Here is a 576,716-nt window from a genome sequence, read left to right on the forward strand (position 1 = left end):
ACATAGCGACTGAGAGCCTGGCCTGGAACCAAAGCTGTCGACTTTCCATCTACCTGCACCATGGATTCACCTGTAAGGTTTTGGCTGTGTGTCTCTTCCTCATCTCTTAAATGAGCTGGAAACGATGCATGCCTTGGCCTTGATATCCCTAAAGACATTTTCTGCTTCGCTTTCTGCAAATATTTCTCATCTTTCCATATGTAAACAGTACCAGAAGATCCACAAGAACCCACCATTACTCCAAAATCTCTGAAAACCAAAACTTCTTCCGAGTTTTACTTACAGGTTCTGCCAACATGTATGATACGGATCAGCTGTGTTGATAACTAAGATGCTTGCAGCTTTCCTTTTTCTTTTTCTTTATTGAAAAAAAATCTTTTCATTTTACATACCAACCCCAGTTACCCCTCCCTCCCCTTTTCCCACTGCTACCCCATATCTCCCCTTCCCATCCCCTATCTACTCCTCAGAGGGGGTAAGGCCTTCCTTAGGAAGTCAACATGACCGGGCTTACCAACGTGAGCCAGGACCAAGACCCTTCCCTCTGTATCAAAACTAAGCAAGGTGTCCCACCATAGGAAATGGGCTCCAAAATGCCAGTCACGTACCTGGGATAGTTCTTGGTACCACTGTTAGCCCCCACCCACAAAATAGGACATGCCACATAACTGTCATCCACATGTACAGGGTGTAGCTCTGTCCTATGCAGGTTCCCCAGCTGTCAGTCCACAGTCTGTGAGCTCCCACTAACTTGTGTCAGCTGTCTCTGTGGTCTTCCCCATCATGCTCTTTACCCCCCACTTTGGTCATATGATCCCTCCTTCCTTTCCTTAGTTGAATTCCAGGAGTTCAGCCCAGTGCTTGGCTCTGGGTCACTGCTTCTGCTTCCATCAGTTTCTGGATGTAGCTTCTGTGATGACAATTAGTGTAGTCACTAATCTGATTAAAGGGGAGGGCCCTTTCAGACACCCTCTCCACTATTGCTAGGAATCTTAGCTGGGGTCATCCTTGTGGATTCCTGAGAGTTTCTCTAACACCAGGTTTCTCCCTAACCCCATAATGACTTCCTCAATTGAGATATCTCTTTCATTGCTCTCCTTCTCCATTCCTCCCTCATCTCGGTCTTGTTAATCCATCATTCTCATCCGCTACCCACTCCCTCCCAGTTTATCCAGGAGATCTTAACTATTTTCCTTCCTGCGGCTCTCCATGTGGGTGCCTCTTAGGTCCCCTTTTTACCTATTTTCTCTGGGATTGTGGATTGTAGCTTGGTTATCCTTTGCTTTACATCTAACATCCACTAATGAGTGAGTACACACTGTGTTAGTCTTTCTGGGTCTGGGTTACCTCACTCAGGACGTTTTCTTCTACTTTCCTTCATTTGCCTGCAAATTTCAAGATGTCATTGTTTTTTATACTGCTGAGTAATACTCCATTGTACAAATGTACATTTTCTTTATCCATTCTTCAGTTGAGGGGCATCTAGGTTGTTTTCATGCTCTGGCTATTATGAATAATATTGCTATGAGCACAGTTGAACAAATGTCCTTGTGGTATGATTGCTGGGTCTTGAGGTAGTTTGATTCCTTATTTTCTGAGAAACCACCATACTGATTTCTAAAGTGGCTATATGAGTTTGCACTCCCATGAGCAATGGAGGCATGTTCCCCTTACTCCATATCCTCTATATCATAAGCTGTCATTGGCATTTTTGATCCTAACCATTCTCATAGGTGTAAGATGGCATCTCATTGTCATTTTGATTTCATTTCCCTGATTGCTAAGGATGTTGATCAATTTAATGTCTTTCAGCCATTTGAGTTTCTTCTGTTGAGAATTCTCTTTTTAAGTTTGTGCACCATTTTTAAATTGCATTATTTGGCATTTTAGTGTCTAGTTTCTTCAGTTCTTTATATATGTTACAGATCAGCCCTTTGTCAGATGTGGGGTTGGTTAAGATCTTTTCTCATTCTATAGGCCGATGTTTTGTTTTATTGACTGTATCCTTTGCCTTAGCTTGCAGCCTTCAAAGGTCTAAAAGATTGGAAGATTCATGAGTAAAAATTGATCTATTTAATTAACCAAAATTCTATGTCAATATACTTAAGAAAGTGATTGGTCCAGAAAGTTTTAGCATTTTCTTTCCCCCTCTCCCAAAAACATGGTGACATGGTTGTACAATAACAGTAAGTACTCCAAGGGCAGAGAGGGAAAGTGCTTTCCAATGAGTCCTCCAATGAGAGAGAAGGATGATGTGGTTTCACTCCCAGCCTGTGCAATGAAACAGGACTGGAAAGTTAGGCTCATAAGAGTGGTATTGCGCAGGAATAAAACATAGAAGAGGTACATAAATTTTCAATCAAACCAAAACACTTGCACGTCGAGCATGCTAACTCTTCCCCTAACTCTAACCTAATCTTACAGACCTACTGAGAATACAGAGGAAACATCTCAGACACCCAGAGGAGCAGAGCAAAGGGCAGCCAGCCATGTCATGGCTCTGGCTAACCAACTTCCTGTTAACGATCAAGTAGAAAGAATCCACAGAGTGTATGTCCTCTGTGATTTTTCATGTCCCAGAATGACGCATTGGCTGGGTGACTTAAAGGTCCATTAATGATCACTGAAGGTAAAACCTCTAAGGGTGACAGCTCCCGACTTTTTCTTGAGAAATTATTTGTCTCCTTTGGGATCACCTAATAAAGCTTTTGATAAAAATATTAAAATTCTATTTAGATGTATAATGTTTTAATGCAAATTTTTAACCATAAAACCAAACGCTCCATTCAGTTAAATTAATAGAATTACAAAAAGATGTAATGATAGCAATTAAGTCTTGAAAATGCAAATTTTATAGTCAAGGACAATTACCTCATTTATAGTATATTGGAATGGTGCCAGATGAAGGTAATTTAGAGCCCCAGCTCAGTTACACCATGATAGATACTGCCATTTCATTAGTACAACAAAGATGGGCAAGAAGTTAGACAATACATAAAAAAGAACTGGAGAGTATTTGACCTTTCTAGTGTAACTAGAACCAGAATTTATTCACTAATTTATCAAGCAGTTAATGAGTACCAATTATCTAAAATATTAGTGGTATATTTTATTCCGCCTTAGCAGGAAAAGAGAGGAAAAGAAGGTGTCTTTATTTTCATCACCTGCAAAACACTGGTTCATAAAGAGATCCGACGGCTTGTAAGTCAGATGGGGTTCTGGCTGCCTGGGAGTATATTTACGCAAGATGCAGGTGACCTAATTGATTTTTTTTTGAGTAATACCACGTTTTTCTGCAATACCAAGTTTTCACTAATTATTATCTCTCTGTCTTTGGAGTGTGTTTAAAGAATTGTTGGTTTAATCAAAATGTCCTGTGGATACTGTGATACAGCAGTAATTGTGTTTGCTGCTGTTATTATATTCTACTCTCTGCTAAGTAATGTTCCATATTTGAAAGGCAGCTCCTATCTACCATTCATTGATGAAGGATGCAGAAATTTGCCCTTTCCAACCAACACTAAACCAAAACCTTCTTTAAGAACACAGAGAAATGTATCACTAAGTGCGGACTTTGCAAACATATGTGTTTTTCTGAATGCAATCTTTTCTGTGTTTACTCACTTAAAATATTGACAGTGTTCGCCAGCTCTTCTTTTCCCCTCCAGAGGGCACTAGATCACACTCCTGCTGATGAACAAGCATGGAAACTAAGGTCTACTTGGTGCTATTAAAATCTTCCCTTCAGTCATTAAGGAGAAAAACAAGGCCTGTCGGAGGATGGAGTCAATTACTATAAGGAGAGGGCAAATGGTTTCTTGCTGGGTTTTCCCAGACAGAAGGAAAACTGAGCACTCTGGCGGCCTGGGAAACTGCCTGATCTAGTACAAATAGGTATCTTGCTCTTCCTAGAAATGTCCTAAAGAATCATTTAAAGTGTCCGACCCCCATTTCCTCATCTATAATATGGGTACAGTAGCAATATGGAGGGTATTCGCGGTAGTGAGATTAAAATACTTTCTACACATAAAATAAGTTAGAACAAAGAATGTCTACAGCGGATCTGCAAGGAATATCAGTTACTGTTATTATTGTCTTTCATTTTTTGATATACAATCCCAAAGAAAGCTTATGTACCCCTGCCCCTAGGATCTGTTTCTTAATTCCAATGATTCAGATAAGCAAGGCTTTAGTGAACTCTCAGAGAAATGTGCAACTCCCTGGTAAGGACAGAAGCCGACTCAATACACTTTCAAAGAGGCTGATGCCTTCATGTCATAGTCGTCAGAGTAGAAAGTTCACTCCTTCCTAAGTCTGTGACATGACTTTGTATTTTTGCTTCCTTAAGAAATGATTCCTTAAGCCGGGCGGTGGTGGCACACGCCTTTAATCCCAGCACTCGGGAGGCAGAGGCAGGCAGATCTCTGGGAGTTCGAGGCCAGCCTGGTCTACAAGAGCTAGTTCTAGGACAGGCACCAAAGCTGCAGAAAAACCCTGTCTCCAAAAACCAAAAAAAAAAAAAAAAAAAAAAAAAAAATTGATTCATTTAGTCCAAACATCTAGAGGTGATTGCTACAAAAGGCCATACAACCATAACACATACACACAAAGACACACATACACACATAGACACACATACACACATAGACACACATACACACATAGACACAGAGACACACCTCCATCACATACACCACATGCACACACACACACAAGACAACTCAGTGCTTCCAATATGCGCATACTGTAGGTGCATGTCTCTTCTCTATTTGGGTGTTGTATGAAGTAATGTGGTGTGTGTGTATGTCTAGAAAGAGATAAGATATGCCTAGTGGCTTATTATATATGGTAGCATACTGATGGAGATTTCTATCTCTGTGACAAACATCCAGTTACATATTTATTTGAACTCCTTATTTGAAATAGTCATCTGAATAGCAGTAGGAATTTACCAGTGAATCAGCTGATAGCCTGCACCATCACGTCTAATAGATGCCACTTTTTTTGTGGAAGCCCACTCAGGGTGACGCCAATGGTCAACCCTCTGCTAGGTTTCGACTTCTAAAATGGTCAGGTGCTCAAGCACCTTTTAAAAATGTTCAACCTATTTAAACAGAAGTACAGGATGCTTTGATCAATATTAACGTGCACGTAGACTCATAGCATGTTAGATAATTTGATGATTCAGCCTAATGACCCAATCACCTCTATGTGAGTATAGTGTCTCACAGCATTGCAACGGGTTGTGCCATGGATGGCCTGGCCTATACCCTATACAACTGCATTTGTAATGTACATGCAAGACAGCAGTTGATTTATCTGTTTCCTCTTTGTAATTGTGAGTCTCCGTGAATTAATGATTTTATTCTCCTAGTCTAATGATACAATTAGAAGGTAAGGCTATATTTCATATTCAAAAGACAAATAATCAGATATTCTTATTTGAAATGGCTTATTATGCAAATCTATCTAATTTCTCCAGAAAACAAACAAACAAACAAACAAAAAACCCCAAAGGGTCATCTGATACCCTCACTGCTTTGTCTTTCTTATAAAATTCCCATCTGTGATCATAATGGGATATTGATTAGTTTGGATACCATACAAAACTGAATTGCATTTCTTGGCGGAGCACTAAAGGTCACAGCTTGATTACTCAATAACTTTTCAAGTACAAGAAATGCTATTTAAAAGTATGCTTGAATGACTGGGCTGCTCCGTAAGAGGGAAATGATGCCATCTCATAAATAGAGATTCTAAATCATCACACTGTCTTTCATTTATATTTAACATTCTGTATTGTTTTCTACGCTAGAATGAAAACCATGAAATTAAATTGTAAATATAATATTTACCGTTCATGTGATAGCTGATCTAGGAGACACATAATTCACTTGGTTTTGTAGGCATTAGCAAAGTGTGTCGCTGGAATATTCTAATACTTATTAGCATATATTTAGTGTGATCTTAGGTCTAAGGGGGTTTGTTTTACATTATAGGCCATACATAAAACAAATTTTATAAAGAAAGTAACTTCTATAATTCTGTTAACATGGTTAAATTCCGTTCATTTCTCTTTTTGTTCACAAAATCAATATAAATTTTTGTTACAATAAGTGGGTGGGATACAGTATATAAAGGCAAATAAGAAATAAATATAATTTATGACTGTTTGTGTGTATGTATGAAAGAAAGAGAGAGAGGACAAAATCCATTACTTTGCATTATAATGAAAATATAAATTAAAAAAGTAAGCATAAGTAAATAATTGGTGAGTTGGGTTTTGTTTTGTTTTTTTGATATTACAAATCTCTAATTATTTGTTGGAGGTACATAGTCATTCAGGTCAGCCTTGTGAAATTTACTTAATGTAATTCTCTTACTGGAGAAAGTTTTCACCTTTGTCCTTCTCAATGTTTATACCACCAAAAATTTACGTGAGTGATTTATAAGAAAACATCTATGACACCTATGGCACAACCTTTTTCTTAATGTAACTTTTGGCTTTAGTCTCAAGGAAAGGCACAATTTCTAAGACACAACAAGGAAGATGCAACATGCTCCTGCCTGTGCTCACTTGCGTGTGCAGTGTGGAAAGGTCCAGCTAGGGCTGCCCACGAAGTACACAGAGCTAGGGACCTAATGGAATACAGAGGATGGGAGTAATGTTTATGGTGTCAAAACAGCTCATTGAATGAAACTGAAGTGAAATTTACGCCCTGGCAATGCTGAATGAGGCATGCATGGTTAGCCCAAACATGGCAGTTCTGTTGAACTTGTCCAGACTGGGTTTCGTGCTCTAAATTGATGATGACATCTGATCAGGTCTCTTCCTCAAAAAAGCACCAGATCTCATTACAGATGACTGTGAGCCACCATGTGGTTGCTGGGAGTTGAACTCAGAAGCTTCCGAAGTGCAGGCAGTGCTCTTAACTGCTGAGCCATCTCTCCAGGCTGGAAATATTTCATAGGTGTTAACAGCATGGCCAAGAACCAGCTGAGTGAAAACTGGTGAAGAGCCATGTGTTGTGGTGGGAAGAGCGTGCTAAAGAGAGGACAAGCTATAAAGAGCGTGAGGACTCCTGTGAATGGTTAAACCGCTAAATCTTACATTCAATGTACACAGCAGCAAGAAGTCAGTCATAGCAGTCGCAGAAAAGGATGACCATGACATTCTGTCTGAAAAGCTAAAGCTACACCAATGTACTAATAGCTATTAGTACAGCTATTGCTACACTATTGCATCAACAAGGAAGAAAGAGTTGATGTTAACACCAGCAGTTATTTTGTAAGGATCAAGAAATACAAATTAAAGTGGACTAAGAATAAATACAAAGACAGATGAGCTAGCTGGCTACTGCATAGTTTTAAGAAAGAATATAAATTCTTTAACTCGATTGTATATGGTCTTCTGATAATAAGGGAAATCTGTATAGAAGGAATAACTGGAGCTCTCGGTTTATCCTGGTTGAGGGTAGGGTAGTAAGGAACTGGCTGGAGGAAATGTCTTGTTTTAAAATGGTCTGAAAAAAGGAGGGAAGACTTGCGTGAACAATGGACAGAGTGATAGGAGACTGCCTGTTCCCTGGGAAACCAAGAGTATTTTCCTAAGGAGAATTAACCACAGCAAGGGATGGAGATGCAGATCTAATGAGATGAGCTACAGGTTGCTTGCTCAGTCTCAGAGCTCCCTCGTCACAGACTCTCAGATTGCAGTGAGCAGGACAAACACTACTGTGTTTACTGAAGGACAGGATGCAAAGGGTAAAGGGACTTAAGTACAGAATTCCTCTTTTATTGTCATTTGAGAGTTTAGATAAAAAAGAGAATGGAGAAAGAACATTGTCAGAGACGAGTACAAGGCCACAGGGACGGTGACATTTTTGTTGCTGGTTGGCTCACTTAGCATGGGTCCTGTTCCAACCTGAACATACACGTTAAAAAAGCGAGACAGCCGAGCAAGAGATTTGAAGGTAACTTCGCTAAGATAAATAACTCAACTCAGAATTCTAGAGAAGTGTTGTCTCTCTACGCTTGGTGGAAGAGGTAGTGCTGCAACTATTTATAGGAGAATATACCCGTTCCTCTAAAATTGGCATTTTAGCTAGATTGGACAATTAAGTATAAAATAAACTAAGGGGTCAGAAACATAGAAGGTGATGTTGGACTTATCACAGGCCTTTTCCAAACTGCTAAGTTCCACACTCTAATGTTAACTTACTCAAAGATTTGCATAGCAAAAGTAGGTTGGTGTGTGTGTGTGTGTATACATGCATGTACCCATAAAGCACTTCTCTTTGCCCTTGAATTTGCATCTTATCTGAAACTGACTCACAAATTTAAGAGTTTAATCTCATTACTATATATGTTATTAACTTTAAATCTTTAGAAAAAATGTACATGAAAATTGCCTTAGTGCTCTATTGCTGTCGTGAATAGACTCCATTGCCAAGGCATCTTAGAAAGGAAAACATTTAATTGGGACTTCCTTACAGATACAGAGTGTTGTTAGTTCATGACCTTCATGACAGGAATCATGGCAGCAAGCACACAGGCATGGTGCTGGAGGCTGGAGCAGCAGCTGAGTGCTCACATGTGATTCAGAAGTTTCAGGCAGAGAGAGAGAGAGAGAGAGAGAGAGAGAGAGAGAGAGAGAGAATGGGCCAGGCATGGGCTTTTGAAATCTCCATGTCCACCCCAGTGACCATTTCCTCCAACAAGGCCACACCTCCTAATCCTTCCTGAACAGTTCATCAACTAGGAAGCAAGCATTCAAATACGTGAGCCTGTGGGGACCATTGCCACTCAAACCACCAGGGGGGGAAAGTGGGTTTTCTTTGTTGTTGTCCTTGTTTTGTTTTGCTTTGTTTTGTTGTTGTTATTTATTTATTTATTTATTTATTTATTTTTGAGACAAGACTTCTCTATGTAGCTTTGGAGCCTGTCCTGTAACTCACTGGCCTCAAACTCACAGAGATCTGCCTGCTTCTGCCTCCCAAGTGCTAAGATTAAAGGCGTGTGCCACCATGGCCAGCCCCCCCCCCCCAAAGATAAAAGATACATTTTAAAAATGTTAACTTATTTAAAATAAAACATTTAAAAGACTCTAAATGTGATTTTTGTTTTGTTGTTCTCTGTGAGAAGACAGTGTCTAATATACACCTTGCCTCTAGGGTGCTCTATTCTCCCTGGATTACCACCAACTTGGAGTAAGATATCCTCTCCTAAGCTGACTCTACATTTGAACCTTGCTGTTGGAATGTGATGCTGTCCTAGTCACAACTAAGTAGATATATTTTCCAAATTCATAATTGATAAGGAACATCTTCTTGGAATAATCAACAATAATAAAATAATAATATCAGACTTTATTGTTATAATGTAATTTCATCTTGGGAACATACTGTCTTCTTTAGTTTAATTATTTTTGAAATGTTCTTGATTGAGGCATCATCTTTTCCTGAACAGCTGTACCGTTCACACATCCTTCTGTTGTAGAATTACCTTACGACAGCACAGAGTGGATCAAGAGAACCTTCATTCAGCAACTGATGGAAGCAGATGCAGAGATCCACAGCAGAGCACTGGACTGAGCTCCCCAGATCCAATTGAAGAGTGGGAGCAGTGAGAATACAAGCAAAGAACTCAAGACCATGATGGGGGTGTCTACTGAAACAACTTACCTGAGCTAATGGGAGCTTACTAACTCTGACCTGACAGCAAGAAACCAGAATAGGACCAAACTAGACCCTCTGAATGTGGGTGACAGTTGTATGGCTGGGACAAACTGTGGGGCCACTGGCAGTGAGACAAGGATTTATCCCTACTGCTTTTATTAGCTTTTTGGAACCCATTCTCTTTGGAGCGATATGTTGCCCAGCCTATATATAGTGGGGAGGGCCTTGGTTCTGCCTCAAAGCAATGTGCTAGACTTTGTTGACGCCCCATGGGAAGCCTAACCTTCTCTGAGGAGTGGATGGTGTTCTAATAAATCTGATAGCCTGCCCTTTCACCTGAGTACCCTGTCCCTCTAAGAGACAAGCTCTGCCCACTCCCAATCTTCTCCTTCCCCCACTGAGGCAAGCAGATTTCCCACCTCCTCTCCAGCCACCTCTCTCTGTGGGTCCCTTTTGTGAAAAGGCCTCTTCTGCCTCCCCCTTTCGCTCTTCCTTTCTCCCCCTCTCCACAAAGCCTTACTCTTATGCCATTCCTAATACCCACTAAATAAACTCTATACCCAAGCTCTCTCTGCATGATGTATCTGTCTGTCTTCCCCAACCCCTGCCCAGGGGATCCTCCATCTGAGGTCACCAGGGTCAGGAATGATAACAAATGGGGAGTGAAATGGGAGGGAAAGGCGAAGGGAGCGGGGGGGGGAGGGAGTGGGAACTGGGAATAGTATATAAAATGAGAAAAAAATAGTTCTTTTAAAAATAAATAAAAGAAAGAATTACCATACTACTTAATAAACAGCATTTATGCATTTATCTTCTCAGTTGGACCAAAAACTCATTGGGAATAGAGGTTGCATTTTTCTTGCTCTTGGTGATTCTTCAATAAATCAGAAGAAAAGACACAAACAGTTCTTTTCCTCACTCTTAGAATCCCATCTCAGGGAATTCTGAAGAGTTTACATAATGGGGTGCATCTACATGCAGAAGTAGGGCTATCTCCTGCGAATGCCAAAAGCGGAGAACAGACAAGGCTATGCAATAAACAGGAAGCACAGAGAGAAATTGAACCAGACCACATCTATCAACTCTGTTCAAGGATAAATCCAGTTAAATCCAGAGAAATAAATCATGTTTGTCCACTGCAAAGAGGGCATATGAAACCAGGAAGAAGAAGCCCCAAGTCAAGTAACTTTGACAGCAAGAAAATGGTGGCACACGGAGGTCAGGCTGAAGGAGAGAGTCAAGGAAACCAAACACCTACAGTTGGGGCATTGGTAGTTTATTTGGAAAAAACTGTTTATACAGAATATATGAAGAGAATCATAGGTAAATGGACATGTGCGTGCATGGACACACACACACAAATGTTGATAAGGAAGAAACTATGATTCTCTAAACATTATAAAGTACATCAGACTCATTGACATAATTTATGGGACCTTAGTTGTGATTCTTTGTCTGTCAAAAATCCAGAAAATGTCCATAATATTAATAGTGATGTCCAAATCAGATCTTCAGGAAGGATAGCTTACAGTCTGTGATGAGCTCAGCTGCACAGATGTTCCAAAGACTTGCTGGAGAAAAGCACGGGGAATTCCAGAATGGCCTGAATAATGGATGGGAGAATTTTCAACATGGGGATGCTATCTGATACACAGCAGGACAGTGGGCAGAAAAAAGTAGAAACAGGTGTTGTAAGGAGGCTGCTTGTTCGTTTTCTAGTTGCTGAGTAGCTCAGACATGAAATAAGCACAAAGATACTGTATTAACTAAATCACCGCTTGGCCCATTAGCTCTAGCTTCTTATTGGCTAACTCTTACATCTGAATTTAACCCATTTCTATTAATCTGTATATAGCCACATAGTGGTAAAGTTCTGTCTAGCTCTGGCGAGGCTACATGGCTTCTCCCTCACTCCACCTTCTTTCTTCCAGCATTCAGTTTAGTTCCCCCCAGCTCCCCACCCCCACCTGGCTCTGCTCTACCCTACCAGGTCAAGCCAGTTTCTTTATTAACCAACAGTATTCAAATGGGCTATGGATCTTGCCTAAGGAGATGAAGACTATGGAGAATAGGCTGTACCATATACTGTTGAAACTCTATATATTTTGATAAGCCAAGAAAAAACAGTATCTCAGGTCACTGACTGCAGATGTTTGTGATTGAAAGACCCTACAGACCCCCTCCTCAGAACCCGCAGCTAGCAGGCTCCCCGGGAGAACGTCCTGTTTGCTTGAAAGATTCTCAGGATCAGCAGCTAGCCTGCTCTCGTGAGAGGAAAACAGGATATCTATAAGATAAGACATCTACAAAGCAGGATGACTTCAAAGTAGGATACCTATAAGATAAGAGCAGGATGTCTGCTGCCGGACATCCAAGCTGGGAGAGGAAAACCATTCATGCCCCCCCCCCCCCGCCTCATTCTGATAACCACGCTTCTGCTTCTGTAAATTGCTTTTTGCTGCCCTCTTTCCTATAAAAAGTCCTCCTCCCAGTCTGCAGGCGCGCAAGTCCTCCGAAAGACTTTGCCGCCCGCAGGTACCTGTGTCTACCTAATAAACCTCTTGCAGTTTGCATCCGACTCGTGGTCTCGGCCTGGTCTGTGGGTCCGGGGTCTCCACCTGAGGGAAGGTCCCTACCGGGGGTCTTTCAGTGATTAGTGTCCTTGGTTCTCATTGTCTTGGATTCAGCTCTCCTCTGAAAACTGCACTTTATACTTCTTCCCACCACGCCAGCACTTACATTGACTGGCTTACTCAGCTACACGGATAGGTGTTCCTTCTAGATCTTGTAGCATCTGGGCCTTTTGCCCGGCATAGGCATTTGATGTTTCTTAACTAGGTAATGGGATTACTGTGGTTTGAAATGGCCCCTCTGGGGACACCCTGTACACAGTTTCCTGTTTCCTGTCAGTACAGTTTAACCTCTGCTGTGATGAGAAGGGGTGCAGCAGGTTTGGGTATTTAAACACAAACCTTGTTTTGTTGCATTAAAGTGGCTGCTATCGCTATCGAAAATGTAGCAGCCAGGCTGTTTTCTTCTGCAAAGCTTTCTTCTGTCAATGACGTCTATCATTTTCAAATGACTGCTGGCCACACGTAGCGTATGATGAGGGCTCTGAACTCGGCTTCCCTACCTCCTCTTGTCTGCTGGGCTTTGTTTTTCCTCTTCTTGCAGTGCTTTAACGAGCAGGGAATTATCCTCAATTAATGATAGCCAATCACTACAGTGGGGAATATACACTTAGAGAATTATGACAAATCGCCACATACCGTGTGATCAGAGTATACAAATTACACCAGAAGCACAAAGTAGTTATGCTTGATTGGAGCAATTAAATGTTTTCTTTAAAAAAAAAAAAAAGAAAGAAAGAAAAAGAGAAAAGAAAAAAACCTCCAGTGAGAATATTTTAGAAAATGGCTTTTTAATCATCTGTAGAAATGCAAAAATTACTGTCTCATGACAGTTTTAAAGAGCACCATGTTTAGAATTAACTATAATCCCTTTACATGGCCATGAGACTCTTCACCCCACCCCCACAAACCTGTTTACTTTAAACTTATATTTAATTACCGACTTCAACTCATTATCATTTTGAATGAAATGATGATAAATTTCTTAAGGAAATAAAATAAGGTGTTTGTCATCTATAGATGAGCAAGTAGTGTTCACTCTGCACAGCCACACCCTAAACAAATATGTTCTCTCTAGGTAGTGGGACAGATCCCACTAGATAAAAATGAACCAAGTATCTGGAATGAAGTTTTAAGGAGTTCCTATCCAGGGTCTAGATTATTTACAGGTATATTATACAAAGCCTAGGCAGTCACTAATCTTATCAGAGAATGGACTGTTGAATTTAGGAACTCTGTGAGGAGAGGAAGAAATAATATTGAAATGTCTTACTTTTACTGTGTGTTCTAGTCACTGTTCTATGGTTGTGAAGAGACAATGGCCAATGGCAATTCTTATTTTTAATAAAAGTCTTTAACTTGGGGATTGCTTATAGTTTCAGAGGCTTGGTTCATTATCATCATCACAGGAGCCTGGAAGCATGCAGGCAGGCACTGCAGCAGTAGCTGAGGGCTTTACATTCTGAATTCCAGGCAGCAGACAGAGAGAAAAGGAGACACTGACCTAATATGGGCTTTTGAAACCTCAAAGCCCACCTTCAGTGACACACTTCCTCCAACAAGGTCGAATGTATCCTAACAAGACCACACCTCCTAATCCTTCTAATCTTCTCAAACAGTTTCTTTCCCTAATGACTAAGCATTCAACTGTGTGAGCCTCTGGGGGCCATTCTTATTCAAACTACTACACTGTGCTTGAGAAGATGCAGAGAGAAGAAAATGAAAGCAAAAGATTTAATAAAATAAGAACAATAGAGCATCTGTCCCACCAGGAACAAAGTCCTGTTTTATTGGGCCAATGCCTTCTTTTCTGCTTAGCTTTGCTCTTTAAGAAAGGTTGAGTATCTCAGTTGAGTTCCTTTTGCTATAACAAAATACTTGGAATTGAGCATTTTATAAAGAATAATGACATATTTTGGCTTATGGTTTTAAAGGCTAGAGAGTTCAAGAGCAAGGTTCTGCCACTGGTTCAATTTTGGCTCAAATTTTGATCACAGTCTAATTTTTAAAAAAACAGAAGGGGAGTGATGTATGCAGAGACATGGGCAAAGGACCTCTTCAACAGCCCACTGCTCCATGAGGAAAACATGAATTCACTCATGAGGTCCTTGTTGCCCATCACCAGTTACCTTTTAAAGGCCCATCACATCTCAATCTGTCTCAGGAAAATGGAACCAAAGTGGTGCCTAGTTAAATACTGACAAATATGCTTTGCTTGACAAATTAAGAGCAATTAAATCAATTCCATACACTGAGCAAGGAGCCCAGAGTTTGCAAGCAGGGAACACAAACTGGAAGTTATATAAGTCACTGCATGGTAGGAAAAACGACAAGGCTTGGGGAAAAGTGCATGCAAGCCCAGGAAATTGCCAAGTCGCTGTACGATACCTCTGCTGTGGTGGGGTTTTGGCATAAAACCACTTAGTAGGTGAAGTCAAGCCAGGAAGGCAGAGGTGGGGTATGTTCTGGGCTATGGACCTTTTAGGCCTGTTAGGCCAGTCTATCTGGTAGGTGTGGAGTTGGGGTTCATGTTGGCACCCAGATGAAGACAGATTCTGTAAAGTAAATCAAACACTAGCTCAGAATTGAGTATACTAAATGTTTATTTATTTAGGAGTAGATTCATAGACCACAGTCCTTTGCATGAATAGGGAATAGGAACTGAATCCAGCAGCTGAGAGAGAGAGTGTGTGTGTGTGTGTGTGTGCAAGCTTTATGGCTGCATTTTTAATAAAAGAGACCATGCCCAAGTGGAACGGTATCTTAAAAGGTATTGACTGAAGGAGTTTCCATAGCATTATGGGGTTAAATTTAATGCAGGCTTGCCTTCTAGCTCGCTAAGACAAGGTCTTTGCCTGACAAGTAGAAGTGTTATTTTTGGTCATTCTGTTTCCTTCTCCCTCAGTACTCTCACAACCTGCAGGTTTCCATTTGAGTCCAGGTTCCCATTAAGACAGTAAGACTTCCATATGATCATATTCAAGTGGGTTTATTACTCATAGAAGAACTAGAGAAATTTCCAAAGCTAATAACTTCTACCATTCCAAATAAAGATACTTGATCAAATTAAATCACTCTGATCTCTTTATTTACCAACATCCAGTAATCAAATCAGGATTGGTCCTGAGATTAGGAAATCAGACCTCAGACAGAATTTACAAAATGAAAAGTGACTAAATCATATGTAAACCCTCAGCTCCATCTTCCATTTCTCATTTGCATATTTAATTGTTTCCAATAAGAATGCTTTGTAGCAGAAATAGAAAGACGGCATGTGTGTGAGCGTCCTGATGTGTGTTATCATCTGAAATCCACACAGGGTCTGCATCTACCTGCTGTGCTTAATTTCAGTATACATTTCTATGATTAATTCTGTTTTTCTCCAGTACATCAAACTGTTCTTAGTCATTTATGTTTTGCATATTGTGCTCTGGATTAAAGGAGACTTAGGAGTCCTAGCAACTCAGCTATTCTTTAATTTGAATTCTAGAGACATTCCAACTAACAGCCGGATTCTTTACCCGAGATTCGCAGTCCAACACATGGACACATTTAGATGCCCTCAAGACAATGTAAGGAAAAGTGAACCTGACTGGGAAAAATTGCTCCAATATTTTTGTTTTTATTGTGCAGATGATTTTTACCATTTCCTTTGTAATACATCAAAAAGGCTATGGCAAGATGAACAGTAATTACAAATTTGTGAACAGCAGTAATTGTAAGTATTTTCATAACATTGCATTTCAGGTTTCTTGGAAAATGCTTTCTGCTCATCATTTTTTTTCAACAAATACTATCACATTTATTTATTTGATTATTTTGGCAGTCCTGTGGATTGAACTAAATGCTGAGTCGACTGGGCAAATGCCCTATTACAGAACTACATAGACAGCCCTTCTTATATGTTTGCTCTTGAGACAAGGTCACATGAAGTTGACCAAGTTGGTCTTGAATCTTTCTAAAGCCTAGGCAGAACTTGTGATTCTCCTGCCTCAGCCTCCCAAGTAGCTTAGAGCACATGCCTTAGCCATTAGGCCCTGCCAACATAAAAATACCTACAATATCTACCTCTTGATTTTGCTGTTTAATAATTGACAAATGCTTACATTTTGACCACTTCAATACAACCAATATCCTGAATACTCTTTTGTATCTTATTTTGTATCTTAAACAAACAAACCAGATATTCTGATGGTAAATACTTGGGCTTCACCAGATTGTTATCAAAATTCATGACTCAAAATTAGTCAGCAGACTTCTTCCAGGTTACATAGAAATTTACATCAGTGGGGTGTTCTAGTCTCACAATGTAAAAAAAATTATTCTAGATTCTACATAACTTTGAATATATTGGGATTTTGTTGAAGCTTGTACATTACCTATAGTTTTCCAGAAATATGTTCATGTTTCTATAAAATATATAAATGCTTCCTTTATGAGCCCTTATTGAGCACTTAATTTGCTTTTGTTTCTGAGTAAGGTATTGAGAAATACAAATGCGAAGTAACTCCTGGTCCCTGCTCTCAAACAAGCTGAATCAACTAAGCTCCATTTTAACAAAACAACTAGGGAATTAAAGCTGTTCTAAATACTCAGGTGCTAACAATAGGTGCCAAAGATGAGTTTAGAAAAATAAAAAGACAAACATATGGAGCCCAGATGTTGAGGAGGCTGGTGTGGCATGGGGAGGCAGGGTTAGAGAGTTCCAGTAAACAAAGTAGAGGCAGTCATCATTGCTAGACAGACAGAAGACACACAAGTTGAACAGAAGCAGTCACGCTCCTTGCCCCCATCCTGGTTTATTTTTATCAGAGAACCCACAGCAGCTTACCATGCTCCTATTAGCCCAATTCAAATATGTCTCAAATAAAAATAGAATACATGAAATGTTTCTTCCCTCTAGGACGCATCTATAGAAGGAATAGATAGCCTCTTCTACACAGTGGCTGCTGGAAGCACTTGTTGAAAGAAGAAAAACAGGGAGAAATAAGAGAAGGAAAAATGGAGGAAGAAAGGATGAAAATGGGGGGGAGGGAGGCAGAGGAGGATCCATGGTAACAGAGAGACCCAACCACCAGATTGGAGAAAAATGTAGAGAGAAAAGGTAGAACCCACGTACAAAGAGCGGCTGGAGTTAGTCATGTTTCTAAGGGCATGCGTTCTCACAAATAGTACTGTGAGGCTTTGAACAGGGTGATGTGGTAACAAAGAAATTTCTCATTGAAGTACTCAACACAGGTCTGAGAACGTAGCAGGGACTCAAGAAATCTTAGCCTTATTTTTCATCTTTAAATGTTGTAACGGCTTAAACCTCATTTAATCACAAGAGCTGCTTCATTCGAGGTATAAAAAATTCGATTTAAAAAATGTAAATAAAGGACGTTTCCTTAGAAGATCTTTATCCCATGGAGTCTTCATGTCTAGCTTGTGTGATGTGTGCTGCATACTAGTTTTTAGCTCCCAAATTCTTGTAAGTGGTTCATTCAACACTTATTAGGAAATAGGAATGACGGTTAGCAGTTTTTAAGGTCCCACTTGGATAAATTCAGCTTAATAAAATGTTGGGTTGTAGAATGTTTGACATTTGTCTAATAAGTTACTTCCCTGATTCTCAAACCTGCCTGTTCTGCTGGATTCTCTGTTACCTTGATTCTTCTTACTACCTTGAAAGAAGTGTCAAAGGTGCCTCCTCACGATGTCTGTGCTATTCTCTAGGTGTCAGAACCTGGATTCTATATTACAAGTATTGAATTAACATGTTTAAAAGCAAGAAAGGTAAAAATGAATATATGGATGAATTACCTGGACTGAAGGAACTCTCTATAAGATTTTGTCATCTAAGTGCTCAGAATCATGAGATAATTTGGAATCATAATGATAACTCCAAAATGTATCTTCACATTAGTGACTAGGAAGAGAGTTGTACTTTCTATTTTAAGCGGCTAAAGATGAACATTTATACATATCTGTAATGAAAGATTTTTAGCAGTATGACTTAAGATGTAGAGATAGCAATGGTTAACAGCTCGGTATAGGAAAATGTCGTAAGTTCAGAATTTAAAGGATCTAAACGTATGCACTGGTCCTATTAACCTTATCTCTTTCACACCGCTGGTTATCATAGGCAAGGGGTAGCACTAATATAGTCACAATAAGCAATGAGTGATTTTTTTTGAGACTCAAATGAGATAAAGTTTCAGCCAGGTGAAGAGAAAAAGTTGTTTTTCAAATTTTCTAAGCCCCCCGATAATGAGTCTGGGTTATGTGCAAAGCTTAACCTTGTCTGTGACAAAGCTGTATAAATAATTGTCATATAGTAGTCTCTGGAACATGAACCTGTTATTAATTACTTGTCTTGCCCTATAATAAAACTTAAAATCTCACACAAGTCACCTTTCTGGTCTTTTAAGTATATTGTACACCTTTTTGTTTGTTTAAAAGTGTACAGTGTTATTATACTATATACCAAGCAAAAGAAGAAAGAGTTTAGAATTTGCTCTGAGACTTGAAAACTCAAACTGAAGCCAAATTCATAAGTGTGAGGACAGTCTGTCTTCCAAAGAAAATATGTGTGTTTCATTGTCGCTAACTGGTTATCTACAATTCTGATTGTGCAGGACTGGGAACTGTAAAGTCAGTGAGAGAAGGTGTATGGATAGGGCTTGTCTGTGGACACCAGCATTCTAAAGAGAATTTTAAAAAGCCACTGTGTCCCCTTTCTCTTTGTACATTTCATTATGGAAAGTGATTAGTGATTAATGTGTGGAGGGGTTGGGGATAGGGCTCAGTGGGGAAACTTCTTGCTGACCAAGAATGAGATCCTGAGTTTGAATCTTGAACACCCTCATAAAAGCCTAGCATAGCAGCACACGCTTATAACTTCCATGCTGTGCTTGGACAGACACAAGCAGATCCTGAGGGCTCACTGGTCAGCCAGTGAGTTACAGGAGAAGCAAATGTCTTAATAAAAAAAAAAAAAAGTGGAAAGCAATATAGAAGGACAATGGAAGTTTACCTGTGGCCTTCACAAGAGTATACTACAGGCAAGAATGTTGTCCCATATACCCATGCATGATCAGGTACACGCACACACTCACACACCTAGAACATGGGTTGTTATAATCGTTAGGCTAGAATATACATCTCTCAAATGGAGTGCCTTAGCAAATAAAGTAATGAAGGCACCACAACGTGCTATCATTTCTAGATCTTCAGAGAGTGGATTATCATGTAACCTAAGAAAGAGGCAACATGAGTTCAACAAATATTTAAATCAGACAGATTTGCATTTCTCAGCCTGTCTTCCTTAACTAGTACAGACATAGTTGTGAATGCCCTTCCAGTGCATGTATACATACACACACACACACACACACACACACACATGAGCATGTGTGAATGTGGACCAGGCATTGGAAAAATTTACAGCTTCCCATCCTCTGATGAATGACGGTGTTAGAACAGCAGATGGAGACCCATAGGGCTCGAAAGTGAAAAGCTAAAGACTCAAGGAAACATAACCAGCAGGGGGAGAGCCATCAAGGTGCCTGGCTTGTGAATGGTTCAGAGTCATTAACGCACTTTGATAGCTGCCTTTAAAAAAGAAAACAGTCATGTTTGCCAGTGTTTTCCCAGAAAGTGTCACTGAATACCTCCAGCAGCTAATGGGGGGTGGGGGGGGGTGTCAGTCTTCATCAATGGCCCTGAAAAGGAGAGAGAGGTATCAGGTGCAGTGGGGGCCACAACCCAGAACACCTGGAATCTCCAGCCTGACACTCCTGCCTTTCTCTGCTTTAGTGCTAAATGTCATAGGACTCATCCGCTCTCTGAGCCGTTAGTCCTTGGTCCCAATCCCTTCCTTTGCATTGGTAGATGTCACAATTAATCTGTTGTACAACATAGAAAAACAGAATTCCCATACTTGCCCCTCAAAGATGCGTCTTATGAATATTACACCAAAACCCCAAATGGAGAAACAGTGTTGTGCCAGGGAAGAAACAAAGATGCTGTGTTCACGGTGTCTCCACACAGCATTCCTACAGAAGGGGTAGTCACTTCCACTCAAGGATCCATGAATTTTGTTTTTTTTTTTTTTGTTTGTTTGTTTGTTTTAGTCTTTCAAGCTACACCCTCAATTAAGGGCAGCTTATTTATAAATTAGCAGTATTGATCATTGGGGGAATTAGATAAAAATGCAAATGACAATCTATCATTATTTGGGGGTATGTTACTCAAATGCATACTGCTATGAATAAATAGGCCATTCAGATAAAAAAAAGTAGCATCTATGAATGCTTCTATAATCATCTGACCTACATGAGGGGAAGAATCATTTAAATGAGGTAGTTCTGTTGAGATTTCAATAAATTTGAATGAAACAACACCATCAATAGGTAATTTAACCACCGTTTTCTTCCAGGATACGGATAATGCAAACGGATTATTTCTTATGCAGGTAAAGATTTTAAGAGAAACAAAAGCATTTTTCCCAATATTTCTTGAAATGCACATGTTAAAATTCAAAACTATATAACTTTAATGCTTCACCCTGAAGGTCTGTTTCTAAGCTATTAATTTATTATCATGTTTTGGGGGAACTTGTCAAGTTCAAATTTTTTTTCTTTCTTCTATATCTGGAAAGGGTGCACACATTTGAATTATGACTTTCCTACAGGAACTAACAGCTGTATGTGCAAATCATGCATATAAATCAATTACCAAGGCCTATGTACTATAAATGCACCCATTAATTAAGGAATGTCAGATGCCACGAACCATGAAGTTCATTACATCTTTAGCATTCAAAACTAAGGATTATTTGAAGAAGAAACACTAAGTTTACCTAATAGTTAATGAAATTAGGGCGGGTTGTTGCCAACATTCTTATTTTATGCCTAATTCGGTGTTTAAATGTTTATGAATAAAACACTAACTGCTGAAAGCAGCTACGTTGAAATGTAATTACTGATAAGTTATAACGCACTTGAGGACTCATTATGCCAGACTTGGGTGTTTCAAGATCACCAGTATATAACACACTATCCAAAAACACCGAGGTTTTATGGGCGAAAAGCTGGAAAGACATAAGTGCTGTTGAATTTGTCCTGACTGAGTGGAAATTTTGATGATCGCCGTGCTATGATTTATGAGTGTAACGTTTTCCAGTCATTACGTGGTTGCATTTCAGCATTGTGACATGATTTGCATATGTGAATATCCCAGCAAATTAGCTTCTGATGACTGCTGCATCTGCCTGGATAAAGAAGGTCTTATCTTTAACGCAGAGTGGCGGCGGCTACAAAGAGACCTGGGTGCAGCAGAATTGTTCAGTCCCGTTTCCCTTTGAAATCAATAGGCAGGGACTTGACACACATGGGTTCAATTTCGAGGATAAATACTTGCTTGAAATGAGTAGGTTTACACATCTGTAGACATTTTAATATCCCTTAAGTTGTCTGCCTCACAAAGACTTCCTGGATGGTTCAGAGAAGCCTGACACCTTTTCCCACACCCCTTCGTCTGGGCTTAGAAATCCCATGGCTCTCTCCCTGTCTGCCCCCAGTAAATTGCCTCTCACAGCCTCCTACATCGAAACCATACTCACTTGTGACTTAGGGAATAGGAACTCATATTAGTATATACATGTGTGTTCGCTATACGCCTGCACACATGCTACCAATATCCCAAGGTTAACTCTCATTAACTCTACCAGTTCTGTTTAACTCTAAGAGTTAAATCAAATACTGCGGTTTCCCAATCCTTAAAAATGGATATCTTTTATTTCATAAATGCACTTGAATTTTTTGAAGTCTTGCATTACACAAATACAATTAAGAATTTTAGTATATTTTAATTAATCCCTTGAGAATTTCATACAATGTAGTTTGATCATATTTGCCTTCCTGCTCCTCCCCTTAATTCCTCCCAGATCCACCACCTACAACATGCCCTTATTCTTGTGAAAAGGGTAGAGGTGTCCACAACCTATCAGAGGTTATCCCTTTAAAGAAAGCTGGCTCTCTCTCCTGTAAGCCATCAAATGTCAGTAGCTATTCAGCTAAGGCTGGGGGGCTTAGAAGCCCTTCTCCCTCCATGACTGGCTTCATCTTGTGCTGGTTTTGTGTAGGTAACAACAGCTGCTGTGTGGTCATGAGCACAGTAGTCTCATTATGTATCCCTATATGTCCTCAAACTCGCAATCCTCCTGCCTCCTTCTCAAAAGCTTTGAGATCACCACACAGCAAGTTTGTATGCCTAATGAGTTACTGTTTCATTTCTGACTTATATTTGTTTCATTTCGATGCTTTCCAGATATAAGCCCTGCCCCTTTCTTCCCCATCTTATTTTATGCTACTTCCAGGAATAGATTTTTTAAAAGTAGTAAGAAGAAAATAGAATGACTGCTAAAATATGCAGGGCAGGTGTGGTGGTACACATCTGTAATAGCAACCCTCTGGAAGCTGAAGCAGGAGGCTTGAAAATTTGGGTGTGTAGTAACATAGTGAGTTCAAGCTCAGCCTGGGATGTAAGATGGAATTCTGTCTGGAAGCAACATTTATTTTAAAAATCCCAGCCGGACGGTGATGGCGCACGCCTTTAATCCCAGCACTCGGGAGGCAGAGGCAGGCGGATCTCTGTGAGTTTGAGACCAGCCTGGTCTACAAGAGCTAGTTCCAGGACAGACTCCAAAACCACAGAGAAACCCTGTCTCGAAAAACCAATAAATAAATAAATAAATAAATAAATAAATAAATATCCCAGGTAGTTGTAAGATTAGACAATTTTACATATTAAGTGTCAAATTTTATTTAAAGAGCGTCGTGGGTTGATTGGACTTAAGGGGTTGTGTGGGCTCTTCTCCGTGAACAAGGAAAGACTGCTTCTGATAGGGTGCGTGGACCATATTATTACCCTACCGCCTGTCTTAGCGATTATTCCAGCCACAGAAGAGATAGCCAGTTCTAGGAAGGCAACCATCTGTTACAAGGAGGTGCAAAAAGCAAAGCCTCACCATCAACTGACATAGTGTGTCTTCATTCTGTTCTTGTATCTTTTTTGTGCCATACGGTCATCCATGGCAACCACCGAGGCTTCCATGCATGTGTGACCTACAGGCATAGAGAGGTGTTTGTTTGTTTATCTGTTTTCCCATTTGAGTACTAACCAGGTCCAACCCTGCTTAGCTTCGAAGACCAGATGGGATTAGGTGTGTTTCGAGTAGTATGGCTGTCGATAAAAGTTGTTTTCTGAAAACGGCACTTGAATTCAGCAGACATAAGAATCTGTGTGTGACGGGTCCTTAATTCAATTCCCAGTACTCACTTTCCCAAATAAAAAGCCTTCTGTGCTGTGCTTGTAGTTCAACATGTAGCCACTTAACTAGCATACATAAGGGCTTGTGTCTGATGCCAAGTACTGCCTGTAATCCTAGCATTTGGGAAGGAGAGGCAGAAGATTACTAGTTTTGGACCAGTCAGGCAGAGGGATAAAACCAGAAAGTAATGGTGAATTGCATCTGACAACCTCTCAAGTTTTGGAAAAAACACTTTTAATTTCTCAGATTTTTAATCTCTAGATTAAAGATCCTATTTATAGGAATCACTAAACATGACATTAAAGCATGAATATTTGTAGAGCATAATTTTTCTATATTGTGATGCCTAGTAACATGAAAACGAAAGGTCAAAACCACCCTATGAACATGCTGAGAGTTTCATGACAACTTCCATGTCAATAGACATTTACAGAAAATACAAACACATACCCAAAGTACCAAAACAACTGAAATTATTATTCATAGGGAGCTTGGAAATGATGATGGATATCTGGACTTAACTTTGGTGATCAGCTTTAAAGATGGCCTATCACAAATAATTCACAAAAAGTAGATTTCAACAATTAACAGACACATATAGGATTTTAAACTAGTTGAGGGTATTGTATTTTGCTTTGCCTTCTTTAAAAAACAAACAAAACATCTCCTGTTCACCCTTGGGAAGACAATCACAAAAACAGAACAAAACAAGCAAATAAACAAAAAACATGGCTGGTTATCATTGAGGTAAACGTCCCTGCTCAGTCCACGTGGCCTATATCAGTGCAAGTTTCTGTTGTGGGGCCCAAAGTCAAGAGTACAACCATGAGCTGGGCGGTGGTGGCGCACGCCTTTAATCCCAGCACTCAGGAGGCAGAGGCAGGCGGATCTCTGTGAGTTCGAGTCCAGCCTGGTCTACAAGAGCTAGTTCCAGGACAGGAACCAAAAAGCTACGGAGAAACCCTGTCTCGAAAATCCAAAAAAAAAAAAAAAAAAAAAAAAGAGTACAGCCATGAAAATGTGAAAGACTTCACTAGATTTTGGGAGCGTTCTCTATACAGAAATGGAGGGGATTTTAGTATTTTTAAAATAATGCAAACTATTTTAATTGCAAGGTCACTAACATGTGACTTTTAACGGCCATCTCATAAATTATTTTCAGAAATATGGAAGAAATTCTTACAGTGCCACGAGTGGGACATTTTGCTTTTTTGTTCACGTAGAAGGAATTATGTTCAACAATTGCCTGAGTCCAACATTTGGCAAGAATCACAGCAGGCTCTAAGTGGATCTGATGGCAAAACATTTGAGATGTTTAATCAGGTGACTTAGTTGAGGGAGAATTACTAAGATCCCCACTGCCAGTCAAGCACTGCTGACTGTCATGGTTGAATGACTGGTGAGGTTATTATAAATCTGAGAAAATTAGTCATCACCGTCACCTGGAGCCCAATTCCAGAACCTTCCTGACTAAAGTCAGACCAAGGAGAATTATGACCCAAGTCTCCCCCATTAATATTTCTAACAGCCTAGGTTGGAATTTTCAGAAGTTTGAGATTTATGAGGAAATTTATAGTACGTTTTGTGTTTCATCACGATATGGTTCTCTTCCATTTGGAGCACATCAAGTTAACATTATTATTATTATTATTATTATTATTATTATTTACAAAAAACAAAAATTGGGAATGGAGGATAGCTATTCATGTACTATGGTTTGTAACTTCAATGTCCTCCACAGGCTCATGTTTTGGATGCTTGTTCCAAAACTGGTTTTGATGTTTTAGAAAGTTGTGGACACTTTAAGAGACAGGGCTCATGTCTGTCAGAAACATCACACTAGGGGTGGGCCTTTGAAGGCCATACCCAGCCCCTGGTTCCTATTTCAGTCTCTGTCTCATGGTCTTTTATTATGAGGTCAGCCTTTCCCACACACTGGAACTCTGCTCGAGCCCGTCTTCTCTGCCATGATGGATTAGGAAACCTTCTGAAACAGTTAGGATGCACAAATCTATCCTCTGAGGTGTTTCTGTTGGGCACTGTGATCTACAGTGATGAGAAGCTTTTTGACTCACAATATTTGCCCTCAATGCCAAATGTATATTTATGTATTTATTTATTTTGTACTCAATTGATCTTATCTAATAGTTCAGGGAAATTATCCACTATTATATCACTTGGGGTATAATTTTAGACTGAAGGAGATAGAAAAGTTTAACATGAAATTCCAAAATGAAATTTTTATATGAAATCATACCATGTAGACCAAAACTAGAACTAAATATTACATTTCATAGTATAGTGGTTTCTCCCTCTAATTCCAGCCAAGGCTGAGCAGGGGATTATGAATTTGATATTCACCTGGGCTACATAGCAAGGTCAAGGCTAGCACAAATCCTTTATAACAAAAATTAGTAACATAAAAAGAAATTTTATGTTTCGTACTTATATGCATAAAATCTCTATAGGTTCCCTGGAAGAATTTCATTATGAACCCAGAAAAGGCCTTTCAGAAAGTGATATAGTCCTTCCTATGCATGGAGGTAAAAGCCTGTGGAACAGACCGGACTAGGAGCTATGAGGCTGGACTTAGGGCTCAGCAGATAGCAGCTAGAGAGAGGTCCAGTATTACTGGCATTGTGCAGTCATGATTATCTGGGCTTGCTTTGCAAAGCTGCCATAACTAAAAGTTACAGAGTAGATAAAAGGGCAGAAATTATCCCATAGGTTTGGAGGCAGAAGGCAAAAACCAAGGTGGTAGCAATGTTGGTTCCCTCCACGGGCCACTGGAGAGTGTCTGCTCCACTTCTCTCCTTCAACTCCTGCTAGTTTGCCAGTGATGTTTGGCATCCCTTGGCATGTCTGTCTCAGCTCCATATTCAGATGGCACTCCCCACGTTTATCTCCACGTTTCTTGTTCTATATTGTCACCAGGTCCTATTAGACTAGAGACATACTATGCATCAACATAACTCATTTTAACTAAGAGCATATTCATTGATTTTTCAGAGGAAATCACATTCTAAAGTAGAACCCTACTTGCCTTTTAAATGAGCACTTCAGTGTAATGATGTTATTTGGAGAAACTTCAACTTTCCATACTGTTTCATTCTTCTGTAAACATGGGAAGTTTTCTTCATCAGAGTCTTAGGTTCCCCATTAGATGTCTTACATAACTTACACCATATCACTGGAGTATATAGGGATTTAAATGGGACACACTCATATATATAGTTAACTAAGTACATTTTGGTAATCAACAATGGTTGAGCATACTAATCTTGTCTATAAATCAATTTCCATATGGTTGTAAATTTTGCATATGCTTAACTTCTTACCTATGGAGGAAAATGTATAATAACTTTTGTAAGAAAGAACCTGACATGGAAAATGGAAAATAAAAATTAAATACAATTGTTAATAATTATCATCCGCTTATAAAGCATTCGAGATAAATCACTAGATACTTCATATTAACCTGCAAACTCAGTGGTAAGTATAATTTATGATCTACACAGAAAACTCATTATTGCTTAAAGACTATCTAGAAAAATATTTATAATATTCCCATTGCATATTTTGTAGAAAAATACACTGCACGTAGCTAACAGTAATAGTCACGAAAATGAGATCAAATAGAGCTTGGAGCTCACTTTGCCAAAGAAGGAAATACTTTGTATGGATTTTAAAACATGTTGACTATTTCATGATTAAAAAAATATAGCAAGAAGACTATATTTTAAATAACAGAAAAAGTTAGTCTAGCCTCAATGAGAAGCCTCATTAGTTTTTCTTGATAATTAGCTGTTGCTGCATCAAAAATTATTAGCTAGAATAAAGCAAAACAAAGGCTCTCTGGAAAGTGAACCCTTATGAATACTTACTGTGAGCAAATTAAACTGAAAAACCCTTGATTAAGCAGTGTACACCTAATTTCACACAAAAATGCTGATTTCTCCCTGAAGAACCACTATAGACACCATTAAAATAGGAGAATATCACGTGAATATCAATTAATCAAAAAATGCTTTAATATGAGGCCTTTGACAAGATTAAAAGGCAAATGTCACCTTGTGTATCTAAAAATGAGATGAATTAACATCAGTGTTATGCCTCAGACAGCAACCTAGTGGACAAACCTTAGGTCAACAAATTCATTCTGTGAATTAATGTTCTCTGACAGTCTCAGGTACACCCCTTCATTATATGAGCCTGTAGGTAGATACATACATTCTAAGGTGGATGAGCAGTATCAACACTTTATAATACACTTTTTGCCTTGTGTATATGTGTGCAGGTACACATGTGCGGGCATGTGTAGACTTCTTGATCTTTCTCCACTGTATTTACTAAAGTAGCATCTCTTATTGAACCTAGAGCTAATTTTCACTGTGGACTAGCTAGCTAGTTAGCCCCATGGATTCCTGTGTCTGCTTCCTAAGCACAGTAATGACAGGCAGGCTGCCATGCCCTCACAGCTTTTATCTGAGTGTCAGGGATAGTCAGCTCTCTAGCCCATCATAATATCTAAAAAAAAAATAATTTTAGCTGAGAAGTATGAAATGTACAAAAAGGAAAGAAAGGATAAAAAAGAAAAAAAAAAAAAAGAAATTGTGGTCCAAAGTCGTCATAACTGGAGAGCAAGCTTCCCAGTGTATGTATCGATGGGATGCAGAAACTCCTGCCTAGTTTACTTTCTGGATACATGGCACATGCGCTTCATTGACAGCATCCTTAGCAGGGTGGATTTTGGGGACGTTTCAGATAGAGCTCAGAACTGATTTGTAGTATACATTCACAGAATTCCCCTTATGATAATAAGAGGCTGATGGAGGAGTTAATTGGTATGGATTATAAGGTCAATTTTGTTATATGTATATGTATTTCTGATCTTGATTAAGGTATTGTGATTGTGTAGTTCATTTAAAAATGTAATGTATAATTAGGAAATATAGGTTGCTAATAGATAATCATAAATAATAGTCAAGCTTGTAGTCATGTTAGTTAGATTTTCTAGATATATAGAGATATATTTCAATTAGATAGACATTCTTCATATCTTTCAAAGACTATAGAACATGGCATTTAAAATATTTTAATAACTTAGGGCTTTTCATGACAATGAGACACGTCTGCTCCTGGCAGTACCAATCTACTTCAAGAGGAAGATGGGCATCGAAGAGGCTCCTTATGGAGTTTGATAGCCATTTGGGCAAGAAACTGCTCTTGCCTGGACTGTTGCATAAACTGGACACAGAGAACCCGCAGAAAAAGGACTGCTGAACTTGCCTAAAGGTGAGATGGATTTTCGGGGTTCCTGACTCATGAAAGAGTCTGCAAGACATTCTGCAGGACACAACAAAAAGTGACTGAACTGTCTTTGGAATTTCCTGCTTGATGAAAATGTCTGCTGGATACTATGGACCTGTAGGCTAAAGATGGATGCCCCAACGGTACAAAAGAACTTTGGGTGACTGTCCAGGCAGTGAGATGTCTCTGTCATTTCCAGAGTTTTGTATCTCTTGTTTACTTAGGTAATATTATATCCTTCTTGAGTCTTTGATGGAGTTGAAGAATGAATAGATAGTTATAGTTTTCCTTAGTTATGATAAGAGATAAAATAAATATAAATATTGTAGCTGTAATTCTTGCTTAATAACCATTTTGTTATATGTAATTTTACCACGTTAAAGTTAAAGCCTTTCTTTTTTGTTTAAACAAAAAAAGGGGAAATGATGGAGGAGTTACTTTCATTTAATAAAAAAACTGCCTTGGCCCATTTATAGGCCAGCCCTTAGGTGGGTGGAGTAAACAGACAAAATGCTGGGAAAAAAAAGCCGAGTCAGGAGTCGCCATGATTCTCCCACTCCAAACAGACGCAGGTTAAGATCTTTCCTGGTAAGCCAGCTTGTGGTACTACACAGAATATTAAAAATGGGTTAGATCAATATGTAAAAGCTAGCCAATAAAAGGCTGGAGCTAATGGGCCAGACAGTGATTAAAAAAATACAGTTTCCGTGTAATTATTTCGGGGCATAAGCTAACCATGCGGGCGGCCAGGTGCTGGGGATGCAGCCCTGCTGCTCATATTACAACAAGAGGCAAACAATCAGGCAGATTTGTGCAATTTACATACTTGACGGCTCATCCCTGCCTACATCCCTAAGCCAAGAACTTTAGTCTCAGTGCTCCTGGCTGTGCAGTGATCCTCTGCCCAAGTGCCATGCTCTTTCCCCTCCTCTCTCTAAAACTGCAGGATTCATCTCTCATTCTCTTTACAAGCTAAACATTATAACTCCTCAGGATGCCGTCATTTTTAGTAGAAATCTGATTGGTTGAAGTCATGGCTACCAATAGCCAACACTGAAAAAAATGATTAAGTAAATATTAGTCTACTTAAAATTGGCCTGAACTTGATCATGGTGTGACATGGGGGAAAAAAAAAACAGAAAAAGAAAGGAAGGGAAGTTAATACTATTTGATAGATCTTGATATTTTCACTAGTACTAAATATGTTGGGCAATTTTACTACAAAGTTTCTTATTTTATATCGGCCCACAAAAAATGTTCCCATTTATGCCTCACCAATCAAATAATAACCATTAGAAGTTAGCTTCTGTAATTTACAAATTCTTCTCTGTATTATATTTTTGAACAACCAGATCCTTAGAACATTAAAAATTACTTAAAAAGGAGACATACTTTTTTAAATTAACTTTTATATTTTTAGCATTCAAAGTAATTGGTTTTATGGAGGCATTTTGTTGACTTGCCTCCCCACTCACTCCTCCCTACCTCCTGGCTCCTGCACAGTTTGAAGATAACTGGTCCCAGCAGTCACACACTAATGGGTTGGGAAGGATTATTTCCCCATGTGGGTGGCATCATTTCCTGGGCTGGGGATCCTGGACTGTATGGAAAGGGGAAGCGAGGTGAGGACAGGCATTCAGGGCTCTCTTTCTCCTGACTGCAGATGCAGTGTGACCAACTGCTCGAAGCTCTTGCTGCCTGGACATCACGATGGACTGGACCCTTGAACTGTGAGATGAAACATTTTCTTGAATTGTTTTTATTAGGGTTTTGTATCACAATAGTCAATAAAACAACTAAGGCTGTCCTGTTTCTAGCTTCCTGATCACTACCCACATTAAAAAAAAAAATCCTATCTGACACGAATGTGCAATCCTGCAGCACAATATTTGGACCGTTTATAAATGTAAATGGTTAAAAAAATAACCATAGCCAAGGTGTTCATGCCTCTTTAGAAATTCCTAACAAACTTAAACCAGAACTGTTAAGTGAAATTTATATAATACAAATTAAACCTTTTCGATATCTCTAGTCAATATTCAATTGGAGTGTGTTTGAAACAAGCCTTCTATTCAAGAACAATTTTCTTTGGGGATATAAAGATTGCATATAAAACACCAATAGATGACAATGGACAATGAGAGGACTGGGTGATAATACTTTTATTTGAATTTTTATTAAAATAAAACATGTTTTCTAACACAGATAGTGGCTCATGCCCACACCTAATTCTTGAGAGCCTGAGGTAGGAATAGTGACTTTGAGACAAGCCTGGGTTACAGAGTAAAAGTCCCCATATATATGCAAATTTAATAGAATTATGCTTCTGCTAAATATTTTTGTATTAATTATGTTACTACATTCAACCAAAGGGCTCCCACAAGTACTAATGGCAGTGGAGGGGCTCTCTGTGCCCTCAAGGGGTTAGCCTGATCTCCATGGTATCCAAAGAGCTGATATTTAGTCTTCTCCTCTGGTCACCATAAGTCAAGGATCATGATGTCAGCAGCTCTCTTACTTGTCTAATTGTCCTTAATATCCTCGAGAACGTTGTGGTGTAACAGTTGCAGGTGATAGCAAGAGGGATGTACAACTTCCAGGAGTACAGAGAGACACAATTTTGATCTACACTAGCTTTTGTCTTTGGCTGGATTTCACTTGCTACAGCCTATCAGGGAGCCCATTTTCATTCTTTACCATCATGCTCTGGGTAGCTGGCAGAGTTGAGAAGAAATTCTGAAAAGTGAAAGAACAGTGAACTACTCAAGTGCAGAGACCAGAGACAGGCATCCCATAAGGCACAGTCATGGCCTCCTTTTCCTCTGCCTCATGAACTAAGACAATGAGAGGCATAGTGTCAGTCCAGGTGGAAGGCATGATGTACTGGAGTCCAGGGAAGATAGACGCAGAAGCCCCAATGAAACAGGAGGAACTCAGAGGACCAAGTATGGGAAGCGTTGCTGGAAATGGTAAGGATTAAGCTAAAGATCAGGATTGAGGATGCCTGGAAGTCTTTGTACGAGGAAATAAGCTCGTAGTGTAAATGAGTGGAGAACTATTGAATGGTGTCCACTAAAGGTCTAGTGACAAGAGGCTGAGAGAATTTGTTTATGTTAGTGTCTCATCATGCTGGAAGCAAGTTGGAAGCTGCAGTGAACGGGGTAAGGAAGAAGACAGAGGCAGAAGGAAAAAACCTGGGTTTGGTAGTTACCAAAGAAGATGTTAGTGGGTTGAACTAAGGAAGTGGCATAAGGAACAAAAGAAATCATTTGGTCATTTGAAAACTTCCCCGATCCTTGATGGTTCAGAGAAAGATAGATGCAACAGATGATACTGGAATGAAGCCAAGGACTTCAAATAATTAGGTGAAGGAGTCCATCAAATGAAGTTTCCTGATATTTAGATTTAACACCCAATTGAGAAGGAAAAGAATACGGTGGGAAGTAGAGCGCAGAGAGGGAAAAACCACAAGTACTTGGAGATTAAGATATTTAGAAATCTCAAAATATCGCATGTGGTCTTCTGTTTTGATTGATCTGAAGGGATTAGGTAGTAGAAGAAAAATATGGCCATTAGATTTACTAACAGGACATTGGTGGTGAATATGCAAGCTGTATGTAATGAGCAGCTTTCAAAAAAGTCTTGAGGACTGGGAAGACGAATCAGTATATACAAGCGTGAGAATTCCCACCATTCATATAAAAAGCAGGTGTAACTATTTAAATCTTTCACCTCAATGATGGGAGAGACATGGCTAATTTGAGGGCTTGCTGGGCAGCCATCTTAAAGGAAATTACAAGTGACCAGAAAAGTGAGAGACTCTGACTCAAAATGCAGTGGAGAAGGGATTGAAGAGGAAATTGCAGGTCAACCTCTGGTTCACACATGAGTGCTCTCCTCCTTCTTCGCCACATACAAGAAAAACAAAGGAAAGGACACAAAAGGAAAGGAAATATAAGGTAAGGAGAAGCAAAAAAAAAAAAAAAAAAAAAAAAAAAAAAAACAGTTATTTTATGTCCTGAAAGAAAACTATAGATGATTTTGTCTCCAAAAATGTAATTGATATTGAAAGAGATTAAAGTCATGCAATGAATCTCACCAAGTTACACAGTCACTTAATATCAGAATTTAGGCTGGGAGCCTCTCCCACAGCTGATTTTGTTTATTTATTTGTTTGTTTTTGGTTGTTTGGTTTTTTGATTGTTTTTTGTTGTTTGTTTGTTTTTGTTTGTTTGTATTGGTCAATGGTTTCTGATGTTTTGTTATCCTAGGCTAACAATCTTGATTTCTAAATAAGAAAGACAACTGACCATTCAAAGTAATAATGTTTTGCCCCAGTTTTTCAGGATGATCTGTGACCATTCTCCTAACACGAGTTGGTGGGTGTTATCAAGTAGATACTTATGAGAACTTCAGAAATGCTTTGCATCCAAAGTTCCACCAAAGATGAGAACTTTCCAGTCCAACAACCACAGTAAAAGACACCGCCTTTGGTCATTTTTTAAAATTAATGGTGCCTGTGCCAAAATTACCTATAAGCAACTGTAAAACGTCATGTCAAAGCAAACAAGACAAACATTCCTCCACACACCTTCTCAATGCAGCACACCATAAGTGTCTGAAAGTACTTACTCGCCATTACTAGTCACCTTGGTAAGAAGAAAACAACAACATATTTTTCTTTTCTTTGTCACCTTTTAACAATGTACTCTCTCTGGCCAAGACTTTGCATTCCAAGTTGAAGCCTAGGGCGACATTTTTATAGCTGAATTATAAATCCCTGAAAGTAGAGATTTATAATGGAAATTCTGGAAACATATACTTAATAGATCCACACTTCCTATAGTCTGTCTAATGAAAAGGGCTCTGTACCTTCCTTCACATATCTTCGCTAATAACATTAAATGATAAAAACATGTACAGATAAAATATTTAAGATACAACACTCCTTTTCTGTTTGATGCAGTAAGCCTCACATTGTTGTAAAGGAAAAAAGCAAAGGGTCTGCTCTGACAGAAGAGGGCAAAACATGAACAAAATCTTTTGGAGATGATGGGTTATTAATGTATAGCCTGTAATGTCATAGTCAAAATCTATAAAACTTTTACAACCTAGTCCTATTTTCACAGAGATTACATGTCCAAGTCTCAGGGCCAAAGACACATGTTAATAAGCTTACAACTTTTAATTAAGCAATATCTAAAAGTGGAGTCCCATTAAGCTGTGATTTGTGGGTTAGTTCATTACAGTGGGTCCCAACCAAGAGACACATACACAGTATAAATCAAGCATTCTGCATTCCCTGGCTTAATGTGAACCTGTGGCTGATGCTTTATTGCCAGTTCCAAAGAGCAGTTCACAGAAAATCCTTTTCCCTAAAAGATGAGGACAGAGATCAAAACCTAACGACCCTGTGGTGTTTCTCTAATGAAATGACTCTTCTGCATTGTTTATTTGCATAACACAGTCATTACTCATAAGGTTAATTATCATACATCTGATTATCTGACCTGAGGGGTTAAAGTTATTATTGACATAAACCCATAGAGGGCAGCCTGGCAGTTGGTCTGGTAGTTAGGGGTAAGACTAAAAGTCCTTTCCTTTCACTTTGGTAAGGGAGGTATTAAGTAGCTAATGGTCTGGGAAGAATTGGGCACATGAAAACAAGGCTGCCTCTTTTCCAGAGACTAAATTCTCTAGGAGATAAAGTATTAATTGTAAAATACAAAATGGAAAATGAGGGACGAATATGAATCTATGGCTGAGTATTTTGTATAAAGAGAAGATGAGATCAGAAGAAAATTGATATACTTGACCTAGTAGATAATAAAAGGCCTCTAAGCAAAGCATAAACACCCTACCTTTAAAGTTTTAGATGACATATGTCACAGAAAAAAATATTTGAATTAATCAATGTAAAATCAATATCTAAATTTACCCATTGAATATTCAATAATAATATGTTAGGAATTTTTATATTTGTAATACTGCATGTATTCATAATATGTATGTTACTATTTATGTCTATATTTTGGACAATATATCTCAAAAAATCTGTCTTGATTGTTCAGATTTTTCCATCTTTCTGTCTGTATCTCTGTCTCTGTGTCTCTCTCTGTCTCTCTGTGTATTTGTGTGTGCTCTAGCCCGTCGTTTGCCCCATGATGATGTGTTATCTTCACCAGACCCAAGGATACCAAACCACCCAAGACAATGGCTTAAAATAAACCTTTTAACTTTGCAAAAGAGTGGACCAAGGTCTTTACAATTTACAGTAAAATTGAAGTAACAAATACATTTATCCAAAAAAAAAAAACCCTTTTCTGAAAGTTATTTAATTTGCCCTGTATGTATTTTTTAGGCCTCCTATTCCATTTGACTGATTTGTTTGCTCGTGTTTGTGACCACAAACTAGCATGATAATTCAAAGTTTCTATGCATTCCAAATTTTGTTTGTCCAGGTTTTCTTCATTCCTCTCTCTCTGTGTTAGGTATTGTACGTTAAGTGTAAGAACCTTAAAAATTGTAGAACTCACTGAAAACACCAACAAATTACCAGGATTAACAATGTGCTGGTGTACTTCCATTATCACCGCACAAAAATATACATATTATTTGCATATGTAAAGAAACAGACCCTCATGGCATTGCCTGTTTATAGAGCTTATCTGCTTGTCAGTTTCTACTTCTAGTTCATGGAAATTTTTTTCTCTCAAATGGTCTAGAACAACACTTTGAGTATCCCACTTGGACAGATAGTCTTCAAAAGTCCAATACAACTTTTATTTTACAGAAGCTAGTACATGGGAATTCTCTCATATTTTTTCAGTGGCTTTCATGCATGCAACATTTGTTTCAGTGGTTATTTTAAAAGCATCATGACTCCTCTCCCTCTGCTCCGCACCCATCAATGCCTAAGGCAGGTGGAAGAGTTGTCCCTGAGGTCAGAGGCCAAGAGAGCTGCTCCTGCCCACCACCAGCTGCAGCGATCAGGAGAGCAGTCCCTGTTCCCTGCCTAGGCAGCACAATAGAGCCAACCCCTTTGGAGGGGTGTGTGGGCGAGCCAGTCCTGATACTGTGAGCATGGAAGAACTGTCTCCATTACTCAACTCACCTGTCATGTGGCAGCCTGGGCAGGAGAGAGATGTCCCCCAATCTCGCCCACCACCAATGCCTGAGGCATGTAGGAGAATTGATTTTGAGGTCATAAGAGTGGGAGAGCTAGCCCTATCCCTCATTGGCTGCAGCACTCTGGAGAGCGACCCCTATACCACATCTCAGCCTCACAGTAGAACTGGCCCTGATGGTGTGGGTGTGAGAGATCAGACCCTGAAGACAGGAAAGCAGGAGAACTGGCCTGGCCCCTTGCTCTTCAAAGCAAGGGGTGAACTTGCACAGGCAATGCAGGAGAGCTCACCCTGGTGGTGAGGATTATGGAGAGCTGGCAAGCTGCCCAACCCTGCTACTAACCAGGCCCAGATCCAGGGGGTATGTTCACCCATCTGTGATCTGCTGGAACATGTAAAGAGACCCATCTTACAGACCCAAAGCTGTAGGATTTCCTAAATACAGGGCAAGAGAAGTTCCAATGAGGGCCTAGGCCTCAAACCAGACCAATGACTCTTTGCAAGGAACACTTGGAAGTAAAGACATACGGACAAAAGGGATTATTGTTTGACTCACCATGTCACACTACAGCTTGCATGATGAGATTTCCCCCACTTTTTTCTTTTTGTCTTTTGCTTTTTGCTTTTCTTTCTTAAATTTTATTGGGGAGAGGCTGCAGATACACAGGGATGGAAATGAATGGGATCGAGATGCATGATGTGAAAGACAAAAATAACAAATAAAAAGAAAGTTTAAAAAAGCTTCATGAGCTAATCTTGAAGAATATAGAAAATGAGAGATAGTATTTGGAAGAGATAAAATTTAAAAGTATATCATGTCAATACCTAGTGGCCAGTCATGTTTATGTGCAATTTTTTTGGATTCTTTCTATAGAAAATACACTGTCTTATAACAGGAATCATAGTACGCATGTCCCATACGTTCTTTTCATACTATATATCAAATAGTTTCTCACATTACTATTTAAGAACTGAATATATGACTTTAATGACTGTTAATTGCATTTTTCTTGTGTCATGTGTCCTTTCCAGTGACTGCTTAATTGATTGGTGTTATGTGATAATTTTATCATATTCTGTCAATAAAACTTGCTTGGAGTCAGAGGACAGAGCTAGTCATTAGCTAACCGAAAGTGACCATCGAAGTTTTGGAGGACTGAGGACAGATAGGAGACAGGAAGAAGTAAGGTGGGACAGAGAAAAGATCTCGGGCTTTTTGGATGGAGGAATGGAAGAGATAGGAGGTCATAGCCGGGCGGTGGTGGCGCACGCCTTTAATCCCAGCACTCGGGAGGCAGAGGAAGGCGGATCTCAGTGAGTTCGAGGCCAGCCTGGTCTACAAGCGCTAGTTCCAGGCCAGGAACCAAAAGCTATGGAGAAACCCTGTCTCAAAAAAAAAAAAAAAAGATAGGAGGTCATTGGTGGCTTCTCTGCTGCTTCTCGGATCATTCACATTTTTCACCAAATATCTGACTCCCAATTTTTTGTCGATAAAGAATAATTAAATAAACACTTCAGATTAGCCTGAAAGTTATAAAGATACTAAAAAGTAGGAGTGTGCAATGACCCTTTAGATGCATAACTAGGTCCAATATTCATCTTCCTGCTGTACTCAATCCTGTCTTCATCCTTTCCCCAATGTCACCAGAAAATTATTCTTAGTGGTATTCATTTAATGATCAGATATCCCTGATTTATCAGTGAGCTGCATGAACTGAAGGAATCGGGCACAAGCATGAACATAATCAAACTATCATGAGAAGTATGCCATTTGCTAAGGGGGTAAAGAGACAGTTGAAATGTGCTTGTTGTATAATAAAAACAGTATTTAAAAATAGCAGGAGAAATGAATACCAATTTAAGATGTCATGTTAAGATAACATAGATAAGCTCTACAACCATCTATTAAAGTTAAACAATTGATAATCTTGATATAATTTGGCAAGATAGAATATGGTCAAAGGTTTTACTGATCAATGAACAAAGATTTATTTTCATAAAGCAAAACAAAAGACAAATAGGCTAACTGTGACTTTATTATGTAAGATCAAGGGCATTTGTAACAAGATAATTTTCACCTTTTTAATAAAGTATTCTGCTCGCTGTATGTCAGTAGCCAATATCACCTTCTTCAGCACTGTGTGCACCTGTCCCCTATGCCGGCTCCATGTTCGTCACAGAAAGGGAAATTACTGTGAACTGTACTATCTCAAAGGTGAAGAATTTAGATTAAGCAAACAAAAAATGAGCCTGCTTCATGTCACTTAGTTAGTAGCTACTGAGTTATGGTCTCCCCATTGCCACAGATCTCCACTGTGGCATCGGCTGTTCTCACAAGACATGCCTGATGTCATTTCAGACCATCGGAAAGAATTTGTAAAAGTTCTCATTGGAACATCCTATCTCCAAAAGTATTTAAAGTTAAGTAAGCCAATTGGCTGGAAGCCATGTCATAGAATGGACCATGCTTCACAGAAGCGTCTACAGCAGAGAACATCCAAGTAGGAGAACCCTTATTGTCTCTTATAGGAAATGACATTTGGAAGGCATCTTGAACAGACACTCATGAAACAGTGTAGTAATATTTTGTTTATAATCTATCAAATAAAGTTTGCCTGAAATTCAGAGAAGCAGAACAGCCTGCCACTAGCTCTTACCTCTACCTCAAACCGAATGGGAGATGCTGTCTCTACAAATCCTCAGAATGAATACTCAGACTGCATCCTCAGACTGCATCTCTCTCTCCTGTCTCCTCCTGCCTATATTCCTCTTTCTGCCCAGCCATATTCCTTCCTGTCTCTACCTCTCTAGTTCTGGGATTAAAGGCATGTGACTCCCAAGTGCTGGGATTAAAGGTGTGTACCACCACTGCCTGGCCTCTACGGCTATCTAGTGGCTTAGCTCTGCACTCTGATCTTCAGGCAAGCTTTATTTGTTCTAACATAAGGGAAGTATCACTACAAAACAGAAATGCTGCAGAGGCATCAAAGTCATTCCTTCTTTATATCCAGAACTATCACTTGACTGATTTAATAAAACTGAGGATCAAGAAAGAGTGGAAACACAGATTCCGATAGCAAGTGTTCACACTGTGATCACTGAAGTGGGAAGTGAGTTGATTTTAATGCTGTGTGTTCTACTTAACTCCGTATTTAACTGAAGGAAGAAAATCACTCATTTTTCATCCTCTTCCTAAAAGGACAGTTTGTGCAATCTATCTATCATTATTGAATTCAATACAAAGGGCATATAAAAATTTTCACTTTTAAATTTACAGCTAGCACTAAAATTTTAACTCCTTCTGAATTATATTTTCATTCCTTTTCAGAACTAGGGTCGAAATAGTCTACTCAAGCATCAAGAACATATCGGCCTAGTAAAAGTGAGCCAATAAAAGAATTCTCTCATTTACAGTCTCTAATTGTTTTATGATGAGAAATGTGACAAAAAGATCAAACTAAATAACATGTCAACTAGCATGTGGCTCTAAGAGAGAGAGATTCTAATGAAACCACAGAAAATATATGCATAGCTTATAGATACAATTTTACTAACACTAGAAAAATTAATTATTAGCATCATAAATTATCCTCAGTGGGCTAAAGGAAAAAAAAACCTTGATGACTCAATTTACAGATATATAGTCCCCTAGAAACCTACCTTTAATTTTGAAATAGTCCTTTGAACTGTATATAAACATGTACTCTTTCCTAGGGGCACTGTGCCTGCCACGATAGAGCTCCGCTCTGCAATACATCTGCAAATAGAGAATATTAAGTATAAAGGATCGCAAACGTTGGAGGCATTTGGAGATAGTGCCTCTTCCCTGCCCCTGCCCTCTTTTCCTTGAGAATGAGGCCAATCATGAACATCCCTGAAAAGTAAAAACTAAATTGATTCTTTAAAAACCCATGTAAATACAGTACACAGCACGGACAGAGGAAGTATCAGACTCTCCCTTTACTGCTGTAGTGGATAACACACTACACATGAGCGTCAGCAAGGTTCTTTTTAACAAAAAGATGAATCTTTGCCTGCCACACACCTACGTAAGCTCAGCATCAACAACACTTTAAACAATCAAACAAATAAAACAAATGCTGAACCTTTTGTCTAATCCTGACTGTAACATGCATGTAAGTAAGGGAAGCAAATATAGAGAAACAACAGAAGTAAACGCTCTACAAACTACCACATAAAAATCACAAAAGTCACGCCTTGTAATGATGTATTCAGAGATGCATCAGAGTAAGAAATAGTGAGTCCCTGGGTGCCACTCAGGAGACCAAAAGTGTGCTCTAATTATATGCCTCCTTCCACTTGGGCCAATGATCTCCTGAAAGAAACAAGAAAAGGAAAAATAATTATCGATAGTTTGCTTGACATCTTCTATTCATTCACATCAGTGTCTCATAGATCATGAAGAAAAAGCAATCAGTTTGCTTTTTCTTCCATCAAGACGCATTGCTAATAACCCAATGTAAAAACAAATAGAGCAGAGAATGGTTCCTGCCCTCACTGGGTTTAAGGTTTGGTAAGACCAGGCAAGCAGAGTGTCAGGTCAGCAGCCTATTAACGCACTTACTTCGGTGGGTGCTCAGTGTAAAGATGCCAGGGCATCTTTTGAGCTGAACTTGATCATCACTTTGACCTGATAATTAAATGAAATACAGCTGGAGTGGTAAATATGCATCTACTTGCACATAAATGTTTTTCTGCTCATATTATTTTGTTCAGATGCACATTTATCGTGTAATTTGTTTTAATATACCAAGGTTATTTAGGGGTTTGTCTCACCTTCTGCACACACAGTAAAGACCTGGCTCTAACTTCACCATACTCTCTCCCTCACACCTCTTTCAAATAGCCAATCTCTATTGAGTCTCTGTATTTCACCCTCACCCTGTTCAAATCTCTGCTAATAGACAGAAACATTTAAAAAAGTTCTCCGTCTGGGATAGCTCATGGGCTAATGGAAAAAGCAAAAGTTTGTGGCCTGTATACACAGCTGTGACAGTGGGCATGGACATCTGGTAGTCAGAGCCACCAGAAGATAGAGCAGCAATAGCAAAGGAGAATGAGAAAGTCAGTGGCAGGGACATTTAAGGACCTGCGAGAAGACTCCACTTACTTATGGAGAATGGATACAACCATTTAAACTGTTTCTAAATGTGCATTTATCCTGTGCAGTTTTAAAAATAATTACTAGTTACTATATAGTTGAGATATATTGACAGAGGTATGAACGTATGTTAGCTGGTCAGATAATAAACCCCAGTACAAACCTGCAATTGAAATAGAAGGCCAGAAAGGGACAAAGTAGGAAGAAAATAAATTGTACAAGGGATAAAAAAAAAAAAAGCAAAAATGCTGTCTGATCGATTTTGAGAGTTGAAGTAAATATAAAAGTCTCAAATCCAAGTCACCCAGCAACATAGTTGCTGTTATCCTAGAAGACAAAATATAAACTCTTCAAATCTACTCATGTTGATATTTAAGTTTTCCTCTCCCCACTTAAAGTTCCTTTCACAGAAAAAGAGCGTGTGAAAAATTTCAGATAATAAAAGGAAGAGGAAATTTTTAGGCTCACTTAATCATCATCCTGTAGACACTTCTCTTATTTCCTCTGTATGAAAAACAAACAAGTGGAAACAAGAAAAATAAAACCCGTTTTCCAAGTATGCTGTCAGGGCCATCCCATCTCTCCGCAAAGTCCAAAGCCCAACACCTTGGTCTATGTCAGCAACCAACATCCATGGCCTCCTCTTACATAAGGTACTGGATTGGAAGAGAAAGCTGAACTTTATCCTCTTGTTGGGAAATTGGGGAGATAAGAAGAACTTGGTATTTGGGGTTCCTTCTGGGTGAGTGTAATCACAGATAGTGTTGATCCAATGCTCAAACAACAGAGAAAAATACCTTTGATTTCCATGGAGCCATCTCATTTCTTTTGAACAGTAACCAAGGTTTCTCTCTGCACGGTGTCCATTTGCCTTATGTCATCCTCAATAGCCATGATTACTTTGCTGGGGACAAACTTCAAAGCACTGACGTCACCAAACACCTATAGAGTGGTGATACTATGAGCAAATATTTCAATAAAATGTTCAAATGGTGCTATCTTTTTCTTCAATTATCCCATAGAGGAAGGGAAACTGTAATTTATACAACCTTGCTTGGACACTATTGTCCTAACCAGAAGCTTATGATTTAGGTTTCCTAGTTCAGTCATTTCTACCTTTCCTACACCTTATAATGACCCTACAAAGAATACAGAGAAAAATGAAGCAGGCAAAATACATATAGAGAGTGAATTTTCTAATCTTCTGACACCATAACTATACACATTAAAAACAAGTTTTGAGATCCAGAGAATTAGCTCAATGGTTAAGGACACTTGATCTTTCAGCGAACCCAGGTTCAGTTCCCAGCACCCACATATATTGGCAGGGTAGCTTACAACTGTGACTACCAATCCAAGAGATCTGATGACTTCTTCTGGCATCCATGGGTACTGCATGCACATGGTGCACACACATGCATGCACACACATAAAACCAAGATCAAGCTCCCATTTTGGCCTTTTCTAAACACGGGTCTTATGGCATATGCCTGTAGTCAGGTGTTCAAGACCAGGAAAATGGGAGCTGGAGGAGAACCTTGGCTATACAGTGAGAACAGGCATCAGAGAAGCTAAATCAGAGATAATTTTAAAAATCAGCAGTTGCTTGGTGAAATGTAGAGAAGACAAAATCTGTCTAGGGAACAGAATTTAATGCAACTGTTGGAAAAAAGTTTCGTGCCTGGAGCTCACACAGACACAGACCGACTGATACTGCAGCAGAACTCCTATTTATGCGATTTGGGTTTATTCCTGGACTATCGTAATCACCAATGTCACTGACTTCATTCACACCTTATACTTTGAATGTATCTTGTACTTTCAAGAATTATGCCGAAGGTTTGTATTTCTCCACAGAAGCAAGGAATGGAGTCACTTCTACAGACAAAATTGGCAAATTAATTAACTTCTCTGGATAGCAAAGAGGGCACCCACTTATCAGACAAGCTCTTCTTTGGTAGCAGGAACCATTTTCTTTCTCGGGAATAACTTCTTCCATCCTCTAATAAGCTCATAAATCATGCAGCAAGCCAGTCATAACGCCACTTTCCAGGGTAGGTAAAAGGGGTGGTGGTGTTGAAACACTAGGAAGAGAAACCTGACTTACAAGAAAGTGAGCGTTAGGAAGGAGAAAGGATGGGATGACCTACTACATGTAGAAAACCTTTTCAGACAGAACAGTTTAAAAAAAGGGGGGGATTTGATTTCAGCATCTAAATTCAGCCGTTTTATCAAAAAGCCATGCCAGCTCCACTTTTATTGAGTTAATAAATACTCCTCATGATTTAGGACATATAGATTGGATACTTGGCCCATTCCATAATTTTCCTATTCCAGGTAATCTCTTTTGCCCTGCTCACTAAGAGTCTAAGTTTCCTATAGCCACCTGAAATTAAACTCTTTGCTTTCACTTTCTCTCTGTATTCTTAGCCTGTGGCATAAAATCCAACTCTCACTTCAAATAGAGTAAAGGACAGTTAACTTTAATTTACATGTACATATCCTTGAGGTGTATGCATGTAGGTGGGCACATATGTGTGGAGGCTAGAGTTGATGTCAGATGTCTTCTCTGGTCTCCTTTCTTATATATTGAAGCAGGGTCTCTCACTTAAGCCTGGAGTTTGCTAAGTTGGCTAGTTTAGCTAGTCAGTTGGCTTCAGGGAGCCCCTGTCTTTGTATCCCAGGTGCTGGGACTACAGGCAGATTGCCATTTATGTGGGTGTTGAGAACCCAAACTCTGGTCTTTGTTCTTGTGCAGCAACTCTTTCGTCCACAGCTCTACCCTCCCCAGTGAAGACAGATTATTCTTAAGCAAATATGAGTGAGGACTGTGAGTAACACTGGTATGGACCAAAGATCATGTCCTGACAAGAAAACAGTTTTGTGAAGTTTCTATAGGAGAGAGAGAGAGAGAGAGAGAGAGAGAGAGAGAGAGAGAGAGAGAGAGAGAGAAAATGAGAAATAAAGGCTTTTTCCAAACACATTGGTGGGAAGGTCAGATAGGCAGGCTACAACAAATCAGAGAATCTGTGCTTTAGGTCTCAGATGCTATCTAATGACAGCCTTAGCTTTGGGTTTGGTGGAAGCTAAGGGCCGCCTAAGTGAATAAATTTCAGTTTTTCCTTATAGTTGAAAGGATACTAGGCCAGACACAGAGAAGACTGTGAGTGCTGACTTTAACAGGACTAAAGCTAGCCGAAGAGAATTTGGTTCTCGATCTGCAATATTTCAATTCTCCACAATCCTGGCTTTTGATGCAGTCTATCAGCCTTGCAGAATTTTTAGCAGAAGTGTGGAGCATAGTGTCCTAGGAACCTTGTTTGCCAGTCTCTTGCGTTTATTGTCTTTTATATGCATTCCTGTCTTTGCAAATGATATTTCAACATTAAATTGTGCTGGAAAACATTGTAGATACCACAGCAGTTGTGGAGATGCTTCTCTTTTTGTTTTCATTTAATCTGGACCGTCTAAAAGTATAAACCACAATTATACTTCTGGAGCTTTCCCCACATGCCTCAAAAATATTTCTAAGTGAGCTATCTGCTAATTCTGCTAGGAAGTTTTTTTTTTTTTTCATTCATGACAAACATTGAAGTGAATGGCAGTCAGTCATCACCAGACTTATGAGCTCCTAAATGACAGGGTGACTTCTTCCTAAGTCTCCTGTCATTTGCAATCCCTATTCGCTATTGAGATTTAGAGTTAAAACAGTAACATCAACCATTGATTTATAATCTAGGAAAGAAAGAGTTGAGATGGCTGCTTAAAAAGTCTATATGATTCATTAGAGAGACACAGATGCTTGGGTTAGGAAGACATGGTGGTGGGGGTATTGTTTGCTGAGGTTTAAGAACCTTAGCTCCTATCAGGACAATTCCTACTTAGGGTCATCAACCAACAACTGTAGACTTCTGAGTTGTTCACATCTTCCTAATTGGCTCCCACAGTTACAAACACTCTGATTGCCCTTGTTACAGTTGCCAAAAAAGTATCAGATATACTTATTTAAAGTGCTGTAGATGCGCATGTGAAATACATCTAATTAATGCACATAATTTTAGCTGCCAGGTTTAAGGAAGAGGGAATAAAAATGTAACTACCTAAAGAAACACTTTGTCATCATTGCAGAACTAACTCAGTCTGACAAGGCTTTGCTTCCATTAGCTGCAATGTGATCACGGAGAGATCTTGGGCTATTTTTAACTCGTATCAATCTCTATAGTTATTTATTTGAAATGATTGACCTGGCTAAAAAAAAAAAATAGCTACCAATGCTGTAGTTATATGCATTCTTTTCTGAATTCTGTAGACAAATAGGAAGAAAGGTCTCTAGAAAACAAACATATTAAAGATATTACTTTCAAAAAATAGGAGGAAAAAAAGCTGTATCAAATCAGGTATCATCTTTCAAAGGCAAAGGAGGTTGGGTGATGGACCGTTATACCATGATGCTTTGTGTTTCAAACAGTGCAATCTGATTGAGTTACAGAAAGTATAGTTTCTGCAGTTGTGAAAGAAAAAAAAAAAGATCAAAGTGCTGGGTGGCCATTTCCTTCACTGCAACTGTGGTTATTTGTGTGCTCATATTTCTGGAGGGTAGGCATGTATATAGGTGGATACACATCACACAATACACATGTATGCATTTTATTTTCATATTCGTTGATCTAGTAAATCTATTTCCAGGATTTACCTTTTATAAGTAATATGGGTTGCTAGTGATAATAACAGAAACTTGAACCCTAAATTCTACTCATCCATAAAAGTAACAAACACAAAATAATTGCACAATTTGTCAGAATCAACTTTTTAAGAGGAAACCCCATTCCGACCTACGATGTGACAGAGGCTAAGGCCTCAGGGACCCTGACTTGGGGTCTCCAGTCTCGAGTTAATATTTATGATTGGGAACTAATCAAATCCAATCAGAGATACCTGCTTATCACCATCAGACAGTGTCTGGGGAAGAGGCAGAGCCCTTGGGGACATGCAGAATTGTTCAATGGGGACATGATAACAGTCCATTCTACCCAATCTTCCTTCTGTTGTGTGCTCAAAACAGGACTGGTCCCCATTGGTGTAAAGAACTGTCTGTGCATCTTAAGGCATTGCTGACTGTGCCGACCCATGGAGTGACTTAGTTAATTGCTTGCTAGAGTAGAAGATGTATCCTCAAGTTTGAAATAGAAAAACAAAGTTGATGTTACTTATGACAGAGTACTTAGGATGAACTACATTCAACTGCCAAAATAAATGATACTGGTAAAACTTCAGAGATCATTATACTCATAGGCTTGACGGAAGACTCGAGAAATAAAAAGGTATTCTGAACACAAATTTCAAGTTCCTTATCCCAGTGAATACAGGACTCATGTTTTTACAAACTCAGTTCACTGTGTGTAGAAAGACAACAATGTCTGAAGGCCCAGATAAAGCAATAATGGTTCTGAAAAATGGAGTTCAGCAGCTATGTTCAGCACAGTAATTCACAGAGAGGGCAAGGAACGTATTCATCTTAGGTGAAATCATCAACCTCAGGAACAGAAGTGGGAATGATGTGGCACTTTTGAAGTTATAGGTCATTACAGCATCATTTTAGAATAAGGTTTGCATTCCGGCAGAGTAAGTCACTCGTGTGACATTTCCTCATGTGATTAAGCAAAGGGTCCACGCTTGCTACTCACATTCTGGGGTTAGCCGTGGTTGCCAGTGGTAGCGATGCTTCTGCCAAGCAGCACAGCTGCGGAAACTAAAAGCCAAGGTACGCAGTCCTTTCACTTTTGTAAAAGTACAATCTCCTTGGATGGAAAATATTCAGGGTTCTTAAGATTAAATATGTGAATATTGCTTCTGAACGAGCGGCTGTCGCTTTAAATCTAAAGGCTAGTTTGTTTACTGGCTGTATTTAAATCCTTTAGAAAATGACACAAAATGGCAATAAAATCACTGTAAGTATTCTACAGGGGAATATAAATGCCCCTTGGTTCCACTGTACATATCTTTCTACATAATTCTAGTTTATTTTCCTGGTGATTATGTTAAATATGTAAAAAGCCTTTTCTCATAAAGGTAAAACTGCTGGATGTTCCCGTGTTGTAATTCAGCGTTAGTGTCAAGATTGCTTCAGAAAACCAGCCACAGTTACTATGTCATTCCTTTTCAGTGTCACTTGGCATAGCGTCTGTGATTTTGCACATAAAATAAACTTATATGATTTTATATCAGTGTTTGGGAACCATAAGTAATACTAAATATAATTCAGAGGGTATGTTCGTAAAACTAACTGAGGCAAAGGAACTGTGATTTTATTTTTTAAAGAAGGCTTTTTATGTTTTATATTGTCTTTAAATAGTTATTTCAGACAATTAGGGAAGAATCTGTCGGTGAAGATCAAGAAACTAATATGTATTAATCTTTAAAGAGAAGTGGTATGTGTGTAGCTGGTTCTTAGTCTAATATCGACACAAATGTAAAGTGCACCTAAATCTTGAATTTCGTCTCTGCATGCACATATAAGAAGGTATAATTATGTTTGTGATGACGGTCTTTTTTGCCTTTCTTCATGAGTGAATCTTTGGATGTTTTATGAAATTAGTATCAGGCAACCTTGTCAAGTGAAGTAAGATAAAACCACACATTCTGAAAATACTCATTTCAAACAGCGACTTTTTTACTTATGCATTTCAAATTTACTTACAATATTAAATCACAAAGATTTCTCTAGTGCTACAATAAATTATAATTATTAAATTAAGAGAAGTGCACACTATTTTTCTTTTTGTTAGCCTTAATATCTTTTCTGAGATGCAGTTCAAGGTAGGAAAAATACATAGAATTTTAAAAAGATGTGCTTTAATCAACTTAAAACATTTAATATTTTCAAATTATGTACAACAGATTTAACTCCCCATTTGTACAATGTTCATATTAAACATCTAATCACATATTTTAATTCACATATTAATGTTAATGTTTGAGCTGTTTCAAAAACAGTTTTAATTTACCTTTTAAACGATTCTTATGATCAAGAATCCAGATAAGTTTTCTCATCCAATAAAATAAGCATACATCATATTAGTTGACATGAATATAATGGTAGAATAATTATCTTCTATAGCTTTTGTAAGTTCTGATGATGTGGAAATGCAAAAAAAATCCCATTGTGCTTATAATGGGTGCAAAATATTTTTAGAAAGTTTCACCTATTTTATTCATATTTATAAATTAAAAATATAGAGTTTACAACTTAGAGGAATTACTGATGACTGATTGCCCCAAAATATGAAAACCAACAAAGCAGAGACACTGAATACAGGATTGTGAGCTATATTCTAGAATCTGTATAATGCTATCCATGAAAAATCTGTAGGATTTTAAAGATCATTCCGACCATCACAAGTCCACATGCAGCAAATGGGATCAAAATAATTCTCAGACTTTTTTCAGGAGAGCATAGCTGTTGTAAAGACAGTCTGGCCATAAGAGTATTTTTACATTACAAGTAGAGTATTTTTTTTTTAATAAATAAATGATTGCATTCCCTAAAAGGTGTCTAGAGGGTAATTGGTTCCTTTAAAACTTGCTCAAAAATAAACCTGCATAGTACTTTCGGTGCCACCAACACACATTAAAAAAATACACATGAAAAGCTCAACAGAGCACAAGTCAGAGCTATCTTGCCTGGTCTTGTGAAAGACTAACCATTTCACAGGAAGTTGTGCTGGCCTAATTATTGGGGAAAAATAAAAACACTATTTTGATAGGTATATACAGGTATCATTTGTTCCCCAGGCACTCTTTGAGGAGAGTTAAATTAATAGCTAGCTAACTAATTAGTAAGTACATCTGCCTGAGTCTTTTCATTCAGGTCCGTCAGGACATCTTGTGAGAAGGATATTCTAATATTTACCTGACACTTGCATTCTACTTTGTTTTTATAGGCTATCCCTTAAGAGAAAGTTTATAATGGTGTTTAAGTTTTAGATAGACCAGAATGAAAACCCTTCACAGTTTCTTTAAAGTAGGTATCTGTCTTAATGAAAGGAAGATGCAAAATACTTTCCGGATCTTATTTTTAAAAATCAATAGAAATTTCAGTCTCTAAGTTTGATTCTGAAAGCCAGAAATACAAGACATTAGTATAGATGACATTTGTAGCAACAGCTCACACAAAACCACTACCGTCTGCTGCCAAGTGTTTCTTTTAGCGTGTATTGTGGGTAGTGTCACATATGTAAGCATGCACTCAAGGGACAGGCTGTGTCTTCTGGACAGGTATTGCACACAAAAGGTCAAAGGCTTTAAATTTGAGCAACGGAAAAATGCTTCCTTTTTATACTTTTGTGTGAGTTTATTGTAATACGGTAATCTTCGGGGCCACCTAAAACTATGTAGAATAGGAAACACAAGAGCAGCCTTTTTTTTTTCTCCTCCCCTTGCAATGTCTTTCAACAAAAGGAGAAGCTAATGAGGTAATTTTCCTGAAAATGCAAAATACCAACATCTCATTATTACCATTCTCTCTCTCTCTCTCTCTCTCTCTCTCTCTCTCTCTCTCTCTCTCTCTCTCTCTCTCTCTCTCACACACACACACACACACATAGAGCAAATTGATAAAGAATATAGACATGAAAAATGCCAATTGATCTGGATTATTGTATCTGGAAGAAATTTAAATCGTACATTTTAGACTGGAAAAACTGCCGATGATTTGGATGAAATTTCACTCTGCAGTTCACTGGGTTCACAGAGACGGATCCACTCTACTCTAAGCTTCCAACACCTTCAGTGCAGGCTACCCCCCTGCCCTCTGCTTGGGCCCTCTCTGTTCATGGCCCTTTGCACTGTGGGTCTTGGGTTTCCTGCTGGTCAAAACACCCAAAACTGAGTAAAAATCCATCTTAAAATAAAATTGATTTTGGGTTTTTCCTCTCCTCCTTCCTTCTCCTGCTGTTTTCTATCAGCAGAACGCTAATACTAATTGGTTAATCTGTTATTTAGGCAAGTATTAATATTCTCATTTTGCAGGCAAGGAATCGGGCTTCCTGCTGCGTATCCCTTGGCCCTGGGTAAGGAGCTCTTCAGATGGGAGATTCAAAGTAGGTGAGGTTGGCCTCCTGAGACCTATGCTGCTTGCCGGAAGCCTCCAGGAGGGCTGAGCTGGGCCTCCTTAGATCGCCGAGTTCCTGGCTCCCCAGTTCTCGACTCAGACCACCAGGCGACACCGCCTCTAATGACAAAAATCCATTTTCCCATTCCACCCCAACAAATGCTCCAAGGACTTTCTTAATTGCGACTGCTACCCTGGGAACAGGAAGCTTATTTGTAACTTGATGAATCTCCACCAGGCTTGCCTGGGTTTCTAGGTTTTGCAGTACTAAAAACTTTACAGTAACTTTGTGCGAACACTATCTGAAGATCACACTACCTACAGAACAAAGAGATAAAACATTTTCTCAGTAGAAACCCAGTAAAATTCACGAATCCAGACAGGTTGGTAAAAATTGCGTAGAGAGAAGAGCGTTGCTTGGAGGACCTGGCCACTGCTCTGGCCTGGAGGACATACAAAACAAAACACACAGGCCAGCCAAAGAACTGTGTGAAAAACGCTACACACAGGAGAATGTCCATTTCATACTCATGAATTCTGACCTCGTTTGTAAAAAATTGTTCTTTTCAAAAAGCATACCTTACCACATAAAAAGAGACTTGAAGATAATAATTTCTAGGCCAAAAGGCCAAGGTTTAATTGGAATATTTTAATGGGAAAAGATTAATATCTGGCCTGTACATTTTACCAGACTTAGCAAGATTTAAAAGTTCTACTAATACTCAAATCCACCATAAAACCATTAAGGGTAAAGTTCAAGTTGCCGGGTGGGATCCAAATTCATCTCTTTTCATTTTGAATTAAACATCATAATCTGTTTCGTAAATTAATTAGTCTCAGGCTCTGTGGAATGTTTCAGAAATATCTGACCAGAGTGTGGTCTGAGTCTAACCTCATCTGCAAGTAGGTCTATAATCTGTGTAGGCTCAGGATCCCCTAAAGGCTGTAATGATAAGGACCCCATGCTATACAAAATGCCCATCAGTAGCATAGCTTAGAATCCAGGAATTCAGACTTGACAGAATTCCTAGAGTACCAATTCAGTGTCTAAAACAGAGACTCCAAGTCAAGACATGTCTCTGGAAGTTTAGGAACCACCACTTTAAAAAACTCAAGACACGGACTGGAGAGATGGCTCAGTGGTTACAAGCACTGACTGATCTCCCAGAATGAACAAGGTTCAATTCCCACCACCCACATGGCAGCACACAACTGCTATAATTCAGGTTCCAGGCGACCTGATATCCGGGGGGGGGGGGGGGGGGGGCGGGGACCCAAGACACATAGTAAGTTCAAAAGACCTTTCTCTAAGCCTGAAATGTAATCTACCTGTCTACGTGTTTGTTGATGTTTAAAATTTCTTTCTATTGTAAAAAGACATGAATTAAGTTTCTCATTAAGAATTCAGAAGAGCAGGTTCAAATCTCTTCCAGTTTCAGGCTTTATAGCCCCCAAGATCAATAGCAAACCGAGCAGGGCTGGACCTGTAGGCTAGCATATTTCTAGCAGGATTTGATCCCCAGCTTGGAAGGCATAGAGGAAGTCAGGGCATGTAAGACAGGCAGGAATGGAGAAAGAGAGGAGTCAGGGAAGGAAAGAAAGAGAGAGGAGGGAGATAGAATGAAGGAGGAGGAGGGAGAGAAGGAAAGGAAGGAGGGAGGGAGGGAAGGAAGGGTTCTAAATAGACTTGACAGTGCCCCATGAGGCCAAAGAGAGGTAAAGGGGTTGAGAAGGTGGTGAATGTGGGGCAGGTGCTGCAAACAAACGTGCTTACTCCTCAATTTGCTCCAGGATTCTATTACCTAACTTATCCCAGGAGGAAGTATGAAGACAATAAAGAAGAAAATCCAACATTCATTGTAAGCATTAGAAAAAGTAATACAAGGAGGACATTTCTTTGTGGAATCAAAGTCTTTGGGACTCAGAGGAAGTAAAGTCTGCATGGGTAGATCACATACACACCTAAGAGAGGCCAAGACCCACTGCATATTCTATGACCCAAATAAACAATATGTTTGTGTGTGTTGGGGATATTGCTGGGATTTAATTTGAGCAAAAGAACCAGCAATTGCCCAGTTGCCTGTCCATCACTCCCTGCTGTAATAGGCAGATAATAAAAATAAACAGGAAGAGGCAGGCAACTCTAGCATCTCCCTCCAAAACACTCAGTCCTTCCTGAAGCTTGTTCAGGCTATTTTTAGTGGAAAATTATCAATGTTTGTAAGAATGTTTATAGGTTGAATGCATTTCATTGTACAAGATCCATAACGCTTTCCAATCCTTATTGTACCTCTTGAAAAAGAACTAAAAGTGCTTTGCAGATGGTATCTCATTAATCTACCCCAAATCCCCATGAGCCAGGTAGCATAAGTATGCATAACCCAGTTTTCCAGATCAGGAAATAGGCAGAGAGTAGTGAGAAATGACTCAGCCAAGGTTATGGAGCAGAAGCACGAGAGAGGAAACAGAAGAACTCTGGTGGTGGCTGTACTCAGGAGGCCAGGACATCTCCCTCCTGACTTTCCACCCAGGCATCAGGAGAAATATAACATGTTAGAGAAGAAAGACTGCCTTAGCATCCTCGCAGCTCATGCTATTTCGGAGCACGTAGCAAGAGCATAATTACAGATACATTGACAAATTTAAAAAGTAAAGACGTATCAGTTTATTCTATTAAAAAACAAAGACTTCTATGGTAAAGGCCTCAGAAGTCACAAAGGATCGTGCAAAAACAACGGGGACCGGACTCTTTAAAATCCCATTGGGACAGTAGACACCAGCTCGGGGACAGAGAGCACCAGCTCTCCGTTTCACCTACTGTCTCCCTGACACACACGCACTCCCTTCTCTTAAGTCATGGTGAGGAAGGGAGGAGGGCTGGTTGGTTGGAGAGCTTTGCTGTATGCCTCTCAGAAATGTGCCTGTGAAATTCGAATTATACTGGCTCCTATCTGCGAGACTGGACTCTGAACACCTCGAAATTTCTTCTAAGATGGAGTGAAAGGTTTTTCTTTTTTTTTGTTTGATTGATTATTTTTTCATCAGTTTCACAACAAAAACAGTGTCAGCCAGATTCGAAGGTGGTGGGACAGAGAGATTTGTCAATTTTAGCCAGCCACTTCTGTAGCACGGTTCCATGACACACAGGGTGTGTCGCTACAGGCGTTTTCCTTCTTAGCCTTCATTTTCGTCCTGACACCCCCTCAGGCTCCCCAATGAAAAGCAATGTAGCCCCAGAATTCAACCCACTGTTAAGTTTGGATCCTATGACTCTGATACAACATGAGTTTATAAATTCAAAATCAACCTTCTGAAAAACACATTTTCAGGAGAAAGCGTTACTTTAAGATCTTTTCCAGACAATGTTTTCAAAATATTCTTAAAGATTTAGTGATGGGGTGCGTCTCTGGATTTTTATAATCTTTCTTTAGAGAGAAATGAAACATTAGCATCTCTTTGACTGAACCTACTAATGTTTGTAAGTACTACCTAACTAAAACAGTTGCAGGTAGAATTCTGAATTATTCTGTTGACTTTATCCTGCTCTATCTCCCCCAATACAAACAGAAACTTTCATTTCCTTTATATCCTATGTAGGCAAAAACTAAAATACAGTTTCAAAACAGTTACATGCAGTATTGCAGATACTAGCTACCACCTACGTTCCCAGTGATGCCAACGTGTTTGGCATCAAGTGTAAATCACACACATTTAAGCATGCATGCATATAACAACAACAAACTACAGCATACAGAACATTTACCTTCAAACTTTTGCATTCCATACATACCTCAATGATGGCGCCATCTGGGAGCCTGAGAAAATGGCGATACAACTCTTGAAACCCACTGGGATAAACAGTGTATACGGAAATGTGGGAAGTAACCCCTCCTGGACCAATTGCAGATGCAGAAATTTCATCCTGAGGGTGGGGGTCACAGCTGAAGACACTGGAGCTGGGGCCATGGCCTTTGCACATGTAATCGTGCACTGCCACCTAGTGAGACCCAGAGAGCCCCCCAGGTCCCCCATGCCCAGAAAAAAAAAAAAAAGAAAAGAGTAGTTAACATTTAGCGAGAGCTTAGCCAGTTTGAAATGATTTTACAATTCATCTGAAAGTCTGCTGTCTGCAGTGCTTGCACTCCGCTCCATGCTCCACGCGCACTTTTATGGCGTTTATCTAAATAGTGAAGACAGGCAAATCCCCGGTGTGTGCTCCCCAAAGTTAATTCTACACAGATGAAGCTGTAATTGACTTCCATATTAACCCAAAGCAGGAAGATCAAGCAGCCTGTGACAAAGGCAGTGCAGATTAAAAAACAAACATGTTTACAGATGGCTTTGCGAATGGCTGTGCTTCCTCTCTCACCCAAGAGAAAGGTTTTCTCTTTCCAGTCACCTGTGCTGCGAGGTGTGTGTGCCAGGCTTCACCTGTCCCTGAACCAATGGGCCAAATACATCCCATAGACGTTTCCTGGATTTTGTACACTGTCTGCACTGACCACCAAGTTTGTTCCTGGCAATCCTGAACTTGGTTCTTACCGGAATAAGAAGTCTTATTTTTAGCCAAATTTCTCAGGTGATAAATTCATTGTCTAATGCGACACACCCTGTGTATTACATCAGCATTAAATTAAATTACATTAAATTAATTAACTTACAGTGCAGCTGAAAAGGCACACCTGCATTGATTGTTTAATATATTGCAAATGAAGATTTGACTACACCTCCTTAAAACTTGTGTGCTGCTAATAAAACTTCGGGGTTCCTTTTTGTTCCCCCTTTGGTCTTTTTCTTCAGTTCCTGAGCTATATTGGTGCTCTATGCAATTCTGCATTTCTTATTCCAAGCTGCCTATAGTTTTAGAACTTGACAAAGTTTTTAATGGATTCTCTCTTTATTAGCTCTTTTGTTGAGACAGAGAATATTTATTTAGTGATTCAGAGGCCCACTTCAAACATAAACCAAATGTTAATGCCTCTTCAACATTACCTTACAAATACTGCAAATATTCAAGGATTTGGAAAGATTTCATAATACAAAAGAAAATCCTGCCCAATGACTAGCTAATACAAGTCTGAAACTGGCAATACACTCTTAAAATCTTAGCCAATGAAAACTTTTTTCCTTGGAAAAAAAGAGGGTACAATTAAAATCTAGATGGGCAGAAGAAAAAAAAATCACAAATTTCTTTAAAATAGTTGAAGAACCAAAAAGCCAGGGGTCTAATAAGATTAAAAACAGAGGTTTTTGTATCAATGTAAGCATGCTTAAGAAACTCACTGCTTTGCAGGAATTTACAGGAACATAGGCTAATGCTAACTTTAAATAAGTCTGATTGTGACAAGTACAGATAGGAGACTTTTTTTCCCAAATAAAGTCCAAATTCAGTGAGTTTTTTGTTTGTTGTTTTTGATTGTTTTTTAAGCAGTGTAACTGTATGTTGATCAGGTGAAGAAAATGTGGATTACAGACTTCATGAAATGCTATCCAGCTATAAGATGATAAAAAAAAACCCTGACATTTTTCATCAATATGGATTGTGGCGGATATTCAACAAGCCAGCACAGAAAAGGAAAATTCTACATTGTCCCACTCATCCATGGCAACTACCAAAGGCTGACATCTTAACTATAGAGAGGAGACGCCTGGTTGCCAGTTGAGCTAACAGGGAATAACCGATCAACAGGTTAGATAGCAGGAATAACGTAGATAGCAGGAATAAGTGCCAGTGAGACACTAATACACAATAGGTTTGAGGTAGTTTGAATTTACATAATGAATATCCCAAACTATGAAGAAATGATAAGCATGTGAGATGGCTGATGGACCATTACACAGTATCTAGATATTTTGAAAAAAAATACATAGCACTCCTCAACATGTGTGGTCACTATGCTTCCATTACAGGTGACAACTAAACAGCCTTGGCGGGACTGTCACAGACATGGACACTGTGCAGGTGATTTCAGCACAGGCCTGGTCCTGATAAAGACACTGAGAGGCAAAGTGTATAGCGAAGGGTCCCGTGACACCATTATAAGAAAATATGAGGTCAGAAGGGCATTTGGTGTGGTGGAGACTCCAGATTCTAGCTTAAGACAGCTTGGATGTAAGCCACAACCAGGGTACAAGTTGCAGAAGTGAAGTCAAGTGCAACAGACTCTCCGCTTGGAAGATGTAATGCTAGCGCATTGAGCCAGGAGTAAAAGAGGGAATGTCTTTGCCACAGCAGGTAAGATTGATATCCCTCTTCAACAAAAGAAGCAGAAAAAAATTGTGACCTGGAAAGCACATGCATACATACATGCACACATACATATAGACATACATACAAGCATACACATTCATATAGAAAACCACATTCCTGAGCATTCCCAGTTTAAGGACACCACTTAAGAAAGAAAGATAGTAGACACATTTATGGGCATGTTTAGCTCAGGGTCATGGCCCTGAGCCATAACTTGTATCTCATTACAGGCATTGATCATCAGTGTGCCCATCTAACCTGGTAATACCAAAAGTTATGGTTCATAAAGGTGAATTAACTGACTGACCGACTCGTGGTAGGATCACAGGCAGACAGGCAGCACAGAGAGCAACTAGAAGAGAGATTGTGTCTATCTCACCTGAAGTGGACCTGTGACACTGCCTTGGGAGAGACAGAGAGAAAAGACACAGCTATTTATTCCTGAGAGTCGGGAGAGGTGGGATGCTAATGAGACACTGGAAGGAGGTTTCCAGCAAGCAGGCAGATATGGGGAAGGGCAATAATCATATCAGCATTACATGTGTCTAAAGGAGAAATTTGCTAAACTGTATCAGAACTGTGGCCACAGTGAGGGTAACAAACACCATAGCATACAGTTGATGCTGAATCTGCTGCTAGCCTGGTGATGACATCACCCAACCACATGTTTCCTGTTAGGTAACTTTACTTGTGGAGTCTGGAATGGAGGCTACATCAGAACTAAGTGATGAAGGATTTCCTGCTGTATGCTGTGATTACCATTAATGAATAAAGAACTACTCTGGGCCTATAGCAGAGCTATAGGGGAATAGAGATAGGCAGGGAAAACTAAACAGAATGCTGGGAGGAAGAAGGAGTCAGCAACTGAGGAATGTTAAGTAGTTTGCTCAAAGACACACTTGTGACGGTGTTACTGAGGCATTGTCCTCATTCATGCATCCCAGACCTCCTTGTTCTTCTGGTCTTGGTCTTCAAGCTTTGCTTACTGCTTTTCTGGTGAATCTGATTGAGTGTTGAGATCAGACTGTTCCCTACTCTACTTGCTCCATATCATATAAAACAGGCTCTGGGGGCTGTGCTTTGCCCTAGGAGACTATATTTGATAAAAAGCTTTTGGCTTTGCTCTGAGGGAGAAGGCTGACTCTTGTCTCTAAACAACCCTGTCTGCCGGTCACCAACCACACAATGCAGATGGATAAGTGACTGTTCCCAGGTGGAGAAGGAGCCATGCTATAAATTTTAGAGGGTGAATTGAGACCCTAAGAGCACATGGATGTACTTAAATCAGATAAGGGAATCCACTCCCAAGAACGTATCAAACACAACAGGCCAGCTGAGGAATGAATGTCACTCCCTCACCTGGACCACATAAAGTGATGGTCACCTAACACCATGATGGAACGGCTTCTCTATTGATACCTGGTGTGTGTGTGTGTGTGTGTGTGTACCAAGGACAAGTAGAGGATTTCTCAGCTGTAGTTCACTCTCTTCCCCACTGTTGACACAACCTGCTCAACCTCCTTCTTGTTCAACAGTTCCCCCATCGAGATCCGGAGACCTGGACTTGAACTCACAATCCCTGTTCTCACACAGCTCAGCATTTCACCTTATACCTGGGCTCTACAGCTCTGCTCTCGAACCCTGACTCCAGAAGCTCCATCCCAGCACCGTCCTGATTCCTTATCTCATCAATACAAACTCAGGCCACTTCTGCATCTTTCTGGACTCTACTGCAGCCTCTGTAGCTTGTATTCTTTCTGCAAACCCTGTAGATGCATATAGATATAAACATATGTTTACTGTGTGCTGGGTGATATGGGAGCTAAGATTAGAAACAACAACTGAGACATAGGACCCTGCATTCGCCCTGGCCAACTTAACAGGTGTATGGGATTATATGACAAACTGTTGCCACTGCCAAAAGCGGCTTAACCATGAGAATTTATTATTGCTCAATAGTTCTGGCATTGTGAAAAGAGGAAAAAGTGTATCTCTTTTTTTTTTCTCACATGGCATGATTTTGACACTCGGTGAAGCAGAAGAGTGTCCCTTGCTTCTTCTCTCCTATGTTTTGGAGCAAGCCTGTCCCCTAGAACCCAGTTTCCTCCACTTGTCTATGTCTAGTTTAGCAAGACCACCCCTGTAACCTGGGCTCCTGATGTCCATGGCAATTCTCCCTTTTATAAGTAACAAAATTGTGCCCATCTAGCTCTCTGTAATGAGGCAGGGACTTTTATTCCCTTTTGCGTCACTTCCTGTGGTTGCATTTTAACTTTCTCAAACAGTTCCAATGGGATATAACATACAAGCTCTCTGAGACTCCAACCATAAGCATTCACTGATATTTGAGTTCAGGAATGTCTGAATCTAAAGTCATGAGCTCATGGTTGTCCTGTGATTCAGCATTCAGCCATAAACATACTACTTTGTTTTTTCTTTAATATGCAGGCACAGGATGGGAACTTGTTTACACATGATTCTAGGGGCTGGATTTTTCCTTTCAGACCAATGCTCATATGGAACATTCTGAGTTTTCCATGCGGGGTCTTGGTGGAAACGCTCAAAATTAAATATAATATCCAATGTCTAATGTCCATCCTTTCCCCTAACATCCCATTGGAGTGCTCAAGATTCTTTGGAGATTAACTAGCAAAGACACTGGACCACATTTTTCTCTGTGTTTGGGCCATAGAGGTTTTCCAAAGCAGCCATACTCTTTTCTGAGTTTCCAATTGGCAAGTCTTGGGATCTTTGGGATACTAGAGGTACAAAGAGGAAAAGATCTCGAGATGGAGTCATCTTACCTTCTGAAAGGGAGACAGAGACAAAGGGGAAAAAATCCAATACAGCTTCCAGAAATAGTCAAAGGAACCCAGACAGACATTCCCCTCTGAAGAGAGTATTTTAAGTTACCTGCTGAGGTATTAAGCTTTTTCACAGGGGCTGTGGAAACACCCTACCCTGCAGGTAATTGCTGCATCTTCTAACTTACAACTTTCTTCTAAAGAACAGCCTCCAGCTTGCCTTTAAGACTGTAAAATCTCCCCAGGGTTAGGAAAGTAGGGCAAGGGAGGGAAAAAAAAAATGTTTTATAACAGACAGAACCGGAAGAGCAGCTGATCAGAGGCGGATACAGAGGAGGAGAGAGATGAAGAAATCACCCTTCTCCCCTAGATCATGTAGTTCTTTCTGAGCAGTCGGTTTACGTGAACACAATTTCCCTGTAACTCTGCTTTCTTGCCTTTTAAATCTGAGCCCTTAAGTCTAGCTGCTGAGAAACAAACTGTGTGGCAAAGTGACCCATGTGATATTTGCTCTCCAAACTAAAAGCCCGTATTGTAATATTTCCCATTAAATTTTATTTCAGGCCACAGAGGCAATCCAAGTAGAGGGCGGGAAGACCTGCTAAAGCAAATGCCACACCACCTAGACAGTTATCCCTAGGGTAAGTGAGAGAGAAAAGGAGATGTAAAGAAGGAAGCGGGACATGATTTTCTCTAAACTGCATTTGCTCCTCATTTTGTAACGAGTAAGGACTTAGCTACTTGGCAAGATAAGTAACTTCCATGACAAACTGGAGTCCCCTCTCCATCTGTAAATGCATGGTCAGAATATAGCCACAGCATTCTGATTTACTACATAATCTGAGGTTGGCTGCATAAGTCTTTCTCCTGTCATCTAAAATCCCTTCGTCAAACTGCCGAACATGTCTAGCATTGCTAGGGAAGCCTAGAGTGAGTTTACAAATCTGTTGAGACAAGTGGATCGAGAGACTATGCATATAGGACACCTCTGAGGAGTGAAGCTGGCCTCCATCTGGAAGCATAAAAATGTAAAGGGAATTCCCGAAATGCCAGGTCCACATATAATAATTCTTAAGTGCAATTCTTCCTTCAGGAGGAAGACAAGTTAAGGGCTGTGATTCAATAGTAGACGAAACAGGCCGGAACAGGTTCAAATACTGCATATTTCACAACGGAGTTTAATTGCCACAGGACCAGGAGGCTGTTAATTGCATTATAATAGTTCGGCATGAAATTAGGTCTGATGTGAATGTCCTTATAGTGGAATTGCTTATGTTATTATAATTATGCAGTGGTACATAGATGTAGTACGGAGATGTATTTTTCTAATAGCTTTTGAATTGATTTCCTCTCCTTTCTTGCTCGTATTTACACTCAGTTTCTAAGGGTGGAAAACCAATCAGAGGGAGCCGGGGTCAGGAAATTAGGTCACGCTGGATGATACAGTGGGTCTCCTGTGGATTTGATGCTAGAGCTCCAAATGAGTTGTGCCTGATGATGGTGATTTTATTCACCATTTGTTTAGGGCCAGACTATTTGGTTAAAAAAAAAAATTGGTCTCAGTAAAAGGTTTACCTTTTACAGAAATGCCTGCTTTGTTTTATCTTCAAAAGCAATGTGCTCCTCAGTTTACTGCAGCTGTAACGGAATACCAGAGACTGGATAACTTAATAGTGAATAGAAATTCATTTGGCTCACAGTTTGAGCAACTGGGAAGATGGAAAGAGGGAGGGCTTTTGTGGTACAGGCACCAATAGCAGAGGGCATAAGAATAACTAACAGAAGGAACCAAGGGAAGGGCTGAGATTTCTGACCAATGACCTCCTCCAACAGCTAGCCCATTCTTGCAGCAGCAATTCGAGAGAGCAGAGCCTTCTTTGACCCATTCACTGAGTATTAGGCAATGTTGACTAAGTTGGGTACTTGAATCTTTTTTAGGGGGGCACTCAAATCACAGCATTCTTTTTAGAATTAAAAGAAATGTAGAATTCAGTGCAGCACACAATGCCTGTCTGCGTTCTATACCCTACCATCCAGTTCCCGAGCTTCGGGCACGGGGCTGGAGGTTGAAACACACAAACATACACAGACAGAAAGACAGAGACACGGACCTCTAGTCACTGGTAAGAAGCCCTTTATTCAATAGCACCATGGAGGATTATATACCCAACAGTCAAGTGGGCCAACAGGTGAAAACCTTATCCTCTGATCCTCAAGGCCAAGGCAACATGTGCAGAGCTGGTAAACAACTTTGACACAGCTTTTAGTAACTCAAATCAGAAGGAAAGTAAAGATCTCTAGCAGGGAAGAGCAGCTGGAGGCCAGGACTCCAAATGGTCCCAACAATTAAGGTTGTATATGTCACCCTTAAAAATCAATATTTTAATATAGACAAAAATCTCGAAACTGTAATGATTGTGTCTTATTTAAAATGTCAACAGCAGTTCATAGAACACATAAGATGTGGCAGCCGAGTAGGTTTATTTTTTTAAAAAAAAAACTTATTTTATTTTTATTATTTTATGTTTATTGGTGTGAGGGTCAGATGTCCTGGAACTGGAGTTACAGACAGTTGTGAGCTGCCATGTGGGTGCTGGGAATTGAACTCAGGTCCTCTGGAAGAGCAGCCAGTGCTCTTAACTGCTGAGCCATCTCTGCAGCCCCCCAAGTAGGTTTTTTTTACAAGGTAATGTCGGATGGCCTTTCTTGACTCATCCAAAATTTACACTTTGGAATTCAAAATCAGAGTTGACTCCTTTGAGAACTCAGCCAATGGCCTTCCCTAACCACATGCAACCTGGAGCACACACAGCATCTTGGAAGAACATTTACATTTGATGGTTTTGCTTGTTATCTTGCTATTTTTGACTTCTGGGTAGTCTATGTTTCTCAGGATTTTGCAACATTTTTCAATGTATTTTGTGCATTTCTTCAGAATGAAAGACCATGAAGTTGACAGAAGATTGCCCAGGTGAGTTAGGGGAGCTAAAATAGTTAACTGTCAAGGTTTCCTTCTTTAACATCGCCATCAGGGGTAGAAAAGCTCCGAAGAAAATGGGTAGGAACATAGAGCAAAGTAATAAACTGTGGAGTGGCCAGCAACCCAAATTTTTATTCAAAATTTTCTCTGCTCAGTTGAGATAGGGATGAATTATGTCACTGGAAGAAAGTTGACACACCTCCTTGTGCTTTTGTGGATACACTGTACCTAATGATTTGCTATTGGACATCTCCAATTTTCATAACCACCAATTTCACATGTATCTGCTAATGGGAGCCATTTCACACACGGCTGTACAAGGAAATCATTAAGAATTTCACTTTTGGTTATAGCATTACTCAAAACTCTGAGAAACAGAAATAAATATGAGAACAAAAGTTGGGGGGCTGTTTTATGAAAGGATAAAAATCACAGGTCTTGGCAGCATTCCCATGGTTTTTGCCTCTGGATATGCATGCAAATGTTCATAATGGTGGCGGTGTGGCCATATTTAAACATCCTACAGATTAATCTCCAAGCCAGCCTTAGCTTAGAACACCCCCCACCCCGCCCTTCTGCCAGTCTTTTGTTTACACCAGCTAAAACTGAACAGTGCTTTAAAGAGAGACAGCAGGGGTCCTGGAATCTAAGGAGAAGAGAGGAGTGGGGATCCACGGACTTGGGATTGAAGATACACAGAAAAATCAAAAAGGGGAGGCAAGAAAAAAGATGAATTTACTCCAGCTGCCTACTATGACTATAGATAAATCATACAGATGACGAATGCATTGTTTAAATGCAAATCAGTCCTAATGATGTGGCCGGCTCTGTTTTTCACACCTACACTGCACTCTCTATCTCTAGACTTAAAGAAGAAAAACTTCAAAGTCAGAGTGCCAAAATCATATATTGTTTTTAAAAATGAGACAAAATACCCAGACCTTCAAGTTTAGAGTCGGTTTTTCTTCCCCTGAAAGCTAGAAGTAAAAGGAAAGGAGAGTTGAAGGTTGAACCTATTAAATCTAATCTTTTACTTTCTACGGTGACAGAACTAAGGGACAGCAATGAAATAGCTTAGACACCCAATTGTGGAAGCCAAGTGATCTGAAGGAAGCAAATTTGACCAATCTATTATTTTTCCTTTTGGTGTTAAACTTGAAATCTGGCTCCATGGACCTGGTCCAAGTGTGACTCAAACCTATAAATATGTCCCTATGTCACTGGTAGGAAGAGCTTGCACTATCAGCTGATACGAAGAACTCTGGCCCTTTAAACTTCAAAGTATATTCCAAGCAGATGTGATGACACAAATCTATAATCTCAGGTACTCGGAAGCTGAGCTAGGAAGATCTCATGAGTCCAAGAATTGGAAGCCAGCTGGGCAACATGAAACCCAGATTCAAGAAAGACTTGAAGCTGCCACCTTCCCTACTGCTTTGTAATCTATGACACTGTAAAAGGAAATCCTTTCTATCTGGGAAACTTTTATCTCCAAAGATGGCCTGTTGTCAATGCTCACAACTAATACTGGATTCTTAGCACATTCTTTTTTTTTATTTTTATTTTTTAAATTTAGTTATTTATTTATTAAAGATTTCTGCCCGCTCCCCACCACCACCTCCCATTTCCCTCCCCCTCCCCCAATCAAGTCCCCCTCCCTCGTCAGCCCTAAGAGCAATCAGGGTTCCCTGCCCTGTGGGAAGTCCAAGGACCACCCACCGCCATCCTGGTCTAGTAAGGTGAGCATCCAAACTGACTAGGCTCCCACAAAGCCAGTATGTGCAGTAGGATCAAAATTCCATTGCCATTGTTCTTGAGTTCTCAGTAGTCCTCATTGTCCGCTATGTTCAGCAAGCCCGGGTTTTATCCCATGCTTTTTCAGACCCCGGCCAGCAGGCCTTGGTGAGTTCCCAATAGAATATCCCCATTGTCTCAGTGTGTGGATGCCCCCCTCGTGGTCCTGAGTTTCTTGCTCGTGCTCTCTCTCCTTCTGCTCCTGATTTGGACCTTGAGATTTCAGTCCGGTGCTCCAATGAATTGACTTCTGTGCAATGGTAGAACATTGTCAAAATAACCCAAGTGAAGAGATTGTGGGTCTATGTGTGTGTATTTTATTCATCTTCCAAGATTAAAGCACACCCAAATTAGTTCCAGAATAATCTGAAATGAACAAAACCACATGAATGAAGAATAGAGCGTTTATACTGTGCCACTGTGCCTTATTGTGAATCCCAGTCAAGTGGTATAAATTGACTGCATATCTAGAGAGAACTGGTGATCACAGTGGGCTCATATCACACACTGAGCATACTCCAACACGAGCTTTGTAATAGGTGTTGGTGAGCATTCCCCAGACATGTGCATGGCTTGTATCCCTCCCTCTATCAGGATTGCTACAAATGTCACCTATTAGTGAGGTCCACCACCCGAGGCAAAAGCTCCAGCCCATCAGACATTTGCTCTACCTTGTGTTTGGAATCACACATACCTAGATAAATTAACACCAAACACCCTAAGCATTTTTTGTTCGCTTTGTTCTTCTCTGTCCTTCTGTACATAGACATAAGCTTCACAAGGCAAAGGGAGAGACACTAAGTGAGCATTTATTAAAGGAGTAAATAAATGAATTTAGCAAATTAAAAGGATTGAATATTAAAGGACACCTGGGTTTTTGTTTCGTATTATTTGGTTTTTATCATGCCTATCATTGGTGCTTCAGAAATCCGTGTTACTATTTGCCAACTATAAATTGCTTTTATATACATATTATACATATATGAATATATGTATATATATATCCATATGCATATGAATATATGTACGTATCTCTATACAAATAATAGGTGTTTCCCATTTCCCCCGACAGTGTCAGTGAAGTGAATTCTCTGCCGACACCCGACAGTCAAGTCTGAACTCCTCGTTTCCTAATCCAGGGAGTTCTTCTCAGTCACTCTTTCATCGCCTCACCCCACCCACATCACCCACAAGTCAGAGACTGCCGTGGCATGACTCTCCTAGAATAACAGCCCTTCACACGCACATAAAACTTCTGAAACCACAGTGCGTTCTGAGACAATCGACTGTCATTAAATAGCCCTACAACTAAAACAAACAAACAAAAATCCTGATTTTAAATGTGTGTATGTGTGTGTGTGTATGAGTGTCTTGCCTGTATGTATGTACACGCACCATGACAAGCCTGGTATCTACAGGGGCCAGAAAACGGTGTTAGATCATCTGGAACTGGAGTTACAGAGAGGTGCCCAACAGTGAAGCCAAAATGTGACCATCAGACTCTCTCACCCCTAGCACTCAGGCTTCTAAATATTCTTTACCATCCTTTTAAAATACATTTAAAACCAACCTGGTTGTGATAGAACAATATTCCTGAAGTCCTCATTCAAACAGAACAACGGGACTTACTTATTTACTTTTGAATCATATATCTTTCCCTTGTGTTGAAAAGGTTGGGCTATGGAAAGGAAGCATTTGGGGCAACATGGTGGTAAAGAACGAAATTTTGACTGTGTGTTACTAGGAAAAATAATGTCCTGGGAAACAGAATGTCTGTATTATAACCTGTATCTGTCACTAGCAAATTCTGGGTCTCTGTTTCATCGTCACTACAATGAAGAACTTTAGTTAAATAGTTTCTTTGACATCCTCCTGGCCTAAAAGATATGTTAGTGTGTTATTAAATATAAATATGTATGGTATATACCTATATATCACCTACATATGTGTGTATTACAGACACACACACACACGCACACACACACACACATATCAACAAGATGATACCAATTGACCTCCTTAGAAATCTTTTGGCAGTTCAGCCCAAGTAACATCTACCACTAATGCCTGATCTGTGTGCAACCTCCTGTCAGAACTAAGGAGGATTTAGAAATTTCTCAAGAGCAATGCTTTGCCTATCAAGAAACTTCAGAAGAATGAAAAAAATAAAACCTCTACAGAGCATAATCTTTTGGGTCCTTTATTGTTTTAATATTCTTTTTCATTATTTATAGTTTTAAACTTTCATTTTTGACAGAAATTTATTTAGCTTTATTGAAACATAATTGACAAATTAAAACTTGTGTGTGTACATGATACATAACACAATGTGCATATACTAAATGTGAAATGGTTACAATCAAGCTGGATCATAAAATGTTTAGGTGCTTGATTCCCTTCGAGTTGATGTTTGTTTGTTTTTGAACACACTATCAGACTAAGGTCTAACTTCATTTTTCTAAATGCGTGTTTCCAATTTCCAACACTAGTTGTTGAAGAGACTCATTTCTCCGCGATATATGTTCTTCCCTTTTTGCTAAGGACTACAAACGTGCCCATCTATTTCTATGTCCTCCGTTCATTCCATTGCTCTGTGTGTCAGTTTATTTGCCAGCATTGATCACTGTGGCTTTGCTGTATAGGTTGAAATCTGGCAATTTTGCTGTTTTACTTTCGTGTTTGATCATAGGGGAGCATTTGAGGATTTATATAAATTTTATCTTTTCCATTTTTTTGCACAAATGTCCACTGAAATTTTGATGGAGATTGCATTGAATCTGTAGATTGCCTAGGGTAGTCTGTTTATCATAGCTATCTTTCAAACTACTATTATTACTTTCTTCTACTTCTTTCACCATTATTTAGTACTTTTAGCCAACATATCTTTCACTTCCTTGGTTAAACTTATTCCTAATTATTTTTTATAAATGCTGTGGCAAATGAGTTTGCTTTTATGATTTCCTTCCAGGATACTTCATAAATAAAACTACTCTTGGTTTTTTTTTATGTTGATAATTTATCCCATTATGTTCCTTAATAATTTACTAGCTGTAATAATCTTGGATAGAGTCTTTAGAACTTTCTATATATAATTCTGTCTTATGTATAGTGATAATTTCCCTCTTTTGCGATTTCATTACCTAAAGCAAGTAGAAAGTATGATGCATGCAAAAAATTATTAAAAGCTAAAACAGGAAAATGTGGCATCAAGAAAAAATTCAACTTATAAAAGTCAGTCGATGATGCATGCACTAAAGCCAGAGAACAGAAGTTATACAGGGGCTGGTGAGATGTCTCAGAAGCTAAAATCACTTGAAGTACAAGCTGTTTTGTCTTAAACTCTTGACAAGTTGAAGAACAGTACTAACTTGATGGCATTGTTCTCTGACCTCCACATATACGAATGAAAACTTCCATTCATCACCATATGCCACATGAACACACATACCCTAAATAAGTAAATAATAAATAAATAAATAAATAAATAAATAAATAGATAGATAAATAAATAGAAATTTAAAAAAAGAATAAATTTCCCTGGGTGCTTAAATGGAATTCTGTGTTTAAAGATTTTATTATCCTTATTAGGCTTAAGTTTAAAGAAGTGCAACCAAATGACTGATATATGTCCCTCATGTGGAGAATTATGACAGACATTGTCAGGAAGCAAATACTACAAAGATATCCAGACAGAAGTGTTCCTACAAATAAAAATTACAGTAACATAAAAAGCAATTTCATTGGGCTAAAAAAACAAACTGTAGATATTGGAAGAAAGAAACAACAGATAAAAATAAATAAAAATTAATTATCTAATCTGAAGAAGAGAGAAAAATAAGGAAAGCAAATGGAGAAATGGTCTATGTAATGACTCAATGGATAAAAGTGTCTGGTGCCAAGCTTGACTAATTGAGTTTGATGGAGAGAATGGACTCTTTATTCCCATTGGTGTGCTGAGTCCACATTTATATCGTGCCCCCTTTTAAAAATAAATGTAACATAAAAAATGTCCAATCTGAAGAACAGAGAAAAAGGAAAATGCCAACTAGAGTAATGCCACATCTAATGTATCTGAGTCTTCATCAGAAACAAAGTCAAAACCAAAAATCAAAGGCTACATGACAATAGAACAGATCAACTCAGAATCTGAGCTGACTGTGGTAGTCACAGTATAATCATCGATGTTTAGCTATACATGGTAACAAAGTTTCTAAAGACACATTACACCAACAGTTCTTACATTACTAAAACTGTTCGCATAATAACATACATTTCCAGTTCACCATACTTCTGTAACTCTAAACTCAGTCTTATTCAGCAAATAGAGTTCTAGGTCTATATTTTAAAAGGATTTTTTTTAATATTTTTAATCATGTATATGCATGTGTTTTTGCATATGTGCATGTAAGTGCAGTCTTTGTGGAGGCCAGTAGAGGGTGTCAGATCCTCTGGAGCTGGAGTTTCAGGTTTGTAAACTGCAGGACAGGGATGCTGGGAACTGAACTTTAGTCCTTTGGAAATACAGGAAGTGTTCTTAATCACTGAACCATCTCTCTGGCTGCCTTAGGTAGATTTTTAACATTCCAAGAACAGGCATAAATGAAATATCTGACTCCAGGATTTCTAAGAATTTTCCTGTTTTCAAATGTGCACTAGTAACAAACTATAGAAGTGATCCCTGAAAGTATAGTCTCCATCTACCCCGTCATACCACACATACACACACACTCAAGTTCCTATATTGTTCAATAATTTAATGTTTAATCTGAACTTCAAACAACATCAAATGAAAGACTCTGAAAGCAGCTACATCTTTTCAGCAATAAATTGCTGCCATTGTTGTTAAACTTATAGCTTCATTTTTTTTTCAGCAGCCCCGTGAGTATCTTGGCCCATACACACACAACAGTTTATCGTGGTGTAGAAGTTCCTTCTGTTTATGTGTTGCTTTCATTGGTTAATCAATAAAGAAACTGCTTGGCCTGATTGGGCAGAACTTAGGTAGGTGGAGAAGACATAACTGAATCCTGGAAGAAAGAAAGCAGAGTCAGAGAGCCACCATAGAGCCGCCAGAAACAGACGTGCTGACTCTTTCCCGGTAGGCTACTGCCATGTGGTGATACAGATTAATAGAAATGGGTTAAATCAAGATGTGAGAGTTAGCCAATATGAGGCTAGAGATAATGAGCCAAGCAGTAATTTAATGAATACAGTTTCTGTGTGATTATTTTGAGTGTAAGCTAGCTGGGTGGCCGGGACAACAAGCAGCCCTCCTGTTACATTATTGTCTACTTTTCAGATTTTCTATCAATTCCATTTTATCTTAAATATCAACTAGAACTCTCTAATTCCTTGGCAAAAGCAGAGACAGAGAGGAAATTTCTACTCCAGTGTTCACTGTAACACATACAATTTTGAGATAGAATCAAAAGCTCATAAATAAAATGAAAACTATAAAATGCACCAAGTAGCCTTGGATTGATTGATGGAAAGATTAGAGCCTTGAAAGGCATAATTTCATTATTAAAAATTGATCTCAAAACTAATTAGTTAAAAAGAGTGAAACTGCTGTGTTTAAATCTAAAAGGTATTGTGTTTATATCTAAAAGGTATTGTCATTCATTTAACTTTGGCTAAACTAACTCAACAGAAAGATAGTTGCATGTTTCTAAAATATGTACATACTGAAAACATCCAGTTCAGTTGGCTAATGTTCTTGATAACAATATATTGGCCAATGGTTTCTTGAGCTATGACAGGAACTTAGTTGACGGAAGAAATGACCAGTAGAGAAGAGTAAGCTGGAAAGTGACTGGGGAACTGAAAACTCAGGAAGACAAGCAACTGGGGGATCAGTTCATGTCCTGGAGATACTTCAAGCAAACAGCTGAGAAGTCTGTATGGGGCATGGGAGACACCATAACCTGCAGCTATCTCAAAATGTCTGTCACTTTGACAGCTGCAATTATACTTTTTTCATTCCTTGTCTTCCGTTCACCTTTTAGTTCCAGGGTTATCTAATTTCCACTGACAAATAAGTGACTGTCTGTGTACAGGAAATGATAGAAAATTCTGGATTTGAGGTTACAAATTATTATCATCTCCAAGTTTACTTATTTAAGGTAACTTATCAGGCTGTTACAAGAGTTTATATGGACTATGTATCCCTACATTCCCCCCCCCCCACACACACACACATCAAAAAAACAGTTTCCCCCAAACCCTTGGTGTTGACTAAGGTGTGTGCGGGATGATCTGAAGAATGCTTGAAGGAGAAATGCTTGTACTAAGTACTAAGAATCTACCATAAGGAGCATAATTTAGTGTTATTATTATCACAAATAGTAACCAGGAAAGCAAGAAATTAACTCTTTTCATAGGTAACCATAAAAATAACAAGGGAAAGGTGAATTATTCTAAAAAATTTAACCAGGTGTCTCAAAAGGCCAGAATTCTAAAAAGAATCAAATTATATACCCTCAAACATGATATATATATATATATATATATACATCATATTAATAATTACATAGTAATGCGTGGTCTTTGAGATCAGGTAATGGCCAGGGAACAATGGGCATGCTTCTTGAAATGAACAAAAGAAACAAGGCATATCACAGAGGCGGTTCGAAGTTTGGGGACCAGTTGATCACCCACAGGGACTTCTCAAAGATTAAACACCAGAAAGTTGCAGAGAGCACACAAGCCCGAGAATAAATGAACCTTTAGAGCGAGAGGAGATGTGTCGAGCACAGGGAAGGCTGTCATAAAACACGCGCTGCATAATAGATGATGAATCAGTTCTATTATTTAACTTTCCCAAAGATGGAACAATATGGAGATATGCTAACCATCACAGTCAGCGTTAATTTACAGTGGGGGAAATAATTAGAATCTCACTTTTTCTGAAGAATGGGGTGAAAATGTAAACAGCGCTTCCCTCCAGGCAAGTACTTTATCAAGTTGACAGGTGCATTTGAATTACCATGGGTGGGGGATCTAATAGGTTATTTATGTGTCATTTTAATAGAAAGACCCAACCTCAAGATGGACAGCAGACTTTATCAGGACTGCTGTTTGCAACTAATCCTCCAATTTAGCACCCCATGAAAATACCTGCAACAAAATCTAGCCATTTTTCTTTTACACTCCATTATGGAAAAATCAATATGGGTGCTATTCATCGCAAATCTCCAGCTTCGCGGGTGCCTGAGCCACAGAATAAAAAAAAAAATCCAACAGAAAAAAAAAAAAAAAAAAACCTGACAGTTCAGCACTCTGTATTGCAGAGCCCTTCGCTTAGGGTTTTATTCCACCATGTCCTGCCACCCAGAATGGCTCAGCTGGCCTTGCCTTTATTCCAGGATCTAATATATATTGCCCAGTGACCATAAATCTGATTACTTGAAGGTCAATTCATGTGGAGTTCGTTTTAGAGCTCAGAATAGAAGTCACTTGACTTCTACACTTGATAGACTTAATTTTTATCTGCCTTTTAACATTCAAGAAAGGAGCAACAATGAATAACCCTGTAAACACTAATTCAGTCAAGCCACACATAAACTATTTAAGGACTAGACACGCCACTGTTCTAAGGGTGTTCTGAGACGTTCCCTGACAACCTGTTTCCAGGGAAATAGTCTTTGTCCTCCATTCTGAAATATCCCTTCTAGTTTCCATATCCCAAATTATATCTGTTCAGTGAGAAGCAGTTATTCTATGTATCAAAGAAAATCCACAAGTTTAGTGGATTGTGGGTCATTTATATCCACCCACCACAGAGTCACTGAAGCTAATAAACAAAAGGTTCAAAACTTATCCCCTCTTGTACACAACTGCCTCAAAACAAGAACTGTATCAGATTTCTCTTTTTTCCTCCAAATTATCAAAGTTATGTGTTTGTCTAGCATTTGCTAACTCGACACACATTTTACAAAACAAGAATCCATACGTTCATTTTTGCTACTGGATATGTCAGCCACCTCCCGCCCCCGCCCCACCCCCCCAATAGAAAGTGGTAGAAATCATAAATGCTTTCTTGCCATCAATTTTTTAATAAACTTAAACTTACCCAGCTGGCTCTATTTTCTGGAGCTGGGTGATTGATTTGCAGATGGGCTCCCTGAGCTCGAGCTCCACACACCACCATCCTGCCAGGAAGGCAGACAGATAAAACCTGAAGCTACAATTTCCGATCAGCTCTCAAGCATGAGTCTCAGTTACAGAGGCTCCTTCAACTCACTGTTGATTTCTCTCCTGCATAGGCCATAACCTAACCAGTAAGAAGAACAAGTACACCTCTGGGGGTTTAGTAATTAAATGATAAGCTACTATAGATTTCTATGCCATTTTGATGTAAAGTTTGGGGTTCTACAAATTTTAAGCTCACAATGTTAATATTTCTTTATTGCCAACTTTCCATTCTCTAGCATCCTTCTAAAACTCAAGTTGCTGTGTTTTATCTACCCTTGTTTCTATTACATTACGATATGCCTCCCTTTGAAAACAATATTGGAAATAACCGGAAGTTATTTATTTTATATCATTGTCTAAATGAAATGCTATTTATTGAACACTCTATTATACTCCAGACATATTCATAAACCATGTTGCATGCGTAAGAGCAAATTCATGAAAATTCATATTATTGTATGTCTAGCAGCACAACCTGTAATCTCTGCTACTTCAGAGTCTGAGGCAAGAGCTTCCAGAGGTCTATCAGTCTTAACTACAGAGTCAATTCAAGGTCAGCCCAAGTAATTCTGAAATTGTACTTTAGTACTAGAATTTTGAGCTTGTTTCCAAATATGGAGAAAGAAAAAGACAGAGACAGAGAGAGAGAGGGAGGGAGAAGGAAAGAGAGAGAGAGAGAGAGAGAGAGAGAGAGAGAGAGAGAGAGAGAGGATGTTGTCTAGATGTCTGGTATTATGTAAAGCGGTCATCTCCTCATATCCAGGCTGTGCATATTCCAGTGCAGAAGAAACCAACGCTGAGCACAGTCTTATGAGACCCACTGATCACATATGATATCAGCAATGACTGTGGCAAAGGGCAAGAAAAATTTATCAGTGCACTCTTTATTGGGCCAAATTCTAAGGACCGTTTGCTTCCAACAGTTCCTAGGGTGACAGTAAAACTGATTCCTTTGGAAGTAAATACATTCTGTGATATAAAGAAAGTCCTGAAAAGTGAGATCACCTCCAAACTTTTTGATATGTAGAAGTGTCCCATTTCACATGGGCATACATATTTCCTTGAGAATTTTATTTATACTTTTGAACCATAGGAAAAAATTGCAGTTAATTTTAAATGTTATCCTTTGCTTGGTGATTGCTTTATGTGTTTAATTTTTGTCTTAACTCCTGGCTAGTGAGCTCCTTTACTGCATGTTTTATATGTCTCTCTATCCTCCAAGGTATTTACTGCAGAGGCAGACAGAACACTGTTTCCATTAGCCGGGTTCGCTCTCTAGGATTTTTGGTACTTCCAATGATTTTTCAAAAGTCAAGCAGGTTCACAATTCTGTGCTGTCTTGTTAGTGGTATTGTAGGTTCATTGGCCTTTCTCTGTGACCTACAGAAGCATCTTCATTAGTGAGCCAAAATTGCACATTCCAAACACAGCTTCCAGCAAGATCAACTGTGTGATCAATGCAACCTTGAAGAAGTCACAGTAACTGCAATGACATCGGGGAGAAAGACAGGAGTAGAAACTCTATTGATTGCTAAAGATCGCACCTGGATTTCTGTCCACTTATGATGAGGAAGAGCATTGCTCAGACACCGCTGTTCCCTGGGATACCTGAGCCTGAATTTCTTCAACAATCCTTCTTTTGGCTTTCTTTGTCATGTGGATAATAAACATTGCCTGAACCTGGAAGATAGGATTATTTGTGTTTTATTTTAATGGCCACTACAAAGTGTGTGTTCCTGAGGGGGAGAAAATGAGTTTCAACTTTTTGAATGGCATTTTCTTTATCTAGTGCAGCTGAACAATAAAACCTGATTTCAGAGCTCTGGGTGAAGACTTGAGTGGCAGGGCTAGAGAGATAGTTCAACAGTTACAAGCTCTTATTTTTCTTACAGCGAATTTCAGTTCCATTTCCAGCAGCTATACAGGGAGGCTCACAGCCACCTAAAACTCTAGCTCCAGGAGGCCCCATGCCTGTGACTTTGAGAAGATCCTGCACTCATGCGCACACACATAACCTCAGATGTGTACATACATATAATTAAAAATGAGAATAAACCTTAAAGCAAGGTATGTTTCCACATTAAGCTATTATTTATTTTCTTTCCGTTTTTAATCTATGCTTATCTTGAATTTTAGGATTATGCTAGCTTTTTTAATAATGACAGCTTTATGCATGTTTATAATGCCTTCTGGTTACTGTCTCCCCACTCAATTTGATCTCCCTCTTACCCTCACTAGCTCTTACTTTTACTAACCACCACCTTTCCTTCTTTTACCTTTCTCAAGTTCATGACTTTGGGTTGCCTTTTATGACCCATTGTACGTAATCAGGGCCATGTGTATGGCCATATGATTAGGTGGGGTTTGACTGCCCTATCTCGTCTGACCTCGGAAGCTAAGATTAGGTGAGGGTCACAAGAAGAGACACAACTGAAGGCAATGATCTCCCTTCCCTAAATCTATCTCTAGGAATTAGTTCAGCACGAATAGAAGGGCCCTTTGAATCTCTCCTCCATCCTTCTCCAGCTGGAGATGGGCCCATCGTTGTGCAGACCTGGTGTAGTGATCCATAGCTGTTCAGAGTTCAGATTTTAATAATTGCTAGAAGGCTAGTGACAACTAGAAATATGCTTGTAATAAACATTACAGGAAAATAAATGAAATATTGCTGTAGTAATATACTTTGAGAAAAAGAAAGTCACTTATATTAGAAAAAATGGCCATTAACCAAAGCCAATAATTGGGAGGACATGCAAATAGGTACTATATGTGTGGTGTAAATTCAAATCCATCGTCAATCAAAGAATCACAGAATATGAACACCTGTCTAAAATCATCAAATCCTTTTACAAAAGGCTCCTCAGTGTAGGAAATGAGGAGGCTGGAAATGGGCTCCCTATTCCTCAGTGGCAATGCCAACCCCAGCATTTCTACAGTGTTGTGAGGTAGGGGGTCTTCTAAGAGGCTGCGTGTTAGCTGTATGTGGTGGCCTATGCTTGTCATCCTCACATTTGAGAGTCTGAAGCAAGGAGATTGCTGCCAGTTGAAAGTCAGCCCAGTCTACATCACAAGAAAGACCCCATCTCAAAAATAAACAAATAAATATTGTATGTTTTGACTTGGTGATTGAATTTCTAGAAAATGAATACAAGAAAATCATCATATATGTGGACCAAGATTTATGTGAAAAATTGCCCATTGTAGGATTTATACTGCAACTTAATGGTAAAGAGCTTACGGCATGTGGGAAACCCTGAGTTGAAATGCATGCACACACAGAAAGAAAGGAAGGAATGAAAGAGAGCAGGAAGGAAAGAAGAAAGGAGGGAGGGAGAGAGGGAGGGAAGAAGGGAGGGAGGCAAATTGTGTAATTGGCCTAAGTATTTGAGTACCAGTTATAGTCTATAAATAATATTTCCATGTAGTGAATTTGAACACAAATATGAACATAGTGTCATAGACTTCTAAAAGTTATCCTATAAAATATTCTAAGCACATTGAAATATATATGAATGCATTTATTATTCTCTATATTGTTTCTCTATAGACTTACATTCATATCTATATACTATCTGAATTTTAATGAGCTTTGGGTTGTTTTGACGGTTTTCCCTTTTGTGAGTTTCTTCAGATTTTCCTAGAGTAGGATGTATTACATCTAGAAATTTGATATACCCTTGAAAATTAATATATCAAGAAACAAAGGTCTCCCGTTGAGGCCTCTAGTCCATTTTTACTAACTTAGGAAGGGAGGCCTGTTCCTTTAAATTCAAGTTCTGTGTCAGAGCCATCAGAGGGAGGGGTTGCTGAGTCCCCTTGGCCTCCCATTAAGTAGCTTCCTGAGGGGACACCACCTGATCAAGCACTCATTGCACCATTCCTTCAGATTTTTAATTTCAAAACATTTCACTTGGCAGAGGCCGGCCAGGGAGCCCTGTCGGTGGCTGCTGGTACTTGGCAAGAACAGTGGAAATGCAGGAAGTCACTGAGCGCCAGGACAAGCCAGAGCATTTTAATCATCTCCAAAGCCGTGGCAGAGCCAAGATTTACAGGGCTTCCCACCCCTAGGTGTAGGCAGAGCGACACACTCCAGTGTATCTGGGAGCTTTTATGGTTGTGTTATCACTCGGAAAACAGGCATAAAGGCAGAGGGGTGGGCGAGAAAGAGCATCATGGTTTCACACTAAGCTTAATTTCAATATTGTTTCAGGCTCCTGGGGTCTCCTTATGAATGACTGTAAAATTCTATCATTTTAGAAATCAGCAGATCCCAAGGAAAATCGGGTTTTAGAGACTCTGTTGCTATCAACTGGAATATTAGGAGTTTGTCCTCCAAACACAGCATGCTAAGTAGGCCTGGGTGCAGGGAGAAGAGCTACAGAGCTACAGAAAACGAAAAGGAATAGAGGCCAACTTTTTCATTATTTCTTGCATCTGGCAAAAAAAAAAAAATTCAAAAAAAAAAGAAGAAAGAAAACATGCAATTGTGAGACTATTCCATAGTTGAAAAGTGACTGGGGGCCTCTAACCTGTGTGATGACTTTGTGCCCCATGGGGTAGGGTGAGCCACATTCAAACAGCGTCTGAATATAGTATTTCTCCAGTTCTTTCCATTTCTACATAAGATGCTGTCTGTTACATACTGTATCTACAGCTGTGTTATGTTCAGTGGCTATAAAAACCATCCATCTATGTAATCTCGAGGCACGAAAAAAAGAAAGAAAGAAAGAAAGAAAGAAAGAAAGAAAGAAAGAAAGAAAGAAAGAAAGAAAGAAAAGGAAAATTCCGTACAAAGAGAAGAAGTGGGTCCGTGAGAAATGATCTGTCTTCATTCATGCCGTTAGCATCCTTCTCGCTGTTCTGGCCTGGTGAAGTGGATATCTTCTCGTGACAACCACAGAGAGCCAGCTGCCTCTTCCAAGTCCAACAAACATCATACAGACAATTACATTTGGCATCTGTCATCCCGCATAACACAGCCTCATCTTCTCTACCTTTTCTCCTTTTACGTATCCAAGATACAAATACATAGACGACAAAACAACAGGAACCCATACTTTCACACACACATGAGAGCCATTGCTTTCCAGTGTTCAGTGTGGGAGTCTTAAACCAAGGTTCTAGTTCTGATGGAAAAACAAAACAGTCTGTATGAGAATGCTTTTCTGTCTTATTTCCTCTGTTCTTTCAATTTTGTGCTTTCTTGGGCTTTTCTATTTTTCTTTTTGTGTGTGTGTGTAATTTCCTTTTAAAATACATAACATTTTATCAGCTTTTTGAGAATTTAAAACATGCGTACTACATAGTTTGGTTAGATTTGCCCCCCCCACTTACCTCCCTAACCCTTGAAGATTTGCTCTTACCCAAATTCTCTCATTTTCATGACCTCTTCCAGTTTTGATTTGTTTCCTTTAAAATAACCCGATGAATGAAGACTGGGTTGTTGACATACTCATGGATGTGGGGCCATCCACTAAAGCACAGCCAACCTGGCAGAGGCCTCACTATTTCTTCTTAAATGCCAGAAATCCTGTCTGTGTCACCCATTTTCTCAATCTGGTGGATGCCTATCTGAGCAGATTCTCTGTGCTGTCGCCTGATGGTGATAAATACCATAAACATCCTAAATTCTTCCCACAGGAAAGCTTCTGGTTGCAGCAGGCGGTCCCTCTATCTGTCCTTTGCCTTTAGAAGACCTCTCGGGATTTTCTGACACTCTCAACTCTCAGTCTTCCCTGGAGGTTCTCTTCTTGAATTTAAACACAGCTCTGTTGAAATGACTGCAACTTAAGTCATTTCCCCAGAATTTCTTCCTTCAGCTGCAGACATGGTGTTTAACTCTCTCCTGGACATCTCTCAAAGCGACCCATCTAAGTTGGTTTACATTTAAATTTGCTGTAATCGCTTCACTGGTTTCCTTTGAAGAGAAAGTCCCTTGGACCTCCTCTTTTGCCACAATACATGGCTCCTATCCTCCATTAGTGCTGAAACCTTCAATCTGGGGACCACTTCTTTTTCCTTCTTTCCTTCATGTTCTCTTCATCCAGACCAGCAAAGCTAGTTCACAGAAACCTACCTGGAGCTGGACGGTCCTCCATTTCTCCATTCCATATCTTTTTAGTATGTATATGTACATATACATACTAAAAAGTGGGCTGTAGGAAAGAGTACAGTCTAGCCGACACCATTGAGATATGGCAAATGGATCTTGGTTCCTGTTGGCTTCTTCCCACTGCCCTCTGAGTGAGTGCCCTCTCTCTCACGATCTGAGTTACTCCAGATTGTGCCCCTACCACTTTAGATATTTCTAGAACATAGGTATCAATCATTCCTTTTATTTTTGTGTTTGAAGGTAATTAACACAAGGCATTTTGCCCCATCTTTTACAGGTGGTTCCTGCAATAGATCAATTTGAAGACAATAATGCAAGGCGTCTCGAACTACTCAAAAACAGCTCACAGATTTGAATCTTTATCATAGTCCACTTCCCAGCAATGTTACTGGGCTCTTTACTTCTGTCCCATACAGGCACAACTTGGTGGCAGGCTGAGTCTTGCCAATTCACACATAGTTTCTTCTCTGCCTGACATACACATGTTCTTCATCAGGGAGGCTCTCATATCTAAAATGACAGCTATTTTTCTCAGGGTTTTAGAAGCCTCTTTGAGATAATTTAAGCATAATGGCTCGATATGTGTTAAGTTAATATTTTATTACCATGTAACAAAGTGCTAGGAACTTAGTGATGAAAGCGGTACTTAATTTGACTTCATAGTTTCTTGAGTACTCAGGTCCAATTATTTGGGATCGCTGTACTCTGCCTTAGCAAAATTCAATTCTGGGGTCAACCATACTGGACTCTTATTATCAACCTGACTAAGGAGGAGGTCAACTTCCAGATTCATTTAGAGTTTCAGCAGTTAAGCCAGGTCCATCCACAACAATCCCCAATTTTTAACCTAATGACTAACATAATTATACTTGCAGAATCTTCTTATCCTTTCCATACAGTCTAACTTATTGACCGGAGTGACTGTCTCTGTGTTCACCACTTTCTTCCAATCTCAAGGAGAGAGATTACCTAGGGTCTGCACATTAGGGCATATAGTATGAACAGTCATGTTATAATCCATTTTTCCCCTAGTAATACATTTTGTGTTTGGCTTCTTTCACTTAGCATATTTTTGTTGTTATTGTCTCCTACTTGATATTATAATTTATTTTCTTTTACTGGTGAATAACATTCCATTAAATGAATTATTTGACCATTCCCCAGTAAAACATTTGAATTTTTTATAGATGCTAACTGTATTGATGTAGACATTTACATATATGCTTTTTTTGTTTAGTTATCTATGGATTGAACATATGGGTTTCAGGATAAATCCAAGACACATACCTTAGCTTAAGTATATTCCTGGACTCAAGTGTCTTGAGTTCAGCTTCCAACTCCATGCTTGCATACTGCGACATCTTAAGAAAATTTCCAAACCATTGCATGCTTTAAATTCCTTACTTGCAATGGTCCTTACCTCACACATTTACTGATAAAGATTAATAACAATCCAAATGAGGCACCTTGGTGTGGCATTACATGAAATAAAGATTCTTTTACCTGGCACTAGTTTTTCTCTGAAAACGTAGATGGTATCCAGTAAAGATCCACTGATTGGTGAATGGGTTAGTGTCTTTTTTTATTCCAAATAATCTACAGGGCATATTAGATTTTGACTTGTAATTTACAGATTGAAAACAGAACATGCACCAAAGACTTATGTTTTAAATATGCCATCATATGGTGGCACTCTTTGGGAATATCATGAAAAGTTTAGGAGGAGGGATGTAACTGAAAAAGAAGAGGGTCACTAGGCATGGACCACCGAGAGCATACCATCCCTGACTATGGACTGTCACCATGAGTGTTTCTTGGCCTGCCATGGTAGGAATGAGGCAAAAAAAAACCTTCCACCTTCGTGGGTTCCTTTATAAATCCCATCTTAGTTCTGTAGAGCTCCCAAAAAAGTAAGCAGAAAGAATGAGCATTCCTGTCTTCCCTTTTGGAGAATTCTTTCACACGTGTGAGTTGATGCCCTTATAATCTGATTTCCACATGTGACTTTCAATATTCTGACCTGTAGCCTCAAATAAACCCTAGGGTTCTCGGTTGGGAAGAAGAGTTTATAACTGCAGGCTGGTGGTCTGTCTGGCATCCATTTTATGTTAGGGAAAAATAAAACTTTATTTGCTGCCTGCAGAACAAATTCTTTTACAGAAGCAAGTTTATTGAAGCTGTAAGCAACATGGTGACTCTTGGTATGGGGGTTGGACTTGGACTGAAGCAGTCCCACTCCCATCTCTGCTCTCCACATCCTTTGAGAAATTTGATGGCTACACATATGCAAGCACATTTCTTATCCTTAGCAAAATGCCTTTGGATTTTAAGTATTCTAATAGGTTCAAGATGTCATATTAAGATATAAAATATTTCATCATTTTGGGCCAATTAAGTTCTTATCATTTTTGCCAAATTATTCCCTTCTATAATCCAAAAAGATGCTAACCTCCCCTCTTTTTCTGTTTCCTGGAAAGACAAATGTAAAATTCTTACAGAGTAAATGTCATATTTGCTTATGTTGTACAGCTCCTTACATCGAGTTCAATGTAGGATAATTATGCTGTCTGAAAGAAAGACCCCCATTCCTTCCAAAGTCAGATTATGCACCCCATCGGCTGCCATAGTTTTGTGAACAACCTGGGGGAAAATGTGTCTCTCAGACCAGAAAATGGACTCCATAAAGATCCTCATTTGCCACCGTCAAGTACCCCGGGAGATCATTTTCAATCCCACGGGTTGTAAAGAGTTTCCTTTGCTTAGAAGCAACTGAGAGTTAAAAAGCAAGGAAGTAGGAAGTCCCTAAAAATTTATACGGGCTCTTAGAAGAGGAGGTGTGGCGGCTGTGTCTGCAAAGTGCTGTTTAATAGGGCAGGGATTTGCAACTGACTCAATTAGCCATGGAGGGACCATAAACATCTTTGTGAGCTCGGAGTCTTCGTGTTTTCATCGTTTCCTTCTTGCTCTAAATATTGGACAAAGTCTTTTGTAGGTTCAGTTCTACATAGTTCTTTTAAAGTCTCTGAGAACCAAGCACTCTCTCCACTGCTGTATGAATGAACATTTAAACACGGAATGCAAGTGTTTTGAAACCAGCAGTTGCAGTGTGGATTTGTTAGAAAACTCCTAAAAGAGGAGACATAGAGAACGCTTCACAGGTCCCAGGTCAGTTTAGTTTCTCCGTCTGGAGATGACCACTTCAGTGGTCAAGTCTTACTGGATTTTTGTATACTCTCAAACAATCCCTTTTCCCTAAGAGCTCCTAAATATTCAACTCCTCACAGCTCACTGCCACGGGTTCTTTTCTGGCTGGTGGTGGTTATAATTTTGTCTCTTCTGATCAATCTGCATGTTCTTCCAAAGGAAGAGTGCGACTTTTCTGTCCTCTGGAAGGGATTACATAACAATCTGTGTCTCACTCACACATGCACACACATACATATTTTCAACATATTTAGAAGGTAGGTAATAATCTAGCTTTCAGTATTTGTAAAATTATATCTATCTGTATGTATATGTATGATTTATATATATGATTTATATATATGATCTATATCTGTATCATCTATGTTGTGTGTGTGTGTGTGTGTGTGTGTGTGTGTGTACAGAAGACAACTTGTGAAAGTTTTCTCCTTCCACCATGTAGGCCCTGGAGATTGATGTCAGATCATCAGGCTTTGGGTACAAGAATATAAGTATCTTTATCTACTGAGTCATCTTTTCATCCCCATAACCTTGATTTAAAAAAAAATACTTCTTAAAAAGAGTTAATAGGTTCAATAGTTCATCCTATCAGATGCAAAACTTACTGATTTCTGTCCTCAATTCTTCTGTGAAATACACCTAACCATTATACTCTGTGTTATTGCCCAATTCAGATAGCTGTGGGGAAATAAGCACCGAGGTGGACCATGTGTGTTGAATTCAAGAGGGATAAACTTTAGTATGGGCTTACCCCCCTAGCACCTTTTTGCCATCTTGGTACCTCCTCTAAGTCCCTTTAATTGCTAAATAGGACAATGAAGTCTTTCACTTGCCATTGGGGTGATTCATTGAAACCATAGATAGGCATGGGCTTTATTGAATTATTTACTAGTAATCAAAGGAGGGAAAAAAACCCATGTTGCTAATTACATCCAGCTCTAGGAAAGCACTTTTGGAAGTTTAGCTAGGGGAGCTATTTTTTTTTAAACAGGAAGATATGAAAGCATTCCAAGTTAAACACTGCAGTTCATAAAACTAAGTAACTTACTATGTCTTATATGTGTCTAAAGAAGTTCACTACAATATTAGTCATCTGCAACAAATGACCAAAGAAGGCACCCATGTGAGGGTCTCTAAGATTTGCCTGAAGTAGAAGAGAAAAACTAGGGTAAGAGAAGACGGAAAGACCAAGTCAAATAGTTTCGTTGTTTATTTCAGAGAGCATTGCCATCCTTTAAAGGAAACCACATCAGCAATTTATTGAAGCTAATAAACAAGACATCTAAGTATAGAGGTTAAAAGAAAAACAAAACCATAATCAAAAGCTAGCCTTATGTTTGTTCTTCCCATGGGCTCATTCTACCGGACAGATGGTGACAGGGCAGTAGCTCAGCGTTTAGGAATGGTTATCCTGTGTCTAGTAACACTTCCTGCCATAAGCAATGGCTCCATTTGGAAAGCAGGTAGCTCTGATCAACCTGACTGCTTTCCTTCCAACAGTCAAATGTGCTTTACAAGGTCATCAGCCAAACGCAGAAGCAATCGCTCTTTTGCTCAACCCATGTGTGGCTTCTAGCACTGTTGCTTACCAAACAGTAATGAAAATAACAAGTCTATAAACCTGAGCTTATTGGCAACATATTAAACCCCCGCGTCCTCCAACCTGGAGCTTATACAGTGATTTATACCCAGTGGATACAAGGACACAGGAAAAGAAGAGGAGAAAAAAAGGAATAATAATCCCTAGTTTCTGTATCTCCCCACCTCTGGCATATGCATGCATGCATTTCCATTATATGATAAGATGTCATGGGAAAAAAAAGAGCAGGAGACAACTGAAAGACTGAGAAAGCTGGATACAATGCATGTCTGGAATCCCATCATTTAAGAGGTTGGGGAAGGATTGAAAGCCTGAGGCTAACCTGGGCTACATAGTGATACCCTGCCTCAAAGAAACACAATACAAAAACAAAAAAGAAAGAAAAGGAAAGAGAGAGCTGATGGTGGCGACAAAGAGGGAGAAGAGTGAACTGAGGAAAAGCTCGAAGCATTCTGACCAGATGCAGGCTGGGTTTGGGGCATCCGCTGCCTGTAGTGCCTGCAAATGCACTGATCTCCCTCCCATGTGGGGCAGAGAGGAGGCTATAGCAGTAGCAACTCCAGAAGCTTATTATGCACAGGAAAGAGTTAAGGCAGTGACCCCACATGCTGTGCTGGTGGAGGTGGGTCAAGGGTCAAGGCGCTTGCTTCAATTCTGTAGTCAGTTGTTTTCTATGGTGTGTTTATCACAGGTATCTGAAGATGGGGATTCTCAGAGAGGCCACAAGACTTTCCAGCGTCCTTTAATGGAAATGCTTAGTTAAAGGATCTTCTAGATTTAAAGATTTTAAAGGGCTGGAAACAAATTTACTGAGTGAGTGCCTACACTTCAATGACCACTGTTTTTCCCCCTCAGGCCTTGAAAGGGGTAACCCAGTGTTAGCTTTTCACACTGTGTTCTGTCCATCAATACCAAGGTACAAGAGTGCAATGAGATTAAAAGCAAAGGGGGAAATCATGTATGACTCTACCACCCAGACTGACAGGTCCTTTTTGTGAGGTGTCTTCATTTTCATTGGAGACTGGCTTTGTCTGAATAACAAGAGAGAAACCAAATAATTGCTTCAATAGATTTTTTTTTAGAACTAATGATAGTCTTGGTGCTCAGTCTCAGTCTTGTTTGCTCTTTATGAACAAAGCATGTTTTTCTGACTCTATGAACTTCCTGCATTGGGAGGATAATTTCAGAAGGTGCCTACTGTGTGGACTAGTACATAAGACCTTGAAACTTTCTGCGTAGCAGTTACGGGATTCAGGGGCAACATTCTACTCTAATCTTATATGTGGTCTTTCACAGTCTGGAGGTGCTAGTCTGATTGTGGACCTCATCAAAATCTTCTAAGCACTTTGACAATAGGTATTACCAGATCATAAAGTTCTACACAATCATGACATTTTATTGGGACAATATTGCATTTCCAAACTTAAATTTAAAACATCTAAAAAATGTTCACTCCCTGTTACTTGGCTAATGTTGTCTGAGATTTCTGGGTTGTCCATATTACACTGGGCACCTTTATTTTAAATGTTCAGGTTTTGTGGTTTTGTTACATGTATGTATGGTGTGTGTATGTGTGTGTGTGTACATATCTCTGAGCACATGTGAAGACTAATGGAGCATCTCAAGTTCCCTGCTCTATTATTCTTTGAGATGGGATCTCTTCCTGGAGTGAGCCTGGTGGCTTAGAAGTCCCAGAAAATCTTCCTGTCTCTGCCTCTCACAGTGGTGAGGTTGCAGGCACATGAAGCAATGTCCTGCTTGTTTTCTGGGTGCTGAAGATCAAAGAGCTGGTTCTTGTGGTTGCATGTCAAGTACTGCCACCCACTGAGACCTCCAATAGAGCATCAGTATCATTTCTCATTTCTCTAGATTTCCTGTTTCATACAAAGTGCAATGGAAAGTATTTAAATATTATTCACTAAAATCCATGAAAGTAAAAGAAAGGGCTCTTATTTAGGAAATTTTCATCTTTTCTCTAGGCATTATTATATATATATGGCATATATATATGACAGTCATGACCATCAAGAGTTGAGACTTGACATTTATAAAGAAGGGGAAGTGACTTCTCAAAGACCAATTTCCTAACTTGCGAAATTTCCTAACCTCTTACCTTAATGTTCCTTTAAGAAGAAAAAAAATTCAACATGACAATGTGTTGGAGACTCCACTGTGTGACACTGTTGACACGTACTGCTAAGCCTTTCATAGTTTTTGGTGAAAATGTCCAATTTGGCTCTCTGTGTCCATAGTCTGTCAAAGGCATCAGATGATGGAAATGTGATCATTTTTAATTAAGCTAAAAAGAGAGGCAGAGCAAGGCCTCATTCCACAGCGAAAGCTCATTCCCATCACCTTCGGCACTGGTGTCTTCAATGGTATGACCTCTAACTAGATAGACTTTTCCCATAGTGAAAATTGGTACTTCACTTGAACTCTACATGTGGGTAAAAGTTATCTCCCACTAGGGCACAACTCTTTGAGTGTGGCAACCCTCTGGGAAGCACCATACATTTTATTAGATTGGGACAGCTTACACCAGGAACAGCAGAATTACACAATGAATTTTTGTTAGGTTCGTCTTGTAATTTTATATTTATTTTTATGCTTATGGGTGTTTGCCTCATGTATGTATGTTTTGGGCATGCATAGTTTTGGCAAGCAAAAATATATTTGTGCTGGCTAGTTTTATGTTAGCTTGACACAAACTATAGCCATCTAAGAGGAGGGAACTTCAATTGGGAAAAATACTTCCATAAGACCAGATTGCAGGCAAGACTGTAGAGCAGTGGTTCTCAGTCTTCCTAATCTGCAACCTTTAAACACAGTTCCTCACTTTGTGGTGACCCCCAACTATAAAAATTATTTTTGTTTCTATTTTATAACTGTAATTTTGCTAGTATATATGTGGTGCCTTTCTCAATCACTTCTCTATCTGACTTGTTCCTAACTTATTTGAAATGGTGTCCCTATTTTCTAAACATTTATTTTATCTTTATTTGTGTGTTTGTGTGTACATAGGCCACATGCTCAGATAAGAATGCCAGATCACCTGGAACCATTACAATCCATCCAAAGTAGGTTCTGGGAGGTGCAGTTGGGCCCTCTGGAAAAGGAGCATGTGCTTTTAACTACTGAGCCATCTTTCTAGCTTTTAGACAAGGTCACTTGCTGAGTTGAAAGCTTGCCAATTAGCTAAGCTAACCACTGAATTCATAGGATACCTGTGCCCCCACTTCTTTCCAGCATTGGAGTTACAGATGCTAGCCTTGTCCAGCTCTTATGTAGGTGCTGGGGACCAGACCTCAGGTACTCCTGTTTGTGTGGCAGACACTTTACCTACTGAGGTATCGTTTCTCCAGTCTTACCTCTGCATTCCTGATTAGTATATGGAATAATTTATACATATTATAAATTATGTATAATACTGTACACAATTTGAAATCTGTAAGTGGATCAACATTACTCAGTTACCTGTGCATAAATTCTCTTCAATTATACTTTGGGTTTTGAAATACACAAAAACCTAAAAATATTAAAGATGTTTAAGAGTTTAGAAAACTGCTTTTTTTGGTTAAACAATGACAACTTATTGGCATAGCTTATTCCATTATTATGACAAATAATAAAATTTGTAACTCACAGATCCAAATTTTATGTGTAATTGAGACAAGTAGAAGAGACTCTAAACAGAAACGGCAGGGTAAAGAGTAAAATCAAATGGGTGAGGTCATTCCTTTAGATCAAGCAGAATTTATATTATAAATCATAAAATGTTTCTCTAAAGTCCTCATAAAACATATTTTTTCATATCAAGAAATCAACAATGAGCACATATCAAAACCCAGGGTACAGGGGAGTCATGGGAGTAGACCTTTCCCAGAAGATTGCCAGAGAATGTGCCAAAAGCAGAGATGGAATATTTGTCCCTGGGAGCCCAGCACGGTGACCGTACCTGCTAAGGTAGAGCAGAGCCAAACACAGCACTTGAGCAGTGCTTCGGGACTAGTCAAAGCACAAACCACAGCCAGCGCTATTCGAAGGGACAAAAGGAGCCAAGTGCACTGCTAATTGGAAGGAGGACAACAAAGGCAAAGAGAACAGCCAAGCACGTCACATCTTGAAACAGTCTGACCGGGTTCTATCACCAAATTAAGCAAGACTTTTGTGTCATCAAACCTCGTATGATAACCATCAACACGGATAAGAGAACCCGCTACAAACATGTTGGCCAACCCTTCTTACAACACAGGGGCTTTGCATTACTTTTCTCCCTCCCTGCTGAAGACAGATGACAAGCCAGTCTGCAGCAGATTGTCATGGCTCAACTACTTGTGAGAACGGCTTTGTGAAGATCTAGTTCTGTCTGACTCAGTTTCCTATGCAGAATGGATATTCCCAAATGAAAGTAGCCATATTGGACCCCAAATTGTGACTCATCTTTCTTTCTTTCAAAAAAGTTATTTTATAGGTCTTTCTTCCCAAATTATGAAAATAACATTTATCATAAAAGATATGATAAACATATCTTGTAGAAAAACAGAAGATGATAACAAAAAGTCCTGTGCTTCTGCATCAGAGAAAGTCATGACTACATAACAAAATAATGGATGGTTGTAATGAGACAAAATATTTCTTTCTTTAGAGTGTTCGATATTTATTTGAATTTCCTGAATTTTTCCTTTGTGTAGAGTCACTGAAGTTCAATTCCTAGATCAAGTAATAAGATTATTCCTAAAACAATCATTCTGAAACTTTTTCCAAAAAGGTTTACTGCCTTACATTCTACTGCAGAGAATGTGTATATGCCATGACAGGAGAGTGAATTTCATTTGCCTTAATCAAGTTATTATTAAAGTACTCTTGAACTCAATAAAATCAGTTTATTATTGATGCACCTTTCATGTATTGTATCCTCTCTTGTCTTCTGTCAAAGCCAATTTTAAAAATTGAAAATTGTCAAAGAATATGTAGGTGTGTTTTATATTTTATAAGTAGCATTGGCAACTTTGTGGTTAATAACACTGAATTTTTAATTTTGAGTCCTTGCTGAGTGAGTTCGATATTTAAAACTTGGTGTTTTTGTTTTGTTTTCTTTTTTGTGGTGAGTTATTATTTGGAAACAGTAACATTCCTCAATTTTGGATACATCAAAAAACCATTTAACTTGTTTACATGCAGTTATTGGGCTAAGTCTATAGTTATATTTCCTCCAAATCACTAGAGGAATCATCCCACTATCTATAAACTTAGAGGCCATGATAAGGTACTCAGAAGTCAACCTGAGTTTTACACTTCTGCCAACTTGACTACTGCATACATTTTAGCATTAAAATCCTTAATCAGTAAATTTTTAATACTAGCAAAATGATTGTGAACCTAATATGTAATGATACTGATAAATTGTATCTTTGACACTGTAGTACCGTGTTCTAAAAATGGTGTTTAGAGAATTTTAAAACAATATGGACATGTTACTAATTAAAGGTTATGTGGGATTACAAAATTAAATTTATAATGTCTTAAAATTCTATGTTAGGTCACAGAATCAATGTAATTTTGCAGTCTAATAATTAATGTAAGCAAGCAAAAGTTAGTTGTTAGAAGTTTTCACTGATTGTTTGGTACTTAATGATTTTAACATATCAACTCAAGTTAGGTATTCAAGCAGTCTTCTTATGTTCACTTTTTTCCAGCTTCTGGGATGAATTTGCAATCTTTCTTGGCCCATCTGCCTTGCCTTTCTCCACTTTACAGTATGTCAGGGAACATTTTTGTACATTTTCACCTGTTGTACTGTTTGTTTGAGAATGGACTCAGAAAATAAGATGCTCACAAGGAAGTGAGAACAGATAGTTCTAAACATATATTAAAGCTGCTCTGCACACCCAAGGAACTGTGGACAGAATCTGAGTATACAATGTGTACATGAGCAATTTTGTGGGTATGGGAAAGACAGCAGGCAAATCATTAATTTTTCCAACTTTGCTCAGTTCTGCTATTTTTAAGGCTCAAGAATGATTGGTATAGGGGATTTTGTTTCTGTATATAGTGGGAATTAAGTTATATCTGGAAACTCATTACCTGGTTTATTTAGCAGCTAGTTTATCATTCATTCATTTCTTACTAGTCACTCTTTGTGCATCTTTGATGTGGGAGTCCACTCTGTGTGTTGTGATTACCATTAATAAATAAAAAATTTCCTTGTACTATTGATAAAGCAGGACTTAGGTAGGCAGAGAAGACTGAACTGAATGCTGGGAGAAAAGGGGCAGAGTAAGAGAGATGCCATGGAGCTGCGAGAGTTAGACATGCCAAATCTTTGCCAGTAAGCCACTGCCATGTGGCAATATACAGATTAATAGAAATGGGTTAAATTAATATGAGTTAATCAATAAGAAAATGGAGCTAATGGGCCAAGTAGTGATTTAATTAATACAGTTTTTGTGTGATTATTTAGGTTCTTGGTGGCCGGGACAAACAAGTGGTTCCTTGCAACACATATTATTTTTATAATTATTTCAGGGAAACGTTGATGTCAGTATTGTTACTATATCATGGTTTGAAGTCTTGGGTTTATTTTTCCAAGAACTGAAATAGGAATACAAACTATCTCACAAGCCAAAGCATTACAAAATGTATAGACAGACAAAACCATTTATTTCTCCAGTTAATTCTGAGACCAAGCCATCGAATAAGGAAGTGGGTAGTACAAAGGGAAATACTTAGGATGTGAGTGATAGACCTGGGGCTACTTTTGACTATTAAAAAATGGAGTTGAGGTTGATTAAAGAGATCTGACTATTAGTAAATTAAACTAACCTCACGGGTGACCAATTTTACCTATCTTATGACAGAACAACAGCCATGTCATGTAGTCCAGCTAAGTGCACACACTTTGCTTATCTGCACTTCTGACCTTCCTATCCTGACTTAGGCCTATATTGGCTACAGCAGGTAAGTTCAGTCATTACAAATCTTTTCTGTTCTCAAAAATACTGTATTTAATTGATACCCTTCCTATTGGTATCAATTTGCCCTAGGAATAGTTAGGTTTTAATGTTTCCTCCTAATCATCTCACATTGACACCTTAAAAAAAGTTAATCATGTTTTTGTTCATGCTATCAACAAACCACTCAGTTCCTGCTGTATTATTGTGACTTCATCATCTGTTTTGTATCCCCATTAGAAAAGGAGGTTTTTTGTCTTGCACTCACATATAACAAAATTGCTTACTTTATTAAAAGATAATCAATAAACACACGGGGGAATAAATGAATGCATAGTTGAAAGAAAAACATTAATGTCTGTGAGTCTCAGGTTTTCATCTGTAAAGTGAGTAATATCAGTCACATATACTTGCTTTAATAATTAAATGAATTGACTTGTAAACATCCTACGAAAAGCTTCTAGAGTTCTTGTATGGTAGTCATAGAGATTTATGATTCGGTTTCCTTCATCTCTAAAAATAATAAGACTCACATTTCAAGTTGACCTGCCTGTCAATAAGAAAATATCAGTTAAAACAATATCTCTCAGCAGGTACTAATATTGTGATGATATTTTCCAATGTGGAATTACAAGTTTTATTATTGTTCAAAAAATTGCTCAGAGTATCCAACAGTAGTAAGTAGATAAGTTAATGTGAATTTAGGTCATAGGAGAGACAATATATTGGTGAAGTTGCACTTCAACCTCTAAAATCTACCACACCTTCAACCTATGTAAAGGCCTGTGTTTGTTTAGTGTCAGTAAGACATGAAAAGGTGATTTTTGACCCTTCCTGTTAAAGAGCACTGTACCCTAAAAGAAAATAAAATACAGGAACATATCTCTGAGCTTTATAGAAAACTTCATTTGCCACTACATAATAATTAAAAGTTAAGTAGCTCCTGTATTATTAATGAGAATAAATAAGGAGATGACAATTAAATAATTATTATTAATAACTTGTTCATTAATATGTTAGTAGTTATCTGTTTGATCACAGAAAAGAATTAATGTAAGAGAGGAAATTTCAGTAAATAATAAAATACGACAGAATCTTGTGTCTCGGGTAATTAGCAAGATATCTCATTCTAGGGACTGCTAAAGAAAAATTTGCATAGTGAATCAAGAAGTAGTTCAAAGCTAATAGGTGCTGTCTACCCAAACACGGTGTCTCTTTGAGTTCAAGTTTGTTTACTCTTAGAAAAACTTGATTTCCTGTGTCTGAGGAACATAAGCTTATAAAAAAAGATGAAAAGACTGCTATACATGACTCCAGTACAGGGATGTTAACAAACTAAGTGTTAATGAATCAAAAACATATGGATTGGACTTCACTTCAAATAGAAATAATTTTAGAATTAAAGGAGAAAGTACTTAACGGAATGCAATAGATCTTTGTCGATTTTAAAACCCAAACATTTGAGGTGTCTTCAGAAAGTTCTACTGGTTCCCTTCTTTGGTTGTTATTTATCATTTCCATTTTATAGAAGAGATCAATCTCTCTACGGCTAAATAGCCTTTCAAAAGCTTAACAATGTATTGGTTAGCTTATAAACAAACATCCTGGACTTTTAGAGATAAAAGAAAGGTGTTTCAATTACCAAGACCACCCAACCAAGAGAGAGGAGACTCCCCTTTGCTGTTTCTTTGCTATGACTTTGAAAATGTAAAAGTTAGATTCTCATTTCTATATGTTCTTCTGTATTTTCTAAAACGTTGATAAAACTTAGTATTTCCAATTAGTTGGGTTACTGTCAACCTCTTTGTTGCATAAGAACTTAAGTTAATACAATTTTTGTAGTTCTAATCATAGTCTACATTCAAAAATATTTAAGAATCATAATGATGATGATATAGAATTGGGAAGAATGAAAAACAGAGAATATACATAGAATCCAGAATAAAAATTTAATTATTCAATAGAAATTATTTTGGCTAAAATCATGTACGAATATCCTTAAGATGTGTTCACTAAAATGTGTTCTTTACATACGAATAACCCAGTGACTGGTGGAAATCTAAAGAACGTATCTACAAGACAATCCTGAATGCATTCCATTGTAACTCCCATTAGAGGGCTAGCATTATAACTTGTAAGGTTACATCTATGATTCTACTACCATGCGTTGTTTGACAACCTTACCTCTTATGACTTTTAGTTCTAATTGAGATAGATTTCTGAATCGCATTTCCTCTAGTCCCAACAACCTATTTATGTGTCAACCAGTAAGAGTCAGGATTCTTTATTTTTAAACATCTTTGTATTTTGGAGTCGAGGGTTATGTGCTCATGTGAGTGGAGATGTCCTCAGATCCCGGAACAGGACATTGGTGTCTCTGGATCTGACGTCATGGGCAGTTGTGAGTTGTTCTACATAGGTTGTAAAAACTAACCTCAGGTACTTTGGAAGAGAAGGGAATGCTCTTAACTACCGAGTTATCTCCTCAATCCTTCTGAATTTTTACTATATAAATCTGTATGGAACCACCATATAGAATTGCCATATGAGGTAGCTACACCACTCCTGGATATATACAAACAAACTCTACATCCTACTATAGAGAACCTGGTATCTTTATGGTTGGGAATCATTAGTAACAATAGGCAAGTTATGGGTTAAAACTAAGTGTCCACCAACAGAAGAATAGATGATGAAAATGTGTTCCATATAAACATATGCACAAACACATATATGGAGTTTTCAGCCACAAGAAAGAAACAAAATTGTCATTGAAAATGAATGCAACTGGAGATCAGATATTCAAGTTAAATATTCCAGAACAGAGACATATCAAATTTTATCTATTTATGTTTCTAGATATTGTGTGTGTGGAACCATATACACAGATGGGACGTGGAAGTTTCTAGATATTGTGTGTGTGGAACCATATACACAGATGGGACGTGGAAGTTTCTAGATATTGTGTGTGTGGAACCATATACACAGATGGGACGTGGAAGTAGAAGTAGAAAGTAGATTATCTGTGGACTGAACTTGAGTTACAGGTGGGGAAAGGAGGGGGAAAAAAGGAGATGAATTCAGAGATGAACATGGCTAAAGGCTGGCGACACTTGTGCAAAACTTTCTTTTGAAACCATGCTTGCATAGATGGATATGCTCCAATAGAAAGTTTGTATTAAAATGTCAGTCTCCTGTATTTTGCATGCATTACTCCCCTAGCTACCTACTCTCAAATTCAGTCTGATGCTGGGTTTTCATTTCCATGTTCGGCCTGATTCAAATCTCCCTGTTTTCATTTTGACTTTCTACTTCTCTTTGCTTACTTCCAAGACCCCATCAAGCTAATGAAGTGCTCAAGGGTCCATTCATCTGCTTCAGGTCTCCATGAGGGATACTTAGTGATGTGCAAAACAACTCAAATAGTGATTGTGAGATCCGATGAACTGGGTAGTTAGAAAATATCATGAGTAATTTAGATATTCCAATAGATAAAGCATTAAGGGTGAAACACTGAACAGAGAACAATAAACTATTTGATTCCAATGATGTGAAAATAATAAGTATTAAGTTAGCAATATAGAATTCAGTGGAAAGATAGCCCAGAGCCCTAGATACATGAGATAGATTTTCTTATTAATGTTGTCAATGGCTTCTTTCAGTCTGTGAGAAAAATAAAGTTCCCACAATTAGGCAATATTAAGTTCTCAGTCTGATATTTTACACCTTTCTGTCTGTCTTAGATAGGTCTTCCATTGCTGCGAAAGACACCGTGACCATGGCAACTCTTATAAGGAAAGCATTTAATTGGGATGGCTTGCTTATAGGTTCGGAGATTCGTTTTATTATCATCATGGCAGGGAGCATGGTGGCATGCATGCAGACATGGCTCTGGCTGCACCTTCATCAGAAGGCAACAGGAAACTGACTGAAACACTGGGTGTTAACCTGAGCATAGGAAACCTCCGAGTTCACAGTGACACACTTCCTCCAACAAGGCCATACCCACTCCCCCAAAGCCACACTTCCTAATAGTGCCACTCCATACGAGATTACGGGGACCAAACTACTGCACTACCCATTGTTGCAGCTGGGGGACAAAAGTGTCTAAATCTGTCGTCCTGTTGTTATTCCTCCATTCCATTTGTTCCCTCCTTCTGTACAGAAAAGCCTTAGTGTTCCCACTCCTGATACTGAGCAACCTCACCACCTTCGCTGCCATCTTATCTAGTGCTGCTGACCATCGCATCCTAAACCAAAGCATTCTGCCCACTTTGACTTCAAACTCCACTAGAGATGAGCTCTGCCTCTATGCAAGCACCCTAAGTCTGATTACACACATGGGCAGTTTACTTGTGAACAGTAACGATCGGCTTCTCTATATGCTTCATTACTAAATGAGGACAAGGTCTATTTCTTACCTCTTTTTATTAAAACATCATTAATTGTACATAACTTTGTTAGTGACTTTCTTAAAGAATGAACTAAGGATGCCAACCAACTGTGTTTGCTGCCCCAATTCACAAAAGTAGTAGTTCAGTAACAGCTATTGAATGGGTGGATGAGGGACCTAGGTTTGTTGCTATGTGTGCCTGTTTCCCTGTAGTCATTCACCAGAAGGTGATTCTTTGATCAATGGCAGAAACCTGCAACACCGAAAAAAAAAAAAAAAAAATCACCTTCATCTAATGCCTTCATCTAATGCCTGTGGCTGTGTGTGACTGATACAGATGTTGAGAAAAGGACATTTTAGAACAGATGTTTTCCAATCTTGCTCTTGGGTGGATCTCTAAATTCTCACACTATTGTCCCACAACGTACAGCTGCCTCGCACCTTCCTTTCCACATAACACCCTGTTTTTTTTTTTTTTTAATGAGCTTCAGCAGCCTGTGTTAAAGTGGTATTTTCTTTAAGAAAATAATTACAGTGTAAATGAGTCTTCAACAAATAGTAAGGAACACTTTGGAATTGAATGGCTAGGTATCAGAGCTTTGCTTCCTGATACATTTAAGATCATTACCTAAGTTTAACCATAGCTATTCAATCTACGAACCTAGAAATATCATTCTTTCTGATGCTAATGAAGGTCCTACGGCACAAATTTATTAAAGGTATACGTTTGCATGGGATAATAATTGGGTCGATAATATTAAATTCATAGGCTCATTATTTAATTGCAAGGGCAGATTATGAATACAGCTTCTAAAATGTATTTTAATGAAAAACACTACATCCTGACCTAATCATATCAACCTTATGCTATCTAATTAAGGATGCAAAAAAGTCATTAGAGTTGCTAAATATTAGTTCCAGCTCCATCAGGCTGCAAGCTGCCCCTTCATGAATATATATACTTTTTATTCCATGATAAATAGTTAATGAGGTAAAAATGACAAAATTTGCATGTAGGCAAATTAGTTTAATAGAATGATGTCTTTTCTGATGACTGAAAGTGACCTTTCCTTATCAAAAAAAAAAAAGATGGCTAAAACACTTTGAAATTATCATCTTGGCCGTCACTGCACAAATGAAAAATTATATGGATGAAACTGCGAAAATTATAAAAATTCAACAATGTTAAGTTCTCATCATAGTGTCAATGTGCCCTATGTTTTTGCACCTATCAATTTAATAAAAGGAAATTAAGCATATTATAAAGTATCCGTTTATGGTGTAATTTTTCCAGCGCGTAAAAAGGGGACTTGTAATCTTAATGGCACATGACAAAGCTGCAGATCAAATTGGAGAGCACAAGAATTCTGGGCAGCAGTGAGATGGCTCTGTGTGTACAGGCACTAGCCTTAAAACCCTGAGTCCCCTCACGGCCCACACGGTGGACTGAGAGAATTAACTCCAGTTATTCTCTGACCTCTACGTGCAGGCTGTGGGGCACATAGGCAAGCACACACTATATAAGTAAGTAAATAAATAAATGCCAAAAGGAATCCTAATTTACACATTTGAAATAGTTTATATGAAAATACCTCCTCAACACTTAATTTGGTATTTCAGACTACAGATAATTGTTCTGAACTAAACGGGCATTTTATCTTGAGATTAGCATGTCAGGTGTTTCACAGGGCAGGCTTGCTTCCTTGCTGAAACAGACTAAATAAGCAAATGTAAGACAATGCAAGATGGATAACATGAAAAGTGAATTGTAAGGTTTCACAAGACAAGTATCCAGGGACCAAGAGAGATAACAAATAGGTCAAAAGTAAGTGTGTGGATTTATTTTAAAATGATCTAGAATTTATTTTGTTATTTTCAACCATGTGTTTGTGTATGCCTCTGTGGGTATGTGATGTGAGCACAGGTGCCTTCAGTAGCAGAGCTGTCAGATGCCCCTGGAGTTGGAGTTACAAGAAGTTGTGAGCCACTTGACATGGGTGTGGAGAATCACACTTGGGACCTCAGGAAGAACATCACATCTCGCTGATCCATCTCTCCTGGCCTACATTTTGTTAATCTCTAAAAACTACATTTTATTCACGTGTATGAATGCACATATGCGTGCATGTGTGTACACACGTGTGCCACAGCATGCATGTGTAGGGCAGAGAACAGCTTGTGGGAGTCGGGTCTCTGCTTTCACCATACGGGTACGAGAGATCAAACACAGGTCATTAGACTTGCCAGCAAGCACCTTTATTCACTGAGCCATCTCTTCAGAATGTCTGTGTATTCTTAATAAACATAATGTTCTCAACATAGAGTAAAAGGTATTGTGTGGGATTTCAAACGATTTATGAAATATGTTCACAATTCTTACCTTTGATGGAGGGTGAGTCAGTCAATATGTGGTATAGATATTTATTTAGCCATATGGCCCAACTGCATCTAAGTCAAAATCTACTCTACCATCATTTTGGTTAAATTGTTTACTTTAATTACATTTAATCTACTTGGGTTTTTTTCTCTGCTCTATTTGAATGTGAACACGAAAATTACTGACACTCAAAGTTTAATGTCTTCTGCTAAGTTCAACTTTCCCCAACATGGATCTGTTAAGTTATTATACAGGAGACAACATAAATATTAATAATTTCACAACCTCCTTCAATACTACTTCTAGAGTTGAAGCATCAGTCCTATCTTCCCCTTTGCTAAACAGAGCCAATAAATATCCCAATAATTATGTTCTCTTCTGCCTTTTTTTTTTTTTAACTTACTGCTGTTCTTTTTGGAACATCGTGGTACTCAACTTTGGATAGCTTCCAAGTTTCTAAACTTCCATGTTGTGAAACTTAATAATGAAATAAAGTACTCTTTATATATACTCTAGGCACTATGAAATTATCGCAGAGAGGAAATGTTCTTGCATAATTAGTTTCAGCTCTGCTGGACCTTTACACGTGTTTTATAAGTCCATGAGAACCCAGGATGAATACACAGGAGAATTCAATTTGTTTTTCTTCAGCTCAACGACAGCAACCTGGGAAAAGTCAGCTCCACTACCAGTTTAACCACAAAGCAGAAGGACACACCGAGTGAAGTAAAATCACCTGCCATTTCTTAAGCGAATGTTTAAATGTTAAGGAGGCAGCAGGAGAAAGTTTATTATATATGCCCATTCCATGCCACGGGCAAACTAAGTATGTCCAACTCTCCGACAACGGCAAGATGAATGAAAACTGCCTACCATAGAATCATGAGTTTGAACACTCGGGCCCCAGTTCGTGGTGCTGTTTGGGGTGGTTATGGAATCTGTAGGAGGTGGAGGCCTGCTGGAGGAAGTGTGTCACTAGGTGTGGTCATTGAGGGCTTCCCAACTTTCTGTTCACTCTCAGCTTTCTGTGTGTGACTGGGATGTGATCACTCAGATTACTGTTCCTGCCCCAGTGTCTGTTCAATGTCACTTAGCCTTCTGGAACCATAAACCAAAATAAACACTTGCATTGCCTTTGTCCATGATATTTATCACATCAAAAAAAAAAAAAAAAAAGCAAAAAACCCTGTAACATGCCAATGGTTCCTGCATATATCAAAGTTTATCTGGTAAAAATGTAGCAAAAGACGCAAGTGATATAAAAAGAGGGAGAAACCACTCTAATTCTACATGGAGAGCTTAGTTTCAAAGAAAGAGGAACCGTGAGCATCCTCAGGTTGTCAGAAACACTGGAGAGACAGCTAAGACAGGAAGTCTTGGCTAAAAGGAAACAGTTCTGTCTGGATCAAATCTGCAGAGAAGACCCTTGGATTAAGCTTTGTAAAAGCAGAGAACTATCCCTGCCCATTGCTCATTGCTGCAAGGGGTGAAACAGCTGGGGTAATGGAGAGCTCACCCTGGCGGTGAAGACAGAGGGGAGCTAGTGAGCTGACTAACCCTACACCTACCCAGGTCCAGAACCAGGGTTATGAGTTGGCCCACCCCAACATTCACCTCATCTATGATCTTCTGGAGCATGTGCAGGAACCAGCCCTGCAGATCCAGAGATGCAAGATCTCTATGACACAAGGTAACAACAGGATATCCAACGTGAGTCCCAATGAGGGCCCAGTATCAATAATTTAGCTGAATCCAGAGGCCTCGAACCAGAACAATGACTCTTTGCAATGTACCCTTGCACATAAAGATATTTTGAGTGAGGTAACCCAGACACAGAAAGACAATTATCACATGTACTCACTCATAGGTGGTTTTTAAACACAAAGCAAAGAAAACCAGCCTATAAACCACAATTCCAGAGAACTTAGACAACAGTGAAGACACAAAGAGAGACATACATAGATCTAATCAACATGGGAAGTAGAAAAAGATAGATCTCCTGAGTACATTGGGAGCATGGGGACCTTGGGAGAAGGTTGAAGGGGAGGGGAGAGGCAGGGAGGGGAACAAAGAAAAATGTAGAGCTCAATAAAAACCAATTAAAACAAAAGTTAAAAATGATATATGAATAAAAGGATTTACTGCATGACTACCTGTGTTGTACTAGAGCTTCCATGATGAAAATGTTCTTTTTTTTTTCTTAAAATTCATTTTATGGGGGGAGGGCAAGGAAGGTTGCAGGTTCAGAGGGCAGATACAAAGGGACGAGAAATGAATGACATTGAGATGCATGAAGTAAAATAGCAAAGAATAGATAAAAAGAAAGTTTAATTAAAAAAAAAGACTCGGAGAAAAACTCATCATATCCCTTAAACAGGAGTGTACCTGACCTTGAACACGCATAGAAGGTTTATAAAAGTATTTATATTTTTATGAATTAATCATGTTGCTTAAAAAAATGTGTGCTTCTTGGGAAGGGGCGAGAGGCACGAAACTGCAGGAGATGTGACTCAAAAAGTAGGTGAGAAGCAGCCAATGGAAAGAAAGGCAGGATGACATTTAGATGTTAGAAAAGTCATCGTAACCAGAGCAGAGTAGGGATTCACAGGGTGAAAATGGGGCAACAGCAGGGTGAAATTACAAATAGACATCGCAGTTCTCCAGGTCCTACAGCTCTATCACAGTGGGCACTACGGTCCTGTGTCTCTGTTGCAAAGGAAAATAGATTAAAGAGGAAAATCTCAGCAAGTTCAATAGGATTTGATCAGATAAAAGTCAACAAGGTAAAAGCAGATTTGGGAAAACTCTGGTCCTTTGCAGTTCAGGATAGATGAAAATATTACATACAAACACCACAGGAGTATAATTCCTTTGGGGTCCCAACGCAGGTGGAGTGCACTTTAAATTAAACATGTCTGAAATTGAGTCGGGTTGAACCACGGGAGTTAATTTATCTTTGGGCTGTCCATCTGAAAAGATCAAAATAAACTACTGGGCTATATATCTGGGGGCTCAAATGGGAGGTGTAGCCAAATGTGTATATTTGAGAGCCTTAATAGGGCAGGCAAGACTTTGAAAGTAGTTCATCAAAGGACTGTGTAGAGTAAGAAGCAAGAAAAGCAGGTAGACAAACTCTGATAACATCGAGATAGATGAGGCCAATGAAACAAATGTCCAGTGCTGCTAACAGATTAAAAAAAAATACTGTCTGTAGAGACAAGAAGAGACTCTAGGGACCCACTCTCAAAGGCATCAAAGACTACAGGAGGACGCATCATTTCCTTCCTCTTGCCTTCTCAAAGCTCTACTGATGCCAGTCCCTCATGAACAAATGCCCTATCCCCATCTTCCTTTGTGCACCTCACGGTTGTTTTATAGATTTTCCACACACACACACACACACACATCTACCTGTAGTGTGTCTGTATGTATGTGTAGTGTGTACGTATGTGTGTGTCTGTATGTAGAAAGAATAACTTCTAAACTAAGAACCACCTCACTTTGACAAACAGAAAAAAATATAAAATCAAATACACGAAATCCAGAATGTGGTGTCAAACAAGATAGTGAGCCACTTCCAGACCAGCAGGAGGAAAGGCAGAGCTTTCTGATGTGGAGACAGCGGGGTTCTTTAGCATAATGGGCTCCACTTCACACCAACTCACCTTCCTTCTCTCTCCATTGAGCCCTCTCCACTGCTCAGACTTTTTCACGATGTGGCTCAGCTCCTGATTGGAAATTTCCAAATCGTATGGTATAAAAAACTTGGCTTCCTCACTGTGGCTTCTCTGAAATGCATCTAATATCCAAGAGTCATTGTGCAACCTAAAAAAAAAGAGGATTTCCTGTCTGGGTTCACATTTTTAAATATTTTTTTCTTCCAAAGAATTGAACAAGTAGTGTTTTTCTAATCATCACCTATTTATTCAGCCCATTTGTTGCATTTTTCAGAAATTATTTGATGATTACATTTCCAGGAATTATTTTGAAAAAAAATCTCTTCAGCTACACATTCTAACTCAAAACAATGCAATCTTGGTATTTTTGCTATTACTTCCTATAAACCTACCGATTGACACGTGATGCAGAAAATTTAAAAAAAATAGCCATTTATTGTGATTGAACATCCAAATTAGGGAAATATTAGGAATTTCCCTAAAGAAAATTGAATTTGGATTCACCCTTCTTCCATCATATTTTAGAATACCGCTTCCACTCCATTCCACCCCCACTCTCCTCATGTCCGATAAATTCCTTGACACTGGTAGGTAACATCTACAGTTTGGGACATTATTTGGGACATTAACTAAGTCACTGTTGTAGAACATCTTCCATTAAATATCCCCAATAACAGAGAAAAGTAAATGCGTACACTAGCCTTAATCTACTTGCATTTATTTTATGTTTTATTTTTCAGAACTCAGAGTAAAATTGAAGCTCTGAACGAATAGCCTGTCTGTTCTTTGCCTTTGTGTAGTTTGGGCTCTGCTCACATACCCAGAACTGGTTTCAACAGAGGTGTGTTAGTAACCCCTAGGCTATACCAGGCTCCCTCCTGGATCAGTGTCAATATACTAGCCCAGGAGAAGTTTGGAAAATAACTGTAGTCTATATTGGATATTCAAGCTATTTGGCCAGCTGTCCTCTGCATTTGGACCACCTGTAGATTTTTGAGATGGTCTCCATCTGCTACAAAAATGAGCTTCTGACTGTAGGGTGCATAACGGATGCATCTATACCCTGGTGCTTAAGGCTCAGGGAACATTATGGAAGAAGGGGACATAAAGATTGGAAGAGCCAGAGAACGTAGGTGTCTGCTACAATATAGTGTCTTCTATATATGTCAGGGAAGCTAAACCCATGATATCGCATCAATATGGCTGCCTGACTAAGACCAGCACAATAACAACAGCAGTTGAGATACCAGTGTGGGTAGCGGATGTCTCATAAGGTTCTTCTCCTAAATGAAGAGTTACAGGTCATTAAGGGTTGATGAGAGAGAGACAATTGGTCTCTTTCAGGGATGAGACCCTTAGTTCATCCAACCCCAAGTAATCAATATTAAACACATGTACATATGAGCATCTCTCTCTCTCTCCCTAGAGGGTGATAAAATGTGTGTGTGTGTGTGTGTGTGTGTGTGTATAGTGTGTATAAATGCATGAACACACATGTATGGAGTAATTATAATGAAGAGGCAATGAATTTGAGGGTGTGCTCAGAAAGAATTGGAGGGGGAGGAAAGGGGTAAAATGATATAAATATAATACTCATGTATGAAATTATCAAGAGTAATATATGTAGCCATAGTACAGAAATGCCTTTTGAACATCCAATTGGAGAATTAGAAGCATTTTACTTCAGTGGTCAGATAAAGAAATAAATACATAAATAAAGGTCAAAAATATTAGTTTATGCATATGAAATATTTCTATCTTAATTTGGCAGTTTGGATTATAGATAATTGTTCTCAATTAAGTATCTCGAGATTAGCATGTCATTTATTCAACAGGGCAGACTTACTTCCTTGTTGAAATAGACTAAACAAGCAAAAACAAAAAAAAATAGAATTCAAAAGAATTAGTTAAGTGCCAAGTTTCTTTTATTCCATCATGTTGACTCATGATATAGCAAATATTTTCTTTAATCCCAGCATCCAGGAGGCAGAAGCAGGCAGATCTCTGTAGATTCAAGGTCAGCCTAGTTTACAAAACAAGTTTAAGGGAAGCTAGACTACACAGTGAGACCCCATTCAAACAAACAAACAAACAAACAAACAAACACATGCAACTCACAATGTTGCTTAACAATCTCTAACTTGATTCTTTCTAATATAGTAGCTTTGATTTTTTAACTTTAATTTCTTAATAAAATCTATGACTCTGTTGTATTTTTCAGTGACCTTGAATTCATCACAGGCTGGTTATGGAGCCTGTGAGACCATATATCTACATCCTCTGAGAATCGAACCCAAGATTTTGCATATGCATCATAGACTACATCTCCAGCCAGCCTGACTCCATCTTGGAATGCTTCCACTGTTGTGCTCTGCTTTGAGATTCTGGTCCAGCCGTCTGAATGATTTGCTGGTTGGCTTATTAAACGAGAACTACTCTTCACCATTCTCTTCTGCTTGTCCAATGTAAGGTACATCTTTCTGTTTCCATGGCGATTTAATGCAGTTAAATTATTGTCAACTCGCTGTTGTAAACAGTTGCTATATGAAGATTTGTAAGTGCAGGATTATCAACAATGCAATTAGCTTTGAATTAATTAGGAATCACAGTCCTGTTTCTGCTGGCTTCTGTTCCCTTTGCCCAGAAAATGTCTGTCTTCTTTTTATTTCTCTTTTATTCTGTGTGAAAGAGTAATTATGTAAACATCAAAGCTTGGATCTGCAGGACAGTTAACAAATGTTTTGACAGAGAACAAAATGGCACATTGGAATATGGAAAGCTGTGCAAAGATTAATTGCATTTTAGTTGTATTTAATTTTTTTCTTGCCATTTTGGGTGGCATTTCCAATGTAAAGTTCCATGATGTGTTGTTAATGAGTCAATTTACAAACCTTTATTAGTTTTCAGCACATTTACAGCTCTATAAAGCCAGTTTACAGAAACAGGAAAAGACACTTTGTGATTGTATATGTAAATAAAAATAAATAAATAGAAAACTCATGGTTATATAATTTTTGGTGATATAATTAGTTGTGCAATACAGCACATATATAAACATGACTTTATTCTTTGGCATACAGAATTATTTTTTCCTTTGTTTTGTGTTTCTGAGTCTCCGATTTTCAGGTTCTCCTCAGAAAGCTAATGATCCTGACAGTAAGTGAGGTGAATTTCCGAAAGAAAGAAAAACTATGTAAAATAATTCTAATGTTATTTTAAAATTGACATTGGTTAACAAAATGAAAAAACCTATTCTGTATTATCCATTTTAGATGTGCGTATTGACAGCCAAGTTGAATGATGTCAAATGAAAGATACTGGCTCCCATTGGGCAAGAAATAGGGAGAGCAAACACAACTATGGAAACACTACCTAAAGAACCCCAAAAAGGATGTATATATAAAATTTTTGTAGTGTTTTTGGGATATGAGGCTTTTAAGAGGGAGCTAATACTTCCTAACATTAAAAATATTACAGCATTGTATGATGATCATTGCCAACATGGATTTTCTTTAACAATCCGACTTCTCAATATGCCTGATTTTTTTTTTTTGTATTTTAAGTTATTTTCTTCAAAATGTAATTAAAAAGTGAACTCCAGTCCACCTGTCTGCAATGCCTGAGGCATTATTGTTTGGAGAAATAGGTCACGGATGGCCAAGGAAACCAAGTAATTTGCCAAGTCCTCTACCCTATGCCCTACATATGCAGCAATTCATGCCTGCTGAGTGGCAGAAACTACTGTGTTTGTTCACATTGGAATGTGGGTCATTTCCAGGAACCTAATATGTGGCATTTCTTTCAAAGCTAAAAAGGACAAGTGTGGACAGCTACTAGACTATTTTAATGGTTATGAGAAGAGATGGAGCCTGTGACTTTAATGCACATGAATATCTTACTCCAAAAAGTGCCGTTATTTTACATGCAAAGCAGTCAATTCACGTGTGGTTGAGTGCTTCCTGATGCCATTACATTAGAACACAATGCAGGGAGGGCTCTGAACAGATAGCATACAGCCAGTTGACTGAAATCCATTCTTATTTTTGCTATATGCTGAAATGCATGTGATCTTCAGTAGGGTTGTCAAATACCTTACATGAGGAACACAACAGCCAAGAATTGATATATACAAAAAGATATGTTCAGCTCGGTCTCTAGAAACCATTGAGGACTCACAACTGTGCTTAATAATGAATGGAATTCATTTGGATCTGGTTTGGAATCATAAATAGAAGAAAACAAAAATGCTCAGAAAGAATAAAGAAAAAACAAAAAGGGAAGCCGAATTTCAGAGAAAGAAACAAATTCAGAAAATAAAAAGGTACCCACACTGGAAAGAATTCAAAATGCCCCTCTCCTTTCCAGGGCATTTCAAGAGAGACAGCCGTCTAGGTATCTAAACACTGGGTCAACATTTTCACACCTGTGTGATCTCACACTGTCAGAGAACAATCATCCTCATCACTCACTCTACAGCTCTTTTTACTTAATTAACATGTGTGGTTTTTATGTTTCGTTCCGAGAGTTATGGTGGATAGATGCATCCTCAACAGGGATGGTGCAAGGTCAGAATTCCAGACTTGGAGCAGGCACAGGGCCAGAGAGCCCTGAAATTGTCACAGCATGATGTAGGCAAGACAGAGACTGGCTGAGAGAGTACATATTCTAAAATGGAGAGGAATAACATTTGAGGGTTTGCATATTTCACATTTACTCCATCTGCTCAACTACTAGTGGACATTTGGGCTTCTTGTAACTCTCTGGCTAATGGTGCATAATGCAACCAGAATGTGAGCATGCATTTCTTAGCTATCCAGCTTCCATTTTTAAGATATATGATTTATATATCTATCTATCTATCTATCTATCTATCTATCTATCTATCTATATGCAGAAATAGGATGATAGGCCATATGGAAATTTGCTGTGGGAAAATGCCCTTGCATACTGGAAAGATTTGTTACTTGTATTGATTTAATAAAACACCGATTGACCAGTAGTCAGGCAGGAAGTATAGGTGGGGTGACCAGACTTGAAGAATTCTGGGAAGAGGAAAAGCAGAGACACAATCGCAAGTCAGACATAGAGAAAGCAAGATAAGAATGCCTCACTGAGAAAGTTACCAAGACATGTGGCTAAACATAGATAAGAATTATGGGTTAATTGAAGTTGTAAGAGCTAGTTATAAGCCTGAGTAATAGGCTAAACAGTTTATAATTAATGTAAGCTTCTATGGGTTTATTTGGGACTAAACTGCTGTGGGACCTGGTAGGACAGAAACTTATATGTAGACAGAAATTTGTTTCAATTATTTTAGGACTCTGCATCCACACTTTTATATAAGAACAGCATTGTTTTGTGTTCCTGCCTATAATGCACCAATAATTCTAACTTCACACATTTTTAATACTTTTTCTTTCTATGCTTTTGTTAGTAACAGTTCTTTCATGTATGACATCATTACTCATAGAGTTTTGAAGTTCATTTTCCTATTAATTAGTGATTCTATGCATTAGCTCTTGCTTATTGGCCATTTTCATGTATTCTTTGACAAAGGTCTCTTCAAGTCTTTTAAGGAATTTGTGTAGTGTTACTTATCTTTTTGTTATGTCATTTCATATATTTCTTATGTAACCAGGATAATTATGTAAAAAGACTTTTGTTATTTTTTCCTATTCTCCATTTTTACACTCTATTGTTCCCTAAGATAAAGAGAAATGTCCAAGTTTTATAGTACAATTTGCTCTCTTTATATTTTAATAGCTGTGCTTCTGTTGTCATACATGAGAGTTCTCTGCCAAGAACAATGTCCTGCAGTGTGAGAGCCATGTCATCTCCATAAGCCAACTCAAAGGCAATGTGATCTTTTAAAAATCTGTACTAGGGAATTCGGAGAATGTTATGAGAGCTGGCAATGTATTGGTTAGATTTAGGATTCTGTTCTTTCTAAGGGCCAGTCTGGAAGGATCAGTTCTGTTAGTATTAGCCCACACTGACAGACACTCCTCTGAGGACACTGATGTGTCCCATAATGTAGGCAGACCTGATTTAAGATCTGTTCCAGGGCAACTCACTCTGTAAAAGCAACCTGAACAGTGGCAGTACTTTCTCTAATTCAACCCACTTTTGAAACTTCACCCACCAGGAGAGCATAGTGCTGGTGTCATGGCCAATGAGAAGGACAAAGAAGACTGCTGAAGCTCAAGTGTCAGACCCACGCAATGTAGCACAGTTCCCTAGCAAGTGTGACCAGCATCAACATCACCAGGAAGTTATCTGAAGTGTTTAGCGTGTGAGCATGGCTCATATTAACCCACTTAACAGATCATTAGTGGGAAAACAGCGCTTGGGCAGGGAGGCAGAGCAGAGGGCTCAGATAGTCGAATTGAGACTTACAAATACCAAGTGAGAGAGCTGTCAAGGGGGGAGTTAGGGAATGTTCTGCCTCTCGGTTAGTTACCGTTTGCCTTGTTAGAGAGTTGTCAAGCAGGGATTTAGTGAACATTCTGCCTCGTGGTTAGCTACTGTTTGCCTTCATTGTTTGCATTTTTTAACATGTATTAACTAAATCACCTTTGCATTGCCCCTGCTGTAAACATATTGTGCTGTATTTTCTTTTAAATTGACAGTGATGTTTAGTGTGAAAGGAAAGATGTATCTTCATCCTATAAGAAAATATGCTCATTTATTTATGAATTTTTAATTTCAACAGATTTTTTTTATTCCAGACACTTGTGTTTCAGCACAGAGTAGAGAAGAATCCAACACCTTTCCTTTCCTCCTCAGTTCACAGATCTCATGTCATTTTGTTTGTCACATTTTACCTTGACTAGTGGCGGGACATTAAAGTACACGGCACAGTGAATTCAACACACTACTTTTTTTTTTAATGCACAACGAACTGTACTCGGTTCTTGCCAGGAAATGGGGATACTACTTCTGTTTAGCTCTTCATTTGGTTGCTGAAATTTTTCAGGAAGAGTTTTTAAGAGAAGAACACGGAGGAGAAGGAGGAGGTGGTGGAAGAGGAGGAAGAGGAAGAAGAGGAGGAGGAGAAAGAGGAGGAGGAAGAGGAGAAGAAGAAATCCCAAAACAGAAGCAAGATGAGGCCCTGCTGCTTGGCACTGATGCTATCAGAAGCAAATGCTTCTTGAGAGTTTTTCAGGAAGCTCCTTAAGTTAATGAACCCAAACCCGCTCAAGCCAGAGAGCAGACTACATCAGTCTTCATCAGTCTTCATCCTGATAGACGCATCTTCCTGATACCAATCAGCCAAATTCATATGCACTGCATCCTCTATGCATGGTATGAAGGGGCAAATACCAGTCACTTATTTTAGTTTCTTCTCTCCCAAGGGGCATTAGAAGCGGGTTAATTTATCAGAAGTCTCTTCAGCAAGAGGCAAATTTACTAATTAGCCATTTAATCTTAACCGACTTTTAGACTTCAGCTGTTCTAGTGATGATGTTGATGAAAGTTTTATTTGTTCTTGTTATTTCCTCCTTTGTTTTTTAAGTAGTACCCTACTATGAAGCACTGACTTTGAATTTGCAGCCTAACCTCACCCAAACTTGTAGTGAGGTCCCTCCTTTAACCTCCCAAACTCTTAGGCTACAATATACACCCAGCTCTGACAGTGTTGTAAGAAAAAAAAAAGACGCCAGATGGAGGGATATTCAGTTGATAACTCTCCAGTTTCATGTATCTATCCATGAGAATGGGAGAAAAGACTCCTGCTGATGATAAGACAGAAAAGCAGCCAGCACCTAGATGGACATGTTACCCACACCAGGAGTCTAAGGGGTCTAACAAGCGGAGACAGAAGTATATGTTCCCACAGCAATGGGCAATTCTGATGACATTCAGAATTGAATGTGGTGCTTCTCTACCTTCCTGACGTTGTGACCCTTTAACATGGTTCCTCATGTTGCAGTGACCCCCAACCATAAACCTATTTTGTTATTACTTCATCACTGTAGTTTTACTACTGCTATGAGTCATAATGTAAAGAATTGATATGCAGGAGTCGGGTATGCAAACCCCAAATGGTTGTGACCCACAAGTTGAGAACCGCTGACTTAGACGAGCACTATAGAACCTAAATATCAGAGATGTGTTTATTCCTATGCAAGCATGTTCTCCCATACACAGTCTTGGTAAATCAGGGTAGGAAATGATTAAGAGCCAGGCAATATTTTTAGGATTATATTACCTACAGAAACATTAAAATTTTTTCATAAAGGTAATAAATAATAGTTTTGCTTTATAAAAGAACACTATAAGAAAGATTGATTTATAAGGGAAGAAAAAAATGTTTGTTTATCTCATATATCTACTCCAGACAGTGAATAGGTTCATGAGATTTTCATCAAAATTGGCCCTTCAATTATTTTGATCTAAATTAATTTTCCTAAGCAACAGCTAAAACTTATCAGGCTGTTTGGACCCATTAAATCAACAATGAAGAAGATGTAAACTCACTCCCAAATTAATTAACTTGATTACCAGTGTTTTAAATTTGCGTACAGCTTCCAGGAATCTAAACGCTTAAATGAATCTAACTTACATTTAAATCATGAGAGCTCATTCTCTGTATAATATTAACGAACATGTAAGTGGCCTGCAGATCTTTGATATTATTCATAGAAAGGTTTTACAATTAAACTACGCAAACAATGTCTGCTGAGATCTTGCTTGCTGCAAGGCTCAATACTATGAGATAAGGACTGACTCCAAAAGTTTAATAAAAAGATAAATTCTATAAAAGACGCCGCAGAAAGGGGAAGCTCCTTCTGTAGTACACTAAAAACAGAAAAGTATGGATTTAAATTACTTTACAAATCCAACAGGGTAGAATGGCAAAATAACTAATATTTTAATATTGCATAAAATTAATAGGCCAGGAAAATAAAAAGATACTCTGTTTAGCACCAACACTATCCACACAAAATGAAGTGTGCATGGTTTACATTAGGAATTTAATTAAAAATATCAAACTGCATAGGAGAGAACAAAAGAGTTGTAAATTTTTATATGAGTTATTATTTTTAATTTTTGAGTTCCTTAAGTAAGTCATAAAATGTGTGATAAAGATGTTTTGCTGGTGGTGAACTTTAAAATATCTTACTATTTTGTTTTACTTTATTCTTTTTAGACAGTGTCTTGCTTTTTCTTTCAGGCTGACCCAGTTCTGTATAACTGAAGCTGACTTTGAACCTTTGAACTAACAGAAATAACTCTTGCCCCATTCTCTTGAGTTCTGGACTAAGAGGCACGCACCATCACTCTCTGCTAAATATTTTTTTTTCTGCTAAATATTTTTATTTTAAAAGTCACATACAAATTATAAGGCAATTAGTAAGTAAAGCATTTATCTGTTGAAACTATAACCAAAGGTTATCACTGTTACTATATGTGGGACTCATAACTGAGTGAGCAAAAGTAGTTGAATGACACACGGAGAAAGGCAAGTGGGACTTTAAAAAAGTGCAATTCACAGAAAATATAAGAAAAAGGTGAATGGGTAATAAGCATATCAAAATTGTTCAGTAAGTAAAGGAAGGAACATTTAGAAAAACAACAGGATTCTGGTAGGCCTATTAAAGCTATGAGCACATGCAACGATTGGCTTTCCTGCATTTCTTTCCTGGCTACAATATCATACACCCATGAAAATTCCCCAGTTGACAATTGCACCATAGTTATTAAATGTCTTCGGTACATCCTATCTCATCAACCAGTGTGTATGGGTTTCCTGGATCTTACTCAAAGAATAACTAAATTGTGGGTAAGACGCCATGCTGTCAGAGGTCATCAGAATTATTTATAAGATGCAGAAAAATTGTGAAGCAATCAACTTGCCAACAGTAAAATATATTTAAATACTTTATACTTCTTATACAGCATGCTGTATAAAATTGTATAGGCATTAGATGTTTGAGAATAATTTAAACAATGTAAAAATGTTCATCATACTTTGAGGTGGAAATCAGCATCTGAACTGTCCTCATGGTACACAATTACATGTTTACAAAATTCAACACATAGGACGTAAAAAATGGAAGTAAATATTCCAAAATTTAACAATGTTTTCTTCATTTATCAAATTATTATGGTCTTTTAATTTACCTTCTTATTCTTTTTAAGGCTTTCTAGTTTTGTCTATATAATAGTATTCCCTTAATAAATAAGGAAATAACATTAAAAACACAAATGCTTGTTTTATTTAAAAAAATCAAGCCCCGATAATTATGCTTATTCTTAAGGGTCTTGCATAGAATCCAAATGTTCAGACAACACTCTCCTCATAACCACAGGGAGTGGAAATTCTTTTGCTACCGAAACCCTTCAGTGCCAAATAACTCAGCCTCCTGGAGCAGTGGGAGTCAGACACCAGGTCTCATCAGGATCCAGTCGCCACGGTAAAGTGCTTCCAAGGCCCAGAGCTAATCGAATTCTCGGTCAGCAGCTGGTATCGGTGACTCTGTCTCCTCTGCGTTCCTACAGTTCTGCATGCAATCAGTACTATGTTGAGAGCCCTACACCAAGAGCCCAGAAAGACAAGTTGATTGCCTGTGTATATTAACTAGATGCCAACCCTATCAGTCAACCTGCACAAATCTTCTTTGGCACTTTTCACTAAGATAAGAACTTACGATTTTTCCTTTCTTTACTAAATTTATGTCAGAAGCAAAACAACAACCAAACCTTCCAATTTACTCATCACTTGTATCTTCTGTAGGCAGTGCTTCCTTCCGAAAACTGGTTTACTCAGCGCCATGCCATGGCAGAGAAAGATATTTTGAAGTGGTGGGAGGAGAGATTGTTCAGCTGATGGATTGGATTGACTTATTTACTCCAAAACATTGGCTTTTGAAATATAAGTAAAGTCCTATTTGGAATTTCTGATCATATTCAGGTCTAACACACTAGGTTAGCCATAGAGACCAATAGAGAGTAGGGTTAAGAAAATGCACCAAGGACCATTAAAATGTGTTCTTTCAGGTTCATTATCAGTGAGGTGTATGTATTCCATCCAACTGGTCCTTTCCCCTTATCAGTTTCGATCTCTCATTGAGCTTCCCTCTCAGTATTTGTGCTTTATATAACAAAGCAAATTCTACTTATTTGTTTGTACAAATTCTGGGCTGACTTTTTATACTTCATGAGTCATCTAGATAATTAAAGTGTTGATGTCAGAGGAAGAGTGCAGCTGCAAACATTTTAACTGAGAAGAGAGTCACTGATACAGGAAGAAATGATATGTAATATTATCTTGTAAGTTTTAAAATCACAGACAGAAAAATTGCATGACCTACTCTTTTATTTCCTTAACTTTTTGGAAACTGTCCTCATTTTAAAAAAAAGCAGTGATTATTCATGTGGCTCCTCTTATAAAATCATGCTAGTGGGTTATGTTTTACCTTGTTATATGTGAAGAACCCGCATTATCTAGCAAGTGAACAACATTGCTTGGGGCCACATTACAAGTGGGTGCTCAAATGCAAACTGAATGGTTAGGAAAGACTTCTTCCTTTTCCCGGGAAAGTACGTGCCGTAAAAAGATGACATACAGCACTTATGACATCTCAACATACAAACCAGCCTTGGGTCAAAACAACTCAATTCTCCCTGAAGAATTAGGCTTTCTACTTGAGCTACGTTAGGGCCACATCTGAGGATGATTGGTCCACTGGAAGGAAACCTAAGTAGTGACTTTATCCTCAAGCAATGACTATCATATGAGACCCCTCTGTACCATCTTCCAACCCCCCCAAGCATCAACAGTTCACCAGTACCTCACCCTCCCTCCACATCATGAACCAATGCCTGTCTTCAAAGTGCAAAGAAGTCAACAACCGTGCCACACCTCTGCCTTCAGATACTTCAGACATCTGGTTTGCTTGGGTGTCCACAAAAATGCTCTTTCCCGTGCAGCTTTGATTTCTACATAGAAATGGACTCAGACTTCACCCAGATACACAGGATCTCCTGTCTAACTATGTTTTATTTGTGTACAGCTTTGTAAGAAAACAAAAAGGTAGGCAAAGATTGACCATTTGTTTTCATTCTGTGTTGAGTGCATCTCCTGCAATGTAATGTACTTCCTTCCGTGTACTGAAACTCAAGGCAAATTTATAGTCAGGATTGATTTCATTGTCTTTTACCCTCATGAGTTCCTGTAGGATATGTTCCCTTGAGAAGAACAAAATATCTCAAGGTTGGTGTTGGAGAGATGATGTAACCATTGCTGCTCTTTCAGAGAGTTCAGTTCCCAGCACCCACATTGGGCGTCTTACAATGGCCTGTAACTCCAACTCCATGGGGATCAGACATATTTCTTTGGCAGCACCTACACACACACACACGGAACAAAAAATATTTTAAAACATATATATTAAAGTCAATCTAAATTGATTTTCAGCTCATCTGTTAGCTCCATTAAGCATTTTATGTTTATTAATAATCTATCGCTTGTGTATCACTACAGCCATCCCCCATCTGCTTGTTTAAAAAACTGAAGTTAAGTGAAACAGCACAAGCCTTCTCATCGTCTTTCAACTCAAATTCTGTTCTGAACCTTGCCTATCTCTTAAGTGCACCTCTGCTTTCTCTTCTACAGTCATTCACTTTGGTTAAGGTTTAGACATTCCTTGTTCAGATAATTGCAGACTTTATAATGAGTTTTTCTTCCCTCCCATCTGACTCCTAATTAATCCAACCCTCTTTCCACAAGTGGAATCGTCTTCTGAAAATGAAACTCCTTCACTTCCTTCATTTTTCCATAGAGGGATCCAAACTTTGTAGCGTGGACAAAAAGAAAAGAAAGAAAAAGCCTCTAACCACATTATCTGTGACATTCCCAACCTAGCTCATCCAATTCTGGCCATGTTGCAATATTTTGACTCTACAAACACATTTTATAATTCCTCAAAACTGTGTGATCTTTAACTCTTTTTTTTTAACTCTTTTTTTTTTTTTTTTTTTTTTTTGCCTGAAATTATACAGGCCTTTGTTGTTCTTCTGGTCCAATCACATTAAAGTATCAAAGATTACACCAGACTTCCACTGGGCCATTACCATTAAATAGAGGATTCACTGATAACTACATAGTGGTTAGCTGATCTGCATAATATCTGATGCAAATACATCAGGTATACTTTGGCCTCTTTATTACATAGTGGAATGACTCAACAGCAAAGCAGGGAAAAGTACCTACAGTTTACACCATGCACAAATGTCCATGAAAAATAGATATTTTTACAACCAAATCTATAAAAATTGAAAATTCATAGAGGTAACATCATAACATTGATCTTGGCAATAAATTCATAAATTTGAATTGATGTCAGAAGCCAAATAGACATTTCATATGGCATTGAAAGAAGCTTTGAAGCAGATTGTCCAACTGACAAGCATCTTCACAGCATGGGAAACAGTCATCAGATAAAACTTTTTCCTAGCATATTTTTCTCCCTTGAATTTATTGACTTTATGTTGTTTTCACAAGCACCCATGCAATGCTTACACACACACACACACACACACACACGCGTGCGTGCGTTTTGCTTCCTTAATTGACAGCCTAGCAAATCCAGATCATCTGAAAACTCAGGACTAAAACTGGGTGATTATCCGTCTCTTGGGGATGTTTGAGAAGATGGAAAGAAAACTGGAAGGGGATAAAGAATTGTCAATGACACTCCAAGGAAATTTCCTAGAATGTCTTTGTAAGTCAAAAAATTACTCTTGGCTTCTGTTAGCCCATTATCTGGGAAAACAAGAACAATGATCCACAGAGAAATCAGACCTTTGCTTCCAAAGTCAAGTCATGATTTTTGTTGTTTTGCATGAAAAAAAAAATGGCTATAACCAGGGGAACATCTGACTTGTTAGATGGTTCTATTTGTTTCTCCTTCCTTCCTTCCTTCCTTCCTTCCTTCCTTCCTTCCTTCCTTCCTTCCTTCCTTCCTCCCTCCCTCCCTCCCTCCCTCCCTCCCTCCCTCCCTCCCTCTCTCCCTCTCTCTCTCCCTCCCTCTCTCCCTTCCTCCCGACTTCCTTCCCACATCAACTTCAGGACCAAAGCTAAAGAGCATTGCAGTGGAAGTACCTTACCTTAGACAATACAAGTACAGAATCAAGGAAGAAATGACAAAGAGCAGAGTGTAAAGCACCCCTGTGATGATGACACCCAGGATGGCGGGGTGCTTGATTCTCACAAACATCCAGTAGAGTTTAGCTGCATCTGCGATGGGAGTCTCTTCATTATGTGCAAGTCGCTGCGAAAAGGAAGCACAAATTGAAATAACAATGGAGACATCATTGTGTCAGATTAATTTAAAGACACGAAACTCTACAGTATCATAATTTGTTTCTAAATTAAATCTTGTAAGAACTGAGAATCGCACAAAGGAAAGAGAAAGGAGGCTAGGTTTTGCGTGCTTGGTTTACCAGGTTTTTTTCTCATTTTCCCTTCTAAGACTTAAACGTGCATGCACTTGATGTGCGATTCATGAAGCAAAAGGCATGTTTTATTTATGTGCTATTAACTCGCGAATTTAATGAGCACAAGATATAAAGAAATTAAATGTGATGGTGGAAAGATTCTTTTATTTCTGAAAGAGATTTGATAGGAATTTAATTTGTGACATGCATAAAAAGGGATGGCTTGTTTTAGAAACTTATAAAAAAGTTATCACGCTATTTAATGCGAGTTTGAAAACTAAAGTTTACATTAGGTTAATTTAAAAACACACCCTGATTTGAGAGGCGGAAACACATATTCTGTACAGGGTCATAAATAAATGCGAAGTAATGAGGTCTTTAAAGAAAAATCTGTATCGCAAAGCATCTATAGTGTCATTATGGGACATCATTGACCTCTGAATCGCACAGAGCATGAATGTGCCTTAGCTGAGATTCCCATGATATCCAGTGGAAGTGATGATCCCTCTATAGTAAGGAGCTTTCCTCAAGCTGAGAGAGAGAACCATTTCTTTAGGGTTTAAACTGGCAGTTACAGAAGCATGATGCTAAAAGGCACTTCTTAAAGTAGCTAATCCCAATCACATGTGTGAGAAGGGAACAAAGGAGTCGGCAGGCTAATTTGTATTTTGCCTGCACAAAAATACCTTTTGGTGACTGAGCAATGACTAGAATTCAGAAAGCCCAGCTTACCACGGCAAATCTTCTGTTTTTTACTGCTTGTTAATCGTTCCACCTGGGAAAGGGCGGCCTCACTACTAGCCCTGGCAGAGCAGATGGGTAAGGGCCGTTAAAGCCTAACTCCTCTTTTTCCAGTTCTCCATCTACTTACTTCATGACAAAGAAATAGGTAAAATATACATTGATGAAACAACAATAAAATATGATATACTTTTGAATACAATAAAAGATAATCTAAACAGTAGATGCCAATCATTCTTAGACTCTCACCTACTAAATACCTACTAGTGGCCCTTCTGCTCAAATAAGAGAAAAGAATATTAAGCAAAGACACTAGCCCCCTGGGCTTCTCTTTTTAAGTGTGTGAGAGCAAGAGTAAGCATGGGCATGTTGCTAAAAAGCATTGGCAAGGTTGTGCTGCAGGTCTGCCTCCCAGCTACTCAGGAGACCAAGGCATGGCAAGTTCAAAGCCTGACCACATTACAAAATAAACTCAAGGTCCATCTGGACCACTTCATAATACCCCCATCTCCAAACTAAAAAGGCACAAGGCAACCAAGATGTAGCTCAACAAGGCTTGTTCAAGATACAGCTCAATTCTCAGCACTGCAGAAAAAAATAGAAAATTTCCGAAAAGCTTAAGTAACATACAGAGAGGAAATATCGCAGTACGTGTATATCATCAGAGATGCCATAGCCTGCTGTCACTTTTACAAAGTACCCATGATAGGCACCTTTAAGGCAGGAAGTCCCATTCTGGCTCACGATTTCAGAACATATAGCCACAGTCAGCAGACTCTACTGCTTTGAGGCCTGAGATGAAAGAGTACGTCAAGTTAAGCCAATGGCCGAGCAAACTTGCTCCCTCTGGTTCCATCACCTTCTGATGGCACCTCGGACTGGAAAACATGCTTCCAAAATGCGGGCCTATGGACCACTCAAGATCTGAACTGCAGCAGGAGAGTCGGGTGTGGTTTTTAATATCACTGTCAAAGGTGCCACCTGAGCCACGACCTGAATGATGTGAAAGAAAAAGCCATGGACCTACAATGGTATCTTTCATGCAACATGTGTGCTATGATTGCTGTGGGTGTACTTGATTCCTGATATGAACTGTGAGTTTCTGTCTGAATCAGGAGCTTCTTACATTGTATGTTGTGCACACAGCATAGTATCATGACCTCATCACGCCCTTCTATCACTATTAATTTGTGAAATATGTAAATTCTTTAAGTGTCATTCACACTTAGTGTCTTATTTGTTTCACCTGACAGTAGTATGAAATGAACGAGGTATGTGTTACTACTTTTACATAATGCTCATGCATAAACTGAAGGCTGGAGTCCTTAACTAGGTTATTTGGTGTTGTGTAGAACATAACAACAGACTAGGGATAAGAGAACAGCTCCCCATGATGTCAACTCTGTGATTTTTCTCCACTACTCCATATATATCTAATCTGATCAGGTCTCCAAAAACTATGTGTTGGGAATATAATCCCCAGTGAAACTGTGTTGGAATGTAGGGTCTACTGGAGAAGGTATTTACATCACGAGGAAAAAGCAGCAGGACTAGCTGAAAAGTAGTGAAAGCTGAGAAAGACTAATTAGAGAGTTGATTTGTGGAGACATAAATGTTTTTCTTTGCATCTGGAAAAAAACACAGACCCCAGATTCATCCCCTATCATACACATCAGCTTCTTTGGGGTAAGGCCTCCCTGAGATGGACACACAGGAGCCTGCCTTTCTATATAGCTCATCAGGGGCATCAGCGTCAATTCCATACACTCACTTCATCAGCTGCCTTGTATACAGTGGGCTGGTTGGCTTTTCATTTGCCTAAGGGTCCTGACTAGAATAAGGAAGGCCTTCCCCCAAGGGCTGCAGACAGTCTTTCTGAGAAGGTCTCAGAAGATCGTTAAGGCCAGCTGCTTATACTTCCTCAGTTGACTTGCCTTTGGCATTGCAGCAAGCTCAGCATGAGGACCATGCCTGCTGCAGAGGTCAATCCGGTCTTTGGGAGGACTCATGAGATAGCTCAGAATAAGGTCTTCCCCATGATGCAGATGGTGTCTTTACATCTCCTGCCCAACCAGCCTTGACAGTACAGTCTCTTCCTCGGCTGCTTAGAAACTCATAAGCAAGAAGGTGAACAGGATCCAGCTGGATCTAACTCAGTCCATGCAGCATCGAATTGAGGAGAGCCACCATGGTGAAAAAAAAACAGTGACAAGGTCGAAAGCACACTGCTGGCCCCAGTGGCTCCCTCCTTCACAATGTCACCCATGTGGCTAACGATCCCAAGCTTTCAGAAAGCAGTCACATGTGGCACGCCAATCACACATGGTTCTAGTTCATAACAGCAAGATGGCCAGAACACAGGGGCGAATGTGAAGTTTGGAGCTAATTTTAATAATGCTAAATGATTGACATGGTAATTTTCCATGATTGCTTTTGTCCAGTTCTAAGCCTTATTAGCAGAGGTCATTTAAGTATCAAAATTCTCATATAAATTATACCAGTGGACTCAAAGCCTCAAGGATCCTAGTTTGGCCAAGAGGAGCCTAGCAGCCTAAAGGTTCAAACTAGAAAGCAGCAGTGGTAGGGAAGGTTCACTTGACATTGTGTCTAGTATTATTTTGCTCAGGCAAGGTCAAGGGAAATGGCACCACTAATATCACCTAAGACCATAGGGAATACGGAATCTTGGGCCCTTCTTGATGAGCCATGGTGAATATTAGGTGAGAACCCTGGATACTCACAAATATTCTGAGAAGCAGTACTGTGGCATAGGATAGCCCAGGAGAAGTAGAAAAGGGAGATCAGGCTGTGCTGCCTGCTCTAGCACCCAAGGTGTACAATGTCCCCAAAAGTTCATCACAGATGATACTTGAACTTTAGTTTTAATAGTATGTGATTGAGATAAATCATTTCTTACATAATTAACAGTATAGTCTGTCAATACACTCAGATCTGCTTAGTGTAGTGATAAAGACCAACTCCATACATACCAAATATGAAACGTCCCTTTTCATGTCCTCATGGTAGGGGGAACATCAATCATATAATGTTATGAATGAGTATTTGATCACATAGAATTAATTTAGAATAGCCACCTGCCTGCCCCCTGCTCAATGTTTTATATTATCGCCAGGTCTAGATATAAAAAGTTTAATTTAGATTTCCCCCTTTTTCACTTTGAAATTGCTTATAATTATATTGCCTTCAGATTAAAGTGTGTTCTGGTTTGAATGATCACATTTTGAGCCACCATCTTCAATTGTGTTTTGATAATCTAACATAAAACTTTGGAAAAGTTGAGTGAAACTTTGATAAAGATGCTAAACTTTATCTTTGATTGGAATCATAGCTAATGGATGGAAAAATGAAGGGTGTACCATTGATTGACCTGTATGCTGGACTTTTGTCTTCCAAGTGATGTTAGTGTTCCTGGGTCCTCCAGTATGCTCTTCAGAGCCTCTTGTATGGCTATGACTTCAGTTTTTTAATTGTGGTCCCTGACTAACAGAGTCTGCATTGAGTAGTAGGAATTTGGTGGAAGCACAAGTCAGTGTTCCCTCACCCCATATCCATTGATGAAGAAACTTTGGGGCACAGTCCATACCCTTTGTTTTACCAAGACTTGGAATAGGTTCTGATACAAAATAAAAACTAAGAATTACCTGTTTCAGACACTGATGATGTAATTCAGAGTGGGGTGCTTGCCTACAGGGCACATAGCTTTGGGTTTGATGCCAGTGCTTGAAAAGCATAAGTCAAGAAATTGCATACTTTACAAGCTCTAAGCAGCCAGAGACATAGATGTGTCAAACAAATTCACAAGAATAACCGTATCAACTTTGTATATGTATTATAGTCATATCCATCAGCAAATTAAATAATTTGTTGAAATTGAATAATTATCATTAGATAGCACACACTTAATTTCACAGAACAATATATGAACTCACAGCTTCAAGGAGAGATTTTGATACAATGGGAGAATTAGCAGTCTCAGAATTCAGATACTAGTTGTAACTAGTAGAATTCTATGTAACTGTTTTGTCTCACGGAAAAATGGAGATGCTGCTTACTCCACAGCTCAGTTCATACATCCATACATAACAAAGAAACTGCACAACAGTAACCAGAAGCACGGAGTCATTGCCTTGTCCTGGAATCCTGTCCTCCCATGAAGCATCACACACTCTTGCACGTCCCTAACAATCATTCAGGATGCTAAGACTGCGTTTTTAAGGTGCAATGTGCTTGTCACTTTGAAATCATCACAAATGTTGGAAGAAATGCCTGAGGGGTGACTTTTGAAAAGTTATGACTTCAAAATATTACAGCAGCTCTTATTTCTTGCCTTTCTATTTGTTACATAAGGCTGTCCCAGCAGAAAGCAGGTAGGCAGCCAGTCACGCTGAATGAACTACTGTAAAAGTTCTTTTCTGCAAATTTTGTCTATGAAACTCTTTCATTTTGAAAAAGTTTTTATTTTTATGTAAAAAATAGAAATTTTGGAATCATTTTTAAAATGTGAGTTTGCTTTTTATTTTCTAGGCCATTCCCTAATTATTTTTAAAGTTTGCAATAGTTAAAATCACACTTGAATCAATTTTATGAGATCATCCTTGATTTTTTTTATGAGGAAAAGCTTAATAACTTCAATTCAGGATGGATACTGAATGACATCATTATTGAAACATCCCATGTCAACTGAGTTGTGCACTGTACTGAACTGTGTGTCGGGGATTCATATCTTGGTTATTTTACTTGACTTACCCCCAGGAAAGCATCCACTATAAACACTGCCAATGGGTCTAGAACTGTCCATATTCCCATCGTGATTATTAGCTTTGACAAGGCATCCGGGCGGGAGGAGAACAGGAGCTGACAGCCCCATCTGATCAGAAGCAAGGGGAATGTTATTGTGTTCAGAGCTAATGGCCCCAGCGCAATCACAGCCAGCTCTTCGCCAACGTGAAGTGAAGAAGTCGGGTAGCAGAGCTCAACAGTGTAGGAATAAAACTGGAATCTGTTGTGGGGGTAAAGCACAGGTACCAAGCAAGAATTAGGCAAAGACCAGTATGCAAAGAAATCAATGGATCCCTGTGCTTTGCTTTCTTTATTAAAAATACAAAATACTTCACCCAAAATGGCACCTGAAATTGAGTGTTAGAAGCCTTCAAACTTTCTTGACCACCAGGATAGTTTCCAACCAAAGACATGCAAGCTATCTTGTCCTTTATTCTTACATAAAAAACAAAAGCGGCTAGCAGACCGAGCATGTCATTTGAGCCGCTCAGTAGAGCCATGTGTAAATCAGGAACTTCTTTGTAGTATACAGGATATATTAGTGGCCAATTTTAAACACAAAATATGTTTTAAACACAATTTTAAACACAAAATGAACTTTCTAATGAGTCAACGTCTTGTAAAAATGAGAGATAGATGTAAATCTAATGATACTTCAGAATTTGGCTGAAGGTTGTGGATTTTGCTTATGGCTTATCTGGCATGACTCCAACTTCCAACATCAAAAGTGTAATCATCACTAACAACTGAAATTTCATAGCAAAGGGCTAACGGCACAAGCCAAAGCTCAGTGGGTTAAATCCAGTTCAAGCCAGTAACAGGCGCTGCCTGTAGTGTGGCTTTGACATCATCTTTCCCTACAATGTGAGAATTGTGTTCATGCAAAAATCTCTCTCTAATTAGGCTGGTGTAAAACTGTGAATCAAAAGTCTTCCATTGGAGAGGAGTCTTCACTTTATCCATTCCTTGAGTACTTCTTCAGAGGAGATTCGTTCTTGTGTCCTTATGGATATGAAATAGAACAATGTAGATTTCTTAGTATAGGCCCCGCCACAGTGAGGGTAAGCATTCATTGTCAGTGTTGTCATAGCTGAAATATGGCCTGGAGCAACAGTGTGAGTCAGGACTGTGGATTTAGACAATAAGCCCCCCAAATGTCATACTAGTAGTCCAAGTTTTCTGTTTAAGAAATGGACCAACATGTGCTGTCACAATATTTCTTGCTGTCTTGTTGGATTAACAACTAATAGAGGTAAGGCTTCCTCTTCTGATGAAGAGTAAAGGTGTGACCAATAAAGTCAGTCAGCTCAGGCTAGAACATTTGTATTTTCTGCTTTGGAAGCTAAGAAAATACATACATAAATGATAGATAGATAGATAGATAGATAGATAGATAGATAGATAGATAGATAGATACATACATACATACATACATACATGATAGATAGATACATACACAATAGATAGATAGATAGATAGATAGATAGATAGATAGATAGATAGATAGATGGGAGAGACAGACAGACAGAAAATATGCATGCAAGAATGCCTTCATGAAAATGTAGTTATTTGACATATACAAATTTTCATATCTACAATATATTCACATCTTTGTTACTTTATTTCATAAGAGAATCAAAAACTCTGTGTGTGTATATATACACATATGCATTTCTTTTTAGAAGGTCTTAAAATTCTTCATAATCATCTTAATGGAAACTCCACACATGTGTCTGCTTCTATCTGTACCATCTACACATTGGAGAAAATGAAATTTTCCTTGTGTTGTTATCTATCTGTCTATCTAGAGTGCCTACACAATCATGTTTACAGGCAGACAACCTTTAAAACATAATTTTTCCCCTACAGGATAATGGCCCAGAAAGCTGCCTGGGCTTGAGTTTGGTAATTGTTTGAATTCAATCATTTTGTAGAAGAAGCAAGCTTTTCTTTCCTGAGTATGGTATTAAATCAGACTAACACTACTTCTGAAATACCTTCAGCCTTTGTCATGCTTATAAAATCAAAATAGAACAGAAACACCATTGCCAAATTCCTTCTTGAGTCCTGCTCAGATATCAGGACATATTTGAATGTGCTGAATTTTAAATAAATATTGATGCACAAGTTAAGTGTTTGTATATGCAGAGCCAATCACAGCCTGAGACGGTAACTATAATAAAAGTCCCTGATCTCAGTAAAGACTTCTTTTGTCTCTTCAAATCAGGGCTCCATTTGAGGTCTTCCAATAAGTGAGCAGGGAAAGGAATTTTGTACTCTGATTGGCCCTAGCAAGATGAAAATGCATCTCCTTGATTTGCAGGGGAAAGCACTTACTTTGTAACTGGAGTTGAAAGGGCCCAGAGGAAAAGCCACTGGCCCAGATAATGCAGGTAGAGCCTCAGGAACCAGAGAGAAGCCATCAGCAGCAGGAGGTACCAGAATCCCTGGCTCTGCCATTGAGCTAATTCAAGTTCTGAAAACAAGGACACCGATGTAAAGTGGAGGTGTTTGGCTACCTCCCCAGATCCACAGCCATCTACAATAGGAGAGCAGCTGCAAACAAAGAAACCACAAGTCAACGCTGGACCTACCATATGCCCTGAAGGGAAGTGCTCCAGTGCTGAACAGAACTGAATGAAATTAGTTCTAAACATTTGGAAGTCAAGCACATTTATTCTCCCTTTTGTTGAAATGGATGATTGAAGACAACATGGGTAAATGTGAGTTAGGCTAATGTAAATGAAAGCCATGAGACACAAATCCATCCTCCTTACAAGGCCTATTAAAAGCAACAAGAACAACAAAACAACAGAAAGTCCCAAGCATTGGTATTAGAATTCTTGAGTATTACCTTGGGAAACAGTATGGTGTATTTAACACCAATACAAAAAAATGTAGCTATCATATGGCCCACCTATTCAAATCATAATCCATATCCAGAGGAATTGAAAGCAGAGCAGGGAAGTGATAACCACACCCCTGCTCATGGCAGCAACATCTTCAGCAGCTGAGACATGGAAGCAACAGAAATGCCCACTGAGGAGTGGTTGAAGGGAACATATCTGATAATACGCAATAAAGTATTGTCTAGCATAAAATAAATGAAGGAATTCTGACACATGCTACAATGTGAATGAGCCTTGAGGACAGTTAACGTGAAATAACCTAGTCACAAAAGGACAAAACTACAGGATTCTGCGACCTGACCTTTCTGTTGCAGTTAAAGTCAGGGGAAGCAAATGTTCAATGGTGCCTGGAAGGACAATCTTTTCCTGCCGTGGAATGAGTCATGGTGTAGACTTTATAGGAAGAAACATTCCTAAGATCAGATGTCCAACAATGTAAATCTACCCATCACTGAGCTACATGCTTATGGCATAAAACGTGGGAAGGAATTATTAGAAGAAGTAAGTTTAATTTTCCTGGAAAAAATTGTAAATCTACAGTATATCCCCTCTTATGTCACCTGCTCACAATAGCAGATATTCTTCATAGCATGTCAGTGTGTTTATTGGAGCCAGTGAGATGGCACAGCGGGTAAGGGAGTTTGTTAGCAAGCCTGACATCCTGAGTTTAGTAGAAGAATCAACTCCCAAAAGTTGTCCTTTGACTACTACTTTCCATACATGTGTGCATGCCTGTACCTACACACACACACATACACACACACACACTCACACACACACACACACAAATCCTCCAACACCAACAACAACAACTATTGGGAGGAGGGGACTGCTCATTGGTCCCAGCCTCCCAGCCACAAAATAATCACAGAGAAACTATATTAATTAAATTACTGCATGGCCCATCAGCTCTAACTTCTTATTGGCTAACTCTTGCATCTTAGTTTAACCCATTTCTAGTAATCTGTATATCACCAAGAGGTCGTGGCCTACCGGCAAAGTTTCAGTGCATCTGTCTCTGGTGGCCGATCCATGGCATCCCCCTGCCTCTGCCCTTCTTTCTCCCAGCATTCAGTCCATTCCTCACTGCCTACCTAAGTTCTTCCTTATCAACAGGCCAAGGCAGTTTTTTTTTAATTCATTAATGGTAATCACAGCACACAGAGGGGAATCCAACAAACAACAAATGAAGTGTGATAAGACATTGGTTTATCTGTTGTTAAAAATGAATTATTTGAAACTTAAGTGAGTTACTCATATAGCACTAAGATACCCCAACAAGAATTCAAAATAAAGGACTTATTGTTTACCAGAAAAGTGTAAAACCCATGGATACACTCAACAGACTTTACTTAATAAAGCTCACGGCTGTCTGAAGACTGTCAAGTACAATGACGAGCATGCCATAGGAAGTGTAGGGAAGCCATGGAAACATAAATCTGACAACAGAGTATCAACACGAAAGGGGACATAGCTATGACCTTTTGGTCTTCGTAGGCTAACAGGGCACTAAAGCTGAAACTGACAGTTCCCTGGTGTTTTGCCATGGAGGAATGAACCATCACCCACTTTTGTACTGAGCATACCTTTTAATCACCCTAGAGAATAACAAAGAAATAAGAAGCAGAGCATGTGTGCATGTGCACACACATATGTGGAACATGAAAGGAGAGTTTAGATCAGAGGTGGGTACAGTGACCCATCACACACTCCCTCCACGCATGTGCACAGCTCTGCACTCCAGCCCTGTGAGGTGTGTTTAGGGTGAAAGGCAAGGACAGGGTTACCTCTTTCTTAAAGCTTCAACCATTTGGATGAGGGGTTCCAGGAACTTTGGGTCTGCACACCACACATTATGCCTGGCTAACTTCAGAACACTTGAAACCAAATAGTGTTTTGAAATTCCAAGTAATGGCTTATGATTTGAATGCCATAAATGGCATATATTTTGTATGCATTGCTCAGAGGGTTTGACAAATCTAACCCCCTATATTCCCACCCTACAAATCAAACATTTCTATATTGCTATTAAAAAAAAAAACAGTCTTGGATCTTTTGCAGTCAAAGTCCTTGCAACCCATACAAACATGCACACACAGGCACATGCACACACACACACACACACACACACACACCCTGCAAGGAGCCTTGGTGGCAGACAGAGATACTGTCAGGGTTGAGGTCTCCTCTGAGAGAACCCCAGACTAGCCCTTCTATCATGTGAAATGAAACCCAAACTTTTCTACACCACTCAAGCAAAGATTCTACATGTGATCCGTTAATTCCTGCATCACTGTTCCACCTCTTTAGAGAAAGGAGAAATCAGATGCAGGCTCCACATTGTATTGTTTTCAGGGAGCTAGAAAACCTCAACATGTGCAAAATGGAAAAGATGGAAGCTTATTTGATGAGTGGAAATTTCCATTGTTCTTTTTACATCCATTGGTATAAGTGACTGAGCAGTTTGAGTCCCTATGTAGAGAAACTGCCCCACAGCCACATTCCCAGTTAGTTTCACGGATTAAGTATTGCCACTCACACCTAGAAGCAAATCTTTGCTTGTCATACATTTGATTTGGAAAAAAAATAACACCAAGGTTAAATTAGATGCATTCACATGTCATTCAAAATACTCAATCATTTGTTATGGATTAATTCAAATGTATATTAGTCTTTATTCATTCAGTGATGGTAACCATGCATGTAGATTCAAAGAATTCAGGAAAAGTTAATCATCTGGTGCTTAAAATTTTACCAGCCTTGAAATTTGGTATTAGCAAAAGAATTGGTGATGCTAGGTGCATCTCAGTAAAATTAGAAATTGCATTTTATTAGTTAAAGGAGCTAGTGAGGTATCATGTTATAACTGATGTCCCTATTACAATATACAGAAGTTCTTGCCTTATAATAATTTAGAGTTTGTACCTGAATCTCAGTGCACAGATATATAGTATTACACCCACAACTGTCTCCATAGATAACATACAAACTGTATTTCCTTCAACAGATACCGGCTTCCATGTTTGATTATTGCCTTGCCAGAGCTCCTTTGTTGGACTTGTGAGCATGCAATGCAGGTTACAAGATGCCCTGTCCTTGTGGAATATTCCCATCCGCATTTCCACCAGTCTGCCCTTCTGTAATCTTTCTTGGTTATGTACAAGGAATCTGACCATGAGAAGGATAATGAATGGCATCTACCACTGGGGTGTGTAATACGGGGAGTGGGGATTGATTTGTTGGTTATGAAGGAAGCCATGGAGCACACAGATCATTGGAAAATCACATTGAGGCCAGCAGCATGCCCTCGATTCATGAAGACAGCACTTCTATTGCTCAGGGGTGAGCCACCAGAGCTGGGCAGGGGGGTGACAGGGGGACAGGGAAGCCATCCAGTCTTCAGCTATTAAATGAAACCTATTTCTCTGAACTTCAGTCACCTTTCATATGACACCCATATATCCCCCTTGCATGCCCAATCTTTATAGAGACCTGAAATCAAACAAGATTTCTACAATTCATCAGTGTAATAATAATAACATAAAAAAATTTCTTTGGAGAAGAAGGGCACAAAATGCATTCTTAAGTGGTCTTTTGTGGTCAATACAGACCCTCAGGAAGCTGAATACTGGACAGGCTCATTAGCAAGCTGTAGTAACCCTTATTTCAAAATCAGTACCAATAGATGGCACTAAAATTTCCATACTCCTTCCTGACATTACCAAATATAATCCCCACCTAACATTTTAAAAATCTAATGATTCCAGATAAATATTTATTGTATTAGGTCTTTTTTATTTTTCACTGTATTCTATTCATCAGGATAATGCTTTGTGTGAGTGTGTGTGTGTGTGTGTGTGTGTGTGTGTGTGTGATGTCTCTGGTGTTTGTGTGTGAGAAAGGGGGATTATGGGGGTCACAGGACCATCCTGGGTGTCAGTTCTCACATCCCACCTTGTTTGAGACAGGGTCTCCTGGTTTTCATCACTGTGCACACCAGTCTATCTGGCCTGTGAGCTTCCAGGTTCTCCTGTTTTCATCTCCCATATCATAGGCATGCTGAGATTACAGAGGTATGCAACCGAATCTGGCTTTAGACTTGGGACTCCGGTCCTCAGACTCAGGAAGCAAATCCTTTACCCACTGAGCTATCTCTCTAGCCCTACTGTCATTTAAACAAACAAACAAACAAAAAACCCACGAATGTGCTCAATAATTCTGAGGCTTCCTAAGACTTATTATTCAGTATTTCAGAGAGCTGTTAAAATAAAGATATAAAGTAGTTAAAATGAAGACGTAAAGGAATATGCAGAGGTCACCGCCAAGTCTCTCCAGTGATCACAGAGTCAGAACTAAAGCCAAGTCAGTTCCATGATTTGCTCAAGGAAACATGGTTGGTAACCAGGAATGTTCTCTGCATGTTCCTGTCTTTCCATCAGGACTTTTCTCCATCACCTCTTGATGGAACTTATCACAAAACCTCCAGATCAAGAGATACCAGGAGACTGACAACTCCTTGCCCTGAAACCTGAAAGGAATGTCACTTCCTTTGCAGAATTCTGGTCACTCCTAGATCATCACTCCATGTGTCTGATATGCCAGGCCCTGTGATAGTGTTATTGGGAGAATAGTACCCCTGAAAATATCACCCACAAAACCCTGGAATTTGCGATTATGTAAAATTAAATAGCAGTGGTGAATTAAGCAGCAGAAAAAAATTTGGTTGCAGCTAAAAGTAAGATTATTTTAATTTATTTGAGATGAGCCCAATGCAGTTACAAGTGTCTCCAAAGATTGGGAGATGATGGCAGGCAAAGAGACAGAGCAGACTAGAAGGGCAGCTGGGAGGAGGGCACTGCAGACAACCTTGGCCTGAATTTGTAGCCTATGCAGACACAGATGACTGAGGAAGAAGAACCAACTGTAGAACTGAACAGGTCAAGGAAACGTTGTCCCTTGGTGCCTCTAAACAAACCAGCCCTTTTCATCCTTCATTTCTACCAGACCCCCTTTACAGACTTCTGATCTCCAAAAGTGCAAAGTCAGAACTCCTCATTGTCCTAAGTCCTCAGTGTGCATAATCTGTCCCAGAAGCAGCGGAATATGAGGGTAGAAAAGATGAACAAGGGTGAGAGGCCTTAGAAAGCTCTCCCCATAGAAATTCTGGTCTATTGATAGACACAGGGAAGTGCAAATGCATGGGGCTGAGACCCAGTGCATAACGTCTTTAATGACATATAGATGGTATGAGGAAACAGGGAGCACGTTCCTATCTCAAACTAGACCAAAGGGAACTTCTCCTCTGAGTTCTCCAAAATGAAGAGAAATTACGAAAATGGGACTTGAGGTTGAACAAGAAGGAGGCACAGCACATAGAATCACATCCACAGTTCTCAGATGAAAGTCTAATTTCTTTAACTGAAAATATGTTTAACATACCTCGTTTAATTTTAATGCGTTATTATTTCGTGTGTGTGTGTATGCCACATATGAATAGGGATCCTTTAACAACTTTATGAAACAGATTCTCTCTTCCCAGCTTTACATGAGCTCTAGAAATTGGACGCAGGTCAACAGGCTTACATGAAAAGTACCTTTGCCCACTGAGCCACTTCACCGGCCTATCATCTTATTTTTGGATACAAGAACCTCTCACTGAACCTGGAGCACATCTATTTGTCTATGCTGGATGGTCAATGAGCCTGTGGGATCCAACTGTGTTTGCACTGCCTAGATCTGGAGTTATAGGAGCCCTTCACCTCTGTTTTACCTCCCACTCGGTAGGTGTTTGAGACCCACATCCTCATACTAACATATCAAACACTTTACACATTGAGTCATCTCCCTAGTCCAAAGAAAGTATTTTTCCAAAATTGTATTTGATGGGGGTGAGAGGTACAGATCTCTGTGGATATAAAGCTAAATATTTAGTATACAGTTAGGAATTATATTTGCTTAGGAAAACGACAGAAGTATGTTGTGTGATATTTTCATTGTCCATGACAAATAAAGCTTGACTTGAGCCTGAAGGCAGAACTCGCCACTCGCTGACTGTGAGGTTTGGAGGGCTAAGGTCAGATAGCATATAGGAAGTAGGAAGGTGGGCTTAGAGAAGACCTTGGCCCTTTTGTACTAGAGGGACAGAAGAGGTAGGAAGCAACTGGCAGCTGCTCTCCTGCTTCTTTGATCTTTCAGATTCTGACTCTGATAGCTGACTCCCAATTTTTAATCGATAAGGATTAATTAGATTAACACTTTAATAGTAGGTTCTGTTCTAGCGCCTATGACCCATGATCAGAAATTCTTGGGTAGTTCACGTTTGCTAGGTTTATAGTACCAGACATGACTTTTTGTGCAGCAAGCCTTAAGTCCAATTAGACAACTGTTGGTTACCCCCAAGATAAAAGTGCCTGTTTCACCACTGGGGATAACTTGCCACATCTGTAATTGTTGTGGTTTATGGGCTTTAACAGCTGGGTGGGACTACCAATTGCTCCTCCCTCTCTCCCTCTCTGCAGCTTCTAATACTTCCAATATTATGCGAGCTAGAGTTCAGGGATGAGGCTTCAAAATCATTTCCAGTTTAATTTTTCCAAGGTCTGTGTCCAAGTCCTCCAGGACTTGGAGGAATAAAATTGAACTAACCTGGAATCCTCCTCTATCAGGACTAGCTTTCCTAGTGCTGGAAGGTGCTGTGTGCTAGCGAGAGGAAGGAGGAGTTGGTGTAAATAAGGATGAGGTCATGTGTTCATCGGTAAATTTGAGAGAGGGTTGTAGAGGTGACCCAGAAGGAGATGGAATGGAGAGAAGAGGGCTGGAAATCATGTGAATACAATACTCATGTATGGAATTCTCAAAAAGTAAAACCCTTTTAAGACTTGCATTTGAGCTGGGCGGTGGTGGCACACACCTTTAATCCCATCATTCCTGAGGCAGAGGCAGGCAGATCTCTGTGAGTTCGAGGCCAGCTTGGTCTGCAAGAGCTAGTTCCAGGGCATGCCCCAAAGCTACAGAGAAACCCTGTCTCAAAAAAACAAAAACATAAATAAATAAAAAAATAAACAAAATGCCGGGCGGTGGTGGCGCACGCCTTTAATCCCAGCACTTGGGAGGCAGAGGCGGGCGGATCTCTGTGAGTTCGAGACCAGCCTGGTCTACAAGAGCTAGTTCCAGGACAGGCTCCAAAACCACAGAGAAACTCTGTCTCGAAAAACCAATAAATAAATAAATAAATAAATAAATAAATAAATAAATAAATAAACAAACAAAATAAGACTTACATTTGTCCTGAGCTTGTGCCGCCGTTTTCTTTGCCACTAGTCCCTAAGCAGCGTGATTGAAAATTATTGACACAGATTTACATAGCATCAGATGTCCTGAGTGATCTGGAGATGGTGTAAGCATGCAAAGGGAGTGAGGATGTGGGTAAGCTCTATGCACTCAGCAGGATATAGTCTATTAGGGACCTGAGCACTTGAGGGCTTTAGTATCTCTGGGAGGTTTGAACCCAAGCTCCCTGGGATGTCCAAGAGCTTTTATATTCTTAAAGCTCTGAAGCTTTTTAAAACCTGACATGAAAGAGCAAGTGAGTCCATCTGTTCTCACAAGATTCTAGGCCGCCCTTCCCCCACCCTCATCACCTGAGCAGAGTTTTAAAATCAAATTGTTTTCCACGTGTTTTCAGGCCACATAAAGCTCTGCCTCCATGAGCTGGCCTATCATTGACTGTACCCTTTGCAATATTCAAATAGCCTAGGCCCTCATCTTTGCCGAGTGCCTAAGACATTTGAAAACTACCTTGAGAATTTTCTAAAGGTCAGTTACAGAAAGCCTGGTGAACTCATGCAGCGTGTCATTAACCATTTTGACTTGTTGGCATTCCCTGGGCCAGGTCACAGTGTTCACGTGTTTAGAGATGAGGGAAAATATGTGATGTTAAGAAGGTTCATCTTTGGAAAAAGGAGGTATCTGTTCAAAAATTAATTATGAAATTACAATTATGTACTAAGCATTGTGTTAATGCTAATATATTAATCACCTCTGGCTTCAGCTTTATCTTTAAGTTTTGTAATGTTTGTATCCTCCCTGCTTTGTCCTACTTATTTCAAGCCTTTGTATGAAATATGCATGTTTTATTCAAAGGTGTCTGTCAATACGAACACATCCATCTAAATATCCTGAGATAAAATCCTGACCTACTCTTTCAACTTTCAGCAAACTGATGAAAGGAACACATTCCTGCTCATCGCAATGCGCACATTCGAAAAAACTGGAACGTTCTCCTTAAAAATGTGTCTCCTTGGCCAATTTGGATATTATGCATTTAATATAACACATTGCACTTTTAACAGGTTTAATTCAATTTACAACAAATGCTTCTAATTAAGTTAAAAGATCTTTGAAAATTGCTAAATCTTAGGGGTAATATTACCACCACTGACATTGAAATAATTGATCTTTCCCACTGAGGCACAGAAGTATGAATGTTCTAATGAGAAAACAGGAATTGAAGTCTATCGAAGCAGTCCAAGGAGACTTCCAAACTCTTTAGGCTGTTCTTTCCAATGACAGCTTCTGAATGTGAGCGGGAAGCTTTGGAGCCGGACAGGGACAGTGACAGGAAAAGAAAATTGAGAGCCAACCTCCAAACAATAGCAGCACTTACAACCAAGGTGACTTAAACCTGCATTACATTCCTGCAAACAATCTATCTATTCCTCGGTACACCGTGACGTACACCGTGACGTACACCGTGACTCGGCTTTAGAAGGTTAGGACCTTGGTCTTCCTGTAGGGCAGGGAATTTGGACTGCTCTTCAGTATCGAGAGGGAGGGGGAATGGACTGGGGGGAGGAGAAGAGGAGTGGGGATGGGGGAGGGGAGTGGAGGGAGGGGGCAATGTGTGGGAGGAGGGGGAGGGAAATGGGAAACGGGGAGCAGTTGGAAATTTTAATTAAAAAAGAAAAAAAAAGAAGGTTAGCGTTGGCATCTACGAGTAACACTTTATTTAGCACTCTGTGATCATTAATACTCATACAATAGCAAGATTTATGTATTTCTCCGTGAATTTTCCCATGGAGATGGGTGGATCCAGGGCTTCACAGCATCTAAGATGTCTGGGAACTATGGTCAGTGTTTGCTCCTGACTCAACAGTGACACTTGAGCTGGAGGCTGAGAGCTGCGGGTTTCGCAGCTCCTCCTGTAACTCACTTCCTAGTCCTCCTCATTCACTTAGCGTTTTGCCATCTGTGAGTAGGAAAAGGAGCATTTACCTTCCTGTGCTTTTCCTGGCCTAATTAGTTACAGTGTTTACAAAGTACTTCATAAGAAAAACTGGCTAAATACTTCATGCATAATGGAAATTTTATTAATAATTTGAGCAATAATATAAAAGCCGTTAGCTTTGAAAACAATTATGTTGATGAGCAGCATGATAATGCATTAGCAAAACAGTACAGGAAAAGCGAAGCCGAGCAAAGCCCCCATATGCAGACACAGAACACAGCAGGGGCTTCCCAGGATGTGGAGACTCCTAAGCTAAGGATGGAGATGAATCCCTCTGGGCTAAGAGCGAAGGGTCCCTTCTGAGCCCTGGATCTTCTCAGTACTCTCATTCAAAAGAGTTTTGAACTGGTTTGTGAGCTCTCTAGTCTGTGCATCCCACATGCTTCGCATGATAGGCAATTACGCGGCTCCTCTCTTTGAAATTACAAGGACTGAGGAAGAAAGGGAGTTAGGGTGGTAGAAAGCGATTGCCATTTGGAAAGAAGGATCACTCCTGATATAAACACAGGGGAGCTCCCACTAGATGTGGATATAATTCCAAGCTCCGGAATCAGATTTGAGTTCTCTATCTAGGCATCTCAGGTGTGGCAGAAATGCTGAGACATCTACAATCACAAGCAATCAGTAGAATGATGTATTCTTCTCTTTTCTACCTTTCCTAGAAGCAAAGTTTGGGTCACCTTTGTTAGATGAACACGTATTATACTTTTAAAAATCCAGAAATGTATCTCCAAATCACAGGAATATATTGAAAGTGGGAGAAGGGACGGGGTCAACTATACACACACTGGGTATATGACTTTAAATAAAGATTGGAAAACGATTTTCACATGTGTGTATGTGTACCCTGTGTGCACATAGGCATTGATGTTGAGCTCAGAGGACAACCTATGGGAGTCAGATCTCTTCTCCCACAAATGCAAGACCTGGGCATCAAACTCAGATTCTCAGGCTTAGACACACATGCCTACTGATCCATGTCACCAGGCTTTAAGCATGCAGAGTATACTGTAATAGTCAAATCTGGAGGGTCAAGTTTAATTATCTAGCAAAATGTAGGCACATGTGAAATACACCTCGCGTCCTCCCAGCTCAACAGAGATGTCTAACACAGATAGAGCTCATCGTAGATGAAAAAGTTCAGCTACAACAAATCTTAACTCAGTGTTGAGAGTCTTCTTTCGAGGTAACTCAGAGATATACTCAGAAAGGCAGAGATAGAGCAATGAACCCCGACGATGTGGCTTAAAAATGCATCAGGAATGAGCTTTCCTTACATATACAGAGAATACACGCAGCTATATTTGATATATAAACACAGCACCAGAAGAAAAATCTCTTTTATAATTTTAAAAGTTTGAATTTTTGAACCAGATGGCATTTTCTCCATCTTCAACTCCACCCTAGACTAATTCTATACACCTGAGTGATCTGTTCAACATCCGAAAAAGGTCTGTAAGACAAGTACTTGTTTCTGTGGACCATGGAGAGACTGAAAACAAGACACATGTCAGGTTGTTAGTAGTGATTATCTGTGTTAGATTCTCAACTCATATTAGCCAGTAGAATTATTTTAGCAGTTTTTTGTGAATAACAGTGATAATATATTCTCTTCAAATAATAGTGCAAGTGGCTCAAATTGTGCTCTTGACGCTCCTTATAGACAAGTGTCCTTCTGTTGAAATAATATTTAAATCCTTCCTATTATGTCAAGAGAAATTTTAATAACTATTCATTTGTGTCTCCTTTTAAAATTCCTGAGTAAGGACCTAAACTAGAGGAAAATAAACCTTCATTATTCAATGCAACAAACACAGAATACAAAATATTAATTCTTTGTCTTTCTAATATAATCCTGAGTTTTTTTATTTAGTCACCTATTATAAAAAGTAATTTGTGTTGATGGCTCTGAGGAAATCTAGAAATTAAAGAGCTAATTAAATTTGCTCTGAGTAATTTTTGAGTCTCCATGTCAATAAATACCTACAGAGGCACACAATCAAACAGCCGTGTTCTTCGAGATGTGCCAGGCCAATCACTTCCCAGGACTCGAACCAGTCCTTTGGCCTGGGTCAACAAGCCTAACCTTTAAGCCACACTTCCAAAGGAACCACAGATCCTGCTTCTGCTGGACTTAAAATAGAATGCCAGCAATGATAAGAAAGAGGGCAAAGCTAGGTGATGAGAAATACCTCTCCTGAAAAATCTTCCTCTGGGGGTTTTTAAGAAGCTTTTACTTTCTTCAATCAAAATAAATAGATAAATGAATAGGTAGGGAGGGAGGTAGGGAAGGAGGGAGGGAGGGAGGGAGGGAGGGAGGGAGGGAGGGAGGGAGATAGTAGGTAGGTAGATAGATAGATGATAGATAGATAGATAGATAGATAGATAGATAGATAGATAGATAGATAGATCCCTTTAAAACATTCACATACAAGTAGTTCGGCATATTCGAAGTATTGTGTTCTTACAAAGGTCTTTCCTAAATATTTTTATGAAAGGTTTATAGGGCTGGGGATGTAGTTCAGTGGCCAGTTATGTACCATGTATACTCTGGCTTTGAACTCAAGCACTGAAAACACTGAAATCACAACTGTGGAAGTGTTGTAAAAGTAAGTGTTGGCCCAGAAGCCTGATGTGACCTTACAGTGGGTGTGTCTCAGAACTCAGTGCCCTGAGTCTGGGGTCCTCAGAGGAAGATTATTTTTCTTCTGGAAACAGGGGCCTCCAGAATTACACAGATTTGCGATCATATAATTACAAATCTAGTTTTTGCCCAAGGAAACCCAAATGGGTCACTAGGAGACTATGTACAGGGGATGCCCATCCCTTGTCCTCTTGTGGCTGCTTTCTTACGTGTTCCCCATCGTTCTAGGCCACATTTGAAGCTGACACTTCAGCTGCCTTACTAAGAGGTCCTTTGGTCAGTGTCTTGGACCAGAAGCTTTGTGGGATAGAAAATGGTCAGATTGGGTAGGTTTCCTGTCTACAGCTGTATCTCCTTTCTGGCCCCATAAGCCCCTTCTTCTTTCTGAGGCCATGGTGCAGTTTGTGAGTTAATGCATCAAACACTATAAATTTTCAGATAGTGATCCTGACTGTTGCCATATTGGTTTTACATACAAAGCTGGATCTGGAATATGTGTTCATCTTAGTCAAGCTGAACTGCTTGCTGTTCTTTCCAAGGTCTGGGAGCTCTAGGGTAGTGAAGCAAGCCCCTGGCTGGTCTTGAGGTGTGATGCTTAATCTGGGGCCGTGGTTATCTGCGTTAATCTGGGGTAGTGGCTAAGACATTTGGCAGCAGTAGATCATGTGGATGTTAATGAATGGCACCCTGTATTGTTGAACCTGGGTAGAAAGCCCACCTGTGCCCATGTATCTGTTTGGTATTTGGATCTAGGGAGTTAGTATTAATGACAGAGAGTGGATTTCTATTAAATAGTAATTTTGTCAGTTTTGCCTCTCTCAGGGTGGTTGCCTTGCACCATTTCTTGTTTTCAGGCAACATAGCAGCTTTTGTTAAACCCATGATCTTTCATTATGGTTTCATTGACTCACAGTCTGTCACGGGAAAAAAAATAAGTAAATAAATAAACGAATGAATGGGAAATTCTAGAAGCAAACCATCCGTAAGTTTTAAATTGTGAATAACAGTGAGAAGCATGAAACTATCCTTCATGGTGCTGCTCACAGGGGTGACAATCACGCCTGCATCCAGTGTGTCCAGACTGGCTAAGTCACTGCTGCTAGTCATTCAGAAGCTGTCCCAGTTACCAGACCCTAACATTGTCTCCCAAATTTCGTATACAGCATCTTTTCCCTTTTGGGCTCCTTTGGCGGTAGCCAGGATTTTGTATCTACCATGAGCCCCCAGGTTTACTGGCTACCTTCTACTTTCAGTGGAAATGCAATGCCTAGTGGTATCCAGAGAAAGTCAGTCCATGAAGTGTTTCCCGTTGGGCACCAGCTACTAGGGCCTTTGTCCATTTGTCTTCCATCAGCTGGTCAAAAAGGTCCTCCTCCCTGGTGCTGACATGAATATAAGCCCAGAGAGAAATGCAAGACCATCCAAGCTAAATAACAGAGATGCTCATTTTTCTCTTCATGCAACTCTCTTAAAAAATGAAGACCATCTAAAAAAAAGATATGGTTCCCTAGTATTTATCCTGGGTATATGCACGTGTCCAGCCCATCAGATGATATGTATATAATAATAATGATAATAAAATTGGATTATATGTATCTAACTGATGAGCTGGACATCTGCACATTTTGCTTGTAAACCATGTTTTGCTTCATTTTTGTAAATCTTTACATGAAATAAGATGACGTCAGGAAACTAAGTGCTATGAGAAATGTATGAGGCACATGGGGGCTGCCATGTGAGTAGGCAAGTCTTCCCAGCCTGAAGAGATCTGAACAAGATAGAACCAGCTCCATTTCCATGTGACATAAAGAGAACAGAGACAGTGTCCGACATGGTCCTCAGCTGTATAGCCACAGATGTACTCACTGTGCTCGAGTGATGAGTAGTAAACCCCTGGTCATACAGAAAGTCCTGTGCAAACTCAGTAGGCTAAAAATATAATGCAAAAAGACCTAAGTTTAGGAATGGGATTTGTGGATGTGAGTAACAAGCAGGGAGGGAGATAAGAGAAGGTAGGAGTAACATTAATGAGAGTATGCCACATACACACACACACACACACACACACACACACACGTGAAATTACCTAAAGAACAAAAAGAGATAGAATGTGTAAATGGCATTTTTCAGCGGGGTGTGGCAGAGATGTCTGTGATCTCAGCACTTAGAATGGCAGAGGTGAAAGAACAATTGAAATACAGGTTTATTTAAATGTTAGGGTTGGTGCTGTATATTTTGTAGGTGGCAAGATGATTATTAAGTAGACTGTGCACACACCATAAACAGTAAGTACTATTTAGAGAGAAGGCTGGGAGATTTCCCAACAAAATCCTCTTCTCAACAAAACTGAGGTAGGCTTGTATACGCACACATGTTGCTTATATATACATGTGGATGCATGTCTATCCATGCTCATAAATAAGCCACAGTACCATGGCTATAGTGGCTGGAAGGTGATTACAGACAGTGCACTTAGAATCACAGTAAGGAAATGTGCTATATGGAATGTTCATTTCGTGTTCTGCTCCTTAAAATATTAGTAACCAGAATCAACATGATAAAAAATAATACAAAAGAAAATTTACACACACAAATCACTCAGTGGGTAACTTAGTAGCACAGTGTATTAAGCAGACACAAAAGTAAAGAGTACGAACAAGTGGATGACATATGGATGACATATAAAGCTCAGAAGGAAAACACACGGCACTCAATTAGAAAATGAAAAATTTCTGAATTAAGCTTTCCACATGATGGAACACTGAAATAATTATTGTACAAAGTAATCCACAATCAAACATCCTTATGATTAAAATTCACCCTGGACATTTGAGCCTAAATGTCTTACAAAACCAAAATAGCAACATTTCATTCCCCTGTTAGTGGGGGTTCTTAGAACAATAGGGCCTGAGATATCTAAACCTCATCATCTAGAATCTTTGGGTACATCTGAAATCAACCCTTAAAGTCTTATTTTTATAGTCATTTTTTATTTTTTAAAGATCCGCTATATTTTTAATTGATTGTGTGTGTATGTCTGTGTGTGTGTGCTGTTTTGTCCATGAAAGTACATGGACCTACAGAGGCCAGAAGGGGATGTTGGATCCCTGAAATTGAAGAGGTTATGAGTCACCCAATATGGATATTTGGGAACTTAACTCTGGTCCTCTTCCAAAGTAGTATATGTCTTAAGTGTTGTGCCATCTCTCCAGTTCCTGATCACACATTGTTTTTAAAATAATTCATAATCTAGATGGGCGGCGTGCTTTATTACTAACACTTGAGAAGTGGAGGCAAGAGGAGCCGAAGTTCAAGGTCACCCTTAGCTACATAGGGAGTTCAAGACCAGGCTGGGCTGCATGGGATTCTGTTTCAAAAGGGGAGGTGATGGGGAGATGGCTGAAGTGTCGTATTGCAAACCTCATGAGCTCAAATCCACAGAACACATGTATAAGTGAGACACAGTAGTGTGCATGTGTGTAATTACAGGATGACAGGAGATAGACAAAGGGGAGTCTCCAGAAACTCATGGACCAGTTGAACCTGGTGTATGCAGTTGCGAACAAGAGATCCTATCTAAAACAAGAGGAAGGTAAATAGAGAAATGAAGCTGTCCTCTGACCTCTACTTGAGCAGTGTGGCCTGTATACACCCATAGTCATGAATGCGTACATGTGAAATAAATAACTAAATAATGTATTTCAATAATTGTAAAAATAACAAAGCAATAACTAAAACAGTTCATATTCTGGAATCATAACAATTCCTATTTTAGGCACAAGCAAGGCCTATAAAACATAAAAAACATTTCTCACTTCGAAATTGTTGCCACCGTGTTTTAATTTATTTGTCAGAAAGAATCAGAGAACAAGAAAAGGCAGATTGCCAAGTTTGAGACAAGGGATGTCCTTGAAGACAGCCTCAACCAAAATAAACACAAAAACAAACATGTCTACAATTAAAAGACAGTAACAGTGCGCTATAATTACTCCACTCAGGAAGTGAAGATGTTTTCAGTTAACTGAATGGGTGACAATTGGATTATTGTCATACTTAAAATGTCAGTGTTCAATGATTGCTTTAAGCACATAATAATAAATTCTGCATTCTTAAGTAGCAAATACAAGAAAACTAAATATAGACAATTCTTTTCCTGGAAGCAAAATTAGACATTCACAAAACCTGCACCACTCCTTCTGAAGCACACATACGAAAGGGCGATGGCCTTGGATAAGCAAGCATGGATCTGGTGGGTACCACTTTGATTAGAACAAGGGATAGGTCAAAACTAAGAGAGAAAAATCTGCTCAGGGGTATGCCCACCCTTTAAGAAGTAAATACATAAGGAAAGATGACTACAGAGAATTCTCTAGAACCTTAAAGACCTCTTACTGGAAATCTGGGTTAATTATAGCGTTTATGAAAATAGCATTGGTTAATTTCACACCTGCGATTAAATCCGACATGATTTCCTGGGATATGTTATGATCACATTGGAGTCCTGAAAACTGTATTTTCCTCTTCATCAGTGTTAATTGTACAGGATTAACAGACAAGTATTGTTTGCTTATATTGCCACTGCCGGTTAACGTCTCTTCTTGTAAAGTTCTTTCTCTATAATTCCCAAGTCCCCAAGAAGGAGCCTCACCTCCCAAGACTTAGCTGTAGCAGCTATTCCATCCTGGAAGCCATGGCATTTGGAATTTAGCACCTCCAGGGAGGATGTTATGTCTAATTACCAAATGGTGAGAAGGGACCATTCCTCCCTTTTTAAGTCAGAATTTGATTGGACGAACTGAGTATTCTTTTTTTCCTTATGTATAATTCAACCAACACTTATAAACATGGAAGGTAGTAAGGGAAAGGTAGACGACTAGGGCTCTACATGTCCGTGGATTTGATCCACTGAGGCTGAAAAATATTTGATATGAAAACTCTGTGTGTTTACTGAGCATGTGTAAGCTCTTCTGTCATTGTTCTCCAAACAATATAGTACCATTACTGGTCCCACAGCATTTAAACCCTGCCACGTGCTATAAGCCACCTGAAGATGGCGAAAAGGATCTGAGAGGAAGGGCCTGGGCCAAAAAAAAGGGGGGGGGGGCTTCTCTACTGCTCTACTGTGAGATAGTGTCTCCTAACTTCACCCATGAAACCCCAACAATGTGGCTGCCCAAGCAAGACCTGAACAATGATAATTCCCATTGATATACTAACTAGGAAGGGTGACATTTTTCAAGGCCCTACCACCAACCAAAGAAAGGAACTGAAAACTACGGAGAGAGGCAGAATTGATCTTTCTCAAACATGATCCCCTTAATGGAGAATCCAACACAATGTGGTCAGCCCTGAAATGATATATACCCAAACAACCCAAATAGACTCAGTAAGTTTGCTTAAATATTGATACATTTATGTATCTTTCACAATAGTAATCAAAGAAAAGGGGGCTGCCCATTTGAGAGGGAGTGAAGTAGCGATATGAGAGGGGCTGGAAGGAGAAAGGGAAGGGGGAAGTGATAAAATTTGATTTTTATAAAAAAAATTTTACAATAGTCAAAGGAGATGCTTCTGCATGGTAGAATTTGGACTGGTAAAAGAGTAACCATCTTACTATTAAAAGAGGAGAAAAGAGCCGGGCGGTGGTGACACATGCCTTTAATCCCAGCACTCGGGAGGCAGAGGCAGGCGGATCTCTGTAAGTTCAAGGCCAGCCTGGTCTACAAGAGCTAGATCCAGGACAGGAACCAAAAGAGCTACAGAGAAACCCTGTCTCGGGAAATAAATAAATAAATAAATAAATAAATAAATAAATAAATAAATAACAAGAGGAGAAAAGAAACCCCAAAGATGGAAGTGGTTTTTGCGGTGGCCAACGTGCAGCAGGTACATGACCCAGGATGGTTAGGAGGGTGGCCCAGCGAATTTGCAGATGACAATCTGAAGTCTTTATGTGGAAAAGTCAGAAAAAGTCAGAGAGCCTGGGCTAAAGCAAGAAGAAACACCCAGCAGCCATCCATTTTTGTTTTTTTTTTTTTTTTGCATAGTCAGAATAAATAGCGTCTTATCCAAAGAGGTTTAAAGCATTAGGTAAGTTTTTCAAAGACCTATTAGGCCTGGCTGTTAATATCCCAAACTGCATACTTCTCAAAGGAGAGGGGCTTGGTTTAAACTATCTATTTTAAAATATCATATTGGAACTTCTTTATCTTCAGGACTCTTCGTGCTACATAAGAGCTCTGGTTTTTTTTCTTCTCTCTTTTCCTCTTAAACTTTTATCATAAATCTAAGATATATATGTCTCTCTAAAACTTAAAAATAATCACATTGGGTTTACATTGGATCAAATTCTCCTGGTACTTCTCTCTCGGAATTTAGGCAGCCAGGAAGCTAACTGTTTAGGGATTCCAAACTTGAAAATCCATCTTCTTTTCAAGTAGTAAAATTTTTAAGTTTGATTTAATAATAAAAAATAAAAATAACCAAAAAAATCCCAGCAGGCACCCTGAACAATGAAACCAGAAAGTATTACGTACATTTAATCATCATCCAGGCCACACAGAAATGAGCAAATGGTGCCATGTGGTGCTGCCATACACAGCATTTGGCTAACCTGAAATAATGACTCCCACATTGTGGTGGCGTGTAAATATGAAATGTGCCACCCGCTGTGTGGGTGCCATTTAATGTGACCACAACTTGTTTGTGCTAGGTTTTGAAATAGGGAGAAAATGGAAACCATAAATCAGATGGCCCTTTCCCAAGGCTTCTCCACTTCTCCAGCTGAGCTGTTGAAAAAGTGTGAACTTCAGCCATAGTCAGGACAAGGTTTCAACACAGGTCACCACTGAGCAGTTGCGTGTCGGGGACAGACTGCTCTATCTAGCCGGCAACGTCATCGACTGCTAAAACAGGAAGTCAGGCATCACAGGGCTTCTTGAGAAGCAAAATGTGGGAGGAAGTGATCTTAGCTGTCTCAAAGATACATCGTAGCAGAAGTGGAAACGCAATTACTACTTGTGCATTCGGTAATCTGGACTGTCTACAGCCGTGATTCTCAACCTGTGGCTCTAGAGCTCTTCAGGGAGTGTAAAAAAACCCTTTCAAAGAGGTCGCATATCAGATATCCTGCATCTCAGATATTTACATCACAGTGCACAACGTAGCAAAATTACAATTATAAAGTAGCAACAAAAATTGTTTTATGGTTAGGGTTACCACAACATATGGAACTGTGTTAAAGCACAGTCTACTGTCTACGGTGTATGAGGGAACCAGGGGACCAGGTAAACTCACAGATGACATCTTAGTGAGGAAGGAACGGGGATGTGACTTGCATTGGGATTGAAGAGGTGGGGGCACTCCAGAATATGCCTGCTCACTGGTCATTTGCACAATTTCTCAATTATTTTCTAACCTTGAAAAACTTGACAAGGTATCTACCAAATGAGGGGCAGAAACATCGGTTGCTGTTGAGACCATCTCAAAAGCGCCTCAAGCTATCCCACCAGAAGCATGTATGAAAAAGTATGCTACTCTTAATTATTGAAAAGAAAATACAGAGAACTCAACACAAACCAGCATGGCTTTCCCATGACTGCAGTGAATATCAACACTGAAGGACAGAATTAATAATGCCTTTCTTTACCTGTGAGGCTTGAATGTCTTAAATGTTTTTGGATAGCAAAAAAGTTCAGCTAGTTATTCAGACAACTGAACTATCCTGAGACGCTACTTCTGCTCCATTCAAGACAGCACCTAAAAATTTATATAATGATTTATCTGACAACCACTCTCCTGGGCACTAGGTGAAGGTCATTAAAACGCATACAAATGTACCTTGGCAGTGTGTGCTGAAGAATTGCTTTTAAAGTATCTTAAGGCTCTTTAAGCATTTCAAGAAATTACATGATTGTATACTTTTTCCAAAAATTTCACAACTTCAAAAATGTCTTAAGTATTTTTCTGAAAGCCTCAAAAGTCTCGCATCAATATCATAAATATCAGAGCGGTGTGTTCTATGGGAAGAAGAGGTCTGGGGTCTATTTGAATTTGTTATTTAAAAAAAAAAAAAAAGAAGACCCAGAATCATTTTCGTCTCTCATCTTCTCCCATTTTGTGAAGCACAGGAAGCCTAGAAACATGAGGTACTAACGGTGTGGTGACATCCGGGTCATCAGACTGCTAAGGAAAGTGCTTCAGATCGGCAGCTGGCATCCAGGACGTCACACTGCAACAACACTGTGCTGCCACACATGGAGGGGTGGATAAATCAGCTGGAACGATGCACTAAAAGTGTCCAATTTCCAATACAGTGCTTCTAACAACAATTCAAATAAAAAACACTGTTGGGACACAACTCTGGAGCACAGTCATGTCGGGAGTACATCGAAGCAAGATTCAAAATCAAAGCAGGAATGAGGATGCATATGGGGGTTGAGCACAGGCTGGTTCATTCTAAAGGCAGGTAGTGGACATGTCAGATCCCAAATCAGTTCCAATGGTTTGAGACTTTAAAGAAAAAGAAAAACACCTCTATCTTGGGGGCACTCCAAATGAAAATGTCAAATTGCAGTGTGGCGGCGTAAATGAATGTAGACAGATTATATAGATATATACAGCTTTAATAAGGAAATAGACTTACAGGACCACAGGTTCCCGCGGAGAACAGGAAAAGCGGAGCAAAAGAAAGGGCTGCTGGGATCACGCCTGGCAGATTTATCCATAAACATTAGCCCGAGGCGAACACGCCCCCAATGGGTGGGGCTATATCCCTACATTGCAGTTTCAATTCAAGGTTCTATGACAATGATCAAGTTGTCAGCCAGAATCAACACCTTACAGAGGAACTGGGTGGGAATCCATTGCAGCAAGAAAAATTTTCAAATATTTACTTGTGTCCTGGCCCCTGTGCTATGGAAGAACTGAGAAGACAGTCAAGGTACAATGCGCATTACTAGCAGGGCTCGAAAAGCTTGGGCCCACCTCTCTGAGAACGCCCATGTTGTCTGCACTGGGTGTCAGCATGAGAAAGCGATGTTATCCATCTCAGAATCTCCTTCTCTGTACAGTTTCCGAATAGATTCACCCAAAAGCAGAGCCACTTTATCTATTAAAAGGTTGGCGCCCACAGTATTATTTGCTGGGATCAGAATAAAGAGAGTGTGGGGTGTTTTGTTCAAATGTCAAGACAAAAAAAAAAATCCCTTAAGAATACTAAACTGTAAAAAATATTTTTATTGCAGCTATTCTATCTCGACATGTTGTGATATTTACTGTTTGGTGTCTCACTTCTATGGACACATGGACTCCCATGCAGACACACTTAGGTTCCTAGAAGTGCCACTCCATAATTCAGTCTCTATCACACCTACCATCTGTTAGCAGAGTCGCCTTTCTGCCAGATGCTGAACCAATACACTATGCTCCAGCTAGGTTTGGAAAAGATATTCACTTAGTTCATTTTTCATTGCTATAACAAAAGTAACCAAGTCAGGCTACTTTAGAAAGAGATCTTCATTTCTGTCATGGTTCTAGAGGGTCAAAAGTATGGTATGATATATGGTGGGTGACAGCTTGTTTTTAGGAGAATGTACAAGTAAAGATGATCATGTTTCTAGGAAACTGGTTAGTGATCTGTCCTCAAATACTCCTGTGGCCCTCCACTTCTTACACGTGTGTGCACATGTGCCATAGCATGCTATGTGACTCTGCAGGTAAAATCTAGACACATATAAAATTCCCTCCCTCCTTTCTAAGATATCTACACCTTAGCCATGTGACTTGACTGGAAACCTGCTTTAGAGGATGTGATTAAAACCATGTATGACCCAACCTACACGTCTTGCTACTGACTCTGTGATAAAGCCGGGGCAAGATTTCTTCACGTCCCCTAGAGTTCATGTGTTGGAGGCTTGGTCTCCAGTATGACCGCGCGGAGTGCTGAAGGGACTTTAATAGTTGAGTTCTAGTGGGGGTGGGGAGCTGGGTCATTGGTAGAGCTGCTCTCAGAAGGGATGGACAGAGCCCTTGTGAGACCTGTAAGATCTCAATGAACAAGCTGTTGTGAGAGTAGGGCTAACCTGTAATCTGTCCACTAACTATCACAGTGCAGTCGTCTGCCTCCCTGGGCTTCTACTGCACACCATCACACCAGAAACCAAATGAACAGCAGGGACTGATCTTGGACCTTTCCTGTTAAAGCTGTGAGGAAATAAAACCCTTTCTTAAAAAAAAATAAAGTTAGTCTTACGTATCCTATTACAGCAGGGGAAAAAAATGGACAAAGGCCCCGTGGCAGCACTGGATGCAAAGCAGGAGATCCTGGCTGTTAACATGATGTCATGGCACTGAATACAGAGACAAGGCTCACTCATTCTGTGATGCCCCCATAATCATCCTGAACCCCATGAATTAGTCCCTTCTCTATAGTCAGCTAATAATCTTGAACTAATTTACAAAAACACCAAGTAAAGGTTTTCTGGATACGGATAGGATTCTAAGAATATAAAGTCTTGGAATTTAGGTTCCATATTTTGAAAACGGTAGTAAAATTATAAACTCGCTTGTCTTTCCAAAAATGAAAAGGATCACTTGAACACAAATCTACGTTAAATCGTTTATATATTTATAATTCACTCCTATATAACATATATGAAATATGGATTGAAAATAGCAGATTAAGCAAACAAATAACAGAGTTGGCAGCTGTCCTGTTTGCAGCATAAGGTCAAAATGTCTTCTATTAATTGAAGAAGACTTCAAAGATGAGGGTAATGTAGGGACAGACTAGTAAACAACACATAACAAATTACATCAGTAACTAGTTAAAAGCCCTGTAAAAATAACTTACCCTCTGCCATTACGTAATGGGATTAATTAAGAACGTCCAAGATGTTGAAATGTTGATTCACAAAAGACTTTTCTTCAAAAAAAGAACCAAATAATCTTCTCAGTACCCCTACCCCCGAATTAACTTCCTGTTTAAATTGGAGCTTGAAAACATGATGTGATGCTCTTGATGAGTTCAAATGAAGGTCAGAACCCCTGGACCACAATAGCTCATGACATTGGAGTGAGGGATTCCTTTCTAAATAGTTCTATCTTTTTATTCCCAGGAAAAAAATTATCTTCCATTGGGTGTCAAGTCCTTGGCCTTTTGTAAAAAAGAACAAACCAAATGATTGTGCAAATTCTGCCTTTAGTTACCTTTTTTGTGTAAGTAGGTTCTCACTGGGAAGGAATGAGAACCTTGTGACTGGAGATTAAACTTAGCAAATTATATAATACTTTAATGGTTGTGACTAAATTGTTCTCCATCTAAAAATAATTTTGTGTAAATGCTTGACTTTATTTTTCTTCCTCTTCTACTTGGACAGAGGGAAAGAACATTAGCTAGTTAATGAAAATCTGCAAGAATAAATGTAATTCCATCAACTTATGGGGCCTAGCATGTGGTCCAATATATATGAGTGGCTGAGAGTAGGGGTAAGAGAAAAAGGGGGGACGAGAGTGGATCTGTAAAGGAATTAGCTATGGCCATTACCCTTTACTAATTCTCAGATGAAAACATTGTTAATTAATTTTTTACTGACAAATTCAATAATATATAGAGAAGATGAATTTTTTTTCCTAATGTAAGTTACTTCAGCTACTAACTGCTTACAAAGACTGTATTGTCATTCCAATGTTGTTTGGAGTGTAATAATAATAATAATAACAACAAATTTGCCTTAAGGATGTCACACCTCAAGATGATTTTGAATATATCTCTAGTTCCAATCATACCTGACTCATACATCCCAGTCAGTTTTTGCTACTTGTATTAACTAGCAGGGGAAATAGCTACTGCATTTTTCAATATGTAGAATTTTTTAATAAGAAAACAAGACAGAGAATGACATTACCTTGTATCATGAAAGAAAACTTGCAAAGACTGGGGAGACCTTTCAAAAAACATTTATCCAAAGAGAAGGGACACATATATTATAAATGAAAGTGCAGGAGAGAAAGGACTTTTCTAGAAACCTAAAAATAATATTTAATATTATCTGTGGTACTCAGACATGTGTTACTCTTTTCTCAGAGATTATATGAATCACAGGAGTTCTATAATCTATTGCAGTGTCTTCTTGAGCTCAAGAAGGAAATCCAAACAACTCGAGAAACTAGTATTGTATATGTCTACCAAAACCAAATTTGGTAGAGAGATGTGTATCCATTCACCATAATTGATGAATTTCATGTGAATCCCTGGAGCTTTCAATGAAGCATTTTTCTTACTTTGAGATCTGTTATGTGTGATACCGAGACCGAACTCTCACCTCCAGGGATCAAGAGACTGATTATAGCATGCACAGCTGAACCGTGAGCTACTCCCTCTCCCTACTACAAAGACCAACCATCTCACGCAGCTCAACACCCATCAGGACTGTCCATGATCTTCTTACATTACTCCAACCAAACAGAGATCCACACACCTCGAAATCCATTCTCTCCCATGGACCAGCCTCGACTACGCTGAGGCACATTAGGCTGAGCAGTAATGCATGGGAAGAGCCACAGAGTCTTTCCTCTTGCTCCTAATTATAAACCTGCTTGAGAACAGCAATCATCAGGCCAGAATTGATCCCAGGAGATATTTGCCTCTAAGCTCCTATGGATACTTAGTATTCCCGGTTGACTGAATTCTAGAATTAGTTTACAAATGGATGGAACATAGTCCTACCATGGACTTGGAGCCACTTAAGTTTGAGAGTGAAGAGGTGAAAACAGGATGCTGAGTTGTGTTACAAATTCCAGTTGGGATATTGACAAGAAACAGTTCCCTGACTGGACATTTTAAACCATTCTGAAGTAATGCAATCCACAACTGTATAATTGCCACATTAGAAAAACTTTGCATGTCTTGAAAGCACTGGTTTTTAACTTTTTAATTTTTGTTATTACTTTTTGTAACTAGGGAAAATTTCACAAAGCAATTGGGTTAATCTATAAGGATCAGGCATTACTTTGTGCCAGACACCTCTCCATGTGCACTGTTTACAGAAATTCATTTAATTGTTACCATATCCCTATGAGAGGTACTGTCATTGTGCCTCAGGAAACCGAGACAAAGAGTGGTCAAATTTGCTCAAGAACACTATTAAATGATAAAACCAAGATATGAACCCAAGTAGTAAGTCGCATAACTTGTAGTCCTCACCAATAAAGCAAAGTCATATTTCTGGATTAAAACATCTTTAAGCAACATCCCAGAAAAGTACAGAAGAGTAAAACCACCTCAAACAAATGGCAATTGTCAGTTAAACCTTATGTTTTTCATAATTATAGTTGGTCTACGTGAAGTATAATGTATTTTGTTCAATGTGTGGTTTCAAATGTTTGGTTTAAGTATCATTTTCAACTCTGAGGTTTGATGATGGCTTTAGTTCTTGAAAGGAAATAGTGCGTGTTGATGTGATAACAGTATTTATTCTATTAAATCTGTATCCAAGTACTCTGAGGAAGTCATTCAAAAATATACTTAGGCAAAATTAACTAGATGAAGGATTAAAAGCATATAGTTTGCTCAATGCTTTTTAAATCTAGCTTTCTAAACTTAGGACTTATACTTTCTTACAAGTTCTTTGGCTGGGGGGTCCTTGAACAACCCAACAACTAATTCTGTTCTAGGAGTGAGAGGATTGAAATAGCATGAAACAGCAACAAAGATGAGACCACTCTTAGTACAAACAGTATTCTGAACTTTATTCTCTATTCTACCTTCTGTAAGTATTTTATTGTTTTATTAGCATGTATTAATTATGCATTATATTGGGGATCAATGGGGCAATTTTACACAAGCACACAATGTTTTTCTCTTTTAATATATTTTTATTTATGCTTTGAGAATTTCACACACATACTATTCACTCCTCTAAATCTTCCGGGATCTATCCCTCACCCCCTCCCAACTTCATATCTTCTTTACATGTACAAAGCTCATTGAGTCTAATTAGTGATTATCATGTACACATGGGTATAATCATATACACCCACTGGAGCATGGTCAAACTGCCAGGAACCATGGCCCTACAGAAAAGTGATTCTTTCCCAGCAACCATTAGCCATTGGGAGTTTCTCACCTACACATAAGGACTTTGAATGCCCTTCTCCCGTAGAAGTTGGATTGTCAATGTACCTATTTTGTGCATGTCTGCATAGGCAACTACAGACTTTCTGAATTGATGGTGGTCCTGTCATGTTCCAAAAGATACTGTTTCATATGGCCAGAAATAGAGTATCATATTGTATCCCCTTCCTGGAAGGCTTAAGACTGTTTATTTTAAAAAAAATTTAGGTCTATTTATTTTATTTTGGAGCTTGTGAGTTTTGCCTGGGTGCATGTAAGTGTACCACTTGTATGTCTTGTATCTGCAGAGGTTAGAAGAGGGTGTGGGATCCCCTGGAACTGTTGTTACTGGTGACTGTGAGTCACTGTGCAGGTGCTGGCAATTGAACCTGAGTCTGCCGCAAGAGTCACAAGGAATCTTAACTGCTGAGCCATCTCTCAGGCTCTTTAGCACTATTTCTTACTACGCTAAATCCTTTTAATTTAATTTTATTTTTTTGCTGCCTCATGGAATCAGTAACCCTTCTTAGTTCTGTACACAGAGAGTAGATGTTATTACCCACTCCTCTAGCTTCTTTATGTTTCAGTTGTATAGACCCACAACCTTTTGCTGAGAGCACACGATAGAAGGCGTGGAACATGTTCCTAAATTTTGCAGTTATTAGGTGAGCAACCCCCTCTAACTGCTAGTTTTCACAATTCCAGTCTGGCCGTACCTATAAGTAATGAACATCGAAGCCTGGAGTAAACTGGCACGGGATTTCTCTGAAGCATTTTGTATCAGCATCTAGATGATCTCAGTGTCCTTAAAGAGGTGTGTGCTAAATTCACACATGAAAAAATGACCTTCTTTTTTGCAACAACCAGTTCCAGACTTTCTTAGTCAGACAAATCTCGTTAGTCCCCAATTGCTCCTTATCCTCTGACATCTAAGTCTGAATCAACATTTCTCCAAGCTCTTGGAGCTGGATTCCATCATTACACAAAGTCATATGGACTTGATCGGATGCTTTTGTTTGCTTGATTCTTTTTCCATGCACTGCTCCCAACTAGCAACTCAATCAAAGCTCAAGGCATCATCATGAAAATTAAACGCCGTTTTCATAGACAGCTTTGTTCTTTCCCATTAGATAGTCGCACATCACTCTAAGGCAGTCTTCCCGACAAATGCCGATGGTTGGCTCAAGTACACGAGCAAACTCACTCCGAGATGGCTTGATAGTTTCCCTACTGGAGCCACATTGCATTATGAGCTGGCGCAAAGTTAGGTCAGACATGGCCAACACCTGGTAAACTTACAGAGGCATCCAAATACTGTCATCCATGGCAGAAAACCAACATTAGGAGCTGAATTTCCTCCATACTGCTCATTCCAACAATGCACAGTTGGATAAGGAGACAGCAGCTCTCATTAAGTTTGTGAGCAGATCATCAGCAAGCTTGTTGCTCAGGACATGGCAAGGATACAGCATCAAGACAGACATGAAAATCCACATCTCCAAAGCCGTTATGTCCACACAATTACCTTAATGTGTCCCAGATTCAAACCCTGCATTGCCGTTCCTGTTAGTTACTGGACCCAATCCATGAGAGCCGCTAAAAGACCCTTGCTCCAAGTGAAATGATGGTGTCGAATCTCTAACAGTGAGCCTTGGACCATACCCAGTCCTCAGATGTTGAGGCCAATCTAATCAAATGGCAGAACACTGGGAAAGAGGCCTGTCAGCTGAACGGATGAAAAGGCAATTCCACAACTTTTGATGGTGAACTACAGAGGGGAAAAGGACACAGAGTGAGAGAATCGGACCCTGAAACTCCAGCACTTACTCAGGGAACAACTGCAACTGTTGTCCTTGTCCCCGGTGATGCTGTGCTCAAAGCCACGAAAGTGCACATCCTCAGCCTGCAAGGAAATCAACATGCAAGTGGGGACTGATATGGGAGAAGGGAAATACCACTTGGAAATTCTGAGGCATGGAAACTTCCCTGACAAGCCCAGCTCTCTTACTTGTTATCATCTTCAAGCAAATGGTTTATACTTCTCCAATTTCTTCATTTCTTAATAGATAAAAGGCATTTTTAGGGGATAGAAAATGGTAAATTGGCTTTCTGTGTGGGTAACTCACAAAGTTAAGATAGATTAAGTGAACTCTAATTGGATATATAGAATAAAAGACATCATAAGCCAGAAAAAAAGAAAATAAAACAAAACAGGGTATCATTATGTGGAGGGTGCAGAAACTATTTTAACATAACTCAAAAAAAAAACACAAACCATAGGTGATACAACAAGTAATTTAGTAACATAATTAAAGATTTCAACTTAATACGGTTTACACAGAAAAAAAAAAACCCTAGAAGACAGGTGGCTGAGAAAAGGTATTGAGTGTCCAGATAATACATCAGAAAAACATGCCAAAATCTAACACAAGGTAAAGAAAAAAGTATGTAAGATATATACATATACACACATTAACAAACAAATGCCCCAAATTCCATATACAATAACAAAGATAAGTAGGCAAGGTCCTCAGAGATGTAGATTAAAACACAAAAGTCAGTGTTCGAACTTGTCATTGCTACAGACTAAAGCAAAAATAGAAAGGATGGGCATGGTGGTACACACCTTTAATCCCAGCACTCTGATGCAGAGATAGGAAAATCTCTGTGAATTTGAGGCCAACCTGGTCTACATAATGAGTAGGACCACAAAGAGAGACCCTGTCTCAAAAACACCAAAAACTAAAAAGAAAGAGGAAGGAAGGAAGGAAAAAAAGAAGGAAGGAGGGAGGGAGGGAGGGAGGGAGGGAGGGAGGAAGGAAGGAAGGAAGGAAGGAAGGAAGGAAGGAAGGAAGGAAGGAAGGAAGGAAGGAACCAATAATGGATCACATTAGAAGACCCGGACACTGGAGCACAGAGAATCTGTTGAGAGCAGAGTCTTCTTGCATTCCTCAGTCAAATACCAGTTGTAAGGCCAGGCATGTGGGAAATGTCTATACTCCCAGAACTTGGGAAGTAGAAGCCAGGGGATCAGCAGTTCAAGGTCATCCTCCATTACACATTGGGTTTAAGGTCATCTTGAGTAATGTGAAATCTTGTGTCAAACAAACAAAACACATTTATCCATTAGTGTGCAGCAACCCCTTGTATTAGTATATATTTCAGAGACCTTCTCAGAAAGTGCCATGGATATGTGTGTCCTCTTTGATACTGTTTCTGGTAGTCCAACTAGAAATAGTCTACTCCCCACCAAGAGTGAAAACTAGCATTGAGCTATCTATTGGCTTACAACATTATTTATACTATTAGTTATAAAATCTTATACATAAACAAGATAAACTTAAAGCCAATAGCACTGAGTTGAAGGCACAAGGAACAGAATGTCTATATCTTCACATTTTTTATGACTTCCTTTATGAAATAAAGAGCATTATGTATAGTGATACATAATTTAAAACACATTGCAAAGACAAATAACCATTTTATACATCTTTCTAGCTCTGGAACCCAACACGCTTATAGGTAACTAACAAATGCATCTTGAAATAAATCAATAACTACATATGAAAAAGAGAGAGAATATTGCAAAATTATCCCCAATCTTTAAGTGAGTGGCATAGCAGAGACTGTGTGTGAAGATGCTGTGGCTGTCAGATTAGTGGAAAGCTTTGGGTACCGAGGCAGGTTGGTAAATTTAGGATCTGTATCATTTGATTTTGAAGTTCTGGAAGTTGAGCTAAGCCGGGAACTCGGGAGATGTTTAGATATGAGTCTCTGCTGCTAGATGATATTTTACCTAAAGGAAGGGAAATAAAGAGGCAGAGATACAATGTAGCCCACGTGAGATAATTAATTACATTATAACACTGTCATATGGATAATTGTACAAGACAGAGGAAGATGGCATGTGCCTGAAAAGAAATAAGTAGATAGAGAATGGTTATTGATTAACATCCAAGGAGGGGAGGGTAAGATGAGATGCAATGAAGGGGAGGGGCAACAATAGACTGTCGATCTATGTCTCAAGGCAGGACACCAAAATAAGCGAACTGTGGTTCCAAACTCCTCAAACTGATACTTGCTTAGAGTTAAATTAAAGCTAACAGATTTGGTGGGGGTAGAGCTAAGTTGAGAGATGAGAAATCAAATTTAACATAAGAATAAAAATCTCCTTCCCCAAAATCCATAAACTGAATTATCTAGAGGAGGCTGCTGAAGCCTGAAAAATCCCTGAGTGATTTTAATTTAAGATATCCCAAGATTCACTATTTTCCAGTTATTCCCCTAGCTCCAATCTATCAGTCAGGATCAAAAAGGGACCCTAGATAAGAATAAATGTAAAATTTACTCTTATTGAGCCCAGTTCCCCTGTTTTAGGTCCACGGGGAACAACGAATGATTCTTCAAGAAGCAAAAGGAAAAAAAAGAAGACAAAAAAAGGATAAGGAAACTCTTGCCTATGCTCCAGTGAAGGCATCCCATTTCTGAGGTCTTCCCACAATTCATACCTTTGCTTCCTGTAAGTTTGTATTACATGGCTCACAGAGCCTGTCTGCAAACTACGCCCCCTGGATGCTTACAATTAATGCCTGTTACATAGGCTAAACACTCGTTTTCTGCATTTAAAAGTCATAAAGTAGTCATCATAATTATGTGCCCACAGGAAGAGCACTGTCTGGTAGCGACATTACGAGGACACCACATAGGATGCTGAGAACCTAGTTTGACTTGGAGACCCACTGCTATCTCCAAGGTAAGCAGTGTGGAGGGGAATGTTCCTTCAAAGACAGATGTACCACAGGCACATGGGAGGGCATAAGAACTTTCCTTGAGATTTCTGAAGTGGGTTGATAACAGAATGTCTTCTCATTGCAGACAGATGCACAGAGGGTTGCACCTGCATTCGAGTGCATTGAATGCTGGAAACAATCATTGCAGGCAGGAAACTATGAACCATTAGTATCAGTTCTTATTGACATGAGGGAAGTGGAACAAGTCTTTTTTGTGTTTATATTTTCACAGATTTTTATTAAGTTCTCATAAATGTATATATGTTGGGCATATTCCCATCAAATCATCCTACCCTACTTTTTCTTCCCCAACCACATCCCACTAATCCCCATTTGTATCCGGTTTTACATCTACTTTTATATCCTGTGCACATGCATGATTTTATGCATCTATGAAGAACCTAGGAACCAGAAATGAGAAAAATGCAACATTTGCCTTCCTAAGATTGACTAGGTCCCTTCATAGGACTACATCCAGTTGTATCAGTTTTCCTGCAAACAACATGACTGCATTCTTCCATTAAAATGCCACTCTACATATTTAACAAGTTTTCCTCATCCACTCCTCTGGTGTTGACTTCTGGGTTGGCTATACAGCTGTGTTTGAAATAATGTCAGGCTTACCAAGGATTCAGAAGGTGATTTCTTCCAGTACCAAATTTCAGTAAAGTCTGAACCAGACTGTGAGAAAGATATCCTAGCCAAGAAAGCCCCTGAGTACCACGCGGTGATGAGAGGCTATAACTTTACATCTGGGTTTTGACAGTTATAAAATGGACATCAGTGCGCAACTGGCCTCTTAATGATTTATCTTCCTCAAGCATGGAGAGACATAGGACCTAAGTTGAGACAAGGAAGAAAAGGCACATGTGGGCCATCATATTGTCATGCCAAAGACGACAAATTGTGACTATGTTTGTGTTACATAATTTTATGTCACCTTGACACTGGCTAAAGTCATCTGAGTGGAGGAAACCTCAATTGAGAAAATGCCTCCATAAGATGAGGCTCTAGGCAAGCCAAGAGGGCATTTTCTATTTAGCAATTGATAAGGGAGGGCCCAGGCCATTGTAGGTGGGGCCACCTCTGAGCTGGAGGTGTTGGGTTCTATAAGAAAGCAGGTTGAGCAATCCATTAAGAACAAGTCAGTAAACAGCACCCCTCCATGAACTCTGCATCAGCTCCTGCCTCCAGGTTCCTTCCCTGTTTGAGTTCCTGTCATGACTTCCTTTGATGATGAACAGTGATATGGAAGTGTAAGCCAAAAAATTCTTGGTCGTGGTATTTCATCACAACAATAGAAACCCTGTTTAAGGCAATTCCCAATCCTGTAAGTTCCCCTCATACACCTTGTCACAATATTATGATCAAGGAGAGACCACATAGCTGAAAACTCCAGTTAATGAAGGCATCATTATTGTAATGTTGTGAAGCAATACATTGCTGTTTGCAACACTTCTATGTGATGCTGTGTAACACTAATGTTAAATATCTAGTTACTAATGTGTGGATCAAGACTATGATGAGGAATATTAAAATTCTGATTAAATAGTAAGGTAACTAATGGACCTAAATGGTGTTTAAAATGTTATATCCTAGCCGGGCGGTGGTGGCGCACGCCTTTAATCCCAGCACTCGGGAGGCAGAGGCAGGCGGATCTCTGTGAGTTCAAGACCAGCCTGGTCTACAAGAGCTAGTTCCAGGACAGGCTCCAAAACCACAGAGAAACCCTGTCTCGAAAAAACAAAAAAAAAACAAAACAAAAAAAAAAAGTTATATCCTGAGATGGGGTAGATGCACAGTTTAAAATATACATACACAGAATTAATGGTAGAGCAACAGCTTGTTTTCACTTAACTTTCAGTTTTAGTGAGCAAAACTGATAACTAACCATTTAAAAACTAAAATCAAAGATCAAAATTTCTCAAGATAAATTGCATGATCCTAAAAATTAATAAGTGAGACAAGTTCAAGAGTGTTCAAATTGATATAGTATACAATATACAGAATACAAAATACAGACAACTGTTTACATGGATGCTGTTGGAGGAGGCCGCTAGCTAATTCCCAGCTGCTGAGCCCTAAAATAACCACACAGAAGCTGTATTAATTAAATCACTGCTTGACCCATTAGCTCTAGCTTCTTATTGGCTAACTCTTACATCTGAATTTAAACCCATTTCTATTAATCTGTGTATCACCATGAGGTTGTGGCCTACCAGTAAAGTTTCAGCACGTCTACCTTCAGTCATGGATCCATGGCGTCCCCTGACTCCGCCCTTCTTTCTCCCAGCATTCAGTCCAGCCATCCCTGCCTACCTAAGTTCTGCCCTATCAACAGGGCAAGGCAGTTTCTTTATTCATTAATGGTAACCACAGCACACAGAGGGGACTCCCACATCATGACGCAGACTGTGACAGCTGTGCCGAGGCTGTCAATGGCTCTCACGTGAAGATTACAGCAGAAGGGAAGGAGAGGAGACCAAGTAAAATACTGTACAATACTTCTAGTACACCCTTGGAAATTTCCTCTAAACTTCATGCCAAAAACCGTTTAGAATAAGAAGTTCCAAAAATATAAATAACTTCAGCTTTATTGTTTGTCCCATGTTATATAAGATTTCAGTTATTAAACTATAGATAAACTCAAGGTAGCTGGACATTTGTCTCCCTAAAGAGAACATGAAGCTTTGTTGATTTTCTGTGCACTTAGAACTCCTCACCATGACTCAGTAGGTAAGAGTACCACCTATGCATACTTTAGATGTGTTTATGTGTCCTTGTTGCTCTTAAAACCCTTAGGTTTGTGCTTGTTTTGGAGAGATGAGGGAGTAACTTCCATGTGCTGAAAACACCCATTGAATTAATGATTCTGAAATCATATAAGCTATTGCCATATTACAATTTGAGTAAGACAAAATCCGAAGCTGTTTAGGTAACATAAAATACTGAATAATCATGAAAGTTAGTGGATTGTGAAATGAATGACCACCTACCGTCACCGATGAAGCTGGCCCAAGACTCTCCAGTTTATTAAAGAAGGCATAAAGTATATGAGAGTGAAAGAATTTACAATGCTTGAAGCTCCAAATACACCCACTCAATTGTTTTCTTGATGCTGTTTACAAACTATTACAACAGTACATTATCTGTTTTACTGGTCATTTGAGTTTTTGCATCAAATAAATCCCTACATTGCGTTGTGCCCAGCTTTGCCCTTTCATCATTTAAATCACGCAGCTTGAGTTTGGACGGACCCAAGCTGAAGTTCCAGGATATTTAAATCTTATCACTGATGCCATGTTAGGTTTCCAGACAGTTGACTAAATTAATTCTGTTCACCTCATTCTCCATCTTCCCAACTGAATCGGTGTGGTGTCTATAGAGAAGAGTGTCCTAAAACACACTATGCTCATTTTTCAAGACAGACTGAAAAACAACTATTGACAAACTATGTTTTAGTGAGTCCTGAACAAAATTACAATTATTGCTATATTATGCATCTAGAAGATAAGAGACAACTCAAAACTGCCAAATACTGAATGAAAGAACAAGCCTTGTATGTAAGCACACACTACACCAGGAACACATTTATACAGGCTCATTGCCCCAACAACACACTTTCCAGCTACTAGCAACTAAATGCTTATCTGAGAATTTTAAACAACCATTCTTTTCATTATCTCATGTATTAGGACTTCTAAGCAAGTGAAAGGAGTTTAGAAATACAAACTCAATATGACAGGGTGGACCACTGGGTTGACCACTCTCCTGTTTTTATCCTTGTCTAATACACGATGCCCACAGCAGCTTCCAGTATCATAACCTATCACAATGATCTGACTGAGGAGAAATGAGAAGGGTCAAAGGAGCATGCTTCTTCCTTAACAGGGAAGAAACACAAGCGGGTACTTTCCCACATCTCAGTGGTTAGGATCAAGTCCCTGACCACTTATATTGAATGTTAAACTTTTATCCACCACATTCACTGAAGACAGCATCAGGGATAAGAAATATGAAAAAGAGGCCAATGTGATGGCTCACTAAGCCTGAATACCCGAGCTCATTCCTGAGCCCAAATGGTGGAAAGAGAGAGCTGACTCAGTGGCTTGTTCTCTGACTTTCACATACATGTCATCCCAATCTCATACACATGCCATTCCATTCTTACACACAAGCCATCCCATTCTTATCCATATAAGTGCATGCATACATACATACATATACACATACATACATACAAAGTTTAGAATCTATAAAATAAACAAACAAATAAATATAGAAATAATATGAATACTGAGGACCAACCTAGAGTGCATAACTGTTACTTTTACACATGAAGGAAATCAAAGAGATAAAAGCTTTGAATGTTAGTAGCAACTAAATTTCATGTTCTTATACTATTTATAAGGAAGCAGATAAGGGCAAAAGTACTGTGATTTCTCTTATCAATCCTATTTTCTAGTACACTATGGGGTCTAAGAAGTGAGACCATTTATCAGAGCCATCATAGCTTTGAATAAGTACAAATATATATTGATCCGAGGCAGGTTGTGTTAGGGAATATCTTTTCAGTAAGTTCCTTAAAATTTAGTGGTATGGCAGAAAATAGGCAAGCAACCTAGCTTCAGAAAAGGAGGGAAGCGATGCTCATAAAAGTAGAATCAAAGTGTTCCAGGAAAAGAGAGTAGATATGGGTAGATGAAGGATAGAGAGACTATGCTCATATAATCAAGGCACCAAGAAAGAGGGGGGAAGCTGAAAGGCATTCTAGGAGGAAGGAGGAGTGCATGGACTACACACTTGGATCATCAGAGACCAACAAGGGAATTTCAGCCTCAGGTCTGCGCATAGGACAAAAAGGCAGACTGGACAGCAATCTTCCATGTAAAATGGTCAATTCTAGAACCTAGAGAAACAGTCACCTCCAACAGCAAAAGCTGACTTCCCAGGGTGGAACAGAGAGATCCCATGAGATGCTAAGAGAAGGCCCCGGGACTCTTGGCTCCCACAATGTGTGCTTTGTGTGGTTCCCTCCCCTGAAATAAGGTTGGGGCCTATTATGGACTTCTGGTCAGTGAAAAATGGAAAAGATGGAGGAGGCAATTTATAGAAATAATTAGGCTATAGTTCACCCTAATTCCTTTGTAACTTGATACTGCACGCAGGTACTACCAATTTCCTTTTTACCTTCTCTTTTACTCCATTCACTGTTTCCTTTACAAGAGATAACTCATTTTGGTTCTTGGTGTGTGTGGGTGTTGTTGTTGTTGTTGGGCTTGGGATATTTGTTTTGAGAAAGAAAAAGAAGGATTCACCTTCCTGACTTAGTATTTGAGAGAACTGACCCACCTGAGGTGAGGCTCCCTCCTGCAGCGCAGAGAATAATTGATTGGACAGATGAAGCCCATATTGTGTAGAACAGCAGTTGGCCTGATAGAAGCTGCAGGCAGCATCCCAACCACAGCTAGAAAAATGCTGAGGCTCCTTGCCACACAGCTGCAGATAATAAAATTCACTCATAATCTGAATGAGGGTGAGGGGGATTCCTCCTCTCTTAATCCTCCAAATGAAAGCACAGTCAACACCTCAGGCACACCTTCCAGAGACCCTGGCAGAGACCAGCTGAGCTGCGTGGAGCAACTTCACCCATAGAATTGAGGAGCTTAAAACTATGTGTCTGTCATGTCCCTGAATGAGCCAACAAAAAAAGAATACAGTATTCATAGCCCCCTGTCTTCCATCATGGACATCCTATGTGCCAATGGAAAAGTTTTTGGTTACTGGCAAAATATTTTGCTTATTTTTTTTTTAAAAAACACTGTTTCAATGCTATAAATATAGGCAAGAAAACAGATTATAGAAAACAGAGGCAAAAGGAATTCTGACTAGTAATATTAGCTGCCACTTGTAGTGTTTACTGAGCACTTACTAAGTACTTATATACATTATCATTGTCTTCACTCTGAGATGCCGAAGATAGAACCCAGGTCCTTATGCATGGGAGGCAGTTCTTGTACTCCTGAGATGTCCCTCCAAGCCCACTGTTCCCTACTTAATATACATATTTGAATTTACTAAAAGAAATTAGATGCTTGCTACTATCTTCATTTTACTAATAAATTGGGGCAAAACAAGTTGGAGAAACTTCACGGTTTTGCATACTCCCGATTTTATCAAGTTGAATCCATAAAGCAGATTAATCTGACTTACTGGTTATGTTTACAGAACCTGTACTGTTAGGCAACAAGATTGATACCTCTAGACACAGTCAATCACGCTTCACCCACATCTTATAAGATAAAAAAAAAATCAATACATACATACCAACTTGCCTGTGGCTCATGGGTCAACGACTTCCAGGAACATGTGTCCATACTTAGTTTTGTTGTTGTTTTGTTTTGTTTTCCCACTCTGTTGCTGGGGACTCAACCTAGGCCCTACTGTATGCAAGGTAAATGCTCCACCACTGCGCTTGCTCACCAGGGTTATAGTTTTTTTCTTTTTTCTTTGAGACAGGGTTTCACGAAGTTAGTCTGGCTGGTTTTTTAATGAGCTCTGTAAACTGAGCTTCAGATTTCCCTGCCTCAGCCTCCCAAGTAGTTCCACCAATAGCTCTATGCCCCCAAGCCCAGCTCTGTACGGGTATTTAGTTCTGCTGAAACCATTCTAAACCTGGTAGAGGTAAGCATCTCTTCTCCGTGGCCTCTCCTCCTCATTCCTCACATGCTCCCTGGGGTATGTGAACAGAGGTTAGTTCAGAAATATACAGAACCTAAAGCCTGCAAGTGTCGCTGGGGCTAGGAAGGGAGGTGACAAAGTACAGTGGGAAAAATATCAGACAGCGGCACACCCATATCAGGTAAATGTTGAGAGATACACGGCCTAATCTCTTGGGATGTATTATTTACTCTGATACACAGCAAGGAAACACAATCTCAGCTTCATGGGAATCTGGGGCAAGAGACAGCAAGTTCAAGGCCAGCCTGAGCAATTTTGTTAAACCTAGTCTCAAAAATGGAAAGTAAAAAGTGAACTGGAGATGGAATTCAGGGTTAAAATATTTTCCTCACCTGCATCGGTCCATGAGTTCAATTCCAAGTTAAAACCAATCACAAGACAGTTATGAGCATACATGGGGGAGGGGGAGTGAAAAAGATTTACAATGTGTAGCACTCTGCCTGAGTCGTTGTGATTCGTCTATTACCACAGGTGTGAAGCTCTAAGCGTTCCTTTCAGTGAACTGCACAGCAAAATTTTGAATTGGAGCACTGGACTGAAGTCTCACGATCCAAAGGAGGAGCAGAAGGAGAGTGAGCACGAGCAAGGAACTCAGGACGGCGAGGGGTGCACCCACACACTGAGGCAATGGGGATGATCTATCGGGAACTCACCAAGGCCAGCTGGCCGGGGACTGAAAAAGCATGGGACAAAACCGGTCTCGCTGAACATAATTGACAATGAGGACTACTGAGAACTGAAGAACAATGGCAATGGGTTCTTGATCCTATTGCATGTAATGGCTTTGTGGGAGCCCAGGTAGTTTGGATGCTCACCTTAATAGACTTGGATGCAGGTGGGTGGTCCTTGGACCTCCCACAGGGCAGAGAAACCTGCTTGCTCTTTGGGCTGAGGAGGAAGGAAGACTTGATTGGGGGAGGGGGAGGGAACGGGAGGTGGTGGTGGGGAAGAGGCAGAAATCTTTAATAATTAAATTAATTAATTAATAAAAAAAATAAATAAAATTGAAAAAAAAAAAAAAAACAAAAAAAAAAAAAAAAAAAAAAAAAAAAAAAAAAAAAAAAAAAAAAAAGAAAGGAGGGGCGGGGGAGGAGGGCTCCTTCGCACAAGAATCATATATTTCAAATGCATTTAAAAAATAAGGAAACAATACTACTTTCTGCCCACCTCAGATTGCATTATTCTGGTTACAGTATAGACACGGCTCGAACCATCTAGAGGGTTGGTTCCTTGGGGACAGCACTGTCAGTTTTTGACCTGATAGGTCTCGTGATACATTTAACCGCCAAAATGAAAACTTTTATTTCGAGGTGGTCTTAAGGACCCGGACAATTCTGTTCGGTGAGATTACAGGTGTGGCTCTGTTTAGACCATTGGAGGGATGATGGGCGTATCATGAGAGACTTTTCCAAAAGGCGACATTAATTTTCAAGTGTTTAGATTGCAGAGACAAGGATTTCTCTCCAACGTACAATTCATCAGCCTCCTTACTCACTGTAAAATCAATCTGCTCTGCTTGTATGACATAAACAAGTCATTTCTCAGGAACGAGACAGACCATATGTGAAGGTGTTTTACAGAAGCACAATGGGGAATACGCCAATCAAAGCCGCATCTGCATCCTATTTCAATGTCAAATCACATGTGTGTTATAAAAAGGGAAGTGTAGCGCATGCATTAACAATAGCATTCCTGCAGAGTTCACCACACCTTCCTTAAGCAACGCTCGCAGGGCAGTCATGGAAGCTCTTAAAGAGACACATAGGTCTCAGTGTGCACGGGTTGGCGACCTGTTCCTTTTGCAAGCATCTGGGCGTTTGTCCCTCATTTCCATGACAGAAAGAGACTTGCGTTGATCCATTAGATGGACTTTCTCAAAAATCAGCACTTTCTTATCAATGCATTGATAACTATCAGAGCCTTATGCAACGGAGAGAAAACAGGAACTCGAAAAAGAGCGGCATTGTTCTTCAGAGAGCTTGTTCTGTACAATTGAGATGGATTGACAGGGAAAGGAAGTGGGATCCAGCTCACTTCCAGCATTAAGCAGCTCTGTGACCTCAGGCAAGTCACTGTACTCCAAGGGGTCCCGGATTTGTGCAACTTGCATGAACTGACAGGGCTGAACTAAGTCACTCCCCAGATTCCTTCCTGCCCTGAATGTGTATGAGTCTCCTGTTGCTTAGCCACCCGTTGCATTTGAACAGTAATGGGATCCTTTTAAGGTCACCTCTTGACTGGAACCTTCTCCCCAGTTGGAAGTCAGATACCTTGGGAAACTATGTTAGCTTCCCTGGAGTGGGATCAGCTGCTTTATAACACTGGCTAGAGCAGTATCCAGAGGTACTTAACACACACCCTGGTATCCCTGTTCAGAGAAGTCCCTACACAAAGATTAAGGTGCTTCATTAGGAAGCCCCGAACCCAATTTGCTCTGCAGGCAATGGGAGTCCATGGCTTGTGTTTAAATGGCCAAATGAGTGGTTATTTATGTAATTAACCGAATGGACACTATAAGCATTCTCCCCGAAGTCCTTGCTTTCACAAGAAAAAAAATACTTAAACGAAAGTTTCCCAGTGGACAATGTCTTTTTCAACCTAAAATACAACAGGACTCTTTCTTTGCTTAAGAGGATATGCTTTAAGACAATCCTCACCAGTGGATGTCTGAAGCCACAGATTAGACCAAATTCTGTCCACTATGATTTCCTGTGCATATTTACCCATGGCTAAGCTAAATTTATACGTTAAAAACAGTAAGGTATTAAAAACTGTCCAATAACAAAGGGGAACAATTATAACTATAATAAAGATAATACGGAGAAAGCCTCCTTCTCCAAATATTTTATTGAACTGTAATCTCATCCTATCAGATAGCACAATGCCTGCTTGATGAGATGAACAGAGATGAGTGACAGGTACCGTACATACTCCTAGGCTACTGTACAACGTATGCCCTGTGGTCCTGAACAGTCAGTATGGTTACTGAGATGGCCAAGTAATTATGAATTTCATCATGGAACACAACAGTCCAAGTGATGACTCATAGCTTGGGCTGGACATGCCGAGATGGTGCAAGCTTATGTCACGCTAATTTGCACACAATGAAAAGCACATGCATTGTTTATTTCTAGAAACCTACATGTAATGTTCTTTGGACCATAGCTTTCTGCATGTAACTGCAACCATGGAAGGCAACACAGAAGAATGAGGTTACTACATGTTTTTTTCTGTGTATTCATATCACTTCATCCATGTTAGCCTGTGTCTATTCTCTAGTTTCTGTCACTCACCTTTATCCTTATATTATGTATGTCACCTGGTCTTAAGCATAGCAGCAGATGAAATACTTACATCTTTTAGTTTCAAGACTTTTATAGTGGTAACTATGAACAAGAAGAAACATGGGGCCAGTGGAAAGGTTGCCAGCTCAAGACCTCAAGAAGGAATTTCTAAGTAACAAAACCCCCAGGTCAAAGTGTGGGAGCCTTATTCAGGTGGCTCGCCAATCCCTGTGGTCACATATCATTGCATATGTCAACCAGCCCTTGGTTATATAGGAATGGGGATGGTAAAACAAGTCTGTTATCAGAAGATGGGGACATTTCTGGACAGAAAGATGGATAATAAGAAGAAATAGAATCTGCACTTGTCAACCCTTTGATAAACATTAACTCTAGAAGAGACCCTAATCCACAAGGCCTTCAAGTTTCTACAGAAATTTCTTCTGGAATTACCAGTATTTTTAGCATATTCTTCATATAGCAATTCCACAGATATTCATTAAATGGTTGCAATTTACAAAATCATGGAAGGGTGATCTTTTGGAGATCTTAGAGTATCTATCTAATCTACAAGTAGTGTTGACCAAGGTAGCATACAAGAATATGCACAAAGGAATGCAATGCTAAAATAATATTATGCAGGTCTTGTGTACTGGAAGACAGTAAGATGCAGATTCTTCTGGGACTGTCCCGAAGGATTGGCACCTGTGATTCCAGGACTCTCAGGGTCATCTGAGGGGTCAGCCACCTCGTTCTTTCCCACAGTCACAGGCAAATGAGTTGACTAGCTTGCTGGCAGAGAAAAAGAAGCCCAATAGTCTTGAAAACTGCATGAAAATGACTGAGAGCTACAAATGAAATTTGCATTTGACTAGCTAAAGTGCCCGTATGTGGAAAGGAGGAGAAGGAAGGGGAGGGAGAGGGGGGTATGGTTTACTGAGGTTTTCAGAAATCTACCAAATTTTCCAAAATCAGTGGTCTCCAAAGAGACCACTGGTGCTATCAGAGTAAATCAGAGGGTAAGGCAGAACACTCAAGACACACACATACAGAAAATATCATTCTAACTTCCTGGCATGGGACACAGACACACGCTACCCGCTTGACATCATATTCAGCTTTGAAATCAGGTAGTACAATGTTCTATGTTAAATGTATGTCAGGAAGCTTTGGAGAGGATTTAGGCAAAAGCTACACCAGCAAATGATTTACTAGCTCTAATAAAGAAAAACACCAAGGAAATTGTGCAGATTGTATCTCAGACTCAGATTGTGAAAACAGAATTTTATAGAGGTGTCAGCAGCCCCCATAATGTCAGGTCTGGTTAAAAATAAAATCTGCAGAGTAGCTAATGCTTCTAAAAGTGGCATCACTTTCTAGAAAAGAAAATGATTGGAAGCAAACTAATTGCCGTGATAGCCAACAGGGTGAGAGGTTGAGGAAAAATGGTCACTTGTCTATTATTCTATTTCTCAACAAACATGTACTGATCAGATTAAACTATAGAGTTAGTACTGAGCCTGAAGACCCAGCCAAAAGCAGCTGGGAGGGACTTCTACCTGATGCTTTGCTACAAGGTGAGCGAGGAGAAAAGAACAAACAAACAGAAAATACAGTTTTAAATTGTGGTAAATCTGTAAAGGAAACAGAATGGTAAGAAAAAAATAACTAGACTAGAGGAAGACTCTACTTTTATGTATTATCAACAGGCATTGGCTCTCATGGAAAATAAAACCGATGGTGAGACCTGTCAAACATACTAACCATAGATAGCACTGGGAAGTGGGGAACCATTGAAGTACAAAAGCCCTGGTGTCATTCAGTGCTTAGCATATCTGGCAAACAAAGACGGAAGACAGCTGTGGAAAATGACAAAGCATCTTGAATAACCTACGCCCTTGTATTAGTCAGTGTTTGGTCACAGTGACAAACCACCTGAGATAACAATCTTAATAGAGGAGAGGGTTGTCTGGGCTTATGGCTTCAAAGCTTACACTTCACGGTTCTGTGGGGCTCTTGTTTCGGGACTGTTGTCAGTGCAGGATTTCATGACAGAGGGCAGATCATGTGGCTCCTGACCTCATGACAGCTAGAATCCAAAAAGGGACAAGAAAGAGACTTGATCCCAACCTCACCTTCTAGGGCATGCATCTAGAGACCTAATTCCCTTCCACTGGTCCTACCTTCTAAGGTTCTACCACCCCACCTCTAGACACCCACAAACTAGGGACCAAGTTTTAGCTTAACAGTCCTCTAATTTAACTTTCAGATGGGGTCTTTCTGTGAAATGCTCCTGACAATACTTTCCTGTGTTAAGAATCTATGTCTTGAGCCGGGCGGTGGTGGCGCACGCCTTTTAATCCCAGCACTCGGGAGGCAGAGGCAGGTGGCTCTCTGTGAGTTCGAGACCAGCCTGGTCTACAGAGGTAGTTCCAGGACAGGCTCAAAAGCCACAGAGAAACCCTGTCTCGAAAAAAAAAGAATCTATGTCTTCCAATCTTCATGTAGATTATCATTCAACTCTCACAGTAACCAAAGGCCTGTAGACGCAAGTTATCAGATGTGCTCAATGAAGAGAAAACAGTTACCGAAGGGCGAAACACACTGTCTAAGCATCCACAGTGGGGCAAAACTGGATTTCACACCCAGGCTGATCTATCTGCAGAGCTCATCTAGAAACAACTACTGACTCCAGTGACAGGGGCTTCCCATCTAGGAATCAGTAAAACTGAATGCATTAGATCAAGTCTCCACGCTGCACAGTGTCTTCCTTGCCAGCCTGCTTTCTTGCAAAGACCCCTTTCCAATTCTTGCATTAGGAGGTATAGTCCTTACCCCTTCTGACTGCTCCTGTAACTTATTTTGGACAGTGAGATAGTATTTTTAATTACGTGCCCATATCTCAATGATCATGGTGCATGAAGCGAGACGAACCGTCCTTCCTATCTCTTCCATCAGATATTTTGTCACAGCAAAAGGAAGGAATCAGATGCTGAAAACTGGTGCCAAGAGGTGGGACTCCTGCAGGGGCACATCTGATCCTGTCCTCTGTAGGCGTTCGGAAACAGTATGGAAGACACATGTGGAAGAGTTGAGATCCCCTGGCTAGGGAAGCACTGGAGCTTAACGCACTCTTCTGGTAAAAGTGTGGAAGTCTAGAATGCTGAGAGAAGCAGACAGTAAAGAGTGGACTTACAGGGCTTCAGATGCGAACAAGGACTCTACCAGAAATGCGATTTCAAGCAATTCACGTTACAGTCTGGCAAAGAGTCTAGCTATATGCCTTGCCCTTGTTCTGGACATTTGAGTGAGGCTGAATTAAAAGATAATAGAGCAATATATAGGCCAGAGGAAATTTCAAGACAGCCTACCACTAAGGGTATGGCAGGGTCACTGCTTTCTGCTTTCAGTCAAATTTACAGTGAGCTCAAAGTAGCTGAGAAACATGTGAGTAGTTCTGAGTAGTTCAGATAAGAAAGGAATAAAAAGGAAATTAAAGTTAGATAAAAAGCAAATGTAAGCTTTGCCTCTGTAATTCTTAGAAACTAGCATCGTCATCAGAAGCTGAGTTTTACCACGAGAATAGAGCAAAGGTAATTTGAGGCTAAAACCATGCTCATCCAAATCTCCAGTGTGTAAAAATGGAAACACACTTAAAAGATTTTTTTTTGCAAACAAAGTAAGAGAAGAGGGAGAGCTGCAGGGGTATGCTATTCAAATGGAACTACTTAAGAAAGCCTTTCCCTGTCAGGCATTAGTGAGGCACACCTTTAATACCAGGACTCTCAGGCAGAGACAGGCAAATCTTTGTGAGTTTGAGGCCAGCCTGGTCTACAAGAGCTAGTATCAGGACAACCAGGGTGGTTACACGGAGAAACTGTCTTAAAAAACAAACAAGAAAGAAAGGAGGAGGGAGAGAAGGAGGAAGAAAAGAAGAAAGAAAGAAAGAAAGAAAGAAAGAAATCAAGAAAGAAAGAAAGAAATCAAGAAAGAAAGAAAGAAATCAAGAAAGAAATCAAGAAGGAAAGAAAAGAAAGAAAAAAGAAAGGAAGGACTGCCGGGCGGTGGTGGCGCACACCTTTAATCCCAGCACTCGGGAGGCAGAGGTAGGCGGATCTCTGTGAGTTCGAGACCAGCCTGGTCTACAAGAGCTAGTTCCAGGACAGGCTCCAAAACCACAGAGAAACCCTGTCTCGAAAAACCAAAAAAAAAAAAAAGAGAGAGAGAGGGAGGAAGGAAGGAAGGAAGGAAGGAAGGAAGGAAGGAAGGAAGGAAGGAAGGAAGGAAGGAAGGAGAGAGAGAGAAAGAGAAAGAGAGTTTCTCCAAGTTCAACTTTCCAGCTACATCTTGGTCTGTCAGCAGAGCTTGGTGCTAAATTTTTCAGACATGCTGACTATAAGTTATATGGTGACTAGCGCTTGTACAAAGGTTTCAGGAAGGAAAAATAAGAGTGTGAATCTACAGAGGTGAAGACCCACACTCATTCCAACAGCACAGACTCTACAATGGGAATTAGTGCCTCCATACAGAAAGCAATGTACTCTTAAGCCTGGAGACATAGTCTTGCTGTTTTTAGGAAGCATGGGTAAATGTGGTTAGGTCTCTAAAGTCAAACGTAGGACAATAAGAATTACTAGATAATGAGATTTGAGTTAATGTTGTGACCTCAAGCCTGTAGCTCTGGGTGGAAGAGGGAGGATGAACTTTGATAAGTAAACCATAGAGCAGACAAACTGCCTGATGGAAAAGCTGTTCCCGGAAAGGATCTTGGGATGAGTAGAGAAGCAGTGATGGGAACAAACAACCTTGACTGTCCTCCTATCTCTTTTCCCAAGTTTACTGTCTCTGTCACACTGTCGTCATGGTTCTTAGATGAGGACATCACTAGGAAACCCTGTGTCTACTCCCTCTAGAGCCTCCACTCCTAAGACCGCCCCACCTTGTTTCATGTGGTACACGTGTTTATACACAAACAGCCACAAAGCATGAGCCAAGTTAGAGGTAACAGCAATAGTTACGGCCTCCTGAGGCTTCCAGGGTATGCATCCAGCCACATCCAAGTTCAGTCCTCCATTCCTGCTGCCACCATATTGCTGTCATTTCCCTATTGCAGGCTCCTCTTTAAGGCTTAACTCCAACTTTCTCAGGAATCTGTTTTCATCTCTTCAATGTGCTATTTGTGAATTTTATTTAAAAAGTCATAAATCATAACATACTAATGTACACATTCATATCTATGATTGGACTGTGAACATCTCTAGGCCAGGGTAGATATGTTATAGTCTACAATGAATACATAACCGATTTTGTTGGCTGAATAAATAACAAGAATAAGGCAGAGAGATTTGTTGGAATCAATGAATTAAATAAAAAAAAATTTAAAAAAAGGCAGAATAAGTCACTCACCAAACTGAAAGTCGGTGTTTCTCCAATTCCTCCAGGTAAGATATATACCCTGAGAAATCTTCAGGCTCTCTGGGTCTCCACACAGTAGATCTTTCCTTCACAGAATGGTCACCCTTATTAGCAGAATCAATCGAGAGAGAGAGAGAGAGAGAGAGAGAGAGAGAGAGAGAGAGAGAGAGAGAGAGAGATTTATTAATAGTTGATGGCATGTTTACCTAGATTCAGAGATTCAGGAATGTCTTCTCCAGGAAGACCTGTGGAATCACCAAATAACCAAACAAGTCAGTGATCCTTCCTGCTTTGTCGCATTATTCTCTTACCAAACTCTTCACTGCCCAAAGGCAAGAGCATGGAGTGTTCACCATGTTAAAGCACACTGAATGGTACCTGTAATTTTTGTTACAACTGACAACCACAAGGCAAACTAACCATGATCATGCTATTTCACGCCATCAGAATTTTGGCTCTAAGTTAATGCAGGAGTGTGCCTTGTATCAGGTCTTCACGAAAGGAGTTTAAAAGGAGATTTGTGTGAGCAGTCTATAGACAAGAAAGGGAGGTAGCTAGTTTCCTAAAACAGGACAGGAGGACTTGATGATTTCTTAAGATTCTGCCCACTTCTGCTCTATCTTATCAGACCATTACATACTAGTTTTGCCTCCATTAACCTGTGTGCTAAAACCTATGACTCTCGTAACCTTACAGTACAATGTCTGTGAAGAAAATTTATTAGAATTTGGAAGAATCATACAACATGATGTTGGGTCTAAGAGACCTGTCATTCAATCTGGGTGTCCTGTGGTGGTAGAAGTGTGGTAAGGAACAGCTAACCCAGCAGGGGCCTCTCTTCCTTTTCCACAGAATCACCTCAAGTTTTATCTGTTTTGTGTACGGGAATCTCCTGGAAGATTTTAGTACAAATGTTAGTCACAAAAGGTAGTGTGAAGAACATGAGCCTAGAACAGGAGAACACTGGGTGTCACATTCCTAACAGTGGCCTTAAAACCCTTTGTCTTCCTCTACAGGCTTTCAGTTGTCATTTGTTAGAGACCGGTTTCTTGAAATTCCTTGATCTCAGCTGATGTGTCAGCATAACTCAAGAGTTTATTTTGCAATTGCAGAGTTCGACTTGGGGTTGGCAGGTTGCAGAGAGCAGGAAAACCGTGGAAACCCAGGTGGAGTCAATGTGTCATCAAATCCCTAGTGAACCCAACAGGGCTTATTCCTTTTATATGGAACTGATTGGTTTGATTAGTTTAAGAACAAAATCCAGTTATGACAGCCATGAATGTGAAATACTTTTTATTGTGGTCCTTTTTATCTTCCTTAGCCTTTAGAGCTCTTAAAACAACAAAAATATTTCTGATCAGATTATTCACACTGGTGTTCTTAATTACCCCATTCCTGAGGAAATTGAAGAGTGTCAAAATTCTTGAGAAAACTATGAGACTTTTGAATTGTCCCATATGTCTTTGTAGCCATTTAAATTATAAGTTGATCCCACTTCTTTATGAGTTTCTTGTTTTATTATATCTTCCCAGATAGAAAGTTGAAAGGAGAGATGACGCAGTGGTTAAGAGCACTGACTGTTCTTCCAGAGGACCTGGATTTGTTTCCCAGCACCCACATGACAACTCACAAGCATCCATGACCCTAGTTCTAAGGTATCCCAGGGTCACAGGCATGCACATAGAGCAAAGACATGCATGCAGGAGAGACTCTGATATATAAAATTAATAACTAAAAATAAAAGAAAGCTAAATGGATGGCAAGATCTAGTCTCTTCATTCGGCTTACACACTCACCTGTTTTATCTACAAAATAATGCAAGAGTTTTATGCTAGGGACCATTGCTTTAATTTCTACTTGGTTAACCCATGGATATCTGTCTTTTTTTTTCAACTAATCTTCTGATAAATATAGGATTCAGTGTATCCCATTGGCTCTTTCACAGAACCTAGCCCAGCAATAAGAGCACACTAGATGCTCAAGAAAGAGTGATTAGGTCATTTCACTCACATTACATCCAGCAACACAAACAAGCCTCCTGCTTTTAAGTCAGAAAGAAAGATATGAATACATTCCAAAACTCAAAAACTTCCCAAGTCCTTTATAGTTTCTTTTAAAAATAAATATTTAAATCTATACACTAAAAATACTTCACACTGATTTTTGAAAAATACAAAATCATGGAAACTCATTCATGACCAAAGCAATAAGTGCCTCCCGCCACCACAAACAACAGCCCAAAGAGTTTTATTCTTAAAAAATGTAAACACATGTAGAGGAAGCCCAGTTGAGAACCTGGGTCTGTACACCAGCACCGTGACATCTAATACTCTCAGGCGTCCTCGAAGCATGAATTTTGATGTTAACTCTATGGATGATAAGGCTTCAACTACAGTAACTCTTAAGTCAACTCTTAAGACACAGTGGAGGCCCTCCGGTCCATTCCAGATTTAAGTCCTGTCTGGCCTGTGAAGGAGGAACATTGTCCTTACAGACTGGAAACCTGGGGTGGGTTTTCCTAAAGTAGTCCCTTAGAAGCATGACTAGCTGTACTTCAGAAAAGAAACCAGTACGCAATCTGTTCCAGAACGCCACAGTATAGATATCTTATGTGTGGCTGTTCATATCCTGACACACTACAGAAATTAAAAGCAAATATTTGAAGATAGATTTATAAAACTCCGATTCTGATTTCACATCAATAGACTAAATATTTGGTTGATGAGCCTTGCTCTTAAGAGCCAGCCTTGGTTAGGAAGGGCTGAGAGACCACTCTCTCATCTGTAGTATAAAGTGAGGGACAGACGTCTTGAGAGGTTTTGGAAAGCTAAATGCATAATACTAATGCTACAGTAAGAATCAAAGCAGACTAGAGAAGATACACATACATGTCCACTCGATGCTTACTGAGTACAAAGGGGCAAGGCCTATGAAGAGAAGGCTTTTAGTAGAGATACTATTTATTTGACACAGATCAGATCCGGTTTAATTAAAGGCAACTCAGACTTATGCATAATTATATGTATATGACTTTCTTTGCAAGCATAAATCATAGAGGTAAGTATGCATGCATAAAATAATAAATATATTTTAAATATTATATATCACACTGTATATTTATATCTTAGGTGCTGTATCATATATTTTATTATGTAAAATATATGTATAATTTTTATTTACGTAATTCTTCTTAGAAATAAGGCAGTAGTCCTCAAATGTCTTCCTTTTTTATTTCATTTCATTTTTAATTATGTCTAAATGTGTGTGTCTGCGTGTGAGCATGTGAAAACTTGAGTGCAGGTGTCCACGGAGAAGAAGTTTGCTGGATCCCTGGAGCTGGAATCACAGGCAGTTGTAAACCACCTGATACAGGTGCTAGGAATGGAACTTGGATCTTTTGCAAGAGCAGTATGCACTTTTTACCCTGGAGTCATCTCTTCAGACGCCCCCCCCCCCGTGTTTTAGAATATTAATGTAAACAGAATCTGCACGTATGATATGTGGCGTAAGTGATCAGGTGGGTGTTTAGCCCCTTTCTGGTGAATTTATCGTAGGAGTTCAAGAAGTTAGAAGTCAGGCAGGATCTACGCTCCAAGGCCATCTAAGCTCATGACCTCTGTATCTATTTGTTAAGTCCATAAAAAACGAAATGCAAAGTTCCTGTATTCCTGTATTCTTGTTCAGATGTTTTTGCCCCTTGATCATAGTTCCTTCTCTAAACCCCTTGGCTTAAAGACAAGGATGAGCTCATAGGGATTCCACTGGAGAGAGAGCTGGCATTTGAAAGGCCAGGGACAGGGTAGGGGAGAGAAGCCTTACTATGTCGGCCCAGTGAAGCTCCACTGTGCCACAGTCCAGCTTTCCTGACCCCTTGCAGGGACTTCGAGCATGGTCTGTCAGGAAGAGTGCTCACCTGCTCACCTGCCAGATGAGGAGCACAGGAATAATTCTCATCAAAGGAGATGGCCTCTGAAAGTGGAAATGGGGTCTGAAGGCTGAATCCTGAGGATTACTATACTTTTGAACTGCCCTGGGAGGATCAGAAGAGAGCTGGGGAAACTTCAGCACCAGCCAGAGCAGTTTTTTGTTTTTTTTTTTTTTGTTGTTGTTGTTGTTTGTTTGTTTGTTTTTAAGACAGCAGGAGAGGAAGATTTGACACTAAGCGGCCTGAGTTAATAAGATCATAGAATTGCAAGCCATGGATAACAACAAATGCCAGTTGCATACAGGAATCAAAGCAAATTAACATGACATGCCGTTGTTTGTCTTTGTTGCTATTACCACCACCAAAAAAAAAAAAAATAAGTAAAAAATTATAGTAAACGTAGATTCAAATTCTCAGTCTAAGTCTTAAAACCATGCAGCTTCTCCTTTTCAAATCCATACCCATGTGTCAGTCAAAGATATTACCTGAGAGATAAGGGATCTCAGGTTGTATAGTTCAGGGTTAAACTTGACAGACCTCCTCCAGTCCATTGGGTTTCTCTTTCTGCCTCCTGTAGGGTAGCCAGCACCCCTGACTTTTCAGAACCATAAATTCAGATGGTTCTCTGGTCTTTGCTATTTGAAGAACCAATACTTGCCCTCCCAAGGTGAGCCTTATCTGCTACAGTCACTCAGTGAGTACCAATTGTAGTTCCAGATACTATATGAAGATGCAGGCCGCAGGCCTATGTAGGAGTTTGGTGTGTCCAACTAACAGTTCATTGTGAAGAGGGTATGTTGTGTCTCTGCCTAGGAATTGGGATATCTGTCCTTGCTTCTAATACTCAGCAGCTTGCCGCTTGGGCATGTTTCAAAATCTGCCTTCATACAGCTCTGTGATGGCTGAGAGTATTCCCATCATGCCCTAGGTCTAATTCAGTGTTTAGCCAAATGTATGTGACCCCCAGGAAAGAACTTACTGTCCCAAACAACTGACAGACAGTTCTTGAAATATAGTATCGAAAGTAAAATGATGATAGACATAGTACCACAATGGTATAATCACAACTGCTTGAGAGGTTGAGGCAGGAGGATTGTAAATTTGAAGGCTGTCTTGGTAACTTAGGGAGGACTTGTTCAGAAACAAAGTATGAGAAAGGATTGGAGGTAGAGCCGAGCAGCACAGAGCTGAGCAGCACAATGCTGATCTGCTGGGAGCGAGGTCCTAGCCTTGCTTCCTGCTGCCGAAGGAACAAGGAGGGAGGGAGAGACGGGAAAGAGAAAAGAGAAAAGGAAAGGAAGGAAGAAAAAAGAAAGAAGGGAAGAAGGGAGGAGGGAGAGAAGGAAGGGAGGGGGGAGGAGAGATGAAGGGAGGGAGGAAGCAAAGAAGGAAGAAAGGAAGGAAGGAAGGAAGGAAGGAAGGAAGGAAGGAAGGAAGGAAGGAAGGAAGGAAGAAAGAAAGAAAAAAAGAAAGAAATAGGGAAACTGCTTAATTAAATATACAAACTCAGAAAACACAGAAATATTGTGGAGTTTTTATAGTGAATTATTTTGCGTCCATCTTTCCTACTTTCTCCCAATTGTAAAGTTTATTGTTAGCACTAAGTATGAGAACCTTAGAAAAGGTGTTAGAAGGTTCATGTCAGACACATGGTGTCCCAGCAGGTCAGAGACATTCCCTCCCCTCCCGACAATTGTCCCTCATTAAAATCAATCAAAGCTGGGGAGCAGAAAATACGTATCTAATTAAAAAGAGAAAGGGATACACATCGTTTTCCCTAAGCATCGTCGGATCAATACTGAATCAATACAAACAGGTTCTAGAGCCAGGCAGTCTGGCTTCAGAGCCCAGTGTCAGTCAGTCTTGCTGCGTTCATGTCATTCTGGCTAATTCCCTTCCGTGATGTTTCATTTTCTCACCTGTAGAGCAGGAATCATGATGAGGATGGATCTCCAGGTTTGTCATTATGTGCGTGAGAACTGAAAACCTTTACTGGTGTCTAGCAATAGCAGCAGATTACTTGCGTCTTTGACCCCTCAGCCACCCATCCCTGACAACACATGCCGCAGCAGAAAAACTACGACAATTTTAAATATTGAAATTGGCCATATGGATATTAAAATCTGTCACCTATATGACTAAATGGTGACCTGCTATTTATAAATAAAAGAAATCAAATGTGACATTCAAACTAGTCTTTAGAACAGGCCGCAAAATTGTTTCAATAGAACTATCAACCTTATCTTTTAAACATTTTTTTTTTGTTTAGTATTACTGTGTTTGTGTGTGTGGTTGGTGGGAAAACGTGTGCTGTGGTGTGTATGTGGAAGTCTGAGCACATCTTTGTGAAGTCAGCTCTTTCTTTCTAACTTTATGTGGGCTCTGGAGATTAGATCTAGGACACCAGGCTTACATGGCCAGGAGTTTGGGCCACTGGACCACCTCACTGGCCCCTCCATCATGCTGCTATTAATGGGGTGAACATATTCAAAGATAGGCATCTGCAGGCAATTTCAACATTGTGTGAACTATATCTGTGCTGTCCTTCCTCCAACTAAGATGGCTACGTAATCGGCAATAATCAGCTCTTACAGTGTGACCATTAAACATTTGGCCCACTGTGGATGGGAAGCCCCCGTCATGAACAGATTTAATTAGATACAATCAAGGTAATTAAGATAATTCAGAACAGTTTTAGACAAATGACAAGACCAGGAAGGAATCTTTTTATTTGAATTTCCTCCTGCCCTCCCCTCACCTCATTCCTCCCCTCACCGTCTCTCTCTACTTTTCTGCCATATTCTCCACAGGCTGACTTTAAACTAGTGATCTTCCCAACTATGCCTCCTGAGTCCTGAGATTATAGGCATAGGTCAACATGTCCAGCGACTTTAACTTTCTCATCAACTTTCTCATCTGACTATGGCCAAAACCACACAGCCTATGTAAAAATAAATTTTTGAAATGTTAGTCAAAAGACTAGATTCATAACACCAGCAAAGATATTTGGGTCAATATTTTGGAAACCCAGGGTACCTAGTTTAAATTAGTTTATTGAGTTGTTGGGCTTTTTATTTTGTTGTTGTTTAGGTCTGAGAGGATAGCACAATGATAGGTTAGCATGTATTTGATCCCGTGTTCCATATGGCTCTGGCGCTGTATACAATAAACAAATTAATAAAATATGAGCTAGCTTTATACACACACTTCCCGGCAGCACATGCCAAGTAAGTCCCTGAAACACAACACAAACAACACATTTCCTAATTGTCTTCTCAAGACGGAATGTCACCCAGACAGAATAACTTAAACTAGACTTTCCAATATTTAGAGAAGTCTGAATCGGATGTAATAAAAATTTATTGGCTCTGTAGATTCATCAGACTTTAGCCACGTTAGCATGCCCTGCACTTCAAAACCTTCTTTGAAGAAACAAATTACTTTCGACCTGGAAATACATTTTGAGGAATCAGAGCTAATAATCAGTGGTTGCTGTTTTCATGGTCTCTGCTAACACACATCTTCTTACCTTAGCATGTAAGTCATGGATTTCTTTGAAGAGGCTGAGATCGCAGTCCCTAGGGCAGGGATCAGTTTTATTAGAAATGTCCCCTACAGTTAAAAACAAAAAAGTGGGGAAAATATATTATAGAGATTTTCACTTCAGAGGTGATGTAATTTAACACCACCAGTATACAAGAGCTTATATAAAGTCTGCCAAGTTGGAGCTAAAAGAAACCTTTCAAAGGAGGCGCCATGCAGATCCATGTCCCTGGCTTCAAGTCAGTTGCTGTATGAACTTAAAGTAGGGCTGACTCATAAGTCACACAATGTGAGTTTACCTTACAAGGGCAGGTGTCTCTGAGCGGCTTCCCTACCTTCATCAGGGGAGGATTCTCCATCCTCAGGTTCATCTCTGGGATCGCATTTCTAAATCATTTTTCCTACCCTCTTCTCGATGGTCTACCAGGAAATGCTGCACTCAGTGCATCTTCCCTGATGCACTTTTCTCACATCCTAAATGGCTCACTCAGTGTGATGGGTTCTGAGCCTCCATAGTGTTGATATATTGGGCTGGATAAACTATCTCAAAGGAAAACTTGTGTGCTAATCAGCTTCAGCGATGGTTCTCAACCTGTGGGTTGTGACTCCTTTGCAGTGGGGGGGGATGACCTTCACAGGGGTCACATATCAGATCTCCTACATAGCATATATTTATATTATAACTTATAACAGTAGCAAAATTATAGTTATGAAATGGCAACAATTTTTTTCCTTTTGCAGTTCTACTTATTCATTCATTCATTTATTCATTTATTTATTTTACCCCCCAGCCACAGTTTCTCCTCCCTTTTCTCTTCCAAGTCTTCCCCCGACACTTCTTTTTTCCCACATCCCAAATCCATTCCTCATCATTTTCTGTTCAGGAAAGGACAGATTTCTCATGGATTTCAACAAAACACAATATATCAAGTTGCAGTAAGGCTGAGAACTTCCTCATGTATTAAGGTAGGGCAAGGTGACCCAGTATGAGCAATATGTTCCCAAATGCCAGAAAAAGAGTTGGAGACAGTCCTTGTTGCCAATGTTAGGAGACCCACAAGAGGACCAAGCTATACAACTGTAACATATAGAAGGGTCTGGAGTGAACACTGGGATATACAAGTCCTATGATGTCACAATACCTAGTTAGACACTCCACAGGCCCCAGCAGGGCTTTGTTGGTGACTGATATTAATGTGTCTAATAACAGTGACTGCGCCACATTGGGCTTTCATTTGTTGGAGATCAGCTTCGACACAAATACCAGTTAACAGAGTAGGGGCATAGGGATCAGAAAAATAGTAAAGAGAACGAAGATGCAAGTGAAAATAATAAAACAGAAGCATAGGATAGCATCAGGAGGGAGTTTCAGTGAATACTGAAATTGCCTGAGTTTAATTTTCCATACACATTAATACCCCAATACATTAGTGGGAGAAAAGGCAAACAAAAGACTTATTTAACATGCTACAAAGGACAACTCCAAACAGTTAATTGTTTCAACACTTTGATCCATCAAGCCATGAATCCATTCATTAGCATTCTATTTATTAGGCAGTGACCCACTCTAGACCACGTATTCTGAAAGCAGCCACTCGCAAGGTCAAACCTCCTAATTCAAAAGAAGGAGCAGGCGTATGCTTGCAATCTTGACCATTTATCAGAGTGAAGTGCATCTACCTGTATAGGCCATCTTAATGTCAAAAGAACCAAGCAACCACATCCTGGGTCAGGATGTGTATAGCCCTGGTTGCTGTTAACAATTTTGAGCAACCTCAAAGTTTCCGACCTTCAGATAAGGTGGAAATAGGCTCACATTTTTGAGCCTCCACACTCTTAGAGTGGGAGGTTTCCACAGACCATTTTCAAATGGTCTGCCAAATTAGTTATCCCTCTCCAAACTTCACCCTCTTCCCTCTTCTTCCATCTTCCACCACAATTTAGCTCTGCCTGTTCCGTTAACCCCGTTAGTCCTTTAAACTACTGTGTTCAGATACCTCTCCCTGTAAACCCCTCCAACTATGTCTCTTACCTAACTACTGTCCTTTTTGGGTATTCCAGGAGAAATACACATATCACAAAATTCAAATATAATGTTCATAAACAGAGAAAACACCCATCCTTTGCCTTACACTGTGGATTACCACACACAGAATTCTGGTTTCCAGCTCCATCAATTTACGTGCAAATTTCATAAATTTGCTTTGCTTAGACAGCACCATGTTTTTGTTAGACATTCTTTGCTAGATGAACTTCTAGGCTACTTTCAGGTCCTAGGAATTGTGCATAGAGTGGCAGTGAGCATGAATGGTCCTCTGTATATACGCACGATTGCTCATCCATGTCATTGCCTATAATTCCAAGACTGCTTCTTTCCACAGCACACTCCCTAATCAGACCTCTGTTAGAAGGCTCCATGGCTTCTCACTAATGAAGTTTTGTTCTACCTGTAAAGAAGGGGATAATTGAATAACGCAGGGACACAGGAGGAAGCTATGGCCTCGGTTGCTATTTTCGTCAGATCACAATGATGTGGTTCATCTCAGGTAAATAACAACAATGTTATGGTTGGGGGGGGGTCATCACGGCATGAGGAACTGTATTAAAGGGTTGCCACATTGGGAAGGTTGAGAACCACTGGTCTATAGGCATGTTTAAAACAATCTAGGGCTGATATGGAGTAATCTTTCCAGGAGGAGGCCTTTATTCATAACATGAAATCTTTGGGTGCCTTGCCTTGAAATGACTATTCATAATGATTTATTAGCATAACTTCCGCTGTACTTGACCTCCCCCTGTTACTGCCTAGTATTTCTGCTGTTCTATTTCAGGTCCACGATAGCTGCAGGGAGCGGCGGGTCAGCAACACAGAAGTCTAAGTTAGTCTGAGTCTGACTGTGTCCTGTTCAACTCCCCTCCCCAGGCAGGGAAGGCCTTCATATCGGCACCTCCCTGCTACCAGCTCTGATCTGTAGGCCCCCAGTTTTGTCAGCTGCTCAGAAAAACAAGCTCTGTGTCTCAGCTCAGGGGAGCACCACTCCTGTAATGGCACATCAGTGTTTCACAGCTGGAATGCCCTGTCTGCTTAGAGGGACACAGTTCACCTGTGAGGACTCAAACACAATGCCTCTGCTCACAGGAGTCAAGGTCATGTTTCTTATCTTGATCCTAGCACCCCCGGCAGTAGCTTCAGTTTTTCTCTCTAGTTTGATGGTGAATTTTATTAGAAGACCTAGTACAGTTCCAGCTACTGGGTGATAATTAAAACCAGAAATGGAAAAATTGTTTAATATCTTAATTAAAAGATTGAAATGAATACATGTCCTTGTCTGAGCTACCTATGGTCCATTTTATGTGTTAATAATACAAATTTAGGTTAATTATTTTGCAAGTCCCCTTTCTTTTATGGAACAGCATTCAACTTAATGATCCCACCCTCTTATGTTGAGAAGATAAAATGTTTACAAGTAACATTAACCCGCAGATGCCTTTAGAGTATGTCAGCTGGTGTCACCCAGACAAAATAAATGGAACAGTCATATTTTTAATAATACATGAGGAACACAAGGAAAACACTTGTCAAAATTGTATAATATCACAGTACCCTCTCTGTATATAAATGCATATGTTTATGAAAGTGCATTTTCTCCCTGTATGCTAATCTTTTTACTTGGCATGTTTTTTAATGGTTTTTCCAAATGACCTTTGCAAAATTAATCAAGGATCTGACACTGTCCTTTGGAGAAATACAAAGAAAGAATGCCGCTCATAATAACCATTGCATGAAAAACAGCCAGCGAATGACAAAGCAGAGAAAACATTAATACTGGAGAAAATAAATAAATATATAAAAAGAAACCTTGAGAGGAAAGCCCACTGAAAAATGCTCGCTCCTTGTCAGAAACATTTTTATGGGTCTCTGAAATTCCATTTCCCCTTTATTTTCTACCCTATTGTTTTTATTGCTTGAAATCCGACAGATTTTTCAAAACAATTCACTAAGTAAAGCCCACCACGTTTTCTCAAGCTCTCTAACGCCGAGAAGCATCTCAAATTAAAGATTAATAAAACGTACAGAAAGTGTGTGTAAAATATAAATACAAAGGGGAAAATGCCTGCGATTAGACAAGATGGAGATCTAAGCAGAAATTAAATTCGGTTGTATTACATTTCCTATTCTTTTCTTAGAGAAAATTACAGCTGAAGTGAGGCGTTTTTCCCCCTGTAATTTAAATGTGAAGCTGCCAGATGTGTGTCCCATGCTTCAAGAGGGAGGCTTTGCATTATTTAGCATATTAAGAATCACAGAATTTTAAAAAGGGCTCCTTTATTGCCTGGAGGTTCCAATTAAGTAAACCTTAGCCTGGTACATTTAAAACTTGCAGTACATGAGGTCTGCCGCCGTTTCCTTCCACAGTCAGGTCCCATCTAGATAATAAATAAGGGAAATCTTTAAGATGACATAATTTTTCTTTAGCTTGAGGAATTAAACCTATCTATTATTTTAAGAAGTTTTTAATAGAGGCCAGCAATCTAGAAGACAACTGAAGGCTCAAAATACTTTTTTAACCATAGCAACTTGAGCCTCGTATTTATGCCAAGGGATGTGTGCTTGTTTCCTAAAGACCAATCTGCCCCATCGATCCTATTTCTTCTTCCCCACTCATTCTGGGTCCTTTGTGCCCCCGCCCCAGTTCTACTCTTGTGAGATGAGGCAATCATAAGAAGCAATAAGGTCACTGTTTTGCATCATTACTAAGATTTGGGGTTTGTATAAATGTCTGTCTGTCCATCTGTCATGAACTGTGTGATCCAGCAGCACGAATTAGTTGCCCCTCCAGCAGTTCATGAAAGGAGTTTGGGCGGTGAGGCTAAAATCCAGAATGAGATGGAGGTTCTGGAAGCACACAACATTCATAAATCATAACCTTAAATACAGCCATTTTTGCCATTTTCGAAAATGTCAAAGGTGTCAACTCTGCCCAAATATACCGCTTAACAGTGACTATTTTAGTAAATTGACTTGAAATGCATTCAGCTAACTGACAGTCGGAAGCACATAATCTAGTTCACAGGACAAATGAACAGTTTAAAGGCCAGAAATAAACAACAAACTACAAATTCTTAGCAGCCTGTTACAATGACCATGGCAGCCAGGCACAGGCCAAAATCCTGGTACTAACGTGTTTACTGGCTTCAAACATAGTGGCTCCAAATTTTAGAAATGTGCTGGTCAAGTCAACAAATGGCTTAACTGAATTCAAAACTTCCGTCAAACATCTACCTGAAAATTTGCACAGCAAATAAATTAGGATTTCTGTAAATACAAGGAAGAGTTGGCAGCACTCTGTGCGAGTAGCGTGATTTGACCCAATAAATGGTAGCTGCAAGAAGGCTTCCAATATGGCAGCAGGTGGCACAGTGTTAAGAAACAAACAACTTTCTTGTCTTTCAGGAGGAAAATGGGTTTAAGAGTTGGAGCGGGACAGGTGGCTCAGCAGTTAAGGAACTGCTGCTCTTGCAGAGAACCCAAGTTCCCAGTGTGCAACCAACTGTAATTCCAGCTCCAAGTGATCTAATGCCCTCTTCTGATCTCTGCTAATAGCCACACACTTGGGTGGGCACACCCTCCTGCAACACACACCAACACACATACACACACACAAGCACACACTAAATCTTTAAAACTTAAATTAAATTAAAAAGTTATAAGGACTGAGTGTTTAAACCTATGTTAGTCTCCCTAACACCCAAAGTGATTAGTAACTGATAGGCTGTATCTAATGTGAAAAGGTCTAATGATTTAATATTCAAAAAATACTTTAATGTAACCGGAAGAAAGAATACAATGAAGCCATCTTAAATCCAATCTGTCTCAATCAACAAGCTCACATTTTCCCACATAGATGGGCACACAAACCACACTTGAGTGACATTTATGAACATCTGCAGCTAGTCAGGTAAGAAGAACATATATCTATAAAATAGATTTCAGTTTGTAAAGATATTTGCACATTTTATTTATTTAATACAAGTTGCTCATGAACTTTATGGCCAGCAGTAAAAGTCTACAACACATTACAAATATTTCAGTCATTTTCATTCTTAAAATTATAAAATATTCATGCACACACACGTTATACTATCATAATAAAGAAATGTATATACTTTGTTATTCTTTTAAAAAATAACCTTCGAACATTTCCCAATGTTGCCATACATAAGAAGATTCTACCCTTTTATGAAAATTATCTTTTTGTCTCCCCTTTATTCTTAAAAATATTAAGCTCTCCATTTTACATACAACAAAAGAATTCAAAAATATTAATATACGTTTGTGAGCTTTTCCTGGTTATTATCATTAATACTTCCCATGGAATTAGAACATTCAAAACATTTTGGAATAGAATTATTTTACCTCCTTAAGTTACTGGTGATACTGGAAAACTAGAAATATTAAACGATAAAGTTATAGACCGATACCCCAGTTTAACAAGGTGTTTACCTAGCATTACAGAAGTCTACCTGAATAACAACGGGGTAGATTTGTAACACCTGCCAACACTCAACCTCATGTGACCAATAGATGAACTTGTATGAGCACAACAAATTTGAATTAGAAATCAAAACAAAAAGAAGAAAAAGTGCTGGGCAATCATCAGTTAAACGACACTCTTAGAAATAATCTGTAGACCAAAGAGAAAGTCTTCAAGGGTACTTGCCTGCTTCTTTACTCAAGAGAAGTTGCTCTGAGTCCTGGGCAAGGATGACCCAGAATTGAAGATGGAAATCACAAAATAATTCCACACCAGTTCAGAATTTTGAATTATAAAAGGGTTATTTATTTAAGGGAAAAACTTACAGATCACGGTCCTAGATAACAGTCCTCTGCACAAACAGAAACAGAGTCTAGCAGCCGGAAGGAAGAGAGCAGGCACACACTTCACAACTGCTTTTAGAGTATCAGAGATCATGCACAAGTGGGCTGGTATCTTAATGGCTATTGGCTAGAGCAGCAGAATGTGTTCCCACAGCACAGAATCCTGACTGACACTTTCTTTCCTGCTTCCTGAGGCATTTCTCTCACTGAAAGATGACACATTTCCAAGTGGCACCAACGTAAAGGACCCCACTACAAGTGTCTGACAGGTAGTTCTTAGCGTGAGACCAGAGAAAAGTTCTACAACCATACACACCAGGTAGCTCACCTATAGAAGCTCTTCATTCTCTTTGCCATCCTCAGAAATTCCCCAGTAGGACACCAAGAAGCACCAACTGAATCACGAAGATTGCAATAATTCAGTATCTTTCAAATTCTAATTGCAATTTTCTCAGCCACAAAATCTTATGTGATAATGGAGAAAAAACACTCAAATCAATGGAAAATGAAAGGGGAAAATGTCACTAAAATATCTACCTTTGACATTAAAACATAAAGAGAATGGAGGTGAAAGTGAAGGAACCATGAAGTATCTGGAAGGAATAAAGAAAAATGGAAGAGCCTCAAACATAAGCATATGTAGAATGCACTAGAGTTTCTCTTATGGGCTTCAGAAACCATATCTGATGATCAGAACAAGATTTATAATACCACATGTTACTCAAGAAAATGATATTTTAAAGAAATGAAGACTAAAAGGCCTGGAATGGAAGCAAGACATGTCCAACTGATTCAACGTGGTAAAACACAGATATTCAAAACTGATATAACACGTGTACACTACATGTAGATGCTGGTGACAGTAAATGACCTATTGGATGATTTTGTCATTGTATAATCATCATAAAATGTACTTGTATAAATTAAGTTGACATTGCATATATTAAGGAGAACAATTTTGTGGGACCACTGCCCAACAATCATCCTACTATTGCTAAACATAGTGTTACACAAAATATGATTGGATCTCTATCTCAGCAACCACTGGGAAAACTATACAAAGAGACACATACTAAAACTATAAGTGAATCAAGGTGGGATTCTAGCTCATATTCAATAATCTGTATAGAGAGGGCCAGTAGAAGAGAACAACAGCTGAAGAAGTAACAAGGAAACATTTTAACATGGCAGACATATTCTGTCATATCAATAATTATCTTAGATGCATGATCTAACTATTTCAATTAAAGATAGATATTAGCAAAACAAGTTTTTTTAAAAAAGGCTCTAATTATGTAATAATTATTAGTACATAATAACTATAAAATGAAATAATTAAACTAAAAAATGAAAAGACTAAATCATTTACTCAGTAGCATTAAGAAGTCAGGAGTCACTATATTGATGTAAGATAAAAAGAGAATTCAAAGCAAAAAAGATCATTACGTGTAAAGAATATTATATAACAGTTAAATTATCAATGTACCAATAAAATGTTAAAATATCAAGAATTTATGGACAAATAGTGGAATGTCAACAATTACAAAACATAAGTAGGGCTGAAGAGGAACAAATTATCAATTATAGTTAAAGAATTAAACTCTCCCTTCCCCCAACCGATAAAATTAAATGATGATCAAACTACAACAAAGATATAGTTGATCTGACAAACACAACCAATTAATAGAATCTACCCACATTCACACACACAAGTATATCAGTCTCCACCAAGTGCTCATGGGTAGTTTACAAGTACATTCTGGACCATGAGCAAGCCTCATGAAATTTAGAGGAGCTGAAATCATACAGAACATGTCCCGAGATTATAATGAGGCTGAACAAGCAATCAGAAACAAAAGGCAAGAAGGAAAATTGTGAACATTTAGCAACTCAACATTACAAGTGTAAACAACCTGGGTTTAAAGATAAAGTATTAATGAAAATCAAAAAAAATCACATTAATGAGATGAAATGAAGCCATGCTGAGAAGAAATCTTAGAGAGGAAATCTTGGGAGGAAGAAAATTAGGCATCTAAGGTTCAACCAGAAAAACATCAAAAAATCCAAAGCAAGTAGAAGGCAGGAAATGATCATACTATGAATATAATCATTGAGTGCAGAGTCAAGAGAAAGGAAGAAACAACCGAACAAAAGCTGGGTCTTTAAAAGCAGTAAAGTTGATAAACTAGAAAGACTCACAAAGGGGATGAAGACAATTCAAGACATGAGTGTGTAGACAGCAGAGTCTTCACCACATGTAGAGGGGAAGCAGAGAAAAGATCAGATCAGGAATCACCTCCAAAGGCTTGAGGCACACCTTCAACTAAGTAATACCTCCATCTACGACCAAGTTCCTAAGTTTCTACCACCTCCCAAAAGTGTCACCACCTGGGGACTGAACAGTCATCACGTGAGTTGGAGAGGGACCGTCCATTATTAACCTACACAATATGTTCTAGAAAATAGAAGGACACATGTTTACTAAGTTGTTTTGTGTAGTTACTACAACTTTGACGCCAAAACCAGATGAAGAAAAGACAAAATAAAAGACAGCCGATCGGTATCTCTAAATAAGTCTAGCTGGAAAAAAATCTTCTACAGACTGAATCTTAGCAAACTGAAATCAACATCATATGAAAAAAGTGGACAAGGAAACTCTATAATTTCTTTTAGGCATATAACATGGATTCAAATGTGTAAATCCCCTACCCTGGTAGTCTTATTTACATAAGCCATTTAATTGTATTTATCAATAAAACAAAATTCTGTGGAATTATGAAACCATTTGTGGTAGCAGGAAGAGGAGAACCCTTGCAGCTCACTAGCAAACCAACCTAGCTGAAATAGCAAGTTTCCATTCCAATGAGAGACCCTGCCTCAAAAAACATGGTGAGGAACAATTGAGGAAGACAAAAAGATGCCCAACTTTGTTCTCTGACCTCCTTATGCACGAGCACACGTAAATACATGTGTATATACATGCATAAACTACAAAACACACATATGTACACATATACGACAAAGACCCATTTTCTCACTGCTGCTGTTAGCGTACTGTAGGTAATTTTGGCAATAATGAGTATTCTACAGTGACTTAAGGGTACAGGCATATGTGTGTACCAGAAAAATTGAAAATGACTATATTAGAAGATGACATTATATTCAATGTAAAATTTCAAGCAACAGAGCTGGAGAAATGGTTCAGCAGGTAAGAAAGCTTGAAGCTCTTGCAGAAGACCTGAGTACAGTTGCCATCACCCAAATTATGCAATTTACAGCCAACCCCCTGTTCACCTCTATTAACTCCAGCTCCAGGGGATTAGACACCTTTTTCTGGAACCCAAGAGCATCTGCACTCTTGTAAAATGGTATTTACACATTAGCATAATTTAAAAATTAGTTTTCAATAAATATTTACAAAAAGTTTTATGGAAAAAACACATAAAACCACATTTCTGTATGAGGTTTCTAAAACCAAAATTAAAACCAAGAACCATTTACAATTATTAAACACAAAATAAAATAGTTAGGTAGAAGCTTCAGAAAACATGTACAAAATTTTTGGACTCAAATTTACGAAATGTTGATTTATTATTTAAACACATAATAAATAGTATGAGAAAGAAGTCAGAGAAACATCACACTTTACAATAGCCACAAATATAAAATATCTTAGGATAGCTCTAACCAAACAAGTGAAAGAACTGAATGACAAGAACGTTAAGCCTTTGAAGATATAAATTGAATAAGATATCTGTAAATGGAAAGATCTTCCATGTTCTTGTACAGGTAGACTCAACATAACAAAAATGGCACTTTTACTAAAACTAATCTACAGATTCAATGCAATCCCCATCAAAATCCCATCACAATTCTTCACAGACCTTTAAAGAATAATACTAAACTTGATATGGAAAAACAAAAATTCAGAATAGTTAAAACAATCCTATGTAAAGGAACTTCTGGAGGCATCACCATCTCTGACTTCAAACTCTACTATTGAGCTTGGTAATAAAAACAGCTTGGTGTTGGCATAAAAACAGACAGGAGGACCGATGGAATTAAATCTAAGATCCTCACATTAATCCACACACCTATGAACACCTGATTTTTGACAAAGAAACCAAAATGGTACCTTGGTAGACGTAAGACTTTTCTAGTGGCTTGGCTGTTTGCTTTTCTGACCTTCAGCTTGAACCCCAATATCTGTCTCTGGGTTTTTATTGTTCATGCTACACTGTGGAGTTAGCAGAGTGAGAGGCTAACTTCATGAGGTCATTAGGTCATGAAACTAATGGCAAAAATAGGAGTACGTCTGCAGAACTGTGCCCAGTTGCTAATTTTCAAGACAGGTACAGAACCAACTTGATGAGGGAAAGATAGTTTGAACTCATGGCATCAGAACAATCTGATATTTTCATGGGGAGAGAACTGAGCTAAGCCTCATATATAAAGCCAGATATATAAAACGTTAAAAATATACATGCATTTAAAAGATAGAAAATTATCTTAAAAGACAGAAAGATATCTAACATGGTATTTGACTTAACATCCAAAATAGAAACCATAATAAAAGAAACTGATAAAATGGACATTTTAAAATCCTATGGTGAAACAGAAGGCTAACCTGAAGCTGAAGGGCCAGCTGGCCTGTCATTCACAGCAGGAAGCAAGAATCCTGACTCACATAAGGCAGAAGGAAAGGGCAACACCCGAGGCGGTTCTCTGGCCTCTATAGGTCAGCTGCGCCGTGCACATGCCCACATTTGTACACAGAGACACAAGACAGACAAGTAGATAAATAAAAAGTTAATGATCCCTTTCCTCGTGTCTCCCAGTCCCCTCCATCTTTCATTCATCCCCTTTGGAAGAACAGAACTGGCGAAAGGAGATGCTACCTTCTGTGGGCTACAACAAGAGCCTGAACTAAGAGCCCGTGAGACAAATCATAGCCACTGCAAGGTCCATCTGATTGGCAGCCACTTTGTCATGTCTCAGAGGCAGATCCTCATCAGCCAGTCTTGGTTTCGCTCATCATGACTCATAGGTCAGCAAAAGTAGACTGAAAGTATATTTTATCCCTACAGCTCCTTATTTCAACTTCTGTCTGTGTTCAGCTATCAGCACTCCTGGGAACCTCAGATTAAATAGTGGACAGAGATGAGTGAGTCCCATCAAAGCCCCACGATAACTCTCCCTGCCTAAACCGCTGCTCCCGAGGCTATTTCAAAGTGCTCTCATTTTCTTATACTGATAGGTCCATCTCAGTGGCTCGTGTTCAGCCAAGAACCACAGCCAAGTGATCTATTGCCTTTATCTACTTGTATGTTACTACTTTAGACATTCGTGTAATTCTGAAGCACAGACTAAATGAGAGAAATTGACAGAAGACAAATGAGAGTATGTCTTTATGAATGATTATTGAATATATATTAATGTATATGTATATATACACCATGCTTGTACAGGGAGCACACTCATCTGAAAAGATTAAGGTGTATATATATATATATATACATATATATATATACATATATATATATACCATACATATCCATAAGACAGAATCAGAGAGTGGAACAGGAAAAGTAAAATATTGTCCCTTAATTAAAGAGTGCTCTTAGACAAATACATATCCTGGAAAATGTTTCCAAATATTTAAAAATGTACCACGTAACAAACCTTTGGTAAGTGACTGGCACTAAAAGCAATACACTCTCTCACACTGCCCAGATGTGTCGGGGGCTCAACCACCTTGGTCCATGCAAACACACTCTACCATTCCCACAATGACAAAATTGTCTAGCAATCCATCTCTCAGAACATAATCCTGTTGTTAAATGATGCATGCCCGTGCTTTTAAAACTGAGTTCCTCCATCATTCCTGAAACACAGATGATCTGGAGTTTGGGGATGGACTATGGCCATACACGAAAAAGGAATTTCAAAGTAGTGTGGTTGACAATCTAGCCCTCAGCCCTGATGTTCCTTTGCCAGACTGTTTGATCAACAGGGAGGATGCATGAGGCCACACAAAACACTGAGAATAGAAACAGGTCTGAAATCTCAAGCTGTGTTATGCGGTGGCTCTAACCCCCACTCTGTAATTGAAAACACACACCCCATGTCTTAAAGTAGGGGAACAGACGTCTATCTGCATCTCTTCCTCCGACCTTGGTTTTCATAATTTGCATGTGACACATCTGTTTTTATTGCCACTTCTACTTTTCAGATGAAACACGGGGAGGATGGAGGGGTCCTAAGGTAGCTCCCCTACAAAGTTTTGACTACTTGAACAGCCACAGGTCTGTGGGCATTGCTCACAGGAAAGAATACAGCGCAGTCTAACCTGCTGGAAACGTTTTAAGACCTTCCCATCTCTCTGTCCCTCACATCTTTTTGACACGCCCTCTTCCCTCTGCTCTTGGCATTAACTGCTTCTCCACTTCCTTTACATCAGTGGGAACACTTCCTGTCTGGGTGTCAGGATCTCTAGAAGGGTCAGGGGCTGCCCTGCAGAGGAAATGACACACTGGGAAATGTGAAAGAGCAATTCCTTCCACATGTTCCCTGCTTCCAGGAGCAGTGAGGGGCTGTCAGCTAGCATCACTGTGGGCCCAGGCAGGGCTCAGCACCACAGTCCTGTCAAAACCAATCTACGGACCTGCGGGCCTGCGTGTCTGCTTCAAGCTTTCTCAGCACCAGCAGGTTTCAGACATGGCTTTGGGAGTGAAGTGGATCAAACGTGAAAGGCTGTGAGGGATGGTGAGAAAATAAGCTCAAGATGAAAACAAATTACAATGATTTTTTTTCATTTTTGTTTTTTACGCAATCCACTAATGGTAGGAGAGCTACCTCAGCTCCAACTGAGAAGAATTTGCTCGACTAAGTTTGTTTAGAGAGTTTAGCATTACAACTACCACCAGAAGGCTTATTCTGTTTGCAAAGAAACCTAAACAGTGCCAACATCAATGCTTAAAGGAAAGGAAGAAGAGGGGAATGAAATAGGCAAAAGGGTGTGGGGATAGGAAGAAGAATTATCAATTACTGCTTTAAAAAAGGGGATCTAAATTAAAGAATTTTGAAGCTTTTCTGTGACTTATAATATTTCATGCATTTCCATATCTTAAGTAAAGACGTTTTAAATGCAGGTAATTAGCTCTTTATGCAGATTAATCACTTTGAAACATACTGTGGTTCCCCGAGGCTCAGTTTTGTACTCAGATGAAGGATTTGGATCTATGGATGCTATCTGAAGACAAAATAATCCTCCAGACCAAATGCCATGGAGTCTAGCATTTACTTCAAAGTTTCAACAAATGGGATTTCTAAGTAGTCACTCAAAAATACTTCCAATTATGGCTATCTCGTGTAGAAGTGCTCTTTCTTTGGAAGCTCTCTGCAGTGGTGATGGTTGTCTGTAACCCGGAACTATCTCAGACCATGTGTCCCTAAGCTCAGCTCCAACTGTCACCAGCAAAATCCTGTGGACTGTTTTCAAGTTCAAGATTCAGGATTTCAGGATTCTTCCACAGCAATGGGGTAACAACTGACAAATTATTGTATGTGTATGTATATATATATATATATATATATATATATATATATATAGTGAGAGAGAGGGAAAGAGAGAGAGAGGGAGGGATATTAATATATAAGCATTATACATACACATCTACATCATATACACATATATGATACAGATAACTAATATCTTCAAGAAGTTCTAGGAGACTGAGACAAGAGGATTGTTAATTCAAGGCCAGCACAAACCATATAGTGATACTATAAATTGAAGAAACAATAATAACAATAATAAACAATAACTGTGTCTTATCTAAGCTCAGTATAAATTGTGGACTGGAACTTTCACAATGTAACATGGAGATCTAGTTGAAACCAGCTACGGAAACTTGACCCCAACACTCAGAAGCTGTTGCTTGTCACAGGGAAGACAGCTAACCCTGGTAACTCTCCTGACCTGTTAGATCTTGCTTCCTGAGCACGCAGAAAAAGGATGTTCAGCCCAATTGGGAATGTCCTCGCTGTGCTTCTGCTTCTCCCACTGATAGTGCTTTGAGCTGTTTGTCCTCTCCCTGTTTTCTGTTGGACAGACAACTAGGCACAGTCTTCCCACGGAGCTACCTAGAAAGGTCCTGAAATAAGAAAAAAGAAGGAAAGAAAGAAGAAAGAGAAGGAAGCAAAGGAAAAAATACAGTTTTTAAATGAAAGAATAAATGTATAACTGATTGATTATTAAGGTTCTAGTATTATAATAAATCACTGACAAAGAAATTGAAGAAAATAACTTCAAAAATAAGTGTCAAGTCTTTCTTCAGGTCTTAAGACCAAGAAAGGAGTAAGTCATTGGTATTAAACAGGAATCTTGAGGATTTCTGTACTCATTAGAAATGACAAAGAATTTTAGCAGCCATTTAAAAAAGTTGGTCAGTTGATTTTTGACCACCATGCAAAGGCATCTCAACCTTATAACAAGTGTGTCTGCAAAGGATATTAGAAGTTGACTTTCCTGTGCAAAGAACACCACCTCCCCTCGCCAAGTTGATCTCAACTATGTACCTAATTCAAAAACCAAACTTCAAATGAATCATCTATCTAAACTTTCAGAAGAAAACAGAAAGTCTTCTGAACGGAAGCAAGGCAGAGTTTGAAGGCATGACACAAAAAGCTTAATCGACTTTGCCTGACGGACAGGACTTAATCAAAATCCAGGAGGCTCATTTTATAAAAGACAGGGCTAAAAACCAGCAAGGTCAAAGGCAGGTGAGGAGAAAATATTTGCAGCGAGCATATTCCTGAAAGGACTTGTCAGAAAAACTCGGCATTAAGAAAACTAAAAGCATAATTAAAAACTGCCGAGATCCAGAGGTGGGGCACCACTGAGATAGTCTTTGCCTAGCAAACATAACGCCTTCAGTTCAACCCAAAGTACCATTTAAACCCAGTGTGGGCGCGCACTTGTAACCCTCGTGCTCCAAAGGTGAAGCAGGAGAATCAGAAGCTGAAGGTCATCTTCAACTGCATAGTGAGTTCAAGATCAGCCTGGCCAGCTTCACCATACACTGTTTCAAAACAAACAAACAAACAAACAAGCAAGCAAGCAAATAAAGACTGGAGAAATGGTAACTGCTCCATGGGACACTAATATGTGGACACAATTTACAGCTTCACTAAGTCTGTTAAACTGTTGCTCTAGGAAATGTCTGCTTAGTACTACTCAATTTTTATGTGAGTTAATGCTCACTAGGGCTGCTTTTCGATTGTGGCAACCCCTCCTATTCCAGCCAGGTTAGGTGGTCTGTTTTTAAATAGAAAGTCCACATACTATCAGACACTTGTCATGTGCAATGTGGGGTACACCATGGAAGAGAGTACTCCAGGATTGATAGTGGGGGAATGCACTGAGAAATTCAGCTGAAGTTAAAAATATCCTTAAGAAAGTGAATTTAAGAGACCTAGGGTCTGGCAGTGTCTCCTTGTGATCATGTGGCTGACTACAGCTCTGGCTCCATGCTGTTGTCCACTGTCAGGAAAGACAACTATGCTATCCATCACTAGTCTGGGAAAATAGCAACTCAGTACTGGACAGAAAATTTCTACTGAATACTTAATGTTTCTCTATCACTGTAAAATGGAACAATCCTAATTCTGGTCTTCTGATGTCATAGACTCTATTATAATCAACAAATGGTTCTTTGTTTCCTCTTCTAGGTAATGTGATTTATAAGAATTGACAGGGAAGTGTTAGGAGGGGGAGAAAGATAGACAATAGATATTGATAGATGGATAGATAGATAGATAGATAGATAGATAGATAGATGCTGGATAGATGATAGATAGATAGATAGATAGATAGATAGATAGATAGATAAGAGCTTTGCCTCATCTAATATCTAATATTGTCTAATAAAAAAAGTTGTCTTTTACAGTATGCTCAATGAGGGCTGGAGCTAACTGGGACAGAGGACAAATATGACGCCTCGACAGCACACATTTCTCACAGTTTTTCTCTCACTTTCCAATTAAACAGCTATTTACTAGCTGCACTTGCTCCTTCTCTGGGTCTGGATTCTGCCCCAGAAGATTTGCCGACTCTTTATGGAAAAGATACTGAAAGAATCCACGCTTCCTACTGGTCATGTAGACATGTTTGTATCATAATGGAGCAAAAAGCCTCAAGTAAACCTCTGAAGGTCAAGAGATGGACACTTTGGGCTAACAATCCCACAGCATGTAGCAGTGAGGTTTGTTCATTGTGACTGCACAATAAAACTCTCTTGCATTCAGAATCACAAAGCATCCAGAGACCTCAGCAGGAACTGTTGTTCTTGCAAGACATCCATATGCAAAACAAATTGTCAAACACAATCACCATTTCTCTAGTGGTTAGTCTAAAAAGTAAAACAACTTGAAAGATAGAGATCACAAAAGTTATGCCATCGATATTTTCTTCCAGCACTTTATAAGTATTTCCTGCTCCCAGGCACCCATGGAGTTACATGTTGAAAACATCAACCATGAACTGTGTGCAAAATCCTTTTGGGAAAGAGTGTGGACACACTTGCAAGGGACATGAAAGCCACTTCTTTATGATTTGGGGACAGAATAGTAGATTTGACAAATTGCATATGGAACCTACCAATACAAGACAGCTTGTTGAAGATAAATACATTTTCTTCAGGTAGAAATTTCATGTCCATAAGCATACCACGTGGTCCCAACTTCCCCACATTTCCTTCTTTTAGTTGTAAATAGCCAGAAAGTCATCAAGCCAGAGTTTAATAAAGTTTTAATTTGAAATGAATTACCACATGTTGTGTTTGTTTACCCATTATTAACTCTCTTAGTAACACATCAGTGGCAACAAACAGCACACTGTATCACAGCCCTGATAGAACAGAATACAAGCCCCTGGGAGATATTAACCACTAATAATAAGCTGAGGAGCTGCCAAGAAAAATAAATAAAATCAAGCAATAGAGGAAATATGTACTAGGAGGAATTTTTGTGTTCTGGTTTTGTATAAATCTGTTCATGACAGAAGGAGACAGCCCTTCTACCACCTTTGAACATGAAAAGCAAAACAATAATCAGGTTTTTCTAAAGCAAGGCCTAAGAAATTCTCTCTTTCGGTGCGTATTGCATTTGCATACAGAATGTGTTGGTGTTCTTCTTTCCCAGAGTGCACCTGTCCTCTTTGAGGAGAGCTGGGGGGTAGCGCTCTAAAAGTCAAGTTCATAGCATGGTGTGGCTCATCTAGGGAATGTACCCACATTGTCCCAGGAAAGAGGAAAAATAAAAAATATCTGGTGAAAAATGATCCAAAAGTAGTTACTTTTAATCTTCTACTCGGTATCCTAAAACTAGAATAAAATATCAGTGGTAGGAAATATCATTATTTAAGTCAGAACCCACCATATTAAAAGTTAAGAATTCTAAAATAATACTATGTTATACTAAAACATTTTTAAAAAGTAATACATTCTACAAGTGCACATATTTTATAATGTTCAGTGACCTCAGAGTTGACCTTTTGAACTTGATATTCAAGCAAAATCAATGGCATGCTTTCTCTTCTTTTTAGTCCAATGACGCCACAATCCTCCCCTTTCTGTTTCTTGCTTTATTTTTCTTTGGATGATGATCTCCCCCCATCGGGAGAAGCTCTGACAGTGTCTCTCTTTTCAGCATCTCAGATTTCCAGTGTCACAGTCCGTTTCCTGCGGCTCCACTAGAGCTGTACAGACGGGACATCTCTGAAGGAAACGCCTTGTTTCTTGCAGCTCTGGGGGTAGGTGGTTAAGAGGCTGTGTCTACGGAGTGTCTTCAGGTTGGCTAGATTCTACAGAGAGCCCAGCAGTTTTAAATACCAGGAGATTACAGAGCTGTTTGGTGATAGCAAAAGTGCTTTCTCCATCACCCATATCTACCAGTGCACTCTTAAGGGCAGAGGCACCAAGATACAAACACCTCCAAAAAACAAACAAAAAACATTAGAGGCTTAAATCTTTTACATCCCAATACAGAATGCTTGCACTCAGCTTACAAATGCATTTTGAGGATGATCACGTCTACTTTTTAAATCCCCAAAATAGCCGAAGATGCTCTTACCTGCTCTTTCCTGATACAAGAAAATTAAATACAAGTTCTGAAGGATGTAAATTATATTCTTAGTTCAAATTGCTTTATAGCTGTGGAATTTATTACATGATTCAATATATACCTGGGCCCTAATTTATCTTCTATAATATTTAAGGTCAGTTTTATAGAATTTGACCTTTATGTATTCTTTATGTAAAATTTTAATGTAATATTTTCAGGTCCACAGGATTCTAGAGAGTGGCATCTCAGTGGTCCTTAACTGATGATGTCAGCAGCTGAGTCACAAGCAAGCAAAATGTCAGAGAGGGATAAGAAAGTCCAAGGCTCACACTCAACCTCAGCTTGAGAGGAGCAAACCATGACTTGAACCTAGCAGTCGGTGGAGTCCTGCTCTGCCCAATATGACATCACTCCTAAGGAAGCAAAAAGTTCCAAACATGACTTAACAGGTGTTTACCACTTCTTGAGAAGTTTGAGGTTGCCAACTGATCAACTAATCAAAAGAAAACAAAAACAAACAAGCAAAAACTCAGCAAGGCAGAGGTGACTCATAAAGTGGCATCATGCAGCCAGTTTGATCATAATGGAGAAATGCCAGCTTCCTATTCCAGAATCGTGGCCCATTTCCCAGAGCTAAATGGGCTCTCTCTCTCTCTCTCTCTCTCTCTCTCTCTCTCAGAGCTTTGCTTTGTCTCTACATCCCCTCCCTCCTTCATTGAATCTAATCACTTGCAATTTGACCTGGAACCTATTTCCTCCCTGCATTCTATTTCTCCTCTCAAATATGTTGTGGCAGGTGTCTGTAATCTCAGTGCTGAGGGAGGCAGAGTGAGAAGGATCTCTGAGCTCACTGCGAACCAGCCAGTCGAGTGTAATCAGGGAGACACCGTGCCTCAAAAAATAGGGTGGAAATTGGGCAGTGGTAGCACATACCTTTAATCCCAGCCTTTAGGAAGCAGAGGAGGGCAGAACTCTGTGAGTTCAAGGCCAACCTGCTCTATAAAGTGAGTTCTAGGACAGCAGGGCTGTTACACAGAGAAACCTTGTCTCAAAAACCATAATAATAACAATAACAATAATATTATATTATAATAATAATGGGAGAGTCATCTGTGATACTCAATGTTGATTTCTGGCTTCCATGGCATGCCTACACACACACACACACAAGTGTAACCCCAACATGCCTACATACACACATATACATGCATACCCCCACATGTACATGCATGCAACACACATACATACCCACACATACACACATGTATATCCATCCACACACATATACAGCACAAACACTCAGAGGAAGAGGAGGACATGGAAGAGGAGAATGGTGAAATAAAAAGAAATTATATATAGGAAATACAGCAAAACAAAATCGCCAAAATAAAGGATGGAGTATTAGTACCTGTTATGTTATTTTCTTTATAATTAAACTAATTGATAATTTCAAAGAAAATGCTCATTACAGGGTTTGTTACTAGTAATTAGTATGAGTGCCACTCCTTGCCGTGATGCTGTGACTGCTAGTTCTGCACTAACTTCCCATCCATCACATCTGTCAGGTGGGCTGATACAATTTACTATTAGAGTATCCATCCATTTACAGAAACCCATGACTAAAACCTAGAAGTTATAACTAAAAGGTAATGGGTAATAACTTTTTGCTGCAAAAGATAATTTCAAATAAGGCTCTTCTAAAAATTGAATATTGAAAAACTTGATAGAACTAGTGTTTGATAAAACCAATCGTCAAAAATAAAGCCCTACAGCATAAACTATACTACTTGTGAACTTTGCCCTGCGAATACTTTATCTTCTAGACTCAAATGTTTGGTTACTACTCTCAAAAAAACATACAAGAAAGCTGAAATTGTAAACAGGAGTCCCAAAAGAAGCCAATTAACCCCACAACTCCAAAAAGCAGCGAAAAAGCAGTCACCAAACAATGGGGTTGTGGAGAATGGTTTGTGTTTCAAGTCAAGGAAATAGTTTTATGCTTATTCGCATAATAGACAACAAGATGTAAAACCTAAGATTCTTGTCATTGGTTATATTCTCTCTATATGGCTCAGTTTAAAAGATGCCTTCTTAGAAAATAAACACTTCTTAATTAGCTCTATTCAGTGTGACACAATTCAGAACACTCTATTGGAATGCTGAAGAAAATAAGTCAACCGACCCTGGGAAGAGTGGATGGTGCCGTCCATTGCAGCGTGAGTGTTTCTTGGGGCTTCTTTCTTTGAAGGGCCAGCTGTATTATCCAAATCAAATTCTGCATTCTCTGCCTCCACCATTAAGCACACAGGACGTTCGGGAGAAAGCTGCCTGCGGCTCTCGTGGCTTTTTTGATCACTCAAATGCAAAGGAGTTTTAATTACCTATTAAGAGATAAATCAGTTAATGGAAACAGTTGCAAATATTACCTACATAGTTAAAACTCCTCTAGAACAATGGGAGATTTTGAGATATCTGAAAGTACAATTCACTTTTCCAAACTCTGAAGGATTTTGGCTGGTTAAATTATAAAGGTTAAATGATCTCCATAATCACTTTAAATACTCTCATGTGCTTTATATCCTTAATTTTTTAATTTTAATATCCCATAAGAAAGCACTGCATGACTAAACTTCATACTGGGATGAAACTAGCAAATATTCATTTGGTTTTTATTATCTCTAAGAAACAATAATCTAAGCCAAGAGAGAGACGACAAGAACAGAGAGCATTGCTGAGTGAAGAGATGGGTGTTTACTGTGCACTTTTTCTTCCCATGTTTAAGATAACAAAGTGCCGAGGGAAAGACTGAGTGTACTGAGGATCTGGGAGGAGGACTTTCTTGGGAAAAAGTTTCAGCCTTTCTCGCTTGCACAAGCTCTCCTCTTCAGGCCTTGCACACATGCAATGGGACTAAATCAGAGCTGCTTGCCAGCCTTCTCCTGAGAGCTCCACTTACTGCCCCTAATGACAAGGGACAACAATAGCGGTCAGGGTGAAGTCGTGAGCTCTGGCTTTGTCTGGCCAGTGTCATAGCGTTCTCCTCCCACCCACTGACCCTACAGGAAACAGGAAGCAAGGATTACCCTGGATTCTTTAATCTCCTCTAAGCTTAAATTGTAAAAACATTTTTCTGTTCCATCATCTTCTTTTGCTTTTTTATGTCATCTGCTAATTTTTTTTTTATTTCCATCCACTACTTGATCAAAACTTTCTGTAGGGTTGGTGGGTTGGTGTGGGGGGTGGTTGGTGGGTTGGTGGGGCAGTGAGGAGGTGAGTTGGTGGGGAGGTGGGCTGGTGGGTGGGTGTGCATCTGCCTGGGAAAGTCAGAGGCTGACGTTGTGCATTTGCCTCCATCACTCTCTACTTACGTTTTTGAGACAGGGCCTCTTACTGAACCTGGAGATGGCAAGGATGGATGGCAAGTGGGCTGCAAGAATCCCTCCTCTTTGACTCCACCTCCCCCAGTGTCTGGGTTTACAAATGCTGTCTTATCTAGTGATTTTGGAGGGTGGAGGGAGTTGGTTTCGGGTACAGTTTGGTTTAGTATTAGGGATCCAAACTCAGGACCTCAAGCTGGCAAGGCAAGCCACTTACCTCCCAAGCATCTCCCTAGCCCTAATTAGCAGTTTGCTCTTGAGAAAACTCCTACCAGAAAAATCCAAATATTAAGGAAGTTTATGTAAAGAAACACATAGTTTTTGTATAAGAATTTCCTGTTTGCATCTTTATGACAAAGTGTCTTCATCCCACTTATTTTTCCACTCAGCCAGAAAAATCATAGGCCTTGTACTGAGCCATTATTCTTGTCAGTTAAGTGGACTTCCTCCCCAACTAGAGGTCTAGAAGGCAACAGTTCAAACATTATCTAATAAGTAGTGGATTGGTGATTAATTACATCCATGTATCATATGTAGTGGCCTGACAAGCACTGTGGGTAACAGCATTACTTTTTCCCCACTATGTTTTATTGACTTAAAAAAGGGGGAAAATATTTAAATACAAGTAGGTTGAGCTCCAGCCAAATTATTTTAATATAGTTTAATAAGCAACTTTTTGTCTTGTAGATTTTAAATCTTGATTTACCCTCAACCTAAATAATCTTATGATGAATACCAGGACTATATGAATTGATTTTTATGAATCCACTGCCAACTTTCAAGGCTATAATTTATAGAATATTGAGCTATAAGTACCAGTTAATGTGAAAATGAAAGGCTGGTGTAGCCCACAGTGGTAGTGCGGTTGCCTGGAATATGTGAGGCCTTGAGTTCCACCACATACATCTACAGTGAGATGGAAAAGAAAGAAATAAAGGAGAAAATTTTAAAAGTCAGTTAAAAATCACAGGTTCCATGGGTGAGGAGATAGCTCATTGGTTGAGATCATTGTGACACAATCATGAGTTCCTGGGTTCAGATCTCCAGCACCACATAAAATCCAAGTAGAGCAGCCCATGCCTGCAAAGAGATGGATAGGGTAGAGCAGGAGGCAGAAAAAGGTGAGTTCTAGGGGCTCATTGGCCAGCTGGTCTAGTGGAAAGAAGAGGCTCTGGGTTTTACTGAGATATCATGTCAAATAAGACAGTACTATAGGAAATACCGAAACTCAAATGTGAGCATGTGTGCATGTGCGTGCATGTATGTGTACGTATGTGCGTGCATGTGTGCACATGCACACACACATACACACATGCACATTTGCAGATTCTTCATATTAACTATAATAAAAATTACTTTTTTTCTTTTGTGACTGTATTTTAATTTTCAGTTTATTTTGATTCATGGTATAATGTTTAAGACTACAAATGTAAAGCTGTTTTGTTATGTTTTTTTTTTGTAGTTATTTACACTCCTGCAACACTCTTCAATTTCAGGCTTATATAAATCAATGTTCCTCATTGGTAGGAGATGTAAGTGACCTCTAATACTTGAAGCACCACTACAAAATAATTGATACAAATTCTCAGAGAATAGTGAGGATTTCTTTCCCTGTGGATCTTAGTGACAGATTTATCTCAGGATAACACTCTTTACGCAATGGCTAGGAAGGCATATATCTAGGTTAGAACTATCTCCCTAACAGTTCTCTAGAGAACCCCAACATGGTTTTTCAGCATAACACTCTAAGTGGATTCCCTAAAAAGAAAATACTAGATAATTTCACCACAAATATAAAAGTAAAAGAAAAGCAATCCCTCAAGACACACAGGAAACTCTCAAACCTAAGACCAAAATTATACATGGCCTGGAAATATCTTTACCAGGTACATCAATTAAGTAGGTAAGTAAGTAGATAAATAGATGATAAATAGATGGATGGACAGATAGAAGATAGATAGATGATAGATAGATAGATAGATAGATAGATAGATAGATAGATAGATAGATAGATAGATAGATGTAGATGGGCAGGCAGAGAGAAAGACAGACAGGTGGTAGATAATCAGATGTGTAGGCAAAAATAATTCATTGCACTTTATGATAAAGTCAACCTGGGAAAATACTATAATTAAGAACAACAACTTTAGACACAGAAAACAAAATAAATAGACTACAAACAGGTGGTACACTTTATTCTTAACATATGCAACCATTTTCTTCTCTGGATAATGACGTTTGCCTACAGTGAATTTATGTACTGTCATGTTGTTAAAAGGCTATGTTCTGCAGTGCACAAAAACTAAACATATACAAATATGTATGTCCAAGTTTATTTGCTTTAAGTATTTGAGTTTGACATAAAGCATGCTTGGGAGTGGAGTGACGAAGGGAGACAGTACTCTCATGGCCACTCAACTTCTGCTGATCTTTGTATTTCTTTCTTGTCAGAAATGATAATTCAGAAGGCAGAAGCCCCACCTCATCTCTTCGGTATCCAACAGAAGAGGCCAACTCCCAACACACAAGGGAAGCTTGGTCAGTACTTTTGGTAAGGAAATAACTCATCCTTTCATGGGGTGATGGGCTGAATTTACAGATTGTGAACAGCAGAGAACCAGGAGGCTTGGGTAAGAGTTCTGATTTAGTCAATGAACATGACTTTATTAAATTCTCTTTCACTTTCCCCACAAACTCACAATTTAATTCCTTATTTCTAAGTATTAATCAATGTGCATTATCAGAAACCAGTTATCTGATGTAATTACTCTTACCTTTTTAAAGAAACTTTATTTAAGAAAAAGAAACTTTATTAATTTTGCAATTGCAAGAAAGGAAGCTAATGGTTAGGCAAAAGTGGCTTGGGAAAATACTTCAAGTTATTTCCCAATTATGAGCTCATATCACATACCTAGAATCCCAGCTAGGTAGCACTCAAAAAGCTGAGATGTGAGAATCAAGAGTTTGAAGATAGCCCACAAATACCAAATCCAATCTCAAGAAATTAATAAACAAAATCATCAAACTGCAAACCTTAAAATACAAATTGCACAGCCACTGGTTCAAATCTTGGCAAATCAATTCTTCAATTTTTCTGAAGCTGTCCAGTTTCCGGTCGTACTTTCCTCGGAGAAGGGGACACTTGAATTTTCCTTCCACTAGACAAAAGTTGTTATCGCACATGGGAAATGTTGCCCAGCCCACGACCAGGTCACTGGAAGCACATGTTCCACGGAGAAGGAAGAGTTCAAACAGAAAGGACAAGCCAGGTCTCACGGATTTCCTTTGAGGAAGTACCTGTCCAAATTATTGACAGAAGAACATCAAGAGGGTGCTATTCACTCCAGAAATACCCAAAGACAGTTCAAACTGAAGAAACGTGTTCTGTTTACTGCCTATTGCCTTCAAATATCTACTCTTGGATGAATTTACAAATAAGTCTTCTAGCTTCAGGTAATTTAACTGCCATACAATCATGAAAGCATGGCTCTGCCAGTGACTCCACGCTTGATAAATTTTAGGAATCAAGCTTGTAGCATTGCAATTAACACACTACACTATATTTTCTTTCCTATTGGTTTGAGCTGATATGCCTGCTGTTGTTAAGGTTTGAATGTGTTTATTGAATATCTGTGCTATAAACTGCATCCATTAATCCATGTGCTAGTGGTATATGGAGATAGAGACTTGAGGAGTTAGGATTGATGAGGTCATGACGGCGGGGCCTTCAGAATAGTATCAGTGGCTTTGCATGAAGGGAATAACAGATTTAAACCAGTTACTTCTCATTTGCCACAGGGCCCTCCACCATAATGCAATGCAATAAGAAAATGTTCACCAGATGTCACCACAATCTTGAATTGTCTGGCCTACAGAGCCACGAACCCACGGAACTATTCTTTTTTAAATTACCATGCCCGAAGTCTTCTGTTCATAGCACAGAAACAGGCTAATCGCATAACAATCTCTGTCTCCCATCATAACCATGATATCATGTCCCTATTTCAGATCTTCTGGATCATTCAGATACCTAGCTCAAGTGCTTTGTCCAGAGCAAATCCTGCCTGCAAAAAATAGTCAAACAAATTATCACAGTCCAGAAAAGCTAACTCTATTCATGATGATGATTCAAATTATTCTAAGAAAGAGAAAACAGAGTCCCTGTAGATTTGTAACTACTGTTAACCTAAGGTGCCAAACAAATAGCACTTGGCAATGATGGGTCCATGCTCACATTGACCAAGCCATGCTCTTCGGTGTAGAGATGAAGCTCATTACTCAGCTTAAAGAAATTATAAAAGAGCACGACATAAATGACTTTTATTTAATGAAAATTATATACATAATTTACTTTACAAAATCATATGTGAATAGTTTTAAACTGACAGGACAGTGTCTTATCATAGGCTATTTCACAAAACATTTATTCAAACATGTGCAATTATAGTTATATGATTTATAAGAATACCCCAAGACTTAAGTTTAGGAATAAAATGTAACAGAGACATCTGTTGAAAACACCATAACCCTGTGGCAGCTGCTATTAAACCATTAACGGGATCAGATTTCATTTAAACCAGATTTACCATTTTCTACAACAGCCCATGGGAAAGCTAAAGACATTAGGCACAAATTATTGACACAAGAGATCCTTAATCAAGCTGTACTTTTCATTTGGCTAGCTGGCCACAAGTAACATTTCTAACAAGAGAACAAGAACTAAACGGAGGAGGAGGAATGGCGTCACTGCCCTGGTTAGAGCCAAGATTTAAAAAATCAAGCTGAATCCATGCTGTAAACAGTGCTTTGGTTTCATCATTGGATTTATCTGTAAAAACAAGGACCCTCCTTGTACTAAGCCAAGGCTTCTCAGCAAGCATTTGAAGTAGGTGGGATAAGAATAGGGTGAGTGATGACAGTCCCACAATGACGTTTGTGGTGGGTTTATGTAAATTACTTCTCTTTTAATACTTGACTTTACATGGACTTGAATTTCCTCATCAAACCAGGGAAAGGATTGGGCATGTAGCTAAGGGAAAGAGTACTTGTCTACCATATGCAAGGCCCTGGTTCCAATCTTAAATGCTACCCACTCAAAAACCTAAAATTATAATAAAGCCCCAAACCACAGTGATGTTAAGTATGTTCTTCACAGAGATGACACATTTATACTAACTTAACAAGAAAATATGAATTATGCATTCATCCTACATTTGTATTTATGACTTCTCTCAACTACTTCCTGAATGACGTGGAAGGAAAAGAACATATTTGAGTTTAGCTTGCATCAGTAGCCATGCCAAACACAAACATTCTTTGTTAATATGACGTATCATCTCTAAGCAGGTTGTATAAACCCTCTGCCATACTGTGTTGCCTGCTACAGTGCACATAAAAGATGCAGAAGGTAGTCATGTTATCTCAGGAGCTGCACCAACAGCTCCTAAAAAAAATAATAGAGGAACAATCCAAAAACAGCCCACTGATTCTGCGTGAAACACGGGATAGGAGTTACACATTCTTTCATATTTATTTATTTATTTAATCACTCATTTATTTATTTAGTTATTCATTTATTTTTATTTAATATGTCTGAGTATTTTGCTTGCATGAATGTATACCATATGCATGCCCAGTGTCAAAGGACATCAGATTCTCTGGAACCAGAGTGGATGTGAGTCACATATGGGTGCTCAGAATTGAACCCTGGTCCTCTACAAGAGTGGCCAGTGCTCTTACTACCGAGCCATCTCTCCAGCCCCAAAAGTGTCATATATTGTTAAAGAAAGGAAGCCACTCTCTCTGACACCAATTGTCTTTTCAGAATGCCTGCATTGAGTTCTTTTCCCTTACTGCTTGTTGTACAAGAGATCTTTAGCCCCGTAATGTGTACCTTGAGACTGACTGTTTGTGCTTTGGCAAGAAAGATTGCTAAGTTTTCATGTTCCTCTCTCTGAGGACCACTTCCAGGAGCTAGACTACGTCAACAGCTAGCCTATGAAATGACACATGTCTGAGTAGCTTTAGTTAACTTTCTATTTTAAAATTCTACACGAAAATGAGTAGGTGTTCATTTGCTCGGGTGCCAATGTCATCTCATCACCAGAGTCCTGGTACCTGGAGGTCATATGGTCCTGGGAGGAGCTGCATTTTCTGACCACCATGAATAATTATACAGAAGCAAGGGGTTTTACTGAGACAAACTTCACAACATATTTTGGCTGTGATGTCCTTGATCTTCCACATGAAGGGAGATACACATGGGAGAAGGGCAAGGAGGAAGAAACTAAGATGCAAATGAGGGTTTGGGAACTGAACACCGAGTGGAGGAGTGGGAATGAGAAACATATGTCCAGGAAACAAGATACATACAAATTATTACCCTGGAGTGAATGATGGTACCATGCCTGTCACAGTTAGCTCTACCTGTCAACTTGACAAATACGGAGAATTACCCAGGAAGAGGGTACCTCAGTTGAAGAATTGTCCACAGGTTGGCCTATGATGATGATGTCTGTGAGGTATTTCTTAACTACTAATTGATGCAGGTGGACCCAGCCCACTATGGGTGGTATCACCCTTAAGTAGGTGGGACCAGGTTGTGTGAGAAAGGTAGGTGAGCAAGCCATAGAGAACATGCTAGTAAGAGACCTTCCATCACGGAGCCTGCCTGTACTTCTGCTTAAATCGCTGCCCTGACTTCCCTCAGTGATGGACTTGTTACCTGGAAGTGTAAACTGAAATAAACCCTTTCTTTCCCAAGTTGCCTTTAACTGTAGTTTTATCACAGCAACAAGAAAACAAACCAGAATAGTGTTAAAAAGCTATGCTCCTAGTATGCTTTCTGTTTCTTCCTTTCTGAAATATTTATAGAGGTCATAGTTTGGTTTGTTTTTACTTTTTAGTTTTAATGTTATTATATTTCATGTATATGAATGTTTTACATGCATGTGTGACCATGCATCGTGTATGTGACTGATGCCACAGAGGCAAGAAGAGGGTGTCAAATCTTTTGGAACTGGAGTTGCAGATGGTTGCAGTTGTGAGTCACCATGTGGGTGCTGGAGATTCAACCAGGTCCTCTGGAAGAGTAGCCAGTGTTCTTACACATTGAGTCATCTCTCCCGCATTGTAAGATAGCTTTCATGATCAGGGAAAATGCTGATAGAACACTTTTTAAAGTGCAGTGCCTTCAAATCTTATTTCTTGATATAGTAAAGACAGTTACAGAAAACGAATGCTCACATCATAGAGAAGGGATGAGGAGATATTTCAGGAGGACTCTGGCCTAGCGTAGTCCATAGCTTGCTTTAACACCAGCACCAGAAAGGGGCTAGCGGTGGCAGGGGCAAACATATTTTTTCTTTTTTTAAAAAAAAAAGCTAAATTATAAAATGGCACGAATATTCATCTTTCTGGGAACTAAGGATTTATAGTAAACTAAATCCTTAGAGCAGATGGAAGAGCAGATTTCAAGCATAAAGGAGAACTTTAACAAACCCAAGATGTAGACCAGTCCATTACCATGGACCAATTCTTAACTCTAGGACCTTCACAAGTACTCAGTAGCATGTGGGCAATTGGGTACAGGTGGGAAGGCAGAGATTCTCAGTGTTTCAGAAATTTTGTGACAATACTGAAGAGCAGCACATAGTCAAAAGTTTGAATGACAGTGGATACCAAGCCCAAGTGGCAGGAGGGGATGTCTATAACATAAATTTATGAAACTCAGTGGGGCACTCAAACCAACTAATGTTATAATCAGCCCAGTTCAGCTCAGTTCCTGATGTGAACATAGAGGTCAGACCTTGATGAATAAATCAATATTTTCTATTTCATTCTCTATGATTTGCACCACAATGTCTACCATAGGCATACAACTACAAAATATAGAAGGAGGAAGAGGTGAAGCAGGACTAAGAAAAACTAGCCAACTAATACAGATTCACACATGATCAGAAACTCGAGTTAACAAAGATTTTATATTATTAGAATCAAAATTAGAAGGAATGCAGTATTTCAGAGGAGAACATAAAAGTCTTTTAGAACAGAAACAAAATATTTTACATGATCAAAATCATGACATCGGCTCAAGAGTATAAACAGACACAACAGAAAATGCATAATGAATGAATGTGGAAGTCCATCTGACAGTAAACTTATCCCAATTAAAGCACAGAGGCGAAAGAAGAAGGAAGAAGAACGAAGAGGAGAATGAGATGGAAGAGGAAAGGAAGGAAGGAAAAGAGGGAGGGAGGAAGGAGGAAAGGAAGGAGGAAGGGAGGAAAGGATGGAAGGAGGGAGGGAAGGAAGGAAAGGGGAAAGATGATAGCATGAAAGATCCATGGAATATTCCGGCAAATGTGAACTTGGAGTCCTTACAGGAAAAGAGAGGAGAGAGAGAGAGAGAGACAGAGACAGAGACACAGAGAGAGAGAGACAGAGAGAGAGACAGAGAGAGAGAGAGGGAGAGGGAGAGAGAGAGAGAGAGAGAGAGAGAGAGAGAGAATATGAAGCTGATAAATTGATAAAACTGATGAAAGACATCAGTCAGAAAAAAGAGGTTCAGAAAATTCCACATAGGAATCATAGAAACAATACCTAAGAGTCTCGGGGTCACCAGTGAAAATCAAGACAAACTCTTAAGAATAAAGGATCATTGCTGATAGCAAACTAAAATGTCTGTTTAGGACAAACTAAGGGCTATTCCAGGTCATTATCTATATCTCTTAATCACAGGATCTTGAATTTATCATAAAATATTACATGCCACATGGAAAATTTAAGTTGTATTTCACTGCTTAGCTCCTTTGCTCTATTCTGGTCATGTGACATTATTTTGAGCACATAACTAAAAGCCTCTAGAATCACTGGCTTGTTTTAAATTCTGCCTTCAGTCACTTGGTAGGTTATTTCACGCCTAACTGGCCTCGTATTACATCCTGTGTTTACTATGTGCACCGGAATGCCTTAGCATTGTTTAAGATCTGAACGTAACCACAGCCCAACCTCACTTTCTAGCTGTATTTCCTATTAGATCAAATGCATATTAAGTGATACAATACTGTTACAGATTGCTTTTTGTTATTGTTGCTATGATAGACAATTGACCAAAAGAGAAGGGTTTATGTCTTCTTATATGTTACAGCCCACTGTGAAGGGAAGCCAAGGCAGGAGCTCAAAGCAGGAGCCTGAAGCAGAAACCATGGAGAAATGCTGCTTGCTGGCTTGTTTCCCACGGCTTGCTCAGTTGTCTTTGGCATACAGACCACGCCCCTGTACCCAGAGAAGTCACCACCCACAGTGGCGTGGGTCCTCCTACATCAACTAGCAATCAAGAAATAGACATGCCTACAAGCCAAGTTGATAAACACAGTTTCTCAAGGCAGTTCCTACATGGGTTCCCTAGTCTCATGTATGTCAAGTTGAAAACCAAGATTACATGTCACAGATACATGTATACACACTAAATAGCATCAAATGACTGTTGTTGAAAATATTCTTTGAAATGTCTGTGCATGTGTGCGCATACACATGCGCACAAACACACACAGTCTATTGTTTCATCACGACATTGCCTTCATTAGGAAAACGTTTCTTATCCACAGCTTTTCAAGCAGATGTGTTGGTAGAGGTACCTAGTGGCCCTGAATATAAATTAGGGGGTATATGATTCCTTCAAACTTATATTAAATAACTATAATTTTGAAAGAAATACATTTGATGAGATCAGAAAAGGACATTTTGAAATCTACTGAAAATTATCTACTAGTACTAATGGTACGGAAGACCCCAAATTCAAGCAACTGTTATGTCCAGTCTCTGGCTCCATAGACTTTCCATGATATTAGGGTTCTGTCCATTTGCTGCCTGTAACTACATTAGGAGACTAGACAATTCAAAATGTAAACCAGTCCACATGTGACAGTTCTAACTCTTGAGAAGTGACTCTCCCTGCCGAGCAGCCACAGTGTCACGAATTCCATTTACCAGTTAGTGCTACTTCCTCATATTCTATGCATGAGGTAGGACAGAACCTCATGGTCACTCTCTTGTTAGTTACGGACAAAGATCCAGGGGTGAATCAAGTCACATCCATTATTTCAAAGCAGAGAATTTACCACTGTCTCTAAATCCACCAGGGTTGTCTTTTCTTCTCGACTTCCCCAGGAGACAAGAAACATTCTAGAAGGTGGTTCTTCAACCTGTCTGTGACTTAGGATAAGAACAATGGGGAAAGTCTCCTTCTGTCCTTGAGTATGTGTGAGGCAAGAATGAAAAGTGGGCCCCAGTTGTGAAATGCCATTAGCTGATGGCTTCTTTGTAAACACAGGATAACCAAACTTACGACGCCAGCATTATACTATTGTGCCAATATAAAAGTAATAGTAATCCTAAGTCACTGGATATGAGGAGCTAGTGGTTTGGGTCAACATGAAAGTAAAGCTAAGCATAGATAAACATGTAGATATTCCCGCAATCTCTACTTCAGCTAGCAAACTGAACGCTGGGAGATTCGTGGGTTGCTCATAGGACATCTGCCGTGGCTGCTGTTCTTCCACTGCACTGAAAATGGTTCGGGATACTTGAAACCAAATTGTCCAGCCTTCTCTGTGTGATTACTTCTCTCATTTAAAGGAGAAGCTGTATATTCTAGAGATCAAAAGCATGGGCTTTGGCATCAGATAAACCTGAGAACAAATTCTCCCTTACCTCTGAATAAATAACCTACCTGCTTTGTCTTGTTTTGTTTTTTCAGATCTTGATGTCACTATCTATAAATGCTAGGGAAGAAGCAATGGTGACAGATAAACAGAATAGGAATAAACTGCAGTGTCTTCCCGAGCTAAATTCTGCTGAGGATACTCCAGGGAGTCAAGGAAGTAAATCAGTGCTTAATTTGCCTTAGAGATAACAAAATGTTCCTTTGGAAGCAGACAGCTCAGAAAGGTGCTTGGGAATTGATATGGAGCCCAGGGTGATCTAGATTAGCAGACAGAGTTTTATAGTGCGATTCTTTTTTGTTCTGTTTTCCCAGTTGTGAATTTAAAATATAGACGAATTAGCTCTAATCCCCTGTCTATCTGCTACACGATAGAAGAAAGTAATTGTTCTTGGAAATTTATTCTGGCCTAGGTAAAAGGACAGAGGACCACAGGAATTACAGCCACATAGCTTCCAAATAGGAAAGAGACCCTCACTGCCTGCACCCTTGAATACAAGTGCACAAAGTGTATGCTTTAGAATATTATTTTAAGTTCTTCATCCTAAATATCATCATAATATCAACTATTAACACTCACTAAACTCAAAGCAGTTTTTAAAATACTCTATCCTCATTAGCTTAATCACCACAATTATACCATGATGTATAATCTGTTATGAACCCAATTTTACAAATGCCTGGACTGAGGCATAGAGATCTGGGTCCACAGACATCCAAAATGGCTGTGAAGTAGAACTGGGATCTGAATGTAGGACTCAGAGAGTGATTCAAGCCTTACTTACCACAAATAAGGAGAAACAAATGCAAAAAGTCAGCCTTAGGTTCATGCCCAGAGGCCTCAAGGCCATCTCGTTCCATCCCACCGACTGTTCTTCATGGTTTCTACAAAGTAAGAAGTGTGGCCTCTTCTCCCACACAGCTGTCTTCAAGTCACCCACTTCGGGTTCAGGCATCTACATCTTGCCTAGAATTAATCAAGTAAAAACTTGCTTGTTCTAATAAATTTCAGCATCCTCAAAGAACAAATTTTTCTGAAAGGCTGAGTTTACCTTCGACTTTATAAGTTACTAATACTGAATAAAGGACACAATCTTGTGATTGCATACCTGAGGCCTGCACTCTAACTGCACAACTAACTTAACCTTTCTAAAGTCACTAGCAATCTAAAATCTGAAGGCTTTAGAGCAACAGCTACCATCAACTCTGTTCTGCACCAGAATGACTCAAAGGTACTTATGAAGTCTGTTGCTGTGAAGAGACCCCATGATCACAGCAACTCTTATAAAGGAAAACAGTCAATTGGGGTGACTTGCTTACAGTTCAGAGGTCCAGATTATTATCATCATGGTGGGACATGGTAGCATGCAGGCAAACATGGTGCTAGAGAAGAGGCTGAGAGTCCTACATCTTGCAGGCAACAGGAAGTGGTCTGTCTGTCACACTGAGTGAAGCTTGAGCAAAAGAGGGTTCCAAGTCCACACCCACAGTGACACTTCCTCCAACAAGGCCACACCTATTTCAACAAGGCACACCTCCTACTCCGGTTAGGATTATGGGGCCAATTACATTTAAACTTCCACAGGTGCTTATTTCAAAGGCTTATTACTATTCCATTTATTCTTAGATTTCAATCAGCATGAGGAGTACAGGTGAATCAGGTGACCACACTTTGAACAAGCTGCTCCTTCAGCTCTTTCTTTGAAACTCAATACCCCATGCAGATGCAAAAACAGACAAGGAAAATCTGAGTATCTTCGATGAAGTCTCATCAATTCCCCTGATCAGGACAATTTCTGTCTAAAATAAGACTGAGTCCTAGCTGAATAATTTCTGGCTCTGTCATATGACCTTCACACCATTATCCATGTAGCAAGACCGAGATGAAGGGGAAAGTCATGAAACTGAAAGAATTTTAACTGAATATTTTAATTTGGAAAATTCCTTTCTGGGATTGATAATCCCTCCTCTGTTTCTTCAGTCTTTTTCTATTCTATGATTTTTTTTAAATTGGAAAATAAAATGTTGTGCTTCCTTTTCCTTTTCTCCTTGTTAGGCAAAAGACAGATCTTTCCCTTCATTGTCCCTGAGAGTTGAACACATTGGGGGAAAATTGGGCACAGCCCATTACTTTTACAAACCCTAGTGAGCGAGCCTCAATGCACAAAAAGATGGAGTTTCTGAACATCTGCAGTCTGATTAGATCAAAGACCAACAAATTAGCAGCAAATGGCTTCACAAGGAGCATGCAAATATATCATTGGAAAGGAGAAAACTTTGAGCAATAATTGCTAATCAACATTTTCCCTTTGGGCAGCCCACACCATACCAAAAACATGTAGCCATGAAGTCAGTATCTGTGCAGCTCTCTGTATTTTACACAGCTCTTGCGCACAAACTATGGTACTTGGTGCACACATCAGGCCATCCATGTGATTAATATCAGTCGATTTCACAGGTGAATAAAAAAACAAAGCTTAAGGGAGGGAAATCACTTGTTTCCCCATTGACTAGATTATTGATTTAACTCTTATCAACTATTGAATCTAATATTGTTGTTCCTTTTGGATATTCACTTACATACATTCATTAAATGTCAATTATTGTAATTGAAGCACAATTTTGGCACTTGAGTAGCAAACTTCTAACTTCCATTCACTATAAACTGGTAGAAAGGCAATAGGCAATTGACTAATATGATTGTGTATCACTAGTAGTAAATTATTGACCTACCTCAATTGATACTGAAATCATAAATCATAATGCACTAAAATATGACAAGGTGTGTTCTGTCAAGAAACGTTTGCTTAAGTCAAAAACACTTAGCACTGAGACCTACTGCTATGTCAGAGTTTCAGGGAGACAGTTACTAAGCAGGAACCCTAAGTTTGGTGGCTTGTGGGAAGAATGAGTTTGATATATTCAGAAAAGGAAATGGAGACTGGAATGAATGTCTAAGCAGGAAACTAACATGTGATAAAATCAGAAAATGGGATAAAAGGCAAAACAAGTTCTGCAGGCCCAGGTAAGTGATCTGGATTTTATTGTAAGTGCAGTGAAGATCCTAAGGCAGGGATGTTGTCTTTTGTTTTGTTATCACATTATTGCTGTGATGAAACACCATGACCAAATGAACTTGAAGAGGAAAGGGTTTATTTGGCTTTACTTCCATATCACTATTCATCATGACAGGAAGTCAGGACAGGAGCTCAAACAAGGCAGAAACCTGGAGGAAGAAGCAGAGGTAGAGGCCATCGATGGGTGTTGCTTGCTGGCTTGATCTGCCTGCTTTCTTATATAACTTAGGACCACCAGCCCAGGGATGGCACCACCCACAATGAGCTGAGCCTTCTTTCATCAACTGCTAATTAAGAAAATATTCTGAAGGCCTGCCTACAGCCCTGCCTTATGGAGGCGTTTTTTCCACTGAGATTTTCTTCTCAAATAGGTGACTTTAGTTTATGTCAAGTTGACATAAAACTATCCAGCACAGATATGCCTTGATTTGATTTGCTTTACTCATTGATCTTCATTGGTCCTTGTGTTTAGTGATGTTTGGGGGGTTTAAACATGAATTCTATTCCTTCCCCCTCCCTAAGCTTTGAGAGTTTTATCAGTTCAAAGTCATTCCCCACTGTTTAGTACATGTGTGAGTAAGATAGATGGGGAAGATAGCCAAACCTGTCCTTTGCAATTAACAGTCTATGTGGCCTTGGAGAAATTCTTTGCCCTACTCAGTCCTTTGTGACTTCACATGATGTTCATATGAAAATTAATACTTTAAAAGGAATTGTAAAGCATTCTGTATAGATGTTGAAATATTAAAACATATTCCCTCTGAACGCGAGTGAGTTCAAATATAGAAGCAAGTTCCTCCTCTTTAGAGAATTCAAAATGATTTGATTGTTGAATTGCATGAGGAGTGAACAAGAACTGCTATTTTGTAACTAGGGCATTCTGAACTCTGGATACAGTGCACACCGTGAACAGACGCAAAGGGCAAAGATAAAAATGCAGAACTCCCAGTAAAATGAAAATGTGCAAAGCTACATAAAACATCATTTTTTTTCTAAAAAAAAAAAAAAAAAAAAAAGGTAATTCTGGTTGTCCTGAAAATGAAGCATACTGGTGGGGCAGTTGCTTTGCTATCTCAAGACCTTGGGTTCAACCCCCAGAATTTAAAAAAAAAAAAGGATAAGGAAAGAAGAAAGGAAGGAAAAAAGAAACCAAGCGAAAGGCAGCTCACCGATGTGTTTGTTTTATTTTTATTTTTTTATTTTTTTTAATTTTTTTTTTGGTTTTTCGAGACAGGGTTTCTCTGTGGCTTTGGAGCCTGTCCTGGAACTAGCTCTGTAGACCAGGCTGGTCTCGAACTCCCAGAGATCCGCCTGTCTCTGCCTCCCGAGTGCTGGGATTAAAGGCGTGCGCCACCATCGCCCGGCTCACCGATGTGTTTGAAGATGTTGATGAGACTCCGAAGTTCTCAAGTCTGCTGGTGAAGTTTGGGAATCCATACCGAGATGGCTACAGTTTAGAAATACAGCAATGCAGCAGTAAGCAAAGAGGCATATGAGGATAATCCTTGCTTGTCAACTTGACAGATTTTTGGGTGTGTCTGTGAGGGTGTCTCCAAAAATCATTGACATGTAGGTCTGTAGGGAGCAGAGGAAGGGTGAGGTCCTGGGAGAATGTGTGCTGCACATGACCACTGGGAGTCTGTCTTTTCTGTGTTCATATGAGCCAATCAGGCACACCCCCTCTTACAGGTCCCCATTCACGCTATTGGGTCTGCCCCTCTGGAGAACCTTCCTGGAAAAGCAAAGCTCTCTGCCCTCAGAAAACTTAAGTCCAAAGTTACGTAAGGTTAAGCAACCACTCGTTGCCATGGGGTAGTAGAGAAATCTCTTATACAAGACGGGGCTAGTCTCTTCAGAGACAGACAGGAAGAGGCTGGAAAGAGGAAAATGTGACTTTAGAAATAGAATAATCTGTGAAAAAAAATCAAAGAAAAATTATAGGAATGGGAGAACGATTTCCCAGTATAGAAAACAACAACAAGAATAACAACAGTATTTCAGTCCTCGCTGCTTCTTTCAAGGTTGTGAGCCTAGCACTTCTACTGTGGAGTCACATGCATCTAGTTTAGAGACTCATTTTAGTCCTTTGGGAAAGCCTGACCTCAATTTATCTTATCAGTAAATTGGGTTGAACAATGAGTTAGGTTCTCAAGTTTCTCTTTGTAGTGTCTCTTTGGTGCAGAGCAATGTGCCTGGAAAAGCATGAGGACTTACTACCCTCCTGTCATACCAGAGCATCAATAAATCATATACATCTGACATGTCCCAAAAGTCTCCCGTGTGAATGACTCGGTTTCTAGCTTGGCTCTGCTGGGAGATAGGCTCCCTTAAGAAATAGGACCTGGGGGAGGATGTTGGGACACTGAGAGTCATTGCAAGACCACAGTCTCTTCCTCCATCTTTCACCCACTGTGGACTGAGGGGTTTAACTCCAGTATGTGCCCCTGCCATGTGTGCTGTCTCACGAGAGGCCCTAAAGAGCAACAAATGGGAGAAAGGAACTGTGTGTGGGCTGACACCCCTGAAACTCTAAGTCAAATCAAACCTTCTTTTTTTGTAAATTGATATTTGTTTCAATTAGGGGAGATGGCTGAATATGTACTGGAAGCTAAATTGTGTACTGATGGACTTAAAACTGTTCATGTCGCCTGGAAGTAAGAAATGGAGACACGATAGCAGCAAGACACTGTGAGCTGGGAATTCCTATACAAGGGAAAAGACTAACTCAACTTCTTGGAGGAATTCTTTCAAAATCCAGAAAGCTGTAAACTACAGAGGAAAGCTAGAAACCCTCCCTATGGAGGGTTGGTAGTAAGATAAGAACTCAGCATCTCCTACTTAAAACTAGGCTAATCTGCTTGCACAAAATATGTAAGGCTTATGATATTGTGGGAATTGCAAGTTAGGGTCTCATGTCCCAGAAGAGAGGACTGGGCCCCAGGAGTTCAAATCACTTTCATCCTAGTGAATGCTAGCTAAACCAGGATTCCATCAAGTCTCGCTCTGAAGATACACTTTGGCTGGCATCCTTTGGACCTAACTAAGGTCTATTTTGGTAGGATTTAGGGGGAACAGGATTGGGCTTCCCTTCACCTAATTAGAGACAATTCTGTTTGGTCACTCTAGAATGTGAATTATGGAACAAGTCAGGGAAAGTCATTGATGATAGTGAACGCTGAGGGCTCACTGGTGTGAAAACCAAGGTTTCCACAAGCCTAGGGTTTCCTCGACCTGCTAAAGTGATCCTTTTTGGAGCTGAGAAAAGGGCCTTCCACAAACTGACATGATGCGAAACTTTCTCAAGTCATAAAATATAATATAAGGCTGGGCCCTGGCCTGCTAATGGTAATAACTAATAATCAATAAAAGCAATCATGCTCCAGGTCTGGATTCCCTAGGACCACTCCTTCCTGTGAGTTATTAAAATCGTTTCAACTCTTACATATTAAATGTCACACAGAAAATAACCTCTTTCAGAGTATTGGGTTCATCATATTTTACGAATTAATACTTCGGGTCATTTTAATCAGTTTCTGATATATATGCCGTTTTCAGAAAGCACTTGAGGGAAGAACACTGTGGCCATGAGTGATAATGACAAGAATATGAACTATATTCTTTATATACATATTGAAATTTGAGCACTACTGGGGTACTTTCCCATCTTAAGTATTTAGGAAGCTTTAAATAAAAAATAAATTTGTCTACTTCATTGAAATTGGGCAACTCTTTCTTTTTCCAGGCATAAAACTTCAAACTTATTAATTTCATGGCTATATTTTAAAAATGAGAGCAAGCACCAGCAAGATGACGACATGATGAGTGTCTGGAAATTTCCAGAAAGGGCACTAAATTTTTCACAGTATTTGTGTTTCATTCTCAGTGGAATAAAAAGACGCCACTCTTTTAATAATGAATAATAGATTCTCGGTTTGATTTACATGCATGGATTAGATGTCATGTGTGAAAAGTTGCTGTTTTATTCAGATTGGATTTCCCTTCAGCGAAACCAAAATGGTGCCCATCTACCACTATAAAAATGATACCTTGTCCCTGTGATATATAAAGATTAACTGACTAACAGTTTTTAAAATAATGTATGTCTCCAAAACAGTCTGCTAGTGCCGGGAGTTCAGGGAAAGTTTTCTCTATAGCGTCTAACGTGTCTATGTGTCCCTTACCATAGGGCAAAACCTCCTGCCAAAATCATGGCCACCCTAAAGGAACACTCATCACAAAACAAACTTATTGTAATAATGAAAGGATTGCATGACTATTTATAAAATGCTGAAATCTTTTCTTGCTCTTTTCCCAACAGGGAAAACAACAACAACAAAAATGTATTGCCCTAGTTTTCTGTTTTGTTTTGTTTCTTCTTCTGTCTGCTCTTTCCTTCTGGGTGGGTCACCTGAATAGGTGTGGCTGTGAATTCCTGATTTCAGGTTCCTGGTAGATTTGCAGTCAAGGCTTCTGCTGGGGGTACAGTCCTTTCTGAAGGCTGACAAAAGGGATCTACATCCATGCTGATGCTGGTGGTCAGTTTGGCTTTAGTTCCTGAAGCAGGCAGTTGGACTCAAGGACTAAGGGAGCCATCTTAGGGTTGGCAAGAGACTTGACTCTAGAGGGGTTCGCAGGTGTCCAGGGAGATGTCCCCAGCTGGTACCTTGGGCAACTGAGGAGAATGATCCTATACCGATTCCTGAGGACTATGCTAGTAACCACTGAGTGTTCTATTTGGCTTTGGTCATCTTAAAAGGATACTTGCACTAGATCTATCCCATGCAGGGGTAAATCCCTGGTTGTGCCACTCTTCCGGCTCCTTCATGCCGGCAGTTCCTCCTCTCATGCACACTGTGGACCTCACAGCTACCCCAAATAGTTCCTTCTGGCCTGCCTGCCTCTGCAGGAATTGCCATCCCTGTGCCAAGCACACCAACTTGGCTGTCCTAAAGACTCGCGTGACTGCGGGCACCAGGGTGCAGAATGTGTTTTTACAGAATGTGGGGGCATGAGAAGATGCTTCTCCTGCCTTCTGCCTCCCACCTTCTGTCATCCTGCAAGAGCTGGGCATGACTTCACCACGTTCTCACGCAATAACCTGCCATTTTTATCCGGCCAGCTACAAAGAGTGCAGCCCTCCTGAAGGCCCAGCCTACCTGGACGGTCCCTGATGCTGCTGTGGCACTTGCTGGTCTGTTTTTCTAGTTCATTATAACCCTGTGTTACCGACTTGGACTGACACACCAAATCCATGGCCAGGGAGTTTAAACAACAATTATGCTTCTTCCTCAGTCCAGAACGTAGATTTCCAGTGTTGGAGTGTTATTCCTGTTAGCTCCTTCCGAGGACCTTCTTGGCTTCTAGGTGGCCGGCTTCTCTCTGGATTTGTGTGTGGTTTTTCCCTTTGAGTGTGACCTAGCCTCTCTCCCTTCTCTCCCTTCCTCCTCCCCCCTCACTCCTCTTCCCTCTCCTGTCTCATCTCTCCTTTCTCCTCTCTCACCCACCTGGTTGATCAATTTCATCTTGTCTTAATTACCCCTTTAAAGAGCCTATCTGCAAATAGTTATACCCTGAGGTCCTATTAGGGATCAATATTTTAACATGTAAGTTTTGGGGGGATACATAATTCAGTCCATAAAATCCCCTTTTAATCTCCTTTATTTTTTTCCTCCTCCATTTATTTTCCTGCATGCACCTAGCATAACCGACAGCTAAGCCATTCCACTGGAGACGCAAATGCCTTCTAGAAGATTCAAAACTAAATAGAGAAATCAGCTAATTTTAAATTTCCGGTTAAAGCATGTCAGGTTATGTTAATGGGAGCTACCCGGGCCCTGACCATTCTAAAGGGAGGGTTGTGATGATTTCTCAAGCACACAAATACAGCACTCAGTACAGAGGGTACTAATAAGCCCTCCGTTTCTCGTTAGTAACGAATTACCTGAAACCTCAATGGTTTTAAAGGATGCTATTTGTTTAGTATAGCTAATTTCCCTGTTACGTTTATGTACAATTCAGTGGGGTGATCATCCACCCTACCCGGCACAAACTGAACCACACGCAGCCGCTCTTGAGCTCATGGCTAGTAAGAAATGGCGGGTCCAAGATAATCTACACCCTGCTTGACACAAGTAGAAGGTTGGTTTAGACTTGGACCTTCTCTCTCTCCTGTAGCCATAGCCTCAATTTCAGGTCTCTCAAGCAATGGCCTTGGTATTTTTACAAAGTGATTTGAAGACCCAAGAGGGACATTTTTATAACTTTTATTTATTCTTCTTTCATACGATACAGCCCAACCATAGCCTCTCCTCCCTCCGTTCCTCCTAGTTCCCCTCATACCCTGCTCCCCTCTCTCCCAGAGCCACTGTTCCTCCATTTCCCTTCAGAAAAGAGCAGCCCTGCCCCACTCCCCACACTCCCCCCCCCCGCGGGGATATCGACCAAACAATGTATAACAGGATGCAATAAGACCAGGCACGGACCCTCATATCAAGGCTGGACGAGGCAACCCAGTAGGAGGAAAAAGGTCTCAAGTGCAAGAAAACGAGTCAGACATACCCCTTTTCTCACTTAAAGAAGTCCTCCTAAAACTCCAAGCTAAACCACCCCAGCATGTATACAGATGACGGAGCACAACTCCTTGCAGGCCCCGTGATTGCTGCTTCAGTTTCCGGGAGCCCTTCCGAGCCCTGCTTAGTTGATTCTGTGGGTTGTGTTCTCTGCGGGCTATGTTCTCTATGGGCTGTGTCCTCGACCCCTCTGGCTCCACAATCCTTCTTCCCCAAATTCTGCCTAATATTTGCTCCCATCAGCTGCTAGAGGAAGCCTTCAGGAGGGACTTCTTATACAATAGGAAAAGAAAGCTGTCCGTCCATTAAGACCTAAGCTTGAACCTCAAACTTCTACCACATTCCTTGAGCTAATAGTCAATGATTCCTCTTAAAGAAGAGAAAATTAAGCTCTCAGCCTTCAGTGGAAAAAGAGCAAAGATTTTATAATTTTTGTTTTCTTACTCAGTGGGGTATTGGTGACTAAATTAATGAATAAAATACAAAATAAATTTAGTAATGCAAATAAAATTAATCTATTTGGCTGTGTACAGTGCAATAACCTTGAACTAGCTCAGCACCTCCCATCTGAATTAGGGCCAAACACCAAAGATTTCCAATAACTCAAGAAAACTCATTTAATTAAAGAAGGCCAGCTGCCAAGTTTCCACACTGTCTTATTTGTAAATTATCTTTTATTATTTTTAATTATGTCTAAGTATGTGCACACAAGAATGCAGGTGCCCACAGAGGCTCTGGCCTGGAGCTCGAGTTACAGCCATTGTGAGTCACCTGATATTGTTGCTGGGAATTGAACTCTGGTCCTCTGGTACACGCGCTTAACAATTGAGCTACCTCTCCAACCCCTGGCATGTGTCTTTGACTCTCCTGTTGTATGCATTGTTTTAAGCATAGGGATGATCATTTATGAAATAACCCTGCTTCTCTTTGGCACATTGTAATGGACAAAAATGCATATATAACACATGCGTAAGCCTCCATCCCCACACAAGAGAGTTTACAGGTGGCCCTCTGTAAGGTACTGGTGTTTAGATGAAGTGATAATGGTGTTGGAGAGAATTAGTGGGGTTAGCAGAGGTAGGCTAACAACTCCCAACTGTTCCTCCTTGGGCAGGGACTGAGAAAAGGCCATCTGAGCCAGAGGAAGCACAGTCACCAAAGAAACATCTGCTAGAATAGTAGTCTCCCTTCCTAGCCTCCTGTACTGAAGGAAACGAATGCTTGCTGTTCAAGCCATCCACTGTTTGGAATTTATCACGATAGCCTGAAATGAATAAGACACAGTGAACGAATAATTTAATCTGTCTAGGTTTAATGCCCATGACCAAGAAAAGGAAGGGCAGTGTGTATACAGCTAATGCAGCTCCAGAGCAGGAATACAAGCTTGAAGGTAAGTATTTTTTTATGATTTGATTGATTTTCTCAATAAATACTTACATTTTTTCGTCCATAACATGGCAAAAACAGTGGTCTTCACTTGAAAATAGCAAACATGGTTTAGAGGAGGTTTCATGTGCTCTTTATCAACATCAAGGCTGTAATTAACAAATGAGGGACCAGTTGTAAATCTATGCATCGCAGAAATTCCTGAAAGACACCTGGAAGGCTTCCGCCTCCTTTTGCAATTGCTCTTGGGTCCAACACTGGGCTGCAATGGAAGGTTGCAGGTTCTCCACATCCTGCAGTTTGCCAGGGACAAGGAAGGGTTTAGACGTGGACTTTCTACCGCAGCCATGGCCTCACTCTCTAGTCTCTCCAGACATGGACTTGGCATTTTGCAAGATTACTTGAATATCCAAGAGAAGTAAGATGATGTTTTAGAAATATTATTTTGCTATTCAATAATTATATGTTGGATAATTATATGTTAAGTGATTAGAATATGCTACTGGAGCTAGAGACCCATAGCTGAGTACCCATAGTTACATGGTAAAGGTTCCATTCCAATGTTGTCCTAAGAACCTATGGGATATTATGTAATTTAACATACTTCTCCAGAATTTAGGTTCTGGTGGCCTCAAATATTTCCTTCAACTTAACGTGTCATGATACCAGTCGAAGAAACAAATTCTTCCCTCTGGTTTACAAATACTTCTCAGTTTTCACAAAACATTCAGGAAACAGAAATATAAACCTTCTTCATAACCAGTCATGTATTCTTTCAAATGACACAATCATGGATATGGAAAGGAAGGGAACAGTGGGCAGTGACTGAGAAGTTCACAGAAGGTAAATACGTGGGTTGTGGTTGCTTGTTGGAGCTGATACTGCTTTAAAAGAGATGCGCTCTTGGGTGCCTCTGTCACATTTACTCCAGATCACTGCTGTTGGTACCTGGCTTCAAGGAAACAGGGTTTCCGGTGATGACTCATGCAGTGGAGATCACAGAGACAAGGGGAGATAACAACTGCAGCAAGTCCTGACACTGAGGAAGTTTGGAGGCAGAATTTAGGTTTTAGAGCACACATCTTGCTATGTCCTGCCTCTTGCATTTATTCTTTGTATTGAAGTATCGGCTGAAAAATATCTTTCAAGAGCCTTTGCAGATGACTTATTTAGGAACCAAAGTACCTTTCGACAGAGGCTCCATCTGCGCACAAACAGGTAAGGAAGAAGAGCCTCCTGATAAATGACCACCAGATGCCAGCTCTCTGGCTCACCATCTGGAAGCCTGGTCCTGCCGACTCTTTGCCCTGACCTAGGTATGAAAGTACCATTCATGTGATAGCAGCCACCATTTCTTCTTTGAGAGATCCTCAAGATCGCCCTAAATTAATGATTTCTAACCCCCCCCCAATTTTTTCTGCCTTTAGACAACCTCACACACTGACACGTGACCCACAGATGTGCTTATCAAATATAAAACGGGGCTAAGTGCCATCAAAATCAAGTGACTTTCCCCCCCCTCTATTCTGTTGGCTGACACAGACCCTCCATCCTAGACATGCTTTCATTTCCTCTGCGTTGTGGGGTAATGTGAAAAAATGAAATATGTTACCCTAAATTGAAGGAAACCATGGTCTTAATGGAATCATTAGAGAAATTGTTCCAGAATGCTGCATCCTTCCAGAAATAATAACCCTGTAATGTCAGCAAATTCCGAGTCAGCACGGGTTACCTGCTGCACACAGAGGGGCTTGGTCATGTTCATTAGCTCTGCCCGAGGCTCAGCCTAACTTCGGCACATGACCTTTAAGAATTTTTAAAAATTCATTAATCAATGTTCTTTGCCTGAGTTTTGCTGTTTTTGCTTCTTTAACCTATTATTTGTATCCTTTTATATAAGTTGGTCTATCCCCATACCCAATGAAACTGAGAATTGCAAGCATAACGGTTCTAGCTAATAATTAACAGAAGTTTCTTCCTGTTCCACTACCATTGCCAAAGGTCAATAATGATATTTTAAATGTCACCCAAAAAGAATTATCATGCAAGCTAATGAGACAAGAAAATAATGGTCACATGCATTCTTAATTCATATTTTACTTTACATTATTAAAAGTTTCTTGACGTTCTTTCTCCTTGACTCTCATATAAAGCCCTGTATTGATTAGTCACATTACTGTATTTATTAGTCACATTAATGTCTTAAAACCCAAACAGACGAAACAACCAAAGGCATCCTTCACCAAACTTCTGAAAGACCACTGCTGTTTTCCTGTGTCTCCTTGGTGTTCTCTGGATGGTCTGTCGCATCCCATCATGGCAGTAATAAATTTGATACAGTCTTGTGCACTTAAGAATGGCTCAAGGCAGTGGCTCCCTCCCTCCTGTTTGTCATATGGAAAGTATAGAGACGCTGGAGTCCTCACTGGAACCTTCCCTTTGAATTTCTTATTGTGTTATTAAGATATAATCACATACTTATCTACATTAAGTGACCCTTTAGTCTTTCTTTTCTGGTGCAAAAGCTTCAAATTATTAAATTATTTTAATAAAGTCTAGGAGAAAAGGCATATCTTTCACAGTACTTTTTGAAAGTTGTCCACCATTTCAACCAGCTTTGAAGAAAGACTGAAAATGTCACCTGCTCTTGCATTCTTCCTTGATCTTGAATGCTATTTTGTTAGCTCTTTCAGCAAGCTTCTAGTAAGAATGCATTCACTGTAGAGGGAATTGTGTCTTCCAGAAGGAAGCACGTTGGCCATTCTCACATTTCTAACACACAGTATTTCAGAAAATGCCCATATGTGGAAAGGGGATCTTTTTATTTAACCAAATTGTAAAGATGTCTCTAACATGGCTCAGACCCAACATAGCAACATCCTTATGAAAAGGAGTAATTTGTATGGAGACAGGCAGACACACACAGGGAAGAGAGGATCATAGGGGATATCTACAAACTGAGGAACCCTTAAATCTGCCAGAATCGACAAGAAAACACAAAACCTCCCCTGAGCACATCTTAACTTCTGTCTCAACTTTGTGAACTTTTCATGGCAGCCTTAGGAAAAATCCTACATTCTTAGTAAGGAAGGAATGGTTCCATTCATTTGTGGTACCTCTGGCCCAATTCCTGGGTAACAGAGAAGATGATCTGTGTTGTGTCAGTCTCGTTTCCTGTTGCTGTGATCCAATACAGACAAAAGGAACTTACGGAAGAAACTCTTTCTTCTGGCCCTAAGTTCATGCAGTCCATGGCAGGGAGATGGGGCAGCAGGAACTTGAAGCAGCTAGTACACCTCACTCACAGCCAGGAGGCAGAGAGCAATAAGTGCCTGTTGGCTTCTCAGCTCTAATTCTCCATCTGCACAGTTCAGGATCCCAGCCTGGGTGGGAATGATGTCACCCAGGTGGTACTTCCCACCTCAGTTAAGGTAACCAACATAGTCCGCCACCGGATGTCCAGATGTCCAGCTCCTGGGTCATTCCAAATCCTCTCAAGTTGACAGTATTAACTGTCAAGAGTGTCCTTTATCTCTGAATTGTAAGTGTGCAGCTTAGCTGACCCCAGGCCACTGCTGTCGCTAGAGTGTGTTCATGTGGCTTGATCTTACACGGTCCCGCTCAGAGTGTGTGAGTGTCTTGTCATGTGTCTGGGAAATGAACAACACCTATTTCTTCATGTAACAGTTCCTCATTCTTTCCTTCTGAAAACTGTCAAAAATGGGTGTGTATGTGTATTTTCATGTTTTCCATCTTTTTTACCTATAAATACAGTCAGTAGTCTAGGGAACTGTATCTCACCTGGCTTTCTGATCATATGTTCTTGGTTGGAAGGGTCTAATACCTTTTGAATTTTTCATTCCATTCGCTATATTTTTATTATATAATCATATTGTAGATTATTCAGAGAAACAATTTTAAAAGTTTAAGTTAAGAAATAATTCTTGTTATTTACCTGATAATATGAATGACATATTAGTATCAGAGATAATTTCTACTTAATGGATTATGCATCTTTTATTTTTGGTCTTTTACATTCCTTTTGGACACTATTGGGGCTCCAGTCTTTAGGCAAAAAATATTCTAAATTCCATATCTAATAAATACAAAGCCTTGTTTTTTGGATATTTGTTATATTCCAAGCCTTTAATTAGCCAAAATTTGATCATCTTGTCCTTTCCTCTCTTGCAGTACCACTGTCCAGTCTGCCACTCCTCTCTCTCTCTCTGTCATTTGCCAATTTTTCTTGGTATTTCATGCACAAGGCTGTCCCTTTTGTTCTTGAGTGTTTATACATTCCAAAGTCCTTTGCCCATGTTTGTGGAGAATCAGGATGTTTATAGAATGGAATCTGACAATGAATATGCCTTTTAACTCCCGATCTTAGCAGAACGGTGGACTAAGATAACCTCAGTACTTAACCTATTCCATCATCTTGCCAGAAACAGAAGTCAAAGGCACATACGTCATGTTGCATATTTCTTCCCAAAGATTCACATCTGTAGATTCACATCTGTAGACTGTTAATGGATACTCTAACAAAGACGGCAATCTCTTTATTAGAAATGGTTCCAGGACAAGTGTCAGAAGAGAAGCAGGATCTCAACGTTTCTACCAAGGAGTTACAGAAAAACCTGGAAGGAAGCACTCAGTACCAACAGGCCTAAGATTAAAATCCACAAATAAAATTGACCCACTATGCTGAAATAAATTGGTGTTGTTCACATGGTGTAAGGGACCTAAGACTCATATTTTTCCTTTAACTCTTCTTATTTGATGACCTCCATCTCACAATATACCAAGAGTCATGCTGATATATGGAATTATTTGGGACATACAACATAACAAGAGTCATGTTAATATATAGAATTATATGTATATTTGTACTATGAATGACTAGAACCCTACGCGATTAGGCTTAGGCACACATTTGTCACCTCCCTTCGGAGCCCTCTCTACCACCTATAAGCAGCAACAGTTTCACTTAGCCTTCAAGTGTTGACCTCCTAGCTCAGCCTGATACCAAAGATATCAGCACTGTGATGCTGTGGTTTTGTGTTCTCACAAAAAGTCCATTAGCAAGATAATCTTATAGGTGTGTCATGTAGACACTTCCTCCCCAAACTTAGTGTGTCTCTTGTAATTAGGCCTTATTCTTTCATTTAAATAATTCTTCTGTGTTTGTTGATTTTTTTTCCCAGAGATAGATGATCAATATTCTCCAGTTAGCACAAGTATGGTGCCTTGTGCTCTTCAGCTGCCTTAGGGAAGATAATCGCTTCTACTCACGAAGTAAGGAAAGAAATAAGCCTGTCTGACTTGTATCTTAAGTGAAATGAAATAGATGTCTCAAATGTCTCAATATTAATTACAAACCCAAGATATGGTCTTATGTTTCTGAATGGATTTTTAGCAGAAAACTATGCTGTTACTGCTAAGGGTATCACTCAGTTGGTAGAGTTTTTAGGGTGCATAAATGAAGCTCTGCATTCAAACCCTAGTATTACATAAAGCAGGCATTGAGGAACATGCCTATAATCCCGATACTTAGGGTGCAGGCAGGAGGAGCCAGGTCATCACGCTCTGCTGTATAATGAATTGAGGCCAGCATGACATCCATGAGACCCTGTTTTAAAAAATAATAAATAAATAAATAAAACAGCTTTACAGTTGTTTTTTCTGTCAGTCTCCTACAAACTACAGCAGCGAGACCAGCAGGCAGAATAGTACACTTAATGAGAAATGACGCTGCTGGGTTGAGTTTGACAGAGCAAATGGGACTTCGAGCAATAGCCTTTCAACTCCAGTGAGCACAAAGACTCTGGGGACTCTTCTCTCCTGCTAAATTCTGGATGTTTTAGGTCCTTTTCTTGTTTTTAATTTTTGTCATGAGTGTTATTAAATACATTGAATGTGAAGTAACATAGTGTTTTTTTGTTTTTGTTTTGTTTTTGCTATGGGTGGGTATTAAAGGATGGACACAACTCAATGCTGTTTGGTCAGCCTGTTAGCACACATTTTCCTGGGCTATGGCACGAGGTAATTACATTTTGTTTACTTCTGACACATGCAGAAAATGTGGGTTTGCTCTCTTAACCCTTCAAAGATGCTTCCTTCTCTGATGGGCAAGAAGGAGATGCTTTTCTTGTCCCAGAGTTTACCAGCCTGTCCCTACAGACTCAGCACCACGTAGGCACTGCAAATAGTCTTTGCAATGTCACTTTTTTTTAACTTGCAGTGTGTTTTCTTCTGGGCCTGACAACTCTTCCCATTGGCCCTTTGCCCAGAACCTCCCCCTGTGTAGCAGGCAGCACTCTAGCCCTGCAAAGAAATACCCAAGGCAATTATCTTATGTAGAGGAAAGAGTTTGACTCATAGCTAGAAAGGTTCTAGTCCAACTTCAGTGATATCCATGACTCTCAGCCTCTGTAAAGATGGCGGAAATGTGAAATGAAAATCAGATTGGAGATGTGAGGCATGGCTAGAATGACTTACCTCATGAACCAGAAAGCAAAAGTAGAGGACAAGACTGGAGTCCACAGTCCCCTTCAAAGGTCGACCCTCAGTGAACTAAGAGCCTCCCACTGTGTCCCGCCTTTAAAGGATCACATCTTAAAGTCTTAATAGCTCCACTCAGTAGAGCAAAACTTTCAAACTCTAAAAGGTGATACTCCACACATACCACCATTATAGCCATTCAACTGCTTGTGTTGGCTAGCTTCCACAAAGCCAGCAAGAATAGATGACGCTCTTGTGGCCAGAGTTCACATTTTTACCAGGATCTTGAGAGACAATGGACATCTGAGAAAATGTCAGTAGTAAAAACAAATGATAGCATAGCTCAGTGCAAAACACTTAAAAACAAGATGGCTTGAAAGGTGCTCACAGAATATAATTGTACAATACTGCTGATTAGACCTCTTAAAATTATTAATTCAATTCTTAACTACTCTCACCGTTTTGAAAAATTTCTCTAATAGACAGAGAGAATAAAAAGTCAAATTTGGGGCATGAGCAAGCAGACATCAGGCATAGTAACTGCTTGTACCTGTCCTCAAATTCTGCTACTGGCAGTTGGTGGCTTTACCAGGGGAAAAAATTGTTTCCATAACCAGCCCAGGTAAAACCCCACACATATACCTTATGCTTTTTAACAAGGACATTGGAATCATTTAGTGAAGAAAAAAAAAAAGTTAAGCTACTTTGTTCTTAAACAAAGGTTAATTGGAAAGTTATCTGAAATACAAGCATTTGTCATATTAGTCAAGAGAAAATTCCACTGGGTAAAACTGTATAGGATTCTCTATCAAAAAGATAGCATGATTACAACAACAATAATAAAGGGAGATTGTTGGATTCCTGTTATGCATTGGCAAGGCACCTTTCTGCACACATCTATGGTAGGACAGCATCACCCCACTCATCTTCCAAATAGGTTCTTATTAGAGGCTTGGCAGTGCCCACCATTTAACCTTGCCAGTCAAGGTCCCCTTTTCCATTAAACATTTTCCTAAAATAAATTTTGACTTCTCTGTTTCAAAGCACCTTCGGATGTCATGGTTGTCACCTTTGTCAGCGCTCTCACACATCTGAAATTGGGCATACTCACAGGTATGGCTGTTATGTAGGGCACATCTTCCAATAATAGACCATGCCTGTTTTTTGTTTCTTGTTTTTAATTCCATCTACTTATAAATGACAGAGTGATCATTTGGTACTTGACACTTGTTTTCAATGGTATGGTTTTAATTGATGCTGTTTTGTTCGCCTCTTCACAATTTGCTATGGAGTTGTTTCTTAGTTACAGAAAAAAGGAGGAGGGGCTAGGTACCATCTTCAAAGTTCTTACACATCTATAATGTCAATGTAGTGATAAATAAAAAGTGAAACTCTTTCTGGGTAGGGAAATTTTTCTCCTTGAACCTCATCCTATAGTATCAATGTTGATTCTGATAATTTTTATAATTCAAAGTAATAAAATAAAAGGCAGTTCTACTGTGAAGATTTAAAGCCATACCTCACATGCAGAAGCATGACCTGGGCTTTTTACCTACCCAGGAAGACAGCATCTGCCCAGTGCAGAGGCTCCAGGGGAAGTGAAGCCTGTCTTCAGTGCTTCTATTGTACTCACTTCTTGCTGTCCTCCTTTTCTCCAGGGTCACTTCTAGCCTCGCCCAACACTTTCTCTCCCAGAACTCTCCCCTCCAGAATGCGTTTGAACAGCCGTTTGACCTATCATTTACTATCTGCACAGTTCCTCCAACTCTTGGCTGCCTACACACATAGGCATGTGTCACACACCATGTGTGTTAGAGTTGTCTACTTAGAAATCCTGAAACAGGAAGATCAATAATCCATATGACATTCTTGATAAATAAAGGACACAGTACTAAGTATATCTTTACCTACACCAGGGGTTGAGATGGATGGATGGATGGATGGATGGATGGATGGATGGATGGATGGATGGGACAGACAGACAAATAGATAGACAGATTATAGATAGATAGATAGATAGATAGATAGATAGATAGATAGATAGATAGATAGATAGATAGATGCACAGAAGGTACTTTAGGGATCCTTGTTGAGTAAATGAGTGTAATCATAGAAAATTGTGTGAACCAGATCCTTTGGGCTGATCACAGTGTTTTGATTCTGTATAGCCACATGGACAGAGGGGAAAGGCAGACAGATAGTGACAGAAGAATCTAATTAAACACAAAGTAATATGGTGTGCACAGGAGGTCAGCTTACCAAGAAAAGGCTTTCGTGGAAATACAGCCCCACATCATAAAAGTTGCCACCGTGACGAACGGGGTGTGTTCTCGTCTTCAGCTGTTCAGTTTGACACCACTGTGAGATGTGGCCCCCCAGCTGATTGAGCAGAGACACTCTGAGAAGGTAGGAGCCCTGGGGAGCCTTGTCCTTGAGGCCCCTGAGACATTTGATCTGTATTTGTAGATGAGGCAACTGAGACTGCTCACCCTACATAAAAGGCAGAATTCTTGAATTACACAGGAACTGGGTAAAACCAAGCAATTAGCAACAATGGGCTTTTCAGAGGGTAAAGAAGGGAGACAATTATTTTTACTCAACCTGTAATTGTCAGGTATTAGCAATGATAACAGACAAGGGCCCACAGTGTATAATTAAGAGGTCAAAAAACAAACTCCCCAATGTTGGGAGGGAAAGTTTAGCTAGTGTTTAAGCATGGTATGTTAATAAGCTGTGACATCAGAAACCATTCATCTATTCTAGTAAGATGGAATTAGCAGGAATCCAACACTTCTAAAAACCACACAGCATGCCTGTTAAGATATGAGGGAATGGGAAACCCCAACAGCAAGCCTCACACATGGCACGAGAAAGGTGACAATTCTAAGCAATACTAATCGCAGATAATAATGTCACATGATAAGAAAACTGCAAAATATGTCAAACTCACACTTCATCTGATCTGTCATACTCTCAATATGTCAGCTTGGCCCATAGACTTCTAATGAGCAGCTCTCCCACAACAAAAACGTGTTGAGGGGGAGTCAAGACCTGAGTCTCAGCCCATGAAGTATAACTAAGACAGGGCTGAACCTTTTATACAACATCCGGATTTCATTGCACGTTCACAGTTGACTGAAGCAGGCCATTTTCATGTTCCATAATTGCCAAGAAGTTTATACAAATTAATGGTTTTAATGAACTATTATTTCAGATTAAGTAAACACTAAGGCAGGATTGTTGAGAATTCAGATGGCATTAAGTTTTATTTCTAGACTCACTTACAAGTCCCTGGATAATTCAACCTTGAAGAATTCACTGGGACTTTGTGCTTCAGTCGCAAATAATATCATTTTTAAGAGCACGCTACTGTTCCATCCAGGGTAGTGGTACCGCTGGGTTAATCTAGAGTCAACAGGAGAGACTTCTTAATCCTGCCTAGAATTTATTGAGATAATGTATATTTCCATATAGATAGCATGCTTTTAAAGAATTAAGCAAACAAGAAAAGTTGTCCAATTTCTTTTGTTTTTCTCATTCAAATCATACTTAAAAACTAATCAGAATAACAATTATTTTTGGTTTAATTAGACAATCTTAATTAACAACAAAGACTTAACCTTAATATTTTGGTTTCCAAAAATATTTTAAAAATTAATGCCATCTGAATAAATAAGACAATCTTTTTAGACCTCAAGGCAGGATTACTGATGCAGGCAGACGGAGTTATTAAACACATTCTAAATTAAACGCCTCTATGAATTTTATACTGAAATATATTGTGATAGTTTTGCATGCCAAATGTGACATTTTGTGTTTTAGATTCATCTTCTGTAGTAATTTTGGAAATGTCATACAAACAAAGATTTTGTCATTTACCAATAGAATTACTATGCATGGTTGCCTAGCCAACTCTGTGCCGGGCTCTGGTGGTTGTTTCAAGTCAGCAAGCCATAAAGAATCTTTATCTCTCTGAAACACAGCAATTTGGAAGATAATCGAATGGTGACTAGAGGGCAGAAATGCCAGTCTGAGGAATTATACCACCATCTCTCTTGCATTTACAACCTCTGTCAAGCACGTGTCAGACAGAGAAGGAGAAGGGGGGTGAATATCCATCAAATCTCAAGGCTGTGTCATTTGCAAGGTGGCAGGCCTACCTCCATGTATGGCTGAGTCTGGTTATATGGTACCCTGTGGTGAAGAATACCACGGGTGTTTCCATAGACAGCTTTACCCTTATGTTTTAGCATGAAATCAGCATCAAAAGCATTTAGTAAGACCTGCTTTCTCTGAAGAACCCCTTAAGAAGAAAAGAACAGGTAATGACAGTCACAGGATGGATGTCATCTGACATTTTGCATCAGGAGAAGCCACTCGAGAGTGCTCACCTGGCAGCAAGTTCCTTCTGGTCTTTGGGATTCTTTAGTTGCTTCTGGAAATGAGGGCTGCTGCGTGGCACTGCCCTTTCTGTAAGGATTCCCATCTGCAGTGCACAGCTGACTGGGTGCCGCAGGTACGAGAAGGAATTAAAAAGAAAGAAAAGATGTGGCATGAAGAAAACCTTGCCTTTAGGTCCATAAGACAGCCTGGTGCTTTCCTTCAGCGAGTTCTTGGATTAGACAACAATTATAAATGACACATGGCAGGTGTTGCACGTGGTTAAAGCAGGGTTTTTGGAGTACAGCCCCATTAAATACATGACATACTATCTAAGCTACTGAGCTTCGAGCAATTAAAGTGTCAGTTGTTTCAGAAACAACCTGGAAATCAAGTTCAGTTGCCTTCCCTTATCTGAGAAGAACGGGCTCTGGGACTCCCTGTGAATGCCAGAATTCAAAGAGGCTCATGCCCCTTATATAATATGGCATGGCATATACATAAAATATATGCACATATAGCATATTTTTCAATATTTATTTTGTTTTAATTGTGTATACACATACATGCAAATGCATATGCATGCCTGTGACTGCAGACTCTCTTGGAGGTCAGAAGAGGGCATTACATCCCTTGGAGCTAGAGCTACAGGTAACTGTGAGTCACCCCTGTGGGTACTGGGAAGTGAACTCTGGTATCTGTAAGATCTGCAAGCCTTCTCAAACCCAGGTCGTCTTTCCAGCCCTACTTCTTATCATATATTTTAAATAATCTCTAGATTTCTGGTTCTCAACCTTCCTAATGCTGCAACTCTTCATGGCATGGTGACCCCAACCATAAAATTATATTCATTGCTACTTTGTAACTACAATTTTGCTACTGCTATGAATCGTAATGTAAATATCTGTGTTTTCTGATGATTTTAGAGGATCCCTGTGAAAGGGTTATTTTGATGCCAGGGAGTCGTGACCCACAGTTTGAGAACTGGGGCTTTAGATGGTTTCTTAAGGGGATGTTTAATACATGAAAACATTATATAAATAGCTGCTATAACACATTGTTTTGATGATATACCACTGGGAGCAAACATTCTGCACAAGCTCAGTAGGGCTTAAGCCACCATAGATCGAACCACATTTCCATCTATTAGGGGTTGAATGCATAGATGCAGAAACCACAGATATGGAGGGACATCTGTATTTGATAAGATTCCTTGTCATTTCATTTTTTTCTACCCATTATTCCTTGAGCCTACAAATTGTTCATGAAACCTTGAGGAAGGCATTAATTGAAAATAGATGCTTGGCTGATATGACACAAACATTTTCTGTCTTTAATGCAAGGGTGGGATCTATTTCTCTCCTTAAAATGCTCCCTAGGTACTTGCCCTTCTAGTAACATGTATTCAGTGTATTAAAGACTCTTCTTCATTGTTTACTTTTTTGTTTGCTTGCTCGCAAAGCCTGACATCATCTGCCTGCTTTCCCAAATGCATTTGAATTAAGAAGGATCGTATCTCCCACTTCTCCTGACTTAAGCTTAATTCCATCAGCAGGGCCATCTGTGACAATGACTGTACCCCCACCAGAGGAATAGCCTTTTGGTGTCTCACTGCTGATGCAGTTTCTGTGATACAAATTATCTCCCGTAATGTGGTTAGAGCTGCATTGACACAGGGGTTCATTAGGACACCCATTCTCTGGCAATCCAATTTCAAATTAAATACACTTTGTTGTAAATTTTATTACTTTTAAACTACTGTATCTATTGTCTTTAATGGCCCTATTATACAGTTATGAAGGTAAACAGATTTCATTAGTAAACATCAAACATCCCATGTTAAGCACAGTGAGATGGCTTCTCTTAGTTTCTTCTTTCTTTGTTCCCTTGGTAAGAATTGAAGGCATTCAGAAATACCCTAAAATTTTAATCTGAACAATTACATATTACATTCACTATTATCATCTGAAAGGAAGAAGATAAATAAAGAAAAGAAAATAGGGTCCCTGGTAACAAGCCTCCCCTTTTATTTTTTTACAATTAACTGTTTTTAAAAAATCGTTTCCTGAAAGTTAAAAAGAAATGAGAACAAGGGAGTAAGCACCCAGAGACATTGTTGACTTGAGCTCCTGTAAAGCAATTGTGATCCTGGTCAGAGCCAGGAGCAGACATGAGAGCCTGTCTGTTTTGAGTCCTGTGGTGGTTTAAATGAAAATGGCCCCCAAAGGCACATAGGGAGTGGCACTCCTTGGTGGTATGGCCTTGTTGGAGTAGGGGTGGCCTTGTTAGATGATCTGGGAAGTGTGTCACTGGGGGTGGGCTTTCAGTTTCAGAAGCCCAAGCCAGGCCCAGTGACACTTTCTCTTCCTGCTGCCTCTGGATCCAGATGTAGAGTTCTCACCTCCTTTTTTAACACCATGTCTGCCTGCTACCATGCTTCCTACCATGATGATAATGAACTAAATCTCTGAAACGATAAACCAGTCCCAGTTAAACGCTCTCCTTTTTGGGAGTTGCTGTGGTTATGGTATCTCTTCACAGCAATAAAACCCTAAGGTAAGTCCTAAGGTAGATCATCACTCTCGTCTTACCCTCTGATGGAACATTATTAACTTTATGATGATGAAGGCACAGCCATCCTCTGTATACATAGAAGAGCAGATTCTAAAAGCCCCTTCCAAATGCTGAGACCCAGAGAAGCTCAAGAGCTTTATTTACATTGCTGTGTTATTTTCATACAGCACACATACACAGTTTCCCTTGTATGTGAAGTCATTTCTACCTGTCTTACAGTATTGAATATAATGCAAATTCTGTGCAAACAGCCTTTGTGCGGTGTTACTTAAAGAGGTGACAAGAGGGGACAAACAGCTGTGTCTTCAGTATGTATGTTGGGGTTATTTAACTTTTTTAACAAATTCTTTTTTATTATGATTTATTTCATTTTAAATTTGTGTGTATGTGTGTGTGTGTGTGTGTAGATATGGGTATGTACATGTGAGTTCAGTATCCCATATCCCCAGAGCCTAGAAGATGGTATAAGATACAGGTGATTTGGGACCACTCAATGTGGTTTTTGGAGGCTAAACCTAAGACTTCTTTGCAAGAGCTCTTTACCACTGAGACATCTTTCCAGTTCCTACAGATACTTTCTCTCTAAGGCTGGTTGAGTCTGTGAATATGTGCACACTGTAGTCACAAAACTCTGGTTGTATATAGGCTCAGTTGTATATTATCAAAACCTTCCACCTACTTACAGACTATATTTAACATCTGCAAAATAATGGGCTTCTATTCTTCATGCCTAGAGTGCTAAATTATTCATTTTTAATACTAAGTGAAACTGATAGTGTACATATTATTCTCTAACTTCTATTTTCTACTTTGTACATTATATGCATGTTTTTGTTACAACTAGATTTTTAGGTATCTCTAGTGTTTAATTCTGTCTACCACAATTTATTTAAATTGTCCCTTATTGTTGGCTATTTAGTCTAGTTCCTATTTTTGCTGTTGCAAGTTAGCCTGGAATTAGCTCTCTCACATGTAATGTCTTAAAGACTTCCCTGGCAATTTCCACAGTACCAAGTCCTGTGATTAGAAACACTGGGCATGGGAGGAATGCTATTCCGTTCTCTACTGGTCTTTAGTTGGGCATAGAAATGACACCTTAGTGATATATCATCTTAACTGCACAGCTAGTGTCTTCGGAGGGAGACAGACCCCACTCTGGCGCTATGTGCACTGCAGTCGGAACACACAGTAAGGGAGGATGCAGTAAAAAGACAGCGCCTATGCACAACAGTGCATCACCATCACCACCACTGCTGACATTTGTAACCAGGGAACTCTTTATTGTGAGGGTTGCTCAATGCATTGCTGGGTTATTTAGTGGAATCCTGTCCTCTGCCCACTGAATACTCCTAGATAACCGACCTAATGCCAGTTTCCATAATCAATGTTACTTACTAGATGTTGCCAAATGCCCCCTAGGGATGACGCTGATCCTTGCTGAGGACTACTAATGTTCTCAGTACGACGTAGCATTGAGTGTTCAGCACTCTCAGAGAAACTCTTTCAGACATACTTCCAAAAATTCTGACCCTCTAGTTGAATCAACCTAGGGAGATGTCACTCACCTGCAATCCATTCATACTTAAATCATAAGAACTCTCTCTCTCTCTCTCTTTCTCTCTCTCTCTCTCTCTCTCTCTCTCTCTCACACACACACACACACACACACAGTATAAGGCACAAACTCTTAACATTTAAGAACATACTTCTCTAATGGTTTTTCCTTCTTTAGACATGACATGGGAATGTTCTGGCTGAATCCTTTTCCTTCAAATTTCAAATCCTGTGTGGAAGGAGAGAGAAATAAGAGCAAACTTTAATGAATCCAACCAGCATACACTAGAAGTATCTATGGAACAGCGGGACTCTCTCTAAGACCAGAATATACCAATGCTCCAATAGGCATATTCTCTAAGACAGATAAGAACAATGGAATTCTACCTAGGGTAGCTGTATTTCCATAAATTTCCTCACTCACATAATTGCTGCCAAGAAAGGTACAGGGAGTAATAGACAGCATAGCCACAAGAGGACAAACAGCTGATGGACACTAACATCCCTTCTCTGTTTCTACCGCTTACAAATGAAGCCCCAACCCTGTCCTCCTTCATGCACCCCTTCTGCTCCATTTTTATCTTTCCTTTTCACACCTTGCATTATCCTAAACATAGTGTCACGTGGTTTTAGAATATATACGTGGATGTGGGTTTAAAGGTATAGAACACTAGAGACATTACAGCACTTTAGTCATGGGCGTCATCATCCAACCCAGCCTGTTCTGGAAGCAAAAGGGAAACAACTACACCAGAACAATAAACCTCAATTGAGTCTATGTATACTAGGACACAGAGAAGCCTATTAATATCTGTGCAGATATAATAATAGTAACTCACATGGGCATACTCTACGAGGAGGAGGGAGAGCTGGAAATAGGTGTGAATAGGTGGCTGAGATCACAGGTTCATGAACCTGTGAAATCCAGATGTCGCATGCTCTTTCATGAAGTCTTAACATCTAGAAATGAGTCCCTGTGGCTCTGCTCCTTGTCCACTAAACTTCTGGTTCCATGCTTTGAAAGTTCCTTCTTTTTATTTTGTTTAATCCACTGCTTTGTTATGCCCCTCAATACATATCAATCACATGTGTTATTGAATATTTACTGGATATTTTCATACTTTTTTTTTCATGAAAGTAGTCTATCTTGGATTCTTCCTTTCTCATCCAGTTTCCTGCTGGTGTGTGTAAGAAGTGTGAGATCTCATCTGATGGTCTCTTTGGTCCTTTCAGTTGACAACGAAGCTCCTTTGGCTTTGTGAGTGCTCTGTGGGTTTTAGTGGCAATTGATTGGTTTGACAGAGGTGAAATACCAGGTATCTAAGAAGGAAGACCTTCTGTACCTTGAACTTCCATGACAGGAGTTGTGATGTGTTCAAGTCTCTAGAAATTTTTAGTAATATATGTTTGAGAGGACATTGACAGCCCCTCAGTGTGTCTTTCCTCTCCACAAACAGTACTCTGGAGCATTGTTCTGTTACTTCAATGGTCCTGAGCCACAGTCTTCAATCGTTTTCGTGTTGCTTGCTGTCTGAGATACTGAGACTTTCACAGCCTTCAATACTTGACTTGCTGTGTTTGACTCCTACCTCTAGTTTATCTCTGTCCCATCACATATTTTCTACCAGAAGCAACAAGAATCTACCAGGCAACACAAACAGGCCTCTGATTTGGAACCTCATTGTTGCCCCTGTCCATAGGTTAGTCACATTCTCTATTTTCCTCAGAACTGCAGGCAGCTGACTGCCAGTCTCTCTGACACACCATCAGAAGGATTTTATTTTCTCTATTTTAAAGGAAATTTTGATCAGCTTCCCACACAGGAAGGCTTCATCCCACTTGTGGAAGGTTATGAGGATTCTTGTCACATTCTTCCTGAGGTAAATAATTCAGGCCTTTACTCATGTTCTCCTCAAAGATCACTGCGCATCTTCAGGGTGACAGAAGGCTTGGGTTTTGTGCTAAGTATTTTTCACTGTTAGAACCAACACCTGATTAGTGTCTTTGACCACAATCTAAGCATGGTAAAGTCAAAGACCCCTGGATTGCCTGAGATCAGAGACTGTAGGGACTCATAGACAGCTTTTTATATATACTCTGGCTACATGAGAGATAAACTAAAGATAGTGTAAGTCCACTGATATGTATGTATGCAAAGGTCATCTAGGAACACATTATTTATTATTACTAAAAATGTCAACAAGAATCAGAAGGGTCCAGAAACATCCATTAAAAAAGGTAAGAAATTCAGAGTCTATAAATTGTTAGTAGAGGAAGAAACTTCACCAGGATCATACATAAGCATGCATATATATATATATATATACATATATATATATACACAAATACACACACATATATATATAAATCCTAAGTCTGTACAGCAAATCATCTGTACATTAAAATCCCATATATCAAATTTGTAAATTCTCAGTAACAAAACTAAATTGCTAAATATTAAAATGGACTTTGAATTCAATGTTGAATATTCAAGGTCTTCAAATAATATAAATATTTACATGAGTTATGTCACCAATTTTACATGAAGTATTTTCTATGATCATTAAAGCATTTTAATTTTTTTCCAAAATAACTATACATATTTAAGTATATATTTACCATTAATGTTGACATATTAAACTTTTATAAAACAATCATGCACATGTATTATTCTTACATATGCCAAATTTATGTATGAGTGGAATTATTAGTAACACTACTCTGGTCGTTGAAATGAGTGCAATTGAATTAAAATGAAATTTAAAGTTAAAAGTAATGAAAAATAACAAAATATCATTCTTTAATTTTTTTTTTACTTTTTTGAGACTATAATATAATCACACCCTTTCCACTTCCCTCTCCTCATTCCATACCTTCTCATATACACTTCCTTGCTTGGTTTCAAAGTCATGGCCTCTCTTTCATTAATTGTTGTTATATACACACATGTATATATACATATACATACATACAAATATATATTCTTAAATACCTAAGTAGAACCTGTTCAGTCTGTTTTATACCACCTGCATCTATGTTTTCAGGGCTAATATTTGGTACTCGATAACCAATTTGTGTGCTCTTCCCGGATAACACCGTTTTCCCCACTTGAAGCATTCCTTAGTTGCCTGTACTTCTTTGTGTAGGACTGAAATTCCCTGGACTTGACCTATCCACATTAGCGTGTCTATTGGTAATATCCTTGTTCTACTATGATTAGGCAGGAATGTTGGTGAGCTTTATGAGTATAGTGTCTGGCATTCTGGGAAGACATGATCTTAAAGTAAATTACCTGGTCCTCTGTCTCTTACAGTCTTTCGACCCCCTCTTCTGCAATGATCCCTGAGCACTGGGTGCAGAAGAATTGATGTAGATCTTTCCACTGGGACTGGTCTCCACAACTCTGCATTTTGTTTGGTTGTGGGTTTCCAGAATATGTTTTGAGGGTAAAATCTTACTCAAAATTGAGATTCCTTCTTATACCTGTCAGTATGGCTAAGATCGATAACACAAGTGACAGCTCATACTTATGAGGATGTGGAGTAAGGGGAACACTTCTCCATGGCTGGTGGAAGTGTGAACTTGTACATCCATTAAGAAAATCAGTGTACCAGTTCCTAGGAAAAATGGTACTCTATCTACCTCAAGATCCAGCTATACGACTCTTGGGCACTTCATCCCAACTCAAGGACACTTGCTCAACCATGTTCATCACTGTTCTATTCATAATAGTCAGAATTTAGAAACAACCTATATGTCTTTCAACATCTAGAAGAATAAATAAAGAAAATGTGGTACATTTATACATTGGAGTACTGCTCCGCTGTTTAAAAAATTATAAAATTTGCAGGCAAACAGATGCAAATAGAAAAATCATCCTAAGTGAGGTAACACAGACACACAAAGGTAAATATGTTATTTACTTTTATGTCAATATTAGCCATTAAGTAAATGAGAACCAAGCTACAGTCTATAGACCCATAGAGGTTAGATATAGAGGAAGGGACTTGGGGGGGGGGGAGCATGTAGATCTCCCTGGAAGTGGGAAATAGAGTAGATTTTATGGGTGGGCAGGGGACTTGGTGGGCAGGGGAGCAAATGGGAGGATCAAGTGAAGAGGGGAAGGGGAGTTGGACTTGAAGGAGGGAATGTGAAGAGAGACAGCTAGAATTAAGGACCTCTGAGGGTTAATATGGAAACCTAGTGCAAAGGAAACTTCCTAATGATTTCTCCAAATAAGGAGGGCAATGGAGTTCCAACTGGCCATTTCTTGTCATCAAATGAAACTCCTAATACCAGAACTAGGTTACATCCAATTGAGTTGTTGGCAAAAAGGATCTCATCAAAGAGACTGTTTGCCAAGACAAGAGTCTCCACACACTGACAGGAAGGCCCCATTGCTAAACATAACTATATAACTCAATGAACATGGAGATGTTGAGATGGTGTCTACATAGTCTTTACCCCTACATTCCATTGTGTTTGGTACTGGAACACACTCTACATACTACCAAAAGAGAAATGTAAATACCAAGTCACCCACAAAAGCTTTATCTACCACAATGTACTACCTATAAAATACGTTAGGACCATGGTTGCACAAGTATTGTGAAAGTATCCAACCAATAACTGATCTGACTTAAGACCCACTCCATGAGATGGAACCCATATCTAACACTCCTTTGGTGACCAAAAACCAGAGACTAGATAGCTCAGAGATCTAGGATAAAACCAAATAAGTACTGGTCTTTAAAAAATAGTGGAAAAAAATTAATCTTAATGATATTCTGCTATACTCATAGACCAGTGACTTATTTCCCTATCCTCACTGAAGCTTCCACATGCCACAGATGGAAATAAATACAGAGATCCACAGTCATAATTTACACAGAGAGAGAGAGAGAGAGACAGAGACGAGAGAGACAAAGACAGAAACCATGGAACACTCAGTTCTAAATGAAATGTCACATCAAATCCCTCTCATCAGAGTTTAGAGAACACCACATAAGAGGTGGCAGAAAGAGTGTAAGAATTGGAAGAAATGAAGGACACCAGGAGAAAAAGTCCCTCTAAATCAACTAAGCAAGCCATTTTTTTTTCTGAAGCGAGATGAGTGGATCTGGATGGAAGGGGAACTGGGAAGGAACTGGGAAGGTAGAGGTAGGGGAGACTGTAATCAGAGTATATTGAATGAGAAGGAAATCTATTCAATAAAAAATAAAATAATAAAAAATTAATGTTTTAGGTTTTCCATCACTATGAAAAAACTGAACGATTTTTAAGGTAATGTCAGAGGTTCTGCTATGCAGTAGAAGAGGGAGAGAAGCAGAACTGTTGCCACCATGGAGGCGGAGAGCAGGCCTGCGTGTGTGCTGACTGCCTTTTTCCTCTTTATTTTTCCCACTCATGATACCATCCTAGGGGATGGGATAGTGGCACCCACACCAAGAGGATATTTACCCACTTTTAATCCTCTGTGGAAAAACTCTTACAGACATACATAAACAGACAGGAATTTGTGTCCCTGGTCTCCTAGGTCCCTCAATTCAGTCGAGTTGACAGTCAAGACTAACCTTCACAACTCCACCTCGAGCCAACTTGAGACCCACACACATCTCCCCATGTTTCACCCATCTCATAAGTAAAGACATTCTACAAACCCACCAAACAAACCACACAAAAGGGATATCAATGTCTGCACCCAGCATTTGGTAGTAGCTGGACGGCTGTAGTCCATGGCTGCAGGGGTCTCTAAAAGCCTGAGTGGCTGAACCCAGTGAAATAAATTTGGGGAGGAAATGCATTAGGTATCCGGCTATAAGCAGAGTCCAGAGATGCCCTTTTTAGGAAAGTAATTAAATTTCAAGTAAGTTTACCATTTCAAACCCCGAGCCTATAGGTTGAGATCTATATACTTCCTGAGAGTCCCTCAAGGATCCTTCCTGTAACTGGAAGTTTCTCTCCCACCCACCAGTTCCTAAATAACCACTCAAAGGCTTAACAGTAATTACAAGCTGTTTGTCCTATTAACTCAGGCTTATTATTAGCTATCTCGTATGACTTAAATTAATCCATTTCTATTATTCTGTATTTTACCATGAAGCTCATGGCTTGTTACCTTATATATTGCTTTCATGGCAACTGCTGACATCTCTTGAAACTGCCCTTCCTCTTCCCAAAATTCTCCTAGTCTAGTCGCCGCGCCTATATTTCCTGACTGACTCCTGGCCAGTCAGCATTTTATTAAACCAATTCAAGTGACAGTGTACCATAGTATTATCCCATAGTACCTTCCTGATATCCTGATACAGTACTCAGCTTCTTTGTAATCCTGGTAGTCTCTTCAAAAACCATACTTTATTGGCCGGGAAGACGGCTTCATAAGTAGAGTGTTTGCCAAAAAGGCAAAGTGACCTGGATTTTGGATTCCTAGTACCTCTACTTTCTTAGTTAGGATTTCTGTTGTTACAATGAAACACTATGACCAAACAGCAAGTTGGGAAAGAAAGGGTTTATTAGGCTTACCCTCCCACATTGCTGTTCATTATTGAAGGAAGTCAGGACAGGAACGCAAACAGGGCAGGATCCCGGAAGCAGGAGCTGATGCAGAGGTCATGGATGGGTTCTGCTTACTGGCTTGCTTCCCCTAGCTTGCTCAGTTAATTTTCTTTTAGAACCCAGAACCAGCAGCCCAGGAATAGCACCACCCACCATGGGCTGGGCCCTCATCCATTGCTCACGAAATGAGAAAATGCCTTACAGGTGGCTCATAAAGAGGCATTTCCTCAGCTGAGGCTCCTTCCTCTGATGACTCTAGCTTGTGTCAAGTTGACACACAAAACTACCCAGTACATCCACAAAAAGCCAGACATAGCACTCTGCACCTCTAATCCCAGTGCTGATTGCAGAGACAGAGAATCTCTAGGGTTTGTTCATCAGTTGTTATAGCAGAATCTCTGAGCTCCAGGTTCAGTGGGAAACTTTGTCTCAGAAAGTATTGTGGAAAGTAATTGAGGAAAACTCTTAGAGTCAAACTTTGACCTCCATATGATACCCACCCACGCAATGCCCCCCATATATATGGGACCCAAATATATTACATGAAAAAAGAAAGACAATATCAAATTAGAAACAATATTTTTGTAGCTTAAACTTTATACCAACTTGTCAGACAAAGGTTATAGAAGTTTTCTGCTCTTCTTCTTGCTCCTAATTTGCACTATAAGGAATAAGTAGCAATGATGATGTTATCATAAAGCTGAACTGCCTTGCAAGTTCCTCATCCAAATTAGTTAGCCCATCACCCAGCATGAACTTAACATCCCCTGAAGTCTCACAGCAAGGACAAATTATAGATAAACTATTTGCTATACTTCAATTCACATGGCCTATATTCCCAAGCAAGGCCCCCTCTCCATTCATAGCCTTTAGACTACAGTCTTCACTATCAATCACACCAGCATTCTAGTCTTCTGAGTTACCATCAGAACTATTCATTCAGCTTAAGTCATACCCATGGATAGTTTTTCTATCTTGCATCTCTAAATGTTTTCAAATTCCTTACACAAATTACTTATAAAGCTTTCAGATTGTTTTCAGCAATACTCACAGCAACAATTCCACATTTGGTGCCAATTTTCTTGGCCAGTCAGATTTTCTGTCACTCTGGCAACACAGCATAAGCACCATAAGGAGAAATATTTGCTTTGGCTTACAGTCTCGGGGGTTTCTCTTTATGATAGGGATGGTGTGTCAGCCCAGAGCAGTTCATTTCATAGGATCCATGAAGCAGAGAGAGAGAATGCTTGCTCTTGCATTATCTGGGATTGCCCTCTTCCCTCTTGGCACCCAGCCTATGAAATAGCACTTTTCCCATTATAGGTGGATCTTGTTCTCTAAGTCTTCTGATGGAGGTGGGTCTTTATCTATCTGTTGCTTTCATTGGTTAACTAATAAAGAAAACTGCCTTAGCCCATTTGATAGGCCAACCCTTATGTTATTGTAACTGTAATTCTTGCTTGATAACTGTTTTGTTATATGTAATTTTACTATGTTAAAGTTAAAGCCTTCTTTTTTGTTTAAACAGAAAAAGGGGAAATGATGGAGGTGGGTCTTTATCTATCTGTTGCTTTCATTGGTTAACTAATAAAGAAAACTGCCTTAGCCCATTTGATAGGCCAAACCTTAGGTGGGTGGAGTAAACAGAAGAGAATGCTGGGAGAAAAAAGCTGAGTCAGGGGTCGCCATGATTCTCCCACTCCAGACAGACGCAGGTTAAGATCTTTCCTGGTAAGCCAGCTCATGGTACTACACAGAATATTAGAAATGGGTTAGATCAATATGTAAGAACTAGCCAATAAGAGGCTGGAACTAATGGGCCAGGCAGTGTTTAAAAGAATACAGTTTCTGTGTAATTATTTCGGGGCATAAGCTAGCCATGCGGGCGGCCAGGTGCCGGAGATGCAGCCCTGCCGCTTTTATCACAACAGTCTTCTCTAGAAACGCCGTCACAACCATGCCAGGAATGTGTTTTACTTACTTCCGGGCATTTCTCAATCCAACCATTTTGACAAAAAAAATATTAATTATTAGATATAGGATTTGTGATGTATAATTAACGGCCCTAAAAATAAGCTAGATTGAAAAATTAACCCAATAGTCTCAATATCTTTTTAAAAATATGCGATAGAATGAAGAGACAAGTGAATCATATACGCAAACCCTTCATAAGGGACTTACATCAGGACAGGAATTACCTGGCACATATTATCTACATATATCCTATTTCCAAGTATATTTTTATTAGTCTTTACTTTAAAAAACTCAGACAGCATCAAAACTCCAAATTAATTGGTTAAAACATATAAGCGAATGTTATATGTTAAGTTCATACCATGCAATTTATCTTTAATTTGCCTTTTCATGCTGTCATAGTAAGGATTTCTGTTGCTGTAAAGAGACACCATGAACATGGCAACTCTTACAAAGGAAAACATTTCATTGGGGTGGCTCACTTACAGTTCAGAGGTTTAGCCCATTATCATCAGGGTACACACGGTAGCATGTAGGCAGACATGATGCTGGAGCTAAGAATCCTTACATCTTGATTCAAAAGCAACAGGAAGGAGTCTGTCTCACTGGGCATGGCTTGAGCACCCATGAGATTTTAAAGCCCATATCCACTGTTCATACATCCTCCAAAAAAAAACCACACCTACTTCAATATGGCCACACCTCCTAATAGTGTCAATCCCTTTGGGGCCATTTTCTTTCAAACCACCAAACATACCATACAATCCTCTCCTTGGATCTAATGAAGGTCACATCCCAGAACCAAGAAAGGATATTTTCATGACTCAGTTTTGTGCAAAATAATATAAGCACAAAATACCTTATGCTAATAAGGAAAAGGTTAGTTTAAATCACAGTTTGAAGTTCTAAAGGTTAACATCCCCTCAGCCTCTGGCAAGACTTCTATTAGCTGTATTACATAGCAGAGAAGCAGGGAAGGCGAATATCACACGCAGAAATGTTCACGACAGTAGGGCAAATTGGCTTTCTAACAACCCACTCTCACAGTACTGCTCTAGTCCTACGAGAGCCACGACTCAAGTGGACAAAACCTAGGTCCGACTCTAATCCATCAGGGAATAGGGCCCCGTGTTCTAATACCTTTTAACAAGTTTCCTATCTCAGAGGCTTTACCACCACCCAGATCTGGAGACCCAGCATCCTGTACATGAACCTTTGGGATTTTAGTCAAACAATACCCTAATTTCAGCAGTCATCTATCAGTTTATATAGGAATATGCAGAAAGATACGGATCAAGAAAATACATAATTATAATATGATTCTCAGAAATGTATAATCAGACACAAAAATAGTAATTTGGAATGTCACAGAGAGGTGTGAAACCTGAGGACTGATGAGAACATTATAAAATAAGCACATGAAACTGCATTCCTGACAGATTTCTCGTATTCATTGAAACTTTAAGCTATTTTAAAATAACTGCTTTATGGGACATACCTTAAAGCCCAAAGGGGAAAATATGTTTCTAATGTTAAACATAAAGTCACGCTTTCTGCCTTTCAACTAAATAATGTAACTACCAATGACCTAATGCCATCTGAGCTGTTTCTCCACACATCCTGTCTTTTTTTTTTTTTTTAAAGAAACAGTATCAGGAAAAACAAAATGAAATATTCAAAGATGAATAATTGCTTCCAGGAGGAAGCAGTGGTCAAGTGTGTCTCTAGGATGTCCGCAGCACGGCTAATCTGGTCAGTATGTCAGGCCAGCTTGCTGGACAGAAGGACGCTGCAGTAGATACTCCTGATTGGGTGCTGCTAGACAAATGACAGAGGATACATAAGGGACAGTTGGTGACGTTGGAACACAAACTGAATGTTACATGAAATGACCATGAACTTTATTAACTCTGTTGATGCTGTTTGGGTTGGGTTCTCATGCATAATGTAGTCGAAGCTTTTGGCTTTACTCTGCATGCTTTTTACAAAACTAACAGCCATTCCTGAACTCCCCCTCCGCTGAAAAGACCCAGAAGTTTCTTATTAAGCAGCTACAGGGACCTCCTTCACAGGCCAGCAGTAGAACCAGTTAGGGGAAATGGGAACCAGGCAGAGGAATATAAATATTTTATTTTCAACTTAACCTTTGGGAATATTTTTTTTAAATAAGATAGAGTAGTTGGGCATGGAATATTCAGTCAGAGAGTCACATACCTTTACATCAAATCCCCACCCTACAGTTCACATGTTTGGTTTATTTTCTGTATATTTCTCTAATGCGGTTATACTAATTCTGTTATAAATTGCGACACCCCCCAAAAAAGGAAAATCCTACAGTTATTTGTGCAATTGGAATATTGTGTGTGTTTGTTTCTATTTCAATTTTTTGAGGTTATTTTATTGTAACTGAAAATAACTTCTGCCTCAGTTTCACAAGCTGGGATTACAAGCATGCACTGCCATGCTTTCTCTAGAATATTTTTTAACATAGATTTCATAAAAGAACAATTTGTTGGGGATGAGCAAATTTATAGCTTACCTTATGTATGTAGACTATTGTAAAGTTCATAACACAAGAATCACCAAGAAGTTTCATGTGTGAAAAACTTCTCTTTCAATAGAACCACAAATTCAGGTGTCAACAGAGAAATCAATACATATTATTCCAAATAACACATGAAACTACTTTATAAATTATTTTAGAGAGCCCAGTAAAACCCCAGAGCAGTTGCTTTCTATCTGTGGGTCATGACCCCTTTGAGAGTCGAATGGCCCTTCCACAGAAGTCCACATCAGATATTCTGCAAACAGATATTCACATGACGATTCCTAACAGTAGCAAAACTACAGTTATGAAGTAGCCACACAAATAATTTTATGGTTAGGGGTCACCACAACATGATGAACTGTATTAAAATGTTCCAGCATTAGAACAGTTGAGAAACACAACCATAAAGGGATCCTCTGACATCTGAACCAAATACGTAAGGATCTCTTTAAGAAATTAGGATATTACACTACCCCTGCCATTTAGTCATTCAATGCCTTAATTTTATTCAAACTTATTTTTCATTTAGGTACTTATAAATGGTTCTTCTTAAATAAATGGCATTAATTGAACACACATACAAGTACCTAGTAAGTAGGGAATGAAAAAGTCTTAGTTTATACAGCTATGACTGAAGTAGAGTCACAAAAATAGATTTGAGTAATGATATAATGTAGTACAGGATCAAATGCTGAGTGGGAACCCGTTGGTACCTAATCAGCAGTTTCCTGACTAATACAGATACTGGGTTATTATATATTTTAATAACTAATGCTTTTATTATTCCATCCTAATTTATTAGACTTGTTATTCAAAATGCTGTGATCCAGGTTGTATTCCTTTATTGATTAGAATACTGATAAATATCTAAGAAATTAAGTGAATTGTATGAGGTGGCATAGGTCATAATGGTTATTGCCATTCTTTTTGGTTACCCCTAAAACTTGATGGCGAGACTCTATTGCTAAAGACACCCCATTACTTAAGTCACAGAACAAAGAAAAATGAAGCCGGTACTGGCCTCAAAGTTCATCCTCGCCGGAGTGCACGCCTTTAATCCCAGCACTCGGGAGGCAGAGGCAGGTGGATCTCTGTGAGTTCGAGGCCAGCCTGGTCTACAAGAGCTAGTTCCAGGACAGGAACCAAAAAAGCTACGGAGAAACCCTGTCTCGAAAATCAAAAAAAAAAAAAAAAAAAAAAAAAAAAAAAAAAAAAAAAAAAAAAAAAAAAAGTTCATCCCTATTGGATAGCTTTCATGGTGCCAAAAGGGGCTGTGTATGCTACAGGAAGAGAAAAGAAGTCAACAGGCTTACTCACCTGAGAAATCTGTGAGTTATAATAATAGTAAGCAGCCTGCCAGGGTAGGGCTGTTAGCACTGTCATAGCAGTAGCAACAATGGTAAGGGAGTATCAAAGCATACTCTGCCTGGACTTGGGGCCTGCTCTACAAGACAGAACTCATGCTGTTGGCATGGCATTGCTGGCATGTTGTCAGCATAGCATTGGAGTCCAGAACCTGTGAGCAGATAGGTTTAGGTCCCGAAGCAGAACCTACCACTATTATTCTGCTAAGTGGGCATAGGACTCAATTAACCCCTTTAGACTTATTGTTTAGACTCTTAGCTTAGTGCATCGCTCACTCTTCATCAGAGAAGCTTCATTTAGCTGTAGATAGCAATTAACACAGAAACCCACAACGGGTGTGCTTGAAACGAATAAGAGACCGCTGAGTAGTTAGCCCTAAATGGGCTGTGTATCTTACATTCCCTTAGGGATCACCTGAGCGAAAGCAGCAGAAAGACTGGAAGAGTCAGATGGGGTGGGGGACTGCAACAAAACAGTGTTTTGGGGACACAACAAGGCAGTTGCACACATGAATTCAGCTGTGAAACAGTAGGTACATTAATTAATTAATGTTAAATTAGAAAAAATTCTAGAATGGAGGGGGAAAGTAGACACACACTCCTCCACCTAGCTGAGGAGTTGTTGGCAATGGATGGCCACTAGGAGAGAGTCATTTTTCTTTAAGAACATGGCCCCTGAGAGGCTAGCCATGCTCCAATAGACCCTCACCCATGCGTATACCAGCAATGTTGAGTTGACTCAGTGTGTTTAACAAAGCAACACATGTTGGCTTGTTTCTAGTTAGGTTTAAAAAAAAAAAAACAAACCTTAAATTAACCCATTTCTATTAATCTATGTGCTGCCCTAGGCTTGCTTACCTCATCTACACACTGTCCATCCTGCTTTCCTGCTTCCTCCATGTCTGTCTGTCTAGCCCCACAACTGACTGACTGGCTCCCCCTTTCTCTCACCTATAGCCCTGCCTATCCCTCCTCTGTCTGGCTATTGGCCATTCAGCTTTTTGTTATATCAATCAGGTACCTTAGGCAGGCAAGATAGAGCAACAACACATCTTTCCATAGTTAACCAAATGCAGGATTAACAAATGTAACCCATCTTTAGATAGCTGAACAAATATTCTATTCCACAACAGTCTGGATTAGGTTGTCCTGTGGGAATGACATCCACCTTTGAGGTATTTTCTTAGTTAGGTCAACTGAGATGGAAAGATGCATCCTGAATGTGGGTGGGACAGTTTTCCGGACTGTTTCATGACCTAGGCTAAATGAGGGGAAGAGAGCCAGCTGCTCTTTGGAAGCATCTATGCACAACTACTCTGCTCTTGACTGTGCATGTGACCAGCAACTTTGAGTACCTATGTTTTGACTTCCCAACCAAAAATTGGATTTTTTTTGTGTGGGGGGGAGGGCAATTGGAAATGAAACCTGGGACAACCCATTATCATTCACCAGAGCTCTTTGCTGCATAAATCTTCTTTGGTTAAGCTACTGAAGTCTTCATTAGGCAGTTTTGAATTTATCATACATCCTACTGTTCTGCTTCATCTCAAGGTGAATTTATTTCATAGGGTAGATACATGTTTTCTCACTTGCTTCTGTAGGATTCTTTGAGGTCAGGTCTATTGCTTTGTTGTGTGATTTGAATTGTTCCTTGTAAGACCTTAGGCAAGTAACTTAACACCACTATCACTGAAGTTACTTTTCTAACTGCAAAGGGACATTTATCCATATTATAGCATGAGCAATGAATTCATTAAGATATAAAGTATTTAAGGAGCTTGTAACATTTGGTAAATAATAAATACTCATGCCAAATTTAATTATGTATCATTTTGTTGTTGTTGTTTTAAATGATTCTACTATGTGCTTATTTTAACCCAGTAAAGTCAGGAAAGGAAAGGAAAGGAAAGGAAAGGAAAGGAAAGGAAAGGAAAGGAAAGGAAAGGAAAGGAAAGGAAAGGAAAGGAAGGGAAAGGACAAAACTTTTCCAACTAGATACATTACTTAAGTATCATATCATCAGCACACTAGGACACTTGTCCCTTGTAGAGTATGTTTCTAGAGTTTGAGAAATGAAAAACTACTTGGAAAATAGACTTTCTTGGCAACTACATGCATCTAAAACCTCAAATTTAAAAGACAAAATTTCTTCCTTCTGTGAAACTAATATTTTCTTAATCAACAATTATTTCCACAGCTTTTTGTCAGGGTCTCAGGCATTCACTCAGAGCAGGCACTCGTTCTTCCCAGACAAACCTTTGTCACCTGCTTATAATGATCTTAAACTTCTCGAAGCCTTTACTTAAGCCATTTCTCTGATTATTTTGTTTTGATTCGAACCTCTCCCCAACCCTAGCTACAGGTTTAAGAGAAATCAGCTTCTCCCGTGTCACACAGCAGAATTGGAGCAACATGAATCCAAATTCTGTGTCTCTAGAGTCCATATGCTTTCCTGTGTGTGACACCTGAAACATCCTGACATCTCTACTGTAACCATGAAAATAGCAAAATGATAACAACTTACTTTCCTATAGCTCTTCAAATTACTTAAAACACTTTAAGACGGCTCACCATACTAATCTTCCACATCAGTATGAACAAATATAGGTCCTGTTCTCACTGCTGTAGAAACAAGAGCATCAATCCCCCAAGAAGTAAAAATCTTGACCAAGATCACACAATTAGAACAAGATGTAGTAAGATTCCCAGGCAAGAAAACTATTTTATAACTTGGTAAATTATTTTTCTGTGTTTTTATCATGTGGCAGAGAGCTCTTCTGTCTTGCTTGTAATTTTTTAAACAGTAAAGTAAACTGTCTTCATTTGTTTAACCTAAGGATGAAACAAAAGCTGATGCCCATATGGGTTTCTGTGTTTCTAGTTAAACTGCATCCTCAATAGGGGTAAAATTTTGAGAGTTGTCTCCTAAATAGAAGCCTCTCCCTACATAAACCGAGTCTATTACATCCCTATGACAAACCAAGCCAGGTGGCACAGTGGGAATGGAGGAGAATGGAGTGGTACACTCATCCAAGAAACTAGACCACACAGGAACTGACATTAGTTTATGAGAATATATGCCTCATTTAAAACAATCTCTAAGTCTTAGAAAAGGGGGTACGATGTCCCATTTAGGGCTGAGAATTCTGAATCAAATCCCAGAAGTATTGGATGCCTACAAAGCAACTGCAATACAATTGTGTAGTTGCACGTGTGAACTCACATCAATTGTGGCAGCATCCACAAGACCCATGCAAGATCAAGCCAGAGAAAATCATCTCAACATGGCGAGGGGAGGCGAACACAAAGTCCTACCCCTAGTTGAGTAGCTCCAGGCAGTTGAGAATTTCCAGGGGGAGAGACATTCAGTTTTCTTTAAGGGTTTGATCACTGGCAGCAGGACCACTACTGAGTGAGTGCATACATAATCAGGACTATATGGGTAGCACAAATATGACTTAATGTGTATATGAAATAGAGATAAAGAGTCTAGGAGGAGCTAGAGGTGAGGAGAGATAATATGATCAAAATGTCTTGCATGAAATTCCCAAAGAACTAGTAAAAATATATTTTTTAAAAAATTAGTTGAAGCTGGCAACATGACTCTGCATGTAAAGGTATCTGCAAGCAGGCCTAAGGACCTGGGTCCAGCCCCAAGAACCTGTATGCTGGAATAAGATAATAAGTGCCCAGAAGGTGTCCAACTTCTGTGGGTTCTCCAATATCCACATGTATACTGTAGTAATTAGTGTGCGCATGCACGCACGCACGCACGCACACACACACACACCTGTAATTTTTTAAAAATTAACTTAAATTACAAGGCCAGGAATTACTCTGAATGCTTGGTAAATAGATGTGTAGACAGATGGATGGATAAATAGATAGAACATAGATAGATAGAAAGATGATAGATAGATAGATAGATAGATAGATAGATAGATAGATAGATAGATAGATAGATAGATAGATGATAGATAGATGATAGATAGATAGATAGATAGATAGATAGATAGATAGATAATAGATATTAAGTTCATTTTTTCTCATCAATGCATCACCACTGTTCTGTCTCTGTATCCTCTACTTTTCCAGAGACTCTCAGCTGTCCCTGAACTCTTTCTACCTTCATAACCTCTAGGTGTTGAGATGACTTCAATAGTCCAAACCTTCCAGATAGTTCTGAAAGTCAACAAAGCTTTCTCCTGCTGCCTGGAACTACATGTATAATGAGCTCTGAGACTGCCCCGCTTATGTTAACACTCACCATACAATTAGTCCAACATAAAGGAAAGGGAACTCCAATAACTTTGCCCCCAATATTTCATTAGCTCTTCTACAGTAGAAATAGAAAATAAGAGTGAAAACCTTTATATTCCTATCATCTCATACTCTGATCATGGCCTTAGTAAATGTATAGTCAGTCTTAAACAGTTTTCTTCAAATAAAAGGAGTATTTACTTAATACACAATGTGTGACCCAAGTCCATAGACTTTAACTTATCTGAACCAGTTTATGATTCAGTGTGTCATAAACTAATTGGAACTCAAACACAACTCTGGCACCTTTTTGTGTGCTGCTCTTCCATCAGATGCATTAGTGTATGCAAAGACATTAAGCATAAAAACATGAAGTTCATCCTTTTGAAGTATATGATTCCTGAAGGTCTGATCTTCAATTACAAAGATAATCAATTGCCAATATGAAAGGTCTACAAAGCTTATAGCTGAAGAAACAAACTTAATTTTACCAGGAGAAATTAATAAAAATATTCCCTAAAAAATGGAAAGGCACGTTAATGTCAAGGAGGTTGACTGCTAGAACCAAAACGACCTAATAATTACTAAGGACGAATGAAGAACAATGGGCAGCAAAGGAGGAGGACCAAGTTAGAAATGCTGACAAATGAGAAAAGAAGAGGTGCTGAACAGATTTCAGGGTTCTTTTGATTCTTGATTCTGTTTCCCTCTTCCATGATGTTGTCTGTTATATATTAGGCTCATAAAAGGGGGAAAAACACAGGTTTGCAATAGGAATAACCAAATCACGTTTTCACTTTAGAAAGACTGTGGTGGTATAAACCTGGCTGACATATATGTCAGTTTATACCACAGAGAGATGGGCAGAGAAAAGAGCACAGAGAGGCAGACAACAGTATTAGGGCGAAGGAATAAGGGCTATGCACAAAGGTGGATGTTGGTAGTTAAATGGTTGATTGGAGGAAGCAAAGCTATGATTTGGGGTCAGTGTTCAAAATGCTACTTTCAGTATGTATTAGTAGGAACTTCTTAATGAAGTAACCTAGCGCCTGACAGAACAACTTGAAAAAAGGGGAGACATCATTTGGGTCCATAGTTTTAAAGATTCAAGTCCATGGTTATGGGGGCAGAGTAGCTCATACCACTGTGGCCAGAAAGCAGAAAGATGAAGAGGGACCACCTGGACCTAATACAACCTGCACCTTTGTCATTTCCCATAAACTAACGTTTTCCTCCATAAAAATCATCACCAGCCAGGGACAAAGCATCCAACACATGAGCCTATCCAAGGCATCTCACATTCAAACCAAAATATCACATGCCTATCCTCAAAGGATTGCTGCTCTTGTATAATGGAAACTATTGTGTGATATTTGTACACTATTTGATAACATATTGCTGTAATTGGTGTAATAAAAAAATGAATGGCCAATAGCTAGATAAGAGAGTATAGGCAGGACTCCTGGGCAAAAAGAGAACTCTGGGAAAAAGAAAGGTGGAGTCATGAGCCAGACTGAGGAAAGAGGATGGGCAGTAAGTAAGATGAGGTAATGAGCACATTGAAGAACACAGATTAAAAATATGGATTAATTTAAGTTATAAAAACTGCTTAGGAACAAGCCTAAGTTAAGGTTGAGCTTTCATAATTAATAATGTTTCCATATCAGTATTGGGGAATGGTGGCTGAACAGAAAGTCTGACTATAGAAAATAGTATTGACCTCATCTTCAAGAGTTTCCCAACACTTGGGCTGGTGAGGTAGGTCTACAAACAAAAGTTGTTTAGGACCAAATCTGAGTTTAATCCTCAGGACCCACATGTGGGAATAAATAATTTACCCTCACAAGTTTTCCTCTGACTTCAATACCAATCCTGCAACATGTATACATGTATGTTTGTACACACATACATACACACACATTCACACACATGCACAAACAAATTAATAAATAAATCTTAAAAACATATTTAAAGTTTCCAAAGTCTTAACTGTTACAATTGTTAAAGAATCCTAATCCAAAATTTCTTTTCTGACTCAGAACACACTGTCAGCTGTAAGGTCTTATAAAATCCAAAACACTTTATATAAGTTTCCAATATACAAGGACAGTATAAATATTTCCATTCCAAAAGAGGGGAATAAAAGCATAACAAGGAAAGATTGCACCAAAGAAATACTGAAGCTCAGTAAGACGAACAAAAATAAACGAGGTTCCACATGTCTGGCTCCTCTAACTTCCTGGCGTTTCTACTGAAGCTGAGGCTTCACCGCCACAGCTTCACCAATTGCCTGCTCAGGGGCCACTTTCACGGAGCTTAACTAGATGCCTTACTTAGGGTTTCTATTCCTGTGATGAAACACCATGACCTAAGCTAAGAGAGGAAAGGGTTTATTTGGTTGATGCTTCAAAATCACTGTTCATCACTGATAGAAGTCAGGACAGAAACTCCAAAGAGGACAGGAACCTGGAGGAAGGAGCTGATGCAGAGGCCATGGAGGAGTGCTGCTTACTGGCTTGCTCATCCTGTTTTGCTCAGACTGCTTTCTTTTTTCTAATTAATTAATTTTTTTTTCATTTATTTTACATTCTGACCAGTTTCCCCTCCTGCCTTTCCTTCCATCCCATCCCTGACTCCCATCTACTTTGCTCCCCATCTCCTCCCCCGTCTCAGTTCAGAAGGGGGAAGGCCTCCCATGAGTGTCAACTAAGTATGGCGCATCAAGTTGAGACTCGTCCCCCTGCTTCAAGGCTAGGCAAGGCAACCCAGCATGGGGAATACATTCATTCCCAAAAGCCAGCTCAAGCATCAAGGACAGGTCTTGATTCCACTGCTGGAGCCTGTGGATGGAGACTGCTCATTTATTTTCCGGCTGCCCAGACCCAAAATAATCACACAGAAATAATATGAATTGCAACACTGCTTGTCCTATTAGCTTGGTATTCTTATTAACTAACTCTCACATCTTAAATTAACCCATTTCTATTATTTTATATCTTACTATGAAGCTCGTGGCTTACCGGTAAGGTTTCAGGCATCGGTCTCCTTCAGCGACTACATGGAGTCTCACTGACTCTGTCTACTCTGTATCTCTATACATCTCTTTATATATACTCTCTCTATATAAATCTATATAGTCCAGCCTGACTATATTCTGCCCTAATATAGGCTTAAGCAGCTTCTTTATTCTTTAACCAATAAAAGCAACACATATACAGAAGGACTTCCCACACCAGGAGCCTACATAACTGTCACACACATGCAGAGGGCCTAGTTCAGTCCCATGAAGTCAAATTACATTCTTTTTTTTTTTTTTTTGATTTTTCGAGACAGGGTTTCTCCGTAGCTTTTGGTTCCTGTCCTGGAACTAGCTCTTGTAGACCAGGCTGGCCTCGAACTCACAGAGATCTGCCTGCCTCTGCCTCCCGAGTGCTGGGAATAAAGGTGTGCACCACCACTGCCCGGCTCAAATTACATTCTTATAGAACCAGAGACCACTAGTCCAGGATTAGTACCACCCACCATGGGCTGGGCCCTCCCACATCAGTCACTAATTAAGAAAATTCCCTACAGTTGGGTTTTATGGAGACATTTTCTCAATTGAGGTTTCCTTGGTTCAGATGACTCTCACTCGGGTCAAGGACACTATGCTTTACACTTCCTGGCTTGACCTCACAATCCTTGATTTCTATATACCTGTAAAATCTGCTTCATGCGGACAAACATGATGGTTTTCTGGAACTTCAACAGCTGTTGTGCCCTCTTTGACCATTGCTACAGTATATTCTGGGTATCTGGATGGTTAGATATAGGAGGTACTTTCTTAGGCAGCCCTGTTCCAGAAGGGAGCCTAATACCTCTTTCTTCAAAGCAACATCTTTCCAATGAGTTAAAACTGCTAAACTCTAAAATGAGTGAGATCAGTTCCACAGATGCTCTTGAGCCGTCCCTTCTATTGCCACAGTGCAAAGTACTTGCCTTCTTTTTAATGGCATTCCTATCTTCAGGAACAGAGAAACAGCAAGGAAACCCAGCATCCCTGGCTGCAACTTTATACATGTTTCTTCTCTAAGAAAACTGTTACTCTTTTAAAGGCTTCCAGTTCTACTTTTTGCTCATTTTTTTAAACTTTACAGTCATTTAAAGTAGCCAGCAATAGCCATGCCACAGCCTGAATGCCAAGTTGCCTTGAAATTTCCTTTTCTGGGTAAATTAATACATCACTTTTAAATTCATTCTCCCACAATGTCTCGGGACAATGACAGAATGTAGACAAGTTCTTTTCCATTGGGAATGGCCTCTGGCACAGTGATCAACAAAGTCCTTATTGCCAACTGAGACCTTGTGAGCACAATATCTGCTGTTCATTCACATTCATATCAGCAAGCTATTCTTCTGGTTTCCCATCATAAATTCTAAAGTGCTCGTACAACATTCGAGGACTCCTGAAGATGTATCTCCAAAGTGTTCATAATTCCTCCCACTAGCCAGTTCCAAAGGCCTAAGAACTGTGCAGTCAAGTTTAGTTATATCTGCCTTCTCCAATCAATAAATTAGAATATATTAAAAATTTAAGGACATAAAATAATTAAATATAAATGATATAAACACTATAGTCAAGGATAGTCTTAATAAATAAAAAATTCAGGCCAAACCATAACTAATAAGAAACATACTTTTAATAAAAAAAGTCAGTAAAATTCTCAAAATTACATAAACTGTGCAATCACTAAATAAGGGAATCGGGGATGGTTATAATAATAGCAGAAAAAGTTGAGCCCAGAGAAGGGGTGTCCCAGAGACAAGATGCCCATTTCACAATGAAAATGATCAGAAGCATAAGAACATATGATCAAGTGACCAAACACATGAAAGATTCCACAAGAAACTAAAATTTCAGATATAGCTAAGGAATTTAATCTCTCTCTCTCTCTCTCTCTCTCTCTCTCTCTCTCTCTCTCTCTCTCTCTCTCACACACACACACACACACAGTTCAGAGGAAGAAAGTCAACAAAAATATATAAAGTTTTACCCTTCTCTAAAACAAATTGTTCTATTTGCCATTTATAGAAAGAACAGCCTATCTAACAACAGAATTATACACATCTTGTTGAAGAGTGAACATTAAATAAGATAAATCCAACACTGGGTCTCCAAATAATCACAGTATGGTTTCACAAGATGAACACTATAGTAATATTTTGCTTGTGCTTTCTTTCTTTTTTTGTTGTTGTTGTTTTGTTTTGTTTTTGAGACTGGGTTTCTCTGTCGCTTTGGAACCTGTCCTAGAACTAATACTTTTAGACCAGGCTGGCTCAAAACTCACAAAGATCCTCTGGGATTAAAGGCATGTGCCACCACTGCCTGGCTTTGTCTGTGTTTTAACAAATAAAGCTTGCCTGAAGATCAGAATGCAGAGCTAAGCCACTCGAGGCCAGTCAGTAGTGCCACACAGTTTTAATCCCAGGACTCAGAAGACAGAGGCATATGGATCTTTGTTAGTTTAAGATCACTCTGGGTTACACAAAATTGATCCAGTCTAAAAGAGAAACTACCCAACTAGACCATTCCATAGGTAGAAAGAAAGGTTTATTGGGGATCCAACTGCTAAGGAAATTGGGGGAGCAAACAGAAAAGCAAGCAGATTTAATATGACCATCATCAGGGTTGGGGTGCTAAGCTGATGCAGGCTGTTCGAGTAACAGAGAGCTAGATTCCCTTGCCCCTTGGCCTTTAAGGGCAGATTAAGAGGTTCCTGGTATACAAAGCGAGTTCCAGAAGAGCTAGGACTGTTAAACTCTGTCTTGAAAAATAAAATAAATAAACAAAAAGCAAGAGAGAGAGAAAGGGAGAGAGAGAGGGAGGTTTCTGGCAAATAGATAACCAACTTAAGAAATTCCTGAAGGCTTCTGTTTATCCAATCATTTTGAGGGCCCACTTTGGACCTATCAATTATATAACACGAGGGGCTGAATGAATAATTGAATGAGAGAGGTAAATGCAGGAAAGCGGTACTCTTAACAGCAGGGAGAATATTGACATAGAACAAGAAAGGTTAAATCCATTTTAGGATAGGCTTTGGTTGTTTAAAGGTTCTTTGCATTCTCTTAACCCTCTATGAATGCTTAACAACATAATGAGCACCTTTGGTCACAATCATATATGAGTTCTGTAGAGTGTTTTATACACTGTGACAGCCAGACACTCTGTACAGTGTTTTATACAATGTGACAGTCAGACACTCACTCTGTACAGTATTTATACAATGTGACAGTCAGACACTCACTCTGTACAGTATTTATACAATGTGGCAACAGACTTTCACTCTGTACAGTGTTTTATACACAGTGACAGTCAGACTTTTATTCTGTACAATGTTTATACAATGTGGCAGCCAAACTTTCATTTTAGTTCATTATTTAGTTCAATGATAGAGCGGATCATTGAAGAGTCTGACAAGCTGAACATCTCACACAATGGCAGTCAGGTAGCGAAGAGAAAATTCCCATGATCCTTTTTCACCCCTCGTATTCCATCCTAGCCCCAGCCCAGAGGATGGTGAATTCACATTTGGAGTGTGCAGGTCTTCCCCTATAGTGAATTCTCTCCATCAGTGATATCATTGACACCTCAGAACTGTGCTTCCTAATTGAGAGCCCTCATTCTGCACTTCTTAGCGGTGTGAAACAGACTGGCCTCCCACAAGGCCATCTGCCGGCACCACCTACCTATCACTTTCAGAGAGCCATTTCATCCACACAGTTGTTCAAAGTGACACCACATCTTATGGGGAGGGCTCTGTCACTTGGGTTCTCATCAGGTGCTTCCTAGAGAAATCAGTGAAAAAGAGACCTTCTATTCACTGTGCAAGAGTCTGTGTCTTACTCTGTTCACCATTACTATAACTGAACACTGCAAACTGAATGATTTCTGAAGAACAAAGGTCTAGCTGGCTCATGGTTCAGAAGTTTTGTAAGCATCTGGTGGGCTGTTTCTCTGAGGCGGTAGCACCGAGTTCCTGCCGCACAGTTTGATGAGTTAGAATTTCCTCTTACAACTTGGCTCTTCCTAGCACACTGCAGTCCTGTAGCTGCTTACAGTGCTTGCTGCACAAGCACAAAGACCTGAGTTCAGACCTCCAGCACCCACAGCAAACCAGATATGGTGATTCACATCTGTAATCCCACCACTGGCCAGCAGGGACCGGAGGGCCCCAGAGACTTATAGCTAGGCAATCTAGATAAAGTAGTGAGATCCTGGTTACTTGAGAGACCCTGTCTCAAAAACAAAGTTAGATGGAGGAAGACACGTGACACCATCTTCCAGCCTCCAAGCTAAGCACGGGTATGAACATCCACATGAGCACGATCCCAGAAACATAAAGCCTCGGTAACTTTGGATTAAGACCACACCTTATGGCCTCTTTTTTTAACCTTAATTGCTTCCCTAAGGGCCCAGCTGCAGACACCATAGTTAGAATGATTTTTCTGATATTTAACATCTCGCAGTGTAGATTAAACTTCGAAGAGAAGTTTTAGTGGAGGTTTTCATGCATTCTTCTTGCTGGTGAATATTTGAAAGAAAAATTTGAGGCCCCTTCTCAACAGGAATTAAACAGTTCTTCAAAGCGCTGTTTATGTGAAATGTAGAGTCTCGCCATCATCTCGAACCAAACTAATCAAAAATCTATGCTCTTCTAAGCCAGGTGTTACAATGTTTTAAATGTTTAGCAATTCCTGCATAAAGTATACTCAACTGCTATCTTTTAAAACTACAGTAATCAAGTATAAAAGGGCCATTAGACTTTCAAACTGAGCAGAACCTTCTGGGTGGCCAATCCCACCTTCTGTGAGAATGTTCTGACCAAGGTTCAGTTTGTTAGAGAGCGTTGCTCCATTGATCTGGGGCCAGTCACAGCTTTCAGACCCCGAGTTCAAATCTCCTTTGCATACAGGCTCTTCAATCTATGGGGCATCAAGCTTCTTGCTCAAAATATGGAGTTCTCTACCCATTACAGTTTGGTGAAGAAGGATGTTTAAAAGAAATCCCACTCTAGCTTAGAATTGAAAAATAGATGGTTAGTTATTAGGGATAGACTCACAAATCAGAATCCTTAGCTTGAATGGAGATCAGAAACCAAATCCCGCAGCCCAGAAAAGAGGCCAGATGCATTCTCGACGTGTGCATATATAGTGTAAGAGGCCACGCCTCAGTGGGCTGTAAGACTTCCTACAGCAGTTGGGATATTTTGTTTTTAATCTTATCTTGCAGAGAGAGGGAGGGGGAGAGAGAGAGAGAGAGAGAAAGAGAGAAAGAGAGAGAGAGATTTAATTCAAAGAAATCACAACTGAATTCACTCCAGAATTTCTAAGTATAATCTCCCTTCACGCCACGGAAGATAGCGCAACACAACTGATGACGACGTGGTCCAACAGAAGAAGGATTCTTGTTGACTAAAGGACATCTAGCTATCTCCTCTCCTTTTAACTCCTCCTATTAGGTCTCTCTGGGTATTAGTGTGCCAAGTCTTTGCTTAAGAAGGCACAAGCAAGACTTTAACCCATAGTCTGCCACAGTTTCATTTTCCTTCATAGTCTTCCAATCTCCCCCACCCCAAAAATGTTCTGGGAGATTGCTATTAGAGTCATTTTCTCTGCCTGGGGGCTAATTACTCTATTTGGTTCATTTTTGAAAATATTATGTTACATCCAAAGGCAAGAAATTGATGGTGGCTTGTTTCAGGTTTGTTTGTGTAATTTCCGAGAGATTAAATTAGTTAATCAGAAATTATGCGGGCTAAAATAGATTCGCTGGTTTCTAAATCTACAGTAGAAAATTGCTTTTTAAAAAATAATTTGAATGGTGTGTTGTTTAAATATATTTTTAGCCTATTCTCTCAAATAAGAGACTTGGGTTTTAACAGTGCTATAGGAAAGCAATGAGAAATGAAGAAGCCACAGGGAACAGGAAGCATCCATGTGTGACCTCCCAGAGATGGGCAGACAGCATGTGTCTCAAGGAGTGGGTAGAGAGATCGTGAAGGAGCTGAAGTGGAAGGGACACCTAGGAATTCTGGGTGAGGAGAGAATAAAAGAACCTCTCGGCTTCAATGCCTTCTTCTGAAATAGGTATCATCATGCCTACCTTCTGTGCATGTATAAAAGCTAGAAGAAACTCAAAAAGACCTAACTTGATGCTTGACACAGGCCTCTTACTCAATGTATTGAAACTCAAATTTAGTAGACTTGAACTCTGGTCTAGCTAGTTAGCAAGTATACATATAGCACAGCTCATATGAGAGTCAAAGTTATGTTTTAAGTTTTAATTACTGGCCCTAAGAGGCCTATAAAGCCCTTTTGCTAAGGGCAGCTGTTCCTGAATGGCTGTTTATGAAACAGAACAAGCCACATGTTTTTACCACCCACCTAAACAAATTTGAGTCAACTGCACTAGATGCTCTTGATCACATGTGTGCAGGAAATACATCAGGATGTATGTTTGTCCTGATTGGATATAGGCAGGAGGTACGTAGGCAGAAAGTATGTCAGGTTATATGTTTGCCCCGATTGAACCTGATGGGAAAGGGTAGTCTTACGGGGTTGCCTTTTTAAACCCCTGAAAAATGTGACCTGTCAAAATTTCCTGAGACCATTGGAATCGACCTGGCCAGGGTCCATCATCCTGGACAGTAATTAATTAAATCTTGCTTCAAATTGGGCTCAACAACTTGGTGATGGTCTTGATCTTGCCTGGTGGGATTAACACTAATGGGAAGTGTCTGTGAGTCAGTGGCCTTGGGAAACTGACAACACAGCTGGACCACTTTCTCTATGTTCAGAAAATGGCTAGTAGTTATGCATCTGCATCTACAGACAACAAAATTTATTCATTATGTCATCTCTGTAGGGGTAGGAGGAATACATTTGCCACAGTACGTGTATGGAGGACAGAAGACAATTTGAAGGGATGGGTTCTCCTCTTCTCTGTGGGTTCTGGAAATCAAACTCACATCATCAGGTTCAGAGGTGAGCTCCTTTATACACTGAGCCTTCTCCTGGACCTTCTAGAAGCTAGGGGTGGAGCAGTAACAGGAGTGATTTTTCAGCTCTTGATGCATGTTGGAGCTTCTTTAAAAATGTGGGTGCCCAGGCCACTCCCCTCTCTGACCCTGGGATGCACCATTTCACACCCAGGTTATTCTGCAGTGTGGAAAGCACTGATGTGGGGTGGTCTAACCTGACAGACTACAATGGGGCAGGCTTGGAGTCTTCACCAGGGAGCCTGAGGCAAGATGAGACCAAATGGCAGAAACTTCACCAGGTCAGAAGCACCACCAACAAAAACGAATGTGCGATAATATAGAAAAATAGAAAAAAATGCAAATGAAATTACTATATAGCCATTGTGCGGATTTACTAATGGATAGCTATTATTATATAAACATTCATATATATTTATAAGAGGATATAATTTACATATGTATACATATAAATGCAAGGCTTAAAAATTTAATCCACAGATATTTGATATCTCACTATTAATTATATCAGTATTTGCTGTGGGATATTTCTTCATACTGTATGAATATATGGCACTGTGATTGGTTTAATAAAGAAGCTGACTAGCCAATACTTGAGCAGAATAAGGTTAGGCAGGAGAGTCAGACTAGGAGAATGATGGGAAGTAAAAGGGCAGAGACAGAGGAGTCTCCAGCCAGACACAGAGGGAGCATGAGATGAAGGTGCCATGCTAATAAAGGTATAGCCATGTGGCAAAGCATAAATAAGGATAAATAAGCAAATAAATTTAAAATGTAAGAGCTAGTTAGTAATAAGCCTGAGCTATTGGCGGACCATTTTTAATTAATGTAAACCTCACTGTGTTTATTTAGGAGCTGCTGGTAGAAAAGAAACTTCTACCTACAAGTATCTATCTCTTTTTTAAAAAGACCTTTTCTTTGAAGACTTAAAAATTGCTATTACTCTTCAAAAACTGGCACTGATTTTTTGTTTTAAAACAAAGTTACTGTTTTGAATTTTTCTTTTTGGGAGGGGGATTTGGTTTCAAATGGGGTCTTATGTAGCTCAGACTGGCCAAGCACTAACTTTGCAGCCAAGGATGACCTTGAACTTTTGACTCCCCTTCTTGGCCTCTCAGGTGGTGAGATTAGTCACTGCACATGGTTTTGATAGAGACCATTTCTGTTGCAATTACAGGTTGTCAGTAAAACTGAGAAGAAAGTAAAAGGCCATATAAAAGGCATTTCCACATACTCCACACTGGTCCTGTCCCAAGGGCCATACAACCAGCCTCCTCCACTGTCAACTCCTGCAAGCAGTGTTAATATTAGTAAGAAGTGATGACCCACACTGACATATAACCATCACCCCAAGGCCACAGCTTAGCCAATGTTTGCTTACAGTGCTGTATAATCTGCAGGTTTGGACAAACATAGATGGTAATACTTTAATAGCCTTTAACAGCCCTCTGTGTTCTCCTTATTCATCTCTCCCTGACCTCAAACATTGACAGCCATTGATCTATCTGCTATTCCACAGATATGCTTTCTCTGGAATACTATGCCGTTGGAACCACAAGGATGGAACTGTTTCCTAATTGGTTTTATTTTTCACTTAGTAAGAAATATTCAGAGGTTTTCACGGCATCAGGTGGCTTGGCAAAACCTCATTTCTTTTCAGTGCTAAATAATGTTCCATTGTCTGCATATACCACAGCATATCCATTCTCCTCTTGAAGAGTGTCTTAATTGTTTCTGAGGTTTGCAGTTAGGAATAAAGTAGGAATACAGCTAGCTGCTTCAGGATTAGAAAATGGCTGATAGTGGTATGTCCATGGTGAAAGTTTTGCATAAGCATAACTTTTTTATACTACAACACGTCAAAGTTTTCTGTGAACACTAAAGGTGTTCTTATGCATCAAGTATTTAATGTCTAGTGCTCAGTAAGTACTTCAGAGTGTAAGCTATGATTATGAGACAGGAAAAGGCCTTAAGTTTAATGTGTACATGAATTTCCTCAAGGGTTTGTGTTGAATTATACAGTTGAAGTCTCCCATCACAGAGATTGTGAGATGTTAAGTCTGTATTTGTACTCGGGAGTATACACTTTAATTAGCACCTCAGGAGATACCCCAAGAGAGGGGGATGGGCCATATTTGAAAAGAGCAGCAGTGTTGGATTTCATCTGAGGAGCCCCAGAGATAATGATATGAGAAGCATGATGTTCCAGAAAACAAAACAGACATTATGAGGGAGATAAACACCCAACCAAATAACAAAGCGATCCGTCTTGAAGGTCTGCCACAAATCAAACTGTTCTACATAAAGTGGGGAGTAGAGGAATGGACATAAAATACTAGTGTCCTTGTTTGTGTGCCTGTAGGTGTGTGGAGTATGTGTGGTGTAAGTGTGTGTGTGTGTGTGTATTTCTCTGTGTGATATATTCATGTGATGTGTGTGTATGTGTGTGTGTGTTGTGAGTGTAATTATGTGGGATATGTGTGGGATATGTGTGTATGATATAAGTGTGTGTGTGCTCTTGCATGTGTTTACACAAACTAGGTAATCCCTATTCTTATAGATCATGGCCCTGCACAGCAGCCCCAAGGCATAAGCCTTTGAAATTTTAAGTACCCATAATACAGAAAAGTCATGTGGAGTAATTATGTGAAGGAAAAACTTTATGCTAATAATTCATGAGTCACTTCCTTAGAGACTCATTTAGCAGACAGATGTGATCTGCTGTTTTCTTCGCAGGCTGGGGCTGATGTAACAAGCAGTTGTTGGTGAAGTGTGCTGCTCTGAATCTGCAGTTGTACACTGCATAACGGTGACCTCGGGGTCTAGAGCATTTCCATCACCCTGGACAGGCGTTTCTTTGTGTGGAGAATATTCAAGTCCTTGTGTCTAGCTACTTTGAAGCAACAATCCATGATTTATTGTCTCCTCACTATCACTTAATTGGAAATAAGTTGGCTTTAGGGAAAGAGTTTGTGCTCTTAACCTCCATTATATAAAAATTGAGTGGGGTACAGGATGTCTGTATTCTTCAAGGTCAGTGGATGACGGGGTACTTACAGCTAGATGATTAAACAGTATATATATATATGTGTGTGTGTGTGTGTGTGTGTGTGTGTGTCCCTGTTCTATTAGTAACTAATTTGAATTTTCTGGAAAAAAAATGTACACTATTTCTTCATATAGAAAAAAATTATAAACAGAAACTCTCAAGAAAATGGCCCAATATCAAATAATCTCGTTTTTTTCAATTTTAGTGTATGTGTGTGAGGTGTGATATATTTATATATGTGTGTGTATACATATATGTATATGTCGGGATATGTGCATGTGGACATGCAGGTAGAGGCCCTGGGTCCATTTCAAGTGTCTTCTTCCATTGCTCTCTTCCTCCTTTTTTGAGGCAAGGTCTTTTCTAACCATGGTGCTCACTGATGAAGCTAGGCTGCCTGACCCACAAGCCCCAGAGATCTGCCTGTCTCTGCATCCCCAAAACGGAGGTTATATATGCACACTGCTGGACCCAGCTTTCTATGTGTGTGTGTGCGTGTGTGTGTGTGCGTGTGCATGTGTGAGTGTATGTGCGTGTATGTATGTGCATGTGTGAGTGTATGTGCGTGCGTGTGTGTGTGCATGCTAGGAATCCATACTCAGTTTCTCACAGTTTGTAGGGCAAGCACTTTATAGACTGAATCACTCCCCTACCCAACCCCCCTTTCTGAAGTTTTAAACAGTCTTCATGGGGAGATAAAGACAATTCTCCAACATAAAAAAGAAGAAATAATTCAAAATAAGAGCTCAATGAAGATCGTCTATTTCCAAGTGAAGCTGCTGATACCCCTCACCAGCATCTCAGAAGCTATTGCTTTCTGCCGAGCACAGCTTATCTTTGCTCTAATTATCTGGTTAATGTGTCATAACCCCAATTCTGCCAAACCCTGAGTGACCTTGGCATAGCTTCTTGAACATACCTCAGTTTCTCTGCTCATGAAATGAGAGTGGTGATTTTTGACACCTTTCTATTTCACTGAGGTATTTCAAAAATTAATGAGCCGTGAAAGCTCTGAGCTCTCCCGATCAAAATCATGATGGGACTACAAAGAGTTATTTTTATTTACTAACGGCACATTTTTATTGGGCCGCTAATGAGCACCGCACGCTGCAATAACTTACTCAAGAGGAAAAGCAAAAACCACAACAAACCAGGGGGTAGACGTTAAGAAAGCTGTTTCTCTCTGTATTCAGAAATAATTCTGGTTAATATTAATTAATGTTATATAGACATTCTGCAAGCAAGACTTTCTATAGCAAGAGGGCCTGGTGGAGGCTTTTCTGTACACATCCTCCATGTCTTGTGTCTAAAGGGTCGGGTAAGCTGGGAACTTTCCTTGAAGTCATATAATGTAAATGGAATTCCCATGGCAGCACATTTGGTGAATTGGTCACAGTCAAAACCTGGACATTATGATAATGTTTATGAAACCTTTTTTGTTTAATAATTCGTAGGCCATGTTACTGCCCTCTCTTTCATACACACATACATGGAAATCTCATCTCACTGATGAGGAACTGAAGGGAATCTGAATTTTTATTTAGAGAAGCTGAAAAACAAGTCATCAATGTTACTGGAACTTTACAGGCATAAAGATGTGTTTCTTCTTGATTCCATCTCAAACTCCATTCTGTTACTCCACTGGCGACTGTCTGATACATTAGCCACTCAAACACGCACCATCTAAATCACCACACAGGTTCCTGTTCAAGATGTGTTGGGAAAGATCTCACGTTCTCCAAATTGATCAATGGTACAGAATCAGCATGATACGAATAAGGCTTCAGATGCCTAGAGAGGAGTTTATAAATATTTAGCAACAAAATAAGGAGTTTTATTTTACTTTGTTCCTTCTCAAAAGTGCTTGTCAAAATCCTCTCCCAGGAAGCCTGAGAAGCACTTTGGGCCTCTAATAACAAAAAGGACCACATCTCGGGGGTCTGATTGGGCCCCCACCCTATCAGCAGCTCCTCAGCCCCAGGCCTCGGTCCTGTCCAAAGCCTTAGCCTGAAATAAACGCAGCACTCAGCCACGAGAAGCACTTGAGCTAAAACACCTGTGAAATCAGTACACTTTGCAGTGCTCAAGGCAAATGAATTTTTCATGAGCGAAGATCTATGTAGAAAAGGTGCATGAAAATCTAGTGTTTTGAACAAAGAATGGTAGGGACTGACCTGGGTGCTCGCATAATTCATTTGTTGCAGATGGGACCTTTGCCAGATTATTTGACGTAGATGAAGCCATGAGGGTGAGTCCTTTGGGTACAATGAATGACTTTATGGGATAAGGAACCAGTGGGCTGTTGCTCTCGCCATCGTGAGAAAGCACAGTGATGGAGACCCTCACAGAAACAGACTATGCTGGCACCTAGATCGTGAATTTCCAGCCTTCCAAACAGGATACAAGGCTCCCTGAGCTGTAAGATTTGTGTCATAACAGCCCAAGTTGATGCTTAAGAAAAGCAGCTCCAACAAAGACTGTAATGACAAAGGAAAGAGTGATAGACTTTATTTAAACTTGACAAAGACAATTCTAACGGGACTCACTCATAATATTGACAGCATATTGGATTTTCCAGTATTGTATGTGTCAAGCTTTTATTCAATATATATCCAAGCGACTGAACTCTAGGTTGATATTGGGGAAAACTAGACACACTCACATAAACAGACTGAAATTCTAATTTCAAGGAAAACACATGACAGAGATCTCAGAAATGAGTCACCTGAAATTGAACTTCCAGCAGACAATGATAGACATGGTGAGTCAGGCATTGGACAGAGGGAATATGAGATTTATTTTGATTTTGTTTTTTTTTTTTTTTTTTGCTTCTATTTCTTTTTTTTTTTTTTATTATTATATATTTTTTTTTATTCTTTTTTAATTAAAATTTCCAACTGCTCCCCGTTTCCCATTTCCCTCCCCTCCTCCCACACATTGCCCCCTCCCCCCTCTCCCCTCCCCTATCCCCACTCCTCTTCTCCTCCCCCCAGTCCATTCCCCCTCCCTCTCGCTACTGAAGAGCAGTCCAAATTCCCTGCCCTACAGGAAGACCAAGGTCCTCCCACTTCCATCCAGGCCCAGGAAGGTGAGCATCAAAACAGGCTAAGCTCCCACAAAGCCAGTTCATGTATTAGGATCGAAACCTAGTGCCATTGTCCTTGGCTTCTCATCAGCCTTCATTGTCCGCCATGTTCAGAGAGTCCAGTTTCAACCCATGCTTATTCAGTCCCAGTCCAGCTGGCCTTGGAGAGCTCCCAATAGATCAGTTCCACTGTCACTGTGGGTGGGTGCACGCCTCGTGGTCCTGATTTCCTTGCTCATGTTCTCCCTCCTTCTGCTCTTCATTTGGACCTTAAGAGCTCAGACGGTTGATCCAAATTGGGTCTCTGTCTCTCTCTCGATCCATCGCCAGATGAAAGTTCCTGTGCCATTCTCCTTGGCCTCTCGTCAGCTCTCATTGTCCGCCACATTCCGAGAGTCCGGTTTTATCCCATGTTTTTTTCAGTAGCAGTCCAGCTGACCTTGGTGAGCTCCCAATAGATCGGCCCCACTGTCTCAGTGGTTGGGTGCACCCCTCATGGTCCTGACTTCCTTGTTCATGTTCTCTCTCCTTCTGCTCCTCATTATAACCTTGGGAGCTCAGTCCGGTGCTCCAGTGTGGGTCTCTGGCTCTATCTCCATCCATCGCTAGATGAAGGTTCTATGGCGATATGCAAGATATTCATCAGTAAGATTATAGGATAGGTTCATTTCAGGTTCCCTATCCTCAGGTGCCCCAATGAACTAACTGGGGACATTGCCCTGGGCATCTGGTAGCCATTCCAAGTTCAAGTCTCTTGTCACCCCTTAGGTGGCTCCCTTACCTAAGGTATGAGTTTCCCTGCTCCCCTATCCAACCTTTCTTTATCCCCATTCACCCCGATTCCCCCAGTTCCCCTCATCCTCTCCTTCACACTTTTCTCTCCCCATCACCCCTCATCCCCATCCCACCCCACCCCCAAGATTCCAATTTTTTGCCCATCAGTCATGACTATTTCCCATAGCTGGGAGGATATCTATATGTTTTCCCTTGGGTTTACCCTCTTGTTTAGCTTCTTTAGGATCACAAATTATAGACTCAGTGGCCCCTATCCATGGCTAGAAACCAATTATGAGTGAGTACATCCCATGTTCTTCTTTTTGGGTCTGGGTTACCTCACTAAGGATCGTATTTTCTATTTCCATCCATTTGCATGCAAAATTCAAGAAGTCATTGTTTTTTACCGCAGAGTAGTACTCTAATGTGTATATATTCCACACTTTCTTCATCCATTCTTCCATTGAAGGGCATCTAGGTTGTTTCCAGGTTCTGGCTATTACAAATAATGCTGCTATGAACATAGTTGGACAAATGCTTTTGTCATATGATAGGGCATCTCTTGGGTATATTCCCAAGAGTGGTATTGCTGGGTCCAGGGGTAGGTTGATCCCAATTTTTCTGAGAAACCGCCACACTGATTTCCAAAATGGTTGCACAAGTTTGCAGTCCCACCAGCAATGGATGAGGGTACCCCTTTCTCCACAACCTCTCCAGCAAAGGCTATCCTTGGTGTTTTTGATTTTAGCCATTCTGACAGGTGTAAGATGATATCTCAAAGTTGTTTTGATTTGCATTTCTCTGATCGCTAAGGAGGTTGAGCATGACCTTAAGTATCTTTTGGCCATTTTAACTTCTTCTGTTGAGAATTCTCTGTTCAGTTCAGTGCCCCATTTTTTAATTGGGTTAATTATCCTTTTAAAGTCTAGTTTCTTGAGTTCTTTATATATTTTGGAGATCAGACCTTTGTCTGTTGCGGGGTTGGTGAAGATCTTCTCCCAGTCAGTAGGCTGTCTTTTTGTCTTAATGACAGTGTCCTTTGCTTTACAGAAGCTTCTCAGTTTCAGGAGGTCCCATTTATTCAATGTTGTCCTTAATGTCTGTGCTGCTGGGGTTATACATAGGAAGCGATCTCCAGTGCCCATATGTTGTAGGGTACTTCCCATTTTCTCTTCTATCAGGTTCAGTGTGTTCAGATTGATATTGAGGTCTTTGATCCATTTGGACTTGAGTTTTGTGCATGGTGATAGATATGGGTCTATTTTCATTCTTCTACAGGTTGACATCCAATTGTGCCAGCACCATTTGTTGAAGATGCTTTCTTTCTTCCATTGTATACTTTTAGCTCCTTTATCAAAAATCAGTTGTTCATAGGTTTGTGGGTTAAAATCCGGGTCTTCTATACGATTCCATTGGTCGACTTCTCTGTTTTTATGCCAGTACCACGCTGTTTTCATTACTGTAGCTCTGTAATAGAGTTTGAAGTCAGGGATGGTAATGCCTCCAGAAGTTCCTTTATTGTATAAGATTGTTTTGGCTATCCTGGGTTTTTTGTTTCTCCATATAAAGTTGATTATTGTCCTTTCAAGATCTGTGAAGAATTTTGATGGGATTTTAATGGGGATTGCATTGAATCTATAAATTGCCCTTGGTAGAATTGCCATTTTTACTATGTTGATTCTCCCAATCCAAGAGCAAGGGAGATCCTTCCATTTTCTGGTATCCTCTTCAATTTCTTTCTTCAATGCCTTAAAGTTTTTGTCAAATAGATCTTTCACTTCCTTGGTTAGAGTTACCCCAAGATATTTTATGCTGTTTGTGGCTATCGTGAAAGGTGATGATTCTCTTATTTCTCTCTCTGCTTCCAGATCCTTTGTGTATAAGAGGGCGACTGATTTTTTGGAGTTGATCTTGTATCCTGCCACATTACTAAAGGCGTTTATCAGCTGTAGGAGTTCTTTGGAGGAGTTTTTGGGGTCGCTCATGTACACTATCATATCATCTGCAAATAATGCAAGTTTAACTTCTTCCTTTCCAATTTGAATCCCCTTTATCCCCTTATGTTGTCTTATTGCTATTGCTAAAACTTCGAGAACTATATTGAAGAGGTATGGAGAGAGTGGACAGCCTTGGCGTGTTCCTGATTTTAGTGGGATGGCTTTAAGTTTCTCTCCATTTAATTTGATATTAGCTGTCGGCTTGCTGTATATAGCTTTAATTATATTTAGGTATGACCCTTGTATCCCTAATCTCTCCAAGACTTTTATCATAAAGGGATGTTGAATTTTGTCAAATGCTTTTTCAGCATCTAATGAAACGATCATATGGTTTTTTTCTTTCAGTTTATTTATATGATGGATTACATTGATAGATTTGCGTATGTTAAACCAGCCCTGCATCTCTGGTATGAAGCCTACTTGATCATAATGGATAATTTTTCTAATGTGTTCTTGGATTCGGTTTGCCAGAATTTTGTTGAGGATTTTTGCGTCGATGTTCATGAGTGAGATTGGCCTGTAATTCTCTTTCTTGGTTGTGTCTTTGTGTGGTTTTGGTATCAGAGTTACTGTAGCTTCATAAAAGGAATTTGGCAATGACTCTTCTGTTTCTATATTGTGAAATACATTAAGGAGAATAGGTATTAGGTCTTCTTGGAAGTTCTGGTAGAATTCTGCATTGAAACCATCTGGTCCTGGACTTTTTTTGGAAGGGAGGTTTTTGATAACAGCTTCTAATTCTTCACGACTAACCGGTCTATTTAGGTTGTTCACCTGGTCCTGGTTTAACTTTGGTAAATGGTATTTATCTAAAAAAGCGTCCATTTCTTTTACATTTTCCAGTTTTGTGGCATACAGGCCTTTGTAGTAAGATCTAATGATTCTCTGAATTTCCTCTGTGTCTGTGGTTATGTCTCCCTTTTCATTTCTGATCTTATTAATTTGCAAATTCTCTCTCTGCCGTTTGATTAGTTTGGATAGGGGTTTATCAATCTTGTTGATTTTCTCCAGGAACCAGCTTTTTGATTCATTGATTCTTTCAATTGTTTTCTGTGTCTCTATTTTGTTGATTTCAGCCCTCAGTTTGATTATTTCCAGTCTTCTACCCCTTCTAGGTGAGTCTGCTTCTTTTTTTTCTAGAGCTTTCAGGTGGGCTGTTAAGTCTCCAATGTGTGCTTTCTCTGTTTTCTTTAAGTGGGCAGTTAGTGCTATGAACTTTCCTCTCAGAACTGCTTTCATAGTGTCCCATAGGTTTGAGTATGTTGTTTCTTTATTTTCATTGTCTTCAAGGAAGAGTTTAATTTCTTTCTTTATTTCTTCCTTAATCCAGGAATGGTTCAGTAGTTGACTATTCAGTTTCCATGAGTTTGTAGGCTTTCTGGGGGTAGCATTGTTGCAGAATTCTAGCTTTAATCCATGGTGATCTGATAAGATACAGGTGGTTATTAATATTTTTTTGTAACTGTGGATGTTTGCTTTGTTACCGAGTATGTGGTCGATTTTTGAGAAGGTTCCATGAGCTGCAGAGAAGAAGGTATATTCTTTCCTATTTGGGTGGAATATTCTATAGATGTCTGTTAAGTCCATTTGATTCATTACCTCCATTAATTCTCTTATTTCTCTGTTAGGTTTCTGTCTACTTGACCTGTCCATTGGTGAGAGAGGAGTATTAAAGTCTCCTACTATTAATGTGTGCGGTTTGATGGCTGCCTTGAGTTTTAACAATGTTTCTTTTACGTACGTGGGTGCTTTTATATTAGGGGCATAGATATTCAGGATTGAGACTTCATCCTGATGAATTGTTCCTGTTATGAGTAGAAAATGTCCCTCTCCATCTCTCCTGATTGATTTAAGTTTGAAGTCAACTTTGTTAGAAATTAGTATGGCCACCCCTGCTTGTTTCTTAGGTCCATTTACTTGATAAGCCTTATCCCAACCCTTTATTCTGAGTAGGTGCCTGTCTTTGTGGTTGAGGTGTGTTTCTTGTAAACAGCAGAATGTTGGATCCTGTTTTCGTATCCAATCTCTTAGTCTGTGCCTTTTTATAGGAGAGTTGAGTCCATTGATATTAAGTGATATTAATGACCAGTGGTTGTTAACTCCGGTCATTTTTTAAGTTGGAAATTTTGTGTGTTCCCCTTCTTTGTGTTGCGCTGGTGAAGGGTCTCTAGTTGTCTGAGATATTGTGGTCATTGTTGGACTCCTTGGTTAGTGATTTTCCTTCTATTACTTTCTGTAGGGCTGGATTTGTGGCTACGTATTGTTTAAATTTGTTTTTATCCTGGAAAATTTTGTTTTCTCCATTTATAGTGAACGAAAGCTTGGCTGGGTATAGTAGTCTGGGCTTGCATCCATGGTCTCTTAGTTTCTGCAGTACATCTATCCAGGACCTTCTGGCTTTCATGGTTTCCATAGAGAAGTCAGGTGTAAGTCTGATAGGTTTACCTTTATAAGTAACTTGGCCTTTTTCCTTTGCTGCTCTTAGTATTCTTTCTTTATTCTGTATGCTTTGTGTTTTGATTATTATATGGCGAGAGGATGTTTTTTTTTGATCCAGCCTATTCGGTGTTCTGTATGCTTCTTGAATCTTCATAGGTATATCTTTCTTTAGGTTGGGAAAGTTTTCTTCTATAATTTTATTAAATATATTTTCTGGACCGTTGAGCTGCGCTTCTTCTCCTTCTTCTATTCCTATTATTCTTAGGTTTGGTCTTTTTATTGTGTCCCATATTTCCTGAATGTTTTGTGATGAGAATTTGTTGGCCTTGCTGTTTTCTTTGATCAGCGTGTTTATTTTCTCTATGGTATCTTCAGAATCTGAGATTCTTTCTTCTATCTCTTGTATTCTGTTGGTTATGCTTGCTTCTGTAGTCTCTATTCGTTTACCTAGATTTTCCCTGTCCAGCTGACCTTCTGTTTGTGTTTTCTTCTTTGCCTCCATTTCAGTTTTTAAGTCTTGAACTGTTTCCATTATCTGTTTGATTGTTTTTCCTTGGTTTCCTAGGGTATCATTCACTGATTTACTCAATTCTTCAAACTTTCTGTTATACTTCTCATCCATTTCTATAAGGGCATTTTTTACATGTTGTTTAAGGGCGTCAATCACTTTCATAAAGTCAATTTTATCTACTTCTTCATGATTAAGGTGTTCATGTCCACCTGTTGGGAGGTCGCTGGGTTCTGGTGGTTTCATATAGTTTTTCAGATTGTTAGGTGAATTCTTGCATTGGCGCCTGCCCATCTCTTTCTCCGAATGCTCCCCTCTGGATCTTCTTTTACCGGATCAGGTCTCCTTGCCTACTGATGTACCTTCCCAGTGATGGCTCTCTGCAGTGCTAGTCTCCTGGTGTTATAGTGATGTCTCTCCTTGCTTGTTGCAGGCAGGCCAGTGAGACAAAGGAGGTCTCGCCTGCCTACTTGCCCTGAGGATTTGCCCCCAGCGCCAGACAGACTGAGCTGGATGGTGTTATGTGCCCAAAGAGGAAAGGGGACAGAAGGAAGAAGGGTTCTGGATGCAAGCTGGGTGGGACAAGAAGAGAGAGGCAGTATGGGGGGGTAGAGCCCCTGCAGGGAGCCCGGGGAGTATAGGGAGGGGGATGAGGGACTTCAGAGTTCCCTGTCCAGGGCTGCTTCTGCCGCCACTGGTCACAAACTCACCGCCCTGCTGTCTCTCCTGGTGCCGAGATCAGATCTCCGTGCAGGTTGGGTAGTTCGTAAACAAAGCGCCTACCTTGGTTGGTGCAGGCGGGCCAGTGAGACAAAGGAGGTCTCGCCTGCCTACTTGCCCTGAGGGTTTGCCCCCAGCGCCAGACAGACTGAGCTGGATGGTGTTATGTGCCCAAAGAGGAAAGGGGACAGAAGGAAGAAGGGTTCTGGATGCAAGCTGGGTGGGACAAGAAGAGAGAGGCAGTATGGGGGGGTAGAGCCCCTGCAGGGAGCCCGGGGAGTATAGGGAGGGGATGAGGAACTTCAGAGTTCCCTGTCCAGGGCTGCTTCCGCCGCCACTGGTCACAAACTCACCGCCCTGCTGTCTCTCCTGGTGCCGAGATCAGATCTCCGTGCAGGTTGGGTAGTTCGTAAACAAAGCGCCTACCTTGGTTGGTGCAGGCGGGCCAGTGAGACAAAGGAGGTCTCGCCTGCCTACTTGCCCTGAGGGTTTGCCCCCAGCGCCAGACAGACTGAGCTGGATGGTGTTATGTGCCCCTTGATTTTGTTTTAATGTGGTATCTATTTAATGTATTTATTTCGTTTTGTTTTAATGTGGTATATATTTTTTCCTTGCGGTGAGAGAATGCATGGAGGGTAAGTAAGTTTGGATATTTGAGTTTGGCAAATTGTTTTTCATTACTGAATAAAGGACTCGCAAGCACGATGAAGGGATGAAAGTCCTCCAGCTGTACCCCCACCTTCACCCAACACAGAGCCAGCTAGCCATGATACATAGGCAAAAGCAACAAATTAAATATGCCTGGAATTGCTAGCAAAATTGGATCACCCACACAGACCACAGTCTGAGAAAATATATGATTGAACAGCTAGAGAGAAGTTCTCTTGATACTGCCCTTCCCTAGGTTGACAGAGAATGCCCCGAGATTCCTGATTTCTACAATAGGGAAAAATGGTTGGAAATGGACCTTAAGCTTCTTCACCATTTCAGGGTCCTTCACAAAGGGCCTCATTCATGTTGTCCCACAAGAAATTTTGGGAATACTGCTCATACTAGTATGGAACTTTACCTACTACTCAAACCCCTTCAAAAATGCTGAAATGGAGGGAATAATTCCAATTTCATTTTATGAGGCTATCGCTGGTACCAAAGCCAAAGGAAAAAAATTTTAAATTTCTGATAAATATAGATGCAAATTTCCTCAATAATTATCAGCAAATTTAATTGAAAAACACATGAAAAGAACCTTTTACCATAGTCAGGAAGGACTGATTCCCGTGATTCAAGGATGCTTCATCATTGGCAAATTAATAAAGAGTACACATTTTTATAACCATCAAAATGTACACCAAATAGACACCCAAAATATAATTCTTTAAAAATCCAACACTCTTCACAATAAAAGCTCTCAACATTTTAGTACCATAAAGGTCACATATGATAATCGCCTGGCTAACGTTAGGGACAAGGTAACGTTAGGAGTAGCAAGCGTAATGAGAGCAATTAAACAATACAAAGAAATAAAGAGCAGTGGAAAGTGTTTCTGTCTGATGAATACACATTCTAGGGCACAAAAAAAATTATAGAACCAAGCAAAAGCTCTGAGAACTGCCAAATATTCCAATGCCATTTCTTACAGAAACAGAAAATTCATATGTTCATATGTAATCTTAGAAAATTTTAACTGGCCGAATCAACTTTGAGCAGTAGAGACACCGTGATTCCTGATGTCAAGGCCTGTAATAAAGGGTTGTAATCCTTACAGCAACTGACTGGCTTCAAACCAAATGCATCGGCCAAGAGAATGAGATTGGAACCCAAGAAGTAGCCCTGCATGCAAAGCCATAATGTGACAAAGGTACCAGGCAACACTGGAAGAAAAGGATATTCTCCTCAGTTGAGGGTTTTGGGAAATGTGATAACCACGTACAGAAGCATGAAACTCAATCCTTTCCTGATAGCCTATCTGAAAGTCAACTCAGAATGAATCAAGACTTAATGAAAGACAAAACTAACAATTTCAGGAAAAGGCATTGTAAGGAAAAATTCTCAATCACCAATGAGTTTTCTCCATATGACTTTGAACACATAACTAGCAAAGGCAAAAAGAATGAGCAAGATTGTACCCAACTTAAAAAACTTATGCATAAAAAGGAAACAAGGAAGGGAAGAGACAACCTGCAGAATCAGAGAAACTACTTGTAAACAAACATTTGATAAAAGCTTAATATTCAAAATTTCCAAAAATTTTGACTACTTTAACATTAAGGAAGCAAGGGATCCTGTTTGCAAGGGAATCTCAAAAAACGCTTCTCTAAAGAAGGCTTGAGCCTTGGTTCGTATACGCAAGAAACACTCGGCATCCCGAAATCACACGAGAAACAAATTAAAACCAGGATGAGCGAGCTGTCTCTCTTCTGAAGGCTTCCGTTTAGATGAAAGGCAACAAATGCTGGAGAGGGTGCAGATGCCCCAATGGCGAGAACGTACTGAAGTAACTGGGAAAACTGGCTAGGCACCACCTCAAAAGAGAGAACTGAAAATGGAGCTTCCATGTGACCCAGAATCCTACTTCTGTGTCGATACTGAAATGACAGAGGTCAATGTACCATAGGGATATCTGAACTCTCCTATTCATTACAGCACCATTCCTAATAACCAAGATATGCAAATAGCAAACATGCCCATCTGTGATCAAATGGACAAAAAGAGTGCGCCACAATGGATACACGATTATATATAACATAACGTTATTCAGCCTTACAATGAGAAAACCCACTTGCGACAACATAAAGAAGGCTATAGTAAGTGAAATGAGCCAGGCACAGAAAGGCAAACGCAGCACGATATCACTTGCATGCAGGAGATGGTAAAATCAAACTCTCAGATGCAGAGTAGAACAATGGTTAGCAGAGATTGGTAAGGTGCGGAGAGTTTCAGAAACAGAATACATATAAGCATATAATATATTGTGCAGCAAAGCAGCTGTAATTAATAATAGTGTATTGCATATCTTAATAAACTCTGAATGCATCATCATAAAGACTGGTAAGCAGGAGAAAAATTAATTTGACTTATTTATACATATAGAATATATATACATACATACAAACATACACACACATATATGTATTTATATGTGTGTTTATATGTGTATATATATCTGTGGCTATCCATGTACATATATATGTGGGAAAACATCACATTCTTCTCCACGAATGCATGCAACTATGATTTATCCAAGATAATATGATTTTTAGAAGCTTTAAAAATTATATTCTTAGCCGGGCGGTGGTGGCGCATGCCTTTAATCCCAGCACTCGGGAGGCAGAGGCAGGCGGATCTCTGTGAGTTCGAGACCAGCCTGGTCTACAAGAGCTAGTTCCAGGACAGGCTCCAAAACCACAGAGAAACCCTGTCTCGAAAAACCAAAAAAAAAAAAAAAAAATTATATTCTTTATTGATCATTTTTCCCAGCCTAGCTGTTAGGAATATCACTGGATCTTTGAGCTTTCCTAAGTATGTCTTAAGTTTGTTTTCCTTGGTCTGTGGTAGTTTTGCACATCAGGGTGACTGGCTTATGGGACGGCCAGGCAGGAGGGAGAGGTGTCTCAGAGGACCTGCGAGGATATTTGTAGAAGAACTTCACCTCTGAAACTGAGCCAAGCAGGAAATCTCTGAGCTCACTAGCGTCAGCTGATACCATCTAATTTACTGAGGGTATAGTCACAATGTAAAGGAAGAGAGACCAATTTCACCCTCTACTGGAGCTAAGACATCCATAGTGCTGTCAGCCGTGGGAGCTCCTGTGTGGACTTTTAACCTCAAGACTCACACCAGTGCCCCTCCCAACGTCTACAGTTCTTAAACCTTTAGACCTGAATTGAAAATGACACCATCAGGCCCCCTAAGTCAACCGACACATATATGTGTCCATAACTTTGTGAGCCAGTTCTTTCTGTAGGCCTTCATGAGTGTTTATGTGCCTGTGTGTAGGCATGTATATGCAGTCTGTGTGCCCTGTTCTATATCTCAGAAGAACCCTAGCACATGTCATCAAATATAGAATGAATTTCAGTGAGCTCTTGTCTCATAGACTGTCCTGGTCCATATTTCATTGCAGAACATTGACCTGGCACATCAATTTCTTTAAAGTATAAAGTGCTAGATGAAAGAAAGGAGACTGTCTAGGAAGAAGCTATTTTTAGAATGCTATGTGTTGTCATTAGCAATGTAGGAGGGTGGTTAAAATAATCTAAGTTTACATCCTGGCTCAACAACATATTAGCTCTAAAACATTCTCTATTTACTCATGTCTACCATGACTTTGGTTGCTGGTCTTCAAGATGGAGACAAAAAGACTCTCCCTTAAAATAGTCCTGGGGTTGAATTACACAAACTGCTTAGAATTGTATCAGTACATAGATGATTCGTGCACACTATTGTTTAATAAAGTGTCTTATTTTATGACAGCTTAAATAATACCCATGAAGTATCAGATCACATTATAACACTCCACATAATGATATCGTAACTGTATTGGGGAAAATTAATATAAAACATTAACATACCATTAATATCTATGATCATTTAGTCTGGATCAATTTCTGTGGCATTTACTTGCTTTTTTATTAAAGAATATACTTATTCCTTGATGAGAAATTTGCTAAGGCTAAGCTCTATTTTCTGACAGGCCCCATGTTTGGTGCTGAAGACAAACTTCTGTAGTATAACAGAGTAAAAGAATTCAGCATTAAAATATCATTTCTGCGTCTGAAGTTTTATCATGTGTTTAATATCAAATATTTCTTGAAAGAGATATTTTCATTTATGTCATATCTAACTCATAGCTGCAGTGTGAGGTTCATCAAGCCACTGCTGATATACACTTGAAAGCCACTTTATAAAAGCAGTGGTAGAATGAACGGAGGAGGTAGAACCATTAGCTCATCTGTGAGAGGCAACGAGTTTATAACCATATCTTAGAAACCACGTTGAGCATGACAAGCTTCATACATCTAAAGTGGAGTAAGAGTCCATAAAACACAATGTGCTGGTCTTTCAAAAGAAAAGAAACAAGCAAAATACCCTTTCAATGCTGGCTTTGTCTCAGAAAAGTATTTGGGATAAAGATAGGATCTCTAACTAAAAGTCCTCCTGTTGCCTTTTTCTTTAAAAGAAAACAATCTTTTTTAATTTTACATACCAATCGCAGTTCCCACTCCCTCTCCTCCTCTCATTCCCCCGACCTACATCCTCCATCTCACCCCCCCATCTACTCCTCAGAGAGGGTAAGGCACATGGCTTTGGGGAAGGTCCAAAGCACTCCTGACTATATCTAGGCTGAGCAAGGTATCCATCCAAAGAGAATAGGTTCCCAAAAAGCCAGTACAAGCAATAAGGATAAATCCTGGTGCCACTGCCAGTGGCCCCACAGTCTGGCCCAGCCATACAACTGTCACCCACATTCCGAGGGTCTAGCTTGATCCTATGCTGAGTCCTTCCCTGTCCAGTTTACTCATTAGCTCAGGTAAACTCTTTCAGTGGGTGTCCCCGTCATGGTCTTGACCTCTTTACTCATATTCTCACTCCTTCTACTCTTCAACTGGACTTTGGGAGCTCAGCCCAGTGCTCCATGGTGGCTCTCTACCTCTGTTTCCGTCAGATTCTGGATGAAGGTTCTATGGTGAAATTTAAGATATTCATCAATCTGACCACAGGACAAGGCCAGTTCAGGCACCCTCTCCTCTATTGCTTAGGGTCTTAGCTGGGATCATCCTTGTGGATTCCTGGGCATTTATCTAGGACCCGGTTTCTTGCTAGTCCCATAATGGCTCCCTCAATCAAAATATCTTTTTCCTTGTTCTCATATCTGTTCTTCCTCCATCTTGACTGTTCCCTTTCCTCAAGTTCTCCTCCCTCCACTCCTTCTCCTCTTCTCTTTCGCTTTCACCCTCCCTTCTTTCTCCACCCCTATGCTACCAATGCTGTCAGGAGATCTTGTCTATTTTCCCTTTCCAGGTGGATCTATGTATGTTTTTCTTAGGGTTCACCTTGTTGTTTAGCTTCTCTTGGATCAGGCTCAATATCTTTTGCTTTATAGCTAATATCCAATTATGAGTGAGTATATACCATGTTCATCTTTCTGGGTTACCTCACTCAGGATGATTTTTATGAGTTCCATTCACTTGTAAGCAAATTTTAAGATGTCATTGCTTTTTACTGCTGAGTAGTACTTCAATGTGTAAAGGTGCCACATTATCTTTATCCATTCTTAGGTTGAGAGACATTTAGGTTGTTTCCAGATTCTGGCTATTACAAATAATGCTGCTATGAACATAGTTGAACAAATGCCCTCATAGTATAATTGAGTATCTTTTGGGTATATGCCCAAAAATGGTATTGCTGGGTCCTGAGGTAGGGTGATTCCCAATTTTATGAGAAACTGCCATATTGATTTCCAGAGTGTTTGTACAAGTTTACGTTCCCAATAGCAATGGAGGAGTGTTACCCTTACTCTAAATCCTCTCCAGCATAAACTGTCATTCGTGTTTTTTATCTTAGCCATTCTAACTGGTGTAAGATGGTATCTCAGAGTTGCTTCGATTTGCATTTTCCTGATGGCTAAGGATATTAAACATTACCTTAAGTATCTTTCAGCCATTTTAGATTCTTCAGTTTAGAATTCTCTGTTTAGTTTTGTGCCACATTTTCTAATAACATTATTTGGAATTTTGATGTCTAATTTCTTGAGTTCTTTATATATTTTGGAGATCAGCCCTCTGTATGATGTGGGGTTGGTGAAGATCTTTTCCTATTCAGTAGGCTGCCTTTTTGTCTTAATGACTGTGTCCTTTGCATTACAGAAGCTTCTCAGTTTCAGGAGGTCCCATTTATTTATAGTTACTCTCAGTGTCTATGCTAATAGTGTTATATTTAGGACGTGTTCTCCTGTGCCCATGCACTGAAGACTACTTTCCACTTTCTTGTCTATCAGGTTCAGTGTGGTGAGATTTGTATTGAGGTCTTTAATCCATTTGGACTTGAGTTTTGTGTATGGGGATAGATATGGATCTATTTTCATTCTTCTACATGTTGACATCTAATTATAACAGCACCATTTGTTGAAGATGCTTTCTTTTTTCCATTGTATAATTTTAGCTTCTTTGTCAAAAATCAGGTGTTCATAGGTGTGTGGATTAATAGCCAGGTCTTTGATTCAATTCCACTGGTCAACCTGTCTGTTTTTATTGCCAATGCCAGGCTATTTTCATTACTGTAGCTTTCTCTTACTTTTCAAATCAAGACAAATCTCTAAAAATGCCATAACTCCCACATACACATGCGCACACCTCTAAAGCATGGCTTCCTAATCTCATTAGTCAAATGTCTCAGTGGCTCACAGCTGCAGTTCAGAGGAAAACCTCGTTCTCTGTAGCCTGCCAACAGCAGGCACCCAGTGTACAATAAATATTAAGACTGTCCCAGAAACTACTTTCTCCTGGTAGCCAAAATGTAAAATAAAATTATTTTCCTTCTTGTTCAACATTTATTTGAAAAGCCACATGGTACTGCTGCCATGGATGACCCTGCAACTAAATTTGTCAAAACTCTGCCCTTAGCTGGCAAGTTTCGCTCTTCACCTGGTAGTTCTTAGGCACACGCTGCCTCAGAAAGATTTTCAAGCGCTCTCTCTCTCTCTCTCTCTCTCTCTCTCTCTCTCTCTCACACACACACACACACACACACACATATACACCATACAATGCAAACTCTTCCCCTCCACATTCTGCTAGAGAAAAGTGCTTGACTAGGTACTTTCTGAATATGTGATGGAACTTCCACCTTGCTTTTCTCTCTCCTTGATGCTCATCAATGGTCAGGATCTCTAGCTCTAATGAGCTTTAAATAGGAATCTCTGTATCAGATAATACCTAGCCCCATATCCCTGGCAACCTCTTAGTAAAGAATTCCATCTCTTTGTATAGCTGCCCTACGTCTCCCACCACAGCTCCCAGTGATGGAAGATGAGAGTGAATCGCATCGGTCATCATATGAATCAGCAGTTACAGATAAAGATGCAAGAGAAGGAATCTGACCCACAGTCCTCACTTCAGCTGGGACTCCTTCACTCCAGAGCTCCATCAAATGCTTGTCTGTTATAATTATACGTTCGCCATTAAAATAAAAAGGTAAGGATACTTCCTGCCTTCACCAAAGGTGCCTAATGACTCTCAAGAAATGGAAGGTTTTATTTCCAGACACTTGGACATCTAATGTTCCTTCCCACCCAAATGCAAGATGTGCTGACTATTTAGCCCTATGTCATCCCAGAGACCCAAGACCATATAAACATCAAAACCAAAGAATTAACTCAATCACAGACTTATTCCTTTGTATTATACATCCTTCTGAGTTCAGGGAACTCCTGATACAATGAACCTGAGAACAGTATAGGCCTCAGACCTGGCCCTAGGATCTTCTCTCTGTAGTGTCTCCTGACATTTAATCACAACCTGCTCTGTGAGATTCTTTAGAAGTGACAGCTTTCATACACCAAAGAGTCAAGTCTTCAAGTTCCAGATGAAGTTACTGAGGCCAGCAAAATTAAGTGACTCACCTACAAACCAACACCCTGTAAGTGGCCTGGCTGTGCTTCTACAAGAGTTCTGATGCCAAGCTGGCATCTTTACCAACATGACCCTGGTGGTGACTTTATAACATTATTTCCTTCCTGATTATTTAATCAATCACCTTAGACCAACTTTCATGTTAGTTTTCTTCTTTTTGAAACGAGAGTCTCACGTGGCCGAGAGTATCCTCTGACACCGTACATGCCCTGTGAATCTCCTCCCTCTACCTTCCAGGTGCTGGGATTTCAGTCTGTGCCAACACACCTAACTCTTTCACAGAGTTTAAGGCACATAGATTAGGAAAGGATCAAAAGTTTCATTGGTAGAGGGTTCAGGAAAGAGTCACGTCTATGACACTTTCCAGTTCTTGTGAGTATATATATGCTTTTCTACTGTGGCAGATGGAAAGTATGCAGGCTTGGGTCCTGTTCCTGTTAGCCTCCCCATTTGCTGCCACTTTGTACAAAAGCCTTGCAACAAGGTGGCAGGTGGGTACTCTGATCCTTAGTGTACCTCTCAGAGTTTATGTATATAAATGATATTTTAAAGATATTTCAAGAAGGTAATCTTGAGAACCTTACCTGGACTGGTACTACATATTACAATATTAAAAATAAAATGTTGAACTTTTGATATAACAAAATGTCCATCTGAAAAAAAAATGTGGAAGAAAGGACACACACACACACACAATGGCATTTTCTTATGTCCCTTTTTGATATCCCTTTGTCAATGGTTCTCAACCCTCCTAATGCTGCAATCCTTTTATACAGTTCCTCATGTTGTGGTGACCCCCAATCATAAAATTAATTTTTGTTTCTACTTCTAATTGTAATTTTGCTACTGTTATGGATTGTAATATAAATATCTGATATACAGATGGTCTTAGGTGAAGGACCTATGAAAAGGTCCTTCAACCCCCAAAGGGATCACAATCCACAGGCTGAGAACTGCTGCTTTAGATCCTGGCTCCTAAAGACACGCATCACTGTCAATACATCATTGAAGAGGCAAAGCTTCCTTTGTGGCATCTGTCAGCTTAGAATATGGGCTACCTTGTTGCTGTCTTTAAAGTTTATCTTAGCTCTGTCAGTAAAATGCCTGTCACACAAGCTTGGGGACCTGTGTTCAAATCTCTAGACTCAATGGCTGTGCATGTCTGTAATAAGCAGATCCCTTGAAGCTCATTGGCTTCGTCATCATTAAGATCATCATTAGTCGAATTGATGAGCTTCAGGTTCAGAATCAGACCTTGCCTCAAAACATAAATGTAGAGAGCAATTGAAGAAAGATATAAAGAATAGGAGTCAAGTCTCCAAGCTCATAAGTGCACACACTTAACAACATAGGCATACATATGCACTCAGAGAGTATCACAAACTCAGCGGTTTTAAATGACAAAAATTTATTGACTCAGTTTTTTTTTTTTCATTCAAAGGCCTAAAATCAAGGGATTATAAAGATAGGTTCCTTCTTGAGACTCCAAAAGAAAATTTTAGAGGCATTTCTCAACTGAGATTCCTCTCCCCATTCAGATGTCTCGATCTGTGTCACTGATAAATACCAACCAACAGAGTCTGTTGAGGATGCTGTAGCAAAATATTGTAGGCTGGGTAATTTATGATTACAGAAATTTATTTCCCCTTCCCATACTTCTGGGGACTGGTCAGTTCTATATCAAGGCCCCATATGTTTGATACCTGGTAACACCCTGTTGTATGGATGATCGTGTTCTGTAAGTTTATTCCATGATAAAAAACCTCACATGGCCAACAGTGGTGATAGATCTTTTTGAGACTCTCTATTATAAGAATGTGACTCTGTTGATCTCATGATTTAATCACCTCCAAATACACAAAAGCACACATTTACACTGTAGTATTATATGCTTCAACATAAAAATTTAGGGGATACAATATTCAGTTAAGAGCATCCATGAAATTACTGTCTAACTCAATGTCAAGATTTTGTGTGTGTGTGTGTGTGTGTGTGTGTGTGTGTGTGTATACTCTTTTGGACTCTCATGGTTTCCTGCCTTGCTTTCATCTTATTAGTCTAATCAAAATGACTGCTATATGTGATATAAGGTAAGCTAATAGTTTGTTTTATCTACACAATTTCTGGAAAGAAAATTTTTGTTTCTGTGGAACTCTTGTAAAAAGCCATTTGATCATATGTTTCTGGACCCTTGCTTTTGTTATCTTTTTATTGTTCTAAAAACATCATGACCAAATATGACTTTATAGAATAAAGACTTCATTTTTGCTTACAGTTCCATAAGGATAAGAATCCATTATGGTGAGGAGGCATGTCATAAAATGGTAGACATGACAACAGGATCAGGAAGCTGAGTGTGATCACATCTCCAACCATAAGAAAAATGCCTCAGGTCTCTTAACCTCTGGCGAATAGTTCCATCCTAAGCCTTCCTTTGCTGATAAACATGCATTTTTCCCTGTACTTGTATCTATGTCTCAAAACTTTTCTCTTTCCCTTTAAAGGACAAGAGTCACTGTGTTTAGGATCTACTCCAAGCCCTGGATATCTGCTCTGAGTTAGACCCCCGTGCCGGCACTGGAAGGCAGGATTTGGACATACTTTTAGAGGACACAATTCAGCCCACTACTGGACTCTTAGGAGGCTCTGGATGTATTTGTTAATTCGGGTCACTGACCTAAGAAAGCTCAAAACAGACATACCCTTAATGGACCCAGCACGTTCAGCTCTAAGTGGCACAAAGGAATAAATTAGACACCATTATGGAATTATCACATTCTTGATTAGAGAATGCCATCTGCCCACTCCAACTAAGTTACACCTCTGACTTCTGAAGTCAATGATATTTCAGATCGTGAACCATTACTGTACAAATATCATTGAGAAAAATCTGTCTCAACTGATGACATTTTTGAATCATCATACATACGCATACACTCTGAAGGGACGCCTGTGGGACTCTTGTGTTTTTATTGGAGATTGATGAGAAGACTAAATAGAAGAAACATTTCTCTTCTCCTTTATGGACCAAAGCCCACTGTGGTGTAACTTTACTCATGTATAGAAAGGATAGACATGAAAATCAGAGCAAGTGACTCTGAAGTCATAGCATTTAGGATGTCTTTAAATCCCTACATGGTGACTTTATGGACACTAGAACATTTGAGTCCTAATGATGTGCTGTGCAAACAAATCCAAGTGGTCTCTTCATTACATTCAAAAATGGTGTAGGAGGTTCTTCTGCTTGTGTGTTGCTTTCATTGGTTGAATAAAGAAACTGCTTGGCCTGATAGGGCAGAACATAGGTAGGCCGGGTACACAGAACTGAATTCTAGGAGGAAGAAAGCAGGGTCAGAGATTGCCACCATGGAGCCAGCCACCAGGTCAGACATGCTGAATCTTTCCTGGTAAGCCACCACCTTGTGGTGACATACAGATTATTAGAAATTGGTTGAATCAAGATGTGAGAGTTAGCCAATAAGAGACTAGAGCTTATGGGTCAAGCAATAATTTAATTAATATAATTTCTATGTGATTATTTTAGGTGTAAGATAGCCGGGCAGGACAGAACAAAGGGGCCCCCACACCCCTCACTATGCAAATAAGTTTATTCTAGCTGAGATTCTGTTATAGGTACTTCCAAGTTTTTCGCAGTAGCCACTGCAACATAAAATCAAACCAGATGAAGTACCACTGAATTTTACCAAGATCAGAGCAGCGTTGGTGAGGGTTATAACTCCTGCCTGGTAAGACATGTGTGGAAAGGCACAAGCAAAGTCTCAGAAAGTGACACATCAAACCAAACATTCTAAGGGATACTGGGGAACAAGAGAGTAGACACTGTGTCGGGCTGACATTTCAGCTTGTCATTTTAACAGCAGATCATCAGAGGTTTGGAAAAGTTTTCTCTACTAACCTGCCTTAATGGAGGGTCTGCAAGCAGAAGGATTCCTCTCTGAGTTTGCCTCCCAGACTCTTCAGTGTATGCGGAGGTTGCTTCCTCAGCCTCTTTGTGGGTATATGGGCTCTTCCTGGAGTAGCTGAATGATTCCCGATCCAGTGTCTCCTCCTTCATCCTTCCACCTGTTGATCACAAGATTACATAGAATCTCTCTTGCCTTCATTGTTTTAACATTGACTAGGTATAGAAAATTATGACTTCATTTCTTTCTGTTGTGTAATAAGAGGGCTTGATTATTCACAATTCAATAACATATATTTTTACATACTATACTGGGAAACTGGAAGTCTCACAGTTTAAACATTAAGCATTAAAGCCTCCTTTGTTCCTCCTGTGATGCTTGAAAGTGGTGAGGCACCATTTACATTCTTGCCACTTACCAAGCATAGCCTGAAACATTAGTGTTACTCTTGCCCACGTATTAAGGTAGTGCGCTGGGTTAAGCATCTTCCTCTGTACTGGCTGTGGTGCTGATACAGTTTGAGATGTGACTGCAGGTAGGAAAGACCTTGGATCCCCACCCCACCCCAAACCAGGTCCCTGAGACAGTCCTTGGCTCTGCACACACAGATTCAATTTCTTTGGCCAGCCTTGTTTGCACAGAAAGAGCAGCATTTATGTAAACGGTACCAACACTTTAGCTCTGGACCATCTGAAAACAGCATCCTCCATAAAAACACCCTATCCAGCTGGCTTGATCCAAGCTGTAAACAGAATATACTCTTCCATCTTCACATCTTAGAAAAAGAAATATCTCTAAATTTTTCAGTATAATATATATATAATAACTTACCAGAAGGATGTACCATTTGTCAGCACAAATTTCATGCTAAGGTTAAGAAAAATGTATTACTTGACGTCAATCACTCCTGAGCATTTGTTTACATTCTAAGACATAGGTTTGTTTTTGTTTTTGTTTTGCCGTGCACATAACCTTAAAGCTTAGTGAGTCCAGTATGAATACTGTTGTAGGGTTCTAGAGTGAATAGAAACTATTGTAGGATTCTGCAAAAGGAATTCTGATGACAATTTGACTTTGGGGGTTATAAGTTGCATGCAATTAAAAGACAATAGTTACTTTTCCACCAACTTTTAGCTACATTTCAGTACTTATAATCAGCCAAAGCACATGTAGATCATCAGTGCACTGTTGTATTTAGAAAAAAATAGGTAAGTACTGACAGGAAACCCTATCTATCAATTTATAGCTAATATTAAAACTATAGACTGAAGAATTGAACTCTCACCTTGAAATGGTCCTTACCAACTGCCATAAAACCATTTCTTTAATCAATTAGAGAGAATTCTATCTCTAATTAGAGATAAAAGTATTAAAAGAACATATTGCATAGTAACTCTCTCATCAGCTAATTTTTAGAGATATGCAAATGCATTACAAAATAAAATTATTAGTCATTCTGGCCATTTATTATATCATGGATCATAAATGTGGATTGTGCTCACTTCGCTGTCCGATTCTGAGAAACAACCCTCTGGAAAATCAGTTAACTAGAACCATGATTTTTACAAGCATATCTTAGACACGCATATTATGCTACTTCCCCAACAAAAAGAATCTTACTTTGATGGGTTATGATGAATGTTACTCAACAATCATTTCAAACTAAACTTTCAAAGTTTTCCAATGCCTACAATACAACATTTAATATTCATTCATTTCTAGCTACTATTCATACTAGCTACCTTTAGCATATAAGTCACAATTTCACTATGTAATGTAAGACATAACAAACTTTGTGGTCATATACTCTTTTACATAAGTTACTATATTGCAATAGCTATATATTTGCATATGTAATAACATAGGTGTATATATCATACATATATATGCATATCCAATAGCATATATAAAGGAAGGATTCATCATGTCATAAATAAAGGAACACAAGAAACTCTTAGTTCTTTTGTAAGTATAAAGCTAGGCAAATGGAAAATTTTGTGTGCAATGTCCCAATACTTTAATAATTTTTTTTTAAAAAAGCTTGCTACATTTAAATAATAACTTGTCCTATGGACTTTTCCTGAGAAGAAAACCAAAAAACATATATTTATCTCAAATAGCACATCAAAGACAGACCAAAGAAACCATTCATCTCAAGTCTAGCTTGGTGAAACAATGTGTTTTACTAGAGTTATTTATAGGCCAAGGATTAGGATTGCTACACCACTTAAGAAAATAAATCTCTCTTTCAGCAACCACTGTCTGTAAATGCTAGGGAAGGGGAGTGGTCCCTCCCTGCTCCTGAAGGAAGATGAAAGGACTCAATCTTGTACAGTATTTCTTCTGGAAATCACAACTGCCAATAGTTCATGGGGGCAACAGTCATCTAGGACCTAGAGGGTGGTGTTGAATGACAGAACTGAAAGAACGATTCCTAAATGACAGCTAACCTATCATGGGGCCACATGTGTGAGCACTGAAGTCCTTATCACACTGTTTCAATTGAACTAGATGTTGGGTCCAGTAATGCAAACTGGTATGTTTTGTAGGACATTCACCTTTAAGTTTTGGCTGGGGTGACCATGGTGTGAATATGACATATTGCGTATCGATAGCCTTTACAAAGGGAACCCAAACCCAGACTAGTGTAGATGTTTGGATAGATTTTGGGAATTAGAAACCTTAACAATATATTAAAATGACATCTAGATGGCTCCCTTTCCCCCAGACACAGAACTAGAAAAATACATACATAGTCAATGTGACAACATCAGAGTTCTCCTAAGGAAAAAAGATGTGAAATTTTTATTACATTGTTTTTAATTTGACACTTCTCATTCTGTTACTTGTCAGTCCCCTGCCCAGAAATGAGACAATTCTGAGGTGACTTATTCTAGAAGACCTCCTGGGTTCCTCATTCTCCACTCTACTCTAGACCCTACCATTTCTGTCTATACCCAAGATTTTTTGCAGACCAGTGTTAGAAAAATAATCCAGTGTAGACTATGACAATGAGCTGGAAATACTAATATTGCCTGGGCATCCGAAATGTTTGAGAGAATGACCTAAAAAGACCCACAACGTTAGCAGTGCCTTCTCCTTGTACATGCCAGATGGCATGGTCAAGTATCAGGTGACCTACAAATTATCTTTTTTTGCCACAAGCCAGCACAGACCACATTAAAGGCAGAGGGAGACAGTCTACTTTGTAGACTACATGTTAGGGAAGCAAGCATGCCTTCAGATCTGTATTGCCTGATGCTTTATAACTCTTAGTGGGACAGTAACAAAACACATAAAGCTTATATATAGCTCATAAAAGAATCTTGTTTGGAAGTTAACAGTGAGCTGTATCCAGTACAAAGATGAGAAATTCTATGCTAGTGTACCTAGTACCCCACTGAGATTACAATAGAAGCTTCATCTTCTGAAGACACGTAGCATGGCACAGGCTTGGTAACAGCAAAGTCTGCATCAAATCCCAACACTGCCTCTTAGTAGTTCTGCATCTGTTAACAGTTTCTTACATTAAATTCAGCAACCCAGTGCCCTAGGCCATGAAGGAGGACCACTGTGTGGGTTAACATGGTAAAGAAGCTCCCTGTTAGGAGTGGAGGAGACACTCAGCAAAGGATGCCTTCTTGTGGGTTGTTTGGTTTGTTAAGTACTTAGCAATTCTCTGACATGCGGTGGGGGTGCTAAGAGGAAAGAGTGTATGTGAGCTCTGAGCTTTCATTAATCTTGACTGAGACATCAGTTTCTGCTTGAATTTCATAGCAATGTCCACCTGTTTTCTACAGTCTATCAGCTCACACTACAGATAGAGTTGTGAGCATCTGCAGTTGAGTACACTGCCCTACACCCCCCCACACACACACAGCCATGCATGCTTATGTAATCAGCTCATGCTTACATAATACTCATTGACTCTTAGAGCAAATACAGATTACATGACTTTTAGGTTGAGATACTAACTGCTAAAAATGCACTAAATACATAAGACCCAGAGACCTTTCCCACATAGAGCTTCTAGGAATGGCTTCCTGCTTGATGCCATATGGGCTACAAAATTTATACTTGATCATGCTCATGACAGCATGGACCCCAGATTAATCTCCCATGTGGGGCAAAGTTAACTGACTAAGAAAGAAGATAAAGTTATCCACGGTTCTAGAAAGGGGAGGAACTATATAGCCAAATGATGCTGTGACCATTAGATTTGTGCTACTGTATTCTAAAATCACCCAGGAAACAAACTTCTGGGCATTAATGATCTATGATGGATTTTTCTAGATTTGTCTAATTAGGCAAGAAGATCCACCCAAACAGTGGGCAGCACTGTTCCACTGACTTAGAAGCCCAGACTGAATGGAAGGAGAGAAGCATCTGAGCAACAGCATCCATCTTTTTGTTCTTCCCGACTGCAAGTGAACAGGAGCAGCTGCCTCGAGCAATGTTCTGACTTCCTCGCCAAGATGGACTGGTCCTTCAAACTGGGCAAAATGAATCCTTCATTGGAGGCTTCTGACAGGTATGTCACAGTGAAGAACAAAGTAACTCATAAAGACAACAAATGTGAGGGTCCCCAACCTGAGCAGGTGAATTCCTAAACCTTCTAAGCCAGAACTGTAAAGTGTTGACACAATGATACAAATATGGACCTCTTGGGCATTAAACGCATGCAGAAACTCATTAAAATCATTGTATAGGTTACCTCCTAGATAAGAGATGTTTACAGAACAGATAATGCAGAACAAATAATGGTTTAAATTTGGTTTCACTCCCAGCATATTCCATACTCCATATGCAAACATTGCAAAATTTGAAAAAATGATTCAAAGTCTGAAACACTTCTGGTCCCAAACACTCTAGATAAGAGGCATTCAGCTAACATCTTGTTTTTCAGAACTTACCTGTCTACAGTCTATCCATCTATCATAGCCTAAAGAGACATATTTCCTAGTCAACTGATCCTCACAGTACCCAGGTATATACCGTGATCTTTAAGGCTTAAGAGTTAGCTTCAACTAATGGGAGGTAACTTGCCTCCCCTAGAAATCACTGGGATGTACTCAAACCTCTCAGTTGTATTTAAGGAAATAAATAAGTTGAGAATTTTATAGTTTCAAGTTCAGCCTGTGTGGTGGCGTAAATGAATGCAGAAAGATTATAAAAATACATACAGCTTTAATAAGGAAATAGACTTACAGGACCACAGGTTCCCGCGGAGAACAGGAAAGGCAGAGCAAAAAAAGGGGCTGCTGGGATCACGCCCAGCAGATTTATCAGTAAACATTAGCCCAAGACGAACACGCCCCCAATGGGTGGGGCTATATCCCTACAAGCCTGACTGTGTTTTATTATTTTTTTCGTTTTGTTTTTTTAATGTTAAATGGTTTCATTGTGACATTTCAAATCAGATCAGTTGCCCTACATTCTTCTAGCTCATCATTCTGATTGCTGAAGAGCAGGGAAAACCTCTCCAATTTTCAGCCCTTCTCCTAAAAACATGTGTCTTGATGGCATCGGTCCGTGACTGCTACAACATGAAAGCTAATTTTTGCTTCACTGAGAATTATTTTGTCAAACAACCTTTGCATTGAACTTGAGCCCTGTGATGTGTAAGAATTTACCCCAGGTTTTCCCTAGGACATACACACTTGATGTCTGATGCACAGTAATATGCTATGTCTGGATTGAGCCTGACTCTAAGAAATGGTAAACAATCTTATCAGGGGTAAGGAGCTCAGGGGCAATTTTACATTTATATTTACAGATCTCTATCTATGTTGGGGGGAGGGTGAGGATTTGTTTTCTTTTGCTGTGATAAAACACTGACCAAAACCAGCTTGAGAAGGAAAGGATTTAAGTGGCTTGCATTTCCACACCATCATCCGTCCTTGAGGAAAACGAGAACAGAAACTCAAGCCAGGAACCTGGAGCAGAAACCAAGAGGAGGCCATGGAGAAACACTGCTTACTGGATTAGTCTCCATGGCTTGCCCAGCTAGCTTTCCTACCCCAAGGAGTCCTCCCAGCCTAGGGGCGACACTGGCCACAGTGGATTGGATCCTCCCACATCAATAATTAATCAAGAAATTTCTCTAGAGATATTCCCACAGGGCAATCTGATAGAGGTAAATATTCAACTGATGTTCCTTCTCCAAGCGATTCTAGATTGTGTCAAGTTAACAAAAAAATAACCAACACAATACACACATACACATAAAGACACACATGTAGAAGGGGACCATGATAAGAGACAGAGTATTCTAAAGGGAAGAACAAAAAAAGGATAGTAAGGAGAAAGACAAACTATCACACATTTTCACACTATGTGGGGATACAAAAAAGATAAGCAAAAGTTGAGGAGGAAGATGGTGAAATAAAATGAAAATAAAATAAAACTCCATTATTCATTATGTTAAGAAATTAATCTTGAGAACCACAGAAGAAGCTATTTCTGTCTTATCTCTGTGCTTTCATGATTGCTAGCTCAGTGGTCATTCCCTGCATTGGATTCGAGGAACTGAGCAGGACAGACTGTGGGGGCTCAGGTGGCAGCTGTGCTTGGCTGAAGAACCTCCCTCTTAGGTTCCAAAAGAGAGAAGCATGTGCAGCATGATGCTGTCCCTGGGACACATCACTGCCTCAGAATGGTACCATGCCACCAAGTAGCTCACCAAGAAGGAGATGACATCAGATCCTGCATCTTTCATCCCACCAGCTAGCTGTCCTTGAGAATTCACCTCCTTCTCTTCTGCCCATCATGTTGTGTGCAGCTGAAACCTACCATTTAAATTGTAAGCCGTGAAACGAAGCTGGAACTGCACGTGTGATCTTTGCCACCTCATTTTCATGAATGGAAGAGAATATTCTGACACAAAAATTACATACTTAATTCTAGCTCACCCCGTCTGCTGACCTCCATCTAGCACTGCCTTGAGTTTATTTCTTGCTCCATCAGTGGGTCAAAGTAATTTCTGCTGTATTCATTTCCTGTGGAAAGTCCACAAGGTAAGGGTCAGTGATTATTTTAGAAGCACATGAACCAAAATGTTAATTTTGAAATCAACACCAGCATGAAAGGATCGTTTTAGCTACTTTATAAGCTTAAATTTTTACAGGTTTTCTAGGCCTCTATTTTTTTGTAATTATCATTTTGTAGAAGGTCAGAAAAAGTAATTCAAGAAATAAGTTTGTGCTGACTTTCTGTTGCTGAAAAGTTAATGAGAAAATTATCAAATTGAGGTTTTAGAACAGTAATAATTAAAAAGGAAACAGAATAAGCTAGCCCATGTTACATATATACCCATGAAATGGGTGTAATTGGAGGAGAATTATGAACTATCAACTTTGTGATTCTATTTATGAACCTGTAGTTTATGAAACATATTGTGTTGTGTACAGAAGTTTGTTTAAGACAAACTTAGTCGTGTTTTAATTATAAGAAATAAGTCAAAATTTCCTACAGAAAGAGAAATGGGAAAATGAAAGGAAGGGAGGAAGAAGGGGAAGATAAAGTGGGAGAGAAAGAGAAGGAAAAAAGAAAGAAAGAAAGGAAGGAAGGAAGGAAGGAAGGAAGGAAGGAAGGAAGGAAGGAAGGAAGGAAGGAAGGAAGGAAGGAAGGAAGGAAGGAAGGAAAGGAAAAGGGAAAGAGAGGTGCTAGGGAGGAGGCTCTGTCAGTGAAGCGGCTGTTGCGCAAGCATGAGGAGCAGTATTTGGACTGAACACCCCTGTAAGAGCTGGATACTGCGAGCTCTCAATCCCAGCACTGGGGAAGTAGGGACAGGAGGATCCTTGGGTCTTGCTGGCCAATCAGCGGAATTGTTGAACTCCAAGCTATGTGGGAAACCCTGCTTCAAAAGCTAAAGTGGAGAACAATTAAAGAAGACACCCGACATTGACCTATGGCCTCTGTATTCATGTGTGCACACACACATACGTGAATACAGAGACCATACAACCAGTACATACACACACATGCATACACATACACCACAGGGAAAAAAAGGAATGAGGAGGGAAAAAAGGAAGGAAGGATGGAATTTTTAAAAAGGGAAGAAGAAAATAGTGGTCTGTTTACTGGTCTATTTTCTGTCAATTAGAGTGACGTGGAAGGAGGTAAAAATGCTTTATCCAGCAATTTTATTCAGCATACACTAATAACCGCAGCACGGCACCTTTCAAATTTCTCACCTCCCATTCCCCGCATACTCTGTTTCCAATAGTCACTGCAGCATCCACCTGGTCTGTAGTGAAGAAGGGACCCACGGTCACTGTTCTGAATCTAGTCTCATACTCACCACACACACACACATACACACACACACACACACACACACACACACACACACCTGATAGTAGTTTGCGCTCAATAGCCCCGAGGCTCCAACACTGCAGAAGTCACAGGCATTGAAGGTTGAAAACCCCTACTGATGGGCTGACTTCCAGAGAAAGGCGACTATGTACCAAGGGTGTGGCCACAAGCATGGTGCCTTTGCTTCAGGACGAAAAGCAACCCACACTGCGCCTCCATTCCCAAGGCTAAAAGAGGTTCTGATGTGGACCAAGGCTGGGTATTGGGTTTTTGTTTCTTAAACAGCACTATTTCCCCCCAATCAATCTCTATTCCATTCATGTAAGTACAGAAGCAGAAACTTGTTTTACTATGTGATCTCAATAAAGATGAAAAATTAACGTGCTTCAATTTTACTAATTTATCTGTCAACAACTGCCATCTCCTAGGATAAAGCTTGATGATTGGTGGCTGGCCCTCTGTCCTGTGGTGTTCAGCCATCCTTCATTGTGATAGCATACGTGTTGATTGGTTTGCTCACCCACCTGTTTCCCTTCACCCAGAGAGTACTGGGAAACTGTTTCCTCTAAAGGCCATCAAAACAATTCACCTCTATCAAAGCAAAGTTAATGGCGTGTTCCTTATTCTACTGCAATACCAGGACAGCCACACAGTGAGACCCACTTCACAAAACTCAAGGTCCTGGCTACCAAAATAGCCAATTAATTTGTAATAGCAAGTTATTCAAGATCTTTGAAAAATCAAACAAAATTTAATTGTTCTCAACCAAAAGTCTCTAAGTGCACAGGCAGTGCCTGTGGATTATATACCTGTATATTTAACCAAAAAAAAAAAACTGAAAAAAAACTCATTGCATCAACAATGAGCACACCAGGCCTTTTCTTTTCATTTTCCCCCTACTAAATAACAAAATATAATAGTCATTTATGCAGTATCTACATCATATAAGATACAAGTGATCTACAGGTAATTTGAATACATGCAGAAGTCTTATTTAAGGTTCATATGGAAGCATGATGGTATTTTGTTTCCAAGACTTAAAATATCCTTGGATATGGTAAAGCAAGTTCCTGAAACAAACCCCCTTAGAAGCCATGGGATAGCTGTATTGGTATCAAGTTCTCAAGCCATTGCTAGTCTTCTAAGTGAGATGCTGTGGCTTGCCCAGCTGCGTATGAAGGAGTTCGTTCTTTAGAGGCTGGTCAAACTGCTCCCTCACCGCTCAGGGACCCATGAGTGTAAGATTGGGGGAGAACCACCTTATGCCTATACAGATTGCTCCTGCTGCATTCCATGTGCATGGGTGAACAAGTGAGTTATGAATATCACAGCTCCAGCAATTAATTTCCTTAGTAATTCCCATTGTGGAACATCACCTGTAGCTTCTTGAAAGTAAAGATGTCTGAACCTTCTTTCACACACCAAGAGACAGATCTTACATGCTTAGAATTGGTCCCCTTAATATGCCTTTGAATGATATTAACTGTTTATAAGGGTCATATATTGTATAATTCATATTTTATATTATATTTACATTATGTGTTATATTGTTTTGTATGCTTAGTACCCATATAATATACTACCCATTGCCTGTCTCCCCTATGTGAACACAAGCTCTATTAAGGCAAAGACATGACCTCACTGCTATCAACAATGCCCTTGGTAACTAGCAAGAGCCTGCTTTGTGGATGTGTTCATAATATGATGTGGACTCATTTAATCAAATACCCTTGAGAATCTACCATGAGACCCAGATCCTTTCCACATGTTGCAACTTAGAGCCTTTTCATCAGTTTATTCTTCTCATCCTAACTAGTCCCTCCCCTGTCTGATTTCACCACCTTACTGCCTCTTATCTCTAAGAATCAAACATGTGTCTAGATTTAAAAGAAGAGAGAGAGAGAGAGAGAGAAACAAATGGCAGAGAGATAGTCCATTGGTTAAGAGTGCCTGTTGCTCTTGCAGAGGACTTGGGTTCAGTTCCCAGCACCAATACAGTATTTACAATCATCTGTAATTCTGATTCTAGGGGATCTCTCCAGTGCTCTCTTCTGTCTGACCTTGGCTTGGTGGGCATCTGCATATATGCTGTGCACATATATAAATACAGGCAAAATACACATGCATATAAAATAACAAATACATCTTTTTTCTCTCTAAGACAAAAACACTATGGGTCTTATCTGCAGGGCACAGTCTGTGGGGAGAACAGCGGAACTGGGCTTCAGAAAGGATTCCTGGAGAACAGCTATATCTAAAGGAAGTTTATGATTGGGAATAGACAGGTCAAGACCAGTGGAAAAGAGAAGCCTGGCCAAAAACAAGTAGCACAAAACATGCATGTAGAGTGAGCACACTTTTGTAGTAAACTCGATTTTTCTGAAGCACTTGCAGTTTTATTTAGCAGTGTAAGCAGTAGAATATAAACTTCATGAAGCGCCCCAGAATCATATCTAACTGATATTGGCACACTATTGTGTGGTATTAATTTATTCTGACACGTTGTGTCTATCTAATTCCTCACACCTCCCATGTTTATTGGGTGCTTACCAGCTCCTCGCTGCAATGTAAGTCATTCTCAAATGATGAACTGTCAAATATCAAGATGTTCACTCCTCCCCCCCCCCATTGACTTCTCTTATTTACCTAACAAGCTAAACATTTTAACATGGCTCATGGAATCTTGGGACTTTTCTCAGTTCTAGTCCCCCATCATTAGTGTTTCACTGGGTAGCATCAGGATTTAATCAAATGGGGCAATTTTAAGATCAGGTGTATATTACCAGAAGCTAGGTTACTAATAGGATGAATTCCTCAACACGTCCTCATCATTCACAATATGCTTTTGGATATAACTAAATCATCTCACAGGGAAATGAAGAGACCCACTGAGAAATTCAAAGTAGGGCACTTAGCGATACAAATACAATAGGTTTTTATGTGGCTGGTAGTTAACTCTCTGGATACCCATATGAATGAAATAAGACTCACCTATATGTGTGCATGTGCACTCATAGATGTTGAGGCAGTTGGATACGATGTGTAAAATAGAAAATCAGGAAATTTGTGTGTGCAGTACTCCTCATATTCTATCATTCTTTCCAGCTTCCTAATGAGCTGTGCAGGGCTGACTCAGCATCACTTGGAATATTTCTTGTGTTGTTGTCATTGTTTTTCTGAACTAGGGGAGGAAAGCATTCCCTTCTGCCCTTCCTCTCATATCGGGTTTTCCTATCATTTAACTCAGAGAATCACAGAGCGTAATCAGAGCTCTTAAATTACACCACATGTGAACTTTGCTCAGGAAGCCAACCTGTGTGCACCCAAGCAATTCCTTGGGAGAAGTAAGGGAGTGAAACTGCCCAGCAGAGGAAGGTTTTTAGAAAGCATCCAAGTTCCTTGACTTAGTGATGCAATCGCTTCCTCTCTTATCAACATTATGAACTTCATAGCAAGGGAACTCAGAAGCAACTATCGCACTCTCTTTCTCTCTCTTTCTCTCCCTCCCTCTCCCCCTCTGTGTGTGTGTGTGTGTGTGTGTGTATTGGGAGGGGGTAGTCTGGCTTTACCTTGTTGTTTTTCCCATAAGTCCACCTGCTTCAGCTCACGTTGGTTTTTTTTTTAACCATCAATCACTATATTTTCTATGATACACCATAAACTCATTGCACACAAGCCTGCCCATAACTATGCAACTAAAGACTTTCTATTCCATGATTATAGGCACATAGCAACATTTTACAAATTAGAATACTCTTTGAATGTTACAGGAATGAAGCCTCGAAAACCAAAGTTTAATTTGACTCCTATGGTCTTGCGAAAAATATTTGAGATCATATTTTTTCATCGTCGTTTCTCACCTTGAAAATCTCATACAGAGATTTTGACTCTAAACTTCCATGATACTGGACAGGTTACCTAAATCCATGAACTACAACTGCGGAAATTAGGAAAAAACGGAACAACACAGGGTGGTGGAAAGACGGTGCAACTCAAATGTGTTCCATCATAGTAAATCCACTCGAGATCTTCCAAAGGCCAATGTACAAACGCCTTTAAATGAAAGGTAATTCATGTTGAGAGGACCTATCTCATCGTTCCTCCTTTGCCCACGCTTCTTTTTTTTCTTTTCGGCATTGGAAATGGAGGCCTCACCCAACTTAGTTAATTGCTCTGCATTGACCCACCTCACCACTCAAAACAACCATTACTTACTAAAGATAGACACTTAAAATCAAGCCCTGACCATATTACATGTTGAACTAAACAACAACAATTCAAAGAAATCAATCAAAATACAAACACAAACCATTAAGATGGTTACCCAAGACTCTCTTATCTTTTTTAAAGTAGGTAAGACAACAATAAGGGTGTCTTGGTTTGGGTTCCTGTTGCTATGATGAAATATCACGATGAAAACAAGCTGGAGTGGAAAGGTTTTGTTTGGCGTATGCATCCACACTGTAGTCCATCATAGACGGAAGCCAGAACAGGAATGCCAACATGGCAGAAACCTGAGGCAGAGGCCATAGACGGGAGCTGCTTACTGCCTTGCTCATCATGGCTTGCTCATCTTGTTTTCTAACAGAACCCAAGGCCACCAGTCCAGGAATGGCACCACCAAAAATGGGATGGACCCACCTTATTGATTACTAATTAATAATATGCCTTATAAGCAGATATTATGAAGACATTTTCTGAATTTAGGCTCCTTCCTTTTAGATAATTCTAGCTTGTGTAAGTTGACATAAAACTAACCAGGACAAAGTGATATCTGAGATAAAGTTCTTGAGAAATATACACTGTATAATTATAATTTGAAGGCAGTATGGTTCCATGTCATGAAAAGTATTAGACGTGTTTGTAAAGTGCTGTTAGGACAAAAAAGATACCATTTACGTCATGTATTGATGACGTAACAATTATCAAGAGCCATTAACCTTTATAGATCCCTACTCTGGTGTGTTCAGAGTGTGGTGAGTAGCTCGGAAAGCTGCCCCCGCAATCATAGGTTTACATAAGCTTTCACAACTGAGTCATAAATATTTGTTTTCTGTATCAGTTTGTCTATTGTCATCACAATTATTAGAGATATGAGTTTTCCCTTTCCTTCTGGAAAAGCTAAACTATGAAAATGGTCATGATATAAATCGATTTTTTATAAATTGTTTTTTATATTTAATTCCATTGATTAAAAAAGTTACCCTGCCAGGCGGTGGTGACACACACCTTTAATCCCAGCACTCGGGAGGCAGAGGCAGGCGGATCTCTGTGAGTTCGAGACCAGCCTGGTCTACGAGAGCTAGTTCCAGGACAGGCTCCAAAACCACAGAGAAACCCTGTCTCGAAAAACCAAACCAAAAAAAAAAAAAAAAAAAGTTACCCTAACAAAGCTGTAAATTTAGTACATGAAGCATTGCTAGAGCTACGAAGATGATGAAACTGTTCAATTAATGAAGCAATAACAAGAAGGGTGAGGTCTATGGCTAAGTCGAATGACAGCCAGAATTTCAGAATCGGAGAAGGCACATAAGAACTAGTGTCCTGTATTAGCCTCACTTCCTCCCCAAACCTTGTGGGTATTTTATATATCAGTGATTTGAAGAGCTAAATAGGGTAATAGTTGGAGTTTGCTATCAGGTTCTAATTAATTGAGCCATATTCTTCCTTCCCCCCCGAGGCCCTCTCCAACTTGTAAGCCACTAGAGTGCTGTGGAGTGCATAATTGCTGCAGGGCCTTCTTCCGATTCCCCTCACGGCACGAAAGCATCCTGTGCTCGCTGGACCCCCAGTCCTCATAGAACTGAAGTGTGTCCCTGAGTTCCTAACACCTAAACAGGATGGAGCTTCCTGTGTGTAAGTAACCGCAGAGATTCAAAGGTTAAGTTTAAATACACTTTTCTTTTTTACCACACATATAAAAGACTTCCGAAAATCATGCCAAAGAAGATGCTCTTTCTACAAAATTTGACTCTTAGCAACACTTTCCTATAGAATATTGCTTCTCATTAGACTTTAGCCACAGCCCTCCGCCTTCTGGTTACACTTTCATTAATTTAACCTTCTGTCCTCCGTCTCATAGCTCTGGGACTATTTAGGATTATGTATTACACTTACAGCTTCATTAAAGTTGATTTTTATCAATGAAAATGTTATTTCCATATGAAAAATTCCACTAGATTTAGTATAGACAAAATTATTAACTCATTGGCAACAAATCTGGTAACTCATGGGTCAGCTTTTTATCTCATGAAGCAAAATGACTGGGATGTTCTGCCTTTTGTAGGATTTTGATCAATTCAACACTTGAAGATTAAGAAAGTTTATTTTTTTTTAATTCTTTTTAACAAATGAAAAACACAGCCTAAAGTATTCTCAATAAAATGATTTGGAAACTAAGAAGTAATTTCTACTGAAACACAAAAAACCTAAGGTTATAAAACCTATTTGTGCTAAATGCTTTCGTAAATTGGAAGTGAACATATTGAAGTCAAATTAAAATTCTGACATAATAAAGATTCGTAGAGAATTGTATTGATATAAGAGAAATTTGCTTCTGATTTTAAAACACACATATTTTTAAAATTTCACCAAATATTTTATAGAATGTACATAAATGACTTGGCAGCCTGCCCCACTCCTAAGAAACTATTAGGTCACTAGCATATCAGAAAAATGGCATCTTTCTGATTCTGTGGTTACTATATAGCTGAGCTTCTTAGGCAAGTCCCTGTGTCTGTACACACAACTCTTGGTTTACTTTACAGAATCTTTGTGTTTTAGATATTCTTAAGTGCCCCTTTCACCATCCTATGAAATGATTCTTAGGTTCACATTTTTATCATAAGGAGACATAAATTTCACTGGTATATATTAACTCAGTGAATCCATATATCACCATTGACCTAAAGACCACTAAAATATCTTGCAACCGTCTATCTTTAACCAACAATCTATGACAGACTTCATACAATCTTTTCAAACCCATATATTAGTGTCTCCCTAACTTTAACTTAGAGAAGATAGAGAAGTGACACTTGCTTGTCAGGTGGGCTTCAAGGTTTATAACTAAAGAAATAGAAATAGGCCTGGAAAATAGATTCAGTGGGGAAACACTCACTGTGAAAGTTTGAAGACTTGTATTTAGATCCTTGACACTAAGATGTGTCTGTAACCCTCTCCATGGGGTGGGGCAGAGACAGGCAGATCCTAGGAGTTCACTAGACAGTCCCATAGATGAAATGGTGAGCTCCAAGCTTAGTGCTGACCCTATCTCAAAAGTTAAAGTGGGGGAGAGATTGGGGGAGACATGGAACATCCATTCTGGAATTGACGAGTATACACATGAGCAAGAACACCTGCACACGGACATATGTGGGTCTGAACACACACACACACACATACCCAAAGACAATATCAATGAACCCTTTGTTCATTTCGTGGGCAAGACTATGTCTCTCTATAGATAAGCAGTGTCTTTTGAGAAGAAAATAAGTTAAGAATTTGCTGTTTTATTGACATTCCCAAAATTCCAGTATTTGACTAGGGTACCCTCTCCAACTGGAAATGTTTCTAGAATTCTGTGTTTCATATTTTTTTTAAAAAGCCCAAAATAAGGAAAGGACATTTAAATTGTTTATGCAAACTAATCAAATATTTATGTACATATTATTTGCATAAAAACTGAGTGTATATAAAACATTAGCATACAACATTCTGCTCATTGAATATCTATGTAAAATGTTTTATATCTCAGTGAGTAAGATACCTTCCAGAGAATTTATTCTTAGTTCTTTAAATCAATGAAAAAGATTAAAATCACTTAGGAACCAAATGGTTTCTAAAGATACAAATTCAGGTCAGTTCAATAAACCTAAAGCAAATGATTTTCCTATATATTTCCTTTTTCTTAATAAGAGCTAAAATGTCCTGAAGCAAAAAATATGTATTTTTTCACACACTCTATAAATGTTATACAACACCTGTTGCCCATCTTTAGGGAAAAACAGCTATAAATGAGAACAATGTAAACTATTTTATACAAAATCACTAGGCTGTGTGTACTATAGGGGGGATGGCTTCCTTCAAGTGTATGTTCAGTTCAGGTAAGGAACTAAACTCAAGTATCTGAGTTCTACTTTTATTCCAAACATTCATATTCATGTGTTATGAAGATAAATCAAGGATTGCAATTGTAAAAGTGTAACCCAGGATTCCCTAAATCTCAACCATTACACATCTCCTGTCCTTCATTCAAATGACCCCAATCTTTTTCTGGAAAGATCTTCACCAGCAGATGCTCAGAACTCACCATGCTCACCTTCTGGGGAAGGCCTATCATTTTCTTTCTCTACCATATGGTCTTCTGCCTTGCTGCCCACTGTTGAGATCCGACACACATTAATGATGCTCTTCCAACCACAAATGACCACTCATCCATCATGAAACAACTTCATGAAACAGCGTCATAAAACCATGTGGGAAGAAATGGCTTCCTGCTAGTATTTCTAAAGCTGTAGCCACACTAATTCTTAGGACTTGTGTAACTTTCAACCCTGATGCCAGCGGATACCTTTCTTGTTCCTGCCCTGTTCATTCTACTGTATGCTTTGGTTTTGTCAAGAATTGTATTTATATGTTCTCCATGTATGCTTCATAATAGTGCCAAGTGAAGAGGAGGAGTGACCATCGTCTAGGTCACCAAACAAGTGCTGTTACACAGGTTGGCAGAGGGCTGACAAGGCCTCTGGCACCAAGCAGGTTAAGGATCTCCCGAAGAATGATGGGTAAGTGCCTTAGATGAGACCATAGGACATGACTGGGTAGATACAGCATGAAGGGAAATAACAAAACTATAATCCTAAAATCCTTTTGACTCTGATCCTGAGAAACTGATACAAAATCATGTTGTATGTTTGACCCTTTTCTTGGCAGTCTCTCTCACGGGGCATCATGGTATTCCCTGAAAGGGAAATACGACACAGTTTTAGTGAAGATTGGAGTCAGTGTAGAATTCCACCACCGTCATATAACCCTTTACTCCAATGACCAAGAAGAATTTTTGAAAAATTCACCCAATATCTAGAGAAAATTGCATGCTTCTTTAAAAAAAAAAATCCTATCAAATTGCTAAGATGCCAAACCTTATCATTTATTTATAAAAACTTCCATTTCTAGCTCATTTATTCTTCCAGTTGAAGTCATTGTTCACAATAGGCCACTGTAGCCCACAGCCATTTGGACATACTCAGCCCTAACTCATGGTTTAACTTAACTCACTGGGGTCCCAGGAGGACCAGTTGTGTCACCTTTACCCACAAAGTGCTCCAGTTTGGGCTGTAGCTCAGTGGCAAAGCAGCTGCTAAGCATATGCAAGATTCTAAGGTCAATCCCCAGTGACATAAAGTAAAAGAGTTTTAGGGAGGGGAGCAGAGAAAAATATATATAGCTCAATAAAAACAATTTTAAAAACAAGTTTTAGATTTCAGCTTTCTCACATTTTGGAATATGTACATATATTTTATAAAAATATATTGAGGATGGGACCCAAATCCAAACATGTTCCTTATCAAATAGTTTTATTAAAGTTTTATTTTTGCTTTTTTTGTTTGTTTTGTGTTCATTGGGGGAGGGACACACGTCATGGTGTGCGGATGAGTTCAGAGGACAAGTTGGGAATGTCTGTTCTCTCCTTCCAGCATGCTCGGGTTGTCAGACGTGGTACCAAGCAGCTTTCTTCACTGATCCCGCCCCATCCCTCGATTATCATTTTATGTCATACTTTCAGTGAGCCTGTATTTTGACAACCCATCAAGTAAGGTCAAGTGTATACCTTTCCACTGTGATATCAGGCGTCAAGGTTTTGGATGTTAGAGCATTTCAGATTTTCAGAGTAGCCATCTCTCAATCCTCTGTGTCATGGTGTACATACCACACACACACACACACGCACACACTTTTTCTCGTTTGTCTCATGCTTCTAGAGTGCTCAATTCAAGAAATGCTATTAATAAAACACTTGGGAAAACCTTATGTGAAGAAATACTGCTTTTGTTTTGGAGGAGTGCTCAATAAACTGGAATTAACCAGTTTTAAATTCCAAAATTGTCTTAGTTTGATCTTGTTCTTGTAATATGCCTGAGGATCATGAAGGCCTTATATGTCTCTCTCCACTCAAATCTATTTCTACACCTGGAATAATGCCTGGAAACTATAAAATGTTCAATAAATGTCCTTTTCCATGAATGAACTCAAAATAAAGAGATACATAAAGAAATTTAGTGATATCCGTTAGTATAAACAAACCATTTCATAAATAATGTCCAAATAATTATTCCTATACCATGTCCACACTATTTCTGCTTGTTTATGTCAATAGTAGGATGTGATTAATAAATAATCCCAGACATATGAGCTGTAGGGTATACTAAGTAGATTCTTGATTAGTGTATTTATTTTTTCCTTTGTTATGCTTTTGTTTCCTGTTCTCCAATTATATCATAATTTCTTGTTCCCATTGTGTATAATTTTGTTTTGATATGCATGTTTTGCCTGCATGTGTCCATACACTAGCTACATGTTATGCCTGTGGAAGCCAGAAGAGGGGATTAAATCCCCTGGGACTGTAGGTACAAACAGCTGTGAGCCACCATGTGGGTACTGGGAACTGAAGCCACCTCCTCATGAAGAGCAGGTGGTGCTCCTGAGCCCTCTTTCCAGCCCCTATCATGTGTGGTCATGTGTAGTCATGATGGGCTGATAACCCCACAGAAGCCAGGAAGGCTTGGAAGAACGGTTTTTTTCCTCCCCTGTGATAAATCCAGGATGTAGAATTGTGACCTAGGCAGAACCAATCCAGTGTTCTCCTCTAGAATCAGGAGATGTCTGGGAGACAATACAGAATATAAAGGGAGTTTTCAGAATCCCAGGAGCTGCTTCTTAACAGTAAGGACAGCCTATGTTATACACCAATGTGATTTCAGTCATTTCCTTTCCTTTCTCGGCATTACAATAACCTAGGTGAAACTGAACTATTAAAAGAAAAAAAATCTCCCCATTTGCAATAACGTCACTAACCATTAGCTGAACTGTCCTGCCATCTATTTCTCCTTAGTTATTACTGTTTCTCCCTGTCTGAACTCTTTTCGTGGCTCTTTCTCACACCTGCTGCAGATTTCATTTTCCTGCCATTCGGAACCCAGTCATTAACTACCTTTTTAGTGCATCCATATTATATATGCATAATGTTAAAGATGTCCTTTCTATCTACCCAACCCCAGGCTCCACTGGCTGAGGAACCTATGCCAAACCTCACTCTCTTTGAAAGTATAAGCAGCTGTGCCTTCTCTACCTCTCTCCCTTTCCAAACTCTGCTAATTTTCAACCTCCCTTACTTAGAAGTCTAGTTAACGTCAGGCTGACACATCACCAGCATTGAGCAAAGAGGATGATGAGCAAGGATGCTACGACCTAAACAGCAGTGTGCACAGGAAAGAGCAAAAGGCAGAGCCCAAGTTATGCAAAACCAAAATGATGAGCGAGCGTCTCTCTGGAAACTCAGTGGCACACTAATATGTTTGTTAGCTGCCTATAAAGGAAAGGCAAATAGTAAATGAAAGAATATGAAATCAGCCAGAAGTTGGTTTACAAAGGGCAAGCATCCATTCCCCAGGTGCAGCAAGAGCAGATAAGAAAGTCTGAGTGGTACCTTCTCTCCTGAATATTTGCTATTCACATCTTAACAAAATGCCTAATACAAACCTAGGACATCAGCTGAAAAACACACTGTGACTTTCCCTGAGAAGATCTCAGTAAGGAAGCTTGTGACAATGCCTTCACAATGGGATGCACCGGTGGAGAAGAAGGACATTCAAACTCCTAAAACACAAGCAGACTATAAGCTGTTTATCCCACCTGGTTCTAAAGGGCGGGTGTTACTTTTGTTATTGCTGTGACAAAACACCATGACCAAGGCAATGTTTAAAAGAAAGCATTTAATTTGTGGTCCATGGTTCCAGAGGGTTAGAGTCTACGACATCATAGTGAAGAGCATAGAAAAAGGCCATCAGGCATGGCCCTGGAGCGGTAGCTGAGATCCTGCATCTTGAGACTGGATCATATGCTAGAGAAAGCTAACTAGGAATAGCATGGGCTTTTGAAACTTCTAAGCTGACCTGTAGTGACACACCTCTTCTAACAAGGCCACACCCCCTAATCCTTTTCAAACAGCTACTTTATGAGCCTAGAGGGGCCATTCTCATTCAAGCTACACAACAGGTGTGTACTTACACCTTGCTCTTTTACTCTACAGGGCTCAAGTCACAGTATATATGAGATCTTCTCTTATCTAAAGTTTATTTTAGAAAACCCTTCTTCTGAACTTTCTCCCCGAGACACTGTTCTTTATCTAATAATATTTTTATTCCCTTGAGATAGCTCATATAAATATCATTGGAATTCTGCCATCACCTAAGACTTTTTTTTTCTTTAAAGTGTATCTTTAAGAGGCAAGTATGCTGAGATATACTTGTAAAATGATAATTTGTGCTAATTACACCAATACCATGGGGGGAATATATGGCTCCTCTCCTTTGTCTAAGCAAACACATCAGCAGACGGTCTAAAATGTTCTTAAAGTTGTTTAACAAGGAATGTTGTGTTCTATACTATCTGGCAGTTTCTAAATTCACATATTTAAAATATTCTTCCTTGTTCACAGACCATAAAATTGCACATCTCATTTGCAATTGAATTTTTAGAGGCTCTCCCAAACTGGGGGAGAGATGCATCAAATGTACTTTTTCTAACTTGGCTGCGTTCCAGGACAGACACGGTAAACCCCTCCCTATTTCACTGTCTGACTAGATTGGTGCAGATGTTAAACATTTCCTGGATTTTCCCATAAAACTCTTTTCATCCTGGGCTGTTTCCACCTGGCTCTACTTTGGGTTATCAGTTTTCTCTGTTTTCCAGAATCAGGCCAACCATTACCTATGAAAATTATTACATTCTATGTGCATTCTTGTCTCTCTGAGACAGATCCTTAGTCCATGGACTATACTCAGAGACTGAAAGTGGGTCTTGATAGCAATGAGATCTGCAATCATACATGCATACACTAACTTTTTGCCAAAAAAAAAAAAAAAACCCACAAAATGTCTGCTTATTTTACATTGATTGCAGGTTGATAGGACACTATTTTGGAGATGTTTTAAAGATTATTTTAAGAAGATGTTTCTAACGTTAAATCACTTTTTCTCATTTTATTATGGTGGCTCTTAGAAATTTAAAAGTACTTCTGTGGCTCATGCTATATGGTATATTTATGTTTCATTGGACTAATGCTAGCCAGTAATATGTACTTTTAACTGAAGATCCTCTTTTTCTGAATTGGACAACAATTTCTTCCCAATTGAAACATTTCCCCCATCGAGGGAGAAAGGGGGCTAGTGAGAACTGGCAGGCAAACATCTCTCAAGTCTCAGGAAGTTCCTGAAACTGACAGTATTCACAAGAGCCCTCTTCCAGGTTACAAGAACAATAAACAATTGCTGGGAAGAAGAGTTTCTCCTGTTGTGCAGAGCTCCCTGCAGGAGGATCTCCAACCTGGGAAGCTGCCGGCAAGTGGTACAGGGAGCTCCAGGGATGGAACTTTTATGAGTTGTCATCCATGTTGGGCTGGGCTTTTCAGAGATGCAGGTACCTTTGATTCATCTATGCTCCTTTAAGTAATGCTCACTCATATGCCTATAAGCAACCCCAGTAAATCTGGTTCACTAGTTGGATTTTAATGTAATTATAACACTGTTGATGCGTTATCTGAGATGATGAGACATTTGTTCATGTCTTACAGAAAAAAAATTCTCCATCTCTGTCTTTATGCCTATCTCTGCCTCCATCTCTGTCTCTTTCTCTCCTGCCCCTCCACCTCCCTCTTCCCTGCTTCTTTCCAACAGTGAGTCTGCACCACGTGCCCTCACAGTGATGTACTATGCTAGCCCAAGCCTAAGGCAATAGGGGCTCAGGACTCAGGTTTCACAGGACTGAAATCTCTGACATCATTTGCCAAAATAATCCTTTTCCCTTGTTTGTAAGATCAAGACAACAGCCACATGGACCTGAGCGAAGATGTGCTCTTTGACTCCAGTGTGCATTCCCTTCTTCTTTAACAACAGAGTTCCAACTTCAGAATAAAACTTGTGCACCCACGCACCCACCCCCTCACCCACCCCCCCACACACATACACTAATGACAATGTGTCACAGACTCTTACTATTATCTCTGGCCAGGTGACTAATTTCCAGCAAGAGAGCTAAGGACAGAGCAGCCATGTCTACCTACTTTTTCTCAGTCTTCGCTTTCAATGCTTGGAACAAAGCGATTGTTATTGAGTGACTTTGGGACATTAAGTAAAAACAGCTTAGGGCATACAAGGTCTTGATGACTGTTATGACTGCCGTGATTGCACAGCTGAATTTGCTGTCTGAAACTTAACTCCTGAGATTTATGGAACTAAAGGAGATGCTGTACACAAAGTGGCCAATGTAGGGCTAATTTACAGTAGGTAGTCAAGCATGGGCCTGGCGATAGCCCTTCATCTTCTCCCTGGGTAATGGACTTCCAAGGAAGTATGCACTTGTACATACCAAGCAAGGAAATTAAGAACCAGGCCGCTTCTCTTTCAGGCAAATCTGGATGATGGGATTACAGAGTGTAGCCATCTCTAAGTTGGCAGAATTTCCCCTGAGCCTCAGGAGTTAAGCATCACAAGCTAACCTACTGGGACATGCAGGGCCTGCTCTGTACAGGTGGGAATCCTGATGAGGCTGCTAAGTGGGACCAGCAGAGAACACATCTGTGCCAGCTCACGCTTCATTACTCCAGAACCTATTCCCTCAAAAACCTATTTGGTCATTAAATTCTGATGTCTTCTGGCTTGTTCATGGGTGAAGATAAGAGCCAAGACAGCAAGTTTTAATGACTTCTTTCTTTGAAGGTATAGAATCATCAGAGCTCAGAAGAGATGCAGCTCCCAGGCCAGAAGGAACAGCCACAGGTGTCTACAGAGAGAAGATTTGCCTCCACAGACAGTGGTAAAATAGATGATGGTCAGAGCTACCCCTCAGCCGGAAAATAAAGAACCTTTTCCCTACAAGTAAATTACTACAAGGGAATTATACGTATTAAAAATTATTTCTTCATTTATTTGTAAGTTCTTGCACGTGTTTCTAGACTTTGTACCGAAAAATATGATTCATCTAAAGGGCAAAATTGTTACAGTCTGAAACCCAAAATAGGGTGTCAACTGAGATGTCAACTATATTAGCCTGGTGACATCCTATAAACAAGAGTGCCATCCTTTAAACTCCTGTCTGCACCAGAGCCAAGAGTCTTAGCATTCTAGCACCTCAAGGCCACTCCACCTCATCTTCCCAAAGAAGAGTGAGTTCATGCCTCTCCATTCTTCACCCACAAAGCTATGTATCACCTGCACCCAATGACAGCATAGGGCCTCAGCATACACACACACACACACACACGCACACATACACGCACACACAGCCCCACGCAGAGCCTCCTCGGAAGCTGTTCAAGCATGTCTGAACAGAATGTCGGTTTCCTGTTCAGGATGCCCAGGTCAGACGAGAGCAACTGTCACCAAGTGTGAGCATAACCAAAACTGAAGTCACACCTTTGGGTCCTGCTGAGGCTGGCAGCCTGGAGTTTTGTCGATGAGCTGCAAGGGTGTGATCCAGCATGTCATATCTAATAACTTTCTCTTTCGGAGTCTGATAGGCTGAGAGTTCTGGGCTGCTCATGCTAAAACCTGGATTCCTGGCACCTTCTGTAGCTTCTGTGTGTTCTTCAACTAGAACAAAACAAAGGGGTCAGAAGATCACACAACAGGTGGACAGATTCCAGTGCTAAGCAGAAAATTTTTCCCAGTAACTCTCATGCAGAAAGACTCAAGTGTATCGTCCTCAAATGTCACCAAAACAGAATTAGGTTAAAATTAACTCTTAAAAAAAAGAATAAATGATTAAAATAATTACAAATTGCACCCTGACAAGCTAGAGCAAAATTTCGCCCACAGCCATTTGTCTGTAATTAGTTAATTAATCCTTACACAAATTATGAGCAATAACTCATCAAGCAAGGCTCACCCATCAGAAATTCAGCCGACGTGGATTTCTTCTGCTTAGTTGGCTTCACAGCCTTCTGCTGAAACTTCTGGAGGGAAATTGTTAAATGAATAAATTAGCTAAAGAATGAAGATCATCATTTATGATCCACAACTAACACAGTATTTTAAATATGGGATGGCGGTTGGCATTGAAATGTCATTTAATTTGCATCTCTCCTAAAGGGGTCAAACACTAATTGAACATCAGAAGTGGAAGAATTAAATAAAATAAGATAAGAAAAGTTAATACAAATGCCAAATGAAGGTCACATTAAAATACTTTGTTTTTATCATTTTTAATTAATACAAAGCGCCCTCAACAAATTAAGAACACTAGAAAACTTGCACAATTCAATTTGCATTCATTCAGACTGTTCTAAGATACACGCTCATTTTCGCGGAATGGAATGACTGTATAGAAAATCTTCATATGGACTGGGGAGATGGCTCAGGAGACAGAGTGCTTGCCCAGCACATGAGGACCCGTGTTCAGATCCCTAGATGAACACATAAAGCCAAATGTGGAGCTGCATGTCTTTAAGAGCTCCTACAGAAGGATGGGAGACATAGACAGGAAAAAATCTCTGAAGGGCCTGGGCCAGATACCCTGGCATATACTGTGATGAGAAATAAGAGACCCTATCTCAAGGTGAGAGGTGAGGATCTATGTCTCTGGTGTCTACACAAATACTATATATATATGTACCCACACAGGCACATCTCTCCATGAACCAGAATACATATCTCCATATCTCTCTCTTGCTCTCTCTCTCTCTCTCTCTCTCTCACACACACACACACATACATACACACACATACACACACACGACACTTTAAATGTGCTGCCGGTTCACTCTTGGTTGCATCCACATTTGTTTTAAACTACTATAATACAGTATGTGAAATAATTATTGATTTACATATAATCAGGAATGCATATAATCCAACCTTGGTAAATTTCATTATCAGTCAAGACAGTGCAGAATTGCAAAATAACAAGAGAGTCATGTTCGATGGGAAGTCTCAAAGATTTCATGAAGTGCCACAACAGGGAAAACTAGAATTCATTATGTCTGAAAAGCCCATTAATATTAGTGTGGATAACAAATGGTCAAAATGGAAATGTATAGCCAGAAATACAACTAGAGTTTCTACTTTTTTAGAAGTTCTGAATAATCCTGGGTAACTGTCAAATTAAGTTTTAAAAGAACTGTTCTAGAAATATTCAAACTCAGACAAATGAAAAATTGGAGTTAATAAGATGTGAGTGGGCATAAAAGATGAAGTCTGTAGGAACCAGCAAAGGATGGAAAGGATGCTCCATCTCAGACATCGCATCACGAAGGAAAAGATGCTCCATCTCAGACATCGCATCACGAAAGAAAAGATGCTCCATTTCAGACATCGCATCACAATGGAAAAGATGCTCCATCTCAGACATCATATCATGAAGGGTGCTCCATCTTAGACATCGTATCATGAAGCAAAAATGCTGCATCTCAGACAGACTGTGATAATGCTTCTGAAGGCTATATTCAGAACTGTGACGAGCTATATGGATGTCTAATGATCCAATTTTTAGTTAAAATGTTTATATTAAGTGTGACTTCTTTCAAAAGTATTTCTATCAGTCTTACAGCATCATAGAGCAATTAAGTTATCAAATAGTTAACAGAAAAACATCAAAAAGGTTTTTAATTAATATGCCCCAAGTCAACTAAAATCCAAGGCCTTGTTTTCTAAGAATCTATTTTTTCAAACAAATATTTAATGTAGAAATGTATTATAGTTATTTCATATACTAGAAACCAAACTAAAGGGGAAAATAAATTCACTCAAAAGATATTTGGGTGGAGCAGTGGTGGCACACACCTTTAATTACAGCACTCAGGAGGCAGAGGCAGGTGGATCTCTGAGTTCAAGGCCAGCCTGGTCTACAAGAGCTGGTTCGAGAATAGCCAGAACTACTACACAGAGAAACCCTGTCATGAAAAAAAATCAAAAACAAAACAAAAAAAATATTTGGAAGTAGATCCTGTGGACACAGTCTTACAATCCCAGCACTTAGGAGCAAGCCATTTGGAGACAGCTTTTGCAGTGTATACCTGAAATCTCAGCATTCAGGAAGTTAAGACATGGGGGTATCAAGTTTGAAACCAAACTGATCTAGTTAGCTAGTTCCAGACAAGCTTGGGACACCTTGTGATTCCCCGTGTCAAACATCTTCAAAAGCCATCAACAGCTTCATCAGTGGAAATTTAAAGAAAGTGCAGAATAAGTCTTAAAGTTCAGTAATTTTTAATGTTTGCTTTTTCTCTCAGTTTAAGAATTTTGAATTTCTCAGGGCTAGAAAGATGGCTCTGTAGTTAAGAACACACTCTGCTCTTCCAAAGAACCCAAGTTCAGCTCCTCACATCCTTGTCGGATGGCTTATAACCTCCCGGCACTTCTGTTCCAGGAAATCCTATGCTCTAGACAACTTGGGTACGCACCATCCACCCACACATATACACATGATTAAAAATAAAGAGTAAATCTTGTAAAAACAATTCTGAATTCCCAATGTTTCATATTTACATCTATAGAGTATACTGTGCATTAGGCACTATGGCTCTGTTTAGAAGAAAAAGCATCCAGGGATGGAATCTGGTATAGACCCTAAAAATTCCTTAGGTGGATAACTGTAGCTGTGCACCAGTTAACCCAGGCTGGGATGGGCAAGTCTGCTCAGCAGGAAAAGGCACTGACCATGAAAGCCTGGTGACTTGAGTATGATCCCAGGGACACACATAAAGGGGTAAAAAAAGAGAACTGACTCCACAGAGTTGCTCTGTGACACACACACACAATATAACAACAATACAAAAATAACATATATAGATTACAATATAAAGTAAGCTACACAATTGACATAGTGTCTGATTTAATTTTAAAGTGTTCGACCATGTTCATTAAAAGCTAGGTAAACTCCTGGAAGCATGTAGTTCACAGCGCATCCTGACATTTTGTTAGGAACGAGGCTGAAGTGTGATTTTTTTATTTCACAGCCTTCACCCGAGATAGCAGCAGGTACTAGATTTCTTGACATGGTTCAGTAAATTTGGCACTTCAGTCCTTTCCAATTGAGTTAAACGTGTTTTTAAATAGATGGATGTGGCCCTATGGATAGACCTCATTTCCGTCCTAAGAACTTCAAATGAAATTACACACTTGCTCGCTAATGTTAGAAAGGGCTCAAAGAGATTCTGTCAAGTTCACGTGTTTTAAAGGGACTTGTGTCTGGTTGTACACCCTCCGCCAGACGGGTCCCCTGAGAGGGTTACCGAGTGACATTTTGTATTCCTTGACCTCTTAGCTGCTAACACATGTTTAAGAGGAAATGAGGAGTGATTTCCGACTTCTCCCCACCAATTTCCTTACTTTTCTCTTCTTTACACATGGGCACCTTTAAGCGGTGTAAATTGCACTTGTCTCCACCCCTTGCTCATTCAGACCTCTCTCCTGGTGAGATTTTTATCTCCTCACTGCATCGAATATGAACCTTCTCTAGTCTTTACACCATCATCCCATCCATGACCACTAAGGAAACGCTATTGTTTGCAATAAATTCATTTAAACTTGTTACATAATCTCTAATATCAATCAAGCTTTGAAGACTTTACTTTGAAAGGAAGTCACCTAGATAAATGAGCTACATCTCCAACAGCTAGGTCCCAGGCTTGGTTCCCTCCTCTGAATTTCTATTTAATTGATACCTAAATGCAAAGTTACTTTCTACATCTACAAAATGAGCAGTTTCTCATCTAGCATTGTAATGCCTTTTATTGGGTTGTGAAAAGATAACATGAGATCAGTCCTCTTAAATGTTTAGGGGACATACAGTGGTGTTCCACGCAATGATGGTGTTGCATAATGTGGGATAAACCATGCGCACAACATCATACAGATCTCCAGAACCCACTCAACCCTGTAATACATTTGTGTCATGTATATTCTTAAGTGCAAATGAACCTATTTCTCTTTCATTTTAACTCTGAGTATCGTACATACTATGGAAGGAAACAGTGATTTTCGATCTGTACAAAGTAAGAAAAAACACCTGAAATTGTGGAAAAGTGACAGTGTTTGAGAGAGGGACAGTTTCCCATGAGACTTTCCTTTTCACTACAAAGGACCAAATATGTTTTGATGCCCGCACTCTCAACTGGAAAGGAAATCGCTGATGGAGTAAGCCAACGTGAGCAACAGCACATTCGTTTATAACCAGTGACAGCCCAGATCCGTAAGTCTGCAAAAGAATGTGATTGTTGTCGGAAGGAATTGGATCCCCAGAGCTGCTGTTCAGCTCTGCTTGTATTCAGCTGTGCCTGTGGACTGCGGGGAGGTCCTTTGAAGGCTGGTGGGCACAGACCAGCCAGAGAGAGAATGCTGCATACTGTACGGATCATCGCTCGGTTCAGGGCAGTCACATCGCATCTGCGATCAGCCATTGTGCTCTATGAAACCGTCAGTCCTCATTTGTGTCTGGCTGTTTTCTGTCCAGCAGTAAACAAGGCCAGCTCAAGTTGCCTCCCTACCCTCATCCGCAGAGACAGATCCCACAGTCAGATGGCGTCGGAGACCTCAGAGCTTGACTTGCTTCTTGTGGACAACTCTTCTAGGGCACACTGGGTAGTCACAAAGGGAAGCCATGTCTGGATGACAGGGTCCTCCGTTCCTTTTCAAAAACGCACGCCTTTGATTCCTACAGAAGCTGGCATGGCACGTCTCTTCCGTGAAATGAAATTGGGTTTTTTCTAGTAGAACAATTGGTTTTTTTTTCAACAGACAAGCTCAGCAGATTCCAAGCTCAGCAGATTCATCTGGTTGGGAGTGGGGGTGGAGAGGAAGGTGATCGTTCCCTTGTTTCAATGCTCCAGGGCTTCGCATGAATCAGGCAAAAAAAAGACATGGATAGAGGCACTATCAATCTGGTCCAACTCCAGGAAGCTAACCATGCTGAGTTGCTCCAGGGCAAGGAGGAGGATGACAGAGAGGAGCAGGTACATTGGTTTCTGGTCTCACCCACCTTGGCCTTTTACAACACATCAGAGCCAGAGCATAGTTAGGCAGGACCTTCCCTCGGTAAATAAAGGGGGGGGGGGGCACACTGAAAGGCCCTTCCCTGGCAAGTGGCACGGAGGTGCGATTTAACAGGGTCACTGCATTGACTCCCCCTAGCCAGCTGGCCTGTCCCTGTTTAGACTGTCCTCATGAACCCGGTTTTGTTCTCCCAGTCTATTACTTTGTCAAGTTAAAGACAAACAGCCACAGCGAAAAGCTTGCAATTTGCACCTGTCTGCTCTGAGCAGTCTGTGTTAGATCACGTGGGGAACAACACACGTGCTGCTAATGAGAATAACACGGGGAAGGGGGTACAGGACGTGGGGGAGGGGCGCTTACGGTTTGGATCCCTTTGTAGGGGGCTTCTCTATTTTCTTTTATCAAAGCCCCTTATTTAAGTTAATATAAGTGTTTTAAAGTGACGTTACGCATTTTTAAAGGGCATGCTTAAATGTCATATAACTTAGAACTGAATCAAGGTGTAGCCTGTGTTGCCTCAGATGAGAAAAAAATTCTAATGCTGAATTATTTCCAAGTTATTAGTCTTTTTAAAGACTTACAGAGATACTTACTTAGGAAATTAGCAAGGAAATAACACAAATTTAAATTTTTAAACTTGTTTCAGGAGCAGAATTAATTTTGGAAATACTGTCAAATGTCTAAATGTAAACTCTGGGCAGTCCACTTAAGGTGCCTTTGGAAACGTGGTTTACTGACACCAAAACAAAATGCAAGTATTTGACTACAGACTTTGGTCTAGGTAGAGGTCAGTGTATTTATCCAACTCACTATAAAGTCTGAGGAATATGAATTCTCCACCTTTGCAAAAATGTCAGCAGGTAGCATTCTCACTTCTCAAAGTTCTGTTCCCCTTTCAGTCTGATTTTTTTCAAGAGCTGTATCTGTAAATTACCACCTGTTTTGGAAGAGTTTAAATTAAGTTCACTAAGAAAAAAAAAATAACTTGTGAGTATATCTTATCAACACTTCTCCAAACTTTATCTGTTCAAAAGCGCCATCATCTTTGGCATTAGAATTCTTTGGCACATTCCTGAAGGGGTCCTAAAATCTAGGAAACTACAAACAAAGCATAGGAGACCCCTCGAAAGACCCACGCTTCCTGTGGATTCGCCGAGGCCCCTCGTTGCACTTCCTGATGAAATAATAACGGATATGACAGAGGGTTAAATGAAGCTGAGGTGGTAGCAAATGCGTGTCACCAGGAAGGGGCGTAATTGAATAGAGTCCTGGACTGGCATCTCGCCTGACGGATGACGTTCCAGCTCGCTAGGCGATGACCCTTCCGTGCAACTTTAGGAGCTGTGCCAGCCATGGCTGAGCCTGCTTAGGTCAAAGGGCTGAGCCATGTGTAATTCAGAGCAGAAGAGGTCCCACGTTCACTCCACAGAAACAATTACACTACTTATTTCCCTCCAGCCCCGGCCCAAAACTCTCCAGCCTCCCAGCTTCGGTGCAGTCAATCTAATTCTGCCCCTGGGCGATAAGCCACATGAAAATATGTGGCGCTGTGTTTATAAATCTAATCAAAAATAGAAACACTGGACAGGCACAGTGAGGTCCTCGTATGGATCATGGGAATCCTGAAATTCTGAAGGCGCTTTTGTTTAACTTCTATAGACTCTTTGCGACCATGCTCTTTGCCCCTCTCGTTAATCACCCCGTTTACTCACGAGCGCTACAAAGGACGCCAGAGTTCTGCGCGGTCCCGTACTTTCTGTCCATGGATATTATGAAAAAAAAAATTGAGCTAAAAAGGCTGCTTTTAAAGGAAACTATCAAAAGGGGGAATACTGTTAGCATCAATCTCACCTCTCTATCCATGCTGTCTACTCTCTGCTGCTGGCAATGCACAGATTTAAACCGAGTTCCTGGAAAAAAGAAAAATAATATGCCAGAATAAATTGGCCTAATCAGAAGATACATGAAGAAATTTGGGGTTGCAGGGCTCTGATACCACTTAATAGTCCGAGAATTCCAAGTATGTAGTCAACCCGGTCTAATCTGGTGTCCTATTGTGGGTGTTTCCTTCTTTATCAGACTCCTAAAGAAAACCTTGGCCCTGTGAATATTCAGAAAACATTTAACAATCTCTAAGTAAAAGATCCAGACCGAATTCAGAGAACCACAGTTTCATATCTCTGGTCCAAAAGGTGAAAACTTTACAAACTTCACTAAACATCCAGAGTCAGCTTGCTGTGTATACCTGAGGGTGCTGGAGTGTTTATCTTAAAAATAAAAAATGATCCAGTTTTGCAACTGCCAGTAGATAGATAAAATCTGATAAAGTCAAGAATAAACACGTGTACTTTGAGCCAGGCAGATTAAATTGTGCAAAAGTCCAGCAAAGAGACAGAATATAAATTTTTTTTATGAGGGGAAATGGGTTTTTTTTTTTTAACACTCTTAAACCTCTTTGGAGTCATGCAACAGTTAGCAACTTCAAGCTCCTCTATTTGATGTTATTTCACTTGATAAAGTATTGCACTATAACGGTCTGGAGCACAAACGATTATAATAATGGGAAAATTTAAAAATGAATAATGGCCTCAGCATTTATTAAATTATGAACTTTAGCAAAGACATCTTTTAACCTTAGAGTTTGCCCTCTGAAACGACCATTGCTATCTACACTGAAACAAAGTACACAATCTATGATTGGTGCTCATAACATGTCTTACTCAGAACTGTTGTTTATAGGTTCAAAATCATGTCCCAGCATATGAGAGCTCTTAATACCTATCAGTGTTGACGAAACCGAAGGACCTTCATCAGTCTATAGCTCATGCTAAGACTGTTACTTTTTATGTAGTTAACCTAGAAGGTTAAGAGATTATACTAAATGATCTTTTCCTAAAATAAGTGAGATGTGTTTAAATGAATTAAATGAAAAACATCAAACTAGAGAAAATTTAGAAATTTTGCCGAAGCTGATTTGTCATAACCCCCACCATAACTGGGGAGTAATTCACTGGCACAAATTTTTGCAGAACTACTGTAAAAATTTAAATCAATGTTTTCTTTTTATTTCTTTGAATTTGGTCTTAATAGTTAATGCTTATTCTTTGGAATGTTTTTAACTTGCAAAGCTGCAGAATTCATTGTCTTCATAAACGCACTTTGCAGAGATGTAATTGGAAGTGGACTTCCCCAAAGACCATATTTATGTCACCTTTGTTAATGTCAATAGAATGCTCAGAAACCATTGACTAAAGCAGATCATCTTCCTTTTCCTGTAGGTCACATTCCTCACCTTCCTACACAAATAGCCAAGATATAGCGTCAACACAGTAGGAGTAGAATTGTTTAATAAGATCACGCATATCAAATTTATAGCTGAATCTGAAATGTGGCTTGATAGAGACAAGCATCATATCATTTAAAGCAGCAATCATTAAAGGAAGAGAAAACACCTTTTCCCTTTTAAGAGCAATGGGTGTGGCCCCAAGCTTCTCCCTCCTGGGGGATTTCAGGAAGCTTGGGTCAGGTCATTGCAAGAAAGCATCTCAGTTCCCAAATTTCTGTGAAGTAGAATTTGGGGAATGTAGTCAGATCCCTCACAATTCAGGGGCAAACATCGCCTTAGGACTGATGAAGAGCAAACAGTCCTCCTTGACTCTAAGGGAAAATAGTAAGTGCACAGCTTGACTTGGGGACATATAAAGATGTTGACCAGAGAGCAGCCCTGATGGAAATTGTGGTGCCGGAAAGTGTGTCCTTAATGCAGTTCCTGGAGCTTGATCAGAGGCCCTTCTAAGAAGAGAAAGGACAACAGTCACTGACTGAAAGTTGGGAAAGGGCCTTCAACTGCTAAGAGTTCTGGAAAACCAAATGGCTGAACATAGAGCCTGAGTTCTAGAAGGAAAAAGAAGGAAGGTGAAGAGGAAGGACTCAGCGTCCTCTGGAAGGGGATGCACTCAGCTTTGAAAAACATTGGAGACGGGGTGGAGAGCTTGCATAGTCAGCAAAGGGGAAGTAGACAGGGCATGAGTGAAGAAAGGATGCTGGGAATGAGTGACAGGTTGATAGGAGAGTGGGTAGGACTTGTCAGTCAGTGAGTCACTGATAATACACAGTTGCCATCCCTCCCACAAAGACTAGCTGCTGATTCACCACCTAAATATGGAGCCACTCAGAAAACGGTTGCATTTGCTAATTCATCTAGAAAATCGACTTTATCCAAACTACCTCTGCTTTGCAAAACGTAAGAAACTGTAATTTACAGGACAAAAACCACCTGTAGTTTGAACACTTTTGGGAAACCCTCCCCTCAATAACTAATGAGCCCATTACATAATGCACACAGTTGTTGAAGATTCAAAGCGGTGTGTGTGTGTGTGTGTGTGTGTGTGTGTGTGTGTGTGTGTGTGTGTGTGTGTGTGTGTTGGAAATCATGTTTCTCTCATAGGTGTTTGCAAACCTGACCAGCAGATTCATGGCAGTGGCCCTGACAGGCAAGTCACCTGTGCACTTCACCCTATGAAGTCTGGGTTGAATAATCACAGCTGATTCGGAGAGTCACTTTCTTGAACAATGGCAATGGGTTCTTGATCCTATTGCATGTAATGGCTTTGTGGGAGCCCAGGTAGTTTGGATGCTCACCTTAATAGACCTGGATGGAGGTGGGTGGTCCTTGGACCTCCCACAGGGCAGAGAAACCTGCTTGCTCTTTGGGCTGAGGAGGAAGGAAGACTTGATTGGGGGAGGGGGAGGGAATGGGAGGTGGTGGCGGGGAAGAGGCAGAAATCTTTAATAATTAAATTAATTAATTAATAAAAAAATCAGCAAGAAAAAAAAAAAAAAGAAAAGTGAGTGTCCAAATGACTTTCGCTGGAATTTTAACTTGCGCTACCAATCAAGCCTTGGCGTGGCCAGGGCTCTGCTGGCTGGCTCGCTGCTCTCACAGGGGGATGAGCGTAGCTGTAGCTGTCACTCCACTGCCTTTCTCTTCTCAAGCAGACCAGCAAGGACAAAGATGGAGTTAGACAGGGGTCACACACCAGGCGCTGCCTGCAAACCTGTTTTCTTTAACACTGCATAGAAGTTTTGTTTGCTTGTTTGTCTTTTTAAAATATTGAGCCCTTGTTTTAAAAATGAGAAGATTAGAGCTAAAATCCCAGTTTCTGGATCCTCTGGCAATATGCAAAGATTGCCGATATGGAGTCAGCATTTGTGGCTGGCAGTGATGGGGCTGGGCATAGTATATGAGCAATATGCTCCAGGCTTCCATCCCTGTTGCTGACCACACACTGAAGCATGTTACCTTTAGTGTTGTGCTCACTGCTATATCCTGAGAGTTTAGGACAGAGACAAGTAAGTACCAGGGGCTTAATACATAGTTAATATAAATGAAATGTTCTGAGGGTAGATAGGTCCCTTCAAAGAGTGGCTTTAAGACCATAGCACATGCACCAAGCTATCATAAGACATATACCGTTTACATAGAGGCAGGGAAAATAAATTCTCTAGATCCCTAGGCAGAGAGTATTCACAAATTATTTAACTCTGTATCTGGCACGAAAAGTAGACCACGAGTCAGGCAAAATACAAGCAAATAAACCCAGCACATTCTGCACATTTATCTTCTTTTCTGGACCCCATGAGCATCGGATATGAACCTTCTGGTGAAGGATGAGACTAGGCCTAGTGCACATGATAACGTACTTCTCACGTTCATTCTGCCCAGGAGTTTTCTGACAACTAAATAAATATTAAAGAGTAAGTGAAAAGAACCATATAGAACATACCTTGGAAGGGCATTAAGACATGATCACCCTCCACAGAACTGGTAAGCAGTAAAACTCAGCAGTAGAACAGGTGTATCTGAGAGGCCCTGGGTTCAGGTCTCAGCAGCACCAAAAAAGATCGAAGGAGGGGAGGGAGGGAGGGAGGAAGGGAGGAAAAAGAGAAGGAAGGACCGAAGGAATGAAGGAAGGAAGGAACGAAGGAACGAAGGAACGAAGGAACGAAGGAAGGATAGCAAGAGTGAGTGAGTGTCTGAGCTCAGCTGGTAAAAGCACTTGCCACGTGAGTCTGATGACCTAAGTCTGATCACTAGAACATATAGTAAAAGGAAAAAACCCACCTTCAAAGGTTGTTTTCTGACCTCCACATGTACATTGTGGAACACAGATGCCTACACCTACACACACACACACACACACACACACACCATCACCACCTTCATCATCATTATCATCAATATAATTTGCCTTTTTAATTTTGAAATGAATTGATATTTTAACGTCAGTAGCCACACATCACAGGAAAGTCAAGTTTAACAGGTGCAACAATTTATTAAAATTAAAACAAGCCAGACAATAACACACACACACATACACACACACACACGCACGGAATAAATAGCCTTTAAGGAAAACACTCGGAATAAAATCCTATTTGTTACGGTGTGTTGGCTAAGATGTCCCATTTTCAGCAAACATTTACAAGACAAAGACAGAAAAATAAGTGTGACCCATATTCTGGAGAGTAAACTGTCAATAGCAATTATCCGTGAGTCAAGCCGGTAAAGTTTGTCAATCACCAGCTTGTCAATTATAATCATGGACAATGAAGGAAACCAGGCTTGAAAATTAAAAAGAATATATAAGAAGAGAATTTAAAGTGTAATTATAAAAAAAAACATACCTTAAAAACTAAGAGTCCTAACCCACCCCCACCTCACCCTGAAAAGAAAAAAAAATGCTTTTTAAAGACTGTATGGAAAAAAAATAACCACAGGAGGAAAAGTACTTGGATTTTAGGAAAAAATTTGTATGACCTTGATAGTCTTTCACAATCAGATACAACACCAAAATAACCATCTAAAGAAAATAAGATGATAATGAGTTGACTTTTCAAATTTAGAAAGTTTCATCCTTAAAAGATGTTTATATCATACTAATTTTCTATTGCAACACATCATCAGAAAACTAATAGCCTAAAACACCCATTAACCAGCTCACAGTTCCATAGTTCAACCTTGATGCGCCATGCCTGACTCTCAGCTCAAACGAAACTCAAGCTGGCGGCACTGTCCTCCGGAGCATGGGACTATTTCTCTGTTCTTCAGTTAGCATCCGCGAGAGCTAGCATGACAAGACTTGTCTTACCTGGACAGTCTGCCTCTCAAGGCAAGGGGATATGGGTTTTAATGTCCCTAAAACTCCTTGCCAGCAGTACCTAGATTTGATGGAATATCTAGGGGGCAGAAACTTTGGGGAATTGGAGCTTGAGGGTTATTTAAAAGTTCTGCCCACTGAAACACATGAAGAAGGAAAAAAGCAAATGACAGATTGGGAGGAACTCGTTTCAAGTTGTACATCTATTATGTCTTCCTCAGAATTTGGGAACAATGTGTATAATTGAAAAGTAACTCGACACTGTATGTAGTGGTGCACAATTTTAATCCCAGTACTTGGGAGACAGAGGCAAGTAATCTCTGTGAGTTTGAAGATAGTCTTGTCATCCTTAGTGAGTTGCAGGACACCAGAGCTCAGAGTAAATTCATCTCTCCAAAAACAAAAACAAAAATAAAACAAAACAAAATAAAAAAGAATAACTTGAAAAGCAATCCAGGAACAAAATGTAAAAAATCATTTGTATTATTCAGCTTTTTCATTCTCAACTAATATCCGACATAAACAAAAGGAAGGAAGAAAGCTTCATTTTGTCTGTGGTTTCAGAGATTCCAGTCCTAGACTGTGAAGATTCAATGCCACTTGAACTTCTTCGTGGTCAGCGCTGTGGAAGAGTATATTCATCTCATTAGAAAGGAAATCAGAGAGTAAAGAAGAAGTACCAGCTAAGACTTCAAGAATATGCACAGTAAACTACCCCCTCCAAAGGGAACAGCCCTCCCAAAGTCTTTATTACCTTCCAAAAGTATACCAGCAACTAAAGACCAAAGGAACCATGCCTGAGACAGTGGAGGATTTTTCCTATTTAAACCATAAGAACAATTTATAAAGGAAAATATATAAATATATAAATGGCTAATGGGTACATGAGATGATGCCCACAGCAGTGACCAACCCTTCCATAAATCTCCTCAAACAAAAGCTAAATCTTTGTGTCCACAAAAATCCATATGTAAATGTTTACAGTGGATTTTTATTGCTAGAAAATATAAACAGTCCAAATGACCCCCCAACCAACAAACAGATCAATGCACAGCTATGGTAGGGGATAAATAAATCTAAACCATGTTTGCTAAGAAGAGAACATAGACTCAAATCCACATAGTGTATAGTTCTGTTTGTGTGACAGTTTGAAAAACACAAAACTATAGACAAGAGTTTCTGAGGCTAAGATGAAGAGAGGATTTGGCTGCACAGGAATGCAAAAGATGTGGTAGGGAGAGTAACTAAGTTTTCCATGTCTTGCTTGTAGCTGTGGTTATATAAGTTTAAGATATTTGTGAGAATTGTGTTAATAATGTGGCATATTAAAAACTATCTTAATAAAACAAACCCGAAAAAGAGGGTAGCAGAATATACATGTCCTGAAAGCAGAGTGGGGAGAGTATTTACAGGAAGGAGTGAACCAGCAGGAGAGAAGGGAGGGCATGGAAAGGGTGTGTGAACAAAATGTATCTGGATAAATAAATGAAAACGACCCACTGAGGCTTGCTAACTATATACTAACCAGAAATAGTAATTCAAAATGAAAACACGTAAAGTGATATCTACAAATTGATTGTTCATTGTGGTGGTTTGAATAAGAGTGGCCCCATAAGCTCGAATATTTGAAGGCTTCTCATCAGGAAGGAGAACTACAGGAGAAGGATCAGGAGGTGTTGTCTTCTCAGGCAGCTATGGCCTTGTTGGAGGAAGTGTGTCACTAGGGGTGGGCTAGGTTTCAAAAATTCAAGCTGGGACCAATGGTTCTTTCTTCCTGCTGTCTGCAGAACCTCAGCCACTTCTCCATCACCATGTCTGCCGGCATGTCATCATGCTCCCCACCATGATGATAATAGACTAACTTTCTGAATTTGTAAGTCAACCCAATTAAATGGTGTTGCTTTTGGGTGTTGCTGTGGTCACAGTGTCCCTTCAGGACAATAAGACACTCAAAAAAAAAAACACTAATTTTTCCAGTCTCCATCAAATAAATTAATATAGCAACCAATAAAGTAGAACAAGAGTTAATTCATGTCTATTCTCCAAGATTTATCCACCCAGTCTGTTACTGATAAAGGAGAATGTTTTTAATCTCTTTCAGTTTTGTGTCACATGTTGGTTAGGTCCATTATTGTAATTAATGCATATAGATACATATAATTGATATCATATTCATATATTACATTGAAATAATAAAAATGAATAAAATTGGAATTTCTTATGTTTTAAATTATATAAATTTTTTTGTGACTGTGTGTATATGTGCACTTGTGTGTTGTATAATGTGGCTACACGCAAGACACAGTATGCCATTGGAGGTCATCAGAAGACAGCCAGCCTTGGGCTATGTCCTTACCTTCTACCTTGCATGAGATAACATCTCTTCATTGTTGGTAACTGCATAAGCCAGCCTAGCCTGTCTACGACCTGGCAGGTGTATATTTTCCTGCTGGATTTATGTGGGTTCTGGAAATCTGAACTCAAGTCCTCTGGTGTGTGTGACAAATGGTTATTTTGAGTCATCTCTCCCCAGCCTTATACCATTTTTTATAATTTTGCCACTCACATGTCACAAGTTCAAAGAGTTCCCCAAAAGAGGAGGTACATACCCTGGTACCCATAAATGAGACTTTTTTTTTTTTTTTTGGAAAATCTTCACAAATGCTGAAACCAAAAAAAGGTCGTTAAGGTGTGTCTAATTGAGTATATTTTCTTTATAGAAAATAGAAACTTGAAGACAGAGACAGACATGCACACTGCAAAAATGTCAGTGTATAAGAAAGGGTTGGCTGAGGACATGCTCCTTTAAGGCAACAATTGATGACGGACACTAAAGACAGGGACAGAGCCCATTGTCCCTCACAACCCTTAAAAGGAACCAATCTAGCTGACACTTCAATTTAAGACTTCTAGGCTCCTGTTCATCCTATTGGGTGAGAAAAGAAAATGTCAACCTCACTGAACTGTGAACCCTGGGAGCTACAATAGCAGCCTACTTGTAAGATACCACTACTTGTGGGGTGCATACTTTTAATCCCAGCACTAAGGAGGCAGAGACAGGTGGATTTTTTTTTTTGGGGGGGGGGGGGTCAAGGCCAGCCTGGTCTACAGAGCAAGTTCCAGGACAGGCTCCAAAGTTATAAAGAAACCCTGTCTGGAAAAAACAAATTAGATGATAGATAAATATACATACAGGAGACATAAAGATGATAAAAATAAAAAGAATATACCTACTGTTGCAATACAGATGTAACCAACCCTGATACTGTTATTGTGAACAAGAATCCATGATTACATAGGTTAAATACCTAGGGTGAAATCTATTACTACGATTCTTCGAAATGAACATATCAGTAAAATGACTTCTAATGGCATACTGCTATACCCGTAGACCAAGATATCAAAATTCTAAATGAGGAAGCTTCTTCTGGCAGTAGATGGCAATTAACAGAGAACAATAATTGAACAAATATGCAGACAGTGAGACTTTGGAGTGCTTGGCCCCAAATGGGATGTCTGTCTCTCCTTTCCTGGGATCCATGTGGAAGAGGAGAAGGGAAGACTGTAAGACCAGAGGAGGTGGACAATTCCGAGCAAAGAACATCTTGCCGACACAACAGAGATGGTGATTGTATAAACTCAGAGACTGTGGTGGCACATGCAAGGCCTGCACAAATCCAAGTCAGACAAATCACAGAACAGAGAAGATATCAACACAAATTCCCACCCCTCACCAAGAAATCATTTTGTAGTTGCCACCTGCAGATGCATTTTCTTCAGTGGAGAGAAGAAGGGTGTATCAGTCACATTCCAGAGAAAACCCATAGCCAGGAGGAGTTAGGCAACACAAGATGAACTATGTGCATGCATGTGGTGAGTATGCGTGTATGTGATTGTGTGTGTCTGTGACAGTGTGTGAGTGTGTGTGGGTGTGCTGTCTTTTTGTTTTGGTTTGCATTTGGATTTGTCTTGTTTTGTAAGGTGGGTAGAGGGGGAGTTGGAGAAGAAAAAAGGAGAATATGATTAAAGTGTATTATATGAGAAACCTTTTTTCAAAAATTAAGAGCAGACTTCTGATCTCTAGAACTGTCGTAAAAGCAGTGTTGATGCTTTTGCACTTTCAGGGACGGGAGGCAGACATGCTGTATCTCAGGAAGTGATACCAAGAGGATGGAGAAAAGCAGCCAGTGTGTTCTAAATCAGTCCAATGTTATGAAAAGACCCCATGGAACCTACAAATTCCAAAATTGATTATTTGAAAGCTAACTGCTTGAAGACCTTTGTAACATGTTCTAATAAAAACTGGACCCTGTATATGTGTATGGGAAAATGTTGGTGCTTATTTTCAATGTTCATTTGGTTGTTGTTTTATCTTGTGTGGGTTTTTTGTTTGTTTGTTGTTATTTTGAGATAGGGTTTTACTATGTAGTCTGGGCTTCTTTGGAACATACTATCCTCCTGCCTCAGCCTTTTGAGGGCTAGAATAACAAGCATGGTCTCCCAGTTGACAGCTAAGGATAAGCAGAGAATGGGAGAGCATGCTGAGCTCTGATTTTGCTTGTGCACTCTGCCGTCTTGCAGGGACTGCACCCCTCACCCTCACCTCCCCAAGGCTATCATTCTTATTCTCCTTCCTCACCCAATGCTTGTTCAACTGTGTTTCATTTTCCATAAATTTATCAAGTTCTTTCATCTACACTTCCTTGTTTCACATCATACATATTTTTTAAAAAAATCCTTAGTAGCCTTTTAATAAAAATCCAAAAGAGAAAAACTAAAAGTAGGATCTTGAAACCAAAAATTCAAATAACAGTCTTAAAGTCATTTCTGTCATCTAATCTAAATGTACCACTCACCTTTGCTCCATACAGGGAAGCAAAGAGTCTCCCAGAGTGAGCTCCACACAGCCCAGCTTTTCCTGCTTCTTCCTTCTTCCCCATCCAGATGTGCCAGTGGCCAATAGCTGCCCTTTAAGAAGCAGTAAGCCCTGACTGAATGGGGGACTGAGAGGCTGTGAATAAAAACCCATACCTGCTTTATCTAAGCAAGCATTTCACTCTTGGTTCCCTAGCACCAGAAACAAGAAAACCCCAACCAGCATTTATGAGGTGGCACGATCAGGGGAGAACAGATTGCCTTTGGCAAGCACATGGCTTTCGAAAACACACCTGTTTCTTTGTTATTGATGGTGTGATTAATCGATCCCTGGAATCTGATTGAAAACATTGGGACATAAATCATGCCATATGAGTGGTCCCGGAAGCATCCCTGCTAGTAATTCAAAGCATATTTCAACTGCCCCTGGCATGCATTTCTGGATTAGTGTCACGAAGCAGTTCACGAGAAGCAATGGGGGCTATTTGTTTATATGGTCACATTTCTCCCCTTCATTTTACTTCATATTCAACTTGACACCAGCTATACGTAGCAGGACACACGCCAGTGCGGGCTGTCAGCCCTTTGCCAAGTATATGAAAGTGACATTGGCTGGTTCCCTAGTGAGGGGAAAACAATGTCCCAGAGTGATATTTTTTTTAAGGAACATCATTACCTCACCAGTGTACCCATGAGCTGAACTTTTGTCTAAGTGGAAATGGTTGTCATCATCAAACCCGGGGCTGGGGCTGAGGCTAGGGCTGGGGCTAGGGCTGGGGCTAGGGCTGGGGCTGAGGTTGGGGCTGAGGCTGGAGCTAGGGCTGGGGCTGGGGTAGTCTTGTTTTTATTTCCAAGGCCCACACTTACTTGGGCATGCTGACAGTGTTCTCTGTCCAATTTTCTAGGACTAGGAGAAAAATAAGTAACACATAAACACTTGCATTAGCAAAAAGAAAGCCACCATGATGAGACCAAGGAGTTACAAAAAGGCTTGTTAAAAACTGACCAAAGCCTAAAGCCCTCTAAAGATTAAACTGAAGCAGGAAAAGATAAAGAAGACACCACACTCCTTGAACGTATACACACTAATATATGGCGATTGCATGGCGATTGCCTAGGGAGTATCTCTTTCCTCTGAATTTGTTTGTGGCTAACCCTCACCGTGACACACTGAACAAGCTGTGTTATCTCCATGTTCCATCCAGGTGAGATCAGCAAAGCAACCAAGGGATGGGTGGAACACGCAACCACAAGACTTTGTTAGGTGTCATGATTCAGTTTCATTCTGTTGTTAGGTATCGATTTAATTAAATAATTGGTGACAATCCCTTAGCATTTGGTAATTCTCTAGCTGGTCCAGAATGATGAATCTACCTGTCCATTAAAACCAAAGAACTTGAGGGGCCTGTATTTGATAGTTAATATAATCACTGTGTTTGTGAGCAAAAACCATCCTTCCCCATGCTGTTAGTCTGGCTGTACGGAATACATACATTCTTGCAAAATCATTTATACTATGCAAAATGGAGCAGCAAAAATAGCAGGGCTGGGGGGGGGGGAGAGTGAGATCAGGGCAGAGCCCTCTAGAACATTATCCCTGACTCTAAGGGAAAAGAGAGAAATCTAACAGATAATAACACAGTTTCATGCTTGTTGAACTGCTAAGAATTGTGTAACTCCTCCAATAAATACAGTACGTCGTTTGAAAAACTAGATGTGGGCTGCGGATGTGGGAGCTGGGGTGGCTGCCCGTGAGGAACTATCGTGAATTGTTAGGATATAGTTGTGTGACTTTAGACAAGCAGTTCCGCAGCAGTTGTCACTCTGTCCTCAGCGTCGCGGTCCCATCACTGTATGACATCACAAGGAAGCTTTCTGCACATAGTAGGATGCTAGGGCAGCACCGGTATCTCAACCCACACTTAAACAATCTTCAGTAGTCCTGATTCCAGAAGGATGTTTCTCATCTAGGGTCCTTCAGGGTCCGCATGTGTCATATCATAGATATTTGTTTTATAAAACCTGAGACTGTGTTCCGGCTTGTAGCTGCCTTCTTCTGCAGGCATCAGGTGAACTGAGGGAAATGCTCTGATGGCTTTTATGACTTTTCCCATAAGTGGAAGGATTTTGAAACTGTAGTGATGTTTAAAAGCTCTCTGTGAGCGACTGCTGGAACAGGAAAGTCATTTCTAAGGGACTCAGTTGTTTTGCTTTATGGTCTATAAGGGAAGACCATATTTCCTTTTGCAGGTCCTAGTTGGTGCTTTGAATCAAGATACCAGAACTTACTAAAGAGCTTTAAATCATTGCTCTACTTCCTTGTGTGTAGAAAAGTCCACACATCCAGACTATCAGGCAGCGGGAAGATGATGCAAGTGAGAGGATGTTTGAAACACACGTCTGCAGGTGTGTTGTGTCTATATGGTTTTCTTTGAAGGAAAAAATGTACATAAACAGACTTTAAAAATGTATTTTATTCAAATGATTCCCAAATTTATCATTTACATGGGAAAAAAACAGTTTTCAAGATAACTATACAAAAACTGTGGCTATCAGGTCACTTTATGGCATGCGTATTGTGAAATTCTGCCATGCTATCTTGCAAGAGATACTGAATGCATTAGGACTTCTTAAGAGAGAGAATGGCCTGGAGAGTCATAGAATTGTATCATGCCACAGGTGAGGTGCGAAGTACTGGGTCTGAGTTTTGGTGAGAAAGCTCCCAACTCATGCATCGCAGAGGTGATTAAATGCCACGAGACAGTTTTTTATGTTGTTGTTTTGATGCTGCTCAATGACACAAAGTCATTTCTATGAAGAATGAAGTTTTCAACCAAATATAGTGCCTTTCTTTTCTTCAGTTACCCATCAGAAAAAAAAATGCTGTTTATCTTCTAAAAACTTCATAAACTAAAACCAGTTATGCCTTGGTTACTCTTAAACAAGGACTACATGGGAATTGTTTCCCCACACTAACTATGAACATTTTTAACAAAACATGAAACTAGGCCAGAGTGGCAAAGGCCTGTAATCCAATCTTCTTGGGAGGCTGAGGCTAGCTGATACCAAGGCCAAGTATTGCTTGGGCTACAGTGAACTCACAGTCACTCAGAGTAAATTAACAAGATCCTGTCTCAAAATGAGAAAAAACTAAAGACACAGCTCAGTGGTTGAGTGAATTTCTAGTATATACAAGGCCTCCAGTTTAAATCTCCATACAAGGGAGAGTGGAGAGCTAGATGTGGAAAAACAAACCTACAACATATCAAGACATGTAAACACTTCCTATATCCATAAGAAGATTGAGGTGGGGTGATTCAGATTTGCAGAGAAAAGACAAAGAGGATTATATTTACCTAGACATGTTCTTGACTCCTCTCTTGCTCACACACTCTATCTTCTCTCTTTCTTTCTCTCTCTCTCTCTCTCTCTCTCTCTCTCTCTCTCTCTCTCTCTCTGTCTCTATCTCTCTCTCTTTATCTCTGTCTCTATCTCTTTCTCTCTATCTCTTTAGCTCTACTGTCGGACATATCTGCAATCTCATACCACGCTACCATCTCCACTGTTGGTTCAGCCTCCTCCAGCCTCCTCTGCTTGAACGAGACTCTGGCAAGCTGCCTTGCTCTGATTTTGACATCTTCCTTCAGGTTAGACTTAAATTAGCCATTCTTCTTGCTCTGTGAAGGCCTGCACGTTTTCACATTGTGCTCAAGACAGAAAACAATGCAGTCCCTATCATTGTCTCTGTCTCTCAGTAACTCCAGACACATCAGCTTTGTTGGCAAGCTTGAAATATGCCAAGCAGTTCACCGCTACCTCCTGCCACAGGGATTTCTTACAAATGCCACTATCTCAGTGAAACCTCCTGACCATCAGTCTAAAAAACAAACAAACAAAAAGACTCTTCAACACCCCTCCCCATGTACAAACCCAATTTATCCTTCTTTTCATTCCTTCTGTAGTGTTCCCTTCCTTCTGCCATGTCAGGTCAGTTTTTACACTTAGCATCCATATCAACAGTGTGTGTGTGTGTGTGTGTGTGTGTGTGTGTGTGTGTGTGTGTGTGGCATGAGGCTTTGTTGTCTCCCACATGTGTTGTGTGTCCCAATAACTGTATCTGACATATACCAAATGATGAGGAAGGACTGATTGGAGAAGCTATTTGTCAGTCAAAGTTAATTGAGAAAGAAGTTGACTATTTTCCATTAAAGAGAAGACAGATAAATTTGTACCACCCCTCTAAAAAGGAGAATAAAAAATAGAAAATTTTCTGGCAATAATGAAGATTAAAAATATTAGGCTATCTGGAGGTGGCTCCTTTTAATTGTTTGGATTCTTTTCTGAGAAACAGTATGTATTCATCAGTTGAGACTCGGCTAAAAATAGGAGTAAAATTTCAATTCAACTTTTGATGCACACAGCCAGTCTATAGGATCTACAAGGTCTCCATCAACAAATATGGTTAATTAAAGGTCAAAAATATTCTCAAATAATAGTGTTTGTACTAAACGTAAAATGCTTTCTTTTTTTTTACTTATTTATTTATTTTTATTCTTTTTTAATTAAAATTTCCACCTGCTCCCCATTTCCCATTTCCCTCCCCTCCTCCCAAATATTGCCCTCCCCCCACTTCCCTCCCCCTATCCCCACTCCTCTTCTCCTCCCCCCACTCCATTCCCCCTCCCTCTCGATACTGAAGAGCAGTCCAAATTCCCTGCCCTGCGGGAAGACCAAGGTCCTTCTATCTACGTCCAGAAAGGTGAGCTTCCAAACAAGCTAAGCTCCCACAAAGCCAGTTCATGTATTAGGATCGAAACCTAGTGCCATTGTCCTTGGCTTCTCATCAGTCTTCATTGACCGCCATGCTCAGAGAGTCCGGAATCAACCCATGCTTATTCAGTCCCAGACCAGCTGGCCTTGGTGGGCTCCCAATAAATCAGTTCCACTGTCACAGTGGGTGGGTGCATCCCTCGTGGTCCTGATTTTTTGCTCATGTTCTCCCTCCTTCTGCTCCTCATTTGGACCTTAAGAGCTCAGACCGTTGCTCCAAATTGAGACTCTGTCTCTACCTCGATCCATCGCCAGATGAAGGTTCTAAGGTGATATGCAAGATATTCATCAGTATAGGATATGGTCATTTCAGGTTCCCTCTCCTTAGTTGCCCAAGGTACCAGCTGGGGACATATTCCTGGACACCTGCCGTAAAATGCTTTCTTGTCACTATTCTCTTTCAGAAGAAGGAATAACCATCATTTTCATAGATTTTTGTTGCGGTGGACAATCTACTACCCCAGGGTTATGGAAAGCATAGGGGATGTATATGAATGTGATGAACGTGCTAGGACATACTTACAAAATATGTTACCCCCATGACTTTTAGTATTTGTGGGGGTGCTTGTTCTGATCTTCCTCAGATATGCAGGGACCATTGCAATACATTGGCCACATAGTTCTATGGAGAAGCCATTGCTATGCATCTTCTCTAAAAGAATGTCCGAGTCTGTGGACCATAGTTCACTATTTAAGAGATTGAATTGGTTTTTTTCGGAGCCTAACATTTGAATATCTATTCCACTGAATCCTAAGTTACACAGTGTATGAACAAAACCTTTCTCTGTAAACTAACCAGATAGTTCAAATGCAGTTATCGTTCAATTTGACTTTCTGCTTCATAGGAAAAAACTTTCTCTGCTTTAAAGGAGTAAGACAGTCCCTTTTAGAGATTTCAGAAACAGTCACAAATATTCTGTGTCCAGATATGCTAGCTGTTCACAAAGAATAAGGCTGAATTGGGAAACCATAGTGATTCTTTTAGGTCAGGAAGAAGAAATTCTCTAAAACTCCTTTTAACCTGGTGGTGGAAAAGCTCCATAGAAAAACAAGATACACTGATGCCATCTATTATATTCTGCAGTGGCTCGCTAGAGTCGTACAGAATAGGAACCAAATGAGAACTTTAAAAGAACAGAATGAGTTTTCAAAGTTATACTGAGTTGTTTTTAAAAGTAGATTGGTCTAGATGTTCGGATTTAAATAAACAAACATAAATAAAGCATCTGAATAATTCTACCAAATTAAAGACACTTCCTTTATAATAAAATAGCTTTGGGTGGAGCAAGAACTCAGTAGATATATGTTACCTGTGTAAGTATGGAGACTGGAGTTGGGATCCATGCTTGCACATAAAATCAGATGTGGTAATCACCTACAGTCCCAGCATCCAGGAGAAAGATGCTGGGAATCCCTAGAGCATGCTGACTAGGTACAGTAGCCAGAATTAGCAAGAAACAAGAGATTCTGTCCCAATAAATAATATCAATGTGCTTATACACACATGCACATTGATACATGCAAAATTCCCTACATGTGTGCCCACATGCAAGCACACACACACACACACACACACAGAGAGAGAGAGAGAGAGAGAGAGAGAGAGAGAGAGATAATTGGGAGACAAGAATATGTATTGTTATTTGTCCTACAAATTGGTTGATGAAAATTTTAAATCTTTTCTGAAATGAAATTCTAAGTGGAAAATGGAAATATTTGGAAATTTTTCAAAATAATAAAAATGTGAGTTTCACTGCTTTAACACTAATTAAGGAAATGGGTCTTGATTGAAACAATTGTTTACTGTAAAATTTTAAATACTTAAAACTAGAAAATACTTAAGAGAAACTTAATAAGCATGATCACGGTCCCTGCACCTAGGTTCAACGGGAGATAATATTTCATAATGTGTGCTCATTGTTACACATGCGTACTGGCCTGTCTTAAATATGAGTTTTCCAGAACAGACTTTTACTTTGTGCCACCATTTTCTTGAGGCTGTCTCTTCTGAACAACCATTCAGCAAGTCTTTCTTTCTATTGTGCCGTGTGTGATGATGAGATAAATAAGCCCTTTCTCTGTAGCTAATGGTTCCTGGTCCACTGAATGGAGAAAAGCTCACACAGGTGAGATAAAGTTTTACATCTCAAGAGAACCATAAATTGGAAATGTCTGTATCAAGAGTTTAATCTAGGGATAGGAGGAACAAACAACTTCTGAGAAGACATAAAGAGAAATCCCTTTAATGTAAGCCCATTGGCTTGCTTGTTCAACCTGGTGATACCCATTTTTATTGGCACTCTTGTCTTTGGGCCATCTTCCTTCCTTCAACAGCCCCTTTCTATTCCCTTGCTGCATATACTCATGGTCTGTGTGGGTAGCCTTAATACTCTATTTCTGAGTCATGTACATCAAGGCAGGACAAATCCAACAAGAGACTTCACTACTGTACTTTCAGTTAAACTCCAGATCAGTGGTTCCCAAAGGTAGCTGGCTCTCTGAAAGAGTCACCAATGATCTCACACTGAGACTCCATTTCTCTTCTGGAGGGTCTTGTTTACTTGGAGAATCTGGTTGCAGGATAAAATAACGGTCTACAGATATGATTCTGTTACTTTAGAAAGCACGCTAGCACGTCAGGAGTCTGGTTCCAAGGCAGAAGCCTTGGGTTCTATGTATGTACGTGTGTGTTATGAATGTATGGGGATAAGTGTGAGAATGCACATGCCCTTGTACATGCATGCAGAGGCTAAGGAGAGTGTCAAATGTCTCTCCCATCACTCTCAACCTTATTGACTTGAGACAGGGTCTCATTGAACCTGAACTCACTGTTTCAGCTAGGTTTACTATCGAGTAAGCTCATGGGATCCACCTGTCTCCACCCCCCAGTGCTGTGTTTATAGGTTTGCAGAGCCATGCCTGGCTTTTCCTTAGAAGCTGGGGATTCAGGCTCAGCATCTAATGCTTAAATAGAACTTGCAGTCTTACCACTGAGTCACTTCCCAGCTTTGGCATTCAACATTCTTAACAAGTAGCAGGCGATGCCCACAATGCTGACCTGAAGACCCCCATTTGGAAAACAAGTTTCAGGACCATAGCACTAATTGTAACTAGTGTTGTGAGGGTTGCCACAACATCAATCAAAACAAGAGCTTCCCCAGTGAGCTCAGTCCTAAAATTTCCTGTGCTGAAAATTAAAAAGCAAAACAAAATAACACAGTAAAAATCCTATTTTCCTATTCATAATGTTGGACACCAGATGTGTGGGGATTTTAATGCCAAGTAATCCTCTAATTCCTCATGACACCCACTGGGAGTCCTACAATTTATTCAATTCTGACACTACCCAGAGCTAACAGACACCACGGGATAAAAACTTGAATCCCCCCAAGTCTGCTCCACTCTACACGTTGGAATGTAACCATAAGCAATGTGTTACCAAATCACCTCAGCTTCTGTCCAGTTCCACTACAAATTGGAGATTACAGTGACTTTTTTTATCCTCTTCATTCCTTATGATACTCTTGCTACTATCAGTTTGCTATAAAGGATTTGAACAAACAACCAGACGAAGAGGTATAGACTGTGAAGCTCAGAAGAGTTCCAAGAACATGTTCCCATGGAGATGAGATGCACCACCATCCTGCTGGTACCCAGCACTTCTTTCCATAAACCCTCTGCCTCAGTTTCCCTGTATTCTGTACAAGTTGGGGCTTAGAAATTGGTAAGAAAAATTTCACTTAGAGTTTGGTCAAATTATGAGGAGAAAGAAATCTAATTTTCTCTCCATCATTGCTTACAGCCACCTTGAGTTATAGGCAAGCCACAAGGAAAAGGCTAGAGCATAGGTATCTTTAGCCATGAGAGAGGTTAACTGGCTTTTATCAGGAGAAGAGAACCTGGGTCCAGCTCTGCCTCCATTGTCTCTGGGTTTATGTTTATTTTAGTGTTGTTCTTACAGAAACACTCTTTTTTAAGTCCTAGTCTAGGAAAACTGGGATTTTAAGATCCCCCATTTTTGAGAGTCTTTGAGGTTTTGTGGAACGTTAAGATCCCAACCCATTCTAGACCTGCAGAGTTCTCTTCCCTGAGTGCCGTCTTTCTGTGAGTATAGCCTTCTGTGTCACTTCATTGAACACTAGTTTTAAGCATGCTAATTTTGTAACTAACAGTCTTATGGCCAAAGGGATGGACGATGTGTCTCTTAATTATAGTTGGACTTTCTTTGGACCACAAGCTCCCAAATAATGGCACGGAGGCTTATTATTAATTATGGAAGCTTGGCCTTAGTTTAGTCTTATTCCCAACTAGCTTTATAACTCAAATTAACCATTTGTATTAATCTACATTCTGCCACATGGCTCATTACCTCTCCTCCATATTGTACATTCCACTTTCTCCAAGTCTGGCTGGCAAATCTCTGCCTCTCTCATTCTTCCCCCGAGTTCCTCTCTCTATGAAAGTTGTGCCTATCCTCTGTCGCCTAGGTATTGATCATTCAGCAGGTCAGGTAAAACAGGGACAAATCTTCACAATGTGATCAAATATCCCACAAGTCTATATGTCTTCCTCTCGCTAGAGCTTTAACATGAGATACTGCTTACACTCTAACAGGGTGAGTTCACCACCCTGAAAGCCCTCCAAGCCTTGCATATAACATTTATTGGATTCCTGGATGGGCAAAAGCAAGGCACTGAATCACTAGCTATTGTTGATGAACTCAGTCCCCAGCCTTCCCTCCTCCTGCTGGGTATATGCAATGGGTCTAGATGTTAGACTACAGTTACTTCTTGATCTCTTATCGCATCATCCTAAATTCCAGCTCGTCTGTGCGGGGTTTACTGTGAATAGCATCAGCATCACCCCTACTCCATCACTTAGAACAACAGGGATTGAGCAGAAACCTTGTGCTAGGAACCAAAGACTACTGTCATGGCACAAATCCTCACTCCTCCAAGGTTTCCTGGCCCACTGCCACTTAAAATCACTAGACCCACTGAATCAGTATTACTCAGAAGCCAGGGAGACGTGCCAGTTTTGGGATTTCATCCTATGTCTGATTAACTAGAAAATCTTTCCACAGAACATAAGCAAACTGTTTAAACAGCCAGGAGATGCTGTTTCATGCTCAGATTAGGAAAACAGGGACCAAATTCATATATTCTGGAACCTTCCTTGTTCCCTTTTGACCAACTACTCTATATCAGTGAACTTGTAAAGCCAATCAACATTAAAATCACTTCGTAAATAGTTGTAACAAGTCTAGCTCCCTCCCTGGAATCTATAGGTATAGGCCCTTGCTTTCATTCCAAAAGCTCACTACCGATGTTCCTTCACAACTTCAGCTGAGATCACTGATGTGATTATTCTCCAGGTGATCTCTTGATACGGACTCTGTCTCTTTGGTCAGGCTCAGTTTCTAGAATCTAAATATCTAAGAATACATTTTGTAAATGATCCAGTGCCTTCCTTATCCTATATCTCATCCTACATTGTTGACTTCTTACTTTCCTGACATGGTCATGATCTTGGTAAGCACTATAAGGCCTCGACCCAGGGCCATGGAAAATTTCATCATTCTTCCTTTACTAACCAGAGTATCCTGGTAATGGAGCTATCACCAAGCTCTCAGTTTACTTCCAGCAGGTTGTATCCCACCAGCTGTCCTCGTCCGATCTTGGATGCAGCCTTTCTGCCCCTTTCTTGTTCACTTCTTTCTTTGCTCCACTGATGCATCATCTTCCATTTGTCCCCTGACTCTATCTGTTTAAATATTTTATCTTTAGTCTAAATGTATTTTATTTTCTCCTCTTCTATAGTCTCAGTGGCCCAAACCCCACATGTTTGAAATTTGGTATCACATGTAGTAGTTTTGAAAGTTAGGACCTTATGAGGTCAGGGGTCATGAGTCAACAGAACTCTGTTTTTGTGAACTTATATATTGAAGAATTATTATGGGACTGACTTTTTAAAATAGCAAAGTCCCTCTGGTTAGTTTGCTCTGTCTCATCATGTGATGTCCTCCATCCTGTGGATGCCGTCACCAGGCGGGGTCATCCTCCCACCCTCAAGAACCATGAACTAAGCAAAATACTACTTCTCATAAACAACCTAGTTCAGGTACTTTGTCATAAAATCAGAACATTGTCTAAAGATATTCTTGTCTTTAATTTTACACCGTATATACAAACATCACACACACTTAAGAAGGATTTGTGAGTAGAGAGCCATGTTCCTCTTCCAACCCACTAGCTGCCAGACTCTAAATATTTTGATTTTTTTTATTCATGAATTATCTATAACAAGAATATTTCCCCAGCCCTGGCCCAGAGTATAAGCTCAGTTTTGGTCCCATCTCCTTTTTGGAGCATTCCCCATAGCTTGAAAATAACTCTACCACTTTCTACCCCATGGTGAGCTGGAATGGGAACCAGTCATTAGAAAGTGTCATGAACAGACAATATCAAGCAGACAAATAGATTTCAAGATGAGGAGAAAGGTTAAGACAATAGTAAATTTTAATATGAGTCTAGTCTTTTAAAAATTACTTCAGTGATGTCTTCAGTGACCCACTGGCCACTTCAGTGTACATCAATTAATATACATTTATTTGTATACTGTCATTTATTATTTATTTTCCAGGTTAGTATGAGAGGGTTGTTTGTTTGTTTATGTTGATTGGTTTCATTATCATCATCATCATCATCATCAATTATTGGCTCTTTTATTCCCAACACTTCTGTTATATTTAATGTTTTGAGACACAGACACAGGCAATGTCAACTTCTTTATTGATATTCCCACATCTTTAAATTTTCCTCCAGATTGTTGACTCTCTCCTACACCTTCACAACTTTCTTACTTAGATGCCTACTTCATTCATCTATTACTTCTTTCTCTGGTGTATCAGCTACCTCATTATCTTTGGGTTCTGGTATTGAGTTGTGAGCTTAAGGGAGTATCAGAGTAGATTGCGTTTTCCCAAGTTTTGTGCTTCTCCCTTCTGTTTTGAGCAACTTTTGGGATATGTGTGTCCTTCAGTTTTTATTTTTCTTTTTTCCTCACTTGTTTTATCTTATGTAAGTTTTTTATCAAGTGTTGCTTTCACTTGGATTTATATTCCCCATTATTCAGAAGTGGGAGCTGACTACCATGACAAACGTGGTGATTTGGCAGTGCCCTCAGGGTTATCTTGCTGTCAAAGATATTTGTGTGCCATAAAAATGAGCATATTATCATAAGCAACCTACAGAATCCATGTCATCAAGAAAAGTTTCAATTGTAAAAGGAGACTGTGCTTTCATTCACAGCTGCCTGGACCTGAATAATCAAACAGAAACTATATTAATTAGAACACTGTTTGGCCTATTAGCTCAGGCTTCTTATTAACTAACTCTTACATCTTAAATTAACCCATTTCTATTAATTTATAATTTACTGCAAGGCTCAGCAGCTACATGGCATCTCTTCACTTCACCTACTCTCTCTCTTTATTTCTGTTTGGATTTTCTGCCTAGATCTATTATTCCTTGCCATAGGCCAAAGCTGATTCTTCATTAACCAATGGTAATAATATATATTCATAGCATACAGAGGGGGAATCCCACATCATCTCTCCTTTTCTGTCTAAATAAAAAGGAAGGGCTTTAACTTTAACATAGTAAAATTATATATAATAAAACAGGTATCAAGCGAGAATTATACTTATAATATTTAGTCCATTTACATTTAGCAAATTAAAGAAAATAATATAATATCCTATCTTTGTGTGTCTAAAGTTTTATATCCTAATTATATTTTATCATAAGTAAGGAAAACTAAACTATTTGTCTTCAACTCCATCAAGGAATCCAGAAATATATAATATTACCCATGTAAATAGGAAGTGTATTGCAAACAACTTTCAAAACTCTAGAACTGTCAGAGAAATCTCACTGCAGGAACAGTCACGCAAAGTTCTTTTGTAATGTTGGAGCATCTATCTTCAGTCTATAGATCCATAATATCTGGCAGACTTTTCAGTGAAGCAGGAAATTTCAAGATCTATTCTGGCTTGTAATGGCAAAATTCACCAGTTGCTTTCTTCTGTATCCTGCAGAATGTCTGATGGTTCCTTCTGTGAAGCAGAAATCCTGAAGGAGATAATATAGGATTCTCCTCTGTATGCTGTGAATATGTTTTATTGCCATTGGTTAATAAAGTTGCTGCTTTGGCCTATGTCAAGGCAGAATATAATCATGCTGGAAGAGATATTTAGAGAGAGTAGGCAGAGTCAAAAAGAGAGCATACAGCTGCCAAAGGAAAAAGATGCCAGCCATGAACTGAGAAAACAAGACATATAGAAAATGAGGTAATGCCACGGCCTTGTGGTGATACACAGATGAATAAAAATGGGCTAATTTAAGATATAAAACCTAGGTAGGAATATGCCTAAACTGTTGGCCAAACAGTGTTGCAATTTACAAATCCACCATCGAAAATCAGTCATAACAAGGTTCATTTTTAAACAATTCCTTGCTATTCATGTAATTCATCATTTGCCACCAATTAAAGAAACTTTTTCTATTAGTTAATTAATTAATTTATTTATTTTCATATATTTTATATTAACTCTTGGATTTTCAGGTAAGACGGTAGATTAGAAGTTACTTCTCTGTGATACAGTGAAAGAAAAGAGAAGAGACATTGTGCAATAGACTGTTCTTTGGAGAGAAAGAGCTAAAGAAAAAAAGATGTCAGCCCAGGCAAAGCCTTCTCCACAGAGAAGCAGCCAGGAGTGACTACCAGCTGGCACTCAGTTGTGCCAGGATAATTCTTGCACTGAGCCTGAATCAGGTGTGGCTTCCAGAGAGGTCCTTTCTCCTCCTGGATACTGGCCACAAGAATAGTGAGATGGAGAGATTAACCGGATTGTGAGACACAACTAGGGCCTAGAGACACCCTGGGGAGAGATGTGAGGACAGTGAATGCTGTAAAGATAAAGGCAGAAGTACCACGAGAGAAGCTCAGGCTGAGTCGCCACCCTTTCCCTGGAGAGAACAGTCGGAAACACCTGGGTCACTGTCTGGGCACGCAGAAGCATGGAAGGTAGGCAGGGTGCTCAAAGTCTCGCTAAGCAGCACAAGGAAATCAGGAGCCAGGAAGCAAACGCCCAGCAACGAAGGTAAACACAGATGGGTAGACCTCTCCCGCACCCAGCGCCTCCGTCACAGAAAGCCGTGCTTGGAAACAGCCATTCTCAGAACCGGAGAAGTTGGAGTGAGCCGTCAGGGCAGTCTCAGACTGGAGTATTCTGGAAGAAAGAGAGGCTCACATAGATAGATCGCTTTCAGTAGAAAGGCCATATTGATTTTATTTCTTTGAATTCCTGAGACCAGCAGCCCTCCCCAACAAAAAGCAGACCAGGGACAGGAGAAAGCACATCAGTCACCACCAGAAAAGAACACTGACTGGTGTTATAACATAGGTGAATTCATTGCATTTATACACATGTTCTTCATTGTGTCCTCATTCTCTTTTAACCTGCTCCTCATCGAATAGACTCTTCTGGTTCTTCCCTCTGTGCCCACTCTTCAGTAGCTTCTCTATTAGTCACTGCGCTTCTCACACAGACTTTCTGTCTCATTCATACTTTATTCCTCCTTTTCCTCTTTGTCATTCCATCCTCATTTTACCACTTAATTATTAGTTGCCACAGTAGCTTAATAGACCTAGTCCTAAAATCTAGAAGCTATATATTTTCCTGATCAATATCCTGGTGTCACTATGAATAATGCTTGAGACACAAATATATTTTACAGCAAGGTAATACGCAGACCACTGCAAAAATCATTGTGTCTGCTGCTGCAGTCAGCTCCTCTTCCTAAATAACAGGGGACATAAATTCATATGAAGACAATACTCCAGGAAGGCTTACATAAAATAAAACAAACAAAATGATGAAAGGAGAAAAATAAAAGCCAAAAGACATTCCTATCCCAACAGACACTCAAAGAGAGAAGCAAAAAATTAGGAAAAAATCATCTATTCTGACACTTCCATAAGTCACAACTCAATACCAGAACCCAAAGATAATGAAGTAGCTGATATACCAGAAAAAGAGATAAGAGGTGAATGAAGTAAGGGCCTAGGTAAAAAAAGTTAGAAAGGCCTGTGAAATAGTTTCCAATGTGAAGAAAAAAATAAAAGATGTAAGGATATCCACAAGGAAATTGGCATTGATAACAAATCAAACAGAAGTTTTGATTTGTTGCTGGGAATGACACAACCAATCAATAATGATGTTGATGATAATGATGAAACCAACCATTAAAAAAAATAAGCAGTACAAAATGTCATGAACAGACAGCACCAAGTAGAGGAATGGATTTTAAGACCAAAGCCGGGCAGTAGTGGCACATGAATTTAATCCTAGCACTCCAGAAGCAGAGGCAGGCAGATCTCTGTGAGTTCAAGGCCAGCCTGGTATACAAAAGCTAGTTCTGTGACAGGCACCAAAGCTACAAAGAAACCCTGTATCCAATAACAAAAAAAAACATTAAGGCCAGAAAAATTTCAGGCATATCCATGAATATGAATATATTATGTCATATATCATATTGACATATATTATGATATATATATATATACATGGCATGACTGAAATTTTCCAGAACACTTGGGTACCTTTAAGAGACCAAATCTAAGAATACATGTGGTAGAAGGATCTGAGTTTAGTCTAAAGGCATAGACATTTTTATGAAATTAAAACAGAAGGCCATTTAAAGCCTAGAGAAAAATGTATATCCAAGGCCTGAAAAATGGCTCAGCAGACTAAAGCACTTACTTGCTGTGCATGTCTAATGAGCTGAGTCCAGTCCTTAAACCTCATAGTGGAAGAAACAATCAACTCCTCAAAGTGATTCTCTAATATATACATTTGCGTTCATGTCCACACTCATGCACATGTATCATACAGACATAATAATACAAAATATAATAAAATTTAGTATGAAAAATAAATGGATATCTAAATGCAAGAAGCATTTAGAAACCCAAGTAGACATGAGCAGCGCAGAACTGCTCCAAGATACACTATTCAAGAGGTCAAAAATACAGAATAAAGAAAGAATATTAATTTTATAAAATAAAAAAGTCAATACCTGCAGTCAAACACTTTAGAACGATATCATATCCCCCAACAACAACCATAAAAATCCACAAAAGCCTGGGATGGTGACTTTCTAGCCCCGAAAGTAAAGAACTGGCTGTTGAGATTTCTATACACAGAAAAGCTAACTTTCTCAGTGGAATAATAACACATCAAGAGAAGGACAAATTAAGGCAATTTGTGACTGCTAAACACTGTAGAGATTACTTAAAATAATACTATACACAGACAAAGAATAAGGAAGTCTCATTCAGAATAACATGGGAAAAATACATTTCATGAAAGGTCTAGATGGACGAGAGAGTCCTGGGAAGGACTCTAGTCTATCCAACACAGCAAACCAGCAAAGTTCAATACTAATAGGGGAGAAAGAAAATGACACACAGTGATGCAAATAGCCAGAACACCAGCAACCAACTTCAACTAAAATGGCAAAGAAAACCTCAAGGTGAATGGCCTCAATTCACCATTTAAAAGACTCAGACTTGCTGATTGCATTAGAAAACAAAAACCAACTGTTATCTCCAAGCCACTAGTCAAGATCCATAAACAAAGTTAGTGGGTTGAAGTCATCTTGGAAGCCAACTACTTATTCTGATATCTGATAGAGTAGACTCCAAAACCAAACTAGTCAGAGAAGATGAAGAATACCACTAGATATTAATGAAGGAAACAATTCATCAAGAAGATAAAATAAATATGAATAGTTAGCAATCAATACTGGGGTTTCTGATTACCTAACAAGCAAGCAAAACAAAAACCAGAAGATTTGAAAGTTCAAACAGGTCCTGATAAAATAATAATGTGTGGGAGATTTAACAAACACTACACTTTGAGTGAAGAGTGGATCAATGAAGAAATCAGGAAGGTAATATTTTAAATTCCTGGGTTGAATTAAAACAAAAACACAGCATACTAAAACACTTGCAATACAACTAAGGCATTTCTAAAAAGAACATTCGTAGTTACAGTGCTTACATTAAAATAACTCAGAGCAATTTCGAACAAGTAACCTAATTATGCACCTCAGGGTTTTATAAAGCAAGAATAAACCAAACTCAAATGCAGTAGACAGCAAGAAATAATGAAGAGTAGGACAGAAATTAATGAAATGGAGATTAGAACAATATATAGATTAAATCCAAGAGGTGGTTCTTTGAAAAGATAAGACTTACAGACCCTTTTGCGTTTGTTTGTGTTTTGAGACAGGGTTTTTCTATGTAGCCCAGCTGTCCTGGAACTCACTCTGTAAACTACACAGACCTCAAACCCACAGAGATCTGTCTTCCTCTTCCTCCCCATGTACCACCACTGCCTAGCCACTTGCAGACTCTTAACTAAATCAAGAGAGAGAAAGACAAGAATCAAATTAACAAAATTTGAGATGAAAATGAGGATGCTATTATGGACTATAGTGAAATCTGGGAAATATTGGGAAATATTTTCAACATTCATTTTCTGGATACCTGAAAAGTCTTTAACAAATGGGTTAAAAGAAATGTATAAATCAATTTCTCTAAAAAACAGGGATGCAAAAATTCTCAACAAAATACTTTAAAAACAAAAACATTAGATTTTATAACAAAACTAAGCAAATTTTTCCCTAAGGAAACAAAGATAGTTCAAGATACCCAAAATTTTAAAAATGCAACATAATGTTATGTTTAAGAATGAAACCCCATGGTCCTCTCAATAGAAGAGACATTTTATAAATTTCAGTATCTCTTCATGATAAAAGGTCTAAAAATTTAGAATAGAGAAAAATCATATCTCAGTATAATAAATGCTATATGGCAAACCTGTAGCTAACACTGTATTAAATGGGGGGAAACTGAGAACACTTCCTTTACAATCTATAGTGAGGCAAGGAGGCCCACTGCTTTCTTTCATTCAATTTAGTACTGAAATAAAAGTCTTGGATAGAACAATAGAACAAGAGAAACTAATAAAGGACACATCACTATGAAAGCAAGGAGGCAGATTGTGCCTATTTTGCAGATGAAATCATCCAATACTTAAAAGGACCCTAAAGACTCCAACAGAAATCTCTTGACCCTAATAATATAATGTGCTTCCAGTAATTGTGTTGGCAAATGTTACGTCCACTTGATACAGATTAGAGTCATTTGGGCAGAGGGAACCTGAGTTGAGAAATGCCCCCTACCAGACTCGGCTGTGTGCAAGCCTGTAAGGCATTTTTCTGATTGACAGTTTATATGGAAGGACTCAACTCACTGTGGGCAATGTCACCATTGGGATGATGGTCCTGGGTGCTAGGAGAAAGAAGGCTGAGCAGGACAGGAGCTCAAGGTCAATAAGGAGTTCTTCACCATGGCCTCGCTAGCAGTTCCTGCTCTCACTGTCCTACATGATGAACTCAAGCTGTAAAATGAAATAAACCCTTTTCTTCCCATGTTGCATTTGGGCATAGTGTTTCATCACAGCAACAGAAACCCTAACTAATACAGCAAAGTGGTAAAATAAAAAATCAATGTTAAAAAACAGTAATTTTATATATACCAGCAAACAACTTATGAAGAAAGAAATAGGAGAACCGCCGGGCGGTGGTGGCGCACGCCTTTAATCCCAGCACTCGGGAGGCAGAGACAGGCGGATCTCTGTGAGTTTGAGGCCAGCCTGGTCTACAAGAGCTAGTTCCAGGACAGGAACCAAAAGCTATGGAGAAGCCCTGTCTCAAAAAATCCAAAAAAAAAAAAAAAAGAAAAGAAAAAGAAATAGGAGAATCATTCCATCTACTACAGCTTCAAAAGCAAAATTAACATAAAATACCTATGAATAAATCTAACCAAGGAAGTGATAGACTTTAGAAGGAAAACATTAAACAGTAAAATTTAAGAAATCACTAGAAGATGGAAAGATCAAAGTCATGGAATGACAGAATTAATACTAGGAAATCCACGATGTTACCCAAGGGAATTTCATATACAATACAACATCCATTAAAATTTCAATGATATTCTTCACAAAAAGTCTGAAAATAACCTTCAGAATTGTTAAATCAGTCTTAAATAGAAAGAACAGTGCTGTAAATATCAAAGTGTCTGACCTCAAATTATATTACAGAGCTATAATAACAAAACAGTGTGACAATGGCACAAAACAGACCTCAAGATCCAATAATAGGCAAGAACTTTCTGAAAAGGACTCTGAGAGCATGAGACATGTCCCAAGAATTGACAAACGGTATCATTAAATTAAAACGCTACTTACCACAAAGCAGTCTCCACAGTGACGGATGGATAAGAGATGGCTTACAGAATGAAGAACATCTTTGCCAACCATACATCAGACAAGGAATCAATATCTAGAATATATAACCAACTATGCAGAGCAAATACAAAAAGGCCAAAACATTTACCCGGTAAATGGACTGATGAACTGAATAGAGAAGTATCAGAAGAAATACAATTGGCTACTTTGAGAATCCAACTCACCCCACTCAAATTAGCCAACGTCAGAAAACAAATTTGGGTGAGGGAGTGAGGAAGACCATCCTGTACTCATTCCTGGTGAGAGGGTAAATTGGTACAGTCACTATGGAACCCAGTATTGCGGAGAGTTCCACATCTGTTTATGGATGTATGATTTTCTCACTAGCATCTATACTAATCATCTTATTAGGAAATTAGGGAAGTCTTCTATTCACTTTTTAGTTTTATTTAATCCAATCTAAGGAGTTTAATCAGTTATTTAAAACAGGCATCAATGTCAGCTTTATTTAAGTGATCACTTGCTCTTGGTGGCCAGCCCAGGTGGTGGCCAGGTCCCAGAAAGAAGATAAGGAGTTGGCAAGGGCTGTGCCAAATTGCTTTCTATATGCTGTTTTCCACAAGTGTGCCATCAGTCACTGTGGTGGTTAACTTTGATTGTTGATTTGATTAGAAATGCTTAGATAAAATAAAAACAAATAAATCAGAATATGACAAAACAAATAAACAGGAAAAAAAACAAAGCAAAAGCACAAGAAACACATGGACATTGAGACACACACACACCCCACACACAGAAAACCCATTAGAGACAAAATCAGAAATTGTGACATATAAGCAAAAGATCTGTAAGTGAAAAAATGCCTCAACAAAGCATTGTGAGAACAAAAAAAAAATAATAATAACATTGACTTTATTTTGTGCCGGCCATCTACTGTTGGACATGGGCCCTGCCTTTAAGTGTGGTTTGCCTACCCAGTGAGAGCCGGTTAGAAAAAACTGATTTTTTTTTTCTTAACTGGCGGCTACCAATTGGAAATAGCTTCTGGTTTAGGGGTGGATGCCTGTTTGGGTTTTTTTGTTTGTTTGTTTGTTTTTTGTTTTTTAATGAGAGAAAGAAAGAAAGGGTATGGCTTTGGGTAAGTGGAGAAGTGAGGAGGATGTGGGAGGAGTTGAAAGGGGGAAACTATAATCAGAAATAATGTATAATAATCTACTTTCAGTAATGAACAAGCACATAAATACTGCAAAGGAAAGAGAAAAGAAACACTTAGAAAATCAGGAAAACCCATTTGTAGATGTGCCTGTGGTAGCGTTGCCAGAAACAGGTCATGAGGGCTCTATCCTATTCAATATGTGAGGCGTTTGAAGACTTAAGGGTGTGGTGGCATTATTGAGAGGTGGTGAAAACTAGGAGTCAGAGACTCATGGGAAAAAATCAGGCACTAGATCCATGCTCTTAGGGCTATATATGGCCTTGGTCCCTTCCTATTCACCCCTTATGCTTACCCCCATATGTCTCTCTGTCTATCTCTATCTCTCTCATGTTGTGGTATATTCCTTTACATTATATGAAGGTATGTCACTGTGGTTGGTTTAATAAAAACCTAAATAGCCAATAGCTAGGCAGGATTTGGGGGAAAAAGAGAACACTAGGAAGAAGAAGGGCAGAGACACCAGGAGACACCGAGGAAGCAGGATGTGCAGGAGAAGAGACAACAAGCCGTGAGTCACGTGGCAGCATGTAAATTAACAGAAATGGGTTAATTTAAGTTACAAGAGCTAGTTCGAAACAAACCTAAGCTATTGGGTGAGCTTTTATAACAAGTCTCCATGTCATGATTTGGGAGCTGGCTGGAGGGACAGGAAAATCTGCCTACACTCTTATGTCTGTCTGTCTGTGTTTGTATGTGCATGTATGTCAAATATGTGTGTGTTTATGTGTGTATGTGTGTGCGTGCGTGCATGTGTGTACGTGTGTAAAGGGGCTTTTTAGCCACAAGCTGCCATACACATATTGTCTGAACCAAACATACAGGACTCCATCCATGGGCCAAATTTTCTGAAACCATAAGACAAAAGAAATCCTTCCTCCTGAACATTGTCATCTCAGATACTTCAATAATAATAACAATAACTAGCTAATAGAATCCTACTTGGGTCCTTTCTAGTTTCAGAAATAAAGCTAGAATCTATTTTAGTTTTCTGTAAGTAATTTAGTCTTTTTACAACCTCATAACCCATGAATGATACAGCAATATCTTGCAGCTCTGTCCTGGCCAGACTACCAATGGTGCCAACAGGTTCCTGGTGACACAGTTCTACCTTGACAACCAATAGACATGTCATGTCTCAAATCCAAGTTTCCGAAATAGCTAGCTAGGGTTCTTCTAACATAGACAGAGAACAGTCAGGCATTTGGGAAACACACACACACACACACACATACACACAAGTGGAGAGCCAATCCAGTCATTTCATTCTCATTCCAACCAAAGCACCATCTAAACTCAGAGTGCTGTGCTACACGTATTGCATCATCCCGCTTTCTAGCTGAAACACTGGCTTTAACTACTTTATTGGGAAAGTCTGGTACTGAAAGAAAGTCTATAAACTAGCATTTGTTTGGGCGTGGGGGAAGGACTCCTGGGAGCTTCCTTACCAAATTAAACATTTCTCTGTCCTTTGTTGTGTTGAGAATGGAGACACACATAATTAACATGAGCTCACATAGATGTCAACAGGAAACAAATAAGAAACCCTTATCCAGGAGGCTCATGGGGCAGCATAGGGTGGAGAGGAAACAATTCATGTATAACGGAATCTTAGAAAAGGGGACAGTACTCATGACATTCTTGAAATAAGTTCTTCGATTTTTGTTTTTTTTGGCTGGTTGGTCGGTTTGAAGTTATTTTGGGAGGAGGATTATTTGCTGTTTTTGTTTTACCTAAAACCAAAGAGAGTTTAAATCTTTCTCATCCTGGTAATACAAGTAAGGTAATATGAGCAGATGTGATAGGCGCAGTGCTTGCTCTCTACTGGTTTTGACACAGGCAAAAGTGGAAAAGGAGATGGATGATGAGCTTGTGTTGTTATAAAAATAATATCTGAATAATCTTTGTTTCTAAAAACATAAATTTGAAGGCAAAAAAAATCATGACTTTCCATGCTAAACAGTAGCTCCAGCTGGTGGTTTGGTGAGTCAGGTTATTGTTTACATTGGTGACCCTGAACCAAGCTCCCTGCTACGTGCAGGGAGTCTGCCATTCATCAGCAAACACAGTATCTGCTATCAGCTCTCTGATCTCACCACACAAGTATTGGGTTCCCGGAGATCCTGGATTGGTAAACAGGAAGTGTTAACGCAAGTGGCGCTCAGGCAAGTCCCATTTCCAAAAGCTATATTCTGCCAAATTAGGGGTTGGGGGCACGCTGCGGAATCTCTTGCCTACAGCCTGTTTTTCTAGAAATTATGAAAGTGCTTGCTTTGTAATATTCCATGGGGAATTAAGATAAGAGGAAGGAATATAAAAATCTACCCAACGGTTGTCTACATCAACCAAAGAAGGCCGGATAGGCTGCCGTCTCTGATAATGTTTCTGATGATGTAAGATCTCAATTTGGATGTCTTGGATACAGCGCAGTAAGTCCTCACGGTGGAACTTGACCGAAGACAATATGTTACATCACCAGCTGTGGTCACTACTAGTTAGCCACACAGGGAGTTCCTTTTCAGCCTAAGAAAGGAAGAACCAGGGCTTTGGCAAAGAATGGAAGGCATAGTGACTAACACCTTGTTTATAGGAACCTCAAAGGAAACACCCAAAGCCTTGTGGCTGTTGCCTGCCTCATCAGCCCCTGAAACTCCCATTGCATCAGAAGGCTATTTAGAAAGTTGAGCAAGACCTAGCACACAGAGAGGAACTGGTTCTTTCCTACTATTCTAAAACACAGCTTTTGATGAAAGTGCTCAACGGTATCACCATTCGCATATGTTGAATTCCTGGTCTATTGCCATCAGACATAACACAACCAGAAGCTGAGCACAGGTAAGTTACGCCTATGAGTTAAACAACAAAGTGGAGCAAGGGGCTCACACTGAGCTCTTAATTAAGTACAGTCTTACCTAAGACACAAGGCACCAATAGCTGGGAGGAGGAAGAAATTGTGCTTCATTCCATCCTCATCATTTCCAGCTAATCTTCTGCCCTCTAGCAAGCATTAATATAGAACTATGCTGATACCTAAACCAGGTAGACTAAATTGGTGTTTCCCTTCAAGATCCCAAGGCAAGCTGGGTGTGGTGGCAGACACCTGCAGTCTCGGCGCTTTGAAGATGGAGACGGAATTCAGGGACAGCAGGGATTACTTGAGATGCTGTCTAAAAAATAAAATCCTAGTGCTTACCTTGGAAACACTAGTAAGCAATCAGAGAAAAACAATTTTTCCTTAATTCTGATTGGAGGACAGTATACTCAACTCTAGAGAGAATGGAGTTGATCTGAAGGGGGAATTCTACTAGCGAATCTCTTAATGCTTTGAATCCTGCTTTCATGACTTATAAAAAGTGTCCATATGTAGAGTGGATGGGATCATACATGTGTACAATGTGTGGCAATCAAGTAGCATTTCATGTCTTAGTTTATCACTTATTTTTGTAAGAAACTTTCTAAATCATTTCTTATAATTCTTTATAAAACATAGAATAAGCCACTGTGTTATAGGACATTAGAAATTATTCTTCCTCTTTAGACACATGTCGGTACCCCTTACTAACCTGCCTCTGGGTCTCTCCTCTGCCATCCCCAGCCTCACTGACCACTATTTTATTCTCTATTCTCAGAAAACCATCTAGTCAGGCTTTCACATATGAGGAAGAGCATGTGACATTTGTCTTTCTGAACCCAATTTCTTTCACTTAATGCCCTCCAATTCCACCCATGTCAACATAAATGACAGAATTTCGTTCCTTTGTGGCTGAGTGATATTCTGTTATGTATGTTTTCTCTTCCCATTCGTCTGCTTAAAGACATCTTTTCTGATGTCATGATCTCGGCTATTGTGAAGATGCTGCAAAAATTAAGATGCAGTAGGTTTCCCTTTAATTTACCGGTGTATCCTTCAGCTATGCAACCTAGAGTAGGCTAGCTAGAGCAATGACATCTCTCTTCAATTCAGAGTCTTCCACCTGAGAGAGAGTTTGGCTCTATTTTCCCTCGGTGCACCCTTATTTGGCGTTTTCTCATTTATATATGCTCAAGGTGCAAACGGGGAAAGAAACAAGCTCAGTAGAATTAGAAAGGAACAGTGCAAGGTTGCAAAAGCTGGGTAGACGCCTGGATAACCTACCCGCATTTTGAACGCTTATTATGTTAGCTTCCCAATCAAGAAAGCACGTCTCATTTTCTGGAACAAATGCAATTAATTTGGAAGCCATAAAACAGATTTGAAGCCATTTCAAAGCCTTGACAAGTTTAACTAAACTCCTTCAAACTATTCTGTCACCCAAAAGGCACACAACAGAACCGGGGAATAAAGTGTGCATAAGTGATTCATTAAGTAAGTGGAATTGGCAAGAGCCTTAATCCACTACCTTGTAGCACTGGGCACACCCTGCAGACAACACCAGGGATAAATAGGAACAACATGGTGAGCTTTCGGCTCAGGCACCACATCTGCTCACTTAGTCGGATCTTGTTTTAGATTTGGGCATAATAAGTTTTGATTGTCTCTATGTACAGTGACAGAGGAGTAGCAAATGCCTTTTGAACATGCATTGTATAAATACATAGACATGTTGATTTGCGAAGAGAAAACAAAGCATGTGAGAATTGGCAAAATACCCGCTTCGAGAATTACAGATAGTCTTCTTAAGAAAAGAAGACAGGCGCTCAGCTGGCGGACCACCCACAAAATGCCATTAAAACCTAAACAACATGAAAAGAGACAATGTTCCCCAGCCAGGGCAGTTCCCGAAAGTATTAACTTTAAAAGGCCTTCAGTTTAAACCAGTGGCCCTGAATCGTTGCCTGAAAAATGCAGACTCCATCTGTGTACGCAGTAGACTTGAAATCCTCTGGGGAGTAGAAAGGTTAATAAAACTACTACTGACAATAGCCTCTAGCATCTATATGACACCATCTAGAGATGATACGGAAGTGTTAGGCATGTCGTCTTATGCAATCCCATCATCATCCCAGCAAAATAAACACGACGTGTGCATGTATCAAAAGAAAGGCCAACTGATGATGCTGGAAAACATCACACAGTATGGCCATCTCACGACCACGTCCTGAATGAAGGACTCAATGCTAGTGTGGGTACAATTGATATGCAATGTACCAAATCCAATACTAACAATAAAAACAAAAGACATATTTCTGAAATAAAGATTAAACTTTCAGAAGACAGTTCAAAGACACAATCTCCTAAGAAAATAAATAAACAATCATACTGGGCAAATATAAAAGAAACGAAAATGATAAAACTAACAGTAATTCAAAATAAACCTGTCTTTGTAACGATAACGTGATGGATAATTCTGAGCTCACTCTGTCTGTCTGACTATAGAAGAAAAGCAGAAGTAACCAGTCTACCTGGCTTCAAGGAGACCCTAATTAAATATGGACAAATGTTACTTGGCCTGATTTTTTTCTCTGCTAATCCTAACTACCAATGCTTTTCTCTTTCTCCCTCTTGAACTTCATACAGCAGTCTCTCCCAAGCTGCTCCACTTGTGTTGCTAACTTCATTTCCTTTTGTGGGTGTGTATAGCTCTCCACAATGATATGGAAAAGATGCAAATGTTCCCTTAGACTCTTGTTGCTTCTCCTTCACCTGCACATGGGCACTTAATAAACCCATGGCTTATTTCAGAGCAACAGATTCACAAAATCTGACAAGCAGTAGTATAATGTTACTGCTACCTCAGGCACCTTTTAGACTTTTGGCATCTAGGGGAAAAACGTTTTGCCATCAATACTTCTTAAAAGACCTATGGGAAGGTCATACAATCAAACGTATGGGTGAAGCCTGCCTACATTTGCATGGGAAACTCAGTTCCTAGAGGGTGTGTTTCATTTCCGTTTCTGCCATACATGAACTCACCTCAGACACCCTAAGTAGTGTCAATAAACCATCAACATCTGTTGATCGACCTTCAACCAGGAAAGAGGACACTGCCTTAGCGGAAAGATGGTGGATGACGGTGAAGAAGACTTTACCTCAAAGATTCAATTAAGGCTGGGGCTTAGGAGTAGTAGGGAAGGGTGAGACCGAGGGAGGGGTGGGTTGGAGAAGTTGTAGAGTGTTTCCCAGAACTCTAGGTCCACACCCAGAAGTGAAAAAAACAAAAAATATTGATCAGATCTACAAGAGAAAGGAAGAGCTAAAACTAGATAGCATGAGACACAGTGGGCCAAAACTTTAGGGTGCAGACATTGAGTAGAGTTTTAAGGTGATCTATTAACATTTATTAAATGACTGGAAGAATGAATGCATAACATCTGAGCCCCAGGCACATCATATACTGGAGGCAACAAGTGCTTTCTAGTAAATGTGGACTGAAGGTCAGAGTTAAGATCCATTTGAGAGATATAGATTTAAGCTGAAACAGCCAAGTGTTTTGAGGACTCTATACAGAAACACTGAATGCTGTGCTGTGTTACATTTGAGAACTCCCAAAGCGTTAGGACATATGCCAACCACCAAGCAAGACTTTGTAAAGTGGCGCGCACACTGTGTGTCTCTGACTCTCTCAGGCAGCAGCAGGAGAAGGGGATGCAGAATGTGTGGATTCAAAAGCTTCTACATTGCATTGAAGTCGTATATGAGCCTCTTGGTCAGGCAGCAACAGGAGAAGGGGAATCAGCACGTAACAAACACACCAGCTGTCTCCAAGTGTGAACTCTGAAGCTTCCTGGCATCATAGAAGTAGTGTGGAAGCCTCTCTGCTCCTGTGCACAGTTAGTCATTGACTGTCTCAGATAAGTTGCAAAGACACCATGTTTACCACGGCTAGATGGCATGGCAGCTAGCTTCTTCAGAGGACACTGGCTGCCCCAGTTGCCGGTGACTGCAGCAGAACCTGATAGGTTCTACGCTGTAATCTCTAAATGTTGCTTGGGTTTTAAAGTTAGAGGCTCCAAATAGTGCAGGAGGTAACACATTTGCAAAGAAAAACAGAAAAAAAGCACAGCTGGATACCATACTGTGTCTACAGACAAGGAGGTTTTTCTCTTCCAATTGATATTACTTGCTTATGTTTTACAAAGTCAGATGCCTACACTTAAATATAATTACTCAACAAATCAAACCAATTTCCACCTCAACATGACTTGAGAAGGATATTTGATTTTACCCAGACTGTGATTATGCGACTCTTTTTCCGGGCTGTTCCATTTAGCTGTGGAAGTAACATTTTAAATCACCATTGTCCAGATGAAGAAATGGTAATCAGGACAATCTCTCACTGTCTATCACCAGCTAAAAAATCTGAAGAGGTCAGTACAAAATGCAAGGTGCTTTATTCAGAATTACTGAGAATTTAAATGTGGAGACAGCAGAACTACAGACCATGGCCAGAGTTCTGAACTCAGGGTCTTGTGTCACACCTCCATAAATCCTTCTTAAAATCACCTCTATCACCCAGAGAGACACTGTTATGCTGAATTTTCTAAATATCCATTTCACATATTTACAAGGCTTTCCTATACATATACTCATTAACTACAGCATGTTTAAGAATTTTGGACATGCTACAAATACATCATGATTTTAGAGTCATCTGTGCCAATCTGTAAAGTGCCCTTCATTCACTTTCGTTGCTTACATTACACAAACAAATATGCCACAAGGTATTAAAATATATTTCTTGTTTCTATATGTAAGAAACAATACTTCTGAAGACATTTTCAGACAGCTGTCTTAGTTTGTTTACTCAAAATGATTTCTTGAATTAGGTGTGTTTTTTGTTAGGAGTCACAGGCCAGTTTGACAAGTTAAAAATCAACCATTTATATTTAGTGCAGGGACTGATTCCAACTCATTCCTATCACTTGTCCCCTGTCTTGTTCTGTTTCACTCATGTTGTGTTGCTTCTAGTTTTCCTCCTAAGTTATTTTGTTGTCACTTGGCTTTAATTGAATTATTTTCTCTCTGTTCTTTTAAATTTAGCAATCCTACCTATCAAATGCTACAGCCAGTTGAAGTAGAAACCATTAAGTGTTTTAAACTTTGGCACCCACCTCCAAACTTCTCAGATATCGGTCTTCAATACCCCAGTTCTGCCTTGTTTTGCCTCGTTACCTCCAGTGACACCATTATAAACATAAACATGAAAATTACTATAACATAAATATAATATAGATTTCAGTCACTTCTCTTTTTAATAATAAACTGTATTTCTCAACTCTACAACTCAAAATCTGTTACTGACACTGCAAACATTTCATGTTAACTCCCTTCATTATCTCTGCTGTCTCCCCCTACGACAAGAATGCACTTTATATTCCAGTGTCTATTGTCAATCTCTTGTGTCCATTGGCTGTATTTTTTCATATTTATCTTCCTACTTTACTGATCTTCTCTTTATCAGTATCTAATTACTGCTAAATTATTCATAATTTGTCATTACAGCAAGTATATTTTTCCTTTTGGGGTCTATTGTTTGTTTAGAACCCAAATTAATCTAAAAGTAAAGAAATTCCCAGGTTTCACATTTGTCCCCAATAGAGCAAGGGAGCCAGATGACCATCCTCTTTGTACTTAGTTCAAACAGTTTAAGGACAGCATGCATCAATACATGCTGATGGAAGACTGGTTGCCTTAGAACATAACACTGAGTGGGACTTATCCCAAAGTGTGTTACGGTTCCTGATTTTTCTTGTAAGCAAACACAAAAAATAGAACTGTCTTAAATCTAGTCAATAGTAAAGGGAAAAATGAACCAGTCCTTGAGGAGGTCTGGCTATGTAAAAAAATGGATGTTTGAAGATGCTGACATAAATTAGTAGAAGAATGAAGTGAAGGAGAAGGAGGAAGAGGAATTAGAAACAATGGAGGTGAGCCAATGATGGACTATTGACTCAGTACCAGCATCTTCGGATCAAGAAATGTTTAATCAAATTTAAAGTCATCAAATTAAAAACCATCAGGCATGGACTTTCTTAAAAGACTCAGTGTTCTCATGGATTACATGCATGTATATCTTAGAATCTATTTTATGCATATGGCATGCACATTTTAAATCTGAAATACAGGATATACCATATCATTTCTATATTTAATGTCACTATATGCATGCTGTATACATGCAATGTGAGACACAACTTGCCAGTTACATTTTTAACACTCATACAAAAGAAATACTACAAGACACATAAAGGGATTGTGTTTTCATTCCTTCACTAGGAAAAAAAGACTGTTGTCTGAAAAGGCAGTTTAAGGAGATTGGGTGTTGTAAAGAACCATCTAGTTTATTATTTGTGACATAAACAGAAACTTTTTAAGTAGATTATGTTCTGACATAAAGGACTCCAGTTAGACACCAGATGCAAGGCAGAAACACGGACAGCTGTTTGGAGGCTTGAAGCCATGCTTACTGCTCAGTGGTTCACAAAAATGTTTAGATCTCCTTTACTGCATTCAAATTCTGCACACAAGTGGCCAGAATGTGTTGCAGGCCTAGAAAGTGGCTCTAGAAACAATCAAAGGTTGACACGAAGCCAGGAAATGCTGAGCATACAGGCCCTGGTTCCACTTCAGAATGCGAGAAAGCCTTCCTAGCAAAAACTGTGATGGCACTGAAGGAGAAATGAACAATCAGCCAGGGAGAGAACTGAAAAGGTTAAACTATAGCAAAAAATCACCACGAGAGCTACAGCGCCAGTCTCCGCAGAATCAATAAGCAATTAGGTTTCCAGAGAATACAAATCTTGCTTGCCAAAGTCAAGGAAACCAACTCCTTTCAGGCATTATTCTCTCTAGCCTGGTCTTTGCTACTCCAGACTCCAGCCATTCTGTACACTGAGATCAGCTCCCATCCATCCGTAAAGTTGCCTCTCATTGATTCTTCCAAATGACCACAGTGATTGGAACTCATCTCTAGTTGGTGTGTGCAGCTACACCAAAAGGCTGGGGCATTCGGTTAGTTACTTTTTGTCAACTTGGCACAAACCAAGACATACCTAGGAAGAGAAAGCTCTGCTGAGGAACTGTCTTCATCAGATCGGCTTGTAGGCATGTCTGTGAGACATTTTCTGAATTGTTAATTGGTATAGGAGGGTCCAGCCTGATGTTGGTGGTGCCATCCCTGGGCAGGTGGACCTGGCTTGTATATTAAAAGGTAGCTGAGCACATCAAGGGAAGTGAGCCAGTAGACAGTGTTTCTCCCTGGTCCCAACTTCAGTTTCTGCCTTCAGATTCCTGCCTGGAGCTTCTGCCCCATCTTCCTTCAGTCATGGGAACCAGTAAGCCATATAAACTCTGTCTTCCCCTAGCAGCTTTTGGTCACAGTATTTTTTTTTTTTTTTTGCATCAACAGGAAACCAGACTAGAATACAAAGGAGTGGAGCAGCATCTTCAATATTGTGGCACCTATTCCCATCATTCTTTACGTGAACCTCATAGCCATGCCACTCAGAACACACCTTGGAGGATAACTAAGCTTGCTGACACACTACATCTCACTTAAAGCTTCAACTCTGAAATGGTTTCACCAACATGTATGCTGCTGCTGCAAGCTTGCTGTATATTTAGTGACTAGGAGGGAGTCCATAAATCATGAGTACTTTTTAATTTTGGTGGAGAAACAACCAGCTTTAAATTGTTTGTTTGTTTTTTTAAGTGTGGACAGAGGCTGCTTGTTCATTTCCCAGCCACCCAGACCCAAAATAATGACATAGAAACTGTATTAATTAAAACATTGTTTGGCCAATTATCTCATGCATATTTCTAGCTAACTCTTACATCTTGAATTAACCAATTTCTATTAATCTATGTATCACCATGAGACTCCTGCTTTACCAGTAAAGTTCTCCCGTGTCTGTTTCCTTCAGCAGTTACATGGAGTCATTTCTCTGACTCTTCCTACTTTCTCCCAGCATTCAGTTTTGTTTTCCCACCTAGCTCTATTCTGCCCTGCCACGGGCCCAAGCAGATTCTTCATTCATTAGCCAATAAAAGTAACACATATACAAAAGGACTTCCCACATCATCCAGGTTTACACAGTTAAGAAACTAGACCTTCTATTTCCAAGTCCAGGATTCTCTCCATGGTCAGGATTACCTCTTAGAGTCTGCTTTGATTTTACATATACACAAGCTTGAACACAATCATATGTTTGCATTCTCACATGTGTACTAGTCGGTGCTCACACACAAATACTCTCCCATTCACATGTATACAGCAGTTACATTGTCACACACACAAGACACATACTAGACACAGCTGACCACAAACAGTGTAGCAATCCAGTAAGAACTAGTTTACAATGCAGCTATATATAAAGCAGGTGAGGTTTGAGATTTTTACAAATATCTGTCCAATGATAAGAAATGTGCACATTGTGAGGTGATTGAAACAAACAAGAATAAAAAGAACCCGGGCATCCTGAAATTATACCCATACAAGTAGTATTATACTGACTCAGCAGGTTATATTTATATAGTTAGTAATATATGCATATAAGTATATATATATATGTAGCAGTAATTAAATTAAAAGATGTCATGAATTTAAGAGATAATGAGAAGAAATTTATGGGATAGGTTGGAGAGAGAAAAAGGAAGGGAAAAATTGATGTACTTATATTTTAATTTTTTAAAAAGGATGTTCTTATTTCTTAATATTATATTGCATTTTTCTGAGATTTATTGAAATGAAGAAAAAGAACAAAAGTAGCCCCCAACCAACCTGAAAGAAAGACATAAGTCCAAAGACACCTGAGGGTGTCTAGCATACTGCCCCCTGGGACCATCTGCTTCCTCACTCATGAGCTCCATGTCTAGTGAGATAGTGGGGACCACAAGTGATGTGTACTCACCTCAAAATATCTTTCCATAATCTCTTAAAGTGCCAAGTCTTCGGCTCCCCATCACAGTAAACTATTACTGAGGCTCAATCCCTAGACCACTAGTCACCCTTAGTCCAACACTGAGGCAGTTGATCTCTACGTTCTCACGTATTGGTACCACTTGCGTGTGTTTGATTTTACACATCATACTTGCAGCGTTGTGGCAGCTCACCATAGCTGTCTCGTGAGATTCTTCAGTCACTGTTGTGTCCTATACGATGATAAGTGGTGGATTTAAAAAGCATATATTATCTAAGAGTTGCTAGTTAAATTATTCTATCTGATTTATCATGGCTGGTGAATTAGCTGAAGAGGAGCTGGGAATGGGTCACAAGTGAGGTCACAAGAGGTGACAGAGGATCATAACCTCAACTCCAAGCTCCACCTTCTTAGTTGGCACTCTCAGGGCACACCAACTGCTATAGTATGTGGTTCCATTTCAAGAATAAAGTGAATTCAAGAACCTAAATAAAGGCCAACCATTTCAGAGTTCTCAGACTAATGGAAACATTTCACAAGAGGGGAGATAGCTCAGTGACTGAATGTAGGCCAAAGTAAACTGTTCCTTAAGTCAGTTTTGGTCATGGTGTTTTCTCACCGCAACATAAAGTTACCAATGCAGAGAGCTGGTAAGTCCATGAAAAGATGTGCAATTCCACTGCCTGCCAAACAAACACAAGTCAGACCACAGAATGACAGTGCACACGCATTGGTATTAGCTAAAAACCAGTGCTGGCAAGGCAGCAGAGGAACAAAAACTCCAACACAATGTCTGGGAGGACATAAAATGGGATGGACGCTTTGGATAGCAACTCAACCGTTGCTTGAAATGCAACTGTAATGTTTACTTTTCTGGTTGCTGTAGAATATCTTACAAGATCAGCTCAAGGGAGGAAGACTTTGTTCCCTCACACAATTTGAAGGGATACCATCCATCATGGTGGGAACAGCAGAGTGGCAGACAGCTCCATGGTGATGGGAGTATGTGGCTACCTCACCTCCTCACGTCTCTGGACAATGGGAAGCATTGCCATGACAGGACAGGAAGACTGGATAGCCTATAAACCTTAAGGTCCACCCCTCATAGATCAGTATTTCCTCCAGCCAATACCCACCTCCCAGAAGTCTACAAATTCCCAAACCATCATCCCAGCTGAGGAGCACATATCCACTTGTGACCACCTGTGGGTGACATTTCACAGTCAAATCTTAATAGTCCATGGGCCATACTATCTCCCCATGCTCATACCAGCCACTGACTGATGAGAAAACAAATCAACAATGTGACTCCATTAAATATGAGAACATTCACAGCACCTCTGCTTCCAGCCATAAAAAAATGGGAGACAACATATCCATATAATGCTCCACAATAAAGAGAAATAAATAATTAATGTATGCAATCATGTGGATGAATCTCAAAACCATTCTGTTCAGTGAAAGAAGCCAATGAAAGAGTAATGCTTACTGAGTGGTTTCACTTATATAAAAAATCCTAGAAAGTAAGTAGGAGCCAACATGTAGGACGGGAAGCTGTGTACTAAGTGGTGATAAATTGACTCTTTCCAGGAGGAAATTAGCATCTGACAGAAATGTATGCAGTTTTGGTTTGATGATGACTTCAAAATTGTTCATAGCTGTGGTTGCAGTTCAATGGTAGAGCATTTATCTGGCATGGGCAAGGCCCCAGGTTCGATTTATAACATAACCACATCAAAAGAAAGAACACGAGTTCACAAACTTAAAATACACACACTTTCTCTTAGGTCAGTGATGACTCAACCAAACAGGAAGGAGTAGGTTTTACCAAATGAAAATTAGAATCTGCATCACAGAAATCAAGGGGGAAGCTATAACTCAACTCCCAAGCCATAGTAGTACAAATTTATAACGAAAGTGAGTTTAGTCCTAATGTGAGATGATTTGCATGAAGTTATATGCTGCGTGGACACCCAGCCCATTGCATCGGTGTGCTTGGGAGCCAGTCTAACTCGTGTATCTTGCCCTTCAGGACAGGACATAAAGCAGCACACATTCATGCTCACAGCACACTGATTATGCAATCCTATTACAAACAAAATCACCCATAGCGCTGTTCTGCTCTGTCATCCTGGGAGTGCTTGCTTTATTTGACACAGTTATAATTTCGCTTAATCTTATTATTTTTTTTAAAAAAAAAATGCCTTTACACTATGAGATATTTGAGCTGGTCTTTATAGTACTTCTTCAACAAATACCAAATGTTACATACATTTAGAAATCTTGAACTCTTTTATATTTTATGAATAGAAAACCCCAAACTGCTACAAACTGATTATAAACAAGTGTTGGAAATGTGGTAAATAATAAAAATAATGACAGCTAAAATACTCATTCTTTAATGAGGATCACTTCGGACATCTTTGCTTTTCCTGAAAAGAAAAAAAAAAAAAAACACTAAGGACTTCAGTTCTTCAGACAGAAATAAAGGAGCACAGCTCTTGTTCATACTTGTTTGTAATAAAGTTGTGTCTAATGTATCTGTCCCAGTCAGATTTCATGTGGATTTGGGAGGACCTGACTGATTATGACACGATCAAGATCCTTCACTGAGCACTGGAAGAAAGTGTGGAATCAATATTTTCAAAGATACTTTTCCTTCTTCCATCCCAGTATCAGACTTTGATGCAATTGATGCTATAATTCAGAGCAAATTATGTCAAACTGTACTGTGCACCTGTACTACGTGACAGTACGGTCCTACTCCTGTATTGTGGCGTCTGCACACAGGACAATTCATGAGCCGGGCAAGGGCCTGGAGATTTAAACACACGAAGACTCACAGAGACACGGGTCATCCTTGAAACAGGAAGGCCCCAAGACTGCCCCCTTTATTGTATCCAGGGGCAGCTTATATAGGGAATCTTAACTGATAACTACGCCCCAGCCAAACCCACCAGAAACCACTCCCCTGACATCAGGAACTCCTGAGGGTTTTGTGCTGAGAGCAGCTGCAAGCATAACATGTTGTTTACAAGAAATTCAGGATCTGGGGGTTCACAGCTCCCAACAACAAACGAAGCTCACAAAGTAATGGAGGTTAGAATGAAGGAAAAGGAGGACTCTATCCCATAAAGGAACAAGAGCTAAGATGAGCCAAACAAAACTCTAAGTTCAAAAGAATGTTAAGAATGGGAAAAGCAGTCTTCCCCCAGGGAACCAAGAGCCAATTATTACTCAGTACCAACTAGTCAGCCCTGAAAGCATACCTGTACTATAACTGAACAAGTTGTGCTTATCTATTTAGGGATATATATGCATAGAGAGATAGAGTTATGCATCTTATCTTTTCGTATGTAATAACAATTAAAAAAAGAGAGACAGAGATAAACATCTATTTCTTTTTGCATGCAATAATAAAGAAAATGAGGCCATTGATTTAAAAGAGAAAAGGTGAGGACATTTGTGGGAGGGTTTCAGGGGAGAGAAGAAAAGAGGAAATCTATTTGATATTATAATATCAATTTTTTAAATTATTTTTAAAAAGCAAGCAAGCCAGGTGTGGTAGACCTTATCCGTCATCTCAACACTGGGGAAGGTAGAGCCAGGAAGATAACTTAAATGTGAAGCTAACCTAGGCTTTATCTAACGCACCTGAGCAGCCATGGCTACATGGCAAGATCCTGCATGCAATAACGATAAAGCAACCAATTCAGGTATAAGTAGAAAGATAGGAGCATCCGTGTTAAAGAAAGAGACTCAAACAAGCACAGGGGACTCCTCCTGAGTATTTCTGTAAATACGAGAAATGGGAGGCTAAATAAAGGCCTTTCTCTGTCTCTGCATCACAGAGGTACAACCTTCTTGTCCTGTGATCTTAGCCAAGCCACAGACCTGTGTTCTGCTCCGGTGTCTCTTGCTGAATGACAAGGGGAGCTCGAGAGTCCCGCACTCCTCCTCATCTGTCCCCCTGCCTGCCTACCTATTGTAGACCTCTTCATTCACCATCTTTAGGTTCCCTCCTCCCAGTCTTCCTTTGTTTCTTGACCACATCAAGCTGTCTTTCCTCAGATCTCAGACCTCACAACCACACTACAGCTGCATGATAATCCTCCTGCCTCATACCTCCCTGACCTTAACCCTGTCATGTAGCTCTCAGCTCAAGATTCTGCCTTCTGAACACATGTGCCAAACTTCTCAGATGCAGCCCATTCTCCTTCCCTCTAGCTTGTCTTTCCTGGGAACTCTTGCCCTTTTAGTGGTTTTATTTTATGCTTTTATACTTTTTACTTTTTATTAGCCACCTTTACTTTTTTCTCTGAATCAGGAACTCAGATTAGTAGACCCATGAAAATGAACAGCAGGCCTTTCAGTCTTACCCACACAACAGTGGCACCCCCAGAGGCCACCTCACTACATGGTCCAGAGCTAAGAGCATTGTGCTGGGTCCTCTTCACCTCAACACTTTGGCTGCTAGTGTAGTTGCTTTGGTTTGCCTTCATGCTGCACTAGATAATCCTCGGAACCTCTAAGTTCTCATTCATTGGCCTTCTTTTTATCCATGGGAATTTTTTCTTGGAAAATATGACCATAGTGGGTCCTGGTAACATTCACATAGAAATGCAGAAACCTGACCCAGGATGGTGTGGTCTGGAAACGTGATCATTTTCTTTCTGTCTTGAGGATCCGGTAAATCAATAAGAATAAAATAGTCAAGCATTAACAAAGAGATAATAAATTCAAACATAAGAAAGGATGACGGGAATGTAAAGAAGTTCAAGCTGTCAGCAAAACAGGCTGGTAAGTCCAGCTATGAAACTGAATATACAGAAATTTGGAAGAAGAATTTTAGACATGAAATACGAGGACAAGAAGAAACATTTTCGAATATGCCTTTTCATTACTGAATCCAATTGTTATTTAGAAGCTTAAAACACCTGAGTCACTCTGTCTTTGGGAAGCAGAGTCCTTAAATGTTCCCAAAGACTCTGGATTATGATGTACCCATCCTCTGTAAGCCCTTCCCCATGAGTCTGTGACAGTAATGAGCTATCTCTCTTACAAATATGTTGCATTCTAAGGCAAAGGCTTTTGCAGATGGTTTAAAGTCCCCAACCCATCAGCTTCATGCAAAACCAAAGAAAGATCTGGTCACATGAACATTAATAAAACTGTGTGGTCAGAGGTGGGAGACCCCAGAGTGGTCTGCAGCAGTAGCTTTTACTCCATGATAAAAATCAAATACGTAGAGAGAGTGTTGTGCACCAGGAACTAGCAGGGGGCCTGCGAGAGCAAAGGGTCACAGTTCTGCAACCACAGGAATGGGATTCGGCAATGATCTGTAAGCTAGAAAAGGACCCAGCCTCAGAAGGGAAGTCCATCTCAGAGGAGTGGATTTTAGTCTATCGGGATTCTCAGCAGAGAACTCAGATAAGTCACACTCAGACTCCTGACCTAAAGCCATGGTGCCTTGTATAGCAATCACAAAGGTAAAGACTGTCTTTAGCATGGGAAAATGAGCTCATTTTTCCTGATTTCATTCATATTAATCTACATATGGCATTGTATTCTGTAAGCTTAGTCATTATTTTTCTTTCTTTGATTGATTGGGCAAAGATTAAATCTCACATGGGTTAGAAACACTAACACCATTAAAACACATGAAGCAGTGCTAAAGAGATGGTTTCGCAGTGAAGAGCAACCGCTGCTCTTCCAGAAGACCCAGGTTTGGCTCCCATCATGCACATGGCAGTGCATTGCCATCTGTGACTCCAGTTCCAAGGGACTCAATGCTTTCCTCTGGACTCCTGCGGGCACCAGTAATGCATGAAGTACACAGACATACATGTGTGCCCACACACATAAAATAAAAATAATTAAAACAAACACAGGAAGCATGCTCACAAGTGGCATACAAAAATCTGAGGGAAGGATGCGTTATTCTGTAGAAGATTGTCTGTTTAGCATGAGCAAGGCCTTGAGCTTCATCACTATCATCATTAATTAATAGTAACAATAACAAATAATTTAAATATTCTACCCAGAACTCTTAAATTATAAGGATGGAAGTAAGGAAGAAAGGAGAAATGTACGTCATTAAGTTGGACTGGCTGAAGTTTATCAACCTGAAAACTTGGAATGGCAAACACACTGCTTCTTATAAACTGTTTTGAGGTTTTGGAGACTGGTCCCTCATGGAAGCCTCATGCTTGACCAGAAGAAGGCTAGCCGTTCATGACTTGGTTTCCTTGTTATGTGAATCAAAGCATTGTAAGTGTTTCTCCAGCCCATCTCCACCCTCTGATTCTGATCCATGTGCCACTTAGACTGAGTATATACCTGGATAATGTCTATCATTCTAATTGATCGTTGTGGTATCTACCAAGCATTATAAATACTAAGTCAAAAAAGATTTCCTCCTTTTTGTTCAGATGGCTGCAGCCAGACTACTACAGACTGTGAAAACTCATTATATATTTAGACTATTCAACAAGGAAGATAGAACATCTCTATAGCAGCTAGGTCCCATAGTCACTGTCCAACAGTGATTCTTTATCAATCAGTATTCATCAAAATGAGCACTACAGTCATTTTGGACTGGATCATTCTTTCTTGGGAAGAAAGGAGGTTGCTCTTTGCATTATAAAATATTTTGCTGTGTCCTTGGACTCTAGATAAACAGTAACATATCCTTTCCCCAGGTGTGATAACCAAAACCATTCCACACATTGCTAAATGTTCCCTGGGAAGCAAAAGATCCCAAGTTCAGAACCATTATTGCAAACCTATAAATCTCATGATAAATCCTTGTGGCTACTTAGAATCACCATGGAGGGGTGATGGGGGTGGCGGGGAGTTAGCATTACTATGTGTAGAATAAGCATAACCCTGCTTTCTAAAATTGTGTTTCCCAGAAGAGGAAGCCCTTAGCCATTGGAAATAACTGAACAATTTAAGAGTGGTTATTCTGAACTAAGACATTGTAAAAATTGAGAACAAGTATCAAATTTCAAATGGTTTATAGTGATAAAAATAAAAAGATCATACTAAAGGATCAGCATCAAGCTGGGCATAAAGCATTTGTTGTGCAAGCATGAGTGCAGGAGTTCAAATCCCTAGAGTTCACCTAAAAGGTGGGACCAATCTGTCAATCACTTGCAGCACTCAGAAGCAGAGGGTGCCTGGGCTAAACTGCTTAGCTAGACCAGCTAGAATTGCTGATCGTCATATTCAGAGAGATCCCCTGCTCCCATAAAGTAGAGAGCAATTCCAAAAGACATCTGATATCAACTTGGACTACCTGTATATGTAGAGATATACCTGTGTCAGCACGCGCACACAGATGTGCTGACACACATGAAAGCATGTATATATGCCTGTAAACTATAGATACATACACAGGGAAAACACATATTACTATTGATAGATGCTGAAATAAAATGTTCTGAGTAGATAAGGTTAGTCATAATATGTAATTGAATTTAAACATAACTCTGCTCTTTAAAAGTAACTGTCTGAACACTTGAAAATATACATGTGGTTCTTAGAAGTCACAAAAGCTTGCATATGAAGTGCTCTTCTTAGTTCTTTATTAAAGCAATGGTATTAAAGAATGCCCACCATGTACGCCCAGTACCATATAAGGTGCTGTTGATCACACCTAGATGAAGAAAAGAAGTTTAAGTCAGGCCATCAATGTTTTACAGAGAGAAAGGCACATGGGGTGGGGGTCAAGCATGTATTTGGTAAAAACAAGACTGTTGGTTTGATCACCTACACCATTTAAAAGAAAAAAATTAAACAGACAGAAAGAAAAGGAAAAATAGAAACTCAAAAGACAAGTCCTTAGGGTCATTCTTCCAACTCAAGTCCAGGACTAATTAAATACAACCCATCAGCAGCCTCTGTCCCCAAATAGTTTTCAGTCAACTAGCATGCATGTCTTCAGAATCATAGTATGTTTCCTCTGCTATAATTACAACAGAGATAAAAATCAAATTCCAAGGAAAATAATTTCCAGACACCTTCAGATAATAAAGCCAGCACTTGTTTGAAGAGGAAACAAAAACAAGATGGGGACTCACAGGCACTACTTTGTATAATAATTTAATTAATGGCATGTTAAAAAGAGAAAAACATTTTCCTTCATGTTTTCCACCACTTCTGATTCTTTTCATGAAGACTTATACAATCTGTTATGGTTGTTATGGTTGGTGCAGGCCCCTTAATAGCTTATGCATGCTTGATTTGCATATGTGCCTTGAGTGTCTCATGGACAGTAAACTGAGATCAACTGAGTTAATTTACTGTCTTAACTCTGGTCTAAGTGTTTCATGGCCGCTCAAGTCAAGATCAACTGAGTTAATTTGGAGCTTAACTCAGAAAATTAGAATCCTGATTACCCTATCTCCTTCCAAACATTCCGTCATCATGATTGTTTGACTAAGTAACTGTCAAACATTTGCTTCTACTTCCTTCACCCCAATGTCCCAGCTTCTTTGGTATGGGAAGGTACTCTGCATGATGTCAAAGGAGAAACAAACACTGATGCCAGCCACAAACCCTTCGTTCTGCAATGGTGTCCTGTATGAAAGATATTCTAGAGCAACAGAGACACAAAGCTTGTGGGGGTAACCACCCAATAACTGATTTGAATTAAGGCTTACACCACAAGATGGAACCCATACCTGACACTGGTTGGGTGACCAAGTACCAGAGACTAGATATCCCAGGATCCTAAAATAGAAAAAGAAAAAATAATAGTGCCAAAATGACTCCTAATGATATTCTGCTATACTCATAGATCAGGGTCTTGTTCAACCATAATCAGAGATGCCTCCTCCTGCAGCAGATGGGAGCAAATATAGAGTCTGGCAGCCAGAGAATGAGAGACTTTGGAACACCCACCTTAAATGGGATATCTTCATCAAATCCCTTCCTTCAGGGCTCAGGGAACCCCAGAGAAGAGGTTAAAAGAGTGTTAGAGCCAGGGAGGTAGAGGACACCCAGAAAACAAGGCTCTCTAAATCACCATGATCAAAACTCATACGAACTCACAGAGACTGAAGTGGCATGCACAGGGTCTGCACAAGTCCGCACCGGGTTCCTCTGCTCATATATTACAGCTTCTAATTTAGTGTTTTTGTGGGGTTCCTGAGTATATGAATGTGTGGGTCTCTGATTCTTGTGCCTGCTCTTGGGCTCCTTCTATTCATTTTGTTTGTATTGTCCAACTCCAATGAGACAGTTTTTAGTTTGTCTTATTATATTTTATTGTTATCTTTTAGAAGCCTGTTCTTTTCTAATGTCGGAAAGAAAAGGAGTGGATCTGGACGGGAGGAGAGGTGAGAAGGAACAGGAAGGAGCAGAAGGAGGGAAATCATCATCAGGACATTGCATGAGGAAAAAAAATCTATTTTCAATAAAAAGGAAAATAGATTCCTCACTTAGAAGTCCCACAGCATGGTGAAGATTACATTAAAAAAAATACAAGAAACACAATGAGAGAATGCAGCTATGGCTAAAATGAGTGGACTGTTTTAGAGAAGCCACAGCCACACAGAATAATAGTATATATTGAATAATAGTAAACACTGAATAATAGTATACATTGAATAATAGTATACATTGAGTAATAGTATACACTGAATAATAGTATACATTGAATAATAGTATACATTGAATAATAGTACACACTGAATAATAGTACACACTGAATAATAGTATACACTGAATAATAGTATACATTGAGTAATAGTATACATTGAGTAATAGTATACACTGAATAATAGTATACATTGAGTAATAGTATACATTGAGTAATAGTATACATTGAGTAATAGTATACACTGAATAATAGTATACATTGAATAATAGTATACATTGAGTAATAGTACACACTGAATAATAGTATACACTGAATAATAGTATACACTGAATAATAGTATACATTGAATAATAGTATACATTGAATAACAGTACACACTGAATAATAGTACACACTAAATAATAGTGTGGTTTTGGTTTATTTTTTCAAATACCCAGGCCATCTAAGGAATATGTCGTACTCCCCAATAATGATGAAAGTGCCCAGAGAAGAGATCCATAGCCCTGTGACTGCAAAAGTCACTACAAAGGGCCACTCCTCTCCGAGGAAGGAAGGTCAGGACTCTCCCTGGACTCTGGCGTCAGGGTTTGAAGAGGAGCTTTGCTCCACCAACCTAGAGCGCGTCACCTGGCTCTGGAGCAGGATTGCCAGTGGGAGTGTGTGTTTATACTCTACTCACTCATCTTCACTCCCTTACCCGTTTGTTCTCTCATGCTCCAAAGTCACGGGTCGGAGACTGTGCCACGAACCCTTGAGTTCCTGGCAAAAAGGAAGGGCCACATTGACAGCTGCTGGCGTCGGTCAAAGCACACTACAGTACTACACTAAAGAAATAAATTTCACCTTAAACTTGAAGACCTAGAAATGGGAATGCTGAGTCACATTCCAGGGCACCAAAGTGCAGCTGTGTCTGGAAGTCTCTTCACGCTGAAGCGAATATTTCATCAAACCTTTTGTGTTTCTGGTACCAAGAGAATAATTCTTTCACTACTCATCAATTTGTTGTTTTGATAACTAATTCCATGTGTTTTCTTGGCTAGTTAGTCATCGTATTATCCTGTTTGACTGTAATACACGACTCATTGGTCTGAGGATATCTGTAGGAATTGGTTTCTTTTAAACCTGTTTCTTATTTTCATTATGTCAATTGGACCAACTACACCAATTTATTAATTTGACTTTTGACATCATACATTTATGGAAACTGCTGAGGACCCAATGAACTATGACTCGCTGACGTCAAATGGATGCCACTGGCCCACACATGTGATCAATCTTCGCATCACACATGCGTGGGAATGTTCGGGGAATAACGCGTCTTTGTGTAGTTAGATGGGGTGCTAGCTAACAGTAAACCCTTTCTAGCCAAGAGGTCATCTGGAAAAGCAAACAAGAGTCTGGTTCCTCAGCAGACAGCACAGCTTTGCAAAGCCTATCAAGAGATTTTCGTCCACACAGCATGGTGAGGCTGACTCTCCTTATTTTCAACAGCCACCAGATCATTTTAAATTCTATAAATGTTCAAAGAAGCAATGTACCCCAAATTAGAAACACTAGCAATTCCATCTCTCTAGGAAGCATTTCTGGGAGCCAGACTTTCCTGTTGTGGGATTTGTAATTGAAAGTCGGTCAGAAGCAATGAAAAGGTGGTCGGGATAGGATGGGATCTTCCCCTATCCCATTGGAGAAATGGATTATTCTGCAAAACCTGATTCAACACCAATAAAATTAACCCTGGAATTCAGTGCTCAAGGCTCTACCCGGCAAAAATTCCATTTATTGCAAATTGTGCTATTTCCAATTTCTTTTAGTAATAAAATGCATGAATAGTGCCCCTCCCCCAAAAAAGGCTATAAATAATCAACAATGCCACACGGTTTTTCTCCAAAGCTGGGGGAGAAGGACAGAACTGTGGCTGTCTGATGGAGCACTCTCCAGCCTGGGGCAATCCTCCACAATAACTACTAATCATTAATAATTCCTTCGCCCATTTAGTTTCAGTGAATACATCAATCAACTATTTACTCTAGCACAAGACATGGGAAATTGTTTGAAGTCAAAATTCTTTTGGGGCATCAATAGTATGTAAATTACCTCCCTTCTGTTTGAACTCTGAATAAGAGAAAAGGAGGGAAGAAAGAAAAAGATACAACATAGGACCTCTAGGTAAATTGTTTCTCTGCCTTTGTTTATACACACCTCTAGGCTGCTCCAGCACTATGGTAAGATAAAACACAGGTGTAGTTAGTGACTTCTGAGTTGAGAACCTGGCACACTGTAAGCAGAGTAAATTCCATGTTTACAATTTATCATATGTTTTCCCTCAGCCGTTCAGCAATACAGATGTCCATTACTTAGGTTAGGAACACAAAATGGCTGTTACAACTGTATTTACTGTCCTCAACACGAGGTCAATGAGCCCAAAAGTATGGCACTAGAAGTTGAAAAACGAAGCTAGAGAGTTGGTTCTGTATGTAAGAGATCTTGATCCTCTGGCAGATGGCTCCAGTTCAGTTCCCAGCACCCACCTCAGGCAACTCATAAACTCCTATAATTTCAGCCCAGGGGAGGCTGACCTATTTCTGGTGGCCTCCTCAGGTACCAACATTCACATGCATAACCCCCATACAAAGACATAAACAATAAAACTAAAATAAATCTTTTGAGATGATTTGAAAGGCACAAACAAGAGCTACATACATGTTGACTGAGGTTTTCTGTCCTTCCCAGTCCTGCAGTCATTCAATCCCAAAGAATCACACAGAGGTCTACATTAGTTATAAACTGATTGGCACAATTAGCTCAGGCTTCTTATTAACTCTTATAACTTATATTAGCCCATACTTCTTGTCTGTGTTAGCCATATGGCTTGGTACCTTTTTTGGCGAGGCAGTCACATCTTGCTTCCTCTGCAGCTGGGTCACGACTGCAGAAAGACCTTACTTCTTCCTAGAATTCTCATTGTCCCACCTCTCCATCTTGCCTGGTCACCCTACCTATACTTCCTGCCTAGCTACTGGCCAATCAGCATTTAGTTAAAATATAAATGACAGGGTACACACCATTGTCCCACAGCAAGCTACAGGATGGTATGTCTTAGAAAAGCGCTTACCACAAGGCCTAATGGCCTGGATTTGTTGGTGTGAGGCTATATAGAAAGGAGACAATTGATTCCCCCAAAGTTGTCATCACGTGACCCACACTCGCACAGACGTAATAATAAATAATTTTTGTAAGGCAAGGACATAGGATGTTGCTTAGCATTCCAAATTTTATCACCAATGCTTTTCAAATGAAAGTCACTGGACAGAAGATCAAAGTCAAGTGAACTAGAAATGGAACAGGCAGACACAACACCTTCTGGTATGAGCTCTTTAAAGACTGGGCAATCTGACCCTTCAAAACCAAACAAGCTAAAAAATATCATTTTGAGTGAGATAACCCAGACCCAGAAAGACAATTATCACGTCTACTCACTCATAAGTGTTTTTTAAACATAAAGCAAAGAAAACCAGTCCACAAGTCACAATCCCAGAGAACCTAGACAACAATAAGGACCTGAAGAAAGACATAAATAGATCTAATCTACATGGGAAGTAGAAAAGACGAGATCTCCTGAGTAAATTGGGAGCATGGGGACCTTGGGAGAAAGTTGAACGGGAGGGGAGGGGCAGGGAGGGGAGCAGAGAAAAATGTAGAGCTCAATAAAAATCAATTAAAAAAAAATACTCAAAAAACAAGCAAACAAGCACGGTGACTAGATAACAAGCTCTTTCCTCTCTGAAATGCAGAACTAGTCTCTTCCAACAAGGATAAGGCAAGGTTAGTTTTATTTGTTGATCTTGGTACCTTGTAAATGCTTATGTTCAGCAAGCTCAAACACACACTAACTCCTTCTGCAAACCCTGAGGCCTCTGCATAGTCTACACAACCCTGAGAGTCTACACAACCCTGAGTGTTGCGGGAGGTCCTTCCGCTCCTCCAGCCAATAGCCGCTGAGATACCAGCCCATTGGGGCATGGTCTCTCTCCCTTTAAAAAAAACGGCTACTTCCCTCCTCGCTCTCTCTTTACTTCTTGCTCCGGTTTGGCGATTAGACTTTTTCCTGATTACGCAGAGGGCTGTTGTCTGGGACGGTGATCTGTAAGTTTTTTCCCCTTTAAATAAATACCACCCTATTAATCATAATTCCAAACTGGTGTGGGATTGTTTATGACTTATGCCTTCACCTGAGACAGTTAAATGCTTTATGTCTTCTCTCCCTAGGCATGTCCTAAGCTATTCTTAAAGATTCCTCATGATTGCAAAGATTAATTTATGACCAAAGAGTTCCAGAAAACCCTAACTGTTTCTCTGTCCCAGGCAATGATTCCCTTTGTAAACTCTCTCTCTGTCTCTGTCTGTCTCTCCCCTCCCCCCCCACCCCCGTGGTTTCTATAGTGACCACTGGGTCTTGATTTCACCATGGTCAAGACCTTTGGTTACATTCAACAGGAGCTGGAGGAACTCAGGTTCGGTTTGGCCTAAGAATCTAAAAATAATATCTCTAATTCTGCTTTCCTGTGAATGAAACCCACTAGGATTTATAAGAGAAAAGATTTAAGTATCTTCAAATTGAAGGAATAATACCCTCCTCCAAAGAACAAAAAAGGTGTGTGTTTTTAGAGGATTTTATTTATGTTGTATCCAAAATTCTATAAATTTAAATGTCAAGCATACATAATTACAGACGTCAAATTTTAGAATTCTACATTCCATCACGAGGCTAGAAGATATTTTCAGGATTATATAAACTATTTTAAGTATACAATTATGCAAAGAAAATGTTTAAGGATATAAAAGACCACTGGGGAAGAGAATACACTTTAAGGAAGTGTCCGTGACATCCGGGTGTGGAAATTGGCAGAGACAAACATCATAGAGGAGAACTTTTATTTTCAATTACAACACATTGAAGATAAAAATGAATAGGAAAAGTGTATCCAAAAAACAGATGCCTTGCTGCAGAGGCCTTGGGGCATAATTTCATCAGCTGGCTTTCTCTGAGAACACAACTTTAGTGGCTCACAGAATACTTGATACACTCCAGCGGAAGCATTTTATTGGACCTGGCTTTAAGGTTTAAGGAGCAGTCCACTGGTGGTGGTGGCAATGGTGGTGGTGGTAACTAGTGATACCCAGAAGACACATGTGTTTGCAAATTATGTTCCTTTTAATTTGAAGATGGCTCTCTCTCTCTCTGCTTCCAGAGTCATCAGGTACAGGAACAGCTCCTTCCCCTGTCTTATTCTAACTAAAGAAGTAACAAGAGTCAGTTGCTGTGTCTTAAGACTCAATGAAAGGCTGTGATATAATTGCTTGAATGCAAAAGAGTGCCACGTGTCCATGAAAATAAACTCAGAAAAGGTCAGATCAATTGAACTTAAAATAACATTAAAATGATTCAAATGATGTCTGCATATGTAATTTAAAATGAAATTAAAGAAAAAGAAGAGAGAAGGATATTACAGAAATGACTTTAACAATATCTTATTCATGTCTGCCACAGTACACTTTACCTAATTCAGTGGTTCTCAAGTTGGGGTGTCTGAACCAGCAATAACAGCACTGACTGGGCCTTCCTTGGGTATGTGAGCTCCAGGCCCCATCCCGTACCCATCTAATAAGAAAAGTGCCAAGTCTGAATTCTGCCAATGCTACAGGCAATGAATTCTCCTGACTGCTAAATATAAAAAACAGTGACCTTCCTTAGTTCTCCAAGTTAGGGGCCATTGAGACAAGTGGGCCACATCAATAATTACAGTTCAGTAGGATTTGCTCACCAGATACCCAGGGCCAGTAGACATCTATAATCATGCCCTTAGTGGCAACCACCAGCTCAGTGTCTGACCACCAGCTACAAACACTGGCTCAGAGTGTAAGATGGGCCAGTTGGAACAGGGGTCTGTTAAAAACCTGCTATGACAAATGCTTCTTAGGATGGCCATCCTCTTGGAGTCTGTTTGTACATCAGGGAAGAGTCACTCAGAGTCTCTAGGTTCATCATCAGGACCTGATGTTCTGCATTAGCATGGCCTGGAGAAACAATGGCCTGAGGTGGGGAAACATCTCCCACATAGTCTTATAGCCAGGACTGGATTTAATCACCAGCACTGTAATTTATTAACTAATAAATTAATAATTTAAAGTTGTCAAGAATCTATAACATAACCAATGGCGATTTAAAACACTCAGACTTTACACAGCTCTGGACCTTGTTGGAATTCAATACCTACTCAACCATGAAACAATAAACCCACTCAAAGGAAAACAGCCAGAATGAGATCACTTTTTATGGTTTCATAAAAAATATCATTTTTTTCAAGTAAACAAAACAACATAGTGGTTAAAAGCATAAACTCTGGTTCTAAAGTATCTCAGTTGGGGCTGTGACTCTGACTCCCACTGTCTAGCCTTGACTTAACCATATAAATCTCAATATCACCATCAGTAAATTGAGAATTGTTATAGCTCATTGTACCATAAGGGTGTGGGATGATCAAATGAATTCATATATGTGATGAACTAAGAAATATGTTATGAAGGTTATTACCTCCTAGGTTAAAATATTATTGACTTTAATTTTGTGCACTAATTAATAAGTGCAAGCAAATGTTTATATGAATAAAAACAAGTAAATCTAAAAGAAAAAAATTCATGGTTTTCTGATTCAGTCTTGTTACTTCCTTGTACTTTTTTGAGTTAGACTTTTCATCACTGTGTCAAAATGCCTGACACAGTGCATGGTCTGCTCAGTAGTCCATAGTTGCTTGTCTACATGTCCTTGGGCATAAGGCTACGGCCAGATCATGTCAAGGAGTGGGTCCTTCATGGTAGCCAGGAAGCAGGAACAGTCCTGACCCCATACAGATTGCATAGTCACACTAGCTTACTTTCCAAATACTTCCAAGTTCACCCTTTTCTCCCCTTAAGACAACTGGTAAATAGGTATTTAAATAGTTAATAAATTCAGTTCATAAAAAAAGAAAATAAATATAGATGGACCTTTCAAGGCTATGTGCATCAAAACTCTCCATTCTAAATAGCTATACCAAGAAGAAAAATTATATTGCTGCAAATTCCAGCAAACTTGTATATGTAATAGCATCACTCAAACAGACCTACAGAGATCCATCACCTTCAACTTGAGTCAAGAGTGATTATTGGTGGTATAAATGTTTATGCACCTCAAGAATACTCTATGCCATTTCATTTCTTTTAGAATTGCTTTTCCAAACAATCTTACCATAAATTTAATAACATAAACCGGATAGTATATTTTTATATTATCCCAATTTAATGTTTCCTTATTAGTAATCCGAAGGCCACAACTGCCATTATTATATAATGGGAGTCCATGTGGCTAGATGGATTTTGAGTCCTGACTCTTTCACTCATCAGCTTGGTCACTTTGGGAAGTCTGCTTAAACTTCTATGCCTCAGTTTCCCCATCTATACAAGAAGGCAACAGTTTTTATTTCACAGGGATGTTGTGAAGACTGTGTGGATTAAGCTAAATGAACCAGCGTTTGTAAATAATGACTGGCCTAGTACCACCTAATGTTTGTTGGATTCACTATAGGAATGGGAGGGGTGCCCAGAGTCCTGATGTAGGAAACAGGACCAGCTTTACCAAAACATTAAAAAAAAAAAAACTCACACTCTCCTGGAAGAAAATGGTTGAATAAAAAGAGAAACCCCAGGCCACCCTGACCCAGAGCCTCAGCAAGGTCAGAGGTGCAGGATGAGAAAGAGAAGATCTGAAGTATTGATGCCACTTCCAACCTGGAGCATGGGGACAAGCAAGCTACTTTCCTGATCTTGTGCTAACCAGAGAGAAGCCAGAATTAAGCATGGAGACCTGAGCATAATCCCAAGACATGCTAAATCTTCTTGCTGTGCTCACATGACCTGAGTTCCCACGGACCACTTGAGAGGACAAGTTGCCCATCACTAGGTCTAATTGCAAGCTTCTCTCTCTCTCTCTCTCTCTCTCTCTCTGTGTGTGTGTGTGTGTGTATGTGTGTGTGTGCATACAAGCTTGTGGGTGCACATGTTCGGAGGGGTGCATACATGTTTGGGCGCGTATGAGCATAGGGATTGTGCATACGTGTGGAGGTCAGAACACAATCTCAGGTATTACACTTTGAACACTATTCATGTTGTTTTGTTTATTGAAAAAGATTCCTCATTAGCTCAGAGCTGGTAAAATTAGTTATTCTGGCTGGCCAGCAGCAGCCCCTGGCATCCCATCTGTCATGACCTCCCCAGAGATGGGGTTACAAGTGCATGCCACCATGCCTGGCTCTCTTACTTGATTTCCTAGTTTCGTTCTGTTGCATTGATAAAACATGCTGACCAAAAGCAACTTGGGGAAGAAAGAGTTGATTTGGTTTATACTTCCAGATCACAATCCACAACTGAAAGGAGTTGGGAGAAGAACTCAAGCAGGAACTTGAAGCAGAAACCATGGAGAAACCTCTACTTGCTGGCTTACTCTCTGGCTCATATTTTGCTAGCTAGGTTTTTTTTTTTTTTTTTTTTTAATACATTCCAGGATCTCCTGCTGGAGGAATGGTGTTGCTCACAGTGAGATGGGCCCTTATACATCAATTAATAATCAACCCTCACAGATATGACAACAGGCCAACCTGATCTAGACTGTTTCTCAATTCAAGTTTCTCTTCTCACATGACTATAGGCTGTGTCCAGCTGACAATGAAGGTCAGCCAGGATACATGGATTCTGGGGATCAAAATCAGGTCCTACAGTTTGCAAGGTGAGCATTTTGAAACTAAGCCATCTTCTAGCTTCAAGCTTTTTGGAGGGACTTAATGTGGCAATAAGATAAGGTGATCCTGTGGACAAGGATTTTCAGTCCGGGTTCTGTTGCTTTGAAATGATTTCAAACACCTCACCTGGTATACTGGTTTCATTATGGAGTTTGGGGCATAAGAGCAGCATCCAATCAAAACCCAGATGTGAGAATTAGAAGTGAATTCACCTGGGAAACATTAGGTCAAACCTTATCAGACTCCCCACAGATGAGTTACTGACCTCAACTGCTAACCGTCATGTTACATGTGATGTCAAGATTGCGGTCCATCTCTCTAGAGCCTTGGCCAAGGCTAGCTGCTTCTTTGAAGACCTGGAATGCACAGTGGAACAAGCTGCACTAAGATGTTTCTCACCTAGGCCAGGCAGAACCTTATTAGCCTTGGCGCTTTGGAGCCTCGCCCTCCTGCATGGCCACCAAGGCCTCAGAGCAGATGTCCGCTAAAGTGTTCAAGTTAGCCTCTTCCTGGAAAGACTCTGCTCATCTATCTGAGGAGACACTCCAGCCTTTTCTAGGACTTTATTTTCCATGGGAAACTGAACTGGAAGTAGATTGGGGCCACGGGGCAGTGGGGAAGAAAGAGATGGAGGGAAGGGTTCTAGTAGGGCAGGGCATGGTGCTGGGAAAAGGGAAAGGGGAACTTGGGGTGAAGGGGCTTTAGCTGCAGAGGGTTGGGAAGAGTAACAGAGGGAGAAGGAGGGAGATACAATAACACTATGGATGTTTTTAAAAAACATAAGGGGGAAAACATAGGGAAACATTTTATAAGAGCTTATTTAACAGTGTGTGTGTGTGTGTATGCATGTGTGTGTGTGTAGCTTAAATGTAATTATGTCAAATAGAATGATAATGCTCACCCTAAGAGCCATGGATGTCTAACAAAAATCCCAGCGCCAAGCGTGGGAAATTTCCCTTCAAGTTGTTGGTCATTAGGGTTCAATACGTTCCCAAAACAATATTGACTATTGCCATGACTGCCCTTGATTGCCTCCCAGAACTTGAAGGCAAAACCATATTGCTGAAGACAGCACACACTTCAGATACAGGATTTGGAGGAATCGAGCTACAGCTACCCTGGAAGGCTTCTCCCTGAGGACTAGCTAGCTCTTATCCTATCAGAAGGTGTTATGCAAACTGCCAAGGGAGAAAAGCAGTCAACAATCTGACCCAGCTCTAAATCCCATGAACCACAGGAGTGGCAAGATATCCCCAAAGGTGTAAGCGTGCTACTTTCATCTTGAGGGTAGCTAACAGTTGTCTAATTAGATTTAACAGCTTCTCAGTAGGTGGATGTTTGTGCCTGGTACTCTAAACCCAGCCAAGTGCCTGTGGCTGGACAGGTCATAGACCGCAGAGTAGAATTTACTACTGCCATTTTCCTAAACCAATATGATTTCTAATTTTGACTTTTTTAGAAACTGTCTTGTTTCATTAGACAAGGGTAATGTTTCATTCCTTATGGGCAAGACATCAATGCCATGGTGAGATTTACTTTAGATACAATTTGAGTTCGTTCATGCCAGTTTCAAATCTCTTCATCATTTAAGGGTGAATGAGTGAATTTTCTGCTGTCTCAGACCCCATACCTTCTAGTAATCTCTACCATGGAATTAAGCTTAAGTGTCTCATGTAGCACAAGCGTAATGCAGTGCCTGGCAACTGTATGCATTCAGCCTTGATTTGCAGCAAGGACGGTGTCAGTCAGCATCAAGTTGGAGAGATGAGGTGGGGCTGGCAGGTTTGATCAAATAATATAAATTATGAAGTGGAGTAATTCAAGAGATGCATTATGAAACATGATGGTTATAGCTAACAATGTCCTACCTCCTTGAAAATTGTTTTAAAGAGTAGACTGTGTTATCATCACAAACAAATATGTGCTGTGATTCCCTTGTGATTTAGCTTGGTGTCGCTATAGATGTGAATATGCAGTAGCTATGTGTTTGTAAACATGCTATAGTCTTATATAAGACGGTTTTTCATTACTCTAACAAAACAGCCTAGTAATACTTTTATAATGACAAAAGGTTTATTCGGTCTCATAGTTTGAGAGGTCCAGTCCACAGTCAGTGAGATTCATGGCTTCTGGGACTGTGGCGAAGGAACAGGTATCAAGGACAGGAAGCACATGGCTAAACAAAGCAGCTTACCCCACTGCCAGTGACAACCCCTGGAAAAAAGGAAAGAAGAGGAGCTGGGATCCAGACCATTTCCACCAAACGTCTCCCACCACACCCTGCTTCTTAACGCTTCTACCACCTCACGATAATGCCACAGGCTGGGCATTATCATAGTCCATTGGGGAAACTCCAGGTCCATAGTACAGTAATATCAGAAGTACGTGCAACATTAACTTGTCCATGAAAAACTAATTTTGAAACAAGCCTTTGTGAAAGAGGCAGGTTGGTATTTCATCAACTGCCTGTGACAAGGTGTTTCCACGTTGCCACTTGCAAAGCATGGGGCCGGCCTGACCCCTTTTCAGTAGCACGTGACCAGACTGCGATTTTGAAGTTCTCTTGTCGTCATTCCCGCACAGCCTCTGTGTCTGACTCACGTGTGTGTGAAGAATGAGTTTTCCCGGCGACCTTGTGGAGGCATGGATGGCGGCAAGTTTCTTGAGCAATTACCCAGAATTAAACTACTGGAGGAACTAAATGACTCAGGGAGTAATTTATTTCTAATTTAACAATTTAGGAAAATGGCATTTTCATTAATTATTTACTTTTGATCCCTCTAATAATCTGCCAAATGGTTTGGGCAGACTCTTCTTAGGGCATGGGAATAAACAAGTTTTAAAACAGGTGGCTGGAAGAATTCTTTTAACTATTGGCCTGTTTTATTTAAGCTCCACTCAGTCATTTTTCATTTTTTTTTAATTCAGTCATTCAGCAATATACTAAGTCCCTTGGGTAGATAGATGGAGATGCAGGGAGGATAGCAAGGTAGAAAGAAGAGGAAGACTGCATTCTCCACCTCCAACCTCCTCACAGTCTACTTCTAGAATTTTCTGCACCCAAGCACACAGAAATACACATAGGGTGACAGTATAAAGTATAAATTAGTATAAAGATGTGAGCATCCCAAGGAGCTGTGGAGCAAAGAACTAAAGAGCTGGGCAGAGTCATTTCTCAAACTTCGTGCCAGTCTTAAAAATTAGTATGGGGGCAGGAGAGATGACTCAGCAGTTAAGAGGACTGGCTGCTTTTCCGGAGGACCCAGTTGCAAGTCTCAGCACCCACATGGAAGCTTACAACCATCAGCAACTACAGGCCCAGGGGTTCAGATGCCCTCTTCTGGCTCCACAGTCAATAAGCACTCACATGGTGCACAGACATACATGCGGTAAAAACACATATACACATAAAAAGACAATAAATCTGAATGCATAAGTGTATGTGTTGTGTGAATGTATATATGAAGTAACATGCCACACAGACAGGAACATTCACATACACACAAAGACATGCTCACACACACACACACGAGTTACACACACATACACACACGCGCGCGTACACAAATGCTCACACTATGATGATAATGAAAGTTCTCTGCTATAAAACTCACCCATCTGAAGCAACCTCCAGAAGCACTGGCCTCATTTAGGAAGAGCAACTAGAATCAAGGCGGCACAGCTTACTCCACTAATGCAAGTACAAGCCTTCCTGCAGGTTACATATCTGGGAGTGGCTTTCAGGTGGGCAGTCCTGAGGTCACACGGGGAAATCACATGTCAAGAGAAGGAAGCAAATGTGTCTCTCCATCTTTTGGTCCTTCTTTCCTATAAAGCGACCAGTATCTACTCCGTTCTGTGAGACTCCATCCTGTGACCTTATCTAATTCTAACCACCTCCCAGTGGCCCCACCCCTAGAACCGCAGTCAAATGGATTAAGCTTCCCCCTTCCTACTACCTCACAGTGGGGATTAAATCCCAACAGGTAAACTACAGGAGCACCCTCAAACCATAAGTAAATCACTACTTGTGAAAAAAAAAAAAGTAACAAGAACATTTTCCTATCTACAAAAGTAATAGTGCTGTGGGAATCTCTCAGGATAAGGATCCAACACCAGTGGGAGAGGGGAAATGTCACTGGTGGATAAAGACAAGACAGTCCCTGAAAGACTTCACTATCAGGTCCAGTTTGTATTCTCGCTTTATTCTCTAAAACCACAAGGTGGGCCAGGCAGCATGAGTGGTGATCAGCAGGCGGTTAAGGGCAAGGAGCCATCATTCCAGTCATTTCTCCGGGTCGTTCTGTTTCAGGCAGCAAGTGGAGTCATGCTTGACAATAGGCAGTGCAGGCAGAGCTTTAAGTAAACCACTAAATATATCAATAAATCAATATTTAATAATTGATCATTTCTACCATACTCTATTTCAACAGCTGTTCATTAAAACATGGAAAATGAAAAAAGATGTTACTGGGCAAAATACAAATCGTTAATCACAGCATCTAGATAAAAGTAGTTTTTCTGCCACAAGGGCATGCGTGACCATCTCCACACAGTGCATCCGAGTGCCCATATGTTCTACAAAGTGACATCTTTCTCGGCAGCTAACACACTCTACTCACTTGTCTTTGCTTAATACTAGACCATAAACATAATCTAAAAAAAAATATACAAGCCCCTGCAGAAAAATATCTGTAAAGCTTACATGGTAGCAGTCAACCAAAAAGGTGATACTTGAATTCATTTTCTGTTATAGAATGCAAACATCATGATATGACTGTAACAAAAAATGACACAAACACAGATGCAAGGCACCAAGTTCTAAAGGGAGTAAAAGACAGCTTCAGAGGCACACTGCCCTGCAGATGATTCTTCAAGATGATGAGAATCTCTAATGGTGGGTTAGGGAGGCCAGGACATGGTGCAAAATATTATACATGAATTTCTTAGCATTGTCAAGAAAAGAGTCTGATGAAACAGAAGAGGGGAGACTAAACCCTGGGAGACACCAGAAAAGAAGCACAAAGGGCTTATGAACCTCGAGTACAAGCTGGAAACCTAAGGGAGGCATCAATGCTTAGAGGACTGTTTGGAAATATGTTTTATAGAGAGACAAAGATTGCTTTTGCACAGTTTGAATGAGGGAATGGGTAAACACACAAAGCCCTGGAGATATACTAATCTGGGCAAGAGGCTGTGAATAAGCAGACTCAGAAAAACAACAGGGATACAGGAAGCCATGTGGTTCAAGTATATGGTTGGATTCTAAGGATGGGACTTGGCCACAACATGCAGGGAGTAAGGACACGAGGAACAGAAAAAATAAACCACAGGGGTTAGGAGAGGAGCAGGCAAGTGTAGAGACAGCAAATAGTTCTGTGGAGGAATCAAGCAAACACATCTTGGAACCTCAAGCAAAATGAAGGTCAGACATCTTGAGCTGTTTCTCAAAGAGCGAATGTGCACTGGGTAGGTTTTAGGACCAGTATGACAGATGGCTTGGGCCCTCTGAAGGCTCTCTGTTCATACTGCCAAGCATGAGCGTGTCGATTGGGCAGAAATTTATCTGAACACGCTCACATTTTTGACTGCTAGATTCTATGGACAGGCAAAAATGAAAATTAAACATCTCAAGCACATTGTGCAAGAGAAAAGTGACTTTTCTTATAGTTTTTTTTTTCTATACCAAAACTATGTGGGGGTAGATTTGATGTCATTGCATGTATGCACTTGAGTGCACACACATACACACATTCACGGTAAAAACATACACAATAAACAGATTATTAAATGCTATATAGATGTGGTATGAATATAGGTTCATATATTTTTGTCCTCATGGCAGAGTTAATGTCACAAGTTATTCATTTTACATCCTAAAATATATATGTTTAAGATTCATTTATATGTGTGTGTATAAATTTTGTATGTGCAAAACTAGAAACTACCATGGGTGTATAGACAGAGAAAGAAATACACACACGTAATTTTATTCACATATTCACATGGACAGATATTATATAAACTAATATACATGTCATTGTGTATTTATATTTATATTACTTATACAATGTGCATTCTTAAACTAAAGTAGTGTGTACGTATGGGTGCATGCCTGTTAAACATTGTGTGCACTCAAGGATGGACTGGGAAGGGTTTCCTAGCTTCACTCTATTGCCTGCATCAGGGGCAAGGACACCAGATTTCTGCAAACCTTTGGAGCATCTTCAGTCTGCAATTCCAGAACAGCTGTGTCCTTTCCACAAGGGAGGCTTCCCCTTGTATCCTAATTGGGCATGAAATCTGACTCACCAGCACAAGTTACAGTGGAGCTGGCCAACAAAGCAGCTGCGTGTGAAACCCCTCAAATAATTCCCAACCATCCGGTGACTGAAGTCGATGTGGGCTGAAAAACCCGGCCCTGCTCACCTGACAGATGCTACGAGGGATTCAAGTCGCCTTGCTGCATCATACATCAGAATGGATTGGCTTATTTCTCTTGTCCTTATGGCTTCTTAAGAGTCAGAAATAGCACAAAGGTCCAAATACTTTTCAACTTGTAATAGACAAGATATTGGCATTGTAAGGTTGTTTTTTGAATTGCTAACTTATCCCATTAGAGATCAAAGAGAAGGATCTAGAAAAGAGCTTGAATTTGAGAGACAGTGATACATTGCAGAGTTCAGAATTGGTGTTAAACCAAACCACTTGTGAATACTAGCATTGAGTTGAATCCCTGCCAGGAACTAGGCAAGCATTAGCTATTAAAGGCAGAACTTCCCAAATAGCTAGGTTCAACCTACAGCCTATATGGGTCATGAGTCCCATCCATGCAGTCCAACACATTTATATGACAATGTCATATCACCATGAAAAATGACTGAACATGCCTGCCTGAGTGGGAAAATCCCAGGTTTTGGCCTCAGACAGTCTGGGATGAACACAGATCAGACAATTCTCATAGGTTGTTAAGGGCTGACATACTCAGCCTTTCTGCTGGCTTTCTCATCTGAAACTGTATATTTTTAACACAAGCAATTGCTGTAAACACATACAGAGAAAATGCAATAATACAACCAACTAATACAGATGGCATGTCTCCAATAAAAACTGCCACAAACAAGCACACTATGGGCCCAAACTGAAAAGATCTCCCCACTTCACCCCACAAATTAAAAAAGGAACCTCAGGATTAGCAGGTCCCCTTTCATGAATTGAAAAGATTTCAGTCCTTAATAATTTGTCACAATATGTAAACCTCACTCCCCTAGACCTCAGGTAAAGAAATAAGATTGTTTCTACTCCAGAAAACTACCAAAGAAATTTTGTTCCCAAGCGCAGTGACTCTAAGGAAATTCAACAGACCTCTCTTGGGATTGATGAAAATTATTGATTTATATTCCCTCCTGATCGCTGTTTAGAGTTAATGCAACTTGATGTCTCAGCTTCCCTCAGAATTACTTACCAGGTTGGAGATGCCCTCAGAATCCGCATTTGCTCCTAGGAGACCAACCAACCATCTCCGAAACGGAGAAGCACTGGGGTCCCCGAGAATTCTATAGCTCCTACAGAAGGACCTATCCTATTTTATTCTTGGTGATTCTAATACTGAGGGCCTTTCTACCATGTCGCGTACGCAGCTGTGCCTAGGTATCATTAGGAAGCTAATAACTCTTGTCACTATGGGAAACTCGGAGACCGCTAGTCTGATGTCTCCTTTCAAGGTAAAGAAATGGGCACACAGAGTGCTTCAGTCTCACGTGATTGCTTCAAAGCAAAGCGGAGAGTTTTGGTTCAAATTTCCCGGTGATCCTCATGGCAAATGAATATTTTGAGTTTTCTCTAAAGATCCCTGGGGCTGAAACGCCTTGGGTTCCCAGTCCTGAGCTCTGAGCGGCCTGCAGTTCAGGGCAGGCGTGGCAAACACGTAGGTAAGGTAACTCTATTTAGCCTCTTACTTGGCGCCTTCTACCCACTTAGCGAAGTCAGTTTTATAAGCCCCTCATCACTTCAGCTGTGTGCTTAGCTGCTGACAGGACCCGGAAGAGTCACCGCATCACCCTGCTCTCAAGGCCTTTCCTGACTGCCTTTTCTTTCCCTGGACCGTGCATCATGGGATAACGTTTTTCCACAAGCAAATGTCTGCCTCAGAGGAAATACTCAACACCTGAACTACCAGCGAGTGTTCCCGACATCCCAGGACCAGGTTTATCGCTTCAGAGCTGTGGGGTGGGCCACGGCCATCATTAGCCAAGCCTTCTCTTCGCACCCCTCAGCAGGGTTTGTTTCCCAGCCACAGTCTCAGCGGGGGACCCCAACAGATATCAAGCCCTGGCCCTCACCATTATCACATCACTCCCCTCCTGCCTAACCCTATTACCACCTCTCTGTCGTGGGCTAAAGAGAAAACTGAATTATAATCGATGTAGCCTTCTCCTTCCCAAAGGCAGGGCTGATCTGGAGATGGCAGACCTCCTGAGATGGAGGCTCAGAGAAGGAACAGAGAAGCAAGAGTCCAGTTTGTATTTTAGATAGGGACTGGGTGGGGGTGGGGTGAGGGGTAAGGTAAGTAATTGGTTCAACCCTACAAATGCATGTTTACCACTCAACTAACACAACTAATGTGTAAGAGTTCTCAAAAATCGATGACTCTCCATTACCGCCCCTCTCCAAAAAAGAACTAAGGACATAATCAACATGCTTTCATATGGAAAGATATGAAAGAGTTACTTTCCAAATGTAAAATAGCTTCCTTATTTCTGAAACGCTGCCCTTAATAGGCAAAACAAAGCTTCCTCCACTCTCCACACATACCCACAACAACGTAGAGTGGTGTGGATCAAGCATCTCTATGTGATGTCTCTTTCCTCCAGCCAGCCCTAGGGAAATTTCTCCTGGTCCGTTTGAGTGAGTTCTCCATAAAACTCCCTGCCGTCTTCACGTCAGTCATTAACAAGCTTCGTTGAGTGGAGTGGCAGCCCTCCTAAATTAAACACCTCATACTTGAGGCTAATTTTCTGTTTTTTATCACAAGAGTGGAGCAGTATTAGCAGCCTAGCATTTTGTCAGCTTTCTCATTTAGCAAAGCAGCTTCAATTTATTAACAGTGAGGCGTGTGCATGAATCAATACGTTTCATTGGGCCATGTGTCATTTGTTAATCGGATATTGATGAGATTATTGGCGCACAGCTAATTAATCTCCAGGCCTGCGCTAGCCTTCATATGTTTCCTTAATTATGTCCTTTATCTTAGTCTGGCAGCCAGAGCACCAGGCCCGGGACCGCAGACAGTGAGTGAAGGAAGCTGTCAGAGTCGCCTCTCACGCATTTACAATCCCTTGGCAGTGAAATTATTTTCTTAGTTGTAAATAGGTATCACGGAGATATTTAATAATATTTGGCAGAGGATTGATATTGATTGCTGGGGACTGGTGTCGGATCCTACAGTCACAGGATTCTGCCTCGAAAGGAGACTATTAAAGAAGAAATTGCTTCGTTAGTGTTAAACAATCGCAGAAGTCGGTTGTCATCTGCTCTGTGGAATTTTACAAACGTTCTACTGTGGACATGGCATGTATACTCATGGCGGAATGTTTCAAATTGTTGTGTTTTAGCTTTCATTTTACCCACACCGTCACCTTCCTCAGACACACATACAACAAAGTTGTGGGAATAGAACATTTAGGAAGACCCACACTTTCATATTTTAAAACTTCATTGAGTCACTGTTACTCACACAATTATAATTCTACTGCGGGGGATTTAAAGCCATGAACCCAGAAACAAAAATCTTCCTATCAAAATAGGATTCCACTTCCCCACTGAATTTAAGTCACAAGAGGGGGGGGGTCCAGGTACAAGGGGGTGGGGGTGGTGGATGGGATGCAGCCTCTAATCTGTCCATTACTCCTGTGACTCATTTGCATATAACAGCCATGCTGAATCCATGGATTCATCTGTAGAATGGGACGAACGTTAGCTGATTTCACTAACAAGCATGTTTATCTAAGGCTCTGTGGGTAGTAGGATGGAGAATACTAAGGAATCGCCAAGTGTCAAAAACATTCCAACACTTATTCCAGATACATTTGGGCATAAAAAGGGCACCATACTACCTTATTGTATTTCTTCTTAAAACATTCTGTATATGTTACATGTTTGTGCATGCAAGGATAAGTATGTTTTTGTGTGTACGTACTTGTGGAGGCCAAAGGGCAGCATAGATGTCTTCCTCTACAACTCTTTAGCTTAGCTTTTGAGACAGGGTCTCTCATTGAACCTGGAACTTAGTGACCGGACTAGACCGCCTGACCAACATGTTTGTCACCACTGAGCTGTGCTGAAGTTACAGCCACTCACCACCATACTAGGTTTTTATGTGGATGCTGGGGACCTGAACACAGGCTGTCATGCTGGAACAGTCAGCACTGTACACATTGAGCCTCTACTGTAGTCATTATTCTGTTTCTGTTTACGCGTTAATCCCTTACACCAGGTCACATGGCATGCTAGAGGTAAAAGCTTTGGTGTCAGGTGATGGGCTTGTCTCTGGATGCTCCTTCTCACCTCTGCCTTTCTCTTGCCTAAAATTTGTGGGGAGAAATCACCAGCATGTATCTCCATCAGTGCATGTACACGTAACGTAAAGCATCATTCCCTAGAGGTAGGGATTTTCATAAGAGTCCTTTCTTAGAAACCAATATAGTTCAATGTTTGTAGCATTCTTGCAATGAAAAGAAATGAACAATTCCCATCGGGTAAGGGGACTAGTGATGGCTAACCTTGGTTGTCAACTTGGCATTCCTTGCAGTAGGGTAGTCCATTGAGGAACTGTGTAGATGAAGGCTGCTTGTTCATTTCCCAGACCCAAAATAATCACACTGAAACTATATTAATTGCAACCCTGCTTGGCCAATGACTCTAGCGTATTCCTAATTAGCTCTTACATCTTAACTTCTTTCTAATAATCTGTGTATTGCCATATAGTTGTGGCCTACTGGTAAGGTTCCATCTGGCATCCAGCATCTGTCTCTACGGCTGCTACATGGCATCTCTTTGACTTCATGTAGTCTCTCCTCCTCTATCTGCTTGGGATTTCTGCCCTCCCCTATTCTGCACTGCAATAGGCCCAAAGCAGATTCTTTATTAACCAATGGTATTCATAGCAAACAGAGGGGAATTCCACATCAGAATTCCCTCCATCAGATTAGCTTATAGGCATGTCTGTGGGGCATTTTTCTTGATTGCTGATTGACATGGGAGGATCCAGACTGGGCTACACACATACACACACACACACACACACAATTATGACTATATACCACAATTATGACTATATGCCAACATAGAGAATTATTGTTCTTCAAAAAAACTATAATGATTAGTTAAGACCATCCCACAGATGACTTTGATTATTTTAATCTATATAATATAAGTGGATAGGAATAAGGAGAGAGAAATCACCAGTGAAGTATTGGTAATAAAGTTTCAGTGTTGTTTTAATTTTATTTTCCCTAAGTAAGGCCAATGTAATGTCCTTCTCTTTAAATGCTAGTGTTGCCAAAACTTGCTGGCTCTCTGTGATGGTTACTGTTTGTCAATTGGACAGAATCTTGAATCACAGAATCTAGATGGTTTTCTAGAAACGCCTGTGGGGAACTGCCTAGATTGTGTTTAAGAGGTGGGAAGACCTCTCACCAGTCATCAGAACCCTTACCACGTAGACCAGAAGACCAGAGAGGAAACAGAAACCAAGAAACAAAACACCTATCCAACAAAGCACAGGAATCAATACTTAGATCTATAAGCATCCCAAATCCAGATGCCTAAACGCCAATATAAGAACACAATCGTAACAGAAAGGGCATTCTGTCACCACCAGAGCCAAGATATCCTACAATAGCAAGACCTGAACTTTCCAATGCCGTTCAAGCACAAGAAAATGACCTGAAAAATAACTTTATGAACATGATAGAGGTTCTTTAAAAAGAAATGAAAAAAATCCCTTAAAGAAATGGAGGAAAAGGCAACAAAAGAAATCTCAAATGACCTTCCTATGTACCATAATAGAGGGAAATTACAGTTTTATGTTTAAACCCACTAGCTCAAGTCAGTAGAAGGAGATAGAATGTAAATAATACAGCAAGTCTTTACCCACACAGTGAAATTCATCCGTGAGTGCCATGTACCTCTCTGCTTCATCTTGATGTTCAAATGCAAAAATAATATTGGGGAATGTGCATACTTACTGTCTTTGTAAAAGCACCAGACAGTGCAAAAAGTGAAAGCTAACACTTGAGGACTTGAGTTAGCAAAACAGTTGGTGATTGCAACATGTAAGTTCAATATACTTAGAATGGCCTTGGTAATTTTGTAGGATCACTGAAAAGTGTGCCGCAATGCGAGAGGAAGGATACATTTCCATGAATCCAATTATAGGTAACATTATCATGGCAGACAAAGGAGGAATGGCAGCACAGTCTGACAGAAACAGAGCCAGGGTCACAACATGCCATGCAATGTTCTGATCACCACGTTCAGAGCAATGCAATGGGTGAGAATAACTTTAATAATATGTTTCATTTTATTTAATAGTTCTAAAACATTCCCCAATATTTTCAAGGCATTATAAACAATGGGAATCAGTTAACATGAAAAAAATCATGAATTAGCTAGTTTGCACAAAATCTTCAAAGATGGATGTTTTATCCTCATACTACATATTAGATTTCATCAAAAAGATGATTTATACTTTACTCCTTCACCCTAGCTTCCTTGAGCTATAACTGACAAACAAAAATTGTATCACTCAAATTTACAACTTGATGGTTTGATATACATATACATCAAAAATGATTCCCATAATCAAATTAGCGCTAGTAGAACATTTTCTGTTATGCTCAGTGTGTAGGGTAATGAGGACAAGTGGAAGCTATTCTCTGAGCATGTTTCAAATAAACAATATAATCCATCATTATTTCCAGTCGCTACATTGTGTAATGTGTCTTCAGAATACATTCAACTTACAATACAAAGTTTGTGCCCTTGATCAATGTGTCTCCATTTGATCCCACATTTGAATGAGATGTACTTTGATTTCATAAAATTTATCATTGAAAAAGTAAATTCAAAGCCAGATATCATGGCATATACCTATAACCCCACAACTGGAACTAGAAGTTCAAGATGTATAAGGTCATCATGGGCTTCAGAGGTTGCTTCACTCACCCACAAAGAACAGAACAAACATTCATATCATCACATTTTCAAAACACAATTTAAAATTTGAAAGACAAATATAATGTGTACTCACTCATAATTGACTTTTAGACATAAAGCGAAGAATAACCAGCCTACAGTCCACAACCCCAAAGAACCTAGACAATAAAGAAGGCATTAAGAGAGAAATTCATGGATCTGCCTAGGAAGGAGAAAAAAGGCAAGATCTCCTGAGTAAATTGGGAGGCATTGGGAGAGGGTGAAAGGGAAGAGGGAGGAAGGAGGGGAAATAGGGAAAAATGATTAGCTCAATTAAAAACAATGAAATATAAAAAAAAGTTTTGTATGCATTTAAGTCCATCAGTATTTAGCATTTGAATTTCTGGAAACATAATAAAGTTTGTTAATAAGTAACACATGATAAAACACTAAACAGTATTCTAGTTGAATAAAAATTTTACTATACCCTCACTGTTTTAGACTTAAGGACTGATAATAAAGAGTAGCATAAATTAAAAAAAAAATCTAAATCATTGTCCTACAGCTTAGCATCCCCATTAACAAAACAAATTCCTCCCTCTGGAAAGGCCTTATTTTAACTAAATCAAGTCTATATTCATTTCAGAATCATGTCTGTCCAACGTGAATGGATCCACTGACTTGTGTCAACTCAATATTGACACCAAATTCAAACAGATTTTGCACAAACTGAAAAGCAACTCTAAACTTGTCAACCTCAACAAATCCTTCACTTTCTGTAACTTCTCAGTCAATTTGCATAAGCAGTTAAATCACAGCTAAATATTCTATTGATCCATGTTAGAAAAATATATAGGTTCAGTATTATTGATCATAATTATTGATCTTAGCCTAAATGCCTATACCTACCTACTGATATTATTAATTATTTCTTCCTTTCTTTAGTGGCTCAGATTTGGCTCATTTGCATACTATGTACTTCTGGGTGAGAAAATATAAAGCACGCTGCCATTCATGCTTTGGGTTACTGAATACTGAGTTCTATACACAGAGCGTTGTTCTGGTTTGAGTGAACAATGTGGTTAAGTCTCTGGGAGGCTCTTCTCTGACTCCGCTGTGAAGTACTGGAAAAGAATACACAGGTTTGAGGATGCTTTCTCTTCTGTTAGTGTCTCTCCCAGAAGTCCTACAAACTGTCAGTGATTCACAGCACTCATGGATTCTGTAGTTATTCATTAATTACTTCTTTTGAGTCACACCAAGCCAAGCTAGACTGGCATCTCCTGGGTAGTCCAAGCTACACTCAAACTCATTATACAGCCCAGCTACTCTAGTTACATGGCTGAGGAAAATGATTCCTCCTCCTTCAATAACCGCTAACTGCCAATAGTTCCTAAGGAGGGCCTAGGGCCTCGTGGGCCCCTCTGCCACCCAGGACGAAAGGACCCACGACTGTGTGGTTTTGTGCAGATAATCGCAGCTGTGTAGTAATATGTGCCGCGGGGCTGCGTCCCCGGCACCCGGCCGCCCGCATGGCTTATGCCCCAAAATAATTACACGGAAACTGTATTCTTTTGAACATTGCCAGGCCCATTAGTTCCAGTCTCTTATTGGCTAGCTCTTACATATTGATCTAACCCATTTCTAATATTCTGTGTAGCACAACGAGTTGGCTTACCAGGGAAGATCTTAACCTGCGTCTGTCTGGAGTGGGAGAATCATGGCGACTCCCCGACTCAGCTTCTTTCTCCCAGCATTCTGTTCTGTTTACTCCGCCTACCTAATTTTCTGTCCTATTAAAGGGGCCAAGGCAGTTTCTTTATTATTTAACCAATGACCTTCCTCCATCACAGCTGCAGTAAGTTTGTGAGGGAACACTTGTGTCATGTCCAGAGACATCTTTTTGCTGTACTTCTAATCATATTCCTGTCCTTCTTACAATCTTTCCCTCCCCTTTTTTATGTTGTTCCCTGAGCTTTGGAAGAGAAGTGATTTTTTTATATCAATCAAGTCATTCACAGTTGACAATAGTATTTGAGAGCTTGAAGAGTGCAACTCAGTGGTAGAGCACATTTGTCTAGCATGTGTGGGGCCCTGGCAACTACAGATACATGTGTGTGCATATATTATGCAAGTATATATCTGTGTATGTGTATATGTGTGTGTATATACATGCTGTATACATATATGTGTGTTGTATATATATGCATGTACATGTGTTGTGTATGTGTATGTTTGTAGCTATATAGTGCATGTATGTGTTTGTGTATGTCTATGTTTGTATATATGTATATCTTTAATATATAAGTGTGAGAATAGTTTCCTATATGTATATGTACAGTATTTCTTAGAGTTTCTCTTGCTGTGATTAAACACCATGACTAGCCAGGCAGTGGTGGCACACACTTTTAATCTCACAGTGCCAAGCCTCGGCTGTTCTCCATGACCCTTTCATGCCTTCAACACCAGTACCACCTGGGTGATGCTTACACATTGCTAAGTCCTGCTGTCAAGGTGAGGTACAACCATGGCCGCCTCTGGACCACAGCTTCTCTGTGTTCTCAGGAAACACTTCCCAGAAGATTGCATCTTAACAATGCTGGTCTCTTCTTTTCAGTGTTACTTTCTTAGCTCCCCTCGACCAGCAGCAATTGTCCCAGTAATGGAATGCATTCACTTTTAATAGGCCCTGTGTCTTGTTAATCACAGCTGACGCTTTAGCCCCAGCTAACCAGAACTACAGAATCTTAATTCAAAATATCAAATATCCCGAATAGAGTCTTTAAACTTCCCTCTAAAACTTCACAAGCCAGGCCTCCATCCTCCGCTCTGCTCTCAACATTTTTATCTTCCAAGATCCCACAGAGCATCCTACTGAGCTCTTAATACTCAGTGCCTCTTCTAGCCCAAAGTTCCGAAGTCCTTCCACAATCCTCCCAAAAATATGTTCAGGTCTGTCCCAGCAATGCCCCACTACACTGGTACCAATTTGTCTTATTTGGGGGTCTCTATTGCTGCAAGTAAACCCCATGACGAGAAAGCAGGCTGGGGAGGAAAGGATTTATTTGACTTACACTTCCAGATCACAGTCCATCATTGGAGGAAGTCAGAACAGAAACTTGAGCAATGTTGGACTCTGGAGGCAGGGACTGATGCAGAGTCCATGAGTGGAGCTGCTTATTGCCTTGTTTTTCCTGGCTTGCTCAGCCTGTGTTCTTATAGAAACCAGGACTCTCAGCCCAGGGACAGCACCACCCATTATGGCCTGGGTCCTCCCCCATTGATCACTAATTGAGAAAATGCCTTATAGCTGGATTTCAAGGAGGCATTTCCTCAACTGAGGATCTTTTCTCTCTGATGAATCTAGTTTATGTCAAGACACACAAAAACAGCCAATACACTATGTGTATGTTATGTATATGTGTGTATGCATTTATACTGTGTGTGTATATATAGATGTGTGTATATATTTATATGTACATATATATGTGTGTAAATATGTGTGTGTATATAGATGTGTATATATAGTATTTATATGTGTATGTGTATATGTGTGTAAATATAGTGTGTATGTGTATATATGAGTGTGTGTATACATGTGTGTATGTGTGTATATATAGTATTTATATTTATACGTGTATATAGTGTGTATATATGTGTGTATGTGTACATATATGTGTATGTGTATATATACAATGTGTATGTGTCGTGTGTGTATGTATATATGTGTGTATATGTACATATGCGCGTATATGTATATATACAATGTGTATATGTAGTGTGTGTATGTATATATGTGTGTATGTGTGTATATATAGTATCTATATATATCTGTGAGTATGTGTATATGTATATATATATATCAATATCTTTGTAAAATTTTTATAAATTCTTTGATGTTGTTACTATAATATATAGACAATTATTTTTCATATTAACTAAAGACATTTTGATTGGTGAAAAAAGACTATTTAGTCTTGGCTTTACAGTTTTCCAATTGCATTAGTCAAATTTTATTTCTAATTGAAAGTAGGGTTTGTGTGTGCCAGGCAGAACTCAAGCTGGGTTATATAGTTGGTCAATGGGAGAAACTTAGATACTTTTAGGCGTTGCTTTGAAATTGTTCTGGGGACATTTAATTCTGACTTCAGGTGCCAAATTCCTTTGATATCTTCTGACTGTTGGGAAACAAAACTTACTATATCACTATGTATTTTCTCAAAATGACTCTTCATACTGTCAATTTTGTATTTACACAGAAAATGAACCAACTCCTCTGACTGGTCGGGGGGCAGTCATCACAATTGTTATATTGATGAAGTTTGTTAAGTATCTTCTAATCTTGCCTCTGGTTTACTGTCTCCATCCTACAGCTAGCTTCCAGATTAAGAAACTGGTGACGCAAACTAAATCACAGTTTCCAGATGTGATTCTGCACCCAATACCTCTGCTTGAAGCTCAGGCATATGTGTATGTGCATACTCCATTTCACTCTAGTGTAGTTTATAAGATGATGAAAACACCAAGTAAATCCACATGCTCATCGAGTATTTTATGCGTCACCGTTGTATATTTCACCATCCTCATAAAATATTCAATAAATGGATGATCGTGTTACATAGGTGGACAGGAAGAGAAACATGAACTGAGTGAATCCATGGATACCGAGTGGCTTGGTATCTCCAGTGCACTTGGGTCTCATATGCTCCCCTGGTTTCAGCAGCAGCTTCCCAAACAATTTCAGTAACTAAGAAAGGTAGCTTTACCCAACAATAATGCTGTGGTTGGTGGGAAATCATCTTCCTGACTGTGGTTGTTTTAAATAAATCAACTGAGCTGCAAAGAAACAAAATGTAAAAATTTAGCTGTTCTTCAGCTTGACACTCCCAGAAGTACCATTGGAGTGCCGGGGAGAGATGATTTGAAGAAGGAAAGGGAGGAGGAAAGATGGAAAGGAGGGGAAACTGAGGGCTTAGCTTTAATCATTAAGAAGTTAGATGACAACAAATGTTTTTACTCAGAACTCATTTCAGGCAGGCCTAGAAAAAGAGTGCACCCACAACCTGAGGTAGTTATCAACAATTTTTAAATGATCCCTAAAACAGGAAGAGATCATTCATAGTATCACCATATTGAACCTTCCCATTTCCCACAGAGAATTAAAAAGTGTGAAAGCCACTGGGACTCAATTCATGCTATTTTCTATTCAGTACAGTGACTGATACATGTCAGGACCCTCGATAAATAAATGTACTAAGTAAATGCCCTTACTTCCACTTGCTAGCTGGAATTCCTGAGCATTTGTTCAAGTTGATAAACTCTAAATTTATGCAACATTTTAAGTGCGGACAAAACTCAACCTGTCATGTTTAATTTATAGAGGAGAACAGACTATAAAAATAAATTCTAGAGTAAGCTAAGAAATCTGATATCAACTCTCACATACCACACCATAACTGCAGGCCAATCAGATAGCATTCTCAAACACATTATCTTGAACTATTTATTGCTACAAAATCAAATCATCACTTGCTTTTTTTTTTTTCTTTCATCAGGGTTTTTTTTTTTTTTATGGCTTTAAGAGACGTGAGAAGACATTCCTAACCTTTATGGGAATTTTTGCTCTTGTTGTTTTGTTTTGATTTGATTTTAATAATTAGAAGTATTTGTATTTGAATTGAGATTTAAAAACAAAATCTTTATAGCGTTTTATGCAGATGGTGATCACCTTCATCCATGAGAACCTCCACAACATGTAAGATGCAAGAAAAGAAAATGTAATGAGTTCCTCTGAGGACTGAAAAAGTACCACCTTTGTTTTGGTTTGATTTTGTTGTTATCGTTGTTGCTGTTTTGTTTTGATGCCCATTTTTGGTAATCATCTGTGACCAAAGATGTCATTATGAGGCATCTCAAGGAGTTGACTCACAAGACAAGTTACTTTGGTTACTAAAGCTTCAGCTTCACCTAAATTTATGAGGACCTTAGATCCTCTGAAAGTTTTACTAGAGATATAGGGAAGAAACAGTTCACCTCATCTATTTAGTGAAGAAGTTATGGTGGGTGCCAGGTGACTAGCTCACATCACAGAACCAAAAGGACAGAGACTTAAAGAATGGAAGTCTCTTTCTCTGAGCTTAACCCATTTTTCCTTCGACTCTATTTATAGCAAAGTTTTATATTGATGGAGTCTTCAAAGCCAAGAATATGAAATTCCCAACAGGAAGAAGATAAAATAACATTAAGGATATTTTAAGAGGTTATAAAAAACATATTATCAACCATCAAAAACTGCACTACACATAAGCCTGTGTATACATATGCATGTACAATTTAAGTGACATTTTCACATCTGAGTTGACAATGACACATTCAAGAGCCAAAGACCACTTAACAAAGAGCCAAACACCTGAGAAGCCCTCTTTTGGGTTGTTGTTCAGCGTTGTCCTAGAGACTCTAAAATACCCTTGCCCTTGGTTGTCCCCCTTAGGTGAGAAGGCAAGTCCTTATCACTGAAGATACCATGCACTTCAGACACAGAGACCAGAGGTCCCTGAGCTGGATGCCTTCTGCCTAAGGACCTGCTTTCATGGTACCAGAAGGCTTCATGTAAGCTTCGAAAGGAAGGAAGCAAACAGCATTCCTACCCAGCAATGATGCTTACGAACCACAATGACCAGCATGGTGTGATAGCCAAAAAGGTACAGTAGCAGCACACATAATTTGGCAATAACCATTAGCTCTCTAATTGGACTTGAGACTGACTCAACAAGAGGGACGTCATGTCTGGTCCTGGAAACCTATCCAGCTACCCAGGGCTAGTGCAATTATGAATCTTGGAGGAGACTCTACACCACCACTTTAGTAAGCCAGCATAATTCCTAATTATATCTAAATATTTGTCATTATACTTACACATAAGTGTAGTCCTACCCCCTCATTAAAGAGTCTTCTCTTTGCAACAGATGGAGACCATTACAGAAAACCACAACCAATCAAAATGCAGACCTATATATATATAGAGAGAGAGATACATATACATGCATGTATGCATGTAAAAATAACTAATGAGAAAAGAGGCCATGATTTGAAGGAGAGCAGGAAGTGTTATATGGGGGGGGGGGGGTGTTGGAGGAGAAGAAGAAATTTGTGTAATTGTAACCTCAAAAATAAAAGAGATTCTTTAGAAAGAAATTCCCATCCAAAATTTAAAAAAGAAAGTTGAGAAGAAAATATGAACATGGGTGTCACGGGAGGACCAGCTGAGCTGCTTAGAAATAGCCTTCTGACAGGATGAAAACCCCACTTCAGAAAGAGAAAGCCCTAGTAGCTCCATTGCTGAGAGCATTTGGGGACTCTTAAGCACTTAACGATATAGGAAGGCAAGGAAAACATGAATGACCCGGATGAGACGGGTTCACTTAATGAATCTGGACAGGCTACATTTCCTCCAAGCATTCCATTAGCCATGCTTTGTCCCTCGGCTTATGTAAAAATATCGTATTATATAAGTGCCTGTGTTTGGACATGCAGATAATTAAAATAGAGGTTTAATGACCATTTGGCTTTACAAAGTTATGACATTTCCTATACAAAGTCAAGAGCTTATTTCCTCTCTAATTCATTTGATAACTTGCCTGGATGGTAATATGAGTTGTGTGTTTTAAGATATTATTTGTTTAGCCTAGGGGTAATGTAAATTCTAAAATGTAAAAGCTACAACTCTAACGATCTGTATAATAACACTCTGTATTTATCCAGAGCCAACTTAATGCCCTTTCTATTTTGTGTTCTCTGTACTTTTGACTAGAGCATTGGGGGAAAATATTCAAAGACGAGACCTCCAACGAGCAATTTTATGTACACAATATCTGCTATCAGCTCCATCCGAGTGTCTTTTCCCCTGCACACCCCCACATCCATCCCGTACACTCACCATTGGAAAAGAGTTTTCTCTTTTACATTTTCTTAATTCTAATTAAACAAATCTTAATCTTGACTTTAATGGCCACAATTATGATACTTCATTATGTTAAATGTTAGTTGCAACATAAGAATAAATTGTATAAACAGTTTAGCTGCAGTCGCATGGCGTCTGAGTGTACATTACTCATTAACAAGATGTGGGTAGCAGCAATTATAACATTTCCTCCTAATGTCCCCATTTATTGAGTCACAGCGGCAAGCCCCCTTTTCACATTGCTCTCTGATTGACGATAGAGCTTTTGTGCTGGTAGTAAAACAGCCACTGTAACCCGCTGTGTGCCTCCAACTCAGATCGATGCGAGTACACATTAGCTCTTAGCCTCGCAGGCCGGAGTTCCTGAAGGTCAAAATAGCCATCAGCATCACTGTAGGGTATAAAAATCATTTCCCAAACTGTGAACAAAAACAACACAACTTGCTTTGCGGTGTGATTATTGTTTATAGATACAGCAAGCCAAGAATTAAAGCATAGCCTTGGGCAGCACAATTATTTACAGCTGAAGACTCATATCGTTATTAGCATGCTCCTAATTGCTTGAAGTTATATCAATGTTAGTTGATTTAACACATTTTTTATAACATGCATGGAAATTGGGTCCTCTGCATATGGAGTGTCAGTTTAACTGGTAGATGGTTCTTTAATTTATCAAAGTTCCCTTTTTGTTCCCCCTTCTAATTGTTCTGTTTTGGTTTGATTTGGTTTTTCTGTTGTGAAGGGACATTTTTCCCTCAGATGGAAGCGAGGAGAGTTGAAGCTGGACTTTGGTTTATGTACTGTCTTTTAGCACTAGCAACATCATGATTATTGTTTCTTTTTCATTACTAATTGAGTTCATAGATGCATAAAAGCATCTTCAGTTAAAAAATGAATCAAGCTCTCTTGCATCTTTTTTTCCCTATGTACCAATCTTCAACTTTTGTGCAACATTAAGAACAAAATCATGCAGGAGATGGAGGGGTTTAGTCATGTCAAGTTGAGATTTCCATCCTGCGATCAGTCCATCAGGCCCTTTACATATACCCAAGAAAAATAAAGCTATATAATTACTGTGATATAGATGGGAACCGACAGTGATGTGGGGGAAGAAAAAGGAAAGGATGGCATTTGGGATTTCCAAGGCCAAAATCATATGCTGGTAAAGATAATATTTTCCCTTCTTCTATAGTTCCTTTTCTACCTACAGGTGGCAACACTTCCTTTTTTTGCCTGCAAACAGATGGGCTCCTACTAAGAGGCCAGACCTGAAAGGTTTAGAGACCAGAAAAGAAACTTCGAGAATCCAGTGCACATTTTCTACTATGCACCGTGTCTAAGGAAAATTCAGTCCTGACATGTTAAGCTAAGTGTTCATGTTGAGATCCATAGTTAGATGCAGCCAGGAAAATGAAGAAAATAATTCTTGAACAAACTGAGACAAAGTAAAGACATTAAAAATGAAACCCCAAAGACCAGCAGTCCCCAGTATCAGAGTCGCCCCCTCTACAGACAGACTGAAAAACCCCAATAAACTGCACATTTCAACCCAACCCTACCACTGATTTCTCTCATTTTCTTTCACAATGAATGGTCCTCCGTGATATTATGATAAGAGGGCTGAGAAAATATAAATGTTTATAAAAAATACTTCCCAAAGGGAAGTATCAATTTAATGGCTAATGTATGTTTTCACAAAATTGATCACCACTTGCAGATAGCAAAGTCTCTGAGCCTATCTGAGGCAATCACTAATGGAGCTTATTGTTTACAGGTATTAGAAAACAAATCCCACAGGTCCTGATCTCGGTCACAGAGGCTCTCCCAGAGAGCTTATGAAATTTAAGCTGTAATTGTCAGCCTGTTAGAAGTCACCACGTTACTTAACACTTGTGATCTTATCGAAGGACATCTGGTAGAAATCTTTCTGCTGTCCGTGGACAATTCTGTTTCATCAAAGGAATCACGTGTTAATCATTCTCCCTACCTTATGGAGGGCAGAAAAGACTTCTGAGTCGTATTTCAGATTAATTTATTTATTTTAGGCTGCCTTGCAACAAATTAAAGATTCTGTAGCTCTCCTGGTAGGCTGTTTCTAGGAGCTCAACCTGTTGCAATCCTAGCGTCCTTTGTACACAATCTTGTGACAACAGAAAGAAGGTGAGAGGTCATGAGGTTGGAAAAAGTCATTGTCGCTATGGGCAATACAGGATGGTAGCGCTGTCCCCTCCAGAGAGTGAGTGACATATTAAGTAGAAGAGGCTAAATCAGGCACATAAGGTGATTTTACATTGAGATTTTTCTTTTTAAGTTTTCCTTGTTTTATATGTAATATATAAAAGTTTTGTTTTGTCTGTATCCCAGGAAACAGAACCAATCAAAAGGAATTAGATGGAGAAAACCAAGTGGGGCAGATCAAGCTGTTTCAAATCTAGTATTTTTCAATGAGACACCTAAGAATCTTCTCAGAGGCAGGGTTGTACTTTCACACATGGGGAGAACCCCCCCCCCCCCTTGCCCTTCCATAACTCACAGCCTTTAGTTTACTATCACAATTATTTTCGGGACCACGTTCCATGGGGTGAATCACAAATCTCAACTTTCACCTACAGATTTGGGTTAAGCAATTGCTTTCCTGTGCCACTGGCTGGAGTTGATTCGTATTGGGTGCAAATGTAGGCATTTGTTCTCAAGGCACAAGAGTGAAGTCCCCTACCTTCATCATCCACAAGGCTTCATTCCTCTGCAGAAACAGTGAGTGAGGAAAATGTCACTCTGGCAAGCATCCACTGAGGGATAAAAATGAGGTTGTTTGCAAACTCCCCTCTTCCAGAGGTGTCTTAGATGGAAACAAAACTATACCTGTGGTCCACTGAGCGGAATCAAAGACGTAAGATCTGTGAAATAAATATTTACTTTTCCAGCTGTCAAAAGAGCTCTCCTCAGCTTCTGGCTGCCATGTGTATTCAGGGTTCTGCTTTTCCTTCCCTGGGCTCCTGGGCTCCTCCATGTTAGCTCCCTTTTCAGGAACCTTGAGTCCAGGGCAGGCGGGTGGGGGAAGGGCAGCAGAACAGGGTGGGAATAAGCCTTGCGATCTCACAGGTTACAACATCTGCTGGGCAGATAAAATCTGCAGATAATGACAGGGCAGGGGTGAAGGGTAGAAAGGCCAAGCTGTAGAAGAGAGATGAGGGTGGGGGACGAACGGAGCTGTTGCAAGAATTCTGTCACCTCCGCCTTTCCCTCTGACCCTCTCATTGGCAGCCTCGGGGTGCATTTTGAGTTGTATTTTTCTGGTACTCCCCTCGATCCTTCAACGCACTGTGTTGACACACTTTCCTTCTGGGGTCATAGTTCTCCCTTTGCTTTGTTTCTTCTTTTAACGCCCTGGCAATTTCATACATACATATTTATAATGCCTGCATTTTGCTCATTTTCATCTTCCCCGTCATCCTTTCAAATCCTCCTATTCCAATCGAACCCAGTTTTCTTCCCAACAGACTCCCTCCCACTTTCATGTCTTGTTTTGTTGGTTTTCCTGTGACCCACTAATTTTAATTAGGGTTACTAGTTACTAATAACGCATGTGCCTCAGCAGGAATGGGAAGCTGTTGCCCGGAATGTGGCCAGCTGCCCCACTGAACTGATCTGCTCCCATAGGAAGCTATGGGCTCTCCCTTCTCTTTCATTCACTCACAGAGCAAAACAGGCTCTAGAGGCTAGAGTTGGTGACTCCTGATCTTGCCCACAAACAGTACCTTCAGCATATTTGCCCTGCCACCCAAGCCAGAGTGAGTGCTGGAGTGAAGGAGACCTCTGCCATTCCTGAGAGCCACACATTAGCCTGTTTGTAGAGCACAGTTGAATGGGCACCCAGCAGCTCAAACTTGAGTGCTCGGAGCACCATGGATTCACCTGTTTGGAGAAACTACTCCAAATGTACTCCTCAAGCTCCCAGCCCTGCCAAGCTTCAAACTGTGGCCAAATCTTGAGGGGGATGAAGGCACAAAAGGGTCAACCCTGAGCCCATGACAGTACACAGAATTAAACCACCACATAGTCTCTTCCTCCTGTTCCTCTCCCTCCCACTCTTCTCTTCCCCTAGCCTCCCTTTCTCCTTCCCTCATCCCTCCCAGTCTTCCCTACTTTCTTCTCTCTCTGTTCCTTTCCTTCCCTATCTCTCTCTCATATGTCTCTCTCTCATATGTATGTATATATCCCTCTCCCCCTTTCCCTCTCCTTCTCTCTCTCTCCCTCCCCTCTCTCTTTCCTTGCTAAATATGCAGCTATTTCAGCCATAGGCCTACCAGACCACAGGACTGGAATCCTCCCAGGTACATCTCCTCATTTCTATCATGGACCTGAACCGTGGAGAAGGAACAACAGTAGACAAACTGACCCAACTTCACAGGGGCATGGCATAAAACCGCACCTGCCATTCCAGAAATTCTGTTGCTTCGAATGCTCAGTAAAGCTTCAGTTGACACAAGTCCCCAAGCACACGAGGAAGAGCCAGCTCATTCAGTAGTAACTGCCAACTAATTCAGACAGTGGCAGTCACGTTCCCCACCCAATAACTTTTGAACGTTTAATAATGACTTTAGCCTTTTCGTTGCCATGAGAAAAATCAGAGTCTGTCAACTCGAGGGAGAAAAGATGCAGTTGGCTAGAGGCTTCAAAGGTTTGAATCACGGTTGTTCAGCCTCAGCCCTGTTGACTCACAGTAAGGGGGAAACATCATGGCAGAAAGCTCACCATGAAATCAGGCTGCACAAGAAGCAATTTGTGGTATGAAGGTTCCAGGAACGAACTATATCCCCCTAAAGCGCACCCCACTCAATACCCTACTTCCTACAACTCCCTCCAAACAGCCCATTCAGGCTCCATGCATTGCCAAGGTTAGCCACCTCCTCTGCTAATCATCTCTCAAGAGCGCCACCATTCAGGCAGGAACCTCAACTCAGGCACCTCTGTGGCCTACACTTTACATCTAAAGCATAAGGATGGATGGGGCCCAGCACCCACACTGTGGGGAAATCTATGGCACAGGCTAACGACAAGAGGAAACATTAAGAGGCTTTGGTCTCAGCATCCTGGGTTCCCATCACTGTGTGGTGACATTTTGTGCTCCACAAATAAAGCTTGCCTGAAGATAAGAGGGAGGGGCTAGCCATTAGTTAACCATAGAGTTCTGGATATCTATACAGACAAACAGGAAGTGATATGGCTCCATGGAGAGAGGAAGTGGTAAGGCAGGGTGGAGAGAGGAGCTAGGTCTCTTTGGGGTCTGAGAGCAGTAGAGGTAGGATCTCTAGTGGCTGGTACACTCTACTTCTCTGATCTTTCAGCTTTCATCCCCTGTCTGTCTCTGGGTTTTTATTATTAATCCTAACTAGAACTCATGTACCATCACGGAGCAGCACTGAGCAATTTCCTGACCATCACTACACCTCAGTCTTTTCAACAATCCACTCCTCTGAGCCGCAGTGGGGATCAAACAAAAGGACAGGGGACTTTCACTTGTTCTCCAGCCCCACGAGTCAGCTAATGTCGCCATGCAGTTTTCTAGCGTTACGTCCCTCAATTCCCAAACACAGCTCAAATTTTATCAAGGTTATAGCCATGTTAAAACATGCCTAGTTGGCTAGCAAGATGGCACAGTGGGTGCACCTGCCAAGACCGACATCTGAGTTTGATCTCCAGGATTCTTGTGATGAAAAGAGAGACTTGGATCCTGCAAGCTGCCCTCTGGCTTCTACAGGCACTTGATGACATGTATGCCCCTCCAACACACACTCACAAATAAATAAGTAAATGGAGTTTTTACAACTTCAAGATTTTTTTTAAAGGGTATGAGCAAAGATGACCAAAGAACGAACATGTAGCACACAGAAAATCATTGAGAGTCTTGGCACTATCATAACGCGCACACAAAGGAACCATTTGTTCTTGTTGCTAAGCAATGTGTATAATATCAATTTTATTCCATAATAGGCCAATTAAGAAAAGGGCAAGTGAAAGGCTTAGAAATAATAACTTAAGAAAGCAAGCAGTGTGGGGAAGCTAAGTGCACTCTCTCTCCCACAAGAACCACAACAAATACTAACCAGGGATGCAGGTCGGAGCCCTTGTTACAAGCCTGCCTGACACCCCTCTGGGGTGTTCAATAAACCTGTTGCTTATTTGTTGCTTTTTGGTTTTGTTTTAATTTTGCTTTTAGGGGGTTTTCCCCAAAGCACAGGTACTTCTCTGTAAATATTCGTGTGCTCTTCGTGGGTCCCACTGAAAGTGTTTACCTCAAGCATGTGACAGTTTTCTTTTGTCAGAAGGGTGAGAGAGCCAGCAGCTTGCCCAGGTGAGTCCTATTGATGCATTGCAGGAGTTCTGGAGGTGGGTGGAGACAGAAGTGGACTTGAGACAGCCTCGTTCCCTGTCCTCCGCAGAGTGAACAGCCAGCACTCATGTCTCCCTTTATGGTACCATTTAGTCAAAGCTGAAGCATTGTTATCTTTTCTCCCGGTTGTGACAACATGCCAGAAAAAGTGCCTCAGAATAAGGCCTACTTCATTAAGGCAGGAATGTCAGACAGCTGCTCACACTGTGCTCATATCCCAGAAGCAGAGAGGAGACAGGAAGTGGGGCTGAACTACGAAACCTCACAGTCTGCTTCCCGTGACCCAGTTCCCCCAGCAAGCCCCTCTGCACACAGGTCCCTCCAGTGTTCAAACACATAAGCCTGTGGGCACCGTTTCACACTCAGACCTAAGCGTTGAAACCCCCTGGTATTTCACACTCAGACCACAGCATGGACACACCCTGGTATTTCCAAGATAGTTCCCACATCTAAAAGAGTCCCAAAGCCAGGTGGTGGTGGCACACACCTTTAATCCTAGCACTTGGGAGGCAGAGACTGGTGGATTTCTGTGGTTTAAGGCCAGCCTGGTCTACAAGAGTTAGTTCCAGGACAGGCTCCAGAGTTACAGAGAAAGCCCTAAGGTCTACTCCCAAAGCAGTAGATTAAACCCTAGAGGAGTGTGGGTAGACCCTTGTTCAGAAGGATATGGCAACAGAAATTAGCAATGAAGCGGTAACACTTGGCCTCATGGGAGACTTGCATTGTTTAATCTGCAGAGTAGAAACTGACGGCTGTGTCTCTTATCTGCCAAGTTTTCCTACCTCAGCACGGCCTCCCCGAGCTTCCTGTGCTTCCCTCTCTGCCACACACAGAGCGTTAGCCGTCTCTGCTAATGAACATCCTCCCTGTCATCTCCAGTCATCAGCTGATGAGGACGTTTCCGTTTTCATCTCCTATGGCTATGAAGAGCTTTCAGGTTTAGCTTTAAGCGTTCTTTTTTTTTTATGTTAGATTCAAATGCTGTAAGACAATAGCAACCACTAGCCGTTACTCTATCAGTATCTGAGGCACCGAGATGAGCCGTCTAGCTTTGGTGCTCATCAAAACTGCAACTTCTACTGTGAACCTTTCATCTGCAGTCAGCCCCCACTTCCCTACCCCCACCCACCTCTGCCGCCCTGCATCCCCAGGCTGCAACCTTGAAGTCTTGAAGTCTTGAAGCCTCCGTTTGGGGGTCTGCCTGTGTCCCATTTTGACAGCCCTGTGTTTGCTATGCCCTAACTTAGAGATTATCCTTTTCTAAAAATTGTATGTGTTTCTGTGTATGTGTGTGTATGTGGAGGGCAAAGGTCAACACTGGGCATCTTCCCCAATCTCTTCTCTGGCTGATATTTTGGGACAGGGTCTCTCACTGAACGTGGATCTTACTAAATCGACAAGACTGGCTGGCTGGCAAGCCCTGAGGAGCCCCTCTCATTACCTCCCCAATACTGAGATGACAAACACGTCTTCTGAGCCCAAATTTTTATGTGGGTGCTGGGAATCCAAACTCAGACCCTTGTGTTTATACAGGATACCCTATCCACTGAGTCATCTCCCTCATGCCCAGCCCCCAGACTTGCCTTTTTTTATTTCTTTCCACGGCAGGTAACTGACACCTGTCCTTCAAGGATGGGCTGAGAGTTCCCTCCAGATGTCTCTTCCTTTGGTATAATTTTTCTGAGTATCTCTGCTTCCAATACTGTGTGTGTCTACATGTAGATGAAGCGCAATGTTAGCTGTGTCGCTGGTGCATCCGCCATAAGAGGAGAAAGGAGCCTGGTTCATTGATTCTCATTTCTCAAGCACTGTAGCTACCCTTTGATGAATATTTGCTGGTTCTTCACTGGCGTCCCAAAGGATGAGACTGTCAAAAATGTACCACTTGTGGTTTTGGCCGATGTTTATTCTCGAGTCCCCCAAGATTATTTTGAGGGTCATGCAGTCATTTCAGAGCAGAGAGAACCTGTTCCTCGGGTTCCTTCATGGAGGGTGACCCTGGAGCTGTTTTACATAGGGGGAGCCTCTCACAGGTGACACCAGACACAAGTCATGCTGCTTTCTTTAAGGAGGGTGACACTGAAGCTATTTTACATAGGGAGGAGTGTCACCTGTGTGACATATGCCTTGCTGCTTGACTTGTAGGACTAGGGCTAGTTCTTTGTCCTTTCTCTGACATTTTTAATACATTTTAGGGAGGTTTTTTTGTATTGTTTGAGGCAGGGCCTCATATAGGCCAAGCTTTGCATTCCCAATCCTCCTGCCTCCACTTCAGGGATTACAGGTATGCGTGGCCACACCCTTGACCTGAGTCCTCTGACACATTTCCTCAGTCTCCTGCTTTCCACTCCTTTCTAGAGCTGTGCCTTGCACCTGATGGGTCCCCTCACCCCCTCAGTCAAACTCTCCTGTTGCTGTCATTGAAAGAGGTTCTAAGCTCCCATTTCCTCTAATAAGAACTGACTTATTGGGAAATGGGCAGTGATTTCCCTTTGACAGGCGCTTCTCACAACTTCCTCCCCAAGTGGCTATGTACCATCGCCCTGATTCCTCAGGAGACTGACCCCTCACTCTGGAGATGTAAGGCTTTTCTGGAGTTTCCTCTCAGAGAACACTTTGTGTCTCTCTACCTCCCTTCCTTGAGGAAAATCTGGGCCTTAAAACTGTTTTAAGTGAAAAGGAAAAGGGTCAAAACACCTGTCGTAAATTTCGTCTTAAACTACACCTTACCTAGAGTCATGGGTTCAATAATACACTATTAGGCTTTGGTTTGATTGGGGATTTAGTTGTGGGTTTTGAGGCAGAATCTCATTATACAATCCGTGTTAGTCTCTCACTTATAGCCTCCTGCCTCAGACTAAGAGCTATAGGATTAAACAGAACTGAGAGTTGGGCCTCCTTTAGTAGCCTTGGGCCGCTAGTTTATAGAGATGGGTCGGGTGCTAAAGTGTAAACTAAAGAACCTGAGTCACATGCCCAGAACCCTTGCAAACCCGGTCTGGATGAACTGGTGAGCCTGGCTCAGGAAGAGATCCTGTTTCAGAACCTAACGTGGAGAGTGATCAAGAGAGACAGCTGATGTTGACCTCTGGCTTCTACATTCTCATGTACACACGTAAAACACACCCCCACACACATGCACACACACATACATACAAGAAAATGGATAAGCAATTTTTAAAAGACTAAACCCATCTAGACTAGTGAGGGCTAGGCTTATGCTTCACTGCGAATGTGCAATCTCTTTTAGGACATACGTTGCTAACTTGTGATTTGCAGTGAGGAGAGCAGGAGAGCTACATTTAGAAAGGTCTGTTTGATCTGACAGTAACCCCTGGGGTGCACGCTCGCATCTCTCAGATGCTCAGCCTTTTAGCATGGACAGGTATCTCCTCCCAGCGGAGCATGTGAGAGTTAAACATGCGAGGAAGAGTTTGCATCAGTCACATGAAGGCTTCGTGTCCGCTCTCTGCGCATTCTGAAGTCAGAATCACTTGGCATCCCTGCAGGCAGTCAAGACTCTAAAAGTTGTAAGGGGATTTTTCTCTTTAGAATACTATCAGATGTGGGCAAAGACTGACAGCGTTGATTGCAATGCCTTTCCAACACTTTTCCTCGGGATACACCTTTTTGTTTTTAAGCAGGATGCCATTATTCTGAATATTCACCAACATGAACCGCCGACATACACTGATACTCTGCGTGAACACTGCTTTGATCCTGTGCAAAGTGGCCTAGGAACCTGAAGTCAGAAGGAAAATGAGTGGAGAGATGCCCTGGGGGACAATGTCTTACAAATCAGAACTGCCATGCCACCTCTAGGAGTGTTGATGGGGCACCATGTTAACATAGGAAGGCCCAGGAATGCCATTTCCATAGCTTATCATTTTAATACCTGAAACGTGCAACACAAATCATTCCTCTAAATGTTATGTGCTGATATCTCCACTTTTCATCATAAATTGCATCATATTTTGCAATACCTGTGATATGAGCATTCAGGCCACAGAACAAATAAAGTGAATAGTACATCAAAACTAATTTTTCCTGGGAACTGGAGAGGTGACTCAGCAAGTAAAGCACTTGTCACATAAATCTAAGGAGCTGTGTCTAAATATCTAGAACCCACATAAAGCTTGAGTCAGTCATCCAAGTGCTCCCCTTGTGAGATGGGAGCTAAAGACAGAACACAAGAAGCCCTGGAAATAAAGGCAATAAAGCCAGGCAGCTCACAATGGAGACAAACTGTTAAAAGAGACACAACCTCAAACAAGATGGACACACACACACACACCTGAGACTGTCCTCTGACTTCAATTGACATGTGTGGCACACACGCACACACGCAGAACAAACACACACAAAACTTAACAAGAAATCATGAAAAGAAAGTAACTTTTTAAAATCTTCCGAAAGAGTGTAAGGGTTCAACAAAAGGCAATTAACCATCTGACTCATCTCTTTCGAGCGATAAATCTAAATCACCAGGTTGAACCTGCTTGTTGGTTATCAGTTCTCGTAACTTTTAACTGCTGTTCAGGAATGTGTGAAGGTAGCAAGCAGGGCTTGGTGGCGCATACTTTCCATTCTAGCACTCGGGAGGCAGAGACAGGTGGATCTCTGTGAGTTAGAGGACAGCCCAGTCGGCAGAGATTGACTCTGTCTCAAAATAAATAAACTAACAACAGCAAACACCCCTCCATCAAAAAGGAATTCATGAAATTGATATTGGAATAAATTTAAACATCAGTACATTCATTACCCTGCGTCAAGATTGTCAAGCTTTGGTTTTTCTCTTATAAGATTCATATGCAAGTGAATGGTAATGAATGTATTCAGCTGCACTGGGGAACAGGTTGTTCCACATGTATAGCCCTAAGGACATGACCTCATTTTACCCCCAGAACACCCTTCTGAGGTAAACACTATCATTACTGTATTTTATAGATAACATTTAAAAAAAAAAAAAAAAAAAAAGACTGAAGGACCTGTTCTAGGGAAGCCAGAAGGAGGTGAAGACCAAATTACCCACACTTCTAGAATCTCAAATACCAAACCCACATCCACATTCTTTTTTTTTTTTTTTTTTTTTTTTTTTTTTTTTTTTTTTGGTTTTTCGAGACAGGGTTTCTCTGTGGTTTTGGAGCCTGTCCTGGAACTAGCTCTTGTAGACCAGGCTGGTCTCGAACTCACAGAGATCCACCTGCCTCTGCCTCCCAAGTGCTGGGATTAAAGGCGTGCGCCACCACCGCCCGGCCCACATCCACATATCCACATTCTTCTGCTACCTCCATAGTTACGAGACGAGTGATGCATCTGGACTGAGAAGCCTCGCAGATTGTCATGGTTACAGGCCCAGAGTTTGCCTTCAAAAACTATAGCTGTGCCATTTGCCAGCCATTCACACCTGACACAAACCAATCCCCCTTTCCTTGTTTGTAAAATAGGATATCAATCCCTACCTGAAATGCTTATTGAGAATTAAATTAGTTAATATCTGTAAAGCAGCTAGAACAGACATCTGCACATGCTGGGTGTTCGATGTATTCTTTTCTTCATAGAAACTGCCAAAGCTCATCTATGCCATTACAGCAAAGCACATGGGCTGGTGTGGGGTGGTCTTGCTTCTCAATTGACTGCATTAATATGTACTTAGGATGGTGGATCACTTGCGTTTCTTTGGAACTCTGTCCAAAAATGCTTGACATGGACAGTAAGGACCAACCCGAAAGTGGTGGCACCTTCTAACAGGTCGACTGTGGGATGAAGAAGGAAGTCATAGGAGGCAGCATGAAATTTGCAAGTCCTTTCTTTTCTGCAGGGCCCTCTTTCTCAAATGTTGGCACCTTCTGGCTTGGGACTCCAGCCTCTTCAGCCTTTTGATACTGACTCAGCACCTGATGCCACTACTCTGCAGGGAACCCCCAGGCTTCCAGTGCTGACTTAGGGCTGCCAAGGTATCCCACGTTCTAGGCAAAGGAGACTGACTTTCCACTTCTCCAGCCTGTAGACAGCCACTGCTGAGTTTTCCAGGCCCCTATCAATAAGCAAATTCTATAAACCTCCTATCATCATATACATATATATTTAAATAGATACAATTATATTTAATACTCACATGTACATTCTATTGGTTCTATTCCTCTGGAGAGTCCTCCCACATACAGTATAATCTGTAAGGAAAACAACTTAGATTCTCCCAGTTTTGAAGTCCAATGCTACACCGCAATATGGTACCCGATGCTATGTCCTCAGGAGGCACACATGCTATGTCCACACAGGGCAGAACGAACAGAAGAGAGCAAAGCCAATTCTTTAAGCCCTTCAGTGGCTCTGTTGGTCCATGAGGGCTCCATGCTCTATCCTAATCACCCCGAAGCCACCCTTCCACTCTGTAATACTCGTCTTTTGGCCAGTATGTTTAAACATTGTATCTCGGGAACCACTTAGTGCATAGAGAAGACTACTCCCTTCTAAGCAAAGGGCAAGATGTTGAGGCAAAAATCACACTGATTTTTTTTTTCTCCCAACAGTATGACTTCAGAGAGCCTACTAGGCCCAGGCTACCCGTTTCCCAATCAAATCCTGGTGCATGATTCAGAAGTGTCAAAACAACTTTCAGAATGGACACGAAGAGGCGCAAGAAAGAGTTTACTTTTTATCTCTGGAGCAGTTCTCACTCTTTGGAGACACTTAATGAACGTGTGGGAAGATGCTATGAACCTTCTTATGTAACCACGGACAGGTTTCTGCACACGACTTCACATGTGTCAAGATTTCTGAAGCTTACATCCCCCTGCTTTGGACAGGTGTGATTGAGACAGGAGATCCCATATCTTTATGGGGTTCTTTGTAACCAGTGAGATGTTTTTGAAAGCATCACAAAGAATTCTTTTCCAAACAGGAAGATTGAAGCCAGGCATCTCTAAAACTGTGTTTCCTCCCAATTCAGTAATTCTGGTGTCAGAATGATCTCCTAGTTTCTCTCAAATGACCGGTTTCAGTCTTTTATTATTCTCGTGTCTGCTTCTCCTAATTACTATTGATCCTGCTTTAGCCAGTGCTGCCAGCTCCAAAGAAAATGAAAATTACCTTCATCTTTATGGACATCTTCTGACATTTAAATTTATAATTTACTGCCCAATATCTTCCAAGTTTCTAGAAATGAAATTTGCATGCCCATGAACACTGCTGCTAGATTGCTTGTATCCACACAACGATCTGAGTTGTCTCTGAACAGAACTCATGGATACTTCGTAATCGAATTCTTCTTCGAGAGCCTCATCGCATTGTAAGCCTGGCCATCTCGAACTCCAAACTAATTTAAATGGTAGATTAAAGCAGGAAAGAAGAAAACTATGTAATGTTTCCCAGCTGAGGGCTTGGCTACGAATGCACCACAGAGGCTCCCGAGGCTCACTTAGACACTCTGGTGAAATACCGCTACCCATATTGTCACTTCCCTATGTGTCCACCAAGACCTGCTACGGAGGACAGCTTCTTATTGTCCCACAGGTCCGCAAAGTCTTGTCATTGCTGTTGTCTCAATTGTCATGGTCATAGTTCTTACTTTATTTTGAAAGAACTTTGGGTTTACAGAAAAGTGACCAAGACGGTAACATAGAGTACCCATATGCGGAAAATTTAACCACCTCCTCCTGCGAGGTATTGCATAAATACGCACAGTGGGACTGTCGAGAAGAGAAATGCAATAGTGGCTGGGAAACTAGTTGACATGTGCTTAACACACAAGTATGAAGAACTGAATTTGATCTCCAGCACCATGTAAAAAGCTGGGCATGGTGGCACACACCTATAACCCTAGTGTTAGGGAGGCAGAGATGGGTGCATCTCTGGGACTCACTGACCAGAAGCCAACCTAATCGGGAAACCTCAAGCCAAAGACTCAAAAGACTAAGTGAATGGCTCTTGAGGAATGATGGCATGGGTTGACCTCCAACCTATACACACACACACACTCTAACACACATTCACATGCACTTGTGTACCCACACGCTTATATGAACATGCATATACATAGACACACAAGAAAAAATCAGCACTGGTTCAATGCTATCTACTAGACTATTCCCTCAAATCTTGGCAACAATACTCATGTCTTCCCTCCCCTTGCTGTGAAATCTGATTCAAGATAGCACATTAGCTTAATGCAGTCAGAGCCTTCCCTGGTGGGTGACCATCTTTGACTCCTCCCTAGTTTCCATGGCTTGAGTGGAGATCCAGTGTTTTGTGTACTATTGCCCAGTTGTGTCTGTCTACTCATGATTTTCCTGGGGCTATGTTTTTGGGAGAAGAATACCACAGAAGCAAAATTCCCATTGAATTATGCCATTTCAGGGAGCACATCAGAATTACAGCCAGTGATATTGCCCTAAATCATTTAGTCAAGGTGAAACTGGGCCGTTTTATGCATTTCAAACTTCTAATTTTTTCTTTAATCTATGTGTGGGAAGGAAGTCAATGTGTTAAGCCCTAGTGTTAGAGTTAAGCTTTAACTCCTGAAGCTGTGTGAGGTGAGAAGAGGGACAGGTATATGTACATACAACATTCAAACAACTGGAGCCAGCCACCTTTAAAAGCACCCATTACTGTGACCATAGACAGAAAGCAAGACAGGGCTAAACAAACTTCCACGCTTGAGCATAGGAGAATGAGTGTGCGAAGCCAACTCCTCTAATCCCAGTTCCTTTATTCACTTTCGCATAGGGTAATGTCCATTTAAGTAGAATTATTTGTTCAGGGTTTAGTAGGAATCCACCAATACACATTTTCCTTCTTCCCCTTGTTGTACACCTAAAACATCTCTCAGTTATTTGCATGTGATCCATGGAGTTTCCAAAAATCTGCTTTAAGGCCTCTTATATACGACATGAGAGACCTCGGTCTCCAAGGCCCATTCCTTCTTCACGCTACGCAACATTCAGCTTTGGACTTTCCATGCAGACTTTTTCCTATTGCAAGTGTCCACTGGAAATGCACTTTTCTATAATGCTGATGAAAGGTAGGGTTAAAGTTTTGCTATTTACCTTCTGTAATGGATCCTTTTCACCAAATATAGTAGGTAGCTATCACAATGCACACCCATCAGAAGGTACCTGCAGGACTATGTTGCCCAAATCGGCAGTTCTCAAATTGGGGATCTCGACCCCTTTGGAGTTGAATGACCCTTTCACAGGGGTCACGTATCTGATAACCTGCATATCAGATATTACATTATGATTCATAACAGTTAATGTACAGTTATGAAATAGTAATGAAAATCATTTTACGGTTGGGGGTCACCACAACATGAAGAACTGTACTAAAGGGTCGCAGCATTAGGAAGGTTGAAAACCACTGGCCTAAATAATCCTGGCACATTTTTGAGGGGTACTCACCGCCTGCCCACCGTCAGCATCTTCTCCATGCGTCTCTTCCTGAAAACACCACACTTTGGAAACTTTATAGGAGCATGATAACTTTCCGTCAAGGTAAAGGGAGGCCAGATTGTAACCGGTGACACAAAAGACGAAGGATTCAATATCACATCGCTAATTCCTGGGAGTGAGCCCAGGTCACCAGATACCCCTCATGTGAGTTCAGGAACTCGCAGAGTTATGGGGCTCACATTTCTTCTGGCACAACTGCTTGTCATAGCAATCAGTCAAGTCTCATTTAATCAGCACTGACTTGCAATGGTGAGCCGCTGAAGCCACACGAAAGTTGATCCACAGAGACAACATACCACCCACCAAGGCACTTGCAGTACAGCAGAAAGACGCCATATGTAGCAGAGGACATTCCAATCATCCACAAAATGGAGGTGTCTCTGTGTTTCCTGTTTTGAAGCTTCTTGGGTTTTGGTGTTTACTTAGAGGTGTGTGTGTGTGTAAAAGACAGAAACAGAGACAGATAAAGACAGAGGTATATAGACAAATATACATAAAGATAGACAGAGATGGAGAGAAACAAAACAAATGAATTAGAAGCAAGACTACAGTGGATTTGGGTAACTAGAGGAAGACAACAGTTTCCTGGTTACTGATTTGAGATCTCAATACTACACAAATTCTCCACCAGGTGTCATGGTAACTAACACAGCCTAGAGATGATTTACAGCATGGAAGTATCAAACATCAAAACCAACAGGATCGGCCCAAACTTACCTGCCTCTCCAGCTCAGCCCCTCTCCACCCCTTCCCCATGCATCACTTGTAGCAATGTGGGATATGACTTAACATGGTAAGAAAGTACATGGCAAAATGGCCATGGTCTGGATTTGGTGCTTATATTGACAATGCTGTCCGTTTTCTCTTTCTCTGATCTCTGCTGCTCCCCTCCTTTCTTTCTCTCTTCCTCTTCTCCTCTTTCCCTCTGTTCTCTTTGTCTTTTCCTTTTGTCTCTTCTCTTTATCTCCATTCCCCTCCTCCTTCTTTTCTCCTTCTCTCTTGTGTCTTTTCTTCTGCCTTTCCCTCTCCCCATCTCTCCCTCCTTTTTCTTCTTTCTCCTGTCTCTCCCTCTCCCAAACTCCTCCCCTTTTGCTCTTTTGTCTCTCTCTTCTTCTCCCTCTGCCTCTAGCCTTTTCTATATCTCTCTCCTTTCCCCTTTTCCTCTTCCCCCCACCTCTTCTATTCTCTCCTTTTCTCTCTTTCCCTTCTGGAGTCTATTGAACTACAAGAGTTGTGGGATCAGGGCGTCCACCTGTTTTGACAGATGTTTTAACCTGTGAAAGTGTGGCTAATAGTCATGAGTTTATGATGATCATTTAAAGGTTAACTTGTTTCCAAAAACATTTCTCTAAACTGTCAATACCACTCACACAGCAACAAGTTTCAGTACATCGCAGTGTAACCTGGCTAGACTATCCCGGGTGGTGATGACCACATTACCCTATATTCAGGAATTATATCATTTGTTCCATGTGTTTACATTTCACATGACTTTAAAGACGGATTCCTTTTTAGAATCCTTGAAAATTGGCTATACAAAAAAAAAGATAAATCAAATATTAAATGTGTAGCAAATTAAAACGGGCCCAGGAAGAGTTATTTTGCTAAACTGGAAAGTGTATGCTTTAAAAAAAATTAAAATTGTGGTTAAATTTGCATAACATAACATGTATAGTTTTGCCAGACTTGGTGGCAAATTACAGTTGTAATTCCAGGACTTGGGACACTGAGGCCAGAGGAGCAGAAGTTCAAGGCCATCTTACGCTCCATAATAGGAACTTATCTTAGGAATTAAAATTAGTTATCAAAAATAAAGTATTTTCCAGTTTTGACAATCTTAACAATATAGTCCTGCTCTGTAGCTGTTTCTTCTGAATTGAATTTCCGGCCCCCTTTCCAGAGAGAGCACAAAAGAAGGAATCTCACAAGATCTGGAAGTAAAGGAAATTACAAGACTTAGGAAGTTCAAAAAGTTACAAGGCTCAAGAAGCTACAAGACTCACAAGGCTCTTCCACAGGTTCTGTAAATCGTACCAGTGTGGCTGTAGGGACACTCTGCAGGCAGTCGGCTGCTCCTACATAGCACGAAGGGCTTCAGGGATGTACCTTTCATGGTTCATCAGCCATGCTGTGGTGGGATCTTAATGGGGCGAGTGCACTTGAATCCCTGTGCTCCGGTAAGGAACCCAAAAAAGCTCATTGGACCATTAAGCTAAGCTTGGATGGCATCGTTCCTTCGGTTTGCTGTGAGTGGTCTGTCTGGAGTAAATTGTCCATTTGTTTGTTTTTCCCCAAGGAAAGTCACACAATGTGTGCACCTTCCTATTTTGTCCCACCACCACCCACTGAGCTCTGGAATTCTTTTGTCTTCCCTAACTAAACTATGTACTGATTGAACATGTACTTCTTACCCCATTCTCCCTCTCCAGTGCCTGGCAAACATCACTCTCCCTTCCTAGTATGACTTAGATGATGTGAGATGCCCCTCCATATGCTGTGAATACCATTGGTTAATAAAGAAACTCTCTTGAGCCCTTGATAGGATAGAGCAGAGTTAGGCAGGGAAAACTAAACTGAATTCTGGGAGAAAGGAGGTGGAGTCAGAGAGAAGCCATGTAGCCCCACAGAGACAGACACCAGAACTTTAGTCGGTAAGCCACAGTCACATGGCCATACATAGATTAGTAAAAATGGGTTAAATTAATATGTAAGAGTTAGCCAATAAAAAGTTAGAGCTAATGGGTTAATTAATACAGTTTCTGTGTAACTATTTCGAGGCTGAGCTGCTGAGCAGCCGGGAAACCAACAAGCAGCCTCATTACAACACTTAAGAGGCCTAGGGACCTCCTTTAAGTTGATTCATAATATGTATCCACTGTGACTAGCTATGTCACTAAGTGTAAGGCCTTCATGGTTTAATCCTCATTGTAACATGAGAAAAGAGCACACATGGGGTTTGGAGCTCCAGAATCTAAGTCGTGAATTACGCTGCAGCCACTTCCTCAGTCAAAGGCTGAGGATGGTCTTGTGAAAACTGAAGCTGTCAGTCTAGGGTGTGGTGTTCAGAGTTAGAGCACTTTTCTGGAATGTTCCAGTCTGTGGGCTCAATCCCCAGCACCACACACACATACACACAAATAACTAAATTAAATCATTAAGGAAATAATTGAGTTAAAATGATGGACATTAATACCTGAGTCTGAAAACACACATGCACACGTGCACACACACACAAACACACACACACACCAGGATAACTAGCTTAATGAAAACAGTGTGTAATCCCTGAGATGAAGCTTCAATGGCCTCTTTTTGGCCACCTAGCAAGACTTTATCTCTCTGTGCTGTTTCCACTGCGGTATGGTGTATAAAGAGGCAGTTGCTGTTTTCCGAAGGTAGAGCTGGCTGTCAGGTAAGAAAAGAAAACCTGCTGTGCTGGTTTTCTGAACTAAAGGGCTCTTCTCTATAAACTGAATCAAGATACCCAGCTGTGGGGTGGTTGTGAGAGCCAATCTTCAGGTTTATGAAAATAAACTGTTACCATGGGTTACTGAACATTTATAGACAGTAGACAAGGCATTAGAACAAAGAGTGGCTTGGCAAAGAGTCAATGTACACCTGAAGACGGGGCATCCATGGATGTCCAGGCATTTAGTCTTCACTGTGGAAAATGTATCCACTGGGGATGTGTGGAAGATCTACAGCTCTCCTTCACTGCAGAGAAGTTTTTCTTTTCAAGTAAAAGCCCCCCCCCCACTCCAGTCCCCTCTCTAACTCCCACTGTTTCTTTGCCTGTTCTCCCCCACTGTTTTCCTGCTAATCTTTTTCAGGCAAGTATGCTTTCTTTTTTTTTTAACTTGTTTATGTATTTTACTTTGTCCAATTTGCTAGTACTAAATTTGAAATGCTTTTGCAGTGAAGATTTAAAACACATTAAAGAAGTCATTAAAAAGATACACTTTCGACACTTCCTTAAGGCAGCCGTGCTCAGTTGGAGAAGCATTTGTGATTTTTTACCTGAGATTTAGTGGGACTGAAGGCTTGCAGTCATGCGTTCACATCCCCATCCATCCTGTCTAAAGGAAGCGTTCTTGTCTGAGCATGGAAAGTTGCCTACCCACTCACCTTTGAACTCTTGATCCCAGGGTGATGGTGTTGCTGTGGGAGAGTGTGAAGCCTTGGAGAAGTAGGGTCTCCCTGGGGGATGTGGTAGGATGCTCGGCAGTTAGAACCTGGCCCTGGTTCCAGTCCTCTTTCTACTGTTTCTATGTTGCTGCACGTTACATGAAGATTTAGGTAATCTCATTTAAATAGTTGTTAAGCTATATATGCAAGTGAAAGAGTATGTTCAGTGAAGGCTGAGCTGTACCCATTTCCAGTAAAGATGATCCCCTGGGAAATCCTTAGCTTGGGTATGGGAGAAAACACTGTAAAATGTTAGGAAACTAAAATGCAAATAGTTTTTGCATTTATTGCACTTTAAAGAAAGGTAAGTTAGCAATCATAAATAAAAAGTGTTGGGTTATTCAAAAATTAAAGATGAAAAAACAGAAACTGCATAGACAAAACGTAATGCCCACCGCACCCCCCAGAAACAGCTTCCTTATCTGGACAAACTCATAAAAAGGAAACATCTGGACTCTGGGTGATGGATTCTGGATTCCTCTACTAAAGATAGGAGTACATACCCATGTGCACTAATGCCATTGCACATTTAATCCCAATGCCGACACTAACAGAAACATTTCTTCTTCTCCCCCTCCTCCTTCGCCATTGTATTGTGTCTTCTGTGTCATAAAAGAGGCAAAGCAAGCTAAAAGATGTGCAGACTGTGACCCTTGAATAACTCTCACCCTCCAGGTAGGACAACTGGAAGAAAGTCGGGCCTGTGTCTGCTTCAGAAGGCACGTGATCCACTCTGCATTTCATGGCTGACTGGGAGTGTGCTCACAGACTGGTACAGAACCTCTGGTTTTCTATATTTTACTAAAACAATTGCAAAAACTAGAAGTAAAACTTCTGAAGAAGCCAATGAAGAAGAACAGTATCAAAAAAAAAAAAAGCTTTGCAATAAAAGGTAAGAAATCTCTTAGTAAAGGAATTTCATTGGGGGGGGGGGTTCTTAAAGCAGGGCCTATTGCAGCTCTACTGCAACCAGTATCCATGCAGAATGCACAGCGCCAGCAAGGCAGCGGCTCAAGGGCCCCTCTGAGGTGGACCAGTTAATTCCACAAACCAAAGTACTCAAGTCACCACAGAGTGCAATGTGTGCACTGCACAGATCTGGTTCGGCAAATATTAAATAATAGCCTGTTGAAAAGAAAAAAACAAATATTGAGGATTTGTGTCAAAATTTCCATTCTCTGCTAACTTTAGCAGATAAAGGGATGTGGTGTTTACAGGGATGTCTTTCAGGCGGACTTTCATGCAAAGCCGGATATTTTTTTGACAAGGTAAAGTCTTTAAAAGGCCTCATTTGAAGCTCTGTATTGATTCATCATTATATTATAAGTCATCATCTTTGTATTAGACTTAAGAACATGCTGACATTGTGTGAAAGCAGGCCTGTTTCTGCATGTTCTTCATTGAACTCGGAGGAGCAGGCAACACATACACAAACGCATACTTTCTCTCTCTCTCTCTCTCTCTCTCTCTCTCTCTCTCTCTCTCACACACACACACACACACAGAGAGAGAGAGAGAGAGAGAGAGAGAGAGAGAGAGAGAGAGATCGGAAATCTGCAAATACAATATGCTAGATAGAGAGCAACAGTGCCAAGAAATTAGAAATTGTATCTTTTAGGGTTGTTTGCCTCTGACTTTTACAGCAAAAGACCCCAAACGCTAAGTTTGATTATACTGGTAGATCTTGGTAGAAAAGCATTCCTGAAGGAGTCACCATTTTCAGTAGAATCGTAAGCCATGCTTCCTTAGCACTGCCATTTTTAAAGCACCTTTGTGCTCATGCCAAATGCAAAACCCGTGTCCCAGTCAGGGATGACATATATCACATACATAACATGATCTCTAGTTACTGGGCGGTGTTGCTTGTTTAATTCTCAGAGATCATGGCCACTGGCATTCAAACCCATTTTGCTATAAAGCTCTATGTGCTGGAGGGAGAAAGTTGAGTTCCACAGAAATACTGATGCCCACCAATGCCCAAGAATAGGGCCAGTGAGAATTTCTTTTTCCATTCCTCCAAACATCGCACCTGTCCTGTTTCTTAGAGAATCAACAAACTCAGTAGGTACTACAGCTCACAGGACACTTGCCTTGTGGCAGAAATACCCTGCTGCTCTCAGCAAACAGGCACCAGTGTCAACTGTGCACATGCCAAAGACTCACGTGAAGAGACGTGCAGCATCCAATTTTTCATGTATGAGTGTTTTGCCGTACATGTATGTATGCATACCACACATATGCCTAGTGCCTATGAAGGCCAGAAGAGGGTCTCAGATCCCCTGGAACTGAAGTTAGATACTGTCGTGAACCTGTATGTGGGTGCTGGGAACCAAACCTGGGTCCTCTGTAAGAGCAGGAAACACTCTTGACTGCTGAGCCATTTTTTCAGCCTCAAGACATGCAGTGTCGATCTTTATCTGAACATGGCTAAGTGTGGGATGGGAGTTGCCTTACACTGAAATGGGAGCGAGTATCATGAGCCATGGCAGCTTGAAGGATAAATTGAGCTAAAGAGCTCCTAAAAGACCTACTCAACACCCACAGACAGATTGGGGGATGGAGCTGAAGCCGGAATCCCATCTCCGGAACCCTACTCATTCATTATTTGCTCTTCTCAGTTTTGAAATTGTGTCCTTTACAAATCTAGCCTGAGGGGACAGTCATCTCCCCAGAACTGTAACAAACAAAACACACTTGAAACAATAGTGAGAGCACTCCCTAATCTATTTAGAGCAATTTCCTTAAATAGATGGTGTAGTTCACTAAAGAAGACGGCATAGTTTTGTCGGTGCCCCCGAGGGTGTTCAGTGTACAGTGAGCTGCTCTGAGTAGCTCCGGATCACATTTCAAAACTGAGATGAAGACTTCTGGAAAACTGGGATGTGCTTCTGCATTCACGTGCCCCCTAGAAGGCTCCAGTGTTGGAATGGAAAGAGAAAGATGTTTCTTCCTATGTTGTCATTACTAATTCAAAGACAGTTAGTTAGTGGGCTGAGGCTGGGGCACAATTGCGGTCTTTCCCTAGATCCAGCCCCCTAGTCCTGCCAAATAAGAAAGACAATCTATATATTTTATAGAAATAAAATTCCTCTGGTGTCAACTTGACCCTGGAAGTCAATTTTCTAGGTACCTATAAAGCATAATGAAATTTTAATTTGGTCAATATATAGAAATAGCCATCTGCAGATACACACTGTGAAGTCTTGAAGAACAACCCCAAACAAGCCTTCATTAGCTCAGCTAGCCCAGGTTACAGAAAAGCAACAGAAAGGTTAGTGGAGGGCATATCTGCTGGCAAGACTTAGACTCGGGACCTAGCTACAACATCTGATTCCTTTCCAACCTCTAGAGTGATACATAGATGACAAGGACATAGATGCATTCAAGTATCAATTTCTGAAAGACCCTGTGAACTAAAGTCTGAATGTGATTATGAAGATTTACTCTGGTATCACACACACTGATGCAGCAATTAAGCCTCTTCTATCAAGAATCTAGGGGCCATTAACTTTCCGAAAGGATCCCCATGGATAATAATTTTCCCTGTATTGTGTAGCAATCTCCTATGTATATAAGCAAGCTCTCATCTCTATGTCCCATAAATGAGAAAGGAGGGCTCTTCCAAGAAGAGAATAAGAAGAACCAGGAATGCCCTTCCCAATTAGATGGGAATCATCCCGCAGAGTCTGTCTCCTATTTGGAAACCTGGGATGTATGCCAAGGCTCATACTTTTCAAACTTTGGTCCTTTTTTTTTTAATCAAAGTTCATTTTTGACCCCTGTAACATCTTACCACATCTACCTTCTATGTCATGAAAGTATTCTCTGTGTGCTTATGGCGCAGCATACACATAGCTGTGGGAGCTACAGTGAGCAGGAAAGTCCCTGGCATCTACATCTTAAGGATCTCTCTTACTAATGGCTGTTGTGATTGCCATTATAGACACAGACAATAGCCAAGAGGCCATCGTGTAGTATTCAATGCATTACCCCAAGAGATTCAAAGGGCCATCACATTTCCTCTTCATTTTTCTTTGTTTCTGTCCTTTGGGAGTGAGACATTTGGAGACTAGGACTTTCCAAAGCAATAACTTTTAAAAAGGAATTCAGAAAATTATGACATGTTCCTAGGGGAAAGGTTAATTTATACCAAGGTAGAAACAAAGCAAGGAGAAAAGGAAGGAAGGGATAGTAAGAAAGAAAGGAAGGGAGAAAGGAAGAGAGGAGGAAGAAAGAGAGGAAAAAAGAAAGGAAAGAAGGAAGAAAGGAAGGGAGGGAAGGAGGAAGGGAGGAAGGAAGGAAGGAAAAAAGGAGAAAGGGAGGGAAGGAGGCAGCTCTGGAAAAGAGAGAGAGTCTGATTTCTGGCATTAATACATGATTCAAATGTCCAGTTTTCAACATGAAAAAACAAGACATTCAAAGGAACAAAAATTGTGTATCATCAAATAAAGGCAGTTCATGAAGGAGTATAAATAGCAGATTTTCTAGACAAAGGCTTTAAAACAATTGTATATGCAAAAAGGTGATGTAGAGAATCGCTAGAGTCTAGAAATAGCAATATACATTTTAATGAAAATAAGACAAAACAATATAGAACTGAAAATGCAGTAACTGAAATGAAATTTTCATAACAGCTTTTAAAGTCAGACTTAAGGAGGCAGAATTTCTGGGAACTTGAACATCAGTTACTTGTTATTGCCACATCAGATGAAGAGAAAGAAAAACAATTACAGAAAAAAATTGCATTGCCTCATAGGCCTGTCAGATGGCATGAAGTGGACCAATAATGCAAGAATCCTGAGGAAAAAAAAAAACAAATAATAGGACAAAGACATTACTTCAAGAAATAATGACTAAAACTTTCCCAAACTGGATTTTTTTTTTTTAAATAAAAAAAGGCATGAATATAAGCAGTCAAGAAGTCTAGAAAATTCTAGGAATGCATGGAACTGCACTAAGTCAAGTTACAATCAAACTGTTGAAACATGCGCGCGCACACACACACACGCACAAACAGAGAAATGACTTTGAGATCAAAAAAAAGAACTCATTCATTCCATGCAGCCATCGTCTGTGGAATGGTTTCTCATCACATGCAAGCCCAAAATTACTACTAGACATTCCTTACAAAAATTAATAAGTGACTGAAAAATAACCACTGAAAGAATTCCTCCACGTTATCATGAAGGAAAACACTAGGTGAGAAACAAATATTTGGGTAATGAAAAGCGTGGCCAATTATTAAGGGTAATTAAAGAAAAACATTTGACTAGTTCTTTACAGGTCTAATGAACCACTTTTCGGAAGTAGACCACTGGAAGCTTCTTCACTGACTCTCTGTGACATGTGAGTGCCTCTTCAGACCCCCCACAAAAGTACATAAATGAAATTTTAAAAACTAATGTCATATAGGAAACTGTTTCCTCACATCATAGAAATGGTGAAAGGTTGAGATTTTTAGGCAACATGGGAAACAGAGCAAGGGTGCCTGCATCTGCCACATCGATTCAGTAGAGCACTGGAAGTTAAAACCACAGCATTTAAGCAAGAAAAAGTAATTAAATTAAAATTTAACCTTACATTTAAATAATATAAATTTTAATTTAAGTTTAAATAAAAATTTCTAAGTTGGAAAGAAAAAATACAAAAATATTCTGTTATAAATTATGTAATTTTATCTGCTAAGAGAATAATAAAGTTTTCAGTAGTAACTAAAAACTAGAACTAGAAATGAAATCTACCACATGTTAGGATACAGAATCAACATACACAGATCAATGGTGGTACTATACATTAGCAATAAGCAAACCCAAAAGAAAATTCAGGAAAACAACTCTAATTACAAAACCTTCCAAAGAGGCAAACATACAAAAAACCACTTACACAAGGATGTGAAAGACATATACAACACCACACATATTAACAAAAGAAATTTTAAAAGACTCTCAAATGGAAGTAGAATCCTGTTCATAAATGGGAAGGGTTGGTATTATTAAGATAGCAATAATACCCAAAGCAAATTGCAGACATCACGTTATCCCTACCAAAATCCTAACCATTTTGTAACAAACGGGAAATTTAGTCCTAAAATTCTTGACACAGACTAAACAACAGGAAATATTTTCTTAAAGAGTAGAGATTCACATTTTCCTTGTTCCAAATTTCCTACAATCCACAGTAATCAAAATACTATAGTACTGATATAGAGATAAAGGCCAAGGTAATCAAATAGAGAGCTCAGGAGAAAAAGAAATCCTCAAACATACAGTGAAATGATATTTTACAAGGGTGGCAACACCACTCAATGGAGAAAAGATTCTCCTAAAAATAGTAGAGAAGACACTGGACATTTGCACAACATATACAAAGACAAACTTAAAAATGAGTCCAAGAGTTAAGCATATGAACTGGAGTTATACAACTCTTAAAAGAAAAGTTTAGGGCAAAATATTTGTCAGCCTGGGGAAAATAGTTTCTTATATATTGCACCAAAAGTATAACCAAAAAATTAAAAGAATAGACAATGTGGACCTTCCGAAAACAAAAACCTTTTGCACATCAGTGGAGAATATTAGCAGAGAGAAAGGATAAGAAACATAATGGAAGAAAATAGCTGTCAATCGCATGCCTAATAAGCAATTAATAACACTTAAAAATATATAGAAACATTCTATACTATACATATATACAAAAAAAATTCACAATTGAAATTGAGCCAATTTTACTAGGATTTCTCAGTAAATGCTATTATGGATGACCAAAAAAACATTTTTTTTTCTGGTTTTTCGAGACAGGGTTTCTCTGTGGCTTTGGAGCCTGACCTGGAACTAGCTCTGTAGACCAGGTTGGTCTCGAACTCACAGAGATCCGCCTGCCTCTGCCTCCCGAGTCAAAAAAACATTTGAGGAGATATTTGACATCAATTATCATCAATTATCCTTACAAAAGTGAACAACAAAACCTTGTCAGAATGACCATGGTAAGGAAAACAGAAAATAGCAAGCATCAATCAGAACCCCCCCAAAAAAAAGAATCCTCGTGCACAACTGGTTGGCATGTAAAATGCTGCAGTACTTTAAAAGATAGACAGACAGACAGACAGACAGACAGACAGACAGACAGATAGACAGACAAACATGCAGCATCATGGTCAGGGCCGGAGAGATTGCTCAGTGGTTAGAAGCACTTGCTACACAAACTTGAGGACTGCAGTTCAGATGCTGGCATTCACACAACAAACCTGGTATCCTAGCCATGCCTATACTCCAACTCTGAAGGAGACACAGAGAGAAAAGATTGCTGGCTTCCAACCTATCAAAGAAAATGCAAGTCCCCAGTTTAGGAAGAGCCCCATCTCAAAGGCATACACTTAAGGAGATGTCCTCTTATGGCCTCCATAACACAGGTGTGTGTGTGTGTGTGTGTGTGTGTGTGTTTGTGTACATACAGTCACACAGGCACATACACATATACATAAATAAATAATTCTTCTTAAAAATAAAAATAAATAGCATGAGTGGTTTTTTTTTCAGAAATACCAGTTTTTTGTAAAATTGAAAGTGGTATCATGAAAAGATTCTTGTTCATTCCTATGCACAACAGCCAAAGTCAGAATAAACAAAAGTATCTATCACTGTCTGCACAGACAAATGAAACATTATTTGTGCATGCAAGGAAACACAGCTCAGCCTTGGACAGGAAGGCAATTCTGACCCACCATACATCATGGAGTGGCCCTAGCTTGAGACACTGCACAAAGTGAAATAAGCCATGCACAACAATACAGACACTGTGTGACTCTGCTCATCTGAGGTGCTGCCACGGTCACATCATAGAGAAAGGAAGCACATGGTGGCTGCCAGGGTCTGAGGGAGGGAGGATGAGAGGCTTTAATATGTAGCTTCAGTTTGGGATGTTGAAAGCCGTGTGGGAGCAAACAGATATGCTTGGATAGCCACGTGCATACACTTAATAGCCCAGAAACACATACTTAAAAATGATCATGACAGCAAACTCTATGTTTTATATGTCTTACTGCAATTTTTTTGATCAAGTAAATTTTATTTTATAGAAAGCTCTTCAATCTTCTATCAGATGTCGGTTATCTGTCACAAGTACTTTGTAGGGAGGAAGTGTTGTTCAAACATATATTGCTGCCCAAGAGTAATGGTGGTGGTTTATTGACCTTGCGGTTGTAGAGGAAAGTCAAATAGTCTAGTGGGAGCAACATGAATCTGAACTTGAACCCAATTTCTTCACTGGTCAAATGTGTGACTAGACCATTCAACATAAGAGTGTATTATGATATTTTATATGAGCTTAAATCCCTCATATGGAAGCCCCTTATGTAATTCTGGTAAGGGTGCCTAACACTGCACCCAAGCCTTGGTCATGGTAGATATCAAGTGGCACTGTTTTATAGCTAAACCTTGAGAACATAAAATAATCAGGTTCACTAAGAGAAGTTAAAGGGAGGGAATTGTTTTTATCTGCGTCACAGCACCTGCACCCAATCTTATCAGTGCCTCAGCTACTGACTGTGCCTTTGCAGCTGCTGCCACCTCATTGCTGAGGTCATAGCCCAGCTACCACCACCTCAGCCACCTCAAGATAAGGAGACAAATGTTGTATTGACTAAATGTTGTATCTTTTTATTTTACCAGTAAAGACTCAGGAGTCCGATGCTGGGGTGAAAACCTGCTAGCTCAGAGACGCAGAGAGAGCAGCTAGCTGACCTTCTTCCTCCACCTTTTCAGAAAGAGGACTCTCTCTTACTTCACCTAAAACAAAACTTTTCCAACCAGATATTCCTCCCTTCTACTTCCTGTGCCTCTTGCTCTCTGATCTCCCAACTTCCCCCTCACTCTCTATGGTTATTTTCAGTCATTTGGTTGTTTGCTCTGCCTCTTGACCTATGGTTGGTTTTATTTAGTAATAAAATCTCAGGGTTCATACTGTGATCAAATATCACACAACAGGAAGTTGTAGGGAGATATGGTTAAAATACAGTGTCTAACTTTTTCAAAGAACAAATAAATACTATGGTTTAAAATACAGAGAAAACAGTCAGGCTGAGGAGATGCTCAATGAAAAGGCCCTTGACATGCAATAGTAAGGCCATGAACTTGGATTCTCAGATGCACATAAATACATATGCAGTTGTTCGTGTCAACAATCCTAGCACCCCGGTGGTGATAGGGCATGTGGAGATGGGGCAATCCTCAGAAGCTCATAGGCCAGCTACACTGACATAAGCATCAGAGAATAGCAATAGATCATGCCTCAATGTGGCCTCCACACACATGCCATCATATAAATACACAAACGCAAAGGATTTTAAAAAGAAAAAGAAAAAAGAAAAAAAGAAAAAAGAAAGGTAATTCACATTAACATAACACATGGCACCTCATGAACACTATAAAAATATCATCGTCGTTATCACCACCATCATCATCATCACTGATACTTCTTTCTTTTGTTATTCTGTTTTGATTTTCCAGTTTTTACTTCTAATGTGGGTATCCCTGCAATAAAAGACGTCTTGGGTATTTTAAAAACTAGGTAATCCTTTCATCTTATTTCCACAGAAATTTATTTTCCACTTTAACAGAAAGTATTTTGTCTGAGATAATTAAGCCCAAATATGTGGCACCACTGTACTAAATTCAAAGGATGGGTCCCCGGCCTCCTCACTTCCTGCAAGTATTTAAGAAATTATTAAAACTTTTAACATTATTTTGCTTTTTAATCAGACACTATCAGTTTTCTATAGTTTGTCTCAAATAATCAATATTTGTCAACATTTCTGTTCTCTCCAGAGGGTAGCAATTAGAACCTAGTAATAAATTATCATTAATGTACAGAGTTGTGTCATATGTATCTTATAAAATCAACATCTGGTAAAAACCATGAGTGAATCTATACATCGTAAACTAGACAGCACTTTTCACTGTTTCCTAAAAGCCTAAATAACTTTTATTTCTTTTCTGAAATTAGGGTCTTTCTGAGTAACATCATTCTAGGTTTATAATCTTCATATTTTTCCCCTGGTTCAGCATTTTCCCATTCCTACTTTCCTCCATATGTCTGAAATAGTCATTTGAAGCAGCAAGCTTACGTTAATTACCAGAGACAAGTGTTAATGGATTTTAATTTTGCTCTATTAGAATTTATGCAAATTTCACTGTGTTGAGATTTCAAATAAAATTCTTACAATCACAATCATGTTTTTTTTCTTCTTCTTCTTGCGGTTGACTTTGTAAAAGAGAATGAGGAAAGCTTTTATTAGGTATTCAGCGATGGAGACTGTTGATGACAATATTCTTCAACGAGAAATAGGTGTCGTCAAATTATCTTTAACATTGTGTGAGTTTCGGGACTTATTAATTAACACTGATCTCGCCTTCCTAAAGGTTCGTGTACTCAGTTGCACTTCGCATTTGGCCTGCTTATTTCCCCGACGGCCCCTGCTTGTTTGTCTTGATCAGAACGAGTGCACTGTTATCTACTCGAACTATGTTGCTTTTCACCTGCTAGTTCCCACGACTCAGGTTTATGACAAAGTGGATTTGATGACAAAAAACAATCTGCTAAATTAAGAAAAACTATGAAAATGTTCTATATATTCCTGACTCTAAATGTATTTCCATGATTTTATTCCAATATAACCATATCCAATGGCCATAACCCTACTGACGCTTTGTAAGATTCATCATTGAATAATGCTTTCTACAGCACTTCCTACACAGTTCCTGCACACAAATTCTAAGTTGCAAATTCTCATAATAATGTAAAACTGGTAGAAAAGCTATGTGTTGGCCCATGTTGTGTTGTTGTAACAAAACTGCCGAGGCTGGATATCTTTCTAAAGATAAAAGGTTGATCATTTCTCATTGTTTGGGCCATCTACGAGCATTACACTGAGACCTGTTTGGTGTTTATAATAGGGCCGTGGCAGATGGCATCACAGTGGCTGGCGCATGTGTGGAAGAGATTCCAAGGGAGGCATCAAGCTTATTTACAGCAACCCATCCTTAAGGGAACTAATTCAGCTCCACAGGATTTGGCTCACTCCTGCAGGACAGCATTAATCCAATCCCTGGTGTGGTTAACCAACAATCTGGTTGCCGGCTGCTTGACCCAACCTCTTCTACCTTTTGTCTACACGAAAGTGAGAACCAAGCTTCCAGCTCATGAACTTTGGGGGGAATAAACCACACCCCCAGAGCGCTGTTGTTCACATTTTCCACATCAGGAACTTTGGGGGAATAAATCACACCCACAGCATGGCATTGTGTGTATGTCTCCTACCTCTCCCCACTATTTTCCACATCAGGAAACTGAAGTGTTAGCTAGTGTTCAAGTTCATATAAGTAATATCTAGAAATCCTGAATGGAACCGATTTTGATTGACTTCCTCTAGGCAGCATGTCCTTATGCCACAGATGCCCTGTTCAAGGACATACAGCACTGTGAGATGGAAGGCTGACTCGCATGAAATAACTTTTCAGTTGCTCAAATAGTTTAGGAAGAAATACTGTAAGTTCTTCGATGTGTCTCCCTTTAAGAGGTAGAAACTAATCCCTGTTCTTGATAGCAGGCTGCCTTTAGAGACATTCACTACAAGGTAAGCCAGGAATACTACTCTGATCTTGGGGATTTGCTCCCCTTTGCAATGCTGGTCCATTTCTAAGACTAAAGGCAATTCCCTCTTACACAGAGGCAAAGGACCTGCAGTTCTGTTCTCAAGGATGTGTGTCCCCCAAAAGGGGAACTCGATGTGCTTTTGAGCCTTGCCCACAGGATCTACCGCCGACCTCTGTCACCTATGTGCAGCGAAGAGCTCACCTCTTCCTAAAGAGAAGCCCCCCAAAGCTCTGTCCAAGTTGCCAGTGCCTGGTTTTAGAAAGCGGGATTTGGAAAAAGCAATAGTGGCCACTGTTATAATTAATGCCAGACGTCTTCAAAGACCATCCTTCACCTACAAGGGAAACTAATTATTAGTCTCTTGCCCCTAGACTCCTTCAGTGAGGTATGGAAACAGCAGCAGCTGGGTCATCCCATGCGGTTTCTGCTGGGGCCTCTCAGCAAATCTGTTTCCAGTTCTTGGGTCCGCCCCTCCCCCGCTGCCCCTAAAAGAAGTGTTCAGGAAATAGAACCCAGTAAAATGATTTATAGTAGCTCCAGTCTGGTGGAGAACATGCTGCTATTGAGGCAATGAATTCCAGCCCCTCCTCGGCCACGCCCAGGCGTAAACAAACGGAGTTAAAAGAGGCCGACATGAGGCAAGAAAAGAAGAGGGGGTTCAGACAGGGGATATGGATCAGCCGGTAGAGTGCTTATGCCCCAAGAATAAGGACCTGATGACCAGCCCTATCCCCATGTAAAAAGCTGGGCATAATGTCATGCACCTGTCAGCCAGCCCAGGGCTGGAGAGGCAGACGCAGACAAATCCCACAGACTCCTCAACCAGACAGCTTGTCCTAATCAGCCTTCCCAGGTTTCAACAAGAGACCCTATCTCAAAAGCAAGAGGAACATGCTGAGGGTACCTCAGAAGCTGACTTCTGGATTCTCTGCATTCATGTGTACCTTCACACATACACACACCCACAAGGAGCAGGGAAAGAAAGAGGAGGAGTGGAGAAGGAAGAGCTTCCAGTAGGCACCATGGCCCTCCATTAAAACTCTAAGGCAAGCACTTATAAGTGGGGAGTATTATAAGAGGGAGTGTTATACAGCGCCCATGCTCAAAAGACTTAGGAAGGAAGAGTGAAGGCGCTCTTGGCTCAACACCGCTGTTTAAATCTCCCTGGTCACAAGCAATGAAAAGTGCAGCTTGCACACACGAAGGGGTTCCCTCGATGAGAAGCAGACACCTACCTTGGTCGCTTCCAACTACACTAGATTTTACAGAAGGCCCCTGGTCAGGCGAGCAGCCGAATCAGAGTCTTTCTTCCTCGGACACAGCGCTTCAAGGCCTTAATTTCTTACTTACTGTTCTGTTCTGAACAGCATCAGCATGAGGGCCCTCGCAGCCACCCATGCCACGACCCTGCCTGAAGCGTTCTTCAAATGTGTTAATAAATAAAGAGAGACGCTTAGAGATCCAAGCCCACGCCTTGCATGTACAAAGTTTCTAGGAAGCAGAGGCGCCACGGCAAAGGTCAAGCCGTGTGCCTGTCATTCTGCAATTTCAATCCTGGGGAAAAAAATACAGATGAAGCCCTTCGAAAGGAATGACAAAGAGATAATCTCTAACTTGTTCTGATTCCTCCGCCTCTTTAACCAATTGCCTCTTCCCCCCAGTTCATTTCTGTTTTCCTAGTTATCCTCATGCATACCTGAATTCTCCTCCTATCAGACCGGAAGTGCTCCAGCTGGTGCCGGCTCAGTGATACATCACGCGATAAGCATAAGGCCCGAGTTTAATCCCCAGAACCAAACGGCAGATCGATAGATAAGTAAAACAGTTAACCAAAATAATAATAATAAAAAAAATTACTACTGATCTCACTTCTTCTGGGTCATAAATATTGAAAGTTTTATTTTAAAAGTACTCAGACTTGAGTATCCAACGAAAAGCCTGCTTTCCCTCGTGTTAGTTCTTCGCCCTTTATTGCTTATATATGTGCTGTACAAGTGACTAAAAAATAATGTCCTCTGTGTTTCTTGCATGGAGGGGTTTATGAAAACCTCCCTCAATAATAATAATAATAATAATAATAATAATAATAATAATAATAATAATAATAATGTTTGTGAGTTGAGCGGAGTCCAGGACAAATCATCCTCTCCATCTGAAGCCATTTTTGTTGGCCTGTGCCCTTGGGTTCACTATTAAACCCTTTGCACACTCCTCTCCCAGGCAGTTTTTGCAAGGGTTTTTCTCATTGGTGTCATTGCCTCTTTCCGTCCCTGCAATAACGGTTGTGCTCACTCGTGAACGGTCATCCATGATGTGCTCCTCCTTCTGCACTCCTAAATTCTCCCAGACACTGAGGCAAAAATAGAACCCAGGGAGGTAAGCGAGACAAGCTAGAAAGTCAATAAACATCAGCAGATGGGAGGAGTCTCCCAGAGCAGAGTAGGTACGGAAATATGTGAGGAGACCTACTGTGTGTGGGAGGAAAAAGAGGAAAAGGAAGAAAAGGGAAAGGGAGAAAAGAGGGGCCAGAGAGACAGAAGAGAAAAGAGAGTTCCCTTCAGAATTTCCCATCTCTTCCTCTGCTACAAACTCCCATCTCTTTCTCTGCTTGGACCAGGACCCTATTCAGTAGAACCAAAAGCACACAGACTTGCTGGTCATGGAGTTAGAAAGATTATGGCTTAAGTGGATTTTTTTACGAATTATTTTTCGAAGGGGTAAGAGGTCAACTTGCGGGAGTCAGTTCTCTCTTTCCATCTAATGTGTAGGTCCCAGGGATCAAAGCTCCATCCTCGGCTTGCAACAAATGTCTTTACCTGCTGAGTCATCTCACCTGCCCGTCAAACACCCTTGATAGAAAATAAAAAACAAATCTAATAATTCTTTATTGAAAAGCCTTTTGCAATTATTTTAAAGGATATGGGAGATTTCATGGGAATAAGACGGTCACCGAGACTGTGATCATTTTCCTCCTATTTCTTTTTAACCATATTGTATAAAAGCTGCTCTTAGGTGTAAGAATCACCCAGGGAGCAGGTGAAATATTCAGACACCAAAGTCTGATGACATAGAGGAGATGTCCTGACAGGTCTCCAGTGAGACCCGGACTCCGCCTGTCTAACAGTCCATATCTGTGGTCACCCTGACGTTGGTAATCCTTGACTTTAAAGTGATTTCTACAATAAAAATATACTGTTTACAAAGGAAAGGAGAGACTGAAGGGAGAGGAGAAGACATAAAAGCCACTAATTCAATATTTTTCTCTTCTTTTCTCCAAATCTGAAGTTCTTAAAAATATACAAAAATCCAAAAGTATGCTACAAACTTAGATAAACATGAACTGAGCACTGAAAATCATGTTTTGGAAAGGTGGCTAGGAGAAAGAGCACTTTCCTAGAAGACCTGAGTTCAATTTCCACCGCCTACACGGTAACTCACAACCATCTACAACTCCAGTTCCAGGGGATTCAGTGTTCTCCTCTGGCCTTTGAAGTCACTATGCATGTACATGGTATATATTCTTGCAACAAAACTTTCATACATAAATGAATCTTCCTAAACCTGATTTGATATTTTAAGTTATTTAAGTTATTTTTTTTAAAAAGAATGAAAAGGTCAAAAAGCTCATTTTTACAACGCCACTTTATTATACCGTTCACATTTTGGGGCTTTTTTAGGTGAGTAAATACATTTTTTTAAGCATATGAAGAAATTAAAAAGCCACACTCACAAGCATGAACAATTCTTAACCAAGTGCATGTAGTACATTAAGGCTTTGATCTCTACTCTCAACTAACCAGCAAGGGTATTAGCTCCATTTGGGGTGTGGGCAAGGTCTTGACCCAACTTAGGGCTTCTTTCTCCAAGGAAAGTTCCATTCCTATTATCAACTTCCACATAACTGGCTGGCCGCCCAAGTTTTACTGCCTCACCTCAGAGCAATAAACACGAACTTGAGTGAGTGCTGCCAGTTCTGACGAGAACAGCATCCTGCCACTGTGTTTCTTATTAGACTCCACATAGGAAAATCACCCAGATTTTTCTTTAATTGCCTTTGTGGTTAAATTCTTGAGCTTTGAGCATAGCACTTTCATCTTACCTGTGTTTCCTATGCACATCTGCTTCAGATAAAAAAGTAAATGGTCACTTGACATTGGGTTGCCATGTCATTGTGTCTTCCCATGCATTCTGTGTGTGCTGGCCAGCTTTCTGAGAACTTGACACAGTTAGTGTCATGGGGAGGAGGGAGCCTCCTGGAGATAATGCCCTATGAAGTCAGGTTGTAAGCCAGCCAGCTGATGGGGAAGTGCCCAGAATATTACCATTGGTGCCATGCCTGGGCTGGTGGTTTTGGGTTCTATAAGAAAGCAGGCTGAGTCAGCCATTGGGAATAAGTTGGTAAGCAACACTCTTCCATGGCCTCCACATCAACTCTTAACTCCAGGATTCTGCTGTGCTTGAGCTCCTGCCCTGAGGAGTCCCTGCCCAGGTTTCACTCAGCAATGGACTATGATGTGGATATTTAAGCCAAATAAATGCTTTCCTCCCTAGCTCTCTTTTGGTCGTGGTGTTTCATCATAACAAAAGGAACTCTATATTAGACACTGTGGCGATGTTTTAGCTTTTTAAATACATTTTCTTCTTAATTTTCATTGAAAATAGATTTTTTTCATATAGTATAGTATTATTACAGTTTCACCTCCTCCAGCTACTCCCAGATCCTTCCCATTTCCTCTCCCACCCAAATCTACACCCTTTCTTTCTCATTAGAATACAAACAGACATTAATAATAATAATAATAATAATAATAATAATAATAATGTGTTCTTAAGCAATCTAGAATGGATTTATACAAACTTGGCATCCAGAGCTTACAAGAGAGATTTTACCATTAGAAAGAATGATCTTACCCCATAACATGGGAGTATTTCCTGTGCTGTTTGTATTAGGAAGGCTGGGTGAAGCTGAGTGAGAGGCAGTCAGGAAAAGCTTGCTGTCTAGTTTCCATTACTGACTAGATCTGGGAAAGAGCCCACAATGGCACAGAGCTGACTGTCAGAGCACATTAGCTGCTACAAAGGAAAGAAGAATTCCACTATCATTATGTGTAGTTGCTCACTGGCAGGCGTTGAGTCCTACTTTGTCCACCTGGGTAGTGGAAGGAACGCATCATTGCTAAACAGTGAATCTATAACTAGAGCTGTGCTCCAGTCCAGGATATACAATAAAGATGTTGGTTTCTAACACAGTGAATGCAGTAGCCACCTGATTAAAATTCCTGGGGGAGGGAGAGGTTGGTGAGATAGGTCAGTGGATAAAATGCCTGTCTCACAGCTTGAAGAGCAGAGTTCAGACCCAGCCCAGAATCCATATAAATGAGTGGATAAGACATAATGTCTGCCTATAATCCCAGCTCCTGGGGAAGTAGAAACAGGAGAGAATGGGGGAAGTTGGCTATACAGAGTAGTAGGAATTAGTAGGCTCTGTGCTCAGCAGGTCTTGCCTCAATAATAAAAGAAAACAGTAATCAAAACAGGCACCCAAAGTCAACTTCAAGTCTCTGCACACAATCACATAAACACACATGCACCCAAATGTGCACACACACATAGACACACAAAAAACAAAAACTCCTTGGGTTTATTCATTGTCTAAATGCCAAGACTAGATATAGTCAATTTAGTAAGTATAAATTTTTAAAAGTTCTAGAAATCAGAACACCTGTGTATGAACATAACTGCTTCATATTGTTGTGTCATATTTGTACACACTGTGAAGAGAAGTCTTTGCCAAGGAACCTCCTGATTGTTTTAGTAAGGTGCTGAATGGCATATAGCTAGGCAGGAGAGAATAGGTGAGACTTCCAGGCAAAGAGAGGAACTCAGGATGAATGTAGGCATACAAAAGAAGTGCCAGCAAGACAAGGAATCAGATGTATGGTATATGACTTCAGATGTACAGTGTAGAGGAGAGGTAACCAAGACTCATGGTAGAATGTAGATGAATAAAAAGAGGTTAGTTTAAGATTTAAGAGCTAGTTAGGAAAAAATACCTAAGCAAAGGCCAAGCTTTTATAACTTATCATAAGTTTCTGTGTCATTATTTGTGAGCTGGTGGGCCAAGTAAGTCCAACTACATCGTATTGAATGATATCTTGATTGAATAAAATGTGTGAAAACACAAGATTCTTGCCTCCACAAAATGGAGAATCCAATGTGGAAGACACAATCCTCAAGTTTTCACCAAAACAGAAAGTGAGTCTCACACAGTACGTTTTGAAAATATGGTACAGAATAAATAGCACAGGGTCTGGAAGAGACTTGGTCGAGAAAGGGTATTTGAGTTCCATTTTCAGAGGTCAGTAGAAGTTAGCTAGGAAAACTGTTACCCAAGAGGGAGGCCATGAGGCAAATGAACAGGGACAATGAGAGCTGGGGACAAAGTAGCTGTGAAAGGCAACACAATGGTGTCGTGATTCACTCAATAGAAAGTTTAGGTGGTTAAAATACAATGCAAAGCTGAAGCAAAATGATAAAAATAAGAGTCCAGGGTCAGAGTAAAGATGTAAGGCAGACAAGATCTTATATTTAGATAAGAGCTATTTAAAAAAAAATTATGCAGGGAGAGGAACCTGGATATATGCTGGGTAGATACTCTAACACGGAGTTAAAACCTTGCCTATATATCGTATTTGGGATTCTGATCTCTCCTCTTAGATTTTTGAGAGCCAATGACAAGTTGTGGGAGAGGATTGCATATTAGCTACATTTCTGTTGCTGTCATGAAATACTGTGATCAACTGTGACTTACAAAACAGTGTCTTTTGGTTTATGGTTCTAAAAGGAGCATCTATAATGGAGGGGAAACATGGGGCAGGTGGCAGGGGAAGGAAGCCAGCTGATCTCATTTCTCTCTACTCAAAGGAATGGAAAAAACAACAGGAAGTGGGGTGAAGTCATACATCCTCAAAGCCAACCCTAGGACGGTGCTTCTCCAGCAAGGCTCCACCTCCTAAAGGTTCCGTAACCTATGCAGACAGCACCAACTGGAGACCAAGATTTCAAATACGTGAGTCTAGGGGAAACATGGCTCATTCAAGCCACCATTGTGCATATGAGTGAGTGTACGTGTAATGTTTGATTGAGTACTATCAATTAGTGTGTGTCTGTGTACGTGTGTGAGTGAGTATATGTGTAGATATCTATAAAGGAAAGTATATGTATGCTTGTGTACACTTATATGTATACAATCACAAGATATAGACACTAGAGGAGGAATACATGATCAATAAGCACTGAATCTTCTCCTCTCAGATTTGGAGAAGACATTGAAAACTGAGTTGACCCACAGGTTAAGATCCATTGTACTAAAGCCAAAATGTGCAGGGCCCTGAACTTACATTAACTGCTAATACAAAGGATTTTTATAACTCAATTTAATCAAGAATCTTTTTTAAATTAGGCCCTAAAAAGCTTTATTTCATTACTCCTGTACCCTCTTCCACTGGAATGTTAATGTCAGAGTAGACTTGCATATTAGGTAGAATAACTGCCCAATAAAGGGTGAATTCCTATATCCTAAGAAATTTACAACCTTCCTTCTTCTATAATCAAATTTATCCAAAAATTCCCAGAATTTCCTTCAAAATTATGCTTCCTTTCTTAATAGGAAAAAGAAAGGCCTCATAAGTTCTTAACTTTTTCTATAACACATTAAAATATTTGGTAGATTTTTGCCTTTGATTTTTTTTCTCACTCTAACCCAGAATCACGGGATATCAATGTGATCAGTATCAATCATAACCTACTATTAATAATAAAAACAAAATTTCTCAGTAATTAAACATGCTTATATACAAATAATCCCTTTCATTAAGATCAGTGTTGCTGACAGCCTTCCAGCAAACTTTGTTGGGAGGGGAAGGGATAGGTGGGGTTGTGAATGAGCAAAGCTGCTAGGGAGATCCACCTGCCTCAGCAGCCCTAGGGGTCTTGATATGCAGAAATGTTTTCTCCTCTGAAAAAGTCAAGAACTACTCCCAAATATACAACCCCTAAGTCATTAGGGCTGAGAAAATCATACCCCAAAGTAGTATGCGAGAAGAAAATGTGAATGTGGAGAGGCCTTCAAAGCTGTCTTTCACCTTCTCTAGCCTTTCTTTCACTTAACACCGTTTCTTCCCTAAGTCAGGCCAAACAAACTATAATCCCTATCCTCAAAATGGGAAACCACCACGGCCCTACTGCAGTCAGGGTCTGTGTTGATGTCTCTGACTCCTGATACCATTGAAGACAATGCCAATGCCAGGGGTCTGGTCTGCCACATGGGGACCATGTTGGTGTCTGAGGGTCACACTGCCATGGGGTCCATGCTAATCTGAGTAGACTGTGCTGCCACCTGGGGACATGGGGACATCTGAGCCTGGGCTGCTTCCAGGAACCATGTCTGGGTTCATGGTCCTATCACAGTCTGGGTCTGTGATGTTCATGGCCCACAGTGCCACCAAAGGCTACATGGATGTCCAGGGTCTCACCTGCATCATGTGTCCATGACTATAAACAGCAGCCAAGGTCTATGTTGATACTTGTAGATCTCTGGGTCTGTGGCACAACAGCAGCCAGGGTCTGGACTGATGTCTGTGACTCGTGTTACCACAGGGGGTCTTAGGAACCATGAGTGTTGAAATCTAAGGGCCGTGCTGATCGGCCAGTAACCAGGCAGGAATTATATAGTTGGGGCGACCAGACTAGGAGAATTCTGGGAAGAGGAATGGCAGAGATGCAGTCACCAGACAGACTCAGAGGAGGTAAGATGAGAATGCCTTACTGATAAAAGATACCAAGCCATGGGACTCAGCATAGATAAGAATTATGGGTTAATTTAAGTTGTAGGAGCTAGTTAATAATAAGCTTGAGCAACGAGCTAAACAGTTTATAATTAATATGTGTCCCTGTGTGTTTATTTGGCACTGAATGACTGCAGGACTAGGCAGGACAGAAACTTCTGTCTATATTCCTCCCATTCTTTTAACTTTTACCTACTTCCCTTAAATCCTTAATGTGTTTCCCTTCAAGTCCATACCTCTTATATTTGCTGTCTCAGAGGAGGGAAGATGTCTACAAGGAAACATAATAAACAGCTCTGGAGTGGAAGCTCACCAGCTAGGAACACTATCCAATGGAGATGTTTGGCCAGGACATCTCCTGTGGTTCAGCGAACTCTTACAGAGCATGCTGAAGTGGGGGCTCTCAGCATATCAGCTTCTGGATGTCTGCCTGAACACATTGGCCAAGTATGTAAAATTGTTGGAAGCACGTTCTTCACCCAGAAGAAATAACACACTTCCTCCTTCAATTTCAAACATCCATATTGCTAGAAAAGACAGTGTATAATTTTTTAAAAATTTATCAAACCACATAAGCCCAGATAGGATGAGAACTGTAGAAGAGGGCCACTATCACACTCTCTGTGTATTGCACAAAAACATACTTTTCATGGGAAGTTATCATTGTGAATGATGATTCACTGGAAAATGCTTTTGACAGTCCCAATGTGACTTTAAAAAAAAACATATATAAGACTGGAAACCAGTCTGCCCTTGGCTAGGGTGTGCTCACCTGTCCGGAGGTTTTTAGGGTGCATTCTGAAGAAAAGGAAAGAGAATAGAGATACTTGTCAACCTTGGAAGTGCTTCTACTAAGACAATCTTTAAAAATATTTCTGGACACATTGCAAAAAAAAAAAAACCTAAACATTTAGACATAAACACTGAGTGTTAATTTCTTTGGTTCCATGTAGCCAGGGAAGCTATGTTCAGGAGAAATTTCACCCTATCAGTAAAATGAGTGGATAAAGGAGCACCATGGTTTAGAAGACAATGACTAAGCCCCTGATATAACACTATTCTCTGAGGTGACCAGACAATGACCTAGGGGCAGGTCAATTTCATTGGACCGTTTCCCTCATAGAAAATTTCATACTGGAGTACGTGTTTATTCTGACTATGATTTTGCCTTCTCTTCACATAGTGCTTCCACCAACACTACATTTATGGACTTTGAAAATGCCTTATCCATAGTCACGTTATTCCGCAGAGCATTGCTTCTGACCAAGAAACTCACTCCCAGTAGAGAAGTGTGACAGTAGACTTATAATTATGGAATCCACTGATGTTACCATGTTCCCACCATCCTGAAGAAGCTCGAACTTGATAGGATAATGGAATGGCCTTTCGAAGATACAGTTACAATGTCAATTAGGTGGTCAAGTCTGCATCTCATGCTGGCAGTTGAAGTTGGAAATGTGTTTTCCTGATAATGTCGGTTTGACAACACACAAGCTTCAGTATTTGAAGGATTCGTGGAAAACAAGTCTTGTCAAGATGAGGCAGAATAGGAAGATAGCCTAGGAGAGGAGGTTAGTAAAGACTCAGCTGCAATGGAGAGCCCAACATACTGGAGATAACAGGACTGTAGGAAGACCACCAACTGTGGGGTGGAGGTGGCTTGAGACTACATCAAGGTGTGAGTATCAGAGGGCAGAGCTGGAGAAGTGGAGTTGCCTAGGTTCTTTGGGGTCCAGAAAAGTGTGACTCCCAGACATCAGGCATTGAGCTAGTTACACTCTGGACTTGGGTTGTTCTTTGATTTAGTTGTAAGTGGGTCTTGGTTCTTTCCTCTTGTAATATATATATATATATATATATATATATATATATATATATATATATATATATCATTGCTTTTTGATTTGTTTTGTTTTTGCCTTTGTTTTTTTTCCAGAAACTCACAGTTAAGAGACTTTAGATTTTTAAGAGATTGTGGACTTTAAAATTGTTGATATTTTAAGAAACTGTGGTATTTTAAAAAGTTTCTCTATGCTTTATAATATGATAATAACATGAGATCTTGGGGACAAACAAGAAAAGAATGGTTATAGTTGAATTGTAATATATTTGTGTGTCAAGTTGACAAGGAGTCAATTGTACTGGTTAAATTTTTGTCACTTTTATACAAGCTAGAATCATCTAGAAAGATGGACTATTAATTGAGGAATTACATTCATCAAATTATCCTGTAGGCAAGTGTATGGGGTGTTTTCCTGATTAATGATTGACACTGGGAAGGCCCAGGTAGTCAATGTAGGCTGTGCCACCCTTGGTCAGGTGAGCCTGGGTTACATAATAAAGCACGTTGAGCAAGCCATGGATGGCAAGCCAGAAAGCAGCATTCCTCCATGGTCTCTGCTCTAGGTCCTGCCTGAGTTCCTGTCTTGACTTCCCTCAGTGATGGAATGTAACCTTTAAACTGTAAGATAAAGTCAATCACTTCTTCTCCAAGTTGCTTTTGGTCATAGTGCTTATCACAGCAGTAGGAATCAAACTAAGATACTAGGTAACGAACCCTTTGTATCTCTAGATACAACTTCTGGGGCATAAATCATCATCCCTTCAATAACTTCAATTACTAATTGTCATCTTAAGATATCAATTTATTGATCTGCTTAAACTGCACAATGATTTCGCCAGTTTTAGAAAGAATGATCTCAATTGATAATCTATCAATGAACAAATTAATCAGTCTTAAAATAAACCAAACACTGATATTTTAATACATGGTTATCCCCTTTATGACCTACCTAAGCATGTTCTTAGGAAAGTATTGCATATCTCTACATTGAACATTTGATAGGTGCCTTTGGTAAGTCTAATTCTGAAACAGTAGAAATGTGGTTGCCACATACTACCACATCTGCAATTAACATGATTAAAAATCAAACTTTCTTTTAAAGTCTGTATTTTTCGATTATTTTATATGGATAAATTCATTTTTTCTTTCCAAAGAATAAAATCATAGGGGAAAAATTATCCCAGGCTAAGTCTCAATAAGCGGAGTTTTAGCCTGGAGCACATTTTTACAGCTCAGTTATAAACCCCTGCAATAGGAGTTCATAACGGAAACAGCTGTTCAACCTTAACTACTGCGGGTGCCACCGCAATAAAAGCAGCAGGGGGCCACATTAACAGTGGCTTCCCCTTACACTCCTTCCTGTTACCTATCCATTAGCCAAACTGTACTACCTGACAGAGGTAAAGTATACAAACAAATCCTTAGCAAAAAGTCACAAGGTAAGCAACTGTCAGGTGGTGGCTAATCCAATCCTCCAAAGGTTCAAGTGTTCAGATACCCCTGGAGGCTGTCCCGCCAACAAGAAAGACTAATACTCTATGCCAATGACTTCAGACAAATAATAGTACCCCTAATACTAGACAAGGACACCTGCCTCCTGTTGATTTTTTTCAAAATATATTACATTAGCAATATTTTTATAAAGGATACATTAATTTATTTATCTATAAGACTTATCTCTATGTACATGTAGTGTGTGTGTGTGTACTTGTGTATGCACATGTGTTGTAGATACTCACAAGAAGGGGGCATCAGATCCCCTGAATCTGGAGTTACAGGTATTTGTGAAAAGCCTGACATGGTCGATGGGAGCTCAACTCCAGCCCTTTGAACTACCAAACCATCTCTCCATCTTGAAGGAATATATTTAAAAATGAAACTCAAACACCCTGTAACAAAACTGGCTTGGGAATGCATTCATAGCATACTGATGTGTAGACGATTTTCTGCAATTAGAAACGGTGTCAAAATGAGTATTTCACTTGTTGGTGCAACTGCAGTGTGATCTGCTCAGATATATTGGAGCTTTATTCTAGTTCCTCTGAAGTGTCTGAGCATGAGGAAGGAACCCACAGGCTGGGGTGCTACTGCCTTGCCAAGTGATTTGCGTCTACTCTTATTCTCCTGACAAGATCCCATCCTTATCTCCCGTTTACCTATAAGGAAGCCACCCAGGCTCAGATGGTGCCAGTGAGTGTTTGCCTTATAGATCCTCCAAGGGCCGTGAGATGAGCCACATTTCTGTGTCTGGCAAATGACTGTTAGCGAAATTCAGCATCATGTTCACTTCTTTTAAGCCAGAAGATAGTTGCCTTGGAGAGTTTAAGTTTGAAGACTTTACTGTGGGGCATTGCAAAATGTAATAGATAATAGTTTATCCTAGGAATTGGCAGCCTGGCTTCTTGTGCTAAACGACAGGTGTGGGGGCCCTTTCAAGATTTCACCGGCCTGGCAAACGCCTGGAATAGCCTCCTCCATGTTGCCTCCTCGGTGGAGTACAGTTTCCCTGCATAAAGGCGCCTTCCAAACAATGGCTCTCTTGAGTCTTTAGTCTGAAGCCATCTCCTTGACCCCTTGGTCTTGAATCTCATTCTGTAGCTGACAAGATGCTAATCACCACATCCAGTCTCGTGGTTCCCAGCCTGTTTCCACATGAAGGTGATCTTTGTTCTGTGTCATGGAAAGTTCATCTCCAACCTAGCTTTTCACTTGAAATACTTTTTTAAAAAAAAAAAAGAAAGAAAGAAAGATCGGTGACTAAAATGTAAACATTTAAACGTCAGCTATGTTGAGATAACCTACCCCTGGAAAGGCTTCAAGACTAAACAAGGGGCAATTGTGAATAGGGGTGAAGAGAAGGAGAAGGGCAGCCCCACAATCCCCAGGAGCTGCTCCTGACAAGTGGGGCTGCTCATGCCATTCCCTTGCTTCTTCTTTCAGTGTGAAGACCACAGTGGTACACTTGTTCACTCTGTGATTTTTCTCAGTATTTCTGTGGCTTCTGAATGAGCCATTAGACAATAGGACTGGGTGTATAAGTTTTACCTTATGAAAACTGACTTTTAGAGTAAGCTAACAACTACTTCTTCTTATTTGTGAGCTAGCTCTACCTCCAGGTAGTCATTTTCGATCACTAGTTTCCATAAATAAGCCGTGATGTTTAAAAGAGCCAATATCAGGACCCAAAGAGTCTATATATTATACGAATGTATTTTCTTTCCAAAATATATTTTTTTTAAAAAAAATAGTAAAATAAAATACATTTCCTTGGGGCCAGCAGTTCAATGCCCAGGCTCCACATAAAGGAAGAAGGAGAAACCAATTCGACAGTTGTCCAATGTCCTCCATACATGTGCCATGTCACACGCTTGTGCACATACATATACAACATAAATAATTCTTTTGAGATTGCCTCATTGTGTATTCCTGGATGGCCCAGAACTCTGTAGACTAGCCTGGCCTTGAACTTCTGCCTCTCAAGGTATTCACCATCATGCCCAACAATATAAATAATTTTTTCAATATAATGTTTAAATTTGATTGTATAGTGGAGGGGTAGTTTGGGCACATGACTTAGTGGGTAAGAGTACTTCCTGTGGAAACATGAAGACCTGAGTGTAAATCCCCAGCATCCACATAGATAGATAGAAGATGATGGAAGATAGATAGATAGATAGATAGATAGATAGATAGATAGATAGATGATAGATAGATAGATGATAGATAGATAGATGATAGATAGATAGATAGATAGATAGATAGATAGATAGATAGATAGATAGATAGATAGATAGATGATAGATAGATAGATAGATAGATAGATAGACAGATGATATGGGATGTCCTTCTGTATATATGTTAATTTGATTGGTTAATGAATAAAGCTGTTTAGCTAATGGCTTAGCAGAGTAAAGTCAGGTAGAAAATCAGAACAGAAATATAGAGAGTAGGTGGAGTCAGGCAGACACCAGCCAGCCATCACTGACAGCCAAAGTTGGTAGTGGAGGAACCACCCAGGTAGTATTGGTTTCAAAGGCAGGACGTAGAATGAGTGGCATGAAGGGGTCATGGAGAGCATCTTAGGCTTGACACTACAGGGGACCAGAAGATGCTTTGGTGAAAGTGCAGTATCAGTAGCAATTGAAGGCCCAGGATGAAAGGGGTCATGAAGAGACCCCTTGGCACCATGAAGAGAGACCAGAAGAAGCTATCAGTGAAAGCAGAGATTAATTGCAGGGAAAGTCCCTGAAATTTTTGGAGATGCCAGTACCATGGGACATTTGCAGAGAACAACGGCAGCCTCAGACTGTAATTGGTGTGAGTCCAGAAAACAAGCTGTGTGTGCTGCAGAGGATGAAGTCAGAGAAGTGATGCAAACCGTTTGAGGAATACAGAAGATCATGAATGAATCTGAGATACTGGACATTGAGTGATTTCCACTGTTGGAGTTTGGTTTTTGTTTTGATCTGATCATGACCATGCCCTGGTTCTTCCCTCTTGGAATGAGAACATATTTAACTAATTTTTTATTTTATATTAGTCCATGGGTGAGGAACTTTTGATTTTAAACGAGACTTTGGATTTAAAAGAGACTGAACCTGTAAAGTGTTTACATTTGTGAGGCTGTAGGACTTCTAAAATCTGTAGCTGTCTTATATCATGACACTCATATTAATGTGTGACCTTGGGGATAATGAAAGAAAAGATGATGACCTAACAGAGATGGATTTGTGTGTCACGCTGAGAAGAGGTCAGTTGTGCTGGTGAGTTTTATATGTGGGCTCGTTAACTTGACACAAGCTAGAGTCATCAGAGAGGAAGAAGCCTCAATTAAGAAAATGCCTCCATAAGATTGGACTGTAAGTAAACCTGTAGGGCATTTTGTTAATTTAATGATTGGTGTGGAAGGCCACACACCACTGCAGGTGATAACACCCTGGGCTGGTGGTCCTGGGTTCTACAAGAAGGCAGGGTAAACAAGTCATGTTGCCAAGTTGAGCAAACTAATAACCAGCACTCCTCCATGGCCTCTGCATCAGCTCCTGCCTCCAGGTTCCTGTTCTAGTTGAGTTCCTGTCCTGACCTCCTTCAATGCTACATACCTATAAGCCGAATGAACCCTTTCCTCAAGCTGTTCTTGGTCATGATGTTTCACAGCAGCAATGATAATCCTAACTAGGACAAGGAGACACAGTCCATCACAACCAGGAAGGGGGTGCAAGCATGAGGCAGCTGGCCACACTGTATCTTTGTCGGGAAGCTGGGGGAAAAGACTCATAAGGCTCAGCTCCCTTTCTCCTTATTTATTGGTTCATGAAGCAACACCAAGATGTGGAGTGGTACCACCCACTGTTAGGGTTGGTCTTCCCACATCAATTGTCTTAATCTGGAAAAGCCTCCACAGACCATGCCAAGAGATTTGTTTCCAGGATTGCTCTAAATCCTATCGCCTTAATGATCTTTATAAAATTAAACATCACACCACGCCACAAAGACCAGTTAGTTAGGCAAGTTATCTGACCTGCCTGGAACTGAAGCCTGGTGTGTGTGTAGGGGGTGGGGTGGGGAGGTTCTGGTTAAGAATCTCTACACTGTGGAGCTTCATGGCACACAGAGAGTAACCTCAGCATCAAAGCCCAGTGGCAACTACTCCCGCTCTAACACCATCCAGTTTCCCAAGACCCCTCACACAAAGCCTTCTCATTGACTACAACCTCCTCTCCTCACTGGAGTGTGCTCACAACTCTCTGTCCACACCCAAACATTAAAAAATATGTATAACAGGATTAACTAGATTAATATCCAAGCATTTGAGGACAGTATAGATTTCATACAGACCAAAACACCCTGATGAACAAAGATAATCCCATTTAAATAAATAAGCCAATGTGTATATTGTTCCTTCCAAAATATAAATATGTTTTCTTGTTTAATTTTAGGCTTATTCTCCACCAAAATAAATTTTACTAGCAATTTCCCCAGAGAAACACTGATGATAATTACCGATTGGGGAAAAAAAGCCCAATGTTTTAAATTACAGTTACAAATCATATTTTTTTTAACTTTTAATTTTCACCATATTGTACAAATACATGCAATTCTTCTTATTCTACATGGTTTGCTATAAAACGCCTTAGGGGTCTGATTGGTTTATCAATTCAATTAGAAAGTTGTCTTGATTAACATCAACTATTATCTATTATAATGAGCATCATGATGCCATCTCATTAAGACAAAGAAAGTGCTTGGAATTTTCCAAACCTATTGCCTCCAGAAGACCAAAGACAAAACAAAATAAAAAAAAAAAAAAAACACGAAAACCACCAGTACAAAAAGCTGTCTGGTTCCACTCTACTTAGAAGCAGATAACAAAATTGACCTTAAATTTGTATCAATAAACCAAGATCCATACCAATACAAAGTATTCATCTCTATGGCAATGTGGCTCAAGGGAACAACCACAATTAAATCCTGGTTTTCTGATCAGGAAGGGGATAATTCTGCCAGTAGGAGTGGGATGACCCAGAGTAATAGCCACCTAAAAAGAACACTAGTCGACTGCCAAAACACCTGTGACAGTATCTTTGAGGAGTGGATCTGCCCACTTTGGTCTGTTCAGAGAGAACTAAGATGGTGTCTTTGCTATGTAACTAAATCTCCCATTTGTCCACAATGGTCCTGCTTGCATTTCTCACCTCTGTAGAGCACACTTAACTGCTCAAACTGAAAAGCTGTGACTAGGGCTTGAAAGAAATTCACAGGTGCAGGGTGTAGCACGTACTTAACATATAACATAGCTCAAGACCTATATAAGCTACAAAGAATTTCCATGTGAGTGACCCCAATGTGCACACAGACACACACACACAGCAACACCGCTGAACAGGCAGAGCATCCATCCACCACTTTCCATCTCTAGAAGGTTCCATGAGACTATGAGTAGGAGCTCTTTACGATTGTTGCCAGGCCCTTAGGTAAACCGTCAATAGTTGCACATTCAGTCCTGGGACAGTTTGGGAATTACTAAAAGAGACAATTAGATGATTCCAGTGGAAGCCCTTTGAAATACAAGAGGGGTGAGCACCCAAGCTACAGCTACACCTTGTCATTGGTAGAGCAGTTTTGGACCTAAAATGAATTTTGGAAGGAGCCCATTGGGGGACAATATGGAGTTAGGGAACCCATGGCTCTGATGGTGGCATTTGCATCTGTATTAATACTGTGTGCCTCATCACAGCAAGGGCAGCATTTATACAAAAGAGTGAGACTGGGCACTTTATATCAAATGCAGTTGGAGGGGCACATCTGTAATCTCAGCACTTGGAACACTCAGGCAGGAGGATGGTGAGTTCAAAGCCATCCTTAGACTACACAGCAAAGTCCTGTCACAACCAATTAATACATCACTAATAAATTACAAATAAATAAAATATCAAAAAATCAAGGTGTGAACCGTCTACTCATCAATATTATGAAAATGACCGAGTTCATTTAATTATTATTCAAGTGCATTCATTTCTTCTCAGACATGGGACTTTTTTCTAGATATTTCCTCTTCCATTTTGCTTCATGACCGAGACATGCTCACTAAAGGTTACTGACTCTAATCAAAAGTGATCAGCTTCTCATCACAGCTCACACATGAGCATCTATGTACTTCAGAAGCACAGCAGAGGGATGGAGAATTCTTTCACACAGGGTGTTTTGCCCAGATGTGAGGAGTAACTCCCACAATCCCAGCAATTCAGAGAAAGAAATAGGAGGATTACTTTGTGTCTGAGGCTAGCCTGGGCTTCAGAGTGAGACCCTGTCTTCACTAAAGAGAGAGAGAGAGAGAGCTCTTTGGAGAAGCTTATCTGACATCCGCTATTTGGAGCTAATCTCCCTCCAGATATCTCAACTCTATCCCCTTGACAGGATTTGAAGGTCTGGAGTGTAATAGTGGAAAGGAGTCGTATAGATCTGTATGGTTATTGCTCGGTGTTCTGGAGAAGGGAGAGTCAAACACAAAGCTGCTGAGTGATCTTGCATTTGGGGCAGGTCTAGTCCCTGTAGAGGTTTCCATCTCCCTGTCCTCACATGGTAGAAGGGGCAAACAGGCTTCCTTGGGCCTCTTCTTAAAGGAAGCAATCCCACGTATAAGGAGCCTGTCTGCATGGCCTAATCTCCCAGAGGCCCCACTGACTGGATGATGCCATTAGCTTCAAAGTTAGGATTTCAACGTGAAACTTCTGGAAAGAAAAGGCCATTCAGGCCATAACATACCAGCCTTGGTCTCCCGAACTTTTTTGTTTTTCCTGTTTACAGACTATGATGGTTTTGTCCCAACTTCTTACCATGCTCTAGCATCTCCTGAGAAACTGACGTCCAAAGAGTCACCCGAGTATGGCTGAAGGCAGGTACAGCTGAAACTCGAGGTACAGATCTTTCTGAGGCACTGTCCTCTAGTTGAGAGTCTATGAAAATAAACATATTACATGTTCTCAACTGCAATGATAAAACTGGGCCAGGGGAGGCTCTCCCCATCCTAAAAAGGAGAGACAGAGTACAAGCCTTAATAGGATAAACAATGTTGAACCTTAAAGCTGTGACTCAAAGTGCCACCTCTGGAAGCTTGGTGGACTGCCAACCAGGTAACTCTGCCCTGTCACATCACTTACATAGCACAACCATGTGACGGTCTTTGGATGTGATTGGGCAGTTCCATGCTGATGGCCTTGTAGAACTGAGGATTTTAACAGAGTTGTCCTGGGTGTTTCCAGGGACTATCATTCCTCTGCCTTGGTCTTGAACCTCTCCTGTGTATTCTTTGACATCTTGGTGGAAGAAGCCAAACTTCCCAGCTCATAAAGTCCCAGTACCATGCAAAATTATCCCTATGTCAGCCATCTGAAGACAAATATGGAACAATGCTAGGCCCAGGGCTTTAGATGGTTCAGATAGAGGTTCTGGGGCCCTGGAGGTACCCTGAGCTTTTCATGGTTAAGGATCTGGCACTTTGGGCCAGAGACTGGACTGACAACCTTGAAGGTTAATCTTCCATCATCTTCACAAACAGTCTATGGCTATCCATGAGGACCCCGTGTGCACTCCTGGGCACTGTTTACCAGCATCCTTCTCATCTGCTATAATATGTCCAGGCTGAATAGTTTCCAGGTCCTTAAACACTCATTCCTTTTTGATAATAAGCTCATCTTTGACTCTCTTCCCTCTTTTAAGCCACAATATATTCTCGATGTTTTATTTCTCAACTTCGATATTCCTTCTACCAAAGAGACAATGTTATCATCCACAAGCTCTGTCATCCATCAAACAATAAGGCACAAACCTACTTCAAACAATTTCTCCTGAACTTTGTAGCCACATGGCTCTGCTTTCCAAAAAGATTTTCTTCAAATTTGAATTCCATCTGTCATCCCATAGGGCTGCCTTTTCCTGTATCTCTACCATTGTTAAGATCCAGTCACTTAGACCATCACTAGGATAGTCAGCCCTACAATGCCTTTCTTCTGCACCCTCCCTAGAAACATTCATAATGTTCCAAACATGACAACATAGGTTTTCTTCTTAATTTAGTTTAAAGCCCCAACCTCTACCCATTACAAAGTTCCACAGCTGTTCCTCATTTGGAGACATCTCTCTTAGTACAAATTTCAAACTTAGTCTATAGGCGTTAGCTGCCTTAATAAATGCTTTAGATGGACACAAGGCACCAGCATACTGAATGTCTGGCAAGAACCTGTTTCTCAACGAGGGTAGATTCTGTGTGTCTTCTCGTGGTGGAAAGGGGAGGATGTGATCTCTTAGTACTCTTTTATTCATTTATTTTTTTTACAGTTATTCAGTATCTGTGTGTGCATGTGTGTGTAAGTATGCTTGTGTAGGTATGTGTGTATGCACGTGCATGTATGTCTTGCACACATGTATGTGGTTGTCTGCATGTATTTCTGTATGTGTATATGTCTGTGAGTGTGTGTGCACTTGTCTGTGTGCAGGTACATGTGTATTATGTCTGTATACATCTACATATATGTGTGAGTGTGTGAATGCATGTATACACATGTATGTGTGTCTGTATGCCTGTCTCTCTGTGTGTATGTGTGTGTGCTTGTCTATGCCTGCATGTGTGTGCATGTGTGTATGTGTGTATGTATGTGTATGTCTGCATGTATGGTTTATGTGTGCATACACGTGTGTGTGTGTGTGTGTGTGTGTGTGTGTGTGTGTGTATCATAATGTATCTGGGACAGAGAAAAACCTAAAGAAGTCAGTTCCCTCCTTCTGCCACATGGTTTCTGAGGATCAAACTCAGGTGGTTAAGCTTCAGTGCTGAGGCCTCTCACTGGCTCTTAGGTCTCTTTTGTAAAAACAATAATTCCATTCATAAGAATGGAGCTCTAGTAAACTAACCATCACCCAAAGGCCCCACCTCTTAATATCGCCAAGTTGGGGAGATTCAGGTTCAAAGTATGAATTTGGGGAGACTATAAACATCCACACCAGAGAGCCCCTTATTAAACAGAGCTCTCTTCGAAAGCTGCTAAAGGAGCCCAGTGAGAATGCTAGCGCACACGCTGAGCACAGTACCTGACAGGCAGCTCAGTACTGGAAAGAACACAACCTGGTTCTTAAATTATTTCTTATTTTTTTAAAATCATTCCCTTCATCTTTCCCTTAATGTGCTCAGTGTTTGATACTGCATGTATCACATACTTGGTCTCGGTGAATTATATTAAATAACTAAATGATAAAAACTGTGAATTCTCTTTAGTGTTTCATGAGCTCCAAACCAGGATATAGGCAGAGTCCTGTATGTAACATCCCAATGTTGATAGTAACGACTCTTCCATATAAATTACACACACAACCAAGAAATGAGTCCTTGGTTGTTTTTGTCATGTTGTGCTACTGGAGCTGGGATCCAGGGCCCTGCACATAGTAGGCAAGTGTTCTGTTGCTCAGCTGCAGATTTGCCTCTTTCTGTCCAAGGTGCCAATCATATTGGACCTAAAATATCCAAACTAAAAGAGTGAATTACAGAAATGAGAAGAAATGATGTCAAAGGCACCTGCAGTGGGGTACTGATGGGAGGAAGTGATGTCAAGTGTATAGTGGAGTACTGATGAGAGGAAGTGATGTCAAGAGCACAGTGGGTACTGATGAGAGGAAGTGATGTCAAGAGCACAGTGGGTACTGATGAGAGGAAGTGATGTCAAGAGCACAGTGGGTACTGATGAGAGGAAGTGATGTCAAGAGCACAGTGGTCTGAAGACAGAATGTGCTAGGTGTGTAACTCAGTTGATAAAGTGCTTGGAGCACCCACAAAGGCCTGGGTTTAGTCTCCTGTGCTTCATAAACTGGGTGTGGTGGCTCATGTAGGTAACCTTAGCACTCAGGAGACAAAGGCAGGAAGATCAAAAGTTCAAGGTTATCCATGGCTGCATAGTGAATTCAATTCAAGACAAGCTTGGGCTAGGTAAGATACTGTCTGGGGAAAAAAAGTGAATGAAAAAAAAAATATATATATATAATGTTTATCTATATATAAAATACATACCTATAGAGAGAGAGACAGTCCACCTTAAACATGTACACACACAAGCTGAGTGGCCCTTGCTCTCCTGTAGTGTCTAAGCCTGCAGGAGGGAGCCCCTGTCATATGGTTCTCATCTCGAGCAACATTTACAGCATTGGTTAAGTGCTGAGCACAACATGAACACTTAACAGATACTAAAAATGGTTTTTTAACTTTAAGAGAGAAGAAGTTTAGAAATCCATTCCCTTTTAAAGGCTTTAAAGTAGCATAAAAATTCAAAGGCCAAGAGGCCCTGTTTGGTTAACCAGAGCATCCTCTAATAAAAGCCTGGGATGGCTGACTGCAACAATAAGTAGTGACATGGTAGCTGGGATGAGACAGTCGGAGCCCCCAGTGCTCCAGCAACACACTTCTGGCCATATTTCTCTAAATAAATCCAGAGTCATCCAGTGTCTCCTAAGGTCTGTCATTCTCCACGGAGGACATGGAGAAGAAAGACTAGCCACCCAAATTTACCTGACAGGCAGAAAATGTCCCGCTGATCAGTCTACAAGTGGCAAGAGATAGTTGCTCTTGGAAGCAGGAAGAGGAAGAAATAAAGAAAAGATGAGAGGGAGGGACTGAGAGGAGGGATGAGGTGGGGGTGGGGAGAAGGAAAGAGAAAGAAGGAACAAAGACACCTTGAATCTGTGAATTCACTCCAGACCAGAATTCTGGCTTACTTCATTTTAGGTCCCTTTAGTCAGGCTTAAAACATCCAGAAACATCTCTGAAATTAAATGGGACACAGTGCAACCCAGAGAATTTTCTTAGTCTCCTTGCTCAAAGTCCACATATGCTTCCGGAGATTTCAAGGCACACACATAGGGTCGACCACAGAAACAGGAAGAAAGGTTGTCTGCTCGTTTATATGCATGTGTACAGGGCTAGGGAAAGCCCCTTCCTGCGAGCAAAGCTGTTGGAGCTAGGGAGACGGTTCCATGTTTAAGAACAATTGCTCTCTTGCAGAAGACCTGGATTGGGCTCCCAGCATCTGCACGGCTTCTCACAACTATCTATAACTCCAGTCCCATGGGTCAATGTTCTGTTCTTGTCCTTGTGGGCACTATGCACACAGGTGCTACCCATACACATATGGAGGCAAAACACTCATACACATAAAATACAAATAAATAAATAAATCTGCTTTTAAAAAGACACACATAGCTGTTACGGTTGGGATTTTCAATGCTCTCCTAAAGGCCCATATATGGGTGCTACAGTGCTATAGAAAACATAGTGAATCTGCCAGGCGGTGGTGGCACAGGCCTTTGATCCCAGCACCTGGGCAGCAGAGACAGGTGGATCTCTGTGAGTTCAAGGCCAACCTGGCCTTCAGAGTGAGTTCTAGGACAGTCAAGACCATGAGACAGAGAAATCCTGTCTCAAGAAAGAAAAATAAAAGGTAGTGGAACATTTAAAAGGGGGAATCTCATGGGAGGAGGTTAGGCAAAGGGGGTGGGGAGGATATCCAAATCCAAGTCCCTTCCTATGTATCTATTTCCCAGCCTCCGCTGGAGCAGTGACTTCACTCTACGAGGCACAACACTACAGCTCCTCGGTATGGACCCAAATCATAGGTTCAACAGATTCTGGACTGACACCTCCAAAACTAGGAGCCAAAACTCACCCTTTCCCTCTTTTGGATAACTTTTCTCAGGTATTCTCTCACAGGGGTGGAAATGGGACTAATACAACCGCCCTTGAAGATGCAGGGATGAGAGAAAACAGCCTGATGACGCTTCTGAGGCAGACCTGACCAGCTCTGTACGTGACATCACCCACACTTAACACCAAAATTCTGGTGCAAAGTAGAGATGGCAGGCTGGAACTGACTAGGCTTATGATTAAGGGCTTTGCCGGACACCTCTTTTCAAGGTCACGCTCTGCTTCTCCTAGGCTGAGCCTTCTGTGGGGAGAAAGCAGAAAGCTCATCCCAGGATAAAGGCAGGGGCTCTGGGTGGTGCTCCGTGAATTGCCAGCCGCAGTGGTAATATTTCCTAGCAGGCTTGCTCCCCAGGGGCAAGGGGTACAGGTACAGGAGGCAGTCTCAACCCTACACAGAGGTGAACTGCCTCGAGGACTGCCAAAGAGAAGAAAGGGGGCAGTATCTAACCGTGGCTGTGCTCACAGAGCCCCATCCATGCCTCCCACACACACACCGCCACCTTCTCTTACTCAACACCTGCTTCAAAGGAGGAGGGGGAAGAGGTGGCTCACAGGTGGCAGAGTGAACAAACTTCACCTCCTGCCCACTGGCTGCCTTCATTGGCCAGTGGCAATTCAACTTATTCTTGCTGTGGCGGGGCTCAGCACACGGCTGGCTGACCAATGGGACCGTTTGCTCCTTGGAGTTTTCCACTCGAGGTTAATATGCTTTATCCCCCTTCTTTTTTCTGTCTTTCTGCAAACTTTGAAGATAATGAGTCTTAAGCATTTACAAGTAATTAGAAGGTGTGGTTGCCAAGCAAAAGCGAGTCGCTTTCTTTTAAATGGGGAGAGTAGGTTGCCTCGCTCATCACACGGCACCAATTACGGCCCATGTGCCCATTAGTTCTCCGATGAACTGATCTGGCTCAGCTGGGGAAACCACACCTAGGAAGAAATGAGCCCCTCCTGCAACAATAGCAGCCATTAAGAGCCCAGAAGTCCAGTGTCATCATGACTCAATTATTTATCATTTACTGACATCTTCAGCCTTCAACTTGCTTTTCAATTTATGAGTGAAGAGCACCATGTATACCATGACTGAGAAGAGCAAGAGAGTTCAAAAAAATACAGTAGGCAATCTCTCTCTCTCTCTCTCTCTCTCTCTCTCTCTCTCTCTCTCTCTCCTTATCTATCAAAAAATCAGTGAAAAATAAAGCCACAGAGCTGAGAAGATGGCTTAGAGGCTGAAATGTTTGCTGCACCAAGCATGAGGACCTGAGTTCGGATCCCACCAGCACATGTAGAAACCCGGGCATGATAGTGTGTATCTGCAACCCCAACACCTGGGATGCCGACACCCATGGTCCTCAGGGCCTCACTGGCAGCTGTTCTAGCCAAGTAAATTCCAGGTTCAGTGAAAGACTAGGTCTCAAAAACAAGGAGAGGAATAGAAAGGGACACCTGACAACAGCAAGGTCTACCTTCATGGGCACATATGCATCCATACACCACAAACACACACACACACTGAATAACTAAATAAAGCATCATCTCATTCAATTTTAGTAGTTTTCTTAGCATACATATGAAATGAAAGGGATTCATGAAGGGACAAAATCAACTCTATTTCTGTGCTAGGCCCTAAGGTGGCTGTCAAGCAGAGCGGGAAGTTCCCAAGACTGGAGCCTAGCTGCGCAAGGTTGATATCAGCAGAGTGGAAAATCTCCTAGCCTGGAGCGAACTAGAGTCACCCGTACCCCTTATGCCCATAACAATAGATTTGTGATTTTTTTTTTCTGCCTTTATAAACCCTGCCTAAGAACAGAGGAACACCTCCTCTGGTTCCTGCTGTGTCAGTGTGCAAGATGAGGTCCAAATCGCAATTTTTAATAATTAAACCTTGCTTTTGCATTTCGATGAGTCTGTGTCTCCATTGGTCTTCTTGGGGTCCCTGTGACTCGGGCACTACAATGCATACAATTTGAGCTCTGAGCAGTTCTTCATTTCCAGTTGTTAATCAAGAAAGGTATATATATATATATATATATATATATATATATATATATATATATGATAATTACCTTCACCTGTAAGAACTATCCAATAGCTATTCTCCAGAGCAAATAAAAAAAAATAATAGCTTAGCTTAGTAAACCATGGTTTGTTTGATTGATAAATTTCTCAGGCAGGAAATGGTCAAAAGTGACCATAAAAAAATTTATGTTAGAAAAAGGCATAAAATGTTCTTACCCCACTGAGCTAGACTAGGCCTTACAATAAGCCACTCCCTTCCTTTCCTCTCCTTCTTTCCCCTCCCCTCATCTATCTGAGATCATTTAACCCAAAGCCTTCATTTTATGCAAGATAATCTAAGGCACAGAAGAGACAGTTCGGATGGCGTAAGGGCCACAGTCACTCCACACACATTTAAGGCTCTGGTCCTAGGAGCAATGATTGCTGTCCCTGACTTCACCCAGTGCTTGATGCCACCAGCAGCCTACTTGGGCCTCACTGCCTAGGGCACATTCTTGTAAGCAAGGGTGTTAAGGAAATGCTGCTGGGGTCTTTCTGAAAGATTCCACTTCAGGGTTTGTTTTCAGTTTTGTTGACTTTTGGCTGTGTTAGGGGTATAGAGCCCAGCACCTGGAGCATACTAGACAGTAGTCTACCCTTGAGCTGTACTCCCAGATGACAATTCTCCTTTGGAATACATAAAAGAAATTTACATGTTGGTAAATGATCAAAGCAGAAATTTCATTCCTTCTTCTGATGGAGTATTAACAGTTAAGTCAATATAGGTGGTTCACCTATGTTTAGGATCTTAAATTTTTTAATATTTTCTAATCATCTCATTAATATGTGTGTGCATGTATTTATGTATGTATGTATATGTATATTATATATATATTCTATTTAAATAATCCACTCAGGGAGTGGATACAGCAGATGCAGCTGGAGTACTTGCCTAGCATGTTAACGGTCTTGGGTTTGATCCTAAGCATGACAAAAACAAGCAAGCCACCCAACCGAGAAAGGAGCCTGAAAAGGTCTACAAGGCTGGCCTCACCTTGATGCTATTTAACTTAACTCTTAACGTGACAGACTTCAGAGTCTACACAGTTTTCAATTCTTCTGAAGCCAGCTCTTCAAGACAGAAGAATGTCAAATAAAAGCTTGTGGGGTGGAAGAGGTAGAGACTTGGTTGGTTTTGCTTCATATCCTACTTGACAAAGACAGGGCAAGACTTGGGCCTAGTTCATCAATCCCAAAGGTACCCAAGGACACTCTGCTCCTCCACCTTTGATGGACAGATACCATCTCCCCTGAGAAGCAAGAGAACATGAGTCATTAACAACATTGGATTATTCTCTTAAGAGTTCTAGGGGAAAGAAGTCAAAAATGTTAAAGATAAATAAGGTATTTAATAACAAGTGTCCATAGATGGAAATCACAGCTTTCAGGGCTGGAGAGATCGCTCAGTTGGTTAAACATGCAGGCCATGCCAGCATGAGGATCCAATTTTGATTACCAGAACCCACGTAAAATGCTAGGTGCTGTGATACATGCTTACAATTCCAGAGTAGCGGCAATAGAGACCAAAGGATCTCTGGGGCTTACTGACTAGTCAGCAAGAGCTAATTGGCCAGAACCCCATGCCAATCAAAGACCTTGTTTTACACACACACACACACACAAGATGAATGACTTCTAAAGCAAAACTTCCATATTGACCTTGGACCTCCATACATATGTACATGCATACATAGACATACACACACACACACACACACACACGCACCACATATGTTCACCCCACACATGCATTTACACATATATACACACATGTACATTTACAAACACACGCACACACAACCCCACAGTTTCTTAAGCGTACATTATCATTTTACCATTTACACGTATGTTCTCATTTTATCCTCCTATCAGCCCTATGACATAAGTAATGTTATTAAGGTCGCATATCAAAAGAGGAAACTGAGTCACAGATGTTAGACAAAGAGGTTATCAGCTGGTCAGGGCTGACCAGGGAACTGAAGCTATCTCTGCACCTTTCCACACTGGCAGACAGGCTTGACTCAGACTAGAGAACACCGAGGTGGCATCTTCAGAAGAGAGGCTTGCTAGAAGCCCCTGGGGCCTCCTCTTTCGAATGCTCTCACCTACTCACATCCTGATCTAAAAGAGGTTTGAGAAATCCGGGTGAGACTGGATGCCTACAGGGATGGAGTTCTTGACGGATGGTGCGCATGGGAAGAGCCGTGGTCTAATCCTGATGCCAATTTATTAAGAATTAAATCAGAGGTCTTTCCCCCAGGGGACTGCCTCTGTACTCTCAGATTCTATTGTCAGGAGCTCAAGCATTCACTACTAAGATTTAATGATCGGGCTGAGTCGCTGTCACTTTGGGGCAGTGACTTAGATGCTGAATGTTGTTCTAGAGAAGACAAGCGCTTGTAGGGCCCACAAATGTAGGAGCAGCTGTGGAGAAGGCAATTAGCAGAAACCGTGGTAGTCAGCTTGCCAACGCTGCACAGAATACCTGACTAGCAATGGTATAGTTAAAGGGATGGTCACTAGTTTTGACTTACTCTTTCAGGGGTTTTAGTCCATGGTTGTGTGGTGGACTCCTCTGGGGGGAACCTGCAGTGAGTCAACACACCACGATAATGCATGTTTGCTGGAACAATGCTGATCATCCCATGGTGGGCAGACAACCAGCAGCAGGAGACAAAGAGGTCCAAGTGTCTACATCCCCCCTCAAGGGCTCACCCCTAATGACCTCACCTCCTTCCTCTAGGCCATATCTCTTTAAAGCTTTGATTACCTCCCAAAGGCACCATAGGCTGGTGATCAAACCTTTATGCAGACTTTAGGGTATGTTTAAGATCCAAGCCATGACAGGAGCAGCCAGAGCTATTGCAGTTCATTTCAACAGAATGCCACCAGATGAAGAAACAAGTCGTAAATAACTCAATACAAGATGGACAGAGATAACCATGGTAACAAAGGGCCAAGGTGCTCTGAGGCTGTAGGAGACAGTTCGTGAGGAAATCACGGCCCCTCCTTCCACCCACCCCTTTCACTCCTACTCCCAAGGAAGGCAGATATTGGATGCCTGCTAGTTGTCACCAGGCACACACAATGGAGTTAGGTAACTTTGGAATGAAAGGATTAAACAAGGAGAGGCCTGATGAAGTAAGCTTCCAAAATGTATTCTTGGGTGGGGAGAACAGAAAATATATAACAATAGCAAATATCGGTTCATCAAAGTGACTGCCTGTTGAGCACACTCTTGTGTGTGTGTGTGTGCACATGTGTACTTCAAGATATTTACACCTTTACTTGTCTTCACTAAAAACCATTGGTTGAGTGTGTTACTTTTATCTTATTGAAAATTCCTCAACATATTTATTCCTAAGAAGTTTCTCAAATCCTACGCTACTTACTGTCTTTATCAACCTGCCAAAGCAGTCAGATAAAAAGAAACATGCAAAGGATTTGAAGAAAAAACTAGAATATCAAGAATAAGAAAATTGGAATAAAGAAGCCTATTTAAAAAATTATTACAAAGTAGCTACTATAGTCGTAAATTAGCAGGCACTATAAAATGCTTTTTCCCCCTTCTCCATTAAAAGTTGTATGAGATTTTAAATTCTTCAAAAAGAAGCTACAATTCCAACTTGAGAACTTGAAAAGGTGGGCTGGAGAGATGACTCAACAGTTCTGAGAACTTGTTCTTGCAGATGACCTGAATTCCGTTCCCAGAACCCACAGAAGGCAGCCCACAACCAGTTCCAGGGCATCTAATGTTCCCTTCTAGGCTCTGAAGTCACTGCACATTCATGCCCCACATACAGATACATAATCACTAAAATAAAAATACTTAATTTTTATTTAAGAAAAAATAAAATGCTTAAAACCATAACTTATTTCATCCTTTCAATGTGAGAGCCACAGATTAGATACCAGTTCCTGAAGCTGAGTTTCTGTGTACATATGTAATCATTCTTCTTTACTTGATGAGCGATTGTAGTTTCTGTCTTGTGGGTTTTTATTGTCACAGTAACTTAGACACTTCCCAGGTTTTGGTTGAGCCCAGGTAACAAACTTTTGTTCTCCACAGCACCAGATGTGCTTTTCCCACTTGACGTACAAAATTGGGCTTCACAAAGAGGACCTTTCTCGCCGTGATCTTGCATTTCTCAGGAGTAGATTTCTGTCCCCTCGGAATGAAACTGCATCTATAAAACTGCAGTTCCTAGCTCCGAGCTCAGCAAGGCTGCAACGATTTGATTTTCAGGTTTGGTAAGAATGATGAATCATTGGGGCAATTTAGGCAATATATAACCTACTGTTTAAATGAAGGCGGCGGCAGATTCTCAAGATGCTAAACGAGACTTTACCTTTGCTTTACTTACGTAGATGTGTGAGTCTCATGAAGGTGTCCTTAAAAATCTAATAGATCAGATGAAAAAAAAGACATTCCTTTGATGTGGGCATAAATAAATAGATGCCCATTTTTCAAGTGAATACTTGGGTTTTTTGTTCTTTCAGTTTTTCGGGTTTTGTTTTGCTTTGATTCCATTTAGCAAAAACAGTGTTTCCACATCCATCTGTGACAGCCCTGAATCAGAGTGGCAGCTCTGCCAAGCCTGGGTCCCCATCTCTAAGCTTTGCTGTTGGGCTGAGTTCTTCCCTGTGTTGCTGGATATCAAAGAACAGAGAAGTGGGTGGGAGCCACTTCTGAGAGCTGGCTGGTGACCCCTTCTGCACAGGAGAGCAGGAGCTGACAGCTACTCTGGGCCTCTGGTCTTTTGTTTGTTTTTGGGTTTTATTTGGCTGCTTTGTTTGTTTGTTTATTTGTTTGTTTTTTGAGACAGGGTTTCTCTGTACCTTTGGAGCCTGTCCTGGAGCTAGCTAGCTCTTGTAGACCAGGCTAGCCTCAAATTCACAGAGATCTGCCTGTCTCTGCCTCCCGAGTGCTGGGATTAAAGGCGTGTGCCACCACCACCTCACTGTTTTTTTTTTTGTTTGTTTGTTTTTGTTTTGTTTTGTTTGTTTGAAACAGGGTTTCTCTATGTAGTTTTGGAGCCTGTCCTGGAACTTGTTCTGTAGACCAGGCTGGCCTCAAACTCACTGAGATCCACCTGCCTCTGCCTCCCAAGTGCTGAAATTAAAGATGTGCACCACCACCACCCAGCAAGCTATCCCTTTTAAATTATCTTCTGCTCAGGGGGCCCACCATGGCTGCCATGGTCATGGTGACTTCTCATCTCATGAAATTTAGTTTTGAAAGGTTAAAAATAAAAGTAAGACCTATTTTGGCATCCAACCAGTAACCAGGTGGGCATTCAGAATCTCTGTCTTTTCTGACATTCCTTGTTCCAGACTGAGTCCCAGAGTTCTGCTGGCATCATTGTGTTTGCATTCACAGGAAGGTCACTCCCAAGCCCTCAGCAAACATCGAACCAGAGTTTGATCAGTAGTGGTTTCTGTCCTCCAGAACCGCCTTGTGTCAAAGACAAGCACACACAGCACATTTGTGTGCGGCTTTCCTCATTCTGGACATTCTACCTTCCCCACTGGCTGCCACATGCAACCCTGCTGAAGTTCATCACTCTACCCAACACTGTAGGGTGCTTGCTTGGAGGACAAAGCCCTGAAGCTGGCCCCACCACTTCATGCTAGATCATACGGACTAATTCCAGAACACTGCAATTCCAACTGCTTCAGCCAAGACTTGTGAGCCACCATCCTTCAAAACCCTGAAGTTGTATGCCTAAGATTAAGCTTTCAAAGTCGCTACTTCTGTTTCTCCTCTCCCAATCACACACTTTGCCATTGATAAATGGAAGGCGCTTTTGTCTTCATCGTTGCTGGTTTTACTCCCCAACTCTTACCCTGTTATTGATTAGCGATAGAAAAAAAATAATTGCAGGGAAAACCAAATTGTAGCAAATTGATAGGATGACTGTATTACAAGCAAACAATAATTACACAATAATATAGTTTGTGCTAATAAAATGTATTGTGCCTACCGAGCCTGCAATTAGTACCGTCTTTAATACCAGCCAAATTAATTTCTGAGCTGACATTTCCAGCATAAAGACACAGTAATTTGCAGTCTTGGGCTTCCAAATCCCATTGCCACCTGCTGATACAAGGGGATCTTCGGAGCCTTGGAATCACACATCTTATGGAGTGACCCCACAGTTACTGCTACTTACCCTCTACCTCGAGGAGTCTCCTAAAGCAGCATGGGAAACTGGCAAGGGAGTAATTACAGACACCTGGACAGATTCAGACAGGCGACTGGGCAAGTGGGCCACTGCTCTAAGGTGGCAGAAGGAAACATTCAATATCTGCCCCTTTCCAAAGCATGGTGCACATGCGCAAAGCAGATTAGGGACGGATCTTCTTTAGGAAGACACAGCTGTCAGTCTGGGCACAGGCAGCAAATGCCTGTAACCTCAGCACTCGCTGAGTAGTGGTGGGAGGTTACTGGGTGACACAGGAGGATAGAAGGTTCGAGGCCAGCTAGGACCACATGGTGAAACCCTCCCTCAGAACTACAAAAGAAAGTACATGTGACCTGGAAACATGATGGGTGTCCCTAAAAGACTACACTGCAAAGACGAGGATCTTAAAGACCTGGCTAGGTAGAGAGCACATAAAAGTTGCCCCTTAAGGCCTCACTGGCGTCAGGCAGCACAGATAGCGTTTGATGTTTAAAGAACAATCCCTTGGTAGGAAAGGGAGGCAGGTTACATTTCTTCTTAGTTTCCTAAGGATGCATAAGAAAGTAAAAGGTGATTTTGCAGACTTGGGGCCATGTTTCCTGCATGATCAGAATACAGATGGGGCTGAGACTTTGTATAATAGTAATTCCTGTTTATGGAGACCTGTGTGCACTCTCCCCGTCACGAGCAGCTGAAAGAGGGCAAGAGAGGCATAACAAGGAAGCCAAGGAAAAGAGAGACAAGCAGACAAGTACATCGTCCACAAAGCAACCAGTAAAGCTTGGTGACCCCACGGCTCTGCCAGTGTGTTTACAACCGAAACAGCAGGTAACACAGAAGGCTTCTGCCTCATCTTAGGAGATGCGCAGGCAACCACAGAACAGACCCTCACTGGACCTTGCAAGAGGGACTTTCCTTCCTCAGCAGCACACTGAGTCCTTGCTTTACTTCTTTTATTGCTTTGGATTTGGCTCTAGTCCATTTTGTTGGGAGAGTTAGCCCAGGAGCATTGCTGAGATCGACTGGGATCTGACAAACGGAGGCCAAGAGAACACAGTTGCCTTCCGAATGCCTGGCTGCTATACGTATCCATTCCAGCTTGTGTGTTTAAGTAAACTAAGGAGAAGCTTTGCAATAGTGTTGCCACGCAAATGGGAACATGGGAATGAATCTGACTAAAGGGTTATACCAACGGTGGATTCTATTCCCGACTACATTTCAATCAGCATTCTTGTTTCCTAGTTATCTAAAACAAGAGAAAGCAATCATGTTACGCTGATTGCGAGTTTGTTCGCGTGCCTTACAGAGACTGAGGCTTGATTTTAAGACATTGTTTTTGCTAAGTCCAAAGTTTTAAGACTATTACGCTTTAAGAAGTGGGACAACTAAATGAGATTGGATGTGTTTTGGAGACAGACAGCTACAACACTGGGTTCCCCATAGGAACCAAACCTATGCATCATGTTTGCATAATGCACATGAAAAAAATAAATTATACTTTGTTTGCTCGAAAAAAAAAAAAACCTAAAGGTATTGGGAGTTATTTTGTTTTTATATTTGCCTTCACAGCCTGGTAAATTCAGGAAGATTTTGCTGTGCTTCACATTAGAATAGAAAATAGTATATATTCAGAGCAAAGCATAGATGCATGTGCCAGGTCCCTAACTCTTGGCTCTAGCTCTAATTTCCGCACTGTCCACTCCTTTCTCTGGTGAGCTTAGCAGTGTGTTGGTTGCATACAAATGGTCCCTCTGTCTGAATTTGTTCCTGTAGAGCAGCAGGCTTGTCTACAGAAAGAGTATCTCCCCCTGGGCATGTGCTATCAAGGGAGACTGAAGGTAAGGAAGGCAGGCAACTCCAAGCCCCAGTGTGGGGCAGCGCCAGTGTCCAGGCAGAACATCAGCTCTTTATCTCAGAAGCCTCAACCCCCTCCCCAGAGAAACAAAGTTCATCCCAAAGAGCCTAACTGTCTCCAGGAACAACCCAACTGGTAAAACATGACTGCTCACTTGTTATAAATTGATGATACACCCAGTCAGCCATTTAGTTGAAGCCAGGTTTATTATCTTACACATTATGTCATCTTCGTGTTAACTTTCATGACAGTCTTATGGCAAGGACCCTGGTATTTAACTCATTCATCTCAATGTGACCTTGTCGTTGGGTGTGGTAGCACACACCTGTAATCCCAGCCCACGGGAGCAACAGTGGCTAGGCTCCATCACACAGTGAGTTTGAGGCCAGCCTAGTCTGCAGAATACCCTGTCTTCAGAAAAGAAAGAAAGAAATGCAGAAGGAAGGAAAAAAAAAAGCTATGATTCTTGGGCCTTCTGATGAAATAAGAGGTCAGGATGAACAGGACAGCAGTCAGAGAGAAATGACTCCCAGGCCCTCTTCTCTTCAGCACACTGAAGACGAGATTTTATTACTAATCATCTTGATTGGAATCCCATGCCTGGCCATTTCTAGTCAGTGGTTTTTACAAAGGGAAAGTTGGGATAGAGTGTTGTCAGATATGATTGCCCTTAACTTTGTCTGTGACAGCATCTTATGTAGCCCAGGCTAGCCTTGAATTGACTACACAGCTAAGGATAACCTTGGATGCTGGGATTATAAGTGTGTGCGCCTTACCAGGGCACCAAGGTTTCTTTATATGCTAAATATGGTGTTTTGAATAGGAAAGGTCTCCCATAGGCTCAGGCATTTGAATACTTGTCCCCAACTAAGTGGTGCTTTGTGGGGAGGTGTCTCACTCCTCCCTTGAGATGAGCTTTGGGACTTTGGAGTCACCCCACTTCCAGTTAACTCATTCTGCTCTGTTTGAGAAACATAATTTGTGGTCTTTCAGCTTCTCCTCCTGCACCATGTCTGCCCCTGGTTACCATGACTCCATCCTGCCTGACAAACTGATCCCTCTGGATCATTGCAAAAAACATAAACTCATTCTACCTCAAGTTGCTTTTGGTCATGATGTCACATTTGCAGAAAAGCAACTAAGACACAAGGTGGGCACTGCACCAACCGAGCTCACTTAGTTTTCCGTGAGCGTCAGCAGTGCTCTAGGCTCAACAGCAGTGTCATTCAAACATACATGGAAGAACAGGCTGCATGTGTGCATGTATTTTAATCAATATGCATTTACAGCTGCTACAAATGACACAATGCTCCGCCCTGGGTGTCATTGCCTCCCACAATAACCCAATGGGCATTCTCCTATTTTATCGTATTCAGTTCCTGGAAAGGTACATTCAAATCAAGTTATGTTAAATGCTGTCAAGGAAGCCATTAGCCTATGGAGAACTCATTTATGAAGCAATAGGTAAGTTATCATTCACTTGTAGAAACTAGGTATCCAATCGAGGCTTTTCTTCCATCAGTTACCTGATTTGAACTCTAGGAAGCAATTCCTTCTTCATTCAGCATCCTTAAACTCCCATTAAGGCAACATGAACAGAGTACTTACTTTAATAATATGAGAGAAAAGCAATGGTGCTTTATGACAGGAGGGAAATGATAATATATCTGTCCTAGTTAGCTTTCTGTTGCTGTAGCAACACAATGACCAAAAGTAACTTTGGAGAGGAAAGGGTTTATTTGGTATTGTGGGTCACAGCTCATCCTCAACCAGCAATACCAAGATAGGGGCTCAAGGCAAGAAGGAACCTGGAGGCAAGAAATACACAGTGACTGTGGACAAAAGCTGCTTACAGTCTTGCTCCCAGGCTCACATTCAGCTACCCTTCTTTTATAGGCCAGGCACACCTGCCTAAAGATGGAACCACCCACAGTAGGCTGGGCACTCCCAGATCAATCACCATTCAAGACGATGTCCCACAGACGTGCCCACGGGCCAGTCTGGCAGAAGCAATCCCTCAGCTGAGGCTGCCTCCTCCAAGGTGTGTCAGGGTGGCAACCGAGATTAGTCATCACAATATTTCCAAAACTAGAACAACCGAAGCATCACTGGAGCGGTAGAAAAAAAATCTACATGAAAATAAAAACTGAGAACAAATTAATGCATTCACTGAAGATCAAACATACTTTATGCACACAAACAGTAACAGAGACATTTGTATAAGCTTTCACCAGTTTTATTCTTCTGACTTAGCTCTCTGGTAAATATGTCCTAGTAAAGAATCTCAATCTCACAATAAAACTCCTGGGTGTCACCGGAAAAGAAAGGTTGTTAAAAGAAACACTCAGGGCTAGAAAGATGGCTCATTGGCTAAGAACAGTTTTTCTGTAAGTGTAAGGACCTGGGTTTAAATTCCTGGCATCACTGATATCATTAATAGGGGATATGGCTGCATGTGCCTGCAACACCAGCATTGTGGGACTCAGATGAGAAGACCCGAGAGCTCGCTGGCCACCCAGCCTACCTGAGCTAGTGAACTCTAGGTTCATTGAGAGACCTGCCTCAAAGCATGGAAGTGGAAAGGGTGGTGGGAGATACTTGACATCGGGTCTTAGAATAGCTCGTTAAAAAAGAAAGAAAGAAAAAAAAAGCCTTGTCAATTTTTCATAACCCGTTTGTTAATTGCTTTCAACCCAAGCCATTCTGCTCCTGCCCTCTGAACTCTAAAAGTAGCTCAACATAACTGTGCTTGGGGGGACAGAGGTGAAGGATGCGAGCAGAAAGCCATGATGCAAGAGGAAGGTAGGGTGCGGGGGAGGCCTAAACTTGGTATTCATTTTCTGAGCAACTGATACCCCCCCCCCACTTTTTCTTCTGCCATTTAGTTACAGGCTACTCCTGGAAGCCTCTGCCAACATGGGCTGTCCCATCAGCCCTCTGGCACACTGTGTTGATCAGTAGATAAAACCTTCCCGGCACTCAGTGCAGCTACTGCCATGGTGGAAGCCACAGCAGCCAGCCTGCAGCCCTGCGGAACTCACTAACTGCCTCTCCACCTGCTGTCACCTCCCTGGCTCCCTTAGGCTTTCCTTGTTGTGGCTAGTCATGGTGGTTGCTTGACCTTGGCCCCTGCATCTGGCAGACTTCCAGAAAGCGCTCCACGGACAAGGTGTGCGGAAGGCTGTGTGCGCTCAGCACAGGGCAGGGGAAGGCTGCTGACATCCTCGAGGCCCAGTTTTCCCCAGGAGGCAGAAATGCTGTAGGCTTCAGTCTGGCAGCCACAGCCTCTGCCCTATGCCCTGCTCGAAGGAAGCCAGACTGTGTCTGCCTTCAGGGTGGATAGAACAGCAAAGAGACAAAGACAAAAAAAAAAAAAAAATGACAGCAAGATGCGAATTGTACTTTTCCAGTCTGTTGAAGCTTGCTTTGCTTTACTGCACACCAAAAAAAAAAAAAGAAAATAAAAAAGAAAAAGAAATCCTGCCAGTTATTTAAACATGACTGCAACACTTTCAAACATGAATGACATGTGGGTTTTATCACACTGATGTTTCTCTAACTCTTTGAAGTCTTTAGGCCATCTGAGAAGTTAGGTCAACTTAAATTTTTCAGTAACTCTGTCTGTGTACGTACATGTGTATATGTATGTGTGTGAGCATGCATGTGTGTTTGTGCGTGTGTGTGTGTGTTGCACCAAACCAGGAACTGTGTTGCAATGCTGGTTAGTGTAATATTAGTTGGTATACAGCTGACACTGAAAATTGCTCACAAAAGAGTGAGCCCAGGCGAAACCAGACAGGCTAGTTTCCCACGCTGCACCCTCTGCACAGAGTTGGCTTTTCTTTGCAAACTCGGGTTTGCTTTCATGTAGCCGGGCAGCATGTACTGTCATGCCGTGCAGCAACTGTGGCCAGTTCTCTTGTGGTTGGGAAGCAGAGGCTTCGGGAGATCATGCAGGAGCCTTTGCACATGGAAACCCACATCCTGCCAAAGGAGAACAAGATGATGAAATCACTCCCGTGCTATCTCTGGCTTCAGGATTCTCTCCTGGGAAGCTCTCGTTGCACCTGTATTGGGGCCGTCAGAACCTACAGTCATCTGGCTTTTTGGTCTTGAGAAACCTGAGGGAATGAAGGTCTTCTCCTGGATCATTAGGATACAGTTAAAGGTGTTTTGCATTTCTTCAATGTTTAATCAGTTTCCAAGTTCTTTCAAAGGTGTGTATGCACATAAGTGTGCATGTATATGTGCACATGTGTGTATGTATGCGTGCATATATGTATATGTGTGCACAGTTGCATGCAAATGTATGCCCACATGTGTGTACGTGTGTGTGCACGAGTGTGTTACTCTGTAGCACAAGAAAACCTTGAACTTACTCTGTAACCCAGACTGGCTCAGAATTCACAATTCTCCTGCCTCAGCCTCCTGAGTATGAGTTTACAGATGTGTTTGGTCCTTGGAGGGAGAGTACCTGTTCTTTTCAGGGGTGCAAGATGACAAGTCTTATCTCTGTCACTGTCATTTTACTTTACCAGCCAATGCCATCATCCAAGCTACCCCACAGTGAACCTGAACTCAGACCCAGCTCTTCCGATTCCAACTGGTGAGCTTCCCCTTTGCATTGAAAGTTCTCCAGTTTTTCCCAGCTTCTCTTGTCGAGAGACTGTGCAGTGATATACAACCCCCGGTGCCAGTCACACCAGTACCTTGGGCCTTGAAATTAGCCAATTGGTGTGAAAGCTACGAGGGCGGCGCACTCTTGCCAAAGCGCTGGCTTCTGGGACCATATTCAAGCTCTTTGTCATCTGCTGCCAATCTGTCTTTGTTTCTTTTTTCTTTCATTATTTATTTATTGAGCTGAGCCTTGCCATAAAGAGAAATATCAATTCCACTTTGTATGCTTTTGTTATCTTTAAATTTTTATAGCTGTTTTGACCAAACAAATCCACAGCACCTTGCCTGTAGGTGGCTTCGATGCTGGCTTGATTACCTGGGTCTATGCTGTGGGTGAAGCATGCTCAGCTCTGTGGGTCAGGGCTGTATATTTATTCTTTGATGATTCACCTCCCAAAGCCAGTTGCTACCATCCTCCAAGTTTCAAGAGAGAGAGATAAAAATGAAAGAACCCAGTCTGGAATACATTCTCAATTTGCTGAAATACATTATAAATTGACCTGTGCTTTTAAATTGAGGGTTTCCTTTTCAGAGTCACTTAGAGAAGTGACTTAGAGTCACAGCTGGAGATAGAGACAGGCTCCCTCCCACCTCCATTCCCTGAAAAGTTTTCAAATTGGCTTTGCTACATTTCCTTTCCTAGCATATATGGTGTTTTCTCTTTTCTAGCCACAGCCTTTGGGTGGAAGGCTAAAACCCAGAGCCTTCCGCATGACAGGAAGGCAACTACTGAGCCACGTGCTCCCTCTCTCTTTGGAAAACTCACTGCTGACACAGGCTTGTCATTGCAGCAACTCAGGAAGGAGAGGCAGAAGGTACAAGTTCAAGACCAGCCTGGGCTATCAAATGAACTCAAGGCCAACCTAGGTAACATTGTGAAGCCATGCATCAAAATTAAAAGTAAAAATGAAGATAGGGCTATGGTTTGGCGGCGGAGTACCAAGAGTACTAAGGATGCAGCCTTAGATAAACAGTAAAGTAGAATTTTCACGTTCCTCCACTTCCTACCATTTTTTCTCTCACCTTTAAGAGCCTTCCTAAAACTCCACTTCTAGCCATCAGTGGAGGCATGCCCACTGCACAGTACAGCACATAAGCACACCACCTAGAATCTGGCCTTTCACCTTCCTGCCATGCTCCTCTGGCCTCATGGAGAGAAACAAGAACCAGAAGCCTGTGTGCACACAGAGATCCATTCCACCCAGTTCTTATACTTATTGGCACTGAGCTCCTCCTCACAGATGTCCCAAGGGTGTCTTGAGTGTCTCAGGGGTGTGCTGCCGCTGCTCTTTGACAATGCTCATCACAGACACCTTGTTTCTAGACGGGAACTGAAGTCAGTGGTGCAGTGGGAAGGTAGGTAGTAGCAGAGAGAGAGAGAGAAAGAGAGAGAGAGAGAGAGAGAGAGAGAGAGAGAGAGAGCGTGAGCAGGGCAGAGGGGCACAAATCACACTTAGCAGAGCAAACTATGCCCATTGCTGACTCAATTGGCACACAGTTTGTCTGGGTACAAAGCAAAATCGAAGATGTTAGAAAATAAGAGACTGTTTTCTGTGCCATGAATACCTCCTATTATTTCCAAAGGAATGGAAAAGAAGTTGGGGCCTGAGGGTGTAGCTCGGTGCTAAAGCATTTGCCCAGGGTAACATATGCACACTATCCAATGAAGTAAAATTGACATCAATGGAACACACTTTGGCTCAGGATGAAACATTGTGGACAAATGCTCATGAGACATAAGAAAATAACATTTAAAAAGTCATCATATAACATGATCTGTAGGCTGCCTTGTAGGCTCACCATTTAATCTGAAGAGACTTCTAAACCAGAAATTTCAGTTTTTGTTAATATTATAAACAAATATTTGATATTTCTCAAAAAAGGGGGAAGAATCATGCACTCATGACCTTTAATTTTCTGTGAACCCTGACTGAAAGTTATAACTAGACAATATTCTCATGCAGCTTTTACCTGTTCTTAGATGAACACAGCAATGAGTGTTTCTGGATTCATTTTGCCTTTTTAAAAATTTATTCAATGGCAGTAGGATAACATAGCTCTGTTTCCTACAGCAGAAATCTCTTTGGTACAAGCTGTTTATCACAACGTCCACCAAAAAAATGAAAGGCCTCCAACCTTCCTCAAGTCAAGATTACCAGACGCATTTTAGAATATTGCTGCACTTTTGTCACATGAAGATGGTCATCAGAAATGACCCTTGGGGTGACCAAGCACAGTAGAAGTGTGTGATGAAAGATTCTCTTTGGCTGGGTAGATGGATCAACTCTTCAGAGGATTGCTGCTCCTGCAGAGGGCCTAAGTTCGGTCCCTAGAACCAAGGCCAGGCAGATCACAACCTCGGGTCACCCCAGCTCTAGGGGATTCAGTATTCTCTTCTGGCCTCCCTCGGAAGTAGGGATGGGTGTGGCACTCATTCATACATGCAACACTCATACAGACAAAACATAAAAATAAATCTTTTTTTATTTAAAAAAAAAAAAGAGAATGAGATGGTCTCATCCTGGGTTTTTACAAGTATTGTATTAGAAGGTATTTTCTATCCCCTTGCCTGCTTTGCTTCTGCTTTTTTTATTAGTTTTTTTTTAATTATTCTTTTTTTAAAAAAAATGTATGTCCATTGGTGTTTTGCTTCATGTTATGTCTGTGTGAGGGTGCCAGGTATCCTGGAACTGGAGTTACAGGCAGTTGTGAGTTGCCGTGTGGGTGTTGGGAATTGAACCAGGGTCCTCAGGAATAGCAGCCCACACTCTTAACCACGGAGCCAACTCTCCAGCTCCTCTTTTTTTGCTTTTTAAATATTATCTTTTGTCTTTCTGGAGAAAAAAAAATCTTTTTTTGAGTCTATTGTTTCAGCAGCTTACACAGGAAGAAGAGCAAAGCAACTTGTTCCTTTCTTGTTGAAGAGCGGGTGCCAGAAGCTATTGACTTCCAGGCAAGGAGAGAGACGTGTGAAAGGAGATGGGTAGAGGAAGATAAAGGGAACATGGATGTGGAAGAGGAAGAGATGGAGTAGGAGGAACCACGTATTCTTCCTAGTTTGTCATTGTTGTTGTTTGAACCTGTATTTTTATTTTTTTGTATACGGGTGTTTTGTCTGTATGTATGTCTGTGTACCAAGTTCATGCAGTGCCTGTAGAGGTCTCAGTTCTGAACAGACAGAAACATAGTACCGATGTCCGCTTGGGTAAAGAGCTCTCAGCAGGCAGCATCGTGGGGAGGAAATACGGTGAGAAAGGCCATAGGGCTGCAGAGAGGTGAAGGGGAAGCAACCAAGCTTGCTACTTTTATAACCTACTAGGGAACTAATCCATTCAGTTCTTGAAACCCAACTCAGTCCACAGGAGCAGCATTGATCTTTTCCTGAGGTGTGTGTGTGTGGGGGGGGGGGGTCATCTCCATTAGATTCCACTTCTCAAACATACTATTTTTTCTCGGTGTCATGACACTGAGGACCAAGCTTCCAATGCACAGACCTTTGAAAGACAGACCATATCCAAACCTTAACAACTATCATTTGTGGAATGGGAATTGTATGCCATGTATGACCATGAGCATCTTATATGGATTAAGGCATCACCCAACTGTGTAAAGAAAGGATTCCTTTGTGTTCATCTTACAGATGGAGCAGCTAAGGAACAACAACAAAAAAAATGAAACATAGGTTCTAAATCCACTAAGCAGCAAATTAAGGCTCCAACCCAGGTAGCCCAACTCCAGTGCCCTGCATGCTTTGCCTACCCTAAGGGAAAATGTAAAAGTGTTCTGTAAGAATGGAAGAACCAGTGCTGGGAAGATGTCTCAGTCAGAAAAATGCTTGCCACACAAACATGAAAACCCAAGTTCAGCACCCAGCATACACATAAAAATCAGGCATAGCTAAGAGCACATGTAATTCCAGCTCTGGAGAGGCAGAGATAGAAGTTCTTGGGGCTTGCTAATCAGTCAGTCTAGCAGAATTAGTGAGCTACAGGTTCTGTGAGTGACCCTGAGGATTCTTTCCAGTTCCCAAACTCACCAGTAACACAAGCACCAAGACAATAAACTCAATTCCCCATTGCACAAGCCAACCCTCCTTCCACCGTGACAGGAGAAGCCATAGTCACTGCCAGGGAAGAAGAAACAGAAGAGTGTGGTTGAGAAAGGTACCAGATGTAAACATCTGGCCTCTACATGCATGAGCGCATGCACGTACACACACACACATACAGACACACACAAGAACATTTTCTTCTGCTTAATTATTTTTGCCAGGCATGTTGGTGCACACCTGTAGTCCTTCCTATCACTTGGAGGCATTGTCACAGATTTGATGGGTCAGTCTTAGGTGACATACTCATCTTAGATGACACAGCCACAGCCAGACCTTGTCCCAAAAAGAAAATAACAACAGCAAAGTGCTCATTCTGATTCCTCATAATAGGGGTAGTAAGTGGTGGAGCTTCCACATGCAATTCCCAGTGTCAAACTACTTGAGACGCGAACTCCAAGCTCTGCCACTCACCAGTTCTATGACCTGACTGAGATAAACTCCGTGATCTGTGTAAGTTCACACATAATTGTTCTGTGCCTCAGTTTCCCCATCTATGAAATAGAGATAATAATGATAACAGTGCCTACCACACAGAACATTTTGAAACGCAAGTAAGTTACTACAGAGCAAGCACTTAGCCCCCACCACATTCTAAGTTTGACATTAGCATAAACTACGTTAACAAAAGTAACATATAAGAAAGCCTTTGCCTAAACAGAGTCACTGGGTGCATGAATCTCCCCCCACCCAAACACATTCCTTATAGTTCCAAAAATCACCACTAATACCAGCATCAACACAGAAAACTAAATTTTCTTTTATATAAAGCCTATATTCCTTCCCTGGTGAGGTCAAAAGCCACAAGCACTGCTGGGGAGGATGCTTCGAGAGAACAGGGCAGTGTGGTCCTGAGGCCCCCATGCTGTAAGCCATCAAGAGTAAGAGGGTGGGCAATAGTACCACTTGGAGGCAGGTTCAGAAATTGATTTCAAATCAGATTCTTAAGGCTAGCTCGCAAGGTAATTACCACCATTGCTGCGATTGTCATTATACCTTGCAATTACCTTGATGTAATTAATTCAGACTTGTGAAGCACTTGGAGATCAGCAGATGAAAGGTGCTGTGTTGTTCTGACGTATCATTATTCCTCTACCCGCCTTTCATCCACGCTGATTATAGCTCTTTAGAAGCATTAATTAATCCTCATAACAGCCCCCAGAAAGCAGATAAGAGTGGGAGTCATCTTCACTGGGTCCAAAAGAGACATCGACCTAAGTTTGGTGATAGCTCTCCCGTAGCCATTCGGGCCGTGGGAGGCCCCCAAATCACAAGCCTTTGTGTTGTGAGTGTCAGCAATTTGTACAAGCTTCCTGCCCAGCGACGACTCAATGAAGAGTGAGATCAATGTAGCCTGGATTCGTTGTAAAATTATTACGCTTGGTCTGGGAGTACAGCTCAGCCGTAGAGTGTGCTTCGCAGATCCAAGGCCCTATGTTCAGTACACATCTTAAGAGAAAGCTGTCTTCACAGATATGGTTATGAGCAGTTTGTGTGAGTGTGGGGGGAGGGCAGATAAAGGTCGCATCTATTCTTAATGAACTGGTAACTTCATAATGAGACAAAACATTTCACATCTCCTATGTTTTGTCCAAGATCACAAAAACATTGCCTTAACTAAGAAGAGCCCTTCCCTTGGAATCACAGGTGAGCTACATTCTCACTAATGTGGGCTCATTGAGGTCTACACTGCTGCCTGAACTAAGAAGAGCCCTTCCCTTGATATCACAGGTGAGCTACATTCTCACTAGAGTGGGCTCATTGAGGTCTTCTTCACTGCAGCTCCTGCTCCACTCTGGGATGGAGAGGACTTGAGAACAAATGCTGTAAGAGACATTTTATTGACACAGGTTAAGATCCTCCAGTGGGTCTTGTACAGAAACTCCTTTCCTTGGCTTCTGCTGTTTTTAATACAAGCATCCAATAAACAAAACAAAAAAAAATGTGATTAGCAGGCTGTGTGCCCAGTGACTGTCAGGGAATCTAGAGCAATGCTCCTGTTGAGCTTTATTAGCCTGCAAATACAAAATCTGTCATGTTCCACAGTCCAAATCTTCTTTTAACCGTGACATCAAGTTCTACACCATAAAAATGGCTTCACGCACCAGACAGTAGTGGCTCTGGCCTTCAATCCTAGCACTTGGGAGGCAGAGGCAGGCAGATCTTTGTGAGTTCGAAGCTAGCCTGATCTACAGAGCAAATTCCAGGACAGGCTCCAAAGTTACAGAGAAACCCTGTCTCCAAAAGCCAAAAACAAAAAAAGTGGCTTTATTTAAAACGTATTTAAAATCTCTAAAATTACCTTCAAGGCTGTCTATGACACAGACATGAAGTTCAAGGCCAGACTTTTCCTTCCCCCAAGGTGTCTCATCATTTTAAAATCCTAAAGCCTTAGAAACGAGAAACATTTCAGCAAAGGAATCCTCAAACTGTGACAGGACTTGGGGTGTGTGGAAGACACTTGTATGCTTTTTTGGTAATGATTTATTTTTAAGTCATATGCATGTATGTGAAGGTATAAGCATACGAGTGCTGGTTCAGACTAAAACCAAAAAAGGGGGCATTTGATTCTGGGAAACGGGAGCTATTGATGGTTGAGGGATGCCCCACATGGATGCTGGGTACTGAGCTCAGGTCCTCTGAGAGAGTAATACATGATGCTAACCACTGAGTGATTTTTCCAGCCCTGCTTGCATGCTTTTATTACTGCCAATTTCAAATTCTTGTCCCACTTGTTTAGAAACTGTTTGATACTATGAATATGGAGGTCTGATTTTTGCCAGGACAAGTGAAGTGTCCCATCTCCTAGTCCTGGATGTAACCAGCCATCTCCTTTGCCCTCTCAGCAGTCTTGGCTAACACACCCAGTGCTGGGCCACAACGCCCTGGCACAGGAACCACTATTACTGCACCGTCACAGATGCTCATGATAACTTTTTTACGTTACCATGACTACAGCTGTTACCATCAATGATGATAACTGTGTAATTGTTAATGGTCATTCATTAACACAGATCACATCCTCACAAAGGCTCCTCCAGAGCTTTGTCATTTGGGCAAACAGAAAATGAAACACCATCTCAGACCTGCAACTAGAATAACCAGAATGGGGCAGGGGGAGGGAGGTCTGTTTTTTTTGTTTTGTTTTGTTTTGTTTTGTTTTGTTTTGTTTTGTCTTTTAAGCACAGCTTGCTTTCCTACAGCACATACAGAATTACTCACAGCGATGTTTGTGCAACCCAAGGCTTTGCTCTCTCTATCAGTCAAAGGGAACCCTCTGAAACACAGCTATTGCTGTTTGAATGTAAAACGATCTCATAGGCTCATGTGTTTGAACACCTGGTCTACAACTAGTAGTGTTATTTTGGAGGTTGTGAAACACTTGAGATGTGGACCCTCCCTGAGTCACTGGAGGCAGGTCTCGAGACTTGATAGCTTTAACCTACTTCCTATTTGCCCCATACTTCTGAATGCCGATGAAATAGAAGTGACCAGCTAACCTCTGATCCTGATGCCAAAGCTTTGCTGCCATGGTAGATAGATTTCTGTGTGGTGACTCAAATGGGGATTGTCTCTGCACCAGGCTCTGGTCTCTGAATATTTGGTTCAGAGTTGATGATACTGTTGGGTGCATCCGTGCTGGAGGAAATATATCCCTGGGGACTTGGAGAGCTCAAATTCTTGTCCTACTTCCTGCTTTGTGCCTGCAGCCGAGGATGGGAGCTCCCATCCTCCTGTTGAGGCCACCATGCCTTCCTACCATGGTAGATTGGTTCTTCTGGGACCTTAAGCCTAAATAAACTCAGCCAGCAATCAATGTTTTATCACGGAAGGAGAGAGTGTGGAATCCACCCAGCAACTGGGAGCCGAAATAATCCTTTCCTCCCTGAATTTTCTTCTGTTAACTCTTTGCCACAACCGTAAGAAAAATAGTCAACACAGTGGATCTTCTCAGCTCCGTGAAGGTTTTTAGCCAAGACTACGCGCTTAACAAATCTATTGTTCTGTTATCCTGAACTACATGAACTACATGGTCTCGGGAATACGTTTTTTAGAGTTGCAATGTTACGTAGACTTAGTTCACCTCCAAGTCCTTGGCTTCCAACTCCATAGATTTAACTAACTACGGGCTGAAAATATTAGAAGAAATTGTCAGTAATGAACATCACACACTATGTTCTTCATTATTCTACAAAAAAACATACAGCATAAATAACAGCTACTTATGTGTCATTTCCATCATGTTGGATACTGTAAGGAATCTAGACAGGATTTAAAGCATACAAGAGTGTTTATGCTTCAGGGGGCTTGAGCAGTTGTGACTTTAGGTATTGGTGGAGGCTTGGACTACTCCTCCATGGATAGACTATGCTTCCTTTTTAAAAATATGTTCTAGTAATTAACTTAAATTGAGTTAGTGTTTCAAATGATGTTTTCCTGGTTGCCCATTTTCATAACACTGTGACCACCCTCAAACACCATCTCACCAGAACTGACATGCCACCTGTCACCATAATAATCTATAAATGCCACAGACACTACTCCGCGTCTACTGTGATGGACAGACAGGCTAGCCTGGCAATGCCAGCTCAGCACAGGTGAGTCTTCTCTTCCTGTTGCAAGTCAGAAAACATTAGACATATTTCTCCAAGGCGAATAGCAAATGCCCTCTGGGTGTGTGTTTAATCTTTTGAGCATACACTACTAAAGAGGGGAGATATGTTGAGATTCAGATAGGTTTTCATAATGTTGAGGAACAAGATAATTTATTATTGTTCATCGGAATTTACTCTTTAGAGAATTCTCCTGTTTCACCTAAGATTGCTCAAGTAGTCCATCAGGGCCAGTGAGATGGCTCGGTGGGTAAAGGTGCCTACTGCTCAGGATGAGAACTTAAATTTAGTTCCCAGGATCCACGTGGGAAAAGAGAACTGACAAAGACAGAAGGTCCTCTGCCTTCCACATAGACATTTTGCAGGCCCATGCACACACACACACACACACACACAAACAAATACATAAATAACAATGTAATTTTTAAAAAGTAGTTCACCAACATTTCTGGGCATATTTAGTATCAAGTCATCAAGCCTGCATCTTTATTTTCTAGCATCATAAGCGAAATTACATCACAAAGAACATTGAATTTGGAGGGGCACAGTTCATTTAGGAAAATGTTGGATAGATTTATCTGCAGAGTTCCCTCTTCCCCAAGTAAAGAGGTAAAAATAGACACCTGTAATTCTCTGTTTGTTCTCTCAGATCTTTGCTCCATGTTTCTCTGTTTTGATCATGTCCTGAGCGATGTCCCTCTATGACACATCATCTATGGACATCTAGGACATATAGGGTCCTCTCTGGACGCTATATCCTAAACGTGCTTGACCACTATGGATCTCTATACTTGCTTCACCTCTGTGGACTGCATACCCTGCTCTTGATTGACAGCTCGACATGTGTTTGAGACAGACCCCACCTCACACTCTTGTTGTCTGACTACTGTTTGGTTTGGCCAAAGAAGGAACCTTGGAAAGAAGAAAAGGAGAGAAGCTGAGAGATACTCGTTCCCAGTCCTTCCCTTGAGACCAGTTTTGGCAGTGATGACCTCATCTGACCAGCCTTTCCCTGCCTGTTGCTATGGTAACATGCTAATGACACCACTGTTGTGGCGTGGAGATGGCTTAGGTGTGCCCCATCAAGGTTTATGTATTGAAAGTTAATCCTGATTTTAAAGTATTAAGAGGGTGGAAACTTAATCCAATCCAACTGTGGTGTTTACAGATGGGACCTTGGAAAGGTGATTAATGCCCGATAAGGTCATGAAGGTGCAGCCCTATGATGGGATACTGGTGGTTTTCTAATAATAAAAGGCACATCACACACACACACAACCTCTTTCTTGCCATGCGATGTTCTGCTCCACCTTGGGACTATGCTTTTCATCAAATGTGTTTCCTCAAGTTTTTGCTTCCAGAACCCTCTCTTTCTACAGCCTCCTGCCACATGTTTTCGCTCCTGAGTGCTTCATCATCAGGTCCTGCTTTTCTTGACTCTGTCCTGGACTTCTATAAACACTCCCTTTATTGCCGTCCCATTAGTTCCCTCTTTCAGTGCCCCAGATATATGTCCCATCAGGATCCCAGAGGAAATGACGTCCTTGAGTTCCTCATATAAGAAATTCTTTTCTCCTGTGGTCCTTGGTTCGGGAATGAAACACTGTGTAATAAGTGCAGTGTAGACACATCACAAGACAGCAGCACCCGTTCATACAAGCTACCGCAAGCTGTGTGTACGTAGCCAGTCCAGATGCGGTTATTTGTCGACTCTAGCCTATTGGCTCGCATTATAATCAATAGGTATTCCCTACCCTGGATATCAGTTGTGCTGCTCCCTGTTGCTGATTGCTGAAGAGTAAGTGTCTATACCACAAGTGGAAAAGTTTCTTCTGCCATTCCCATCTAATGCAAAAGCAGCACCAGAACACAGATATTTTTGGTGCATTTTGATTGTTTAAGTAGCCTTCTTGCACAGCTACTATGGTGGTTTGAATAAGAATGGCACTCACAGACCCATCTATGTGAATGTCTAGGGAGTGACACTATTTAAAAGGATTAGGAGATGTGGTCTTGTTGGCGTAGCTGTGGCCTTGTTAGAGGAAGTACATTATTGAGGGTGGGCTTTGAGGTTTCAAAAGCCCAAGCCAAGCTTAATGGCTCTCTCTTTCTGCTGCCTACAGATCCAGAAGTAGAACTCTTATTTGCTTCTCCAGCACCATGTCTGCTGGCATGCTCCCTGCCATGATGACAATGGAATAAACCTCTGTAAGCAAGTCCCAATTAAATGTTTTCTTTTGCCATGGTCTTGGTGTCTCTTCACAGCAATAGAATACTGACTAAGACACCTACCACACACATACACGGACATACATGCGCACGTGCACACACACACACACACACACACAAATACATACTTGGCTAACGCAATGTCTTCCATCTTATCTGGCTAACTCTGAATGAGCTATTGAAAGCAATGCCTGAAACTTAGCACAATCAACCTCATACACACCCTTTTCCTCTCCCAGCCATGCTCACACAGCCACCATCACACAGCTGCTTCCTGAGCCCAAATTCTCCCATCATGCCAAGCATCCACTCCAAGAGATATTGACGACTGATATATTGGTCCCTAACCTATTTTCCCATTCTCTTATCTGTAAAATGTCTGTGCCTTGACCATGATCCTTGACAGGTTTCCCAGATTTCACAGCCTCCATTACTTCTTAATCTAAGTCCCCCAACACTATGTTTTACCCAACTCTTGTGATACAACTCAACCATATGTTGATACCCTGGCAGAGCCATCCTGATCAGTGACAAGAGGAGATATGCGGGAACTGAAACTTATAGGCAGCTTACATTGCTCTGTTCCACTAGGATATTCCCACAATCCCCCTTCCTCCTATGTCCCCAGAGTCTGAACACTTAGGAGGATGACCTCAATGTCACTGTCATAAACTGATACCCATGGGACTCATGGTCTCAAAGAGGCTGTAAAGAGAAATGTTCTAGAAACTTCTCTAGAAGATATGTTAAGCACTGGTTCCAAGCATCTTCCAAGACAGCCAGCTAATATCTGACAATTATCCCAGGAAAGCTGGTTTGACTCTAACCTGTGGAAGCCCACAGGGCATTTTATCTCCGGGATGAGATTAGGTTAGATATTAGACTCTAGGTGAACCAGCTCCTGGCAAGTGTTACCTCAGCCGTGCTTAAATGGCTAGAACCACATTGCCACCCTTGCTCCGCACTTTGTCTGAGAAACTAGATCCACCTTTTACTAGTATCAAATAAGGACTCAGGGGGATCCAAATCACAATCAGTCAAAACTCATGACCTGGGGCTTCGTCATGTAAAGAGTTGATTTCTTTCTTAGGTAGAGGAAATAGTGAGCCCTGAGCTGAAGATGTCAAAGGGGCCTCAGAAGTATGAGTTATTATCATGGGAATGTAAATTCCTCAAGATTTTCCAATTAAAATATCATATGACCCTGCAGTCACCCTACTGACAAAGAATGTGTAAGGAAATTTAAATCTGTATGCGGAAGAGATATCTACACACATGGACAGGGAGTAGTCACAATAGTCAAGGGATAGAGCAGACTCCTGCGTCCATCAGTGGATAAATGGATAAAGGAAAGGTTTTGTACATACATACAATGAAATATTATTTGACCTTGGGAAAAAAATGAACATGGGTATATTCTGCTATGTCAAATAAGCCAGGCAGGCACTGATATCATTTTTATGTGGAGTCAAGAAAATGCTACCATAACTGCAGAAAAGAAGGTGGCAGTGCTACCGCAGGCTGGAGGGGCGGATGGGACACACAGAGAAATGATGGTCAAATGAACAAAGCATCAAATTTCAGTCAGACAGGAAGAATCTCAGTTCTGGTACTGATACCCAGCATTGAGAGAAGAGCAGATATTATTATAGTATGAATTTTAAAATTGATTAGGAGAGTTTAAAAACTATTACTACAAATATTGTAACTATGCAAGGCAATAGATACCAATTAGCTTGATTCAATCATCCTATAGTATACACGTGTGGTGTATTGGAACCTGTAAATATTTGTTACTTAGAAATAATAGAGCCAAGTGTGGTGCCTATGCAGCACTTGATGGGGCAGGGGGCAAGAGGATGAAGAGTTCATGTTCGTCCTCAGCTACATGGCAACTCTGATGCCAGCCTGAACTGCTACATGAGACCCTGTCAATTAAAAAAAAAAAAAGAAAGAAAAGAAAAAGAGCAAACAGTAAAACAAAAAGGAATGTGAAGAGCAAAAAACAGAGATAAGCAGACATCTCCAAATCACTTTAATAACAGAGCACAACATTGATAACCCATGACCTTCTCCAGAACCAAGCTCCCTCCCCTACCCTCCCCTTTGTGAGGCTCAGTCCTCTCAAAATTTGAGATTTTTAAATTTGATGACAACTACTTTATTTCAAAGGTTAGAGTGGGTCTTTAAACGGAAAAGTGCCCCAAAGCCTTACTGCTTATGCATTACTAAAGTTTAAAAAATCAGGATCAATATTTTATTTCTTGTTTTTTTGTTTGTTTTGTTTTTTTTTCTCATTGCAAAACAGGTAAGCTAACATGACCAATTTAACTCATGTGTGCTCAGTATCACAAAATGTCTACATACCATTGAGGTTCAAGGATAATGGCACGTGAATTGGTTCTTATTTGTGGGTTCTAAGGCATGTGTGTGCATGTGTGTTTACATACATGTGTGCACGTGTGTGTGCGTGTACAATTCCTACCCTAAAATTTAATGCTTCAAAGTCTATTGTTTCATACCTTGAATTTATCAATTTGATTCATGTAAGAAACAATAACATAGAAATAGAAGAAGTCTAAAAGTTCATTAAATTCCTGGAGTCATTTAAGGACCTTGAGAAGAAGAGGTTTTTAATGATCATAGAGTATAGTCAACATGAAATCTCCCAAGGAAAGAGAAATGAAGGCAGGACAAAGCAAGAAATGGGGAGCAGGGTCATTGGGAGGCTGACCTCATACCCCACTGGAGCTCCTAATACCACACTGTAGGTTGCAGGAAAGAAATAACCATCAGCAGAAGTTTTCTGATTGCTCTTCCCTGCATCAGACAATCTGTGACTGGTCCAGAAACCCAGCTCCATTGGATGACCTGTTCTGCTTCTCTTCTCACCAGAACTCACGCACTCTCGCAGGCTTTCTCGGCTGTGCAGGGAGCCTCTCTCCGGGAGTCTGAAGGTCAATGTGTCCCCAGGACAGTTAGGATTCACACCCTGGAACCACGATCAATACCATGTGTGCTTTAAAGAGACGGTGACAACATATCTACTGCTCGAATCATTCGTCCTGGAGCTTCAGTGACTGTATCTGCGAGCATATGACTCTCCTATATTTAAGCATATTTGACCACACACGATCTAATATTAGTTGGGGGGGGTGATTGAACATGACCTACTGTTCGCAGGTACAGAAGGATGGGGCCCATGGGCAGCCGGCTTCCCACAGTCTCCTGTCACATTCCTGGTCCAGTCCCCAGGTCACTGGCTTAGAACACACTCTCCCTCATCTCTAACACAAGCACCGTATACGTTTCCGCACATGTGAAAACGAATCTGCCTATGTTTGTTGTGCCAAGAAGCACTGGGAAGCAAGCAAGTTAAAGATGAAGGGAAAAATTAAAGCCAAAATTAGCATTCATTAATGAAGGTTGAATCTGAATGCAAGGGCCCAAAGAGTGGAAACAAAGGGGAAATAATAACTTTCTTCAAAACACAGGCATGCTCCCTCCGGTCGCTCTTGTTCTCTTCTCCCCACCCCACCCCCTTCTTTATTATTGATACCTCTGCTTTTTGATCTTGCAGCCTGTGTTTTGTCTCGAGGTGCTCAGGGAAAATGGCTAACAGTGAAGTCTCGGGCTGCCAGCTCAGGTTGGCCAGCCAGCCCCTCTGGCTCAGCCAGCTGGATCTCCCTGAATGAGTCCACTACTTTATTATCTCCCTTCTCTGCACATTTTGCTCCGGGTAGCGAATGCCCAAACAAGCGAGCCTTCTGCCACTCTGTCTGTGAAGTTGCAGGGTCTGGGCCAATTCTGCAGATCAGCCCTGGGCCCCAGGAGGGGACTACCCTTCATCCTAGGCGACCTCCCTTCCATCGCAGCGGTAAGCTAACTGTGGAGCTGCTGATAACTGCCTGGCTGGGGAGCCCTGGAGTCTTGGCAGGCCAGGGATTGCTCCTGGGTTCACTTGGAGCCCAGGCAGGGTTGGGCTGGTGGGAGGCAGAAGACAGCACAACATGATGTTGGGAGGGAGGATAGCTGCTGAAGGCTGCACCCTGTTCTTAGGCAGTGGGGCTGGGTGGCCCCAGGCAAGGCCTTTCTGACCGCTCATGGGCAGAGTCTGGCCTCTAGGTTTGTTAAGGGTAGGATTACTATTATTTTTTTAATGAAATGATCTCCTTTAAGAATCATATCAGTCCCACTGGGACTTAGGGGTTTAGTCCTGTTATCCCAGCACCCCCACAATTTGTCTTCTCACCTCCCCTAGCATCCCATTGACCCCTGCCAAACACGCACATGCATACAAGCAGATAAGTAACTATAAACAATAAAGAAAAGTTTTCATCGTTTAACCAAAACACCAAACTGAATCAAGAAGAGGCCATACAGCCCTTTAGTCTCCGTTAGTGTTTCCTGGGATACACAGCTCTTCAGCCATGCAAGAAAGTAAATTCCAGGTTGAGATCTCCAAAACCAAGCAGAGTTCCAGGGACTGCACTCTGCACCTGTCTCGGGTGCATTTATCCGTCACAGCAGTGAGGCTCCAGAGCCAATGTCTTCTTGCTTAGCAATCTGCTGGCACCTCACTCAGGTGGAGCAGAATTGGTCGTCTGAGCTTGGACTGCGCTTCTCAGGCAGGACCTTACAGGAGGAATGGGGTATGGCGTGGACCCGCTAGGGTAACCCAGACCTACAGTGTCACCGATTTTTTAAATTTTATTTATTACTCTTAAAAATGTGATGTGTGTGTGTGTGTGTGTGTGTGTGTGTGTATCTATACAGCTCTGAAAGTGTCATCAGATCTCTCCAGGCTGGAGTTAACACACACCATCCGGTCACACTACGTGAGTGCTGGAGACCAAGTTTGAGTCCTCTGAAGGAGCAGCAGTCTCTCTTAACCTCAGCATCATCTCTCTGGCCTGACAGAGTTTTCAAAGTATTTAATTTTAAAAAGAATTTTTAAATATGGAGCTAGACGGCCTGGCTGACTCAGAGAGTAAAAACATTTACTACGCAATCTTGTCAATCTGAGTTTGATCCTAAGACCCATATGGTCGGAGGAAAGAAGTGGCTCCATGAAAATTGCCCTCTGACCTACATGTGCATGCTGGGCAGTCTGCACCTACATTGTGTGTGTGCAAACATAAATAGTAATAGCAGTAATATTATTAATAATCATTCTTTTAATGTTGGCTATAAAAGCCAAAATGTCAACCATGACAGTGTTTGATTTAACTTAAGAAGGCAGGGGAAAGACGACCCACAGAAAGTTAAAGTTCAGGGGTAAGGGGCTTGAGTGAAGTCAGGGAAATGCTTGTTGTGCAAGCATGAGGACCTGAGTTCAATCCCCAGCACTCACAGAAAAAGCCTGGCATGGGGTGAGCAATTCCAGTGCTAGGGAGGCAAAAACAGGAGGATCCCTAGGGCTCACTGACCAGCTGGTCTAGAAGAGTCAGTGAGAGGCCCCTGTTTAGAAAGAGAGAAAGGTGGGAGGTGACTGAGGAAGACACCCAATATCACCCTCTTGCCTCTAAATGCATTATGCTCCAAATACGCATAACACACACACACATACACACAAATTCAGTGCTAATGGTGAGGTGTTCGGAAATCAAATGGCAATTTCACATTCTTGTTTAAATACAATGAGCAAAATCATTCGAGGAAGAGAGACTACAGAATCAAATTCTGTGTTGCTACAGCCAGCAGTATTTTTCATCGAAGAGGAAGGGAAAGGACCTTTCAAGTAGGGGTGGGGCTCTTTCTCTCCACTCCTGTCCCAGGTAGACAGGCACTAACACTGCAGAGAGAAGACTTCCCCAGCTGTAGACTTCTACACGGCCGCACCAAGATAAAAATATCAATAGTGAAATAATGCTAAATTAATCCAACTTATTTTGATTATTGATGCCCTCCTGTTTTCTGCCTGCAACAACCTACGAGATGCATCAGTCACCTGTAAATTATTCATTCAGTTATTTTGGCAGCAGGGTCTTTCCATTTATCAAGTGATAAATGGATGGAAGATAAGAAGGGTAATTTTATACTCTCCTGACACTTACCTTTGACATGATTTTCATATTTAATAAGGGGAAAACACTAATGAAACATGCCCGACAGCATCGCAGGCCACACAGACGATCACCAATGCAAAGGAGCTGCAGGAGCCTGGCCTCCCAGCTTCTGGCTAGACGCTCTGAAAACTCCCCAGCTCAGCCCTGCCTCCTACATGGCACATTCTCCCCCAGGTCTGCCAAAAAGAAAAGTCCAATTCTGGTGTTGTCGCTGTTTTCATTTTATTGTTTGCTTGCCGAATCATTCCATTTTGAGGGCATGACCAGGAGGCGCTGTTTTAACTCGGGCTTTTGGCAAGCTGGTAGGTAAGGTAAATGGCTTTCATTCTGAAAACGAATCTGTCAGGAAAACTGGACAAGGGTGTGGGTGTTTGCCTGGCGTTTTCCTTGTTTGTGTCAAAGCAGTTCCCTTCAGCACTGGGAGCCATTATCTCCCCTTAATTCTCAGAAAAGTTGTAATGGGCGATCGCTCCCGCTCCATCCTCTCCTTCAGGTTCTGTTTCTGCCTGTATCACATGAACCTGCGCGCTTGGCATTACATCTGTTCTTTAATATTCTCCAGTTCTCCAGCCTCGAGGATGTCATGCTCCACCTCAGGACCACTCCTCAGCACACACACACACACACTTGCTCGTGCCAACTGTGGGATGACCTAATGAAAGCCACCTGCTTGCTTTACCGTGACCCTTTAGGTACTCCCCTAGAGTCTAAATCTGCTCTAAAATTGCATTCAAACTGTTTCAGAACTTGAGCTATTGTTTTTGGCCAATTGGAGATCAGAGATGAGAACATTGGTAGCAATATCTGTGTGCTCTGATCAACTGACTGATACAAATGCTTCCCCTTTACCCAGCATCCTTATCACCATCACTTCATAAAAGACAGAAAGGTATATTGTGAGAATCTTCTAGAAGGAATCCAGAAGCAAAATTGGGCAGGCAGGTGTTCACACCTAACCTAACTGTTTCCTGGAAGGACCTAGAAATAGAAAGATTTCTGGTCTGTGACTAACCAGGATGCCAGGCAAGAAACCAGGAATAATTCTTCAGTGATGGCCTTACCAGTTGGCATGAGTAAAGGGTAGGGCCATGTTTGGAAGCTGTAGTGGTGTACAAATGCTCTTTCATGTGTAAAATGATGCTTTCCTTGAGAAGATTAATATTTGCATTCATTTTACAGATCCTGCTATCTAGAACAATACCAGACGATTAATAAATAAATATTCCAGGAATGGGTAGGATGCCTTGGAGTTAACTTTTATTGAAAGTTAACCATCTGGCAGGTACAATCTAAAACACAAGGCAGGCATTACTTCAGCAAGTCTGGTAGTGGATAGTATCAGTTAGCAATACTGTAAAGTATGTAGAGACTGGGGAAGCAAAATTGAGGGGGGACAGTCTTCGAAAATTCCACAACAGTGAATGGCAGAGCTAATCATGACTAATCTGATGTCCGTGGTCCAAGCTATGGCAACAGTTACTGCTTCTGGAGTTCAGTATCTCAGGCCAGAGCAGATGCTGAGCAACAGCAGGACCACACAAAATTGATGTGATTTGTTCAATAAATTGTTAGGCCCAAGTCAATAATTATCATACGAGTCTAAAGCTGGAGTTTTCTGGCACTACCGAGGAAAACAAAAGTCCACAGTCAGATTGCTACTTTTATTTCTCATTATTGCAGGGGGGGAGAAAGCCACCCAAACTCAGTAAGATAAAAAAAAAAAAAAAAAAAAAAACTCTGAATTTTTTCTTTACTAATCCTTTAATAAAATGCTAAGCTATTTATTTAAGTAGACAGCAAACATCAAACACAGTATAAAGAAGAGATGCCAATCAAGCCAAGCTCTGAGAAAGGGCAGCCTCAACAATGACTCTCATGTGACGTCAATACTCACTTCCCCAAAATGCCGCACAAAGGGGAAGGTGGAAACGCTGGGCCATTGAGGTGGCTCAATGGGCAAGGGTCTGATGACCAGAGCTGACAGCTTAAGTTCCGCTCACAGCCAGGATCCCCATGGTAGAAGGAAAGACAACTTGCTCCCAAAAACTGTCCTCTTGATAACCTCCACACATATATCACTGCATGTGAGGAGGAACACATACAAACAGTAAATTACCATAATTAAAACATGTGTGAAGCCCTGCGATACCTTGGTATCCATTATCTACTATTGTATAACATACTGCCTCAAAGCCATGAGCTTTAACCATCACTATCCATTGTCCTAAAGTTTCTGTAGGCCACGGTTCATAGAGGCCTCAACCTCAGTGTCGCTCACAAGCTGTAGTCAAGGTGTGTGTCAGGACAGTCTCTTAGTTATGGCTGGGATACAGTTCACTTCCAACTTGCATGTTGTTGGGACAGACAGACTTAGGGATGGAGCTTCTTGTTTTCCTGGAAGTGCTAATTATTTCTGGCCTTGCTAGTTTCTCCACAGAGCAACTGCAACATGGCAGGTGATTTCACCAGGAAAAAAAAACAAGCTAGCAAAAAAGGGCCCCAGAGAGTGTGTGAGTGCAACCCAAAGTCATATGTTTTACAACCTAATTTTGCCAGGGGCAATAGGTTACTTTTTTCTCAGAGGCGGTCACTAAATCTAGTCCACACTCATCCAAATCATATTAAACAAAGATAAAAGCAGTAGAAAGTGGGAAGAAAGGGGACAGAGAAGGGGTCCATCTGTCCCACCTTCCTTGAAACCTATGAATGAGCCAATTTAGAAACCCAGATGTTCCTAGGTTTTGCATGTGAGCGACATGATAACTAAAAGCAGGTAGATAGATTAGGCGGGAACACTCCCTTGGGTGAGTTGGGACCAAGTGGGTCAAACAGAGCAGCACACAGTGAGCTGTGTCTGTGGACTCTCTCCTGTTAACATATATGACAAACTGTGTCTAGGACTCAAATTCTGCAGCTCTGTGTGGACACTCTTCTTCTTTTTTTCTCTCTCTTTTTTTATTAATTAATTAATTTATTTAATTATTAAAGATTTCTGCCTCTTCCCCGCCACCACCTCCCATTCCCCCCCCCAATCAAGTCTTCCTCCCTCCTCAGCCCAAAGAGCAATCAGGTTTCCCTGCCCTGTGGGAGGTCCAAGGACCACCCACCTCCATCCAGGTCTATTAAGGTGAGCATCCAAACTACCTAGGCTCCCACAAAGCCATTACGTGCAATAGGATCAAAAACCCATTGCCATTGTTCTTCAGTTCTCAGTAGTCCTCATTGTCCGCTATGTTCAGCGAGTCCGGTTTTTCTTCACGGGACTTTTTGGTTCCACTCCCAAAGTAGTCCCTTTCTCATCCTTTGGATCTCAACTCAACTGAGTTATTTCTTTCGCCAATGGGATCAGGAAATATGATGATACTCTAACTGTTGGTTCCCCCACTTGTGTCAAATTAGTCACTTACACCTCTGCCACTGAGAGGTGAGAAGAACACACTCAAGACTACCATATGAGTCCTAGGAGTTCAGCGACAGATGCACAGAGCCAAGCCATCCCTAGCTCCACCCAAGCCATGGGCTTAGAACTCGAGTAATATGAAAAAGGAGAGAACATTTGCATTGGGGCCCTTTGTTTGTAAATAATCCAGATATCTGGGAAGACATTAAAGATCCACAGGAATAACCCACCAATTCAGGTAGACTTCTTACAAGCGTGGAGTATGATTTTTGTCTCCTGTCTAAGCTTAGGCTCCTGAAAAGTGTCTGGCAGAGAAAATATGCCTCATCAGAAGAGGGTTGGCATAAAGTCACTGGGCTCTGCTCCACAAACCCTATGGAGGACCTTTGCTCTTTCACTGTCTCACAAAAGCAAAGGGAGAGATGAGCAGGGCTCTGCTGTGGCCAGAATACTGCTCAAACCACAGAGAGGAAGTGGGTTTATAGTTTTATTTCTTTCCTGACAACTACCGGAAATGATTTTTCCTTTTTTTACCCTAAGTGACAAATTCAAACGGAAGATTTCAGTGTAATCAGAATAGGGGACAAGCAGTTATTGTTTATTCCAATTCAGCCACCTGGATCTGATGTTATATTGATAAAGGCTCTGTCTGGAAATTTAAAGACGCTGTGATTGAGCACATTGCTCACTAAGTACCTTTACTTAGTCCAGATGGGTCACATAGGACCGAATGGACCCCTGTAAGCTTAATTAAAATACCTAGTCTGTTTGTGCATGAAATTTCCAGCAAAAAGCATAGGCCAGATGCCTCAGTGGGTAAAGACACTTGCCACAAAACCTGATGACCTTAGTTCCGTTCCTTGGAACCAGATGGAGGAAAGAAAAAGTGGACTCCTACATGTTGTATGTGTGTACATGGCATACGAGTGCTCACACACTTAAATACATATATGCTTTCTCACACACACAAGTACATAAAATAAATAAAAAATATAATGAAATATTTTCGATGTAGGCTTAGTGAATGGTAGGAAAAGATGGGAAATGTCATCTTAGAATGGGCTGCCCTGAGGTTGTGTAAGTGGATGTGAACCAATAAACCTGATGTCTGGGGAGGGAGTAACTAAGATCCTGGGAGGTTGAGGAGAGTGGTAAACTCTGCACATCTCTGGCTTTCAGAGCTCCCCATGGAGTGTGATTCAACAAGAAAACCAAGCGTGGGTAATACTCCAAAGCTGCCAGATCTGTCTGTCTTTACCTCTTTGGGTCAGTCATCATTCCCCTTGAGGATCTGAGCAGAAGCCTCAGAGATGGCTGTGGCTCTTACAAAACCACCTGTCTTTTCCTGTTGTCATTCCAGCCCACGTTTCCACAGCTGCAGATCAATCATTCCATGGGATGAGCTAATGACATTTGGCTGGTGCCATGGACAAACAGGACAGGCTGGATTGATGGCCCTCAGGCAATCCCTCCAAAAAAAAATTAAACTTGATTATTAAGCCAACTGAAAAAGATAAATCTCCTAAGGCCAGTAAACTATTAAGAGACTCTCTAGCTGTGCCCCCAATCTGATAGAGATCCAAAGTAGGAACCCATGAAAGGGCAAACAGTATTTTCTTTCTATAGAGACACTATATCTAGAAATCAGCATGAAGTTGACCCCATTCTTTCTTCTGAAAACAAGGTACCAGAATGTATCAGGAACATGGAGAAAAAGAAATTTCAATGTGTTTAATGAAATTATAACAGTGGATTATGGCCTTCAGAAGACTGAGGATTTCCTCTGGTAATTACCTTCAGATTACCGTTGATTATTGAAAGGACCCTTCCAGAAAGGTAACTTATCTGTTCCTTATACGCTTTGTTCAGCCAGTTATCACTATGATGGAACTCATTCAATTAGAAAAAGAAGTTGAGAAGCTACCCTAACTTTAATTAACATTACCCGTGTCACGGCTTGGGAAACCATGTGGGCCAGCAGAAACTCGCTGGCCAGGACTATCATGGATAGCAGAATACATGTGCCATGATCTCTGAAGGTCATGTTGACATCTTCAGCTTTGCTAGACCATACTGCTGCAGCAGGGATGGTCCCTGGATAAGGAGGAAACCAAGGGTAGATGTCACCTGGTTCTGTGTAACAGAATTCAGTGATTCCTGGACTTGCTCTTCATATGGAGTCTGGATTCCTTGAAATCTTGATGGAGTTAGTACCAGGCTGCTGCTTAGAGTCTATTGATGATGATTCTTAACTGAAGTTTGAATTAAAAAATTATTTTCATTATGTGATTGCAAGTGTGTCTGTGTTTGTGGTTGAGCATATAGTGTATGCTCCAAAATAGGTCAGAGTAAGGCATGGGATTCCTCTGGAACTAGAGATAGTAGACACAGGTGCTGGGAACCAAACTTAGGGACTTTAGAGCAATTCCAAGTGCCTAACTGCTGAGCCATCTCTCCAATCCCTTAAGCTTTGAGTGAGAAAATCTGAATGGATTGGACCTGGCCTGGGTTGGTACAGATAGCCAGTATGGTAGATGGAGTACAGTATTCACAGCTAAATGCACCATAAACCTGAGAGGTTTATACATAGGACTGGCTTATTTTTTAGAAAACAACCTTCTGTGAGTCTCCATTTCTGTACCTGGTTGTTTTTGCTCCACAATGCCTGTGCAGCAGACAGCCTAGTGAGACAGTGTCTCCCTTTGGAACAAGGAGCTTATGGTTCAGTAGATGAGGGATGGTGTCTCTCTTTGGGATAGAAAAGCTTAGGGTTCTTCCACAGTGTGACCCTTTGTATGTGCATATGTCACTTGGTCACTTTCATATAGCTCTGAGAGATAGGGTTCAGGAAATCCTCGGGCTACAAAAGTCTTTTATTTCTTCTCAAGAGCCCTATGTCTTCTGCCAATATTTATGAAACCATGGCTACTGTTTTATAAGCTTGTCCACAGGTCCTTTAGAGTTCTTGACCTAGAACAAAACAGTACTTCCTTTACGCAAAGGATATGGCTGGTCTATTCATCTTAGCTGTCTTGAAAGCTTCTTTAATAGCTACTACCAAATTAATTGTGTCTTGATCTTTATTAATTTCTAATACTGCTAAAAATTAATCCATTAATGTCCAAGACAGTTCATCTTCCTCACATCAAAAATTCTTATATTCTCTTTCTCCTCTCTCTCTCTCTCTCTCTCTCTCTCTCTCTCTCTCTCTCTCTCCTCTCATCCTTATATATACATAAACTATCTTGGTCATGGATATTTCTTTTTTATTCTTGAGATTCTCTGTATATTAATAAAACTATCCATAATGATGTTTGAAACTTGAAATCCTTATTTGAAGAACTCCAGAAATAGCACAATAGATGCACATCGTAATCCCAACAGCGAGAAAACAGAGCGTTAGATAGCCTGAGTTACACAGCAAGACTCTATATCAAAAACAAAGAAGAATACAAATGATTTTTATTCCATAAAAACTGCTGCCTTCTACTAAAAATACCAAGTTCTATACCTTCTGGAATCATTAGAAAAGCAGTACATTTCCCATTTTTAAATGGTCTTAATTATCAATGGACCAAAATAAAATTAGAAAGATGATTCACCTCAGTTGAACATTAACTAAGGAAGCGTCCTTCTGTCAGCCCTGGAGCTGTGGAAGGGTTGGGTCAAGTAAGAGACACCAGAAGATGAAGCAGGAAGTTCACTGTGAGTAGTTCAAGGGTGAGTTTCTTCATTAAGGGACCATGGCAATAGCTATAATGCTAGATTCCATCTGTTCAAAAATAGATAAAGTAGGACCAGGATCCTCCTTGCCTGCTGACAACTCTCCTGGGTCTCTGGAGAGAGATGTCATCATTGCCAAAACAAGTGGTTCCCAAAAAAGCAGCTCACACCCATGAAACATGGCCCCATCCACAAGCTCCACCCACAGTCTTTCTCTTTGGTCCCCTTACTTTCTGAGTCAAGAAGATGAGGGCTCTTCAGGAGAGAGGAAAGGAAAGGGAGACTGTCCTGTGTTTCATTGTGGAAGTGCTGAGATGACTTCCTTTGCATATCCCATGAGGGTGCCATGATGTGTCTTTACTCGGTGCTTCTCAGACTATCCCACGGAAAGTTTGGAATTACGAAAACAAAAGCCCTCCTCGGTTGAGAAATTGGTTCATAATTCGTATAGTCAAAGATTCCCATGAAACCTAGAACATTAAACTTCCCAAAAGATAACATTTTCCATTTTCAGTCATTTCGAAGTCCAGTGTCAACTGGAAGAATGAGCAGTGAGCATTCTAAGATGCAAATCTCCCGGCTATTCAAAATCACAATCCCCAGGGAAGTCCTGCCCACCCCCACCCCTCACCACAGCACCACCACCACCTTTCTCGGTTTCTCTCTAGAATTTTTCCTTTCAGCCATACTGAAATAAAGCCCAACGGGTGCTTTAGTTTCACCTGCAGGGCTTCTGTGCATCGATCTTGATCCTGTCCTTAAATTCTGGGCGAAGACCGTTTTCCTACACTCGTTGACTTTAGCTAATGTATGTAGACTGGGTCGCCACTTCAGCAAGCGGTTCTGCCTGGCTCTGCTGCCATGATGATCGCACCTCACTTCCTTCCTGAACTCGCCTTCAGTAAATTAGAACCGGAAGATGCTAAGGCCTAAAGGTCACCCGTATAACTTTGAAAGCCAAGAGTGAAGCACGCTATCACCTCAGAAAGTAGAAAGGGGGTGCAGGACTGGGAATTTCTATCTTTGTCAGGAGTCTGTACAGCCAGCCAAGGAGCTAAGCGAAGGAAAAGCCCTGGTACTCCTCTAAACTCTGCGTGGGAGATTTTAGATGGTGTAGTTAAGACCAAAGTACAGATCTTGGGTCCATCTAACCATGACCAAAATTGATTTTCCATCCGGTGACTGCTCAAGTTCTGGGTTAGTTTACAGTCGGTCTGACGAAGTGCCATGGATAAATGGGACACAACCAGAGACCTTCTGCAAACTTTCCCCAAGAGTGATTTTCTGTTTCCTTACTACCCTCCTCAGAGTTTTCTTTTGTTTGCAACTAAAACCTCATTAAAAAAAAAAAATCCCACTAGTGAAAGAACCATGCACATTTATTTTAGAAAAAAGGGGGGTGGTGAATTGTGGATGTGGCCACATTCATTGACTTCTTAAATAAACCTGAAATTCTCTCTCAGATACTGCCTGATAAACCCAGGGTTCAGTTCAGAAAAAAAAAAAAAAATCTATGGTGTCATATCCAATATGTGTGTGTGTGTTTATACTTTTTATCTATAAATGAATAACCCTAGGAAAAGCCTGTTTTTTATCCCGAAAGTGTTCGTTTTGTTCAGAATATTCTACACGAAACGCACACACACCCAGGTCCTTTCTTCCATTTGCAGTTTGTCACTGGGGATTCTGTTTCTCTTTGTTTTTCCACTTTGAGCACCTGAGTATTTCTGGGTTCTGCAACAGTACATATTGAAATATGTAAATGGTACATATAGTATGTGAGTGTCAGATGCATGAAAATTAAATCAAATGCAGAGGGAAGAAAAGAAACTGAGAGCATTAAAGTTAACTTTATGGCCTCGAGCGGTAGATAAATTGTGGTCTGTGGTAGTTAAACAGCAGCTGTTTGAATTTAAAATAAAATTATGATAAGGATCCCCAGAAGACAGCCTTTCTTAAGTTAACAGCATTCACCTTAACGCATCTGTTAGCGAGCATCACTGACAAACACAGCAACGGGGTGCTTATTCCCAGGCGTTCTCCGCACACCATCATTTCCGCTTCTGGTGGAGAGTGCTGCTTACCGGTTCGATGGGTTCCAGGTCATAAGGAGACCTCTGCTCCTGAAGCTAGGCAGGTGGGTTTCTGCTCCACCTCTCTCAGGTCCATCCTGGGCAGGATGACGTTTATGCTCAGCGAGAGCAGCAGAGACAAGGTTCATTCTGCGAACTGGATCCACTAGAGGAGAACGGTGCCTCGTTTATGCTTTTATACCCAATAAAATCGATACGCTTATATCTTTTTCTTCAGTTGGTGAACAAGAGTTTTATTACAGACACATAGGAAACCACTCAGCTGGGATTTCTAAGAGTGGTAACTACTGTTTCCTCAAAATACCTCAGACCCGCCTGTATATTAACCCAGGCTGCTCTGCTCATATTTTCTCTCCCTCTCTCAATGATGCTCTAGGTCTCTATTACCTCTCATTACCGTCAGCATCACACTCAGCAAAGTGTGATTCCCTAGCGTGTAGACTACACACCTAAAATAAATCCTTCTCCCTATCTACACTTTAGGAAAGAAACTTAGCCCAAGCCAAGAGATGTATAAAATTTTAAGCGTTTACTCTTTGCAATGTTATACTAATTTCTACCATCAAAAAAATTAAGAAATTACTTCATACTAAAATTTTTCCCACAAAGAGAGAGATTGAAATCTCTCTGGAGATGGAGAAGAAGGCTTTTTGCATGCCCCAGTGCCCAGGAAAATCTTAATGGAGGTTTTCAAATACAAATTGAATTTGGGGACACTTCATCTTTAAGTGTACTAGAAAAATTAATAAGGAAGCATTACTGCTGTTAAAATTGTGAAGTTCTAGAACAAAGTCAGTATTATAAACTCCCTGTGATCAGACATGTTACATTGGGCTGTTCTAATAAATAGCACAAAGTTTATTTTAGTAAATCTTATCACGTGCTCTTTGAGATAGCAACAGACTTCTTTTCAGTCAGAGTAAAGTGGATGTGGCAACGGCAGACTTGGTAAATTGATTTAAAAAAATGTGGTCCATACGAGAACTTAAATATTAAACAAGAAGACAAGCATCTCTTCACATGCAGTATAATGATTAAGGAAAGGACTTGGAACACTCCATCCACACAGATAGCAGCATGCCAGTTTATAATAGCTTTACTTGGTTTTGTTTGTTTGATTGATTTTCTTTTTCTTTTCCTTTTCTGGTTTTATTTGAGGGGAGGGGAGTTGTAGGAATGGAGGCTTTTTAAGATAAAGTTTCACAGGTTGGCCTAGAACTCACTGTTGCCCAGGCTAGACATTAAGTGTTGGGATTCTAGGTACACACCACCATACACTGCTAAGCAGATTTTCACAATTATCAATATGTGGAACAACCAAAACATCTTTCAGTAGGTGTATAAATAAAAAATCTGTGGCACATTGCAAATGGAACATTATCTAGTGCTAAAGAAAATTTAGTTATCTAGGACTGGATGTCGTTCCGTTGGTAGAGTGCTTGCCTAGCAAGCAGGAAGCTCTGAATTTGATCACCAGTACCACATAATCCAGGCATAGAGGATGCATGCCTGCAATCTAGCACTTAAGAGGTAAAGGCAAGAGGATATAGAATTCCAAGATCGTCTTTGGCTGCCTAGTAGTCTGAGGCTAAAGTTTTAGACAGTGTATTATTCCAAGCAGGTGATGTTCTAGAAAAGGAAAGCACTGAAGAAAATGAAAAGAAAAGTGATGGTCAGGGCTCAAGGGAGGGGCGCAGATAGATCCGTGGAGCCCAGTGAAGGAGGGGCAGCAGATAGATAGATCCGTGGGACAGTGAAGGAGGGGCAGCAGATAGATCCGTGGGACAGTGAAGGAGGGACAACAGATAGATCTGTGGAGCCCAGTGAAGGAGGGGAAGCAGATAGATCCGTGGAGCCCAGTGAAGGAGGGGCAGCAGATAGAACCGTGGAACAGGGAAGGAGGGGCAGCAAGACACAGAGGGCTTTTAATGAAACGGACCTTCTAATACTACCACGATTACTGTATGAGTCTTTCCTCTGAATTCAGATGTTCTAAGGGTTGGCAAGATGGTTTAGTGAGTAAAGGTGTCATCCTTGAGTCTTGAGTGTGATTGCTGAAATCATTTAATGATGAAAGGAAAGAAATAATGATAGTCCGTGTGTGAACATGTGTGCGCGCGTGCGCGCACACACACACACACACACACTGTGCACTCACATTTATAAAATTTTAATTGAAGCATTTCCTCCTGGAGGGAGGAGAGGGGATCATAAAAATCAGGAAGCTCCAAAAGTTACAAGATTTATGAGGTCAAGGTTATATAAACAAGAAACAGTTATCAGGCAGAGGAGATTCTCCCAGAATAGAGCTGCCTGTGAATCGTGCCTGAAGCTCCTCAGGGATTTCCTAAGTCATCACCCATGCTGGGGTGGACCTTCTGCTGATGCAACTGTCTTTGAGTCACCCATGCTCTTTAAAGTAACTCCAAGAAACTCATTGGCTCACGAAGATAGATTTGGATGAAATCATTTCCCTGATGTGTCCCAGAGCTCCATGTAGGATGAATAAATGTTTGTTCACATTTCCTTAAGAAAAATCACACCCACCATAGTAATGAGCACACTGCTATTTATTTGTCGAACCCTGAAGAAAGCAAACACATCAGGAACAATTCCTAATGTAAACTACAGTCTTTGGATGAGAGTCATGTGTAAACGCAGCCCCGTCTATAGTAACTACGGTTACTGCTCTGATGAGGGAAACTTAGTGGGGAAGATATGTATGTGTGGGAAAGGGAGACTCTGCAAATGAGAAATCCCTTTAAAAGTTTTCTTTAAATGCAAAATGTGCCCTAAATATGTAAGGAATCTAATGTAAATAAGAAATACAATTTAGTCGTAACCATTAACGATGGAGGAGTTACTTTCATTTAATAAAGAAACTGCCTTGGCCCATTTATAGGCCAGCCCTTAGGTGGGTGGAGTAAACAGACAGAATGCTGGGAGAAAGAAGCTGAGTCAGTGAGTCGCCATGATTCTCCTACTCCAGACAGACTCAGGTTAAGATCTTTCCTGGTAAGCCAGCTCATGGTGCTACACAGAATATTAGAAATGGGTTAGATCAGTATGTAAGAGCTAGCCAATAAGAAGCTGGAACTAATGGGCCAGGCAGTGTTTAAAAGAATATAGTTTCTGTGTAATTATTTCAGGACATAAGCTAGCCATGCGGGCAGCCGGGTGCCGGGGACGCAGCCTCGCCGCTCTTATTACAACACATTAATTGTTGTGTTATGAATTCATTATGAATCTATGAAATATCATTGTAAAGTATATATTTGTATTTAAACCAACTTTCTGCACACCCAGCAAACTTTAGCTAAATTAATGACTAAGTAAATATTTGTACCACATAGAAAGTCAGGTGAACTTGGTCGCTATTAGAAAACAGAGCAACAAGCATAGTCAATGCAAGCATGTCCCATGCCAAAAAGAAGAAAAGAAAAGAAAAGAAAATGGGAAGAGTGCTATAAAATGTCGTCTGCTGGACATGGGATGATTGCTCCACTCAGGAACTCATCAAGCTGTGCTCGTTTGCACAAGACCCACACGAGATCAAGGCAACAAGATCACCCAACATTTCAACAAGCAGTGCTAGCTGAAATCAGTGGGGTTGGGTTCTTCGGGGAAGTGGGGTGAGGGGAAAATTGAGATGAATAGGATCAAGATACATTGTGCAAATGTATAAAATCATTAAATAATAATTAAATGGAAGCAAATATGACATAGAGAGAACTTTCTAGTTGGCTTAGAGTCTGGCTCCACAGGAGGAAACTCACATCTGATATCATAAATCTGATCAAAACCTCGTCCCGGGAGATCACAGACCTATACAAGGAAGCTACTAGTCTACTTTGGCAAATGAACACAATGTGACCATCGAACTCCCTTCTAAATAACTGTGTATATGCCCGGAGAATAGCTTTGCTGTCCCCTTTGGTCAGAGAAGCTTCTTGTTACAGTGGGCTCTGGTGGCTGTAGAGACTCATAACTGGTTCAAGCACAGAGAATAAATGACTGTTGAATGCTTAGCTATTAATGGGACATCTATGACACCTCTCCAAGGCACTCGGGATCCTGTAAACACTTCTGTCTGAATGATCCTAATAAAACTCATTAGGGCACACAAAATAAATAAATGCATGAAAATAGAATTACCTGGAAAGAAAAAGATGATTAATGAGCATGAGAGTGGACAAAAGGAGATAATGTGGAGGTGAATATGAAAGAAATGTGTTGTGAGCACAAATGAAAATGTCAGAGTGAAACACTATTATGCAGAATTGATATATGCTAGTAAGCATATAACATTTTAATGTACAAACAAATTAGAAAAGAGAAAGAATCCCATATGAATAAAAGTATGTGAGTAGATTATTAATGGAAGAGAAAATTCAAATAGCTGAAAGTATTTTTAAAAATTCAGACTAAAAAAATAACTTTTCTTTTTCCAGTAGCCATCAGCTGTGGATTAGGGGTTAGCCTCAGCTAGGGGTTAGGGTTTGTGAGTCCTGTCCCCATGTTTGGTAGAATGTTGATTCACTTGATCTTGTGCCGCTCTTATGGAAGCCACCATAACTCCTGTGAGTTTGTGAGGACAGTTGTCCTGACGTGTCCAGAAGACACTGTTTCTTCACGGTCTTCTCCAACCATTGACTCTCCCCCCTCTTCTGCAATAGTATCTGAGCCTTGAAAGGAGGGAGACATGCTGTAGATAGACCTGAGCCTTGAAGGGATGGATGCTGCGGACAGACCTGAGCCTTGAATGGAAGGAGCTGTGCTGTAGATGGACCCAAGCCTTAAAGGGGGGAAAGCATGCTCCAGATGGGCCATTTATGGATGAGCACTCCCTGACTCTTACCCTCCTCATTTTGACCAGTTGCGAGTTTCTACATTAATTATCCTTCACTGCATAGAAACTTCTCTGAGGAAGTTTGAGAATGGTAATAATTTATGAGTTGAGAGATATAAATTTGGAAGTTTGATACTATGTCCATTTAGCAAAATAATAGTAGTATCTCTACCCCTGGGGCCTATTCACTCTCTAGGTGACTTCTTGGCCAGATTTACAGAACCTGGCAGGTTTCCTCCTGTGAAGTAGGTTTTATTAAATTCAATCAAAAAGTGGTTGGTTGCACCATAACATTTATGCCACTATGTTGGCATATCTTGTTGAGTAAGTCATTGCTGTAGTTAACAGGGTCCACAGCGGTAGGTCTAATAGACCCTATTGGGTGGTCCTAACTCACGGCTATATGGGTGACCCAAGTTGGGCTCGGTGGATTATTTTTCATCATTCCTGTCCATTGTTTTCTCTTTCTTTTTTTCTTTTTTTTTTCTTTTTCCTTACATGGGCCATGCTAGATGAGGTCTCTATCACTAAGCTCATTCCCAGCTTTGTCTTCTACCAGCAACCAAGGTCTCTTGACTTTCTATGCAATGCCAATTTTTATCTATTTGTTTGTTTAGGTAACCTCCATTACCTCCTAAAGGCCCTGCCTCCAAATACAGTCAAACACTGAGGGTTGAGGACATGGAACCTCAAAATATGAATGTGAGTGGGAGGAGGTGTGAGGATGAGGGCACAGCTCATGACAGCCAATACCACTGTAAACAAAGACCAGTAGACCAGTGTGGTAGTCTGAATGACAGTAGCCCACATAGGTTCATTTGTATGAATGTTTGGTCCCCAGTTAGTGGAACTGTTTGTTAACAGTTGGGAGATGTGGCCTTGTTGGAGTGGATGAGCATTGGAGGAAGGGCTTTGATGTTCCAAAAACCCATGGCAGGCACAGTCTTTCTGTCTGTCTGTCTGCCTGTCTGCCTGTCTGTCTGTCTATCCGCCTCTCTCTCTCCCCCTTTCTCTTTCAATTACTTCCTGCAGACTAGGATTAAAGTTCTCAGCTACTGCTCCAACACCATGCCTGTTTGCCCCAACCATGATCACCATGGACTAAGCCTCTAAGCAAGCCCCCAGTTAAATGCTTTCTCTTATAAGAGTTATCCTGGGCACCATATCTCCTCATAGGAATAGAACAAGAAGACAACAATTGAACAGAATCTGTCAGATGACCCTTATTGTAACAATAATAGTGTCAATTGATGACTTGAAGAGAATCAATCAATATTTGCCCTTGTTTTGTCTCATGAACAGGAATCACACTGTATAAACCCACCCTACCCCACATTGTGGAAAGATAACTTACTTGCCCTTCCTGATTACTTGAGTGAGCACCAATATCCAACCATCTTACATCTTATAGCTTTTTTTTATCCGAAATAGACAAATTTTCTCTCTTCCCATCACTCTTTAGTTCTCTCTCTCTCTCTCTCTCTCTCTCTCTCTCTCTCTCTCTCTCTCTCTGTGTGTGTGTGTGTACTTGTGTTATGCATGTAGGAGCTAGAGGTCAACCTTGGTGTCATTCCACAACATGGACTATCTTGTTCTCTAATGGCATAATCTTACAATATACCTACAGCTGGACAATTCAACTAGGCTGTCCAATCAACAAGCTTTGGGATCCACTGGTCCCACCTTTCCAGTGCTGGGGTTACAAAGGCATACTGTCATACATGGTTTTACTTTTTTTTCAAGTGTACTTTTTGTATGTGTGTAAGTGTCTTCCTACATGCACGTATGTGCACTATGGGCATGCCTGATGTCCTCAGGGAAGGGTTTTGAGTGCCCTGGAAGTGGGTTTAAGGATGGTTGTGAGTCAAAGTCTGGATGCTGAGAATAGAACTGGGTCCTCTGGAAGAGCAGCCAGTGCTCTTAAAAGCATTGAGCCATTTTCTGGCTTTTAATATGGGTGTCACAGATTCAAACTCGGGTCCTCACACTCTTGCGACAAGTACTTACCCACTGAGCCATCTTCCCCATCTATTTTATTTGTATTTTATTTTATTGTGCTGTATTTTGACTCTCTCTTACTTTGAATTTTAAGACAGGGCCTCACTCTGTAATTCAGACTGGTTTCAAATTCACAGAAATCCTGTTGTGGAGGTAGGTCTCCCACTGACGTAAGATTTTGTGTCTCTCTAAGGCATCAAGGTGTTGATCCTGGCAACCTGATCATCTGATATTTGCCACATCCCTTGTGGGCATTTTGTTGTTGCTATTATTACTGTTGGTGTTCTGTTATTGTAAAAAGGCAAACCTTGTCAGAGGTAGACACTTATTTGACACTCAAGTAGTCCATTCAGAGCCCATGAAGTACACAAGAGATTCCATTTCCCCAGAATGGATTGTACCTTGCAAAGATTATACCTTCCAAGATGCAATGTCCTCCCAGCAGATCTTCCCAGTTGGGAGGGCCGTTTTTGTCTGGGTGGTTTTTTTGTTGTTGTTGTTACATTCCCTAAATGCATAAGTAAAAACAGAAATATTGTCTGCCATGTAATAAAAATTAGACTGTCTTCAGATTTTGTTCCTTTATCCCTAAATACCAGACTACAAGAGAAGATTTTTAACAGAACTTGAAAGCATTGGAGGAAAAAAAAACTCCCTACCCAGCCAAGTTTTATTTGACAGATGGTCAACAACTGAAAGAATTTCTATCATGAGACTGTTTATTGGTTCTTACTAATTAAGCACAACTATCTCTTCACTCAATATACAACCACAGACGTAGGAGAAATCATTACGCAAGAATGTGATTCTCAGACTGATCAGCACACAGTCCTTTGTCCTACAGTGCTTCGCCAGGGTTCCTTCATGGACTTCTTTCTTCTGTTATTGTTAAGTTCCCAACATCAGCAATGCTTCCCCGGTCAGACCATTCACTCCCTCTTCTAAGTTCTTGACTTCTTTGATGGTCACCTCAAACCAGGAATGATGCTCTCTGTGCCAGCTCTAGCTTACAAAGGTCAAGCATTTCACACAGCTCCTTCAAAAGTGGCCTTTTTGTGCTCCACACGAGTGGATCTGCTGAGCCAAACAAAGAGGCTATTTCCATTGTCCATTGCCAAATTTCTCAGCTATTGACTTGTTTTCTACATCTTTAAAATATATACATCAAGAAAACTAAGTGTATAATTGTATTGTGAGAAAAACATAATAAATTGAACTATGATGTATTTTATGAGCTGTGGTGTATTTTATCTGACACAGATCTCTGTTATCATTTTCTTTCTAAGACCAGAGAATATTCCTATTTAATTATGATGTTCAAATAGTTTGCACAATCCTAGTCATTGGGTTTAAGTTACAAAGAATAAAATCCACTGTGCCTGATTTAATAGAAGTCATTTGTTCTCAGTCTCAAAGCGGTGCTGACTGGATGATTGGGAAAGTTGAGGGGACAGTCTGTAGGGTAGATTTTAAGAATGGTTCACAGACATAAAATCTGTCGAGTCAGGAAGCTTTCTGGCAAACACAGAGATGCTACGTCTTGACCAGCAGGTCTGTACCCACAAGTGGACCTATACACATGGCCACTCCATGGCCCAGCTCATCTCCTCCTGAGGCCAGAATAGAAAACTCAAGCTCTTTCCCTGCTTGTTAGAATAACCAAGCACAGGGCAGCATCTACCTCACTTTCACTTTCCAAATCTTACATCTGTGTACCAAAATTTTCTACTTTGGGGGATTTAAATTATATTTGGGACCTTTAATAAAAAATGCTCTGGTAAGCACAAGAATTCATAGCAGAAAAAGCCTGAAAGGGATACTGAATACCAACTAACCATATTGACCTCAATATCAAAAAATAACGATATTTTTAAATACACAGCAAAAACAAAAAAACTAGGACTATGTGGTATTTCCAGCGGTCCACCAGAAGCATCCTGGGAGCTTGCTGTAACTGCAGATAAAGACTACAATAAAATGTACCACACTAACACTAACACTTCATGCTACACGCCAACCAATAGTCTGTGTGGTATATAGTCACGTAATCCTTAAAACAGCCCAGAGGTCTGTTCTCTTTTTATTCCTACTATACATATAGAATAACTTCAGTATGAACAGATGAAATATGTGTTCATGGCTACAAACTGTTCAGTGATCGACCCAAGATTCTAACCCACACAGTTGTAACCCAAGAAACAGAAAGTTTAAGACAGTTCAAGACATTTCAAGTTTGAACAGAAAAGTGTTCTCACTGAGCTCCTCAGGGTGATGTTCAAGAGTACCAAAGTTGACCTGCAGAATCTTCTCATTTGAAGCCGCTGTCATGTGCTGGTTTCACAATCAGAAAAAAAAATCTAAACATAAGCCTTATGATGTGGTCTGTGCTATATGAGACCTCAAGTAAGTAATTACATACTTCAAAGGAGCTGCAAATACATATAAGAAAGTGCATACTCCAAAGTGGCTCCAGTACACATACGTACACATACACATATGTACACACTCCAAAGGGGCTCCAGTACACATATGTGCATACTCCAAAGGGACTCCAGTACACATACGTGCACACTCCAAAGGGGCACCAGTACACATATGTGCATAGGGGCTCCAAGTACACATACATACTCCAAAAGGGATTTTAGTACACATATATGTATATTCCAAAGGGGCTCCAGTACACATATGTGCATACTCCAAAGGGGCTCCAAGTACAGATAAGTAAGTACATTCTCCAAAGATGCTGAAACCTCTTGAAACAGCACCACCCCCTGGAGACCAACCATCCCTGAGCCTACCTGGGAGTCTTCCACCAACTATAACCCCTTTTCCGTGCAGTTTTATAATATTAAAAACTGGAAAGGTAACTTGGAGTTTCCTAAACCTAGAGCAAGAAAGAGGCAAAATACTCACCCTAAAAACTGAATTGTATGCTTACATGTGTGCACTCCAGTGTAATCTCTAAACTGTAAAAGAATGACTGCCTGAACATGGGCATGCATGCCTATTGACTGCACCTTCTCTTCTTCCCGCATCCACCATTCCTCCTTGCCCCCCACTCCCCACTGTCTGTGAAGCTAAAGGAGCCTTTTCCATGTTGTGAGCTTGGTGGTCTTTCTGGGAGCACAGCCTCCAACGAGCCTGACATCTCGCACCATCTTCAGGGAGGTCCAGATCCCGCAGGCATGAGGTGACCACACATTTGACATCCATCACTTCCAAGAGCCTCGCTGCAGAGCCCTAATTCATCATCCAAACAAACATTAATATTTCACCTCAGTTATCAAGTGTGCCCGTTCAAACTTTTATCTAAGACATTCTTTATCATCTTTTCATTAAGTTCTCAAGAGCTAATGGTTTCTGAGTTGCCGGGGAAAGGATGATGCTTGGAATAATGAAAGCTCATTATTTCTCCACAGAATGCTTGTTAATTCAAATGACGATATTAAAACTATAGTAGCCTTTAGCGCTGGAGCGAATTCTAGCATACTTTATCATGTATCAATATATACTCTGTTTGTCAAAACTGCCCAGGGCTGGGGCTGACATTCTCTCTGGAGGAGTCTAGTGCTTCAAAAGGCACTGAATACACCAAGGTGACAACTTGCAGCGCTCGTGCCTCTAGGAAATGGAAAGATGAAACTTGAAGTGCCCCCGCCCCCCTTGATTTCCTTATTAGCATTCATACAGAGGTGCCGCCTCCCCTCTCTACTCCTCATGGGTCTCCCTTTTGGATGGAGTGGAAAGAAATCAATATTTTGAAAAGGAAACACAGGCTCTCCATAGGAAATCTTATTTATTTCCACTTAATGGATCTCCAAATAATCTGTATGAGGGGGATACTACATGGGCATGTACATGTGTAAGCTCAGACTGCATTCAATTCAATGCCTAAGAAGGCTGCTGATGTTCTGGGGCATAAGAGTTGCTGTCAGGATTCTTGCTAATGGATTTGAAGAGCCCTTTTTATTCTTTGAAATTTTCATGCATGCATATACTATGTTGATGGTTATTATTGGTTCAAGGTCTCTTGAAATATTTCTTTATCTTGTCCCAGTCTCCCTGCTACTTACTCCATTTTTGCTTCTGGTATTGATTTCAATCCAAACATTTAAGAAACCATAGTAGCAAGCAGGGGATCCAGCTGCCCTAGCTGCCCTTGGCTCCCAGACCTATTGCTGGACAGGCACTGGAAATGGACACTATTCCCAGCATCCCTGGGTCATTTGTGTGAGAGGCCCAGGTCTCTCAGTCTTTATGGGCAACATTTTCCCAAGCTGCAGTACATCCCTTAAGTGAGCCCTGTCTTCCTCATCCTCCTCCTCTTTTTATTGAAAGGGTGTGTAGCATTCAGAACCCTTCCAGGAAGTTCTACACTGAATGAGTGAGCACAACCTGTCACCTGGCTCAACTACCTGTTTCCTTTTCCTTTCTCTTGCTCCTTCCCTCTGCCTTCCAGACATTGCAAAGCTTTGCACAAAAATATAAATTGCTCCCTTCTGGCAACTTTTCAGTTTGTCTTTGTGCCCTGCATCTGTGACTTGTGTGAGGTCCAGCATCCCAACCAGGACTCCCAGGAGGAGGCCAGAATTCTCAAAACTAGATAATTTTTTTTAATCTCACATACCAAAATAAAACTAAAGAATCTTATCAAAAAGATAAAATAAAATAAAAAAGAATCTTATCTACGCCTTTCTCCAGAACCAGGGAGGAACTGTATTTTTGAAAAGCAAGCCATGCTTTACGTTGCTTGGAGCTGCAAGGTCAATACTCAGGAGTGTTGCTATGTGCTCCAGCATGCATTCTGTGCTATGCTCTCTTAATTATCTCTCTTGTGGAAGACTGGCCAGCCTTCTGCCCACGGGCTCTGCCATACCGGCATGGTGGACCTTCTGCATCCAAGCCTCAATTTCAGAACAGTGACTATCCAGAAGAAAAAGATCCACAAGCATGACTATAATTATATAAATTGCAGCACTCAGGATTTTTTGCATTTGACATTAATCACAGCAGGTAAGAGAATGCTGTTATTTGAAGGAAATCAAAGTCACTCTTCTAGTCCAATGAATGGAGGAAAAGAAGGTCTTGGGTGGGTTGATGTGTTACAAAGGGCTAAATCCCTGGACTGTTTCAGTCCTTAGGTCAGTTGAAGAAAAATGTGGTTTGAGAAAAATATGTAGGTCACTTCCCATTGTGTTTGTGGTTATAAATACTCTGACTCAGTATTAGCCAATGTGTGAAAAACGCCATCAGGTTACACATACATTCCAAATTTATATCACTCTCTTTTGTTCTTATTAATTTATGCATTTTATTTTATTCACTTGTTGATTTGATTTTACATGCAGCCCAAGCCAGCCTGAGAATCTGGAAGTTGCTACATATTGGAAACTGGCCTCGAACCCCGTCCTCCTGCCTCCATCCGCCGAATGCTAAAATTGTGGGTGTCCTTTAGTCCTAATGTGATGTAGGAGGGTCATCTGTCTATGTGTTACTCTCATTGGTTAATAAAGAGACTGCCTTGGCCTTTTAATAGGGCAGAAAATTAGGATACACTAATGAAATAGAGATAGGAGAAACCCATTACTTGTTAATCGTGCTACTTGGTCTAAATCCCTAATATGCAAGAAGCACAAAGGATACTGATTTTCTTTCTGTTCTAGGAAATCCGCTTACCATCTAGTCTTTCTGACACTTGAGTTTGCTCAGGAACTGCTCTGGTATAATTTTCAGAAATTTGGGGAAAAACTAAACACAAAATATTGAAAAAATTGACTTCTTGATATCCAAAACCAGCAAATCAATTTTTAAGAGCAAATGGTGTTTGACCTAGTCACTGTTCTGTTGCTGTAAGAGACATGATAACCAAGGCAGACTATAGAAGAATGCATTTAATTGGGGGCTTGCTTACAGTTTCAGGGATTGATCCATGATCAACATGGTGGGTAGTGCAGCTGGCAGAGTGTGGAATAATGGTAAGGAGCCAGGCAGACATGACTGTGGAGCTAACAGCTCATATCTGAGCCCCAAGGTGCAGGCAGAGAGAGAACAAGACTTTGAAACCTCAAATCTCAGCCTCAGTGACACATCTCTTCCATTGAGACCACACCTCCTAATTTTTCCTAAACAGTCTACCAACTGGGAACCAAATATTCAAATATATGAGCACATAGGGGCCATTCTCACTCAAATCACCACAGTATTTATTGAGATTAACACCCCCCATAAAAGAAGATAACTATGCTAAAGAAATACTCTGATAATAGCATGCAAATTTAGTCCTAGCACAGGAGACAGAGGGAAGAGGACCTCTGTGAAATTGAGGCCAGCCTGGTCTACACAGCAATTTCCAGTCAGGGTTACATAGGGAAACCCAGTCTAAAAAAAAAAAAAAAAATGGAGTGAAAAGAGAGACTCCAGGTGCCCAGGTTTCATTTTCAATCCTGCTCACACAGTGTTTTGTCATAGTATATGATTATGAGGCTGGAGATGTAAAATATTTGCCTATTATGGACAAAGCCCTGGGTTCAATTACAGGCACCACATAAACCAGTCATGGTGGTACAAGCCTGTACTCCCAGCATTTGGAAGGTGCAGGCAGGAGAATCAGCAATTCAAGCTCATCCTTGGCTATGTAACAGGTTCAAGGCCAACCTGGGATGTGTGGAATCTGTCTGCCAAAATAGGTATGTGTTTATGTTGGTCAGCTTTACATCAGTATGATAAAACAGCTGAGTTAATCCACTTAAAACCAAAACAACAACAACAAAGATTCATTCTGGGCTCATGTTTTCAGAGTTTTCCTTACATGGTTGCTTGTCTATAGTCCCAGCAGTCCTGTGTGAGACAGGAAGCACAGACAGGAGAATATCCCAGACATCCCAGACCAGCTGGCTTGAAGTACTCAGGTCATGACAGGTAACAAGAGAGACTCTGCCTCAACAAACCTGAAATATGAGGAGCAACCTGAGGCCGAGGTTGTCTACCAACCTTCACGTCCATACATGAGATTTCGTACACACATCACACACAAGCATACATAAAAAATAATACTTTTTCAATTGTATAATTCTTATACAATTCCTATACACGAAGAAGCAAAATGCATAATTTATCCTTAACCAAATGCCTTGATAGAGAAGGCGCTGCATTTGAGTTTGTAAATTGTAACGAGTCCCAGACTTTATGTGGAATGTGGCTCTTATCTTGAATTATAAGAATAGTTTAAAACTACAGGCGGATTGTGAGCCTTTTAAATGTTAGAATTCTCAACTTATTTCTTTTACAGAGGTCTATTGGTTTGCAAAGAATAACTGCATATAAATGCCTATTTGGGACTTTCAGGAGACCCAACGGGGCAAAAGTTTAGGGCATAAAACCAGAGCCTCAGAAGTATTTTCTGACCAAACCTGCATCCATCCTTTGCCTGAACTCTTCCTATAGCTCCTGCAGAAGCAATGTACCTTTGCTTAGCTGGTTCTGTGTGCAGGAACCTTCCTCGTCTGACAAAACAGTCTGCCTCACCTGTTGGTGTCCTCAATCATTAGAAAGTTCTTCAGCCTGCTGAATTAACTACCAACTTCACCAGTTTCTGCAATCAATTATCAACTGAACCAGTTTCCCCAGTGATTCTATTTGGTTCTTGGAGCAGACAGAGCCAGCCAGTTACCTCTTCCATGAACCAGCAGCGGAGGGCGGCGGGTCTCAGAACTCATATTCTGTACAGTCAGAGTAGTGTTAGGTTCTGAGGCCTCACCATGAACGCTGCAGTCACCAGCCCAAGCTACTGTGGTCACAAACAGTCAAAGGGAAGAGGTAGCCAATGACTGTGGATGTGTTAACCAAAGAAAGCTCAGTTTAGCAATGAGCTAAATTGTCCTCTAGAGATAGTTCAACCACTTCAAATATGGATGTCCATCCTTACCTCACAGACCACACAAAGGCACTGATACCGGGCCAGATTTAGCCCCTGGCTACTGTGTGCCCACTGCTGCCCACTATGTACCTGCTCCTACCCTTGGCATTCCTTCTTCACGCCTGACATATTCTTTTCTCCCATCAAAGCGTTCCCAGTACTTTTGAGCATTTCTTGTGAGATGTTGTGCCGGCATTTCTTTATTTCATCCTAAAAATTGTGTTTCTGCTTTTTGTCTCTGCATGTGGTCTTCACGTAATGTATAACTGTCCTAATGTTCAAACTTCTCCTTTAATCTGCATATCAGAGCTTACAAGAAAGATGTTTTTAATTGTTTATGTTGGTTTTATTGTGATAAGGACTCAATTATATAGTTCAGGCTGGCCTTAGATTCGAACCCAGGCTTCTTCCCTTACTAGAACTCCAGGCATCTACTAGCACTTCTGATTTATTAACCGTTTTATATATGTGGAGATGAAAGCTAACAGAAGCCGAGTGACTTACGGCAAATTAATCTGAAGCTCGGTCTCCTAAGTACCTTGTCACGTAGCTCTCTACCACCCTCAGCTCCCTGGATCCAGGGTCTCACAACCCGGTCAGCAGACGTAGAACTGCTCTGGTGTGGCCCTTGCTCAGAGAATCCTTGGGGCTTTTGAGTACCATCCTTCCCTTTCTATGCCTGGCAACCATGTCTGCAGAAGACAGCTTCTACCCAGAATTAGAAGCAGAGTGGTTATACAGGTCTCAAGGTCATTCCCTTTCCCCTTCCCAGGGTATCTAGGATCTCAAAGAAAGTGAGTTCTGAAGTGAATCTGGATTTAGAGGGAAAAAGAGATCAGAGCATGTAGAATGAGCAGGATTAACACTCTACCTACCTGACCCATAAAAAATAAGCAGCTCTGGCCACAAAATCCCTCAGCTGTGATCACAATGAAAAAAGACACTTTATCAGTCTCTATCCTGTTACATCTTCTAAAGTACAGACATAAACAAAAATACCATTTTCATCTGTTTTCCTAAAGTTAGACAAACCAGAAAATGGGGGGAAATAGAGCTCAAACTAGACATCATCTGTTACCAAATGAAACTTCTAGTACACAGAATGGAGTACACACAATTGAGTTATTGACCAAAAAAGTCCCATGGTAACCTCCAAACAACACAGGCTGTTGCCAAGGCTGTAGGTTGCTCTCCAAAAACTGCTGGGGAAGCTCCATTGTTGAAGAAAACATCTACACAACTCACTGAACATGGAGAAATCAAGCTAGTGCCTACAGAGAGCCTTTACCCATACAAGCTAGTGTTCTTGGTAATAGAAGGTGCCTAACCCAGAAGTTACCTTTAATTGATAACCACTTGCAAATGAAAATTTAGTTTTCTCCAAGGGAGTCTGGGGAAACAACTACTCCTAAGGACAGACTACATGCCCAGTAGTAGATGGTGAATGGAGCGATGTTGTGCTGGGGTTTTTTCTTTTCTTTCTTTTTTCAAATTTTAGATTTTCCTTTTTAATTTTTTTTTATTTTTCTTATTATTTTTTACCCTACAGGTCCTTCATGTATGTGTTATGACTTCTGATTTGTATTTTCATGGGATTCCTGAGTGTGCAAACATGTGGGTCTCTGCTTCTTTATTGGTCCTCTCTTGAGCTCTTTTCCTTCTGTTTTGTGTTTTGTTTTGTTTTTTTGTCCTATTCCAATGTGTTTCTTTTATTCTACTATATTATATTCTGTTATTATCCCCTAGAAGCCTGTTTGCTTTTTAATGAGAGACAGAAAAGGGGTGGATCTATATGGGAAGGAATGAATTTTGGGAAAACTCATCAGGATATATTACATGAAAGAAATGTATTTTCAACAAAAAATGGATACTGTTTGAGACTATTGGCATTTCCATTCAGGAGTTCAAATTATAATCTTTCAATATTAGGCATCAAGTATGAATTACAAATACCCTTGCATTTAACGTAGCCTACAAGAAGCCTGCTTTGCTTGCATTGTACTGATAATGGGTGAAAATGCTTCAGGACAAGGATGGTGGCCTTAGCTGGTATTGTCTGTTGGGGGTAGAGCTGGTGGCAAAGCATTTACCCCGTGTTGTGGTTTGAATGTGGAAAGCCTCAAGTAGGCTCATTTGAAAATGTGGTTCCTTGAGGGGACTGAGTTAGGTAGGAAGGTTGTGAGTTAGATTCCTGGAATAAAGGTGGAAGGAGTGAACCAGCTCCCTAGAGTGGTCCTCTTCCCCTTCATATGTGCTCTGTGGAACAGGCTACGCACGTGCATGTCATGTGCATGTATGCACATAATAATAACAATAATAATAATAATTAATAAATATTTTTAAAATGAACATCAGTTTTGCTCTCCAAAGCAACCAGCACCGGACAGGCTGGGCATATAGCAGCACGAATCTACGTGAGGCTGTACAAGAGTGCACATACCACATACGTTTCGTGTCTCAAATGGAAGACCTGACACTGTTCTTTGCTTTGTTCCTTTCTCTAACTACCTTTTTTCAAAGGCCTGTCTGTGCCCAAACAGGAATGTCTCAGGAAGAAGAAGGGATTCCCTCTGTTTCCCTAGTGACTGTCCTGACTTATAAACTCAATATCTAGTTGGAAGTCTTTGCAACCCAAGCACCAGCTAGTGCAGACCCTGATCTTCTGTGTCCTCTTTGACTCTCTTTATCAAAGTCAGGACCCCATGGGGGTTGGAAGAGCTGTGACGCACCTGGCTGTGACAGAACTCCCACCAATGTTTGCTAGAGGGATTGCTCAGAACCAGCTGGAAGGCATAGGTGAGACTCACTCCTTCAGGGTGAGAGCCTCATCCGGGACAGTTGCCAGTAGGGAAGTCCAGGGTGGACACCTGACCACCAGCACTTGGAAACAAAACTGAAGCTAAGTTTACTCTGTTTGCTGAGTGATCTGGGCTATTTTAGGTTAGGGGCGTTTGGTTTGCTTTTGCTTTCTTACCATTTTGGAGTGCTCGAGGTACTTTGTGGGGGATACATTTGCTCCAAAAACCAACATTTGTTCTCGCACACTGCATAAAGCTGACTATAAAATAACTGGGAGATTCTTTTCTGGTTCATTTCTCAAAAGATTTGCAAATGAATCTCAAAGGATTTCATTTCTCAAAGGTTTTCTAATAACCATGTCCATATTTCCGTTTACAGTTAGCAGATCTTATGGGGTCCTACTTGCTACGCCCATGTTTCCACAAGTATGGTTAGCAGTCTTCACATCAACTCTGAGTACCGTTCTCAGCAGAAAGCAGCAGAGGACCAGGGCCCAGCTGAGACCTCAAATCTTGATTAATCTTGCATGGTTTGGGAGAGGTAGCAGTACTTAAATATGCCCCTGGCAAACAGAACTAAAGCATGCTTTATGGCTGGATTAGTTACCTTCCTAGTTCCTAAAACAAAATACCTGACAGAAGTCACCTGAGGAAGGAGGGGGTTATTTGGGTTCATACCTTAAGAGTTCAGTTCACTGTGACAGGGAAAGGAATGGCAGGGGAGCCTGAGGCAGCCAGCCACACCGTGTCTGCTGTCAGGAAGCAGGAAGAGATGAATGCTGGGACCCTGCTAACTATCCTCATACTCAGCGCAGAACCCCAGCCCGTGGGATAGTGCCACCCCCATTCAAGGAGTCTCCTCTCTCCTCAAGCACACCTCTCTAAAGACACTGGGCAGACACACCCAGGGATGTTTTTCCATGGAGATTCTAAAAACAGTCAACTTGACAGTAAAGATGAATCATCATGGGGGCACAAACCTATCGTATTAGTTACCTTGGGGATGTGTGTATGCACTTGTTCATCTGGTGTACGAGCACATGTGCACGCAGGGTGTGGGTGTGGCACGTAGAGGCCAGCAGTTGATGTCCGTGTCAAGGGTCTCTATTGTTTTTTCCACCTTGCTTTTTTTTTTTCTTTTTTCTTTTTTTTTTTTTTTTTAGACAGAATCTCTTACTGAGCTTGGAACTCAAGTTTCTGCTAGACTGGTCAGAACGCCTCTGGGATCCCCCTTGTCTTTGCCTTCACCCCCACCCCCAGCGCTTGTTACAGCATCCTGCTGCCACACCGGTTTTTAAAGAGGTGCTGGAGAACAGAAACTCAGGTCCTCAAGGCCTTTACCTTCTAAACCAACTCCCCAACCCCTTACTTACTGTTCTCTGTCAGTGTGACCAAACAGCCATGCAGAAGCAACTCAGCTCAAGAAAAGTTGCCATTGATTGATAGTTTTCCAGTAGGCAGTCCATGCTGGAGAAGACCAGGAAACAGGAGATGGGAATATTGGCCCTCAGGTGACAGTACCCCAGGCCATATGATGATACCCCTCCATATTCAGAGAGTATCTTAGCAACTTACTACATAGACACACCCACAGTTTTGCCTCACTTAGATCCTTATGTAGGTATCTCTGATCAATCCAAGGGAACCGTAGAGATAAAGCATCATACTTATAGTGGATTAATCCAGGAGATTTCAAGTTCAAGATCAAATGGAGCTACATGGCAAGACTCATATCAACTTCACCCTATGCCCCATTCTCCAAAAATAAAAACAGAAATGCAACTAAGTTATGGAGAGAATACAAAAGAAGGAGGAAGAGGAGATGGGACTGTAGGTGACGATGCATTCCTGTAATTCCAGTACATGGGAAACGAAGGCAAGAGAAACAGAAGTTTAAGGCCAGGTTCATCAACATAGTGAGTTCAAGTCCAGCTTGGGGTAAATGAGACCCAGTGTCAACAAGCAAGCAAGCAAACAAATCAAGTGAAGGGCAGTTCAGCCCCAGTATAGCATACTTACACAAAGCCTAACATCTTCCTATTTGAGGTAATGACTGCGCTGTGAGCGTGAACAGAACTGGGAGGCAGGAGGGTCTTCTTACTACTGAGAGCATTCCATAGGCAAATCCACCTATCTAGTATACTAGTCAGAATAGTGTCCCAACTCCTTGACTAAAGCAGGACTGGAAAGAAGGCCCAGTGCTCAAGAGTGCATACTTCTTTTGCATGGTGTTGCCTGAGCCCTTGTCAAACTCCTCCCAACCAATTGCCTGTAACTCCACCTCTAGAGGCTCCAACATCTGCTTCTGGACTCAGTGGTAACCTGCACTCACACACACAGATATACACAGACATATATAAATTTTCAAGCTTAATAAACTCTTTAGAAAAAAATATACCACTAAAAGGTTTTTAAATTTCTTTTTAAAGTCACTTCCAAAATCACCAGATGTTAGACTGAGAGCAGTTGAAGTTGTAACATGAAGGTTGTGTGTGCGCGCATGTGTGCATGTGTGTGTGTGTATATGTGTGTGCGTATCTGTGTGTATGTGTGTGTGTGTGTACAGGCTGCAGTATGAACATACCTGAATACAAGCAGAAGACACAGGAGAAAGCACGTTAGTCTGAAATAAGAAAACAACAAAGCAGAGACCACCACCGCGTTGTCAAGGGAACAAAACTGGACAAAATGTTTAAAGTCATCCTGGGCTTCATACATGCCAGACCTAGCTCATGTTGCTGTAACTGAAAAGCCCAGACCAGGGAGACTTAAATAACAAACACAGATCTTCTGAGATTGGCATACTGGCATGGTAAATGTCCCTTCTTCTAGGTGGGCGCCTTCTCACTATGTCCTCATACGGCCTTCGCTGGTGTGTTCATTGACAAAACGATTTTAGCAGTTTTTAAATGCATTTCATTTGTTTGCCATGAAAATCTTTTTTATAAGGAATCCATTTTACAAGTTTGCTTTGAGTTAATCATTCATTTGACATTCAAGAAGTTTTATCACTAACTGTGCTATGTGCGGTCGTAGGAGGACTCAGAAGGGAAAGTTGTATAGATCTTGTTCCCAAAAGGTAGTTTAATGGGAAAGAGGGAAAGAAAATGAACCAGCAAACTAAGAAGGGAAGATGGAAGGAAAGAAAGACAGAAAGCTAACACCTGTGGGTCTGCTTTGGAGGACGAACCAGGACAGAGTCAAAGAAAGGTAGGGTGCAGCTTAGGAAGGGTAACTTTGAGAAGGTGGCATTTTGGCTGACATCTGAAAGATGAAGGACCAAGGCAGAAAAGGAGTCAGGCAGACGGAACCATAGCTGTGAAGGCTGTGAGGCAGATGAGTCTGGTACATTCTAGGAACCAAATGATGTCTGTGCGCCTGAGCACAGTGAACAGAGATGGGGAAGGCCCATGGGACAAGTACAAGACTGGCCTAAAAGACCACAGAAAGGCCTGCACTTTAATCTAAGGATGACAACGGTGATCAAGGGGGTTTTGGTGGCTGTGACTTACGCTCGCCTTCATGTGAAGCAGTCAGTAGAATGGAAAAAAGGCAGGAGAAGAAAGAGGTGATGCAAATAACCAGTTGAGACAGAACTCATGTTGATAATGTAGACTCTATGGGACTCTCTCCACAGAACTCAGGCATGACTATGGGTCACATGTTAAAGAATGTTTGGGGTGGATCCTAGGGGTGTGTCCCTGTGGGTAGTGGGAGTCCATTCCCTGTTCATCTCTGATCTGCTTCCTGGCTATTGACTTACATAAGCAGTTTGGCCACCCGATGCTTCACCAACGATGGGCTCAAAGTGTTAAATGACTCATTCGGGTTGCAGCCTTCAGCATCATGAACCAAAGTAAGTTCTTTTTTTTTCTCTTTACAAATTAATTATTGCATGGTACTAATTACTATAGTAATATTAGTCTGATACCTAATGGTCTTAGAAGGCTATTTGCAGGTACAGTGTAATACGTTTCGAAGCATTTATTGGATGTCTGTCCCCCTGTGCCTTGTGATGGTACTACAAAGACTGATAAAACAATAAAATACTAACCCTGCCAGACAATAGCTCTGGAGTTAGTCAAGGATACCAACAGGCGCAGAAAAGATGCTCTCGTGATATGTGAGGAGTTCGAGAAAGGCCCTCAAAGAAAGGAGGGAGAGACAGACGACACAAGGGCAGAGGAAGAGCTCTCTGGAATATTCTGAGATGTGTGAGCATGTCAAAGGAAAGTCACCATGATCGTTCCTGTAGCAGAGAGATAGAAGTGTAGCTGCAGCGAAGACAACAGCAGATTCGTCAATCCTAAAGCAGAATTATCTGGATGAGAAACGAAAACCCCATTAGAGACATTTGTCGCATCCCCTAGAGCACCAGGTACACAACATTTAAAATAATAATCGTCAAATTGGGCTGAGTAAATATAATTGGGTATTCTAATATACCAAACGTCCAGTTCTGGATTAGTATAAGATATTATCCTACCAGGGAGAGGCAAAGAGCTAGGTGTTATTTTTACATATTTATAAGGCCCAAACAGGTTAATGCATATTCTTGACATCACAGATTTATTTCTATGTTAATTTACTCTCAGAAAACATGTATAACTATAATATACATGGTGAGAAAGTAATTTTATTCATATCTTTGGACATAAAAATATCATTATGCAGTCTAATAATCCCAGTTGACAGTTGGAATCATTTTTTCAAAAAAAATATATAACAGATATATTAAGAAAGAATTCAAGAAAAGCAACAGCCACGCTCTGGTCTGGCGCCTCTGTTTTCTGTGTGGCACTGATTTATGCCAGCAACCACAGTCATTTGCAAGTCCATTTTGTGATCAATGCCTGGCTGAGCTTGCCTTTTATGCGGCATTATGAAAAGTTGCTCCTTATTTGCATTTGCACAGGCAGCTGACTGAAGAACTCAGGCCTGGACTTTGCTGACCATAGAGAAAGCAATTCATATCTGCCTTTTCATCGTGTGTGTGTGTGTGTGTATACTAAATAATATATAAAATGTTTATATACTATATATTTGTATATTGTATTGTATACATTTTATGTATTTCTAGACCAATACATTACTTTTTAACCTTTAGGTGAAAGCACAAATATTTTACACACACACACACACATACACACATAAACACACTTTAACCTTAAGATGAGAATACAGAAACTGGGGAAATGGCTCAACTGGTGAAAGTGTTAGTCATGAGAGCCTGACACCCCAAGTTTGATCCCGAGTACCCACATAAAAAGCTGGAAGCGGTGACACTTAGCTGTAACCCCAGCACTCCTACGGTAATGTAGATGGACACATGAGAATTGTCTGGAAGCTTAGGGACCAGCTAACCTAGAGTACTGCACTGTGCAGTGACAGAAATGAGAGAGACCCTGCCTCAAAGCATGAAGGGAAGAACCAACTCCTGAAAGTCACCCCTCAGACCTCCATATGTAATGTGTGTTCCTGCACTACCTTCCCCAAGGTCACAATTTTAACCTTAACATGAAAAGTATATATCAATGGATCAATAGCAAAACACTCTTGCCTGTGAAGCATTAAAAAATCTCAGTGAGGGCGCTGGAGAGATGGTTCAGTAGTTAAGAGTACTGGTTGCTCTTCTAGAGGAACTGGATCCCATTCCCAGCACTCACATGACAGCTTACATCTGTCTGTACTTCTAGTTCCAGGGAGTCGAACAGTTTTATACACAGACATACATGCAGGCAAAACACAAAGCACGTAAATTTTTTTTAAAAAAATGAGGAAGAGATAGGCTAGGGAGATAACTCAGGCAGCAAACTGGAAAACTGTTTTAAAAACAAAGAAGAAAAAAGAATTTAAAAAAAAAAGAAAAACCCTCAGTGCAGTTATTTTTGCTGTCGGTTTGGTATCTTGCAGAACAAAGAGGCTCTTTTTCACGACTTTTTTTCCCTTTAAAACCTTTGTTTTCAGAGGAAACTGAACTTATTCGGGATGAGAATCTGCCAAGGGCTTGGTGCAGCTGGTGCGTAACAGGTCAACGCTGCTTACCCTGGGAACGAAAGCCCAGATCTCCCGCCACCTCCACCAAGTCCCGCCATGTGTAACCACAGAGAACTAATCCAGGTGCTCTTTGCTTTTGCCTCCTCTTGACCCTGAAGAAGTGAGGGGCCTATGGCTTTCCATGCAGCCCCCCTCCCCAGCCCCTTCATGAGGAAAAACTTTGGCTTGGTAGCCTGGCATCCAGGGAAACTGGTTCTGCACACCCAGGAGAGAAATGACAACTTCTCCCAGCGAGCCGCTGTGCTCATAAACAGCAAAGGGAAGCGTTCAGACAGGTCAGGACCTGCCTTTCAAAACGTCTGACCAGCCAGGAAGGCAGTGAAATCTCCAGGGAACATCAGTAACTCTTTATATAACACCACCAAGTAGTCCAGTAATGTTTATGGCCTTGAGACTCACAGGTAGCATCCCTGAGCACTGATGTCCACAAGGGAAGGACCAGCTTCCCTGAGCAACCAATATCTGGGTGGCTAGGATGCAGGAACAAAGAGGGAAGTTAACTTTAGTCCAGCAGGAAGTCTCCAAAAATCTGGCACAGTCCTGTAACCTTACCCTCGAGGTAAGAAAGCCGGTTGCTTTTCCTGGAACTTGCCCAAAGTGACACACACCTCTCCTACAAATGTCTGTCTGTGTTGTGTGAGCTCACAGTCTAGAGGACAGAGTTAAGTACGCTGTGTGTGCATGGATGTCTATGTGTGTTGTGGGGTATTTGTACACTGTGTGAGAATGTATTGCTGTGATTAGTATAATCAAAAGCTGAATGGCTAGTAACTAGGCAGGAGGCATAGGCAAGATTTCCAGGGAGAGAGGAAGAAAGAGGAGGAGATTCTAGGCCCAGAGGAGACACCAAGAGACACCGAGAGAAAACAGGAGATGCAAGATGAAAGAGAGGTAATGCCACATGATAGAATGTATATTAATATAAATGGGTTAATTTAAATTATAAGAGCTAGTTGGGAACAAGCCTAAGCTATAGGCCAAACTTTCATAAGTAATAAGTCTCCGTGTCATGATTTGGGCAGAGAAAGACTCATTTTACGCCTGTGTGTGTGTGTGTGTGTGTGTGTGTGTGTGTGTGAAGATGTTGATTCCTGCAGGACTTATTTAGCTGTTGTCTTATTCATGGGAAGTGTGTAGCATACAGCTGAACACCCAAATACACAGCTAAGTTGTCAGAAAAACCATAACAAGATCTGGAAGACAGAAGAGAGCCCATAGCAATCAGGTGGTCAAGCCAACTTTAAGAGCAATTGTGCCACCTCCATCTGGGACTAAGAGAACAGCGACAATGAAGATGAAGGCTCAGTGCTGACTCTATACTGACGACTGCCTGGAAAGGGTGGTGGCAGGGTGTTTTAGGAGGAAAAATAGATTGTCATTTTTATATTACAATGTTATTTCACTCATAAGATTGTTGGTTTATTTTTACAAGTCTAGTATTGGAGCAATTGGGAGCTAAAGATCTTTAGGTTTATAACCACACGAGGGAGTTATGAAAGTGAGATCGTTTATGTATTATTTTTTAATAGGCACTCCACAACACTTACTAGTAAGTCTCTTTGGGGAAATTAACATTGAAATGGTTTCTGTATTTAAGATCTTGAAGCCTCCAATGTATGTTGAATTGGCCTACTGTATAAACACAATGCTAGGTGCTGAAAAAACAAATGTCATTAAAACATTGGAATGCTATTATCTCATTTTTCTCTACTGGTCTCAGTAGAGTCAAGGAAAAATCTGTCATAGCTTTCATTTCTTAAGACGTAGACAAGCATTCTTATAAATGACAAACTATGAGCTATGGCGTGGTGACTCATACCCTAAGGAGGCATCCGGTAGGGACCATCTCTGGTCTCCAACCCAGTTCTTGTCTTGCCCTCTCCAAGAATGAAATGAGAAAACAATGCAGAGTACATCAGGAGAAACTTCTTTGTGAATTTGGGATTAACAACTTTACAAAGGATAAAGCAGCCTTAAAAAGATTGCCATATGGCATTTAAACCAACCAGCTTTTGACTCTCAGTAGCGGCATGATATGCTCGCCAAGAGCCACTACAGGTCAGGAAGATGTTATAGTTCTGAGGAATGTTACAGTTCGGGAGAGCTCTGAGGGCTTTGGGGTACCAGCCAAGGGTAGCCCCTTGCAGAAAATGTCTGCGGGTCTAAGGGTGCTAAAAAAAACTTCTCACCAGACTAGAGAGCAGTCAGTCTTCAGGGAGGGTTGCTGGGAGAGGGGGGTATCCCTGTCTGGAGGCTGGGAGCCCCTGCTGGAATGAATTCCCTTCTGCAGCTAAGGGTGGAGTCTCAAAGGCAAAGGCAAAGCATGGGTCTCCTTTACCTGAAGAGTAGCTTGATAGAATACCCTGCTGGGAATAAAAGCCTCAAGTATGGGATGTGGGGAGGCCTTGTCTCTGGAGAATGCATCCTGGGGGCGTTTTGAAGGCAGTTCTCTCCACCTCCTCATCGAGTTCTACAGTGCCCTGTGTTCCCAAGTCTGAATCTATACAGTTCCAGCTGAACCTAACTGACCCATGGGCCCTGATTGGCAGAAGGTGAACATGCAGCTAGGTGAACAAATAAGACCATTGAAAGAAGAAAGTCAAACACGATGGGGCTGCGGAAGAAGCCTGAGCCCACTAAACATTCACGATCAAGTCCTCAGATCTCTGCCTTTGCAAATTTTTGTTCCCACCGCTTCTGCATGCCGTTGCAGCCCTCCTAGACCTTGTTCTTTCACCTGGGCAGGGATTTCACTCCTCTGAGGGCTTCCTTTGCAGATTCTGCTGCTGTGCAAACAATTCTCAGCAGGCCACTCTTGGTGCTTAAGCCTGCCAGTATCAGAGATGGTCAGGAAGCCCCATATAAGGAGAGGGGGCACCTACCCCTAACACTCAGGGGCCTAAGGCAGAAGGACCACAGAAAGTTCAAGGCCAGTCTGGACTGCTTAGCAAACCCTGACTTAAGGGGGGAAAAGAAAAAGGGGGGAATCCAACTATGTCCATTAGTAATTTGATAACTATAAGCAAATTATAGTTCAGTATTTTACATAAAAATGTATCATGACTATGCAGACAGGTGCAACAGCAAACACTGGACTAGTCAATTATAGTTTTGTGTATAATTCATAGTCAGAAGGAAATTCAAAAAAAATCAAGAAACAATTTCCCACCTATTAGATTAAAACATCCAGTTGTTTTGTTTTCTGTTTTTGAACCTGGGTCTCAAGGCACGTAGCCCAGGCTAGTCTTGAGCTCTCTATGTAGCAGAGAATGACCTTGGGCTCCTGATCCTTCTCCACCTACCTCCCAAATTCTGGAATTATAAACACGGACCACCCTGCCCAGCACTACTGGGTATAAATTTTAAGTCCTCTAGCAAGTGTGTAATGCCACAGTTTTAACAAGATTGATATTTCATTTTTACACAATGTATGTAAAAGAGTGATTCATATTACTCTGGATTCTGTGTGCAATGGGGGTCAAGTAAAAAATACCATTCCTGTGTGTAGAGCAATGGGAAAAAATACCGATTGAATCTGGAATTCAAGCGAGTTTTGAAAACAATTTAAATGCCTAGTTTACGCATTTCTTCCTCTAGGGTGTATATTTTACCCACTGCAGAAGTTGTAACTGATTCTTGTACAGACTGAGCTTCTTCCCCAACAGACCGATGCTTCCAGTCTACTTCCTGGGTATTATGTGAAGGCAGAATTTATCAGTTTATTCTCTCCTCGCCCCAGAAGTACTCCTGAGATCTAGAGAAAAGAATACAACCTTGCTCTAGAAAAGCAAATCAAACTAAACCCAATACTAAAAGAGAGATACACAACACCTCAGCAGAGAAGAGAAATTGTGAGGACAAAACTCTCTGAGGACTGGAGATGCAGCTTGGTGACAGGGAGCTTGTCTCGCGTGTGTGAAGCCCTGGCTTCAATTCCTGGTGCCACAAAAAGACAGAGAAGAAAGAAAGATTTAAAAAACAAAATCCAGCTGCCCTTGTTCCACAGGCAAGGGGGGAGAAGCAGGTGGAAACCCCCTTCCCCCAGTAAATCCAGATCACTTCTTGCACAAAAACCCAGCCAGGACTTAGGGACTTGGAGCTTCGTCCTGCAGATAGTCTGCCAGACTTAATGTATTTGATAAAGATTCTGGCTTTTCATCTTCAGTCTTGCTTTGCTATATTAATCTGAGAGTTTCAGGAATATGAGAAACAGTGGCAATAATTCAAAATTTTTCATTATCTGCTCTTGGCTGTATCTTCATTTGTCACAGCTGCCAGGCTGGAATGGAGAAGCCGCTCTGTCCCCTGGTACAGATTTGGGGTAATTCTTTCTCAGCACATCTTTCAATCCGAGATTTCCCTGACCGGAGGAATGGTCTGGGCTCTTTCTGACCAGGAAGCTGCAGACCATGTGTATAATACTCCCCACATCCAGACTATCTAACCTCTGGTCCATCCAGGTCCTGGGTCTGGAACCGCTAGGATGCCAGCCTGAGACCTGAGATCCTGAGCTGTGACAGCCCCTACCGAACCCCAGGTTCAGTCACCAGTCTCAATAGACTAATGAAGAAAGCCAGCAATGGTAAGGGGCAGAAAGAAGAGATTTATTCAATGTATCCACACTGAGAAGAAGAGCCAAGAGATCCAGTGACCCTCACCCTTCACCCCCATGTCCAGTTTTGGGGTATCCTGACATGAACTTAAAGTTTAAATAGAGGATGGTCCTGGTCAGGGTGTGGTCCTACCTCATCATTATTGTCTCCATGACGGTTTATCCTTCAAGGTGATCTAGTAAGAATCCTGTGAAATCTCTTCCTGGGAGGCAAGGTGTTAACATCAGTTGTCATAGTTTTCCTTGCCCCAGCAATGAGATTCCTGGAGAAATTCTGACTTCTTGGGGTCCAGCTCTGAGGGTCCATTGTTTTTAAAAGTCTGAGAGCCAAAATGATAAGCAGAAGTGTCTTCCTAAATTATCTTCATTCCTGCCACGATAGTGTCACCTGGACCTTCTTCAAATCAAATAGAATCACTTCACGAGGGAAAGGGAAATGGAGGGGAAGGCATGATTCCACAAACAGATCACAGTCACAGAAGTCTGAAGGCCAGGGTCATTCATTGAAAGCAAGCCTTGGAGTGGAGCAGAAGTTCCGTCATAAGTGAACTACAGGGGTCGCTGTAAATATTTATCCCAGAATTGTTTTCCTTACCCCCCTCTTGTGTTCACTACTCCACCTACTTCATAAATCTAAACTCATCGGTATAAAAGGGAACAGCCCCCAGTCATGGCTGAGGATCTTAGCGTGTCAGTTCGCAGGGCTCCTCACAGGTTTGCTGGCCAAGATCAGCAGGAAGAAGGACCGCTTGTCTTGTACATATGTCACTCAAGGGGAAGGCTCAGGCGCAGGTTCCCGTTTTCATTACAACCAAAGGGCAACCTTCCTGGTCTTGGTAGAAAAGTTTAAAAATGAAACAGACAAAGGGAAGTTGGAGACTAGTGCTGTAAAGGTGATCTGCCCTCTTGCCGGCGAGAAGCGAGATCTGCGTGGGCAGGTCCCAGGGATGGGTACTGATCAGCTTCTCTTCCTTCTCCCCTTGTCCATAATATATATCCACATGGAACAGTCTCAGCTTCAAGGCTCTCCTGAATATCAACTAGATGGTGCTCCTTAAAAACTGACACTATCTGTCTGTGCATCATATTCTTTCAGGTCATCTAGGGGTTCGGCATGTATGTATTTTAAGATTTATTTTTGTCTTCTGCGGGGTTAGGGGAGGCGATAGTTGTGTGTCCAAATGTGCATAGGTTCTTGTGAAGACCAGAGCTGGAGTTACAAGCAGCTGTGAGCTGCACAGTATGGCTGCTGGGAACCCAACCCTTGTCCTCTGGAAGAGCATCAACTGCTCTTAACACCTGGACCATCTTTCCAGCCCCTTAATTACTATGCTTTATCTGCCTCCCCAATCACAGTGGCTCCTCTTTCCCCCAAGCACCCAGAACAGAGGCTAAAGGTGGCAGGGACATCTGCTCACTGACTCCACCACAAGCTACTAATTATACAAACACGATATAGGTGAAATCAGAGGTCCTTCATTTCACTAATAAAAGAATTTAAGAATGGATTCAAACAAAGACTTGAGAACAATTCTATTAGCATTTAAAAGAAAAAGATCCAAGGCTGCCAGGCTACAAATCTCAGCATCTATCCAAAGGATGAAGATAGAAGAGAGAGGGGAGAAGCTGTGCTACGTAAGCCAGCATGGAGGTCAGACACATGGGTAAGCAGCCACATGGAAGGAGGGGAGGCTTTAGGGAAAGAGTGAGGAAGCCTGTCTTAGGATTTCTATGGCTGTGAAGAGACACCACGACCACAGCAACTCTTACAAAGGAAAGCATTTCATTGGGGCCGGCTTGCAGTTTCAGAGATTTAGTTCATTATCATCATGGTGGAAAGTATGGCAGCATGCAGGCAGACATGGTGCTGGTGAGGTAGTTTAGAGTTCGACATTTGGATCCGCTGGCAACAGAGGAGACTGCCAAACTGGACGTGGCTTGAGCTTCTGAACCCTCAAAGCCACCCCCCAGTGACATGTTTCCTCCAATAAGGACTCACTTCCTAATAATGCACAAAAACAGAAAGGAAAAGTTGTATCTTTCTGACTCAGGCCTCAGAGAGGTGGGCAGACCCAGCAAAGCCTCATGGTAACTCAGAGGTCTCACACTAGAAGAGAGGAACCCTGGGAAGCAGGAAGTGTAGCAACTCATTAGAGGAAAAACTCATTCTACCTAGCTCTTTAGCTTGGCTTAAGGCAAGCCACCTTCCCAGGATGATACTTTGGCCCGATGATTGACACAGCCTTCCTTGGAATGTGAAGTCTCCACCGAGGGCAGAGATCTTATTCTCTTGATCATAAGTTTTTCCTTAATGAACCCTTACTGCTACTCTAACTGGTACATAGGATAGAGTTTGTGGCCCTGGATTGAGATAGAGTAAAATAATAAGAAGAATTCGGGAGCATGGACAAGAAGATAGGTAGAGGATTCTTTGTCACTTCTAAGTCTGATTGAAGCAGCTGAGAATCAGGAATTCCAGCACAAGGAGGAGCTGAAGGGATGTTAAATAGCAATGAACTTAACGCCTACACAGACATTCCTTCAGGTACAGCCTCCCTCCTTTCCCAGGTCTTTACCTGGAATCTAAAGAATTCAAGCAGGGACTCTGCTTATAGCAAACACATCCCAACACCCATGGCTACTCCGACCTAGGTGTTAACTTAGCAATGTGACCCCAGCCAGTGCGTGGAGATCATCATATGGTCTCACCTAAGTCAAGATTCCTTTCCAAATCAAGGGATCACTTCAGGTTTGCTGTGGAGACAATGCGGAGCTCTGCTCTGCCCCTGCTACTGGTGAAAAAAGTCAGCAGAAAGTTCCTCTTCTGTCCTTATGAGTCATTCTTTTGGTCACTTATTTAAAGTTTTCACTTTGAGCCATGGTTGCAGGCTGGGCTCAATGCTGTGGTGACTCTCTTGACTCCCGATCCCTCCTCTTCTGCAATTACAGGCATGCACCATTACACCTGAATGCATCTATATTATCGCAGTAACTTCTTCATATTTACAAATGGAGCAGAGAGGGGTACTTTAAAATTTCTGTGAATGTGTGACGCCATCGTGATAAGGCTTTCTCTACCATTAATTCTGATCCTTAAACACTTAATTCTCAGGTCCCTGTGTTCTCTCTATCCCCGCTTAGTGTGACTTCTACGACTTGATTTGGTATAAATGTGTTGTGTTAGTTTTATGGTATGAAAGTCAGAAACATCAGACTGATTTCCATAGTTCCTGGGTTCTCAAGAGAAAGTTAAAAATTCTTAGAGAAAAGGCGTGCTCAGCTTCTTGCTGTAAATCGTGTAACAACGAATAGAATGCTGGAATGTTGTGCCTGTGAACTGAGCCCTGACAAAAGCCTGCAAAAAGGTTTTGGACTGTGATATTTCCCATAGATCTGTACTTAATTATCAATACAACTGAAAGATTATTTCTCCATTAAGGCACATAGGAGAGGGAAGAACAAGAATTTTCTTCTTTACAAGCCAGGGCAAAGGATGATGGCCAACAGCCAAAGAAAATTAAGGTGACGGAAAATGTCCTCTGCTGTTAAGCCTCTGTCTAATTCCTGGTGAACATCCTGTGCATAAGACCATAAACACAGGAGCTAGAGGGAGGAAGCAGGAAAGAAATATCTGTAAAGGGTCAGTAGAATTCCATAAATAATGCTCAAATAGTGAGCGGATAGATGATGGATGGATGGATGGATGGATGGATGGATGGATGGATGGATGGATGGATGGATGGGCGGAAGGATGTATGGGCAGATGGATGGGTAGGAAGATGGATGGATGGATGGATGGATGGATGGATGGATGGATGGATGGATGAGCAGAAGGATGGATGGGCAGATGGATGGGTAGGAAGATGGATGGATGGATGGATGGATGGATGGATGGATGGATGGATGGATGATGGATGGGCAGATGAATGGGTGTATCTGTACAAGTGAGACATGACACAAAAATATTGGAAGGAAGGAAGGAAGGAAGGAAGGAAGGAAGGAAGAAAGAAAGAAAGAAAGAAAGAAAGAAAGAAAGAAAGAAAGGAGGGAAGGAGGGAAGGAAGAAAGGAAGGAAGGAATAGAGAGGGAGGAAGGAAGGAAGGAAGGAAGGAAGGAAGGAAGGAAGGAAGGAAGAAAGAAAGAAAGAAAGAAAGAAAGAAAGAAAGAAAGAAAGAAAGAAAGAAAATAACCAAAATGATGTCAGATGTGTATCTCTTTAAAGTTTTCTCTGAGATGAAAGGAACGGAAGAGTGACAGGGGAAGCAGAATGTGTTAGCTTCTCATTGATGTAACAAATACCTGAGAATGTCTACTTAAAAAAAATATTTATTTTGGCTCATGATTGCAAAAGTGTAAGTCAGTTGTGGTTTGAATTAAAGCGTTCCCAACACGCCCATAGCTCTAATGTTTGGTTCCTAGTGGTGGTACCATTTTGGAGAGTTTCTGGAAACTGTAGGAGGTGGAGCCTTTCTGGCAGAAGCAAGTCAGTAGGAAAAGGCTTTCAAGGGTTATACTTGACTCTGATTCTGTTTCTGTCTCTGTTTCTTTATCTGTGTGATGTCAACTGCCTCTGCCACACTAGAACTATGAGCTAAGCTGCTTGGCCTGTCTGCCTTGCTATAATGGACCAAATATCATGAACCTGAACAAATCTTAGGTCTCCTAAATTGTTTCTGCCTGGCCTCCTGTCATAGCAACAACAAAGTGATAGAAACCACCCATGGTCCCTTGGGTCCTTTCTGGCTTATGGTGAGGTGACACTTCACATCAGGAGAAGCTGATGAAGCAAAGCTGCTCACCTTATGGTACCCTGGAAACAGAAAGAGAGAAAAGTGCTAGACCCTCAATGATATATCCACAATGACAAGGGTACATATTCTAAGATTTGAGTATATACATACTCAAACAAGGCATATAGATTGACAGTTGCTGATAACAAACAATAAAGAATTTCTTTTAAGCTGAATGTAGAGCCACATACCTTTAATACCAGAATTCAAGAACTTGGTAAGTTTGAGGTCTGGAACTTGCTATGTTCCAGACCATCCAGGGCTACATAGTAGGACCTTATAAAAAGAAAGAAAGGAAGGGAGAGGGGGAGGGAGGGAGGAAAGGAAGGAAGGAAGGAAGGAAGGAAGGAAGGAAGGAAGGAAGGAAGGAAGGACAGAAAATTTTACTTTTAAACAATTCTTTGGTATACTTACACTTTTTAAAGATAAGAACAAATTTGCATATTTAGGAGATGGGTATATTTGTCTGTCCAGCACAATGTGATTGAAAGATACACTCATTTGATACTTACGTGCTAAAGAGTAATACAAGGAAAAACTAAATAACTATAAGTTAACCAAGTAACTTAACCATTATGTTTCTATGAGAGCAGGAAGCTTCATGCATCCAGGGATACCCCTGCAGTCCCTAACAACAGTACTCTCACTCTGAGCTGAGGTGTTGGAGACAGTGCGCACTAGGATTGCATGGTGTAGCAGAATGGTCAGTGCAAAGTTCACATGTGTTGAGTTTACAACGAAGACTGCAGTAAAGCCATGCCATGCGGCACAGGTGAGTGCCGCCTGCAGCACTTTGGGTTCACTGCATGTTCAAATTTTGAATTAATTTGTGATGACTACATGCTCAGAACCTTTTTTTCTGTGGCCAATTTCCCCCAAATTTCTTATTTAGTGACTGAACTCTATATGACATTGTGACCCATAGTTTAAGAAACTTTGGTCCAGGAGGCTCAAAAGTAATCAATAAAAGGATCAATGGCCAGCCTAACCTCTGGGAAGGGATCTAGGCTGGACAGGGCCAGCACAGATGGAAGGGATGATCTCACCAGTAGATGGAAACTAGTCAGCAACCATGGAGAATTCTCCATGCTATCACAGCCTCAGCGAGATGATAAGCTCCCGCACCCTTGTCTTATTGGTCTTCTCTAGGATTAAACAAGAGGGGGCACCAACCCTTTTATTCTTCATTCAGAGTAAGACCTTGGCCTCTCCTAGTTTCTCAGCCTTATGTAGGCCAGGAAGTTTGTGTGCATGCTTTATCCCTGTGGCCTTGCATCCAACCCAATCAAAAGGAAGTGAATGGCTGTCGTTCTTTCCCCACCCTTGTTTGCTGCTTTACTACATGAATCTGGGATCAAAGAGTGCAGTCATTCTAAATAAAAGGGTACCTACTGAAATATGTTGACAAAGACCTTCCAATCCCAGAAGAGCAGTTCTTACAAACTGTAAGCCTGTTTTTTTGTTTTTTGTTTAGTTTTGTTTTTTAACAGATTGCCAATGCTACTTTGTCCACATTAGAAGTATCTGCCAAGTAAGAAACCATGGAACTCAGTCACAAAAGATGGTTGTATAAGTTTAGTGAGAGATCTGTAAGTAACTCTGTGCGAATACTCTAGACAAATGGGCATTTTCTAAGTAAAAATATGGAAGTTTATGAGCCAGACACTCCTCTCAAAGATAGAGAAAGGGGAGCTAGAGACAGGCTCAAAGTAGTCTTATCTCCTGAAGAAAATTCCAGAGTCACAGAGAACAGGAAATAAGGTTAGAGGTGACAAACTAGGGCTGTGGCTCAGTAGAAGGATGCTTGCTTAGCGTGCATGAACCCTTGAGTTCAATCTCAACAGTAGAAAAGAAGAGAGGCAGTGAGGGAGGAAGGAAGTCAGAAAAAGGAGTTGGGGGTGGAAGCAAGGGGAAGAGAGAAAAGGAAAAAAGAAGTTAGAAGAAAGAGGAGGGGAAAGGAAAGGAGCGGAGAATCTCCGGTAACTGAATCATTATCAAGCTCAGGGCTGGTGAATGCTGCCTGGTTCTGCACATCCTGTGCATCTTACGAGGAGGATGCGCCGCCTCCACCCTCTAGGGATGTTCTGATGGATTGAAACTGAACTGAATCATGGCCAGGTGTTTTCAGTTATTGAAACCTGGCCAGACATCAGTCAGACCTTTGCAAAGCACCTTCCCAAGTATCACCTAACTCTCAAAAGCCACAGAAAGTAGCTCATATCATCCCCTTGTATAGATGAGAAAGTCACAGTTGAAAAGATGAAGGCTCCCTGGTCAGTGTTATATCTCTGGTCACCTTACTCTCGCATTGGATTTATTAACTATACCTATTAGCTTCTGAACAGTCAGATGATACTGAACATACATTTGACTCCCTTTCTAGAACCATAAGCAAAACAAACTCCTTCCATAAGTCACATTCGGTTTTGCTGCTATGTTATAGCAACGAAAAGTAGCTGCCACAGAAGTTGGCGTGAGAGTAGGGGCTTTGTGAAGAACTTGAACCTGGTGCTTTTGGAGAAATGTAAAAGGCTTTGGGACTTTGGACAGGAAAAGCAATTAAATATTGAAAATATAGCTTACTGGGCCATTCCGGTAGGAGATGTGAGACAAGAACACTGAGGCGATGAGGGCTGTGGAAGTATAACTCAATAGAGTCCAGAGGGAAGCAAAAATTTGAAAAGTAAGTGCGCTGCATATCATTCTTGAGACAGTTTGACGAAGAATCTGGCCATGAGCTGCCCAGTGTGGGATCTGGGGATCAAACCCCAGTTCTCTGCAAGAGCAGCAAGTGCCCTCAAGCTGGATCTGAGCATTGCTCCAGCCTCTGACATGCTGTTTCTTAACTGTGAGAAGATTCTTTTTCAAATCCAGGAAAGGTGTCTTCTGTCACAGAAGGCAGGGGGAAAATGAGAACCTGAAGATTCAAATAGGAGACCTTTGAGAAATAAGTAAAGCCACCAGCAGCTCAGCCCCCTCACCTGCCTGTGCCCAAATATCTCACACCGGTTCATGGTAGGTTTCTGTTAGTATGAAGGTGGATCAACCTTAGACGGTGTGTTTGGAAAACTTAGGAAAAGTAGAAATTTATGCAAAATATTCCTTTGGCACGTTAAGCATCTTTATTATAGTGAGCCCAAGCCAAAAATCTGATCACGACAAGCTTCCTTTAGAAGTGACTACCGCTTGCCTTCCTCCTCTTATCAGCGTGTCAAGCTGGCAGGCACCTGCCATACCAATGGCAGTGTCCTCACACTTCCCTATGGCGTGTGGCCAGCACTCAGAAGTGGTGAGCTACACACTTGCTACCATCAGCTGGCCAGCCCAAACCACAGAGAGACCTGTAGGCACCTTCTCTGCCACTGCCTTTCATGTCATTGGTGAAAATCCAGACAGACTTAGAATAAAGAAGAAAAACATTATCATAGTTTTTCTATGGCTGGGAGCACACAGATATCTTGGGAAAATTTTCTCAGTGAGTGCCACATTGCAGGGACTCCCATTCAAGAGAAACTTCCAGCACCCTACAACCTTGTACCCATGGAGAGGTTTGACTTAAATTCAAATATCCCCTAGTCATATAAACAATATAATATGGTCCCGAAGGGGTATTCATCCATGATCTGGTTACCAAAAGTAACTTCAGAATTGTTTGTCAAAAAGCTTTCAATAATGATAACTCCGCTTATTATTTATGATATCATCCGAGGCTAGCAAATACTTGCTATAGATGTGAAGCAAATAGGTACGGTTTCCTGCTTGGCTGCACACCGGTCTGGGGAGTCATTGCAGACCAACCCAGACCCATACATCCATGACAGCAGTGATTGCAACAAACCCATCCAGTGGGATCTGCTAGGGGTTTGATCTCAGGATGCTGTTATTTCTGAGATAGAATTCAGTGCAGCAAGAACAAGGCCACACCCAAACCTTGTCACAACGTCCACTGTGTTGTCCGAAGTTCTTGTGTAACTCAAGCTACCTCAGGAAAAAAAATGAACAAATATATATATATTTATTTATTATTTATTAATACATACTCATTAGCCTATTTTGGCTGTTCTCAGGGAGGCTGACTCTTTCTGTGGTGTCAGGGTAACTTCCTTCCTCCCAGAGTAACAGAAACACTGGGAGGATGAGGATGCCTCTCTCCAGTGGTACAAGAAAGTACGGCATGGGGACACATGCCTTTCCCTTTCTGGCCTCAGCTTTGACCTCGAACACAGTCGCCCCTGAGATGCTGATACCCAAGAAGAACCAGATTGCCATCTATGAACTCCCTTTTAAGGAGGGAATGATAGCGGGAAAATAAATTCCACATCCCCAAACACCCAGTGCTGGCAGAAAAGAATGTACTTAATCTTCAAGTAATAAAGACCACCCGGTCTCTCCAGTCTCAAAGCTACAGAAAGGAGCAATTTGCCTGGAAACATTTCCACTGGTACCTTACCCAGGAGGGCATCCAGTATCGCTGCCATTACCTCCAACAGCCTCCTAAGACCATGCCTGCCACCCTGCACTACAATCATTCTGAGACCGGTAGGTGGGCTTAAAAGACCAGAGCATAGGAAACTTCAAGATTCATGAAGGGAGGCTTAACGTGGCATTGAGAAGGAGTTCTGGCCCCCCGATACTGACAAGAAAGCCAAGGCTGGGGTTGGCTTAATAGTGGGGTTCTTGTTCAGAGGCAACTTTATCATGGACATGGTCAGCCACCTCAATAAAGCTGGAGGAGATTGTTTTGTATTGAATAAACTTGTAATTTAATAATAATAATGATAAGTGGAGATAGGGCTGGGGAGATGGTTCTGTGAGTTTGTAAAGCATTTGCTACACAAGTGTGAGGACCTGAGTTCGAATCCCCAATACCTATATAAAGCCATGTGCAATAGTGATCATCTGTGCCCTTCATCCTCCCCGTGTTCCTACAGTGAGATGGGAGGCCAAAACAAGTGAATCATCAGAAACTGATAGGCCGTCTAGCCTAGGATATACAGCAGTGAGTAGGAGACCTGTTCAAACGAGGTAACAGGCAAGGCCTAACACCTTAGGTTATCCCTCCAACCTCCACATACCTACATGGTACCTGTGTGCCTGATCTCATGCATGGATCACATCACACATGGAGAGGAGAGGAAGGGAATGTGGGGGGGGGGGGGGAGGAAAAGGGAAATGACAGAAAGAAATGAAAGACAGAATGGATCTCATTGACTTATTTCTCATTAACAGAATTAGCAAAACATAGCCAAACACTGTGACTATAATAATAGCTGAATCATACCTCCCTGATACCTACTTAGAGACCTATACAATGGGATCAGCCTCACTTGGACCTGATATACTAATTTATAGTGGCTAGCAAACCAAGGTTATAATGGCTATCAAAACAAGGTACCACAAACTTGATCATTTGACACCAAGTATCTATTTCCTCATGATTCTGGAAACTACAAGTTTGAACTGAAGATGTCACTTGGGTTACTTATTCTGAGCCCTTGCTCCCAGCTTGTCCATGATCATCTTTTCCCTGCAACCTCACATGATCATGGACATCACAGTCTTGTAATCTCTTAAAAGGACCTGAGACATATCAGAGACTACTGTACCAACATTTCTTTAACTTATTCACCTCTCTCGGGGTAGAGGTAAATAAGTTAGGTAAAAAGAAAGGAAGAAAGAAAAAAAGAAAGACATATAGATATACAGTCACAGATAGATAGACGGACGGACAGATAGACAGACAGGCAGACGGACGGACAGACAGACAGATAGATAGATAGAATAGATGATAAATAGGTAGGTAGACAGATAAATGTCTTATATAGTATAGATGGATAGACAGATAGATAGTCACAGATAAATAGATAAGTAGATAGATTAGAGAAATAGAGAGGAGGGGTAGGTAGATAGACAGACAGGTAGATAATCTTATACAGTCACATTATATACAGTCACATTCTGAGGTCCTAAGGAATATAGCATGTGAACTTTGGAGGGACATAGTTTAGCCTCTTAAGTTTAATTTTCTCGGAAATTTAAGATGCTATTAGCAAAAGAAGGGACATTAATGTAAAGCAGGCTAAGGCAGTAAGGTCTGCCACAGCTTTTCAGTTTCTGCAGATACTATCCCCACAGAGTCTATGATGGGGCAGGTCCAGGGCCTCAGGAATGCCCACATATGGAAGGTTAACACCTTCAGTCAACAGAGCAGGGAAGGAATTTTAATGCTCTCAAATCATGTTGTTTAAATGTGTTCCATTAAATACTAGTTTCATTTGGGGATTTAAATAGATCTTACTGAAAAAAAAGGATTATGTGGTTTTAAAAAAATAAGTTTGTGTTTTGCTTTGTTTGGAAATGCTTAACTCAAATTAGACAAGTTTCTAGACCACAGGACTTCCCAAAGCCTTTTAATATGTGAACGATTTTTGTGAAGCTCCAAGAATGAGCGTGTAATCTAAAAAATGTACCATCGCTCCAGACACACAGCAGAGAAAGCTTCTTTATGAAATGCTATTCACATATAGGACACAAAATTAAGTTTTGATTGGGTGATGAGGACAGGATGACGGCACGACTAGACGTCAAAATGGTGGAAGGCTGGCTTTGCCCATTCTGCAGAGCTTTGGCCCAATCTCGGGCTGTATGGTCACATGTTTGTGTCCCTCCAAGGACCCTGTGTTGAAATCCTAACTCTTAGTGTGACGGTACTTGAAAGCGGGTCCGCTGGGTGGTAATTAGGTCACGAGAAAGCCTTTGTGGATGGGATGTGTGTGCTTATGAGAGGAATCCCAGAAAGTTAGCTACCTTGTCCTTTGTCCATCTGAAGACACAGTAAGAAATACTGTGTGTGAACCAGGAAAGAAACCCTCACCAGACAATAAATCTCTGGCCACCTTCAGTTAACACTTCTTAGGTTCCAAAACTGTGAAAAAGAAAATCTCTCAGTTGTGTGTAAGCCACCAGACTCTCGTATTCTATTACACCATTCTGAACACTGGCGTCTAACACACTCACCATCTTAACCTCTGCTCACAGACATCAGGAGGCTTAGAAATGAAAGAAGTGAGCCAACAGGGGTGGCTGCAGACAAGACTGCAGAAGCTGATCAGGATAGAAGCATGAAGGAGAAGTATAGTTCAAAACACTAAGCAAATGAGTTTCAGTAAACTCTGGTAAGAATTGTGGTGCATCAGTCTTGAGAGATGCATCTGATAACTCGGGGCTTGGGAGGCCTACTGTGTTCATTACTGGTTCAATTGTTGGGAGAAAATACCTGACAAAATCAGCTTAAGAAAGGAAGGGGTTCACAGTTCAAGGGGGAGTTCATTGTGGCAGGGCATGGGTGGCAGCAGGGGCATGAAGCAGCGGGCCCTGTGAAAGTCCATGCTCTTCTTGTTTTCTCTCTTGCATGATGTCTGGGACCCCAGCCCATGGAATGGGCTACCTACAGTTAGCGTGAGTCATTCTACTTCAATTAACCTAACCTTCATAACTCCTCTTACATAACTCCTCCCAGAGGCTTGTCTCCAAAGTTTTTCTCGATCCTGTCAAATTGACAATCACCATAACCCATCACACCTACCCTGAAACTCTCTGGACATCACTTGAGTGTCTGTGATAGACCAGAAAGTCCCTTTCAACTGGAAAAGGTAGAAACTAGAAGCAGGAAGCAATCTAGAGAAAAGCAATCTACTTGTGTAAGCAGCAGGTACAGATGCAAGTTGCAATACACATCCAATGACCCCTCCTGATGTGTAGAGCCCGTTCACATCCAGAAGCCTGAGTTCCACAGAAAGCCAGGATTGAGCTTCGCCTGTTAGAGTTTACTTTCTACTTGTAAACACGGAATGGCTCTGCTTCCTCCTGCCATTTCACCCAGGAAGTAAACTGGAGCATTCAATGACAAGGAAACTCACAGCACCTTTCTGACGTGTGGTAACTCCTATTAAAAGTTTATCTCCCAGGGAGTCCCCTAATATACACCAGGACTCAGATCCTGCCAGTGCATATGTCACCACCTCTGATGCATCGGAAATCGAGAAAGTTTGCAAAGACAGCTGACAGAATTCCTGCTTCCGTGGTGCGGTGGGATGGATTGTTTGTTTAAGAATAATAGGATTGCAACCCAACCTTCAACTAAATCCTAAGAAGTGGGTTGACGTCCCTTGTGAGCAAACCCTTGTTCTGCATCCCTACTCAGTTCAGCAAGGGATAAAAGGAGCTAGCTAAACTCCAGAGAGAATAGAGATGAATAAACGTGTTTGTTCCATCCTAAGCATCAGAAATGCTAAACACATGTTTTGCAGTTCAATGGTTTTAGAATATTTTCCAACATGACCTTTATAAATATTTGTGTGTCCCTCCCACTCCAGGCGGCCAATGACCTGACCACTGGAAGGAGTCCCAAGGGAGGCAGAACGAGGAAGTGCTCTCAAGTGTGCCCCAGAGTAAGTTAGCCTGCCCCGCCCCACACCCCGTGAGGACGTGTATTACCTCCTTTGGGTCATAACACTTCCAATTATAATGAATTGGAATAATTCATTATAATGAATAACAGAGTAAATTGTTCAGCATGAGGGTCAACAAGATGGCTCACTGGGTGAAGGTGCTTGCTAAAACACCCTGGCAATCTGAGTTCAACTCCCAGAATTTACATAAAAGTGGAAGGAGCGAATCAAAGCTGCAAAGTTGTCCACAAGGTGACACACACACACATACACACCTGTTTATATCTAGACACACGCACATACATGCTAAACACATACACACTACATACACAAAATAAATTAATTAATTACTTATTCAACATGATCTGAAGAAGAAAGACAGCTTCCCAGTGTTGGTGAGTCAGAGGGCACGCCGGCCGGAGCAGGAGAAAGCTTCCAAGTCTGTCTGCATCAAACACCCCCTCATAAAGATTAAGCAGATGAAGTGAGGATAAGGGATGAAAAAGAAAAGCGAAATCTGGATCATGCTATACACCCTTCTCCCTGACAGTTAGGTTGCTCTGAGTCTAGCTTTCAGAATATCCCCACGATAGCCTGTTTGACCCTTCTGCTTCTCTTTCTGGACCTGACACTTCCTTCTCCACCTCTTCTCGGTATTAATGTGGTGTTCCACAGTACCCTCTTGCCGTCTATCTCCCGTCCCAACACCACCCAGCTGCAAATCTAAGCCCAGCCTGTTCCCAGCTCAGAGCACACTTCCCATCTGTTCCCCTGGCTGAGCACTCCCTTTCCAATGTCCTCCATTCCTTCTGGATGAAGGCGCATGATGCCACAGGGCGGGGCTAGCCATTTTCTGTCTTGGCTTACCCCAGTGTATAGATAGCACTGACAGCATGGCATTTTAAGCCTTGGTTTGCTTGACCCCCGCACAATGCCCAGTCTGTGAACACCTTCAGTCATTCACCGTCTGCTTTGCTTCACATTCCAGTTCCATTGTGGTCCAAGCCCATGGTTTTAAATCCTCTTCCTTGCATCCTCCAACTGCCCACTGCACATGTCCCAATTCTTCTGCTTCCCAAACTGAAAACATTGTTTGCCATTGTGTCCCTTGCTCATTCATGTGTTATTCCTAACCCTTGAGCCTCACTTGTCCATTGCCCTTGCTGCTTTCTAATACTGTTGCTCCCTGTCACACATAGAACACCAGATTTTCATGGATTCTGTATCATGATTCTCTAGAGGAAAAGAACCAATAAAAGGAATGTGCATTGTAAAAGGAAATCTATTAGACTGGCTTACACTTGAGGGACTGGGTGATCCAACAATGACCATCTGGCTTTAGCACATGGGTCTTTGAAGGTACCATCCAAACTATGGTACCTCAAATACCACTTAGGGAACATTTATTCTATCTAGCCAGATGTAACAGGTCTGGGTACTATAGTCCATCATGGCAAGGAAGATGGGATGGCAGGATCAGGAAGAGGCTGGACACATCATGCCCACAGTCAGGAAGTAGAGTGAAGAATGCCTGTGTTCAGCTCACATTCTCCTTTTCTTTCAGTCTGGGACCCCAACCCACAGAATGGCACCACTCACATTGGGGGGGGGTGTCTTTCTATCTTTAGTAACTAAATCTAGAAAATCCTCCCCCCTTCTCCTTCTCTTTCTCCACATCCAGTGGAAACCACACACTACTCCTTGTATGTGGCTATCCTTGGGAGATGTCTCATGGCTTTGACATCTCCAACTTCTTAGGGTCCCCATTGCAACACAGGCTTCACCTTTACAGCTTCATGTGATGACCTCTGAAGGCCTCCTACCCTCTCAGGGACTTTATGAAGGGACTCCCCCACCACATGTTTCCCGGTCTCTGCATCTGGCTGAGATCATGAAAGAAGAATCTACTAGCTCCTCACCCTCACTTCTTTGATGACTCCAAAGCCAACAGCACGTGGACAACACTGCCCACTCTGGCTGCCTGCTTGGGGTGACCTTTGGACTATGTGTGTATCAGCTTTACGGGAGCAAAACATCCCTTAGGCCTCCCGATTTTACAAGTTGAAAACTTTATTTGGGAGAGGTCTTCCCCAAAAACCCTTTTCTCATGATAGAAAGGAGGCCTCTCCTTAATGGTGCTAACCTCCTTAACAATTACAGTCTCTCATCCAACACATGCCTGCCTGTGCTGTAGCATTAAGCTTCCTAATGCTTTTCCTCTAGACATTTTGTATTTCTTTCTGCCCTAGTTGTTCTTTTTCACTGTAGATCTGCCTATGAGTCCTCCATGACACTCCTACCACAGACTCATTGTGAGGCTGTCTTGAAAGTCCCTCTACCAAAGGATGTAGTCTATTATTTTTTAATTTAGCCTTGAGCAATGTAGTAGTTTGAATAAACATGGCCCCAGAGGCTCAAAGGGGCTGGCACTATTGGGAGCTGTGGCCTTGTTGGAGTAGGTGTGGCATCATTGGAGGAAGTGTGTCACTGGGGATGGGCTTTGACATCTCAGATGCTCATGCCAGGCCCAGTGTGGCAGTCTGTTCCTGATGCCTGCTGACCCAGATGTAGAATTATCAGCTTCTCAGCTTCTTCTCCAGCACCGTGTCTGCCTGCACGCCTCTCTGCTTCCCACCCTGACAATAACGGACTGAACCTCTAAGCCAGTCCCAATTAAATGTTTTTCTTTGTGAGTGTTGTTGTGGTTATGGTGTCTCTTCACAGCAGTAGAAATCCTAACTAAGATGAGCACATTCATAGGACATAAGCGGAAGGCAGGCAGATTCTTCCCCAAACTCTCTTAGGAATGGCATCTAGCCTCAGTGCTGGTAAAGTCCTTGCTTTCCTCTGAAAACTCCTGAGCTAGGACTTACATTCCAGTTTACTCCCGGCACTACCATTTAACAGACTCCCACTAGTATGGCTTGTTAAGTTCTGATTTCAATCTCCAAATGCTTCTCTAGTCCAAAGTTCTCAGACCCTCCACATTCCTCAAAAAAACAGCACGTTCAATTCTTCACAGCAGCAGGCAGCCCGCTCTCTGGTGCCTACTTCTGCAGGAGTTACTTTGTTGCTATAAAACACTACAACCAAGAGCAATTTAAGAGTTTATTTGAGCTTACAGTTTCAGAGGGTGAGTCTTCAATGGCCAGGAAGGCATGGCAGCAGGTAGCTGGAGCAGGAAACTGAGAGTTCACATTCTCAATGGCAAATGGGAAACTCTCAAAGTGAGGCAAGGCTATAAACACTCAAAGCCTGCCCCCGGTCACATATCTCCTCCAGCAAGCCTTTACCCTCCCCCTAAAAGATTCAGAATCCCAAACACTGCCATCAGCTAGAACCGAGTACTCAAATGTTTGCATCTATCTATAGGGGACATCTTCCAGCCAAACCTGTAAATAATAAAGTTTTTCTTTTCTTCCTCCCTGCTTTCTCTATGTTTATGTGTGTATACACGTTCGTGTTTGCATGATCAAAGGGGCCAGGAATAAGAGGTCAAACTTGAGAGTCTTCTCTAATCACTGTCTAACTTATATTTGGAGACAGGGTTTCCCACCAAACCTGGGGCTCATCTTCTGGGTTAAGCTGAACAGTCAGCAAGAGCCAGGGAATGGCTTCTACCTCCCCAATGCTGGGATAACAGGGATACACTACCAGATCCAGCTGCTCAGACAGTCATGCCAGGGTTAGGAGATCAGGTCTTCTTGCTTGTTTCAAGCACTTGACCTACTGAGCCTTCTCCCCAGCCCTGGTGTTTTCTACTCTACTGTGTATAGCACATCAAACCAAATTTTGTTGCAGCATCATTGCTGTCGATGATAAAAAAAAAACAAGGATGTACATGGTTCTTACTCCTGATTTGTTAATCTCTGGGGAAACTGACTCCTAGACCTTCACCCCAAGTCACAGAGACAGAAAGTAGCAGGGCTGCCTTTAGAACGGGGCTCTAAACCCCACACTCGATTTCCCCAAGTTTCTATTCAATGCTCTCTATCTCATTTGCTTCCCATTTCCTCTCCCTATCTCACCTTGCCAAACAAAATCTGGTAACAACTCACACAGACATAAGTCATCTTCCTTCTTCCCAAGGGACTCCTGGCTCTTGGGAAGGTTACTTTGGCCCAACCCCCTTTTTGAGACTTAACTTACACAATGCCTCCTCTGTGAAGGGTTTCACACATCCTGAGCAGTCCATCCTTCGCCCTCTGTTTTCACAGAACCTCTTCCGTACACTTTATTATAATAATTACACGCTACCATATAATTATCTGTTCCTATGCCGTCTCTCCAACTAAGCTCTGCACTTCCACCGCGTCTGACACACAGGGGACAGAAACGTCCAGTGGATAGACAGCAGCAGGGAGATGTCTGGTTCAACGTTCACTGAAGATTATTATTGCTCTAATATGCTTCCTATTTCTGGGACAGAACACTCTGACTAATACACACTTGAGCAGGAAAGGGTTTGTTTGGCTGACACATCTACACATGTATCTAGTCACAGTCCTTCATTGAGGGAAGTCAGGGCAAGAACTCAAAAAAGAACATGAAGCAGAAACCATGGAAGAGCTCTGCTTGTTGGTTCACTCCTAGGTACCGACTTAGCTAGCCTTCTTATATAGTCCGTACTGCCAGCACAGGGAATGGTGCCACCCACAATGAGCTGGGCCCAGGTACATCAATCAATATTCAAGATGACGTCACACTTGTCAGTCTGATCTTGGCAGACCCTCAAATGAGACTCTCTTATTGGATCTAGGCTGTGTAAAGTTGACCATTAAAACCAACTAGGACCACTGTGTTATATTTGTTCAATGTGTTCACAAATGAATATAAGAACATCTAACTACTTTCTTTGTCTTCAGCTCTCCCCCATTCCAATTCAAGCTGGAGCTTTTCATATGAAGGAAATCACTAAACTGTGACAATTATCTGCTAGTTGGGAACATAAACAGTGAATAAATTTAGCTTTCTGTCCATGCTCTCGTTCCAGCCAATAGATTCAGTTCCCCACACTGAATAAAGGAGCCTCCTGAATTAGTGATGTCATAGAAAATGGCTTTTTCATTGTGAATGCCACAGGTTAACAGACATCACAGAAGGTGAAGAAATGTCCCTTCTTTAGATATTGTGGGCATGATGACCCCACATATTCTCATGTGACATTAGAAAAAAGAAACATTAAGAGGTTTGGGGAGGATCTAAGTCCCCTTTCTTTGGATGGGAATGTAAGAGCCTGGAGGCTAAATGCCAAGGCGGAGGAGGGTGGTGAAAAAGCAACCCAGGAATCTGTGGTCGGAAGTTGTGGACCTTGTTATCACCTCTTCACCTTTGCCCTCTTAAGCAGATTGTCCCAGGGCAGTCCCTGGTTTCAGAAGAAGCCTTGAAACACCTCCTCAGAGTTTAGAGTAGGGTTCTGTATCTGGCAAGGCATTTGTACAAAACCGACTGCCAGAGATTTTGCATAAACCAAACTTCCAAGACTAAGAAAGACAAAGCACTCTTATGCCAGGTCATGCCATGCTATTTCGTGACTTGCAGATAGACAGCATGGATTCACAAAAGTTGAGGATGCATGAATGCCAGTATCTCAGGACTCAGCAAAGAACCCAGAGCCTACCTCACTTTGTAGCATGGTCAAGGGACTCAGGATCAGTCCATGCTGAGAGTTTGCCCCCAAAGAGCTGAGTGGTTGAGCTAAAACATTTTAGGACATCATGCTCTAGGAAGAATACAGAAAAAAACCACAGAATTTTGGGAAGAAATGTCTCCTGATCCTACTTACACTAAGAACTATAAAGAGACAAAAGACACCTGGGTCAGGCATAGTCATCCAGGTAGCCATCCTCTTGAACACCATATTCAATTGTAGATAATTCTCTATGTCTCCAGTTTTCTGTGTTTTCCAGATGAGATGAGCTAGAAAGGATGCTACCTCCTTCCCCAGTCCTTCACAGTCAGCTCATCATCCTCGCCTCCAGGGAACAGGATGCTCTGATGTGTGAGAGCCATCACATCAGCAGTACACTCTCTCCCACTAAAGACTAGTGTGCTTCAGTTAGAAGACTGAGAAGTTGTTTCTTCTGAAATCAGTGAACTCATCTTACTGATCAAATTGATAAAACAATTTAAATAACCAATTCAGTTATTCAAATAATTGATAAGTCATTGCCTTCACTCCCCTAAATTTACATACTATTTTTGCATTATGTGGACAAAATACACCACTCAATCCTTTGCTGTAGTTAACAAAAAGGTTTTATATGACATTAATGAAAATATCCCTCTCAAAGTCAACAAAATAGTAATATGAAAACAGTTTTGGTCTATATATCTTTGAGTAAATAGGAAAAAGGACTTTTCTTAAATAATAAATCTCTCAGTTTATATAGAAGAACTATTACCAGGAGTCCATATCTTTTCTAAAATCATAAAGTCATACTTTTGTAAAGCTATAACAATTAGCTTCCTATTCTATTGTCTGTGCAGATCATTTAACTTTAAGAGAAGTTCTTTTTATGGACACTCACTTGAATCTAAACACTGCATTGAGCTGAGACACATTTGAGTGAAGATGATAAATGTTGCTCTGAAAGGAATTCCACTGAAACAGTCGAGCAGCGACATTAGAGGAGCTTGGGAGACAGGATCACGGCCATTTGAAGATAAACTCAGCAAGCCTAAGTCAAGAGCCTATAAGCATGAAGTGCATTCAGAAGGCATGGTGCTGAACTCCATTGGTTAACTTGACCACCAATGAACAAGTGTTTGTTGTTGCTTTGTTTTGTTTTTGTTTTCTTAGTGTTGTTTTTTATATAATGTCATGCATTTAAAAAAAACTCCAGCGTTAGCAACCTCTTTTATGTAGATATTAACTAATCCGCACTTTGGAAATATAACTGTGGAAGTGGAGAGAAAGCAAGCAAAGGCAAGAGAATGAGAGGGGGGGGGTACGTTGACATTAAATACTTCCTCCTTTATAATACTTTTCTACTTGGTTGGATTTCCAATCTTATCTACTTGGTTGGATTTCCAATTGTGTAAATAAAAATAATATAAAGTAATATATGTGGTATTTAGACAATAATATATGCATATGTATAAATAAGTATTCATGTGGTGCAGTATAACATGTAGAAAATAGAACAAGAAAGACTACATATTAGGGTATGACGAAGGACTTATACAGGTAATGATCATGAGCTGGCTAATAGGATATGAAGCTAATTGTTTTTCAAGTTCTATTATGGATTTTTCATGTTTGGTGGTACATAAGTTCCCAAAACATATATATATAATTTTATACTTTCACTATTGAATATATATATTCAATAGTGAAAGTATAAAATTCAGTGTGAAGCTCCATAGCCTCAGAATGACTTTTTGGACTACTTAGTTCACTGAGATGTATAGAGGTTAAGTCTGGCTAATTTGGGTGTGCAATGTTTATTTGTAAATGATTTTATAATAAAGTCTATTTTAAAAAAGAAAATATTATAGTCTAATAACACATTGGAAGGTCTACCTTTGAAATCATACATAAAATAAAAATTATCAATAGTCTAAAGTTCAGGTGGTTTCACAGTTAAGGAACGTGTGCTTTCTCTAACAATGAAAACCAAACAGAAGATGAAAATGGCTTCTAATGCTGGAAGTTTTAGATTGGATCCAATTGTGGACTTAAAGAGTCTTTCTATTTATCATGTGGCTTTGTAGCTGTTAAAGGTTCCTTTCATTTCTGTGAGATGAAAATATTCCAGCAAAGAGAGAAAGTCTAGCACCGTGGGGAAGATGAGGTTAGAGTCCATCTCCATGGAGAAGGCAAAGTACCTCTGCCCCTGTGAGGAAGTTGAGGCAGAACTAATCACATCTAGTCCCATCCAGATGAGAACAAAGAGACAACTCATGTGTGCCATTCTTACCTGACTCAACTGACTTTCTCCTCTTTTAAACATTCCAGGGGCCAAACCATAGAAATGGTACCACTTATTTTTAGGCTGAATCTTCCTGCATCAACTAAAGGAATCAATGCACTCCTCCTCAAAGGCGTGCTCACTGATCACCCTGATCTTGACAACCTCTTCTGGAGACACACTCTGTCCAGATGATTCTAGCCTGTATCAAATAAAACTAACCATCACTGTGGCCAATACAATCTTTAGTTTCAACCTGACTTGAAGAATTTTACCCAAAGATATTATAGCACACAAATCATTCTCAAGATACCTAGATTTATCTTAAGATATCAAGAGCTAGTTAGACCTTATATGGTAAAATGGGGCAGAAATATCACCTAAGAACACAAATGAAAAGATCCTCCTTAGCCAGGAGACTGGCTAAGCAGCATTCTGTAGCCACTGCTGACAGATATTGGTTGATGGCAACCATCGTGGATTTGATCTCTGTTGGGAGAAAATGCTTCATTTTCATCTTCTTTCACATGAAAGGCAATACATAAATTCAGGTACACAGATGTTGAAATAATTTCCACATTGCCCACTTATTCTAAAATAAGACACAGACAAGTACTTTCTAAAGTGGATTAGGACAAAATAATCTGTATTGACTATTTATTTATTTTGCTGTACAGGTTGATTTTGATCTCACAATTCTCCTGCCTCAGTCTTCTGAGTGCTATGATGATTGCAGGTACACTCCCACATTTAACTCATTAATTCACTTTTTTTTTTTTTTGAGAAAGGGTCTCACTGTGTAGCCCTGGAACCCACTAGGTAGACTAGGCTGGTAGGCTGGCCAGGAACTCACAAAGATCTGCCCACCTCTACCTCCCACTAAAATTAATGGCCTGCACCGCCATGCCTGGTCCTTAATTGATATATTTCACTTTAAAAAATATTGTGGGAAATCAAATACTTTCTTAGACGTGTGTGTGAATTGGGAAGAATATGGCCTTTGTCTCTTTTTCTTCAAGTTCTAACCCAGTCGGTCTATACTTCAAACTCAATGAGGCAGTTGAGACAAGAAAGATTCTCTGCCTCAGCCTGTGTCTGTAACTGACTGGAGACCAATCAAATCCTCACAGTCACAATGGCTGACCTAAGTCACTTAGGCTACTCCAAACTTCAAGACTGCAGGGCACATTAGATTTCCCATCAACAGAACTTCACGGGCTCAGGGATTCTAAAGAGTAAATCCCATACCTTCTATCACAACCGTTGGGGGGAAAACTAACTCATTTATCACCCAAACAGCCTTAGGAGACTGGAAATCTTCCTGTGGCCCAGATATCATAAAACCAAAAGACTCCATAACAGCTATTGTATCTACCCTTCAGACAGATGCATGAAGGGTCTTATGGACATTTCTAGCAGCAAATGAGAGACCTGAGAATTCCAGGCAGGACATGTTCCTAGCATCTAGACAGATCCTCAAAGTGTCCTAACTGTGGTAGCCTACATTACTGCTGGGTAAGGCCTATAGTTGCCCTCACAGTCTTCTGAGTTTTCCTTTAGTTATTTAAATCTAGAGTCGAGCCTGTCTCCCTAAGTCAGATGTTTTTCATTAGAACATGGCCCAGGGCTAGGGTTACACAATTATAAGGTGAAACAGCTTTAACTTCCTCCTACTGAATTATCCTCCCAGCTGCTGAGAGTGACCTCCCTCATGACAGCCCTCCCTTTAGCCCAGGATCCTCAGATCACATCAGATTTCTGCAACATTTATCTATCATTTTATTTTTCCTGCATTCATGGAATTTGATACTCCTTTCTAGTTATATGTACATGTGTAAGCCTGCATGCGTATACATGCATTACTTGTGTGCATGAGCATTTAGAGGCCAAAAAAAGGGGGTCATGTAGCTTCTGGGAACTAAACTCGGGACCTCTAGAAGAGCAACAAACACTGAGCCACCTCTCTGGCCCCTAGAATAAGATTTTAAAGTCCTCCATACCACCACATCTTCTGGACGACTTTCCTAGAAGCCCTTCTCCCTCATCATACAACAAATGGATGCAGATATTGCATTTCAGTCTTCCATGATAGCATTATTGTGTCATACCCTCTCCACCTAGTACGGATAATATATCCTACATCACTGGGCACTTTGTTTTAGACCCCATAAACATAAGATGTCTCGCAGAAAAACACAGGAAAAATAATTCAAGATGTGGTGAAAATTCTGGCTACACCAACAGGTACAAGTTACTCTTCCCATCACTAGAAATGCCCACTGACCACCTCTCTCCTCTAGCCACATACCACAGTTCAGCTAGGCTCTTTGCTGGTTCACTGAAGCCCAATCCCTATAATCACTTTTTAAGGTGTGCATATGAGATGTAACAAGAAAGAAAACTAGCCTACAGAAATCAGAGTTGAGCCAGGATTCCTCCAAGCACTGCAGAACTGGCGCTGGAAAGTATATGTGGGTTGAAGGTGGCCCCAGGTTCAGCATCAGATATGGAGAACTCCCAGGGCTCTCTAGATAACACGGCACAGCTTCGCCATGACTGTGTCACAGGTAGCATCCGGTCACTTACTCTCGAGCATTTATTCTTTTCTCCACTCTGTGTTTTCTGATTCTACAAAACCTCAAGTTTTGGGGTATTTTTATGGCCTCTCACACTCTTAGTCCTTCCTCTGCCTTGTGGTTTACCTGTGCACACAGCCTTGTAGCTTTTCTTGCCAAAGGTCACTGTTCCAGGCTCTTCCCGTATTTTGAATGTAGCAGTCATGCCTCCATGGTTTTTGTTTCTTCTTCAAAATCCCATAGTGTTTTCTTATAAGATTTAAACATTCTCTCTCAAATACTTGTAATCAGTGGGATTGCATCTAATACCTAATACAATGTAATACTCTGTACCTAGTTGTATACTGTATTGTTTAGGGAATAATGACAAGATAAAAAGTCTGTGTTGACTTAGTTTCTTTGTAGTAGAGATTCCTCCCTATCACCTTCACCACCGGATAAAGACAGAGCTGGTGGCCCAGGGAGACCCATCAGTGACAGTATCTCAAGCACCCATGGCAATTAAGAGACTGAGAGTTCCAGGCAGGATGTTTTCCTAGCATCCAGACAGGTCTCAAAGTGCCCCATCTTTAACAGCATATGTAACTGCTGTATAAGGTTTTTTTTTTTTTCAAATATTCTTAAAATATGGTTGTCTGAACCTAGGGGTGGCATCCACAAAGAAAACCTCCACAAAGGAAAACTCAAGAAGGGAAAACTCTGATTTCCCAGAATGAAGACCCTCATCCACTCAGCTGGTCTGTGTGTGAAAAGCTGTTCTGGCCAGAACCCAGGCCAGCTGTGAATCCACTCCTCTCAGACCAGCTGTTCCTGTCTGGCCCAAATGGCCTGCAATAGAGTCAGTATCACATGACAGACACAACACCTGTTTGCCTAGAGGCCCCATCATAGTGGGTCACAGTTATCCTAGCTGTATGAGGAACCTTCAGTTTGTCCAGAATATTCAGTATTATTGAAACCCTCCTGAACCTTGTAGCTGGTATCACAGACTCCCTTTTTCTGCAATCCCCAAGGATATAGAGTTTCAGATGAAACAACCCAGTTGTCAAGGTACCTCAGGATTCAGAAAACTGCTCTTAGCTCCACTGTCAAAACCCACCAAGACTCTCCCTGCAATGTTTCACACACTGAACTTCTTGTTCAGAATTCCAGAAGCTTCTACATGGAATTTGTCACAAGTAGAAACAGAAAAATGAAATAGATCTCTGTCTTTTCACAGGAAAGTGGAAGACACTTCTCTTAGCCTGAAAACTAAAAACAATAAATACTTTCCTCTGTGTGTGTGTGTGTGTGTGTGTGTGTGTGTGTGTGTGTGTGTGCACCTGGAAACCAGAAGATAGCTTCAGGTCAACATTTCTTTCCCCTGAAGTTGGTAGGCTAGTCTGGCTGGCCAGAGGGCCCCACGGAGCTGCCTGTTTATGCCTCCTCAGTGTTGGCATTACAAGAGCACCCCATTACTCCTCAGTGTTGGCATTACAAGAGCACCCCATTACTCCCTGGTTTTTGTGCAGGGGTCCTAGGGACTGAACTCAGGTCCAGCTGCTTGCAAGGCAAGTGCTTCACCAACGGAGTCACCTCCCTAGCCCAGCATTTCTTTTTCTTCCAGAATTAAGCGTGTTTGTGTGCATAACTAAACTCTCAAGAATTAGCGCTGAAAGCAGAGCTGCTCTTCATCATTTTAAATTAGCAAACAAAAATTAAAAAATAAGGGAAAGGAAGACGTCAAAGTATTGTTATTTGCCGATGATAAGGTATGATATGATATCATACATAAGCAACCCAGGAAATTCTACCAGGGAACTCCTGCAGCTGGTAAACACCTTTAGTGAAGTGGTTGAATACAAAATTAACTCAAAAAAGAGTAACCTTCATATATCCAAATGACAAATGGACTGAGAAAGAAAATCAGGGAAGCAACAGCCCTTACGATAGCCACAAATAATATAAAGTACCTTGGGATAACTCTAACCAAGCAAGAAGATACCAGAAGATGAAAAGATTTCCCATGTTCATGGGTCAGTAGAATTAATATAGTAAAAATGGCCATCTTACCAAAAATAATCTCCAGATTCAATACAACTTCTACTGAAATTCTAATACAATTCTTTACAGACTTTCAAAGGGCAATAAACAACTACATACGAAAAAGCAAACAACCCAGGATAGCTTAAACCATACTGTACAATAAAAGAACTTCCAGAGGTATCACCATTCCTGATTTCAAGATGTACTACAGAATTATAGTAATAAAAGCCTCATAGTATTAACATAAAAGCATACATGTTGATCAATGGAACTGAATCAAAGACCCAAGACCCATATATAAATCCACACACCAATGGACATCTGATTTTTTGATAAACAAGCCAAAAATACAACATGGAAAAAAGACATTATCTTCAACAATTGGCCCTCATCTAACCAGATGTGTATACGCAGAAGAATGAAAAAAGATACACAAAACTCAAATCCGAGCAGACCAAAGACCTCAACATAAAACCAGATACACTGATAGAAAAGAAAGTGGGAAATATCCTTGAACACATTGGCACAGAAGACAACTTCTTGAACAGAACACTGATAGCTCAGGCCCTATATTCAACAGTTAAAAAAATGGGTCCTCATAAAACTGAAAAGTTTCTGTAAGGCAAAGGACAATCCAATAGGACAAGGTGGCAGCCTACAGAATGGAAAAAGATTTTCACCAATTCCACACATGACAGAGGGCTAATATTCAAAATATATAAAAACAAACTTAGGAAACTAGACATCAACAAAATAAATAACTCAATTAAAAAATGGGGCACAGATCTAAACAGAGAAGTCTCAACAGAGGAATTTTATGTCCAACATCCTTAGCAACCATGAAAATTAAAATCAAAGTGACTTTGAGATTCCATCTTATACTTGTCAAAATGGTTAAGACTAATAAAACTAATGACAGCTCATGCTGGCAAGCATATGGAGCAAGGGGAACACTCCTCCATTGCTGGTGGTAATGCAAACTTGTACAGCTGTTTTGAAAATCAATATGGTGATTCCTCAGAACATTGGGAATTGATCTACCTTGAGACTCAGCTATACCACTTCTGAACATATACCCAAAGGATGCTCCATCCTACCACAAGGACACTTGTCCAACTTTGTCCATAGCAGCTTTATTCATCATAACCAGAAACTGGAAACAACCTAGATGTCCCTCAAGAAAAAAAAAAGGATAAAGAAAATATGGTACATTTACTGTTTCCGCTGCTAAAAATAAGATTATAAAATTTGCATGCACATGAATGGAACTAGAAAAAAAATCATTCTGAATGAGGTAACCCAAAGACAGAAAGATAAGCATGGTATGTACTCATTCATAAGTGAGTATTAGCTGTTAAGTAAGGGATAAGCATGCTACAATTGACAGACCCGGAGAGATTAAGTAACAAGGAGGGCTCAAGGTGGGCAGTGGGTACCCATGGATATCCCTGGGAAGGGGAAATAGATTTTGCAGATGGACTGTGGGCAGATGGGCATGAGAACAGGAGGAATCATGTTGGACAGGGGTGGAGGAAGAGAATAGTGGGAGAGACAAAAGGATTTGGAGGTTATTGGCGGGGGGGGGGGGGATGTGGAAACCTAGTGAAGTAGAAACTCCCTGGAATCCATGAGGGTGACCCTAGTGGAGAATCCTAGTAATGGGGGATACAGAGCCTGAATGGCCATCTTCTGTAACCAGGCAAGGTTTGGTGGTGAGACTGAGATATCAAACCAGACACAAAACCTTCGCCCTACAATTTGCCCTGCCTGCAGGATGTACTGGGGTAATGGTGGCATAGAAATTGTATGAGTGGCCAACCACTGACTGGTCCAAATTTAGAACCACACCATGAGAGGGAGCCCATTCCTTATAATGCCTAGATGGCCAGGAACAAGAGGTTGGATAGTGCACAGACCTAGAATAGAACCAAATACAGCTGGTTAAAAAAAAAAAAATCAGTGAAATGATTCCTAATGATACCCTGCTATGCTCATAGGTCAGCGCCTAGCCCAATTGTCGTCAGAGAATCTTCATCCAGCAACTGATGGGAGCAGATGCAGAGACCCACAGCCAAACACTAAGCAAAGCCAGGGTATCCTGCAGAAGAACATGAGGAAGGATTGTAGGAGCCAGAGGGGTCAAGGACACCACAAGAAAACAGCCCACAGAATCAACTAACCAGAAGCCATAGGGGTTCACAGAGACGGAAGCAGCAATCCACCCTACATTGGTTTAAGCTGTCTTCTACACATATGTTATGGGTTTTGTTACTTGTTGGTCTTGTAAGACTCTTAACAGGGATAGTGGTGGGAGTCTCTGACTCTTATGCCTGCTCTTTGGACCCTTTTCCTCCAACAGGGTTACCTCATCCAGCCTTGATATGTGATGGTTTTTGCCTAGTATTGTAACTTGTTATGCCCTATTTGGTTGATATCTCTGGGAAGTCTGCTCTTTTCTGAAGGAAACTAAGGAGTGTTGTATCTGGGGGAGAGGGAAAGGGGAGGGGAACTGGCAGTAGATGAAGGGAAAATTGTGGTCAGGGTGTATTGTATGAGAGAAGAATGAATGAATGAATGAATGAATGAATGAATAAATAAATATTAATAAAACTCCTAGTTCTCTCTCTGAAAAAAAAAGTATGCAATTCTACCTTTTCACAAAGCATTTCAAGCATCTGCCAGCCTGTTAAGTCTAGAGATCCTCACTTTTGCTGCTTACTTAGGAAACTAGTTACCAGAGCTTGTGGATTCCCTGGTTTTTAGTTTCCTATGGTTTCTTCAGGTCAGCATTTCATGTTCTGACCACAAAGAGTGAAAGCAAGAAATCTTCCCTCCCCTCTCCTCTCCTGTCCTCTCCTGATGTCTCCCCAGGAAAGGTTATATAACTCTTTAGTAATAGTTAATTTTATGTGTCAGGTTGATGGGGTTACTGGATGCCCAGATATTTGGTTAAACGTCAGCTAAGTTGCATCTGTGGTATTCCTGAAAAAGATCAGTGTGTAAATTAGAGGAATGAGTAAACAGATTGTCCTCTTAATGGTAGATGGATTTTCATCGCCTAAGCAGGACAAAAGGCATAGCAATGGGGGTTCTCTTTCTAATAGAGGAATCTCTGAGAATTTGGTCTGCCCTCCGAATGGGACTTATGCTATCATCACTCCTAATACCCGGGCCTTTGGACTTGGACCTAATTACACCAAATCATCTCCTTTTAGTCTCCCTCACAGACAGAAGACTGGGAACATTTCAGTCTCCATCACTGCAGGAGCCAATTCCCTGTTAAAAATCTTCTTTTAGGTAATTATTTCGTTTCTTCTCAATCAATCATATACTCATGTCCCCAATTAACCTATTATATAAATTGAAGATATTTCCAGTTGAAAGCTGTACTTAACATATTTGCTGTTTGGTTTTAGTCCAATCAGAGAATGGAAGCCTCAATTGAGAAAATGCCTCCATCAGATTGACTGTAGGTAATGTCTATGGCACTATTAGGAGGTGTGGCTTCATTAGAGTTGGTATGACCTTGTTGGAGAAAGTGTGTCCCTGTAGGGGCGGGCTCTGAGGTTTCTTATGCTCAGGATACCACCCAGGGTCTCAGTCCATTTCCTGTTGCCTGTAAGGTGTAGGACTCTCCACATCATGATGATAATGGACTGGCCTCTGAAACTGTAAACGAGCCACTCCAATGAAGTGTTTTCTTTATAAGAGTTGCCATGGTCATACTGTCTCTTCACAGTGATAGAAACCCCACGACAGTCATGGTCTTCATCACAGCAACGGAAAGCAAACTAGAGCATTATGTAAACTAGACTGGCTGGAACTCACAAATATCCACACACCTCTGCCTCCCAAATACTGAGACATCCTCCTGCCTCTGCCTCCCAAGTGCTGCAATGAAAAGCATGTGCAGCACATCAGGCCTTAATTTCTTGCTTTTAGATAAAGAAACAGCTTAAAATGGCTCAAAGATGATATAGGTACTGAATAGCTGGTGAAGCTAAAGTCCCAGTCTGTCTGTCTCTGTTTACAAAGCTGGCTCCCACCACTGTAATAAAAAGGCCTCTGTTCACGGCATCGCTGTGGCTCAGCCTTTCTTTGTGATCTCTGTAATCACCATCAACATGTAGATACTTATTACCTTAGGCTTAGAAATGTTAAGACTGGGGTTTAAGGGAATTAAATACTTAGCCCAAGGACAGAATATTAAGAAGTGAAGGAGGGAGAATCACTGCCTAGGGTCATCCCAGTTCAAAGCCCTTGCCTTTCACATGTCACCACAATACTCTTCATAACTTACGCTTGCATTATATTTTATAAGCACATTTACATCTTAACTCACTTTTATTGTCTTAACAACCCCATAAGTTATTAAACCCATTTAATGGGTGAATATACTGAAGCCCAAAGAGGTTAAACATCTCCTGTTGACCACATGGTTCATTCAGCACTTCCTGCTTTTTATTAACATTTTCACAGAGCTTTTTGATTCAAGTGTCATAATTCAGCAAGCACAGCACCAATAGAGGTATAATCTGCAGTTACATCTGTGGCTCTCTGGTGTCTCTTTGCCAATGATTTCATAGCCAAACCGTTCATTCCATCACTCAATGCCATCCTCACCCAGGTACAATATATGCCAGTAGCTTCACTACTGCCAGGCAGGTCTCCAGGCCAGGTGCCTGCACCTGCTGTGTTGGGCTGTCTTTATACTGCTTGTTTTATGTCAACTTGACACAAGTTAGAGGCATTTGAGGAAGAGGGAGCCTTGACTGAGGAGCTCTCCACACCAGTTTGGTGTGGGCAAGTCATTGATCCATCTTCTTGATTGATGTGGGAGGACTGGGCTCACTGTAGGAAGTGCCAACCCTAGGCTGGTGGTGCCATGTGCTGAAAGAAGACAGGGTAAGCAACCTAAAAGGGACAAGGTGGTAAGTGTCACTACCTCTGGGTCAGTTCACACCTCCAGTTCCTGACTTCCTGATGGACTGTGATGCAGAAGTGGGAGTGAAATGAACCCTCTCCTCCCCAAGTTGTTTATGGTCATGGTGTTTCATCACAAGCAGTAGAAGTCCTAACTAGGACATTCTTTAAACTCTTGCCCATGCTCTAGCCTTTCTCGGGATAGCCTCCTTTTTCTCTGTATCCAAACAGCCCTCATTGTTTCAATGTCCACTTCAGAATATCTTCTCTCCCATCCATGAACAATTGTGCCCTAGCCACAACTGCACAGTTACACAGCTGCACAGCTGCACAACTGCACAGCTACACAACTGCACAGCTGCACAAGTGCACAGCTGTACAACTGCACAACTGCACGGCTGCACAGCTGCACAGCTGCACAGCTACACAACTGCACAGCCACACAACTGCACAGCTGCACAGCTACACAACTGCACAGCCACACAACTGCACAGCTACACAACTGCACAGCTGCTGTGGTATTTATTTTACTCCCCTACATGTCAGACATTTTTAGTTTTCTTTTCCTTTTCTTCTTTTTTTCCTTCCTTCTCTCTTTCCTTTTTTCTTCCATCCTTTTTTCTTTCTTCCTTTCTTCCTTTCTTTCTTTCTTCCTTCCTTTTTTCTTACTTTCTTTCTTCCTTCTTTTCTTCCTTCTTTCTTTCCTTCCTTCCTTCCTTCTTTTCTTTTTTGTTTCAGTTTGCAGTGCCGGAGACTGAACCAATGGCCTCGTAAGGTGCTGTTCTGGGCAGATGCTCTACTACTGAACTACACTCCCAGCCTCCTTTCTTGTGTCACGTATTCCCCTCTGAAGACTTCGGGATCTCAATCTGTATAGGTTCTTTGAGTTCAAGGGCAAAAGCCCAGCATTCTTTATGCCCTTTCCTCACCTAGAACTTGGGCTCAAAAAGTTCATGGCCTGTTATACGCTAAGGGAGCACTTGAGTTAACTGAACTTGCAGTCCCCCTAGTTCAGAATCTCTTGTCCCTTATTATTTGGCTTCTCTTGAAAGCTTTCCAAGTCCTCATGACCTTTCTTTGAGTCACTGGCTTCTCGCCCTCCCATTTTTCCAGGCTTATTTTCCCACTGACCTGATGTTCTGATGTGCCCTGTGCGTATTCTTCATTTGTCTTAACTTCTGCTCTTTTACAAAGCCAAATGTGAAGTGATCCATGCCTTTGCTGGCACAGTTCACTCTGGGTCCAACCCCCCTGCTAGCTAAGCTATTCATGTGGAGGAGGCTTTTGATCCAGGATACAGATATTCGGTCACACTTTATTTAACAAGAGACCATGCAAGGTAGTTATATAAACTCTGGTCTTGACTTGAATAGCCAGACAACAGTCTTTGCTATTTGAGTTAAACCGTGTTGTCAGCTTCCATTCACTTCTGAAGGGCTGAGTGTCAATGGTATCCTACAATGGCACTGTCAAAGAGACCCCTGGGTGGACCATGGGAGAACTGTTAATGGTGTGTAGACTTCATTCACGTTAAAATGCCAGGTGAGCTGAAAGTGGGGGCACACACCTGCAATCCCAGCACTTGGGCAGAAGGATCATGAGCTCCAGGGCCAGCCTGAGATACAAAGAGAGATGGTCATCTCAGGGGCTTGTAAGATAACTAAATTGGTAGGCAGACTCTTGGGGCTCCCTGGTCAGATTGCCTAGCCTCATTGGTAAGATATAGGCCAGTAAGAGAGCCTTTCTGAAAACATGCAAACAACAGCACAGAAACGATGTGGGATTCCTCTCTATGTGTATGAATACCATTGGTTAATAAAGAATCTGTCTTGGGCCTGGCAGGGCAGAATAGAGGAAGGCGGGGAAACTAAACTGAATGCTGGGAGAAAGAAGACAGAGTCAGTGAGATGCCATGGAGCCACCACAGGAGACAGACGCAAGCCGCCAGCCAGTAGGCCACGAGCCTCATGGTAAAATATAAATTAACAGAAATGGGTTAAATTAAGATGAAGAACTAGCCAATAAGAAGTTAGAGCTAATAGGCCAATCAGTGACTTAATTAATATAGTTTCTATGTAGTTATTTCGAGTCTGGGCAGCTGGGAACGAAAAAGCAGTCTCCTACAACACAGAAACACAGATAATGTAGTGGTTTGCGTGAGACTGTTCCCCGTAGGCTTCAATATATGCACACTTGTAGTTGTTGATGCTTCCTGGGAAGGTTTAGGAGGTGTGGACTTGGTAGAGAAAGTATTGCGCTGAGGGAAGGCTTGGAGAATTAAAGCCTAGCACCACTCCCAGTTTCCCTCTCTCTCTGCTTCCTGCATACAGTTGAGAGCCTGACTTTTGGCCTCCTGCTCCTGCTACCGTGCCTGTCCTTTGCTGCTAAGTCTTGCTGCCATGATGGACTCTTATCCCTAGAGACCCACAAGCCCAGAAGAACTCTTTCTTCTTTGAGTTGCCTTGGTCTTGGCGCTTTATCGCATTTGCTTTTTTATAGAAAAGTAACTGATACAGAAGTCCCCAAGGAACAGTGCCCAAGGTTGTCCCCTGACCCCCACATACATACACATATACTTGAACACACAAGAGCCTGCAAAAACACACACACACATACATAAATACACCATAAAAGAGAATTTGTCTCAAAAAATCAATAGTAATAATAATAATAGTAATAACAGATTAAAAACAAATACAATGAATGTTAGGTAAGTACTCACACTTTGAAGACTGTCAAAGCAGGTAACATTTTGTTGTTATAGAACCATCTGACAAGGACTGCTTTCCAACATGCATTCTTTTTCACTTAAATATGAGAACTTGGAATGCTTCTACAAAGAAATGGCAGCTACAGGAAGCATAAAGAAATGAAAAATGGAGGAACTAAGGAACCAAAACATCTCCTTGTGGGCCACTGCAAGTTTAGAAAACAATTTCCTGTCACAGATTTCTGGGTCCTTTCATGTGGTGTGTCTAGGCCTTAGCTTTCTCCTATGCCCTTTTGTCCTCCCAAGGGCAGTCATTCATAGTTAGACTTTCCAGGTCTTTGTCCTCATGCTTCTACTGACATACTTGTATCACCTATATTTCCAAGAACTATATAATTTTCTAGTGCCATGACACTGACCAACTAAACAAACCTCCAGGAAGGACATATGCCACATTCCTAAGTAGCAGAGGTCAGGGTGGCATCAGTCCTAGCTGCCTACAGGGGGGAGAACAGCATCTGTTGAGAAGTGAAAGAGCTCAGGCTTCTCATATGCTAAAGAGGATGAAGGGAAGGAGTGGCCTGCCCTCCCGGAGACCCTGCTGGTGATGTGGAATTCTGAGAAGCCTTTCTGCCTGATTACTGGATGAGTTCATGCATGTTTGCTGGTCAATCCTCTTAGTCAGAAAAGACTGTCTTCCAAAATTAACAAGCACCATTCCTATAACACCCCCTGAGAATATTTTAAGAGCTAGTCACAGAGAATATAAAAAAAAAAAATTCTCCCCACCTGAGATTTCCGGGTTACAGGCAATGGAATCATATACAAAACAACAACAAAGTAAACAGATTAGTCAATATTTGAACTTTGTCACCTCAAGCCCAAAGTAGCATTGATTCCACTAATGACTCAACTGTGAAGGTGCAGTTATATAAGGGAAATGGCTACTAATGCTACCATATAAAGAATGCATTGGCGACCTCCTTGTTCTGGTGACAAAACACCTGGCAGAGGCAACTTAATTGGAGAAAGGGATTTATTTTGGCTCACAGCTCGTCTTAGTTGGGGTTATCATTGCTGCAAATGCTGCAAAATCACCAAAAACAACTTAAACTTCCATATTGTAGTTTTTCATCAAAGGAAGTCAAGGCAGGAAACTGGAGGCTATAGCTGATATAGAGGCCTTGCGGGAATACTGCTAACTGGCTTGCTCACCATGACTTGCCCAGTCTCTTTCTCATAGAACCCAGGACCACCAGCCTAGAAGTAGCACCTCTCACGGTGGGCTGGGCCCTCCCGTACTGATGGCTAATTAAGGAAATGCTTTACAGGTTTGCCTCCAAGGAGATCTGAATGGAGGTAATATCTCAAATGAGGTTCCCTCCTCACAGATGACTCAAGCTTGTATCAAGTTGATATAATAGTTTGCAGCATGTAGATTAAAAAGGAATAGAGCCCATCATGGTGGGAAGATATGGTCATAGGAAATGAAGACCACTGGTCACATCGTGTCCATAGTCAGAATGCAAAAGACATGAGCTCTCTCTCTCTCTCTCTCAAAATCTCTCTCTCTCAAAATCTCTCTCTCTCAAAATCTCTCTCTCTCAAAATCTCTCTCTCTCAAAATCTCTCTCTCTCAAAATCTCTCTCTCTCTCTCTCTCTCTCTCTCAAAATCTCTCTCTCAAAATCTCTCTCTCAAAATCTCTCTCTCTCTCTCTCTCTCTCTCTCTCTCTCTCTCTCTCTCTCTCTCTCTCTCTCTCCAGTCTAGGACCAAAACCCACAGAATGGGCCCACCTTCATTCAGGGTGGGTCTTCCCTCCTCAGTTAAACTCTCTGAAACCATCACAGACATTCTGAAAGAGGTACTCCTGATGATGCCAAATCCAACCAAACTGACAACGAAGACTGACCACAGCAAAGAGCTGAGACTTCAGGCTGAAAACTACAAAGAAATCAACAAATAAGTAGGTTACAGGTGAAAATTACTTAATAAAAGGAAGTTTAGCAACAATAAACATAAAAATAAACAACCATGTGGCCTGTAATCATGACAGAGGTAAAAGACAGAGGAACATGAGTTCAAATTTAGTTTGTACAACATAGTAATATATACATATGTGTGTTATGAAAATTAAATTAATAAAATATGACTTTTCTTCCACTATTTCATTTCAGTAATGATATGCAATAAAAGTTTGTTAATGTGAGCAATGGAAGGTATTAGTGGAATGAAAAAAATGTCTTCTAGCAGCTTTGGAAAGGATTTCAGTAGACATGATCAGGGACCCAGGATTCTGTTGCTGAGATCTGTCCTTGGGGAATAACATAGAAGGAGACATTTTATCCATTCATGCTTATCAAAGTATCCTTGAAGAGATAGGCACATTGTATAGCTTAAGATATTTCTGACTATTCAAAAAATAATGAATAGTTCACATTCTTGTAGCATTTACTCTACACCTGAAAGTGTTCCAAAGGTTTATGTGACTAAATAATTAATCCCATGAAATCCTATTAGTTGGATAAATTACTCTTGTACCACTTGATAGAGGAGGAAAAGGAGGCCCAGAAAGGTGCAGTAACTAGCCCAGTAATAGGCAAGGCAGGAACATCAGGACCTGTTTCTTGGACACTAATTTAAAACAGAAACTTAAAACTCCAGGTTCTCGCTATTACAAATAATGCTGCTATGAAGACAGTTGAGCGAATGTCCTTGTGGTATGAGTGTGCATTATTTGGGTATATGCCCCAGAGTGGTATTGCTGGGTCTTGAGGTAGATTGATTCTCGATTTGCTGAGAGACCACCATACTGATTTCAAAAGTGACTCTACAAGTTTGCACTCCCACCAGCAAAGGATGAGTGTTCCCCTTACTCCCCATCCTCTCCAGCATAAGCTATCATTGGTGTTTTTTATCTTAGCCATTCTAACTGGTGTAAGATGGTATCTCAGAGTCATTTTGATGGCTAAGGATGTTGAGCAATTCCTTAAGTATCTTTTGAATTTTGAGATTCTTCTGTTGAGAATTCTCTGCTTAGATCTGTACCCAATTTTTAATTGGATTATTTCATAGTTTCTTGAATTCTTTATAAATTTTGGAGATCATTCTTCTGTCTAATGTGGAGTTGGCGAAGATCTTTTCCCATTCAGTTGGATTTCATTTTGTCTTATTGACTGTGTCCTTTGCCTTAGAGAACTTCTCAGTTTCAGGAGGTCCCATTTATTTATTGTTGCTCTCAGTGTCTGTCCTACTGGTGTTATATTTAGGAAGTGATCTCCTGTGTCCTTGTACTCAAAGTTACTACCCAGTTTCTCTTCTGTGAGATTCAATGTGGGTGGATTTATATTGAAGTCTTTGATCCATTTGGACTTGAGTTTTGTACATGTGGGAGATATGGATCTATTTGCATTCTTCTACATGTTGATTTCCAGTTATGCCAGCACAATTTTTTGAAGATGCTTTCTTGTTTCTATTGTATAATTTTAGCTTCTTTTTCAAAAATCAGGTGTTCATAGGTATGTGGATTAATATCAGGGTTTTTGATTCAATTCCATTGGTCCACCTGTCTCTTTTTATGCCACTACCAAACTGTTTTCATCATTGTAGCTCTATAATAGAGCTTGATGTAAGGCATGGTGATGCCTCCATATGCCCCTCACCTCAACTGAAGAATGAATACAGAAAATGTGGTGTATTTACACAATGGAGAACTACTCAGTGGGAAAAAAAAAACTTGAAATTTACATACAAATAGATAGAACTAGAAAAAAAAAACATCCTGAATGAGATAACACAGATCCAGAAAGACAAACATGGTATGGACTCACTTATCAGTGGATATTAGATGAAAAGCAAAGGATAACCAGCCTGTAGTCCACGAACCCAGAGAAGCTAAGTAACAAGAACCCTAAGAGAGACATACATGGGTCCCCAGGGGAATGGAAATAAATAAGTTCTCCTGAGAAAACTGGGAGTATGGGGAGGTGGGAAAAGGAAAGATGGAAGGGGAAGGGGAGGGGAGAAGGGAAGGGAGGAGGAGAACATGAGGGAACGGGACGGCCAAGATGAGGGGACAGAGAGGGAGAGAAGGGAAAGAGATATCTTGACTGAGGGAGCCATTATGGGGCTAGCAAGAAACCTAGTGCTAGGGAAATAACCAGGAATCCACAAGGATGACCCCAGCTAAGACCCTAAGCAATAGTGAAAAGGGTAACTGAACTGGCTTTCCCGTCATCAGATTGATAACTACCTTCATTGTCATCACTGAACCTTCATCCAGCAACTGATGGAAGCAGATGAAGAGATCCACAGCTAGCACTGAGCCAAGCTCCCTGAGTCCAGTTCAAGAGAGGAAGGAGCAGCAATACGAGCAAAGGGGTCAAGACCGTGATGGGGATACTCACAGAAATAGCTGACCTGAGCTAGTGGGAGCTCACCGACTCTGGACTGACAGCATAGGGAAACCTGCATAGGAACAAACTAGGCCCTCTGAATATGGGTGACAGTTGTGTGGCTGGAACAATCTGTGGGGCCACTGGCAGTGGGACCAGGATTTATCCCTAGTGGTTGAAATGGAACTCCATTCCCTATGGAGGGATTCCTTGCTCAGCCTAGCTGTAGGGGGAGGACATTAGTCCTGCCTCAAGTGATGTGATAGACTTTGTTGACTCCCCATGGGAAGCCTCACCCTCTCTGAGGAGTGGAGGGTGGGGTGGTGGAGGAAGGTGCAGGGAGCAAACCGGTGGAGAAGAGAGAGGGAACTGGGATTGGTGTGTAAAATGAGAAGAGTTTGTTTTAAAAACTAAATTAAAAAAAAAAAAAACTCTCAGAAAAAAAAAGAAACTTAAAATTTACCCATGATGATTCTAGAGACCAAGTGGTTCCTTTCCCTCATTAGAATATGCAAATAGAGTCCTGCTGCAGTTCAGTTTCATTCTTTTTTTGAGTTTTCAAGAAAGGATTTCTCTGTAGCTTTGGAGCCTCTCCTGGAACTCGCTCTGTAGATCAAGCCTCGAACTCACAAAGATCTGCCTGCCCGAGTTCTGGGATTAAAGGCGTGTGCCATCACCACCTGGCCCCTACTGCATCCATTTAACATAGTACTGTGACAGTTTTTCCACTCCCTCCCACAAACGTCTCATGCTCTAAACACTACAGTCGTAGTAGTATACGGCAGTTTAGTTTGCCTGTTTTCAACGCCTGTACTCGATGATGGGTTAAACATCTTTGGACAGAAATCTCTCTCTAAACTTACGTTTATTAAAAAGCAAACTGCCAGCTCTTTTGTACTCTAAAAAGCAGACAGATTTTAATAACATGATTCATGTGTCCAGGGTGTTTTCCCAAAGCTGTTATAATGATTCTTTTTCTTTTTTTTGAAGCATGTTCTGGGAAATCTAAAGAGTAAACTTCATCACTATCACTTTGGGAAGCTTTTTCTAATTAAGTGTGAGAAAACAGCATTGCGTTGCTATTTTGTTGCAATTTTTTATTAATATATATAGATATTTGTCATATATCTAATATCTGATCTTTTGTGTAATTGATTTTTTAAAATAAATAAATAAATAAATAAATAAAGAGATTGAACCTGCCAGTCCATGATTATCAATCCTACCAGTTGGGAGATTAGGACAGGAGGATCAGAAGTTCAAGGTCATCCTCAGTTACGTAGAAAGTTGTGAGGTCAACCTAAGTAGCATGAGATGATGTCTCAAAACCAAAATCTGACCAGTGCGATAGTTCCGTGGGTAGATAATGCTGCTGCCACGCCTGATAGTTTGAGTTTATCTCCTGGGACTTACGTGGTAGAAAGAGAGAGACCCAACTCCCACCAATAGTCCTCTACCCTCTGCATTAGCACCATGGCAGGTGTAACGCACACACACACACACTAGATTAATTAATTAAATGTCACAAAAATGTAAACAAACAAACAAAACGTCATTTGTTATTGCTAGAGACTGAACCCAGGGCCTCATGAATCCTAGGTAATCTTTGACCACTGTGCTGTTTACCTGACTGTGAGACCAGCCACATCAAACCCATTCAAGTTAGCCTTTCAATCTTCTTTCCAGCAGATTTTGTTCTTCCTTTTCAGGATATTATTGTCCCTTTGTGACAGAAGTTCCGTAGCCCTTTATAGATATGGCTGCAATGAACCTTTCTTAAACTGATTGTTGAACCTAACACATTTCTCCCACGCTCATGATGTTCCTCAAGGGAGAGAAAGGGAGCGAACGACAGCATTTCAGCGCTCGCCGTCCCGCTGTGTACTAGTTCTTAACCCTGACTGAGTGTGGGACTCACTGAGCAACGTGACAGCTCGCTCACATGTCATGCTTGTAAAAGCACAGGTGTACAGCCCTAGCTGAGACTCTCCCAGTACAAATGACGTCCAGTGACAAACCAGAAGACAACAAATGGGAGGTCTCTGAGCCGCTCCAGTACCCCGTGGAGCTGGTTCATCTATGAGTAATTAATCAGTTTCAATATCCTCTCCATCAGCCTGCAACTCCATGCAGCTAACTTTCTTGTCACCAAGGTAGAGTTAAACCATCTTGCGTGACATCCACTCACTAATGCCGGATGAGAGTCAAATACACTAACATCGTAGAGGCTGTGGCCGCAAGCCGCAGCCTTAACGTCCCTGCTATTAATAGAAAATAGAAAATGTTTACACTGGAGCGGAAGAGCTTTTTAATGGACTCAGCGTATGTGCAGAATAGTGTTAAATCAGTGGGAGAATGAGAAAATATTAGGGGGAAATTTGCAGCTACTCTCGTTATTAATTTGTACTGGGTCTTTAATAGCGCAACAAATGAGAACGTCTTTGACTACCTGTTAAGCCGGTCAAAATAATGAGAAAGAGAAAAGAAAAAAAAAATCACCCTCTCGGAGACAATTACTAAACGTGGATTTCACAGTGAAAATTCTATCAGAGATAAATCTAAACTAAACCCCTGTCTTAACAAAGCATAAGGCCTGCTGTTTAAAACACTATTAGGCAAAAAAGGAAAAGTATAAGGATTCACGTGTATGAGAGGTTCGTCAGCTAATCGCTAGGTACAACAGGTTCCCTGATTTAAAGCTAAATTGCTAGTGTACTTTATCGCCAATTTTATAAATTGAAAGTTGGGGAGGATATTAACAAGAAAAACAAAACCTACTCAAAACAAAACAGAATGAAGAAGTTAGTGACTTACATACATATTTGTACAGGAAAATGTCTCAGATCCCAGGGGATGATAAAATGTCTGTGGAAAGAAACATAAAAGGCAGATGATGGGAAATTGAATAAACCCAAATTACAGAACGTTTCTTTTCCCATATTGCCGTTCGGTTGTGGTTACAACGAGAGATAAAGACAAGACGTGCCATAGAAAAGAGGTGGGGAGGGGCTTACTGTTGCTGAAAAGATCTTGTAAACAGGCAGGAACATTTCTTTTAAATGGCTGCCCTGATTTGCATGAATTTATATTCTGTGAACATAAAAGACCAGATATACAAAGCCAAGAAAACCAGGAAATGTAATTAGATTAGAAACTAGAGTTAGGGGCTGGGTGGGCAGGGAAAGACTGTAGGGTGTGTAGGAGGTAGGGGATGTTCTATTTTCTGTTCACAAACCTGTAGTTAAGGAACAGGTTCAGAGAAGAACACCCTTAATTCTGAAGCTGGAGACAAATTCCTCAGGTCTGTGGAACACAGAGTGAACCTGGGGAAATGCCAATCTCTCCACAGTCGACGATTAAAGAAATGGACTAGATGACAGATCTGGAAGACCCCACTGAAAGCCTGGCTGGGATATTTAGTTGCAAAAGGATACCAATAGGAAAAGAGAGAATACAGCTGTGGGAAATGAGTCTTTGTCATGGTCCCAAACAGGCCCAGGAGCCCACGTATCCCAAACCATGCCCACCTCAACCAAGAGAACAAACACGGGAATTAGCTAGGGAAGCCAAGTTCACCTTCAACTCCAGCCTTCCTCCAGCTGTTTGGACAAGCTTATAGCGTGTTGTTGTGTCTGTTAAGTATAATTGAGAACGGCTTGCTCTAGGGGAAATGAAGGATTTGATTAACGGGGAGGGTTTCCTCTCCCTTTCTTCTTTCTTGTTTTTGTTCAGCCTTATCCAGCTTTTTTTTTTTTTTTTTTTTTTTTAACTGTTCTCTAAACCATGTCATGTTCTGGGGCAATTTCCACTTTCTGTTATGGACAACCAAATGCTACAGGGACATAGGCACATATTTATGGGGTGTGTGTGTGTGTGTGTGTGTGTGTGTTTTCTAGGCTGGAATAAAGAAGGCACAGAGAATGGAGTGCAGCCCATAGTGGCTTATTTCAGTCCCCTAACCCCAAAAAACTCATGAAACCCAAACTGAAATGGACTACGAAGGAGGCTGAAGAGATGCCAAGCGTCTTGTTTCCCCGGCTCCCACTAGTATTTGCAGTAGGCAGCTGTAGTTTCTTAACTAACAAGTAAATCCTTCCATTTCTCTCTCTGTGGCTTCTGATGTGTCACGATTCTATACCACTATGAACGCCATAAAGGGTAAACCGGGAAAGAGTGGTGTGACAGCGGCCAACCATTGCATACAGAGCACAAGTTCCAAAAAGAGCACACGATTTATGAGGGAATGAGTCAAGAGATTCCAGAGGAGGGCAAAAGTCATGGGATTGACACAGCTGTGATCCAGTCAGAACCCAACGAAGGAAGAGAGAAAGACGGTGGAACAACGTTGCTCTTCTTTGACATATATAAATGACCTTGGCTGCCACCAAACCTGATCTCAAGAGCTTGTTATTACTCTTTTTTTATTTTTATTTTTAAAAAAGAAAAACAAATGAATAGGCCTCAGAGTTCCAATGGCACAATTCGTTAGCATGTGGCATTTTTATAAAAAGGACATGACTAGCCAAGTGATCGGAACTTGGAGGAAGCTCCCAGTTCATGAAAACCCAAAGAGGAGACTTGTGTTTTCTTGCTGCTTAGGGCATTCAGTTGTGTGTCCGATGGATCTGTGGAAGATGCTGGGCCTTGGACACAGGCATACATTCAGAGAGCAAGGGCATCGCCCTTAGTGTTGGATTTTCAGTCACAGAGGAGAAAAGGAACAAAAGCAGAGTGATGAAAACCAAACACTCTCAATACACTCCTTGTGCTCGCTCTCTCTCTCTCTCTCTCTCTCTCTCTCTCTCTCTCTCCCCCTCTCCCTCTCTTTCTCTCTTCATATATATATATATATATATATATATATATATATATATATATATATATCTGATTTGTTTTACCTGTGCCTTTAACACATGGTCCCAGGTTATCCCCTTCATACCTGACCTCACAATGAATTTTTTTTCTCCTTTTCCATTCCCAGAGCTACACCCATTCCCAGTAATTTCCACGGAATTGATGCAATCCTACAGCACTGCCCTAGCCAGTTTCTGGACCTCCACTTTATCAGATGGCCTGTCATAAGCGTTCCCAGACTTGGAAGCCTCTATTCTCTTTCGGTGTCCTTGAGACGTAGTTCCCATCCTTCTTCTGACATTTGTAACAGCGCCATTGACGTGCCTCATGGTACCTTGCCAAACATTGAGCAAACTCCCCCTGGGCCCTGTGTGTGTCTGCAGCAGGTTCTCGCTTGCCTTTGCAGCATCCAGAGCCTTTCTGTAACCCTCCATTTTGGCAATTTATCTGCCCCCACTACAAGGGACCTCACCCTCCCTCCTCCGGCTTTGCGTTTTCCTGTGCTTTAAAATGACAGCCCACCTCTTCCTGATTCGGTCTTTGTCCAGGGAGGACTCTCAGAATTCCAGAGGCTCAGGACTGTGGGTCTCACCAGGTTGTCAGTCTGGTTTTTCCATGTCTGCCTCCTTCAGCTTGTCTCTCTTTCCCAATCCCTGCCCTCACTCAGTGATTGTTCGCCACCCACCTTCTGTGTTCCAGAGACCCTGTAGTAAGAGTCTGCTGCCAAGACAGTCCTGATCATAGGGGGTGGGGGATGCTTAGGTCAATAAATATATTCCCATTATATGTAGCTCTTTCTGAGGGTGCAGGGTACACGTCTCTGGGGTCAGTGAGGGCTTTCTTTCATGGCTCCTGCTAAGATCATGGTGCATGCTGCACCAGGCTCTTTTTTAAAGACTTGCTCCATCTCATGGAATGTGCCAATAGCAGATTAAGGCTGGAAATTATCTAGATGATCTTTGAATTTCTTCAGTCTTCCAGGAAAAAAGATTTGGGGCCAGAGTAACTTCCCCCACAGACTATCTCTGGAAGCCAAAACAAATATCGAGTTGCTTCAAGAACAAAACAAAAACTAGTGTTTAATGAATAGCTTGAGAACAAAACTTTTCCATTTGTATGGTTTCTACTTTTTAACTTTATGCCATTTTAGTGAGTGACTCATTGAAAAGAAATGCTGCCGAGCATGGTGATACATTAATCCAAATACTCGGAGGCAGGTGGATCTCGGTGAGTTTGAGGCCAGCCTGGCTTACAAAGCAAGTGCTAGGACAGCCAAACATATTATAGAGACCCTGTCTAGAAACAAAAAAATAAAAAAACAAAAAATAGGGAGAGAGAGAGAGAGAGACTATATTCAGTACAGTGACTGACTAAGTGGGACAAGCTGGAGATGCTAGGTTTCTCTCTCTTTTTTTTTTTTTTTTTTTTTTTTGTCTCCTTGAGGGTGGATAGTGAAAAATTATGATGTAGAAGTCTTTAATGTGGACAGGGAGGAGGAAAACTACGAGTAGAATGCAGGTGGGCATATAATGCCCGATGATATCTCACTAGGCGTGGGCCTGGGAGATGACTCCAGCAGTAAGGTGGTTGCCACGGGAGCATGCACCATGAGTTCAAATCCCCAGCACTCTCTCTCTCTCTCTCTCTCTCTCTCACACACACACACACACACACACTCTCTCTCTCTCTCTCTCTCTCTCTTTTTCTCTCTCTCGGCTATCTCCTGCGTCTGATTGATGGATTTGTCTTACTTCTTCATTTTTCTACTCCAGGGTGGGGCACTGAGGAAGAAAAAGGCAGAGTAATTCAGGCTTGACTTCGGCTAACTCTGCTTCTGATCCAGATGTTTTCTTGGCCAATAAGGAAGTGAGCAATAGCAGGCTGTGGACAATCCTAAAAGCCCTATGACCTCTGCTCAGCCCATTTATTCCAGAGTTGACAGCCTGAACTGTAAACTGAGCCCCACTGCATTCTCTTCCTCTGACTCCCACCTGTCCTGCACCTTTGTCATCACATGAAGAGCAGGCCGCTTAAAGTCACTGACACTGGGTTCAGGGACCAGCTGACAAACACTTGGGGAAAGGATTATGAGGTGACAGCCTTTTCCACCTGCCTACCTGCTGTGGTTGGAATATAGTCTGTTGTCTTCAAAATGTATGCGGACGGGTGATTGCCACTCTTGTGGTGCTGGAAGGTGGGCCCGAAAGGTAGTAAACAGGGGGTGAGGACCTCTTCTGGAGTGAATTCTCGCTTTCCTGGGACTAGATCAGTTACTGAAAGAGCTGGTTGCTATGAGGAAGTCAGTCTTTGTCTCTGGCTCTTTCTGCAGTGAGTTGAGGCAGTAAAAAATACTCCCTGACAACACAATGCCCGTGCCTTTGGGCTACCCAACATGGGGAACCACAAGCCAAAGCAAAATTTATTTCCTTACAGATCACCCAGGTGTGTATTCTGATGGGGCAAGGCTGTAAGTAATGTTACTTTGGTAAGAAACAAATATATATATATTCTCAAATAAGTGTCCTTTAAGTAAATGAGTCTCAGAACCAAAGCTTTTTAAAGGAAACCACCCCATTTTCCACCAGGCACCACAGGCTTGAACTCAATCAAGCTCAAGTTCAAAGCCTTGGAGTAAGTAGCTCATGCCGACGGAGCCCAGTGCAGACTCTATCGAACACCTATTAGCTCTCTGTTTCCCTCTTGCCCCGGGTGCAGATCACACTCGACCCATTTCTGATGCTCCCACTGGCAGGCCTGGAAACTATTAAAACCAGATTTCCAGAATTGAGGTCCAAGCCACTGGACGAAGCATCTCCGGGTGAGTCATAAACACATCCCTGCGCTTGACGCACACCCTCCCTTCAAGTGTCTTGGTTAGACACCTTATGACACCAAGCACACAAACCCCCAAAGGGTTGGTCTTGTAAAATCTACTGTAACTAGTTCCCAAATGTCAGCTCTTGTCTTGAGATGCTGCGGCCTTCAGGAAGATTACAGTGAGGACACAAGTTAGCATTCTGAAAGCAGAGCATTGACTTGTGAGCATTCCTAACTCGGAAACACGAGGTCCCACTGTGCTTCCTCCAGTCCATGTTCAATTAGTTGGGAAAGAAAGCAGCAAAGGTGGACAACTGTCTGAAACCATATCTTCCCTATACCTTACCTCCTCTCTAGCTCCTTTCAGATATCTAATAGAAGGCACATGCTGTGTAAACAGAGATTACACTCTACCACTTAGAGGATATGAGAAGGAAAATTATCTGTGCTTGTTCACTACGGACATCCCTTTTCCCTATCCACAACTGGTTAAATTCAGGATGCAAGCCCACAGGTAGAGGGCTGACTGTACCTAACAGATGGAACAGATGGCCAGCTCTGCCCTCCCTCCATCTCTGTGCTCAGGACATCCCCAGGATCCTTCCTGCTATGAAGGCTTCTCTCTGCTTCCCACAGCAACAGATCTGAGAATGGCAAAAGAAGTCCACAAAGAGAAGAGCTTTAAATCCCCAGTGCGTGTGTGTTCAGCTTGTTGGGAGCAGGGCTGCTTCCAGAACTCCCACGTGCCTGAGAAATAGAGACACAGTGAGTCAGCAGATGGTCTACTCTTTCATAGTAGCCCCATGTCTTCAGAGATGAGCTTGACCTGTCCACTGCCAGGCCACTCTGAACACTCCTAATCCCATCACTTCTTCTCTCTGAGCCTAGAAAGTTCTGTGATTTAATAGTTTTCTGACCAGGAATCAGGAAATAAAGTCATTCGCTCCAAAGGAGAAGACAGGACCTTGCTGTTGGCCTACATATGCTTTCTCTGCCCTGAGAGGGCATTCAAGATTTTTTTTCATTTATGTCACTTTGTTAAAATATGTGGCTGGTTACTGACTATGATCTTCATTAACTTAAGACAGATCTAGAATTTTCTTTGCTAAGGTTAAGAACTTTGCAATAAAGTAGTATAGATATATACAAAGCAATGTTCTGTAGTTATTTAGCAAGCTAAAAAAAAAAGTAAATAAGAAAAATTATATAAACCAGTATTTGAAATTCTATAAAGAGGGAAAGTAGCTAAAGAAATATACAGTCTCAGACATAGGGGAAAATGGGAAATATTTTCTTAATGAATTTTTATGAAAATGAAAGCACTGAGGTCACGTGACATGAAATCACTGTGCTCTGGGCACTTTCGCTCCTCGCTGTCTTGTCTTCCCTGCATCACCCTCCTGAATTGCCAACAAAGCATCAGCAGCCTCTGCCATCTGGAATGTCAGGGGCCTATCCAAACACAAGGGAATGGAGCCCAAGCCAACTTAGCTCACTCTCAGAACTGACTCAACAGCAGAGATAATTGTTGCCGACGTCAAAAGGGTCTCTCATTCCAGCGTACTGAGCCTACCGAAGCACAAAGCACGTAAAGTCTGTGACCTAACAATAGGTTGGAAGGCGCGCAGCTGGACTAAATTGCCAGAATTGTTGACTCCAGTAGAGAGTTAGGAAAGAAAACAGCAATAAAGTCAGAAGCTGGTGTGGCCTTCTAAGAGAGTTCTGGTCACCCAGCCACATGACTAACCCCCAGGGCAAGTTCCCTGGAGAGGGGAATTGATAGAAATTCCAGATAGGACTTTGAGACCTAGGGAGCCAGAGATTTCTAGGGAAAACATAGGGAAGACAGAAACCGAAGAAGCCACCTTTGCTTGAAAGCCTCAGCCCCTAAAGGTGGTGGGAAGCCTCTGAAATCTATGCTATGCTCTCCTACTTCCAATGAAGGGGACAAAAAAGACCAGCAAATCCAAAAGTCAAAGGATCCTCAAAATCACAATGACTTGCACTAGAGTGTTTAGGCCAAAAGGAAAGAACATGGTGTGATCAGACATCACGAAAGAGAAGTGTCGTGGAATTTACTGTGTCAGGACGTTGGGTGCTTTTTGCATCACTGGCCACACAAAGTTCTCCTCTACATCTCAAATACAGCCCTCCAATAATTTACCCCAACTCACTCTCAGGCCCAGCCATTGGTGGATCAAGATTTCACTTAACAATGAATAACCTGGGGGATTGTTTTCATTTTCAAAGTTAAAAGTTTTGGACACTCAAGTTCTTGGGGAATGAAAGATGCATAGCACACAATAAAGAATGCTAAAAATCCTGAATCTCCTCCTCAATTAGGATGGGTCGTTCTAAGGACTTGCTTAAGAAATAAGATCAGGGACTGGAGAGATGGTTCAACAATTAAGAAGACAAACTGCTCTTGAAGAGAACCCAAGCTTGATTCTTGGCTCCCACATCAGGTGACCCACAAACTGTCTGTAGTTCCAGCTCTAAGGAATTGGATGCCTCTGACCTCTATGGTTCCAGGGACTCAAGTGCACATCCCCCATACATGTACACATAACCAAAAATAATATTTTTTGAAAAAAATAAACTTGATAAAAATTTAAGTACTCATGCAGTTATCTGCAAGGTGATTGTTTTAAATAGTCAAGTCATTATCAATATGAAGTGATTCTCTTGGGAAATGGAAACATGGAAAGTAGAAGAAATGAGAAATAGCAAGGACCTTAGTAGAATAACCTTAGTATAGCAGAGTCACTTCTAAATTAAATTGGGGTGGGGTGGCAACGATAACTCTGAGTCAAAAGACTTAGGAGAAAACTGTTTCCATTAGCTACTAGGAAGAAAACTAAAGAAATCGATCTGTCTGGCAAAGAAACTCAGATTGAGCCTCTGGACATTCAAGTGGAAAAGCTGAATAAGAAATTCAACAAAGGTCTGGCTGGAAACATCAAAGAAGAATGATTGGCACACCGATGGACTTGACCTCTGAGCTCAAAGTCATCAAGAGGAGTAGAACAGTCAGCCCCCCAAACTGACAAACACTATATCTATAGATTGAGGCACGGTTGGTTGAAAATATTTAAAATAAAGACCAAGAAAGACAACACCTGTACCTCAGTGAAAACTTCAACCCTGAGGAGGCTAAGATACAAGAATCATGAATCCTCCGCCAGCCTGAGATGGCTCAGTGGGTAAAGATATCAACAAGACTAACCACTTGAGTTCAATACGTGGGACCCACAAAGTGGAAGGAAACAATTCCCAAAGTTCTCTTCTGACCTCCATACACTGTGGCATACATGTATGCATGCAAATAAATAAAACAGTAAAATAAAAGTAAGCCATCTACATTAACTTATATATTCCTCATTTTTCCCTAAATGATCTAATACAGCAACAGAATAAAATAATTACACTGTATTAGGTGTTAAAATGATTTAAACATGTGGGAGGTTCTTATACATGCCACATCATTTGACAGAAGGAAACTGATCATCCTTGATTTTTGGTATCCTCAGGCCCCAGTACCTATCTATCCTTCACAGATACTGAGGAACTGCTACTCTATTTATAAAAGAGAATTCTAGGAACTAAAACCTAGGATCCCACAGGTAAAAGGTTCAGCTCATGAAGAAAAAAATTAAAAATAAAATAAAAATAAAATAAATAAATAAAAAATAAAAAACAAGGAGGCTTGTTTGGGGGCAGGAATAAGCCCAAAATGCAAATAATCCTGGAAACAGGAAAAGGGCAAAGAACTGGAACACACCTCCACCTCCGAACTCTGCTTGTTCCACCTGCATTCCTCGCCAAGTTTAGAGTTCACCAAGCTACACAATACTTTGTCAGGCTCACGCTAGCCTGACTACAGAAAATGCCTCTGACGCGTGGGTGCCAGTGGTGGCAGTTACCTATGCTGGCTCTCAGGAATTCGGAGGCTGCTGTGTGGAGCGCTGCAATCAGGGTTAATTACTAACCTCTGCACGTGGATCTGTGCAAGGACACGGGAGGTGATCTCGGCACGTGAAAGCAAAGCCGTGTGCAGATAGGGCTACCACCACCACCTTCCGAATCTTTGAAAAACAGGAAGTCTGTCCACATATACTTGTGGACCTTAGTTTACTTTCTTTTCCTTTTAGAAAAAAACAGGCCCAGATGGATTTTCAGCAGCATGCTGCCAGACTATCAAAGAATAACTACAACTAATACTTCTTAAATTATTCAAAACTGTAGAAACAGAAAAGGCACTTTCAAACTCCTTCAGTGAAGCCAGTATCACTCTAATGCTAAAACCAGACAAAGACACAAGGATGCAAAGCTGCTACCGGCCAATATTCCTGATGAAACAGATGTAAAATCCTCAACGAAAATAAAATACTGAATACAGGTATATACCAAACAGATCATCCACCATAATTAAGTTGACTTTATCCCAGAGATGCAGAAATGGTTCAACAAACCAAAGTCAATAAATATAATAAACTGTATATGCAAACTTAAAGACAAAAATCATATGATCATTTCAATAGATGCTGACAAAAAATACACTTAGATAAAAGCCCGTGTGACCTTCACAACAAGCATCCTAGAGAGGCCAGGAGGGACAAACCTCAACATAAATAAGCCTATCTGTAACAACCCCCAGCCAACAACATCCTAAGTGGAT

General features: G+C 40.6%; 1 protein-coding gene and 1 pseudogene across 1 annotated transcript; both read right to left on the minus strand.

Moving 5' to 3' along the window:
- Window positions 1-41,999: 41,999 nt before the first annotated feature.
- On the minus strand, window positions 42,000-312,825 carry LOC130885536 (uncharacterized; the record flags this gene model as incomplete). Its single annotated transcript, XM_057787070.1, is given in 17 exon segments — window positions 42,000-42,122; window positions 54,080-54,286; window positions 100,612-100,771; window positions 114,739-114,902; window positions 120,577-120,829; window positions 122,947-123,165; window positions 169,783-169,895; window positions 177,234-177,328; window positions 198,445-198,643; window positions 202,673-202,936; window positions 230,152-230,382; window positions 232,284-232,404; window positions 236,553-236,629; window positions 288,263-288,429; window positions 295,181-295,267; window positions 312,281-312,457; window positions 312,753-312,825. Coding segments are annotated over 17 exon segments (2,730 nt in total), but the record flags the coding sequence as incomplete, so codon positions are not given.
- LOC130886286 (small nucleolar RNA U3) lies at window positions 68,731-68,811 on the minus strand (annotated as a pseudogene).
- Window positions 312,826-576,716: the final 263,891 nt, after the last annotated feature.

Source organism: Chionomys nivalis, chromosome 13 (genome assembly GCF_950005125.1).
Source record: "Chionomys nivalis chromosome 13, mChiNiv1.1, whole genome shotgun sequence".
Lineage (NCBI taxonomy): Eukaryota > Metazoa > Chordata > Mammalia > Rodentia > Cricetidae > Chionomys > Chionomys nivalis.